The 542,676-nt window shown below is 39.5% G+C and overlaps 18 protein-coding genes, 2 long non-coding RNA genes and 1 other non-coding gene across 27 annotated transcripts; 9 read left to right on the forward strand and 12 right to left on the reverse strand.

Moving 5' to 3' along the window:
• Positions 1 to 45,819: 45,819 nt before the first annotated feature.
• On the reverse strand, positions 45,820 to 124,201 carry LOC101735355 (homeotic protein empty spiracles). Its single transcript, XM_004932961.5, has 3 exons — positions 123,415 to 124,201; positions 90,271 to 90,443; positions 45,820 to 57,865 (listed from the first exon to the last, which is right to left on the reverse strand). Exons 1-3 carry the CDS (start codon positions 123,863 to 123,865, stop codon positions 57,674 to 57,676), a joined length of 816 nt encoding a protein of 271 aa, XP_004933018.1. The 5' UTR covers positions 123,866 to 124,201; the 3' UTR covers positions 45,820 to 57,673.
• Positions 124,202 to 134,258: 10,057 nt separating this feature from the next.
• Positions 134,259 to 139,029, forward strand: LOC101735491 (beta-1,4-galactosyltransferase 7). Its single transcript, XM_004932962.5, has 3 exons — positions 134,259 to 134,536; positions 134,623 to 135,175; positions 137,605 to 139,029. Exons 1-3 carry the CDS (start codon positions 134,419 to 134,421, stop codon positions 137,843 to 137,845), a joined length of 912 nt encoding a protein of 303 aa, XP_004933019.1. The 5' UTR covers positions 134,259 to 134,418; the 3' UTR covers positions 137,846 to 139,029.
• A 1,343-nt stretch (positions 139,030 to 140,372) lies between these two features.
• LOC105842548 (uncharacterized) lies at positions 140,373 to 142,515 on the forward strand. The gene is made up of 2 exons (XR_001140145.4): positions 140,373 to 141,010; positions 141,214 to 142,515. It is a non-coding gene; the product is annotated as an uncharacterized LOC105842548 (long non-coding RNA).
• LOC119630629 (uncharacterized) lies at positions 142,499 to 143,860 on the reverse strand. The gene is made up of 3 exons (XR_009976794.1): positions 143,150 to 143,860; positions 142,932 to 143,066; positions 142,499 to 142,768 (listed from the first exon to the last, which is right to left on the reverse strand). It is a non-coding gene; the product is annotated as an uncharacterized LOC119630629 (long non-coding RNA).
• Positions 143,861 to 145,460: 1,600 nt separating this feature from the next.
• LOC101735627 (beta-1,4-galactosyltransferase 7) lies at positions 145,461 to 152,401 on the forward strand. Of its 2 annotated transcripts, none has more exons than XM_062676306.1 (3): positions 145,461 to 146,262; positions 149,836 to 150,361; positions 152,086 to 152,401. In XM_062676306.1, the coding sequence occupies exons 1-3, from the start codon at positions 146,211 to 146,213 to the stop codon at positions 152,384 to 152,386; spliced, it is 879 nt and encodes a 292-aa protein (XP_062532290.1). In that variant the 5' UTR covers positions 145,461 to 146,210; the 3' UTR covers positions 152,387 to 152,401. The 2 variants fall into 2 exon arrangements, with proteins under 2 accessions (XP_062532290.1, XP_004933020.1); XM_004932963.5 differs by lacking the exon at positions 145,461 to 146,262 and adding an exon at positions 148,024 to 148,588.
• Positions 152,402 to 153,124: 723 nt separating this feature from the next.
• LOC101746962 (nicotinamide/nicotinic acid mononucleotide adenylyltransferase 3) lies at positions 153,125 to 169,898 on the reverse strand. Its single transcript, XM_012696215.4, has 8 exons — positions 169,698 to 169,898; positions 169,397 to 169,508; positions 168,536 to 168,647; positions 166,728 to 166,937; positions 166,313 to 166,414; positions 165,480 to 165,631; positions 165,161 to 165,392; positions 153,125 to 158,534 (listed from the first exon to the last, which is right to left on the reverse strand). Exons 1-8 carry the CDS (start codon positions 169,771 to 169,773, stop codon positions 158,514 to 158,516), a joined length of 1,017 nt encoding a protein of 338 aa, XP_012551669.1. The 5' UTR covers positions 169,774 to 169,898; the 3' UTR covers positions 153,125 to 158,513.
• A 468-nt stretch (positions 169,899 to 170,366) lies between these two features.
• Positions 170,367 to 182,051, forward strand: LOC101735767 (methionine--tRNA ligase, mitochondrial). Its single transcript, XM_038020569.2, has 10 exons — positions 170,367 to 170,537; positions 171,892 to 171,990; positions 172,465 to 172,646; positions 173,125 to 173,244; positions 175,563 to 175,671; positions 176,232 to 176,350; positions 177,865 to 178,016; positions 178,735 to 178,940; positions 180,537 to 180,710; positions 181,185 to 182,051. The coding sequence occupies exons 1-10, from the start codon at positions 170,453 to 170,455 to the stop codon at positions 181,580 to 181,582; spliced, it is 1,644 nt and encodes a 547-aa protein (XP_037876497.1). The 5' UTR covers positions 170,367 to 170,452; the 3' UTR covers positions 181,583 to 182,051.
• Positions 182,052 to 184,133: 2,082 nt separating this feature from the next.
• Positions 184,134 to 298,056, reverse strand: LOC101747093 (G protein-coupled receptor kinase 2). Of its 4 annotated transcripts, none has more exons than XM_012696236.4 (13): positions 297,530 to 298,056; positions 277,780 to 277,875; positions 209,316 to 209,428; positions 201,943 to 202,090; positions 198,820 to 199,025; positions 197,592 to 197,781; positions 196,863 to 196,995; positions 196,209 to 196,344; positions 195,622 to 195,762; positions 194,672 to 194,875; positions 193,508 to 193,691; positions 192,629 to 192,726; positions 184,134 to 192,261 (listed from the first exon to the last, which is right to left on the reverse strand). In XM_012696236.4, the coding sequence occupies exons 1-13, from the start codon at positions 297,579 to 297,581 to the stop codon at positions 192,172 to 192,174; spliced, it is 1,791 nt and encodes a 596-aa protein (XP_012551690.1). In that variant the 5' UTR covers positions 297,582 to 298,056; the 3' UTR covers positions 184,134 to 192,171. The 4 variants fall into 4 exon arrangements, with proteins under 4 accessions (XP_012551690.1, XP_012551688.1, XP_062532272.1 ...); XM_012696234.4 differs by having other exon boundaries at positions 201,943 to 202,102; XM_062676288.1 differs by lacking the exons at positions 277,780 to 277,875; positions 297,530 to 298,056 and adding an exon at positions 241,988 to 242,225.
• LOC105842545 (putative nuclease HARBI1) lies at positions 285,773 to 288,032 on the forward strand. The gene is made up of 5 exons (XM_038020538.2): positions 285,773 to 286,696; positions 286,785 to 287,053; positions 287,133 to 287,288; positions 287,374 to 287,530; positions 287,687 to 288,032. The coding sequence occupies exons 1-5, from the start codon at positions 286,449 to 286,451 to the stop codon at positions 287,937 to 287,939; spliced, it is 1,083 nt and encodes a 360-aa protein (XP_037876466.1). The 5' UTR covers positions 285,773 to 286,448; the 3' UTR covers positions 287,940 to 288,032.
• Mir2826 (microRNA mir-2826) lies at positions 286,040 to 286,121 on the reverse strand. Its single transcript, NR_107420.1, has one exon. It is a non-coding gene; the product is annotated as a microRNA mir-2826 (primary transcript).
• LOC105841875 (uncharacterized) lies at positions 288,020 to 293,710 on the reverse strand. The gene is made up of 4 exons (XM_038020539.2): positions 289,817 to 293,710; positions 289,418 to 289,675; positions 288,718 to 289,036; positions 288,020 to 288,391 (listed from the first exon to the last, which is right to left on the reverse strand). Exons 1-4 carry the CDS (start codon positions 289,835 to 289,837, stop codon positions 288,225 to 288,227), a joined length of 765 nt encoding a protein of 254 aa, XP_037876467.1. The 5' UTR covers positions 289,838 to 293,710; the 3' UTR covers positions 288,020 to 288,224.
• A 1,274-nt stretch (positions 298,057 to 299,330) lies between the features above and the next one.
• LOC119628415 (uncharacterized) lies at positions 299,331 to 307,589 on the forward strand. Its single transcript, XM_062676273.1, has 4 exons — positions 299,331 to 299,660; positions 300,733 to 300,889; positions 301,408 to 306,467; positions 307,460 to 307,589. Exons 1-3 carry the CDS (start codon positions 299,462 to 299,464, stop codon positions 304,103 to 304,105), a joined length of 3,054 nt encoding a protein of 1,017 aa, XP_062532257.1. The 5' UTR covers positions 299,331 to 299,461; the 3' UTR covers positions 304,106 to 306,467; positions 307,460 to 307,589.
• Positions 307,590 to 308,120: 531 nt separating this feature from the next.
• Positions 308,121 to 313,145, forward strand: LOC101736070 (THO complex subunit 3). The gene is made up of 7 exons (XM_004932965.5): positions 308,121 to 308,435; positions 308,581 to 308,702; positions 309,058 to 309,193; positions 310,397 to 310,500; positions 311,290 to 311,451; positions 312,146 to 312,246; positions 312,946 to 313,145. The coding sequence occupies exons 1-7, from the start codon at positions 308,217 to 308,219 to the stop codon at positions 313,101 to 313,103; spliced, it is 1,002 nt and encodes a 333-aa protein (XP_004933022.1). The 5' UTR covers positions 308,121 to 308,216; the 3' UTR covers positions 313,104 to 313,145.
• A 1,112-nt stretch (positions 313,146 to 314,257) lies between these two features.
• LOC101736341 (NADPH-dependent diflavin oxidoreductase 1) lies at positions 314,258 to 326,610 on the reverse strand. The gene is made up of 7 exons (XM_021352481.3): positions 326,129 to 326,610; positions 325,193 to 325,473; positions 324,236 to 324,416; positions 320,530 to 320,750; positions 317,982 to 318,260; positions 316,981 to 317,207; positions 314,258 to 316,175 (listed from the first exon to the last, which is right to left on the reverse strand). Exons 1-7 carry the CDS (start codon positions 326,511 to 326,513, stop codon positions 315,953 to 315,955), a joined length of 1,797 nt encoding a protein of 598 aa, XP_021208156.1. The 5' UTR covers positions 326,514 to 326,610; the 3' UTR covers positions 314,258 to 315,952.
• LOC101736210 (U3 small nucleolar ribonucleoprotein protein IMP4) lies at positions 321,008 to 323,228 on the reverse strand. The gene is made up of 6 exons (XM_004932966.4): positions 322,758 to 323,228; positions 322,434 to 322,596; positions 322,193 to 322,325; positions 321,874 to 322,012; positions 321,513 to 321,634; positions 321,008 to 321,209 (listed from the first exon to the last, which is right to left on the reverse strand). The coding sequence occupies exons 1-6, from the start codon at positions 322,942 to 322,944 to the stop codon at positions 321,024 to 321,026; spliced, it is 930 nt and encodes a 309-aa protein (XP_004933023.1). The 5' UTR covers positions 322,945 to 323,228; the 3' UTR covers positions 321,008 to 321,023.
• A 1,420-nt stretch (positions 326,611 to 328,030) lies between the features above and the next one.
• On the forward strand, positions 328,031 to 377,232 carry LOC101736463 (large neutral amino acids transporter small subunit 1). Of its 2 annotated transcripts, none has more exons than XM_021352446.3 (13): positions 328,031 to 328,251; positions 344,803 to 345,049; positions 349,676 to 349,819; positions 357,603 to 357,705; positions 359,778 to 359,903; positions 363,338 to 363,431; positions 364,052 to 364,193; positions 365,389 to 365,519; positions 366,174 to 366,342; positions 367,272 to 367,365; positions 367,887 to 368,045; positions 368,586 to 368,641; positions 369,180 to 377,232. In XM_021352446.3, coding segments are annotated over exons 1-13 (1,470 nt in total). In that variant the 5' UTR covers positions 328,031 to 328,249; the 3' UTR covers positions 369,183 to 377,232. The 2 variants fall into 2 exon arrangements, with proteins under 2 accessions (XP_021208121.1, XP_021208120.1); XM_021352445.3 differs by lacking the exon at positions 328,031 to 328,251 and adding an exon at positions 342,983 to 343,095.
• A 1,642-nt stretch (positions 377,233 to 378,874) lies between these two features.
• On the reverse strand, positions 378,875 to 389,634 carry LOC101736594 (zinc finger protein on ecdysone puffs). 2 transcript variants are annotated; one of them, XM_004932969.5, is made up of 11 exons: positions 389,371 to 389,634; positions 388,921 to 389,223; positions 387,780 to 387,943; positions 386,941 to 387,202; positions 386,377 to 386,644; positions 386,078 to 386,199; positions 385,376 to 385,542; positions 384,805 to 384,976; positions 382,408 to 382,567; positions 381,996 to 382,115; positions 378,875 to 381,273 (listed from the first exon to the last, which is right to left on the reverse strand). In XM_004932969.5, exons 2-11 carry the CDS (start codon positions 389,215 to 389,217, stop codon positions 381,056 to 381,058), a joined length of 1,950 nt encoding a protein of 649 aa, XP_004933026.1. In that variant the 5' UTR covers positions 389,218 to 389,223; positions 389,371 to 389,634; the 3' UTR covers positions 378,875 to 381,055. The 2 variants fall into 2 exon arrangements, with proteins under 2 accessions (XP_004933026.1, XP_012551670.1); XM_012696216.4 differs by lacking the exon at positions 387,780 to 387,943 and having other exon boundaries at positions 389,371 to 389,623.
• Positions 389,635 to 399,742: 10,108 nt separating this feature from the next.
• LOC101735438 (erythroid differentiation-related factor 1) lies at positions 399,743 to 420,441 on the forward strand. The gene is made up of 15 exons (XM_012696229.4): positions 399,743 to 399,944; positions 402,033 to 402,217; positions 402,508 to 402,616; positions 402,823 to 402,960; positions 403,467 to 403,590; positions 404,659 to 405,199; positions 407,647 to 407,804; positions 409,103 to 409,335; positions 410,635 to 411,433; positions 412,773 to 412,931; positions 413,815 to 414,034; positions 414,601 to 414,781; positions 415,125 to 415,264; positions 416,318 to 416,475; positions 417,068 to 420,441. Exons 1-15 carry the CDS (start codon positions 399,903 to 399,905, stop codon positions 417,445 to 417,447), a joined length of 3,567 nt encoding a protein of 1,188 aa, XP_012551683.1. The 5' UTR covers positions 399,743 to 399,902; the 3' UTR covers positions 417,448 to 420,441.
• A 2,484-nt stretch (positions 420,442 to 422,925) lies between these two features.
• LOC101735713 (facilitated trehalose transporter Tret1-2 homolog) lies at positions 422,926 to 441,931 on the reverse strand. Its single transcript, XM_004933043.5, has 10 exons — positions 441,714 to 441,931; positions 437,208 to 437,363; positions 436,457 to 436,659; positions 435,530 to 435,716; positions 434,996 to 435,117; positions 432,133 to 432,309; positions 431,628 to 431,720; positions 429,275 to 429,501; positions 428,159 to 428,311; positions 422,926 to 423,845 (listed from the first exon to the last, which is right to left on the reverse strand). Exons 1-10 carry the CDS (start codon positions 441,757 to 441,759, stop codon positions 423,815 to 423,817), a joined length of 1,395 nt encoding a protein of 464 aa, XP_004933100.2. The 5' UTR covers positions 441,760 to 441,931; the 3' UTR covers positions 422,926 to 423,814.
• A 16,062-nt stretch (positions 441,932 to 457,993) lies between these two features.
• On the reverse strand, positions 457,994 to 479,428 carry LOC101735847 (facilitated trehalose transporter Tret1-like). The gene is made up of 11 exons (XM_062676300.1): positions 479,365 to 479,428; positions 478,491 to 478,667; positions 473,754 to 473,909; positions 470,221 to 470,423; positions 469,299 to 469,485; positions 468,081 to 468,202; positions 466,848 to 467,024; positions 466,146 to 466,238; positions 465,655 to 465,881; positions 463,232 to 463,384; positions 457,994 to 460,086 (listed from the first exon to the last, which is right to left on the reverse strand). Exons 2-11 carry the CDS (start codon positions 478,603 to 478,605, stop codon positions 460,056 to 460,058), a joined length of 1,464 nt encoding a protein of 487 aa, XP_062532284.1. The 5' UTR covers positions 478,606 to 478,667; positions 479,365 to 479,428; the 3' UTR covers positions 457,994 to 460,055.
• A 6,262-nt stretch (positions 479,429 to 485,690) lies between these two features.
• Positions 485,691 to 527,754, reverse strand: LOC101736735 (facilitated trehalose transporter Tret1-like). Its single transcript, XM_004932970.5, has 12 exons — positions 527,680 to 527,754; positions 518,049 to 518,262; positions 508,274 to 508,450; positions 496,416 to 496,571; positions 495,957 to 496,159; positions 495,126 to 495,312; positions 492,602 to 492,723; positions 491,735 to 491,911; positions 490,630 to 490,722; positions 490,189 to 490,415; positions 489,840 to 489,992; positions 485,691 to 488,105 (listed from the first exon to the last, which is right to left on the reverse strand). The coding sequence occupies exons 3-12, from the start codon at positions 508,386 to 508,388 to the stop codon at positions 488,075 to 488,077; spliced, it is 1,464 nt and encodes a 487-aa protein (XP_004933027.3). The 5' UTR covers positions 508,389 to 508,450; positions 518,049 to 518,262; positions 527,680 to 527,754; the 3' UTR covers positions 485,691 to 488,074.
• Between the last annotated feature and the right edge of the window lie 14,922 nt (positions 527,755 to 542,676).

The raw sequence follows: 542,676 nt of genomic DNA on the forward strand, positions 1-542,676 counted from the left end.
GCATTTAACAACAATTTGTTTTAGTGCATTTTTTTTTATTGCTTAGAGAGGTGGACGAGCTCACAGCCCACCTGGTGTTAAGTGGTTACTGGAGCCCATAGACATCCACAACGTAAATGCGCCACCCACCTTGAGATATAAGTTCTAAGGTCTCAAGTACAGTTACAATAGCTGCCCCACCCTTCAAACCGAAACGCATTACTGCTTCACGGTAGAAATAGGCAGGGTGGTAATACCCACCCGCGCGGACTCACTAGAGGTCCTACCACCAGTACATTCAATGACTAAGCCATCAGTTTCACCAATCACAATTATTTTACTGTCACATTTCGCTACTCGTAAAATCAACGTAACTGTCTACCCCTTAACAGGGACAACGTCGTGAGCTTATGACATACTTCGGCGGTCGAGAGTAATTTGATACTTTTAATGCGACTTTAAGCTGTTCCCAGCTTATTTATTATACGAAACTATCGTGTTTAAATATTTTTCTCTGTTGTTGCATTTTATTTTATTGCAAAATTTACGTTTTGCAACTGTGTATGTGTGTGTGTGTGTGTGTGTTTTTGTGTTTATGTTTGTGTGTTTGTGTGTGGGTGTGCGTTTGCGTGATTGTGTGCGTGTGTGTGTGTGTGTTAAAACTATGACGAAACAGAGGCTATTCTAAATATATTAAAGTAAAACACACAAATAAACGTGTACACAAACACACACACACACACACACACACACACACACACACTTTGGTTATATATAATTAATAATATTGTAGTATATAACCTGTAATATTGTAGTATATAAAGTATATAAGGTGCTTTTATGGAAGAGCAGAGTCTCCTAGTACAGGCTTGCACGTTTAAAAGGAGACTCCAATCATTGTATTCTTTTAAGTCGCTTTTGAAAATAAAGTATTTTGTATTTGTGTGTTGTTAATCACAATAATTCTTGAATGTACTCTTCTAGTCTAGTCAACAAGTTCAAAAACGTGTTAAATAGACATAAAGCTCCTAAAAATATGTACGATAGCTCATTGGATGCGGAATGATGTCTACAAAAATGTTTTTTAAGGGCTTATTAGCACATAAAAAATTGCGATTGTTATAAACAAAATAAGATTTAAAAAAAAAGGAATTTGGTTTTTCCTTAATAATTTCTAAAATAATGATATTTAAGGAATTTTGAAAAAAGATCCTGAAAGAGGAGGAAATTTCCAATAAAAAAGTCCCAACTCCCGGAATTCTATCTCTATTATTTATAAAAAAAAATTAACGCTGAAAATAGCGCTCCGCGAGGTCGCTACGGCATAGGCGCGCCGTCTAAAAAGCCGGTATATCACCTAAAATATATTTTTTATAGTATTAAATAACAATTTAAAAATTTGAATAAATTATGGTGTAATCTAAACACTTGAACGAAAAAAACCTCGGTGAAAAAAAAATTTTAAATCGATTTTTCAAAAATTTACGCCATTGTTAATTAACTAACTTTTTTCCAATCTCTGTTTTTATAAATTACGGTATAAAAGTGACAATAATTCATCTATAAATTTTTCCCTTCGTGTAGCTCTTATCATTTAAGTACTTAATAAAGATAAGCAAAAAAAATTTTTACGCTATTTGTTAAGAAATTGTTTATAAACAAATACACTATATTGGGACTTTTAAAAAAAAAAAATTTACCGTCTTATGGTATAGGTGAAATAAAGATTTAAAAAAAAATTTTTCTTAAATAAATGTTTTAATTGTTTCAAATCGTTTTTTTCATATTTCAATTGTTTAAGAAATTATTTTTTTCTTAAAAATCATCATTGACTATTTTCAGCGGATTAACAAAGAAATACATGTTTTTATAAATAATTTCATTGTTTATTAACTTAACAATTTGTTATAAAAAATTAATATTAGTCGTTATATTTTTTTTCGAAAACTACAAAAAATTACAAAAACAACCATACATAACAAAATATAGAAAAAAAAAATTTGTGTTTTTTACAGCATTTTTAGATATTATATGATAATGAAATTACAGCCGTTACATAATTTGTCAAGCTTGTTATAACTTTTAAACTATAAGAGATACGGTAAAGGACACTCAGGTCATTTTTATAAAGGATTTATTAATATTAATTTTTTATAACAAATTGTTAAGTTAATAAACAATGAAATTATTTATAAAAAAATGTATTTCTTTGTTAATCCGCTGAAAAGAGTCAATGATGATTTTTAAGAAAAAAATAATTTCTTAAACAATTGAAATATGAAAAAAACGATTTTAAACAATTAAAACATTTATTTAAGAATTTTTTTTTTTTAAATCTTTATTTCACCTATACAATAAGACGGTAAATTTTTTTTTTTAAAAAGTCCCAAAATAGTGTATTTGTTTATAAACAATTTCTTAACAAATAGAGTAAAAATTTTTTTTTAAATGTTAATTAATACCTATGGTAGATGCAAAAACAGCAATATACGGAAAAAAACTATTTTTCATAACATTTTTTAGAAATTTATTTTTTTGTTAATTAAAAAAAATTATAATTATCAAAATAATAAAGATTAAAAAATTTTTTTTGCTTATCTTTATTAAGTACTTAAATGATAAGAGCTCCACGAAGGGAAAAATTTATAGATGAATTATTGTAACATTTATACCGTAATTTATAAAAACAGAGATTGGAAAAAAGTTAGTTAATTAACAATGGCGTAAATTTTTGAAAAATCGATATAAAATTTTTTTTTCACCGATGTTTTTTTCGTTCAAGTGTTTAGATTACACCATAATTTATTCAAATTTTTAAATGGTTATTTAATACTATAAAAAATATATTTTAGGTGATATACCGGCTTTTTAGACGGCGCGCCTATGCCGTAGCGACCTCGCGGAGCGCTATTTTCAGCGTTAATTTTTTTTTATAAATAATAGAGATAGAATTCCGGGAGTTGGGACTTTTTTATTGGAAATTTCCTCCTCTTTCAGGATCTTTTTTCAAAATTCCTTAAATATAATTATTTTAGAAATTATTAAGGAAAAACCAAATTCCTTTTTTTTTAAATCTTATTTTGTTTATAACAATCGCAATTTTTTATGTGCTAATAAGCCCTTAAAAAACATTTTTGTAGACATCATTCCGCATCCAATGAGCTATCGTACATATTTTTAGGAGCTTTATGTCTATTTAACACGTTTTTGAACTTGTTGACTAGACTATTCGTCTCCTTATCCCACTTTATACAGGATCGGCCCAGCATGTTCTCTTATCATGCTGCATAGGGATTCGCCAAGAGTTTTACGACTGGCCTGACATCAAAGACATCAAATCTCCTTCGGCTATAGTTGTATATCAATTGCGTCGCGCCATGGAGAGAGACATTTTTGTTTCTTCATTTGATGTTACTTTCACTTAATCCGTTTTAAGAATTGCCACTTCGTCATCATAAACATTCACACTAAAATTTAGATTTCTAATTACTAAAACATTTATAGATGTCAACCAAACCCCGCCGCCGCCGCCCAAAAAATCAAACCGGCAAAATTATAATTTGCGTAATTACTGGTGGTAGGATCTCTTGTGAGTCCGCACGGGTAGGTACCATCGCCCTGCCTATTTCTGCAGTGAAGCAGTAATGCGTTTCGGTTTGAAGGGCGGGGCGGCCGTTGTAACTATACTGAGACCTTAGAACTTACATCTCAAGGTGGGTGGCGCATTTACGTTGTAGATGTCTATGGGCTCCAGTAACCACTTAACACTAGGTGGGCTGTGAGATCGTTCACCCATATAAGCAATAAAAAAAAAATGCACTAAAACAAATTGTTCTTAAATGCGCCCATATACATTGAAATACCAAAGGCTTTATGATAAAAGTGTTTCGACTATTCAAACCAGAACGCGTCATTTAAATCCGATATACATGCCTTTGACTAGCACAAGATTCAACTAGAAAGTATTATGATTCCTGGATCATCTGTATACACGCTCAAAAAAAGATGTTCCCCTATCATCGGGGTAACATATCGATGTGGTTTTTTTTTAGTAAAATGCCAAGCGGATATTTTCATAGAAACACGTCTATATTCCTTAGAACGCGCTACGTCTCTCTGGGACCATAACTCTCATCCAATTACATTGCAATACAAGCGCTGGTCACTCGCCCACATAAACAAAAGCTTGTTAGCTAAACATGGATCTGGATCAGAGGATAAGAAATATTCTCAGGAACATAACCCGTATTATACGTATCGATATTATTAGATGCTAGCCGTACTCGCTCGCTTCGCTGGGCATTTAAAATTAACATTATTCTTTATTGTCATAATTATAAGGGAGTCCAATACTTATATAAATATTAGCCTATCCATTAAGTACATGTGTTTTCTGTCTCAAGTCAATCGGATGCATGGTTCAGTAGTTATAACGGAACATCCGTAAAAACCACTGTAGATTTATATATTAGTATAGATATAACTCAGAAATGGTATACGCCTATCCTTTACTAATACAGTTTTAAAATTCGTGATAATAACTACACTTTGGCTATGATGAATGAGTTATGATAGTATATTTTTTTATTAAAAGCCAACATTCGTTTGAATACGTGGAGGAATTTTTAGGGGAGCGAAGACTATATAGATTAAAATCGGATTTTTTGTTTCATCGCGTAGAGACGGTCGAACTAGCTCACGGCTCAGCTGATATTAAGTGGTTTTCGGAGTCAATGGACATGGCAACGTGAATTCCGCCATGCACTTTGAGACATTAAGTCCAAATCAATTGTTCATCGATTAAGCTAAATCACACATTGTGTGGGTTTGATTTTTGTTGTCTATACTAATATTATAAAGAGGAAAGATTTGTTTGTTTGTTTGTATTGAATAGGCTCCGAAACTACTGAACTGATTTGAAAAATTCTTTCACTGTTTGGTAGCTACACTATTCCCGAGTGACATAGGCTATAATCTTATTTGAAAAAAATTAGGGATCCTTACTAAAACTCAAATAATGTAACTCAAGGTGTAAAAAAATTACCTAAAATATTCTTTACATCGCGTGCCCTACGAAAACCATTAATGATAGATTAAAATAATGTACTACGACTTTGTAGAACACGTCATTATTTACAAAAAGTGTCGCGACAGCATATTATGTCTAACTATTAAAGTTATGGCGCTATAAGTGTTCCTTTATTTAAAAAAATAAAACAACGTCAAATATCATTGAAATTTTTGTTGACCCGAGCGGAGCCGGAGCGGGCCGCTAGTACGATATAATTCCATCATCACGGAACTCATTCTTGGAGGCTTTTAAAGACGAAAAGGGTTGAGAATGGACCGGTGCGAGACCACGAACATAATTTACACCTAATTAACAATTAACCATTACGCTTCAGTGCCGTTTTTGTGTAAGGGAGCTAATCGCTTTACAGCTCAAAGCCCATTGTGGTTCTCGCCGGTTTTACTCAGTGGGTCGCGATTCCGATGCGGTATTACCAAAATGTCTTAGGTTGAGCTAAATGAATGCACCCACCAGTTCGGGCGTAGATGGAGTAGCCTACCTAATAAGCCTTTTTTTATTGCTTAGATGGATGGACGAGTTCACAGCCCACCTGATGTTAACTGGTTACTGGAGCCCATAGACATCTACAATGTAAATGCGCCACCCACCTTGAGATATAAGTTCTAAAGTCTCAGTATAGTTACAACGGCTGCCCTACCCTTCAAAGGCAGGGCGGTGGTACCTACCCGTGCGGACTCACAAGAGGTCCTACCACCAGAATATGAATGAGGAGGCTCTTCGGAAGGTCTTTGGAAATTTTTGAGGAAAAATAAAAGAGAATTATGAGCGTATGGTCTACTTGATGGTAAGTAACAGACAATAATAGACGCACAGCGCAACCGCTAACTACGTATCAAAAAAATAATCTGAAGTGCTTAATTAAAAGAATGCAATAAAATAAAAATATATTGGATAGTTTATAATATAATCCTTAATAAAAGTATCCTCCATTTTTGTCTCTCCCGATACGTCCGTCAGATGTTTATATTAAGCTTGAAATAAGTTATCTCGTTATCATAATCTAACAAAAGATCACAATAGACTGTTACAGCATCATCAATATATTACTTAGCTTATTACGACCGCTGCGTTTTGATACTTGACCTATGAATTTTATTTGAGGATAATATTTTTAAAGTAGTTTTAATTTTAGAGGTTGTTTGCTCTATTGCTTATTTGATTTTAATATTTGTTGCTTTTTTCTTTTGCATTGTATAAATGCAATTGCATTGTATAAAACTATAAAAAGTAAGTTTAGTAGAAGTAACTATACTTTGTAACTATACTTGAGACCTTCGAACTTATATCTCAAGGTGGTTGGCGCATTTACGTCATAGATGTCTATGGGCTCCAGTAATCACTTAACACCAGGTGGGCTGTGAGCTCGTCCACCCATCTAAGCAATAAAAAAAATGCATTATTTTACACATTACATTATTTACTCACATTACATCAAGTATCAAAATCGTTTATAGCGCAACGCGGGGTTGAGGTGTTAGCGTGAACGCGCATCGCAGCGGGTGACCCTTCCCCGAACCGACGCAACGGACAGACTCACGGTCGCTGAGCCTAATGTACCTCATTCTTTATAGCATTTGTTGTAACTCTCAAAAATATTTATTACGCCGTATATTAATCTATGGTGTTAAGGCGCGTGTGTTTGTGGGTACGGCTTAAGATGTTTCGAGACTAAGCAAGTCCTATCAGCGGGCAAACTAGCTCATAGAAGAAATGATGCTAAGCCATTGAAAGTGGAATCAACTGGAACAACTATTTAAATCAACCTGTATAACCATGTGTATATAACGCAATTAATTTTCAGTCTCTTCTTCCGCCCTTGTCCACTCAATGCTGTGTGTAGGTTTCTTAAAATGCACTCCATTCTTTGAAGCCATTGAAGGTGGAATCAACTGGAATAACTATTTAAATCAACCTGTATAACAGCGTGTGTATAAGGCAATTAATTTGCAGTCTCTTCTTCAACCTATATCCACTCAATGCTGTGTGTGGGTCTCTTCAAATGTTCTCCATTCTTTTCGGTCTCCTGCCTTTAGCATCCAGTTCCTACCAGCTATTTTGACCAGGTCGTCGCCTTCATTGATTGTCTGCTTACGTCACGACGAAGTCTCCACTCCAGTACTTTTGTGCCCCACCAATTGTCAATGGGACTGCATACGCGCCCGTACCACATCCACTTTCTCGGAGCAATCGCTTTGGCTATGTCAGTCAAATTTCAGTACCGTGGTATTAAATAAGATTGAAGATACGAAAATATGATAAGTGCGTGAATGTTGGTAATTAGGACGTACGTACACTGGAATATATTATTATGTACAGTACCTGACAATAATCATCGCAGATCGAACTATCAAAAACGACAATCGGCGAATTTCGCTCTAGTGCTTTTTTTTCCTGCCTATGCGATAGCCTTGAGAGGCTATATCAGCGTTACCTTAGTTTGTAGGTGAGCTCACGAGGCTCAAACCGGAGGTGTTGTTAACACTAGCCCTAGCAAGAGCAGTGTTTCACAGAATCTACCACCGGATCGGAAACGCGACCTACTTGAGAAGATTCGGCGAGAAACTCAGTGGACTGTGTCTGTGAATTTTCTCGCCGAGCCCTTCGTCGCAAGCGGTGGGTTCGGCGAGGACGCTGACCGGACTCTAGCCCTAGCTCTCTTGCACGAAACACTAATAGAGGTACCGATCTACCAAGCCAAAATTAGTAGGTTGAGTTTTTCCAAAGACCTATGCGTAATATTTATCGCTCGCTGGGTATTGTATTATTTGAATTCCGAATTTAGATTGACATGTCTAATACATACACATGATGTTCTACTTCAAGCGAATTTTGCAAAAGAGCTTAACATGATAGGGAACGGCTCAACCACGCCCCATTGCTGATGCTCATGAGCATCGGTAAGCGCTCACCATCAGGGCTGTACGTTCATAAAATATAAAGTAATAAAAATAAACAATTAAAATTAATCAAGTCTCAGAGATGAGAAATCGATTAAATATTTCACAGAATCCCACGGAAGGCGTGATATTGAGTTATCCTCTCGTTCTATAGTTTACTCATTAAATATGTATAGAGAAAGTGTTTGTACGTTGACATAAACAAAATTTTCTAAAGTCATATACGGATCTTCTCAGTGGGTCGCGTTTCCGATCCGGTGGTAGATTCTGCGAAGCACTGCTCTTGCTAGGGCTAGTGTTAGGAACACTCCGGTTTGAGCCCCGTGAGCTCATCTACACGTCAAGGCGAAGCTGAAATAGCCTCTCAAGGCTATCAGCACAGGTAAGAAAAAAAAGAGACCTTAGAACTCATATCTCAAGGTGGGTGGTCGCATTTACGTTGTATATTTTTATGGGCTCCGGTAACCACTTAACATCAGATGGGTTGTAAGCTCGTCCACCCATCTAAGCAATAAAAAAAAGCTGAAACTGATCTTGGTAATGACAGCCAAATTTAAAAAGAATAAGAGTCGAAGTCACACCAATAAAACTAGTATCGATGGAACCGATAGATTAAGCAAAACGTTGTATATCGTTATTTTTAAAGTTAACGACACTTTCGATTTATTATCGTAAACACATGCTAATCACACTACATATTATGTTTCCTTCGTGTTAATAATAATATGCTTATATTAAAACGTTATATTTTTCGTTTTTATTAGCATGATTTGTATGTTGTCTTAAATTTTTTTTCTTTAAAGGGCTTTTTTTTTGGTCAGGAGGAAATCGCCGGACTTCCGCCCTTTTATGGGAATACTGGGCGGGGTATGTCAGAGTCGAACTGACTAAAACCTCCTGTCGCTCAACAACCAACGTTCAAACCTCGCATGAGACAGAACTCATGACAAGGCAAAGGGGGGAAAGTGAAGCGTTCAGTGCGGAGCACATCTCTCCCATCACCCTCCCCCTCGGGACGCCGAACTGGCGGTCGTCGGCGCCACGACCACCAGCCCTCTCGGTCGGCAGACTATCCGAAGCCCGCCTAGATGGCGCCGGTTAGAGTGGGTTACCCTACGGAATACCCTGCTGGGCCAGAACCAGCGTGGGTCGAGGATAGCCGGCCTTCCATCACCCGGATGCTCTTGCGTAAAACGCGTGCAGAGCAGCTTGCACGTCGTCTTCTTAGGCCCCCTTCGCCAGTCCCCAGACTTAGAAGGCCAGGGCTTGGGCGAAATCCGACTCCCTGGCCCCCGCTCGACGGCGGCGGGATTACGCGTCTCTCACGCGCCCCGCCGCCTCCTTCTGCGAGATGGTGCACTCGCAGAAGTCGAGCATCGCCTTCCACGACTCGTCGTCGCCGAGCATCGATGCCACAACACTCGGCAACGACAAGTCGGTTTTCATTTTTGCGACGAGGACACGGCGCCACCCCTCCCATGCGGGGCAGGCGACGAGCGTATGCTCTGCCGTGTCCAAGTCGCAACCACAATGGTGGCACTCTGCCGTCGGCTCAGCTGTGATCCGGTGCAGTAACTCATCGAAACAACCATGCCCAGTGAGCACCTGCGTGAGCCGGAAAGTGAGGCGTCCTCTGTCACGATTCATCCAATCCACAAGGACCGGGCGAATCGCCTCGACGGTCCTACGACCAGCCGAAGGATCAGCCAGCCGTCTGGACCATGACTCCAGCACGGACCGCCGAGATTGGGCCCTCCGCGCTCTGACCACACTGTCTTTAAAGGGCTAGGTGGTAACCAAAGTCTTAATTAACGAGATCTTCCCACGATCCAAGCGCGTAGTGATACTTTGAACTTTTTTTTTATTGCTTAGATTGGTGGACGTGCTCACAGACCATCTGGTGTTGAGTGGTTACCGGAGCCCACAGACATCTACAGCGTAAATGCCGCCACTCACCTTGAGATATGAGTTTTAAGACCTTAATACAGTTACTGTACAGTATAGTTATTGCATTGAGATGTCCGACCCCACAGACACAGCCCACTGAGTTTCTCGCCGAATCTTCTCAGTGGGTCGCACTCCGGATCCGGTGGTAGATTCTGCGAAGCACTGCTCTTGCTAGGGCCAGTGTTAGCAACACTCCCGGCTTGAGTCCCGTGAGCTTACCTACTCGCCCGGTTACGCTGACATAGGCTCTCAAGGTTATCCGCTTAGGTGGGGAAAAAAAACGAACCTTGTGGCGCAGTGGTCTGTGTTACCAACAAATCAACCAACCAAACAATTAGAATGACCACTATGATATCGGACAACGGACGTTTATGTAAAACAATCCTAAAACCGCAATCAAACAACGACAACCCGTAAAAATATTTAACATTTTGATCACTTAAACGTTGGTCAAGTCGATTCGTTAAAATCACCTGCCCGGAAAAGGACGGTGTCATTCAGAAAGTAACAAATTTAATCTGTATTAAAATAAATAATACTTTAAAAAATCTAACAAAATACGCTTTTATACAAAATCCAACTAAAAAATATAGATGCTTTTCAGGATATTATCAAAATAGCCCTTCTACTCATATCGGTTCATAAAATATTTATAACTACTGATACCGTGCACCCTACGCTTTTTTTACAATAAAATCATTTTTATAACACTATTTTTCATTCAAATTTATTAAAATTAATTATTTTTTTGTTGGATTTTCTATAAAAGCGTATATTGTTAGTTTTTTTAAACTATTACATATTTAATTTTATAGTTGAATCTAAAATTTTTCAATTTTTTTTTGAATATTGAATTTTCATCGGTCCTTAATAAGTATACCAAATTTCGAGTTAATCCGACGTTTTGAAGGGGTTTAAAATAATGTTCAAAGATTCCGTTACATACTAACATACATACGTCTGAAGCTAATAAAACCATATTAAAAGTTGCGTTGTTTGGTCATGCGTTTGTATTTCCTTGGATTTCTGGATAAGCGGCTGTGGCAATCCAGCTGTGGTCTTCGTTAGTATGTGTGTGCGTAAAGTGAAACAGAACAGAACTGCGTATTTCTGTCGTAAAGCTGTCACGAGTTTAATTTGGAAATTTATCTTTTTAATTTTACTATGTATTTTTTTAAATAAAAATCGTAATTGCTATTGTGATAGGTAAACTGTTATATTAGGTGATGCCTGTAAAAATAGTTGCATGATTATAAATAATTAAATAAAAATATGACTGCAGTGGATGCTTACGTTCACAGAAGTCGCTTCTGATGCGGCGGAAGGGATCGTCTTACTGTGTGCGCATGCGCGTTTATACAGTATCCGGCAATCAATATATAACTATACATAATATATTAATAATAAATAACTCGGCTACTCGTGGTTATGGCTCCTAGCATGGCAAAATTGAGAACTCACTAAAATAAAAAATTGCAATTGTTTTAACACGTTAATAATTGTGTTTATGAAAATGATGTTTTCAGATTATTGGACCACCAAAGACTTAATAAAAATTGTTGAAACATTTTAGATTGTGAAGGTAATAGGTAAGTAAGTTTATGTACATTATCGAATATACAAAAATCAACTAAGACTCATAATCATCTTTGGTTAATTGGTAAGCATTAAGTCGTTTGTAACAAATACATGAAAGGTAATAAATAAGTTGGATATTATAAATCATGCTGTGTATTTTTATAAATATTATTCCTCGATATATATATCTAAATGAATAAAAGATTGAATTTTATAAATACCTAATAGTCGTGCTGTTTCATTCTGATATAACACCGTCCACGCGTCATTAACGTCTAGGCATTGAGTTACACGTTGATTACAACTTTATTGAGCGTCTGATTAAGATAGCCGTCCTTACTTAGCGTCGGTTTGTTTGTCTGTCTGTCACACGTGTGACCCATTTGACTGATCGTAAATAAACTTTGATGAGGTTGAGTTTCCGAGATTCGATAGATTGACGCTAAAATTTCTTACGTTATAACTGCTTTGCTGCTGCCTTATAGCTTGCTCGGTAGACCGCCGGTCCCAATGGTCCGAATGTTTACTGGTGGTAGGATGTCTGGTGAGTCCGCACGGGAAGGACCACCACTCTACCTATTTCTGCCGTGAAGCAGTAGTTATTTTCGGTTTGAATGGTGGGGTAGCTATTATACTGTAAAAACTGAGACCTTAAACTCATAGATTAATGTCTCAAATTAATCATCTTCATTTCATTTCATTTTATTTCATTTCACTCCATATTATCATTTTTCATAAAAATATGAATATAAATAAAAATAAGACATGACTTAAAGGTCTTAGTTACCAGGTCATAAAATCCCTTAAAAAAGAAATAGTGCAATAGTTGACAACATCTTGAAATTAATATTGAGAGGCACTCCATTGATGTTTTACTTATGTAGAAATGTTTTAACTATTTTAATTATACATTAAATCAATTAAAAAAATAATTAATTAAATACTTAATTAATAATATTAAAATAATATTAATATTAATAAATAATAAGAATAATAATTTAATAACTAAAATATATTATTAAAAGGAGTCCCTTTAGGCAAGGTTCCGAAGATACTGGCAGCGTTCCCCCTTTGAATAGCTAGACTCATTCTTTGTCCAAGATAGCTGCCAGCTCTTCGGTCTCCTGTGGTGTCGACTAACCTTTTTGCTATTTCCTTAAAAAGACTTATATTAATTAGAAAAGTAAAAACACAATGAGTAATTTCAAGAAATATGAAATACATACATACTTCTTCGTGCTACACTTATATACTTCTACTGCTTCGATAGGCAGCGGCTTGGCCCCTGGCATTGCTGAAGTCCATGGGCGACAGTAACCACTCACCATCAGGTGGGCCGTATGCTCGTCTGCCTACAAGGGCAATAAAAAAAATACTAGTATGGTACTTTGTCTGTAAGCAACACAACAAGATCTAAAACTTGATTAAATTTGTTTAATTTTGATTATATTTTTAATTGGGTAATGATCTGCACCAGATTTAATATAACGAGGCAACTGGTTTACTGGTGGTAGGACCTCTTGTGAGTGCGCACGAGTAGGTACCACCACCCTGCCTATTTCTGCCGTGAAGCAGTAATGCGTTTTGGTGTGAAGGGCAGGGAAGCCGTTGTAACTATACTGAGACCTTAGAGCTTATATCTCAAGGTGGGTGGCGCATTTACGTTGTAGATGGGCTCCAGTAACCACTTAACACCAGTTGAGCTGTGAGCTCGTCCACCCATCTAACCGATAACAACAACAAAAGCAATGACATAGTTCAATGACAAGTTCAAAGACTTCGAAGTAAATAAATAGAACTAATGTGGGCAGGTGCGAAATAACAGCGGCTGATGACGGAACGAGATGGAAGATTTACTATACAATACGCGAGAAAGAGAGAGAGACTTAAAATCAATACGAAATAAATATTCGTATTGACAGTGTTTGTTTTTATTTATAAGCTAGCTGACCCGGCAGACTTCGTAGTGCCCCCCCATCGATAAATAAAAGACTTAAACTTTTGTATAAAATAAACTTAAAACAAACAAAAGGAATCCATCCGACGGGAGACACATCGAAGGAAAAACAAAATTGTTATTTTTATTTAATTCCGCGCTTTTTTATATTTATCTACCTTTTAAACCTTTTCTGGACTTCCACAAACAATTCAAGACCAAAATTAGCCAAATCGGTCCAGCCGTTCTCGAGTTTAGCGAGACTAACGAACAGCAATTCATTTTTATATATATAGATGTGGGTCGCGTTTATTGATTAATGAAATAGATGAGGGATTCGGTGGCGCAGGTCGTGGATTCGATATCCACATCCAGCAAACGGTATTGTGACGGAAGGTTTGCTTACTGATTTGCCTGCGGGTTTGATATATATATTTCTATATATTTAACCATAAAAAATCAACTACCAAGTTGGAGACATACGATTTAACCCGTATTTTTTATTATAAATATATAAATTAGAGTTTGAGACAAAAATCCGTATATTGAAGATGTCTAATTTCAAAGATTTCAACATCTTGGCTCCAATGTATTTGTTTAAAACTTCTTTAAATAATCGTCCTATTTTCAAGAGGTCTATTTTTTTATTTATTGTCTAGGCGGGTGGACGGCCTCACAGCCCACCTGGTGTTAAGTGGTTACTGGAGCTGCATTACTGCTTCACGGCAGAAATAGGCGGGGTGGTGCTACCTACCCGTGCGGACTCACAAGAGGTGCTACCACCAGTAATTACGCAAATTATAATTTTGCGAGTTTGATTTTTATTACACGATGTTATTCCTTCACCGTAGAAGTCAATCATGAACATTTGTTAAGTACGTATTTCATTAGAAAAATTGGTACCCGCCTGCGGGATTCGAACACCGTTACATCGCTAGATACGAATGCACCGGACGTCTTATCCTTTAGGCCACGACGACTTGGCCTAAAGGATATCGTAGGTACCTTAGTATCGATCAAGCTTCCAACTAATTGGTATCCAGTAACCACTTAACGCCAAGTGGCCGTCAGCTCGTACGCCCATCGCGCAAGTTTTTTTTTTATTGCCCTTGTAGGCAGACGAGCATACGGCCCACCTGATGGTGAGTGGTTACCGTCGCCCATGGACTTCAGCAATGCCAGGGGCAGAGCCAAGCCGCTGCCTACCGAGAGCCAAGCCGCTTCGGTGTGGCTTACAGCATTGAAGCCAGTCCCCATAGCGATATTATCAAGTACACTTTACTTAATGAACTGAAGTAAAATAAAATGTTGCATTTTTAACATACAACATTATCACTCTGACCCGTTTATCGTTTAATTATGAAGCGAAATCACCACATTCAGTCGCCTTTACGAGGACACAGGATCGTAAAAGGCGACTTTGAGATGTTGTTAATTTTTTGTTTTTTGTATTTATCAAAACATTTATTTGTTGTTAAGGTCGGTGCATACGATAGCTGATGATATTGCGTTTTGGTTTTTTTTTACTGAAGTGAATAGACAGTTAATTTATGGTCCTTCATGAACACATACTTTTATTTTAGTTCCTGCCTATGCTGATAACCTTGAGAAGCTATAAGCCAGCTTCTCCTTGATGTGTAGGTGAGCTTACGGGGCTCAAACCGGGTGTGTTGCTAACACTGGGTCTAGCAAGAGCAGTACTTCGCAGAATCTACCACCGGATCGGAAACGCGACCCATTGAGAAGATCCGGCGAGAAACTCAGTGGGCTGTGTCTATGGGTTAGTTTACTCGTTGAGCCCTTCGTCGCAAGCGACGGGTTCGGCGAGAACGGTAACCGGTGCTTGTGGTACCTAAAAGCACCGTTAATGGATCGGGAGGATCCGTAATGACGTGTTTAGGGCGACGTCGACTGTTTACCATTCGATCTACAGGATCGGGTATGAACACATACTGACATGATCGAGGTATCAAACGCAAAGAAACTTGATTGCCTAATCTGTAGCTAAAGAAATCGGTAGAATTTTGCAAAAGCTTACTTTTATGACAATTTGCTAACAATTAACTGACGTTGTTCAATAGCAGCTATTGCCTTTTTAACGTCTGGAAAGCTATTCCCTCAGGTTGAGGTCCGTGAGGTCACCTACTCATCCGGGCGTAGCCCTTTAAGCTACCAGCTATATACTTGTGGCTATATACTAGTGATCTAGCTTTCTATATACTAGTGATCCCCCGATAGTCGAAATTCGACTATAATTAATTGAAATTATAAGTTTGTACACTACTATGATTCTATTGTCAAAAACTTATACTTCTATAATCACAGATTTCGTCAAGATTACATACCCGTTAGACAAATATTAATAAAGACAAACAATATTTAATCTATTCTCAATTTGACCACAGACTGGAAGCGATAAGAAAAGTTTGACAATAAACAAATAGTATGCATGCGTGTGTGTGTCAAATACATGGTAGTGTGTTTTATGCATAATTAAAAAATATATAAACATTCTGCACTCCTCTATATTCTCTATAAGTGTGGGAAATTTCAAACTCCTCCGTCAGCGCAATTTTCGTAAAAAGCAGTACAAAGTTTTTACATAGATTTTTTTGTGTATGATGCGTGATTGTAACACAGAAATACGAGAAACTTACTCTTGGCAAGGCTTAGTGCGATTCGGTACGGATATTCATAGCCGCCCCGTCTACTTCTGCCGCGAGGCTTGAACATTGAGGCAGCATTGTGATTAAGAGAATGAATTCGTTACTCAATCTGTAGTCGCTTTGTATCAGTATCTGCGAGTACTGGTACCAACTTTACGATGGCAAGCCTGTCTGCCAGATTACAGCAACAATATGTACGTAAAATCTCACCACCTGTTTGTTTATACGTCTGAATTTTCTATATGGAGTTTCGGAAACTTCACAACTGACCACGAAAAACTACTAGCAGCGACAGTTCATCATCATCATTTCAGCCTATCGCCGTCCACTGCTGAACATAGGCCTCTCCAATAGATTTCCAGTGCGACCGGTCCATTGCCACCTGCATCCAACGAGACCCAGCGCTTTTAACTAGGTCGTCGGTCCATCTAGTAGGTGGCCGTCCCACACTGCGCTTGCCAGTACGTGGTCGCCACTCCAGGATCTTTCTGCCCCATCGACCGTCCTCTCTTCGTGCTATGTGGCCGGCCCATTGCCACTTCAGTTCACTAATTCTAAATTTAAAATTCGACAGTTGAATTAAAAAAATATATCTATGCTTCTATACTAATATTATAAAGAGGAAAGATTTGTTTGTTTGTATTGAATAGGCTCCGAAACTACTAAACTGATTTGAAAAATTCTTTCACTGTTTGGTAGCTACACTATTCCCGAGTGACATAGGCTATAATCTTTATTGAAAAAATTAGGGATCCTTACTAAAACTCCAATAATGTAACCCAATGTGTAAAAAATTACCTAAAATATTTTTTACATCGCGTGCCCTGCGAAAACTATTGATCATAGAATAAAATAATGTACTACGACTTTGTAGAACACATTAAGAGTTATTTCATTTTTAAAAAAAAACAACGTCAAATATCATTGAAATTTTTGTTAAAGACACGAGCGGAGCCGGAGCGGGCCACTAGTAAAATATAAAATGCCTATTTTTCTAAAAAACCAATAGGCCGATAGTACATTATATAAATGACGTCAATTAATAACACCTTAGTCGTCCGTGACTCGGAAAATTGTAAAGAAATCGAAGCGCAAATAAATAAATAGATATTGTCAATAAAAAACTCAAAATTAAATTGTAAATGTAGTTTTAACAATTATAATTTGTTATCTCTACACGAGGAAAGACGGCGATAACCTGGAAAAACTTATGATCACAGGGAAAGATGAAGGCAACAGATCTAGAGGCCGCAATCCGACTCGTTGGTCCGATCAGATCCGCACCGCTTTGGGCAGTACAGTGTACAGCGCGCTGCATGACGCCGTGGACAGGGGAAAGTGGAAAAACATCTTAAGATTGAAGCTCATGGGTGATGGTGGTCACGACCCTCAGACATGAGGAACACGATTCGAGGAGGAAGATCTCTACTCAAAACCACTGAGCTATTTGTCTGTGTATCACAACATCTATTGTTCAATAATTGGAGTGTATTTTAGAATCATCATAAATTTCTTACCTAGTAAAAAAACTAAAGCGAATTATTTAAGAAGAACCCAACGTCTTGAATTGAAGCAATTAAAAGCACATTTTATTGAAAAAAAAATACGTAAATAAAATCCGAAACCAGTGTACAACAGTCCTCAAATTAAATTTTATTACAATATTTTAAAAGGCGACAACCAGATAGCTCGTCATACACGTAAGAGAGTTATAACAACGCAACAAATTTTACACAAATTTGTTCCTAACCTCAACGCTATAAGGCATGTAATCCCGAACCTAAATGTTGTAGTTACGTAGTTTCTCGTTGAGCTGTAACACGATCCGAATGTGTCGTGTGAGCATTCTGTAAAAAGAACTTAATTTGTATTCTTTATTTAATAACGTAAATGTGTCGTGGTTCCGTGGGAGTATCACCAAAACCATTTTATGACGTCGGTAGCTGATTTTGACTTTACTTCTGGTGGTTACTTCTTCTCTTTACTGGTGTTAGGATCTCTTGTGAGTCCGCACGGGATCGAGTCTGCCGTGAAGCAGTAATGCCTTTCGGATTGAAGGGCGGGGCAGCCGTTGTAACTGTACTGCGATTTTCCTACCTATGCTGATAGTCTTGAGATTTCAGCTTCTCCTTGACGTGTAGGTGAGCTATCGGGGCTCAAACCGGGAGTATTGCTAACACTGGCCCTGGCAAGAGCCGTGCTTCGCAGAATCTACCACCGGATTGGAATCGCGACCCACTGAGAAAATCCGGCGAGAAGCTCAGTGGGCTGTGTCTATGGGTTAATTCACTCGTCGAGCCCTTCGTCGCAAGCGTCGGGTTCGACGAGGACGGTGACCGGCTGTAAGTGTCAAATCTCGCCTAGCTACTTTTCTCTTAGATACTAATTAGATATTAGATAAAACGAAATTATACAGAACTGTTCATTAAAAAAGATCGATACTCGAATATTTTAATCGCGAATGATACGCATAAATCGATTTACGCCCACGATGACCGTTTCCGATCCTAAATCGACGCTTTATCGATTTTAATATGGACACTTACAATCGTTAGAACTGGAAAACAAGTATTTACAAGATTCTAGTTTTATTTTTATTTTTTATCAATTTACTTTTACATTCGAAGTTATTTCGTGGGTGTATTTTTTTTATTGAATTTTAAGGTTTGATGAAGCGAAAGAAATCTCATAATTTTAAATAGAGCTTCCTTTGTATTGGTGTTACTGAGCTAATGAGGTCATGTTTGATTTGATGTTAAGGCAGAGTCAAGTCGAGAAAAGAAACCAAAGTATTTTGAAATTGCAATTGTAAGCCGATACTAGTATACTGTCAGCATAGGCCGCGACCCTCAGCATGGAGGATTATCGATGCAAGGAGAAGTACTATCATATGACCTGATGATGAGTGGCTACCGTCATGGACTTCAGCTTTTTTTTTTATTGTCCTTATAGGCAGACAAGCATACGGCCCACCTGATGGTGAGTGGTTACCGTCGCCCATGGACTTCAGCAATGCCAGGGGCAGAGCAAAGCCGCTGCCTACCGCTTAATACTCTCCACAAGCCTCTTTTAAAGAAGGACATGTCATAGCGCTCGGGAAACACCGTGGAGGGGAGCTCATTCCATAGCCGGATGGTACGTGGCAAAAAAGACCTCTGGAAACGCACTGTCGATGACCGCAATGGCTTCAGGCAGTATGGATGAACTCTACTCCGGTGGCGGGCGGTGCGATGGTAAAAACGAGATGCCCATGCCGGTATCATCTCGAACAATTCCTCAGAGCACTCCCCATGGAGAGAGGCACAGGCAAGCCGATGCCTATGGTTGAGTACTCTCCGTAAGACTCGTCTGAAGATGGACCTATCATGTATGCAGAGTCATTCCAGAGTCGTATGGTAAATGGCAAAAAATATATCTCTGGATAAATCTCTGGTTAAACTCTGCTCTGACGACGGGCAGTGCGATGGTAAAAACGAAAAGACGGGAACATCCTGAAATGGCTGGTTGTACTAGGCCTTCAGGCATTTGCAGGTTACCGTTTTGTGTAGGTATAACTAGTGGTCCCCAAATAGTCGAAATTCAACTATAATTAATTGAAATTATTAATTTGAACATTATTATGGTTCTATTGTCAAAAACTATTTATTATACTTCTTTAATCACAGATTTCGCCAAGACTACACTATAGACATTCTCAATTTGACCACAGACTATAAGCAATAACAAAATTTTGACAATAAACCAAGTGTCTAAATACATATTGTGTTGTGTCAAATACATGGTAGTGTTTATAGCTTTTTTTTTTCTTGATTTAATGTATTTTTATGCTTACTAGAGGTCCCGCAGTAGTCGAAATTCGACTATAATTAATTGGAATTGTAAGTTTGTACACTGTTATGATTGTATTTTATACAGCTATAATCACACACAAATTTCGCCAAGACTGCACTAAAAAAAAATTAACCAAGTCAAACAATATTTAATCTATTCTCAATTTGACAACAGACGTCAAGAACAAAAGTTTGACAATAAATAGTATGCATGCGTGTGTGCGTCAAATACATGGTATGTAGTGTGTGTAATGTTTTCTTTATTGATTTAATGTATCTTTTATGCATTATTTTAAAAAAATATTAGCATTGTGCACTTCTTCTCTATATTCTCTATAAGTGTGGAAAATTTCGTACTCCTCCGTTGGCGCAATTTTCGTGAAAAGGGATACAAAGTTTTTGCTTCACATATTAATATGTTTTTATGCTCATTTAAAAAAAAGCTTAGCGTCCTGCACTCCTTCTCTATATTCTCTATAAGTTTGGGAAATTTCATACTCCTCCGTCCGCGCAATTTTCGTGAAAAGGGGTACAAAGTTTTTGCTTCACGTATTAATATATCTCAAGGTGGGTGGCGCATTTACGTTGTAGATGTCTATGGGCTCCAGTGACCACCACTAATAATATTATGAATAAAATTAATAAATGTCAAAGAGACTTAGAGCAAAACATGTTAAACAGACAAAGATAAAAGAGAAAGAGAAAAGAAAAAGACTTCGCTAAAGTTAAAAACGCTGTGACTTTTGCTCTAAATCTGAAATGGCCTTTTTTTTCCCACCTATGCTACTGAGACCTAAGGGACTTATATCTCAAGATGGGTGACGCATTTACGTTGTAGCTGCCTATGGGCTCCAGTAACCACTTAACATCAGGTGGGCTGTGATCTCGTCCACCCAACTAAGAAATAAAAAAGCTTAGATTATTAATATAGAGTGTGACACAGCTAATTAAGTAACAACTTCAGTGACTTCGTATAGTGAACTATTATAGAAATGCTCTCGACAGCGTGTTCGCTTCTCGCGAAATGCCTCCCGATTAAAATCGATCGCGAACATATTAAAATAAAATAATATCGAAATCATAACACTTTAGTTTCGTATCGATTCGGTAGTGAGGCTGCAGCTGCGCGTACGGTAGTGTTGTACTGTGAGTATATATATTTAAATAATTTTTTTTTCTCGAATTTAGAGAGAGAGATGGGGGAGAGAGAGAGAGATGGAGAGAGAAAGAGTATTCTTTATTGTACACCAAAGGAAAATAAACTGCGAAATATTAAATACAAAAAAAAAGTACAATGGCGGTCTTATCACTATGAGAGAGCTTTATCGCGGCAGTCCCCGAGTGCCATATGTATTTTATTTTATTAAATTAACAATCTTAAAACAATAGGCGATAATTGCTATATTTGTTAAAAGTCAACTAGTAATTACGTTGCTTTCGTTAGCACTGATCATAGCGCTTTTGTTCAATTAAGTCGAAGGTTCAAATTACATTTGAAACATAATTTCGGGTGTGACAAAAAAAAATATATTAGTAATAAATGTGTTTTTTTATTTTATCTTTACGTTCTAGAATAATATTGAAATCAATTGTGCAAAATGCTTGGCCAAGCGCTTGGCCCAACATTTCAGAGCGGGCGCGGTACAACACAGCCGAACACTAAAAAATCGATTTAAAAATAAATAATCGTTACACACCCGTTCGCGTATTTATTCGAGTTCTTCGTTTTCGTTTTTATTACATTCATAAATTGCGTACAATAATGTATCTCGTTACTTTTACACGTCGATATTTGATATAAACAAAAAAAAATCACGTTAATATTGTTGGTTTACTGTAAAGTCGGTTGACGGACGATAGTTTTACATGATAACGTCATGAAGAAACATTGATGGAAAAATTGAATAATTTTATGAATTGAATTAAATTATTATCACTGAATTCTCATTATTTTGTATAACACAAACGAATGAGTTAAAATTGAAAATTATTATTATTTCGATAAATTAACGCTTGGGTCGATCATACCGTTCTATCGCATGATTCGCGCTCCCGCTTGCACGTTCAGGCTCAGACGGAACGTGACACTATTTCGTACCTTCATCGATTTATAGAAATTTATTTTAACTAGAGGTCCCGCAGTAGTCAAAATTCGACTATAATTAATTGGAATTGTAAGTTTGTACGCTATTATGATTGTAATTTATACTTCTATAGTCACAAATTTCGCCAAGACTACACTATAAAAAAAGTTTAATAAAGACAAACAATATTTAATCTATTCTCAATTTGACCACAGACGTCAAGAACAAAAGTTTGACAATAAATAGTATGCATGCGTGTGTGCGTCAAATAAATGGTATATAGTGCGTGTAATGTTTTCTTTATTGATTTAATGCGTCTTATAAGCATTATTAAAAAAAAAAATAGCATCGTGCACTTCTTCTCTATATTCTCTATAAGTGTTGAAAATTTCATACTCCTCCGTCCGCGCAATTTTCGTAAAAAGGGATACAAAGTTTTTGCTTCGCGTATTAAAATATAGATTTATTTTAATAATATATTCACGAAAAATTAACCGCATAATGTTCAACCGACATTCGCAGCAGAAATAGGCAATGATCGACCTTGAGCTACGGCGATATGGCTTACTATAAAATAACTATAAAATAAGTAAGCGTTACTATATTTAGTTACGTTACTACACTTAGTTATATATAGTTACTATAAAGTAAGCGAAATTTAAATCTTGTTGGAATAATACAGCTCAGGGAACACCGATGATTGACGCGATATATATTTAAACGCACGGTACATAATAGTAAGGGTGGATTGCCCCGGTGGCGGATCGTGCCGGGATCGACGAATATACTGTCTCGCGCTGGGGTTCGGGATAAATAAAACTTCCACCGAAGTATAAATTAAGACACTTAAATCATTTAACGAGCACTTTAAGATTCGCAATTCACTTCATCCGCTTCGCTTCAGGTGAACTGTTCGCTGTTTCGCTTCGAAAAAACCGATCACTAACTGCCTTAGTAACATCTCTGCAACGCTTTTATAGTCGATACGACATCTCTACGATCATCGAGAACATTCTCGGCAAAACCAGTTTCTATATATGTTTCCAATATTTAAAAATAGATAGCACTACTCTACAAGCGTAACAAGACTCTTATTTTACATTACCAATTACTAAAACTGTGTTTCACAGTAAGTCGTGTATGCCTATCTGATACAAACTAGAATGATTAGTCGGAATCCCCGCGGTAGAAGTCACAGAATCAAAGACTTCCTGGACTTAGTTGCTCCAAACAGGGCCCTGAAACTGCGATACTTTAAGACAAATATTTTTTCTATGAAAACTAGCGACATCTTGTAGCGGATGCCCCTAAACTTATATTTTTTTAAAGTTAACGCATTTAATTACTGTACAACTAAACACAGAAAATAAAAAATCATACAAGTATTTATTTGTTATAGTCAAATTGATTAAATTTTATCAATTTGTGATTTCTGAAGATTTACGAAATCCTTCATTAAAAATAAAATATAGGATACGTAATATGTTACTGCCATCTACAGGAGCAATGTGAAACTAATCGAAGCGAAGCCATCTAGTGGCCGACGCCCGTAAACATTTCTGTTGAGAGTTTGAGTTGCTTATCTATAACTAATTTATGTGTATTATCTATGGCTCCAAAGTATCCCTCAGATTATCGACAATCCACATAGCCTTCTTCGGCACGGTATTTAGTATATAAAAATATGGCGTACATCGCCTTAATGATCGGTACTAATTAAGAAAGAACACAACAAGTATACCTACGAAAAATGAGATAACAAACTACCAAGGTTCGAATGAAAAAAAAAATATCGATCGAAAACGAGGATAATTATAAAAATTAACATTTTATTGGTCAATTATTTTAAATGATTTTAAACTGTCGACTAACGATCTGCTCTGAGGGAGTGTTATTAAATGCTTTTAACATTAAGTTCTTCCTCTCGAGCTTTACGAGCGACGAAATGTGTATCGATCGTGAAATCGATTTGTTTGTATCGATTTTATTGTATCGCGGCCTGATTAGTGTGTTTTTGATATTGTCATCTGCAATATATCTATAATATATTAATACGTGAAGCAAAAACTTTGTATCCCTTTTTACGAAAATTGCGCGGACGGAGGAGTATGAAATTTTCCACACTTATAGAGAATATAGAGAAGAAGTGCACAAAACTATTTTTTTTTAATTATGCATAAAATATACATTAAATCAATAAAGAAAACATTACACACACTACCATGTATTTGACACACACACACATATATATACTCTTTGTTTAATGCACTGAAGTATTGTCAAACTTTTGTTATTGCTTAAAGTCTGTAGTCAAATTGAGAAGAGGTTAGTATTGTTTATCTTTAATATTACGAGCATTTGTCTATAGTGTAGTCTTGGCGACATCTGTAACAATAGAACCATAATAATGTTGAAACTTATATTCCAATTAATTATAGTCGAATTTTGACTACTGCGGGACTACTAGTTTGTATAATTAGGGTTTGCCCAATACGATTTATGATATGAAATGAAACTAAATATTTAAACAAGTCTGTTCACAATTCTGTCTATTCATAAATTTTGAATAAAATAATCCGTTGTCAATCAAATTTTAAAATAAGCGCCTGTACGGGTAGGTCCCAAACCAAAACAGCTATACGGTTTTAAAATTAAGAGAGTCAAAGATAGTAAAAATGCCAACCTCACGTCTCAAGTGTGCTGCAGCCTTCAAGCTGTGCTATGTCTATGAGTTTCATTAACCATTTATCAACAGGTGGGCCGTAAGCTAGTTTACTCTTCGAGTGTAGTAATGCGACTAACGTTTGTAAATTAGTGGACTTTCTCAGTAAATGCCACACTTGCCATGTCATTAGCATTGATTTTTGCTAAAATATTATTTTTGTTTACTTATTTCAGCGTAACGAAAATAAACCAAAAATAAAAAAAAATCGGTTAATAATTAACTTCGTAATGACAACATACTTAACTTAAATCGATAATAATATGATCGAAATAATGAACTCAAATCGATATTCAATGTTAAAATCGATACAAACCCAGCACAGCTTAAATAAATATTTCGTTGTTTTTTTTTCCGTACTCGAAGTTCGCCACTGCGTCGTAACATCGCCATTATGTTGGCTGTCCCGTATCAAACGCAACACGAGAATCTTTTTATCTCTTTCCCTCTTGTGTGAGTACGTTCTTGCCATCTCTTTCTGTGGCGAGGCCAATTTGCAGGCATGTTGTTAAGTTGCAATCAATTGCCATGCGCAAACAGACCTATGATATATCCAATTAAGCTGAACTGAATAATAATGGGGCAAATGTATTATTTCGTTACTTAAGTAATATAGACCTGTTTTATTCTAAATCACTTTAAATTATGTATTTATTTAAGAACCGTAAATTATTAACATTAAAATAAACTTGTATAAATGAAGGAAATTCTATTACTCAGAGGTAAAATTGCATTAAGAATCGTCCGTAAAGTCGCTCCGAAAGCACGTCCGCTGAGCTTATTCCAAATATAAATAAATTGATCTTTTATCCAAAAAAATTATTTGTTTTACATCCGTCAAGATATCTTTCGCAGTATCAACAGATGATTATCAAATATTGAAGCTTCGAACTGAAAACTCTACAATATAATGAGTTTTCTTGAGCGTATAATTGATATCTCGCAGATGCTCAGACATCTTCTCAGCGGGTCGCAATTCCGATCCGATAGTAGATTCATTCGCGAAACAGCTACTCTTGAGTTGTTGGGTCTCCTTCGGAGGCGCTCGGTCAGCTGTTAGCAAATCCACCCATCCTGGCTGAGCCTTTGCTCGCCCACCTGCCCTGGTAAAACTGGAAAGGCCTCCGGGACACCAGTACATTTTCAAACATAAGAAATAAAACATTTAGCGCTACGCTTTTTGCTTAATCTTGTGGCTTTTGCCATTCTAGCTTCACCAGTTCAGTTTATCTAACAGCTCTCAGATAGCTCATCGACAGCATACATCTACCACCAGATCGGAATCGCGACCCGCTGAAAAGATTTGGCGAGAAACTCAGCGGGTTGGTGCTACAGGTTAGTCGTAATTCAGTGACGTTAGAACTAGCATCCAACAGCACGCCAATCATCTGCGAAACTCTTTAATAAATTACAATTGTAATAATCACTACATAGTATAAAACAAAGTCGCTTTCTCTGTCCCTATATCTGTCTGTCCATATGTATACTTAAATCTTTAAAACTACGCAACGGATTTTGATGCGGTTTCTTTTAATAGATAGAGTGATTAAAGAGGAAGGTTTATATGTATAATAACATCCATTAAATAGTGTAGAAATCAATAATAGATTACAGTTTCCGAAGCGAAGCGAGGGCGGGTCGCTAGTATAAACATATTTATGAAAGATCGGTCGGAAAAAAAATGTCAAAATTTTCCTCAACCGATTTTTTCACAACGCACCTCGGCCCAGGTAACGCGAAGAAACTCAACGTGTACTAAATCTCCGAACAAACACGCTGTTTGCGCAAACACGCTGTACACTCGCACACACAGACACTCGCACGCACACACAACGAGGTTACACAAAAAGTAAAATTTGTTTTTTTTTTCATGTTTATGTACGCAATTCGCATTTTGAAACCTAGAATCTTGGGCTAATTGAAACCTTTATTTTCTTTTATCATATTACTAGCTGACCCGGCAGACTTCGTAGTGCCTCAATCGATAAGTAAAAAACCTAAACTTCTTTATAAAAAAAACTTAAAACAAACAAAAGGAATCCGTCCGACGGGGGACACATCAAAGGGATAAAGAAAATTGTTCTTTTTATTTAATTCCGAGCATTTTCATATTTATCTACCTTTTAAACCTTCTCTGGACTTCTACAAATAATTCAAGACAAAAATTAGCCAAATCGGTCCAGCCGTTCTCGAGTTTTAGCGAGACTAACGAACAGCATTTCATTTTATATATATAGACATAAGTAGATACCGTAATTTGCTTATTGATATTTAATTTTAAAACTCAATGAAAACAAATAGAGGATTTGTTCTAAGGCTTGGCGGTAGGCAGCGGCTTGGCTCTGCCCCTGGCATTGCTGATGTCCATGAGCGACGGTAACCACTCACCATCAGGTGGGCCGTATGCTCGTCTGCCTACAAGGGCAATAAAAAAAGACTTTCGCGGTCACCTTATATGTCGTGAAAGTGTGTTGATATTGTCAAAAATGAAAAAAAAACAACAGCGGAAGGGGTGAGCTCATGGTTTCAATCTGAGAGAATTAGCTAACACTAACTCTAATAAGAGCAGTGCTTCGCTGAATCTACCAGAAGATTTGGCTAAAACACATTAAGCTGTGTCTATGGGTTAGTTGGCTCGTCAAACTCTTGGTCATAATTCAGGAGTTCCACAAGGACTGTGTCCGGTGCTTGAAGAGCCTAAAAGCACCTAACAGGGCTATGATTACAGACCCTTTTAAAATACCCGTGAAAAAAGTTATACTGAAAGATACAATTTTTTAGGTTTTTGCATCTTCTCGAAGAGTTCGACGTGCAACCTAATCCATAGACACAACCTAGCAATTTTTTTATGTTTGAGAGATTACTGGTGGCCCTCAGGCCTTTCTTGTTTTACCAGGGCAGGTGGGCGACCAAGGCTCATCCAGGAAGAGAGGGATTTGCTGAGAAGATCCAGCGAGAAACTCAGCGGGTCAACCTAACATCATGAGCCCGCTGGGTTATTTGCTGGATCTTCTCAGCGGGTCGCGGTTCCGATCCGGTAGATACATTTGGAGATCAGCTGCCCTTGAGCTTTTAGGTTTGCAATTCTCCCTCCCCTGACTTAGCCTTGGAGCTCGCCCTCCTCCCCTAGCGAAACCAGAAAGTGAAAGTCTTTCTGGACCATCAATTATCCTTCTATCCTCAGAAATTTAAATTTTTTTTATTGCTTAGATGGGTACGAGCTCACAGCCGACCCGGTGTTAACTGGTTACTGGAGCCCATAGACATCTACAGCTTAAATGCGCCACCCACCTTGCGAGATGAGTTCTAAAGTCTCAGTATAGTTACAACGGCTGCCGTACCCTTCAAACGGAAACGCATTACTGCTTCACGGCAGAAATAGGCGGGGTACCTACCCGTGCGGACTCACAAGAGGTCCTACCACGAGTAATTATAAATTTGCGGGCTTGATTTTTATTACACGATGTTATTCCTTCACCTTTATTTGTTCGTTTGGGCTTGGGATATTTACTATTCTATTCATTCTCCATCTTGCCTTTATATTAGAACAGTCGTTTTAAAAACCCAATTGCGACTTTAACCGCTCTTCCCATAAGTGGCGGTATTCATCTTGTCTACAGACTTCGGTCGCTTAAAACCAGGTGGGCTGTGAGCTCGGCCGCCGAATTACAGCAATAAATAAAAACAAAAACACCGCCCACAAAATTAACGTTACTTTAATATGAAATTTAATAATGGCTTTTTTCGAGCCTATTCCTAAACAGCGCGGCTGCGTCTAATAGCTCGGCATTTAGCTCGGAAACTCCGAGGGGCGTATTTAAGTAAATTACCCCCGAAACGGGGTTTTAAACACCCACTTATCCCATCAACGAGTGCTGCCCGCTAAATGGGATAAAACGATATTCGAATGTGTCCACGGTGCCACGACTATAAAAAAAAATCGTGCAATCTGTTCTGATCTCGTCAACGATGCTACTCGCATAGTCACACAGTATTTCCTGAAAAATATCTTTTTTGGCACATTATAATTTAAAAAAAACATTAAGCATCTTTTTTCTTCCGTAAATTTATAAATTTTTATAAACTGGATTTGGAGTCTCCATTTGAGCAAGAATTTGCTTGTGTGAGAGACAGAAAACAAATGTATACAACTTCAAAACCGAATATTCTCTCGCATGAGATACCACGCTATCACGAATATACGAGCTTATTCTAATCTATCTTCTATCTCTATACATAAAAATGAATAGCTGTTCGTTAGTCTCGCTAATACTCGAGAACGGATGGACCGATTTGGCTAATTTTGGTCTCGAATTATTTGTGGAAGTCCAGAGAAGGTTTAAAAGGTAGATAATTATGAAAATGCTCGGAATGAAATAAAAACAATAATTTTGTTTTTCCTTTGATGTGTCCCCCGTCGAACGGATTCCTTTTGTTTGTTTTAAGTTTATTTTATACAAAAGTTTAGGTCTTTTATTTATTGATTGAGGCACTACGAAGTCTGCCGGGTCAGCTAGTTATGTATAAAATTCAAAATTAAATACCGCTCAAATTAAAATCGGATCAGATGCCATAAAAAAGATTATTTTTTTTTACATTGGAAACACTCACCATATTCGTTTAAGCATTCTCTCAATTAACTATGAACATAATTTGGTTTATTCGTTTTTGTGGAATGATTTCGTGGTAATGGCGCCCATCGGATGCTAGTTAACAACGAAAACCGAAGCATCTTTGTTTTAATACGACAGATGTTCCTTTTCGGTTGGAACTGTTAACGTATTCATTCTGTATTAGAGGTCCCGCAGTAGTCGAAATTCGACTATAATTCATTGTAATTGTAAGTTTGTACACTGTTATGATTGTATTTTATACTTCTATAATCACAAATTTTGCCAAAAATACACTATAAAAAATATTAACAAAGACAAACAATATTTAATCTATTCTCAATTTGACAACAGACGTCAAGAACAAAAGTTTGACAATAAATAATATGCATGCGTGTGTGCATCAAATACCTACATGCTATGTAGTGTGTGTAATGTTTTCTTTATTGATTTAATGTATCTTTTATACATTATTTAAAAAATATATTAGCATTGTGTACTTCTTCTCTATATTCTCTATAAGTGTGGAAAATTTCATACTCCTCCGTCCGCGCAATTTTCGTAAAAAGGGATACAAAGTTTTTGCATCAAGTATTAATATATAGATTACCGAATATAGGTACAACGAAATTTATTAACATTTTGACGGACATAGATTTTTGTTAGCTATAGACCAGCGACTTTAAAATCATTTAAAACAATCTTGAATATTTCATCGGCATCACGTTAGGATTTTCTTTAGTGTAAACCTTTGCTGGAAACAGACAAAAAATAGCAGTAGAAACTTTTGGCGGGAACACGAGGCGCGAAATTGTGTGAATTGTTTTATTTTGTTGATCTAGTGCTTATTTAATTTTAATAAATAATGGTCGTTTATTAGCTTTTTGGCGTTTGTGTGAATGCATAAATGTGGGAAAGTTATATAAAGCCGATGGACGTTGCTTCTTAGGCTCTCTCAAAATGCCCGCTGAAGTTTAAATAAAATCCAATGTTTTATTAGGACGTAATCACAATATTATTATGATAGTTACGTTTGATAGTTTTCAGAGAGAGAGCATTCGTAAGACTTTCAATTCTGTATTAGATTCTCCTTATCAATATACAAGAGTTATATCCTCTACAAAACTAGGCTTGATATCTTCATAATATTCAGCGGCTTCTCTGAGGCACTGGATTCTCTTACCGTTACTCAGGTGAACACAAGATGGCGACCATTAAAATAATCCTGGCCATGTAACAGTAAACGATATCGATGAGAATCACTAAATGCTCTAATGAATGCGCTTTGATGGGCTGATGTTAGGCGACCGTAATTAATTCTAATGTTCTTTCACATGTTTGACATGTGTCAAAGTTGTCAACAAGCAGTCGACAAACTTTAATCTGCGGCCGTCAAATGCATCGTGCCGTTTGTAATATACTGTGTCTCTCCATTTTGGATTGTAAATATGTTATTTGTTTTTCTCTTTCTGTGATGTTGACCGCGACGTATAACTTAATATATTATGTTATTAATTATACGTCTTGTTGGCTATTTGAATCGTGTTCTTTGTTTAAGCGTAGCACTACTTAAAAAATATTTTTTTTTTGAATATTTTCTAGGTATACGATAAACCATATAGGAAGTTTGCTAACTAGAATATGTAGGCTTAATCTATATATTAATACGAGAAGAAAAAACTTTGTATCCCTTTTTACGAAAATTGCGTGGACGGAGGAGTATGAAATTTTCCACACTTATAGAGAATATAGAGGAGAAGTGCAAAATGCTAAATTTTTTTTTAAATAATGCATTAAAGATACATTAAATCAATAAAGAAAACATTACACACACTACATACCATGTATTTGACGCACACACACATGCATACTATTTATTGTCAAACTTTTGTTCTTGACGTCTGTGGTCAAATTGAGAATAGATTAAATATTGTTTGTCTTTTATTTTTAGCGAGCTTAACTCAATTGTTGAGTTAAGCTCGCCATTTTTTATACCTTATCACAATTACTGTATTATATTAAGTGTGTGTACAAATAAAGAATAAATATTTTTTTTATAGTGTAGCCTTGGCGAAATTTGTGATTATACAAGTATAAAATACAATCATAATAGTGTACAAACTAACAATTACAATTAATTATAGTCGAATTTCGACTACTGCGGGACCTCTAGTTATACCAAATAAGCTAATAGAAAATTTCGTTTGTGAAGTCCAAAGTTTTTCGTTCGCTCATATGAATTCTTATTAACTTCTAATCTTGAATCATAAAACCTACTGGGTAAGCTTCGTAACGAAAAAGTTACTTCTATACCAATACTGTTCAAAAAAAAAACTCTTTATCGATTAAAGAAAAATATAATCAGACTAATTTAATCTCTAAACCAATTTGAGCCCACAATTATTCTCCTTAACTGCCCACAATGTGAAATTGTCGGCACTTCATAGATTAAAGCGATAAACAGCCAACTTACAAAGAATAAAACAGCACAAATAGAATTTAAATTAACCCTTATGACGTTGCCATAGAGTTAATTTTAACTGTGAGATACGTAAGCCAATCATTGTGTTACGACAAAGGATTATTTAGTTATAATTCGATAATGTATTATCTGTACAGAACTGTCAATCGCCATTACAGAAATGTCAAGTTGACAGCCAGTCAACCAATCGGGGACGCGTTCGATATTTGAGTATTTTGTAACAATTTGGAACGCTAGAAAAACTACTATCTAAAAGAAAAGAATAGCTTCCATTTTTAATAAAAAATTTAAAAACGTTGAAACTAACTCACCAGTAGTAAGGTGTCTTGTGAGTCAGCATGAGTAGGTACCACCACCCTGCCTATTTCTGCCGTGAAGCAGTAATGCGTTCCGGATTGAAGGGCGGGGCAGCCGTTGTACTGTAAAACTGAGAACTTAGAATTAGAATTGCAGTAGCATTTACTTTGTTGATGTCCATGGGCTCCTGTAACCACTTAACACAAGCTGGGCCGTGAACTCGTTCACCCATCAAAGCAATAAAAAAATAACAGACATTTAAAGTGATTTTTTAATTTTTATTTATTCCGATTAATAAAAATTTCCACCCACAGTATCGACATGGTAATGAACCATTATTTAATGATTTATCTTCGAAATCCCTTAATGGCATATTTTTATCCACTAGACGATTGGACATTCCCTCGTTCCAGAAGTTCAGGAGTCATTGAAGCCGGATATCAGGTCGAAATCTCAATACTATTATGCGACAGCCGTCTCATGCTTCACACCAGAACGCATAGCTTCGCTGTTGATGGCGGTTTGTGGTATCTACCTTTGCGGATTCACAATATACCTTTTTTTTTTTTTATGATTGAAGGATTACTGGTGGCCCGGAGGCCTTTCCAGTTTCACCAGGACAGGTGGGCGAGCAAAGGCTCAGCCAGGAGGGGTGGGATTTGCTAACAGCTGCCCGAGCGCCTCCGAAGGAGACCTAACAACTCGAGAGTAGCTGCTTCGCGAATGAATCTACTACCGGATCGGAATCGCGACCCGCTGAGAAGATCCGGCGAGAAACTCAGCGAGCTGATTCATGGGTTAGGTTGCACGGCGAACTCTTTATCGAGTTCGACGAGTACGGTTACCGAGGTCCCTAAGCCTGCTCCTAGAGCTGAAGGCGTCTAGTGCAAAGGTTATTGGATCTGATGGATCCGTAAGGACGTGTCTAGGGCGTCGACGGTGACTGGCTCCTGCATGATCAGGATTCGGGGAGTAGTCAGCGGCGGCTACGATAAGGCGATTATCATGACGCATAGCCTTATCGAAGTACCGTTCCGACGCTCACTTCATGTATTTCTGTATAGATTCGAGGCCCAGGTCGTCGTGTAGGTCAACGTTCCTCACGAACCACGGAGCTCCGACGGCTAACCTGCAAAAGCGGGATTGTAGAGATTGAAGGGTGTCTATGTGTGTGCGGGCCGCGTGAGCGAACACCACACTCGCGTAAGTCATGACGGGCCTTATGCAAGTTTTGTAAAGTGTCACCTTGTTCCGAAGGGACATTTTACTCCGCTTACAGATCATGGGGTAGAGTCTACCGAGAATAAACGCGGCACGGTCACGGACTGATTTTATATGCGGGCGGAATGTCATCGATGCATCCAGGGTAACGCCCAGGTACTTGACCTTCCTGGCCCAGGGTATGGATTGACTAAAGAGAGTAATCGGGGGTGTGAGATTCCTCCTCCTAATCCGGGAGGAAATCCGTGTGGAGCTTCCCCTCTGAAATAGCACCGCAGTACTTTTCGCTGGGTTGATGGCTATGCGCCATTTTCGGAACCACTGTCCTTGGATGAGACGAAGTCTCTGAGGCGTTTGTAGAGCAGACGCTCATACAGTTTGCCTAGAGACATGAGGAGGCTAATCGGGCGGTAGCTCGTCGGATGATTTTTTGGTTTACCGGGTTTATGTATGCCGATAACGTCCGCTTCTTTCCACACCGCGGGAAAGATACAGTTCGCCATAGCGGCATTGAAAATAGATGCCAACATCACGATGAGTTGGACGGGTAGAAGTTTAATAACGCGGTTGGATATACCGTCGGAACCGGGAGCCTTGCGAGGACGTAGGTCTTTGATCAAGTATTTAACTTCCATCGGGGTGACGGGTGGTAACGCATCCGAGGGTGGCAAGGAGACTCTGCGTTCTACCTCACTGTCTACTAATTCTACATGAACAGGGTCCACGGATTGAGTGCTGGGCGTGCACTGGGTTTGCAATGTATCGGCCAGCAACTCTGCTTTTTCGTCATCATCAAACGCCGCGAGTCGGCCTGAGGGGCCTACGAGGGGGGGCATAGTTACTACCGCATCCGATTTGAGAGTACGAGCTAAGCGGTAGTAAGATCTTTGGGAGGGCGCGAGTCCTTCTAAGAAATCAGACCATCTGGCATCTCGGACTTCGGCGATGCGAGACTTTACGTCGCGTTGTAGGGCACGCATTCGAATACGATTTTCCGCGGTAGGATACCTGTCGTAGGCGCGTATCGAGGCGTTCTTAGCTCTAAGGAGTTCCCTAATATCATCGGACAATTTGAAGCGGTGAAGGAAGTCCTCCGCTACAACTTGTTTCGATGATCTATCTAATGTTGAGGTGATGTGTGACGTTAAGATGTCTATGGCTTCAGCGGTATCCTGAGGAGACGGGGTAGAGTCCGGGTTAAACGGGAGCGATGGTGGATCAGATTCAGCCAGGCTGATGCCCAACGTGTGCCAATCCACCACAGTCCTCGTGACGGGAACGGAGTCGGGAGCGCGACCGAGCTTCATAACGACGGGACGGTGGTCTGAATCTAACTCTGAAACTACTTCGATCGAGTGTAAGCTCAGAGTTACGTTTTTTAATAACGCTATGTCGAGTATATCCGGGCGATGCGCGATATTTAGCGGGTAGTGAGTCGGTGTTAGCGGAGCAACGATATCGAAGGCGAGATCATCGACTAACGCGTCAAGCCGCCTGCCATTCGGGGTTGTGGTGTGTGAGTTCCACCTGATGTGTTTACAATTTAGGTCGCCCGCCAGAATGACAGAGCTCCCCATGCCGAGCAGCGCCTCGATATCACTGCTTAGAACGATCTTATCCGGTGGAAGATAAACGGACGCGATAACGATCGGCGCGTGTCCCGTCAGTGAGATTCGGCACACTGATGCTTCGATATTAGCGAGCGCGGGAGGATCGAGCGGGACGCAATGCAGGGCTCTTCTATAGTAAATGACGGTACCACCACCACGAGCAGAGAGCCTGTCGTTCCTGACCATGTTATAGTTCGCGATTTTAGGGTCACGGCGCGCGGGCTTAAGTAGGGTCTCCTGCACTAAAAAGATATCAATTTGATGGTCACGCAAAAAGTCAGAAACCTGATCACGTTGATTTGCGAGACCGTAAGCGTTAAAAAATCCTATCGTTACGGATAGGGGCTTTATTCTACTTATATACGCCATTGATTACCGGCGGAGTGAGGGGAGGACGTACGTATTTAATGACGCGTATACGTCGGCGTATTCTTGCACAACGGCGATAAAGTGTTGTGCAGTGGAGGCAGCGCGAATGGCGTCGCCCAAAGCGTTAACGCGCTCAAAGTTGATCGACTGAAAGAAGTCGATCGCTAAAGCGAGATTGTCGGACGCGGTCGGAGGGCAAGTCGCGGGAGAGGGACGAGTTGCGGGGGCGGGACGAATCGCGGAGGAGGGAGTTGTAACCGTGTTCGTGTACGGCAGCGGTTTCGCCCAAGCCGAGACACTGGGCACCGGCGCCGGAACGAACGCTGGCTTAGCCTGCGACACAGAGGGTGCCGAGGCTTTGATGTCTGGGCCGGAAGCTCGGAGGCGGTTTTGGCGGGCGACGCGGCGATTTATTTTCGGGGCTCGGGGGCATCCGCGGTAATTTGCGGGGTGACCCTGTGTACGACACAGGACGCAGCTAGGCGGTTCCGTCGCGGTTTTTTGATCGCGAGTGCAGAGGGCCGTGGCGTGATCTCCTAAACACTTGACGCATCGGGGGCGCGCGTGACAGTTACGGGAAGAATGCCCGTATAATTGGCAGTTATGGCACTGGCTAGGTGTGCCTTTCTTGTGTGGGGTTTCGACGGCGATTCCGGAAAGGCTACAGACCGTTCGGATGTTGAATATTTGCTTACCCTCGGGGGTATGCTGGAGGGCGACGAGAACCATGTTATATGGCTCCCTTCCGCGACCTGTGTGCATGCGGTGTACGGAGTTAACCGGCAGGCCTTGTTCGAGAAGGTCGGCCTTGACTAGCTCGGCATCCAACTCTTTAGAGATGCCACGTATGACGGCACGGAGTTCGCGCTCCTCCTGGAGCGTATACGTGTGAAAACTTATACGCTCCTTACGGAGGTAAGAAGAGAGGGCCCTATGGTCGTCGGGTGTTCGAACCTTAATTTGAATGCCGTTCGCGAGGTTACGGGCATTCGTGAAGTTGATATTTTTGGCCTTAAGGGCCAGGGAAACTCGATCCCAAGCTGCCTTCTCTTGGAGGATTACCGGGGGAGGGGTCTGGGTTTTATTTTGTGCCACCGGACGCGGCGACGGAGTGGCACGGGCTGGAGGCGCAACGGGAGTCTGAGGGCGGGGGCGCGACGCGTTCGCGGCTTTGCTAATTTTAGCGGCCGCGGGAGCTCGAGACTCCGCGGCACGCTTCTTACCCTTTTATACCAGGGTGAATCCATCCGTCGATGAGGCGGGAGCGAGGTCGACCTCCATCTCCGAGTCAGAGTCGGAGGACGAGGAGGCGGGCGCAGGTGACCTACGAGCAGGTGTTTTGGAGGGCACGACGGAGGCTGCGGATGATCGCGCTGCTGGAACGGTGGCCACGGCGGACGACGCAGCAGTTTTACTCGCCAGTATAGGCGACGCGGGAACGGCAGGCACGACGGAGGCTGCGGTGCTCGATGCAGAAGCTTTGCACGCAGGTACAGGCGACGCAGGAGCAGCGAGCTCGGCGGAGTCCACGAGAGGGCTCGCGGTGTGATCGGCCTTGAAGGCCAGAAACTCTGAGGCGAGCTGTGGGTGGCGAAGTCGGAGGAATTCCGCGAATACAGCGTCCATGATCGCTGAGTGCCCAGGTGGGGCGGCCCCGGGTCTTGAAAACAAGTGGGGAGGCCCCAACTTCTCGGACCTGAGCGGTTCTATTGAACACAGGTGGCGATGCGGCACGATTACTACAAGACAAAGAAAAAACACAACAAAACGGAAATAACAAAAAGAAACAGAACAATTGTCGGCAGATGTACCACGAACACAGAAACAACAAAAGGAAACAAAACAAATAAAAACTTCCAGGAAGAGCACTTAGTCGGCAGATGTACCACGAACACAGGCCGCGCGAACAAAAGCCGGGCGAACAAAGACCGGGCGATCGAGTGGTCGATGAGCACGTCCGCACGTGACGGGTGCCTCTATCGGAATGACAATATACCTTGCCACCAGCGAAAACCATAAGAAAATTCTAATCACTACATAGTATAAGACAAAGTCGCTTTCTCTGTCCCCGTATCCCTATGTATGCTTAAATCTTTAAAACTACGCAACGGATTTTGATGCGGTTTCTTTTAATAGATAGAGTGATTGAAGAGGAAGGTTTATATGTATAATAATATCCATTAAATATTGGGGAAATCCATATATCTATAAAAATGAATTGCTGTTCGTTAGTCTCGCTTAAACTCGAGCACGGCTGAACCGATTTGGCTAATTTTGGTCTTGAATTATTTGCGGAAGTCCAGAGAAGGTTTAAAAGGTAAATAAATATGAAAATGCTCGGAATTAAATAAAAATAACAATTTTATTTTTCCTTTTGATGTCCCCCCCGTCGGATGGATTCCTTTTGTTTGTTTTAAGTTTATTTTATACAAAAGCTTAGGTCTTTTATTTATAGATGGAGGCATTCAGAAGTCTGCTGGGTCAGCTAGTCAATAATAAATTACAGTTTCCGAAGCGAAGCGAGGGCGGGTCGCTAATAGTTTATCAAAGAAAGCCAAGCTTGGCGCTACTTACAGAGCATGCTATCATTGCCATTCAATTATATATTCTAGCTACTGTCAATGGTGATTTGTTTAGACCACAAATGACGTCACGTTTAACGGAGCTGGCTTCAGACGAATCCTGAAAAGCTAAAGCGACAATTCTTCCAAAATACGAACCGCCCCATTCTGTATTAGATTAAAGTTTTAATCCCCGCAAAAAATGTCAAGAACTTTTGACTTTAACCGGGGGAAAAAAAAGGTATGAATAACACATTACGGAGTAAAGTGCCGCGCTATATCATGCGCGAAACGACAGGATTAGTGCGCAGGTAGCGGCTTCGATAGTCGGGCGGTTCACGGGAAGCGATGCGGGTGGTTTCTCTGTGATAGATTCACAAATAAGATAACAGGGTGAGTAATTGTTTTTTTTTAGGGTTCCAGCATAGACTTTTTTTCCTAGCTAAGCTGGGTTTTTTTTATTTTTATTTTTACTGCTTAGATGGGTGTACGAGCAAAGGGTGCCCCACCCTTCAACGCATTACTGCTTCACAGCAGAAATAAGCGGGGCGGTGGTACCTGCCCGTGCGGACTCACAAGAGGTCTTACCACCAGTCAAATAACTCCAAGGGGTTATACTAGATTCGCAAAACGAGTAGGTGAGCTCACGGGACTCTAACCTGACGACGTTGCTAACACTAGCCCTAGTAAGAGCAGTGCTTCGTAGAATCTACCACCGGATGGGAATCGCGACTCACTGAAAAGATAAGGGCAGAAACTCAGTAAGCCCAGCATAGGTCAAACTGCAATGTTATTCTATACACAAGCACTTTTTGGTGTCTACCGCCCAATACTTAATACCCTCAAGGAATTATTCTGGTTTCAGCTTGACTTGTGGAAGAGTTCACGGGGCTAGTCTGAGAGAATTTCCTAACACTAGCCCTAACAAGAGCAGTGCTTCACAGAATCTACCACCAGATCAGAATCGTGTCCCATTCAGAAGATACGCCGAGAAACTCCTTAGAGAGACCTTAATCTTTAATTTTTATACGGAACCTAATAGAATAAAACCGATTCAATTTTGCGAACGATTCAAACAAACAAAGTTTTAACGCATTTCGCACTTTCCCAAAGTACTCGGACAAGAAGAGATTAAAGTTAATTCTATTTAATTTATTAACGTTTCAATGGCTTTCGTTAATTTCCACCGCCCGGCTACAGAGAGCTGGTGTCTCTCAGTGACTGTGAAAAAGCATTTAATAAGTTTTGGCTCTACATAAAAAGGGTAAGGTTTTGTTGGGCTTCGCTAATAGGCTTACAGCTTTTGGGTTTAAATGGCTTTTTAATTTTAATAGCACTTATTCAAAGAAGCCTTTTTGTGTGGTGAATGCGTGTCTAAAAGCGCTTTTCATACACATTTTTCAAAAAGTTTCGCTCCACATAAATCGGTTTTACGATTATTCGTACGTGTTTTTTTTATTGCTTAAATGGGGTGACGAGCTCATAGCCCACCTGGTGTTAAGTGGTTACTGGAGCCCATAGACATTCACAACGTAAATGCGCCACCCACCTTGAGATATAAGTTCTAAGGTCTCAAGTATGGTTACAATGGCTGCCTCACCCTTCAAACCGAAACGCATTACTGCTTCACGGCAGAAATTGGCAGGGTGGTGGTACCCACCCGTTCGGACTCACAAGAGGTCCTACCACCAGTAACGTGACAATATTATTAATATATTAATAAATCGAATAATATATATTGATATCAATCAATTCATTTAAATCTTAAATTAATCTAACAGTTTTTGGTAGCGTTTTGCGGTAGTGGTTAGTGCCTTAGCAATGTTAAAATACAAATAAAGGGGACTGTATTTTTTGTAGTGTAACTAGCAGCCAGGTCGCGGCAAGAAAAGGCAAAGGAACCCGAGGGAAATAGGAACGCTTTGGACTCGTCCAAATAGCGACTGCTCTAGTACTACGGTACGACTTAAAGAGTGGTGGCCACTTTTTTATTTGCTACGGTAGATGGACGAGTTCGTGGCCCACCTGATGTGTTTAGTTTTTATTTATTTATTGGTTAGATGGGTGGACGAGCTCACGGCCCACCTGGTTAGTGGTTACTGGAGCCCATAGACATCTACAACGTAAATGCAAACCGAAACGCATTACTGCTTCACGGCAGAAATAGGCAGGGTGGTGGCACCTACCCGCGCGGACTCACAAGAGGTCCTACCTCCAGTAAAGTAGAAGTGGTCACCGGAGCCCAAAGTCATCAGCCTGACACCAGCCAGACAAGCATCAGTGGGCTGTGAGCTCGTCCAACCATCTAGGCAATAAAAAAAAAGTGACCCAGCCTCACTGGTTCTTAGAAACCACCGACAGAAAACCTATAAGATTTAACAAAAAAGAAGCCAATTGCGTTTATAGCAGAGATTCGACTTAAATGACTTATAGGTCTTTTTGAATCAGTTCGTTAACTTTGATGCTTAAGAAGTAACGTCAAGACAGGTCCTTACGGATCCATAAGATGCAATAACTCTTGCATTAGACGCCTTCAGCTCTAACACTGGGAGCAGGCTTAGGGACCCCGGTAACCGTACTCGTCGAACTCAGCAAAGAGTTCGACGTGCAACCTAACCCATGCATCAGCTCGTTGAATTTCTCTCCGGATCTTCTCAGCGGGTCGCGATTCCGATCCGGTAGTAGATTCGTTCACGAAGCAGCTACTCTTGAGTTGTTAGGTCTCCTTCGGAGGTGCTCGGGCAGCTGTAAGCAAATCCCACCCCTCCTGGCTAAGCCTTTGCTCGCCCACCGGTCCTGGTGAAACTGGAAAGGCCTCCGGGCCAACAGTAATCCTCCAATAATAAAAAGAAGTAACGTCATACGGACGTTCAACACAAAATAAATTGTTTTCCATTTGAATTTGAACAAGTCCATTTTATCCATTACAATCGGAGTTGAATACCGTCGTGTGCACACAAAAGATGTTTTATGACCAATAAAAGTGACGACGCATCGTGAATCACGGCCGGTAACCGTCGCGGCGTTGACACTGTCACTGTCAGTCGTTAACTCGAGACCGTCCTAAGATTATTCACCGATTTCTTAACAAGAATGTTTTGTTATTAGTCAATGAATGTTTTCTTGACGCGATCTAAGGTCCGTTTGCTGAAAGCGCTGCTGTCTGGACAGTGACTGTCCCTATCTCATAAGATACCCGATGTACGCATATAGAATGATAGAATACTTCTTTCTTAGAAATTACAACATGGGAAGGACCAGCGGGCAAAAGAAGAAGAGAACGACCAAAAAGCAGATGGATCGACGAAATAATAGCAGCAACTGGAAAAGAATGGAGAAACAAAGCCAAGGATAGGGAAGAGTGGAGCAAGCTGGAGGAGGCCTATACCCGAATGGGGTTCCAAGCACAAGTCTATATTTAATTTTGTAATTTTATTTGATAAGGTGTTTTTTATTTTTTTTATTTTTTTCTATTTGTGTTTGGAAATAAAATGGGCTTATTATTATTATTATACTTCTTTCTTTAATCCTCTAGTTAAAATAAGCACTTAACATATTCAGGAGTGATTTCTGCAATGAAGGAAATAGACATAGTCTAATACACATAAGCCCTTGCCGATATTGTTTATAGCATTTCCGAATCTCTTAGTATCTAAAGAGTATCTCTTAGTTTTGTAGCAAAGGGTATTCGACCAACAAGGCCTTAGAAAGGACGCTAGCGTCCACCTAGAGATATGAAGTCGAGATACCAGTTGAATTGTGGAACTGTTTCAATTGAGATTTAACTAGTCTCAGACCTCAACCCTTTAGACTTCAAATTATGGTCAGTTTTAGGCGACATGGCCTGCTCTAAGCGACACGGCGACATTGAGTCTCTTAAGAAATCTTTGGAGCAAGCAGTGGCGAAATTTCCCCTTGGAAAAAATGCGTAAGTACATAGATTCGTGGCCAAACAGATTAAAAGCCTGTATAAAAGCCAGAGGCGGCCATTTCGATTAGAATTTTTATATTTTTTATTTTTGCTAAAAATTTAATAAGTATGTAAGTATACATTTTAATAATATTACATTGCTTCATTTCTTTTAAAATATGTATTTTCATTTGTAGTTGTAACAGAACTTATGACTGGACTAGGTATATTTGATAATATTGTCCGCGCGGGTAGGTACCACCGCCCTGACTATATCTCCCGTGAAGCAGTAATGCGTTTCGGCTTGAAGGGTAGGGCAGCCGTTGTAACTATACTGAGATCCTAGAACTTATATCTCAAGGTGGGTGGCGCATTTACGTTGTAGATGTCTATGGGCTCCGGTAGCCATTTAACACCAGGTGGGCTGTGAGGTCGCCACCCATCTGATCAATAAATTAAAAAAATCCGTTGCAACGAGTCAAAGGCGCTCAAACTGTCCGCCATGCGACACATAGTCACAGGCGCAACAAAAAACTTGAGGTGTGAAGTGGAACTCTTTACTTTACAAACCATCGGCTGAGCCTCCAAAGCTAAACGGCTGGCTGCTTCGCGGTTTAAACAGGTGGCGTGCCCGTGCTGGACACTCCACGTCCGTCCACCAGCAAAGCACAGTAATTATCACAAGCCCGCATTGAATGACAGCGTTCATATAACAAAGTCGTAAAACTAAACGCAAACAAAACATGTTTAAACCTTTAAAAATAAACATTTTAGTGCGCATTATCGAGGTGTCGTTTACGGCAATAAAAACAAAAGCGTATATCATTTCTCAACAATGTCTTATTGTTGAATTGTAATGAGGTAAATAAAAATTTTAAACGTCAATAAACGGAAAACGTGGACTGTGGAAATGCGGAATTCTAAGTGTCTCTGGCCTTGTAGTCTGCAATGATGAGTACGGTGTGTTAAGCGCGAGTTTTTTAACGTTCTCGATAGCGTAAAAGTTAACTCAAATTTGTATGCAGTTGGAACAGCGCCCCTAGCGGCAAACGTAGGCAAAGTTTCCAACTCTATTCAAATCTGAGTTAGCTTTTACGCTATAGAAAACGTTAAAAAACTAAGCTTGTTCCTGTCACCAGCAAGGATTCTATTCTATTCTATCAGCCCACAGACGTCCACTGCTCGACATAGGCCTCCCACAAGCCTCACCACAATTATCCTGCGCTGCTTGCATCCAGCGGATCTCCGTGAACCTCAATAGGCCGTCGGTCCATCTTGTAAGAGGTTGCTAGGCAACAAATCGATCTCTTCTCGAGGCTACACCTAGCAGAGCACTCAATAGTGAACCAAAAAACCTTGGTATGATGGCGTTATCAGTGTAAATCGGAGGTTCCATGAGCTTAACTGTACCCCTGACATTGAGGTCATTCAGCGGTAACCACCAGACGGGCTGCAAGCTGTCTGTTTACGAAGATTATTAAAAAAACAGTCAATCAATGTGTTTATTTCACTGTAACGCCTTACAGAGTTCATATATTTTTATATGTAGTTTAACTGGCCAATTCGTAGTTTTTTTTTTTTTTTCAAATAAAAGTAATGCTGTTTGTCATTATTCAAAATTAAATAGACATTGCAGCTAGTAGCTGCTAACATAGAACAACTATTTGACAGATGTCTGATTCGCGTTTCATTCCACATAACACGACATTCACAAGATAAGTTTGCATATATGTAGTACGTACATAAACAAATTCCGAACAATAACATTGGGAGCGTTGGTCTACCGAGTAATACCACCCACCCGCTCTCCTATAGAAACAGCCCACAGAGTTTCTCCGGATCTTCTCAGTGGGTCGCGGCCCACCTGATGGTAAGTGGCTACCGTCGCCCATGGACTTCAGCAATGCCAGGAGCAGAGCCAAGCCGCTGCCTACCGCTAAGCTGTTAGCCTTGAGAAACTATTTCAGCTTCACCCTAACGTGTAGGTGAGTTTACGGGACTCAAACCGGAAGTGTTGTTTACACTGGCCCTAGCAAGAGCTACATTAGCTACATTAAGAATCGTAGCGAAACGTACCGCCTCCTCGTCTGAGGACAAACAAGATGAGGAAAAAAACACTTAAAAAATTCACCAAACTGCCGAGTTCGGGGTACCAAATAAAACATAATTTCCATAAACAATATCGAAGGATAATCGATTTATTAACGATTCTGCGCACGCGCCCACTCTGCATTCTCGTGTGTTGCCAGCATTGCATCGGTGACGTCACCAAACAGCTATTTGTGTGGTCCGATTTAAAAAAAAAAACATCATTTGCCCGTCCGTTTTGTATGAAATTTAAATTAATAATGCATTTCCTTTTGTTTTATTAATAGTTCTTAGAGACACAACACTATGTTTAGCGAGCTTATCGTAGATTTTTATTGTTTGTATTTAATTTAATAATAATGGTGTATTTAATAATGCTGCTATCTCAAGCACTGGAGGATATGGCGATGAGATCAGACGACGATGCGCTATTACCAGGTCAGCAGTGGAACGGCTGGGAAAGATTTGGAAGGATAGGAGGATTACCAAGAAGACTAAGGTCAGATTGATGAAATGAATCCACTATGGTCGAATGTACTCGAAGCGCTTCGAACCGCCAGACCTGGAAGCGCATTGCCTGGAGGGCGGTCGTCGGGAGCATGGGCGACCTAACAGGTCCTCCTTCATATACAGAATCAGCGCAACCACGACCGCTCTGACAAGAGTGTCCGACTGAGAAAAAGAAGATTTAATAATAATTGACGTGGGTTTTGAAGATCAGTCGAACAAAAACCGCGCACATGTTCTATGGTTTTGGTGGTTCTTCAGACTTCACCCCAATCGCCTTAGACGGTGTAGCCCTGTCAGTGTGCTCCGACTTCAAGTACCTCGGTTCTATACTGCAAAGCGGCGGCAACATAGACCGTGACATAACAAACCTAATAAAAGCTGGTTGGGTGAAATGGCGACAGATCTCTGCAACTAGCTATGACGAGCGCTATGACATGTCCTTCTTGGCTTGTGGCGAGAGTATTAAGTGGTAGGCAGCGGCTTGGCTCTGCCCCTGGCATTGCTGAAGTCCATGGGCGACAGTAACCACTCACCATCAGGTGGGCCGTATGCTCGTCTGCCAAGAAGGGCAATAAATAAATAAAAACAGCATGCGATCGTAAAATGCCCCTTCAACTCAAGGAGATAGTTTCAAGGAGATAGTTTACAAAACGGTTATTAGAACTGTCGTGCTATATGGATCCGAATATTGGGTGAGTGAACTAAAGCATGAAAGAGGAGTGCATGCGGCAGAGATGCGAATGTTTAGATGGATGTGTGGAGTGACAAGAATGGACAAGACTTATCTTGTCAAACTTACTTTAACTTACTCTTAAACAAAATTAAAGGAATACTAGCTGTACCCGTCCGCTTCGCTGCGCATTTAAAATTAACATTATCGTCTCTCACCCCCACAAACATTCTCATCATTAACGCCCCCGCAACTGGTGTAAGGAGTCCAACACTCATATAAATATTAGCCTATCCATTAAGTTCAGTAGTTATAACGGAACATCCGTAAAAACCACTGTAGATTTATATATTAGTATAGATTATATTCTTTGGACACATTACCAGAAAGAGAGGTAATAATTTAGAACGGCTTCTGGTAACAGGCCAGGTTTTTTTATTTTTTTTATTGCTTAGATGGGTGGACGAGCTCACAGCCCACCTGGTGTTAAGTGGTTACTGGAGCCCATAGACAACTACGACGTAAAGCGGTAAAGGTATGCGGAAGAAAGCCCAGAGACAGAATTCCAATGCGCAGGTGAGAGACAATATTAAAACCGATATATTGGAAGTCTGGCTTTCACAGGTAATATAATAGGTTCCTATAGAAAAAGGGAATCCGATATAATTGCGTCACTTGCAATTTTAATATTTACAATCTTTGTATTATCTTCAGATCATCAAAGACTCTTAAGGAAATTTGGTAAAAAAAAAATCATGTGTGTGTTTTTTTTTATATAATTTATTCAAAATTATATTATTTACCGTTTACATCTTGAAGGTTTCACATATAATACAGTTTCCGAGAGCTGAGGGAGAGTATGTAAAGAGACTATTTTCAAAACATAGTTGACAATAAGTTTCAAATACTATACTGAGTTCTTGCATCTTTTTATTTATTTACAGTTTGAAATGCTTCAGATAGTTTGCAGGCTTCTCTGTATACAATCAATAAATACGAGCTTGAACAGTGAAAGCTCTTTAATAATATCTCCTCCAGACTTCAGAAGTTACTATATTATATCGAGGGAGTGACAGAATATTTGGTTTAAGTGACATTTGACATAATACACAACATTAGTCTTTGTAATTAAAGGTGCTTTTTTATTAGGTATTATTAACAACAATTCGAGGTTTGTAATTGAAGTTCAATTAAGTTTTACGCCATTCAAATAAATAGCTGAAGAAGTTTTTATGTTATGTAATTTTTTCGCAAAATTAAATTAAATGTCTCTCATGTAAAGTTGCAAAAATTCCTTTTGCCCCTCAATATAATGAAGAATTTAACACGAAAACAAAATTTTCCGCTACACAAGTGTTTAAATCCTGCACAGTGTACAACAATGTCTGTTTTAGAATGCAGCTTGACAATGACATTGACGGTCGATACTTAGAATCCGTTTAGCAATAATTTATGTACTATTAACGCAGTGGGTAAGTCTAGGTATTTATCGTCAAATGCGTTTCAGATAGTGCTGGCGGCAATAGATCTCATAATCACTTTATATACTTAAGCATGGAGGATAGATAGTATATAGAACCGTCTCATATGGAAGACAAGTTGGAAAAGCTGTCCAATAACCCAACTAAACCACGCAGCGTAGTGAGTGCCGTGATAAAGTTGTGGCAGTTTTAATGGAGTGAACAATTTATTAACATAACTTTTGCCGCCATCTTTGAAATAGCACCACTAGCTACGGTGGCGCCGTCCTGTTTGCTTGCTTCTTAACGCACTTGATAATACAAAAAGAGTGTTTTCCAAACATCTACCCTCCGTACAGTCGATTTTTATCATTATTTATGTTAAAATTGTCAAATGGCTTTTGAAAATGTCGTATTTTGATGAGTTCGTTAGCAAATACCTCTCAAATATCGACGCTTGAAAGGCAAACGTGACTAAGCGACAATAACTGCTTTGTACATAAATGATAGGCAATAACCATATTCGATGCGCAAAAAAAATAATATATTTCTAGGTCTATTAAAATCATTTCAATCCTACAGCTAGATTCGTTAAAATAGATTCTTTTTTCAGGTATTTCAACTCTAAATTAGTCTACTGTAAAGTTCACGCATTGTCGCTTAGTCACGTTTGCCTTTCAAGCGTCGATATCCTCAGAGAGGCGTTTAATCTTTGCACGCAATGCCGTTGTGAATTCAATAAAAACTTCATAAATGACATTGACCGCTCATATTTTTCATCGACTTTGGTTTTGATTTCAGTTTTTTTTTTTTTCCAGAAATACGTTCAATATTAGCAATATTGTGTCTACAAATTAAAAAATATAATTATGACATTGTCAATAATATAAGATGCGGCTATCATGTGTTTAGTACATAAATATTGTAACAATAAAGTATATTATCTATTTATCTTCTATTACACAATACATTACCAAATCGAGTGACACACGACAACTTAAGTAACACGCAAATATTTACATTTAAAAAAAACGAAAAGTAAAAGCAATTTACATCAATGCTTAAAGTTCACATATAATATATTTACCATATATTTATTATAAACTTATATTTACATTCACCTATGGCATTCTACTCACGATACAAGGAACATTTTATATTATACATACTTTTGTCTAGAAATTTGATAAATCTGTAAGTTTAATTGATTATCTGTTTCTGACTGGCGTTCACAAATTCACTAAGTAGACTTAAACTTAGCATCAGACATGTCATTAACACGTGTAATATACAGAGTAAATTCACAATAATATTCGGTTCATCGACAAATATCAAAATTAATAGCCTTTTTTAATATCCAAGGACGAACCGTCTGAAGGTGGCCTAAAGGATAAGACGTCCGGTGCATTCGTATCTAGCGATGCGCCGGTTTTCGTATCCCGCAGGCGGGTACCAATTTTTCTAATGAAATACGTACTTAACAAATGTTTACGATTGACTTCCAAGGTGAAGGAATAACATCGTGTAATAAAAATCTAATCCGCAAAATTATAATTTGCATAATTACTGGTGGTAGGACCTCTTGTGAGTCCGTACGGGTAGGTACCACCACCCCACCTATTTCTGCCGTGAAGCAGTAATGTGTTTCGGTTTGAAGGGCGGGGCAGCCGTTGTAATTATACTGAGACCTTAGAACTCATATCTTAAGGTGGGTGGCGGCATTTACGTTGTAGATAGATGTCTATGGATTCCGGTAACCACTTAACACCAGGCGGGCTGTGAGCTCATCCACCCATCTAAGCAATAAAAAAAGAAAAAAACTAGCAAGTCTCTTTTATCCTTGATAGTAATAGCATTTAATTAGTTGAGTATAAAACGCAAGATTGAAGTCCTAGCCCAAATCAGATTACGCTCATACCCAGATTGGGCTAGATACCGTCATGTATGGGATAGAAATATGCACAGATTTTATATTAGATTCTGCATTTTGCTAGAAACCGGCCGTTCATCCTCTTTTAATGCTCGACTTAAAAAGCAACAGGGAAACTTGTCTGAACCGACGCGGATGTGATTGTAATAATATAATTAAAATAATATGGTTACCGTATGTTGCAGACGAAACTATGCGACTTGCTTCGCGTTATAAGTACAATAATTCCCCTTATAACACGGTATTCTTATAACGCATTTTCATATAACACGTCTCTACTATAACACGAGTATTCCCCCATATAACGCGAGAATTTCACACGTTATATTTCTGTGCTTTTGTGATGATATACACAATAATAATTATCTGTACAATTCATAATTAATTTCGCGTACCTTTTCACATTGTGTCAATTGTTTTGTTAAAAAATTGAATTAATTTAATTTATTAAATTTGTTTTTCTAGTTCTTTTAATTGTACAAACATTGGTTATCTTGTATTATATTTGTACGTTTTTTTTTATTCTTCATCTCACTCTCTACGCACCGTAGAGAGTGAGATGAGGACTGCCAACGTGACCTGGAGTGATGTCAAGGAGCAAGCGCAAGACAGGGTCAAGTGGAGGCAACTTGTGAGGGCCCTATGTACCAGCGGGGTACCCTAGGACTACAACAAAAAACAAATATTTGTATATAATGTAAATAAATAAATATATATTATATTTGTACGTAACGCGTTATGCGAGGTCATACAAGCGTGTTATGCGAGAGTACTCCTACAACGTCTTTCCTATAACGCGGAACTGATCTACCGTGTTATAGGGGGAATTACTGTTTCATAAGAATATTGTCCCATTAAACATAAAACCATTAATTACAACAATATAAATATAAAATACGCGACGCCACCACGTATCTTAATTAAATACGAATTATATAATAAATAAATATCATTTTCCGTAAAATATTTTCGATGCATATTATATCATAATTAAGTAGCTTACATTAATTTTTACAAACAAACAGGTTCCTCTTTTCAATATAAATTAAAGACTAAACTAAACGTATTAATATACACTCCTTACTTTTTATCATTCGAGATGGGCATTTTAATATTTAAATTATAATTTTTTATTATTATATTTATTCATAATTTTCGGTTGACTTGAAAATTACGTGTTTTTTTTTTGAAGAAATTTCGATTTTAACCTCTGACGTCACTTCAACAATATCTCAGAAATGACCCACGAAACACTAAACTTAAAATACACTTACTTTAAATTGAATAGTTTCGATTTTTAATTTACTCATTTTGAAATCTACGGGGCCTGGGATTTTTCTTTAAATAAGGTTTTTTTTCTTTTTTTTTTTATTGGTAAATTATACCCGAAATTATTATTGATCAGCCAAACTATTTAACCTTTTTAAATAATACTGAATGCTTAAGTTGAGTTATTAACATACTTTTCGTCATTACCAGTGAATATACAAATTGAAAATGATGAAAAACAGCATTTGTTAAATTTGCTGATGTTTAACTTACTATAATTTTGCGGTAAATGTTGTCAAATTCGATATATGAACTACAGCTGGACTTCTCTTATGAACCCGGTCATCGTTCAGTAAATTAACCCACAGACACAGCCCACTGAGTTTTTCGCCGGATCTTCTCAGTGGGTCGCGTCTCCGATCCGGTGGTAGATTCTGCGAAACACAGCTAGGGTTTGTGTTAGCAACGTCGTCAGGCATGAGCCCCCTACTAGTTAAGGTTACGCTGAAATAGCCTCTCAAGGCTATCAGCTTAGGTAGGAACAAAAAAAAAACCTTGTGAATTTGTTAACACGCCTCTTCAAGTCAGATGAGTTCACAAGTTATGGTAGGCAGCGGCTAGAGCCCCTGGCATTGCTGACGACCATGAGCAACGGTAACTACTCACCATCAAGTATAATAAGTTTACCTACTAAGGAAATAAAAAAATAATGAAAAAAAATTTTTTTTTTGTTTCTCCTCTATATTGCCCCCTCTCTAAATCTTATAGCCCAAAGAGTTTCTAAAACAATTTTTTTTTAATTTTTTTTTATTGCTTACCTGTGTGGACGAGCTCACAGCCCACCTGATGTTAAGTGGTTACTGGAGCCCATAGACATCTACAACGTAAATGCGCCACACACCTTGAGATATAGTTCTAAGGTCTCAGTATAGTCACAGCGGCTGCCCCACCCTTCAAACCGAAACTCATTACTGCTTCACGGCAGAAATAGGCAGGGCGGTGGTACCTACCCGTGCGGACTCACAAGAGGTCCTACCACCAGTAATTACGCAAATTATATGACTTGTCCTACATGCAAAGTCCGTCGCAGGGAAATTCTTTAGCTTTGTAACGTGGCTTGATGAGTTCGTTCCGGGACTGTGCCGTAATTCCAGTAGTGGTTTTACCTTAACGCTCTATTATAAGGGTAATTTGTAATTCGCGTTTCCTGCCTTTGTTTAAGCATGATTTACGAGCCCGAGTATCGATTTCATACGAATCGATTAAAATCATGTTTCGAACCGAATGACGTTGAAACGAGAAATTAATGTTCATATTATGAAAGCGTAAGTGAACTTTTTATTGCTGGTAACATTTTTTCGGTTTTCGTTTTTTTTTTTTTGTTTTTTTTTCCTGTTTCGCAAAGGAGTTCTGTTTCGTGGCATTGTATTCGATGTTTTAAGTATTTGAATGCGGATTAAAGTGAAGGACATAGTATTTATAAAATAAATTTGAAAGATATTACGTTGGAAGAGTCAAGCTTTATGATTTTATTGATTGTGTTATATTACAAAACTTGTGGAACTAGTGTTCGTATGAAAATGGCCTTAGATATTATAAACAAATTATTAAATTAAATTATGTAAAGCTCTCCCTCTTTAAGAACGGTTAGCTGGTAAATAACTCAATTGTTGAGTTAAACTCGCCATTTTATAAGTTTTCGCAATTCTTGTATTGTATTAACTGTGGGTACAATAAATAATAAACAGTGCGCTATTTATTATAATCCAACTAAATAATGGTTTGATAGGTCAGACAAATTGAAATTAGTAAAATATTAGTTGGAGAAAAGTAATGAATTATTTTAGGGACATAAAAAAAGTTGCATTTTTTTTTTATTGCTTACCTGGGTGGACGAGCTCACAGCCCACCTGGTGTTAAGTGGTTACTGGAGCCCATAGACATCCACAACGTAAATGCGCCACCTTGAGACAAGTTCTAAGGTCTCAAGTATAGTTACAATGGCTGCCCCACCCTTCAAACCGAAACGCATTACTGCTTCACGGCAGAAATAGGCAGGGTAGTGGTACCCGCGCGGACTCACAAGAGGTCCTACCACCAGTAGCATTTACTTTATTTTCATTATTTGACGACGACATTTATATAATGCGGTAACTGGCGTCTTTTTTAGTACAAAAATCATTTCTAACGTATTACGAGAGCTTGGTAATCTATATATATAAAAGAAAGTCGTGTTAGTTACACTGTTTATAACTCAGGAACGGCTGAACTGATTTGGCTGAAAATTGGTGAGGAGGTAGCTTAAAAACAGGAGAAGGATATATGATACTTTTTATAACGTTCCCGTGGGACGCGACATAAAACGTGGTATAACAAAACGCAACTGATATGGAATAACAAAACGCAACTGACAGCTAAACGTAATGTAGTCTATGGTTAATTATAGTAGAATTTTGAAGTTGACCGGTTGATGTGTTTGAGCGACAACTCTCAACCGAAACAAATTGGAAAAATAATATCTGAATAGACATTTACACGGATTTGAAAAATATTTATAAATGAAGAATACTAAAGAATTGGCTTTTTTGCCTTGAAACATAAAATTATATATGAAAATATTAAACTTAAGAATTGGCTGTATGGCTTAGTTCCATTGCCTTTCTTTTCGAGAAAAACCTTACTACTACTGATGTGTTTGAAACAAACCGTGTGGCGGAACAAAGTTCGCCGGGTTCACTAGTAAATAATAAAATAAATATAGGAGACGCGAAATTAAATAATTGTGTTTGACATTTACGTAAAACCGAATGAAATACTTTATTTATCGAACTTAAAATAATCATTTTGTCTGCACAAATCTAAACCGATGTTAGTGCAGAGAGTTACCAGACAACCAACCAAGAATTTTTGCGTCAAATAAAAAAAAAAATCAATAGAAAAATTAACGAAGAGCGAAATCGCGGCGTAAAAACCTAATTTCACAGCAGAAATAGGTAAAGCTATTTGAAAAAATATTTAATTGCCATTTTGGAATCGATTAATCGGGTAATCGTTAATAAATTATCGATTAGCCGTCCCGATTAGCGGCCTTGTACGGCAATTTACGATGCATTCTCTCGATACATTTTAATTAATCGCTCCGTGATTGATTTTTAAGTCTCCGATTATGCGACATTATTAATTTATTGAAGCAGGCCAGAGATAAGGCTCCGATAACTAAGTACTAGATGATGTACGAGCTTTGCTTGGTTTTTTTTTTTTTTTTAAATAACGCCATCTGTTGTGTCCTTAAAGTGGTTAGTTACCCTCAATTAAGAAAAATAGTATTATTATTCGCTAATAGATGTCGGGAAGAGTTGATTATTGATTATTGAAAACACGAATAGAACAACATTTTCTGAAAATAAATCGTAGCTAGGTCGATTTATCGCCCCCGAAATCCCCTGTATACTAAATGTTATGAAAATCGTTGGAGCCGTTTCCGAGATTCAGATTATATATATATATACAGTCAAACCTGGATAAGCGAGAGTTCAAGGGAGCACAATCTCATTCTCGCTTATAGAGGTTTCTCACTAACCCGAGTTTCTCGCTAATGCTCCCTCTGAATTTCGATTCGCGATTTTCCGCATTCAAATGCATTCACTATTTTAAGTTTATGACTTTAATGACAGTACTTTAATTTTCCGTTTTTACATGATGCAGAACAGAACTTTCCTTCGCAATTGATTAACGATAAACTGAGTAAGTCCGACAAACAGGACGATACACAGGCACACGTGTCCATTCGAAAATAATGCGATAAAAGAATACGATAAAATAACAACGTTATTTAGTTCCACGAAATAGAATAGGTTCAATATTCACGAGAAAACAATACAAAAACAATGATAGGAAGTTCCACGAAAGTTAAAAATGAGTCATAAAATAGCTGATGTTAAATTTGTAATTTGTTTTGTCATTTGTTCCTCTTAAATAATATAAATAAATAAATAAAGCTCGGCTGTCGCTTATAGAGATATAGATAGGTAGCAGTCTCACTTACGGAGGTCCATGAGGAAAAAACGACTCTCTCTTACAGAGGTTTCTGTTTCTCGCTAATAGAGGTTTTGGGAGCTTAAAATGACGGGTCCTTGCTATTACTCTCACTTATAAAGTTTTCTTACTTATCCAGTTCTCACTTACCCAGGTTTGACTGTATACAAGAATTGCTCGTTTAAAGGTATAAAATAAGATATTGATACTTTGAGTATATTGATATTGAGACCTTAGAGCTTATGTCTCAAGGTGGGTGGCGCATTTACGTTGTAGATGTCTATGGGCTCCAGTAACCACTTAATACCAGGTAACACCATCTAAGCAATAAAAAAAAAAATGAACTTTGAAAATCTAGCGCTAAAAATTCGTGCAGCTCACAACATAAGTCGCTGTGAATAAATTCTGTGTTACTGCTATCAAATGTCGTATTTAAGACTTTGTTAGTTAGTACTATAGAACTCTCCGTCCATGCCAAAAATTTTAATTGACGTCGATGAAAAGATATTATGACAGCGATATTCATTTTAAGATGGTAATTCTAAAGATTTTCTTGTAGCGTTATCATTATCACAATAGCCTTTATCACTGATCACTTTACAGAAAGCTAATCGAATAAAAGAATGATAAATTAATGAATATGCTGCCCCCAAAATCCCATAAAAAATCGGATTAAGCTTGCGCGTTTTTTTTTTAAGTTTTAAAATAAAACTTTACAATTTCACAGACGACCGAACGTGACTAGGAAAAATGTTAAGTATTCCAAACATGGGAAACAATATGACGACAGTAAAAAATCATTCATCATAATTATCCTGCCCTTCTCCCAGTCACCTGGGGTCGGCGAAACATGTTTTCTCCTTCCATACTCTTCTATCATATACCATTTCTTCCCTCACTCCCCTCTTACCCATATCGTCTTTCACACAATCCATACATTCCTTCTTAGGTCTACCTCTTCCTCTATATCCCTCAACATTCATAGTTAACATTCTTTTACCAACTTCATTGTCACTTCGTCTCATCGCATGTCCATACCATCCCAAACCCGCCCTTCTCAACTTCTCTGTCACAGGTGCCACTTTCAGACTTCCTCTTACATATTCATTCCGTTTTCTATCCATTCTCGTTACCCCACACATCCGTCGCAAGATTCGCATCTCTGCTGCATGTAATTGCCTTTCATCCGACAGTAAACGACTGTAAAAATACGATATTAAAACTGTAAAAGTGTTTTTAATCAGCTAACTTTAGTTCAAAATCAAAATTGACTCTATCCGTACACTCGATCAGAGTATTATAAAGATTACTAGTTACTAAATCTTTTCGAACTTATCGATTGCTTAATAAGAAATAGGTACTGCTCCAAAAACATCGACGGGCCAGCCCAACAGATCTCCTGAAACATTTTTTGTTTGCAAAATCTCAAAATTACGCTCAATCTGAACAACAAATACCTCTTCCACAGTTTAAAAATTTAAATAACCAATGACAACGGACCTTCAGCGCGAAATTGGGCCGAAAATGGGGGATGGATAATGGAGAGCATAGTAGAGATATGTTTATCTCCTATCCTTCTTTAGCGTAAATAAACCACGTTATTTGTTGTGAGCCGTCTTACAAAGATTTTTTTACTACCTATGCTGATAGACTTTTTTTATTTTATTTTATTGCTTAGATGGATGGACGAGCTCACAGCCCACCTGGTGTTAAGTGGTTACTGGAGCCCATAGACATCTACAACGTAAATGCGCCACCCACCTCGAAGAGCCTTGAGAGGCTATTTCAGCTTCACCCTAACGTGTGTAGGTGAGCTCATGGGGCTCAAACCGGAGTGATACTAACACTGACCCTAGCAGATCCGCAGAATCTACCACCGGATCGGAAACGCGACTCACTGAGAAGATCCGATGAGAAACTCAGTGGGCTGTATCTGTGCGTTAATGTTAGCAAGTCCTCAAGTTAGACCACTTGTCAGAGTAGCGAAGCAATCAATATCTTCATAGTTTATTCCTTGCCTGTACAAAATAACAATGTTATTGATGTATTCTGTACATTGCACTTTGGGTTCGCTATCGTCAGCCATAAAATATTAACAAAGCATTTCCTATTACACGATTCAACTTTTTAATTATATACGCCATTAATCATTTAATTTATGTTTGCGCTCAGCGTGTCATTCGGTTATGTTCTGTGTCCCATTATGAGGTAAACCATTGTTTGAGTCGTAAAAAAAAAAACATATAATTGACCTCATTACACGGGCGTTTTATGCCCTTAAGCTGCTCGGAGCTTTAAGCTTTGTTTTGTTTCCAGAGCTTTGTGTTTAATTGGCATGAATCAAAGGAGTCTGCTTTTAATGTGTTGTGGTCGGAATGCGTTGCTTTTTTTTTTTGTAATTCGACAACAGGTATCTAGCTGTTGTGCCTCGGAATATATCCACGAAAGCAAATATTTAGTCCATCGATAATTTATTGTCATTGTCAATGACTGGGGGAGTAACTCAACTAACCGAAATTTTAAAAATTAGATCGTTTTCTTATCTTAATTACATAATGTCGTTATTGATGCCTTTTAAAATTTATGTGACGCGTTTGACTTGTTCACAAATATCAACAAACGAATGTTGCCACAACGAAAAAGTCACGCATTACCAGTGTCAAAAAAAAAATAACAATGGTATCGAGCGCTTCAAAGAAAGCATTGAAATTCAAGATCCTTATCTAAAACACCACAAACCCGTAGACAAATAGTCTTAAAGAACAATCGTCCGTATTAAAACAATTTGGTTACGTCCACGGCAATTACCCGACGCGATTCTAACCGGAGATACCTTTTTGAATTCATCTCTTAATAACAGGCCTCCGACATACCTTTCTCGCTCTGACAACGCACCGCTGTATAGACGCGTTCCTTTCTATTTGACAGCCCGCTAGAAAACCTCGCTGCGTATCGGTATTTCAAATCTAAAATGTCTAATTATAGCTCCATCGCCCGAGGGGATGGTCGAAAAAGAATAATTTTTAATTAATTTAACCTCAAAACTATTATAATAAAGGCAATTTCGTTATCTAATAAACCGTGAAGCGCTAACGAGGAACCAGGCGCCATTTTGAATGCTGTTAATGTTTAGTCGTTTTTAAATTTAGATAAATTATCGACTCTTTTTTTTTAATTTTTATTTACTGCCCTGGATTTATTTGAGGTTGTAAAAGCGATTCCAATTAGTTTCTGGTGGTTTTTGGGGAGCTCGTTTTGAAATGAACTACAGTAAAATTTGAAGTATTTTTATTACCTTCACTTTGGAGTTTTGAGATTATTACATTTAATAAGTTAATTAGTGAATTACTGAAGTGATCCTGGGAGATCGACTAAAGGACTAAATATTTATATTAAGCGTGAGTAACGGTAGAAGCAAGCCATTCATAGGAAATACTTTCTTACTTAAAAGAACAATCATGTTTTGAAATCTCATTTAAGTCAAAATTTTCAATTTGTATTTTCACAGATAATATATTGTGATGTGATTTTTTTCTTAATTTCCTTTGTAAAAAGAGCATACGATCTACATGAATGGTCACCTTTAGCAATACCAGTGACACTGCCAAGCCGTTGCTTACAGTTTCTAAAGAAACAAATTATTGTGAAATTGAAAACACAATATCATGTTAACCTACTTCAGTTCAAAAATAGATGTAATTAATTATTATGAATGAAAAGGAACGTTCTAAAACTGTTAAAAACAAAGAAACGGAAGATATTAGAACTTACAATTGAATACCTACAAAAAAAAATTGACGTGTATTTTTTAACAGCTCACAATTTGAGCAAAGGGAACCTCTTAAACTATCCACCGACTGGATTTAAGACGCTAAAAATAAATACTAAATTCTAGTTCTATTTACAATATCACTGCACTCCTACGTCTCATTCTCACTCTCACTTAGTTCGTCCATGTCCATGTCGATGAGCTCCTCGTCTTCCTCGTAGGAGTTATTCAGTTGGCTTCCGTCTTCGGGTTTAGAGGAAGAACCGGACTTGCCACTCTTTGCTTCTTCCTCTTGCTGCATACGTTTGTGCTTCGTTCTTCTGTTTTGGAACCAGACTTTTACCTGCAAACAAGAGAGCAGTATGAAAGATTATCTTTGATAGAGATCAATAGAAAAAAAAGGAATTTAAATCTATCGATATTTCTTTGCCACATTTGTATTAAAAAAAAACAATGCCAGACGTGATAACAATAAACGAAATTTATCTACATCGTTTTATTTAAAACTAGCGACCCGCCCTCGCTTCGCTTCGGAAACATTAAAACACATATGCAACCAAAAAAAAAATTTAAAAAAATTAAAAAAAGTAGCCTATGTTCATCAGGGACAATGTCGGCTTCTAATGTAAAAAGAATTTTTCAAATCGGTCCAGTAGTTTCGGAGCCTATTCGAAACAAACAAACAAACAAACAAATCTTTCCTCTTTATAATATTAGTATAGAAGTATTTTAACCTCCAATAAAAAGTATACTTGGACTATATATAATCTGTGAACAAATTGCACAGATATTATTATTTCGACTTTTGTAAATCTAAATGACAATCGAAGAAGCGCATTATTGATACATAAACATACTTGCTAACATAAAAAAAAACAGTACTAAGTCATCTTTTATTGTTATTTCACGGAACATCAACGCACAATAAAGGGTTGAAGGAAGGAGCCAATAAAAACTATTCATAACTCCCCCCTCATCCATATTTCAGAGGAAATTCCTTTTGTGGAAACATTTTTGGAGCTGCGCACACAAAGCGCGTGTTTCCCGCCCGAAATCCGTCAGCCATTTTGTGAAACGATCCGTCAGCTGTGTAATGGCGCGAACGATGTATCGAATTTGTCGAAAAAAAATGTTTTTTTTTATTCATTCACTTTTATTAGTTTTACTTGTATTTAGCATTGCCAAAAAAACTACGACAATAGATTGTATTTACTTCAATTTTCACTAGTCGCAAACATAATTGTGGTTACTTTTCGGTTTATTCTTAAATATTTTACAGTTTTCGTGGTCACAGACAACTGACCGACACAAACCTCTAGATCAGTGTTTCCCAACCTTTTTTGTGCCATGCTTCACTGTAACATTTCTAAAATTTTTATGCCCCACATACTTAATTATTAACATAAAAAAAATTGATTTGTTCACTTAAGAAACACAAATGATATCTTTAGTAGTTAAATTTTAATACAGTTTTTCTGTATTAATTTAGTGCGTTTGCCCCTCTTAATTATCAAATTGCCCCCTTTGTGGGGCGTGGGCTCCTCTTTGGGAAGCACCGCTCTAGATTAAAATGTAAAAATAGTTTAATTGATTTTAGAGAGTACAGTTTTTCCACTCCAACACTACATGACGATTACAATGTATCAAGAGTGATTGAGAATAAGAAGTAATATCGTTCCTTTATTCTGTCGTATATCACATTCGTTTAACAACAAATCATTCGTATACATTGCAATTTCGCGCAACACTTAAGTAAGCGCAAGACGATTAAGTTTCATCATTAAAATGACAAAGCCGTTGTCATAGCAACAAAAACAACAGTCACGCACCTCGCTTTTGAACCAACAAAGAAACAAATCTTAACCAACTCGCAACATCCATTAACAACACACTTAAAATGACCACCACCTTTATTTTCTCGCACATAACCCTCGAACTTATATTTAAAGGTAATAAATATTTTAACGGACGTTTTTAAAATAAATCACGCCGTGTTTGCTTGAGCCCTGTCGAGAGCTTCACTTAGCGTATCGCTTCGTAATGACTGGTTTAGCTACTTAACGACACCAAGTGTATACAACTCGGCGGATGATAGGTACAAATACACGGTCGACTATATACCAAGAAACATTCATTTTCACAATGAAATATTAGTATCGTGTCGTAAAAAGCGAATAAAATAAAAAACGAACTGGTGGTAGGACCTCTTGTGAGTCCGCAAGGGTAGGTACCACCACCGTACCTATTTCTGCCGTGAAGCAATGCGTTTCGGTTTGAAGGGCGGGGCAGGCGTTGTAACTATACTGAGACCTTAGAACTAATAAGGTGGGTGGCGCATTTACGTTGTAGATGTCTATGGGCTCCGGTAACCACTTAACAGCAGGTGGGCTGTGAGCTCGTCTACCCATCTAAGCAATAAAAATAAATAAATAAAAAGTTGTTAATAAAGCCCATAGATATACCAAGGACGCTGATATCGCTACCCACGTTAAGACATGAGTTCTAAGTTTTGACAGCGGTCGCCCCAGCCTTCAAACTAGAACTCCCGGCTAATTTTTTTTTTTTTTTTTTTTTTTTATTGCCTTTGTAGGCAGACGGGCATACGGCCCACCTGATGGTGAGTGGTTACCGTCGCCCATGGACTTCAGCAATGCCAGGGGCAGAGCCAAGCCGCTGCCTACCGAAACTTAACTGCTAAAATACATAGGAGTTCGATGTGTGCCCTTAGTGGATAATACATAAAATAAAAACATAGAATTTTCTGGAAACTTCGTTCAAAAAACAAATAAATTTTCCCTGTTATCAAAAGCAAGCGATTTTCCCAATTCATATCGTGTAAATAAAATGTAAAAACGTTGTTGATACGTGAACACAATTTCACGGTAATACATCGGGATTTAATGTTATCCAATTTATATTGACTTTTTAATGGAAACATTAATGGAATTTTTGTATTGCACAAACGACTTTATGGTGTATAGGTATAGTAATGACTAGCTGAGTCCCGCGATGTTACCCGCGGTTATTGTCGTACAGCGGGTGACGCCGCGGGGTGAGCTAGTCAAAAAAAGTAGCCTAAGTTACTTCTTATATCAAAATCAGTCCAGCCGTTCCAGAGATTAGTCGGAACAAACAGACAGACAAAAATTATAAAAAATGTTATTTTGGTGTATGTACCGTATCTCTGTACAAATAAAATTGGAGTGTATGTTTGTAATATTAAAATAACCGCTTTTTACTACATGCATATGAATATACACATATACAGTACATACACCAAAATAACATTTTTTACAATTTTTGTCTGTCTGTCTATTTGTTCCGGATAATCTCTGGAACGGCTGGACAGAGGAGGACAGAGAGGCTGGAGATTTTGACGAGACTTTCACTGATAGGTAGCTGATGATATAAGGAGTAACTTAGGCTACTTTTTTTAGACTAGCTTCGCCCCGCGGCGTCCCGCGCGGTACGACAATAACTGCGGGTAGCATCGCGAGACTCAGCTATTAATAATGAAATTTAATGTTTCCGAAGTGAAGCAAGGGCGGGTCGCTAGTATAATAATATATTCATATGCATGTAGTAAAAAGCGGTTATTTCAATATTACAAACAGACACTTCACGATTGACTTCCACAGTAAAGGCATAACATCGTGTAATAAAAATCAAACCCGCAATGATTGTAATCTGCGTAATCACATACACCTAAGTATTGAGTCATAGGACTACAGCCTTAAAATGGGTGACGGAATTTAGGTTGTGTATCTGTAGGTTCCGGTAACCACTTAACACCAAAGGGACCGTGAGCTCGTTGGCCCGTCTAAGGTGTTTAATAAAAAAGTCACACATGAATAGGAAAGGGCTGATGATATTTTAAACCTAGAAGTTATTTTAACAAATTTTGCGATATTTAAGCTTTGAATACATAACAGTTTTCGTGGTCATAATATGGTAATAAACTTTAATTATTACTAGTGGTCGCCCAGTAATCGAAATTCGACTATAATTAGTAATTTAAATTATAATTTTGAACATTGTTATATTGTCAAAGAACATTACTTCTTTAATCACAGATTTCACCAAGGTCATACTATAAACAAATAATATGAAATTCAAACAATATTAGTTAATCTATTCTCAATTTGATCACAGATTTTATCAATAAACAAAAGAATATATCTGCGTGTGTGTGTTCTGCACTCCTTCTCTATACTCTTTAAAAGTGTAGGAAATCTCATAATCCTCCCTCCGCGCAATTTTCGTAAAAAGGGGTACATAGTTTTTGCTTCATATCTATAAATGATATCAAACTACAGATATAAACGCTAGTTTCATTGAGTTAATACTGTGTAATGATATTATCATAAAGATATTTTATTATTAGCGATTTTTTCAAAGATCAATTTTCTATTAGATTTGATTTAAACGGGCGTTCCCCCACAAATATTTTCAAAGTACATTAACAGTTCATATATTGACAACGAATATCAATTCGGAAGCACCCTACCCCTTGCGAGGGTAATGGAGCATGATAGAAAAGGACGCAAGATTATATTGATACGGGAAAGAACGAAAAGCAAAATATTCTTAGTTATTTTTTTTTATCAATGAGTTTCACTGATGGTACGGAGTCTTTTGAGTATTCATAGCACCTCCCCACCTATTTCGCCGTGAAGCAGTAATGCGTTTAAGTTTGAAGGGCAGGGCGGCCGTTGTACTGTTAAAACTGAGACCTAAGACCTCATGTCTCAAGGTGTCAGCGTTTACGTTGTTGATGTCCATGGGCGCCGGTAATCACTAAGCACCAGATGGGACGTGTTCGTCCACCAAGCGATGCAAAAAAAATAATTTCCAATTTTCTTTGTATTCGAACGAAATATCAATGTTGTAAAAATGTTATCGTTAACAAATATGTATGCTGAAGTACGTTGTTAAATTGAAACAGTTAAGGAATGTTAAGGATTGTATTTTCTGACTTGTTTTTTCGTTTATTTTAAATATTTATACTTATTTAAAAAAAAAAATTGAGAAAAAAACAAAAAAAAAACCGCTGAGTTTGTTTCCCCGGTTCTTCTCAGGACTGTGGCTCTGTTTAGAACCGGTGGTAGAGTTAACATTTTTATTTATATTTTGACATTCAACAAGTGTGTTTTGCTGACATGTAAGTTGAAATAAATGATTTTGAATTTGAAATTTGAATTTGACTCGGTTTGCGTTTCGTATCGGTTTAAGAGTTAAGTTCTACTCGATTTAAGCATTCGATTATCATCCACACAACCTTAAAACCATTGGATTAGCCCCTTAGGTTACCAACGATTAGGTAGGGAAAAAAGTAAATAAAGAAACAACTTCGCATGTCATCTCGGGTTCCTCTAAAGAAGTCTTATTTGTAAGAGCAGCCGTAGTTATACTGTTTCAACTAGCTAGAATATCTAGGCACTGACATGAAGGAGTGTGGGGCTTTAATGACGAAGCAATGATCTTCCTTCGTTTGATATTGCTCGGTTGACCGACGGTCCGAATGTTGTTGTTCGGAACTTGTATATATGCGAGCTTATATATATATATATATATATATATATATATATATATTTATATATTGAAAACGTAGTATCTACAGTCGGCATAATTGCGCCACTTTGAGAAGGCGGCACGACATGAGAACCCTCTTTACGTGGCCGCTGAGAATTACATACCCGATCCTGTGGACCGAATGGTAAACAGTCGACGTCATCCTAAACACGTCATTACGGATCCTCCCGGTCCATTAACGGTGCTCTTAGGTACCACAAGCACCGGTCACCGTCCTCGTCGAACCCGTCGCTTGCGATGAAGGGCTCGACGAGCGAATAAACCCAATTAAACCCATAGACACAGCCTACTGAGTTTCTCGCCGGATCTTCTCAGTGGGTCACGTTTCCGATCCGCTGGTAGATTCTGTGAAGCACGGCTCTTGCTAGGTCAGTGTTAGCAACACTCCGGTTTGAGCGCCGTGAGCTCACCTACATGTTAGAGCGAAGCTGAAATAGCCTCTCAAGGCTATCAGCACATAGACCTATATAGTAGGGACACGACATATTGTTCTATACGTACAATTGCTTATATAAATAGCACCCATTTTGAAGGCACATACATAAACATATATCTATCTCGTTCTTACTCAGCACTTTAACTCGCAGGAAAACAATATAACAGTATTTCAGTGCGTACATAAAATGAAACATGAATATACGTAAATATCTCCGTCTCCGTCTAATGAGGCCGAAAATCCGCCATGTTTAGCGCGCCAAATGTCATTGTCACGTCAGTTCGGCCGTCTGTTTTGGGTTGTACATTATTTATTGACTTTGATATCGATTTAATATGTTTGATTATATAAAATTTCATAATTTATCATGCTTAAAACATACAAAAATAATAATTAAAACGTATTTTATAGGATCTCAAGAAAGTCGATGCCCTAAAACTATTATCTATATGTATTTAAATTCATTATGGAGCCCTCATCCGAAAAATCCATTTTTCGGTCGGAATCTATTGATCATGACACTAATCATAAATACCACTTTAAAATATGTCATCAAAACATATTTAGACATTCTGTTTAGATATTTCGGGAAAAAAGGTACCGACAAAATCTCTTCGGAACTATTTAAATAAAATAGTTTTATTCCGCAGTGAGTAAAACACTATTGTAAATTTGTTAAATATTTAATAATTAAGTGATTTTAGAGAGGAAGTCACAAGGAATGACGTTTGTAATTAATGAATAAATGTTCTGTAGGTGTTTTTTTTTTCACGCGATCCCTTGATAAGTTTAAAATTTGAATCACTCTCAAGCGAAAGTGATTCAAATGATGCGGCGCACCTTCCTTGGGGTGCGCTGCGGTAGTATGTTACGGACTTTAGAGTCAGCAAAACAATTAAAATAGATTGTAATAGTCTAAGAAAAACACGTACTCAAAATACGATAACATTTAGCATGCTAGAAATGGGCTGATGGCTTTGAACTACGCCATATCTTTATGTTTTGCGACAAACGACAACTTTATAAAATCAGTGTAGCAACTTTTAAAAATCATCATATCGTTTACTTGGCAAATTCGAAGGACGAACTTGTCTTAGATTTCACCCATCTAAATCATATCATATTTGCACATAACAATATACCTACTTACTTCCCATTAAAGTATAAATTCTACAAATAAATAATACTCAACAATATTTAAAATAAAATGAGCCAAGAACGTTTATCGATAAAACCTGATAACATTGAAATCTTTTGTACAGCACTAAAGCCGCCATGTTTTGTGGCCAGATGACGTCACAGTGGCACGAAATTTTGGTTGACGTTTCATTTCCATAGGTTTCCTACTTCATTGTATCAGCATAGGTAGGGAAAATAATTCAAAACGTCATAAGCGAGATTCAAACATCTGTCAAATACCTTGTGTTGTATAATGGCTACCGGCCACACTGTAAATAATCGTCATTTCAATGAAACTTTACCTTATCGCAACTCGTCTCGTTTATTATAATTTCATCTCGAATGGTTATCTTTGCAAAGAAAATGACTACATCTCATACCGCTCGTAATTATTTTTTTTCGTTTAAGCTAACAATGGATTGTATAAACTCGAAACTAGCAACGATGGCACTGCAGGAAAACAATTGCCATACTAAAAAAAAAACAGAAACAAAATATGTTTACAGAAGGTTCGCTCGATACGGACTCTGATTCAAACTAATTTTGAACTTATATAAAATTAGCAATAAACAAATTATGCTTATGTCATCTAATGTGTATTACGTATAGGCATTACAACGGTTGTACAATCCAATATGATGAGACCTATTAAACGGCGTTTGGAAAGCTAATCCGTAGCTCGTCCCCGGGGCTCCCTGGTAACGGCTCAGACGCCATTCATCACCGGCCGTACAGCTCTCGAGGGAAATGAATGATATCCCGCCCTTTATATCATCCAAATGCGATAGGGTTTCATGACTCTGAATGAAATGTATCCCTTTGCAATCTTTATAAAGTTTCTATGTAAGTTCAATATATTTTTTATGATTGAGTCATTATTGGTGGCCTGGAGGCCTTTCTAGTTTCACCAGGACAGGTGGGCAAGCAAAGGCTCAGCCAGGAGGGGTGGGACTTGACAACAGCCGCCCGAGCGCCTCCAAAGGAGAGACTTAATAGTGGTAGGACCTCTTGTGAGTCCGCACGAGTAGGTACCACCGCCTTGCCTATTTCTGCCGCGAAGCAGTAACGCGTTTCGGTTTGAAGGGTGGGGCAGCCGTTGTAACTATACTGAGACCTTAGAACTTATATCTCAAGGTGGGTGGCGCCTTTACGTTGTGGATGTCTATGGGCTTCAGTAACCACTTAACACCAGGTAGGCTGTGAGATCGTCCACCCATCTAAGCAATAAAAAAAAATAAAAAAATATTACCGGCGCTGACTCTCAACCGAAGCCTACCACTTAAGAGGTTACGTCAATGGGTGACGTTTTTTTTTTATTGCTTAGATGGGTGGATGAGCCCACACAGCCCACCTGGTGTTGAGTGGTTACTGGAGCCCATAGACATCTACAACGTAAATGCGCCACCCACCTTGAGATATAAGTTCTAAGGTCTCAGTATACTTACAACGGCTACCCCACCCTTCAAATCGAAATACATTACTGCTTCACGGCAGAAATAGGCAGGGTGGCGGTACCCACCCGCGCGGACTCACAATAGGTCGTACCACCAGTAAAAACGTCCCAAGATCTCTTACCAATCCTGTTGGTAATCATATTTGCGATTCATTTTCCATATTAATCAAACAACCTATTACTCATACATTACGAAATAATAGGATACCTTATACTGCAATGTTCCTATATGAACTGTTAATTTTAATTAGGCACCCATCAGTCGTAACAACCAGAACGACGCATTAAGCAAACGATTTAACATTTATAACGTTTTGATGCAAATGTAATGTTCAAAAACTTTCGACCCCATAACACAACAATGACCTTTAATTGGTTTTATGCTCTACACAATGATGCATCTGCCGTTACGACACAGTACTAGCATAAAACGAGCTCCCGCTACCTCAACACAAAGGGACACGGCCGTATCAAGCTAAACTGGTAGCACAATAAAGTCATAAGTCTCTCCGCAAACAATCGTTTTAATACGAAAAGGGGGATGAATGCCCGTACTAAATAAATAGGGGTCCTATTCACGAGCCCCGAAATGCGATTAAGTACTTATGTACCCGATTATACTCCCCTACGGAGGGTGCGACGGGCTTATACGCAAAACAACGGGGCGAAGCGAGATAGAAAACAACGCAATTACGCCGAGCGTGAATTGGGCCAAAATTTAAGCGGAAAGCTATTTATCTGTATATTACTTTATTGTGGCATTCAGTGGGAAAGGGACGGGTATACGGGGACGGGGTACGATAAATTGGGGTAGTTAGATCGCGAATATTCTGCGGCTAAACACAGTTCCGGCCGAGCGAGATAAAAGATCGAATCTCGTACGCGCGCGAAAGATACAACACTATTTAAGTCGGTAGTCAAGAAAGATGTCCGCCTGTTAATGTTGGCCTTTGTTAACTGTAATTGGTTACGAGTTGAATTTATTAGTTTAAGTACGTTTTGATTAATGTTTGCTTTAGAAAATTATCGGGTAGAGCTGTTCGTGTTTAGAGAGTTCAGAGCGCGTGGGAGATATTTCGATGAAGTCTCCGTGATGAGAGCGGGGTATTTGTTTAATAGTTTTTACGTTTTTGGGTTAGTTAAAGCGCGATTAATGGCGGTTTGTGATGCAGCGGTCGGGGAACTTTTTTAATTATAACCCCAAAATATTTTTTTGTAAGTTAATATTATCCCATGGCGAAGAACAAAAAAAAACGAAATCGCTTCTTTTTAGCATCTTTCATATTAAAGACCCCATGATAATTTTGAAAAGAAAACAATAACAAAAAATTTAACGATTCTAAAGAAGTTTTACTTCAATATATATTTGTTACTCACAAAAGTTTAATTTTTACCCCCCAAAATTTCATTTTGCCCCATTTACCCCGGATCCCTGACCGCTGGCTTAGTGCGAGTTTTTTAACGTCTCCGATCGCGATAAAGTTAACTTAAATTTGTATGGATTTGGAACAGTTTCCCTTCGTTTGCCGCTAGGTGCGCTGTTCCAACTTCATACAAATTTGAGTTAACTTTTACGCGATCGAGAACGTTAAAAAACTCGCACTGAGCACGCTGAACTAAAAAAAGTCCGGTCAGTGTTGCTCCATTTTAATTATGACACATCTAATATTCAAGATAAAAAGCCACAAGGATTCTCTGTAAGAAATCGAAACGTTTTTTTAAATTCTGGGGACTAAAACGGATAAATCAACTTTGCGTTATGAATTTGACCAAAATTACAGTATTATATCTATTTAGCTACCGCGATCAAACACACAAATACAGTTTGAAGCCCGATTTAATGTAAAAAAAAATCTAATTTACTTTTCCGGAACTTTGTTACCGATGACATAATATTGTGTTAATCTGTATTTTATAGTTTTTCAATTATATATCCGTTGTTTTTTTTTTTTGTAATTTGATGCCTTTGACAACTAATAAGCAAAAGGAATACCACCCTTATTCGCGATCGCAAGGAGACGGGCCGGGAACTCGTCCGTGGAAACGAGTTAGTTCCCTGCAAGCAAACTGAATTCATTTCCGTAACTCGTTAAACTAATATCGGATTCTATTGTGGAGCGGCGCGGCCAATGAAATTAATTGTTCTGAACTACGGAACGGAATCGACGTGCTTCGGCTTAATGCGATTAAAATCTTCAGGATTTATGTTCGACTGAGTGTTATTTGTAGTCTTTTATTACGTGTATTCAAGTCCCACCCGGAATTAGGAAAACTCAAAGACGTCTTTATTTTACTTACCAAACTCTTTTTTTTTCGGGTAGGTGGCCGAGGAACAGACCCCGGGCCCAAGGATTTTAGGGCCCACCCACTAAACGACTCCCCTGCACTCTTACACCCGATCCCCTCCGAGGTCAGAACCCGGATAAGATAAGGGTTACCGCGGTCAACACTACAACCAGACGGCGCGGCTCACCCCAAGGACGCCCAGCCGACGGAGCCTTCGAGGCGAATCGAAGGCTCTGAAACGTCGGCTGTCTCGGTACGTCAGCCCGTCGGGCCGCCCAGACGGTGTCGCTCATGTCCCGGAATACCCCGCTGGACCAGAACCAACCTTCCGGGTCGAGACGCGATACACCGCCAACCGATCGCTCTATATACTCCTCGACAGCTTGTGATACCTACCTATTCTTTTTATTTTTATTTTTTTTATTGCTTAGATGGGTGGACGAGCTCACAGCCCACCTGGTGTTAAGTGGTTATTGGAGCCCATAGACATCCACATCGTAAATGCGCCACCCACCTTGAGATATAAGTTCTAAGGTCTCAAGTAAGTTACAACGGCTGCCCCACCCTTCGAACCGAAACGCATTATTGCTTCACGGCAGAAAATAGGCGGAGTGGTGGTACCCACCCGCGCGGACTCACAGGAGGTCCTACCACCAGTAATTACGCAAATTATAATTTTGCGGGTTTCTTTTTTATTACACGATGTTATTCCTTCACCGTGGAAATCAATCGTGAACATTTGTTAATCACGTAGGTATTTCATTACAAAAATTGGTACCCGCCTGAGATTCGAACACCGGTGCATCGCTCAACACGAATGCACCGGAAGTCTTATCTGTTAGGCCACGACGACTTCTTACCTAAATTGTCGCTCAGCGTGCTATAGAAAGGTGTATGCTCGGAGTTTCTTTGATGGATCGAGTCAGAAATGATGAAATTCGTCAAAGAACCAAAGTAACCGACATAGCCCTAAAGATTAGCAAGCTGAAGTGGCAATGGACCGGACACACGTGTCTCAGAACCGATGGCCGATGGAGCAGACGTGTTCTGGACTGGAGACCACGTACCGGTCGGCAACGTTGGGCGTCCCCCTGCCCGTTGGACCGATGACTTGCGGCGATATGCTGGGAGAAATTGGATGCGGAAGGCGAAGGATCGTTCATTGTGGCGGACCATGGGAGAGGCCTACATCCAGCAGTGGAGAGATACAGGCTGATGATGAACTTGTAATAGCATCAAGGGGCTATTCTGGCTTCGTCTTGACTAACGATCTACCCCAGCAAAGGTAAGGATTAGATATACTAATGGAAATTGAAAATTCATTATTCAAACGGTGGAAAATACGTTTTCCACAAAGGCAAATGAAAATTTCCCTAGTGTCGAAACAACGGTCGATGACCCGACAAACTAATTCTTATTTCGGAGACGGTTTTACGAAAGAAAAACCCGCTACAACTGTCAATACATGTACTGTATGTACATGAAGGATTATTATTATTATGATTATTATTATTATTATATTGTTATTATTACACTGTCGTCCGTATTCGGTAAACGATAAAACTCAGTTCGGAAACCGAATTGGTGATGCTAGTTTCAACGGGGACGTAATGAGGATGTTTTAAATTGACCTCACGCGGGTGGTAAAGCGCAGAATTCACTCTGCTTCTAACAATTTAAACTAAAGTGTATTGGACTTTTTGGACGAAGATTTGCGAATTGTTTATTTTGTTTGTTTTTTGTTTTATTTCTTCATATTGAATCGTGTAATAACTATTAACTGTATAAAATCTATGAAAGAGCACAAGTGTGAGCAAATGATTCAAAGTTGCTGAACATGGTTTCTCGGATTCTACCAAAATTTGCATTTTAAACAACCACCATTTAACTAAGACTTTATTTAATTCCGTCTTATCTCGTTTCTTTTAATTTTAACCCAATTTATTACGTTTTTTTTTTTGAGACTAATTCATATTAAATTCACTTCATCTCATTTCGCTACACATAATTTTCCATATAACAGAATATGTATGTATTTATTAGCTGAAGTTTTTGTTTTAAACTTGACACGGACTACAATGAAAAAGGCAAGAATCTAATTGCCGTGATTAAAAAAAAGAATACGTTTAATACGATAATACTATTCTTTTTTCTTCTTTTTTTTCTCCTACCTATGCTGATAGCCTTGAGAGGCTATTTCAGCTTCGCCTTGACGTGTAGGTGAGCTCACGGGGCTCAAACTGGATGCGTTGCTAACACTGGCCCTAGCAGTGCTTCGTAGAATCTACCCTCGGATCGGAAACGCGACCCACTGAGAAGAGCCGGCGAGAAACTCAGTGGGCTGTGTCTATGGGTTAATTTACTCGCCAAGCCCTTCTTCGCAAGCGACGGGTTCGACGAGGACGGTGACCGGTGCTTGAGGTACCTAAAAGCACCGTTAATGGATCGGGAAGATTCGAAATGTCGTGTTTAGGGCGCTTATACTCTCTGCCAAGAAGACTTAGAACTCATGCCTTAAAGTAGTTTACATTAGTCTACGGGCTCTAGAAAACACGTAACACCGGACGGGATGTGAGATCGCTAACCGGTCTGAGCTATAAAAGTTAACAATAGTGACAGTACAGCATTTATTCGTATGAAACTATAACCTGACGTGTCAAGTTCAACGTCTGGTCTCTACAGAGCTGCACCGTTTGGTATTTAATAAAATTGACGGTAGGCAACCGCTTGGCTGTGCCCCTGGCATTGCTGACGTCCATGGGTGACGGTAGCCACTCGCCATCAGGTGGTCATCGTCTGCCAACAAGGCTAATAAAAAAAATGACCCCCACCATCGCCCGAATGCGGCCCTGTGGAACGGAGCCGCCGAAACATCGAACGAGTGCATTTGGAAAAGCGGATACAAAGCCATTTCCTGTTTCTATTGTCGCATAATGTGCCTACTTCCTCCACGATCGTGTATTTAATAGCCACGATATTTCATAAGGCTATGATGATTTTGATTATCTATATATTAATACGTGAAGGAAAAACTTTGTATCCCTTTTTACGAAAATTGCGCGGACCGAGGAGTATGAAATTTCCCACACTTATAGAGAATATAGAGAAAGAGTGCAGATAATTAATATTTTTTTAAATTATGCATTAAAAATACATTAAATCAATAAAAAAACATTACACACACTATCATGTACCTATTTGACGCACACACGCATGCATACTATTTATTTATTGTCAAACTTTTGTTCTTGACGTCTGTTGTCAAATTGAGAATAGATTAAACATTGTTTGTCTTTATTAATATTTTTCTATAGTGTAGTCTTGGCGAAATTTGTGATTATAGAAGTATAATAGTCTTTGAAAATAGAATCATAATAGTGTACAAACTTACAATTTCAATTAATTATAGTCGAATTTCGACTACTGCGGGACCACTAGTGTATTAATATGTGAAGCAAAAACTTTGTATCCCTTTTTAGAAAATTGCGCGGACGGAGGATTATGATATTTCCCACACTTATGTAGAATATAGAGAAGGAGTGCAGAATGCTAATATTGTTTTGTAAATTATGCATTAAAATACATAAAATCTATATAAAAAGCATTACATACACTACCATGTATTTGACACACACACGCATATATAGATACTCCGTTTTTTATTGTTAAAATCTGTGGTCAAATTCAGAATAGATTAATATTATTTGTCTTTAATCTTATTTGTCTACAGTGTATCCTTGTCGAAATCTTTGATTATAGAACCATGAATATTATACGTAGAAATGTGACCATAAAACCATAATAATGTTCAAACTTATAACTTAAATTAATTATGATCGAATTTCGACTTCTGGGGTACCACTAGTAAATTTAAACTTATAAGTTTACGTTGCCCGTGTTAATCTAGTATCGAATTATGCAAGACACCCATAATGTCCTCCAGGATCGGTGGTCGCTCACCGTGAGGAGGGGCACACGGATCCTTTCATAGAGGAAGCTCGGGCTTAAGAATCTTCAATAGTGACTCTCTAACCTTCAACGCAATCACTACCGGTACCATAATTTCCATAGGCCTTAGCTTTAGGCACTGTTAATGTTCATGCTTGTCTGCCTTCGCAAAATATATTTTAGTCAACATTAAATAATAGTGTTTGGGAGCGAATAATTCGAGGGGGATGACAGCGGGGGGTTGTCTTCACATGCACCCCGCGGGGGGTGTCGATTCATCATACCAGGGTCAATGTGTGAACAAGACTAGTAGGTAGGGTTGTCGCAGCCAATCCTTTTGACAAACATCCACTAGTCACTATTTTATTAGCGTCAGTAGGTATTACAGTCGGTAGGTAGGTCATTAGGTAAAACATAATCTTTAAAGGATCCTCAAACTAATCACAATAGTACCTTAAATGGATTTTCGACTAAAACAAGCAACGTCTTTTTAAAACGAAATATTTAAATACTGATTGTAATGAAAGTTATCTGCCGTCATTGTTTTGTTTTTTCCTTCCTATGCTGATAGCCTTGAGAGGCTATTTCATATTCTCCTTAACGTGTAGGTGAGCTCACGGGGCTCTAACCGGAAGTGTTGCTAACTACCGTCATTGTGGCCCTAGCAACCGTCATTGTGGTACATCGAGTTAATATCGGATAGATTGTGTGGAAAATTATCGAGTGGAAAATTAATGCACTATTCTGATAAATCAGTACACGCGCGCGCAGTGATCTTTAACAGAAAATACATGTAACCTTTCTCTTGACACAGCACAATTTTCACGCTGTCACAACACGACTTCAGTGAGTAGGACTTTTGACCTCCTCCTCATCATCGTTCTCCTGTCCTTCTCCCAGTCACCTGGGGTCGGCGCAACATGTTTTCTCCTTCCATACTCTTCTATCATATACTATTTCTTCGCTCACTCCCCTCTTACACATATCTTCTTTCGCGCAATCCATCCATTTCTTCTTAGGTCTACCTCTTCCTCTAAAGCCTTCCGCATTCATAGTTAAAACTCTCTTAACAACCTCATTGTCATTTCGTCTCATCACATGTCCATACCATCCCAAACGTGCACTCCTCAGCTTCTCTGTCACAGGTGCCACTTTCAGACTTCCTCTAACATATTCATTTCTTATTCTATCCATTCTCATTACTCCACACATCCGTCGCAACATTCGCATCTCCGCTGCATGCCTTTCATCCACCACTTTAGTTGTCCAACAAGCTGACCCATACAAGACGGCAGGCCTTATCAAGGTCTAAGATATCTTCGCTTTTAGGGGAAGAGAAATGTATGAGTCACACGTGGTGCCCGTGACCTGCCGCCATTTCATCCATAGGACTTTAGACAGTTTATTAAAAAAAAAAAAAAAATGCTTCTTGATGGTTAACCTAGATTCTTAAAAGATTGAACAATCGATTGCGCTATTTTATGACTGCGGATAACACATTTCTTCAACCAAAACTCCGCAATGTAACATGCAAAACTATGCCTCAGCGCCCCTAGCGGCAAACATAGGCAAACGTTCCAACTCCACACAAATTTGAGTTAACTTTTACGCTATCGAGAACGTTAAAAACTCGCACTAAGTACACAGCTGTCGATATCGATTAAGTAAATAAACACATTTTTATATCACGAATACAAAAAATATTAACGGAGTGAAAACAAAAAGTCATCGATCGAGTCGTAATTATACAAAAAAAAAAATGATTCGACCGCTTCCCAATAATTTTGCTGAGAGCATAGGTCCAGCAGACATTAATATTCGCAACATGTGTGCGCTCACAAGACGTCACACGTGTGTAATTTGTGTAATAACGTTCAATTTGCATTATTTACCTCACAACAGCTTCGAGAGACTCGAATGAGCGGCCATCTTGTATACAAAAATGTTTTTTTTAACTCATTGTTTTTTTTATTGCCTAGATGGATGGACGAGCTCACAGGCTACCTGGTCTTAAGTGGTTACTGGAGCACATAGACATCTACAACGTAAATACGCCACCCACCTTGAGATATAAGTTCTAAAATTTTAATTGTACGCCCTGTCTATTAGGTATCCATCAAGATCTTTAAATTTTTAGGCTGAAAATTTGTATTTTGGAAACAGAGCACCTACCATTCGAAAACGAGAAACTATAGATATAATAGTGACATTTAACAATGTCATTTGATTAATAAAAGTACATATAGACCGTAATAAGTCTTAAAAAGGATAAAGGTTAGATTTTCTATCGGCTGTTGTAAATGCCAGAGCGACGCTCCAAATGTGCTCCAAAATTACTCGTATATTTTCTTATTGCCCTTGTAGACAAGCCCACCTTATGGTAAGGGGTTACCGTCGCCCATGGACTTCAGCAATTCCAGGAGCAGAGCCAAGTCTCTGCCTACCGTTAAGTACTCTCCACAAGCCTTGTTTGAAGAAGGACATGTCATAGCGCTCGGGGAAAACCGTGGAGGGGAGCTCATTCCAAAGCCGGATGGTACGTGGCAAAAAAGATATCTGGAAGCGCACTGTGGATGAACGCTACTCCGGGGGCGGGCGATGCGATGATAACAACTAGATGGTGGTATCATCTCAAGCAATTCCTCAGAGCAATCCCCATGGAACATACAAAATACAGAGGGAACCGAAGTCCCTCCGCAGACCCAGAGGTTCCAAACTTATCTTGTATATATGAAAACTTATATTGAGAATGTTTAGCACGATTCAGATATGTATCAAGTATCTTGTGTTTATATTAGCTACCAGCTACGCGCTAGTGTGACGGAAAGAAATGTCATTTGACCGTCACTTTTTGGCGGGAACGCGAGGAGTGAAGTTGTGTGATTTGTTTTATTTTGTCTAAGTATTTAGTGTTTCTTCAGGTTTAAATGTGTAATAACGGCGGTTTATTAACTGTTTAATATCTGTGAAAGTGCACAAATGTGGGAAAATGAAACAAAGCCGCTGGACGTAACTTCTCGGGAAATTCCACTGAAAAAATCTCAATAAATAACCATAATTTTACTGAGATTATATTTAATGCCAAATCATCTCATTTCATTTAATGCCATGCCAATTGATTAATGTTTCAAATTAACTTCATTTCATATCGTTCCTTAAAAGTTTCCATAAAAAAAATTTACAAAAGATTAGGCTGTATGGTATGATACCTTTGACTTTGCATTTTAAAAAATATATGTAACTACTATTGAAGAGAAGTTTGGCAATGTATGCTGTGAAGTCCGGACAAATCTCTATTTTTTAAGTAACAAAAGTCATTATAAGCACTATTAATTAACGGTAAATCAATTTGCAATAATACTAAATTATATTAGTACAAATTTATTTCATCATCTACATAAAGGTTGGTTTCTTCTCGCGCGCAAAATCGTGAAATCTAATCGTAAGCCGACGTAAGTAATATACTGTGCGATCTTCAAGGCTCATTACCCGGTAATTTTGTACGTTAATTATCTATAATTATGAACGTTGTTACCGGTTAATGATAGCAAAAAAAATATTATGTTTTATCGCACATTTTGCTATAAGGTCGGCGCACACCGGTTTATTGCGATTACCGGCGAGACGCTATGCAGATTCTTTCTTTTCACTCCTGGTAGAGCCCAAACCCGCCTACGTCTTGATAGAACTAGAAAGGCCTTCGGATCATCACTAATACCTTTTTTTTATTATTGCGAAGATGACTGGACGAGCTCTCACAGCCCACCTGGTGTTAAGTGGTTACCGGAGCCCATAGACATCTATAACGTAAATGCCGCCACCCATCTTGAGATATGAGTTCTAAGGTCTCAGTATATATTCGTTACAACGGCTGCCCCACTCTTCAAACCGGAACGCATTATTGTTTCACGGTAGAAATAGACAGGGTGGTGGTACCTACCCGTGCGGACTCACAAGAGGTCCTACCACCAGTAAGTTTTCTTTGATATATGGTATTAGTGGTAACCCGAAGGCCTTTCTAGTTCTACCAATACATGTAGGCGGACACGGGATCATCACGGAGTGGTGGGATTTGCTAACAGTCACCTTAAGGCCTTCAGAGGAGACCTAACAACTCAAGGGCACCTGGATCACGACTGAAACTACTACTAATCGCGACCCACTGAGAAGATCCGGCGATAAACTCAGCGGGCTGATGTATAGGTTAGGTTTAACCGTTACCAAAGACCTTATACCTAATCCCAATGCCAGCTAGAGCTGTAGGCGTCTAATAGCAATATTAGTGGGATGGATCCGTAACATAACAAGGACTTGTACAACGCTAGTCATGTTTGACATGATAGAGTGGTATTTCATTTTTATCAATTAAGAAAATCGCATTTCTGTCAGAATGCCAAGTTTTTTTTGTTTTTTTTTTTTTGTTTTAAAGATAATGAATAATGGCAAACGTAAGCACTAACGCACAAGCCTTAGTATTTTTTGTTTGTTTTAGCGGTTTAAGAACGGTATCATGGTCCGCATAATTGAAGTGGTTATTAACCTTGAGACCTGAGGTCTGAGCCTCAAATACATTGTATAACGGCAGTCGTGTCCTCCAATACGCAAGTTCAGAATACGCTTTATGCAATGTTGCTGTTGAGGATGTCGAGAACAGAGTAAGGTGTAGGACTAGAACAGGGAAAGCTGACCCTACCACCACGTGGATATATGGAAAGAGAGAGAGAGAGAGAGAGAGAATACGCTCTACATAAATGCATATGTGATTGAACCAATAAGAAAAGCCTTCTATCATATTTCTTTGAAACAGTCAAGTACCTTAAATAATATATCACTTCTCATTTCGTATCGGATCCTCCTGATCCACTATCGGTGCTTCTAGGTACCTCAAGCACCAATCACCGTCCTCGTCGAACCTTCTCACCGTGTCACGATTCGGATCCGGTGGTAGATTCTGCGAAGCACTACTCTTGCTAGGGCCAGTGTTAACAAATTCGCAGGTTAGAGTCCCGTGAGCTCACCTACTCGCTCGGTTGAGCTGTCTTAACCCCCTACGTTACCGGTATGGGTAGGAAGAAGGCAATAATGAACTGTGAACGCAATAGTTCGAATTTAATTATTAAATCTCCAATTGTCTGAAAGTGTATCGCGTACCTTAACTAAATAATAACCCAGCACTAACTTCCCACCGCGCCCGTAATAACTCGTAGCCGTACCGATTTTTTTTTTTTGCGAACAGTTTCACTAATAAAATTAATGAATTGTAATGATTTTCTAATGTTTTGTGTTCATTAACTGGGTGGGTGAGCTCACGCACTTGTTCGTTTCGTTACTGTAGCCCATAGACGTCTAAACTTGGATTTCGTCACCCATATTCTTCGTGTAAGCAGCGGTAGCGGCTTAGCTCTGCCCCTAAAATTGGTGCCGTCCATGGGCGACAGCAGCCACTCATCATTAGGCGGGCCGTATGATCGTCTGTCTACGAGGGCAATAAAAAAAAACATTGGGACTTAAGACTGAAGACTTTGTTGCATCGAATTAAAAAAAAATACCCGAGTTTTCGAATGAAAAATTAAAAAAGTAAAATAATTCTCGCGGCAAAAATGAGCAGGCTAGTGGGATATATCCGTACGCGTTTACAATTTACCATCGATAAAGTACTCTAACGTAATAATCCAAAGATGTATTTTACGTAAACATGATTCCGATAAGCCCATGACAGATTTGTCCATCTGACATTGACATTAATTAGCGTCACTTAAACGTCAAAATGACGTTTCAGTTGATAAACGGCCAGACGTAGGTACGTGCGTCCTGTGAAAATTAACGCTTCTTTTTAAATCAATTACTTGCACGCGAGTCGTAATTAATAATTATTGTTTGCTTGCAACGAGAATGACTTGGACATTATATTCGTGGGACAGCATTGAACTAATGAGAGGGATCTTATTAGTGATAGAACGTGGTGTGGCTCGGCAAAGGAAGATGAGCTGTATTTTTTATTCATTGAACTCATTAGACCGGTCCATCTTACGGATCCATCAGATCCAATAACTCTTGCATTAGACGCCTTCAACTCTAACACTAGGAGCAGGCTTAGGGACTCTGGTAACCGTGCTCGTCGAACTCGACAAAGAGGTCGACGTGCAACCTAACCCATGTATCAGCCCGCTGAGTTTCTCGCTGGATCTTCTCAGCGGGTCGCCATTCCGCTCTGTTAGTAGATGCATTCGCGAAGCAGCTACTCTTATGTCGTTAGCTCTCCTCCGGAGGTGCCTGAGCAGCTGTCAGCAAATCCCAACCCTCCTGGCTGAGCATCGCCCACCTGTCCTGGCGAAGCTGGAAAAGCCTTCGGACCACCAGCAATACTTCATTCCCGAAAAAAAGCAACCACCTTACAGCTTATAGAATAAATATAGTGCTTTCTCTTACAATAAAATTATTTTTTCTTACACTATTTGTAATTCAAATTTATTAAAACTTTTTAGTTGGATTTTCTATAAAAGCGTATTTTGTTTGTTTTTGAAGCTATTATTTATTATTAATTTTTAATTTCTTCATAAAAAAATTTAATATTGAATTGTCATTGGTCCTAAGTATACCAAATTTCGAGTTAATCCGACGTTTTGAAAGGGGTCAAAATCATGTTCAAAGATTCCGTTACATACTAACATACATACGTCTGAAGCTAGTAGTCAACGAACATTTCATTGTTGCTGACAATTTTTACCCAAAGCGTGTTCCGATTTGCAGAGAAGATCTGGAAAATATCATCACAAATAAAAAGCCTCTGTGATAGATATCCGTTTGCTTTTTTTTTTCGCGTTCCCGTTGCCTCTGTCGAATGTTGAGATTTCGCCGCTTCGTCATTATTCCTTCAGCTGGCGTATATGAATAATTAACAGTCGAAAGTAAGTGCGAGTCGACACGTTTTAATGCGACATCAATTAATTTAAATAAAAAAATAACGACACAATAAAAATGAAAAACACACAGGTGCAAAATAATCAATTTGATACCACGAACGAATTTACGTAAAATTCACTTGCACATAAATTAACACTGGTTGTTTAGTATCTGAGGTTCCGTAGTCATTAATTTATTGTATTCAATAACAATGTTATTGGACGGATTCGATTTTTATGTTTCCTTTACTTTTTTAATGTTCCCACATAATTAATTAATCACTACATAGTAATAAGTATAAAACAATGTCGCTTTCTCTGTCCCTATATCTGTCCCTATGTATGCTTAAATCTTTAAAACTACGCAACAGATTTTGATGCGGTTTTTTTAATAGATAGAGTGATTAAAGAGGAAGGTTTATATGTATATTAACATCCATTAAATAGTGGAGAAATCAATAATAAATTACAATTTTCGAAGCGAAGCGAGGGCTGGTCGCTAGAATTTAATATTAAGGGGTGAAAAGCTATTTGGTGAAGCGACATTTTGCTTGAAACGCGACATTTATCTATGTAATAAAAGGTCCGTTTTATCTATTATTAGTATCAACAGTTCGATGTTTTTAATTGAACTTCAATTAAATTCACCCATTCAAATAGCCGAAGATTTTTTTGTTATGATATTTTTTTCAAATTTTAAACTTTAAATGGCTCTCCTATAAAGTTGCAAAATGTCGCTTATACCAAATAATCCTTTATCCTTACATATGAAACTTACATTAAAAATACATACTATTTTTTTAATATTTATATTATTATGTAATGGATGCTGGAAAATGTTGCTGGAAAAGGATGCTGGAACGTTCAGAAATTGTTTTTGGTAAGGCGTTTGATAACTGTTTGTTTGTTTGTTAACATCAAGTTGACCGAGAACTGTTCTGCTCAACAAATGCACGCAAAAAAAAACAAAAAAAGGGATGAAAAATTCAGTCAAGCTAAATTACCATTACAGTTCATGACGTCATATGTGGCCAACTATTGCGTATTTAGTGTTTAATCTATGATCAGCTTATTGTTTATTTTTGATACGTCCAGCCAAAATTGTTTACGCGACAATTTCTAAAAACACAAACTGCCTCATGGCTCTATATGAAAAACAAATAAATCTAAAGGTTTCTACAAACCGTGCGCGGAACCCTAAATATCGTTGTGTTAATGCGTTATAGAAACTAGGCTAAGTACTACAAGCGGCCGCACCCTGCACTCGGACGTACCGACTGCAAAACAAATTATCATTCATTATTGTATACAGTGTATTAAACTTGTAATTTTAGATTATTAAGCTGATCGTTTGATGGATAATTTCGATCTGTTATTTTTAAAGAAATGTTTGTTTTGTTCGATTTTGTCTATTGTGTTTTTTTTGTACGCCACAGAAAATATTCTTTTTTTTTTTGCATAAATACTTTTAATGTTTAATAAGCATGGAAGAGTGAATGGGAATGTCTCGTTATCTCTCTCACACGTTTCTGTTTCTTAATAACCTTCATACCTACTCGTGCACGTCATTACGGATCCTCCCGATCCACTAACGGTGCTTTTAGGTACCCCAAGCACCGGTCACCGTTCGCGTCGAACCCGTCGCTTGCGACGAAGGGCTCGGCGAGTAAACTAACCCACAGACACAGCCCACTGAGTTTCTCGCCAGATCTGCTCAGTGAGTCGCGTTTCCGATCCGGTGGTAGATTCTGCGAAGCACTGCTCTTGTTAGGGTCAGTGTTAGCATCTTCGCCAAATTTGAGCCCCGTGAGCTCACCTACTTGTTCGGTAACGCTGATACAGCCTCTCAAGGATGCTCGGCCTCCTTGTGTCGATAATCCTCAATGCTCAGGGTCTAGCATGCCTTTACAATTTTTTTCCGAGGTTGTCCTGCGCCAGCCCTGCCTATCCTCAGCTGCGGGGATGGCATCATGGACTAAGATGTTGAGAGCACAGCGTATCCGGTCCGTACCAGTGCTGACTTTTAATACGGCCTACCACTAATTAAAGTGTTTTATCGCATATATTTTTATTGCTTAGATGGGTGGACGAGCTCACAGCCCACCTGGTGCTAAGTGGTTACTGGAGCCCATAGACATCCACAACGTAAATGTGCCACCCACCATCCCATCCCATCATGTGTTAAGGTTACCGGAGCCCATAGACATCTACAACGTAAACGCCGCCACTCACTTAGAGACATAAGCTCTCAGGTCTCACTTTTAACCTCTTGTGAGTCCGCACGGGTAGGCACCACCACCCTGTTTATTTCTGCCATAAAGCACTAATGCGTTTCGATTTGAAGTGTAGGGCAGCCGTTGTAACTATAACTGAGACTTTAGGACTTATATCTCAAGGTGGGTGGTGGCATTTACGCTGTAGATGTCTATGGGCTCCGGTAACCACTTAACACCAGGTGGGCCGTGAGCTCGTCTAGTCTGATACGCAAAAAAAATAAAAAAATATATATATTTCGTTCAAAACCAAATGCACGATGCTTCTACAACTTAGCTAAACCTAACCATTCAATCTCCCTGCACAGCCCACCGGTATTTGTTTTTCAGATGACGAAACACATAGACGTAGTCTTTTATGAGCGAGCAAGCACTAAGTTTTCAGTCTATTTCCGCCATTAAAACTGTTAATGTGACCGTTTTAGCGGTATGTTTACGAATTTATGTTTGGAACTCGTAAAATGGCGGCTTCGTTACACAAAATGGCGCTGTTTCGGGTTTAATAATCGAATATGGAGGCTAGAAGTAAGAGGTACCATCTTGTATAGGGAACAAGTTGAAAAAGTGTCTTTTTTTTTCCTTCCTATGCTGATAGCCTTGAGAGGCTATATCAGCTTACCCTAGCGTGTGCAGGTGAGCTCACAGGGCTCAAACCGGAGAGTTGCTAACACTGACCCTAGCAAGAGCAGTGCTTCGCAGAATCTACCACCGGATCGGAAACGCGACCCACTGAGAAGTTCCGGCGAGAAACTCAGTGTGTCTATGGGTTAATTCGCTCGTCGAGCCCTTCGTCGCAAGCGACGGGTTCGACGAGGACGGTGACCGGTGCTTGTAGTGCCTAAAAACACCGTTAATGGATCAGGAGGATCCGTAATGACGTGCTTTGGGCGACGTCGACGGTTTGCCATTCGGAAAAAGTGTCCACCTGTTAACAGCAACTTATTATTGGAAGACTAACCGAAGTAGCGCTAGTGTAGGAATTGGAAATGATATGAATATAGCAGTATTGAATAAAGAGAGTAAGGTGTGCTGGGTTGAAAAATTAAATATTTTTCGCGACCAGTTTAGTTAAAAACATGCAGTATTTAAAACTTCAACTCTTTAGTTTCATTAATATGTAATTGGAGCTCTCTTGGCCCTTCATTACATTTAAATTTCCCGCGCATTAGCTTCGACTATCATAATAGTATTATCTATGGTGGAAGCTATGTTCACTCTATAATTGAGATGGAATCAATTCTATGGAATTGCTATCTGGCTTGGAACATTCAAAAAGATAACGTGCTTCTTTAAAAAATTAAAAAACTTGCAGATTTAAAAAAAGGTTGAAGCAATAATTCTTCTTCTTCTTTTTCTCCACCTTATCCCACTAGGTGGGGTCGGCACAGCTAATTTTTCTCTTCCATTCTCTTCTATCAGCCGTCATCTCAACACTCACTCCTCTCTCTCTAATATCGTCATTCACACACTCCATCCATGTCTTCTTCGGTCGACCTGTTCCCCCTCTACCTTGCATTACCATTTCCATACATCTCCTAGTCACATGCATCTTCTCTCATCATCTCTTACTTGGTTTTTTGTTTCATTAACAACACATTACAACTATTTAGGTAGAAAGCGTTTCTTTTCTTCTTAATTTAGTGTCCTACTCTAATAATTTAATGGCGTCGTTTTTAAAATCTCTCCGTACCGCTAATATGGCGCCAACTTAACTGGCTTTCTTTCAGCTGACACTTTTAATACATTGAGGTGGTTCTCCTTACTTCCACCCTCCATATAATCCATTCGATTCTTTATTATCTATGATTCGAAAATAACATACAAATGCAAATATTCGATGAAGTTTTCGCGCGATTCCTACCGTATCCGTCAGAAGAGAAACCTATGAAACTTCAAAATAGATTTATACTACAATCTCAGACTAATGCTTAGACTATTTCATATTTTACACTCTGCGAATATGCTTTACACGACCAGAATAATGGTTTTTGATCGACTGCGTTTTTAGTTTTGGTCTGTGATGAAATTCGAGTCAAAGTTCCGTTATATTTTCTTAGAAGGTTTTTTGTTTGTTCGAAATAAGCAAATCTTTATATACTAGAGGTCCCGCAGTAGTCGAAATTCGACTATAATTGATTGGAATTGTAAGTTTGTACACTATTATGATTGTATTTTCAACGCCAAGACTACACTATAAAAAATATTAACAAAGACAAACAATATTTAATCTCAATTTGACAATAGACGTCAAGAACAAAAATTTGACAATAAATAGTATGCATGCGTGTGTGCGTCAAATACATGGTATGTAGTGTGTGTAATGTTTTCTTTATTGATTTAATGTATCTTTTATGCATTATTTAAACAAAATATTAGCATTGTGCACTTCTTCTCTATATTCTCTATAAGTGTGGAAAATTTCATACTCCTCCGTCTGCGCAATTTTCGTAAAAAGGGATACAAAGTTTTTGCTTCACGTATTAATATATAGATATATATTTCTTCTGTGCGTGTGTTTGTCACTGAATTCCTCCTAAACGGCTGGACCGATTTTAATTATTTTTTTTGTATGCGTTTGTGTGGCGCCCTGAATGGTTTAAATTCACAAATCAGCCCGGCAGATAGCGCTGCAGTCGGTATCTAGATTGTTTATCTTTCCTAGAAATAATTTATGTGGCAAAACAACGTTTGCCGGGCCAGCTAGTACTTAATAAAAATTAATATTACGTGAACATTTTAAGCACCATATGCCTGATTAAATATGTACAATACAAAAAAAACCTCCAAATTAAAACTGATAAATTTCAATGACACAAAGACATTGATAACGTTTTTAAAACAATATAATAATACTATTATTGATCTTTAAATTTGTTGTTTAAGCGGCTAATTTAATTATTCTTAATATTATCAGTTATTTTATCGTTATTTTTTTTGTAATTATAATTTAATTACTTCACGGAATATTTTTGGTTAATTATTTTATTATGAGCGAATATTAAAAATATTTTTCGATTGCGCAATATCATTTTGGTTCCGTAATAACGTTTTGTTTTGTTCATAGTTTCAATTGTCAAAGACGTATTTTTGAAGATTGGAAGCTCTCCAATCAAACCAAATCAAAAAAAAAATATTCCACATAAATGACAGTACATACTTGTTGAACGTCAAAAGAACTACCGCCAATTTAGAAAAACTACCTCCGTCCTGAGAAGAATTGGCAAGAAACTCAGCGGGCATGTCTTTTTTTATATTAGATAAAAAAATATATTAGATGTTTTTTTAAATATTCATTTTTATAATGAATATTATAACGTAACAATTATTACAATATTGAAATGCCCGGAGCGAGCAACTCATTCCCACTTTGTGCAATCTTCTAGATAATCATTGACTTTATAGTAAGCTTTATTGCACATTTATGTTCTTTAATAGTTTTCTTAAACCTATGTATATGTAGGATCTGAACACCTTGTGGGATTTTGTTGTACAGGCGCACAGACAAACACCCGAATGAATTTCTTATCTTATGTAACCTACTCATCGGCACAACAAGCTTGTGTTTGTTCCTAGTATTTCTATTATGTATGTCCGACTTTTTAGGAAACTCCTCAATATGTTTACGAACATACATCACATTTTCAATCGTAAATCAAATTTATCTACTACATATAAACATGATTAGAAATTTATTTTGTGGTTGTGTTTACCCGAAGCTTAAGATGCCCAAATCACGGGCCTTTTTTTATTTATTGCTTAGGTGGGTGGACGAGCTCACAGCCCACCTGATGTGAAGCGTTTACCAGAGTCCATAGACATCTACAAAGTAAATGCGCAACCCACCTTGAGATATAGTTAGTAGGTCTCAAGTATAGTTACAACGGCTGCCCCGCCCTTCAAACTGAAACGCATTACTGCTTCACGGCAGAAATAGTCAGGGTGGTGGTACCTACCCGTGCGGACTCACAAGAGGTCCTACCACCAGTAAAAGTGACGTGGAAGCGTATATAAATTACTTGAATAAGTCAGAAAGGACCTTGAGATACACCTGAATGGGTCAAATGAAAGAAAAGAGGCAATGAGGAGGCAGTATCCACAGTCCCAGGTGCTGATACGAAATACGCCGCTCGTAAATGCTTTGCTTTTATGATTGAAGGATTACTGGTGGTCCGGAGGCCTTTCCAGTTTCACCAGGACAGGTGGGCGAGCAAAGGCTCAGCCAGGAGGGGTGGGATTTGTTAACAGCTGCCCGAGCGCCTCCGAAGGAGACCTAACAACTCAAGAGCAGCTGCTTCGCGAATGAATACTACTGCTAGATCGGAAGCGCGACCCGCTGAGAAGATCGGGCGAGAAACTCAGCGGGCTGATGCATGGGTTAGGTTGCACGTCGAACTCTTTGTCGAGTTCGACGAGTACGGTTACCGGGGTCCCCAAGCCTGCTCTTAGTGTTAGAGCTGAAGGCATCTATTGGATCTGATGGATCCGTAAGGACGTGTCTAGGGCGACGACGGTGACTGGCTCCTGCGTGATCAGGATTCGGGGAGACATCGTAAATGCTACTCCAGAATATGGACCTGACGAAGTTATACGAAACCAAGACCCGAAGAAGATAACCAAGCCAACTTTGTATTCGTTTTGTTCAGTTTTACAATTTTTAGTGACTCGAAGCCTAAAAGTCTCTGTAACCACAACTTACTTAGACGATATGATTGTTTTTTTGTTCCAATAGAGAAACAGTTTATATATTATAGCGACCCGCCCTCGCTTCGCTTCGGAAACATTAAAACACACATGAAACCAAAAAATAATAATAATAAAAAAATTAAAAAAAGTAGCCTATGTTCATCAGGGACAATGTCGGCTTCTAATGGAAAAAGAATTTTTCAAATCGGTCCAGTAGTTTCGGAGCCTATTCGAAACAAACAAACAAACAAACAAATCTTTCCTCTTTATAATATTAGTATAGATTATGTACATTTTTTTTCTGATTCCCCGCTTTTCACACTCACAAAAAGATTTGGTTAAGCTAAAAAAACAAAAAGAAGCAACCCCAAAAGCAACTGGAAGCGTTGAGAAATCATATTACGATTGCCTCACACCGAACAAAGATAGGGGCTGCTAAAATAATGACGCGCTAACCTCTGATCTAAATAAATTAGCGTTTATCTTAACTTAATATCGTTATTACGGACGACATGTGCTTATTATTTCGTATACAGTCAGTGTTGCTAGATAAATGGTCACCTGGACGACCTTTTGTTACTTAGTCGCGCGCTCTGGGCGACGGACATACATAGAGATACAGGTTTTCAAAACGAAATACACTGGGAAATAGCTCAGGCACCGCTAACCATAATTTAATCCAATTAATTGTTTTTTTTTATTGTCTAGATGGGTGGACGTGCTCACAGCCAACCTGGTGTGAAGTGGTTACTGGAGCCCATAGACATCCACAACGTAAATGCGCCACCCACCTCGAGATATAAGTTCTAAGGTTTCAGTATGGTTACAACGGCTGCCCCACCCTTCAAACCGAAACGCATTACTGCTTCACGGCAGAAATAGGCAGGGTGGTGGTACCTACCCGCACGGATGCCCTACCACGCATAATAAAATTGCAATTGTAATTTAATTAAATTTGAAATTTAAAATAAATTTAATTTTAATAAATCAGCTGCGGGTATTGTGTGCGTTTTAGTTATTTATCTAATTTATTTAATTTTCAGTAAACACAATGTCTTTATACATCTAAAAGCTTAATTGATTTTAAGTGCTTATTTCGAAATTTATAATAGTTTTTATTAAATTTTATTCTATTTGTTAACTTTGAATTCGCGGTCCCACGGGTGGAGGGACGCGTCGATACCCAGCCCCCCAGCCTCGATATCTGCCCTGACAGTTTGCAGCTACGCCATAGACAATCAGACACTTGCGTAACGAAAGAATAACACCGTAATTAATTCGTGGAAGCATAAACAAAAATTTATATTAATTAATGCGCGTGACACAAACGTTACAACAATGTTAAAGGGCAAACTTTGATAAAAATTATAAGCGATAATAGAAGACACATTTTGATTCGATGTTTTCATTCGTTTTGCGTAATATCCGAATGTAGCTGATTGATTAGGCGGCCGTAATTAATTCATACGAAACAGACACATGTTTTTTTTTTTTTCATTGCCCTTGTAGGCATACGAGCATACCCACCTGATGGTGAGTGGTTACCGTCGCCCATGGACTTCAGCAATGCCAGGGGCAGAGCCAAGCCGCTGCCTACCGCTTAATACGGAGAGACAAGCCTCGTTTGAAGAAGGACATGTCATAACGCTCGGGACACACCGTGGAGGGGAGCTCATTCCTAGCCGGATGGTACGTGGCTAAAAAGACCTCTGGAAGCGCACTGTGGATGACCGCAGTGGCTCCAGGTAGTATGGATGAACTCTACTCCGGTGGCGGGCGGTGCGATGGTAAAAACGAGATGCCGGTATCATCTCGAACAATTCCTCAGACCACTCCCTGCATGTGTTTATGTGCTCTTTTTGTGTATATAATACTAGCGGACTCAACAGACATTGCCTAAAACACGACTTCATGGAAATGACTCCATAGAGTGCCTTGTCGTGTGGTTACTGGAGCCCACAGACATCTTCAACGTAAATGCGCCACCACCCTTGAGATATAAGTTCTAAGGTCTCAAGTATAGTTACAACGGCTGCTCCACCCTTCAAACCGAAACGCATTACTGCTTCACGGCAGAAATAGGCAGGGTGCCCGTGCGGACTCACAAGAACACACACAGAAAAAGATCATCAAATGCAGGAATATCGTTCGAATATTTTAAAAACACTCCCAAACTTCCTGTAGTGCTATGGTAATAAGATATATAACAAATCGACAACAATAAAACGGAGAAGCAAACAAATTCATAATTATGCATTTTTATTTAGAAGATTCTTGAGAAAATCAAAGCGTTGACGCTATTAGTAATGATTACATTAAAACCCTCGCTCATCTACCAGAATAGGCTAATAAACAAATTGACCAAGACAAGTATCGCCATTTTGAAAATCATAATTAAATTTGGCGCCGTTTTAATTTTGGGCAATACACCAAAACGGCTGCTTTTTTTCAGTATAGGTACATGTCATAATTAATTCTTTATCGGGTGTTTAATTTTCAAACATTAAGTTTTGAACGCGTACTCTTGACGGAACTAATTATATAATGAAAATATTAAAGAGGCTATCGCCTGTTATTAATGTACTTATCAATTTAAAAACAGTGAGTTATTAAATATTTATTAACCACTAATCATGGAAAAAAAATATCTCTACATATCTTGGACTTCGTAAATTATTTTTCATTTTAGTTCCGCCATTCCGTTTATTTGTGAAGCAAAGAAGTCGTCGGATGTAACGCCTAAACAAGAAATATGTACAAATTCGATCTTATTTTTTTAAGGTGCAGTATTATCTGTGCTGTTTCCATCTCATTTATCCTAGCGACTTTTTGGCGGGAACGCGAGGAGTGAAGTTGTGTGATTTGTTTTATATTGTTTATTTAGTGTTTCTTCATGTTTAAATGTGTAATAACGGTGGTTTATTAACTGTTTAATATCTGTACAAGTGCGTAAATGTGGGAAAACGAAACAAAGCCGCTGAACGTAGCTTCTCGGGATCATCCAAAAAGCCCTGTGAAAAAGTCTCAGTAAATAACCACCATTTTACTGAGATTATATTTCATACCATTTCATTTCATTTAATTTCATCCCAGTTGATTAATGTCTCAAATTAATCATCTTCATTTCATTTCACTCCTTAATATCATTTTTCATAAAAATATGAATATAAATTAAAATAAGACATGACTTAAAGATCTTAGTCACCAGGTCATAAAATCCCTTAAAAAAAATATTTATCCTAGCTCCGCCTTAAGAGAATGCTGTGACATATCTTGAGGCATGCTGCTGGTTTTTCTAATGAGACCGAGAATAGCACCACCCTATCTCTTCCCGTGGATGTCAATAAAGGCTATTCACTGGTGAATGAGCGGCAGCGTTCTCTGAGTATATATGCATAACAAAATATATAAATAACAGAATATATACGCATATAACATAAACTTGAGACTAGCAACAATGGCAATGCAAAATTATAATTGCCATACTTAAAAAAGAATTAAATGAAATTGACCAGGGCTTTCAATAGGTTAAAGATGGCGCTGACTACAGTGACGCTAAAAATGCTACTTTACCAAATAAAACAATTTCCATTCTCCGGAACTGTTATTAGTAATCTACACATATAAATAAAATTGGAGTGTTTGTTTGTAATAATAAAATAACCACCTTTTACTAAATGTGTAAGTATGTATACACAGTACATATTATACCAAAATAACATTTTTTACAATTTTTGTTTATTTTGTCTGTCTGTCTGTTTGTTCCGGTTAATATCTCAAACAGCTGGACCGACTTTGATGAGACTTTCACTAATAGGTATCTGATGATATGAGGAGTAATTTAGGCTACTTTTTTTAGACTAGCTTTGCCCCGCGGCGTCACCCTCGGTACGACAATAACCGCGGGTAGCATCGTGGGACTCAGCTAAATAATAATAAAATTTTATGATTCCGAAGCGAAGCGAGGGCGGGTCGCTAGTCACAAATAAGTCTTACCTGAGTTTCGGTTAAGCTCAACGCCTGCGCGAGCTGCTTCCTCTCGGCTCCGACCACGTAATGATTCTTCTCGAAGGCGTGCTCGAGCTTGAGGAGTTGAGACGGAGAGAACGCCGTCCGGATCCGCTTCGGTTTCCTGAACGGCTGCAGGAGGAACCCCGGGATGTCTGGACCTAGAATAACGATTTTCGTTAATAATTGTTATATAATTTATAGTTTCTTAGTTACATATTTTATTTTTGTTGTTAATGCACTGTCGATTGCACCTATAATTGAGGTGACATCTGCCATGAACTTTTGTCAATTGTTCAATGTTTTGTATTGATGATCACTTTGTTGGTGCAACTTAATAAATAAATAAATTGTCTTTTGGTATTTATTTATTTGGGAAATCAACAGTACAATATAAACAACAGTACAATATAATATTTAAAAAAATTTAGCTAAAACATTAACCAAACATGTTTCCACCATCAAAATCACATATAAGAAGAAAATGAACAGAGAAGAGAAATTTAGAAAAACAAAAGCAACACAATACGCACATAATATTAAGTTCATCAACTTATACTATAAAACTAAGTAATACTCATCGGACTAAATCACCTTACAAATATTCGAAAATAGCTTTTCTTTAAGCTACAAGTGACAAGCAAAAGGTATACGGCACTTGAAGACTTTTATTTGAAAATTGTGGTAAGAATCCGTTGAATTATAGCTTAACTTGATCCTGATTGGGCAGAAAACGTTGGGCCATAGAAAAGTGCCCAGAAAAAATGAGTGATAAAAAAACACGTGTGGCACTCGGGGACTGCCGCGGTAAAGCTATTGCATAGCATTTTCTTATTAACTTTTGCAATAAGACAATAATAATTTAATATTAAAACAATAATAAAATAAGATCACGCTACATTTATAAACAATAACAAAGGCAAAAAATTAACTGTCCCCTTCACACTCATAAGCTAGACCGCGCGAGAGAGAGATGGGCAGAATTTTCACGATGTGCATGCAGTGCGACGTCATGCCTCACGCTTATTTACAAACACAACACAAGCGCAACGTGTAAATGTGTTGAACGCGAGCTACATGGTAGGTGGAGTGGGGGTGTTAGGTTTTATTTTCGTTACGGAATTTCTTGATTCGGTCGTCGCGCTCAAAGCCCGCGATAAAAGCTATGCAATATCTTAATACCTTACACGTCTTTGTCTAACCTAGAAAAGTGAATGCAACTGTATTTACGACATATGGAATATCTTTATAACACATAGCACGTCATAATTCACTTATCATTAAACGCGCTTAAACGACCCGTTTTTTTTGCGTTCGCGTACTTACAAGATCCGTAATAAGTTATTGTCGATCACCGCATTCATTTGATTTATCACTAAACGCAGCGAAATCGGTTTTTGTTAAGTTTATCCGTAACAAGGTGTGCCTTCTAAGGGGTTTTACTAACGGCATTAAGTGACAACTCTATTTGGATCAAATGATTGGACAGCATACTTGTAAGATTAACCAGACGCACTGAATTAGGAGTATGTAGTTTTCTGGACTCGTCAATCTGCAACACGAGAGAGTTTCCCGGATGGAATCAATAGGCCGCATCGGGGAAGCTCAAATAGCTCACTTTACTGGTGGTAGAACCTCTTGTGAGTCCGCGCGGGTAGACACACCACCCTGCATATTTCTGCAGTGAAGCAGTAATGCGTTTCGGTTTGAAGAGTGAGGCAGCCGTTGTAACTATACTGAGACCTTAGAACTCATATCTCAAGGTGGGTGGCGGTATTTACGTTGTAAATGTCTATGGTGTCCGGCAAACATCAGGCGGGCTGTGAGCTCGTCCACCCAACAATGCAATTTTTTTTTTTAAAACATTATGATACTGATTTCGTATAAACTAGAGCCTACACTGGATACTTTATACTGTTACAGCGAAATTGTCATTTGTTTATTTTTTATTTATTTTTTAATGACTCAATTCGTTCGTATTTAATACGTCATAATGTAAATTTGACTTTAATTACAATTTCACTCAATCTTTGTTCTAATTTTATGTTTTATTATATTCTAAATAATTTTACTGTAATCCCTTCTAGTTGTTAAATATGTAAACCTGTATATAACGATGCTATATTTAAAAATACAATGGTAGCTTCCAAAACAAACAGTCGACTCCCAACGACAAAACATTATTAAGAATAAACGGAACTACATTTATTTACGAGTATAACATTATGTAGTTACAAACATTTTACGTAATGATGATGGACGATCCGCTTGATGCTAAACAATATTTAATTCAATTTTAATAGCCGACGTTTCAAGAATAAGTCGTGCTTCACGTTAAGACGTGGTCGCGAGATAAACGACTTTAGTTGGTTCTGATAGTGCTTATTTTTTAATGGTATTAGTTTGAAGATTTTCCTACTTTCATATTGGATAGAATAGAGCAGTGAAGTACGCCCTAAACACGTCATTACGGATCCTCCCGATCCATTGACGGTGCTTTTAGGTACCTCAAGCACCGGTCACCGTCCTCGCCGAACCCGTCACCTGCGACGTGTAAATTAACCCATAGACACAGCCCACTGAGTTCCTCGCCGGATCTTCTCAGTGGGTCGCGGTTCCGATGCAGTGATAGATTCTGCGAAGCACTGCTCTTGCTAGGGCCACTGTTAGCACCACTCCAGTTTGAGCCCCGTGAGCTCACCTACACGTCAGGGCTATTAGCATAGGTAGAAAAAAAAGTTGGTTCAGTGTTAGTCCGCGCGGGTAATTTCCATCATCTACCTTTTTTTTTGGGTGAAATGGCTTGTCGACTTGAAGGGTCACAAATCATATACAATATTATCTTCGAGATTCTAACCTCGTGTCTTATGGTGGGTTGCAGCACCCACATTGTGATATGACTCAAGTGACATAATATGAGATGGTACTGAAAAAAATGCAATTCCCTAAATTTAGATCTACTCATCTACACCCAAAGTTGCTCATACTTTTGATACGCTTTGTAGGAATGTAATTATCTTTTATGACGCTCTGTTAGTGAGATATAAAATTTTTAATGTCGGTAGCACGTGTTTACGTTCATATTATGATAGGTTTATTAATATTTTTTTATTTATTGCTTAAATGGTGAACGAGCTCACAGCCCACCTGGTGTTAAGTGGTTACTGGAGCCCATAGACATTCACAACGTAAATGCACCACCCACCTTGAGACATAAGTTCTAAGGTCTCAAGTATAGTTACAACGGCTGCCCCACCCTTCAAACCGAAACGCATTACTGCTTCACGGCAGAAATAGGCAGGGTGGTGGTACCTACCCGCGCGGACTCACAAGAGGTCCTACCACCAGTAAAAATTTTAATAAAAAATTTATATTAATAAAAGAGTAATAAGTTTTTTTAAATGGCCTTCGTAGGCATATAGAGCGTATGGCTTATATTCCTACTACATGAGTTAACGACCTGCTGTTAAGTGATCACAGGACTCGCTAATTTTGAAACAAAATGTCGAAGTCTCATTTGTATTCTGTTAATGAATAACAACGTATAGTTGTTAAATTGGTAATTTATTATTTTGTGTATTTATTTGTTTACTTGAGAAGTCGTCGTGGCCTAAAGGATAAGACGTCCGGTGCATTCCTATTGAGCGATGCACCGATGTTCGAATCCCAAGCGGGTACCAATTTTTCTAATGGAATACGTACTCAACAAATGTTCACGATTGGCTTCCACGGTGACCGGTGCTTGAGGTACCTAAAAGCACCATTATTGGATCGGGAGGATCCGTAATAACGTGTTTTGGGTGACGTCGACTGTTTACCATTCGGTCCACAGGATCGGGTATGTAATTTCCGGCGGCCACGACAAGAAGGTTTTCGTGTCGTGCCGCCTTCTCAAAGTGGCGCATATAACAGCAACAATAATTGCGTAAAAATAATCTTTAGCGATGAACAAAACTAAATATCAGATTTTTCAATTACACAATCTCTGTACCATGAGAGCGACCTCATAAAGGTGAACTCGAATTCGTAACTTCTTCATAGTAAGTGCATCCCACCATAAAACGGTAGGCAGCGCCTTAGCTCCGCCCCTAGCATTGTTGAAGTCTATGGGCGACGGTAATCACTCACTATCAGATAGGCCGTATGCTCATCTGTCTACAAGGGCAACAAATTAAAAATAAAGCCAATTCATGAAAGAGAATTTTTAATATGTACGCTCCATAGTGCATACAGCTATCGATGAACAAGCAATTATAACTAAACTATCACATTTTAATGAAACGGTTATTATAATAACGACTCCTTTGTCGCATTATCAATTGAAAAACCTTACCTATGAAGGTTTTACGAGCCATTTTGACGTGGGTGGCCAGTGTTGTAAATGTTAGAGATTTTACCATTTTAGGAGAAACTTCACCGATTGTGATGTTAATGAAATTTAAATGACATTGCAGAAGAAATTCGCTCTCGGGACGAGGGCAAAGTTTTTTCAAATAATTTTTAGATGCATCAGTAACATAGTGAAATATTTTGTTTATTATGGAACATTCTATACCAGACTTTGGTTATATGTTAATGTATCAATAACGATTATAATTTCCTGGTGGTAGAAAGTCTTGTGATGAAGAGGAAGACGAATTTCTTGTGGCAATATCATTAAAATTTTATTCACATAATAACAATCAGTGAATTATTATATTATAATATTTTATGGTAGTCCACCCCGCTTATTTCAGCCGTGAAGCAGTAAAGCGTTTCGGTTTGAAGGGCGGGGCAGCCGTTGTACTGTAAAACTGAGAACTTAGAATTAGAATTGCGTCATTTACGTTGTAGATGTCTATGTGCTCCGGTAACCACTTAACATTACGTCGGCCGAGAGCCCGTCCACCCATATAACCAATAAAAAAAAGTATAATTATATTGTAGTCCGCATTGTTAATGCATTTTCATAATTACTATGGTAGGAACAATCGAAATTGTCGTAAAAATGGCGCAAGTGACAAGAGCTATCTGCTCTCACCACCGAATCTAAATACATAAGAATCGTTCAGTTTCAGAGGATCTGATATGTTTTTTTGTATTTAAATGGCCTATTTATTGCTGGTATTAAGGAGTGTTTGAAACCCACAAGAAAAGATACAACCATACTATATGATTCTGCAATAATCAGTCATGAGCTTGGATTTAAATAAAATACAAAACGATTGAAACTTCAAAATAATTTAACATATTTTTTTTTTTTAAACATAAATAAAACTGAGTTAATTTGAACTTTATTTGCTTGCAACACCAGTCGAAACGTCACACACATTAACCGCACGCGGTGGCCTTGCAGCCTCGTCCTGTCAAAACTATAACTTAATCACGCGACCATTCTATCGGGAGCCCTCCGACTTCACACAAACAATTTATCGTTACACCCTTTACGAATGTCAAGTTTTAATGGCACTATGATAGCATAATAAATAGCCGACTTAATTTGATAGTGGCACAAGTCGAAATTAACCACGGGCGATTGTCGTTACATCGTTTGCTGTTATAAAAACGAGACAATATGATTTAGGACCGTTTGTTTCAGGAAATAAGGAGTAGTATACTTTAACATGCAGATACGAACACCGATTTTTTTTTCATTATTTTATATTTAAGAATATATTTCAGCGATCAATGACTAATTATTATATTATATTATAATAAGCTACATTTAGGAATTAAAATGGCATTTTTGGAACGAAGTTCCTTACGGCAGGCTTGGAGGAGATAGGGATTTTGCTGCGCGACCGAACTGAAAAAAATGTGATAGTAAAACCGTAAGAAAAAGTCCGTGGAATAAAACCGTTAAATGAGACGTGCGCAGGCGCGACAGTCGTATACACAAGCGAGTAGTGTATAATACCTTTCTCTTTCTCCTTCTTTCTTTTCGTTCTCTCATCCCTTCTCTCTCTCTATTTTGTAATTATTTCTATTTCTATGTAATTTTATGTTGTCAAACAAAAATAAAGAGACATATTTTTATTGTATTTATTTATTTATTTGCGTTTCAAATACTTTGCAGTTTTCGTATACGCGGACGACTAAGGTGTTATTTTATTCGACGACATTTGTATACTTTGGTAACAACCACAGTCTATATTTCTATAAGAATATTTCCTAGACCGAACTAATCTGAGATGCGCTAGTTTGTTTGTCATCTTTTTTTTTTCCTAGGTAAAAAATCAAGCAGGGTCATCGTTGATAAAGAAAGAAAGAAAGAAAGAAAGAAATCATTTATTCGCCAAGCATAGTCAAAATGAGTTATTACATAAGTTAAAAGCAGCATACACGCTTTGTCATTATTTGACATGCGAATTTTAGTGCAGTGCAAGATATTACAATATTATATAATTTACCATTCATTCATTCATAATTCAACCAATAATTAAAAATTCCATTTATTTTCAATATCGTCCCTAAGAAAAACATTTATGTGATAATAATTTCCACTAATAAGATTATCTTTTAGTTTTTTCTTAAAATGAAAATCGTCTAAGTCTCTTAATTTCTTTGGTAGTTTGTTAAATATCCTAACGCTCATACTATTAACAGCAATTACTGATACACGTTTAATACGAACTGTTTGCATAAAACGTTTTAAACGGACACTTGATGAGGATATAATTGTTATGTGTGCTATTGTAACGAGAATATCGCGTGCGGCGCTAGATGTTACGCGAATTTTAATATTCTCACTGGATACAATACTATAACTAGCCGTACTCGCCCGTTTCGCTTGGCATTTAAAATTAGCATTATTATTTATTGACATTATTATTAGGAAGTCCAACACTCATATAAATATTAGCCTATCCATTAAGTACATGTATTTTCTACATGGACACCAAGTTTCAAGTCAATCGGATGCACGGCTCAGTAGTTATAACGGAACATCCGAAAAAACCACTGTAGATTTATATATTAGTATAGATTATATAAGAATGGTAAGAACGCAACGTTAACATGAGACGATTGAATAAGCAAGGCGTAAAAAAGATGGCTATTCATTTTTTATTTTAATAACACAGAATATTTTGGAAGAGAACAATAAAAATTGAACAGTGGCATAGTTTTATTTTATTCGCCACGATCCTAATTCTACAGATATATGTACATATATGTATACAGAGTGTCTCAAAATTCAACGATAACCGGTGTATGGTCGGGTCAATAACTACCCATGGAAAAATATAATAAAAAAACCTGGATTTTTAGGGACACCCTGTATTAAGCAATGGAATCGTTTTCGAAACGCCCTCGATGGAGTTAATGATGCGCGAGCCATAGACAAGTGACATAACTTTAACAGCTCACTGAGTTTCTCGCCGGATCTTCTCAGTGGATTGCGATTCCGATCCAGTCGTAGATTCCGCGAAGCACTGCTCCTTCTAGGGCTGGTGTTAGCAAAACTTAAAGGCTGAGCTCCGTGAGCTCTTTTTTTCTTTTTTTTGCTTAGTTTGGTAGACGAGCTCACGGCCCCCCTGGTATTAAGCGGTTACCAGAGCCCATAGACATACATGTACATCGTAAATTCCGCCACCTACCTTGAGATATAAGTTCTAAGGTCTCAAGTATAGTTACAACGGCTGCCCCACCCTTCAAACTGAAACGCATTGACGCACTGACGATGTGGCGGGTAGCCATCATACGACGCAAGATAATTGATAGATGCCTGAATCTCGCTTACGACATTTTCAATATGAAGCGCATATATACAAGTTCCGAATAACAAGATTTGGACCGTCGGTCTACCGAGCAATATCACCCGCTCGGTGGAAGATCTTCCCTTTGTCGTTAAGCCTCTCAAAACGTTACGAAACCTTGTACAAACTAATATTTTTAAGGTATTAAAAAAAAAAGAATTAGAATACAAAAAGAACAAAAGAGATACGCCAATCAGATGTTTTTAAATGTTAGGCATAAATTTGTTTAAATTCGTGATCTGAGTACGAAGAAATCCTAAGGAACGGGCGTCAGAAAAACTATAAAAAAAAAACAATAAATTCATCAACACCAACTAATGACAGTGCCAAGGATAATTTAAAAAAAAAAAAACAACAACAACAACACCGAACCCAAAGCCTTTATCTTTGAGATAACCTCACAGAAGTGTCACGAAATACATTAAAAAATTTTTACGATCCCACAAATGGACTTTAGGTTCCACTGACGTAAACACCATTGAATATGACCATAATCGATATAATAATATCGATTATACGATTCTATGAAGAACAAACACGTGGAGTGAGACTTAATAAATATGTATATGGTTTTTGGACGTTTTTTTTTTAGAAAATCGTAACTACTTCCTCTATTTTATTAAAAAGCAAAGATTAAATGAAAAAAACAGAGGCTTATAGAAAATTTTCACAAATTATAGAGTTGTTTATGTATTTGTTACATATGCTAGAAATACCAAATATCACTACTATGTACTATAACATTAAAAAACGTATTTCAATGCTAACAAGTTTTTCTAAGCACCCTTTATACACTACAAAAAATGTCTGTAATATCCTTTGTTTTGTTACCCAAACTCCGTAAGATCCTAGATTACTATTAATTTTAAAAAAGCAAATAGCAAATACTCCGAATATTTCTTCGATTATCTATGATCGAATTCGTATTAAAATCCAAATCGATCCGCCATCTTTCACTAAATAATAATGTGATAAAAACAGCGTGTTTTTATTTGCTTATCGTATTTTACATAACTGATGCGAAGATTGATTTTAAGCAATACTAAATCGATCAGCGCACATCATGGCGGCCGCATTTGACATACGGATTAAATATGGCGGATCGGTGGCACAAGTAGCCTTGAAACACGGCCTATATCGTTAATATCAGTCTAATTCTTCCTAAGTAATAATAGCTATAAGCAAACACATAAAGTAATTACAAACGAATTAATTAATTATTAGCTACCTTGGGCAAAGAATTAGTCTAGCTATTCAAAGGGGGAACGCTGCCAGACTGCCAGTATCTTCGGAACTTTGCCTAAAGGGACTCCTTTTAATAATATAGCTTAGTTATTAAATTATTATTTATTTATATTTATTTCAAATCTTATTAATTACACAATATTTTTAAAAAAGATGTTATAAATACAATTTTTTAAAAATACTATATAAAAATAGATTGCCGCTGATGTCGGTGTCTACGACACAAGCCACCATTGGTTAGGACTCCAGAGTGAGAAACCTCCTCACAATGCGCGCAATATCGATATGCTTTCTGTATTAGGCCCCTAACAACAGTTTATTAAGATGTTGATCGATACTTTTTGCTATCAAACCGTTTACCGACACAGCTATTGGAACAATGATGGTTGAATAAACATGCCATCATAATTGTTATTTTTTTAGGTTTTTAGTTTTAGGTTAATTGTTAGAGTTAATTCTCTCATGTATAGTTATATGTTTAATAATAAAGATACAATTTTATATTATGTGATATTCAATTATAACATTAAAAAAAACCGTCATTGTATAATTGAATATCACAGTTCTAAAGTGTCTAAGGTTAAAGAGCTTATCTAAAAAACGAACGAAAATTGTGAATGAATGAATATTTATATTATTTTTTGACGTTTTCCCGCGGTTTCGATTGTTTTTTTTACTTAAAACTTAAATCGACGACAGAAATTAAATCATGTTTGTTTTTTTTTGCCGTGTTTTCTGTATTTAAATATAGAATGGATAGAATACGGAATGAATATGTTAGAGGAAGTCTGAAAGTGGCACCTGTGACTGAGAAGCTGAGGAGTGCACGTTTGGGATGGTATGGACATGTGATGAGACGGAATGAAAATGAGGTTGTTAAGAGAGTGTTAACTATGAATGTGGAAGGATTTAGAGGAAGAGGTAGACCTAAGAAGAAATGGATGGATTGTGTGAAAGACGATATGGGTAGGAGGGGAGTGAGCGAAGAAATGGTATATGATAGAAGAGTATGGAAGGAGAAAACATGTTGCGCCGACCCCAGGTGACTGGGAGAAGGGCAGGATAATGATGATGTTTTCTGTATTTAACACGAAATTTAAAGAAAAGTACCACAGCCCCATTGTTTCAAAAGATTTGAGTCTGTGTTGAAACTCCTCTATTATATATAACATGAACTACTAAATCTTACGCTTCATAAGGCTATAATTTTAAGCACACAAACATGATTAAAATATGACGTAACTATACTTGAGACCTTAGAACTTACATCTCAAGGTGGGTGGCGCATTTATGTTGTAGATGTCTATGGGCTGCAGTAACCACTTAACACCAGGTGGGCTGTGAGCTCGTCCACCCATCTAAGCAATAAAAAAAAACATTTTTTTTCATTCATTTTTAGATTGAAAACTATAAAAAGATAAAATGTATATGTACCTAGGAAATTAAAAAATACCCGATTTTTATTTCTCATAATAATGCCTAAGACTTGCTAACAGTTCCAAAAACGCTACCGACTTTTAAATAACAGCTATTATTAGGCAGCTACATAAGAAATCCTTGATTAACTATTAATTATAAAATGCAAGTCATACACAGTAACGTTAATTTGTGATTGACAACTGCGTGAAAACCAATTAAAACGTAATTTAATTAATTAAGTATTACCAATAATTAATTCAATTATTTGGTCATTCGATTAATTGAGAACCCATTCAGGCGAAGGTCTTTTGAACACTTGACATTAAAAAATGGATTTCTTTTTTCGTTTTTAAAGACCATTGATTGTCACTTGATTATCTGTGTAACGAGCCACAGATTATGTATTCGATTTCTTATGACGTTTTACGTAGGAAAACAGTTTAGGCTGTATAGTGTCCCTCTAGAATAGCGCCACTCCATCTATTCCCCTGGGTGTTGTAAAAATGGACTTATGAATTCATCAGAGAATAGGCAGTACCGTTCTCTCAGTATTGTACTAAGTTGTTGTGTCATTTGGTCGTGATGGGGCGTATTGTGAGTCAGCAAGGATATTTCTGCGGCCAAGCCGTCAGCCGTCCGAGTTTGAAGACTCAACGGTCAATAGTGATGTAAAACGATTGAGACAGAGACCTCATGTTCCACGGCAGTTGGCGGTGAACTCGCTTACTTACATACGCAATAAAAAATGTAATTAACGCCTATTTACAATTGACGTAATAAATGCAACTTCAAGTCGCGTCGAAGGCTTGGGTAGCTCATGGTCTAAATGAATATGTCAGACGGTAATCTGTTAATGTAAAAATAAAATAAAAAAATTGAAAAAAATTAAATACAAATGTCGTTGCCTCTAAAATTCGTAATTAATTCGTAATTAAAATTTTTATCTCATAAAATTAATTATAAATTGAAAGCTAAATATTTCCGACTGACTTCCTTCCGCCTTCGCTACAACACTGAGCACGAGCCGACGAATCTTTCGAAGAAAAGAAAAATATTAACTTATATTATATATCTAACATCAAGCACACTCGCGACTATGACGCCACTTTAATTAGCTTCCGCGGACACTTTTTAATACATTGAGATGATGCCCCTCACTTCTACCTTCCATGCGTAGAACACAAGATGGCCGTTTTCCAATTACAGCACAAGAGCGCATTATGCGGCATAATGCTCAACTAAGCTTCAGCATAATTCGGCATTGTGCGTCACTGAGTCGCATTATGCTCTGTAATTGGAAAACTACCATTAAGTAATGGTTTTACTGGTGGTAGGACCTCTTAGGAGTCCGCACGGGTAGGTACCACCACCCCGCCTATTTCCGCCGTGAAGCAGTAATGCGTTTCGGTTTGAAAGGTGGGGCAACCGTTGTAACTATACTGAGACCTTAGAACTTATATCTCAAGGTGGGTGGTGCATTTACGTTGTGGATGTCTATGGGCTCCAGTAACCACTTAACATCAGGTGGACTGTGAGCTCGTCCACCCATCTAAGCAGTAATTAAAAAGGCTATGGCGCCACCTAAGTTAATAATACGCCTAAGACACTTTTTAATACACTGTGATGATGCCCCTCACTTCTACCTTCCATGCGTAGAACACAAGATATTTTACAGATGGTTCAATCGCGCTAACGATATTCGGACCGTCGGTCTACCAAGCAACTTCACTCGCTCGGCTTAAGATCATTGAGACCCTTGGGGGCCAGCCCCAAAAAACGATTATTTTTCTCCCGACCACTTGTTAGATTATATATGTGCAGATGAGGCAAAGAAAAATAATTGTTAAATTTGTAGATTCACGCTTTTAGTTTTTTTTTTAGCAAAGGAATCCATGCACTTATTGCCAGATATTGATAATGTATTAATAATAATTATGCTTCAATTTCCAAATTTCATATTTTGGCGATATTTTAAAAATAAAACTCGTGAGTCTGACTAAAATCATATTTTCGTTCCAAAACAATGAAATTTTGCATGTAATTAATGTTCCTAAAATCCATTGCACACATTTAAATAATTACAAAAATTATTTGTTATATGTTAATTTTAATGTGTTTCCATCGTATATTTAAGATTAGATTATAGTGAAAATATTATTTAACCACATTAATATTAAAGGTTTTAGTTGAAAAGCCAATGTTAAGTTTTCGTTAATTTATTGTAATTATGCCGGTTATTATTATGAAAATTACGTTTAATTGTGTGTTAAAGATATGAGTTATAGCGCACGGCCTAGCAAACACAAGGCCGTGTCTTCTATTCTGGTTTTTGTTCTTCGTTTTGCCTATAAAAGCCCGAAATCCCGTTCTTTGAGTTATATTTTTACTGGTCGGTATGGAAACCTTCAATTCTTCCAAAGTAAAGCGCCATTAAGTACTCCGGTAACAGAGGTATGACTTGTCTGAAAGATAGAGATTTTTGTAGTCCGACTTTGGTATTTTTTCCCTTTTGCACAATTACATGCGGTAGTTTCGTAAAGGTACTGTTGGCAACACCGGTTTTTTTTTCACCTATGCTGATAGCCTTCAGAGACTATTTCAGCTTCTCCTTGAAGTGTAAGTGAGCTCACGGGGCTCAAGTCGGGTGTGTTGCTAGCACTGGTCCTAGCAAGAGCAATGCTTCGCAGAATCTACCAGCGGATCGGAAACGTGACCCACAGAGAAGATTCGGCGAGAAACTCAGTGGGCTGTGTCTATAGGTTAATTCACTCGTCGAGCCCTTCGTCGCAAGTGACAGGTTCGACGAGGACGGTGACCGGTGCTTGTGGTACCTAAAAGCACCGTTAATTGATCGAGAGGATCCGTAATGACACAACACCGGTAATGTCAAAGCGGTGACGCCACGCGCGGTGCGAGAATGGAAGTCTTGTTGTGTTTTACTTTACTGATCCGACCCAGACGACGGGGTGACCCAAAGACCCCGTCGACTGAAAAATGTCATGTCAATAAACCCATTGACATAGCCCACTGAGTTTCTCGCTGGATGGATCGCGATGGTAGATTCGGCGAAGCACTGCTCTTGCTAAGGCTAATGTTAGCAAATCCTCTGCGGTTGAGTCCGTGAACTCACTTACCCGTCCAGACGTAGAGTATATAGCCCATTAGACTACAAACGAATAAGTAGGGGGAAAAAAACTTTAAAAAACTAGTTTTTAAATTCAATTTATATTTGTAATGTTAATGTAGGTAGGCAGCAGCTTGGCTCTGCCCCTGGCATTGCTGACGTCCAAAAGTCCACTGAAAAAATCTCAATAAATGACCACCATTTTACTGAGATGATATTTCATCCCAAATCATCTCATTTCATTAAACTTCATCCCAGTTGATGAATTTCTCAAATTAATTATCTTCATTTCATTTCAGTCAATTTTTCATAAAAATATGAGTTAAAAATTTAAATAAGACTTGACCTAAAGGTCATAGTTACCTGGTCATAGAATCCCTTAAAAAATAACCACTCACCATCAGGTGGGCCGTACCTATGCTCGTCTGCCTAACCGGCAATAAAAAAAATCTAATTTTATTTTCACACAGCATAATTAATCTCTTCACCGTTACAAAAGAACACGCAATAATACACACACACATACTTAAGTTAGTACCGCTAAAATTTCAGCCCACTTTCGTTAGATAAACGGGGGGGCAAACAAACACATCATTTTTTCGGAGCCGCTTGAAATGACTAGAGAGACAGGTTCAAGTAGTCAGAAACGAACAATGGATGACCGAATTGTAAATAAACACGACAATTAATCATTAACAATAATGTTTTTCGAGCAGCCGCGGCTACGTTTGTTCAGTGCTCACGACAAAATGGCTGACAGGTTACGTTAGTAATGAAGTGAACAGTAACACGGGTCCGTTTGGACTATTTTATAGGGCTTATAATTAAGGAACATTTTTTTTATTTTTTTTATTGCTTAGATGGGTGGACGAGCTCACAGCCCACCTTGTGTTAATTGTTACTGAAGCCCATAGACATCTACAACGCCACCCACTTTGAGATATAAGTTCTAAGGTATAGTTATAGTTACAACGGCTGCACCATCCTTCAAGCCGAAACACATTGCTGCTTCACGGCAGAAATAGGCGGGGTGGCGTTACCTACCCGTCCGAACTCACTAGAGGTCCTACCACCAGTAATAATACAGAAGAAATCAAGAAAACTGTTTTAGTTTTGTAACTATTTTTATTGCATGAATGGGTGCACAAGCTACATATATACATCTAATTTTAATTGGTTACTGGAGTCCTTAGACATAGCAATGTGAACGACACCACCCAGTTTTACTTATGAGATTAAAGTCTCAATTATCTTATATAGCGGCTGTACCAGCCTTCAAAGCGGTGCTTGATAAATACTCCGCGGCAGAAGTAGCCAGGATGGTGATGTCCCCTCGTAGGGACTTAAATCACGCCCTACCACCATTATATGTCATGCAATGCAAAAAATTCCTATAACATTCAGAGATCGCTACTGTCCATTCTCCATTAAATCCCTTAGTTGACTTTTACGACACCAACAGGAAGCGATAGTATGATACTATTTTAGGCCATCACACACTCAATACTACGAAATAGGTATCTGAAAGTCTATCGTATATTTTTTTTAAATTTAAATCGCTTTTTTCAGTTTCATGCGTTATATTCATAAGTTATAAGTAATCTGTAGGCAGGAGATTGGTCATGGCATTGCTAACGACCATTTGCGACGGTAACCACTCATCATATCATCTCAAGTGGGCCGTATGCTCGTCTGCTTACAAGGACAAATAAAGTAAAAAAAAGTTAACTGTACTGTAAAACACCTTAACATTATGTTGAGGCCGCTTTATTTCGGCATTTTGTTTCCGAAATCGAAAATAAATTTATCGAAATCAGGAAACGGTCATTTATACTTTTAATTGAAGTTATACAAATAAATTTATAAGTACACAAAACCTCCATCAAAAACCGTTCACATACCCTTACAAGCGCTTTACAAACAGAAGTACAAACTATGAAAAAACAAACAAAATAAACTTTACAACCTACCATTATTGTTCTTTAATACATCAAGCAAAACTACCAACATGGCAACAATAATAAATCGTTGCCTTTAAAAGCCGTCAGTTAATCGTTCCACAACGCTCAACAACAAAGTATACTCAAATTACATCCAATTATAAGCCATTCAATCCTTTTAGTTAGGGAAATATAAAAAAAAAAGACCATCAAACAACAATCGCAGGTAATTAAGAAGAGAAAAAGCGCGCCCGCGTAAGATTTTGACGTGCAGTGCTACCAACCTTAAAATAATATGAGGTAAAGTGATGTGCAGCACCCGTCAAACTGTCGATTGTTGTTTTTTTTTTTAATTTAAGAAGACGAAGAATTAGATGAACAAGAATTAATTTCAATGCAATAATGGTTATCCATAGAAAAATTCAACGTTATTTTACGGCAGAAGTAGGCAGAATGGTGATTCGTACTAGAGCGAAGGATATTACATATATTTTATTTGGAAAAAATTGCAACAATTGATTCCTGCCTATTCTTACCACGTTGTATTCGAAGCGAAGATGCCTTGTTACCGACCTCAAAACCGCTGGGTGCTTTATCAAAATTACTACTATAATAGCAGTGACAGAGTGGCCATAGTTGGTCATACCCCATGAGTTTTAGCTCTAAATGATTTAGCTCCATGACGCGTAAGTGATGAATTAAGATGTTCCAAGAAATCAGAGATAAGCGACACTAACAACGACTCTACAAACAAACTACAGATCAGACTAAATCTGTTTTTAATTAAATAGAGCTTCATAAGTGCTTTTAAGTCTTCGTGACTTTACCACTGATTCGAATTAAAGTTTTAGCTCAGAAGGAAGGACGAGCTTTTCCTTTTCCAAACAATACTTACTTACTGGTGGTAGGACCTCTTGAGAGTCCGCGCGGGTAGGTACCACCACCCTGCCTATTTCTGCCGTGAAGCAGTAATGCGTTTCGGTTTGAAGGGTGGGGCAGCCGTTGTAACTATACCTTAGAACTTATGTCTCAAGGTGGGTGGCGCATTTACGTTTTAGATGTCTATGGGCTCCAGTAACCACTTAACACCAGGTCGGCTGTGAGCTCGTCCGCCCATATAAGCAATAAAAAAAAATGTAATTACAAAATATTATCAAATCAATAGATACATATACCAGGGATGTCTTCAACCATGGAACGAAAAAAGAATAATTAGAATTCTGCATTTATTAATCACTCCGCCAATCAATACAGGGATAGCATTTGTAAGGAACTATATAAGTACTTCAATTATGAGTGATCATTTGTGAACAACTACCGGTCGCGCCAGTAGCTAGTTCAGAACCAGAATTAATTAATCGATTCAAATTTAAACGATCTAGAGGATATATTTCTACGCAATTATCACTGCCTCATCAATTTCGATCGATTAGGACGTATGTAGAAATCGTAGGCAACCAATTTTATGGTATTAATATATATTAGACTGATTCTAATCGACACGCTTTGAAGGGTGGGGCAGCCGTTGTAACTATACTGAGACCTTAGAACTTGTATCTCAAGGTGGGTGGCGCATTTACGTTGTAGATGTCTATGGGCTCCAGTAACCACTTAACACCAGGTGGGCTGTGAGCTCGTCCACCCATCTATGCAATAAAAAAAAACCTTTTGAAACCCAGGCCAATGTTTGTTTTGATTTGATTCGATCACTACCTACCACACTCCGCTAGGGCGATCTGAAAATTTACAGTAATTTCACCGTAGGTGGTCCATCCATTTCAGAGTTTAGTTTACACACAAGACATATCGACTTTTACAAATATGGATTATAACCGACACGTTTGCGTTAGTCAAAATTCACACACCCATATAAAGACAGCGCTTACACACGTATGACGTAACATTCTACACCGTTTGACGTGTTTAGATAATGACGCATTCTTGAAAAGTGAAATTACAATTATACAATACAATTGATATTTCGACAAAGCCTCAAGATTTCAGTATTTGCGCTATGAAATGAACTCAGGAAAAGAGTCGATAACGAACCCAATACTCGTTTGCTCATCTAGACCAGTAACAACAGACTTAGGTCACATTATTGCCTATAAACTTTTTTTTTTTTATTACCTTTGTAGGCAGACGAGCATACGGCCCACCTGATGGTGAGCGGTTACCGTCGCCCATGGACTTCAGCAATGCCAAGGGCAGAGCCAAGCCGCTGCCTACCGCTAAAATCAATAAACTAATATCAAGAGTTCATCTACCATAGACAAAAAAATAAATTAAATAAGACGCAAACGTAACGACAGATAACAGCCAGTCGATATAACAACGTCAAGTTAAAACTCATATTACGCTCATGAATATTGTAATATAACGACAAACGTTTATTTACAGCTGCTATTAACTAATTTAATTAATTAATAAATAATATTCAGAACTGACATTATGGTGCTTGAGCAAGATGTGTTTGCTGCGAAACCGGATTTTTGAACGTATGTATTTAATTTAAAATTCACAATTAATATTTATATAACTGTTTGTTTGTCACAGGGGCGACCAGCTCTGGTTTCGCAGGGGTGCAATGCAGGGTTTTCGGCATTTATGTAATATAATATATACAGTCGTGGTCAACTAATTAGGGACAATCTCTAGTTAAGCCAAATTGTGAATTTTTTTTTTATTTTCCAACGAGTCTTAGCAATATTCCATATCTTTTACATGTAAGTGTAATTAGTCATTTATGTGCGCGATTATACAAACAATAACAATTTCTTAAACATTAAACCTCTTTACAGTATAGCTGATACAATATCATAGTGCTATTGGTTCAAAGAATGCTGGCTGGCCATTTAATTAGGGACACTGAGGTATTGCGTTCTAATTTCATAATTGGAATTTTAATACTTTTTTGTTTCTTTTCTTATTGTTTAGTGGTCGTTTTGGCGGCAATCCAGATTTTTTATTTTAAGTTTTGAGAATTATTTTGAAGAAAAATGGGCAAAAATAAAAGTTGCGATCCAACACTACGAAAAATTATCATGAAGTTTGTCGAGCGTGGTTGGTCATTCCGAAGGATAGCACAACATTTAAATTGTTCAAAAACTATGGTATGCAATGCAGTGCAACATTTCAAGCGCTATAACACCGCTTTAAATGTGTCCAGAACAAAAAGATCGAGAAAAACGACTCCGCAAGAAGATAGAATGATAACCAGGCTAGCTAAGAAAGATCCGTTTCTAGGCTCTATTTTAATTAAACACGAAGCGTTTGGGGCAAACGAAAGAGCCGGTGTATCTGCGAGGACCGTTTGACGACGTTTGGTAGAAGCAGGGTTGTTCGGAAGAGTGGCTTGCAAAGTACCGTTGTTGAAGAAAGAACATAGAAATGCTCGTTTGACATTGAACCTACGCCCAATGGCAAGATGTACTTTTCTCTGACGAGACCAAGGTTAATTTGATTTCTTCAGATGGAAAGCAATATGTACGGCGTCCTGTAAAAGCGGAAATGAATCCAAGATTCACAAAAAAACAGGTGAAACATGGCGGTGGAAACATTGAAAATATGGGGTTCATTTTCTGGAAGTGGAGTGGGACCTGTGAGGAAAGTTCAGGGTAACTTAGACCAACATCAATACAAGGCAATATTGGAAGAAACTATGCTTCCCTATGCTGAGGAGCATCTCCCTATTATATGGACGTTTCAGCAGGATAACGACCCGAAACATACCGCCCATTCAGTCAAGTCGTTTCTTACCAGTCAGTTTGTATCGGTGCTAGATTGGCCAGCAAATAGCCCGGACCTCAACCCAATTGAGCACCTTTGGCACGAAATCAAGAAAAAAGTTGCCACTTATCGTAATACAAATTTGGATGAGCTTCATGAAGCTTTTTGTGAGGCATGGGCAAACATTCCTGTCGAAACATGTCAGAAACTGATAATGTCTATGCCACATCTGTGTCAAGCGGTAATTACTAACAAAGGTTTTGCTACTGGGTACTGATTTTACACGTAATAAAATGGAGCTGTTAAAGATATTATAACACTGAAGATTATAAGTTTTGTGTAACTGTATTTTTCATTATACTTTACTGTCCTTAATTAAATGTCCACTACAGAATTGTACCTTAATATTTAATACATGTTTAATCTTTGATATTAAATACTTTTTCTATTTATTAAATCTTTTATTTACAGCCATTTATAAATGTGCAAATAATAGGTGCTGAGAAATCAATAGGGTTTTATATTTAAATGTACATAACCGGTTATAACCCTTCACTATCTTGAATGTCCCTAATTAGTTGACCACGACTGTATATGTATGATACACATAAACCTTTCTCTTCAATCACTCTATCTATTGCTGCTTAAAATCAGCAAAATCGAGTTCATTTTATTCTATGTAAAGTTTTCTAAGACTAAGTATTCCAATTTATCCATCGCGTTGCCAAATTTCACGATAGGAAGCGGAGTAGCATCCTATTAGAAGCGCACTAAAGCTCCGTGACATTCCATTTGTATATAACAATTAAATCTTGGCCCTCACATTCTTGTTAGCTACGATATCCGGGAAACTTAACAACCATGAGATGCGTATTCGACTAGATGAATAGATACAGCGATCGAGATGGTGTGTTGTATGTAGCAAAAACAAATTGTTAAGAAAAAGGGGCGTTGAAATGATTTCACGACATCCTTTTGTCATTTGTTATTTTAATCGTAAGTGAAAAATCTTAAAAAAAGGTAGCAATAATCGACAAGGTCTCTAAGCACATCACTAAAAAAATTAATCGAAACGATTTCGGCACAACAATGCCTTTTGATAATGGCGGGTTACGGACGAGATGATTAAACTTTTTTTTTTCTTTTCCCAAGTGTTAATCCATTTCTATTAAAACTGTTTGGAGTTCATAATAAAATGTAGTTCGAATAATCTATAATCCGTCTATAATAATAAACTGGTGATATTTTGGAAGCGATCTTTTTTAATCTATGCTAGGGTTACCATTGCCTTTAATAAAAAAAATTATTTCGATTGCCAATTAACCAAATTCTACTTATAGTCGTGTACCGCTTTTCATACTCAACTGTGTTCAATAAAACAAAATCTCTTTCGTATATACATACCATTTAAAAAATCTTACCTTTAATAAACAAGTCGAAATATTTTTTGTTGTTTTTACGCTGTTATTTAAGATACGTAAATTTTTCATATTATATTATTGTGGCATATTAAATTATTATGGCAACACTTTATCAAAATGTCCGCTTAAATCACAGCACAGAACTTCGAACTCTAATATACATAATATAAATCCAATAATTCTTTTTTATATAGGGGTTATAACGAAAAAGGGATATGAATCGTTTTTTTTTATTATTGTAAAAAGGCAAAGGGAACAAGGTGGTGCTGTAGGGCACATTGTTGACATAGATAATGGCGCGAAATTGATATCGTGCGGTGTCGCTCCCTCCAATTCGATTAAATATGTCGGACGGAATGTAAACAATTGCAATACATTAAATTTATTGATCGTGAAATGTTTTGAGTACGCGGTAGAAGTTATCATTTTTTGTCAGTATTTTACTATAACTGTTTTTGTTATACCTTTTATTGATTTTCTAGAGTAAAACATATATCATGAATTCTTTTGTTATACATCTTTATAACAAAAGAATTCATGAATTCTCTTGAATACAGTCTCAAACTAATGTTTGAGACGGTATTCCTAATGTTACACGGTTTCCTTAATGTTACATGCGTAACATTAAGGAAACAGTTAACTTTAACTAAATAGTAACTCTGCGTCGATATATAGGTAACTATGTAGAAAAAAACTTATAAACAGATTCACTGACCTGACATTCAAAAAAAAACAAGAAGTTCAGTTTTATATAATTCAATAATACCTTTTAAAAGAATAATTTAAAAAGGTGATTAAAGGCTTTAAATGTTGTTTTCTTATTCGTGTATTTTACAGGAAACCCAATGAAGTCTTTTATTATTGTTCAATAATTATAGAATATTTCATATCATAACACGAGGGCTGCACTAAAAGTATCGGGAATGGAATATTTCCACTGTTCCTGTCATATTAAAATCTTTTTAATTGAAAACTCCTTGGTTTTAAAAATCGAATACCATTTATTTATTTAAAAAAAGATTCTCGGTCTTGTCACGAGGTTTTGTCAAACTTGTTTAGTCGTTGAGAAAATGGAATTGACTCGAGAAAATTCAAGAGCGATGATTTATTATGACTTTCGAAGTGGTTTAACACAAAAACAGTGTGTTGTCCGGATGATTTCTGCATTTGGTGATGAAGCCCCATCCAAAACCACAATTTATCGCTGGTTTGCTGAGTTTCAACGTGGACGTGTCAAGCTCAGTGATGATCCCCGTCAAGGTCGTCCAAAAACTGCAGTCACCCAAGAAAACGTTGATGCTGTGCGTAAGCTGATTGAGGAAGATCGACATGTGACATACCGCGAAATTCAGGCAACTTTAGACATTGGCATGAGTCAAATACAAATAATCTTGCATGAACAATTAGGTGTAAAAAAGTTGTTTTCCCGATGGATACCGCATTCGCTCTGTGAAGAGCAAAAAGCGGCTCGCGTTACTTTGTGCGTCAGAACTCTCGAAAGATTCCACGCAGGATCCTCAAATGCTGTATACAACATTGTATCAGGTGACGAATCCTGGATATACGCGTACGAACCCGAAACAAAAAACCAGTCACGAGTTTGGGTGTTCGAAAATGAGTTAAAGCCAACAAAAATTGTTCGTTCACGGAGTGTTGCAAAAAAAATGGTGGCCACGTTTGTCTCCAAAACCGGCCATGTTACGACTATTCCTCTTGAGGGACAAAGAACGGTTAATTCAGAATGGTATGCTAGCATTTGTTTGCCACAGGTCGTTTCTGAACTCCGTAAAGAGAACTGCAACCGCCGCATCATCCTCCATCACGACAATGCGAGTTCTCACACCGCGCACAGAAAAAAAGAGTTTTTAGAGCAAGAAAATATAGAATTATTAGACCATCCGCCGTACAGCCCCGACATAAGCCCTAATGATTTCTATACTTTCCCTAAAATAAAGAATAAATTGCGTGGACATAGATTTTCATCACCTGAAGAAGCTGTGGACGCCTACAAAACGGCCATTTTGGAAACCCCAACTTCCGAATGGAATGGTTGCTTCAATGATTGGTTCCATCGTATGGAAAAATGTGTCAAATTTCGCGGAGAATAATTCGAAAAGCAATAAATACATTTTTAAATAGTAATGTTGTGTCACTTCGTTAATTCCCGAAATTTTCAGTGCCACCTAGGTATATATCCACATATGTATACAGCTTCAAAACGAGAATACTTACAAAACAAACAAACCCAGTTTGGTGACAAGACCCACGAACATTAAGTTCAGTGTGCTTAGTGCGAGTTTTTTAATACCTGGAACAGCTTCCCTCCGTTTGCCGCTAGGGGCGCTGTTCAAACTCCATACAAATTTGAGTTAACTTTTACGCGATCGAGAAGTTAAAAAACTCTCATTAAGCAGACAGCTGATATCTCGATTTATCGCAACGACACGTGACCCATTGAATCCAGTTCACGATATTTCGATCGACAATTTATTTACACTACAGTTCACTACACTATTTTAATTTTTGTCTGTTATATAGCGTAGACTAAGGCCGGATGCATATTGTACTGTGGTACCTGTTTGGATATGTTTTTTTTTTGATGACAAGTGTTTTTTTTTTCTTCCTTTTCGCTGGTAGACTAAGAGGTTATTCCAACTACGTCCGAACGGGATGTGAGCTAACAGAATCAACCTGAGAGAATTTGCGAACACCAACCCTAGCAAGAGCTATGCTGAATCTATCACCGGATCGCGACCCACTGAAAAGATCCGGCGAGAAGCTCAGTGGATTGTGTCCATGGGCTAGTTCATAGAACGGTGACCGGTGCTAGAAGAGCCCACGTGTAGATCGCTCATAATACATCTAAAGTGGTTTATGATGCTCATATCGCTGTACACTTTAAGACATGCGGCCTAACAGCATTTTTATACGACTATCCTACTCTTGATAATCGGACTTCGGAGCAAACTTTGTCGAGGCGGTGGGAACCACTAATTCTTTGCCACTACTAGACAAACATGAACGTTTTTTTTATTTATTGCTTAGCTAGGTGGACGAGCTCACGTCCCACCTGGTGCTAAGTAGTTACCGGAGCCCATAGACAACTACATCGTAAATGCCGGCACCCACATTGAGACATGAGTTGTAAGGTTTCAGCTTTAACAGTACAACGGATGCCTAACCCTTCAAAGCGAAACACATCACGGCAGAAATAAACCAATTAATATTTCCATTTAAAAACTCGACAATAAGCCGCAATGTATATTACAATTGCGTTTTCAGTGACAAATATAGGATCCGTCAAATGCAGGTTCGGGGATTTTTTTTATTGCTTAGATGGGTATACGAGCTCTCAGCCCACCTGGTGTTAAGTAGTTACCGGAGCCCACAGACATCTACAACGTAAATGCGCCACCCACCTTGTTAACAAGGTTCTAAGGTCTCAGTATAGTTACAACGGCTACCACGCCCTTCAAACCGAAACGCATTACTGCTTCACGACTGAAATAGGCAGGGTGGTGGTACCTACCCGCGCGGACTCACAAGAGGTCCTACCATCAATAACGACCTTCCTTCCACCGGACCGGCGACCGACCGGCGACCGGACAACGCGCGCCCGTCCATAAACAGCACACACAAAACACGAGTCAATGTAAACAAATCGATAAACAGTAGTGTATCGAGTCGCCGGTCGACCTATACGAACTCCGGGCGGCTTACATTGTAACTATCAGCACAATACTAATAATTACTGCACTGATAGTTTAATTACTCGTTATTAAGGGTTAGCAACTTGTTGTTCGGGATATGGTCAATGGTAAAAGATCTTGTGAATGAAACCTCATGCGCTAAACTGGTGAGAATCCTCACCAAAACCCAATTTAACGGGTGCGTGCGCCAACCTTTAATTCGCGAATTGTGGGGAACACCTATCAATGCTTTGATAAACAAGGATTTTACATGACCACGACTGCTCTGCCAAAAATAACCATCTATGACGATGATTAAGGGTCGTATCGACGCGTTTAAGATGTGATACTGGAGGAAAATGCTCAGAACTAATTGGACTGAACACAGAACTATCAAATCTACTCTTACCAAGTCCAAGATTCCGATGCGGCTCAACACTATATGCGCGCGGAGGAGTTTCAAGTTCTTTGGACACATTGCCAGAAAGAGAAGTGACAATTTAGAGAAGCTGCTGGTAAGAGCAAGGTATATGAAAGAAGGCCCAGAGGCATCAGTCCAATGCGCTGGTCGGACTGGACACGCTTTACTCTCTATACTTCAGTCCACGATGCCTTCCGAGGATAGGCTGGCGCAGGATAATCCAGGAGAAAGTTATTAAAAGAGGCCACGACCCTCAACAAGAATCGTCAATTTCGAATTTTTATTTAATTTTTTATTGCTTCGATGGGTGGACGAGTTCACAGCACACCTGGTGTTAAGTGTTTACCGAAGCCCATAGACATCTACAGCGTAAATGCGCCACCCACCTTGAGATATAAGTTCTAAGGCCTCAAGTATAGTTACAACGGCTGCCTAACCCTTCAAACCGAAACGCATTACTGCTTCACGGCAGAAATAGGCGGGGTGGTGGTACCTGCCCGTGCGGACTCATAAGATGTACTACGAAGGAGGGAAAATCGTTTTGACTAGTGATTGAGCTTTTATGACCGACGGTCCGAATGTTGTTTCTCGGAACTTGTGGATATGCAAACTTATCTTGAAGATGTCGTTAGCGCGATTCAGGCATCTGTCAAATATTTATTTATTTATTTATTATACTAGAAAGTATAAAGGCGGACTTAATGCCATAGGCATTCTCTAGTCTACCTTAGGGGAGTGCAGAGATGAACCTTGGTAGGTGTAGTGTGAAGGTGATATTACTTAGCATATGTGTATATATAACATACATAATATTTATAGATACAAACACTCGTACTTAAATAAATATATATACATTAATATATAGATATACATACATATATACGTATACATATCGTAAATATATACATATAAAAAAATATATAAACAAATATTATCAATTAGATGACTCTGCTAACTCTCTGCTAAATATATTTTGTTCTACAATGACTATTGCCACACTAAGTAGCTAAATTCAGTAGTGAGTAACTAGCGCAATTCTCCTCAATTTTTAATGCGTTTTTAAAGCCCAATTAACTCAATTATTGACGTAAATTCGATACATTTTATAACGGTTCATAGAGTGCCTTATCTTACTCTAGTGAATTAATTAGGTGGATGTCACACGTAACGAAGATAGCCATTAAATGTATCGTGGAAATTTTAAGGGATCGGTTTTTCGTCACGAAACCCGCGCAAATTAAATCATTTTAAATAAACAGGCAAAATAATAATGAAGTCCTTCATTAGTGATGTGTGTTATATTATCTATATAATGTATTATTTTATTTACATCAAAATACAGTTTATCTATATATTAATACGTGAAGCAAAAATTTTGTATCCCTTTTTACGAAAATTGCGCGGACGGAGGAGTATGAAATTTTCCACACTTATAGAGAATATCGAGAAGAAGTGCACAATGCTAATATTTTTCTAAAATAATGCCTTAAAAATACATTAAATCAATAAAGAAAACATTACACACACTACATACCATGTATTTGACGCACACACGCACGCATACTATTTATTGTCAAACTTTTGTTCTTGACTTCTGTTGTCAAATTGAGAATAGTTTAAATATTGTTTGTCTTTATTCATATTTTTTTATAGTGTAGCCTTAGCGAAATTTGTGATTATAGAAGTATAAAATACAATCATAATAGTGTACAAACTTACAATTCTAATTAATTATAGTCGAATTTCGACTACTGCGGGACCTCTAGTCTTAGTAAAACTATAGCACAAATTGAGTTGCTCTTATAAAGAGAAACAACATTTAAAGCTATTGCTTCACCTATCTTTTTATGTTTTTTATATTTTACAACTCAAAAAATGTTTTTATATTTCTTATGTTCTTTCTAATCTTTCAATATTCAAATTTTCATTTATTTCATCTTTATAACAAATTACCCTCTTTTAAGATAATTCGTATTGAGGTTACATCTACCTATAGTTTTTTTTTTACTAACCGACTTCCTAATGCCGACGGATTCGAAAAATATGTAAACTTCAATTATTTTTTTAAAGGTCTATCTGTTTTTTTTTTAATTATTTTAAACAACGTGTCAAATTTTAAATGCGATTTGAAGTTTCTTTTAGTTTAGTGATTTCTCGAAAACAACGTATTAAGGTATCGTCCTTTTTGTGAACTTTAAAAAAAGATGTACCGCTGGCTGGACAACACTAAGACTTCAAAGGAAAGGCAATTAACATTGAAACAGATAATCCCTTCAAAAGGCACTTTGTTACAAAAACCCGTGCCGAAAAAAAAATGAGGAGACGTTAATTTTATTTAAAAAAAAAAAGAAAACTTTCCACAGAGTAACAATAATCCTGTTTGTATTGTTTTTTCTAAGCATTTGACATTTACAAGTCGCGTTCCAGATAACTTGAAGTTTTATCATAATGACCGCTCTAAAGAGATAAGCTACCGCGTTTTTTGTGGCACGAATACTAAGTCTGTCATCGAGATTTAAGATGGCGTGCGCTACAAAAGTGATAAACGAAAACTATAATTACACAGCTTAAAAGTCCACGAATTAACACATGCTTTTTTTTTTGTTTTAATGACGCTATATTCACCAGTCCAATTATTGTATAGTCATTGGTCCTAGACATGCGTGCAAATTTTCAAGTTAATCGGATGTCTTGAAGTCGCCGAAAATGACGTACAAAGTTTTTATTTATTTTCATTGCATAGATGGGTGGACGAGCTCACGGCCCACCTGGTGTTCAATGGTTACCGAAACCATAGACATCTACAACGTAAATGCCGCCATCCACCTCGAGATATGAGTTCTAAGGTCTCAGTATAGTTACAACGGCTGCCCCACCCTTCAAACCAAGATGCATTACTGGTTCAAGGCAGAATTTTTTGACTTTGATAAAGAGTAAGTACACAAGTAAATATATGTAAAAAAAAAAAAAAAAAGTGTGCAATTCACACGTATTAGAAGTGAAAACTTCCAAAATTAAAATACAATTATCCTAAACGTCTTAAGTATATGTAAAATTTTGTCATTAGTAAATAATTGTAAGGTAGCGCCCTCTGTGAATTGATATTTTAATTTCACGTATAATCCTAAATAAAAATTCACTACAAGAGCTTTCATACGCACGTTAGTATTAAAAAATCTCACAGATGGCGCTGTATTAAATAGTATGTATATTTCTGTCTCATTCTTTGCTGGCTTCATCCTACACATTTTTGTATTTGTGTCTCTTACCTGTCGTTTTTTCCGTTGCATCCGGTTTGAAATCACAACGATTCTAAAGAAGTTTTCACTTCAAAAACGTTATATCTTTTATGCTGTCCCTACCACCGTCGCTAATGGCTAATAACCTCCATTAGTAAATAATATCAACTAATACAAGCTTCGTTTTAAATAATTCACATTAAACGCTACAATTAACTTTGTTGACTACGAATTAATCAAACGCAACTAACTTGCAGTAATAATTATTCATGTAGAATAATAATAAAGTGATTGATATACCCACGATCAACGTAATGTATAATTTATCTTGTAATATTTATGTTTCCGGAGACCTGATTTCTGTTTTCGTTTCGTATAAAATATTTTTATGCTAAGTTCACGAACTCGGCTTCGTGGCCGTGGACTAAACCACCTATACATCGCGCGGCTGGACAACCATGCCCAGCGGTGGGATGAAAGAGCAGCCCATATTTTTTTTTTTTTTTTATTGCCTTTGTAAGCAGAGGAGCATACGGCCCGCCTGATGGTAAGTAGTCACCGTCGGTCATGGACGTCAGCAATGCCAGGGGCAGAGCCAAGCCGCTGCCTACCATTAAGTACTCTCCGCAAACCTCGTTTGAAGAAGGACATGTCATAGCGCTCGGAAAACACCGTGGAGGGGAGTTCATTCCAAAGCCTATAATATGACTTAATATCTTTCCATGAGGAATTCCATCAAAATCCCTTGAGCAGTTTTAGCGTGACCACGTCCTAGACATTCACTTCCGTATTTACAATGTACAAAAATGTCGATATACGATAATTTTCGTGGTCACACGCAGCGATATGTCGCTTGCAATCTGAACTCTTAAGAGTCGGTCATCGTTCTCGTCGAACCCGTCGCTTGCGTCAAAGGGCTCGACGAGTAAACTAACCCACAGACACAGCCAACTAAGTTTCTCGCCGGATCGTCTCAGTGGGTCGCGTTTCCGATCCCGTGGTAGATTCTGCGATACACGGCTCTTGCTGGGGTTCGCCTTAGCAAAGTCGTCAGGATTGAGCCCCGTGATCTCACCTACTAGCTCGGCGTATCTAGAATAACCCCTCGAGGTTTCTAGAATACGTAAAAAAAAAAGAACTTTAACAATATGACGCAAAATAATAATTTAAACTGTTTTTTTTTAAGTTAGGATAATTATTTTCTAAAGCCCTTTCAAAGGCCGTGTCTCGAATCGGATCCCATCGCGGCGTCTTCACCCGAAGTCTTCATACAAAACCTCGGCTGTTCTTTACGCGAACAAAAAATAAAGACGAACGTGTTATCGATCGAGCTTAATAAAGTTTAATGGTAATTAAAAAGCTTTAAATAACGTTATAAGTTTGATGACCGTTACCCATTACAAGTTAATTAAAAAAAAAAAACAAAAAAAAAACACGTTTTTGCCGCTAATATAACAAGAAGCAATAATCATAATCGGCTGTTGGATTGTTTAAGTCCGTACCGTTTATAACTTAATTATTTTTTTAAATAGTATCAAATTCGTTTTCTAGATAATTTACACATGCTATAAAAGGCATAAGTTTATTAAGAAAAAAAAACAAAATAATAAACACGTTTTTGTCGCTAACATTACAAGAAGCAATAACCATAGTCGGCTGTTGGATTAAGTCCGTACTGTTTATAACTTAAGTTATTTTCTGAACTAGTATCAAATTCGTTTTCTAGATAATTTACACACGGTATAAAAGGCATAAGTTTATTAAAAAAAAACTAAGAAAAAACACGTTTTTGCCGCTAATATAACAAGAAGCAATAATCATAATCGGCTGTTGGATTGTTTAAGTCCGTACCGTTTTAAATTATTTTCTAAGCTAACTAGTATCAAATGCGTATTCTAGAGAATTTACACACAGTTTAAAAGGCATAAGTTTATTAAGAAAAAAAAAAAGAAAAAAATACACGTTTTTGTCGCTAACATAACAAAAAGCAATAATCATAGTCGGCTGTTGGATTGTTTAAGTCCGTACCGTTTATAAATTAAATTCATTTCTAATCTATCAAATTCATATCCTAGAGAATTTATACACGGTATAAAGAGCATTTATCCTCCAAAAAAAATTTCTACGAAAAGAGGAATTTCTACAAAATCTGTATTTGATAGGTTAAAAAAAATAACATTAAATCAACATAAAAGATTAAGCTAGCTACATTAATATAAACTATATCGTATAACATTAATATTTTTAAAGTTAGATGAGTATATCAAAAAGTGGGACATCTATCTCGCGTTTACCCTATTAACATTTTTCTCAATCTAACTTTGAAATTGGTCAGTGGATGAGTTAATTATTATAATATTTTTTTTTTATAACAATCACCCGTTACCTGATACAACGTTAACTGGTCCCGTGATAAGTTCGTAAAGAACTTGTGTTACAGGTACCAGATAACGGAAATAAATGTAAGATTTTTATTATACACGTACATAATATTTAATCATACAAATATCTTCCTTTGGCGGGATTCGAACCCGCGACCCCCTTGTGTAGTGACCATGTCACTTACCACTACACCAGACAACCGTTAATTATAAACAGTTCTAAATACGGTTGTACCAACAACATCGAGGACTCGCACATTTCAAGTACCTATATATTTTCATCATCATCATCATCATCATCATCATCATCATCATCATCAGTATATATTTCAATTGAAACAAAAAATCAAATAAAACGTATAAAAAATTATATCTATTTCTACCATAATTGTGGAAGCCACCTAAATCTATACAAATAAATAAAATTGGATTGTCTGTTTGTAAAAACAAAATAAACATTTTTTACTAAATGCGTAAGTATGTATACACAATAGATATACCAAAGTAACATTTTTGACGTGACTTTCACTGATAGATACCTGATGATATACGGAGTAACTTAGGCAATTTTTTTTAGACACAGGACTAGTTCTAAATAATATATCTCCGTATAAACCGATTTATATAATTTAATATCTTTAAATTCGTGTAAGCTAGATTAATAGAAACTTTTCTTTTTTTTGCACAGATAGGTGGAAGAGCACACAGTCCACCTGGTATTAAGTGGTTACCGGAGCCTGCGTTACCTGGTTAAATGCGCCACCCACCTTGAAATATAAGTTCTAAGGTCTCAGTATAGTTACAACGGCTGCCCCACCCTTCAAACCGAAATGCGTTACTGCTTCACAACGTTTTAAAAGTGCAACTACTATTTGTAAATTCTTTTATTCTATTCTATCAGTCCACAGACGTCCACTGCCGGACATAAGCCTCCCCCAAGCCTCGCCACAGAGATCAGTCCATCGCTGCTTGCATCCAGCGGATCCCCGCGAGCCTAAATAGTTCATCAGTCCTTCTTGTGGGAGGCCTACCCACGCTACGTCACTGCCTTAATGTGTAAACAGTAGTATTATTTTGTTTGGTTTCCACTTGAAGATGAAATCTATATATATATGTATATATATAAACGAATTGCTGTTCGTTAGTCTCGCTAAAACTCGAGAACGGCTGGACCGATTTGACTAATTTTGGTCTTTAATTATTTGTGGAAGTCCAGAGAAGGTTTAAAAGGTAGATATGAAATATGAAAATGCTCGGAATTAAATAAAAATAACAATTTTGTTTTTCCTTTGATGTGTCCTCCGTCGGACGGATACCTTTTGTTTGTTTTAAGTTAGGTCCTTTATTTATCGATTGAGGCACTACAAAGTCTGCCGGGTCAGCTAGTTCAAAAAAATTTTACGGTTTACTCCCGCGTGCCTTGTATTCATTATATCACTATACAAAACCGTAAAACATTCGAAAAGTCAGAAAATAATCAAACTTAATATAAACGAGAGGTAAAACTAATGATAATTAAGTCTAACTAGCTGACCCGGAAAACGTTGTTTTGCCATATATAAGAAAGATTTCTAGGAAATTTCTAGTGTACAAATAAAAAATATAACTTATTTTAAGTGTGTAAGGATGTGGTTAATGAGTGAAAGAGGCATGTAGCGCTGTGAACGATGAGGGAATATAAAAATAACAAAACCTCATTGAACCACATAATGCCTCAATAAAACAAAAAAAAAAATGTCCAAAAAATAAAAAATAAATGTTAGGCGTGGACAACCCCTTATCACTTAGGGGTATGAAAAATAGATAGTAGCCGATTCTCAGACCTACTGAACACGCATATAAAGTTTCATAAAAATCGGTCAAACCGTTTCAGAGGAGTATGGTAACTAACATTGCGACACGAGAATTTTATATAAAAGATTATATGTATTATGTGAGTCAATGTTACGCATCACCCTATCAAACTCTGTTCCCGATAACGGCTGTCCGTTGAAAATTATGCTTAAAATAATTAATACGAATAATCTTATCCGTTATCCACAAATTGAATGATTAAATACACAAAATTATTTAAGATGTTTGTATTATATTTTTTTTTGTTTAATTAAATTTCGTAAAAGATACCGCGAACATGCGCTTTGTACATGGATGATGTCATGATCTACGTAGCTATCTCGTCACGCGAATAGTGATAACATACATAATTATTTGTAACTAGCGGCCCGCTCCGGCTCCGCTCGGGTCTTTAACAAAAATTTCAACGATATTTGACGTTGTTTTATTTAAAAAAATAAAAGAACACTTATATACGCGGCATAACTATAATAGTTAGACATATACTGTCGCGACATTTTTTTGTAAATAATAATGTGTTCTACAAAGTCGTAGTACATTATTTTATTCTATCATCAATAGTTTTCGCAGGGCACGCGATGTAAAGAATATTTTAGGCAATTTTTTTACACCTTGAGTTACATTATTGGAGTTTTAGTAAGGATCCCAAATTTTTTTCAAGAAAGATTATAGCCTATGTCACTCGGGAATAGTGTAGTTTCCAAACAGTGAAAGAATTTTTCAAATCGGTTCAGTAGTTTCGGAGCCTATTCAATACAAACAAATCTTTCCTCTTTATAATATTAGTATAGAAGATAGTATAGATGGTCCGTACAAAAGATAATGCGTGTTTTGTTTCTTCTATAAAACAATCATCCCGGCTTTTATCGGAACGGCGAGCCTCGTTTACAATGCTATCTGTTTATTCATTAATTAGTGTTTGGAAACTGCTTACCTCCAGGAAACCTGTGCGGGAACAACCTTCCGTGCCTGTTGATCAGCCAGGGGTAGAGCTGGTAAGACTCTCTGGGTACCGGCCCGGCGGGGTGCGGCGGCGGGTGAGGCGGTAGGGGGGCACCGAAACCTTGCTGCTGATGGGCTAAAGCTGCCGCCAGCGCCGCTCCTTGGAAATGCGCCAAGAACTGATGGTGGTGACTCTGGGCGTCGAGGTACGGAAGCCTCTTCAGCTCCGGAGATGGGAACACGGCGGGCAAAGCGCTCGGCCGGAGCAGGGGACGCGGCGAGGGACTCCTCGGAGAGGCAACCGGCGACGGAGACCCGGGGCTCGCCAGCGGCGGCGACGCCTGCCGCGACCTATCAGAACCGCCAACGATACTGTCTATGCTGAATCCGATTTTCGGCTTCGATGGCACCGCCACCACAGGGGTCGGTGCGAGAGGCATCATGCTTTCACGCACAGCGGGAACGTCACAGAAATACAAATACACCAACTCAGATGCACATGTCACACAGCACAATCCATTGTGACGCGACGCGCGATACGAACGCCGGGGCGGCGCGCGGCCGAGTGAGCTCTCCACCACGAGCCGACGCCCGGACAACGGAAAAAAGAACACTAACGAACATGGACTCCCGCGATCCGATTGGTCCGCTCCCCCCGAGAGGCGGTCGGCAGTCACGAAGCTCCGTTCTTAATTTGAACTCGCGAATCGCTATTGGCGGACTACAGCTAAAAGGTGTTATTCGAATTTGGAACGCTTTCCCGGTGGGCGGTTTAAGTTAAGAGCTCGTGATTTAACCGGCCGTTTATCGTGTTACAACAGATTATTCGGACGCGCCGCGACAAATGGGGCATTTAAATTTTGTCGGTTATGATTCAATTAAGGTGTCGGATTGGGTGGGTTAGGACGCGCGGCTTATTCGATTTGGCGCGGCGGACTCCGGCGCGTTCCTACCGACGCCGTCTTAATACTTTTTAATTAGGTTCGATGCGTTATTAGCTTAGAATCGCCGGATAATGGTGGAGCCCTCGCTGGCCCCCGCCCCGGGCGTAATTGATTTACCGCGAGCCAACCTCTCCGATACGAGAACCGTGCGCAGATTTTAATCGCAACAATTTACAATATCAACGTCACGGATGCTGTTCTGTGCTGTACTATTCAAAATATAAATTAATTTATGAAATTGAAAAAAGGTTAAAACATAAGGTTAAGGTAGTTTTGACATTCATTTTTATTGCTATTTTTATTTTTATTTTATTCCGATAAATTTACTTATTGTTTTTATTTAATTTTGATATTCTACATGAAATGTTAATGAATGTAATATGAATGCAAAATTTAATAGTTTAATAAGTAGGTAAATGAAAAAAAAAAAAAAAAATAATATTTTTAGATGAACAAACAGTCTCTACAAACTGCATCACAAATAGGTACATGGGTACTTATTGAAAAAATAATAATTTCATGGATATTTTCCGCTTTCGTGAAAACAAAACAAATAACAATGTTTTGTAAATAGTTCTTGGCGTGTTCCATTGATTTTAATTAAAAAAGGGTTACGGACTTTTAATTTCGTTCCGGCGAACGATACCGTTTTTCTCATTTCGCTTTGTGACCGTATTACTTTGTGAGTAATTTTAGATTTTAAAATAATTATCGACTATGCACGTATCCTGACTTCTTTCCTTATTACACGCTTTATATTTTCACTTGTGAATCGCATGAGAGATGAGATGCTACGGAAGCTGTAACGGATATTATCAACGCCATATTCGTGAAAGAAAAACAGATAATTGTTGTTTTTTTTTTTGTTTTTTTGTCGGAGCTTTTGTTGAATCTAAATTATCCGGATGATAATAGTCTTGTTTAAAAAACCGAGTATTAGTTTATTTTTTATTGTCATCATCATTACCAGCCCACAGCTGTTCACTGCTGGGGATAAGCCTCTCCCAATCCACACCGTTGACCCTGGTCTCCGGCTCTCCTCATCCACTTCTTTCAGGCCAATAAACGATTTTAAGTCTTGTTTAAAAAACAGATTATTAGTTTGTTTATTTTTTTAAGTTTTTTTAGGCGGAGCTTTTGTTGAATCGAAATTATCCGGATGATAATAGTCTTAATTAATGCGCTTTTCGGCCATCTGTAAAGTTCTCAACATTAGCAGACGCTCAAAAGAATATATTAAGAAACTTAAAGCGATTTATTCATTCGCCAGAACTAAGCACACAGCTGAAGTTAAAAATATATATTTCTACCCATATTATCGCGATTGAAGCAATTGTTAACTATGCCTATAATACACAAAAATAAAATTATATTAGCATACATTAATATGTATACATACCTTCAGTTATATTGTGCTTAAGCCTACGTAAGCTTTTGCATTGAATTTAATTTATATCTCAGGGCTTAGATGCCGTTGTCTCGGTGGCGTTGGAAATATATCGCTATCAGAGTCTAAGGGTGCTTTTAGGTACCACAAGCAGCGGTCACCGTCCTCGTCGAACCCTTCGTTTGCGACGAAAGGCTTGACAAGCAAACTAAGCCACAGACACAGCCCACTGAATTTTTCGCCTGATCTTCTCAGTGGGACGCGTTTCCGATCCGATGGTAGATTCTGCGAAACACTGCTCTTGCTAGGGCCAGTGTTAGCAACACTCCGGTTTGAGCCCCGTGAGCTCACCTACATTTTAGAGCGAAGCTGAAATAGCCTCTCAAGGCTATCAGCATAGGTAGGAAAAAAAGTAAAAAAAAGAGAGTCCCAAAGTGGCGTGCACTAGCCGAGAACTGGAACGAACGAATTTCGCATCAGGACCTAGTTCCATTTCGGTCCTTTTCGGTCGCCCACTGGATCGCTTTAGCGAGCTAATTTAAAATTTAGGGTACTGGAACGAACCTTGCCCGAGCTAAAAATTATCTTGTTATTAGGTACGCCGGAATATCGTTCAAGAATTGCCAATAAACGATCGAAATTAAATATGTAGGAAGGCATCGATGTATTAAAGTGGAATACCAAGATTTTCTGGTAACCGTAAACACGAGAGCTTAAATTAAGAACACCTTATTTTATGAACAGAGAATAATATCACGCTCTGAAGATATGTAGTCGGAAAACAGATGACGTGCCAACTGTCAGTGGTTGCTTGAGGCCGTGGACATCAGAACGAGAACGTGGCCACGTTGAAACCTGAGAATCGTAATTGTCTATAACAGTTGTTCCTTACATCAACTAACCGTAACTATACTGAAACCTTAGAACTCATGTCTCAAGGTGGGTGGCGGCATTTACGTTATGGATGCCTGTGGGCTTCGGTAACCACTTAACACCAGGTGAGCTGTGAGCTCGTCCACCTAACTATGCAATAAAAAAATAAAATTAAAAAAACATCACAAAGTTTACAGGTAAAGCTTGAAATAGGAAACATTTTTTTTTTTTTTGGTCAGGAGGAAATCGCCGGACTTCCGCCCTCCCCTGGGGATGGAAGGCGGGGCATGTCGGAATCGAACTGACTAAAACCTCCTGTCGCTCAACAACCCGCGTCCGAACCTCGCATGAGACAGAACCCATGAAAAGGCAAAGGGGGGAAAGTGAAGCGTTTAGTGCGGAGCACATCTCTCCCATCACCCTCCCCCTCGGGACGCTGGACCAGTGGTCGTCGGCGCCACGACCACCAGCCCTCTCGGTCGGCAGGCTATCCGGAGCCCGCCTAGATGGCGCCGGTTAGAATGGTCCTAATGAGTAGGTGAGCTTATTTGGCTCAAACCGGAGTGTTGCTAACACTGGCCTTAGCAAGAACAGTGCTTCGCAGAATCTACCACCGGATCGGAATCGCGACCCACTGAGAAGATCCGGCCAAAAACTCAGTGGGCTGTGTCTATGGGTTAATTCTCTCAACGAGCCCTTCATCGCAAGCGACGGGTTCGACGAGGACGGTGACCGGTGCTTGTGGTACCTAAAAGCACCGTTAATGGATTGCGAAAATTTCCAACTGATTTCCTTTGTATATTCGGAGTCACCTGTGAGCTGCCCGAATAATGAACAATTTACATTGACCCATTGGTCACATTGACAGAGGTACCCGCTATATTTTACTCTTAGCTAATGTTGTAACCGCTTAAAACTAGACGGGCCGTAATAACGTCCACATTTCCTCCTCCTTGCGTCAACAATCCTCAACGCTGATTGTCGTGGTCTCCTACTAAGTTTCTCCTGGAGTATCTTTTTTTTTTATTGCTTAGATGGGTGGACGAGCTCACAGCCCACCTGGTGTTAAGTGGTTATTGGAGCCCATAGACATCTACAACGTAAATGCGCCACCCACTTTGAGATATAAGTTCTAAGGTCTCAAGTATAGTTACCATGGCTACCCCATCCTTCAAACCGAAACGCATTACTGCTTCACGGCAGAAACAGGCGGGGTAGTGGAACCTACGCGCGCGGACTCACAAGAGGTCCTATTATCACCAGTAATTACGCATATTAAAATTTGCAGGTTTGATTTTTATTACACCATGTTATTCCTTCACCGTGGAAGTCAACCGAGAACAGACTTCGCTTAGGCCACGACAACTTCAAGTAATGTGGCAAGTAATAGTTTTAATTCGCCTTAAAGTCATAATTTAATGTTTTATTTCTTTATTTCATAGACGACATTAGCGACATGTTGCGATGCATGATCTGCTTGTCAACTGGCATAGTCCGAAACGCCTTCCACAGGCGTTCGTTGGAAGCATTCTCAGGCTGCAGAATACCAAGTATTTACCAAAAGCTGTTAATAAACACCTGTGTGTGTGATCTTTTCGTGACCTTCCATGCTTCACACCCATACAGCAAGAGATTACTTTGATTGATGATCAACTCTGCGATTAGATAAAACGTAGCCAAAGTTTCATTTAATCGCAGAGATAACGCTAAATTTTAATATTAACTCCACTATCTTAATGCGAAAGTTCACAGGCATTAACCTTTTCGAACCTTAGTTCTAGACTTATCTATGACCGAACTAAGTGTACCCTAAAACTTCGCCTGTTTCGGACCAATTAAAACGTGTATAGTTTCGATAAAATCTGCCACAATAAACTTTGAAATGTATTACCACTGTTTTTCAGACTAATTTCTTGGGAATTTCTCGACGATTTTTTAAATTAATTTATGAGTAAGGTGTTCGAAAAAACATTTTAAGCTCACTACTTGACGTTTTGGATAGCATTTCGCGGTATATCTTCGTGAAACATTCAGTTTAAATTAATTAAAATATTAATTATTAAATTATGTTTTTGATGTTTGTTTGTTTATTTTTCGTGAAATTATTTTAAAGGGTCTTTTATTTATGTTGTAACGAATAGATTAGAAAGTTTTGACGTCAACAGCGTTACTTTATTTTATCACTTGGCAGATTGTAGCACGTTTTCACCTGCTACAGATTTTCTGTTTAAAAAAAAAAACGTATTTTTTATTACCTCGGGAACACGTGAGCATACAGCCACCTATTGTTCAGTTCTGCAGACGTTCGAAGCCGCTGCCTACCGCAGTTTTCCTCGATCCAGTAACACTCACTTACGAACCCGAAAATGTTATCTAAACTTGTCACATTTATTCTCATAACGACACTTAAGACTTTAACCGATATATTTCTATTATCAAACTCCCAATCGAATAACAGTAATAATAGTAGTACTTCACAAGTCAAAAAACAAAGTATAGGTACGGTACCTAATTAAGTTCCCTCCGAAAATTAGAGGGCACAGATAATAAAAAAAAACGCTTTGTGTTTGTCTATGCGTTTAATTACTCTGTGCTCGGAACCGTCCGTTAAAAATATGAGCTGAAGGAATTAAATATAACAATACGAAATAATAATTGTACTATTCAATCATAATTACTTGTGATTAAGACGTAACGATAGCCCCTCCGGGCTCATTGGTTATATACACGTCTCTAAAACATCTAGCCGATTGTTTGAGACTATTTGAATATGTATTTATATTTTGATATTTTCTAGCACTTTCTTTATTACAGCTGGCACCATATAGTTATTGCACTTTTCAGTCATTATTGTTCTTCTTTGTCGTTCTCATTAATGAGGTTCGTTATCAAATTCGATTTGTCTCTATTTCCTTTTGTCTCACGTCAATAAAGTAGAAGGTTGTAGAGTTTCTTTCTCATGTTGTTTCTTATTTTCTCTTAATTCTCTTACACCATCGAGTTGGAGTTCGACCTCTGAAGAGCTTTCTCTGCATTTATTCCACGATCAACTGCTTCAGCAACTAAGCTTAACTAAGTCATATCTATTTGATCGCATTATATCGCACCTTTAGGTCGCATTATTATGTGCCTTAATCCAAAACTATTGTCTGTTGGTAAACTCCAAAAATGTAATTGAAGAATTCTACTTTTTTAGTTTTTCGATTTAATACTTTTAGGTATGTACTTGATTTGAAAAAGATGGAAAGAATAGATGTCTCCTTTTCTGAGCTAAAAGAGACTGAAGAAGAGAGAGAAATTTTATAGACTGATAGAATACATGTTTATAATTCGTTCAAAGTCAGCTATTTATCCCACATGGTGGTGGGGTCCGTTTTCCTCTCTTTCTCCTCCACTTCACTCTGTCTTCGGCATCCTCGTCAGCAACATTACATTCTCTTTTGTCCCTCAGCACTACTATTCGTTCAAAGTATAAAACTCATTTTCTTAAGATTTTTAGTATAGCCACTTCAATACTATAGATGCGATATATCCAAAGAAGTTTAGTGAACGTTCTCGACGTCGACAAATAAGTCATTTTTACGTCATTTATGTAATCATTATCCATAACAATCGTTATTTCAATTTTCTTATTGCTCGTGTCTCGTTGGACATCAAGCCCGTTAATTACAAAAAAGACATGTCTAATACCAATGCCAGTTGCTTTTTAGTAAGCTTGTTCAGCGTAAACTAATAACAAACGTATTATTAGAATTATCGTCAGAAAGGAGACGTTGATGCATTGCTGCATGAAACGGAACGTATTTGTTAAATTTTTTTTAACGCCGCCAGCCCTGACCGCTCGCCCGTACAGCCGAACCATGTAATTAGGCGGTAATAAAAAGTTCAAGTAATTAATTGCGTTTGAAAATGTTTTTTCTTTGTTTGTTTTCATATTGTTATTTATTGTTGACATTTAAAAACTTCTAGAGCTCGTCGTGGTGATTGACGTATTTTTCATAATTGATAAGCAGTTTTTTTTTCCTACTTAGGCTGGTGGCCTTAGAGGGTTATGCCATCGTAAATAGCCAGTAATGCTGTAGTTTGCTGTATCAGTTAAAGTTTCTGAGCTTAGGAAGTTATAACTCATCTAGTCTACTAAGGTTGAAACGGAAAACGGAAAAGTTTTTTTTTTAATACCATTATAAGTTATTGTTAAAAGAACTTAAAGATTCACACTTTCGTTGCCAATTTATCTTCTGTCAATCTTCTGATATATTTTAAAAATTATTCCAAATTTAAGGCCCGCACCTGACATCGTAATTTAAGTAGCAATTCACTTATTTTTAAATTAGTGTCACAACTATAAACTCCCGTAATCACTTAGCTTCAGGTGGACTGTAAGCTCTAAGCTGTAAGCTCTTCTAGTGCAATAAATAAAGGTATAGACAAAAGCATAATATATTTGCTTTTTTTAGGAATACCACCACCCTGCCTATTTCTAGTAATGCGTTTCGGTTTGAAGGGTGAGGCAGTCGTTGTAACTATACTTGAGACCTTAGAACTTATATCTCAAGATGTGTGGCTCATTTACGTTGCAGATGTCTATGGGCTGCAGTAACCACTTAACACCAGGTCCACCCATCAAAGCAATAAAAAAAAGGAATACGGTTAAAACATTTGAAATTTTAAAAAAAAGTATAGGTGTATTGTATATACTTATAACTTAGTATCGACGTCCAATATGGATTATCAAATCTCATTTTTAATACAATACGAACTTAACTAATTGTTCTATTGATTTCGCTTAATGTATTAATAAACCAACGACAATAATAATAAAAGTCGCCATATTGTCTGTAATGTGATCGCCATTATAAAAAGGATTAATTATGAAATGACAACTGCCATTGCGATTTCATAGATGCAAACAATAACTTAAGAACGAAAAACGAATATTAATTATGACGCAGTATACCTCAAGTCTTCCCCTCCTGGCTGAGCCTTTGCTCGCCCACCTGTCCTGGTGAAATTGAAAGGGCTTCTAGGCCACTAGTAATTCCTTATTCATAAAAAAACACGTTTTTTTTAAGCAAGTCGTAAAGACGCAAACATATTTTGAATCCTTTTTTTCAAACTTTGTAGGCAACGGAATCTTGGACCCGCATCAAAAACTGATAAGGACATAATTTTGTAGCTACACCTAATATCTTGACCGGTATCAAAATCAGGGTAAAAAAAGAAACACGAAATTAATCTTTAGTTAAACTTCTTCTTCTTTTTTTTTTTTTTTTCTCCACCTTATCCCGCTAGTTGGGGTTGGCACAGCTAATTTTCCTCTTCCATTCTCTTCTATCAGCCGTGATCTCAACACTCACTCCTCTCTCTCTCTCATATCGTCATTCACACACTCCATCCATGTCTTCTTCGGTCGACCTCTTCCCCATCTACCTTGCACTACCATTTCCATATATCTCCTAGTCATATGCATCTTCTCTCTACGCATCACTTGTCCATACCACGCTAACCGTCCGCTCCTTAATTTGTTGCTTACCGGGGCCACTTTCACACTTCCTCTGATATACTCATTCTTTATCTTGTCCATTCTTGTCACTCCACACATCCATCTCAACATTCGCATCTCTGCCGCATGCACTCCTCTTTCATGCTTTACTTTCGTCGCCCAACAATATTTAGTTAAACTACATACTTTTATTTTACCGTCCACTAACTGCAATAGAACGGAGAAAAATCATTCCTTTTTCATGTTCAAATAAAGAAAATTTCATATTATAAGATGTCCACGTCTAAAACTTATTATACTTATAATCTCGACCCGAAGTTTATTCAACTTCATTGTTCGTATGAAGACGATAGCAAGTACCTACTGGAATGAATACAGTCGCTAACACAGAATCGCGTGCGTTCAAACCATTAATTAGCAATTCAAACAAATTTAGCTTAATGACTCCCTGTTTACTCGTGAACGAACTCATTCATTCATTATTAATTCTTTCCTGACTTCAAATTTAAGTGCCATTAGAAATTAGTCAGCGTTTTCGTATTTATTAATAGGAATTGGATTAGCGGAGGTCGCGTCCGCTAGTGACCAGTGTGCTTAGTGAGAGTTTTTTAACGTTCTCGATAGCGTAAAAGTTAACCCAATTTTGTATGCAGTTGGAACAGCGCCCCTAACGGCAAACGATCCCATTCCATACAAATATGAGCTAACTTTTACGCTATCGAGAACGTTAAAAAACTCGCACTAAGCACACTGGTCACAGTGCTCGGGTTCAGCTTCGGATCTGGCAATAGTCGCAAAACCTTAGACATAGAGTATTGCCGCGACCTCACCAAAAGCCTACTAGGATTCAAAATGGGAAATAGGAATAGACTTGCTCGTAAGTAATAAGAATTTGTAGCGTTTCAAATCGAACGGTTCCAAGTTAGGATTTTATGTCATTGGGTCAAGAACCTACCGACCGAAAATTAGGCTCCAAAATAGAATCTTACCTAATAGTAGCGTTGTAATAATTTTGGTGACTAACAAAAAAACAATGAGGCCATCAATATATTCGCATTTTAATAGCTAGCTGCGCGTTTTTACTGACTAAATTAAGTCAAAATGTTATTTATATATATATATATGAATTGAGTAAAAATAAATCTCACATGTTATAGTCAAGTAAAAAAAAATGGTTGCTTGAATCACATTTAAACATTTCATGTTGTATTTTCTTACTACTAGCGCCATCTATGAAAGTCTCCGAGAACAATAAATTTAAAACTTACGTTTGATGATGAGTATTATTAAGAAGGAATGAGAAATAGTGAAATATTTTAAATGCACTTTATTATGAATTATTTATTATAATATCACTACAAAATAATTGTTAATGGGTTTTATTTGTAGATTTATATTTTATTCATCCTATAATAAATTAAAAGATTGCCATTGCATACAAGTGAGGTACGACCGATATTTTTATAAGTGACAGAAATAAGGAATATCGACAGTGTATCAAAAAGTGTTGTATTTCTTTCTATGAAGCTATTGTTAGCAGCTGCAAATACATAAATGTTCACTTAATATTAAACATAATACGCACTTTGATGACAAATAACAGTATCAAAATTAAATTAATTTTATTCTGTTTCATTTAAAAAATGTGTGCGTGTACTAGTGTACACACGTAAGAAGTGAAACTTGTTTATGGCCTTATTTTTCGAAAAATGATCTACATGCAACTTTCTAGAAATTGGTTAAATAAAGTTAAATTAGATAAAGTTTAAACAAAAGGATTTTATTATCATAGACATGAATACAAAAAAGTTAAATTAGATAAAGTTTAAACAAAAGGATTTTATTATCATAGACATGAATACAAAACAGATGGCGCGTAACGGAAAAAAGTGACGCGTAACCGAAAAATGTGACGGTAAATTTTTTTCCAACGCCGATAAGGAAGTTTCACTTCAATAAGAATCAATAACCAAATTCCTTTTAAAATTTTCTCAGGTATATTTTTGTATAACTTATCTTAACGACAAAAAATTGTAAGATTGCCAAGTTTAGTGTTTAGGCTTTTTGTCTACTACTACTTACGTCAAATCAAATTTAAAAAAGTTTTTACCATGTTGACATTTGATCTTAAGCGTCATTGTCATTCTCCGTTCCTGTCATCATTACATGGCGATAGATAGATTTAATGTTAAACAATTCAATCGCTAATGTCGTCTATGAAACAACGAAATAAAATATTTAATTATGACTTTAAGGCGAATTAAAACTATTACTTGACACAAAATATTCATGTACATTAGTATTAGCTTGATGGGTTACAGGATAACCAACTCAAGATGTCTCGTTTTGTGCGTAATACTAACTTTTGTGATGGGCTGCTATTTAGCATCTTTGCCCATAGAAGAAGGTAAGATTAGGACTTACTTAGACTAAGTAATCTTCTGGCTATTTACCCAAGTCCATTAATCGTAACATGTAAAACTTTTTTCACAGAAAAACCAGCATTGCTTAAGCAATCAGTTGCCGAAATTCCTACCATTAATACAAACAAGAAGCGTCTAGCAATCATCGTTCCGTTCCGGGACCGCTTCGAGGAGCTCCTAGAGTTCGTTCCTCACATGACCGCCTTCCTGAAGAGACAAGAAATTCCATTCCACATCTTTGTGGTTCAACAGAAGGACAGCAACCGTTTCAACAGAGCTTCATTGATAAATGTTGGATTCCTGCAGACTCGTAACAATTTCGAATACATGGCGATGCACGACGTTGATCTTCTACCTTTGAACGACAACCTAAAGTATGAATATCCTGAAGCAGGACCATATCATATCTCTTCACCAGACACCCATCCAAGATATTACTACAAAACGTTCATTGGTGGCATACTGTTAATAAAGAGAGAGCATTATGAGCTGGTCAACGGAATGTCCAATAACTACTGGGGTTGGGGGCTGGAAGACGACGAGTTCTACGTGAGATTGAAGGATGCAGGCCTCACAGTTACGAGGCCAAGCAACATTACTACGGGACGAGAGAACACCTTTAGGTGAGGCGTCATGTTAACATTAAAAGTTGGTTAGATGAAGTAGATTTGATGATGTATGTGTGATAGATGAATGTGTATCAAATGTCTACTATTAGATTAAACATAGATACATTTTTAAAGCCACCAAATTATGCAGACCTTTTAAATATCATATCTGGGACATGCCAGAGTGCAATACATTGTATGGCTACTGCCTCGCCAGACACAGAATCAATCATATTAATTTTAAAGTAAATAACAAGTTTGAGCAGTATCTTAAACAAATAAATGAGTATGCAGTTAATCTGACTAAGTGGTCACTTGAGGCCATATACACTTCATATGCTACCCATATTCAGACACAAGGTTAAAGATTGATTACATTATTATTGTGGCTAAAACGTTAAATGTTCATAATTGAGCAGCCCCAAGCTGGGACTTTTGGTATACAATGTAGACAAGATAAAGACTTTCGTATAATGATAAAGCAATATAGTTGGCATATTGAATGGAGTCAGATACTGCCTTAAATGTTTCATTACAAAATATCTAATGGAGATACAATATCACCTACAAAATTGTAAAGGTAATAATGCACACAACAAATATTCAAATAAACTCAAGAGCTTAGACCTTTTTTTTATTTGTGCTCACTAGAAGCTCATTGTTATATGGGACAAATGCTTATTTGCCTAAAATAGCAAGAATATTTTGCCTAAAATAGCAAGAATAATTTGTTTTGATGTTGCATAAGAAAAAAAAATTATAAACACAGGAAAAGGTATTAAAGATATTAAAATTACTGGTGATAGGACCCCTTGTGAGTCCGCAAGAGTAGGTAACACCACCCTGCCTATTTCTGCCGTAAAGCAGTAATGCATTTCGGCTTGAAGGGTGGGCCAGCTGTTGTAACCATAACTGACACCTTGGAACTCATATCTTTAGGTGGGTGGCGGCATTTATGTTGTAGATGTCTATGGACTCCTATGCAATGAATAAATAAAAAAGTTGATGAACCATTTTTTTTTTTTCTTTGTTTAATTCGTATATTTAGGTTAATAAAATTTTCGTTTACTGCGATACAGTGATCCCAACTTTTTTATGGTTCACAAAAATCTATGATTAAGAATAGATAAATACAATTGAAGCAGATAATGGCTACTGATATATGATAAGATAGATATTACTAAGTACTAGAACTGATATGAATGTATTGTGACATGTGTTTTTGGACTACTATAGAAGCCAGCGTGTATTTATTTTTCAATTAATTTATACCTACACAGGCGCAATTGACTTGTGTGCAAAAATTAATATTACTCGACTAAAAAATGCATGCTAATCGATCGAAATACTGAATTAATGCTAATAGATAAGAAAATATATACTTATGTTTGTATTTAGATAGCACATGTGAATAATTTTTATTATTTTTTTATTGCCTAGATGGGTGATGAGCTCACAGCCCACCTGGTGTTAAGTGGTTACTGGAGCCCATAGACATCAACAACGTAAAAGCCGCCACTCACCTTGAGATATGAGCTCTAAAGTCTCAGTATACTGTTAGATACTATGTGGAATGTGGCCAAGATTATTTTCAGGACATAAAGATCAATCTTCTTACACAAGGTTGTAGTCAATAATTAAGTCAGAAATGCAGTAAGCTCACTGCTGTTGTAATAATCATCACACAGGCAGTTGATTGACTGACTAAGTGGTGTAAGTGTCTTTGACTGCTAGGTGCTTTGATACTAACATCCGGTAAACATTTATGTGATGAACAAATCTGTTTGCTCTTTGTCTTGGAGTTTAATATCTATATATTTAATCATATATAAGTATCTGGCTGGAGGAGGACTATACCCAAATAGGGGTTCCTGTCGAGGAAACGTGAACGGCAATGGAATTGGATCTGAATGTGGGAGTCATATATAATTGAGAATATTTACATGTAATATTTAGGTTTCTATATGGGAAATAAAAGTCTTATTATTATTATTATTATTATTATAAGTATCTATATGAGTCTCGGGTTTCCATAGTTTGGGGCCAAATGATGGTGTATAATTTTTATGATTTTTCCACAGTTATCATTAATATTATTCGTTTAACCCAGCCTTTCCCAAAGTGGACGATAACGCCCCCTTGTGAGCGCTGCAAGCTTAATGGGGGGTGGTAAGAGACCCAGAAAAAATGGGGACGTTGTGTAGAGGCTTGGGAGGCGATTTGTAATTTCATCTAGGAGGAGTCTTAGACACCGACTGAGCTCTCGCTATAGTGGTTTTTAAGTAGGTAGAAAAAATGGGGGCGCTAAAAAATAATTTATTCTCAAAATGGGCAGTAGACAAAATAAGTTTGGAACCATTAACCCAAACTGTTGCTCCTAAACAGCGTGTGGGAGTGGTATTTTATAGTATGGAATCTTATGTGATTTTAACAAATTGTTCTAGGCACATGCACGATAAGACTTATCGCAAACGCGACATGCGCAAGTGCTACAACCAGCGCGAGGTGACGCGGCGTCGTGACCGCCGCACCGGACTCCATGACGTGGCCCACCGCGTGCTGAGCCTCCACACCCTCACCATCGACGGGCTGCCGCTGACCGTCCTCAACGTGGAGCTCATCTGCGACCGGAACGCGACCCCGTGGTGTCAGTGCCCAGAACCACCTAAACCTAAAAAGACTTGATACAAACAAAAGTGTTTTTTTTAAGGGATTTTATGACCTGGTAACAAAGACCTTTAAGTCATGTCTTAGTCTAATTTATATTTGTAATTTTATGAAAACTGATGATATGGAGTGAAATGAAATGATGATGATTAATTTGAGACATTAATCAACTAGGATGAAATGAAATGAAATGAGATGAGATGAGATGAGATGATATGGGATGGGAGATTTTTTCAGTGGACTTTATGGAGGATCCCGAGAAGTTACGTCCGGCGGCTTTGTTGCACTTTCACAGATATTAAACAGTTAATAAACCACCGTTATTACACATTTAAACCTGAAGAAACACTAAATAGACAAAATAAAACAAATCGCACAACTTAACTCCTCGCGTTCCCGCCAAAAAGTTAAAACAAGAGTGCTAGTGACGTTCAGAAGTGGAAATGCTCAAGATAACTAACTGTTGTGACATTATCTATGTGACAAAAAAATGTATTGTAATTACTGAATTTGAACGAATAAATATCCTGGGATTATTTATTAATTAGTTTTAAGCCCTATGCTGCATGGCATAGCTGAATAAAATTAAATTAAATCATTCAAATTAGTTGAGTTGTTAATTACATTTTTTTTGGTTTTGTTATTCCTCGTAACTATTGTATCCTAGTCCTAATTCATAGATTTACTTGAGGCTTTTATAAATTTTTATTAAACTTTATCATAGTTAATCTGCTAATGTTTATGATATTACAATTAAAGTGTCAAACGGTGCTAATCAGTTATATTATACCTACTTACTGTTTTGAAACAATATCGTTTTAAATTTGTATTTTTTAGTTTATTTTATAAACTGACCTTCAAGTATCTGCTGAAGTACACCAATCTGTTGTAATATTGCGACGCTTCCTTCAGGTTTAATGGTATCAATAAAAAAATAGATTGAAGCAAAAAAAGAAAAGTGTGTATGGGCAGTGGAGATCCCACACTAGTTGATGGGAAGTTTTAATGGTAGCCCATGGACCACAGCGCTACCGCCCAACTTGAAAGACGAGGCCAAAGTGAATTAATTGCCATGATTGCTGTAGTTCGACCCGGGACCGAAAACAATTTTTCCAAAAAAATATATACTACTTTTGATATTAAGTGAATCCCAGTGTAGCTGTAGCAGTTGTTCGTAATTGTAAATAAATTAAGTAATTTAACTTTCAATGTTTCATTATGGGTTTTCCTCGTCTCCGACTTTATTTCAGGACTAGCGACCCGCCCTCGCTTCGCTTCGGAAACATTAAAACACATGAAACCAAAAAAAAAAAAAAAAAAAAAATTAAAAAAAAGTAGCCTATGTTCATCAGGGACAATGTCGGCTTCTAATGGAAAAAGATTTTTTCAAATCGGTCCAGTAGTTTTGGAGCCTATTCGAAACAAACAAACAAACAAATCTTTCCTCTTTATAATATTATATTTCAGGATCTAGAAAGTTCTTGGAGCCTTTCAGAGCCGAGAATAGAGATTTTCAAGAGATTATTTCTCGTATTACGTTCTTCCCTACCTAATCGTTGGTAGCCTAAGGTTGGTATTCCAACTTTGCGCGAACCGTTCATTGAGAGAATTGGTAACACTGACTAGCAAGAGCAGGGTGTTACGTCGTAACAAAATTCAAAAAAATTTAAAATTAATTCAAAAAATCATTACTGACAAACAAACAGAAAGAATTTGATTTCCAGTACCAACGAATCTATACTTCTATACTAATATATAAATCTACAGTGGTTTTTACGGATGTTCCGTTATAACTACTGAACCATGCATTCGATTGACTTGAAACTTGGTATCCATGTAGAAAATACATGTACTTAATGGATAGGCTAATATTTATATGAGTGTTGGCCTCCCTACACCAGTTGCGGGGGCGTTAATGATGAGAATCTTTGTGGAGGTGAGAAATAGTAATGTTTATTTTAAATGCCCAGCGAAGCGGACGGGTACAGCTAGTACCTTATATGGTCATTATGAAGCTATCACTAGTTAAAGCGCGCAGTTTTCATTCATTGTAACAACTAGTTATTTTGTTTGTAATTATTTTCAATATTAATTTTATATTTTTAGGAATTTTGTTACGACGTAACCAGTGTTTCGGTGAATCGACTACCGGAACGGAATTACGACCCACAGAAGATCCAACGAGAAACTCAGTGGGTTGTGTCTATGGGATAGTTCGCACATCAAACTCTTTGTCGTAGTCGCCTAGTTCGACGAGGACGGTGACTGGTACTTGAAAAGCATAAAAGCACCGAAAGTGGATTCGGCGGAACCGACAAGACATTTTGGGTGACGGCGGCTTTGCTCTGCCTTGTCGCCTGGGCCCGATATGTAGTTAGTGGTGGCCACGATTTCAAGGTTATCGTATCGCGCCGCTTTTTCAAAATAGCGTTCTGACACTTCTCTAAGATACTTACGTATCGGTTCTAGATTTAAGTCGTCGTTAAGATCTACATTCCTCATGTACCACGATGCTCCGACGGCTATCCTGCAAAAACGGGATTGAATGACCTGCCGTGCGATTCTGTAAGCGTTGTTTAACAAACTCGCACGTGAATTTGGTGTGAGTTTTCAAATTGGCATTCTGTAAATTTCATTGTAGTGCCGAATCTACACTAGCGCCCCTCGCGGGTGAATTGAACTAGCAAGCGTGAGTTTTTTTTACTAAAATGTATGAGTTGACGTTTGAAACGGCATTCTGTAGTGTAAATCACGTCGAATTTCGGCAAGAACTTCGCATCGCAAAATCATTTTATTTGTCAAATCAAAAGTTAGTGTTTTCAGTGTTTGTTGTGAGTGAGAATATACGAAAACGTTATAAACCGCTGTTAATTATTAAAAAAATACTATTAATTAACAAAATTGCACTTTAAAATAACTTTATTCTTCATCGATATTTTATGGAGCGTATGTTTTTATTGAAAACATTGTTGAAAAGGCTGACGCTACGGATCAGCGTGAAATGCGTCGACAAGCCTACGAAATTCACAATTTATCACTTTTAACTTGAGATGACGACTATGTAAAAGTATAAAGAAAGTGTATAGATTGTCGAAGGATCATATGAACCAGTTAGGGTGTGAATTACACCCTTTGACGAAGACCACTAAAAGCCATTGAAAAGGACTTTCAACTCTTCTAAAGGTAGGTATTCCATGTGGTAAGATTGTGTCTATGTACAAAATAGGTACTTTAAAACATATTATTAAAGTTTGCTCATTTGTTTATATCCAACTCTCCCATTATTGTAAAACAATACCACTAAACTAATCTACCAAAAATATCTTGAAAGAATACAAATTAGATTCTCTAATAACTATGTGTATTGTATAATGATTATTTCTTAGTTTCAGTTATTGTGCACCTTGTTTATTTGGGCAAATGAAGTTACCAAAAAAATCATAAAAGAAAATATAAGAACATATTTGTCCCAGATATCCCAGTGTATATCTGAGGTTGTGGAGGCTCTGAACAACCCAACTATATATAAATATTTAAGATTCTCGCAGAATGCTCAAGAATGGCAAAAGTTGAAGGAAAACTGAAGAAAAAAGAAGAAGGTGGTTTAAACTAAATAATTTTTTTTTTCTTCATAAAAAAGTACCAATATTAATCTAATGCTAAATATTGCAGTTTTTGTAAAAAAATTAAAATCACTTTGGTTCTTGGGTGTATTGATGGGACGTCGGTGGCCTTAAAAAGACCTGCTACCAATAAAAAATGGTTTTACTGTCACAAAGGCTATCATGCCAGAAAATGTACAATTTGTAAAGCCATTAATATTTTTCGAAATTCTGATGATATGTAATCCATAAACGAAATGTGTATTATGAACTATGTATTCAGATTGTATTCATTTCAGTTAAATTGAATTGTGTATATTGCTTTAAAGTTATTGTGAAATTTAGTATTAATATTAAATAAACTTTATTCAGTTATAAAAAAAGCAAAATAAAATCTACTAAAGATTAGTCAATGACAGCAAGTAATGACCATTATAATTATTTAACATCTTTTTGGTCTTTCTGTATATGCTCAACGTTCCAACCTTATGACCTTTTGCTATTTTTTTTTTTCATTTCACCATCTAAATGGTTAGATGAGCTCACAACCCACCTGGTGTTAAGTGGTTACTGGAGCCCATAGACATCTACAACGTAAATGCGCCACCAACCTTGAGATATAAATTCGAAGGTCTCAGTATAGTTACAACGGCTGCGCCACCCTTCAAACCGAAACGCATTACTGCTTCAGAAATAGGCGATAATGCTATGCTAGCTAATACCTGCTAATAATGGCTAGCTAATGCTAATACGGAGAGAGATACTCCTGAAGCTTTGTAGCACCACCTTTATTCCACTGCCCGTAACTCAGTGAAAAGAACAATAGTTCTGTTAAAGAGTAGATTCAGGTGTTTGCTGATCCATAGGGTGCCAATTTATCACCCTGATAAGGTAGCAAAAATAGCTGTCGCGTGTTGTGTTTTGCACAACATTTGCAATTGTGCAGAGCTGCCAGTTCCCATAATCTCAGATTATGAGATTACATTTACATTATGATGGTCATGTTGAATTACTTTGTTAAATTCTACTAATTAGCTTACTTATAGTGTGAAGTAACTTCAAATATAAATTAATGATTTATAAAAATAGTTTTATTCAATAGTTATATACAATAATTTTGAAATTTGTTTGCATCAGTAATATGTGGAAATACAGGTTTAAAATTCCTAGCTGCATATGCTAATTCCACCAACAGTTCATCCTTCTTGCAGACTGTCGACTATTTATTCCCCCATGGTTGTTTAAGTTATATATCCTGGTACTGTGTAATTTGTTGTAATTTGAGTACACTCTGCTTTTCATTGAAAAGTGGTGAAATAGCAGGTCAGGTGTTGAGGTGCTAAAAAAAATAAATTTATTTAAAAACAAGGTTAGTTAAAATACAATGTTTAGAATACATACAAGAAAAGGTTTTTATTAACAAGTAACAGCATTATGCACAAATCAATGTCCCTAATATGGTTGTTCAATGAATAGGTACTTTGACCTGAATAAACACTTACCTAACAACCCAATCTCTTGACTAACATGAGACCTACTGTGGCTGGAGCTACTAGTAGTAGCATCACAATAAGTAGAAGTCACTTGCATTTAGTTAGGGGAGGATGACTGCAAAATAGGAGATTCTTGATGCAATGCTAAAAAGCCAATAAATATTAATTTTTAAAATGCAAGTTTTGTTTAGGTATTTATTTAAGATAATTAGGTATAACATACATACCTGTATGTTTGGGATTGTTCCAATACTGATACATTTTCCGAGTTGGCAATAAATTCTCCTTACAATATTCTGATGATGTGGATTAGTATTTTCAATCTGTTGTAGTTCCTTAAATATAATAAAATAGGTTATGCCTAAATTTTGTTCATTTATTTTAAACGGAGTATGCAGCCTTTAGCCTACATAATGTCAGTTTAGTCAATACTCTGGAACTGCCTGCCACCCCTGTACCAATATGCACACCCTTTACCATAAATACAGTCACCTCTGCATCAATAAAAACATTCCAACAACATCAATCCAACTTGCAATACCTAAATTGTTAATGATTTGATTTATTTAATTCAATATAATTTTTTTGTTATTGGTGAATTTGAGATACAGATAAATTACCGATATTCCTTGTTAAAATAGAATATCAATAAAAACGTAGTAGATAGATTTATCATACATAAATAGATGTTAACATGTCCTAAATATCTCACCGGGAATGGATCATATCTGACACGAGAATTTAGTTCCTATATTTTCTTAATATCCTTGTTCTCTTATTGAACATGTTGAGATACGATTAAACCTTTTGTTTCGCTAGCTTTTAATCCAAAACGTCTATCAATGCCTCTATTTGCACCAATGTCGGATGAGAAGAACGCTCGTTAAATCTGTTGGTAATATATTGAAATTTTAGATTAAAAAACAAATGGATGAACCATTGATAGCCTGAAAACTAACTTTTACTTACCTCATAATTTTTATTTAACGTTAAATTCACTCACAAAGTAACAAAAAATCTAGAAAAAGTAAAATAAAAACTTCGGACCGCTCGAGATTGTTTTGAAAACAATTAAAATTTTGTTTTTTAATTCTGGTATTCGCTAGTGCACGCAAAGGAACTTAGCGTGCAGCCAGAAATTACAATTAATATCATAAATATATGACTTTTAATTTTCTTTTTAGTTAAATTAGATGTGGCTTTAACACCAAAGCTTAAATTCATAGTATTTTCTTACAGACTGCTTATAAATACAACGAAAAACTGAAACCGGTAAGCTTCGATTTACAATTGCGTGTTAACGGCTATCCCTAGTAGTAGTATAAACAAACTTCGTTGTCACTTCACTTCGCTCGAGGCAGGGTAATTAAGATTAGTGTTTACAGAATGCCAATTCAAGGTCATTCTATTGCGAATGCGAAGTGATGGAGAATTTCGTAGTGAGATGCGAGTTCTTGTTTGACTTTTAGAGAATCGCAAGGCTGGAGAGAATTAATGTGTGTACAGGCGGCGATCACTACACTTGCATAGGTCATGACAGAACGTATGCAAGTTTGTAAAGTGTCGAGTGTCGGATAGATTTGACCTCATATGAACGCACCACGGTCGCTTTCTGTCCTAATGTGGGGACCGTATGTCATTCCTCTGTCGAGGGTGACACCTAAGTAATTGACTTTCGAAGCCTACGGTATCGGCTGGCCAAAGATTTTATTAGATACCGCACCTAATTCGCTACGAGATATTAGCAGGGATGTCGGGAGGGCGACCCCCTTTTAAGAGCATGGCTGTGGTTTTCGTAGGGTTGATGTCGATGCGCCACTTCCGGCACCACAGTCCTAAATTGGTGTTTCCGATCTGGGATTTACTATGCATGAACGACATTTTGCTGCTCTTTTTTTTATTGCTTAGATGGATGGACGAGCTCACAGCTCACCTGGTGTTAAGTGGTTACTGGAGCCCATAGACATCTACGACGCAAATGCGTCACCCACCTTGAGATATCAGTTCTAAGGTCTCATTGTAGTTACAACGGCTGCCCCGCCCTTCAAACCGAAACGCATTACTGCTTGGTGGTACCTACCCGCGCAGACTCACAAGAGGTCCTACCATCAGTAAAAAACTACTCGAGTAGTAGATGGCCGTGTCATCCACGAAAAGTGCTAACTGGGTTGCCGGCGATCGGGGTATATCGTTGATATACAAACTAAATAATAAAGCGGAGATCGCGGAGCCTTACGGGACTCAGGCCGTCAGTTGACGGAGGCCAGAGCGAGTTCCATCTACTCGATACCGAAACGAATGGTTCGACAAGAAGTCTCGTATGATGAGCACGAGTCTATATGGAATCCATGTGTACGATTTGTAAATTAAACCGTTGTGCAAGACTTTGTCGAATCACTTCGCGATATCGAAGAAGAAGGCTCCCATAGGAGGATATAGGTCTATTTAGTCCTACTAAGATATGCTTCGTGAGGCGGTGCACTTTTTTTTATTGCCTTTGTAGGCAGATGAGCATACGGCCCACTTGATGGTGAGTGGTTACCGTCGCCAATGGACTTCAGCAATGCCAGGGGCAGAGCCAAACCGCTGCCTACTGCTAAGTTGCTGGGTGCATTAGTGCTTACGGCCTGGTACTTGCTAACTGGTCACTGGAGCCCATTGACATCAGCCACGTTAATGCCGCCGCCCATCTTGAGATATGAATTCTAACTCTCCGTTTTTACAGTAGGTACCTACATGATAACTTTTTAAAGGATAATACCTACTACAGTCAAACCTGGGTAAGTGAGAACTGGATAAGTAAGAAAACTCTATAAGTGAGAGTAATAGCAAGGACCCGTCATTTTAAGCTCCCAAAACCTCTATTAGCGAGAAACAGAAACCTCTGTAAGAGAGAGTCGTTTTTTCCTCATGGACCTCCGTAAGTGAGACTGCTACCTATCTATACCTCTATAAGCGACAGCCGAGCTTTATTTATTTATTTATATTATTTAGGAGGAACAAATGACAAAACAAATTACAAATTTAACATCTGCTATTTTATGACTCATTTTTAACTTTCGTGGAACTTCTTATCATTGTTTTTGTATTGTTTTCTCGTGAATATTGAACATATTCTATTTCGTGGAACTAAATAACGTTGTTATTTTATCGTATTCTTTTATCGCATTATTTTCAAATGGACACGTGTGCCTGTGTACCGTCCTGTTTCTGTTCTGCATCATGTAAAAACGGAAAATTAAAATACTGTCATTAAAGTCATAAACTTAAAATAGTGAATGCATTTGAATGCGGAAAATCGCGAATCGAAATTCAGAGGGAGCATTAGCGAGAAACTCGGGTTAGTGAGAAACCTCTATAAGCGAGAATGAGATTGTGCTCCCTTGAACTCTCACTTATCCAGGTTTGACTGTATATCCTATTGCCATCGGTATGGAAATGTAACATTATTTTTACAAATAGTTTTAATATTTGATAGTAATAAATATGTGCGCATAGATAGACAATATCATGAATATAAACTACGCAATTAAATGAATAACTAATTTTATCCATTGCAAAGTTTTACATGTCTCTTGTAGAGTTGAGATCGCTATAATCGAATTTCGACTTCTACAATTTTGACCGAAAGAAAAAAGTCCCGAATTTATATATTTTATTTTTTATTGCTTAGGTGGGTGGACTAGCTCACAGCCCACCTAATGTTAAGTGGGTACTGGAGCCCATAGACATCTACAACGTAAATGCGCCACCCAGGGCTCAGGATTAATGCGCCACCCCTAGGGCTCAGGATAAATAAAACAACATCGAAATACTATTTTTTTTTTATTGCTTAGGTGGATGGACGAGCTCACAGCCCACCTGATGTTAAGTGGTTACTGGAGCCCATAGACATCTACAACGTAAATGCGCCACCCACCTTGAGATATAAGTTCTGAGGTCTCAGTATAGTTACAACGGCTACCCCACCCTTCGAACCGAAACGTATTACTGCTTCACGGCGGAAATAGGCGGAGTGGTGGTACCTACCCGTGCGGACTCCCAAGAGGTCCTACCACCAGTGATTACGCAAATTATAATTTTACGGGTTTGATTTTTATTACACGATGTTATTCCTTCACCGTGGAAGTCAATCGTGAGCATTTGTTGAGTACGTATTTCATTAGAAAAATTGGTACCCGCCTGCGGGATTCGAACACCGGTGCATCGCTACATACGAATGCACTGGACGTTTTATCCTTTAGGCCACGACGACTGTATAATTGAAACATTCGCATAGAACTTCTTATACCTGAAGACTGATCATCAATTTACCAGTATTTTTTTTTACAAAAAAGAGGATTAGAATGGAAGAAAACGTGTAAAATATATCGTGGTTGTCAAAGTTGAAGTTGTCAAGTTGTGGCCTAAAAGATAAGACATCCATTGCATTCGTATGTAGCGATGCAACGGCGTTCGAATCCCGCATGCGAGTACCAATTTTTCTAATAAAATACGTACTTAACAAAGTTCACAATTGACTTCCACGGTGAAGGAATAACATCGTGTAATAAAAACCAAACCCGCAAAATTATAATTTGCATAATTACTGGTGGTAAGTGAGTGAGTCCGCACGGATAGGTACCACCATCCTGTCTAATTTTGCCGTGAAGCAGTAATGCGTTTCTGTTTGAAGGGTGGGGCAGCCGTTGTACTGTTAAAACTGAGACCTTACAACTCATGTCTCAAGTTGGGTAGCAGCATTTATGTTGTAGTTGTCTATGGGCTCCGGTTAGTACTTAACACCAGGTGGGCCGTGGGCTCGTCCACCTACCTCCACTTCGATAAAGCGGCACGACACGAGAACCCTCTCATCGTGGCCGCCGGTAACTACATTCCCGATCCTGCGGAAAGAATGGAAAGCAGTCGACGTCGCTCCGTCATTTCGGATCCTCCCGATCCACTAACGGTGCTTTTAGGTACCTCAAGCACCGATCATCGTTCTCGTCGAACCCGTCGCTTACGACGAAGGACTCGACGAGTAAGTTAACCCGCAGATACAGCCCACTGAGTTTCTCGCCGGATTTTCTCAATGGGTCGCGTTTCCGATCCGGTGGTAGATTCTGCGAAGCACGTCTCTTGCTAGGGTTCGTGTTAGCAACGTCATCAGGTTTGAGCCCCGTGAGCTCACCTACTAGTTAAGGTTCCGCTGATATAGCCTCTCAAGGCTATCAGATTAGGTAGAAAAAAAAATACCACTTACCTAAGCAATAAAAAAAAACGAAACGGAAAGGTAACAAATTTGGGTTTTAAGCGAAATCGAAAACTGTCTTCCCTCTCTAGTTCCAAGCTCTCTGAATATATTATCAAGCGCAAATACAGCAAATATCGAATGAACAGAAAATAATCGTCTTTTTCACTATCGTTTCGTAGGAACACCTCATCTAGTTTTTGAATTTTGCAAACTTTTACTAAGTACAATATTAATGACATATTTTTAAATCAACATTTCTTCTATCACTAAACGCTTTTCCCTTGACGTTCCGGTGGACTTGGTCACGGTACTACTAAGAACATTATCACCATGCCAAGGTTAAGGTGCCGCGTGGATTCCAGATGTCTTCAACTAATATTGTTACTTTTAGCATTTCTATTCAACTGGTGCTCGGTTTGTTCGTCCAAAGTAGGTGAGTGTTATACGTGTGGCCTCGCTAAGCTGATATTGAACTATTACCTTAGTTCATGGGCAAATACAACGCGAATACAGCTCTGTACCTTTAGACATAAGATTGAAGTTGTGTCTGTCAATTGTGTTGCAGATAGCAAATCATCATCACCATCATCATTATCCTGCCCTTCTCCCAGTCACCTGGGGTTAGCGCAACATGTTTTCTCCTTCCTTACTCTTCTATCATATACCATTTCCTCGCTCACTCCCCTCTTACCCATATCATCTTTCACGCAATCCATTCATTTCTTCTTAGGTCTACCTCTTCCTCTATATCCTTCCACATTCATAGTTAACATTCTCTTACCAACCTGATTTTCATTTCGTCTCATCACATGTCCATACCATCCCAAACGCGCACTTCTCAGCTTCTCTGTCAGAGATGCCACTTTCAGACTTCCTCTAACATATTCATTCCGTATTCTATCCATTCTCATTACTCCACACATTTATCGCAACGTTCGCATCTCTGCTGCATGCAATCGCCTTAGCAATTATGACTACGATATCCAGACCTTCGACAGTAAAATTTTGCTCTTACAATCAGTAATTCGCATATTTTAACTATAGACTTAAAATGACGAAATCTTCTGAAAACCCGTACACTCATTATAATCAGCCTTTTTAATACAATTACAAATTTATAACAAACTAGCTGTACCCGTCCGCTTCGTTGGGCATTTAAAATTAACATTATTATTTCTCACCCCCACAAATATTCTGATCATTAACGCCCCCGCAACTGGTGTAGGGAGTCCAACATTCATATAAATATTAGCCTATCCATTAAGTACATGTATTTTCTACATGGATATCAAGTTTCAAGTCAATCGGATGCACGGTTTAGTAGTTATAACGGAACATCAATGTAGCCGTCGTGGCCTAAAGGATAAGACGTCCGGTGCATTCGTATGAAGCGATGCACCGGTGTTCGAATCCCGCAGGCGGGTACCAATTTTTCTAATGAAATACGTACTCAACAAATGTTCACGATTGACTTCCACGGTCAAGGAATAACATCGTGTAATAAAAATCAAACCCGCAAAATTATAATTTGCGTAATCACTGGTGGTAGGACCTCTTGGGAGTCCGCACGGGTAGGTACCACCACCCCGCCTGTTACCACTGTAGATTTATATATTAGTATAGATGTAATTGCAATCAGGAAATATTCGCATTAATTTATGCAATAACATCATTTAACAGAATTCCAAATACCAACAATCGATACGGACAAAAAGCGTCTGGCAATCATCGTTCCGTTCCGAGACCGCTTCGAAGAGCTCCTAGAGTTCGTTCCTCACATGACCGCCTTCCTGAAGAGACAAGACATCCCGTTCCACATCTTTGTGGTTCAACAGAAGGATAAGAACCGTTTCAATAGGGCTTCACTGATAAACGTCGGATTCTTGAAGACTCGAAGCCATTACGAATACATAGCGATGCACGATGTCGACCTTCTGCCACTTAACGACAATCTGAAGTATGAATATCCAGAAAAGGGGCCATGTCACATTCCGTCACCAGAAACGCATCCGAAATACAGCTACAAGTACTACGCCGGCGGCATAGTGTTGGTAACTAGGGAACATTACGAGCTGGTGAACGGAATGTCCAATCAGTACTGGGGCTGGGGGATGGAGGACGACGAATTCTACGTGAGATTGAAGGATGCGGGTCTCACATTCAACAGACCCAGCAATATAACAACGGGACGAAAAAACACATTTAGGTGAGCAGATGCAACAGTCAATATAATTAAATGACGCCATAGACACGTCCGTATGGATCCATTAGATCAAATAACTCTTTTTTTTTATCCTACCTATGCTGATAGCCTTGAGAGATTATTTCACCTTTAGCCTAGCGTGTAGGTGAGCTCTCGGGGTTCAAACCGGAGGTGTTGCTAACACTGGCCCTAGCAAGAGCACTGCTTCGCAGAATCAGCTACCAGATCGGAATCGCGACCCACTGAGAAGATCCGGCGAGAAACTCCTGCATAGACGCCTTCAGCTCTAACACAAAGAGCAGGCTTAGGGACCCCGGTAACCGTACTCGTCGAACTAGACAAAGAGTTCGATGCGCAATGTAACCCATGCATCAGCTCGTTGAGTTTCTCGCCGGATCTTCTTCCAATCCGTCGCGATTCCAATCCGGTAGTAGATTCATTCACGATGCAGCTACTCTTGAGCTATTAGGTTAAAGCTGAAGGCATCTAATGCAAAGGTTATTGCATCTGATGGATCCGTAACGACGTGAAAGTCGTTATGAAGTTTCTTGAGACATGACGGATTTTACCAAGTGTTGTCTAGGGACTCCGGGAATCACTTAAAGCGAAGCGAAAAACAATAATACGTAGATATCTGAAGTAAGATTAGCATACTATTGAAATTAAAACCATTAGATGTCTGCTAATGAAATTTGCATTTGTCTTTTTGTTAAAATAAATACAAAACGGTTAATAGCAAATTCTATTAATACATTTAGCTAAATAATTTATGCAGTGGAACATTGAAAACGTCAGATCGATTCGGTACCTCGCTGTGATGACGCGATGTCTGTGTGCCGCAGTAAGAGGAGACGGGGTGCCGAGAGATTTGAACAATTAAAGAGCACGGTAGTGGTATACAGGAGGAAACGGGAATGCATCTGTATAGGACTAGATAGGTGAATGAACTCACGTTCAACCTGGTGGCGATAGGACACTGGAGGCCATTGACCTTGCATCGTCATATGACCCACTATGAGACATGAGCTCGAAGTCTCAATCGTCAAAATTCCATTTTCTACCTTCGTACTAGCAGCTTTTTTTACCTACCTATGCTGATAGGCTTGAGAGGCTATTGCAGCTTCGCCCTAACATGTAGGTAAGCTCACGGGGCTCAAACCTGACGACGTTGCTAACACGAACCCTAGCAAGAGCCGTGCTTCGCGGAATCTACTACCGGATCGGAAACGCGACCCACTGAGTAGATCCTGAGAGAAACTCAGTGGGCTGTGTATGTGGGTTAATTTACTCGTCGAGCCCTTCGTCGCAAGCGACGGGTTCGACGAGAACGATGACCGGTGCTTGAGGTACCTAAAAGCACCGTTAGTGGATCGGGAGGATCCGAAATGACGTGTTTTGGGAGACGTCGACTGCTTTCCATTCTGTCCGCAGGACCGGGAATGGATAATCTTAATACTTTAACCCCTATTATATCACTACATAGTATAAAACAAAGCCGCTTTCTCTGTCCCTATATCTGTCTGTCCCTGTGTATGCTTAAATCTTTAAAACTACGCAACGGATTTTGATGCGGTATTTTTAATAAATAGAGTAATTGAAGAGGAAGGTTTATATGTATAATACATCCATTAAATAGTGGAGAAATCGTTAATAAATTACAGTTTCCGAAGCGAAGCGAAGGCGGGTCGCTAGTAGATAATATATAGATTCGTAATGTTTTGTTAAAGGCATATCCACGACGACGCGTATCGTGTCCGGGACAAGCGGCGGTGTTACAACCAGCTCGAGATGACGCGGCGTCGTGACCGCCGCACCGGACTCCATGACGTGGCCCACCGCGTGCTGAGCCTCCACAGCCTCACCATCGACGGGCTGCCGCTGACCGTCCTCAACGTAGAGCTCATCTGCGACCGGAACGCGACCCCGTGGTGTCAGTGCCCGGAAACCCGAGAACCCGAAATGCCTTTTACATCGAACTACGAGAATCACGTGTTCCATGAATTCAATGTGTGTTATAAAAATAAATGAGTGATTTATGCCTTTTTTGGAATGTTTTTATTTATGTGGAAATAACGAACGGAAAGATCTTCCAGTGAGCGGGTTTTTCTTCCTACCTAAGCTGATGGCCTTCAGATGCCATTTCAGCGTTTTTTTTTATTGCTTAGATGGGTGGACGAACCCACAGCCCACCTGGTGTTAAGTGGTTACTGGAGCCCATAGACATCTAAGACGTAAATGCGCCACCCACCTTGAGATATAAGTTCTAAGCATCTAAGCAATAAAAAGAATAAAACAACCCTGTATATTAGCAACGGTGACAGATAAGGTTGAAGACAGAAACGATGTAGTTAAGTATTATTTAAAAAAAACTGTAATAAAGTATGTTTATCAGTGTCTGGTACCCATACTGGTTTTAGGCAGCGACTTGGCTCTGCCCCTGGCATTGCGTTACCGTCGTCCATGGGCGACGGTAACCACTCACCATCAGGTGGGCCGTATGCTCGTCTGCCTACAAGAACTCTAAATTAGAGCCGGATAACCGTGCGTAATTTGTTTCCAATTATATATCTATGTCCTGTATGTGGATTTGAACCTCGGCACATTCGCATCGCCCGATACACCTCTTATCCTTTAGACCGTGTCGACTTCAACATTTTGTATTCACTAGTACTACTTAGAGCACCGTGCGTACCAATCCAACATATTCACACAATCGATACAATCGCGCACAAAATAAAAATAGGGTTTTTAAATTAAATCAACGTAAACATAAAATTAAACATTTATTATAACAACCAAAGTTTCAAGTAAGTACATGGAATAGTTCAACGAATAATTCATATATACATTACAACCGATACAACTTGAACATAGCATAAATAACACGAAAGTATATAATTATATTTTTTAATCCAATATTAAGTTTAACATTACTAACATAAATACATTGAAAAACATGCACAAACAAAAAAAAAGTGATATTTCACTTGAAAAATCCTGAAAGACGCGAGATAATTATATATATATATATATACCGTGTATGTGTTTGTATATTGTATAATGTAGTTTGGTTCACATTAAGTTATGCACCTACCACAGGATTCTCTACACCACCCTTGGTTGACTAGTAGAGAATGCCTCGGGCATTAAGTCCGCCATTGTACTTATGTGCATTAAGTTGAATAAATAAATAAATAATTCGTTAAGAAAATAAATTACTGCTCTCGACAATAAACCCTGAAGGTTTCTTTTAGCTTTTATATAAGAATGTAATATTAATTAAACAAGCCATATACTCCATCGAGTTATCCGCCTACACTAATCTATTTCTGATAATGTAATAAGTATTAACAGTGTCTGAACGCAAATCTACGTAAATACAATTGAATAAAAAGAAATTAATTACTAATTTGATAATTGAAGAATTTATCAAACGACTATTAAAATTTCGTTTGTATGAAAAAAAACTTTAGCCGATATGGTGGCGCACTAAGTAACGCTCGCGATTGCTGAACCGTAGGTCGTAGGTTCGATTCCCACCGGGTAACTATACTCTAAGTCTGGCCGTTTAATATATACAGGGTGTCCCAGAAAGAATGAAGAAGAATTTAACACCAGGTGGGCTGTCCTAGTAAAAAATTAATAAAAAAAAAGCATGGATAATTCTGAAACACCTCATAGTAGAGCTATTGAGGACACAAAAAAAATAATCTCAGGTAGTACCCAAATTACGTATTTAAAAAAAAAACTGATATTTTCCACACCGCTGTGTATTTCTGGAATATACAACAGCTACAAATAAATGAAATCCATAGGCTTTTTGGTGTTATAATATTACTACGTGAACTTTAACTAAGGAATATGCAAGAAATCGTATGAGTAGCTAGTGTATTTTTTTATATAAAAGTTAATCTGAACTTAAATTTTAATCATGAAATTTTGTATTTTTTCTTTATTTTTAATTTGGATAGTACCTAAGAAAAATATTTTTTGATTATTTTTTTGAGTCCCCAATAGCTATACTATGAGGTGTTTCAGGATTATCCATTCGTTCTGGGATACCCTGTATATATATATATACATAGAAATTTGATTTGCATATAAGTACGTATATCAGTCTCTGATTCCCATAATACAGACAATCCAAAATTGAGGACAGGATTAATGGAAATTAAATTAAAAACGCAACTAGAAAACGGCTCTATCTTAACCTGTATACATACATACATACAGACAATACCTACATCACATTGGAGGATTATCGATCGAAAAATATATATAATTGTTTTCAACCTCTCTAATTACACAGTCTATCGTGATACGTGATAAAAATTTAGGGTTTTATTTAAACATAGCTTTCAAATGATAAGATCGTAATTAATTAACGATAAAAAACATATAAATAGCATTAGGTTGTATAGTTCTTAAATATCTCCCGCCCCCTGGCATAGTGTGAATTTCAAAGTATGTTTTCATTAGGTTTTTTTTTATTATTATTGTATTCCATCTTCGAGCCGATGAATTGCGAATGTTATGTACGCCATTATTGTCACATGCATCAGAACATAAATTAAATAGTTTAAGTTATTTTCAATGTAAAATGTTTGTGATGTGGCAGTACTTTTTTAAATAAATAAATAAAATAAATAAATAAGTGTGAGTGCGTTCCCGGTACAAAGGTCCTCTGTATGATACGCCTAGATTTTATGTAGTAGTATTATGGTCCTATTTTATTTACAGAGGAGTAACATAAAAAAAGGTAGGAGCAAACGGCATAGAGTGATCCGTAATAACCTTTTGTCGCGAGGAGGTGGTCGTGACTCTCAGCATTGAGGAAATCGAAGGAGGAACAGACCATGAATAAATCATGAATGTTATTGATTTCAATAGAAAAGCCCGTCATTAGGTGATCATCGAATTGTTTTATCAGAATTTATTAAGGATATCGTAACGCCCCTAGGGACGACAACTTTCCATCTTATGTGCCGTCTTCTCGTTCGCTTTCTAAGACATTTATATCGAAATCTGGAGTGCGAGAAAGAGACAAAAAAAACTTGTCACGATTTTATATGGCAACCATTTTTGTAGAATCACTACATAGTATAAAACAAAGTCGCTTTCTCTGTCAGTATGTACGCTTAAATCATTAAAACTACGCAACAGATTTTGATGCGGTATTTTTAATAGAGAGAGTGATTGAAGAGGAAGGTTTATATCTATATATATAAAAATGAGACCCGTTTTCCGTTGTCACGACATAACATGAAAACGGCTTGACCAATTTGGCTAATTTTGGTCTTGAATTATTTTTGGAAGTCCAGAGAAGGTTTAAAAGGTATAAAAATATGAAAATTCTCGGAATTAAATAAAAATAACAATTTTGTTTTCCCTTTGACGTGTCCCCCGTCGGACGGATTCCTTTTGTTTGTTTTAAGTTTATTCTATATAAAAGTTTAGGTCTTTTATTTATCGATTGTGGCACTACGAAGTCTGCCGGGTCAGCTAGTGTATAATAACATCCATTAAATAGTTGAGAAATTAATAATAAATTACAGTTTCCGAAGCGAAGCCAGGGCGGGTCGCTGGTGTATTTATATAAATCTATATTAGCTTATGATTCAATCGCCAAAATACATTTGATGATAGGGTGTTCTTAGTTCTTTATTTATTTTTAACTTTAATGTCAATTAAAGCTTCAACTTGTCATTTACGTTCAAATGAGCTGTGGTTGTTCACCAAAACGCTTACGGGTCCTCATTAGTCCGTTTTTAAGCAAAAAATTTAACAATAATTACAAACATTCACTCACATATTAATATTTAAACAATAATTTCAACTAATTGAATTATATTAAATTATCACAATATATATTTATTTATTTGTAACGTACATATGTATTAAAATATTAATAATTATTATAATTCTAAGTAAACCGATATAAAAGTTATGAGACATTTTTTTTTCATAAATAGCGTCATGAATAGTATTATATTTTTTCAATAGTATTTATCTTCATATTATATGTATGTATCACACTAAGCTTTGTTCATATATATATCACTAACCCCAAATAAATTATTATGTTAACAATAATAACAAAAACAACGAGCTGTAGTTTCCAACACAGCGTTATACATACAGGGCGTTTAAAAATGAATTCGTTAATTTCTATTTGCATTTAAATAAAAAATCGATAGCTTAGTTCTGTCGTAGATATAATAATTAAGCGAGTGATAGTTTCTTTGTTCACGAGTTAAAACTAAATGAGTCGAATAAAATGAGATGACTACAAATTTCTAAAAATTAAACATTAACACAGTATCAAATTTCTAAAAGCGAACAATCAAATAGGGTTGCCACGTTCTATCAACTTTTTGAACGATAACAACAAGAGAATAATCAAATCAAAAAAAAAAACCAATACGATTTTAAATCTACATTAAATTATTCATTGAGATGTCGTTTTCTCGAATTAGACATTTTAATGAATACAAACTTTATTTTTTAACGTGATAAAGTTTGTTTTTGCGTGTTCGAAAATGAGCCTTGCGATGTTTTTGAGAATCCGAACGCGCTTTACTATATAACATACTATAATAGTATAGCAGTGATGAGATATATCGGAATCTTAAAGGAATTTTCACAATTGAATACGGGCGAATCCTCGATGGTATCCAAAGCTATCATAGAAGCTTATATCTTTTAATCTAAGGACGTGCGTAATTAACTGCACCACGTGACAATAACGAAAAAGCTATTGTTTTGTATTATATAAAACTTGAAAGCTCACATTCGAATTTTTCGGCCTTAAATTTCCCTCAAATTCTTAATCGCGACATAGATACTTAAAAAGCACAATTTTACTAACGCTCAAAAAGCTAAAGAACGTAACGTATTTTTCTATATCGACATGCACGGATCGGGAAGCTTAATAGATAAAGAGTGGAAATCCTTTGGCGAATTTCGCGTCCTTTTTCAATTTACGAGTGAAAAACGAGAGAGACAATAACGCATTTATAATTCGCTACCACGTCTTATATTTTTTCTAAAGAAGCTAATCTATAATGTTTTTATGAAACAATATATTCGCGAAAGCGTCTAGGCTAAAGCATATCCACTGAGTTTCTCGCCGCATCTTCTCAGTGGGTCGCGATTCCGACCCGTGGTACATTCAGCGAAGCACTGCTCTTGCTAGGGCTAGTGTTAGCAATTCTCTCAAGTTGAGCCCGTGGTGAGCTCACCTAACGATCCGCGTGAAGTCGGAATAGTCCCTTAGGCTACCAACGACTAAGTAGCGCGAAAAACGCCAAAGCAATTCCACTGAACACATTGTACGCCGGTATGATTTGCTTGTTTACAATCAATGAGTACATAAAGAAAGCATTTAAAATTTGGTACATTTTCTTAAAAAATTAAAAAAAAAACAAGATCGGCGTAATCATGGCAACAGAAGGCGGATTACCAAGCAACAGGATCCCGCATTATCGCAGGGCCGGCGTTAAAGCGAGATTTCGAATCCCGCATTATCGCAGGGCCGGCGTTAAAGCGAGATTTCGAATCCCGCATTATCGCAGGGCCGGCGTTAAAGCGAGATTTCGAATCCCGCATTATCGCAGGGCCGGCGTTAAAGCGAGATTTCGAATCCCGCATTATCGCAGGGCCGGCGTTAAAGCGAGATTCCGAATCCCGCATTATCACAGGGCCGGCGTTAAAGCGAGATTTCGAATCCCGCATTATCGCAGGGCCGGCGTTAAAGCGAGATTCCGAATCCCGCATTATCGCAGGGCCGGCGTTAAAGCAAGATTTTAAATCCCGCATTATCCCACGGCCGGCGTTAAAGCGACAAACTTCGAATCCCGCATTATCGCAGGGCCAGCGTTAAAGCGACAAACTTCCAATCCCGCATTTTCGCAGGGCCGGCGTTAAAGCGACAAACTTCGAATCCCGCATTTTCGCAAGGCCGGCGTTAAAGCGAGATTCCGAATCCCGCACTATCGCAGGGACGCCGGCGTACAATGCGTCAGAACAAACATCGAATACGACACTGGCTACATACGACGTGGTCATGCACACAGGGCGGCTCGCGCCTCGGTCACGTCGCGGCGCCGGCGTGTCGCGCTCACGGGGCGGACCGCGTCGGCGCGCAACACGTCAGCTACAATGCGCAACCGCTTCCCTACCAACAACACAACACCAAAGTTAAAACCGAACGAAGGGGATGCGCGAACGGAAGAGGGATTAACAAAAAACAACAAAACAAAAACAGAGAACTAAAATGAGTATAATACAAACAAAAAAAAAGGTGTTTAATACGCTTTTATTAGCTTGTAGTATGTTAGTATGTAACGGAATCTTTGAACATGATTTTGACGACCTCCAAAACGTCGGATTAAATCGAAATTTGGTATAGGTACTTATTAAGAATCGATGACAATGAAAATAAAAAAAATTTAAAAAATTACAAATAAAGAATAGTTTAAAAAAACTAACAAAATACGCTTTTATAGAAAACCCAACTAAAACATAGAAAATAATCCTTAATAAATTTGAATTAAAAATAGTGTAAGAAAAAATGATTTTATTGTAAAAAAAAAAGCGTGTGGTGCATGGTATCAGTAGTTATAAATATTTTATGAACAGATATGAGTAGAAAGGGTTATTTTGATAATATCCTGAAAAGCACTCCACGTTTTTTTTTTTTTACAATAAAATCATTTTTTCTTACACTATTTTTAATTCAAATTTATTAAAATTTATTATGTGATAACGTCAGTAGCAAAATTATTCCAAGTGCTACGTTCTGACGTCGGTCGTGCCTCTCTATCCCTCGTTCCGCGCTCTCGCTTGCACGCTCAAGCTCAGGCGGAACGTGACACTTTTTCGTGCATGCAGTCGGTGTTCATTGATTTATAATATCGCCAAAAAAAAAAAACAAAATAATGTTAATGCTTTGAGCGTCTCGTGTGTGGCTGGAGGAGTTCTAATTGACAGGACCAATCGACGCGTCTTAAAAAAAACATATTTCGAATTTTCTATTTTCAGAACTTACGTGAGCGCATTTAATTGTTTAGCATCCATTGCTGGCTGATAACAAGGCGGTTGAACACCTTACAAACGCTGTCAACACGCTTTTTTTTTAAATATATATGTATTAAAGTAATGAGAAGCATGTATTATAAACGTGTATTTGATATTTTATAAATTCAATAAATATTTAGACCGTCATTATCAGTCATTGACAATTAAAGAACTTTAGCATAAATTAAAATAACATTAAAAATATTAAACATTGTTTTGCAATTTCAAACTGTCGTAATAATTACAATGGCTTTTTTATCACAAAATTAACACTCCTAAATATTATTTTGTTGAATTCTTAAACAAGGTTAAAGAAGATAAATAAAATTAAGGGATATTATAAAAAAGAAAACAATGAAAATGGTTGCCTTTAGCGAAATTTGGCCTAAGTTTGAAACTATAATTACGTTTTACTAGGATGTAATTGAAGAATGCAATGCAATGCTGCCTATAAGCACACTAAGCCGAAAAGACAAGAAAAAATATAGTATATTTAAAAAATAGCTGAATAAACTGCTTTAAAAATTTTGTTACTTTTGTGCTTGTACCGGGCTTAGCTTAGTAGTCTGTGTCGAGTAGTAAGTAAGACTGTACTAAGCTAAGCCCGCTACATCATTATTCATCATCATCATATTAAATTATTTATCAAGCCTTATCGTTGAATAAAAAAAAATGACACATGATAAATAAACAAAGAAATTACGCTACCAAGTCCAGTGTAAGGCAATTAATATACTTAGTCTGGCCATAAATACTGTTACAATTAAAAATAAACAAAATATTACATTTGAATTTGGAATCTGTCATTTTTATATGATTGCTCATTGAGTTTTCTCATTTTGGCGCCAATACATTGTATAATATTTTGCGATATTAAAATGTTGTGGGGTGATAAAGGGAACCGAATCGCTGTGATTGCATTACACAAAGTAGGTATGGAGCCAAATGCAATTTTAAAAACTCTCCATACGCTTGGTATTAGGAAAATGTTTGTGTACCGGGCTATTAATAGGTGCAATGAGACCTCCTCTGTTTGTGACAGAAAAAGATCTGGCCGTCCACGTAGTGTTCGTACGAAAAATGTGGTCAAAGCAGTAAGGGAAAGAATTCGAAGAAATCCTGTCCGAAAGCAAAAGATTTTATCTCGGGAGACGAAGATAGCACCTAGAACCAGGTCGCGTATTTTAAAAGATGACTTAGGACTTGCAGCCTATAAGAGACGTACTGGTCATTTTTTAACTGATAATTTAAAAGAGAATAGGGTGGTAAAATCGAAACAACTACTGAAGCGGTACGCAAAGGGAGGTCATAGAAAAATTTTGTTTACGGATGAGAAAATTTTTACAATTGCGCAACATTTTAACAAACAAAATGACCGTATTTATGCTCAAAACTCTAAGGAAGCTTCCCAATTAGTCGACAGAGTGCAACGTGGGCCCTGTCCGACTTCAGTGATGGTTTGGTGGGGCATTAGCTATGAAGGAGTGACTGGGCCATACTTTTGTGAAAAAGGTATGAAAACATCGGCACAAGTGTATCAAGATACCATTCTTGAGAAGGTAGTGAAGCCCCTTAACAACACCATGTTCAATAATTTCGGACTTCATCAGAGCTGAAGACTGGCCGTCGTCTAGTCCGGATCTTAATCCGCTGGATTATGATTTATGGTCAGTTTTAGAAAGTACGGCTTGCTCTAAACGCCATGATAATTTGGAGTCCCTAAAACAATCCGTACGATTGGCAGTGAAATTTTATCCCATGGAAAGAGTGCGTGCTTCTATTGATAACTGGGCTCTACGTTTAAGGACTGTATTGCAGCCAATGGAGACCACTTCGAAGAAGCTTTTTATACTTTAAATTGTTTTTTACACTGTAAAAACAGTTTGTACACTGTAAAAGTAATAAATGTTATTTGCCATAGATTTTTTTTTGTTTTTTATTTGTAACAGTATTTATGGCCAGACTAACACCCGTATCTTTAGTCGTTTACACGAGCTTAACTCGACTCGACTCAACCTCCAACGCGCGTTTTGGTATGATTAGTCGTAAAAATAAACTCCACTCAAACGTCCTTGGAAAATTTTCCTAACCGGAGTGAAGTAAGCGAACTGTCAAGTCAAGGTACGTCGCGTCGTACCTTGAACGTTCCTCAAGGCTGGTTTTCTATCAATGTCCAAATAGTATGTGGACCGCAAATGGAAATATATGATATTGTTGTGCAATGGCCTGGATCTGTGCATGATTCCCGCATATTTTGATAATTTAATTTTGATAATTTTTATTAATAAAGTAAATAGTTCGAGGTTAGACATTTGAAACTTTTTATTTTATTTACCTACCTATGAGACATATTTTGCTTACTACCTGATAAATAAAGTCAATGCGATTATAAGTTTTATTTATATAATAATAAACTGGTGGTTGTGGAAAAGCACTTCAACAACACGATGCAACCAAAATCACACAAAAGCGGCGAATAAAAATACAAAGCCGGATCCGAAATCTAAAATAATAATAGGTTAGAAAATAAATAATACACTTTCAGATTTACCGCACGCACACATATTTACGAATAACACAGCAACAAAAACATCAAACAAGTTCATCTAGTGTCAAACAGACAGCGGCAGCTTGACTTTGACATTAAACAATGACCATAGACTACAGAACTCTATGGGTTTGATGCTAGCTTGATCAAATTTTCATCATTATTACCTCACTCGAGGACAGTTGAGGAATATTGTAATGGTCGACTAAAAATACCAAACTCGAGTAAGTTTGGAGGGAATTCTCGAGCATCATCGGATGAGTTAAGAGTGGAGGACTATTTTACGAAACGTCTAAAGATACGGGCATTAGTGTATAATCAAGAAGCGTAAGTCCAATCAATGGAAAATGTTTCTAGTCTCCCATACGTTTTCTAAAATAATATTACAATTTCTGATATTTCGATTACTTCACAGTATTCATCGTCCCGAAATTTGGATGTCTTTTTTTTTAATGTTTAGATGGGTGGACGAGCTCACAGCCCACCTGGTGTTAAGTGGTTACTGGAGCCCATAGACATCTACAACGTAAATGCGCAACCCACCTGGAGATATAAGTTATCAGTATAGTTACATCGGCTGCCCCGCCCTTCAAACCGAAACGCATTACTACGTCACGACAGAAATAGGCAGGGTGGTGGTAACTACCCGTGCGGACTCACAAGAGGTCCTACCACCAGTAATTTCGCAAAATATAATTTTGCGGGTTTGATTTTTATTGCACGATGTTATTCCTTCACCGTAGAAGTCAATCATGAACATTTGTTAAGTACGTATTTCATTAGAAAAATTCGTACCCGCCTGCGGGATTCGAACACCGGTGCATCGCTACATAATATGAACGAACCAGGCGTATTATCCTTTAGGCCACGACGACTTCATAAATTTTAACTAAATATTATTAAAAATTGATATTAGTTTCTATTATTCTAGTTTACACGAATCAAAGAGATATTCAACTAGATAAATCTTTATAGGGAAATATATTATATACAATTTAGGTGGCATCTACAATAAGGGTAGAAAGAGACATATATTTTTTTTTAATTTTATATTATTTTTCGTTTAGATTAAGATATTTACTCGAAATATGTGAGTAGCTAGATGTTGTCTGCAAACTCTGCGTGTACTTGTGTTTAGAAGCAGTGAATACTTGTGCGAGGGAGAGCAGTGATGGATTTAGGCTTGATGCCGGCTTGGTCCTATTTATCGCACCGCCTTTAAGGTTAGAACAAATCCAATTAAATTTGATCCAATATTTTAGATTTAAAATGAGACCTTTTTTTTTTTTCTTCGAAAAACCAATTTGAACTCATTTTCAAAGGAGACTGTCTTTACATTTTCAAATCCTCCCCATTCAAGCCCCTCAAATCAAGCCGCCTGGGCCTGGTCTGGGCCTCACGGACCTAAGCGTAAATCCATCATTAGTGGGGGGGTGGTGAGTTTTTGGAAACCATGCTGACGGTGGAAGACGACAGACAAGTCCTACATTTTTTTTATTGCTTCGATGGATGAACGAGCTCACAGCCCACCTAGTTATCGTAAATGGTTATCGAAGCCCATGGACATCTACAACGAAATGCCACAACCCACCTTGAGACGTGAGTTGTAAAGTCTCAATTTTAACAGAACAACGGCTGCCCCGCCCCTCGAACCGAAGCGCATTATTTCTTTACGGCAGAAATAGGCAGGGTGGTGGTACCTACCCGTGCGACCTCTACCTACGATTTTCGCAGACTCTACGTCATTTATATCCGACAATACAGGACACACCGACCCTATATACTTCGTTCCTGTAATATTGTTTTGAATGCGTATTTGTGCTGCCTTTTGTTATATTGCGCGATATTGTGCATTAACTTCTCATCGGACCTTGAGACATGAGGTCGTATTCTCAAGTGTGCATTAACTTCTCATCGGACCTTGAGACATGAGGTCGTATTCTCAAGTGTGCATTAACTTCTCATCGGACCTTGAGACATGAGGTCGTATTCTCAAGTGTGCATTAACTTCTCATCGGGCCTTGAGACATTTGAGGTCGTATTTTCAATTCGGCCACCGTGTAAACTGAAATCCATTACCGTTATGCGGTAAGTAATCAAATCGATTTGGCACCAGAATACATTTATTAAGATTATTATTAAGATATTTATTAAGATTTTTTGTAATCACACGTTTCGAGTATTATTTTACTTTTTTCGTATTTTAGATTAAATATTTTTATTTTTAATAAATTCTACAATAATAAATAACATACAATAAAATGGAAGATTAAAAATTTTTTTTTTTCTAAATTCGAAATAGAATACATATATTATTATAATAGATATAAGTAGGAGTTTCATAATTGAATTGACATTATAATTTATTTATTTTTTTGTAAATTTGGCAATGTTTTTGGCTTTTAATACTTTTCAAATACAATTATGGAGGTTTCATTGAATAAATTTTAGAATATATATTAATCGACGCTGACGACACGCTAATCAAAGAATTTACATTATCTTTTTAATATTTCAACTTTACAAATAGACTACATGTCCGTAACTTTAAAAGTAAAAAGAGTTGAGTGTTGCTAGATTTTTAAATTCTCCTAGTGTTGCCATCTAGGGTTACCGTATCGAAACGTTGAGCAATAAACGTAATGTTTTTTATTTGTTCAAACCACAAAATTTACATACGAACACATCCCGAATGTTTTTTTTTTTTTTTGTAGAAAGAAATCATCGCTGCTCCAGATGAATTCAAGTACATTACCTATTTCTGATATTACACAAATATTGCCTGTATCTACATTAAATTATTGTAGAGAGGAAGAAAAAAAAACCCTCATAAAACGTAGTAAAATATTGTCAAGTGGAAGTGAAGGTTCTGGAACATTGTGCGGGGGCGGGCCGGCGGCCGCTCACACGACGGCCTCCGAGTCGCTCAGCACGTGGATGCCGTGCTTGGTCAGCAGCAGACGCACGATGTCCTCGCAGCTCCGCGACCCCCGCGCCCCAACCCCCGGCCCCCGCACCGCGCCCCCCAACCCCTGCCCCGCGCTCGCCTTGTCGCACAGCTTGCTTGCTTCCGATCGACTGGTTTTAACGTCGGTCGCGCACCGCCCCCTCGAGGAGCCGCGGGGGGGCGAGGGGGGCCGCGCGGGGGGGTCGCCGCCACACGGGTGCGGACTCACCTTGTCGCCGGCCGTGGCGTGCTGGGCGACGTCACTAACGATCTTGACCGCCTTCCCGGGCACGTAGCCGGGGGGCACCCTGTCCACGTACGCCAGCTTCGGTTTCACGCCGTCGACCGGACTGACCGAGTCGGTGCGGGAGCTCGATATAAGAAAGTTAGTTTTTTTGGCGCGCCTCCCAGGCGGCGGGCGCGCGGTTGATGACGTCACGTCGCGCAGACTCGCGTGCTCACTGTCCCGGGCGGCGTGCGAGAGAAGCGTCCGTTAGTACACGTGAGTATCGGGTTAGTGGTGTTGGTGGGGGAGGTGGTATACTCACGGCGCGGCGGCGTAGAGCGCGTGGCGGGCGGCGTAGGCGAGCACGGCGTCGTCGGTGAGGTAGCGCGCGCTCTCGCCTCGCCGCAGCAGCCGCCGCACCACGGTGGAGCTCACCTCGTTGACCACGTGGTTGGGCACCAGCAGGATGTTCCTCTACGTTACAACAAACAAACACACCCCTAATCATTCTATGCATTCATTTTTACAACGATAAACAAAAATGCAATTTGCACACGGCAACATTTTTTTTTTATGTTTGATAGATTACTGGTAGCCAGAAGGCCTTTCCAGTTTTACCAGGACAGGTGGGCGAGCAAAGGTTCAGCCAGGAAGGGACGGCACGGCAACATAGAAACCTTCAAAAATATTATTTCTCATTCTCTGGCAAACTCAATACCATGTTTATCTCTTTTTAGTTTCAGTTTCATAGAGTTTCAAATATAAAGTCGCTACAAGTTTTTTTTTAATTTATTGCCTAGATAGGTGGACGAGCTCACAGCCTGCCTGGTGTTAAATGGTTACTGGAGCCCATAGACATCTACAAAGTTAATTGCGCCACCCACCTTGAGACAAATTCTAAAGTCTCAAATATAGCTACAACGGCCGCCCCACCCCTCAAGCCGAAACGCATCACTGCTTCACGGCAGGATGGTGGCACCCACCCGTGCGGACTCACAAGAGGTCCTACCATCGGTAAAGATGTGAAAGATGATTTTATGTACTCATTTTTATAACAAGTTTTATTGACCGCTTCGACGAGGTTTCCATGGGACAATACACGCCACCGTAAATAACCTCACATTACCTTCCCTAAGTGTACAGTTCACGGCTTACCCTGTGCTTATAAAGTATGTCAGATTCGTGAATAAACTTGGAGGGGTTACTGCCTGCCCTGGTGACCACCACTAAGCCATGCGTACCGACTATTGCTTCGATCTGAAAATTAATTTAACTATTAAATACTGACTCACTGAACTGTTATTGCCACTGATTAACTGACAATGGTAGGCCAACATTAGTGTTGCCAGAGAAAAACACTTAATCCCATACCCAGCTTGGAGCATGAGATCGGCGTCTCAATGGTATTGTACAATGGCTCTTAAAGCCTTCAGAATGTATGAAAGATGAGATCCGTGACATACAAATTTGAGTTAACTTTTACGCTATCGAGAACGTTAAAAAACTCGCACTAAGCACAGAGTTCGAGAAGGCGAATCATAGTCTGCCTATTCACAATCTCTCTACTCACATCTTCATCAGACCAAAGTCCCGGGGTGGCGAAGGACTCCAGAAGATCAGCACCGCAGAGCAGCTTTACTGTCACCCGTTCTTGATAGTTACCATTCGTCATTAGAGGAAAGTTGTCAGTCTCATCATAGCTGTTCACATTGAGAACGTCATCTGGCAACCACTCCGCTGAATCTGGATCTAAATTTGATTTGTATCCATTTATTATATCCTGAAATTTATAAATTGTTTAGCATAGCGATTTAGAAATAGGCAGAATAGCTAAACCTACCTCACAACAGCTTATAGTACATCTTGATTATACAATGTGATTGTACAATGATGATGAACTTTCCAGATTCATTTTCTGTTGTTTTTTTTGCAATTCTTCACAGTATGGATCAACTCTGCTCCAGTGCGATGATCAAAACAACATGACAAGACTATTTGCAAAAATTCCTCAAACACACCAAACACAAACTATCTCCATCGACCAAGGTATAGAGTAGATACTCCGTATCTCTACAGAGAGTATCTGGGGAGATCATTTCGAGCAGAGGCTCCAATTCATGAGAACAGGATTATCGACAATCTTATCATACAAACAATCCTATATAGTCAAACGGAAATGAGTTGAGTAGTCATGGCCTAAAGTATAAGACGTCCGGTGCATTCGTATCTAGCGATGCACCGGTGTTCGAATCCCGCAGTTACCATTTTTTTCTAATGAAAATTATTACGTATTTCATTAGAAAATTGGAAGTCAACTTCCACGGTGAAGGAATAACATCGTTATAATAAAAATCAAACCTGCAAAATTATAAATTGCGTAATTACTGGTGGTAGGACATCTTGTAAGTCCGCACGGGTAGGTATCACCACCCGGCCTATTTCTGACGTGAAGCAGTATTGTGTTTCGGTTTGAAGAGTAGGGCAGCCTTTGTAACTATACTGAGGCCTTAAACTCATATCAAGGAGGGTTGCGCATTTACATAAAGCTTCATTTGAAGCCGAATCTGTGTATGCTGCTAGGCGTATGAGACTGTTTTGCTTTGTTAAATTCTCCCAATATTTTATATGCCAACTTAGCTTTACCGTCTAAATGACTTCAATAGTGTACCACAATGGGTTGAAGTTAAGAAAATCCAGCTGCCCCTTTCGGAGACTTGCTCCAGAGAACAATTCAATTTGTTATATTTGAAGTACCTGTCCTTCACCACATTCCGAAATAAATACTGATAGAGGAAAGATCACATATACCAGTAATGCATGTCATCAATGAATAGCATGACGAAATTGTTGATATCAATGTAGAGAGCACAGTTAATGATCATGATCAGAGCAGCAGCTCTCAATCTTGGTTGTGATATTCAAATTGAAAATCCACAAGTAGATACCAACGAATATACACTTAACACATGCTCATGAAATTTGACAACGCTTTTGACAATTATAGAAAACCAGAATGTAATAAAAATCTGCTTAACAATTTTCCAGCTATATTTGTTATCAAAATTACTGAATGTTACTGCGTATTGTGGACCAGCAGAGATGGGTACCTGGGCCATTCTGCCTATACCTGCTATCATGCAAGATTTCAAACATATGGTTCAAGGGTATGGCCATGATGCATTTATGTTGTGATGCCTGTGTGCTCCAGTAACCACTTACCAACAATTATATCATGCGACGGTTCACTTAATATTGCAATAAAACATAAAAATAATTATTTATTAATATCAATTCAGTAAGTAAACTTTTTTACTTTACGTTATATTACTTTTGGCTATGCAAATTATTAAGTACCTCACAGCCAATTTCAAAACTTACTTGATGGTATTTTAAGGACAGTCTGGTTCTTGTCCAGCCAGCCTGACGAGATTCCCATTCCGATACTTTGATCCAGTTTGAGGAACGCAAGGCTAATTTCAACATGCTAATTCTGAAAATTTTGTAAATTAAATTAATATTTATGTATGCTTTTTTGCCAGCTTACAAACTGTTGGCCCATTTCGTCTTCTGCCACTGTCTTGGACACTAGCAAATAGTGATTCATTTCAAAACTGGTATGAAAAATTAAGTGTAAATACTTTTTTTTATTGCCTAGATATGTGGACGCGCTCACAGCCCACCTGGTGTTAAGTGGTAACTGGAACCCATAGACATCTACAACGTAAATGCGCCACACACCTTGAGATATAAGTTCTAAGGTCTCAGTATAGTTACAACGGCTGCCCCACCTTTCAAACTGAAACGCATTACTGCTTCACGGCAGACATAGGTGGGGCGGTGGTACCTACCCGTGCGGACTCACAATAGGTCCTACCACCAGTAATCAAGCATAATCAAGCATAGTCTAATCAAGCATAGCAAGACACAGATCTAGAAGCATAGCTTTAAAGTATCCACTGCCACTTGTAATCAACCTGGGATGAAGGTTGGCAAAATAGAAAAACCAATCTCCCATGGGTAAACCACAGAAAACAGATTCTCCTCATTTTGTACTTTCGTTTTATAGATTTGGAAACAATTGAATAAAACAATTGAAATCATTGTCATTTTTAACTATGTAAGTAAAACAAGGCGCAATCACAAGTGTCCGAGAAATACTTAGGCTTATTATCTCGAGGATCGCGATGCAAAACATTCAGTGGTATGTCTTTTGGGACGAGGTGTGATATTTTTATTTACCTGTGATGCGAAGCAACTAAATCCTTTTTGCCGTAAGCGTCGTGGACAGGAGAAACGATTCCGCCGACTACTGAACCAATACCAAACGAATGTATGTAATCACGGGCAATTTCTGAAGAAAAAATAAAATAAATTAACATAAATATATATTGTTTGACGATTATCGTTAGAAAATGAGCTTTTATAGTTTTCTTTAATTTTTTATATTTTTTATTGTTGCTTCTTTAAAATTTTGAGGTCAATTAAATATTTAAATAAAATTTAACTTTTCCTTGACCTTTTCGCGTTTATGATAACTTACCGAACATTCGCAGATGCATATACGTAGGAGGGCTGAAACTCCCACAGGCTATCAAAACTATCGACCCTTTAGACATTTTGTTAATTTCCTTTGATTCTTATCATGTAAACAGGCGATTTTCCTTTTTTTTATTTAAAAACAAATATTTAAAACGTCATGGAAGTGCCTTTCACAGATCAGGCAAAACCACGACCACGTAGTAATCTGTATTTTTTTTTTATTTTATGACCTGGTGACAGAGGGCTTAGTGAATTTAGCCTCCCTTTTTTGATTTTCGGATTTTTTTTATTTTAATTATTTGTTCGTCGTTTGTTCGTTAATGTTCAAATGTAAAAATTGTTTTTTCGCCTTTTATTTATTTATATTTAATTAAACAAATGATCACCGTTAAGTTGGCTCCCTTTACTAGATATCTTTATTTTTATCGCTCAGATTAATTAATTTTGATCGATTATCGTTTGTTCGACGACTATTGCTGATTTTAAGATTATAAAAACAATTATTCCCAATTATTAGTTATTTTATGTCTAATAAGCAAACCATCGCCTCACGCCGCGCCATTTTTTTTGATTTTCGGATAATAAATTAAAATAAGACATGCCCTAAAGGTCTTAGTTACCAGGTCATAAAATCCCTTAAAAAAACATAGTAAGTAATAATAACCATAGATTAAACACTTAATATAAATAATAACCCTTCAAAGAACAGCTGTAATTTTTTTCATATTTTATAGGTTTTTCTATTACTCTACAAATATGCGGTTGACTTTGCGCTTACTATCCTCGGCGATCGCAAAAAGACCATTCTATGTCACGACTCCGATATTTTACGTTAACGCTCGTAAGTAAACATTGGATTAAATAGAATTAAAAAACACTTATGATCCTGTATACAAAATTTGTTAAATTAAATTTCGGTAGTGGTGTTAAGTAATATAGGTTCGTAGGCTGATCGGCATAATTTTCTGTATAGTTATTCGGTCATCATAGGTATTCATTAATGTGAACACTTATTATGATAAAAATGAAGAAAAGAAATATGCATGAACAATTCCTTCCAGCGCATTTTAACATTATAGCGATATAAATTTAACTTTTAACACTAAAAATTACGTAATGTTAAAGAAAAATTGAATCCTATATTTTTTGTTTATTTCTCTGCTTAACTAGATAAAACACACATGATAACTGTGAGACAAAAATAAACAGTACAACCTAATAATTTACCAGATAATAAGTAAGCTGAATACAGAGAAGACAGAAGTCAACTGTATCAATATCATTGTACTGATCTACTCTGATTCAATGATTGATTTTAGAGCACTGATTTGATGTTGCTACTTGAGAACAAGTTATTCTATCTATAACAACATTTAACCCATCATAAACAGGAAACATTTTAAAGTAAAATTAATATATTTATGCGGAGTTTGATGTGGAAGATCACAGATTTAAAAAGTATTAGTTTGATTTAATGAATTCATGTTTCCTGAGACCATAATCGAATATGGAAGCTGTTGGATACCTCCTACACTCATGTAGCTTTTTGATTTTGTATGTCAACTGATTAAAGTATGTTTCAACATCTATAAAATTATTTCATAGTTCGTGCAATACTAAGTCATTAAACAATAATTATGATTGCTTTTTTGTTTCTCCTTAATTACCGCTGTATATTACTAATGGGACCTTGTAGACATCGACAATAGCACAGCCAAACCACCTTTTCTTAAATGATGGGAAGTAAACAAAGGTTTATATATATATAATGATATGGAATACTTCAGAATGAATAAACAATAAAATACTGAATTGTGTTTTCTTTAATATAATAAGAAAATATTTAAACCCCTTAATCTCTTTTAAAATTATTATTTTAAACAGTATTATTATATGAACTATACAAAACTGAACTCTGTTTTCACTCAATGACAGACAAGTGAGTGATTACATATAAGAAAAATATATTTTTTAAAGTAAAAAGTTTTAAAGGTTTTTTTTTATTGCCCTTGTAGGCAGACGATCATACGGCCCACCTGATGGTGAGTGGTTACCGTCGCCCATGGTAATTACCTCTTTTAAAGAAGGACATGTCATAGCGCTCAGGAAACACCGTGGAGGGGAGCTCATTCCATAAACGATAAAGATTTTCTTTAGATATTTATTTAACTGATATATTTATTCAACTGTTTCAGCACCACACATCGGTCACTTGTACTCAGCAGTAGTAGCAGATGCCATACAGAGGTTTGAAAAGCTCATCAGTCCTGACTGTAATGTCATATTCAGTACGGGTAAGGTACCAGCATTGAGCAACCCACATGTATTACTCAACTTGGTATTAATTTAAGTCTTAATTAAGGCGTAAGTGCTCAAAGCTTAAATAAATTCACAGTATATTTCGATCAAGTGATGTTAGTACAACTAGGTTCAAAACTTAAAGCAGATACAATTTTTTGTAAATATAATAAATATAATATAATTAATAAATCATCACAAATAACTTCCATGGGGAAGAAATGACATTGTGTAGTGGAAATATGATTTGCTCAGTTACTATTATTACAGCGCTTCGTGAGTGCACAGAAATAACTACCACCATTCCCTCTATTTCTGTCATGAAACAGTAATGATTCTGGTTTCATCTGAGACTTGAAAGAAGCTAAATTATCTAGGCAAATATCAAAATAGAATTATAATATTTTTAAAAGAGCATAGAAAATAATTATGCACTAATCAACAAATCACTAATCAATAATACAATGCAGGTACAGACGAACACGGTACAAAGATCCAGCAAGCAGCATTAAAAGCTAACCTCTCCTTACCGCACTACTGTGACACCGTGAGCAATGAGTACAGGCAATTATTCAAGGATTTTGATGTCGAATACACGGATTTTATACGTACAACTGAGGAAAGACATACTAAAGCAGTTACACATTTCTGGGTAAGATGTTTAAAGTAAAAATCTGGTTAAAGGTAATTGAGCCATACAGATTTGATTGAGGAATACAGACTTTCTCGGTTCCTCTCATGAAAACAAACTGAACTAAATGTGCTAAAGCCACAATTTTACCATACCCCTGTGAAAATGGTGTCAAAATAAGACATGGCTTCAACAGTGGCCCAAATTAAAATGTGATATATACATATTTTTATTTCACTAGCTGAAAATGCATTATGTTTTCAAATATTTAAAGAACATTTATAATTAATCAACAATAACATCTAAAAATTAAAATTAATATTGTGTTGGTAATATCACAAAATGTATCTATCATGTTGATTGTATTATTTTAGTAGTTTCATAACAAATTCAATATGCGTAACAATACTGCCCAATGGCAACCTTCCAAACTCAAATCGATTGAAAAGAAAATGCACCGATAGGACAGTTACAATATTGATGGTGATTTTTTACACAGAACGAGCTGCTCAAAAATGATTACATTTACAAAGCAAAATATTCAGGATGGTACAGCGTTAACGATGAGGCTTTTGTACCCGAGACACACATTAAAGAAGAGATCAGAGACGGTGAGAAGGTGAGTGTACTAAATAGAACTTGTTAAGGAATTAATGCCTTGAAACGTTGTATACCTAAGCATAATTATTTGTTTCATTAAGTTCATATTTCGTAATCGAAAGCGAAGACACGCCGTAGGATCATTAACCCCGCGCGTCAGATTATTTTTAGTGGTTTTACATTGCGCGTTCAAACACCAGTGTGCTTAGTGCGAGTTTTTTAATGTTTTCGATAGCGTAAAAGTTAACTCAACTCTGTATGCAGTCGGAACAGCGCCCCTAGCGGCAAACGTAGGCAAACTTTCCAACTCCATACAAAATTGGCTTAACTTTTACACTATCGACAACGTTAATGTGGGTGACTCACATGTATTTATTTATTTTATAATATTTTATTATAATTACACTACACAACAACACATACATACTTTATTTTATATCAACACATTCATTTATCACACAATCATACAAAACATTATTTACACTAAACAAAATAAAATTCACAAGCAAAGTCAGGCATGACCTACCTTCAGCACGATTCAAACATGTCCACCTAGACTTGATCGGACCCCTACCGCCAGCAGGTGATTATCGGTGCTGCCTTACAGCCGTCGATCGCTTTACGCGATGGGCAGAAGCTATACCTCTGACCGATATCACCGCTAAAACAGTGGCCAAAGCATTCATTTCTTGTTGGGTGTCCCGATACGGTTGTCCTGTCGAGGTTGTCACCGACCGCGGCAGACAATTCGAGTCGGATTTATTTCTACGGTTGTCCAAGTCCATCGGCTTTGATCACCGTAGAACAACAGCATATCATCCACAGTGCAACGGTTTGGTTGAACGTTTTCACCGGCAGCTAAAAGCTGCCATAACATGCCACGCAGACGCAAACTGGACTGAGACCTTGCCACTCGTCCTTCTCGGTATAAGGACTGCTTTCAAGGAAGACCTCCAAACGTCATCGGCAGAGCTGGTGTATGGCGAGCCTCTTCGCCTACCCGGCGAATTCTTCGGCCATAGTATCACTCACCACACTACCGACGTTACCGACTTCTTGGCTCATATGAGGTCCTTTGCAGAGAAGATACGCCCAGTCCCTCCTCAACACCATTCGACACAAAAAACATTCGTTTTTAAAGACCTCGCCACTTGTAGTCAAGTATTCCTCCGAATGGACTTGTTACGTGGCTCACTTCAACCTACCTATACAGGACCACACGAAGTGCTTAAAAGAGGCGATAAATATTTTTCTATTCTTGTCAAAAACAAAGCTGTGACGGTAAGTATAGATCGCCTTAAGCCGGCATATATACTGTGCAATGACACCGGCACGACCTTAAACCACACATCTCCACCAGATACACCACCCATTCCATCACACCAACACGTCCCAGTAAAAACAACACGATCAGGCAGGAGAGTACACTTTCCTGATTATTATCGCCCGTAGGCACGGTCTTCGGAGGGGAGTGATGTGGGTGACTCACATGTATTTATTTATTTTATAATATTTTATTATAATTACACTACACAACAACACATACATACTTTATTTTATATCAACACATTCATTTATCACACAATCATACAAAACATTATTTACACTAAACAAAATAAAATTCACAAGCAAAGTCAGGCGATAACTGCAGTATAGCGGCGGCGATAATATTTCGCTAGTACATCGGGGCATAGACGAACCGGTCGTCGCATTTTTACCGATCCACCGTCACCAGTCGAAATCTGCCTTGCGAGCGCGCATCCCGTATTATCTTTTCTGTTCTACGCCTTTTATAATTTTTGCTTTTTGTTTCGTGTACCGCTTGTGTTGCTTGGACTATCTATTTCTTGTTACTTTCTCCTTCTTTGTATATTTTGTGTTCGTCTTAAATAAAAACTTTCTTTGTCTCCATTTGTGTTTGGAAAGACATTATATTACAATCTCCGACGACTAAAGTTAAAAAACTCGCATTAAGCACACAGATAAAAAAAAAACATAGAATTTATTTTCCCACCATATATTTTAGTATATATTTTTGCTTTGATGGGTGGACGAGCTCACAGCTCACTTGGTGGTTAAGTGGTTACTGGAGCCCATAGATATCTACAACGTAAATGCGACACCCACCTTGAGATATCTTGAGATATCTCGTAGGGCACCGGTGACCTACGCGGCAGTCAACACGTTAATGTCAATTGAGAACAATGAAGACGTAGCTTCGGCCTTTAAAACTACCAAAATTCTCCAATTATTACCAAGAACAAGACCTGGCTGTATGAACTAAAGCCTTTCCCATTAGGGATAAATTAATATCATCATCATAATGTCAATTGACAGATAAAAGTGGCAACGGACTCGGGGCATCCCGTCGAGTGGACTGAAGAGTCCAACTATATGTTCAGGATGAGCGCCTTCAGAACTCACCTTCAGGAGTGGCTCAGGACTGGTACTTAAAGTTTTTTACCTGACATCTGTATATACAAAAAAAGAATTTATAGAATAAGAATTAATTAAAACAAAATGTTTTCGGGAGGTTGAGATGATATCTGTCTCTACTGGAGCCCATAGACATCTACAACGAAAACGCTACCCACATTGAGATGTGAGTTCTAAGGTCTCACTATAGTTACAACGGCTGCCCCACCCTTCAAACCGAAACGCATTACTGCTTCACGGCAGAAATAGGCAGGGTGGTGGTACCTACCCGTGCGGACTCACAAGAGGTCCTACCGCCAGTAATTACGCAAATTATAATTTTGCGCGTTTGATTTTTATTACACGATGTTATTCCTTCATCGTGGAAGTCAATCGTGAACATTTGTTAAGTACGTATTTCATTAGAAAAATCGCTAGGTACGTATGCACCGGACGTCTTATCCTTTAGGCCACGACGACTTCAAAGGTCTCCACTACTAATTCTTAAGTCCAGTATGTGTAGAGGGGTAATTCTCTCCCATATTTCTCCCCCGTATCCAGGTAAGTGAAAACCATTCCTCCATCCGACAGATGGTGTTGTGACACCGGCCAAATACCAAAAGCAGCTTCTGGACATGCTGAGAAACGACACTTATTTCCCGGACATATCCGTCAGCAGACCTTCGTCCAGAGTGCACTGGGCCATTAGGGTGAGCACAATGAATGCGGCTTAATGAAGACATGAGTGGATGAAGGGGATATGATACGCATAAAAAACGTTATAGTGAGCCAACCTTTCAATATAGACATATGCTGTCGCGGACTTTTTTAAGATCTCTTAAAGGGGAACAATTCTGTCATACATTATTTTAGCGAAACTTTAACCGTTTCCGCAGCACACGCAGCGGAAGCTCTCAAAAGAGAAAAAAACCCGATTTTAAATGTTCTTTATTGGTGCTTTTATCTTAGCGTGATTTTATTTAAGTCTTCCTCCATATATGGGTTATCTAACACTGAAATAATTTTTCAAATCAGGCCAGTAGTTCCTAAGATTAGCGCGTTCATACAAACAAACTCTTCAGCTTTATAATATTAGTATAGACACGCACATAACATCTTCATTCAATGTAAAAACTCAAAAATCTTAAAAACGGTACGTAACCCCTTCATCCACTCATGTCTTCAATTGGATTTTTATAATCATGCTTTTTCTTATAACTTTTTGTGACACATCTAATGGACATCATGAAGCTCAGTACCATTGCCAAGATGTTCCCGCAGATTGAAGATTTTAAGATAGGTAGAGCTTGAACTCACTTTAGAATAGCCTTTCCCAAAGTGGGCGATAACGCCCCCTTGTGGGCGCGGCAGACCTAAAGAGGGGCGGTAACAGACCCAGAAAAAAAGAGCCGACTGAGCTCTTGCTATAGTGGTTTTTAAGGATGTGAAAAAATTGGGGCGCTAAAAAATAATTTATTCTCAAAGTGGGCAGTAGACAAAATAAGTTTGGGGACCTCTGCTTTAGAAGGTTCCGTCATCCAGCTTATTTTTGCTGCGTAGCAGTAATGCTTTCCGCTTGGAAGACAGCACAGTTTTAATTCAATACGAATGGAACCTTGTGTCTTAAAGAAAATATATCTATGTAATCTAGTACCAGTCGCTCAGGATACCCTCGACGCTGTTTCAGTCTTCGCGCGCAATATATCGTGCTGTACTTTTTTTTCATTGCTTAGATGGGTGGAAGAGCTCACAGCCCACATGGTGTTAAGTGGTTACTGGAGCCCATAGACATTTACAACGTAAATGCGCCACCCACCTTGAGATATAAGTTCTAAGGTCTCAAGTATAGTTACAACGGCTGCCCTACCCTTCAAACCGAAACGCATTACTGCTTCACGGCAGAAACAGGCAGGGTGGTGGTACCGTGCGGACTCACAAGAGGTCCTACCACCAGTAAATAAGTTAATAAGATAAGTTGATTAAGTAGGTCTTCTTTCAGATGAGAGTGAAACAGAATAGAATATAAATGCTATTAGCAAAAGTAAAGGTGAAAGCGTTTATTAATGAACTGGAGTTACAATGGGCGATCTTATAGCTCAAAGCGATCTCTTCCAACCTATCCTCCTCTACGTACAACTATTTATTAGGGTCTCAGAGCTAAAAGGCAAATATAAAACAATTGAGGAACACTCACACCAGCAAACCACATTCCTTCCACCTCCAGGTCCCGAACGATGAGGAGCAAAGCATATACGTGTGGCTGGACGCTCTGATCAACTATCTGACCGTGATCGGCTACCCTGACGACGACGCGATGAAGCTCCGCGGCCGACCCTGGCCGGCCGACGTCCACGTCATCGGGAAGGACATCCTCAAGTGAGCGCAAATGTTCACGATTGACTTCCACGGTGAAGGAATAACATCGTGTAATAAAAATCAAACCCGCAAAATTATAATTTGCGTAATTACTGGTGGTAGGACCTCTTGTGAGTCCGCACGGGTAGGTACCACCGCCTTACATATTTCTGCTGTAAAGCAGTAATGCGTTTCGGTCAGAAGGGTGGGAAGCCGTTGTAACTATACTGAGATCTTAGAACTTATATCTCAAGGTGGGTGGCGCATTTACGTTGTATATGTCTATGGGCTCCAGTTAACAATCAGGTGGGCTGTGAGCTAGTCCACCCATCTAACAAAAAAATTAAATAACAAAAAAAAAGGATTGTGTGGTTTTATGAAACCACGGTAAAAGTGAAACTTTTTTTCACATTATAGAGATTTAACTCTGAAAAACAACATTTACATTAAACAGTGACAAAAACAAAATAGCGTGGAGCACTGGCACAAATGAGTAATAGTCTATACACTACACGGTCAGCTGCTGCGAACTATAGGCGCCGCCATATTGGCCTTGGCTGCTCTGACGAGCGCCTTTCACTTTATCCCTACTCCGCGGCCGACCGTCACGCGACATGCAACACACAGGCGAAAAAGTTTGTTATAAAAGTTTCAAAGTCATCCAGGTTGAGTGGTCGCCTCCATTGCCGCGGATTGTCCGATGGTTACATCGTGGATGACAGCTGGGTGATCGCGACAGGTTCCACGGGCTGTACTGGCCCGCGTTCCTGATGGCGGCGCGCCGGCCCCCGCCGCGGCGGCTGCTGTGCCACGCGCACTGGACCGTGGACGGCAGCAAGATGTCAAAGTCGCGCCGCAACGCCGTGCCCCCCCGCCGCGTGCCCGCGCCCCCCGCCGCGCTGCGCTACCTGCTGCTGCGGGGGAGCACCCTGCCGCACGACGCCAGTCAGTACCGCGCCACCACCTCGCCGATATCACCACTTTAAGTAGGGGAAAGTTTTGGCTCTGCTCCTGGCATTGCTGAAGTCCATGGGCGACGGTAACCAATCACCCTCAGCTGGGACGTATGCTCATCTGCCTACACGAGCAATAAAAAAAAGATAAAAACATCAATGTGCTTAGTGTGAGTTTTTTTAATGGTCTTTGATAGCATAAAAGTTCGCTCATATTCGTATGCAGTTGGAACAGCGCCCCTGGAGGCAAACGTTGACAAAAATTCCAATTCCATACAAATTTAAGTTAACTTTTACTCTATCGAAAACATTAAAAATCTCGCACTAAACACACTGTTTGGTCGGACCGTTAAATTAAAAGCTATGACTAAACTCGTCTGGTTTGTCCTCATAGAGTTGGTCTCGATGGGTATTTTTCACAAAACGTGTCCTTTTTGTTGAATTTAGTAATGTTTGTTTATATATGTGTTGCATATTTGGGGCACCCACAAGTTGAAATATGGCTATAGTATCAACAATGCAAATCACGTAGTTTCATACAAAATTAACATAATATTTCAAATCTTCGATGAAGATCACGGGTAGGTACCACCACCCTATTTCTGCCGTGAAGCAGTAATGCGTTTCGGTTTGAAGGGCGGGGCAGCCGTTACACTGTAAAATCTCATGTCTCAAGGTGGGTAGCAGTATCTTCGTTGTTGATGACTATCGGCTCCGGTAACTACACTGGGTGGGTCATGAGCTCGTCCACCCAACTAAGCAAATACATAAGATTCATTCGATATGTGTTTAGTCAAATTTTTTTACTACGAACATTACGGTATGTAGAACATAATTCAAGAGTTGATTGTCATAGTGGTAGTCAAGAAGGGCGCCCTATAGACACAGCCCACTGAGTATCTCGCCGGATCTTCTCAGTGGGTCGCGTTTCCGATCCGGTGGTAGATTATGCGAAGCACTGCTCTTGTTAGGGTTAGTGTTAGCATATTCCCTCAAGTTGAGCCCGTGAGCTCACCTACCTGTTTCCGAGAAGCTGAAATAGTCTTTTAGGCTACCAGCGAATAGTTAGGGACAAAAAAGATGGGGGATTGCCTCAAGAGCTCAGGCGCTGTGACCCAGCTTCTAGAATCATCGATGTCATCCGTTGTCGGTCAGCAGTGTCTTGTTATTTTTTTCCTACCTAAGCTGATAGCCTTGAGTCTTGAGGGGCTATTTCAGCGTGACCTTAGCTAGTAGGTGAGTTCACGGGGCTCAAACCGGAGTGATGCTAACACTGACCCTAGCAAGAGCCGTGCTTCGCGGAATCTACCATCGGATCGGAAACGCGACCCACTGAGAAGATCCGGTGAGAAACTCAGTGGGCTGTATCTGTGGGTTAGTTTACTCACCGAGCCTTTCGTCGCAAGCGACGGGTTTAACGAGGATGGTGACCAGTGCTTGTGGTATCTAAAAGCACTGATCATGGATCGTGAGGATCTGTAATGACGTGTTTAGCGCGACGTCGACTGTTTACCATTCGGTCTACAGGATCAGGTATGATTGTTATGATTGTTAGCTCTCGTACAGCATAGTGTATTGCGGTCCACAGACTACAGCGAGACGAAGCTGATCAACATCGCGAACTCCGAGCTGGCGGACACGCTCGGCAACCTCGCCTCGCGCTGCTGCGGCGCCGCGCTCAACCCGCGACAAGAGTTCCCCGCGCTGCGCCGCCCGCACCCCCGCGCGCGCCCGCTGCGACACGCGCTCGACCGCCTGCCCGGTAACCACCCGCGCTAGCTTGGAGTCGTCGTGGCCTAAAGGATAAGACGTCCAGTGCATTCGTGTTGAGCGATGCACCGGTGTTCGAATCCCGCAGTCGGGTACCAATTTTTCTAATGAAATACGTACTCAACAAATGCTCACGATTGACTTCCACGGTGAAGGAATAACATCGTGTAATACAGATCAAACCCGAAAAATTATAATTTGCGTAATTACTGGTGGTAGGACCTCTTATGAGTCCGCACATGTAGGTCCATCTCCCTGCCTATTTCTGCCGTGAAACAGTAATGCGTTTCAGTTTGAAGGGTGGGGTAGCCGTTGTAACTATACTGAGACCTTGGAACTTTTAAGTCAAGGTGGGTGGCACGTTGTAGATGTCTATGAGCTCCGGTAACCACTTAACACCAGGTGGGCTGAAAATTAAAGGGGGGGGGGGGCTGACGATACACTTATTGGTCCGTTTCGTTCGCAGACGCATGCTACGAACACTACTCGAACTATGAGTTCTACAAGGTGGCAGATGCGGTGATGCACTGCCTCCACCAAGCGAACCTGTTCTTCGAGACTGAGAGGCCCTGGGAGTTGAAGAACAAGGCCGAGTGTCAGTCGGAGCTGGACGCGGTGCTGCACATCACGATGGAGACGCTGCGGCTGTGCGGCATCGTGCTGCAGCCGCTGGTGCCGGGGCTGGCGGGGCGGCTGCTGGACCGGCTGGCGGTGGCCGAGCGGGGCTGGCGGGACCTGCGCCCCTCGTGGCAAGCCGCCGACGCCATACACGAGACCAGACGCATCCAGGGCGGGAAGTTCGTACTGTTTCCCAGGATTAGTAAAGACAAGGACAATTTGCACAAGAAGCAGGCGAGTGCGTGACCGCCGGAGATGCCGCCACGCGATGTCAAACAAATAGTCTCAGCATCAGTGTGCTTAGTGCGAGTTTCTTAACGTTCTCGATAGCGTAAAAGTTAAATCAATTTTGTATGCAGTCGGAACAGCGCCCCTAGCGGCGAACGTACGTAAACGAGCCCATTCCATACAAATATGAGCTAACTTTTACGCTATCGAGAGCGTTAAGAAACTCGCACTAAGCACACAGAGTATCTTTACAACTCTGCTTAAATATATCATGAGGGTACTTCCATCTAAACTCAAAGGGGCGATAATATCGAGCCCCGTCGTGTCGAATTGACGAGAACTGTATATATACTATTAGTAAGTTGCGGCTTTCAATCAGCCCTACCACAGTTGATGTCCATGGGCGACGATGATAACGTGTAACATATTATTCTGATCTTAGTGAACGTTCTTTGTGATGGATCGTATGATTAAAATTTTAAAATAATATTTTTTGTTTTATTGAGGCTTTCGTCTTTGTTGCCGTTGTCATTGTATGAAGTATACAGTCCACTTGATGTTAAAAAAGGGAGCCCTCCCTGTAACGAGCCTCAAAAGGGGAGGTCCAAGTTTCAAGTGCAACTTATGTGTAAATACAACTTGAACGAATCACTATTAGAGCGTAGAATGGTGGGTTAAGATTCCCCAAAACCCCCTCGAAGGGTCTACTGGAAACTCACCCACTGCGTCCAGCTGTGTGACCCGCATGACGCTCAGTACATACTCTGCAGGTTGTTACCTATATATTAATAAGTAAAGCAAAAACTTTGTATCCCTTTTTACGAAAATTGCGCGGACGGAGGACTATGAAATTTCCCACACTTATAGAGAATATAGAGATGAAGTGCAGAATGCTAATATTTTTTTTAAATAATGCATAAAAGATACATTAAATCAATAAAGAAAACATTACACACTCTACATACCATGTACTTGACGCACACACGTATGTATACTATTTATTGTCAAACTTTTGTTCTTGACGTCTGTTGTCAAATTGAGAATAGATTAAATATTGTTTGTTTTTATTAATATCTTTATAGTGTATCTTTCGCGAAATTTGTGATTGTAGTGTGTGTACAAACTTACAATTCCAATGAATTATAGTCAAATTTCGACTACTGCGGGACTTCTAGTTTTTATAAACGTGTCAAGTGGACACAGACATCAATCACAACCTCGAAACGTCAGATTAGAGTCAACTGTATACAACACTAGCTGTACCCGTCCGCTTCGCTGAGCATTTAAAATTAACATTATTATTTCTCACCCCCACAAAGATTCTCATGATTAACGCCCCCGCAACTGGTGTAGGGAATCCAACACTCATATAAATATTAGCCTATCCATTAAGTACATCGACGCTTGAAAGGCAAACGTGACTAAGCGACAATAATTGCTTTGTACATAAATGATAGGCAATAACCATATTCGATGCGCAAAAAATATATATTTCTAGGTCTATTAAAATCATTTCAATCCTACAGCTTTACTATAGTCGGATTTTTAATTAGACGAAGCCAGCTGACAGTAGCTAATGTCAGTTTGTGAAATAATGTTGCTATATTTAAAGTAATAGTGATGCGTTCAGTTCTCGTTCAATCACATGAATGAACAATGAGTGTGAAGAGTTAATCATTAATTTCAAACTATAAAAGAATATTATTTATATTTTACAATAAAATTGTATTAAAGTGCTCCAATATATGTTACTAGTAGTATTAACTACAATCAGTTTTTTTTATTTTCATTACTTACCCATAATTGTTATATTTTATACGTCTATAATCTATAATTTCAACTATTGTGTTATTTTTGTATAATTTAAACTGTATTGCAAATAGGACAGTCTTACAAGCTTCCTCGCAATGTTTTTCTTAATGTTTAAAACACTCGGTATTCAGTACAGGTAGATACTATAGGAACATAATATTTCGTCGAAAACTCGTTGGTATGTACAAAGCACGCCTAAAATTCGAACCCCGTACCCGATATCGGCAATTCGGCACACCAACTATTCACTAGACAATCGAGGCAATTTCATTAATTCAGGAGTTTTTTCAATCTTTCACTTTGTCACAACACTATTTTTATTTCATCAAAAACTGACAACACAGTAAACGTCAGTTAACTTCGTCTAATAAAAAATCCGACTATAGCTAGATTCTACTACAGCCAGATTCGTTAAAATAAATTTTGTTTTCAGGTATTTCAACTTTAAATTAGTCTACTGTAAAATTCACACATTGTCGCTTAGTCACGTTTGCCTTTCAAGCGTCGATATGTATTTTCTACACGGATACCAAGTTTCAAGTCAATCGGATGCACAGCTCAGTAATTATAACGGAACATCTGTAAAACTCACTGTAGATTTTTATATTAGTATAGATGACGGCTGTCCTATCATTAAAACTGGAACGCACGAGTGCATCGCGGCAGATATAGGCGGGGTTGTGGCACCTACCGTGCAGGCACAGGGCTCCCATCGCCTGACACACAGCACCAAAGGACCAGAAATAAAACGACAATATTCTATAGGGTCATTTATTTACGAATAAGTTTTTAAATAATATTTGCATCGAAATACTGCAATAACGACTAACTGTAAGTTAAGAAGCTACACTAACAAGCTAGAGTACAGCGCGCTGTGTCCAAGGACAGCATACAAATATCATCTCGAAAACAACTCGATCGGACGCGTCGCGGTTCCACGACTACCCACGTCGAGCCACGAATACCCACAACTTTATTAAATACCAATAAACTGTGGGTAGTTTGATTTTCTCGTACAATAACGAGGAAATCGATCGTGCGTGAAGAGTCTCGTTGCTATTACGCAATTTTACGTCTTACGGAACTTCTGCTAACTCACCCACGACAATTCATCATCAACTACCCGTATTTTTTATCGTAAAACGAATGTCTTTAATTTCAAAATATCGAATCATCTCATTAATACCATTAATGTTCCGCATTATCTTTTTGATAACGTTTAAAAAAAACCAAGACTCGTGACACGTCCAAAACGAGTACAAAATGCATTAAAATGAGTATAATACAGGTATGGACTTAATCGATCAATAATAATAATAATAATAGTATATATAATAATAATATTTATAAATTCTTACAAAAATTCGGCCACACGTACATCGTAATATTAAATGCCTTAAAAACACATCGGACGACAACATATATATGCACACCGCCAGCGTCATAAACCATGCTCATAAATGAATATTACCGTCGACAATACAATAAAAAAGAACGCCCTATAATAACGCCTTAATAAATCCACATACGAAATTGAGCTCCGGAAAGCGTTTGAGCTTTGATTAAAGTAAAAACGAACAACAACAACAACAAAATAAAGTAAATACGCTCAAAGTATATTGAACCATATCGCCATACAAATTGAATGTACAATCGCATTCACACGACACATACGACATATGCTTTTACGTATTTACGAGCGACGATGCGATGATCTGTCATTAGAGTCGACTAGTATCAAAGCCGGCAATCTGACTTTTGGACAATGATTGGTAAATCAGAAAAACGAATTATTGACTTTGTATTCCATTGGCAGTCACAAAACTCTTCGGAACGACATCTTAGATAAATAACAGGTTAACTATTAACCTTTATTTAATGCAGGTTTTGAACCGTATTCTTTGAAGGAGACGATTATATTCAAATCAATCTGTATTGACATATCAATAAAAATTTTTTGTCCAAATGCACAGATTGCCACCTTTGATAATAGACGACTCATTATTACTTTTTTTAATTCGCTCACACTTGCATTGTACTTGCGTACGTGACAAGTTAAACTAAATTTAAAATGTTTTCAATAAACTAGAGATTTTAAAAATGATTAAAATAAAATTTTAAACTACGCTCGATGAGATGAGAACGCTTAGTATTCGGAACAAATATTTTGTTAAATTTATATTTATTAGAGTCTTAAACGTGTAACGTCGGAATAATGATTAATTCGTATTTAAGAAAACGACCAATAAAATGCAACTTTTCTCTCTTTGTCTGTTTCTTCAGAAAAAAAACTGTCAAACTCCATTACTGCCTCGGTAAATATCAACCGTTGTACCAAAATATCATATGATTACTAGAAGAACCAAGATAGGCTAAAAGGTCGGGTGACCATTAACGTAATAACCACAAACGAATTAATATCTGTGAGGTTATCTGTGAGGAGGACGCATTCTACAGCGCAGTGGAATCAACGCGGCATTAATCGCGTTAGTCTTTAACATTCACTCGGGTTCACTGATTTAAAAACAATGTTATTCATTTCCGACATTGAATTTCGGACCTTGTGCATCTAGCGTTAGAAGTAAATTCGTTTGCAATGTGATGATAAGTCGATAGAATGATTATTAATTAAGTTCCTCTTATGCTTTATTTCACTTGAACGTCGCCAAATACACGAAGAAAACTTACCGAGGACTTTAGAATAACAAGAAACCGCTATTTTCATGGTTGAAAATGTTGAGTTACCGAAACTAAAACATATCGGGAATCATAACGTCGAAAGTGTCATTTTCACACAAACTATATAAAGACGTATCATAATTAATTGAGATTGATTTCGTCTTGAACCCCAAACAGAATTCGTTATTACTTTGATTGCGGAATACAAAAAAACAATTACAAAAATGAAAGATTTCATTACACGTTAAGACCAAGCTTTCTCTCGACAAATTTTTCAAAATCGATTGCCAAATCGATAACCGATCACTTAAAATCGATTATAATCTTAAAGAAACGCACACTTAAATCCACTACAAAAATCAGATAATGCGTTTTGTAGTGTAGCTATGACGTTACTGAATTTGAATACAGTTTTTTTTAAAGGACAAAGGTCCTTCAATTTTATAAACGTTCAAATCAGTTTGAGTAATGTTTATCGATTTAACACAAACAATTAAAAAAATCGTATCACAATGGAACTGTCGGTGACTTCATGATAAAAAATAAAAATAAAAAAACTAAATTCGGAAAACACATTACCCCATTCATTCACTCGTTCATCAAATGTATATACAATCATTCAATCAGTGCAGGTCGACTGTCAACAATCTTTACCCCTTTATTTTTAATTTAATTAATATAATAAATTGCGTGATGCTATGAGAAAACATATTTTGTATCTATCTAGCTTAACATCCTATAAAAACACTTTCAATCGAAATGTTTATTTTTGATTCTCCTAAAGATTGTCAATCATTTCGACACTGCTTTAACAAAATGTTTATACGTTACAAATTATTCAACAATACACCTTATTGCTAGAGTAATAAGAATTAGGAATGAACGAGCCACCGCAAATGACCGAATGGTGAACGAACGGAATGCCCGCGTTCGGTCGAACGAAGCGACATTTTCTTTGAAACGCGATCTCTATCGACCTCATTCAAATAAACTTAATACACTTGTCATGGCTTGACACGATCAACGTTTTTGATAATCAATCATTATGGCAAAAGAATTAAATTGCTAACGATCCTGGAGGCAGAAATACGGATTGTAGAGTACACACAAGATATTATTAATTGAAGACGTGAATGGATGAAGGGGGTATGATACGATTTGTTAATTTTGAGAAAATGGGCGACAAACTTTTGTCACTTCTACTTTTTCTTCGAACATAACTCTTTCATCACATGCAATTTCAAAAAATAGCCTTTAAACCCAAAGTGTTAAGGTCTAATATGGTTTACAGGCGCATAACACTTTCATTCAATGTAAATCATCAAAATAAAGTATTTTATGTTTGGATCTATATAGATAATTAGGAATATGTATATGATTTTTAAAAAACATAATAGACATTCCATATTTTACACGTGTCGGATATGCCGGGAATAAGTAAGAGACAATAGCATACACATGACACTCGAATATTATGTATATTATATTATAATTCATATTATGAATGTGTATCGCTCAGATACTGATTCCGTTACGGGAATCGAACCCGGATACCGTGGCATAGCACCCATCCAACGACTCAATCATCTGGCGATTGACTCCAAAAAATCAAATAAAAAAACAACTTTAATTACAAACATAAATATATCGCGTATTAAGTGAAAATAATATAATCGTATAAATCACTTTTTATGTCGCGAATAGCATAAATCTAATTCTATTTGCCATAAAGATAAAATCGTGTTTAAATAGATTAAAATTCGCCGCGTTTAATACACGAACACGCCACCAGAGTCCCGACACAGAGCATTAAGACGGATTCGTCTGTAACATTCTTTCTGAAGACTGTATTTTTAAAACAATTCGCTTATTCTTAAAATTATCGCGCAAATATCTGTAATACATCAAGTCGCGTCACTGATGCACCAATATTATAAAGGGCAGAAGTAAGAAGAACAATCTCAGTACTAAAAAACTTTGAAATGGAGCTAATTAAAGTCGTAGCAAGTGGAAAGAATTTAAAAACAGCCCCAATAAGCTATTAGAGTAGGTTATTAAAAAAGGAAACATTTCTTACATAAATAGTAATAACAAAAATAAATGGTTGAGATTTTAAATAATGCATATTTTTTAACTACCAAAGTTTTGCTTAGATGGATGGACGAGCTCACAGCCCACCTCGTGTTAAGTGGTTACTGGAGCCCATAGACATCTACGACGTAAATGCGCCACCCACCTTGAGATATAAGTTCTAAGGTCACAAGCATAATCAGTTAAAAAAAAAAGTAAATATTTGAGAAAAAACAAAAAAAAAGCCCGCTGAGTTTGTTTCGCCGGTTCTTCTCAGGACTGTGGCTTTTTTGGAACCGGTGGTAGAGTTAGCGTTGTTATTTATATTTTGACATTTAACAAGTATGTCATACTGACATCTAAGTTGAAATAAATGATTTTGAATTTGAGTTTGAATTGAATTTGAGTCAGTTACAACGGCTGCCCCGCCCTTCAAGCCGAAACGCATTACTGCTTCACGGCAGAAATAAGCAGGGCGGTGGTACCTACCCGTGCGGAATCACAAGAGGTCCTACCACCAGAAAGTCATGAAAATTATTTTTTTTTTTCAATTCAACACTCTTCGCTCTGTTTAAAACTGGTTTAATCATATAATTTCCATTTCCTACACTAGCGCTACTTCGATGAGTGTTCCAACAATAACTCGCTGTTAACAGGTGGACACTATCAACTTGTCCCCTATACAAGATAGTAGTCTTTACCTCTACCCTCCATAATCAATATTATATCGATATGTCAGAACCACAGAGCAACAAGTCTAGAAGTGTTATGGAGTTATTAATCAAAAATCCCAAAAAAATTACACTTCTATTTTTTTCGAACCCCGCCCTTACACATTCATTACTGTTTCCAAAACTGATTAATTTTTTTGACTTATGACCATTTGGTTCTGACGTAACGCTATATCGTTTGTAAATAAAATGTAAATTTAAAAAAAACGGAAAATTACAAGACACCATTTTGTATATCATCAGATTGCCCGTTGCTATCAAAGAAATCGCATAATGTCTCCAAAACGGAAACACTACGGTCTGCGAGCACATCGCTTGCCAAATAAGTTCTAGATTATTCCGTACGATAAAGGTTAGTTTACACGGATGAACGATTTATAAGACCGTTGTTGTTATGACCGGACTGTTGACCAATAAATAATGTAAATAAAAAAAACAATTGTAATTAATTATTAGGAAAGTCTCAAGAAGCCAACTCTAAATATATTAGTTTCTCGTTTGATGACGTCATTCTTGACGTTTTCAAATTTAAGATGGCCGCTTCATTGATTAGTCGCGTGACGAGCTTAGCGTCAAGTTATTTCACGCCGACTTTTAATATTATAAATAGGAAAGAAACTGTCTGTCTATTGCGTTTTCACGCCCAGTGCACTGAACACATTTTAAACGAAATTCGTTATGGAAATAGTAGCTCGCGACAACAATAATAATTGTCGCATATCGTGCACTAAACATACTGAACTAATGTCGGCTTTGTTGTAAAACATCGTTTGCCTACAACGACTATAAAAAAAAAAACTATCGTTTGACAGTTGCGTCGTTGACCTGTCCGTAGCGCGACGCAGGCAAACGGTATAAAGCCAAAGGTACCTGATTACAGTCAACAATCCCTATATTCGTAGATACAGACTTCTTTCTGTAAAAATTATATCGAGAATTAATGGTATAAAAAAATATTTTATAACTTTTCGTCTGAATTATCTTCAGATGTAAGTCGTCACGTGGGACATGTTCAGTTGTACCCAGACCAAATAGAGACGACATAGTGACTGCCATTCATTGGATAGGTGAGGCGGAACACTAAATATATTCTGTTTAATCGCTCAGAAACATTTGCAACTGGAAATCGACGAAAAGAAAGAACAACGCCCAAACATTATACAAATTTAAATAAAAAAAATAATGTTTATGGTGTGAACGGAATAATTGATTGATTTATTGATATCAAATCGATATTATATCGATTTTTGGAGTTTACTCCTTTAGAATCGATTTACATATATAGGCCCGGGGTATGAAAATTATGGGGACCAAAATCGTACTAGCATGTCACACGAAATGCGTTATGCGCCTGATTGCGCATGTCACACGAAATGCGTTATCGCAGGTGACGCCGGGCTGCTGCGCCGGCAGTCCGCCACAAAGCCTCGTACTGATCGCGCGTTTCTCTCATTATTGTATTTTCATATATTTGTTAGTCGTTTGTTTTGTGTCTCGTTAATTTGTTAATAATCTGTAGTGTATCGTGTTGTCGTAATATAGAACTATTTCTCGTATTGTTTCGTTTAATTTTTTATATCCAGTAAACTCCAGTCGTGCGTCGGAGCGGACACACACACTTTTTTTATTTTATCGATACGCTTGTGAAGTTAGCGTCTTTCTCAGTTTTCTTCTCATTATGTTTTAAATCGATTAATATATACGTTGAAAGTTTAATTATGTGCGTGACCAAAAAACACGAAAAATGAGTACATAATTTTCTCCACAGTCACTAGTGTTGCCGTATTATTTATTAACATAATCGTAATGCTGGTATTGTTACATTCATGACTATTCTGTAAATGTGAAAAATATAGTGTTTTTTTTAATTTATTTCTGTTTAAGGTTGCCCTATAGGGTTGGTAAAATTCTTACATAGTTTTCCTTAAAATCCATTTTCTATATAAAAAAAATGTATACAAAATCTTTGTGCGTTGAATGGTTTTTCTATTATGTCTGTACTCTGTTCTTAGCTCGACACGACTAATGTTTATAACTTCAATGACAGCTTCATTACTGCAAATTACAAAAATAACGTATAGAAAATATCATCTTGATTTATTGTTGTGCATCAAAAATACTCAATTTATTGTCGTGAAAACATTTCAATATCGTTCCTTTAAGCAAAGCATTATTTAAATACCATTATCTATCGAGCGTGCTTTTGACAGCTGTCACACGTAATGAAACGTCAAAAAATGTGATGTCAGATGTTGATGGTACGGTATTTAGGTAAGTAATTCAACAGTTGATTACTTTGTAAAATAATAATAATTATAATTGATGTGACCTTGTGCAATCACGAAGCCCACCCAACAAACCAGAATCCAAACCACACCAAAAGACATCTGAGCATAACCAAAACCACAGACTCTATAAAACTTGACTTTGGCGAAATCAAAAAGGACCGCCATTACAAAAGAAAATGAAATGATGGTACGGTACGGTACGGTACTATGTTTGCGATCAGGGAACGCACCACTGTGTCACCATAGACCATAAACTTGTGCACAGAGACGAATGAAATCTACATAAGTCGAAAACTTGTATTCTTGACGATGAGTATCAAAATGCAAACTGAGTAAATGAAAAAAATAAGATAATTTGTCTGACAATAAACAATAACAATAAACGTATGACCATGTTTTTTTTACTTAATTTTAAAATATTAACATTAATACAGGAGTATCTTTTTCCAATACAGTAGTAGTATGAAGGTTCTGTTTTCCTTTTTCTGAATATTTTAATGAATTCATATGTTACTGCAAAACGAGTCTTATTGCATGTACAAAGAGTCCGTTTTTAATTTTCTATTTTTTGTTACATCTCCAAATTAAAATCGTAAAAAAAATCACGGGTTTTTTTAAATATATTTTCAACTTTACACTTTACTTACACAATATGTAAATAATAGGATGTATTATTTACGAAAACAATAATCGATAAAATTTCATAGAACCATAAATACGTATTACTTGTCTGTGGCGTATCGATAAAAAAAAAAAACTTATTGTGTTACGCAGTTACACCTCTCTCGAATCTTAATATCTTAGTTTCGCAATAATAATATTTTACACCCGGTATCCAAACAGCGGGAGGATTTTACGTTCGCGATATCGATACGACTAATCGATTCGACGATCGATTACATTCCCTTTGCTATTTAGGGTTGTGCACGTTGTTATCGTTAGTGTATAGTCTGTGCTCGTACGTCGGGGTTGGGTATGGTCTGTGCTCGTAGGTCGGGGTTGTGTGTGATGGGGCGGCGCGCGCCGGTCAGCTAGAGGCAGCGGGCGGCGGCAGGAGGTGCTCCGGGACCGACACGGGACGGAGGCGCGCCGGGACTTTCTTTTGAGGACACAATACCTGCGTACAAACATATATTGTGCATTAAGACGAACTGTTAGATGGTGTTAGGCGGCGGCTGACGTCAGTCTTTTAAAAAAAGAACACAAGTGCTTTTCTAAAATGCTGTTTTATTTGAAAAACGTTCACAATAAGTGGGGACTTTTTGGCGGGAACGCGAGGAGTGTAATTGTGTGATTTGTTTTATTTTGTCTATTTAGTGTTTCTTCAGGTTTTTAAATGTGTAATAACGGTGGTTTATTAACTGTTTAATATCTGTGAAAGTGCACAAATGTGGGAAAATGAAACAAAGTCATGAAAATGAAATAAAAATGAAAAATAATTTTCATAAGTAAGTTGTGAAAGTTGGTTAACATAGAGTACCCACTCGTCTTGCGAAAACGAAGCATCCCTTCTCTTCCTCGGCGGCGGCGGTGGAAGGCACCAGCTGCAGATCCACCGTCGGAGCCTCCCGACCCTCCTCCGCTGAGAACGAACACAGGTTAATAAACTTTAGTTCTACTACGAAACTCAAGTTGATCTCTGAAGGCAGGCAGCGGCTTGGCTCTGCCCCTGGCATTGCTGAAGTCCATGGGCGACGGTAACCACTCACCATCAGGTGGGCCGTATGGCCGTCTGTCTAAAAGGGCAATAAAAAAAAAATAAAAAAAAATGTACAATACCATATGGTATCTGATGATGAGAGGTCACCGACCTCGGTGAACATTAGCAATGCGAACTGCGTATTGCTTAGTTTTTATTGTCTTTTAAAGAGACATCGACCGCAGAAAACTCCGTGGAGTTTATTCGAGGTGAAGAGGTCACCTTGAACACACTATAAGTAAGTATTATAAGTTTTTACCGGTGGTAGGACCTCTTGTGAGTCCGCGCGGATAGGTACCACCACCTTACCTATTTCTGCCGTGAAGCAGTAATGCGTTCCGGTTTGAAGGGCGGGGCAGCCGTTGTAACTATATTGAGATCTCGGACCACATTTTTTTTATTGCCCTTGTAGGCAGACGAGCACACGGACCACCTGATGGTGAATGGTTACCGTCGCCCATGGACTTCAGCAATGCCAGGGGCAGAACCGAGCTGCTGCCTATCTCAAGGTGGGTGGCGGCATTTACGTTGAGGATGTCTATGGGCTCCGATAACCACTTTAACATCAGGTGGGCTATGAGCCCTATGCTATATATATATATAGAGACGTCAGTACCGCGCGTCTACTTGGGCCATAGACAACCTACAGCAGTACAGCACTCACTCGACGCGAAAACGTTTAGCTCCTTGAAGCAGCCGGTCTCGATCATCTCGGCCTGCCAGGGTATGGACACGCTGCCCGTGTTGAACTTGCCGTAGAACGTGTCGTCGGCCGCGTCCAGGTTGACGCCCTTCACGGTGCTGAACTGCTCGATGTCGAGGACGTCCTTGGCGTAGACGGCGTGCGGCTGCGGAGAGACATTAGCGTTACGTCACGCGAGGGGCGGCGCGGGGGGTTGGGGGGTTGGACGCTGCATGTAGTCTAATTACATAGTTACATAGGCAACCCAAATTACCCACCGTAATTACATTGTAATGTAAAATAAACTACCTAATATCACTGTATAAAATTTTACACCCATATTGGAAATTGTATTGTTTTTGTGACAAACATTTTTCGTTTTATATAGTTAGCAATGACGCACCGTACGCAGGCGCTATACTTTTTCAATCAGTAAGTATCTGCAGTCGGCATCATTACCCCAAATTGGTATGTCTATACTAATACTAATAATATTATAAAGAGGAAAGATTTGTTTGCTTGTATTGAATAGGCTCCGAAACTACTGAACCGATTTGAAAAATTCTTTCACTGTTTGGAAGCTACACTATTCCCGAGTGACATAGACTATAATCTTTTTTGAAAAAAATTAGGGATCCTTACTAAAACTTCAATAATGTAACTCAAGGTGTAAAAAAATTACATAAAATATTTTTTACATCGCGTGCCCTGCGAAAACTATTGATGATAGAATAAAATAATGTACTACAACTTTGTAGAACACATTATTATTTACAAAAAACGTCGCAATAGTAGATGTCCAACTATTATAGTTATGCCGCAATAAGTGTTCTGTTATTTAAAAAAATAAAACAACGTCAAATATCGTTGAAATTTTTATTAAAGAGCGGAGCGGGAGCGGGCCGCTTTACTAGTTTTAAATTAGTGTTTTGAGTTTTTCGAAGGGCGCTCGAAGGCGGCACGACATAAAAACATTAAAAACCCTCTTGTAGTGGCCGCCGTCGTCCCTAGAGTTATCGAAAATATTCCACACAAATCGAGTATTGTGTTTCCGTTATCTGACAATAGATGGCGTTCTAGATGTTACTAGATCCTTCGGCGACAGATGGCGTTACAACATTCTACTAGTAAGCAATGGATACTAACGTCTGGCACGAAGGGCGCAGGCACCATGCCGGCCTCGAGGCGCGCCCAGTTGAGGTGCGCGAAGAACCGGTGCGCCTTGACGAGCGCCGCCCCCCGCCGCCCCGCGCCGCAGCCCAGCCGCGCGCCCGCCGCCTTGCTCAGCAGCGACGAGCACAGCGCGCGGCTGCACTCGCTGAACTTGCTCGAGTACTTCTCCGGCTCGTGCTGCGCGGTAGAGGCCAGGCCACATTAGTGGACAACCCCAGCCCGATCACAACATCGATGCGTCTTTATTGCTTAGATGGGTGGACGAGCTCACAGCCCACCTGCTGTTAAGTGGTTACTGGGACCCATAGACACCTACGACATTAATACGTCACCCACCTTGAGATATAAGTTCTAAGGCATCAGTATGGTTACATGCCCTACCCTTCAAACCGAAATGCATTACAAGAGGTCCTATGACCAGTAATATATAAACGTATCATGTACGTGTACTGTAAAAACGGAGATCTTAGAACTCGAATCTCAAGGCAGCATTTACGTTGTAGATGTCTATGGGCGCCGGTAACCATTCAACACCAGATAGGTCTCGTTTACGCACCTAAGCTTAACTGTAACTGTAGGCAGCGGCTTGGTTGTGCCCCCGGCATTGCTGAAGTCCATTGGCGATGGTAACCACCCACCATCAGGTGGGCCGTATGCTCGTCTGCCTACAAGGGCAATAAAAAAACCTAAGAAATAAATAAATAAAAGTTTATAAAAGTACAATAACATATATTTAACAACGTGTTTACATACTACCATAACCGAAATGCTGAATTCATTAATCTATACACTTTAGTTTTTATTAGTATCACCATTCAACATATTAGTATATGATATGATATTTAGATAACTCAGTACCTATTTATGACAATCATTAGCCTAAAAATCCACAGTACTGAAATTACAACAAAAGTACTTCTCACCTTTACCCTCCTGTCGACATCTTCCCTTTTGACCTTTTCTTTTCTGGCCCGAAACGGCGCTCTACCCTCGATCATCTCATACACCAGGCAACCGAACGAGAACCAGTCCGGACTGAACGTGTACCGCTCGTTGTCGATCACCTGCAACAGAGCGCAAGGCCATTAGGACAGGACCTGACGCGATATTAGACATTGTATTTATTTGTCAAAGGTACAACACTAACAACCAACGGTCCCCACCTGTCCCCGCACAGAGCCCCCCCTCCGGCTCCTCCAATGCCACCCAGAGTCAGAGATATACACATAACCCGCATCGACTAACGTTTAAATACGTGCTTCGGACGCCATGTACACGACGGTCCCCACCCGCCCCCGCACAAAGCCGCCCTCCGGCACCTCCAATGCCAACTGGGGTTAGAGACATACACATAACCCGTATCACCAAAGAGTGAAGTACGTACCTCGGGCGCCATATACCCTACGGTCCCCACACGTCCTCGCACAGATCCCCCCCTCCGGGACGTCCAATACCACCCAGAGTCAGAGATGCACACCTAACCCGTATCACCTAACAGTGAAATACGTACTTCGGGCGCCATGTACCCGACGGTCCCCACCCTCCCCCGCACAGAGCCCCCCTCCGGCACGTCCACCGCCAGCCCGAGGTCAGAGATGCGCACGTGACCCGCGTCGTCCAATAATATATTCTCCGGCTTGCAGTCTCTAGAAACACGATACATACATTATCACACTACGGTTTTTTATTTTTTATTGTTTAGATGGGTGGACGAGCTCAGAGCCCACCTGGAGTTAAATGGTTACTGGAGCCCACAGACATATACAACGTAAATGTGCCACCCACCTTGAGATATAAGTTCTAAGATCTCAAGTATAGTTACGACGGCTGCCCCGCCCTTCAAACCGAAATGCATTACTGATTTACGGCAGAAATAGGCGGGGTGGTGGTACCTACCCGTGCGGACTCACAAGAAGTTCTACCACCAGTGTCTGTGGGTTAAGTTGTACGTCCAACCCTTCCACGGGTTCGACGAGAACGGTAACCCGTGCTTGAATTGCCGAAGTATCGAGTATCGCGAAATTACGTGCTGTTGTTATATTTTCTGAAAAAAATCTTACCAAAACAATAAAGAAAATTAAATCTTAAGGCATCAGCGATTAAGGTCTAATTCCTGCGAGTGGACGAGCACTAAGCGGTGTCATCAACACAGCACAAAGGCTACCTGTAAACTATGCCCATCTTGTGTAGATGCTCGAGGCCACACGCCACCTGCGCCGCGTAGAACCTCGCGCGCTCCAGTCCCAGGCCCGTCTCCGCGCCGCACATGTTGTAAATGTGAAACTTTAGATCGCCACCTGAAAAATTCGTTACTTGTACCAGACTCCGTAGTTACCGAGACAAAGACACGAAACCGCGACCCGTAAGATGTACGTCTTTTTTTGTTCCTACCTATGCTGATAGCCTTGAGAAGCTATATCAGCGTTACGCTAGCATGTAGATGAGCTCACGGGGCTCAAACCGGAGGTGTTGCTAACACTGGCCCTAGCAAGAATCGCAGAATTCGCAGAATCTACCACCGGATCGGAATCGCGATCCACTGAGAAGATCGGGCGAGAAACTCAGTGATTTGTATTTGTATAATATTATTATTATTATTACATAGATTGGTGGATGATCTCATAGCCCACCTGGTGTTAAGGGGTTACCGGAGCCCATAGACATCTACAACCTTGAGATATGATTTCTAAGGTCTCAATATAGTCGGCTGCCCCACCCTTCAAACCGAAACGCATTACTGCTTCACGGCAAAAATAGGCAGGGTTGTGGCACCTACCCGTGCGGACTCACAAGGGGTCCTACCGCCAGTAATTTGTAAATGTTAGTACCTGTGAGAGTTTCTAATTTCAATCCAAGTTTAATGGGAGTAACATGAGAGCATTGACCGACTTACCGTTCATGATAGTGAGGACTAGACACAGTGCGTCTTTCGTTTCGTACGCGTAGGCCAAGTTGACGACGAAGCGAGAATTGATCCTCTGCAGGATCTGCTTCTCGATCAGCACCATCGCTTCACCTTTGCGCTTCTTGATCCTTTTCTTTTCTAATTTCTTACAAGCGTACATTTTGCCGGTCGCCCGAACCTACAAAAAGACAACGTACATATTATTATGCATGTATGTTCAAACATATGGAATTACTGTCGACCCGTACCGGATTGGCGCGTTTTTTTTTTATTGTCCTTATAGGCAGACGAGCATACGGCCCACCTGATGGTGAGTGGGTACCGTCGCCCATGGACTTCAGCAATGCCAGGGGCAGAGTCAAGCCGCTGCCTACCGCTTAATACTCTCCACAAGCCTCGTTTGAAGAAGGACATGTCGTAGCGCTCGGGAAACACCGTGGAGGGGAGCTCATTCCATAGCCGGATGGTACGTGGTAAAAAAGATCACTGGAAACGCACTGTGGATGACCGCAGTGGCTCCAGGTGTAAGTGCTATAAGTGCATTACAGTCATTACATACAATAAAAGTATTATGCATTATCTTATGAGCTTTACAAGAGATATTTCAAGATGGAATTTAATGTGAGAAACCTACAAAAGTGAAAAACCTACCTTTAGATCACTAATACCGCCCTTAAGAGTAATTTTGAAAATCGCCTACACACTTGTATCTTTATTGTCTCAAGAATCCATATATCACTATATCTTCGCTTAATATAAATTTCTTAAGGTCAATATATCCACGCGTTTAAAGTTATCGATGGATGACCTTAATATTTTCTTGAATATATTAAATGGTTTAATATAAAAATACATTTCCAAACGACCACCATAGTATACGAGAAGAAATTCGCGGGTAGGTACAACTAATCTATGCTGTTCTTTAGTCTCGCTAAAACTCGAGAACGGCTGGACCGATTTGGCTAATTTTGGTCTCGAATTATTTGTGGAGGTCCAGAGAAGGTTTAAAAGGTTAGATAAACATGAAAATGTGCGGCATTAAATAAAAATAACAATTTTGCTTTTCCTTTGATGTGTCCCCCCCCCGTCGGACGGATTCCTTTTGTTTGTTTTAAGTTTATTTTATACATTATCGATTGAGGCACTACGAAGTCTGCCGGGTCAGCTAGTTCAGAAATAAAATGAAATGCGATTAAATGTTTGCGAGGCGACTGACCTGACAAGCGCAAACCTCGCCGAAGCCGCCCTTCCCGAGGACTCGGTACATCCTGAAGGTGTTCTGCGTGACCGGCTGAGCCTCCAGCCACTTCCACTGGAGGTACCGGTGGAAGTACATCGAGCGTTCGAACTCTCCGAACGGAGTGCCCGCCAGGAAACACTTGACGTATTTGATGCATTCCGAGAATATGTCCTTGGAACCGCCTGTGCACAAACAGCATGATTTATATCCTCAGACAAGCCAACTGTAGACGAAATATTGCCAAATGGAGATCGCAGTTTTTTTATATTTTTATTGCTTAGTTGGGTGGACGAGCTCACAACCCATCTGGTGTTAAGTGGATACTGGAGCCCATAGACATCTACAACATAAATGCGCCACCCACCTTGAGATATCAGTTCTAAAGTCTCATGTATAGTTAGTAGTATAGTATAGTTACAACGGCTGCCCCACCCTTCAAACCGAAACGCATTACTGCTTCACGGTAGAAATAGGCAGGGCGGTGGTACCTACCCGCGCGGACTCACAAGAGGTCCTACCCCCAGTTAAAAAATCGAGTTACTATGGGACACTAAAAATTGGTAGTTCTGCCGACAAACAGCATTACTTTCAAAAGTCAACGAACGACAGTAATCACTCACGATTCAAGCTGAGCTCTGCCGGTATGTGACAATCGGCTAACAAAATAAGCACTCAAAAAAACTTCTTATTTGACCCGTCTACTGATGCAAGTAATTAGCAATAATTATTATTTATAAACAAAACAAAAAAAAAACACAAAACCGAGCGATAACACAACCTCGTCCCACTTCAATATAAAGTTAATTAAAGCCCTGAACTGAAAATTACGTTAGCACTGAACATGTACAGTATAATTAGAGTGGAACAACTTAATTAATTATTATAATACATGTTGGGCACATGTCGAGTCGTGGAGTTAGAGTTTGAGCGACCGCGGTACTGAATGGCGAACATTACACCTTTTTCACGTCATTACGGATCCTCCCGATCTATTAACGGTGCTTTTAGGTACCACAAGCACCGGTCACCGTCCTCGTCGAACCCGTCACTTGCGACGAAGGGCTCGACGAGCGATATAACCCATAGACACAGCCCACTGAGTTTCTCGCCGGATCTTCTCAGTGGGTCGCGTTTCCGATCCGGTGGTAGATTCTGGGAAGCACTGCTCTTGCTAGTCAGTGTTAGCATCACTCCGGTTTGAGCCCCGTGAGCTCACCTACTAGTAAAAGTTACGCTGAAATAGCCTCTCAAGGCTATCAGCTTAGGTAGGAAGCTCCTCTACCTACTCGATGGTAGCCTAAGGAGCTAGTTTTTGGTAGGTGAGCTCACGGGCTCAACAAGGGAGTCGACACTTCACGAACTGGTTACAAAAACCGAGTCTCCGTGTTGAAATTGGATGACGAAGTAATTTCCAATATTCGCCTTTGGGAAGAAGGAGATAATAGATGAGTAGATAATGGATGAGTTAGGGGAATAATGTAGACGGAACTAAACATCCAGAAAAGGCTCTCTGCCATCTGCCGGGAACATGTTATGAGCTTCTTCGGACACATCATGCGGTCTCCCAGACATCAATTAGCAAAGCTCATGCGAACCACGGCTCTTGCTTGCAAGGGTTCGTGTTAGCAAGGTCGTCAGGTTTGAGTCCCGCGACCTCACCTACTAGCCCGGCGACACTGACATGTTCTCTCTAGACCAGCCATTCCCAAAGTGGGTGATAACGCCCCCTTGTGGGCGCTGTAGGCCTAAGTGGGGGCGGTAACAGGCACAGAAAAAAAGGGGGCGTTGTGTAGAGGGCTTGGGAGGCGATTTGTAATTTCATCTAGGAGGCCTCTTAGACACTGACTGAGCTCTCGCTAGAGTAGTTTTGAGTAAGTGAAAAAATGGGGGCGCTACAAAATAAGTTTGGGTGGTTTAGTTATAATAACGAGAGAATATTATATATGTTACCTTTTTAGTATATAATAATTCATAGTGAACTATATTAATTAGATTATTGATAAACAGTCAAGAAAGAGCTTCCCTTATTACTTAGGGCAGATTGACTGGCGCACATTGAATTAATGAAATAACTCAACTGCAATTTATAGGTTTACATGTCGCTAATTAATGTAACATGTGTAATATTGTGTTTGTGTGTGCATTTAGTGTAAGATTAATGTATTTGCTCCTCGTAACGTATTGTGATGATTTATAACATGTTCGTACCCAATAAATAAAATGAAAATAATCCAGTATTTATTACAATTAAGTACATAGGTTTTTTTTTATTTATTGCTTAGATGGGTGGACGAGCTCACAGCCCACCTGGTGTTAAGTGGTTACTGGAGTCCATAGATATCCGCAACGTAAATGCGCCACCCACCTTGAGATAATTTCTAAGGTCTCAAGTAAGTTACAACGGCTGTCCCACCCTTCAAACCGAAGTAGCAGAAAGAGAAAAATTTACTAATACTATACTTGAGTTGTAACTATACTTGAGACCTTAGAACTTATATATCAAGGTGGGTGGCGCATTTACGTTGTAGATGTCTATGAGCTCCAGTAACCACTTAACACCAGGTGGGCTGTGAGCTGGTCCACCCATCTAAGCAATAAATAAAAAAAAAGTTTAATTTGATTTTATATAAATATACCGTAAAATCGAATTAAGAACTACACGTTAGCTATGTACTGTTTTACTATCACTTACATATTAATATTGTGAGCGAACAATATTTATGGTGAATCGTGATTTAGTAAAACTTTAAAGGTAGACTATAAATTATATATTTTAGTAAGGAACTCTGGTAAGAGTAAAAATAAATCAATCAGCTAGCCATTCAGCGTCACCCCAATAGAGCGGACATCAGCTAGCCATTCAGCGTCACCCCAATAGAGCGGACACAAGAAAAATAAATATATAAAGATCTTGTGCTTAGTGCGAGTTTTTTAACGTTCTCGGTAGCGTAAAAGTTAACTCAAATTTGTAAGAGCGCATGATCGCCGCCGCCATTTTAGATTCGTTTCTTTACTGGCGCGGCTTATACCAAGGATTAGGCTGTATGTTATGATCATACCTTTGCCTTTCCAGTTGGAAAAATAGAACTACTACTGTACCTTCGAGCAGCGCGCTGGCATCGTCAATCGTCTGCCTGCCGACTACATCCGTTACGGCGTCGCAGTCTTCAGTCTTCAGATATTTTCCGAATATGTCGACCGCCAGTGCCAACCTCGTCTCGTCCACTTCCACTTCGTATCTTTCGACCTGAGCATAAAACTTTATGTATCATCAGCCTCATTCTTTCAACGACCCGACAGACAGAAAACTAATCTATAATAATATATAAAAATCTAATAATAATATATAAATCTACAGTGGATTTTACGGATGTTCCGTTATAACTACTGAACCGTGCATCTGATAACTTGAAACTTGGTATCCATGTAGAAAATACATGTACTTAATGGATTAATTTTTTTTTGGTCAGGAGGAAATCGCCGGACTTCCGCCCTCCACTGGGGATGGAGGGCGGGGCATGTCAGAGTCGAACTGACTAAAACCTCCTGTCGCTCAACAAACCGCGTCCGAACCTCGCATGAGACAGAACCCATTTCAAGGCAAAGGGGGGAAAATGAAGCGTTTAGTGCGGAGCACATCTCTTCCATCACCCTCCCCCTCGGGACGCCAGACCAGCGGTCATCGGCGCCACGACCACCAGCCCTCTCGGTCGGCAGGCTATCCGGAGCCCGCCTAGATGGCGCCGGTTAGAATGGGTTATTCTACGGAATACCCCGCTGGGTCAGAACCAGCGTGGGTCGAGGATAGCCGGCCTTCCATCACCCGGATGCTCTTGCGTAAAACGCGTGCAGAGCAGCTTGCACGTCGTCTTCTTAGGCCATCTTCGCCGGTCCCCAGACCGACATATGAAGGGGACCCGAAACACTTAGAGGGCCAGGGCTTGGGCGACATCCGCCTCCCTGGCCCCCGCTCGACGGCGACGGACTTGCGCGTCTCTCACGCGCCCCGCTGCGGCGCCGCCTTCTTCTGCGAGATGGTGCACTCGCAGAAGTCAAGCATCGCCTTACACGACTCGTCGTCGCCGAGCATCGATGCCACTTAATGGATAGCCTAATATTTATATCAGTGTTAGACTCCCTAATAATAATGTCAATAAATAATAATGTTAATTTTAAATGTCCAGCAATAATGTTAATTCATTTTTATTACACGATGTTATTCTTTAACGTGGAAGTCAGTTAAGTACGCATTACATTAAAGAAATTAGTAGCTGCCTGCCGGATTCGAACACCGGCACATTCGTATCGCTGGATACGTATTCAGCGGTCGTCTTATCCTTTAGACCAGCCTTTCTCAAAGTGGGCGATAATGCCCCCTCGTAGGCACTGCAGGCCTAAAGGGGGCGGTAAGAGACCCAGGAAAAAAATGAGAGTTATGTAGAGGCTTGGCAGGCGATTTCTAATTTCATCTAGAAGGAATCTTCGACACCGCCATAGCTCTTGCTATAGTGGTTTCCAGTAGATAAAAAAATGGGGACGCTAAAAAATAATTTATTCTCAAAGTTGCAGTAGGCAGCGGCTTGGCTCTGCTCCTGACATTGCTGAAGTCTATAGGCGACGGTAACCACTGTTACCTCTGTCTGCCAACAAGGGAAATAAAAAAAAAGTGGGCAGTAGACAAAATAAGTTTGGGAGCCCCTGCTTCAGGCCATGAGGACTTGTGTTTATTATACTTTTATAGATAGTCTGGCGCTTAAGCTGTCCCGAATTCGACAAATATCACAGCTCCAATACCATAATCCTCCGTGAGACATCAGCTCATAGAATCAATGATATACCGGCTATCCGCCCCGCCCATCAAACAGGAACGCGTGCCAATTCCACATCAGATATAGATTGATACCCGTAAGCGGGCTCACGCTGTCAGAGCGACACATATCTTTATCCGGCACCTAACCCGGCTGAGTGCATGATCAAAACGGAAAATCGCACTTTCTAATGCACGTTTGCACTGCACGCAATTTATGTAGCGCAATTAAAAATCAACTGACGTGCGGGGTCAACAAAATATTTAATAACTTTCTAAAATTATAATATCGTTACTCGTGTTGAATCTCTATATCGGGCAAGGATTAATAATACACGTGTTCAGTTAAGTGACTAATGTATATTGATTGGGATTACAACCTAACGTGCTATCGACAGCCTGACTATCCCGAGACAGACGTAGCGTCATTGCAATATAATTACCGCTAACACATACATATAATTGTTAGATGCTATGGGGACATTTGTGGTCCCTACACTCGTTTATATTTTTTTTATTGGCTTAGTTGGATCGCGGCCCAACATGTGTTGAACGAAAACCTTTTTGTGGTAGATTCTGCGAAGCACTGCTCTTGCTAGGCTTAGTGTTAGCAATGTCGTCAGGTTTGAGCCCCGTGAGCTCACCTACTAATTCGGTGAATCTAGTATAACCCCTCGAGATTACTAAAATAGGTAGAAAAAAAACAGAAAACCGTTATTCATATACTTCACAACGTGGATGTCCCCCAAAAACAAAGACAGGAGACTTCAAATCGGAACATAAGTAATCGAAGGAAGCCGCCTGGAAGTGATTTTTCGTGGCGCTATATTATAAACAAAAGTTGTAGGCAGCGGCTTGGCTCTGCCCCTGGCATTGCCTAAGTCCACGGGCGACGGTAACCACTCACCATTAGGTGGGCCGTATGCTCGTCTGACTACAAGGACAATAAAAAAAAAAGTTGGCATTTACTGGTCGTTTCAATTTCGTAACTAGATACCGCCTCAAGGCTTACTAATGGTTTCTGGAGTTTAGCAAATGGACATCACCCTGTATTCCGAACCGCCACTCGACAGTAGTCTGCGCTCACGAGACGAAGTCTTAAGTGCAGTATAACTTAATTCAAAACTTGATTCCCTTCGAACCATCTAAAATTCAGGCACTCGAGTTGTTGATAAGCAACCAAAGTTAGGCCTTTAATTTAACTTGTGTGTATACAGGGTGGTTTTTTTACATATTAATAGTTTAGTAGGGTTTTGTTTTGAATGATCATAGATACGCCTTTAAAGAAAAAAGTACCTAATAAATAACGCAATAGTCATCAAATTTAATTGGACGAATTTTAATGTCAGGACTGACAAGCTTGCTACTCGAACCTCGCTCGTAACATATAGCTCATAGTGTCATCAATTAAGTTAACAAACAGTTCAATGAACGTCTCAAATACAACGGCCCTGAGCTAGCCTTTTCTCCTGTGTTATGTACGCTATAAGCATCCGAGACAAGAAAATGTAGTTTCTGATTAACGAATTTAATGCGAGCGACTCCCGCGGGTCGCGTCTAGTGACTAACTAAAATAATGCAATTACAAAGTAACTTGACCTACATAATGCGTTTGTGTATTAATTAAGTTACCGAAATCTTCCAATTAGGAACGAAACGGCCGGAATCATTTAGAGGCGGCTCGGATAAAGGTCAGCCGGTTCGGTGAGATGACGCCCCAGGCCCCCCCCCCACCGGGCGCGTCCGATATTGGAATAGAGGACCTCGCGTTTCAAGTGCGAAACGTAACGAAATTGCAAAATTCAATTCGGCAATTTAATCTTTATATTTCGGAAGATCAAACCAAATCAAATCAAAATTTTTTTTATTCAACATAAATGAAAGTACATACTTGTTGAACGTCAAAAAAACCTATGCTGATAGCCTTGAGAGGCTATGTCAGCTTACCCTAGCGTGTGTAGGTGAGCTCACGGGGCTCTAACCGGAGGGTTGCTAACACTGACCCTAGCAAGAGCAGTGCTTCGCAGAATCTACCACCGGATCGGAAACGCGACCCACTGAGAAGATCCGGCGAGAAACTCAGTGGGCTGTGTCTGTGGGTTATTTCGCTCGTCGAGCCCTTCGTCGCAAGCGACGGGTTCGACGAGGACGGTGACCGGTGCTTGTAGTGCCTAAAAGCACCGTTAATAGGTCAGCAGGATCCGTGATGACGTGCATCACCGCATTGGTGAACTCCCGCGCGGTCTTGTACCGTCAACCCTTCCCTGTACAACGAGGCGTTCTATGGACCGGCCATCTCGTCGCGAAACGTGTCCGAAGAAATTGTATTATTATTAAAGGTTTTAGTCTATCGTGCCAGAAATCACACAGAATCACAATTCGTCTTCGTTATCGAGAGCCGTCGGGAGTATGTGTCATGATATGTGATGTGTTTGATGTGTGTGGATTCTTTAGTTTTTTTTTAACAATTTATTTTGATGAATACGATAAATACCAATCGTATCAGATTCCTAGATAACAAATGCACAGCTAAAGTAGCGGTTCCGCGATTACCCGGACCACAATAAAATTTGTGTCTTAATAAGATGGATCGCGAGGTCATTGTATATCGGTTGCTTTTTGCTTGCAAATTTTTTTTTTTGTAAGTATTTATTGCTGATACTAATCTACGATATTTACACATAGTAGCAAATGCTTTAACTTAAATCTAATCTAATACATCGGGTTTCCCGGTTCAGTGATTAGCGTGTCCTGTGACACATAGGCCTCTTCCAGTTGCTTCCATTCTTCTCTATTGCTAGCTTTTCTGGACCAAATTGTCCCTCCAATCATCTTTATATCATCTGTCCATCTTCTAGCTTGCCTACCTCTTTTTCTTTTGCCATCACGTGGCTGCCATTCTGTTATAATTTTAGTCCATTTCATTCTGCTTTCCCTTGTCATATGTCCTGTCCATCGCCATTTTAACTGTCTTATCTTCTTTAGTACATCTTGCGTTCTTTAGTACATCTTGCGTACACGTTTGCTTGCTAATTGGTTGTAAGCAAAAAAAAAAGTGCTTGTAAAAGACTATCATACCGAGATAAGGTATACTACTTTTGTTTTTTTTTGTTATTGCTTTGATGGGTGTACAAGCTCACGACGACCCACCTGGTATTAAGTGGTTACCGGAACCCGTAGACATCTACAACGTTAATACCACCACCTCGAGATATGAGTTCTAAGGTCTTAATGTACAGTACAACGGTTGCCCCACCCTTCAAACTGACACGAATTACTGCTTCGTGGCATAAATAGGCATGGCGGTGGTGTCAATCCGTCATAATTTCTACGGGTTTGATTTTTATTATAATTAGTAGCTGACCCGGCAGACTTCGTAGTGCCTCAATCGATAAATAAAAGACCTACATTTTTGTATAAAATAAACTTAAAACAAACAAAAGGAATCCGTCCGACGGGGGACACGTCAAAGGAAAAACAAATTTGTTATTTTTATTTCATTCCGAGCAATTTCATATTTATCTACCTTTTAAACCTTCTCTGGACTTCCACAAATAATTCAAGAACAAAAATAGCCAAATCGGTCCAGCCGTTCTCGAGGTTTAGCGAGACTAACGAACAGCAATTCATTTTTATATTTAAATATTATTTATTAATTATTTATTACAATTAAATATTCCTTCATAATGGAAGTAATCCGTGAACACGAATCAAGTACCTACGCATTTCGATAAAATATATTTAATGTCAAAAAAATAATACATGCAAAATTTCAGTACAAGGACACAAGATGCTAGATAAGAGAACGCGTGTTTTCAATGAAGAACTAGACATGTTTTCCTTGTCGGGCCGTGCTGTGTCAATTGATGACAGAAAAATGTAGGTTGGTAAATTGATAACGCAAGGTACACGCGTCTCGTGAGGTATTATTATGTTCAAAACAATCATTTTATTACGCGGCTGAATAAATAAATAAATAAAATGGTGCGTTTGCAACTTCGTGCACGTGAAAGAAGTGCAACTTCTTTTGCGGTTTGAAGTATTGTGGTTTTCTTCGATTTGCATTCTTAAATCAAATTTCTCCTGTAATAGGGAATTATAATAATATGTATAAGAGAAACAACCTAGCTCACTTCATCCTTTCCTTATTTCCACGGTCGAGTGGTTCGCGAGACGCACTGTCTGTTTTCTCACTCTCGCTCTTCTTAAATTGTATTTTTTCTCTCTAGCCGTAACGAATCTGTCGCGAAATAAATTTTACCCTCAACGCGCCTAAAGAAGTTTCACTTCAAAAGCATATTATTCCTTGGCGGTCAGAGAATTCTACGACCGACCCTATATTTAGAATGATTTACATCGGGTCTTCAGTGAGACGAGGCGCACAATCAAATAGCAATTTAAATCATTATTTTTTATTTTTGTTTTTATTATAAATCAAATGCTTATCAAACGCGTTGCATTGCCCATGTCTACGTCGCCAGTGTAGACAATAATCGAGCAGCGTTTTCTGCGGACCACGCACTTAAGGCGAATCTCTAATCATTTTAAACAACATATTCGGTTTCTCGCCGGATCTTCTCAGTGGGTCGCGTTTCCGATCCGGTGGTAGATTCTGCGAAGCACTCCTCGTGCTAGGGCCAGTGTTAGCACCACTCCGGTTTGAGCCCCGTGAGCTCACCTATACGCTAGGGTGAAGCTGAAATAGCCTCTCAAGGCTATCAGCATAGGTAGGAAAAAAAAACCACATTTGATTACTGTAGGATCTCCATGTTCAACGAATGTGGTATCACTAACGTGACCTTTTTTCATCGTGTCAAAGCGGGATGCCTACAGTATTTCATATATAAATAGATGTAATATTTAAGTACAAAATAAAAAATATGGTTTAAATAATGACTTGAAATAATTTATTATGGTATCTTACCCTCACTGACATCTTAATTCTTACACCAACTTGCCTTTAAAATAATATTTATGTGTCGGGGCGGGGCGCCAGGGATGGCTAAGCGGTAGTTTCTGTCATCTTTCGTATTTGGTTGAACTCAGTTTATAAAAAGTCAATAAAACTTTTGAATAATAATTATTGAAACTCAACACACACAGCTTTCACAATGACAGGGTAAGCCGACAGTTTCGTTCCACATACAGACAGACCGACTGACTGACTGACTGACTGCCAGAGACTCACTGACTGAGACGGATGGGCCGTCCGATACGGACTTAAATGACTGTCTGACACGGAATGCCACGACTCTGTCCACGTACCGCCATTTTATACTATGGCGTTACGGAGTCTACCCTACATTTTGTGATATTTATCAAAACAACATTTCATCATTTAAAATAATAGTCAAAACAACGTCTTAATATTAGTAAAAGTCGTTAACCACGACATAATATATAATTTCGCAACAAAAAACTACTTTTCTACAGCAAAATTACAGTTACTTTAGTATGTATTTTGTAATACAATAAGGATTTGGGACATGGACAACAGATAAATGAAAGCGGGACATTTTTGTTCTCGTTGGGGACAGCGGGACTGACAGCTCGAAAGCGGGACGTATAGTCAGTCACATTAGGTATCACCCCCTTTCGGTACGTTACGAAGCATTTAGCGGGTAGGAGCTTTTGTGACTTCAATTCCGTGGTAATTAATACTTACAGCATCAAGAAAGCTGTTGTACTTGTGATAATCGGGCCTGTTCCTCTCGCAGAACTGCCTGAAGAGTAGCTTCCCGATCGGCTGCTGATCTACCACGTAATCGTAACCTACATCTGAAACAAGAAAATAACTCTTATCAATAACGATGCACCGCATAACATATACAAGTATTTTTCGAACCAAGGTCAGGGGTATTCCTTAACGGTACAACAGCACAGCTGTGCCTTGGTGAAGTCGTCGTGGCCTAAAGGATAAGACTTCCGGTGCATACGTGTTGAGCGATGCACCGGTGTTCGAATCCCGCAGGCGGGTACCAATTTTTCTATTGAAATACGTACTCAACAAATGTTTACGATTGACTTCCACGGTGAAGGAATAACATCGTGTAATAGAAATCAAACCCGCAAAATTATAATGCCATCAGATGAACTATATATTACTATATATACATTTGTCAAACGAATCACTGCCTTTTACCATTGTCCAAAAATTGTTTTACACGCACATGTACCGTCGTTACATTAGAAATAACAAAAGTTTTATAAACCACTCTTAGATCTTTTGCTGGAATAATTTAAAAGATTCCATTTTGTGGATTTAATGACCTTTGGTGTACAGACAATCCAGACTTCACTGCTTACCGGCTCCTGTAACCAAGTCACAGCCACGTCCCATCTACACCAATAACAAAGAAAAATAAAAAAAAATCCATAAAATAAATATTTTTCTCTCTTCAAATAACATACATACAATACACCACACCGATCATAGATCAAGAGATACAAAACCACTATACAAACTTCAAAGTCAAACAAAACAAACGTTATTTATCGGTTTCGATGCGACATTTCGCAAAATTCATAAGTCTAGAGGTCCCACAGTAGTCGAAATTCGACTATAATTAATTGGAATTGTAAGTTTGTACACTATTATGATTGTATTTTATACTTCTATAATTACAAATTTCGCCAAGACTACACTATAAAAAATATTAACAAACAATATTTAATCTATTCTCAATTTGACAACAGACGTCAAGAACAAAAGTTTGACAATAAATAGTATGCATGCGTGTGTGCGTCAAATACAGGGTATGTAGTGTGTGTAATGTTTTCTTTATCGCTTTAATGTATCTTTTATGCATTATTTAAAAAAAATATTAGCATTGTGCACTTCTTCTCTATATTCTCTATAAGTGTGGAAAATTTCATACTCTTCCGTCCGCGCAATTTTCGTAAAAAGGGATACAAAGTTTTTGCTTCACGTATTAATATATAGATTGTACGTATTGCCATAGCGACTCGCTTCTTATCGCGTATTTATAGCATTAGAGTATAATGCACTTTAATACGACCAAAACATTCGGGAGGGCGCGCGATTAAAGAATGACGTGGACGTTATCAAATAGTAACTACGGTTACGTCTTTATGTACTTATATATTACGAACTTTACTCCGGTGGCGGTGCGATGGTAAAAGCGTGATGATGGTATTATCTCAAACAATTCCTCAGAGCACTCCCCGTGGAACATACAAAAAGGAACTTTTATTCAAAAATCCTTTAGCAATTTCTACAAAATCTGCGAAAATAAACTTTTTTTTTTATTGCTTAGATGTGTGGACGAGCTCACAGCCCACCTGGTGTTAAGTGGTTACTGGAGCCCATAGACATCTACAACGTAAATGCGCCACACACCTTGAGATATAGTTCTAAGGTCTGAGTATAGTCACAACGGCTGCCCCACCCTTCAAACCGAAACGCATTACTGCTTCACGGCAGAAATAGGCGGGGTGGTGGTACCTACCCGTGCGGACTCACAAGAGGTCCTACCACCAGTAATTACGCAAATTATAATTTTGCGGGTTTGATTTTTATTGCACGATGTTATTCCTTCACCGTGGAAGTCAATCGTGAAAACTCAACACTACTCTCGACTACAACGCAGATCTTCGACAAGAAGCCGTGAACTACGTTCGGGATTTTCCTAACATTGTCCGAAGTTATCTAATCTCATATCTCAAAGCCCGCTATCATACCTATATTAAAACGAAACTATTTCGGGAATCCTTTCGCTGGTCCGAAGGTCGAATCCTTCGATTCGGGATCCGAGTCGTCATGGGAACATGTTTATAACCCGAATGGATAATGAGGACCTATATAGTTGGGGTGTGACGGGGTGTGGGGCATTGGATTTCCCGACGATTTTACCGATTTAGCACACATTTCGGACGTGTTCGGTGGACACATCATCATAACATGTAAATTATTCAAAACGACCTGATAGTATAAATATTTCAACTTTTTCTTTTCTTTTATGGCGAAGTCTAACAAGAAACTACTGAGAAAAATATTTTGAAATGAATGTATGTTTATTTTAAATCTCTGTGGTCATATTACAATTAATCATTTACTTATAACGTGATACGTTAATTAAGGAAAATTTCCTGTCATTGTAATTAATGACGTTATCGTTTTTTATATTAGAGACAGAGCGTGAGAGACAGAGAGAGGGAGAAAGACAGAAAGAGAGAGAGAGAGAGAGTATGCTTTATTGTACATCAAAATAAATAAAAACGCAAAACATTAGATGCAAAAAAGTACATTGGGAGGCTTTATCGCTAAGAACGATCTCTTTCAATCAACTATCAGGTGGACAAGAATCACTTCATGAAATAAAAAAACCGCGATACACCTAGAGATAGAAAAAAATATACATTTATAAATACATTAATTAATACGAACGATTTAATAATAATTTTGCTATTTTTATTAGTATTTTTTTTAAATGTATTAAATTAGTTTTATACGTTCTTTCGACACATGGCATTTAGCAGACAAAGAGATTTCAGGGTGATATGTTAAGCTACTAATGCTTTAATAATACAAATAATTTTGGTAATCAGTGGTACAAATCGAAGTGGCGTTCGTATAACTAATCTCAATTTCTAAATCCAAACAAGTTCAAATAAAAGTAAAAAAAAAAAAACATTAAACCATAACTATTACCATAACCATAACTATTATAATAATATATTATATTACCGCCAAGGATATCGTAACATTGCGAGATACGAAAATACAAAAACGTAACACATTAAGCGGATTCTTACATTTATCAAACAATTTAGGTGAATTAGGGTTGAGTCTTCGTGGGAATAGTTCGGTGCAGATACGACCAATAACCGAAAATGTATCTCCAAACAAGAAGACATCTTTGCAATTGGCCACTACACTGATATCGTATTTTTTATAACAAATAAATGTGTATTAGATAAATGACGAAAATCTGATAAACTTCTCAGATATAAGAATTTTAAATCTTCGATCGAGTTCTAGTACAAAGCTAATAATTTTGACATCCATTTTGTAAAACGTTTGTGAATAGTGACGTCATTATTCAATATAATTTTGCACTGTATCTCGCATTGAATCGAAACACTATACCTAGCTTCCTTATTGAGGAAGTTTCTTTACGTCACTTGGTTAGATATTAAGATAGGTAAGCGCTCAAGCGAATTGATTTCAAGACAACATCAATAATTGGGTTTCAACAAAACATTCCTAATGCAAAAAAACCGACAAAATTTATTTGTATTTACTAATTTTTTCTCTCTCTAAGCACCTGTCATTTTTTTACATACTTTGACATTGGCAAAATCCAAAGGCGTTGGAGCCAAATTCTTATTTGAAAAAAAAAACATTCCCATCCAATCTATCGCTTTAGGACGAAACTATCGTCACCGCCTTACAACGGTCATCCCTAGACGTTTTAACTTATATTCTTTCTTATTTCGTGCGCAACGCGATCCTCCCCAAACGAAACAACAGAAAGGAGCAAACAGGAAAACGATATAGTATTTATAGTTAACTACAAGAAAAATAATCAAGTTTACGTCTTAGTTGGCAACGTTGACGGATCGCTGTGGTAGGTTCTTGCTTGCTCTGTTTCAGCGGTGGCGTAATGAAAATTCGCGGTTTTGTAATTAATCCTTGGGGCCGGAATTATAAAACTTTGTAAGTGAAACGCTATTGAGAAACATGCTCTTGGCTTAGAGGTATCGCGGGCAGAGTGCTCTGAGGAAATGTTTAAGTTTTTTATTTATTGCTAGATGGGTGGACGAGCTCACAGCCCACCTGTGGTTACTGGAGCCCATAGACATCTGCAACGTAAATGCGCCACCCACCTTGAGATATAAGTTCTAAGGTCTCAGTATAGTTACAACGGCTGCCCCACCCTTCAAACCGAAACGCATTACTACTTCACGGCAGAAATAGGCGGGGTGGTGGTATCTACCCGTGCGGACTCACAAGAGGTCCTACCACCAGTAAGCCTACTTATGAGCCGGTCCGTACGGGTTCCAATTACTGCCGTGAACCGGTAATGTGTTTCGGTTTGAAAGGCGGGACAGCCGTTGTATAATATGGTAGGCAGCGACCTGGCTCTGCCCTGGTATTGCTGTAGTCCATGCGCGACGGTAACCACTCACCATCAGATGGGCTGTATGCTGGTCTGCCTACAAGGGTAACAAAAAAAAACTGTACAATTATAACTTAGACCTAATGTCTTAAGATATGCTTCAACTCCAGACGTTTCTTTCGAGGACCATGACTCAAACATAAACTCTCGACCCTTCACTTACAATCAATTAAACAATTCGTGCTACACAAAAATGGAGCACTCCGTGTGTCAATAACCGACAGACAAACTGTGGTCTGATAACGAAGACGCCTAATGACTCAATAATGTTCGTGTTAATGTTATATTTATTACGTTTTACATTGGATCAACCTAAGAGATTAATGACTTCGTGTGCAGTTTTTAAGGAAACTCCATAGGGATTGAAACATCGTCCTATTCTCTCAGAACAGTTTTTTTATCGGTGTAATCCCTACGCGGAAGAGAACACAAAAGAGGTAAGAGTAATGCCGTCAGTTTTTTTTTTTATTGCTTAGATTAGTGGACGAGCTCACAGCCCACCTGGTGTTAAGTGAGTAATGGAGCCCATAGACATCTACAACGTAAATGCGCCATCCACCTTGAGATATAAGTTCTAAAGTCTAAGTATAGTTACAACGGTTGCCCCACCCTTCAAACCGCATTACTGCTTCACGGCTGAAATAGGCAGGGAGGTGGTATCTACCCGTGCGGAGTCACAAGAGGTCCTACCATCAGTATGGTCCTACCACCAGTATAGTGTTCAGGGATATCCGGCTGCATTAGAAACCGCAAGCCGGGTCTAAGAGGATACATCGCAAACCGGTCGCTCTTTGGTGCTTGGACCTGTGACGTCAATTACGCTAACTATTGTTCATCGCCTTCTCCGCCCCCATCCGGATTAACGAGAGAAGCCACCTCCTACACGTGTTGGATCTGAGTGTAAGCCTATCCTCGCTCAAGCAGGGCTGGAACGATATGATAAGGAATGAACTCTTACTCTCTCTCTCTTTCTATCGCGATCCACCGCTAATTTCTGACGGTGAACTCACAGAAGTCAAGCATTGTCTTCCTTTTTTTTCCTACCTAGCTGAGAGCCTTGAGAGGCTATTTCAGCGTAACCTTAACTAGTAGGTGAGCTCACGGGGCTCAAACGTGACGACGTTGCTAACACGAACCCTAGCAAGAGCCGTGCTTCGCAGAATCTACCACCGGATCGGGAACGCGACCCACTGAGAAGATCTGGCGAGAAACTCAGTAGGCTGTCTCTGAGGGTTAATTTACTCGTCGAGCCCTTCGTCTCAAGCGACGGGTTATTGTCTTCCAATCCAATCTGTGCGACAAGGGCACCACGCTCCCAGACGGAGCAACTTTTGAACGTGTATACATTGTCATCTTCATTGCAACTACAATAGTGACAATCCGTCATCTCCCTTCCGCTGACGTAGTATAGGTAACGCGTAAAGCAGCCTTGACGTGTACCTGCTTCAGCCTAAGCCCTCTAGGAGCTTTCAAAGTATCTTAACACCCATAGATTACAATAAAAAAGAGCTATCGGATATTGAAATAGGCATTGGTACATTTTAACCCGATAATAATTTACAAGGTGTACCGCATGCTCATCTACTCATCGACATATGTAATTTAAGAAAATATGGTTGCAGGGGAGTGCTCAAACCAGTTTACTTTCACTGGTGGTACGACATCTTATGAGTCCGCACGGGTAGGTACCACCACCCTGCCTATTTCTATCGTGAAGCAGCAATGCGTTTCGTTTTGAAGGCAGTGATGGGCGTAACTAGTTACTTTTGTAATCTAATTAGTAATTACTAATTAGATTTTTATTATTATATAGTTTAATTAAACTACATAATAATTTAATTACAATGTATCTGATTATGTAGAAATCAATTACATTGTAATTAGAATTACTTTGGATGTGAAAGTAATTGAATACAATGTATTTAATTGCAATATAACTAAATTACAATTTAACCTAATTACATAGTAGTCAAATACATCGTAAATCGTAATTACTTTGAATATAACACTCATATTTATATATACTAGAGGTCCCGCAGTAGTCGAAATTCGACTATAATAATTAATTGGAATTGTAAGTTTGTACACTATTATGATTGTATTTTATACTTCTATAATCACAAATTTCGCCAAGACTACACTATAAAAAATATTAACAAAGACAAACAATATTTAATCTATTCTCAATTTGACAATAGACGTCAAGAACAAAAGTTTGACAATAAATAGTATGCATGCGTGTGTGCGTCAAATACATGGTATGTAGTGTGTGTAATGTTTTCTTTATTGATTTAATATATCTTTTATGCATTATTTAAAAAAATATTAGCATTGTGCACTTCTTCTCTATATTCTCTATAAGTGTGGAAAATTTCATACTCCTCCGTCCGCACAATTTTCGTAAAAAGGGATACAAAGTTTTTGCTTCACGTATTAATATATAGATCATACATCGATTTTTTAGATAAGTAGATTTTATGTACTTCAATAAAAATAAATAGGTAAGGCTCACTTCATCATGAACTAGAAAGGAAGGTGTGCGGGGTGGGGGACGACCTTGCTTTTTCTTTTCGACTTTTTTTTTGTTTTCGTACTCTATGATTAATTGCCCGAAAGCCAACCAACCGCCTGTCAGACGAAATGTTTGAAAAAAGAGTCATATTAAAAGTAATTTAAAGTATAAATCAGCAAAATACTTAATGTTTGTTTAATTTAATCTGCCAATGATTAATTTTTAAAAAATTACGTAAAATAATAAAGGATTTAAAAAAAAAAGTATATAACATGTGTTTCATTTTTGTGTTTGTCAAAAAGGCTGGACATTTTTTGTAAGGTTACCTAACTTATCATAACAGAATAGTTATGTGATCAATTATCAGTAATTACAAGTAATTTGTTTCAAATACATAAGTAATCTGTTACAGTTAATGTAATTAGATTAATTTATAATCGAATTAATTTATAACTGATTACAATAAGTACTCGCTGTAATCAGTTACTTAAGTAACCTGTTACAAAGTATCTCAATTACCAATTACAATGTAACTAATTTGTAATTATTAATCTGATTACTTTTTGCCCATCACTGCTTGAAGGGTGGGGTAGCCGTTGTACTGAGACCTTAGAACTTATATCTCAAGGTGGGTAGCGCATTTACGTTGTCGATGTCTTTGGGCTCCAGTAACCACTTAATACCAGGTGGGCTGTGGGCTCGTCAACCCATCTAAGCAATAAATAATAATAAAACACTATGTTATGCATTGGGAAAAAAATATTACGAGCAAAGTTTGTGCTTGTAAATTGATGTAATGATGATAACTGGGAACTATCCCTTTAACGTTATCCTATCCTAACGTTATAGTATATCCTTAAAGTAGCAAGGCGAAATATGTTAATAGTTTTTTTTATTTATAAGCCACATTATTACCGTCGAAGACTTCCAAGCTTTCGGCCCACTTTATGATAACTGGTTACAGCCGCCAATAGATCCCGACAATGCTTTTGTTTTTTTTTTTCGGGCCGAGGGCCGAACCTCCTACGAGGTCCCCGCGCCTAGGGGGCACGCGGGGTATGTGAGACTTAACGATCTGCAGGTGTTGAGAGCAGATCGCGGGCCCAAGGATTTTAGGGCCCACCCACTAAACGACTCCCCTGCACTCTTACACCCGACGTCCGATCTTCGTCCGGGCTCAGAACCTGGACAGAGTAGGGGGGTTCCCGCGGTCAACACTACAACCAGACACGCGGCGCCACCCCGAGGACGCCCGACCGACGGGTCGTCGAGGCGATAGTCGACGACCAACGACGTCGGTCTCCGCGGTACGGCGGCCCTACCAGGCCGCCCGGGCGGTGCCGCTGGTGTTCCGGGATACCCCGCTGGGCCAGAACCAGCCTGCCGGGTCGGAACGCGATACACCGCCGACCGGGTTGCTCTTCAACAGTATGTTCGGCGACGACAGCGACGACGAAAATGCGGACCGCATCGCAGTCCGCAGCCGCCGACGCGCCGTCCCGTCCTCCTGGTGCCAGCGCGCTAGAGTGACGGTAGCGTGCGGCGCAGCCTCAACCCCCTTAGGTCGCCCCGTGACCATCACCGGGAGGAGACTGCCTCCTCATAGGGGCTGGAGCTGGACAAACGCCCTCCTCCGACCCCCGGCCCGACGGCGGCGGCACGGCGCCGAGAGGGAAGAAGAGCTCTCCCTCTCCCGTTCCGCCGCCTCCTTCTGCGAGATGGTGGACTCGCAGAAGTCGAGCATCACCTGCCAGGACTCGTCGCTGCCGAGCATCGTAGCCACGACGGTCGGAAGCGACAAGTCCGGTCCTATTTTTGCAACGAGGACGCGGCGCTGCTCCGCGAAAGCGGGGCAGTACGCGAGCGTGTGCTCCGCCGTGTCCTCGTTGCAGCCACTGCAGTGGTGGCACTTCGGAGTCGGCTCCCTCCGGGCGACGAGGTGCAGGTAGCGACCGAAACAGCCGTGTCCCGTGAGCACCTGCGTCGCTCGGAAGGCGAGACGTCCTCGGTCGCGATTTACCCAGTCCGAGAGGACCAGATCCCGACAATGCTAGGTCAACTAAAATCGGATCAGTCGTATTTCAGAAGATGCGTACACAGCCTCTTACATCTAAAGCTATTTTTAGTCCGCCTTACTTAATACCTTTTTTTTTTCAATTCAAGGCCTAACATTTGCATACAGTGATGACGTCACATCTGCGTCTTAAAACTGTAGGAGAGACTTAACAAACAATTGGCTCAAGTGTCCTAATATATCTATATATATTAATACGTGAAGCAAAAACTTTGTACCCCTTTTTACGAAAATTGCGCAGACGGAGGAGTATGAAATTTCCCATACTTATAGAGAATATAGAGAAGGAGTGTAGGATGTTAGTATTTTTTTTTAATTATGCATAAAATACATTACATTAATAAAAAAAAGATTACACACACTACCATCTATTTGACACACTCACGCATGCATACTATTTGTTTATTGTCAAACTTTTCTTATTGTTTAAAGTCTGTAGTCAAATTGAGAATAGATTAAATATTGTTTGTCTTTATTAATCATAGACCTATATAGTATACTTCAGTGTTATTAATATTATTATTTTTCTAAAGTTTAGTCTTGGCGAAGCCTGTGTTTAGAAGTATTTTATGTGATTATGGTCTTTGACAATACAATCATAAAAAATTTCAAACTTATAATTTCAATTAATTATAGTCGAATTTCGACTACCGGGGCACCACTAGTATAATTTAATTATACTAAAATATATAATCAGCTAAAACAAAAACAAAAAAAAAAAACAACATTGCATTTATCCGTTCTCAAATCTCATTCTACGATACTCTTCAAACGTTAACGAAACGTGAAAGTGAAATTAAATCCAATTCCAACAACAGACGAGAGAGAGAGAGAGAGAGAGAGAGAGATAAGCTCGCGATTCACACAACGGAGAAATGTTGTAATTGAACTTTGCAGTATAATAAGCACGTGCCACTAAAATCCCGGCCAGAGTAATCTATATATTAATACGTGAAGGAAAAACTTTGTATTCCTTTTTACGAAAATTGCGCGGACGGAAGAGTATGAAATTTCCCACATTTATAGAGAAATATAGAGGAGTGCCGAATGTTATTTTTTTTTAAGATAATGCATAAAAGATACATTAAATCAATAAAGAAAACATTACACACACTACCATGTATTTGACGCACACACGGATGCATACTATTTATTTATTGTCAAACTTTTGTTCTTGACGTCGGTTGTCAAATTGAGAATAGATTAAATACGAGGGCTGCACTAAAAGTATCGGGAATGGAATATTTCCAGTGTTCCTGTCATATTAAAACCTTTTTAATTGAAAACTCCTTGGTTTTAAAAATCGAATACCATTTATTTATTTAAAAAAATATTCTCGGTCTTGTCACGAGGTTTTGTCAAACTTGTTTAGTCGTTGAGAAAATGGAATTGACTCGAGAAAATTCAAGAGCGATGATTTATTATGACTTTCGAAGTGGTTTAACACAAAAACAGTGTGTTGACCGGATGATTTCTGCATTTGGTGATGAAGCCCCATCCAAAACCACAATTTATCGCTGGTTTGCTGAGTTTCAACGTGGACGTGTCAAGCTCAGTGATGATCCCCGTCAAGGTCGTCCAAAAACTGCAGTCACCCAAGAAAACGTTGATGCTGTGCGTAAGCTGATTGAGGAAGATCGACATGTGACATACCGCGAAATTCAGGCAACTTTAGACATTGGCATGAGTCAAATACAAATAATCTTGCATGAACAATTAGGTGTAAAAAAGTTGTTTTCCCGATGGATACCGCATTCGCTCTGTGAAGAGCAAAAAGCGGCTCGCGTTACTTGGTGCGTCAGAACTCTCGAAAGATTCCACGCAGGATCCTCAAATGCTGTATACAACATTGTATCAGGTGACGAATCCTGGATATACACGTACGAACCCGAAACAAAAAACCAGTCACGAGTTTGGGTGTTCGAAAATGAGTTAAAGCCAACAAAAATTGTTCGTTCACGGAGTGTTGCAAAAAAATGGTGGCCACGTTTGTCTCCAAAACCGGCCATGTTACGACTATTCCTCTTGAGGGACAAAGAACGGTTAATGCAGAATGGTATGCTAGCATTTGTTTGCCACAGGTCGTTTCTGAACTCCGTAAAGAGAACTGCAACCGCCGCATCATCCTCCATCACGACAATGCGAGTTCTCACACCGCGCACAGAACAAAATAGTTTTTAGAGCAAGAAAACATAGAATTATTAGACCATACGGCGTACATACCCGACCTAATCCCTAATGATTTCTATACTTTCCCTAAAATAAAGAATAAATTGCGTGGACAGAGATTTTCATCACCTGAAGAAGCTGTGGACGCCTACAAAACGGCCATTTTGGAGACCCCAACTTCCGAATGGAATGGTTGCTTCAATGATTGGTTCCATCGTATGGAAAAATGTGTCAAATTTCGCGGAGAATACTTCGAAAAGCAATAAATACATTTTTAAATAGTAATCTTGTGTCTTGGTATTGTTTGTCTTTATTAACATTTTTCTACAGTGTTAGTCTTGGCGAAATTTGTGATTATAGAAGTGTGTCTTTGAAAATAGAATCTTAATAGTGTACAAACTTATAATTTCAATTAATTATAGTCGAATTTCGACTACCGGGTGACCACTAGTTTATATTATTAAACAAGATACATTGTTTGCGCTATCTGCAATGGATACATCGCATTAATATTTTTGAACGTAATTGCGAGCGCATCGATATAGTCCCGCCTCTCCCCTCTTATATCAATGTCATTATAAAGTCGAGTTTGAATCGTGCGCAGGAAAATTGTGCGATCGCGAAAAATAGTAGTGAATATTGAGTGCAGCTAATTAATTACTGAAAAAACTGAAAGTGTTCATCGAGATAAAAAGAAGGAAGACAGGAGTGGCCACTCTAGGAAGATAGTGCTACAAAATATTATTATAAGTACAAAGATACAGACCTTCGGTGAGTTCCTAACAATCTACCAAGTATCTTATCGATTGCGCTCTAAATCTAAAAACTGAAGAACCAAGCCCAACCATACATATATATGTAGTGGTTAACGACTTTTAATAATATTAAGACGTTGTTTTGACTATTATTTTAAATGATGAAATGTTGTTTTTATAAATATCACAAAATGAAGGGTAGACTCCGTAACGCCACAGTATAAAATGGCGGTACGTGGACAGAGTCGTGGCATTCCGTGTCAGACAGTCATTCCGTCCATCTCAGTCAGTGAGTCTCTGACAGTCAGTCAGTCAGTCAGTCAGTCGGTCTGTCGGTATGTGCAACGAAACTGTCGGTTTATCCTGTCATTGTGAAAGTTGTGTGTGTTGAGTTTCAATAATTATTATTGAAAAGTTTTATTGACTAAACTGAGTTCAATCGAATACGAGTGATAACGGAAACTACCGCTCAGCCATCCCTGACGTTAGCCAACATATAAGATAATATATATGCAAGAAAACTAACTATTTTAACACTATCGATTAGAACCTGGCGCAGTCCAGTCGACATCAGTAAATACTTAATTATATTGTTTTCTTCCATCAGCCATTCTTCATGTAGCCAGTTCAATTGACCTATATAAATACTACCAGATTTCAAAGATCTTAAAACTAAGTACTAAAACGTAAACAAATCCTTTAAAAAATATCGTCATTCGCCATTGCCGAAATTAATTTATCTCAAATTCAAATTCAAAATCATTTATTTCAACTTAGATGTCAGTATGACACACTTGTTGAATGTCAAAATATAAATAACAATGTTAACTCTACCACCGGTTCCAAAAAAAGCCACAGTCCGGAGATGAACCGACGAAACAAACTCAGCGGGCTTTTTTTTTTTCAAATATTTTTTTTTTTAAATAAATAAAAATATTTACAATAAAGGAAAAAAAAAGTCAAAAAATACAAATTTCTTCATCTTGCATCCTCTCATTTAAACTTCACACTGTCGTTGATAGCTTGAAAGCGATAATCGTAACGTAAGTACAAAATATAAATATAAATAACAATCCGTAGTTTAACAACCCTAGACCGTAGTAAAGCTCCAATTTAATCTGTCGAATAACAATTTTATGTTGGTTTTATGTCACGAATTTGTCTCATTCTAGAAACTTCAGCCAACGGTAGTGATGTGACATAATCGGGGTTATTCAAAAATACGACAACTACTATTCGAAAAATTCGTATTTTTTTTTTATGGCTTAGATGGGTGGACGAACTCACAGCCCGCCTGGCGTTAAGTGGTTACTGGAGCCCATGGACATCTACAACGTAAATGCGCCACCCACCTTGAGATATAAGTTCTAAGATCTCAATATAGTTACAACGGCTGCTCCACCCTTCAAACCGAAACGCATTACTGCTTCACGGCAGAAATAGGCAGGGTGGTGGTACCTACCCGCGCGGACTCACAAGAGGTCCTACCACCAGTATTGAAAGTATAGATTTCAAGGTGAATCGAGGCAAGCCGTGATGATCCAATAGTGCATTTGTCTTCTTTTTCTCTCTCTTACCAGCGCCGTGGACGACTTTTATCAATATTTCATCAAGAAGTTGCGATATTTATGACTTGGCAGTTACAACTTTTTTTTTATTGCCCTTGTATGCAGACGAGCGTACGGCCCACCTGATGGTGAGTGGTTACCGTCGCTCCTGGACTTCAGAAATGCCAGGAGCAGAGTCAAGCCGCTGCCTACCGCTTAATACTCTCCACAAGCCTCGTTTGAAGAAGGACATGTTATAGTGCTCGGAAAACACCGAGGTGGGGAGCTCATTCCATAGCCGGATGGTACGTGGCAAGAAACTGCACCTTAGTTACCTGACCGCAAGTGCGTGTGTCATAACGATAACTGAGCAATGTTTCCATTGTTCACATCATCTACGACAGCATTTAAGATAACTTGTAAAGACAAGATTCTAAGCAATAGTTTCTGAACTAGATTTGTGCTCACACAGCATTTGTAGACTTGGCAACAATCCCAAATCCTCGCGTAATTAAATTAGTCGCTAAAAAGTTTTTCACTTCCGGGCCAAGAAACTTTCGGCGTGAAAGGGCCTGAAAGGGGGGTTGGGGGGGGGCCACAATGGCAGCCCCTCCGATATCCGCTTACTACATACAGCATTGATGTAATCGCACAGCTATAAAACAGTCGAGAGTAAAAGAAATAGTTTACGCAGAGCCTTTTGTACTGAATCGATTTTATCGTCACATGAAGAGGGTCTGTGGAAGAGGCACGCAAACCGGAGACCGACGTCGGGTCGTACCGTACCTGCATAAAGGTCGTGAGCTTAAAGAATTAGAAATAGCTAGTCAATAAAAAACTCAGCATTATTCGAACTTTTTTTTTATCGCTTAGCTCACAGCCCACCTGTAAGTGTTTACTAGAGCCCATAGACATGCAAATGCGCCACCCACCCTGAGATATGAGTTCTAAGGTCTCAGTATAGTTACAACGGCTACCCCACCCTTCGAACCGAAACGCATTACTGCTTCACGGCGGAAATAGGCGGGGTGGTGGTACCTACCCGTGCGGAGTCACAAAAGGTCCTTACCACCACTGATTACGCAAATTATAATTTTTCGGGTTTGGTTTTTATTACACGATGTTATTCCTTCACCGTGGAAGTCAATCGTGAACATTTATTGAGTACGTATTTCATTAGAAAAATTGGTACCCGCCTGCGGGATTCGAACACCGGTGCATCGCTACATACGAATGCACCGGACGTCTTATCCTTTAGGCCACGAAGACTTCCATTCCAAAATATGTAGAAGTAAATGTTTTGTGGTGATTAGCAAACCTGTTTTGAAATCTCCTTAAAAAAAAGGCGGTTATCAATTCGAAAAAAAAAACCCGATTTTGAAACATTCTTTATTGATGCTCCGCTTGTATTGGTCTTAGCGTGATGTTATATAGCCTATAGCCTTCCTCAATAAATGGGCTATCTAACACTGAAAGAATTTTTCAAATCGGATCAGTAGTTCCTGAGATTAGCTCGTTCAAACAAACAAACTCTTCAGCTTTATAATATAATATTAGTATAGATTGAAGAAGAAGAAGAAAAGAAGAAAATTTCTTCTTCTTCTTCTTTCTAGTATAGATTAAACAAGTTTTTCGAATGTCTATCGATAAAAATATGTAGAAGTAAATGATTTGTGGTGATTAGCAAACCAGTTTTGAAATCTTCTTGTTTATATTAGATTTCTCAAAATTTTAATGTGCTTTGCGATATTTTTATGACGGGTTTGAGCCCCGTGAGCTCACCTACTAGTTAAGGTTCCGCTGGAATAGCCTCTCAAGGCCATCAGCTTAGGTAGGAAAAAAAATATGGAATAAACGAAATGAACAACAATCTAAGAAACGAAACGATTTAAAGATAATGGAAGAGACATTCCGAGTAATTGAAAACGTTAGCGAAACGGATTCCTGAGCCGAACAAATAAATAACTAAACCATCCCGGTATACAGTACAAGATACTATTTCAGTGCCTCTGATGGAAAAAGTGTCCGGGTATAAAGCTATCTACATTTTTTCCGGATAACTTAACGAAAACTAAAACTTTTTACTCCTAAATGAATTATTCCATTATTTATTTATTTATTTACTAGCGACCCGCCCTCGCTTCGCTTCGGAAACTGTAATTTATTATTGATTTCTCCACTATTTAATGGATGTTATTATACATATAAAACTTCCTCTTCAATCACTCTATCTATTAAAAAAACCGCATCAAAATCCGTTGCGTAGTTTTAAAGATTGAAGCATACATATGGACAGAGAAAGCGAATTTGTTTTATACTATATAGTGATTTTTATAACTTCATATACTAGAAAGTATAAAGGCGGACTTAATGCCATAGGCATTCTCTAACAGTCTACCTTATATATTTCAACTATAAATTTCGTTCTCAAAAATTAAAATACATTACTGTAAAATCGATCACAATTACTTGAACATCTCGTCTCAAGACTTCATTACGTATAGCTCTGTTGATAACCTTTTATTTATTTAATTATTGCTTAGGTAAGTGGACGAGCTCACGGTCCACCTGGTACTAAGTGATTACCGGAGCCCATAGACTTCTACAACGGAAATGGCGCCACCCATTTTTAGACATGAGTCCTAAGATCTCAAGTTCAGTACAACGGCTGCCCCAGCCTTCAAATCGAAACGCATTACCGCTTCACGGGAGAAATAGGTGGTGGTACCTACCCGTGTGGACTCACACGACGTTAAAACCTTTAAAACCAGGTCGAAGCTCCTTGGCAAAACCTATCGGGAAAGGCTAAGAGAAACTGAATGATTTCAACTTCAAGATCAAGCATTTGTCTGTAAAAAATCAATGGAATTAAGGCTATTTTCACTATTATCATCTTATCTTATTTTATTATTATTTATTTATATTTATTTAAAATCTTATTAATTACATAATATTTTTTAAAAAAAATATATTAAAAATACAATTTTTTAAAAACACTATATAAAAATAGATTGCCGCTGATGGCGGTGTCTACGACACAAGCCACCAGTGGTTAGGACTCCAGAGTGAGAAACCTCCTTATATTATTATTATTATTATCTTATGTGAAGGGTAGGCAACGCACTGGCGTAAACGCTGGTGACCGTGGGCGGCGGTGAATCACTTACCATCAGGTCTTGCTCGTTTGCCTCTTAGTTGTTATAAAAAAAAAAAAAAAAATTTTAGGATCGAAACGCATTGATTTGCACGTTAGGTATAGGTGCATCACTACATAGTATAAAACAAAGTCGCTTTCTCTGTCCCTATGTATGCTTAAATCTTTAAAACTACGCAACGGATTTTGATGCGGTTTTTTTAAATAGAGAGAGTGATTGAAGAGGAAGGTTTATATATATAATAACATCCATTAAATGCGAGGGCGGGTCGCTAGTTTACGATAAAACTTAATTAAAAAATGTGCGTACCGAAAAATACCCTATTCCAGACATTTATATATTAAGATGACAAAGATGCGTTTATAATGTATTCTTTTCACAACTACCTACCTACATATAGATGTATAAACCGTACATATCAATTAGATATTAATCAACAATTAATTGTTTGTGAACTAATATATAATTCGTATTCAGGCCACGTTCTTGCTATAAATTCAAAATAGATCGCGCTCGTATATCAGCAAACGACAGCAATCATGCATTTAACACTGTACTAAAATGACTAGAATTGAGGGTTGATAGATAAAATCAGCTTTACCTTGGGTGCAAGCTAACCTTTTTTATTTATTGCTTAGATGGGCGGACGAGCCCACAGCCCACCTGGTGTTAATGGGTTACTGGAGCCCATAGTCATCTACAATGTAAATGCCCCACCCACCTTGAGATATAAGTTCTAAGGTCTCAGTATAGTTACAACGGCTGCCCCACCCTTCAAACTAAAACGCATTACTGCTTCACAACAGAAATAGACGGGGTGGTGGTACCTACCCGTGCGGACTCACAAGAGGTCCTACCGCCAATTTTTGCGGGTTTGATTTTTGCAAACCCGAAATACCGTCCTGTCTATTTCTACCGCTAAACCATCACGTGCTATGGTTCAAATAGCAAGGGATATACCTATGGCTTTATTTAACGTTAAACGAAAATCAATCGGATCTTAAAATATATAAAAAAATTTTTAAATTATGATAAAGCTAACAAACGTTGCACCTTTTTTAATACTCAAACTTCTCAGGCAAAATTCTTATATTGCTTTGCTTTTCATTGATGAATCACGCACTGTTAACGGAATGCCCCCCCTCCCCCCCAAGCTTTCTCGAGTTTACGGCCGAACTTTTCGTTCGGTTCGAGATAAAGTTTTGATGAGCGCACTTACGAACGTGGACGTTACGAAAGCTTCACTGGAAAGTCTTTGAGCTTATACAACTAATCGTGTTTGTATATCGTTGATTGAATTAAGTTCGTTGACTGATTAAATTAAACTCTGTGACATGGTATCTTGTAATACTGCTTACCTAAAACTGAGAGACTTGTAACAGTATTAAAATTTAATGAAATTTCGCATTCGCATTTGCCGCAGACCGAAAAATGTTGTTCGGATATTCGGAATCGCCGAGCACTTGACATACGTAACGCTTGTTATGTTAATCATAACGCTTCTGTATTATCATCATCATCATCATCATCAACAGCCCACAGTCGTCCACTGCTGGACATAGGCCTCTCCCAATCCACACCACTGAGCCCGGTCTGCGGCTCTCCTCATCCACTTCTTGTGGCACCACCTAGCCACCTGTATTATATATAGTTTATATACATTTGTCGAAGTTGGATTTACATTTATGGAGAATCGACAAATCGATATGGGTTGGAATTACGTTGTTCATTTACATTATGTAAACCGTGTGTTATTGTATTCAGTAAGACCTTATAGAATTTTTTTAAGTTTCGTTCCATTTTAATACGCTTTTATTATTGTATTTGTATGTAACGGAATCTTTGAACATGATTTTGACCCCCTTCAAGACGTCGGATTAACTCGAAATTTAGTATACTTATTAAGGACCGATGAGAATTCAATATTAAAAAAAATTGAAATTCAACTAAAACATTAAAAATAAAAAATAGTTTAAAAAAACTAACAAAATAAGCTTTTATAAAAAAAACAACTAAAATATAGAAAATAAATTTTAATAAATTTGGGACGCTTTTCAGGTTATTATCGAAATAACCCTTCTACTCATATCTGTTCATAAAATATTTATAACTACTGATACCATGCACCCCACGCTTTTTTTTTTACAGTAAAATCAATTTTTCTACCTATTTTTAATTCAAATTTATTAAAATTTATTTTCTATTTTTTAGTTGGATTTTCTATAAAAGCGTATTTCGTTAGTTTTTTTAAACTATTATTTATTTATCTCACGATCTGCATGCGAAGTAAATTGTCTCTTTGCAATAAGATGACGCCAAGATAGACAACATCCACTCTCGGTGATTTTAGGCCAAAGCACCGGTCACCGTTCTCATCGAACTCGCCTACCTTCTAGAAACATTTCTAGAAGAAACTATCTGCATATCAATTTTTTTTTATAAAACACGCTTTTCTTGGAAATATCTAGAACTTTTTTGCTGTCGATTATCATCGGCTATGCGTTGAATTCTGTCGCAATGCTATAATGAAATTCAACTTAAGGGCATCTGGAATTATTCCTCAAGATGCTATGCTATGCTTTTTCAACAGTATCAATAGCCGCAGTGGAGCCGCACCCACCGAGCGTGTTTACTCATCTATGCCAATTAATAATAACAAACCTCATTGAACTCCTATTCAAATCTGAATTACCTTTTATTATTTTTATCATAGCATTGCGTGAGAACTCGCAAATAAAACGTTTATCGGCTAAAGAAAACACCATCGAAATATTATAGGCCAATAAAGCTTGAAGGAAACATGAAATATAACTTTTTATTGGTTGCCAATGCGTATAATAAGATTTATAGAGCCTCGTCTCTTTCCTCAATTCTTTTATCGGACTAAAGACGAATCACGTAATTATGTTATTCCAAAGATCAAGTTAACGGCTGTCTGGTGTAATGGTAAGTGACATGGTCACTACACAAGGGGGTCGCGGGTTCGAATCGGAAGATATTTGTATGATAAATATAAATGTCTTTTCCAGGGTTATGGATGTCTATTAAATATATGTATGTGTATAATAAAAATCTTACATTTATATCCGTTATCTGGTACCTGTAACACAGGTTCTTTACGAACTTATCACGGGACCAGTTAACGTGGCGTGATTGTTAGTAAATATTTATTTATTTATTATTGCTCTAGATGCGTGGACAGCTGTAATTGTGTTAGGTGCTAGCCGTAGTGTATAGGTTTACGACGAAAGGAAGATCTTCCGCCGAGCGAGCGATATTGCTGGAAGATCTTCCATCGAGCGGGTGATATTGTTCGGTAGATCGACGGTCCGAATATTGTTGTTCGGAACTGGTATATGTGCAAGCTTTTATCTTGAAAATGTCGTAAGCGAGATTCAGGCATCTATCAAATGTCAGGCGTTGTATGATGACTACCGCCACAGTAGTATAGACCAACTTTGAAATTGGAACGTACTAATGCTCCACCTCTGATATAGATAGGATCGTAGTAAGCACTAACAACACATGTCATTAGACAAATACACATCTTTTAATATTAGAGTAGTCCCGCAGTAGTCGAAATTCGACTATAATTAATTGGAATTGTAAGTTTGTACACTATTATGATTGTATTTTATACTTCTATAATCACAAATTTCGCCAAGACTACACTATAAAAAATATTAACAAAGACAAACAATATTTAATCTATTCTCAATTTGACCACAGACGTCAAGAACAAAAGTTTGACAATAAATAGTATGCATGCGTGTGTGCGTCAAATACATGGTATGTAGTGTGTGTAATGTTTTCTTTATTGATTTAATGTATCTTTTATGAATTATTTAAAAAAAATATTAGCATTGTGCACTTCTTCTCTATATTCTCTATAAGTGTGGAAAATTTCATACTCCTCCGTCCGCGCAATTTTCGTAAAAAAGGATACAAAGTTTTTGCTTCACGTATTAATATATAGATGGGCTATCCTTCTATGTCAGTCTATGTCAGTTAAAGTCAGCTGCCTACGACATTGACGTACGTAATACATACAATTAATTCTAAACCAATTTAATAATATCCAATATTCATAAATCGTAGCGACTTAGCAAATTTTTTTTTTGGTCAGGAGGAAATCGCCGGACTTCCGCCCTCCACTGAGGATAGAGGGCGGAGCATGTCAGAGTCGAACTGACTAAAACCTCCTGTCGCTCATCTCTCCCATCACCCTCCCCCTCGGGACGCCGGACCGGCGGTCGTCGGCGCCACGACCACCGACTTAGCAAATGTGGCATTTTTGTTGTCTTTGTTTTTTTTTGTGATTCATTATTGGAATAAATTTTTATTCACATTTGTAGGCTCACATGCACATGCTCCTGTCTACAAGAGCCGGATCGATTTCGGTTCGGTGAGGTCTTACTTGGGTGTGCTTGGGCGAATATTCAATGCTTATTTCATTGAAATCTATAATGGAATCATGAAATTTATGAAATCGAACAATATTATCGATAATTTTTTTTATAACTGAAGGATTATTGATGGCCCTGTTTCGCCAGGACAAATGGGCAAAGCACCAATCAATGTTATTACTGTGGCGCTTCATCGTTTTGGCAACGGACCCGCGGAAGTTGCTAGGATCCATTAACACGCGGCTATTTGGATACGTTCCGATTCGCGATTAGATCGATAGAATTAGATCGCTTAGTAAAATTGAACGTTAGGTAATCGTAAACACGTAATTTCAATGGTCTTTAGAGCTATATACTGTGCGGCCACTTTATTTCATAGAAATTTTGTAGTAAAAACTTCACGACTGCGCGATTTGAAAGTCGTTGAAACGGAAACGATACTCGATAAGTTAAAACTAGCCGAGAGAAACATTTATAGCTATAGGATTTAGTCTGTGAGAGAATCAGATACATTTCAGATTACTCTGAAGGTTTCACTCGGTCGTGTGTAACCTTACACTTTTTTTTTGTTATATTAATATCAAGGGAACCCTCTCCTCAAGGCAGTGCTCTGAGGAATTGTCCGAGATGATACCGTCATCTCGTTTTTACCCCCACACAACGTGGTCTCGCCTTGTCGCGGCGGTGGGGCTTAAGTGTGCACCCCGATACCGTGGAGCAGCGTTGTCTGCACAGGGGTGCCGCGAACTAAGAAGACTGCACACGGTGTTCCCTTTTCCCACCTTTGCTGGACAAAGGGTGCGTGAAGCGGGAGAGGGCTCCCTTCTGGAGACCTCTTGGACGCTAGGCCATGTCCCCGGCAGCTCTTTGGCTGCTAAAGGGGAAGGCCCTCCAGAGGAGGGTACCGGTACGCCGGCGTGGCCACGTCGTGGTCAGACGTGTGGCTCTGTCAGTAATGGTAGACCCCACGTGGATGAGAAGTGAACCGGAGGGCACTCCCTTCCGGTCGCTGGTTGCCATGTCCCCGGCTGCCTCTTGGCGGCTACAGGGGAAGGCCCTCCAGAGGGGGGTACCGGATTACCGGCGTGGCTTCGTAGAAGCATACCGTAATCCCTACCGAGTAGGGGACGGGGGCCGCTGCCTAGCAGGGGCCGCGAGGATGTGTACCTCTATAAAAAATGCCCTAATCTTAAGCCTGTGACGTGCCCGGTGATGAGATGAGTGGCTGGAGGGAGTCCAGTCGTAAGGGCCGTCCCAGGGGACCGACCCCTGGTTAAATAACAAAGGACCAAAAAAAATGATGGCACACTTTAAAACAAAATTACCCCAGGAGGGTACCACCCTAGGTGGAGAATCCCTCCGTGCTTCCACCTCGGTGGAAGCATGCTGCCCCGCGTATTCTGGGGGGGGCAAAGCATGCCACGGTGAAGGGGGCTGTGCGACGGGCAGCGGAAAACCCGTCGAACCGAGGTGTGACAGCGCTGGCTCGACGCGCTCTGCGCTCGTCAGCGAAGGCGAGGCGGCTGGTCCGAAAGGGACAACCGCCAAGAAGGTGAGGCGGAAGAGGAAGTCTTGGCGAGCTTCCTCTCGCGAGGGGGTAGGGGAGCCAGCGTCATCCTCTGGCGCAGATGCCCCGCCGGAAAAGGTGTTGGTAATCTCCGATGCAGCCTCTGCTGCGGAGGAGATGCCGCCCCCTAGAGGGCGACCCGCCCGGAAAAGGGGCGCGCCGTCACCGGCGCCATCATCAGTCTCAATGTCTGTCGCCTCGTTGGATGGGCAGACGACAGAGGAGGAAGAGAGCGGCCTTCAGGATCCTGCCATGGTCATAGACAGGGCCATGAAGACCGTGAAATCATACGCGGCCAATGGCACCAAGACCAAAGTCGCTGGCCGTAAACTGCGAGAAGTGGTCTCGCAGGTCTCGAAAGTTCTGCCATCAGTTGCTTCTGCCAATGACCGGGTGGTACAGCTGATGGCGGAGAATTCGAGACTTCGAGCACAGCTCCAAGCTCGGCAACGGCCCGATGATGGAGCAGCGACGTCCTGGGTCGCTGGAGCCCCTCGGAGCTCCCGTCTCCCGGCGCTGACTGGTGATCAGTGGCCTGTGCTGCCACCACCGCGTGCGGCACAGGAGCGTCCGCGTCTCCCGTCGCCGCGCTCTAGAGAGACGACCGCCGCCGAGCGGCAGCAAGCACTCGCGGGGCCACGGATGCTGGCTCCGCCAGAACCGAAGGCCTTCAGCCTGGACGAGGTCATCAACCGCACCGTCCAGGCTGTAGTAGAAAAGCTGGGCGGCAGGCTAGCGGCTCTCGAGGCGAGAGTGACTGCTTCGGCCGACGTTAGACAACCGGCGGTGTCGGGTGCTTTGGCCACCCGTTCCGCTCCCGTACGGGCTCCGGCCACCAGGTCGGGCCCGGGACGAGATCGAACCAAACAAGGGGGTGGCGCTAACGCGAAGCCTCCATCACAAGCACCCCAGTCCCGTCCGCTGCCTCCGCCCCCGTCAAACATGGACGAGGGGTGGAACGTGGTGGCCCGGCGGGGTGCCAAAAAGGCTTCACTGGGAGCTCCCCAAATGGGTAGAGCGTTAGTGGCCATGGCGGCTCAGGCTGCACCCCAACAGGGTCGAGCACCTGTAGCCGTCAATAAAAAGAAAAAAACTAAAAAAGGGAAGAAGTCGCCGCGGGCGCCGCGATCAGCGGCAGTGGTTATAACTTTACTGCCTGCCGCTGAGGCCAAGGGCATGACATATAATAATGTGATGGCCCGGGCGCGTGAAGCAATCAACCTGGACGAGATTGGGGCGGAGGAAGGCCTCCGCAGCAGGCAGACGGCCAATGGGGCCAAGCTGTTAGAATGTCCCGGTGCCGATAGTCCCGGCATCGCGGAGCGTCTGGCGGCGAAGCTCCGTATGGTCTTGCCTGAGGAGGAGGTGCGGGTGCACAGGCCGGTAAAAATGGCGGAATTAAGAGTGACCGGCCTGGACGACTGCACCACCAGGGATGAGGTGAGAGCAGCCGTCGCTACCCAGGGCAACTGTGCACCGGAGAATGTGACCGTGGGTGAGCTGCGCCGTGGTTATACCGGGGCCAGCTCAGTGTGGGTGCGTTGCCCGTTGGAGACGGCTGCCTCCCTGGCTGCTCCTCCGCCCGGGGGACCGTCGGGGAATCCAGGCAGGCTGCGCGTGGGCTGGATGGCGGCCCATGTGCGCCTGCTTGAACCACGCGCCTGGCGATGCCTCCGGTGCTTTAGCACCGGACACGGTCTCGCCAGGTGCACTAGCTCGGTTGACCGCAGCGGTCTGTGTTTCCGCTGCGGCCAGCCGGGCCATAAAGCGGCGTCCTGCGCGGCCGCCCCGCACTGCGCTTGGTGCGCTGCGGCCGGGCGCGGGGCTAACCACCGAGCGGGAGGAAAGGCGTGCCTCCCGTCCGGTGATAACACCGAACGCAACCGGCACCGGAAGTCAAAGCGCCGGCAGAAGAGAAAGTTGGCCAGAGGAGCACTGGCCAACGCTGTAATCCCCGCTGCGGCGCCGGTGCCGGAGGGTGGGGGCAGCGGTGAAGGGGAGGGAGCGATGGATGTGGTCCAACAGTAATGGACCGCACCTATCGCTTCCTCCAAGGAAACCTGAACCACTCCGCCAGAGCTCAGGACATGCTGTCTCAGAGTATGGCGGAGTGGTCTATAGATGTGGCTGTGGTCGCCGAGCCATATTTCGTTCCCCCGGCAAATGATTGCTGGTTCGGGGACGATGGCGGCCTGGCGGCCATAGCCATAAGAAGAGACGCGGCGATCCCCCCCCTGGCGATGGTGACCAGGGGCCAAGGGTTCGTCGCGGTGCAGTTGGAAGGGACCGTCGTGATCGGGGCGTACTTCTCTCCGAACAGGCCTACTGTCGAGTTCGGGCATTTCCTGGGCGGGATCGGGGCGATTGCTCGCCGCCTCGCTCCCCGTCCAGTGATTCTCGCGGGGGATCTCAACGCGAAGTCTGTCGCATGGGGCTCCCCCCGCTCGGACGCTCGTGGTAGGCTACTGGAGAGGTGGGCGAACGCGGCCGGCCTCTGTTTGTTGAATAGAGGTTCGGTTGCGACGTGCGTGCGGTGGCAGGGCGAGTCTATTGTGGACGTTACGTTCGCGAGCCCAGCCATCGCGCGCCGTATCTGCGACTGGAAGGTTTTGGAGGGGGCGGAGACGCTGTCAGATCACCGATATATTCGGTTTGATCTCTCCGCCCGCTCCACAGTCGCAGACGTCCACGGGGACCACCCCCGTAGTGCGTCTCGGTCATTCCCCAAGTGGGCACTGAAGCGCCTGAATAAGGAGCTCCTGATGGAAGCCTCTATAGTGGCGGCGTGGGCGCCCATGCGTCCACACCCGGTCGAGGTCGAGGGCGAGGCGGGGTGGTTCCGGGACACGATGCGTCGCATTTGTGATGCGTCGATGCCCCGGATCGGCCCTCGACTTCCTAATCGCCAGGCGTACTGGTGGTCGCCCGAAATTGCGCAACTCCGCGTGGAGTGCGTTCGGGCGAGGCGCGAGTGCGCCAGACAGCGCCGCCGCCGCCTGCCGCGGCGCAACGATCCGGTTGCGTTCGCGGCAGCAGAGGCCCGGCTGCACGGCGCATTTCGCGTCGCGCAGAGGGCATTGCAGCTGGCCATCAGAAGAGCCAAGAACCAACACATGGAGGGTCTCTTGGAGACGCTGGATGAGGATCCATGGGGGCGGCCCTATCATATGGTGCGCAATAAAATGCGCCCATGGGCCCCCCCGATCACGGAGCGTCTCCAGCCTCAGCAGCTGCGGGACATCGTCTCGGCGCTGTTCCCGCAGGAGCGGGAGGGATTTGTCGCTCCCGCTATGGACGCGCCGCCGGACTACGACGGCGAAGCCCCTGCTGAGGTGCCCCATATAACGGGGGCGGAGCTCCGTGTGGCCGTTCGCAAAATGTGCGCGAAGGACACTGCACCCGGCCCGGATGGTGTCCATGGCCGGGTTTGGGCCTTGGCTCTTGGTGCCCTAGGGGACCGACTCTTGAGACTTTACAACTCCTGCCTCGAGTCGGGACGGTTTCCTTCATCGTGGAGGACGGGCAGACTCGTGCTGTTGAGAAAGGAGGGGCGCCCGGCGGATACTGCCGCCGGGTACCGTCCCATCGTGTTGCTGGATGAGGTGGGCAAGCTGCTGGAACGCATTCTGGCAGCCCGCATCATCCAGCATCTAGTCGGGGTGGGACCCGATCTGTCGGCGGAGCAGTATGGCTTCCGAGAGGGCCGCTCAACGGTAGACGCGATCCTTCGCGTGCGGGCCCTCTCGGAGGAGGCCGTCTCCAGGGGTGGGGTGGCTTTGGCGGTGTCGCTCGATATCGCCAATGCGTTTAACACCCTGCCCTGGTCCGTGATAGGGGGGGCGCTGGAACGACATAGAGTGCCCCCCTACCTTCGCCGGCTGGTGGGTTCCTACTTAGAGGACAGATCGGTCACGTGTACCGGACACGGTGGGATCCTGCACCGGTTCCCGGTCGTGCGCGGTGTTCCACAGGGGTCGGTGCTCGGCCCCCTTTTGTGGAATATCGGGTATGACTGGGTGCTGAGAGGTGCCCTCCTCCCGGGCCTGAGCGTTATCTGTTACGCAGACGACACGTTGGTCGTGGCCCGGGGGGGGAGTTTTGCTGAGTCTGCCCGTCTTGCTACGGCTGGGGTGGCGCATGTCGTCGGCAAAATTAGGAGATTGGGCCTCGACGTGGCGCTCAGTAAATCCGAGGCCATGTGGTTCCACAGGCCCCGGAGAGTGCCACCTGTCGATGCCCATATCGTGGTTGGAGGCGTCCGTATCGGGGTCGGGGTGCAGTTGAAGTACCTCGGCCTCATTCTGGACAGTCGTTGGACCTTCCGTGCTCACTTTCAGAACCTGGTCCCTCGTTTGTTGGGGGTGGCCGGCGCGTTAAGCCGGCTTCTGCCCAACGTCGGGGGGCCTGACCAGGTGACGCGCCGTCTCTATACGGGGGTGGTGCGATCAATGGCCCTATACGGGGCGCCCGTGTGGGGCCAGTCCCTGGCCGTGGGGGTGGCGAAGCTGCTGCAACGGCCGCAACGCACCATCGCGGTCAGGGTCATCCGTGGTTATCGCACCATCTCCTTTGAGGCGGCGTGTGTACTGGCTGGGACGCCGCCTTGGGTTCTGGAAGCGGAGGCGCTCGCCGCTGACTATAAGTGGCGGGCTGACCTTCGTGCCCGGGGCGTGGCGCGTCCCAGCCCCAGTGTGGTCAGAGCGCGGAGGGGCCAATCTCGGCGGTCCGTGCTGGAGTCATGGTCCAGACGGCTGGCCGATCCTTCGGCTGGTCGTACGACCGTCGAGGCGATTCGCCCGGTCCTTGTGGATTGGGTGAATCGTGACAGAGGACGCCTCACTTTCCGGCTCACGCAGGTGCTCACTGGGCATGGTTGTTTCGGTGAGTTCCTGCACCGGATCGGAGCCGAGCCGACGGCAGAGTGCCACCATTGTGGTTGCGACTTGGACACGGCAGAGCATACGCTCGTCGCCTGCCCCGCATGGGAGGGGTGGCGCCGTGTCCTCGTCGCAAAAATAGGAACCGACTTGTCGTTGCCGAGTGTTGTGGCATCGATGCTCGGCGACGACGAGTCGTGGAAGACGATGCTCGACTTCTGCGAGTGCACCATCTCGCAGAAGGAGGCGGCGGGGCGCGTGAGAGACGCACAATCCCGCCGCCGTCGAGCGGGGGCCAGGGAGGCGGATCTCGCCCAAGCCCTGGCCCTCTAAGTGTTTCGGGTCCCCCTCACATGTCGGTCTGGGGACCGGCGAGGGGGGCCTAAGAAGACGACGTGCAAGCTGCTCTGCACGCGTTTTACGCAAGAGCATCCGGGTGATGGAAGGCCGGCTATCCTCGACCCATGCTGGTTCTGGCCCAGCGGGGTATTCCGTAGGGTAACCCACTCTAACCGGCGCCATCTAGGCGGGCTTCGGACAGTCTGCCGACCGAGAGGGCTGGTGGTCGTGGCGCCGACGACCGCCAGTCCGGCGTCCCGAGGGGGAGGGTGATGGGAGAGATGTGCTCCGCACTAAACACTTCACTTTCCCCCCTTTGCCTTTTCATGAGTTCTGTCTCATGCGAGGTTTGGACGTTGGTTGTTGAGCGACAGGAGGTTTTAGTCAGTTCGACTCTGACATACCCCGCCCAGTATCCCCAGAAAAGGGCGGAAGTCTGGCGATTTCCTCCTGACCAAAAAAAAAAAAAAAAAAAAAAAAAAAAAAAAAATCTCGTTTTTACCATCGCACCGCCCGCCACCGAAGTAAAGTTCGTCCATTCCACCTGAAGCCATTGCGGTCATCCACAGTGCGTTTCCAGGGGTATTTTTTGCCACGTACCATCCGGCTATGGAATGAGCTCCCCTCCAGGTTGTTTCCCGAGCGCTATGACATGTCCTTCTTCAAACGAGGCTTGTGGAGAGTATTAAGAGGTAGGCAGCTGCTCGGTTCTCCCCCTGGCATTGCTGAAGTCCATGGGCGACGGTAACCACTCACCATCAGGGGCCGTGTGCTCGTCTGCCTCCAAGGGCAATAAAAAAAAACCTACAGAAATAGTATAATATTGGGCAATCAAGGAATCTTAAAAACAACAGTCTGTTGTTAATCAAAAGATGAGGAGATCCAGATTTTTTTCTTCCTATCTAATCGTTGGTAGACTAAAGGGCTATTCCAACTACATGCGGATTAGTAGGTGACTTCACGGGGTTCAACGTCGGAGGACTTTCTAACGCAAGCGCATCTTTCTAGCAAGAGCAGTACTTCGCTGTATCTGTCACCGGATCGCAATCGAGATCCACTGAGAAGATTTGGCGAGAAGCCAAGTGGGTTGTATCTATGGGCTTAGTTGCACTTCGAACTCTTATTCGTATTCAACGGTGACCGGAACTTGGAGTGCCTAAAAGTACCGATATCTTGTCGCACCGCTTTACGAGGAAGTACCAGACCTTGACCTTCCGAGCTACGGCTCTTCATAAATATCATGGGAAACGACCCCCTTAAAGTTTACCTTTAACCCAAAAAGTCTGTTGTGAAACCCAATTTTTATAACATTTAAAAGTAAAAGGTTTGAGAAATGAAAAAGTTAAATGAATATAGTTCTAAGATGTCCATGACCGATGGATAATCAAACTCCGGTTATTTAACTATCTCTTAATCAATATATTACAATCACATTAAAGATCGAATTCGAAATACACACGGGTGTACACATTGGACAGACGATAATGATCTCGCCTGTACCCGGATTGTACATTTATCATAGTTAAAAGATATTATCTGGCCAGAGTTGTGGCCCGTTGCGGAGACAATGCGGCTCATGCAAACTAGCTACGATTAAACCTAATCCTTGGGGTCAGAAGATTTTATCATCTGAGTACGTTATGCTAAATCTGACCTCGTTGCGCGCTCTTTGTAATATAATTCGGTTAGTAAATTGATGGCGCTAGATGGATGATTAATTATAAAGATAATTGTATTTTCGATTTAGTAACATTATATTTTTTCAATGATGCATGTGACTAGGAGATGTATGGAAATTGTAGTGCAAGGTAGAGGGGGAAGAGGTTGACCGAAGAAGACATGGATAGTGTGTGAATGTCGATATGAGAGAGAGAGAAGAATGAGTATTGAGATGACGGCTGATAAAAGAAGATGGAATAGACAAATTAGCTGTGCCGACCCCATCTAGTGGGATAAGGTGAATTAAAAGAAGAAGAAGATATTGGGAGAAGAAGAAGAGATGGATGACAGAATGCGACTGACCGCCTCTCGGTCGGTAACTATTACCAAGAGATTTCTTATTGCGCTTACTCGGCATCAGTGGTGATAAAAAAGGATGCAACATAACTTTAACTGACATGAGGAGTCTGAACAGCTCGTTAACGAAAAAACTTTATTTAAAAACATCACACCCATATGAAAGTAAATGGTAAATATTCCTTCTTTGGACTTTTTATTCAGACGAACCTAAAATATTTTTTCAACTTCTATCATAATATTTGATAGGGCTAATGTAAGATCTTTATTAAGCCAAAGTATAGCGACGACTGATATAATAAATATAATCATAACACTTAGTCAGGAAACGTCTTGTTGGTATACAACTGCGTTGGACGAGAGAAACTGAGCTCTGGAAAATACCTTACCATTAAGTATATATTTCAATTTACGACAAATCACAACAATCGTCCAAGTGCCAATAAGGAAGATATAAATAAATATTATTTAAAGCACCTTAAGATTCGTTTATATAATTGAACGCGTATTATTAACAAATATTTGTCGGGTTTCGAGATTAAAGTGAATTATTTTAAAGCTATGACGTCATACAACCGTCATTATAAACTTACCGTCTAAACGTTTGGACAATTAACTAAGAACACGACTAATGTCATTCGGACGCCGTGACGTCATCACGACAATGCATATCTGTAATATTATATTAAATTTTAATATGTACTTACTTTATTTTTTAATAGAGGTAATGAGTAACATAAAATCACCGAAATTGGTTCACCTAGAAAAAAAATTTCTTAGGTAACATACACATAGCAAAAAAACAATGGAACTGAGAGCTTCTTCATTTTTTAATCCAGCTATAAAAATAAGTTTCTTTTGTTGTTTTTTTTATTGCCCTTGTATGCAGACGAGCATACGGCCCACCTGATGGTGAGTGGTTACCGTCGCCCATGGACTTCAGCAATTTCAGGGGCAGAGCCAAGCCACTGCCTACGGTGCTTGATGATGCGCAGTGAAATCAAAGATAACGAAGATCAACCTCAAATAGGACATGATCTGAAGCCTAGACAGTTGAAAAAGAAAATGCCACGAGTGGAACTTAACATACATTTGGTATTAAGCATTAGCCGTAGCTTGTCCATTATCGTATTATAAAGTAATATATTGTTACGCCTGTAAGAGTAACGCCATCTATCGTCGAATAGTCGAACGAATATCGAAGGATCTAGTAGCAGCATCTAGAACGCTCGAGAAGTATAACTCAACTATTGTCACATAGCGGAAACACACAATACTCGACTTGTGTGGAATATTCTCGATAATTCTAGGAATGTCACGCAGTTACAGAGATGGCACGCAGTTAGTAATCGGAAGTACTCGAAGCGAAACCGCGAACGGATCACCTGATCGGAAGAAGCGGATTGAGAATTTTAAAGTGTTTTAAGTGTTCTAACTACAAATACAATGCTAATTTGTACTTTGGTGAAACTTTTTATTTATCCCGAACCCCCAGCGCGTAACAATATAATAATAACATCACAACCCTGTTTGCAAGCTCATAAATATGTCACAGTTAATTCAAATTTCCAATTCCTCCAATGGCGAGCTCATGACTGTGTTGTTCCTCACAAGAAGCTCTTTTCACTGATCGCGACTTTTGGTACAAAACTATTTAAAACATTTGAAGAGAAAGATAAAGATCGCAGATATCCTCCATTACTCTATATTAGAATACTAGCGACCCGCTCTCGCTTCGCTTCGGAAACATTAAAACACACATGAAACAAAAAAAAAAAATTAGTAGCCTATGTTCATCAGGGACAATATCGGCTTCTAATGGAATAAGAATTTTTCAAATCGGTCCAGTAGTTTCGGAGCCTATTCGAAACAAACAAACAAACAAATCTTTCCTCTTTATAATATTTGTATAGAAGAACTGTTCGTACACTAAGCTTGATATAGGAACGCGCGTCACGTTGCTTTAGTCTTTCAATTCGTGCGAACCCTCCGATAACCATAACAGTAGAAAGATAAAAACACAATTCATTCCGCGCAAACAAATATTACAAATTGTGCTCTCACAAATATTTGTAAAATATAATAGTGGTAATAATGATAAAATTACAAAAACATTAACAATTAACGCAACAAAAAAAAAAAAAGCCTAAAGAACGTGATTTGGTAATATTTTTTTTGTTATTTGTTATCTCGAAAGTGTTCTAACCAGTTTGGTCTGTTAGATACGCTAGTGGAAAGTGCTTAACGGTAAGCACCGGTCTGGCTCTGCCCCTGACATTGCTGATGTCCATGAGCGACAATAACCACTTTCCATCAGGTGAGCCGTATACTCGTCTGCTTACAAAGGCAATCTATCTATCTATATATGTATATATAAAAATGAATTGCTGTTCGTTAGTCTCGCTGAAACTGGAGAACGGCTGGACCGATTTGGCTAATTTTGGTTTTGAATTATTTGTGGAAATCCAGAGAAGGTTTAAAAGGTAGAAAAATATGAAAATGCTCGGAATTAAACAAAAATAACAATTTTGTTTTTCCTTTTTTGTGTCCCCCGTCGCGTCGGACGGATTCCTTTTGTTTGTTTTCAGTTTATTTAATACAAAAGTTTAGGTCTTTTATTTATCGATTGAGGTACTACAAAGTCTACCGGGTCAGCTAGTAAATAAATAAAATAACATACAAATATAGATTTAAATGACAAATCATCGAAGTAACATCAGAAAAAGCACGGATATAAATTAATGTAAATTAAATCGTAAAGTACTTTTAATTACGTACCTAACTCCTGTAGCATTTAATTTCTATTCGAGAACAAACTTTGTAGACTGCTTATCACTCTGCATTAATGACATTCCACGCGCAGCGAAGTGGATGAGTCATTTTATATCCGAGCTTCCTTATTCCCGTCAATTAATCAAACGGTCAATAATATAACATATATTTACTTAGCCAGAGTAATAATACATGAAGGAAAAACTTTGTATCCCTTTTTACGAAAATTGCGCGGACGGAGGAGTATGAATTTTCCCACACTTATAAAGAATATAGAGAAGGAGTGCAGTGTTAATATTTTTTTAAATTATGTATTAAATCAATAAAAAAACATTACACACACTACCATGTATTTGACGCACACACGCATGCATACATTTTTGGGGGTTGATTGCTTCCCGCTTCCGTAGGTTTAACCCGCGATTCCCTACAAGTGACCCCTGGGTGGTGCAAAACGGGAGCCGAATACATAATCGGTGGTAGGACTTGTCCGACTGGCTGGCGACCACCCTCCAACTAGAGTCCGCCGCCAAATAGCCTAGCTGTGTTCCGGCGTGTGGGTTGGAGAGCCAGTGTTATTCCTTCCCTTTCCTCTTCCTTGTTGGGGGTGAATCTTGGCGATACCTGGAATATGCGGAGCAGACGTGCGTGTGAGCTCGCGGGACGTGATTGTTTGACGGGGGTATAGGGAGACCCAGTGAAACGGTGTTCGCCGCCGCCCGCCGGTCAGTTGGGGACCTGAACCCGGGTGTCACTACTAAACTCCGCCCCGGGAAGCTGTCCCGCCAACCGGTGTAAAATCCTGTCGTGCGGTCGTCGTGCCGGAGTCGGAGACCGGAGTGGATCCCGGCGATCGCACGCAGGGTGGACTGGGGGCCCTTCCATGCCCTGCGTCGGTCGCTCACGCAACCCGTGGTCGAGCACGTACTGTGCTCCGCGCTTTATTCAGGTATTGTCACGATTTCGCCTCGAACATCCTACCCCGCCCAATCCCACTCTCCAAATAAAAAAAAAATGAAAGTTCGAAAAAGGAAAAGGGTTTTGTCGGCGACTCCCCATTCCACATTTAATGTGGATTTCAGCAATGTAAGGGGTCTACATAGTAACCTCGACGCCGTACACCACCATCTTGAGACGGCGCAGCCTGCCCTTCTTTTTCTGACGGAGACGCAGATATCTGCTCCGGATGATACTTCGTACCTTGAATACCCCGGCTACGTATTGGAGCACAACTTCCTGCGTAAAGCCGGGGTGTGTGTATTCGTCCGGGCTGATGTCTGTTGTCGCCGTCTACGAAGCCTCGAACAACGGGACCTGTCCCTCTTGTGGCTGCGCGTAGATCACGGGGGCTGTACCCGAGTCTACGCGTGCCTGTACAGGTCCCACAGCAGTGATGCAGGTTCAGCTCTGATAGAGCATGTGCAAGAGGGGACTAACCGCGTGCTTGAGCAGTACCCATCTGCGGAGGTGGTGGTTCTTGGAGACTTTAACGCTCATCACCAAGAGTGGTTGGGGTCCAGAACCACTGACCTCCCGGGTCGGGCTGCCTACGATTTCGCCTTGGCCTACGGCCTCTCCCAGCTGGTGACACAGCCCACCCGTGTCCCAGATATTGAGGGGCACGAGCCTTCTCTGTTGGACCTTCTGCTGACCACCGATCCAGCCGGATACAGTGTGGTGGTCGACGCTCCACTTGGATAGTCTGATCACTGCCTTATCCGTGCTGCCACACCACTCTCTCGTCCTAGTCGTCGAACGACGACCAGGTATCGAAGAGTTTGGCAGTATTTGTCAGCAGATTGGGACGGATTGCGTGAGTTTTACGCATCCTACCCATGGGGGCGGTTCTGCTTTTCCTCTGCTGATCCTGACGTCTGTGCGGACCGTCTTAAAGACGTGGTGCTCCAGGGGATGGAATTGTTTATTCCCTCCTCTGAAGTGCCCGTTGGGGGTCGCAGCAGACCCTGGTATAACAATGCCAGCAGGGATGCTGCACACCTCAAGCGGTCCGCATACGTGGCATGGGATGATGCTAGGAGACGTCGGGATCCTAACATATCAGAGGAAAGGCGGAAATATAACGCCGCTTCCAGGTCCTACAAGAAGGTTATTGCCAGGGCGAAATCGGAGCACGTTGCTAGAATTGGCGAGCGACTGAAGAGCTATCCCTCTGGGAGCCGTGCTTTTTGGTCGCTCGCCAAAGCTGCAGAAGGTAACTTTTGCAGGTCTAGTCTCCCACCACTACGCAAGTCCGATGACAGTCTGGCCCATAGTGCGAAAGAGAAGGCTGACCTTCTGGTCAAACTCTTCGCCTCGAACTCGACTGTGGACGACGGGGGTGCCACACCACCGAACATCCTCCGGTGTGATAGTTCCCTGCCGGAGATCTGCTTTACACAGTGTGCAGTCAGGCGGGAACTCCGACTCCTGGACGTCCATAAGTCGAGCGGGCCAGACGGCATCCCTGCAGTGGTTCTGAAAACGTGCGCCCCTGAGCTGACGCCTGCGCTAACGCGTTTGTATCGCATCTCTTATTGCGCTAACAGGGTTCCGTCTTCATGGAAGACTGCCCACGTCCACCCTATCCCCAAGAAGGGTGACCGGTCGGACCCATCGAGCTATAGGCCTATCGCGATAACTTCCTTGCTTTCCAAGGTGATGGAGCGAATAATTAATATACAACTCCTGAAGTATCTGGAGGATCGCCAGCTGATCAGTGACCGACAGTACGGTTTCCGTCACGGTCGCTCAGCTGGCGATCTTCTTGTATACCTTACTCACAGGTGGGCTGAAGCCTTGGAGAGCAAGGGCGAGGCTCTTGCTGTGAGCCTTGATATCGCGAAGGCCTTCGACAGGGTCTGGCATAGGGCACTTCTGTCGAAGCTACCATCTTACGGAATCCCCGAGGGTCTCTGCAAGTGGATCGCTAGCTTTTTGGATGGGCGGAGCATCACGGTCGTTGTAGACGGTGACTGTTCTGATACCATGACCATTAACGCTGGCGTTCCACAAGGTTCGGTGCTCTCCCCCACGCTTTTCATCCTGTATATCAATGACATGCTGTCTATTGATGGCATGCATTGCTATGCGGATGACAGCACGGGGGATGCGCGATATATCGGCCATCAGAGTCTCTCTCGGAGCGTGGTGCAAGAGAGACGATCAAAACTTGTGTCTGAAGTGGAGAACTCTCTGGGGCGAGTCTCCGAATGGGGTGAATTGAACTTGGTTCAATTCAACCCGATAAAGACACAAGTTTGCGCGTTCACTGCGAAGAAGGACCCCTTTGTCATGGCGCCGCAATTCCAAGGAGTATCCCTGCAACCTTCCGAGAGTATCGGGATACTTGGGGTCGACATTTCGAGCGATGTCCAGTTTCGGAGTCATTTGGAAGGCAAAGCCAAGTTGGCGTCCAAAATGCTGGGAGTCCTCAACAGAGCGAAGCGGTACTTCACGCCTGGACAAAGACTTTTGCTTTATAAAGCACAAGTCCGGCCTCGCATGGAGTACTGCTCCCATCTCTGGGCTGGGGCTCCCAAATACCAGCTTCTTCCATTTGACTCCATACAGAGGAGGGCCGTTCGGATTGTCGATAATCCCATTCTCTCGGATCGTTTGGAGCCTCTGGGTCTGCGGAGGGACTTCGGTTCCCTCTGTATTTTGTACCGTATGTTCCATGGGGAGTGCTCTGAGGAATTGTTCGAGATGATACCAGCATCTCGTTTTTACCATCGCACCGCCCGCCACCGGAGTAGAGTTCATCCATACTACCTGGAGCCACTGCGATCATCCACAGTGCGTTTCCAGAGGTCTTTTTTGCCACGTACCATCCGGCTATGGAATGAGCTCCCCTCCACGGTGTTTCCCGAGCGCTATGACATGTCCTTCTTCAAACGAGGCTTGTGGAGAGTATTAAGCGGTAGGCAGCGGCTTGGCTCTGCCCCTGGCATTGCTGAAGTCCATGGGCGACGGTAACCACTCACCATCAGGTGGGCCGTATGCCCGTCTGCCTACAAAGGCAATAAAAAAAAAAAAAAAAAAAAATATTTATTTATTGTCAAACTTTTGTTCTTGACGTCTGTGGTCAAAATAAGAATAGATTAAAAATATTGTTAAAACAATGTAATGTATAAAACGATATTTACAAATCTCGCAAAAACTAGCAAAAATCTCGCGAGATTTGTGATTATAGAAGTATAATATAGTCTTTGAAAATAGAATCATAATAGTGTACAAACTTAAAATTTCAATTAATTATAGTCGAATTTCGACTACCGGGCGACCACTAGTCCAGAGTAATATGGTCTATTAATTTCCATGTTCTGTGTGGACGTGACGCGGCAGAAAATATACGAAACCGGGTCAGCGTGTGAGGTCTCATTTCAAACAAGACCTTGATCAGAATTTATGTATTTATTATGAATGGTTAGAAATTTCTTGCTCAAAGTACCTAATTTTCTACAGTTGGTAGGCATTGACGTATTAAAAAACCCTGTTGTTTTTATATATCAATGGTGGTAGAACGTCTTGTGAATCCGCACGTGTATGTACCACCACTCTGCCTATTTCGGCCGTGAACCAATTGTGGAGTTGGCGATCGTAGAACAAAATATATATTTTTTTAAGTCGTCATGGCCTAAAGGATAAGACGTCCGGTGCACTCGTGTTGAGCGATGCACCGGTATTCGAATCCCACGCTGGTGCTAATTTTTCAAATGAAATACGTACTTAACAAATGTTCACGATTGACTTACACGGTGAAGAAATAACATCGTGTAATGCGTAGTAATGCGTTTCGATTTGAAGGATGGGCTGCCGTTATAAATATACTGAGACCTTAGAACTCATATCTCAAAGGAAATGGCTTCATTTACGTTGTAGATGTCTATGGGCTCCAGTAACCACTTAAGGTGGGCTGTGAGCTCGTCCACCCATCTAAGCAATAAAAAAAAAATTACAAGTTCTAAAAAACAACGGTGCGTGGCAGAAATATAATCTGGAAACGCACTGTGAATGAACGCAGTGGTTCTAAGTAGTATGAATGAACTCTACTCCGGTGGCGGGCGGTGCAGTGGTAAAAACGAGACCATGGGATTATCACAGTACCACAGAGTACTCCCCATGGACCATACGTTACAAAATACAGAGAGAACCAAAGTCCCTCAACAGACCCAGAGGTTCCAAACGATTCGTGTGAATGGGATTATCGACAATCGAAATAGCCCTCTTCTGCATGAAGTCATATGGAACTAGCTGATATTGGTCGTCGTGGCCTAAAGGATAAGACGTCCGGTGCACTCGTGTTGAGCGATGCACCGCAGGCGGGTACCAATTTTTCTAATGAAATACGTACACAACATATTTTTTTTTATTGCTTAGATGGGTGGACGAGCTCACAGCCCACCTGGTGTTAAATGATTACTGGAGCCCATAGACATCCACAACGTAAATGCGCCACCCACCTTTATAGATATAAGTTCTAAGGTCTCAAGTATAGTTACAACGGCTGCCCCACCCTTCAAACCGAAACGCATTACTGCTTCACGGCAGAAATAGGCAGGGTGGTGGTACCCACCCGCGCGGACTCACAAGAGGTCCTACCACCAGTGATCACAAGAGGTTGAAGATCACAAAAGATCACAAATGTTCACGATTGACTTCCACGGTGAAGGAATGACAACTTCATCTACATTTCTACGCTAATCAAACAAAACGTGCATAAATCTTGCTGCACGAACAGAAACATGAAATAATCATATTATACATATACATTTAAACAAAACAAACATACGTAACGAATCGATTTATCTATATTGGATGGTTGTTATTCAGAGAGCGTCTCCGAGAGTTAGCGGCGCAAGTGTACAGTTGTAGCGTGATCTTGGCCGAAAAATTGAAGCAGAGATTAGTTACCTTATTGACACGAGACTCTTTTTTCTCCCTACTTTCTTACTTGTGGTAAGATCTCTAGTGAGTCCGCGCGGGTAGGTCCCACCGCCCTGCCTATTTCTGCCGTGAAGCAGTAATGCGTTTCGGTTCGAAGGGTGGGGCAGCCGCTGTAACTATACTTGAGACCTTAGAGCTTATATCTCAAGGTGGGTGGCGCATTTACGTTGTAGATGTCTATGGGCTCCAGTAACCACTTAACACCAGGTGGTCTGTGAGCTCGTCCACCAATCTCAAGCGGACTCACAAGAGGGGAAAGGGAAAGTAAAGATGAATTAACTTCTCAACGTCACCTTACAGGCGCTTTTTTGTATCAACCATTTTTTTTCCCTACCTATGCTGATAGCCTTGAGAGGCTATTTCAGCTTACTCTAGCGTGTGTAGGTGAGCTCACGAGGCTCAAACCGGAGAGTTGCTAACATCGACCCTAGCAAGAGCAGTGCTTCGCAGAATCTACCACCGGATCGGAAACGCGACCCACTGAGAAGATCCGGCGAGAAACTCAGTGGGCTTTGTCTGTGGGTTAAAATGTATCAACCATAGTATTCTCAACTATATATTCAAAATCATTATATTACCCGATGTTTTTCGTTCGTCATGTGAAACTTCGACGCGAACGTAAACACGGTTCACAAACATCAGAGATGACAAATGGAACCGTGCGATGCGACGCGGTCGGAAATTGGCTCAAAAGTTCGCGAAGATATCTTAAGTTGGGATGGTATTTTTCATATTTACGAGTTTTGGCAAGTGTACCCATAACGAAGATGTATTGGATGAAATTTTCGACGGTAAGCCAAATTGCGGGATTAAAATAAAATCTTGGTGGGTATGAGGAATTCTTATTGGAACATGTAAAGCGAAAATGCTTCATCGTTTTATTTACAAATTTTGTTTTTATATTTTCCTACACAATTAGATTTGAAATCGTCGTGGCCTAAACGATAAGACGTCCGGTGCATTCGTATGTAGTGATGCACCGGTGTTCGAATTCCGCCGGCGGCAGGTACTAATTTTTTCAATGAAATACGTACTTAACAAATCTTCACGATTGACTTCCACGGTGAAGGAATAATATCGTGTAATAAAAATGAAACCCGCAAAATTATAATTTGCGTAATTACTGGTGGTAGGACCTCTTGTGAGTCCGCACGGTTAGGTATCACCAACCAGCCTATTTCTGCCGTGGAACAATGAGTTTCGGTTTGAAGGGCGGGGCAGCCGTTGTAACTACATATACTGAGGAATATTCTAAAAAAGATTGAACAATAATAAAATACTTATTGCGTTTTCTGTACAATATTAAGAAAACAACATTTAAAGCCTTTATTTTCGTTTTGTTATTTGAATTAGGTAAAACTGAACTTCTCTTTTTTCTCAATGACAGAGAGCTCAGTCAATCTAATTAAGTAAAAAAAATGTTTTTAAACTAAATATGTAGTTTGAATGATCCAGAACAGACTCTTGTTTCGAGGAGGTGGTCACGACCCTCAGTATTGAGGAAACCGAAGCGAGAAGAAAGTTTCTAAGGCTTTACACAAAAATTACATATAAAAAGATTTTTCTTTACATACTTTTGCACCGATATCAAAATCTTTACTTAATATTATAAAGCTGAAGAGTTTGTTTGTTTGAACGCGCTAATCTCTGGAACTACTGGTCCGATTTGAAAAATTCTTTCAGTGTTAGATAGCCCGTTTATTGAGGAAGGCTATAGGCTCACGGTAAGACCAATACAAGTGGAGCACCAATAAATAATGTTTCATAATAAGGGTTTAAATAGCTCCTTCACATACTATAATTCAAAAATATTTTCATTTTCTACGTAAATGAAGTGGTAGGTAAAATTTTCCGTTATGCCAAAGTAACTATTCGACGCGGACGGAGTCGCGCGCAAAAGCTAGTTAACTAAAAAATCGCCAATCGGTCATCACTTAAAGCCGACTACATAAAAGACATCAAGTAACTCAATTTTACTGTACTAACTTATGTATCGGGCACACGACTGTCCTGTAAATTTTATCGTCGCTCGCCGTATACATTTTATATTATATTAGCTTTTTAAATTACTCGGATCCTTGGTTGCAGTGGAAATGTACTCTAAGAATTTTCCATTGAATTCTAAAATTGAAAAGTGTGTACTTGGTGACTTAATACATACTAGAGGTCCCGCAGTAGTCGAAATTCGACTATAATTAATTGGAATTGTAAGTTTGTACACTATTATGATTGTATTTTATACTTCTATAATCACAAATTTCGCCAAGACTACACTATAAAAATATTAACAAAGACAAACAAAATTTAATCTGAATTTGACAACAGCCGTCAAGAACAAAAGTTTGACAATAAATAGTATGCATGCGTGTGTGCGTCAAATACATGGTAGGTAGTGTGTGTAATTTTTTCTTTATTGATTTAATGTATCTTTTATGCATTATTTTAAAAAAATATTAGCATTGTGCACTTCTTCTCTATATTCTCTATAAGTGTGGAAAATTTCATACTCCTCCGTCCGCGCAATTTTCGTAAAAAGGGATACAAAGTTTTTGCTTCACGTATTAATATAATACATATAAATTGAGGTCCGTGTTTAAAAAAAATATATCAGTACACAAATTGATTATTATTTATGCAAAATTTTTTTGGTTTATTGATAATTACCCGACTTCCGTCGTGGTAGTGATAGAGTACATACCTACTATATTTATTAACAGTAATTACTATATTGTTTATGTGACGCTCAAACAAAATACAGTCTACAAATAAACTACCTCATAATTTTTTTATCAACCAAAAAATAAAAAAACCTATTTATAAATAAAAAAAACATTGGGTTCAGATATTCTTTAATGCTATAGCATATATTTATACGCACACACACTTCTATTTATTTCATGGTCTATATTACCCTCTACTTTAAGATTATTGATGAAACGTATTTCTAGCTTAGGTAAAGTAAATGAACAATGTTTTGTATTCACAGAGGAACAGTAGTTTATTGTCGTCTCCACTTTGGGGACATTCCCCTTACTTCCCATAAATTCATCTATAAAATAAATAAGCATGATCGCGTCTCCCCGATTACTGCTCAAATAATATTTCCTTTTTAATACCCACGAGTCTGCCTAAATTCCATTCTTAATGCCATTTGTCTATACTCTATACTAATATTATAAAGAGGAAAGATTTGTTTGTTTGTTTGTTTCGAATAGGCTCCGAAACTACTGGACCGATTTGAAAATTTTTTTTTTCCTTTAGAAGCCGACATTGTCCCTGATGAACATAGGCTACTTTTTTTAAAAAAAAAATTATTTTATTTTTTGGTTTCATGTGTGTTTTAATGTTTCCGAAGCGAAGCGAGGGCGGGTCGCTAGTATATAATATATCTCTCATCTAACAATTAATCTATACTAATATATAAATCTACAGTGGTTTTTACGGATGTTCTGTTATAACTACTGAACCATGCATCCGATTGACTTGAAACTTGGTATCCATGTAGAAAATACATGTACTTAATGGATAGGCTAATATTTATATGAGTGTTGGATTCCCTACACCAGTTGCGGGGGCGTTAATGATGAGAATCTTTGTGGGGGTGAGAAATAATAATGTTAATTTTAAATGCCCAGCGAAGCGGACGGGTACAGCTATTTCTTATAAATTTCTTGTTTCTTATAAGTTTTAAATGAAATTTCTTGTTTAGTTTTAAACAATTTTCGTGATAGTTGTATCGTTTCCCAAACAGAAAGTCCAGATCAATTTAAATACGGCTACCAAATCAAAAATGTGTCAATCTTAAAGCGCTCCGAGAACATCGCATACACATACGCGCGTAAACACATTTATTCCAGACATTTAACAATAGCGCGTCAGAATAAACTTACGGAAAGTTCATTGACCTATCACGAAAAAAAAAAAAAACTTAAAACGATTTCAATTAATTCGAACATGATCGAAAGATTAATGGCATAAAATATATATAGGAAACGTTCACTGAAATAGATAAGATATTGTAAACAAAGAGGATGTTTGTTCGAATCCCCTGTAATGGCGCGGGTTTTTAATGGCTATAACATCGCTCTTTATGGGATAAGCAGAGACCGTTGTTCGTTTCGAACCGAATTCCGGGCCGCCCTTGATGTTTTCAGATATCTTACGGTTTATCGCCTTTTAATGTCAACATTTTAGTGTCTATTAATGTACCGCTTCATGGACTGTGACAACTCGGTTGATTTATCAAGACTTTCAGTTGTCGTCGAAGATTTGTTTTTTCTCCTTCCCGCTCTAGATAATCCTAAATTGAAATAGCCACCATAGTATACACCATCGTAAAATATACGCAGTCCAAACAGGGTTAAGTTATCGTCAGAGATTTTATTTTTCCTCTTTCCCGCTGTAGCTAGCTAATCGTAACTTGAAAACGCTAAAATTCTTTTTTTGTTTTATGATTGAAAGATTACTGGTGACCCGGAGGCCTTCCTGTTTCACCAGGACAGGTGGGCGAGCAAAGGCTCAGCCATTGTATACACTACGGGCATTATAACAAAATGTACGCAATCCAAGCATGGTTAAGTTGTACTCGAAGATAATTTTTTCTCTATCCCGCTCTAGCTAATCCTAACTTGAAATCGCTACCATTGTATACACTACGGGCATTATCACAAAATGTACGCAATCCAAGCATGGTTAAGTTGTCCTCGAAGATAATTTTTTCTCTATCCCGCTCTAGCTAATCCTAACTTGAAATCGCTACCATTGTATACACTACGGGCATTATCACAAAATGTACGCAATCCAAGCATGGTTAAGTTGTCCTCGAAGATAATTTTTTCTCTATCCCGCTCTAGCTAATCCTAACTTGAAATAGCTACCATTGTATACACTACGGGCATTATAACAAAATGTACGCAATCCAAGCATGGTTAAGTTGTCCTCGAAGATAATTTTTTCGCTATCCCGCTCTAGCTAATCCTAACTTGAAATCGCTACCATTGTATACACTACGGGCATTATCACAAAATGTACGCAATCCAAGCATGGTTAAGTTGTCCTCGAAGATAATTTTTTCTCTATCCCGCTCTAGCTAATCCTAACTTGAAATCGCTACCATTGTATACACTACGGGCATTATCACAAAATGTACGCAATCCAAGCATGGTTAAGTTGTCCTCGAAGATAATTTTTTCTCTATCCCGCTCTAGCTAATCCTAACTTGAAATCGCTACCATTGTATACACTACGGGCATTATCACAAAATGTACGCAATCCAAGCATGGTTAAGTTGTCCTCGAAGATTATTTTTTCTCTATCCCGCTCTAGCTAATCCTAACTTGAAATCGCTACCATTGTAAACACTACGGGCATTATCACAAAATGTACGCAATCCAAGCATGGTTAAGTTGTCCTCGAAGATAATTTTTTTCGCTATCCCGCTCTAGCTAATCCTAACTTGAAATAGCTACCATTGTATACACTACGGGCATTATAACAAAATGTACGCAATCCAAGCATGGTTAAGTTGTCCTCGAAGATAATTTTTTCTCTACCCCGCTCTAGCTAATCCTAACTTGAAATCGCTACCATTGTATACACTACGGGCATTATCACAAAATGTACGCAATCCAAGCATGGTTAAGTTCTCGTCGAAGATTATATTTTCTCCTTCCCGTTCTAGCTAATCCTAACTTGAAATATTCACCATTGTATACATTACGAGCATTATAACAAAATGTACGCAATCCAAACATGGGTAAATCGTCGTCTAAGATCGTTGTTTCTCTATCCCGCTCTAGCTAATCTTAACTTAAAATCGCCACCATTGCACACACTATCGATTTTACCAAAAAATGTACGCAATCCAAGCTTGGTTAAGTTGTCCTCGAAGATCTTTTTTTCTCCTTCCTGTTCTAGCTAAACCTAACTTAAAATCGCTACCATTGTATACACTACGGGCATTATCACCAAATGTACGCAATCCAAACATGGTTAAATCGTCGTCGAAGATCGCTGTTTCTCTATCCCGCTCTAGCTAATCCTAACTTGAAATCACTACCATTGCACACACTACGGGCATTATAACAAAATGTACGCAATCCAAACATGTTTAAGTTATCGTAGAAGACTATTTTTTCTCCAGCCTGTTTTAGTTAACCGTAACTTTCAAACGCCACCATAGTTATACACCATCGGCATTATCACAAAATGTACACAATCCAAACATAGTAAACCTATGTATGTGTTCAGTTTAAAAGCCCTTTTTATCATCAGTGCTCAACGTGGAGGTTCTAATTTAAGTTTTATTTAAACCAATCCACGCAATATACCTCTTCATGCAAGCCAATCTAAATAATTTTCAAATTTTCTCAAGAGTGCTTGGGTGGCTGAAGAAATTCAACGCCTCTGAATCTCCTCTTCACTTGAAGTACAAGCATCCGATCCGACTACCGAGACTCCGGGGAATTCATTCTCGTCCCTCCTCATTACATGCCCGAAGCTTGGATTATCTACATTACAATTTATCAGCTTAGTCATTAGGATGTTCTTTTTACTCCCTTTTAACAGGAACTTACCTCGGAGACATAATTAGGTGGTAGTGCTCATTACTGGTGCCAGAATATCAATATGAAAATCGCTACTCAGCGAATCAGTAATTATAATCCCATTTTTTGTACGATTCTCAATGTAAATACAGTTATAAATCAAATAGCCTGCGAGGTCAATGTCCGCAGGCATCGTTACATCACTGCCTAGTGCCTACCCTCTGCTTAGCATATCCAATCTACTTACTCGCACCCATCATAAAATTCAGATCTCAACTGAGTGGGGGGGCGTTTTGTACTTTTATGGCCTAGCAGCACTCAGACTTTTATCACACGACCGCTTACTACTATGAACGATGGATCCTTAGTTTTAATGGGTTAACCGGTCGAAAGGTATCTCTAAATATTTAATGATAATGCAATCGGTACTTCGAGTTCATGTACAACCACATTACGTAGATCGATATGGGTATGTTGGGTGAGGTCTTCGATGGATTTTCAGTGGGTCACGTTTCCGATCCAGAGACGATTTTATTTTATTTTATTGGCCTTGTAGGCATACGAGCATACGGCCCACCGGATGGTGAGTGGTTACCGTCGCCCATGGACTTCAGCAATGCCAGGGGCAGAGCCAAACAGCTGCCTACCGTTTCTGCGAAGCACTGTTCTTGCTGGGGCTAGTGTTAGCAACGTCGTCAGGTTTGAGCCCCGTGAGCTGACCTACTTGTTAAGTTACGCTGACAAAGCCCCTCAACTCAAGGCTATCAGCTTAGGTATGAAAAAAAAAGATGGATTATTATTATGGAGTATTATATCCAAAACTACACGATCAGCTGAATAATTTTGCTCTAAATGGAAAAACAGTTCGGAGCCCGATTGCTTGAGTTTCTTAGATGTTTCGCTAAGAAATCATTAAATTATCAAAGTAACTAGGACATCCCGGGACGAGAACATCTACCGTTACGTTTTTTCTGGAGTTTTTTTTTTCGTACCTACTGAAGAGTTAGTACTCGTGTTTTTCCATCGTATAACAATATCTCGGTACGTCTGGTACATCCGTACGTAAACGTACCTACCACCTTAGGACGTACGACCTCTTGTGAGTCCGCACGGGTAGGTACCACCACTCCGCCTATTTCTGCCGTGAAGCAGTAATGCGTTTCGGTTTGAAGGTTGAGGCAGCCGTTGTAACTATACTGAGACCTTAGAACTTATACCTCAAGGTGGGTAGAGCATTTACGTTTTAGATATCTTTGGGCTCCAGTAACCACTTAACATCAGGTGGGCTGTGAGCTCGTCCACACATCTAAGCAATAAAAAAAAAACTTAACCAGTTGTGAGCTCCTCCACAAAACTAAAAAAAAAGAAGAAAAGAAAAAAATCGTCTTAAACGGAATAAGGTCACCTCTTCTCGGTTCGCTTAAAACGTTTTTATTGTCATGAGACACCCGGGAATCCGGAACCGTGTGACTCACGGCCATAAGTCACACTTACCGTTTTATGTGATTACTACAATTGATCTCGAGGACCTCTCGTTTGTACGGGCGTGTTTTATTGATCGTAAACTTCTGTTTTATAATAATAATTTATTATGTTCGTTCAGTTTACGTTATTTTCCTTATGAATTCTTGTGTTAAGATTTTTTCTTTCACATTTTATTTTGGTACTGATTTCGATACTTTTTTTTTTCCTACCTAAGCTGATGCCTTGAGAGGCTATTTCAGCGTAACCGTGGCTAGTAGGTGAGCTCACGGGGCTCAAACCTGACGACGTTGCTAACACGAACCCTAGCAAGAGCCGTGCTTCGCAGAATCTACCACCGGATCGGAAACGCGACCCACTGAGAAGATCCGGCGAGAAACTCAGTGGGCTGTGTCTGAGAGTTAATTTACTCGTCGAGCCTTTCGTCGCAAGCGACGGGTTCGACGAGAACGGTGACCGGTGCTTGAAGTACCTAGAAGCACCGTTAGTGGATCGGGAGGAGGATCCGAGATGACGTGTTTTCGATACTAGATAATGCTTTAAAATGTAATATTCGGTAGCAAGAGTAGAAATCCTAGTACATAATCCAATTTAATTCTCCTTTTTTGTTATCTATGAAAAAACCCAACACAAATACCGTCAGCAAAGCGCAATCGGTTCAAACATAAACAAATTAGAAATAGTGCACTATTTTGTACAATATAGCCAACGCTCGAAGGATCATCATTTCGTTCGATCAATTCACGTTGCGGGAACGAGACAGAAGACCCCTGTCAATTCCCACCAAAAAAATTATAAGGCAGAAATAGGCATAGGTAATAAAGCCATTCCTTCATCGTCGATGTTATAATCAAAACGAAATGATTGCTAATTTACAAACGACTGATCAGTGACGAAGGGGCTCGACGATTCGTGATGCCAGTGCACGCAGGGCTGTCAGTCAATCTCTGAACACATATTCAATAATTTTAGCAGTAGGCAGCGGCTTGGCTCTGCTCCTGGCATTGCTGAAGTCCATGAGCGACGGTAACCACTTACCATCAGGTGGGCCGTACGCTCGTCTGCCTACAAAGGCAATAAAAAAAAAAACTCTGTATTGTTTGACGAAACAGAATGTACTGGGTGATACGTCTTTTTTTTTTAAAACGTTTTTAGGGATCTTTACGAATTACAGACGTGATTCGAAATGAGGCGGTTAAAGAAATATATTATTGGATGCTTGAACGGGCTTTACCGGTGTTAAGTCTTTAACGGACCTTATAAACAAAATAGTTAAAAATCATCCTGTGATTGCTCCGCGGCAGAAATGGACAAGGTTGTGGTATCTACTCGTGCAAGCATACAATACGCCTTACCACTAGTAATTACACAAATTAATGTCTTTTACAGGTTTCTATTACACGATGTTATTCCTTCATGGTTATATCGTTCGTTAAGTACATGTTACATTAGATAAATTGGTTGGTATTTGCATGGCTTTCAGGATTTGATGATTGGCACAGTTAGACAAGAAATTTCAGTGCCAAGGGTTTTACAAAATTATAGTATGTCCGCCAGTTCATCACAGGATACCGACATGCGATCCACTACCCCTAATTACCCATAATTAGGCTGCAATAGCAGTAACACTTATCAGGTCCGGGGGTGGTTTGATAAGTAAGTCCTTTGCTTCGTCGTTCGTGTCGAATACCGAACTCTTAAAGTGTGCTGTGTATCTAAGACAATTTCACAGATTACTTCCATTGGTGAAGGAAAATAAATATAGAAACTGCAAAATTGATAAGTTTGCTTAGCCTACTAATTATAATCGATTACTAATCTATACATATAAATAAAATTGGAGTGTCTGTTTGTAATATTCAAATAACCGCTTTTTACTACATGCATATGACTATATATACGGTACATACACCAAAATAACATTTTTTACAATTTTTATCTGTCTGTCTGTCTATTTGTTCCGGCTAATCTCTGAAACGGCTGGACCGATTTTGACGAGACTTTCACTGATAGGTAGCTGATGATATAAGGAGTAACTTAGGCTACTTTTTTTAAGACTAACTTCGCCCCGCGGCGTCACCCGCGGTACGACAATAACCGACGACAGTAAGATCGCGGGACTCATTTATCAATAATAAAATTTAATGTTTCCGAAGCGAAGCGAGGGCGGGTCGCTAGTTACTACTAATTATAATCTACTATATATCTAATTACAATCTAATTGTCGGATTACTTCTAATTAATACTACTAATTATAATCGATTGCCTTCTTTCAGTGTATTCTGTCCATCTTCGAATACTGAGTTGCTCGGTCCGGGCATTTCAATATTGTAGTAATTGTTACGTTATAATAATTATTGTAAAAATTCATATTTAAAAAATAATCTAATATTAAAAAATAAATAAATAATAATTTCCTATTTAAAAAAAAAGGCATGCCCGCTGAGTTTCTTGCCAATTCTTCTCAGGACGGAGGCTAATTCTTGTGAATTGGCGGTAGTTCTTTTGACGTTCAACAAGTATATACTTTCATTTATGTTGAATTTTTTTTTTTTGATTTGATTTGATTTTGTTTGAATTGATTTGAGAACATTAGCTAGTGTCTAGTTGCCTCGCGTCCCAAGGAATAAAATACAAAACTTGTACTATTAATCGGGACATACAGAAAGGATACGTTTGAATCTAGGTACTTCCTTTTTAATACGCTTTTATTAACTTCAGACGTATGTATGTAACGGAATCTTTGAACATGATTTTGACCCCCTTCAAAACATCGGATTAACTTGACATTTGGTATACTTATTAAGGACCGATACAATTCAATATCACTACATAGTATAAAACAAAGTCGCTTTCTCTGTCCCTATATCTGTCTGTCCATATGTATGCTTAAATCTTTAAAACTACGCAACGGATTTTGATGCGTTTTTTTTTAATAGATAGAGTGATTGAAGAGGAAAGTTTATATGTATAATAACATCCATTAAATATTGGAGAAATCAATAATAAATTACAGTTTCCGAAGCGAAGCGAGGGAGGGTCGCTAGTTAAAAAAAAATTGAAAAAAAAAATGTAAATAAAAAATCATTTTTTCTTACACTATTTTTATTATTAAAACTTATTTTTTTATTTCTTAGTTGGATTTTCTATAAAAGCGTATCTTGTTAGTTTTTTTAAACCATTATATTTATTTTTTCGATCTAGGACCTAACTTGCAGTTCGTCCTTCATTTGTACCGCTTGTCGAGTGTTGTAGAATTAGAACGGGTTTCCTACAGATCTTATCTAACAAGCGTCCGTTGGCCACGGCTATTATGATCGTAAAATCTTTTTTCTTTGCCTATTGGCTGAACGATGTCACAGCTCGTCTGGTGTTAAATAGTTACCAGAGCCCGTAGTTACCACAAAGTACATACCAAAACCCCAACGAAATAGTTATTATGAGTAACTGTATGACAATCATTTTTTTTATTTAATACTAGCTGACCCGGCAGACTTCATTGTGCCTCAATCGATAGATAAAAGACCTAAGATTTTGTATAAAATAAACTTAAAACAAAAAGGATTCCGTCCGACGGAGGACACATCAAAGGGAAAAAAAAAATTTGTTATTTTATTTAATTCCGAGCATATTCATATTTATCTACCTTTTAAACCTTCTCTGGACTTCCACAAATAAGTTAAGACCAAAATTAGTCGAATCGGTCCAGCCGTTCTCGAGTTTTAGCGAGACTAACGAACAGCAATTCCTTTTTATATATATAGAATATTTTCGTTTTATTATTATCGGGTAGATGACGTGACCACAAAAGCTCTAGATTTTATTTACTATTCTGTGACGTCACAAGGTAATAAACAAATTGCGTCGTTCGCATTAAACTGATTATTATAATATACACATGTCACATTATTCAAAGTTTCAGGGTTTATTAAATTTATTAACACAAGTTTCACGAGATTCTATGAATATTAGGGGCTTTACAGTTCCGTAGGCAGTAAAATAGACACTACCGGGAATTCAGTGCCAATATATTATAATGTATTATTATTGGAGAAGAAATAAGAAATATTGTGGGCAACTACGGAAAAATATCCTTTAAGGCAAAAAAAAAAAAAAAAAAAAACTCCTCTATCATAATTACGTACAAAACATTTTAGCTTCCATTCACAATATATACGGCCGTTTCGATATTCAATTTTGATACGTAAACATGTAATAATTCTCTGTTTACGACCTAAGGTTGACACTGAGCGAATGTCTGCCTGCCGTCTAAAGACTTGTGCCGCCTCTCGCATACGGACCGTAAGATTAACTTATCTAGATCGATCCGAAAGGATTTAACGAGTAATTTCGTGCTGAGTTTCGAGATTTATCGCGCGCTGTAAATGTGTTTGTGCTGACACGATACGATGATTAGAGTGGCGTGTGGTATATTTTATAATCTAGATCAGGGATCGTCGATTAGTTACGTTCGGGGTCCGTTTTATGGGAATAAAACGACCATTGCGGTTCGCACAACATTTTATAAAAAATATATTTAAAAAAATGTAATTACGGACATTAGGTTTTTGTTGCAGACTATCTGTCTGAAGTTTGGAGTAAAATTGGTTCAAGCCCGGTCATCGTTCTCGTCGAACCCGTCGCTTGCGACGAAGGGCTCGGCGAGTAAATTAACCCAAAGACACAGCCCACTGAGTTTCTCGCCGGATCTTCTCAGTGGGTCGCGTTTCCGATCCGGTGGTAGATTCTGCGAAACACGGCTCTTGCTAGGTTTCGTGTTAGCAACGTCGTCAGGTTTGAGCCCCGTAAGCTCACCTACTAGTTCGGCAAATCTAGAATAACCCCTAAAATCTAGACTAACATTATTTTTCTCTATTTTATTGCGCTCAAGGCTCATGTGATGTTAGTTGTTTGTCGGGACCTAAGAACACCGCGATATCGGTGAGACTGTCCACCCGCAGACAAAGTTTTGTGACTAAAATCTCAATTGAATTAAAACATTGCAACCCTACGGAACTAATCAACGTTCTAGAAATAAGTAGATCAGTCGTGCTAGCTCTTACTACGTCCCGTACGACTGCGTCCGTGTCCGATGGTGAATACCCACAGATAAAGCCCACTGAGTTTCCCGCCGGATTTTCTCAGTGGGTCGCGTTTCCGATCCGCCGGTAGATTCTGCGAAGCACTGCTCTTGCTAGGGCTAGTGATAGCAATGTCACCAGGTTAGAGCCCCGTGAGCTCACCTACTCGTTCGATGAATCTAGTGTAACCCCTCGAGGTCAATAGAAATTGGTAGTAAAAAAAAGGTGAATTCTAAACCCGTGCGTGTTCACAGAGAAAACGAGTCTAACAGTCTGTTTTAAACCAATTCAAAGACGCGATATTGTAAGATGGCGTGCCCTTACTTTGTATACTCTTTAAGAAAACATACATTAAACATAAATATTTATTCGGAATTCCGATAAATAAACCTCAATTTCCTCCGACCGACATCTCCATTATCGTTTACATTTTCCGCGTACATTTTCCAGCAGAATAACATTCGGCGATCGATTCCGGACAGCCCTACGAGTGCTCAGACCTCTCGCCCGTCACTCGATAACAAGGAGGGGGACATCCTTCCATCCCGTCGAGTTATTATTGCTGGTCGAATTAAATTTAAAATCATCTCAATCATTTCTAATTGACATTAGACTAATATAGATTCTCTTATAATAAATATCATAGATATATTAAAGAAGTCGTAACTACCTACCAAAGCATAGATATCAAAATTTATATTTGAAGTCGTCGTGGCCTAAAGGATAAGACGTCCGGTAAATTCGTATGTAGCGATGCACCGGTGTTCGAATCCCGCAGGCGGGTAGGTACCAATTTTTCTAATGAAATACGTACTTGACAAATGTTCACAATTGACTTCCACGAGGAAGAAATAACATCGTGTAATAAAATCAAACCCGCAAAATTATAATTTGCGTAATTACCCCGCCTATTTCAACCGTGAAGCAGTAATGCGTTTCAGTTTGGAGGGCGGGGCAGCCGTTGTAACTATACTGCGACCTTAGAACTCAAATCTCAAGGTGGGTGGCGGCATTTACTTTGTAGCTGACTATGGACTCCAGTAACCACTGAACACCAGGTGGGGTGTGAGCTCGTCCACCCATCTAAGCAATGAAGAAAAATAATTGCACAGTGTAGACGAAATCGCATAAAACCCAAAATTGAGCAAACGACAATTTTAAGATAAGCTTTCGCATACTCTAGTTCCGAACAACAACAACAACAAAAAGCTTGGGCAATCGTGTTGCTGTGAATTTTTTTTAATTAAAAAAAGCTAATATTATTTTCTACAATTTTCGATTGTCATTATATTATTTCTGACGTTTTGAATACTTTCCAGTTTTCACGGTCGCGGAGCATGAAAGCGCGTGATACAAGAGATATTAAACCGTAAAATTCTTATAATCGTATGATAATAATATTAACAAACCACCTCTAACTAAATACCAAGGTAAGCTGTGGGAAACTCGATTATATTAAATTCAAACTGTATTAAAAATCACCTACTTAGTAATTTGAACGTTATTAAAAAACCACTGCGTTCATCCACAGTGCGTTTCCAGAGATCTTTTTTGCCACGTACCATCCGGCTTTGGAATAAGCTCCCCTTCTACGGTGTATCCCGAGCGCTATGACGTGTCCTTCTTCAAACGAGACTTGTGAGACTACCTAACGCTAGGCAACAGCTTAGCTCTGCCCCTTGCATTTCTTTTCACTTTCACCCCCGATTACTCTTTTTAGACAACCCATACCCTGGGCCAGGAAGGTCAAGTACCTGGGCGTTACCCTGGATGCATCGATGACATTCCGCCCGCATATAAAATCAGTCCGTGACCGTGCCGCGTTTATTCTCGGTACTCTACCCCATGATCTGTAAGCGGAGTAAAATGTCCCTTCGGAACAAGGTGACACTTTACAAAATTTGCATAAGGCCCGTCATGACTTACGCGAGTGTGGTGTTCGCTCACGCGGCCCGCACACACATAGACACCCTCCAATCCCTACAATCCCGCTTTTGCAGGTTAGCTGTCGGGGCTCCGTGGTTCGTGAGGAACGTTGACCTACACGACGACCTGGGCCTCGAATCAATTCGAAATACATGAAGTCAGCGTCGGAACGGTACTTCGATAAGGCTATGCGTCATGATAATCGCCTTATCGTTGCCGCCGCTGACTACTCCCCGAATCCTGATCATGCAGGAGCCAGTCACCGTCGACGCCCTAGACACGTCCTTACGGACCCAACAGATCCAATAACCTTTGCATTAGACGCCTTCAGCTCTAATACTAGGAGCAGGCTTAGAGACCCCGGTAACCGTACTCGTCGAACTCGACAAAGAGGTCGACGTGCAACCTAACCCATGCATCAGCCCGCTGAGTTTCTCGCCGGATCTTCTCAGCGGGTCGCGATTCCGATTCGGTAGTAAATTCATTCGCGAAGTAATCGCTCTTGAGTTGTTAGGTCTCCTTCGGAGGCGCTCGGGCAGTTGTTAGCAAATCCCACCCCTTCTGGCTGAGTCTTTGCTCGCCCACCTGTCCTGGTGAAACTGGAAAGGCCTTCGGGCCACCAGTAATTTTTCAAACATAAAAAAAAAGTCCATGCACGACGGTAACCAATCACCATCAGCTGGGCCGTATGCTCGTCTGCTTACAAGGGCAATGCAAAACAAAGAACCGTTGTCACGCAGAAAAGTTTGGATAAAAAATCGCACGACACAAGAGCACGAATGTACTACATGTAAGGAATCCGTAAAACCTCGTATGGACGACGTGAACAGGCCACTATCTCACTTACCTAACGTTATGTTCGAAGCAATGAAAACCAAATTAAATTCCTCTGGGACGTGTTCGACTTGATCCCGAACGTTAAGGTGGGGAGAGGTGAGGCGCTCGGCATGCCTGCTATGCGGTTATAGCCGGATAAAGCGAGCAGACTAATCGTGTTTTTAAACGCAGCTGTTCGAAATATCTCCCCTCATTTTGGACCATTTCGTTGTTAGCAAAAGTGATTTTTTACAATCACGAATCTTTTTATTTTTTATTGCTTAGATGAGTGGACGAACTCACAGCCAACCTGGTGTTAAGTGCTTACCGGACCTCATAAACATTTACAACGTAAATGCGCCACCTACCTTGAGATGTAAGTTCTAAAGTCTCAAGTATAGTTACAACGACAGCGTCCCACCCTTCAAATCGAAACGCATTACTGCTTCACGGCAGAAATAGGCGGGGTGGTGGTACCTACCCGTGCGGACTCACAAGAGGTCCTACCACCAGTAAGCTATAGCGTTAATCGTTGCGATATAGCGTTAGACAATTACCAGATCCTACTGAGGTCGTGATGAACGTGTCGGCGTTAAGCCAGGGTTTACACACATAAGTTCTTTTACAATGAAAATACAATACAATTCTATAAAACTTTAACATTACTTGTTTACAACAAAAAGCCACGCCTTATTTATTCAGTGGTTCTTACACAATTAGCCATTTTTGTGTTGGTTATAGCAACTACAACTTCTTTTTTATACAAACAAATGTAATTACTGCGAAACAATTCACAAAATATAGCTTAATATTCACAATACATATTTTAGTGATTTTTACATGACTGACATTTAATTTATTTTACATTAATTACTTTTAAGTAATGTTAAGTAACATTGTTATTATCCAGCCTAATCATAGATGGCGCCAACATCATTGCATAACAATTACAATACTTAATTAAATTATTAGTACTGTTAATTATAATATAAATTATTATTAATATTTATGCTTTATTCATATTTAATCATTTATACAGTCATTTGTGCTTTTAAACAATAATATAAACATTAAACATATTCTGAACATTTTCACATCAAAACAGTGTCTGCTGATTATTAAATATGGTAGAATAACAATTTCGTTACTAATAATAAATAAATATTAACATAGAATAAACTAAACTATATATTGTTATGTTAATTATTGCCAATGGTAGCGTTTGCGCCCATAAACGCGACCCAATGGTACGTCACGTGTCGTGTTGTAATGTTTTTATATTCTTACTAGCTGACCCGGCAAACATTGTTTTGCCATATATAAGATTTCTAGGGAATTTCTAGTGTAGAAAAAAAAACTAATTGTAAGTGTGTAAGGATGTGATAAATGAGTGAAAGAGGTATGTAGTGCTGTGAACGATGAGGGAATATATAATAAAAATAACAAAACCTCATTCAACCACATAATACCTCATTATAACAAAAAAAAATGTCCAAATAAAAAAAAAACATGTTAGGGGTGGACAACCTTAATCACTTAGGGGTATGAAAAATAGATAGTAGCCGATTCTCAGGCTTACTGAATATGCATAAAAAATTTCATGAGAATCGGTCAAGCGGTTTCGGAGGAGTATGGGAACGAACATTGTGACACGAGAATTTTATATATTAGATACACATGCAGTATGTTCTGTTTTTTTCCTATCTATTCGCTAGTAAACTTTTTTTTCCACGTTGGGGAGTCCATTTACGGATACCCGGTCGAGGGGGTTAACAGACCGGGTTATGTTGGACTCTAGCGCCTCCAGAAAAGAAGAGGGAGAAGAGGAAGACCGGGGTCCTCCTCTTCTTCCAATTCCTGCCGGGAGACTACGCCTTGAGAAAGGCGCGCAAGACGCTGCACGGCATCAGCCACGCAAGAGCTACCCCGCAAAACCGACTACAGACTAAACCCCATCGAGCTCCACCACTCCAACTCCACGAAACCCACGGTACCGCACAGTGCGCGCCGAAGGTTCGCCGTCGCCGGTACCCGTCCTGACAGTAGGATGGGATTCCATCCCCGGGAAGATCCCGTAGGACGTCGTCTCGGGAGATACACCGTGAGCGGTGCACAGATTCGCTAGGGGCCATTCTATCAGGCCGGTAGATGAGCTCACTGGGTTCAACTGTTCAACTTGAGAGAGTTTGCTAACACTGGCCCTAAGCAGTGCTTCGCAGAATCTACCACCGGATCGGAATCGCAAAACCCCGAAAAGATCCAGCGAGAAACTCAGTGGGCTGTGTCTATGGGCAAGTCACATCACACTAGTGCACATCAAACTATCTGATCCTGATCGACGAATTCGACAAGAACGATCAAACCCAAATGACCATTTAAAGGCGACAGTGACGGCCTAATTGAATTAAAAAAAAACAATGATTTTAATTCCTCAATTGTACTCGATTTTTTTTTTTTTTTATTGCTTAGATGATGGGTGGACGAGCTCACAGCCCACCTGGTGTTAAGTGGTTACTGGAGCCCATAGACATCTACAGCGTAAATGCACCACACACCTTGAGAAATAAATTCTAAGGTCTCAGTATAGTTACAACGGCTGCCCCACCCTTCAAACCGAAACGCATTACTGCTTCACGGCAGAAATAGGCGGGGCGGTGGTACCTACCCGTGCGGACTCACAAGAGGTCCTACCACCACCTATTGTTTAAATCAAACGTGTGTACGGCTTATCCAACTCTCCGTATATGTAACAACGTTTTCATACGTTTAATGAATTTAATCACATGCCGTTTGCTCCTCGTGACGACGTGTGAGCACGTGTCCCTTATATAATTACTTACGAAAACCGTGCACCTGTTTCAGGATCGATACGACATATTTATGTAACCAAAAACAGGCTTAACGCCCGCCGTGTGCCTTTCGTCTTTGATGTTTTGAATTTGTTTTGATGTTAAAATGGTGTTGAATAAAGCCTACTCTACTTAAACCATGCATCCCCATGATAATCTGTCGACAACACACGAGCATCATTAGTACAGACTATATTCGCTTTCAACACATACCGGCCGTCGAACGCATAGAATTAACCACAAAAAAAAATTATTGAAATTCCAAAGAATTTTGTAAGCATAAAAAAATATACGAAACCTTAAAAATATGAACCATTTGGACTCAATCTAGGGCGGAGACTGCGAAAAAAAACATGGAAATAATAATAAAAGTTTATCATTGAATATAAATGTTACGTTTAGTACAAAACGAGACGCGCGTTCTATTACGACACGGAATATTATTAAAGAATTATTTCGCCTGAGGGTGAATAATTTCATCAGGACCATATAAGGTAAATTGGTTTCGCAAAACCCTAAAATAACACTATGAGATCAAGTTTGAAATTTATTTGAAAGCTATAAAATCACAAGGGGTATTCACAGAGGCGTATATTGTTTAGTATCAAAATTCCCTAGCTGTGGCATGTCACATTGGATATACTACTGGAGATATATACCGAAGGATGGTTGTCGTCAGGCAAATGAAACTCATGACAAGTCAATACGCAGCATGATAAGATTACATGCTGTACTAGCATAGAGCAGATATACTAACTAACGCAATACATGACGACTGAAAATCCAGAAGATACTGACGTATATTCTGAACAACTCTTATTACTCACCACAGGATTCGGTTTCCAAAATCTTTTTGTATTTGAGATTTGTCGTGCTATCATGGAAAAATCTGGAATATGATTGCAACTAAACGTAGACCAGTTGTAATTGCAAGCTGTCCAATTATATTCTATTATATATACTATTTACTATATTATAATGAAGACAATCAAACATTTACATTCACACGAAAAATCGGTAGAGCAGAATCCGAAATACGCTCCTATCTCATAGTACAATAAAAACAAGATAGAACCCGATCGTTACGCCCCATCCACTTTTTCTTATATTTAGGTTAGGAAATAAGGTTATTTGATCTATTACAAACTTTTTAAGAACAAAAATACGCAAAACCGGTCGAGTCTTTCTCAAGCGATGCCATTATTTTTATTTTTATTGCTTAGATGGGTGGACGAGCTCACAGCCCACCTGATATTAAGTGGTTACTGGAGCCCATAGACATCTACAACGTAAATGCGCCACCCACCTTGAGATATAAGTTCTAAGGTCTCAGTATAGTTACATTACCATTGTGGAGTATTTCTTTTTTAACGTGATCGAGTAAGACCCCCGGATATTGCTGATGTCCATGGACGGTACCGGCATCTCCCCATCAGTACGTCAGTATTTAGCCTTTGATCGGATCAACTTCTATATAGTAAACACGTTACACTCGACAGTTAGATGAATTAAATTTGTGTATTTATCATCGATCGTTGATAGGTGGGCAAAATTCCAAGCTAAATGCACGTCTTCAAGTTTGACAAAATCACGTCAAAACATTCCATTGCCCAGACAAATAGATCAATACAATTCAAGCCAATACAACATGTTATAATTTCCATTTCAAATTGACTATATTTATATTTAATTAATCCAAGTCCAAATTGTATAGGAAACTGGTTGTTAACGTTTCTAACTACAAAGAGACCGTCGCTTTCTGAACAGCTGTGTGCTTAGTGCGAGTTTTCTAACGTTTTCGATAGCGTAAAAGTTAACTCAAATTTGTATGGACTTGGAATGTTTGCCTACGTTTGCCGCTAGGGTCGCTGTCCCAACTACATACTAATCTGAGTTAACTTTTACGCTATCGAGAGCGTTAAAAACTCGGACAAAGCACGGGGGTACTTATGCTTTAGAAGCATCTGTCGTATTTTCTTCAGAATCAATAAAATCAACGGTTTCTTGAAATTCTTGTTGCGATTCACTCTTGTGATGGATACATATGGCTTTTATTTTTCATTAGATCGATGAGTAACCGGCCCACAGCCGTTACCGTGGCCAGTAAGTATTACATCATGGATGCCACGGCCCATCTTAAGACTTGGGGTCGCAGTCTATTGTATTTATTGTATAACGGCTGTCCCGAGATTTAAATCTGAACACATGACAGCCTCGCGGCAGTGATGGTCAGGACGGCGGTACCTACCCGTGTACGCTTACAATACTCCCCACCACCATTAATACTACAATTATTTAAAAAAAAACTATTCCTCAAAATAACATTCAGTAACGTTGGATCTCATTATCTTACAATTCCAATTATTTGAAATTCAATTAGATCGCAAAACCGAAATTTCTCAGTTCTGACTTAATTGCTTTAAAGTCCTTTCCCTCGAATTAATACTTCGTCAACTTTCCGAGCTGCGCATCTCGAATACCAGCTGGGTACGGGCCACGTACTTGAATATAGCCGTATATTATACAAAGTTATTCCATGTACATCGTTTTCATTTATTACTTAGACCGGTCTTTCCCAAAGTGGGCGATAACGCTCCCTAGTGGGTGCTGCAGGACTAAAGCGGGGCGATAAGAGATCTAGAAAAAAAATGGGTGCGTTGTGTAGAGGCTTGGGAGACGATTTGTAATTTCATCTAGGAGGACTCTTGGACACCGACTGAGCTCTCGCTATAGTGGATTTAAGTAGGTGAAAAAATGAGGGCGCTAAAAAATAATTTATTCTCAAAGTGGGCAGTAGGAAAAATATGTTTGGGAGCCTCTGGCTTAGACGGATTCAGAACAAGCTGCGATAACCAAGACGAAACTATGCAAGACATCTACGTATTAGCCAATCCTACAAATCTATCTAAAACATCCGCATGCAGCCAGCCGCCCACCTTCAAATATAGGGTCCAACTCTCCATTCTGGATCTGTCCACAGATAACAGCTTCAGGACAGAAACAGGCAAGGCGGTGGTACCTAACCGTGCGGGCTCACGTGACTTCTTACCACGAGTAGAGACGAAGTGTCCGTATCCAATATGGCAATTCGTGAAATGCATGTGAGATGGGTGCAAAAATGGGTGCGAAAATTTTTTAATCCACTCGCTGCGAACTTAATTGCAAGATTCCGATACCAGATACGCCACTCAATTTACATACAAAGTATATTCTAGTGATTATTTCTGCCACAGAATTTCGAATGCGTTACAGACGGAAAGGCTAATTAATTGCTTGATATAACAATGCTTACTTTTGGCGGCATCTTTCACATTATTGTGTCTGTGGACTTCGGTAAGCGAAACAAAGCCTCTACCTAACAAATCCAATAATTTTTACTTTAAATTTCTTCAAACAAGCAAAGCAAAACACATTTATAAAACAAAATCCTTGTAGAGCTCTTTTTAATTTAATAAAAGAGAATCCAGAAATACTGAACGTATAATATAATCCTCAGGAAACTCCGGGCTTAAGTATCGACAAAAAAATATATTCATGACTTAATTTAATTCATCTTTGTAACGGTTTTAATAACGGAAGCAGAAACTGCTTAAAATTTCGCTACAGTACCTATTCGTATATTACAAACATTATTTTGTCAGTATATACGAATAGTATATTGATGGGGTAGAGATCCCAAATGATGGTCGGACCAAATAGCGGAGGAACTAAAAATACCTGTCAGCTCAAAATACCTGGACTCCACCAAGCTACAGAACGGGATCGATGGAGACAGCTAATTGACGGAATATCGGACGGAGTCACGATCCTCATCAATGAGGGACCGATTGAACAGAGATATTGATGAGACGATTAATGTCAGTTAGAGCTTCTCGCCTATTAATATCTAACTAGATGATGACCGGTTTTTTTTTGATAAGGCCATCTTGGTTAGTTGCCCTCAATTAAGAAAAATAGTATTATTATTCGTCAACAGATGTCGGGAAGAGTTGATTATTGAAAACACGAATAAAACAACATTTTCTGAAAATAAATCGTAGCTAGATCGATTTATCGCCCCCCAAATCCCCTGTATACTAAATTTTATGAAAATCGTTGGAGCCCTTTCCGAGATTCAGATTATATTATACATACAAGAATTGCTCGTTTAAAAGTATAGATTTGTTGACTGTCGTTTTCGAACGCCGATACAGAAAAAGGTTCCTTACCTTCCATAATGCAATAATAAATGATAATAATAATAACCGAAGTCACATGCGACCATCTGGCCACAAACTACGTTTCCTCTGTACTATGGGGACCAGAAACCAATATACATCTTTATATATATCTCTTAGAAGTCCGCACGGGTAGGTACCACCACCCCGCCTATTTCTGCAGTGAAGCAGTAATGCGTTTCGGTTCGAAGGATGGGGCAGCTGTTGTAACTATACTGAGATCTTAGAACTCATATCTCAAGATGGGTGGCGGCATTTACGTTGTAGATGTTTATGGCCTCTAGTAACCACTTAACAGCAGGTGGGCTGTGAGCTCGTCCAACCACCTAAGCAATAAAAGAAAACGTGTGTATGTCACTGAACTCCTAAACAGTTGGACCGATTTGAATGATTTTTTTTGTATGCGTTTTGGTGACATGGTTGGTTTAGATTCACAAATCAGCCCGGCAGATGGCGCTGCAGTCGGTATCTAGGTTATTTATCTATACTGCAACTAAACGGCTGAATCGACTTGAATGAATTTTTGTGTCGTCGGGTCGAAGTCAAAACTGTATTGCAACAGCGGGTACCAATTTATTTCGTATATCTTTTGAACTAGACCACCACATGATTGCCTTGAAACATGAAGGTTATAAAATTTAAGTAGCAAAACTGTAACTTCTTGGGACTACTAAATTTCCCTATTTGGCATAAAAATCAAAAATCCCCAGAGGTGGTGAGGCGAAACACGCGAAAAAATAAAGCCAGCTCTGTAGTTGGTACGGGTCTTGATCCTGATCAACTGCTGTGAGTTTTAATGATGAATCGTGAGCACGAGAATTTGTTTGCAACCACTCCTAACATCTCACGTAACACACAACTAAGTATAGAAAAGCATTAAGATAACATTGTCGTCATCGAAGATTCGTTGAGTTTTTGAGGACTTAACTGCTTAAGAACGATCGATACGCGATCGAGACTTGTTAAGGCGAAGATACTACGAATTTGTGTTAGACTTGTTAAGGAGAAGATACTACGAATTTTCGTTTCCACAAAACCGCTAAGTTTAATTAAAATTTTCACCCTCAGGCCCTTGCGATTTGAACACTGGATAAGAACATGTAACATATTTTATGTTGTGTAACTTTTTCTTTATTATTAATCTTTTTTCACTGTCCTTGTAGCCGGACGATCATACGGCACATCTGATGGTGAGTGGTTACCGTCGCCCATGGACTTCAGCAAAGCCAGCGACAGAGCCAAGCCGCTGCCTACCGTTAAGTACTCACCACAAGCCTCGTTTGAACAAGACGCCTCTTTTTTACTTTTTATAAAAGGGTTTATCGGTACTTATAGTGATCATCATACTGGCTGTGTGGTGATGGTCTAGAATGGCACCAAATATTCTCTCCCACCCTTTACGAATTAGGAAACCAAAGCTCCATTTCAACTTTCACGCTCCGGTCTACAAGTGTACGATGATCTTAAAGTTTTCAATCGGTTTTTATTGCTGCAGATTGTAAGACGTGCTCACAAACAACCTGGTATCAATGTTTCTGGAGTCTATAGACATCACAACGTGAGTGGGCCACCCACCTTGAAACATGGGGTCATAGTGTTTGTTGTTTTGTATAATGACTAATCCACCATTCAAACTGAATCTTGATATCTTTGAACCTATATAGACTCAGGGGATTTGTCAGATGTGTGAAGGATATCCTATTTAACAATGGCTAGTTATCAATATTAGTAAATTTCAATTGTTTTCAATAGCCAAAGCTATGTACATTCAAATGGATTTGCTGGTGCACATACTATTTAGATTGCAATCCAGATTAGATCTAGGTACTACTTGTACGATTTAGTTAGTATGTACTGTAATGATTGTAATTTGTTTTGCGCATCAATAAACTAAAAAAAAAACCGCATGAGTGCAGAAAAAGACAGCCAATAAGTCTATTTATGCCATAAGCACAGGCCTTTACACAAAAATGTTATCCACTTTTCCATAAGAATAAATAAAAATCCTTACCACGTACTCAATTACGCACGAATGACGTCAACGGTAAGGTAACAATAACATTCATTTAACTTGCAAGTTGCATTACTTTTCGAAAAGCATATTGTCATATTACTTTCGAAATACAAATGGTTTCTTCCGAGCAAAAGCGTCAGTACCTCGCTATCCATCTAATCGGTAGACTCTCAAAATCTCCTTGAAAGATCGTTCGAGTAGACGGTTCTAGAAACAAACCCGTTCCAAAAGTTTCCCGGGCGTGTTTGCTTAGGCAAATCTCTTGATTTCGCTCGATAATTAATTTACGAACGACTTACTTTATTAGATCGAATAAAACTGAAGCCCGTTATATATTTCGGTAAACAAGACCCCTCCTTATTTATCGGTAAATAATTTTCGAAGCTATACGATATCGAGTCAGTGACATTCAACCCTTTGTATTATTGTGAAGCTCGACATTAAACAGTAATATGTGTATTTAGTAAATGGTTATTGATAAAGTCGTTTTCGCTAAGCGGCCGGACCGATTACTTATGGGCTCAGTGATTCTTTTACTTTCTTTTTTACTGGTGGTAGGACCTCTTGTGAGTCCGCACGGGTAGGTACCACCACCCTGCCTATTTCTGCCGTGAAGCAGTAATGAGTTTCGGTTTGAAGGGTGGGGCAGCCGTTGTAACTATACTGAGACCTTAGAACTCATATCTCAAGGTGGGTGGCGGCATTTACGTTGTAGATGACTATGGGCTCCGGTAACCATTGAACACCAGGTGGGCCGTGGGCTCGTCCACCTATCTATGCAATACAAAAAAATATATGATGAATACAAAACTATAGATACACACGCATTTGTATTAAACACAACTAGTGTTTGCCAAACGACCCAAATTCGTTCATTCAACATTTAGATTGTATGCATTACGTTCTCTCTTTTTTATTTTGTCATTTTGAAGACAAAAAAAACTTGATTATTTACATATATATATTTTTGAAACACAAGGTTTCGTCTGTGGCTACAAAGGAAAATCATATCATAAAATATTACCATGTTTTCTGTGCAAAGAAAAACTTTTCACTCTGGTATTTATATTTCAATTTTTTTTTAATTGGTAACACAGAAAACACGTCAGTAACCGCTAAATAAAAACAAGGAAAACTATTTTTACGGTTTAATATGCATAATGAGTATTCGAAACATCGGATATAATAACATGTATAATGACAATGATAAACGCGAGTTTAACAACCCACTGAGTTTCACGCCGGATCTTCTCAGTAGGTTGCGATACCAATCCGGTAGTGGATTCAGCAAAGCACTGCTCTTGCTAGGGCTAGTTAACAATTCTCTCAGGCGGAGCCCGTGAGCTCACCTACCAACCATAAGGTAAGGGGAAAAAAGAGTTCAAGCCGTTAAGGTACTTTGAATTATGTCTACAGCTCCTGATAAGCGAAGAAAGTTCTAAATGAAAAACGATTAATAAACAGGAGAGGAAACTTGGATTAAAGGAGAGAGGAAATTGCAATCAATAATTACTGTGATGCTTATGTTGTGACCTTTGCACCGTTTTCAAATCGCTTCTAATATCTAATATATAAAATTCTCGTGTCACAATTTTCGTTCCCATACTCCTCCGAAACCGCTTGACCGATTCTTATGAAATTTTTTATGCATATTCAGTAAGCCTGAGAATCGGCTACTATCTATTTTTCATACCCCGAAGTGATTAGGGTTGTCCACCCCTAACATATTTTTTTTTATTTGGACATTTTTTTTTTGTTATAATGAGGTATTATGTGGTTGAATGAGGTTTTGTTATTTTTATTATATATTCCCTCATCGTTCACAGCACTACATACCTCTTTCACTCATTTACCACATCCTTACACACTTACAATAAGTTAGTTTTTTTTTTCTACACTAGAAATTCCCTAGAAATCTTATATATGGCAAAACAATGTTTGCCGGGTCAGCTAGTGTATTATATATTTCGATTAGTATCCTTTTTTTTATTGCTTAGATGGGTGGACGCGCTATAGGCCACCCGGTGTTAAGTGGTTACTGGAGCCCATAGACATTTACAACGTAAATGCGCCAGCCACCTTGAGATATAAGCTCTAAGGTCTCAAGTATAGTTACAGCGGCGGCCCCACCCTTCAAACCGAAACGCATTACCGCTTCACGGCAGAAATAGGCAGGACGGTGGTACCTAGCCGCGCGGACTCACAAGAGGTCCTACCACTAGTAAATCTATTTATTTAGCGGGATGTTTGAACATAAATTTCAAACCTTCCGATTAACTCGAAAAACTGAACACTTATCAAGGCCGAATAACGATACATTTATTACACTGGCGTGATGTTCAGGTGCCTAGAGATAAAATAAATCCAAATTTTGAGTTTTTTTTTTCTTTCGTTTTTTTTTTTTACAATATGCGTCATTACATCGACTTAACACACTCTGATTAGCTACTGATCGTTTGCAGTATTATTCCATATGTCAGAAGCCACGTACCTAATCACTTCGCCGCAGCTACTAATTGGAAAGAGCGGGACAGAGAATCGCGAACGTCAAAACACAAACTATCGATCGAGCCATTACGAGAGAGAGAGTCTTTTTCGAAAACATTTTTTTTCCTGGATAATAAAAATACACAATACGATGTTTCATGTTTTCTTTTTTTTTTTTTCATAATACGCCGACGGCCATGGGATATTTTTTTCCTTATTCATTTCCGCCTGAATTATATCTTGGCTGACGATGAAGTAAGCCTTGTGTATGTATAGCTTGATTCGTAATTTATTTGTAACGTCGTGATGCCGTATGAAAAACAAAAGGAATTCATTAAATAAGCGAAGCGGTAATTTATAGCTTTCGTTGTCAGATAAGCCTATGGCCCGGATGATCTTAAATGATCACGGTCGCTCACGTAAGTCTGCTAGAAGTACAGTCAAGCCACTGTCTAACGAACGCAAAGAACGCGGCGTAACTTTATCTTATACGAAGTGAATATTTAGCGATTCTATTATTTTTTCAAATACAGTATACTATTTTCTATAATAGATCATAATAATTATTAAGATAATAATTAAATTGAATATTGTTTGGGAAGGGACCTTGTTTATGAAAATTAAGGTTATTTAAGAAAAATAAACATTCCTAGCTTTTTAAGTCATATATTATATACTCGATAGATAATGATAATAATTCAATTGCTGCTTTGAATCTTAAAAATTAGTCTGTTTATTGAAGCATAGGCCCTAAACATGTCATTACGGATCCTCGCAATCCATTAACGGTGCTTTTAGGTATCACACGCAACAGTCACCGTCCTCACCGAACCCGTCGTTTGCGACGAAGGGCTCGACGAGTAAATTAACCCATAGACACAGCCCACTGAGTTTCTCGCCGGATTTTCTCAGTGGGTCGCGTTTCCGATCCGGTGGTAGATTCTGCGAAGCACGGCTCTTGCTAGGGCCAGTGTTAACAACACTTACGCTTTGACCCCAAGAACTACCTACACGCTAGGATGAAGCTGAAATGGCCTCTAAAATGTATCAGCGAAGGTAGGAAAAAAAGGTGCATAAGATTAATTTCACTGTAAAAAAATTTTTCAACTCATTTTTTTTTAAATAATATACTGTCCTCCGTTTCTATGGTCGAAATTCTATTCGGTTTAGTTTGTTATTGATTTCCTTCTCAGATTCTATGTAGTTATGTAATTTGATTTCGTTAGATATGGATAAACTAAGTCAATAAATCTTACATAATTGTTTTTCGTGTTCAACAATCTATATATGTAAGTTTGTTTGTAACGCTTTCACGCGAAAACTACTCAACCGATCATCATGAAACTTTGTACACATATTCTTGGAGGTATTAGAAGTAACATAGGATACTTTTTATAAGGAAAAAAAAATATATTTTTTTACGAAAAATTTAAAAATTGTCAAAAAATCTCAAAATCTAACTTCTTCAACGCCATCTACCGGTTCAGTAATGAAGTTCCAATCCTGAGTGCTGTAAATGAAGTCGCGGGTAAAATTTAGCGTTATGCCAAAGTAACTATTCCACGCGGACGAAGTCGCGGGCAAAAGCTAGTATTATATATAACAAAGAATGTATGTGCGTATGTAAGTTCACATAACAATTATTTTACGTACTTATGACTTTTATGTTTTGATGTAAAATTGCATTTATGGCTTTTATATTTTGATGTAAAATTGCATTTTCTTGCGGGCGACGCTATCGGGCGCATGAAATATAGAAATATTTCTTTATATACACAAATTGGGATAATTTGAAGAAACCAAAACAAAGCAGGTATCAATTAAGCTAACAGACGTCTCTTTCAGCAACCGGTGATAATAAATATAATGACGGATAACGCAATGATTTGCAATTGTCTTAACTAGTGTTTCACCATGCGACGGAAATTGGGTCACAACCACTGAAACCTCAAGAATTAGATTCAATATATGTCTTACGCTTTACTCTTATTTAATTATCAACCTTTTGATTAAAAAAAGGCAATTTCCAAATAATATATTGGTAGCACTGAAGCTCGCCAATAATTACTTTAAAAAAACTGGTAAGTAGAGGAGAAAATGGTAATAAACTCTCGTCTTTTTTTATTTTATTGCTTAGATGGGTGGACAAGCTCACAGCCCACCTGGTGTTAAGTGGTTACTGGAACCCATAGACATCTATGACGTAAAGTTCTAGGGTTTCAGTATAGTTACAACGGCTGCCCCACCCTTCAAACCGAAACCCCATTACTGTTTCACGGCAGAAATAGGCAAGGTGGTTGATACCTACCCGTGCGGACTCACAAGAGTCTTTGTCTACTATAACTGCCTTTGTCTATTTGAAAAAAATAAGGATGGGAAAGCGGTAAAAAAAAATTTACGTCAAGTCAATACGAAATCTAAGAACGAGCACTCACCTATTTTTGTTTTTATATCTATACATTGTGATATGTGAGGAAATTGCAGGATCTTGCGCCACTTTTTACTCTTCCCCTTATTGCTATCGGAACCGCCTGAAAAAAAAGAGAAAATACAGTTATTATATGTGTCGGAGAAGCCACAGCAATTATTAACACCATCATCAGACGTCGTAGGGGCGAATAGGGTGTTTGAGCTAAGAGAAACATTGAGTACACCAATCACGTTTGTTTTCCTAGAACAATCTAGAAATTTTCTCGTGACGTTAGCAAACGAAAACGAATGACAGTTCTTAGGACGGAGGCACCGCTCTTCAAGAAGGCTGGTCGGTAAGTGTGATGGCGTCTACGCGTCTCCATCGGCTAGGCTCTGCTGTAACATAAAGTTAGCAGAGCTCCAACGATACCGCAATCGTGCTGCCATCTCTCGGGAATCGTGTTGCGTTTCGTTTAGCTACTAAACTAATGACCGTCTCCGACATAATATGTATATGACCGAATTAAAAAAAAAAAAAAACACTTGTGGCACTCGGGGACTGCCGCGGTAAAGCTATTGCATAGCATTTTTTATCAACTTATGCAATTATAATTAGACAATAATAATTTAATATTAAAACTATAATAAAATAAGACCGCGCTATATTTATAAACATTAACAAAAGCAAAACATTAACTGTCCCCTTCACACTCATAAGCTAGACCGCGCGAGAGAGATGGGCAGACTTTTCACGATGCGCATGCAGTGCGACGTCACGCCGCGCGTTTATTCACAAGCACTACACAAGCGCAACGTGTGAATGTGTTGAACGCGAGCTACATGGAAGGCGGAGTGGGGGGTGTTAGGTATTATTTTCGTTACGGAATTTCTTGATTCGGTCGCCGCGCTCAAAGGCCACGATAAAAGCTATACAATAGCTTAAAAAACCATTTAATCATGAAACACATCAATCATGAAAACACCGTTTTTATGCAAGCAGCTAGATGAGCATATTGTACATCTAATGCTGAGTGAGTACCATCGCTCATGAGCGTCAGCAATGCAGCTCCAAACAGGGTCTGCGGTGCGTGCTCAGCGGTAGGCAGCGACTTGGCTGTGTTCCTGGCATTCCTCAAGTCCACGAGTGACAATGACCACACATCACTCGAACTAGAAGACACATGAAGTATTAGTTAATATTACGGCTGGTGTTCCCTAAGAAAATCACAGTTTAAATTAATAACAAACAGCACCAAACAATTAATGCTTAATTAATAGCCTTTTTCTTATTTTATTTTATAGCTTATTTTCGAATAATTCTTAAAATACTTAATAATCACGAAATAGGTTTTTATTGAGTTCGTTACATTGTTTTTTTTTTTTTTAATTGTACTAGCGTGGGTCGTGTTTTTTCTTTCAATGACGTTTGAATCTGTCGAACGATGTAGAGGACGCGACAAGGTTTGAATACTAGGCTGTAAGAGCGTTTTTATTATGTATTTTTAATACGCTTTTTTTAGCTTCAGACGTATGTATGTAACGGAATCTTTGAACATGAGTTTGACCCCCTTCAAAACGTCGGATTAACTCGAAATTTGGTATACTTATTAAGGACCGATGAAAACTAAATATTAAAAAAAAAATTGAAAATAATATTGAAAAAATAATAATTCAACTAAAAAATTAAAAATAAACAATAGTTTAAAAAAAACTAACAAATTACGCTTTTATAGAAAATCCAAGTAAAAAATAGAAAATAAATTTTAATAAATTTGAATTAAATATAGAGTAAGAAAAAATGATTTTATGCGTGGTGCATGGTATCAGTAATTACAAATATTTTATGAACAGATAAGAGTAGAAGGGTTATTTTGATAATATTCTGAAAAGCACCCTACGCTTTTTTAGAATAAAATCATTTTTTCAATTTAATTCAAATTTATTATATTTTATTTATTAATTATCATATTTTATTATTTTCTGTGCTAGGTGGCCGTTTATTATTAGTAGTATATAGTATAGTTATTATTAGTAGTTATTATTCGTCGTTTATTATTAGTATATTTTATCATTCAATCATCATTGACTAACGCCAGAGAATATTTCATGTATTTTGATTGCCTGCCGTAAATTACCATGACAATTCAATTATGACAGCAGACGTGTGAGTGTCATTACTGGACTGTTTTAAATTTAAACGCATGAGCAACACGCGGCCCGCCAAGCATTTCTAAAATTGAATTTATTTTATCGACTTTCTCCCATTAATTGGTTTTTCTATTCTTTTTTTGTTTGTTTTAATAAAGAAATAAAGTTTCGTAAATTATTAATCAGAGAATATAAAATATATGTGCGGCCGGCCAAAAAATCAAAATTTTAATTGGCCCATTAATTAAAAAGGTTGCTCACCCCTGGACTTTAAATAATAACTATTAAATACAAGACACGACGAATTTTATGGTTTTTCGATTATTATTTGGACATGCCTTTCCGATTACCTACCTGCTTACTATTACGATATAGCATCGATCAAAACTCGGTATGATTGTGGTATTCGTTTTCGGCATCAGGATTCAGATTTTGTGTTGCAGGCGTAACACAGGTGAAAACCTTGGGGCTATACATATCCGATCCATTAACGGTGCCTTTAGCTACCACAAGCACCGGTCACCGTCCTCGTTGAACCCGTCGCTTGCGACGAAGGGCTCGACGAGCGAATTAACCCATAGACACAGCCCACTGAGTTTCTCGCCGGATCTTCTCAGTGGGGCGCGATTTCGATCCGGTGATTCTGCGAGGCACTGCTCTTGCTAGGGTCAGTGTTAGGAACATTCCAGTTTGAGCCCCGTGAGCTCACCTGCACGTTAGGGCGAGGCTGAAATAGCCTCTCAAGGCTATCAGTATAGGTGAAAAAAAGGGACTATCTATACTAATATATAAATCTACAGTGGTTTTTACGGATGTTCCGTCATAACTACTGAACCATGCATGCGATTGACTTGAAACATTGTATCCATGTATAAAATACGTGTACTTAATGGATAGGCTAATATTTATATGAGTGTTGGACTCCCTACACCAGTTGTGGGGCGTTAATGATGAGAATCTTTGTGGCGGGTAGCCATCATGCAACACAAGATATTTGACAGATGCCTGAATCTCGCTTACGACATTTTCAAGATAAGCTTGCATATATACAAGTTCCGAACAACAACATTCGGACCGTCGGTCTACCGTCGGTCACACTAGTGACCTACGACGGAACAATTGGTGTAGCGGTAGCCATCACAGAACACAAGTTATTTGACGCAATATCACGCGCTCGGTAGAAGATCTTTCCTTTCGTCGTAATCCTACAATCTTTGTGGGGGTGAGAAATAATAATGTAAATTTTAAATGCCCGGCGAAGCGGAGGGGTACAGCTAGTACTATATATACTTGGAGCTGTACTTGCAAAAATTCCGACGACTAGGGACGGCCTGGCACCGCCCCGAACCTCTCTACCGATAAGCTGTATTTTTATAACGAAATACGAAGGTTAACTCCGAATCACGAACGACTTCCACGAGAAAGGTATTGCCCAAGCAAAATTTGATCTTTTTCTTCAACTAAAATATAGATGGATAAGCTTTCAACATATTTGCTAAAGCTTTACCGTCACGCCGTCTCCAGCTTTGGATTCTTTGAGAGCGTCGCTTCATACCAGAGCACTTTGATTAACTATAGCCAATAGTAAGATCAGATGGGTAATTTTATTCTTTTTTTATGGCTTAGATGGGTTGAAATCCACAACGTAGATACCGCCACCCACTTAAGATATGAGTTCTAAGGTCTCAGTATAGTTACAACGGCTGCCACGCCCTTCAAAACGAAACGCATTACTGTTTCAGGGCAGAAATAGGCGGGGTGGTGGTACCTAGCCGTGCGAACTCACAAGACGTCCTACCATCAGTAATTACGCAAATTATAATTTTGCGGGTTTATTTTTTATTACACGATGTTATTCCTTCACCGTGGAAGTCAATCGTTAACATTTATTAAGTACGTATTTCATCACAAAAATTGGTACCCGCCTGCGGGATTCGAACAACGGTGCATCGCTAGATATCAAGGCACCGGACGTCTTATCCTTTAGGCCACGACGACTTCAGTTTTAAGTTAATAAGATTTCAAGTAATAATACAAAAACAACCACGAAACACATCAATCAACCGAAGCAATTCATTAGATAATAAAGAATTTTGACGTACCAATCCGTTCGAGGTTCGTATTAAATGCGACAAGACACATAATTATTATGGTATTAACATAATTACAGATTAAAATGTATGTATCAGTGTCGCATCGGTCACGACAAGCGCTCGATGTGTGCGTGATTTATTACATTAATGCACATTTAAAATTGACCGATTGGGGTATGCCCTTACTGGATCGAGCTAAAGCCTTCGTCAAACAGAACGCGTAATTAGCGCGCGTCAGAGCGCTACACTGACGCCGCGCTGTGACGCCGAGATGTGTTGTACTACTATGGTAACATACCGTCAAACAGAGCCCCAGCGCTATAAGTACGCAGCGCTCCGTCGCGGCGTTAGGACGCTTTGACGTCAGGCGTTATAATTTTCTACAAATTTTATTTTAGCGTCCGAGTGAATCTGTATTAAAATACTAGATAATGCCCGAAAAAATTATATAAATAGTTAGAAAATACCCACGCTTATACAATGCCACATCTGAATCACTCGATTTCTTAATACTTTTAAATTTTCGCACTGCTATCGAAAGGCACTATGATTTGGCGAATGCGTTGCGTCAAGGAGCGTTAGACTCATCTAGTCAATTGATGTGACACGAAAAGAGTGCGACGTTAAGTACGCGGCGCTAAGTACGCGTTCTGTTTGACGAAGGCTTAAAGCTGATTAGATGCGAATCAAACGATATATCCGTTGTATATTCACGTTTAAAGGCATGTGAACTAGCCGTTTGATTTATAATTTTACATTACCAATACGTGGTTAACATTGATTGATGGTCTGCCTTTCGAGTATCTCTAGATGTGTCAAAATGAATTGTGGTGATTAGACACACGGGAGAGCTAAATCGCGGTGTTCTTTTTTTAATTGTCGGTTACCTAAAGGAGCTACAGGCCTACCTGCCTGGTGTTGAGTGATTATCAGAGCCAATAGACATCGACAGCGTAAATACCGCTACTCACATTGAAACCCGTCCCGACGTAGCGGGAATAGCCGCTTAGGCTATCAGCAAATAGGTAGGGGGGACAAAACGGCAGCATTAGGTAATCTTTGGTGTACTAGCTACTAATGACTACTACTGACTAATATCGGTGAATAATTTTCTTTCCCTACCTATGCTAATAGCCTAGAGAGGCTATTTCAGCTTCTCCTTGATTTGTAGGTGAGCTGACGGGGCTCAAACCGGAGTGTTGCTAACACTGGCCCTAGCAAGAGCAGTGCTTCGCAGAATCTACGTTACGAAAAATCTCGCATCGTCGAAGTCCGAGATGCCAGATGGTCTGATTTCTTAGAAGGACTGACCCCCTCCCAACGGTCTTACTACCGCCCAGCTCGTAATCTCAAATCGGATACGGTAGTAACCATGCCCCCCCCTCGTAGGCCCCTCAGGCCAACTCGCGGCGTTCGATGATGACGAAAAAGCAGAGCTGCTGGCCGATACACTGCAAACCCAATGCACGCCCAGCACTCAATCCGCGACCCTGTTCATCCAGTAGAAAGTGAGGTCGCCTTCCTAAATGTAAGGCATCAACATAAATTTGTGAGCAGCTCTTGTTAATCAACGACTAAACCATTCAGAATAGAAACAAGGAAATATAGTAATATATACCCATCTCTTTATTATGTACAAGTATATTACTATACCTCTCTCAGCTTATAGGGGTATACTGCTGAACATAGGACCCTCAGAACATAGGCCGCACTAGAGATCGATTATCTCCAGTGCGGCCGGTTCGTTGCCAACCGCATCCAACGTGACCCAGTGTCTATGCGCACACATTACCAATATTAGTACTATGACTAGACTTAGTTAAGTCTGCGACTGGCGAAAATCCAAAGATACAGTGTCCTATACGTACATCAAGTTAGGAACCTTTTTAATTCAGTAGTGAGGGTTATCGTTAGATAATAGACAAAGAGATGCATGTTTTTTTTTTGAATTGAAGGATCACTGTTGGCCCGGAGGCTTTTTCATTTTCACCAGGACAGGTTGTCTATCAAAGGCTCAGCCAGGAGGTGTGGGATTTACTAACAGCTGCCCGAGCGCCTCCGAAGACCGGCCTCCGAGATCTAACAACTCAAGAGCAGCTGCTTCGCGAATGAATCTTATACAGGATCGGAATCGCGACCTGCGAAAAGATCCGACGAGAAACTCAGCCAGCCGATGCATGCGTTAGGTTGCACGGTTACCGAGTACGGTTACCGGGGTCCCTAAGCCTGCTTCTAGTTTTAGAGTTGAAGGCGTCCGTTAGAGGCGAAGAGGTGCATGTAATTAATGCATCACATCGAAGAGACAGATGATTTTCTCATTGCGCAACTACACTTGGCTAGATCTAGAATAGCGCCCCTCAATTTTTCCTCTTAGGTCTCATAAGAGACTACTAAGCGCCTCCGTACAATATATAACTTTCGGTTTAAAATTTATACGATATATTATTTTAAAGCACGTGTATCTACCATCCCATTTATTTTCGCTGCAATGCAGTAATGCTTTCAAATATTGAGAAAGGGACAGCCGCTGTGCAACACTACCACCATCAACTCCGGTGACTATTAAATACCAAACAAGTCATGGGCTACACCAAAATAAATACTTTTCCCAAAAATCGAATATCCGACTCGTTTGACAACCAATTTTTGTAACAAGCGGTTTGTAGTAAGTTTCAAGCGGTAGGCAGCGGCTGGGCTCTGTCTCTGACATTGCTGACGTCCATGAACAACGGCAACCAATTACCATGAGGTGGGCCGTAAGCTCATCTGCTTGCTTGACCAATTTTTGTAACAAACTGTTTGTGGCAAGTTTCAAGCGGTGGGCAGTGGCTTGGCTCCGTCCCTGGCATTGCTGACGTCCATGAGCGACGGCAACCACTTACCATCAGATGGACCGTAGCTCGTCTGCCTGCTCGAACAATAAAAAAAAATACTGCCTACTCTCTGGGAACGACACTTAACAAAGAAAAATTAAAAATATGCACACGTACTTAGGCACGTGTGCATTTATGGCCTTGCTGTATTCAAATCGGTCACTTCTACGACAACCGGCCGCCTGTACTGTGGGACCATCTCGAAATTTATTTGAAGAATGACGTATGCAGACCGTAATAGATCAAAGTTTAAATGTAAAACATTCGTCCTCAATCTTAAAACGCTTACCAACTAATCATACCAACACTTACTGGTACCTATTTCTACCACAGCGAATAGAAAATGGTATACGACTCTAAATTAACAAAACAAAACAAAAAAAAAGTATAATAACTGTAGATTAATTGGTAAGAATTTTTTTATTGCTTAGATGGGTGGACGAGCTCACAGCCCACCTGGTGTTAAGTGGTTACTGGAGCCCATAGACATCTACAACGTAAATGCGCCAACCACCTTGAGATATAAGTTATAAGGTCTCAGTATAGTTACAGCTCATTTGTAAATGTTAAATAATAAATAATACTAGAGGTCCCGCAGCAGTCGAAATTCGACTATAATTAATTGGAATTGTAGGTTTGTACACCATTATGATTGTACATATTTTATACTTCTATAATCACAAATTTCGCCAAGACTACACTATAAAAAATATTAACAAAAGCAAACAATATTTAATCTATTCTCAATTTGACAACAGACGCCAAAAACAAAAGTTTGACAATAAATAGTATGCATGCGTGTGTGCGTCAAATACATGGTATGTAGTATGCGTAATGTTTTCTTTATTGATTTAATGTATCTTTTATGCATTATTTTAAAAAAATATTAGCATTGTGCACTTCTTCTCTATATTCTCTATAAGTGCGGAAAATTTGATACTCCTCCGTCCGCGCAATTTTCGTAAAAAGGGATACAAAGTTTTTGCTTCACGTATTAATATATAGATTTTGAGGGTATAATAATAAGAAAAAGCGATGAAGTCAAACGTGCAAAAGCAATAAGATGATACGTGCATTTTCAAGGTTAAAGTTCATAATGGGTCATTTGACCCGTTATGGTATGTTTAGTTTTAAACTACATCCCACGCAAGGGTGACAAACAAAACGCTCGACCCCCAATCGGGCGAGCAGACGAGAGATCCCACTAACGGCCGGTCCCAATATCGGATCCTCGATCTTTTTTCAGCGATCTCGGATCGAAATTTCAATCCAAAAATTACAAAACTGTTTCAATAACCAAACCACAGATTGCTTTGGCAATCCGAAAATGCAATCAATCTGCTAGAGGGCGTCAATCCATTTCTGCCACTTTTTGGATCGCCCTCTGTTGGAAAAAGTCTGTAGTTGGGTTTCAATATTCGATCTTTCGTTTTTGACAAATCTATTTACGGCTATCTGCAATCTATTTTTACGATCCTAAAATTTTGGTCGATTGCAAGCAATCTTTCGGATTATTTACTGTTTACAAAATATTTATTTAGCTTATCAATTACTGATAGAATTAAAATAAAGAACATAATGGCCGGAACTTTAATGTCTAGTGATAGTGACAGTGATCTTGAAGTGCTGGAGCAGCTTTCAGATTGGGATAATGAGGATACTGATGGAGACGAAGGTCCATCAGGATCACGAAGAAGCTATTGCCGTATTGATTATACTCAGTGCCTAACTGATGCTGAATTTACATTTAGATTTCGTCTTAACAAAGCTGCGGTACAGTTACTTTTATCGGAAATAATGCCACATGTAAAAGTAACCTGCAATCGGTATGTACCTCTATCACAATAAAAAACAATATGTTTACCTACTTAATTATAGGATCACTTATTATTAACACGCCCTAATTATTTACAGAAATCATGGAGTTGCACCACTTCACCAGCTACTCCTAACCCTCCGATTTTATGCATTGGGTACAATGCTAATTTCTGTAGCGGATTTCGTGGGCGTGTCAAAATCGACCGCCAGCAGAATAGTTCACGATATATCTGGAGCTATAGCCATACTGTACAATAAATACATTGTAATGCACCCTAATCACGTGGACAAGTTTTTTCAATATGGTCAGTTCCCACGTGTCCTGGGTGCAATTGACTGCACTCACATACGGATACAATCTCCAAGTAAGTAAAAGCTTAATAATGTAGTCATTAATAATTATGTAAAAGATAAACTTGTCTACATTAAACCATATTGTTCCAGATCACACAATAGGCGAAGAGTTCAGAAACCGAAAAGGCTACTTTTCATTAAATGTTCAAGCAGTTTGTGATGCTGATTTGAAGTTTATGAATGTTGTAGCCCGGTGGCCTGGTTCTGCACATGATGCTACTATATTTAATAATTCTGTTTTAAGAGGTATTATATACATTAAATTGTGTAATTACTTTGTGATTATGTATGGATATAGTAAGTGCAGTTAAATAAACTAATCTATTTACAGCTCAGTGTGAAGCTGGGACTTTTGGGAATCGCTGGTTGCTGGCTGACAGTGCCTATCCAAACAGATGCTATATGTTGACACCAATTTTAAATCCTAGTGCTAGAAATGAACAAAAATATAATGATGCACATATTGCAACAAGAAACCTTATTGAAAGGTAAGTGTTACATAACCAGAAGAATTGAAAATCTACAGTATGATAATATTCAATATGGATGTACCTATCACAGTAGACATTATGGGTATAGCTAGTGATTTTTACTTGTATGAGTATTATACAAGTAATACACTAAACAATAATTATCTTTTACAGAACCTTCGGTGTATGGAAGCGACGTTTTCCAGTGATCTCATTATCTATGCGCTTATCACTAGAAAACATTCAGAAAGTTATAATAGCTACAGCAGTTCTACACAACATCTGTAGAATTCATAATTTGCAAGAAACCCCAGCAGAGGTACAAATACCATTCCAAGCAATGGATGATGATGATCTTCAAACTGTGGGAGTACAAGATAGCAGGGATAGAACAGAATTAATAGAAGCCTACTTCTCAACTATGTAGAGTGCAAAAGTAACTTATATAGTTGAGAATTAGCTCCTTCCGGTCTTAACTTGGAAGTATTAAGATAGTAAAATAAAACCTTTTTGTATGTAACTGTTATTTTGTTTTATTATAAATGAAAATACTTATCTATTATTTATACTTAGCACAAACACTGGAACAAACTTATCATCACTTTAACTGCTAACTTAATTAGGTATTTACTTATAACACAAAAAAAAATAAAAAATATAAGACCTGCATAAAAATACAAACAAAAATATCAACTTATAAAATAAAATAAGGTTAATTTACATTCTTAAGTTTATCAATTTCTAATTTTAATTTTTTATTTTCTAACACAATATTTTCAAATTTTACTTCTAAAAGTTTTGTTTTTGCATTATAGTAATTTGCTATTGCCTGGTTTCTGGATGCCCGGTGCTCATCAAATTTTGATTTTCTTTTGAAACCTGTAAGAATTAAAGTAAATAAAATTAGTAATTATTGCTGAGACTTAACCTTCAGAATAAACTCTCCGCATGCATTTTCTGTCTATCAGTCCACAATAAACTCTAAAATCTTTCTTCTACCTATAATTGCTAGCAAATAAACTAGGCCACCAGCTTCTGGAAATTTATTCAATTTTATGAAAAGTAGAAAATTTACAACTTGTAATTGTAAAGAAAGAGAAATTCTTATTTTAAGTAATAACTTTTGTACTTAATAAACTACCCCACTTTGGCAACAATAATATTATGCAAAGTGAAAATATAAATAACTTAACAAAATAATTTACCGCTGGCTTTGGGAGTGTGTAAAAATTTGGGGTTAGGTGGTGTGACTGAACAAGGCCCTGTGTCTTCGACCACACACTCTTTCAACACCTCAACACCACTGTTACACTCCAACACCTCAGCACCATTATCAATTACATTATCTATAACACCCTCCAAACCATGTTCATCACCACCACCATTACTACTGCCGGCACATGGTATTAGTTCAGCATCACCACCATATGCTACTGTGAACCCATCTACAGTACTTCCTAATAATGCAGCCACCCTGTCCAACACATCATCAGGGGGGATGTAGGAAGGACCACCACCACCAGTCTAAAAAAGAGAAAGATAAAATTTTAATTACAGGATTGGATATTAATTAAATATGTTCTACAGAGAACATATTTAATATGCCATAAAGAGTTATCCTATTCTATTCTATTATATTGTACTGCAATGATATATATTATGTAGTTAATCACACATATTGATTAGTATGGTAAATAGTTGTGTATAGTGTACAATAACTGTGTTTGTTTATGAACCAATTATATTATGATGATTCTTTTTTTATTGGAAAGAAGATATGTCAAAGGCGGTCCTGTGAAAAGGAAATAAGGGTTTGATGATGGCAAACCAGAGAATCATGTTAAGCTTGTCAAATGTTAAGTTCACTGTGTATCCCTTGTAGTTAAAATAAATAAATATACTAACCTTTATGTTATTCATACGTATTTGTGTATTGCGTTTACGGGAATTCTTTTTAAGATTTTCCCATTTTAAACGCAACTGCTGTGGTGTCCGGTAGGATGTGGTCACCACAGCATTGAAATGGTCGCTTATGCGTTTCCACTCCTCATTTTTTAGTTTGTTATTAGTCGCATTTGTTCTTTTATTATAAATAATTTTACTACTTTCAATAAACGAAAGCAGTATTTTTGACTCGTCCTTTGTGAGAGGCTTGCTTGATGCCTGGAAATAATAAGAAATTACTACCTATGTAAAGTGTTTACACAAATTAGGCGCGAAACGAAGCGTCTTCACAGCGGGGGTTTGTTGAATAAAAATATAGAAAGTAAGAACACGCTAAATACTTAATAATAGTATACATACCATTGCACTTACACTTTCCATGGTATTTCACTTCACTTCACTAACTTAATAATTCAATATTTTGATAATTATTTACTTGTAGCAACAAACCACGAACAAAAGCTTCAATTTTAAACTGACTGAATCTGATGTCAAATGACACTGAGAGACGATTCGTTTCTCAGATTATTATTACGCTCCGCTACCAAAACTTGAGTAGGTTTATGACAATTTGCTTGGAAAATGTTGAAACACGTGTTTTATTCATATAATACGTAACAAATAAATAATTCATTAGTACGTCAAAACCCAAAAGTATGCATATTTTCTTAAATCCATTAATAGGTTTACAACATAGTCATAATTATATCTGCTTGAAATGGAACGCACGGGAGGGAACTTCACAAAATAGATCGATCGGCGATCCATTTTGAAAATCGATCGATTGTTGCTATCCGTTGTTATTGGGACGCAGATTGGAGATCGATCGGGAAATCGTTTTCGATCTCCGATTGAACCGATCTCCCGATCGAGGATCCGATATTGGGACCGGCCGTAACTCAACAATAAATCAGCGGGCGTTCTAACGATCCGAGCTCCCGGGCATCAATCTATCCCGTCCAAATTGAAGATTGACATTCGTATCCGTCGATTGCGCGTTTGTATCCTCATTCCGTTCGCTTAGATTGATGACGTACGATGAACCTTCCGTGCGGGCTTAACGGTGCTTAGTGCCAAATGTTAAGACGCGCTCTTTTTATTTTTTATTTATTTTTTTGAGGTTCGTCGTGAGGTTTGGTTTCTGAGATTCGATAGATTAAAGCGCTTTATTCACGATCTATCACGGCTGTACGTCAGCTCAAGGCCGCGGTGCTGGATGCAGCATACAGACTATCGTGCGCGCATCAAGCGTGGAGAGAATAAGTGGAACTTATATCATTCAATAAATCTTGAAAGTGTTAAATCTGCTGTACAGCAAGTCTATACACGATCAAGCACGTACCACGCAGGACCGCTTTGAAGTACGTCCGCGTTATTCACTATCTGCACGACGTTCGCGGTGGTGGGGGCACTCGCTGGATGCAAAATTGGTCGTGCAAATCCAGCAAACAATAATAATTATCGACGTACGTCAAGCCTATTCATGGTACTTTCGCATCGTGCACCGTGCATGGCCTTGGCGGGACGTACAGCAAGATCGAACGTGAATAAAGCGCTTAACGCTAAAATTTCTTACGTTATGGTCCGAATGTTTACTGGTGGTAGGACCTTTTGTGAGTCCGCACGGGTAGGTACCATCACCCCACCTATATTTTTTTTATTGCTTAGATCGGTGGACGAGCTCACAGCCCACCTGGTGTTAAGTGGTTACCAGAGCCCATAGACATCTACAACGTAAATGCGTCAACCACCTTGAGATATAACTTCTAAGGTCTCAGTATAGTTACAGCTCATTTGTAAATGTTAAATAAAATTTTGAGGGTATTTCGCAGTTGTTGTATAGTGGATGACCAATATCAATACACACGAAACAGGGAGCGCTTTCTGGTAGGTTAAGCGATGGATCGTGGATATATTAAAGTAAGGCGCGGTCGTGTTAATATTTTCTTTTTGACATTTAATTTTATTAGACAGATGTAGAAGCCTGCCAATGAAAACTGATTTCCGTAACTCTTTTCAGAGTTTTTTCGGGATTTTCGAAATCATACCTTATTCCTGCATAGACAAACTATATCATTGGTTATTAAAGGTTTCTAAGTAGGTATACTTGTCGGGTGCAAGGGAATCGTTCTTAATAATTCTAGACATAGTAGTTCAATAGTTTTATTCTCCTATTAGACAACTGATCTGCGGCGGTCTGCTTTTGCTAGGGCTAGTGTTAGCAAATTCTCTCAAGCTGAGCCCGTGAAATCAGCTTCCCGCCTGGAATAGCCCCCATGTTACCAAAAAATTGGTAGCGAAAAAAGAGTGAACTGATTTTATTTAATATGTCACTACGAGCTGGCATTAGTACTATTAACAAATAAATATTGAAAAACAATAGGTTTTTGCACCACTTGGCAAAAAAAATTGTAATTAAAATATAATACATTACATCAATATAAATCTTGATGTGTTACAGATTAATGTTGCAGATCGAGCCCTGTGAAAACTAGTATTTTTTTTTAAATCGCAAATGTGAAATTACTTTTTTTAACGTTTTCTGTACTGCCCTTACTTAATGTAATAGTATTTTTTACCAGCCGACGATCTGCAATCACATGCATTAGATGGTGACGGTGCATCTGGAAGCTTCTTTTGCTTTAGATTCCTGGTTTATATTGAGTGTGTCAAACTAAAATTAATTACTAAGTTAAGTAAACTATTACTAGTAAATTCGTATACATTTTCTTAAGAAGTCTTATGAAGTTATATAGTAATCTTATATTATGTGAAATGCTAAGTTTAGTATTTTTTTTTATGTATTGATATTATTGACAATAACAATTCAATATCCTACACTTTTGAGCCGCCTGTGGAAAAAGTTTGCTCACCCCTGATCCATATAGTCCTAGCACAATATTGTCAACTGACATACAAGAGCCTTATTTGATAATGTAAATGATGAATAATTCTAATTGCATACTCATTTTCATTTTAATTGCAAATCAGTGGTATGCTCAAAGTACAATGTTACAGAGTTATTTGTGTTCAAGTTTATGAATATAATTTTAAGTAAGAACATATATTATTGAAGATGCAAGGGAGACAAAAGTAAATCAATCGAAAAACCATGCTACTTCCAGGAGGTTAACATTGAAACATTCATGACCATGTATCATATTATTATCATCATCATCATGAGCCCACAGACATACACTGATAGACAGCACATAAGCATGTAAGTGATATAAGTCAGATAGTGACCCTAGATATTTTTACAGATACAGATACAGTATCTGCAGAAGCTTCAATGCTATGAGTGAGAGAGGAGAGGAGGGAACAGTAACAGTAGCTGACCAATGGTTAATCTGTTTCCTCACACATATGACAACCAGTGCGTAGCAGGTGTTCTGTCCATTTTATGTTAAAAACATATATATGTCGGCGGCAGCGCGCCAGGGATGGCTGAGCGGTAGTTTCGTCATCACTCGTATTCGATTGAACTCAGTTTAGTAAATAAAGCTTTTTAATAATAATTAGTGAAACTCAACACACACAACTTTCACAATGACAGGATAAACCGACAGTTTCGTTGCACATACCGACAGACCGACTGACTGACTGCCAGAGACTCACTGACTGAGACGGACCGACCGTCCGATACGGACTGAATGACTGTCTGACACGGAATGCCACGACTCTGTCCACGTACCGCCATTTTATACTGTGGCGCCACGTAGTGTACCCTACATTTTGTGACATTTATCAACACAACATTTCATCATTTAAAATAATAGTCAAAACAACTTCTTAATATTACTAAAAGTCGTTATCCACGACACGGCCATTCTGACACGTCACACGTCCTCGTGTGATTGTTAACCTACAATCAAAAACATCCACGGAAACACTTATTCCGCTCGATCACTCCTGACTACACTTTACGACTTATCGGAAAATTTAAAAGTCATCAAATAATTTTTATTCTAAACACAAATTCTATAACGACATTGAAAGATTACACAAACGAAAATAAGTGATTTACTACTGCTGCAAGTTCTCCCCGTACAATTCATGTACACAGTAACTAAGTCATTCCTGTGACTACAAGTGTTCAATGATAGTCATCCCTGTGACTACAAGTGTTCAATGATAGTCATTCCTGTGATTACAAGTGTTCAATGATAGTCATCCCTGTGACTACAAGTGTTCAATGATAGTCATCCCTGTGACTACAAGTGTTCAATGATAGTCATCCCTGTGACTACAAGTGTTCAATGATAGTCATCCCTGTGACTACAAGTGTTCAATGATAGTCATCCCTGTGACTACAAGTGTTCAATGATAGTCATCCCTGTGACTCTAATCGACAGTCATCCCTGTGACTCTAATCGACAGTCATCCCTGTGACTCTAATCGACAGTCATCCCTGTGACTCTAATCGACAGTCATCCCTGTGACTCTAATCGACAGTCATCCCTGTGACTCTAATCGACAGTCATCCCTGTGACTCTAATCGACAGTCATCCCTGTGACTCTAATCGACAGTCATCCCTGTGACTCTAATCGACAGTCATCCCTGTGACTCTAATCGACAGTCATCCCTGTGACTCTAATCGACAGTCATCCCTGTGACTCTAATCGACAGTCATCCCTGTGACTCTAATCGACAGTCATCCCTGTGACTCTAATCGACAGTCATCCCTGTGACTCTAATCGACAGTCATCCCTGTGACTCTAATCGACAGTCATCCCTGTGACTCTAATCGACAGTCATCCCTGTGACCCTATTCGACAGTCATCCCTGTGACCCTAATCGACAGTCATCCCTGTGACCCTAATCGACAGTCATCCCTGTGACTCTAATCGACAGTCTCTTTATGAGAACCATCGCATATAGATTTCTCGACAAGAGAACATTCGGCACCAGATTCCAAATAAAAATAAAAACGACTCACCAGATTTTTCTCATTTACCAAAATACCCGATGTTACGCAGCTACTGGCACGTCACAGCGTCGCTCTGCTGCTGCGTTGCTCGCGGCCGTAGATGACATCGCGCCATCAATTTGCCTCGGCGGCAACTCGTAGCAATGTTTTTGCTTAGATGGGTGGACTATGCACGAGCTCACAACCCACCCGGTGCCATGTAGTTATTGGACCCCACAGACATCCACAACGCAAACGCGGCATCCATCCCGAGATACAAGTTCCAAGGTCTTAGCATAGCTACAACCGCTGCCCCACCATTCAAACCGAAATACACACTGCTTCACGGCAGAAATAGGCAGGGTGATGGTACTCGTGCGGTCGATGGCACTATACGGAGCACCCGTCTGGTGCCACGTCCTTACCCACGAGAAAGTCGCCGCGCTGCGACGCCGGCAGCGCGCGATCGCGGTCAGAGTCATTCAAGGATACCTCACAGTCTCCTACGAGGTGGCGCGCCCTAGCGCAAGTGTAGCCGGAGCGCGGGGGCTCCAATCTCGGCAGTCCGTGCTGGAGGCGTGGTCTCGTCGTTTGGCGGACCCGTCGGCCGGCCTCCGTACCGTCGAGGCGATCTGCCCGGTTCTCGCGGACTGGTTAGGCCGCGACCGCGGAAGACTCACCTCCGGCTACCTGTGCAGACTCACAAGACATTTTACCACCACGCAAACTTTTTACCACAGCGAATCTTACCAGCCACCACGCAAACTACAATTTTGCGGGTTCCACCTCTCCTACACGATGTTACTCCCACACTGCGGAAGCCAACCGCAAACACTTGTCAAGCACGCACAAGCACGCACTTCACCAGAAAAACTTGCATCCACCAGCGGGACCCGAACACCGCCGCATCGCCAGACACGAACGCACCGAACGTCTTATCTTACAGGTCACGACGACTTCAGATGTGTCAATTTTTCTTCCCCACGGAAACTTGCTTGCTTTCTTGTTTGCTTGCTTGCTGGAGCCCGAAGTCATCGAACGTGTAGTGTTATTGGTATTGAATCTAGTAGATTCTAAAGTTTCAGCGACAATTCACAGTCTCATGTCCTGGCTTACTGCACTAGTGCCATGTAACTCTAGCAGTAGTCATTGGCTTAAAAACGATTCGTGTCGGAACTACTCACTCGTCATGACAGATCCATTATTGCGATCGAAGTTTCACTTGAGACTTGCACTTGCCTTAATTTCTTGCAATAGCTTGTTACGTGTCGTATTTCCGCTAGTAAATGCCATGTGATAAGGCGAGAGTCAACTGGGCAACATGAGTCAGAACGTAAGATGTGACGATTTCTTCGTGGCTCAGATCTTCCATCGAGGTAGCAGACGTTATTACACAACTTGCGTATGCTGCATTCACGCTTTTGTGGCTTACCATTGCTTAAATTGATAAGCGTCGCAGCAAGAATTTTGCATAACGAGCGAGAAATAAGTCGCAAATGCCTCCATGTGACACTTACTTGTGAAATCCGCGACAACATGATAAGGCACCGCCTTACAGGGCCCCACTGAAGACTACAATGAGCTATGCACCATCCAGTAGACGTTCATCGAGGTACATATCAACCGTAGCGCACCAAGCACATGGATCGGCATCTGTCTGTTCCCGATGAATTTTCGACCCGTGATCTCAGATACCGTTACTGGTATTCTGATTTCTGATCTGCATCATGTTTTTTTCGCTGTACTTTGAACATGTTCAAACACGTCACGCCAGTGAGAGTAGAGTCCTGATCCCACTTCTGATGTCGGCGGCAGCGCGCCAGGGATGGCTGAGCGGTAGTTTCGTCATCACTCGTATTCGATTGAACTCAGTTTAGTAAATAAAGCTTTTTAATAATAATTAGTGAAACTCAACACACACAACTTTCACAATGACAGGATAAACCGACAGTTTCGTTGCACATACCGACAGACCGACTGACTGACTGCCAGAGACTCACTGACTGAGACGGACCGACCGTCCGATACGGACTGAATGACTGTCTGACACGGAATGCCACGACTCTGTCCACGTACCGCCATTTTATACTGTGGCGCCACGTAGTGTACCCTACATTTTGTGACATTTATCAACACAACATTTCATCATTTAAAATAATAGTCAAAACAACTTCTTAATATTACTAAAAGTCGTTATCCACGACATATACATATTATATTCTTTATATAGATGACATGTTTTTCTCAAAACTAAAGTTGAATTTCTAGACAGGTTACTGTTTTAAAAATACAAGAAATTAGCTGACACAGCTTGTTTTTTTTTATTGTTCTTGCTGACGTATGAGTATATGGGCCACCTTATGGTGAGTGGTTACCGTCGCCTGTGGACTTCAGCAATGTCAGGGGCAGAGCTAAGCCATCACTTACTGACAATCGTCATACAATTGTCTCATTATTAGACATTACATTTTATGTTTGTATGTAATATACGACATTATATCGAGTTACAGTACCATGTTGCAATTATGTTTAATATCTTATTATAATATCTTACTAAGCTGATCCCTAGAGACAATTAAGTTATGTGCAATATTTAAGTTTTAAAACTATTAATGATATATTTGGAACATGTGATAGCAAAATTTATCATTCGAGGGTTATCTGCATTTTTTTTTTAAAGTTTTAATTTGTTTTTGCTTATTTAAAAATTTACATACAAACAATACTTTTTGACATTTACCTTAAAGTTAATTATATATTTCACTTAGTTATTTCATATTATTTTCCTTTAATATGTTAATTAAATGTAATTCAATAATACCTATTGTTACACATATCCAATTAAAATGCAAATATTTTGTATTAATGAGTTTAATACACATGTGTCCAACCTGTTAGCATGTTATCTAACTCCTGTAATCGCCAATTAACAACACATGTATGAATAACATTGCAATAACAATTAATTGTAATAACTTTTTTAATCATATATTTCATGAATATGAAATGGAATATGGCTATCAAGCACAGTTGTTTCGTTTTGGTCTAGTCATCGTTTTATTATTCTGTTTTGTAATCGCCGCAGGGTCAACGACACGTTAAGTTAAGCGACCGTACGATATTAAGCCGGTTGCATTTCTTCAATTAAAAAAAACAAACTCACCCTCTCTGGCTTTCAAGTAAACAGTGTTCGCGACGATATTCTCTAATTCCATCAGTTCCAGTGTGACTGATTTTATAGAAGACCCTCCGCGAAGCAAAAACCCGCCGATGCGGCCTCTCTGCCGCCCGCCAGCCCTGCGCGACTCTGCCCATCAATGTACACACCAGGATCGCACAGCACGACTAACCCACAAGTCAAACTTTACACAAACACTACTAAGCACACAGGATAACGTCTGGGTGATCGAAAACACGGCCGCGGGCGATAAACACGCAACGTTGACGACGATCAAGGGTGTGGTGGAACCCTAGTTACCATGTCAGTCTAGACGCGGAATATGTAGTCACGATCGTAAACTTGCAACCGCAGTTAACTTAGATAGCTAGTTTCTTTCAGCAAGTAGTTGAATTACATATGGGCTCAAATTACGCGAATTACGAACGGCATGAGCATACACGCTACAACACAAAAACAGCACTTCACTTCTTACTTCACGCAACTTCATAGAGGAGTTGACAAGAGTTTGTATCAGTGTTGCCGGTAGCAAAAGTAAAGCTCTACGTTTTGAAAATATGTGATGAAAACGTAGAATAAAAAATTTGATTTTTTTAAATTTGATTTGCCAACTATATTCACAACTATTTAGTACGGGAAATAAAGCAAGTTAAAAACTATCCAAACACTTCAGTTGTAAATCTCAAAAAGTTGAGATATCTAAAGCTATGGTAATCCTTGAACAACAGACAGGCTAGGCGAGCTCATCTGTGTCAATAGTAAAATGAAATAAGAAAGAGATTACTCTTAATTTTCTTGTTTTCACTGATTTCTTTTAATGGTATGATAATATAAATTCAATTATTCGCTCTAATAGTCTAAGAGCCTACATTGCCAAGGATACCTTTGCCTACCCAAATAAATAAATAGTGACAACATTTAAACATGAACTTTAAAGTTCAAACTACGGCATACATTGCATTTATATAAAATGTAGGTACCGAAGAAATGTAATGTAAAATGTATGTACTGTTTTAATGTGTTTATGTATGTATGTAAAGACCAAGACGAGTCACGACGACCAACACGCGGGCGTAAAAATATTGGCACTGGGCGTTATTATTTGTGTCTGTTGGAGTTTTACAGAATACCAGGCCATAAGCTCCAAAAAAAAAAAAGATTACCGATTTCGAATATTGGAATTAATTTAAATGTTTAAAACAAATAATTGTCTTCTCGTCAGTGAAGACAATTACTTCTCATCTAGACACGCTCAGAGCAACATCTAAGAGTTTTATAAAAATAAAATACTATAATGGTGTAATAGTGTACAAAGTATTTGCAATATAATTATATTAATCATGAAGCAGAGTGTTTTTTAAATAACCCCTCATCACCTACAGAACCCAGTCCCCTCAAATTTAACCGTCCAAGAGTGTCACTAGAGCATAGCATTGCTGATTGCTATATTTATATATACATATAAACTCCACGTTAGCTTTAATGGCATTGTTAAAAGTCGATAGCCATACTTGTGTATTATCTATACGCAAATTATCCAAAGCTAGCTGGTGAATGCTCGTGAAGAAATTTATTTGAGATAAACATTATTTTATTTTACTTAATTTCTTCCAATTTCATCTTATTTCTATTTATTCCATCCCAATTGAGTACAGTCTCAAATAATCCACTTGACTTTATTTCCTTCCATATCTTTTTTCATAGAATACATTTTTTAAATAAAAAAGGTTTGGCTGTATGGTACGATGCTTCCGCCTTTCAAGTTGAAAAATATAACTACATAGATTATACGCGTAATTACATTTCGTGAGAAAAATAAGAGACATCATAACTATGTGAAATTTAAATTTATTTTATTGCTGAAGAACGTACAGTTATAATATAATTCTCAGCAGGAGCAGAGTAATAAATACAAAAATGAATTCACATAATTCGTGTGAAGTGTGTGGAAATAAAGACATGGCCTTAATCGATGGTTTTTATTACTGTGTGGAATGTGGTACACAGGACACGAATGTACGAGAAACAGTCGTTGAAAAAAGCATATTCGCTGATGGAACGACTGCGTATAGCACACGAAAAAAAATCTTAAAAATTAGTGAAGATAAAGTTGAAAGTATGTAGAATCGAAAATTAATCTAGTAACTAGAATTTGGGTTGGGTCTATCATTGTGTGATATATCTTGACTGTCAAAATGTTTAAAATTCTGTAGAGGTTTCATCTTTTAAACAACCATCTTCAAAACACCTTATGAAGAGAAAATAGCCCTAATCATAAGACAACAATCAACTATTATGACACAGGATAGGTTACACTACTACTAGCTCAAACTTTTAAATCACTGGTAAATCATTTAGTGCAGTGATGTATGTATTCAGACCTTTAAATCATTCAGTGCAGTGCTGTATGTATACCAACTTTTCTGCTATTTTCGAGCTATAGCTACAATATGATGGAAATGGACTAGATTAATCTTGACTGGAGCTAAGAAGTTGCTTGTAAAATTCTTGCTATTGATCATTCATCATTACAGAACAAATAATTTCTGAGAACAGTATTATTATCAGTACAAAGCACTTACTTAGTGGAAAAGTCTCACAAAAATGCACATATAAAAGTTGCCTTTACCATTTTAGCATATATCGATAAGTCAAGTCATTTTGTTATTCTCAAACTCTAATTAATTGACTCTAATTCAACATAAATATTGACATAAATCACCAAACAACCAGAATACAGAGTAAACACTTTGGTATTACCTTGACTTTAAGCACACATTTACAGACATAAAATAATGACTCACGCAAACCATGTCCACGACTACCTTCTCTGACGAATGCCGCCGAATGAATGAATGTTTGGTTTTTTTTTTCCTACGTAAGCCTTGAGAGGCTATTCCAGCGTAACTCTAACTAGTAGGTGAGCTCACGGGGCTCAAACCTGATGACGTTGCTAACACGAACCCTAGCAAGAGTCGTGATTCGCAGAATCTACCACGGGATCGGAAACGAGACCCACTGAGAAGATCCGGCGAGAAACTCAGTGGGCTGTGTCTGAGAGTTAATTGACCGGTGCAACGGTGACCGGGTGCAAAAATGTTTGGAGCAAAGGCGTTGCTATTTATAGGCACTGTACCCTCTACATTATTTTAAATTCGTGTTTCCTAAATATTTTTTTTTTTTTCAAGTGACTGGAGAATGGTACAAGTGGCATATATATAACTTTATCCTGTGTGGCTTAGCTGATGAACTTATAGAGCTCGGAGCGAAACCAAGCTTCAAAATGAAACTACTATGGGTATGGTCGAACTACATCAGGAAATATCAAATAAAGGATGACCTCGGGTAAATATTGTACCTTTGTTATACTGTTTTTCTTACGGGCATCTTAAGCCCATAAGCCGTTTCAGTTTCAAGCATCAGACATTATAAACTATAGCTTAGACTTTGCAACAGAGTGGGAACATGAGTTTCCATAACAATTTAAAAAAACTAGTCTTATTGCATTGCACATGAAAGATTTAGACTTGCTTGATTAACATAATGATTTACCAGGAAATTAGATAGAATGACTAATTATTATAATGACATTTCTTCTAAACTGTCTGCTATATGTAAATTTTGATTAATACGACTTTGACGTAAAGCAATGAATTAAAAAACAAATGTCTTCAGAACTACCTACAGCATTGACAGCAGCAGCTGTACCTTAAAGATCAAAATTGCACTTTTTTATTATTTACTCTGTTGAATGAGAACGAGAACTCACAGCCCACCTAATATTTAGTGCCCATAGATAACCTTCAAACTACAACATATTACCACTTCTCGAGTATTCTCTTATAAATATATTGTGTTTTCAGATTAACATGTAATATAAATGAAGAGATGCAATCAAAGTTACCAGGAAAAAGCAAAAGCGTTGAAAAAATTCCTTCTGAAAACGATGCAGAGGATAGATCCAATGGAAATAGCGGCTTAGCCACAAAGTACGTATCGCGCCAACGAGACATTCGGGCCATAACTTGTGGCTTACTTGTATCTATGCTGTATACAGCACTAAACCTAGACAAGAGTGAATTACAGACGTCACATTTATTTCGCTATATCAAGGAGGGCAGACTTGATATAACTGATTTCAGTAGGCACATCCCTGACGACATCAATACCAAATTAATACCTGACTGGCCATACTTTGTCAGGAGTTGCAGCCCAAGGAGACTGTTAAGCTCAATCAAATGTAGGTGGATGACTATGGCCTTATTAAATCAATTAGAGATAGGTCCACCGGTCTTGCCAGATATGAGGAACATTGTGAATAATTTTATAACCGAACTCTGTTTACCCAATGAATTTAAAAACTTAGTTCTCTCATTAATGTACAGTTTTCACAGTATCAAATTGCAAATAAGTAATGATGATTTGAACAATTGTTATAAAATGCCTGATTATGAATCTATTGTTATGGCATATATTATTGTAGCATTAAAAATATGTTTCGGTTTAGATGATGATTATGAATATAGATTGTCCAAAGCGGTTGATAAGATAAATGAAAATGAAAAATATTGCAAGTCCTACAAGTTAGGTTTTGCATCTAATAAGACTGATAGATTATTTTCCTTTGAAGATTGGATCAAATATTTGCAGTTTCGAAGAAAAATACTGTCAGTTCATTGCATGTTGGACACAGGAGATGAACATTATCTGGATATGGATGATTACATCTATCTAGAGTATTTACCAGATAAACAAAACAACAAAATAGATTTAATCGACGAGCTATCTATGAATATATTAGATAAAATACCGCAAAACAATGACATCAGCATTATCCCTAAAGTGGATTTTGGATACAGTTTAACTCCCTTATCTGCCTACACAGAAGTAATAGCAAATCACAGCACTGATAGTAACCACATTATGTTACTCAGTGAAGAGTTTTCTAAATACTCATTAAAATATACATGTGAGAATCTACAATTGATAGATTTTGATACATCTTCAAATTTAATTAAAGGTGTTGATGTAACCAATAAAGTGATCAGTAACTGTGAGCTTATGGCTTACGATAAAAAACTAAAATACAGTAAAGATATAGAAATGGTAATAGTCAGGAATTGTGACAACAAAAATTGGATTAAAACGAACAAGCCTACTTTAGAACATATTGTTGACGAGAAGAATGAAATTCATGACGAGAAAGCAAGCGATCAGGGATATGACTCGAATGAGAACAGTAGTGACAAAGATGTTCCTACAGAGAGTGTTAGTGTGGTCGAAACTGATAAGTTTGAAACTATTGAGGAAGAAGATGAAGATAAGAATATCTTTGATGATGATTTTTTGGTATACGAAATAAAAACAGAACCCGAGGACTCCGATCATGAGAACATGGATCCACAACGTGACGAGAATGATATTTTTAATGACGATTTCGATGATCGTAACCCAGACATGGATGATAGCAAAAGTGTTCACAGCTACGACTCGTTCGAATTTAATCCAGAAACGTTCAACAGAGAACGGGCCATCAAAGAATTAATCCTCAAAGCGTGCAAAACATATAAAATACCAATACCAAAAGAGTACAGAACCACTGAACCAAGAAAGCGAAAATCAGAGTTCTCCAACAACGAAGCCGGCGTGTCTAAAAGGCGTCGAACAGAAAAACGCGGGGAAGCTAAAATACAAATAAACAAATTATTAGAAGCGTATTATAGTCAAATGGAGAGAGACGTCGTGACTCAAGTCGCGCATGAATTGAAAAATGTCATTTGGAATTTAGAAAATGCTAAAAACGTAACGCAAAATCTCGATGACAAGAGTCACGTGTCCCTTTCAACAGAAACACCAGCAGCCAGTTTCGTCGGCGCCGATGAAGGGGCTCCAAACGATACGAAAAATGAACAGGAAATTGATTCACAAAATACGAGTGCCACAGATTTAAGAACAGGCGAAAACACAACATTACAAGAAACTAAATTGGAAATTGTTGAAGAGAATGAACCAAAATTATTTGATGACGACAGCGATGTTGACGTTGATGAATTAATACCTAAAACGAATCCAAAGTTTGACGAAAACGAATATGATATCAGCCAGTTGTACATGAAGATTGGTAAAATCGAAACCGAGGATATTTGTGACTCGATAAAGGATGCACAATTAACAAAAATCATCGATAAAAATATTGAAGATTATAAAGCAGGAAAAATAATCAAACAATCCAAAGGAGTAGACGAGAGATCTAATGATTCTACCGATTCCGAAGATGAAGTTCCTCTTATTGTATTCAAGGAAGCCAATCTAAAAGAGCCATTGATAAAATTAGAAAGAATACAAGACTTCAAATATTGGTTCAGACATTACAAATATAATTTTATGGTTAAAGCCGATAACAGAAAAGAGAAATTCGAATTTGATTTGATAAAGAACACACCGAAAACGTTTTATTTTTTATTGAAAGAGTGCGCATTAATATCCGACAGTACACCATTTCGTATCTATAAATGTTTGTCGAGAATAGAGCAGAGTATTCTAAGACTAACCAAAACTTAATTATTCACCAATTTGTCGTGTGTCACCAATTTCTTTGATAACCAAAATGCTTGAACCTTATTGTGAAAGTGCTATATTGGAACGAAGTTCCTTATCGCGCGTTGTGAAAGGGGGCTAGACGGAAAAAAATTCTTACGAAAAGTTGTCACGACACTTTTTAGATCCGTCATTCTGACCAATCAACGTGTAGGCGCTTATCGCGTGACATTGCTCGTATCCGACTGGTCCGCGTAATGAGTACAGTTTCTCGAGATAGCGTTTCAACAATAGTAATTTAGTTCATAGTATTGTTTTTTTCTTCTTCATAATGCCGTAATTTATTATTATAACTTAAAAAAAAAATTACAATTCCTTCACTAATTAATCGAAAGGAACTTCGTTCCATCCGGGTGTCCCTTGACACCTCTGAAGTTTTTTTATTAGGTATTTGAGAATTGTCATTGTTATTATTACATGCTCTTACCAAATGACATTAACCTGTTGTTACCTTTGAATCTGTGATATTAGCTGTAATTTTATAATAAATTCTTATATTGGAGATCATCAAATGATTTTTATCTTAACGTTTTCATTATTTTAATCTCCATCATTCAATCTCTCGCTATGTCAAAAGTTAGGTCATACGTTTTGCGTCCCAAGATATTACCGCATGAAATCCGGTTTTTACTAAAAAAAGAGGTAGTTCTCCGTTCTACTGTTTTTTTTACTTATGTCGTGCTTCAAAACTTTTGAATAAAAATCTGATGATAATTTATCAATTTCCATCAAGATTTGACCAGTCGTTATAATTATGCATGTTTTATTGATTTTGAGTACATTGAATATACCTTCATTTTGTTTGGTTGTTGTATTTAAATTTATTTTATTTTTTTATAACATTTTTTTTTATAGCCTATTGAGTCTTGCTGGTCTGCAATTCCCATGGAAACGAACTTTCTGGTTTTTTTTTTGTAAGACAGGATAACTTGACTCACGTGTTTGTTTTGATTTTTTAATAGTTTTAAATTGAATGGAAATTTAAATTCTAAATTTCGCTAATTATATTCGCCAGCTCTTTAATTGAATTGAATATAATGAGTAGATTAACTCGGTGGTGTAGTTAGCGCCTCTGACTGTTGGGCCGAGTGTCGTGAGTTCGATTCCTACATCGGGCAAAAATTAGTGTGATGAACAGGTTTGTTTGCTCTTTGGGTGTTTATTATATGTTTAAAAATATGTATAACACAGGGAATCTTAAAGCTGCCTGTCCACCGGCGCAGATCGAGGCAGTGGAGCGGAGAAACGGAGAAATATTAACCAATAAGATTGCACAAAGTTTCCGCTCCTCTTTAGTGTACAGGGAGTTTAGAACTAAATAGTTTAAAAATTCATACAAAACCGGTAAGCGGAACGGGATAGCGGAGTGAGGCAGCGGAGAGGAAAAGCGACTGCGGGCGCAGTTTTTTTTTATTTTCTTTTTCGTACCTCAGCTGATAGGTAGTCTTGAGAGGCTATTTCAGCGTAACCTTAACTAGTAAATGAGCTCACAAAGCTGACGACGTTGCTAACACGAACCCTAGCAAGAGCCGTGCTTCGCAGAATCTACCACCGGATCGGAAACGCGACTCACTGAGAAGATCCGGCGAGAAACTCAGTGGGCTGTGTCTGAGGGTTAATTTACTCGGCGAGCCCTTGGTCACAAGCGACGGGTTCGACGAGAACGATGACCGGTGCTTGAGGTACCTAAAAGCACCTTTAGTGGATCGGGAGGTTCCGAAATGACGTGTTTTGGGCGACGTCGACTGCTTTCCATTCTGTCCGCAGGATCGGGAATGGGGGCGCGAGGGCAAGGTGCGCCCGTAGTGTGAACAGACTCGTCGCGTAGGTACTAAACTCCGCTCAGCATTACTTTCTCACTCCGCTCCGATGGACAGACACAGTACGCAACGTTCTGTTTGAAGGATGGGCTTTAACATTCACTTTGTGATGTCTATGGACTCTGGTATCTACTTTACACCAGGTGGCTGCTAACTCGTTCGCCCATCTACGAAATAAATGAAAAGAGTTTAACAATCAACTACATGGAACATGGCATCAAATAAAAAAATTAAATTCCATAATTGAAATTGACAATTGCCTTAACATAGATAATACACTTAATCTGACACTGATGTAATCAAACTGAAGTGTGAAGTCGATAATCTCCCTGTACCTATTTAAACTGGTTTAACGGTTTCATATTAGGAGACTCGTTTCAAATATGTTACGGAATCTCACAAAATTACTACGAAGACCGCTACCACAACAAACAATGCTTAAACGCAATTGGACACAAACAGGAATGATAATTGTCATTCCGCCGAGGAATAAATGCCATCTTGGCGTAAGTTTCTTATAACATCATGTTTTGTATTTCCAACACTTTTTTCTATGTGAACAATGCAGTTTAAGGCCGTTGGAATTTGAAAACTACCAATAAGTAATGGTTAATTACAGAGCATAATGCAACTCAGTGACGCACAATGCCGAATTATGCTGAAGCTTAGTTGAGCATTATGACGCATAATGCGTTCTTGTGCTGTAATTGGAAAACGGCCTAAGAATGATCTTTATCCACTATTGGGAAAGAGATTGAGTTTGACATTTCAAAGGGCTGTCAACAATAAGAATTTAACCCACAGACACATCCCACTGAGTTTCTCGCCGGATCTTCGCAGTGGGTCGCGTTTCCGATTCGCTGATAGATTCTACGAAGCACTGCTCTTGCTAGGGCTAGTGTTAGCAACGTCACTAGATTAGAAATCTCGTGAGCTCAGTTAGTCGTTCGGCAAATCTAATATAACCCCTTGAGGTTACTAGAATAGGTAAGAAAAAAAAAAAGAATTGCAGTGAAGCTTGTTCAAGTAACGATGATTGAGGTAAGCTAACATCCACTAACACGGCAGACGCATTAAAAGATATAAATTGTGATTGATGAGGTCCCAGACCATTTAAAGAGCGTATAAAGGATCTCTACCGAACGAACTTCCATTTTGACAAGCGGCTTAACACAGAAAGTAACGCTTGATACTAAAAATATATGAGTAAACTTAAAAAATAATATGTCGGATGGTTATCAGTTTACTAATTCAGAAAAATTACTCTCTGCGCACTTATGTGCAGATATTTGTGTTTATTTATTGCCTTTCTAAGTGGATGTGCATACGGCCCACTTGATGGTAAGTAGTTACCGTCGCTCATAGTCTATGAGTTATAGACATCAGGAATGCCAGGGGCAGAGCCAAGCCACGGCTTACCAAGTGCTGCTTGCTGTGTGATGTGATACATTATTTATTGTTAATGCTATTTTCGTTGTGCTTTTCCCTTTTTTTTCAGGAGGCTTTGTTGCACTGCGCGTTTATGCTCACAGTTTGGTTGACTCCAATGGCTTACTTCATGAGCCAAATAAAGGTGTGGCGACGAGAATACATGGGCAAGTGAATGACGAATAAATAATTGATTTCTTCTACTGTCTTTATTTTTAAATCTCAGAACGTATTCAGCTTCACCTCTACGCCTTAATCCATTCAACCTGGTAACAACCCGTTAATTAAATAAATGTCGAACACTAAGGTACAGTACAAGATTATAAGGTAAAAGTTCGGCATACAAATTATTTTTTAAGGTTTTCTGTAACTTTTTGTAATGTTCACCTTAAAACTTATGGAAATGAACTTTACAAAGATATTTTTAGAAAGCATTCTAAACTTTTTGCGAGAACGAGAGGTCTACTCTCAGCTTCCAAAGCAAACCCAGATCCGCATTAATACGACCCTAAAAGGTTAAAATTAAGGATAACAAAATCGCTGGACGTAGCTTCGGTTATCCCGGAAATCTCAGTAAATTCTCATCATTTCTATGAGCGCTGTTTCATCTTACTTCTATAAAATAATGAAATCATTCCTACAACTTTGCTTCTCGTGCTGCTGCCAAATAGTCTTAATTTCATACAACTTAGAGGTTTTGGCATTTATTACAAAAGACTTGCCTGTATGAGTTAGATTTCCTTTGCTTGTCCGATGAAAGGAACAGTCGTCAAATAAACAAAAAACACTAACAGGAAAACAACTAAAATTTTAATGTTAAATTTTACATGATAACCAAAGCTATGAAGGATTCAAAGCATTCGCAAGCTCCTATAGAAGATTTAAGTGAATTACGTAGTTATTTTGCGTCACACAATACTACACGCGAGTACATTGCACATTCATCCAAAGTACATTCCGTGGGCTGGTCCTGTGATGGTAGAAAGCTGGCTTCTGGGTCATTCGATAAAAGCGTTGCAATATTTAATTTAGAGAGGAGTAGATTGGTGAGTTATTGTTTATTTCAAAATATTTAAAATCCCTACTAAATTTGAGAGGTTATAATAAATTTTTTTTTGTTTTTAAGCAATAACTTAAAAATTGTGCAGCCTAGAAATAAAAATAAGTAGACACAAATTTTGTAAATTTCAGAGTCAAGATTTTATTTTCAAAGGCCACACAGGCTCTGTAGATCAACTCTGCTGGCATGCGTCACATCCTGATCTCCTGAGTACAGCGAGCGGAGACAAATCTGTTAGGATATGGGATACACGGTAATACTGGGATGTTAATTATTAGCCCTTTATAAATAAATATTAATATGAGATATCCAAAAAAAATTATAAACATCTAGAAATTTTTATATCAACACACATGAATACAATAGTTGAGATTCCATCGTATTCATAAAAGACAAGTGTTAGTTCCAAATGAACATTAATACTATTTTGCGGTAGAGAGTGTGGCATACCTTTATTGTAAATTTTCATAATATATCTTCCTGAACAAGATTGATACCATTGAGTTCAGTTGGCTTTTTCATGGTGACTTAATTTAAACTATTAATTTTAAATTTTTCTTATAATATAGAAAATCTAAGGGTGTTCTACAGGATAATAAAATTTATAGATCACACAAATGCGCGGCGACAATCCCAACCAAAGGTGAAAACATAAATATAGCATGGTCTCCTAATGGCAACACCATTGCGGTAGGGAACAAGGAAGATTTAGTTTCATTTATCGATACAAAAACTTATAAAGTGGTGAGTAATGAATTTTTACTTATATACAGTCAAAACCGTTTACTGCGACATCGTTTAGAACAACATACCGGTTATAATAACCTAGAACAAAGGTCCCGGCTGAATGCCATATGACCGCCTTATTAAAAACATTGCTTTATACGACATTGCTAATAACGACATACCTCATATAACGACCACATTTAACTAATATTTCGGAGAATTAGATCTGTTAGAACGACCAGCTAAGCTGTATTGTAAACAATTTGAATAGGTATCCACATTTGTCTTCAATGGATATTAAAATCAGGAAAGAAAACAATAGGATTTAGTTTAGTGTAGGGTCTTTTCTAATTCTTAGAAACAAAACACGTGCATGCAGTAGAGTCAAAGCCCGCTTCTTCATATCTCTTCAGTTAGTTTGTTACTTATCTATACACAAGACGCATCAAAACTTTATGGAGTTATTCGTGAAACTTTAAAAATGTCGCAATGAAAAAGAAAACAAATTAATATTGAAGAAAAATCGCGGATTATATCCAAGCTAGAGAGCGGAATTTCAAACAAAGACTTAGCAAAGGAATATGGTTATCACACTCGACAATTTCAACCATTTGGAAAGAGCGATGACGATACGTTAATTAAAATCCAACGTGAATTACAAAATATCTACGCACAGCAGAAGTGTTCCAAACAGACCAAAATTACAGATTTTATGCTCACAGAAAACTAATATGCATTGTACTTATGTGTAATAAACAAAATGTACGTTGTTGTATAAATATATTTTTCCAATAATTCCCTATCGATTTGTTTGTACTTGCACGATACACATTAAACATCACCGGTTGTTACGACTATCGGTTTTTACGACTGAATTTGAGCAGTCCCTTCGATGTCGTTATAACAGATTTTGACTGTACATACATATCTATCATCTCTCACAGCATTGATAAAAATTCAACTACATATATAAAATGTATGAAAATCATTAAAATCCACTGTCTAACTTGGTCATATTTCTTGTATCATCCAGATAAAATAGTATTATTAAGCCAATTGTAATTTTTTTATTGACACTCTTTTAAAGATTGACCAATTAATACCAAAAAATACCACTCAAAGAGGATACATACCAGAGATTCTGTCTTTTCAAATACATGAATATAGGGTGATTTGTATCGATTTAGTTACTGCATACATTAAGACATTTATTTATTGCAGGTAACAGAAGAACAGTTTAACTTTGAAGTGAACGAGATATCATGGAATAATACATCGGACTTGTTCTTCCTCACCAACGGACTGGGATGCGTACATATTATGACGTTAGTATTTTATAACATTTAATTCATCAATTCACTGCTAGAAGGAAATAGTTTCAACATTACTATAAAAATAGTTTTGTATTTGTTAGTTGTAAGTGCTGCTACTAAAGTTTGTATGTATTCTGAAGTTTACTTCATTCTTGCCATGGAGGATAGAACTAAGGAGTATTCCATCTTGTGTAGGGGACAAGTTGAAAAATGTCTACCTGTAAACAGCAAGTTACAGTTCGAAGAATCAACAAAATAACGCTAGTGTAGAAAGTGGAAATGGTATGATCCGTAAAGAAGAAATACGACAAATTATATAGCTGTGGTTTGAATTTCCCATTTTGTGGTATCATAGGAGCAGTAGTATTTAAGCTGCTTCAACTAACTAGATTGTCTAGGCACTGACACAAAGGATAGGTAACACAGAGAGAATTAATATTGTTATGTCATTCACTTAATGTATATTGTATATAACATAGGATTTCGATACAATATAGGTAGATTAGCACTTAATTAACTCAATATAAGTATGTAAGTGTACAATAGGACACAGCACAGCAGACGTATCGAATGTGTACTGCCCGCAGTTTCCAAAATTGCCGATGTGCTGAAGTATCTCCGAACATGTTTTAACAACAATAGCGGATGTGGCCTAAAATCACAAGTGACAGCAATTTGGTCGAAATTATAAGGCGGTTGCCCAAGTAGTGGTATGTGTCAATGTAGTGGCGGATAAGTGAGTCGCCAAAGTATGTATGGTGAGAGTTTAGTAAAATAACGAAAATTAATATTTCTCTCCAGTTATCCATCTCTAGAATTGCAGACAGTACTGAAGGCGCATCCTGGTACGTGTATCTGCATCGAGCACGACCCAACCGGTAGATACTTTGCTACTGGGTCAGCCGATGCTCTGGTCTCACTATGGGATGTCAATGAACTGGCCTGCTTAAGAGTTTTCTCCAGGTATTTTTTTTTGTTCTAGTTCATTGAATGTGCTGTAAAAGATATCAAATATACACAATATTATGCCAAAATGTAAACTAATTTCACTAGTGCGGGCTATTGACCAAGCTCCAACAGTCTGCGAAATGCAAACAAACAGACAAACTTGTATTTTTAATATTACGTGAAGATGAAGAGTAAAATACTGAGACCTCTGATACTAATAAATAGACTTGGAAATGGACTTGGAAGTTGGAAATTTGCGATGAAGGATGAACGGTGGATATTACCTAAATGGTACCCAGAATACATTATTCATTTAACATGGAAACATAGCAACCGTTGCTGTGCAATTATACTGTATTCACAAGAGAGTGTTAAAAGTAATTATCCTGGGAAAAGGCAGTGTTTCATTCTTTCTCAATTACAAATACCAGCCACACAGGGAAATTTAATATTGTTGCAATTAAATGGGTGGACGAGCTGACGGCCCACCTGGTGTTGAGTGTTTACCGGACCTCTTAGACATCTACAATGTAAACGTCGCTACCCACTTCGAGACATGAGTTCTAAGACCTGTCTTTACAGTACATCAGCTGCCCCATCCTTCAAACCGAAACGCATTACTGCTTCACGGCAGAAATAGGCAGGGTGGTGGTACCTACCCGTGCGGACCTACCCGTGCAATTAGAACATCTGGTGTGCAATGTTGCAGGTTGGAGTGGCCGGTCCGGACGCTGTCGTTTAGCTTCGACGGCAGGCTGCTGGCGTCCGCGAGCGAGGACCACATCATCGACATCGGAGACACGGAGACAGGTTCGTCTATTTTATATTCATTTACGGTCAGCGGTAACGATCCACAGTTACTAACTTGACTTCACAATTTTGTTTGTGACTGTACGGGACTCCAGTACCGAAAATTAGAGGGAAAATTAGACTAGGGATAGAATAGAAACAAATTTGGGTTGTCAAAATGCTGAGATTTAAATTTGTTGAATTGAAAAGGACTTTTATTTTATATTAAATTAGTCATCAGAGTTTCGTATTAAAGATATTAAAAAGTTAATTACCTTTAGGTAAGTGCCTACTTAACAGCTAAACAGTGCCAGCCCTATCGAGCCCCCCCCCCCCCAATCTACTTTGTCCAGGCAGCGCGCCGAAGTACAGCTATAAAGAAAAGTGCATAATAATTGGCAAGGTTAGCCAGACTAAGTGACTGAAGGACTCAAAATGCCAACGCCCCAGTCAGATCTAAGATCGTATCAAGAGGACTTTGCAGCAGCGTTGCCTTCGAAGCCGCAATCCTTATCAGGGTGGGAACAATTTGAGGAGGTGAATGCGGAGCTTCGATTGCCTAAAGAGTCTTCACACGAACAGCTCCCAGAGTGAAGCAGTAAGCCTTATGATTGAGGTTAAGAGCCTCGATGAAGGATCAGGACTTTTTTGTAGTGGTACCTAACCGCGTGGACTCACAAGAGGTCCTACCACCAGTAACCCCCTGTTAACCTGTTTCAGGGGAGAAAGTAGCAGAGATCCCGGTGTCCGCGTCCACGTTCACGGTGTCGTGGCATCCCGCGCGCTACCTGCTGGCCTTCGCCTGCGAGGACAAGGAGCCGCCCGAGAGGAAACGGGATTTGGGGAATCTCAAACTGTGGGGACTCTCTAGTTCTTAGTGTTGGAAATGTAATATACAAAATAAACTAAAATACTAAAAAGGATTGTGTGGTTTTATGAAACCACGGTAAAAGTGAAACATTTACATTAGACAGTGACAAAAACAAAAACAAAATAGCGTGGAGCACTGGCACAAATGAGTAACAGTCTATACACTACACGGTCAGCTGCTGCGAACTATAGGCGCCGCCATATTGGCCTTGGCTGCTCTGACGAGCGCCTTTCACTTTATCCCTACTCCGCGGCCGACCGTCACGCGACATGCAACACACAGACGAAAAAGTTTGAGACGATGTAATAAAAGATTAAACTAAAAATTTTTTTAAACTAATGGTCCCCCGGTAGTCGAAATTTGACTATAATTAAGTCAAATTATAAGTTTGTACACTACTATGGTTCTATATCGAGTTTAATGAGGGACGGTTTTATTCTGAAATGAGCTCAAATGGTTTTTTAAGCAAACTATAGTAGAATTATTTTGTCCGTGCAGTTTGGGTAATAAAAAATCGGAGCGGTGAAGCGAGTATTTCGCTCTCTCTTCCATTCAAGAGCCTTATGGACGGGCATCGTGATGCACATTATTGTTGTCGATAACCGTTATCGATAGTGTATTTAGTTTTTGTGGGTTAGAGATAAAAATGAAAGAAAAAATCACTAATCGAACACTTACACCACATATCCCCGCAGCAAATTAACGAGAACGGCAGAAATTAACACATTGTAACTTTTCGGGATCTATTCTCATTTCCGTGAAAATTTATACACATTGTTGATAACAACGCGTGCAAATATTATTTTGAATAAATTCTGCCGTTTTGATACAAAACAAAGGAGTAGCCATTGTGTCCCTAAAGAAATTCAGAGAACGAATGCATAAAAGCACATTTCTCTTCGACATATGTACTATAATTTGCAGGTAGGTACAACAAATGACTCATAACATAACAATGTCTCACCACCCTTCGTATACCACCCCGCCGCCGTGTACCTGCCTTCGCTGACTCATTTGTTTTTATCGATAATGGCGTTGCGGCCGCGCAACATGCTCACCGCCCTAGCCGGGCTATGTTTTATGACCCAAACTGCACGGACAAAATAATTCTACTATAATTTCAAGTAGGTACTTACTAGTTTTTTTAAGTAAAATAAAAACTTTTATACGTAAATTATAGTTTTATTTATATAATTTTATTGATGCATTTTTGTTGAATTTTCGAACTTTTTTCCTAAAAATATGTAATCAGTCTGTTTTTAAAACGCACATTTAATTCGCCATTAATGGTGAGGTAGGTTTGCGCGTTGACCTGTTGCCCTCGGTCAGCAAACGGGCGAACTCGACTGTCCGAGGTCATTAAGAAGTCAAATAGTTTAAAAACACGAAAAAATAGTTCAAGTACCATTTTTTCCACTGTCAACATTTTGTTTTTTATTTTTGTTTAGTTAGTGGCTAATGAAGATCTTTAGTATAAATAACGAACTATATCGAACCAAAGTGATTGTCGAACTTTAATTAATACGAGTACATATTAAGTCTTTCCCTATGAAGTTGTCATTTGATATAGTGTGCTTAGTGCGAGTTTTTTAACGTTCTGGATAGCGTAAAAGTTTAATGTTTGCCTACGTTTGCCGCTAGGGGCGCTGTTCCAACTACATACAAATTTGAGTTAACTTTTACGCTATCGAGAACGTTAAAAAACTCGCACTAAGCACACGGATAGTTTCAGTGTACTTCTTGAAGAAATGAGGCGTACGGGACTCAACAAATTTCAAAGGCAATTTGTACTATCTTTCGGGTTTTGAGTTTTTACTCAGCTGAGAAGCTCAAACTGGAAAAAGTGGAGGTCTGTCGGCGTAAGTCTGGTCTGGTCTGATTTTGTAGCTTAGAGGCCGCTGTTGGGCCGGAGGAGGTCGGGCGCCGGAGATTAGAGAGCTTCTTATCTCATACATAACCCAACTCATACATGTGAATAGGAGATGTATGGAAATGGTAGTGCAAGGTAGAGGGGGAAGAGGTCGAATGAAGAAGACATGGATGGAGTGTGTGAATGATGATATGAGAGAGAGAGAGTGAGTGTTGAAATGACTACTGATAGAAGAGAATGGAAGAGAAAAATTCGTTCGAAAATTGGCAATATTTTGAAATGACAACTTCATAGGTAAGCACAGGTATTTTATAGGAAATATTAATATTAAAAGAACAACAACAAAACAACAGAAAACGTCATATATATATAGGTCGAAATTGGATCATTAAGCTAACACTTATTACTAAAGTAATATCTCTAAGAAATAAAATTATCGTAACTCGATATTTGTGACGCAATTGACTATCTAAATCTAATTCGCAAAATATACAAACATTTATACAACTAAAGAGGTGTTTTAAAGTATTTTGGTTTCAAATATAATATTATTGTCAAAATACATTAATATTTAATATTCGATGACTCCGGCGCCACTAGCACCAGCTACGCTACAAGAATAGTTACATCTAAACAAATTTACATCTACAACAACAAAAAAATTTACAGTCCCACCGTGAATCGAACCCGGACCCCCAGCGGCTCCAACGATCAGAATAGTCGCGACTCGCGAAGACTCGCGTCGGTCGGACGAGAGTACTGCCAGCCTGACCGTGAACGATCGCCGTGGTTTATGGATTCACACTGCGTTCTCGACAAATGAAAATGTTCACCATCGAATTTTTTTATAACGCCATCTGTCGCTCGATATGCGGACCACGGGCTCCCTCTACCTCAACACATAGAATCCAGTGAATTGTTCAGTTTTGATCCGTCGTTGGTAACCTTGTGAAGTCCGCGATGCTACCCATCTGGAGTGCCAGGCATCACCAGGTCTCGACCTGGAGTCGACCTTGCTCCTGCAGGCTGCGCACGGCGTCGCTGCTGGCGGCCGCGCTGGTCCCGGAGCACACCCGGATGACGTCAGCGAGCGCCTCCCGCACGTTGTCCGGCATGCTCTTGGCGTTGCCGGATATGAACACGTGGGCGTTGTTGTTCAGCAGTCGCCAGATCGTCTCGCGGTTCTCGAATATCTTGTGCTGGACGTAGCTGTGGAAACGAGACCTCTTACTGGTGGTGACTTTTTGGCGGAAACGCGAGGAGTTTTTACTGGTGGTAGGACCTCTTATGAGTTCGCACGGGTAGGTACCACCACCCTGCCTATTTCTGCCGTGAAGCAGTAATGCGTTTCGGTTTAAAGGGTGGGGCAGCCGTTGTAACTATACTGAGACCTTAGAACTGATATCTCAAGGTGGGTGGCGCATTTACGTTGTAGATGTCTATGAGCTCCAGTAACCACTTAACACCAGGTGGGCTGTGAGCTCGTCCATCCATCTAAAAAATAAAAAAAAGAGACAGAGTGTTGGTACAAAGCGTGCACAGCGACGCGGTGCCGCCCCCAAGCCGAGAGGGACACCTGTATCTGGCCAGAGGTCGCACGTAGCATTGTCCCTCCATTGACTTCCCTACTCCTCAGTAAAGAGGTCGATAACTAATAAGATATTATATTCTCCTACCACCCGATCCCCCATCTGTACTGTGGCTAAGACACATTACGAGCCCACACGGCCGATGCCAGTATCTGAGTAGTTATTTCTGCTTCGACAGTACTTATTCGTCTTGATTATAGGGGCGGTACAGTCGCCATCAAAAATCTTATTACATTATTAATAAAAAGTGCTCCAGTAATTGCTCCATTTATTTGTAATAACATTGCGTACAGGGAGACGCGTTCGTCAAACACAATTTTAGGCTCCGGTGTGTTGAGAGTTGTCACACCGACGACCCTCAGTACTACGATCACTCCCAACAATACTACCGAAGTGGTGAACAAATATAATTATCTCCAACTCACATCTTATCTTCCTGGTCTCTAGAAAAAGCGCAGTACAAACTCAAGTTCCCATCTCCCACCATCCCCTCCAACTCTTCCCTGCAGTGGTAGTCCTTCTCTTTGTACCGACACCCGAAGAACAGATGCATGATGTCCTTGGACGCTGTGCCGTAGTGAACCCTTTCTTGGAGCAAACTCCTGAAGGGAGCGAGCCCCGTGCCTGGCCCCACCATTATGTGAGGCACGCTCTGAAAGCCACAAACAGTTATTGTAGTGCTGAATTTTCAAATATTTAAAATATATTAAATAAGTTATTCGTAATATAAATTAAAATGTAATTTATTTATTTATAGAAGTCGTTTTTAATTTATTGTATAGTTTAGCTTATTTATTTTAAAAAAAAAATCTTTTGATTGAGGACAGCTGTTTACAATACAATCTTGATACTTTAATGGGTGGCCTATGGGCTCAGGTGACTTCTTTACATCAAATAGGCCTTGAACTCTTTAACCTGAGCAAGAATGAAACCTACAATAATATGAGCATTCACCTTTTTTTCCCTACCTATTCTAGTAACTTTGAGGGGTTATTCTAGATTCACCGAACTAGTAGGTGAGCTCAAGGGGCTCAAACCTGATGTTGTTGCTAACACGAACCCTAGCAATAGCAGTGCTCCGCAGAAACTACCACCGGGTTGGAAACGCAACCCACTGAGAAGATGAACTGGTGAGAAACTCAGTGGATTGTGTCTATGGGTTCATTTACTCGCCGAGCCCTTCGTCGCAAGCGACGGGTTCGATGAGAACGACGACTGGGGTAGCCTAAGGCGTTGGCATTTTGAGCCCTTCAGTTACTATGCCATTTATTATGGCACTTTTCTTTTTAACTGTACTTTGGCGCGCTGTCTGGACAAAGTACAGTAGATTGGGGGAAATCAGGACGCTTTCCAATTCCAATACAAATTTTTTGGGCGACCTCGACTGTTTACCATTCGGTCCGCAGGATCGGGAATGAGCACTCACCGCATCATCAGGAAAAACAAAGGTCCCCTTTTTGATCCACCCGTAGACCTTGTGACCGGGGGGCAGCGCCGCGAGCCAGTTGGAGGCGAGGCCGAGGCGCGGGCGGCGCAGCGCCGTGCGGTACCGGACCGCCGCCACCAGCAGCTGCAGGCCGCGCCCCGCCGCCGCCGCGCCGCACGCGCTCGCTATCGAGAACGAGCGCGGCTTTATAATCGAGAACAACTCGAACAGCGTCTGTATGGTGAGCCGCGCGGCCGAGCGGTGGAAGTCCTGCAGCACCTGCGAGCACAAGACACTTACTGGTGGTAGGGTAGGTACCACCCCCCGGTGAAGGTCAAGGGGTGATCTGAGGGGGTAGAGGCCGCGCGACGCGCTACCTGCACTTTAGCAGCTGCCAAAGAGTATCTATAATAGAGCAACCGATTGGCGATGTATCGCGTCCCGACTCGGCAGGCTGGTTTTGGTCCAGCGGGGTATTCCGGGACACCAGCGGCACCGTCTGGGCGGCCTGACGGGCTGCTGTACCGAGACGGCCGACGTTTCTGAGCAGCCTCGAAGGCTCCGTCGGCCGGGCGTCCTTGGGGTGAGCTGCGCTGTCTGGTTGTAGTGTTGACCGCGGTAACCCCCCTACCTCATGCGCGTTCTAACCTCGGAGAGGATCGGACGCTTGGGCGAAGAGTGCAGGGAGTCGTTTAGTGAGTGGGCCCTAAATTGCCTTGGGTCCGCGCGCTCCCTAGGCGCGGGGACTTCGCCCTCGCCTCGACCTCGTAGGTGGTTCGGCCCCGGCCCGAACAAAAAAAAAGGGTAGGTACCACCATCCCAACTATTTGTGCCGTGAAGCAATAATGTGTTTGAGTTTGGTTTGTTTTGAAGGGTGGGGCAGCCGTTGTAACTATACTGAGAACTTAGAACCTATATCTTAAGGTGGGTGGCGCATTTACATTGTAGATGGTCTCGTCGTGGTCGTGGTAGATGACTATGGGCTCTAAAAATCACTTAACACTAGGTGGGCTGTGAGCTCGTCGACCCATCTAAACAATAAAAAAAACCTATACGCACACACGGTTAGAGTGAGCTCAGAAATGTCCTAACGTTGGCAAAACACCCTGTATATACCAAGGCAAACATTCATGCGCTTAAGAGCACCGGTGGCTCATCATACGAGACTTCTTGTCGAACCGTTCGTTTCGATATCGAGTAGAGGGAACTCGTTCTCGTCCCCGTCATCTGACTGCCGGAGTCCCGCAAGGCTCCGCACTCTCCCCGTTACTATTTAGTTTGTATATCAACGATATACCCCGGTCTCCGGAGACCCATCTAGCGCTCTTCGCCGATGACACGGCTATCTACTACTCGTGTAGGAAGATGTCGTTGCTTCATCGGCGACTCCAGACCGCAGTAACCACCATGGGACAGTGGTTCCGGAAGTGGCGAATAGACATTAACCCCACGAAAAGCACAGCGGTGCTATTCAAAAGGGGTCGCCCTCCGAATACCACTTCGAGCACCCCACTCCCCAGTAGGCGCGTAAACACCTCCGCCGTTAGCCCCATCACTCTCTTTGACCAGCCCATACCGTGGGCCCCGAAGGTCAAATACCTAGGCGTCACCCTCGACAGAGGGATGACATTCCGTCCCCACGTAAAAGTCGACTCTACCCAATGCTTTGTAGACGAAGCAAACTGTCCCTCCGTAACAAGGTAACCCTCTACAAAACTTGCATACGCCCCGTCATGACGTATGCAAGCGTAGTTCGCTCACGCGGCCCGCACCAACTTGAAACCCCTTCAGGTTATACAATCCCGATTCTGCAGGATAGCCGTCGGAGCACCATGGTTCCAGAGGAACGTGGACCTCCACGATGACCTGGAGCTCGACCCCGTCAGTAAGTATCTACAGTCGGCATCGCTGCGCCACTTTGAGAAGGCGGCACGACATGAGAACCCTCTTGTCGTGGCCGCCGGAAACTACATACCCGATCCTGTAGACCGTTTGGTAAACCGTCGACGTCGCCCAAAGCACGTCATCACGGATCCTCCTGATCCATTAACGGTGCTTTTAGGCAATACAAGCACCGGTCACCGTCCTCGCCGAACCCGTCGCTTGCGACGAAGGGCTCGACGAGCGAATTAACCCACAGACACAGCCCACTGAGTTTCTCGCCGGATCTTCTCAGTGGGTCGCGTTTCCGATCCGGTGGTAGATTCTGCGAAGCACTGCTCTTGCTAGGGCGGTGTTAGCAATTCTCCGGTTTGAGCCCCGCGAGCTCACCTACACAAGCTAGGGTACGCTGAAATAGCCTCTCAAGGCTATCAGCATAGGTAGGAAAAAAAAAAAAAAAAAAAAGCACCGGTGACCACTGTATATCAGCTAGACTCACATCTCTGGCTGGGTGGATGTATTTTCGTTATTATAAGGGTTCAAATAATCTTTTAAAATCAGATGAACCCTCTCGTCACTCGTCTAGACAATTAAAAAACCTGAACACTTCACGTGGGACACGTCCCATTGCGTGCGAATATTTAAAATATATCATTTAAATTCTCACTTCTATAACGGTTCTCTTCGTTCTCCTACAATAATTCAGCCAGTCCTCCTGACCCTCTGGGGAACTGAGCTCTATACATTTGTCCCTCTCTAACTTGTCCTGGGACACAAGTGCCAGAATGGAGAAAACATACTGAGTGGCGTAGCATCGCAGGTCCCAATACTGTTCGGCCACTTCGTATAAAGTCAAGGGGTGACATAGGAACTCAGGCACAGGCATATCTGGAAGGATATTAGTAAGACTGATAATTCAACAAGCTCATCTCTCATCAGATTTTAAGCGATCACCTTTGTGGGTTTATAAGTAAAGACTTCAAAATTAACTCTGATTGTGAATGCCCAATACTGATAGGACCATGTAAATTTCAAGATGATACAAAGTGATATTAAAATAGAGCCGATTAATGTTTCCTTCAAAATTAGTGTCATTCTTGTCTTATAAAAATACAGGACATGTTTTTTAAAGTAAAAAAACTTCATTATATATCAAAATATTTATTCATCTTGTTGCCATCCATCATCATCACTGAGGAAGCGTCTCTTGGCAGCCGTATTCATGTAGGGGCGGAGCGCCCACTCGGTGTCGGCGGCCGTCAGGGATTCCAGGGTGCCGAGCTTGATCTCATATAACCTCATTTGGAAACGTGGACCCACTTCTGTTAATTCAATATCCTTGCCTGCCTGGAAATCATGATATACATATATGTATTGTTATTTTTTTATATTACAAGTTGTTATAAAATAAGCATGCTCTAATACCTAATGTAACCGCATGTCACTAATACCTATGTAATATATATATAAAGTCAAAACAGTCAAAGCCAAAACTATTTTCTGTAAATCAACTGTTTTTCATAAAAAACATTTGAAAATAGACTTTTTTCAATCCAAAAATAAATAACAAAGAAAAAGAGAAAATGTGATTTAAGACAAGTCTTGAGATCAACATGTCAAAAAATTATAATTATAACTAATGCTGAATACCTTTTTATATGTATGTTGCCTGAAGCATATGTAATCATCATGGTTCGCAAATGATATAACTCTCTTTGAATCGGGTTTTGGTACAGGAAACAGGTACTTTAATATACTCATTGTACGTAAACCTGGAATAAGTATTAAAAATAGATTTATTCAAGCTGATAGGAGAATAAAGAAATAATAATTTAATGTTTCTAATGGGTAAGTTTAAATTATTGCATGGAGTTTTAAATTAATATTTTTTGTTAATTATATTTCAGACAAAACAAGATTCTAGACTTCAAGATTGAAATAAACAGTGGTATGAAACTTTGTGGGTTTACAACATACCTAAAAAAAATTAATATAGATGTTTCTAACTCACCAAGATTACTCTTAAAGTTATGGAATATGAGATGTGGATACTGTTCACTCATTGGTCCTATATCAGGTATATCATGTCTCATCACAACACCCGATAATGTGAAGGATGCTGTTGGACCATATGGGAGGTGGCATATTACCTTAAAACAAAGAAAAAAGTAACGATCTGTCAAATTATGCTATTAAATTAATTTGCATAATTTATTTAAAAAAATTACATTGTTTGTGCTAAATGTTGTGTTATTATTATTACAATATATATTTTTTTAATTTTTACTGTTTTCCAAATTCATTCCACCTAAAACATAATCTAAGCTCACCAAACTGTCTGGAACTCCTCGATGCTCGTGTACAACTATGAAATCTGTTACATCATTGGCTCGACAGGCATGAATCAATTGTGACATCTCATAACCACCTCTGTTCATACGCTGACTGTTCGGAAATATTAACCTAAAACATTGTATTTAAGCTATAAATTTAATCAATAGGCACAAACCAAAAATAATTGGCTGAAAAACAGTTGTTCCATGCTTTTCAATAATTCTGTAAAAATCTCACCTCAGTTCTTTTACAAACATCTTGAGCCTAGCACTAGGCTCTCTTGATGTGGTAATCATGATCTTCGGATCCTCGACACCTGCATATCTGTATTCATCATCCTGTGAATTGAGTGTGTTTGCCCCACCACTGAATCCTCCGATTACCGCCACTCTTTCCGGTCCTAAAGATTGAAATACATGCTAAATTTATTCAGTATTGCCGATTCTATTCTCCAAATTTGGAGATTTTACCACAAACTTAATTAAGGAAATTCGCCTTTTATTTGCAATTTGAGGTTAGGACACACAAGTTTTGATGTGAAATTTTCAATACTTTACTTACCTTTATCTTCATATTCAATTCTCTTCTGTAAGGCGATGGCATCCTTCCGTAAATCACCATGTATAGGTATATTCTCTTCAAGACTACGTTTGATCTGATCTTTTTTAGCTTGTATACTTTTTTGTTTTTCTTCAGCCGATTTCCGGTATAAATACTCGCGGCGTAATCGCGCCTGTCGTCGCAGCATTTTTGGTTTGTCGTTACTATAGTTGAATTCGATAACTAATTTTACTTTTGTATAAATTTAATGTTTCAAATGTTTGTTTGTAAAAAGCTACAAAAAACGCGGGTGACAATTGACAACTGACGTTTACGCACGTGTTGTTTTTTGTGATTGACATTTGGCGTTTCGTTTTTGCTATGTAATAGAATTTTATTACAAGTTAAAATAACTTGCAACACAAATGAATAGACCTTAAGATGTTTTGTTTGGAACAAACCGGCCACGAATTAATTGTCTGCAGTTTTTTTTTATCTATAATTTATTTTATATTTATTTTATTTTTATGTTAAAGGTACCAGGACATAAAATCCCAAAAAAAAAAACATTTGAATGTACATTGAGGATTAGTTTTCCTTTAAAAATTTTGTCCGGGGAAACCACAGTGGTGTCATGAGCATATCTCCGAAATTTCAAGAAAGTAAGGGAATAGGGTTGAGAACGTATAAGAACTAATGAACTGATGAGATTAGTAACACTAACAAATTATAATTTCTCGATATGCGAAGAACGGCCGGCGACTACCCAAGTAATCCGAATTAGCGCGCCGCCGCAAAGTGGATGCATTTTTATGAGACGTGCGGACGGCACTTTTAAGTTCAAAACAATTTATTTGACTCTCTTTTTTAATTGCTGGCTGTTTATTTATTGATACTCATCTCAAATTTGCTTTCATGCATCAATAATCTCGATAATTTTCTCTCATAATGTCGTAAGATATAGAATAAGCTACCAGAATGAAATATTGTGATACATATTATTGACATTTAAAAACATACTATCCAGCCACAACTATTCTATAGGAAAAGCATCTTGTAAGGGGACAAGTTGAAAAAGTGTCCACCTGTATACAACAAGTTATTGTTGGAAGACTCACCAAAATAGTGCTAGTGTAGGAAATGGAAGAGATATGAATATAGCAGACTTAAAACAGAGTGAAGTGTGCTGGATTAAAGTGAAGTGGGGTAGTATAGAGTGCTCTTTCTAAAATCCTTCCACTTGCCACTATGGTGCCACCTTAATTAACTCTCTTTCAGTGGACACTTTTTCATACACTGAGATGGTGCTCCTTATTTCTACTCCCTTCTATAGAAGTATTTATACATAAAGATCAATTAATGGTGGACAATTAAATATAAGCAATTATTAAATGTTCTGACTGCCAGAGCACAACACATAATAAGATTATTTTACTCAATTTAAATCAATGTTTTAACATGTTTAATTGTAATCTTTTATTTCAGATAAAAATGCTTACCATCATGATATTCTTCAACTAGTAATCTATAATGGGGCTTAATATCAATATTGTTACTTTCAAGTATGTTAAATAGGTCATCAATGTCCTCCTTTGAGTTCCGAGGTCTTATATTGAAAACATCACCAGGTTTGTAGGTTAAGCATTTACTAACAGATTTGAATGATATTAGTCTTACATCCTAAAAAAATAGATCTATATTATTTATATGTAATCACAATTTTACTTTTTTTTTTGTTTCTTAGATGGGTTAACGAGTAACAATGCTTATTATTTAATATGAGTAACAAAAACACTTAGTTACTGATAAATTGGTCTAATTATTTATTAGGTCCAAGCCCACACAAGTGGATGCTGCCATTAGGCTCATGTCTTTCATGGAACCACCCATTCCAGTTTCAACGGTTATGCTATAAGAACGAAATTGAAGCAAATCCTTTCTTCACCTTGTAGGGCAATAGCATTCACTTATCCTGTCTATGGATTCTAATAACCACCTAATATTAGGGTACAAGCACTATCTTGAGACCAGTCTTGTCGAAAAAAAGGCAAATAATAACAATCATGTCAAAACAAACTAAATGACTAAAATAATCATAAATAAAAATTTACAACATTTTATAACCTTGTTAAGAGTAGTGTAAAACTTATCAATTTGGCACACAAAATTTTGAGTCATTGATAAGAAGATCAAATATCACTTTGTAAAGATTCAGTCATGATTACATTATATATGATACTTTAATTCTATTGGTTTCTATTTCTAAGTAACTTAAATTGTCATAGATAAGGATTTTATTGAAAGAGTTTATAGCTCTTCTAAGGATCACAGAATCACATTAGCTAGTCAATATGTTTCACCCTTTAAATAAGTATCTCTCCCTCCATTGAAGTTTTTAAAAACACTTATAGGTCTACAAGAAAAGGCACTTTTCATAACATTGAATAATGAAGTACCTGAAAATGAGATTCATCCGTAGTTCTAACATTACTATCCACCTCCAACAACAAAGCTTCTTGGTTATTGCTGTTTTCGTGACCAAAATATATATCTTCACAAAATCCACTTTTAACATCAGCTTTGTCCTTCAACATAGAGACCTTCCAACGAGGAATGAATTCTGATTTTACATCTGTCTGTATACTCGGAAAATATTCTTTGAGTCGTACAAAGTATTCTTTGATCCATGGGGAAACTACACCATCGTGGCCCAGGTCATGTTGGTAGTCACATAAACCTACAAATGTTGTAAATACTTTATTATTATGTTCAAGGGGTTCTACGTAATCATCTGGTCAGTATCAATAACTTTGCTAAGAATATTTGCTATTCGAAGTCTAGGGATATTTTCCCTTGTCTTATGTGTTTGCAGTACCAAAGAACATATTTGCTTAAGTTTTTTTTTTTTTTTTTTATATTGCTTAGATGATTGGACGAGCTCACAGCCCACCTGGTGTTAAATGGTTACTGGAGCCCATAGACATCTACAACGTAAATGCGCCACCCACCTTGAGATATAAGTTGTAAGGTCTCAGTATAGTTACAACGGCTGCCCCACCCTTCAAACCGAAACGCATTACTGCTTCACAGCAGAAATAGGCAGGGTGGTGGTACCTACCCGCGCGGACTCACAACAGGTCCTACCACCAGTAAAGTAGTTGAGTAAGGATATTTTTTGTTACAATGTTCATGCAGTTACAGATTAGAGTTTAATAATATGCCATCACAATGTTTAATTTTGTTTTTTTCGTTCAGTTCATTGTTTTTATGTGTAAAATTATTTTATCTTTTTTATTTTAAAAAAAAAAACGCAAATGAATAATATTCATCTTACTTAATAAAAAATAAAGTTTGATTCAGAAGTTAAAACGGCTTATATTTTAAGTACTTACCAACATCTATTAATGGTCTGGCTCCTAATTGAATGAGGCGCTTGTGAAGCTTCTTAGCGACAAAATTGAACTCTGAATATGAAGAATCTCCTAAGCCCAACACTCCAAATTTCAATTTAATTAACGAATTCGCCGGTAGATTTTTCCTCAACAGAAACTTCCAGAATTTCTTCATATTATCCGGTTCATCGCCTTGACCCGTCGTAGCGCACACAAATATCGCAAATTCTTCATGAATCAGCATAGAAATGGGATACTCGTTCATCGCTTGAACGGGCCCGCGAAAACCCAAAGCTTTTGTCGTACGCCATATTCTTTCGGCTATTTCTTGAGCCGTGAATGTTTGACTACCGTACAGCACCGTCAGTCTGCCTATTTGACACATAATTTATTAATGAAATTGAAATTAATGAGAAAACTTTAAAGAACTTTATGGAAACGATAGTTCTGAGCGGTTTACTCCATTGTCAAAATAGTAAAAATGTCAAATTCTTATTCGTTTGGCAGATTTTATTTTGGCGTTTAGTTGTCAAACGTTTTGTTATCATTCTGGCAAAAACCCTAATCGGGGTGAATACCACAAAATCCAATTTGCGCATGCATTTAGTATTATAGTGCTCTCTACATCTACATTAAACGGAAATAATACAAACACTTTCCGAAAATTCTTAATGTATTGGCAGTAGTCTTTATTTAAACGCTTTATAAGACCTTTTGGTGCGGCATTGTTGGTGCGGCCTTTTGGTGAGGCATTGACGAGAGTTCGTGAATATAAATTTGTGTTGATAGGCTAAGTCAAAGAATTTCCCCTAAAAGGCAAGATATATAAGACCTTAATAAGACCTGCCGTCTTGTATAGATCAGCTTGTTGGACCACTAAAATGGCGGATGAAAGGCAATTGCATGCAGCAGAGTACAGCTGAGAAGTGCGCGTTTGGAATGGTATGGACATGTGATGAGACAAAATGAAAATGAGGTTGGTAAGAGAATGTTAACTATGAATGTGGAAGGATATAGAGGAAGAGGTAGACCTAAGAAGAAATGGATGGATTGCGTGAAAGACGATAGAGGAGTATGGAAGGAGAAAAAATGTTGCGCCGACCCTAGGTGACTGGGAGAAGGGCAGGAGAATGATGATGATGATGATGAGGCTAAGTCAAAAAATTAAGGAATATAGAGTGGAGTGGGTCTTTAATGTTTTGTAGGTCGATATTCCTATCATTTAACAGGACGAATACAGGTGAAGGCGAACTATTGGCGCGCACTACCTATGTAGTTTTAGGACTATTAGGTTTCGTCGAACTGGAGTAATAGAGCTTGATTGTTACCCCACTCTACCAGATACCCAACCTTAAACGAACTCCCCGGCGTTAAAAAAAAGGTCGATATTCTTGTCGATTGTTATTAAATCAAAGCCTTGAATAAATTGCCTGATTTTTTTTATTTCAGAAAACAAATTTTATTTATTATGGATGGCGTTGATGTTACACTACATCTATCATTGAAAATATTGAAAATTGTAGCTGTTAAACTAAGCCCCAAATGGCTCTTGAATTTTGTAAAGTTTCTTTAGAGTGAAATGCTTATAATGACTGTCTTGACTTGGCTTATTACTGGTTTTCGGTATGGCCTTCACTTTAGGCGCATCCTGGATACGAAACAAATAAATTTTCTAAATGAATAAAGAACAACAGCAACATTTAGTTGAACAAAAGTAAAGGACTTTTCTCTTCCGATTCTTCTAAAACACCAAGGAAGCTTCAAAAAACTTGCACGATTTTATTAAAAGCACATAAAATAATAAAGATATCCTAAAAAGTCGAGTAATTAATAGCCGCAAACAAATTGATAAAAAAATTGCTTTTAGATAGTCCAGTTTACGTCTTGTATTACATAGGTCTCGAATTTTGATCGTGCAGTAGACAACCCTAGTTCCACCCCGTTCAATACGGCAATCTTCTTTGTCATTCCTATTACCGATGTGATTTCCCATCTTGCTCACATCCGGCGCGCGGCAGTCTCGCGGCCTGTGTTTCAGTGCACACTCGCTCCTCAAGAAAAGAGCGGGAAAATATTTATATAAAATTAAATAGGCAGTGTAGTGTTTTTCGACTCTACGAAATGTGAGTATTTTATCCTTTTAATTTGGATTTACAATTTTAAATTGCACATTTATTAAATAAAACATTATAGATAATTAAAAGTAATGTCATTTAATGAAAATTGGTAGACGCTTTGTTATATTATGTTATATTGTTATATTAATCAATATAATTTTCTAAAGAATAAACGTGGATTATCAATAAAACGCTGTCAGTAGACCGGGCGGTGTACACACGTAATTCCTAATAATTATTTCGTAAATTCATGGAACATACATATTGAAAGCTGTTGGGACAAAAATGTATTTAATAATTTTAATATTCAGTTTAAAACGTTTAAGCTACTGATTGTTAAATTTGAATTATAAAATGATCCGAATGTGTCAATTTATGCAAGGAAAGAGTTTATTTAGTTGAAAAATAATATGAGTACCATTAAGGAAATTTAAACACATGGAATGATATTTATTAGCGAGTTTATTAATATCTTCAGTACGTTTAGAATCGAGCTTATCGTAATTCGTATGATGATTATTATTTGAAAAATTCGGACAATAACATATATCATATTTCTATTGGTAATAACATATTTCTATTTATCATACGAAAGAATATTATGTTTTCATTACAATCATCCTATAGGATTAGCAGAATATCGAGAGTTGAAATTTTTAAAAATTGGATTTAGATTAAGGAAAAATGTAGATGAGTACCGTCCTATTCAGATCCTTTTTTAACTTCATAGATAAATTAGCCTATTGTCCACTTAAATGCAAATAGTTAACGTTATTCATGGACATCACTAAAAGCATGTCAAAAGCGCTGCATAATTTTACGGACTCCGCCAAAAACTTACCTGATTTCTTTGATTGAATTTATAGAAATGCCTTGAAATTCTGAGGGATCTAAATACAAATTTTGGTTTTCTAATATTATCTAAAGTATTTTCCCGCCAAATTTGGCCGTTAAACGCAATATATCTAGAGATGTTACGTCAGCAGAGCACGTGGCTTCATCGATTTACCCCCACTCCACACGACCCTTGCGTCTGAAATGTCTTTTACCTTTGACCTCAGTTTTCAAATGATTATATTTTTGGTGTAATAATAATTATTTTAAGTATCGAACTTTATAAAATTACATATTGAATTTAATTTGAAAATAAATAATCAACGATTTAGAGTAGAATGAGTAACTACTTAATCTACCATAATCTTGATACTTCTGAGGGTTTCCCGGGTCACAGAAACACTGCTATGGCTTAATCTTGCGTATCAGTGCTTTTAATTAAGTATTCTGTTCTTCATCGGTTATAAATAAAAATCTGTGAAGACGCTTAGTTAAAATTAAAGATTGTGAAGAAAGACTTTTTCTTTTTTTATTTTAATTTTCAATTTTGCCGTACATAATGGCTTTGAAGGTACAGAAAAATGAAAAGTTCAACAAAAGCTAGCCAAAAGTTGCTGGCTGGCTAGATTTTGGAAGCTCTGGGTCTGCGGAGGGACTTCGGTTCCCTTTGTATTTTGTACCGTATGTCCCATGGGGAGTGCTCGTTTTTACCATCGCACCGCCCGCCACCGGAGTAGAGTTCATCCATATTACCTAGAGCCACTGCGGTCATCCTCAGTGCGTTTCCAGAGGACTTTTTTGCCACATACCACCCGGCTATGGAATGAACTCCCCTCCACGGTGTTTCCCGAGCGCTATGATATGTCCTTCTTCAAACGAGGCTTGTGGAGAGTATTAAGTGGTAGGCAGCGGCTTGGCTCTGCCCCTGGCATTGCTGAAGTCCATGGGCGACGGTAACCACTCAGCATCAGGTGGGCCGCATGCTCGTCTGCCTACAGGGGCAATAAAAAAAAAACCAATTGATATTTGAAGCTGATAAATCGCAAAATTTAGGCAATTTCCACTTTAATATCGTAATAACTCACGGAACAGTGTCCATTGGAACAAACCTATTAGGCTTACAACAATTACGGTCTAGAAAACAAGCGACCTTGATATAAAGATATATCTAAATTACATTCGCGTTGACTTTCTAAAACAATCAATTGTTGCGATTCAATTTGTTGTGTGCAAAGTACCTACTTCGTTACTGTTTTAGATTTGCATCGTAGTATTTCGTCTACAATATTGAAGTAAGTATACTCAATAATCAATACATGTCCGAATATATTTTTTATTGAAATAATTAATTTATTTTTAATTTAAGTCAAACTCTATAAACTATATTCAAAAGTTATAGGAAAAAAAAAGAAAAAGGTAACAGGAAAAAAGTATCGGTTATCTGAAATGCATTAATTATAAAAAAAAAACTAAACATATTACGCGCCTTTTTTTGAAAAAAGAAAAAAAAACCAAACATATATTGCGTTTATTGTATACGATCAAATTTATTATCACAGAATCAATTTACCTACATAGAATTCTTTAAATTTTTTTTAGTGTCACAATTTTCCCGTTTATTATTTTATTTATTTATTTATTTATTTATTTTTTATTTAATACATTTTGTACACACAGCTGTTAGAAAAAAAATACACGCCAATAAGGATACAGAGTACAAAGGCACTACTTATTTCATGTTGAAATCTCTTCCAGTAGGCCCGCAAAAGGAAAGATGAATTAGGGACACAAACCTAGTGCATACAGTAATAATAATAATATATACATATTACAAGATACAAAACAATATATATATATATATATATATATATAATATATACATACAAAAATGTTTTTTTATTTAACGTTAACATTAACAGTACCTAAGTTCAAACATATTAAATACCATCTCATTACAAAAGATTAAATGCTAACGGGTCATTTGTATATAAATGTATTAAGAAATGTGACCTTGGATATCTAAAAAACTAGAATGTCTAAGACGCTCCGAACACAGAACGAAAATTATCTGATCTACCCGGTTGTTACGTAATGAATTAGTGAAAGTTATATTTAGGTATTTAGTTCAAGTTTGAAAGGTGTCTTACATTTAGAATAGGTAGTTGAAAATATGTAACAACATTGAATATGAATGAAAATTAATTTGTAGGTCAAAATTTTTTTAATTGCCGTATAGGCAGATAAACTTACGGCCCACCTGATGGTGAGTGGTTACTGTCATGGACGTCAGCAATGCCAGGGGCAGAGCCAAGTCGCTGCCTACTCTTTAATACTCTCCACAAGCCCCGCTTGAAGAAGGACATGTCATAGCGCTCGGGAAACACCGTGGAGGGGAGCTCATTCCAAAGCCGGATGGTACGCGGCAAAAAGATCTTACAATGTTACGTGGTAGTACGTGGCAAAAAAGATCTTAAAATATTAACGGCCGTCTGGTGTAGTGGTAAGTGACATGGTCACTACACAAGGGGGTTGCGGTTTCGAATCCCGCCAAGGGAAGATATTTGTATGATAAATATAAATGTATTTTCCAGGGTTATGAATGTATATTAAATATATGTATGTGTATAATAAAAATCTTACATTTATTTCCGTTATCTGGTACCTGTAACACAAGTTCTTTACGAACTTATCACGGGACCAGTTAACGTGGCGTGAAAGCTTAAAAAAAAAAGCGTGAATGAAAACGAACGCGTAAAAAATACGCAGAAGATTAATGTGAATGAAATTTAATTGCAGCTACAAATACGTCAAACATAAATCGGAAGGGGGGGGGGAGTTGCTACTGTTATATAATGCAATTGATACTTGCGATTTCATGTCTCATTTTGGATGCCGCATTCACGATCAGCTCTTGCACTAGACGCCTTCAGCTTAACAATCAGAGATTCCGGTAATCGTACCTACTCGTCGAACTCGGAAAAGAGTTCGACGTGCAACCAAACTATTGGATCAGCCCGCTGAGTTTCTCATTAGAATCGAATCGAAGAATAGAATAGTAGAAGAGAATAATAGTAGTAGATTCATTCGCGAAGTAGTGGCTCTTGAGTTATTAGGTCTCCTTTGAGGGCGCTCGGGCAGCTGTTAGCAAATCCCACCCCTCCTGAGCCATTGCTCGCCCACCTATCCTGGTGAAACTGTAAAGGTCTCTGGGTCACCAGTAATCCGTCTTTCATAAAAAAAAGGTATTCACGTTGCGATATCATGGCCTCCTATACCTATCAGATCCAATAACAGCAGAAGAGCAGTAAGCTAATTCACTAATATACGCAATAAACACAAAAGTCACTTCACGAATACTCAATTTATCTCCGTATTACATAACGATATTTTGTAACAAACAATATTTGTTTTTGACTCGAAACTTGCAGCTGATTCAATTTTCTAGGCCATCTGACCTTTAACATTAACGAGATAGCTTATTCGACAAATACATGGCTTAATAGAATGCAGATAAGTTGAATAATGTTTATTTTACTAGTGCATTGTATTGCTAAGTAGAATATAGACGTGCGTGTTTTTTTTGCCCGGAATGTTTGCGCACAGGGATTTTTAAATGGTTTTATTCATTTTTATCAAGGATCGTTCCGATGTTCATCTTCTCTTTTGTCCTATGTTCTAAATGTTATCACCCACCTTGAGATCTGAGATCTTAGCCTCAGTCGTATAGTCAAACGGCTTCGCGACAGATAGGTATAGGCAGGGTGATGTTACCGGTGTGGGCTCACAAGAAGCTCTACCGCCGGTAATGTGTGATTTCTCCAAGTTGCAATTTGAGTTCCACTCACAACACATCCGATCTTGTCACACTCTGGGCGTATCGTTAGAAAAGGACGAAGAGTACCTACACAATCATTTATTTTAGTACACAATCATTACCGAGATAAATGAATAGCCAAAATTATAAATCACTAGCTGACCCGGCAGACTTCGTAGTGCCTCAATCGATAAATAAAAGACCTAAACTTTTATAATAATATAGAATAAAGTTAAAACAAACAAAAGGAATCCGTCCGACGGGGGACACGTCAAAGGGAAAACAAAATTGTTATTTTTATTTAATTCCGAGAATTTTCATATTTTTATACCTTTTAAACCTTCTCTGGACTTCCACAAATAATTCAAGACCAAAATTAGCCAAATCGGTCAAGCCGTTTTCATGTTATGTCGTGACAACGGAAAACGGGTTTCATTTTTATATATATAGATAGATTAAGTAAAAATAAGCAACCGGACGTCAGTAGTGACAGCTTTTTTTTGTTTTGTAATTAATTAAACAAAAACGAAACAAAAGTAGTAGACGGCTATAGGGTTTCCTTCTATTTATCAAAGATGCCAGATTGAAAGACTTATGTTCAATTTGTCTTATTTAATGGTCCTGACTTGTCTAATCCTATTCCGAATTGCTTTAGGAGTGTGAATTTCTATTCGGATATTTCGGCGGATGATGTCATGAAAGTTTCGTCAGACAGCGCTTCCTCACGTACAATGGGTATTCCGGGTTCTGGATAACCATCCAACCGAGAGGAACGACAGTCGCCGCATGGAGTGACGTTATTGGGTATGGATTAGCGCGAAAAAGACCTATTAAGGTACCCGAATAATATTACATGGTGAAACTTTGCGGTGATCAACCGTTGAAAAAACCCCCCAAACAACAAGGCCTTAGCGAAAATATAGCGATTTATCTTAAGAGATCATCGCCGTCATTGCAATAACTACCCTATCGTCTGAACTCTTAAGTGCAAACTAGCGCCAGATTACGGAATCCACATCTCAGCTGGAACATTAGTTAATCAGCTCAATTCGGCTGTAGTAACATGGATGAAATGTCAATGTCCAAATTACAGTGCCCTATTTCGCCAAAATGTGTTTGCGCGACAAATTGACCTTGGATAATCTTCCCTAATTGCAAGGAACGTTTTGTTTGTCATTGGCGTCTATTATTAACTTCTAGTCAAGAAATAATATCTGTTACCCATTTTATTTTTAATATAACGTTAACAGAGGAATTTGTCCAGAATAAAACCAAAAGAATCTTGGTTGTGATATTACGTGGGGACGTGAACCAACACGAGTGGTCAAAAGTAATACTGATGAGGCTTGGACGTCAAGACTTAAGTTGAGTAGCGCAATTATCGTTACTAGAGGTCCCGCAGTAGTCGAAATTCGACTATAATTAATTGGAATTGTAAGCTTGTACACAATTATGATTGTATTTTATACTTCTATAATCACAAATTTCGCCAAGACTACACTATAAAAAATATTAACAAAGACACAAAATATTCAATCTCAATTTGACAACAGACGTCAAGAACAAAAGTTTGACAATAAATAGTATGCATGCGTGTGTGCGTCAAATACATGGTACGTAGTGTGTGTAATGTTTTCTTTATTGATTTAATGTATCTTTTATGCATTGTTTTAAAAAAACATTAGCATTGTGCACTTCTCTATATTCTCTATAAGTGTGGAAAATTTCATACTCCTCCGACCGCGCAATTTTCGTGAAAAGGGATACAAAGTTTTTGCTTCACGTATTAATATATAGAGATAATACCTGGCAAGCGTTCGCAAAAGGGATAAAAGACGACAAGTTCATAATAAAATTTAGCTTTAAAACGCAGCTTGCAAAAGTTTGACGTCTAAGCTAGGGGATCTAGACAGACAGAGGGTCGGACCCTTATGTATGTCAAGGCTATATACGAAAAGAGAATGTGGAATATATTGATTGGAATATTTTGATGGGGATGTGTATGTGGAAACAGAACTATGTACTGAAGTGAATGTGTTGTGTGTGTGATATAGTATTAATAGGAATTGAAAGACCTGGTATTGAGTGACATTAAATTGTTTATTAAGTTTCTAGATTACTATTTCGATTAATACTCGGTATGTGTGTCAAATAAAAATCTTATTTTTAGCTTTGGTGCCAGACAGAGAGCACAATATATTAGATAATTAAGACCATTGTTACATCTGCCATATACGATTATCAAATTTTTGTGTGACATCTGCCATATGATTACCAAATTTAATTTTTGAGTGATAATTGTGCAATTATCACACAAAAATCAACCCTATGTCTTGGTACTTTATTGCTAAACTTGAAATTTTTCTCAATATTTATTTTTAAATTTTTGATACAGACCAACTTAATAGTGCCACTGGTTTTAATCAAGATAAGGTGTCTAAGGTTCATCACAAGCGATTTCATGACATAACGCCAGAGCGGCTCTCAAGCAAATTCATTGTTAAAATCTGAGTAATAAAAACGGTTTTATTATTAACTATTATCAAGCAGCAGGTCACTGGGTCACGGAACATTCAAATTGTGATCTCGACGAAATCCGACCTTTGTGTTGTGACCAAAAGTTCCTGATTGATTCGGCTCGATCTCGTTAAGGTCAATAGCATTTATTTTTTAAAATTATAACAGTATCTCGGTTTTATATGATAATTGTGTTTGGAAACTTAGTAATAAGCTTAGTAATATTACTGTTGCTAGGACGTCTTGTAAGTTCGCGCGGGTAGGTACCACCACCTTGCCTATTTCTGCCGTGAGGCAGTAATGTGTTTCGGTTTGAAGGGCGGGGCAGCCGTTGTAACTATACTGAGACCTTAGAACTTATGTCTCAAGGTGGGTGGCGCATTTACGTTGTAGATGTCTATGGGCTCCAGTAACCACTTAACACCAGGTGGGCTGTGAGCTCCTCCACCCATGTAAGCAATAAAATATAAAGGCTAGATCCAGACGGACGCCTTTCTGTCTTCATCAGGTCGGGTGAGCGAACTCGATGATTAAAAGAGGGGAGATTAGGCAGCAAGTGCCCTAGCGCTTCCGTACAGCTTTAACGGTTAAAGAATCGGAATCGCGACCCTCTGAGAAGATCCGACAAGACACTCAGTTGTCTATGCCTTTGACACAGGAACAATCAGGAGCAAGAATTTATTAGGTACAGCCATCAGTGTGTTTAGTGCGAGTTTTTTAACATTCTCGATAGCGTAAAAGTTAGCTCATATTTGTATAGAATGGGATCGTTTGCGTACGTTTGCCGCTAGGGGCGCTATTCCAACTGCATACAAAATTGAGTTAACTTTTACGCCATCGAGAACGTTAAGAAACTCGCACTAAGCACACAGGACTCGAATTTATCTATACGCGACGACACGTAATACGTACCAATTGGCCGAAAAATACTCAATCTACCTTATTATATTTCTTTTGAAGTGAAAACTTCTTTAGAATCGTTGTGATTTCAAACCGGATGCAACGGAAAAAACGACAGGTAAGAGACACAAATACAAAAATGTGTAGGATGAAGCCAGCAAAGAATGAGACAGAAATATACATACTATTTAATACAGCGCCATCTGTGAGTTTTTTTAATACTAACGTGTGTATGAAAACTCTTGTAGTGAATTTTAATTTAGGATTATACGTGAAATTAAAATATCAATTCACAGAGGGCGCTACCTTACAATTATTTACTAATGACAAAATTTTACATATACTTAAGACGTTTAGGATAATTGTATTTTAATTTTGGAAGGTTTCACTTCTACCACGTGTGAATTGCACACATTTTGTTTTTTTTAAAAAAGACAGTTGAAATGAATGTTCGGCCTTGGACAACCCTATTCCAGTCCAACGAGACTCGAATCGTTCTTTGTGCCGAATATAAAAAGACCTATGTGAATTAATTTCGTTTTATTTTCTCGTGTAGCTCGCGGACCTTACAATACTGACGTAAGAGCAATAATAATCCACCGTCTGGTTTTGCATGCGTCTCATTGTGGACAATTTGAAATTTACTAGATTGTTCTATGATTTTTTAAATAATCTAAGTACTAATTACCATATGAGAGAAAAGTAAATAATTGCTTGACTAAAATTAAACCAGTTAGTGTGGTTTATTGTCAACTCGATAAAGATACAAATATAGGCAAAGGGTCAGATTTACTTTATTCGGAGAATTAAAAAAAAAACAAAAAAAAGGACTAACAAAGTAAAACATTATATTTGTTTAGAAATTATCGTTTTTATTCTTCAAAGTAGTCGCCTTCTATAGCGATAATAACTGACTACGACTACGTTTGTCTTCAATATAGGCTTACTTCATTATCGGAGCAAATATCTTTTTCTGGAGCATATTTTTTAAGTTTGAACAGTATTTTTTTCAAATACGACATTCTGAATCGTTGAATTCTTGGCTGAATAGTACTGGTGGTAAGAACTCTTTAAGGGTACGGGTAATTACCACCACACTGCCTATTTCTGCCATGAAGCAGTAGTAGTCCGTTTCGGTTTGAAGGGTGGAGCAGCCGTTGTAACTATACTGAGACCTTAGAACTTATATCTTAAGGTGGGTGGTGGCATTAACGTTGTAGATGTCTATGGGCTCCGGTAACCACTTAACACTAGGTGGGCAGTGAGCGGCGTGTGTACTGGCTGGGACGCCGCCTTGGGTCCTGGAGGCGGAGGCGCTCGCCGCTGACTATCAGTGGCGGGCTGACCTTCGTGCCCGGGGCGTGGCACGTCTCAGCCCCAGTGTGGTCAGAGCGCGGAGGGCCCAATCTCGGCGGTCCGTGCTGGAGTCATGGTCCAGACGGCTGGCCGATCCTTCGGCTGGTCGTAGGACCGTCGAGGCGATTCGCCCGGTTCTTGTGAACTGGGTGAATCGTGACAGAGGACGCCTCACTTTCCGGCTCACGCAGGTGCTCACTGGGCATGGTTGCTTCGGTGAGTTCCTGCACCGGATCGGAGCCGAGCCGACGGCAGAGTGCCACCATTGTGGTTGCGACTTGGACACGGCGGAGCACACGCTCGTTGCCTGCCCCGCATGGGAGGGGTGGCGCCGTGTCCTCGTCGCAAAAATAGGAAACGACTTGTCGTTGCCGAGTGTTGTGGCATCGATGCTCGGTGACGACGAGTCGTGGAAGGCGATGCTCGACTTCTGCGAGTGCACCATCTCGCAGAAAGAGGCGGCGGGGCGCGTGAGAGACGCACAGGCCCGCCGCCGTCGAGCGGGGGCCAGGGAGGCGGATCTCGCCCAAGCCCTGGCCCTCTAAGTGTTTCAGGTCTCCCTCACATGTCGGCCTGGGGACCGACGAAGGGGGCCTAAGAAGACGACGTGCAAGCTGCTCTGCACGCGTTTTATGCATGAGCATCCGGGTGATGGAAGGCCGGCTATCCTCAACCCACGCTGGTTCTGACCCAGCGGGGTATTCCGTAGGATAGACCATTCTAACCGGCGCCATCTAGGCGGGCTTCGGATAGCCTGCCGACCGAGAGGGCTGGTGGTCGTGGCGCCGACGACCGCCAGTCCGGCGTCCCGAGGGGGAGGGTGATGGGAGAGATGTGCTCCGCACTAAACGCTTCACTTTCCCCCCTTGCCTTTTCATGAGTTTTGTCTCATGCGAGGTTTGGACGTTGGTTGTTGAGAGACAGGAGGTTTTAGTCGGTTCGACTCCGACATGCCCCGCCCTCCATCCCCAGTGAAGGGCGGAAGTCCGGCGATTTCCTCCTGACAAAAAAAAAAAAAAAAAAAAAAAAAAGGTGGGCAGTGAGCTCGTCTATCTATCTAAATAATAGAAAAAGCGAAATAAATAATATTCAGCAGATAATGGTATATTACATTTTTTTTATTGCCCTTGTAGGCAGACGAGCACACGGCCCACCTGATGGTGAGTGGTTACCGTCGCCCATGGACTTTAGCAATGCCAGGGGCAGGGCCAAGCCGCTGCCTACCGTTGAGTACTGTCCACAAGCCTCGTTTGAAGAAGGACAACTCATAGCGCTCGGGAAACACCGTGGAGGGAAGCTCATGCCATAGTCGGATGGTACGTGGCAAAAAAGATCTCTGGAAACGCACTGTGGATGAACGCAGTGACTCCAGGTAGTATGGATGAACTCTACTTCGGTGGCGGGCGATGCGATAGTAAAAACGAGATGATGGAATCATCTCAAATAATTCCTCAGAGCACTCCCCATGGAACATGCGGTACAAAATCCAGAGAGAAGCGAAGTCCCTCCGCAGACCTACGGGTTCCAAACGATCCGTTCCGAACGATAATTACACTATAAACAAGTTGGACCTTGATCATATTAAGATAAAGGTTAACAAAATTTAATGATTATTCACTAACAAAATCACCAAGATAAGGGCGGTAATGATTTTTTACTACATAGAAAAAATCAGGAATCGTGTATCGATAGAAAGTATCGGATGTGATCACGACCGTTGCTATGAATGTTTTTTTTTTACCTTACTTTAGGGAAGCGGTCGTTTTTTGTTTATATTTGTACAATCACTAATAACTGAAAAGTACTATTATAGAAACTCAAATTACTAATCGACGTTCGAAAAATAAATCGATTACCGAAAAAATCGATTTATTTATTTATTACATAGCTCCAATTCTTTATTGAATCATACTATGATTAAAGAGAGGACATAATACGCAGTGTTGGGCACGAGTAAACTGCGGGCCCTTGTTGTATGTGTGTAACCTGGCTACGTGTGCCCTTTTTTTCGTAGCATCTCGTAGTAATGCGCTACGGGCGAAAGCTGTCGTAGTCAAGTTAATGCTATTTGACTTTGTGATGGCTTCGGGAGTTTTCTTCTTCTGACATCGCCATTCGAGTCCAGAAATATTACTTTCTAGTTTATTAATTACATCTTAAAATATACAGAAAAATATATATACTAGAAAAATGAACCTAAAACTAAAAACCTTAGATTTTTTTTATATTAACTATTATAAAATATATTATTAAAATGAGTCCCTTTAGGAAAGATTCCGAAGATCCTGGCGGCTTTTCCCCTTTGAATAGCTAAATTTTATTAATTATATATCACTATTTACAACGGTCGAGACGGCTTCGATTTAAAAAAATAATATTTTTATTGCTTAGGTTTTGGACGAGCTCACGGCCCACCTCATGTTAAATAGTTAGAGCCCATAGACATCTACAACGTAAATGCCACACCCACCGTGAGACCTGAGTTCTAAAGTCTCAATTTTTTACAGTACAATACAACGGTTGCCCCACCCTTCAACCCGAAATGCTGTGCTGCTTCACGGCAGAAATAAGTAGGGTGGTGGTAGGTACCAGGTCCGCACGAGTACCTACTCGTGCGGACTTACAAGACGTCCTACCACCAGTAAAATTTGGAAGTTTTAGATAGATTACGACTTTTATAGAACTTTGCCGTTTGTATTTGTAAGATATTAGTCATGTTTTTTTAATAATAGTATGTATAAAAAAATATTCTGCCTACATTCGCATGGTCACGGACGGATGGGCGAGTCAGTCATCCGTGACCACAATTTTGATTAGCTGTAAACTATTCGAGACAGACGAAAGAAAAGATTTGTAGGCAGCGGCTTGGCTCTGCGCCTGGCATTGCTGAAGTCCATGGGCGACGGTAACCACTCACCATCAGGTGGGCCGTATGCTCGTCTGCCTACAAGGGCAATAAAAATAAATAAATAAAAAGAGCCTTAGCCTCTTAAGCACTTATAAAAAATGATTGAAACTAAGCTCTTATTTGTTCTGATATCATTGTCTAAAACAGGAAAACATTAGGGATACTTGGAATAATAAATTCGAAACGACTTTAACAGTTTTTTTTATTTATTTTACGAATCGACTAAATGGATTAGAGTATGACACTAGCAACTATTTATCCCGAATATAACGGATAACCTCGATTAACTACATATATTAAGAACCATCGAAAACATTATCTTAATTGAACGTAATCGAACGAATAAATTTAAAAGATATAAATTTATTATAAGTAATATTGAATGGAACAAAAAACTGCAAATATTGTGTTTAAATTATTAATAATAACAATTTGTTTGGTAGCAAAGCTTAAATATCTACTAAAATCTTTCAGTATATTTTTTTGTAGTAACGGTTCTATAAAATGTGATTTCTTTCCTGTTCAGATTGGTCGTGACTCATTTTATTGTGTAGATAACTGTACAGTTTTTGCGGTTCGGTTTTCATTCGGAAACATTCTAGGAAATTGTAACAATAACACTTTTGCTTTTTATTTAAGTCACTGAGAAAAAAATCTGATGACATTAAAACCTGTTTTGAGACGGAAAAATTTCATTATTTTTCAAAATTCCCGCGCAAACTGCTAAACCGTTGCGCTTCGTCACGTGTGACATCTTTTTTTTAAGGGATTTTATGACCTGGTCACTAAGACCTTTAGGTCATGTCTTATTTTTGTAAAAATTCAAACGACTAATAAGCCACGGATTATAATAATATTATAGATTGAAAAAAAAAACAGCTATTACCCACATGTGACATCATGAGTTATGATTGGAGAGCTTATTGAAAAGAAAGAACAGAATTAATAAATTTTGTTTTTATTATAGTACAGTAATGATGATTAAGTTCATTATTTTTCTATGGGTACTTTTTGTTATGTTTTTTGTTAGTAGTAATTTAGTGGCAGAGTAATGGTACCACCGAGTCGGTTGAACGATGCGTCTAGAAAGTGCGCTACTTGTGGCTTTCTTGAGTTGCTTCTTAGAGTTGGATTGACGACCGAGACTAAAAAAGTTTTTCATAATTTGAATACTTATTATTAATTTACAATTTAGTCTACAAAGGCAAAACGTCATAAAAGAAAAATTAAAACAATATGGTCTGTGTTTTTAAAAGTAACTGTAAATAGTAGTTTCTTTGTAATGTTTGCAGCGCGTCGCAATCGTTATATTTTGTTTTGTAATAGACGTTTAATGAATAATAAGTAATAATAATAATAATTGGGAACAAATCAGGCACGGTCGTCCGGCCCAGTTTAGAATTCCCTGCAGTAAGGGTACCACAGACTCAGAAACATGCTTACATGTTTAAATATGTACATATGTAGATAATAACCACCCAGAGAAAGAGCAAACAAACCTCCTGTTCATCACACAATGTTTGCCCGAGTGGGAATCGAACCCACGACCCACGGCGCAATAGTGAGGGCCGCTAACCACTGCACCGCTGGGTCAGTCATATTGTCAATATTACTAATCAAAATACTCTCATAGCACTTCTGGTGTCGAATACGTCTTATAATCAGCAACAACATTTCATTAGCTTATACAGGTTACTTGTGTTTTGGAAATTGATTTATTAGACGGAAAAGATCATTTCAATCTAATCAGTCGTTTCTGTGATTTTACTGGAAGACTAGCCGTACTCGCCCGCTTTGCTGGGAATTTAAAATTAACATTATTATTAATTGTCATTATTATTAGGGAGTCCAACACTCATATAAATATTAGCCTATTATTAGTACTTAAGTACATGTATTTTCTACATGGATACCAAGTTTCAAGTCAATCGAATGCATTGTTCAGTATTTGTAACGGAACATGCGTAAAAACCACTGTAGATTTATATATTAGTATGGATTGAACATACTTCACACTAGTATAGAGTATTATCGACTCTTGATAAAGACTCCGCAAAGATCACGACTCTCAGCTCTATGCAATGAGCGAAGGGAGAGTGAGAATGCTTGTGGATGGGAAACCGGCTAAACATAAAACTCCCTGCTTTCCCTGCAATAAACAGCACTGAACCTACAAGATTTATGATGATATTCACCAAAATAAGTAGATGCTGCTGTTTAAATTCGTTTTTAATGTTATTAGGCCAATACTATAGTCTAGTTCGTCTAGTTAGGTCTGATTCGTGCGCACAAGTGTTAGATAATAAAAAATGATCAAAACATTCAATGAAATCAATCAGTTCAATAACCTTGCAACATTCATATACACAAGACGAACTATTCAATCGTTTGTAATTCGGCTCGTATCGTATGCCCAAAGCGGATCTTTTCAATTTATTTCTATTCTTGGGTCGCATTACTCGTGTGACATGGTCGGGAAGATTGGTAGTGCGGCTCTAACACAGCGTCTTCACCATAAAAGGTAAATCAGAATATATATTTTATGAAACGAAGAGGGTAGATTGTGTGACCGCCGTTTTTTCAAAATCTTATACCTATAAACGAGCAATTCATGTATATTAATATATATGTATATAATCTGAATCTCGGAAACGGCTCCAATGATTTTTATAAAATTTAGTAAACAGGGGATTTCGGGGGCGACAAATCGATCTAGCTACGATTTATTTTCAGAAAATGTTGTTTTATTCTAGTTTTCAATAATCAACCCTTCCCGACATCTATTGGCGAATAATAATACTATTTTTCTTAATTGAGGGCAACTAACCACTTTAAAGACACAACAAGATGGCGTTATCAAAAAAAAAATCCTAGCAAAGCTCGGTCATCATCTAGTTAATATTAATTCAAATCAAACTATGCCTTTTTATACAAAACGAAATCACAATAAATAAACGTGATGCGTTGATGTTTCATAACATGCTAGCACCAAGCAATCGTTCATAGAAATTAGAACTAAAATAATGTATTTTTAATTGCATGCAATGTATTGCAATTAAGGATCAGCTGGAGCGTGGAATACGCGTTATCAAGAGACCGCGGACAACGGTCTCCTGCTACGTTTGGCATTACATTGAACGCAAACACTGCGAATTTTATCTTACAGTAAATCTCATTTCCATGGATACAAAAATAATATCGTAATTGGTGCTTTCCAGGATATTATCAAAATATATATAACTATTGATACCATGCATCCTACGCTTTTTTACAGTAAAATATTTTTTTCTTACACTATTTTTAATTTAAATTTATTTTCTATTTTTTAATTGGATTTTCTATAAAAGCGTATGTTTTAAGTTTTTTTTAAACTATTATTTATTTTTCATTTTTTAGTTGAATTTCATTTTTATCAAATTCAAAAATCTAATTTGAATCAATCAGTCGGTAACTTATCCGAGAAATAAGTGGTCGGCGCGCCTGGTAGTTTCCCTTCTTGGTCTTGACGTAGACACTTCGAATCTCAGGAAAACAAAAATCGCTAATCCTGATTATCCTAGTAAGGATAACGGATCAAACTGCTTAAAATATTGAATCGTCATCGGTCCTTAACAAGTATGCCAATTTTCAAGTTAATCCGACGTTTTGAAGGGGGTCAAAATCATGTTCAAAGATTCCGTTACATACGTATGAAGCTAATATAAGCGTATTAATCTATACTTTACTTATTTATACTAATATTATAAAGAGGAAAGCTTTGTTTGTTTGTTTGTATTGAATAGGCTCCGAAACTACTGAACCTATTTGAAAAAATCTTTCACTGTTTGAAAGATACTTTATTCCCGAGGGACATAGACATAGACATAATCTTTTTTGAAAAAAAAGAGGGATCCTTACTAAAACTCTAATAATGTAACCCAAGGTATAAAAAAATTACTTAAAATATTCTTTACATCGCGTGCCCTGCGAAAACTATTGATAATGGATTAAAATAATGTACTAAGACTTTGTAGAACACATTATTATTCACAAAAAGTGTCGCAACAGCATATGTCTAACTATTATAGTTATGCCGCAATAAGTGTTCCTTTATTTAAAAAATAAAACAACGTCAAATATCGTTGAAATTTTTGTTAAAGACCCGAGCGGAGCCGGAGCGGGCCGCTAGTAAATAAATAAACACGCACTTTAAGCAATTCAATTATTCATTGTACTGTATTGCCCAAAGGTCGCGAAAAAAGAAACAAGAAGACAAATATGACAGCGAAGCCTTAAACTCGGAAATGGAGGGCGACAACGTCAGCAAAGACGGGGGGGCTCTGGAAGCCAAGATGTCCTTGCTGAACGGGTGCACGGTTATCGTCGGCTCCATCATCGGAAGTGGAATCTTCGTATCGCCAACTGGAGTCCTCAAGTATACAGGTTCCGTGAACGCTAGTCTTCTTGTTTGGATTGCCTCAGGAGTTTTTAGTATGGTGAGTTCTGTAGATTGAGTTTTTAATTTTTCTTGTTTAGTTATTATTTTTATTGTTTAGATGTATGGAATATAAGAAGGCCGAATGCAGGCAACATTGGAGGAAGCTTATGCAAAAACTAGACCAAGGTGGTCACGACCCTCAGTAATGAGGAAGCGACGAAGAGAGAGATAGAGAGAGATGTATGGACGAGCTCCTGTCATCTAAGTGGTCAGTCAGCTCATAGATATCAATAACGTAAATGCTGCCACTCACTTTGAGACATGAGTTCTTAATTAGTTTTTTTTAGTATGACGGCTATCCCACCCTTCAAACCGAAGCGCATTATTGTTGTACGGCAGAAATGGGCACGGTGGTCGTATCTACCAGTGTGTGCTCACAAGATGCCCTAGAAGCAGTATTAGTTTGATTCTTGAGAAATTTCCTTTACGCAATCGACATGATTTGTGCCCAGCTTTTCAAACTAATACCCAAATAACAAGATATCTCGGGAATTCATTATTTCTTTCTGTTCTTCAACGTCTGGGGAAATCAAATTGAGTGTACAGGCTTCTTTATCGGCTAAAATTAATTTGATTAAATATCTCTCGACGTAATGAAATTAGTGAATTATTAATAAAAAAATATTAGGTACAAAAGGATTCTATTTAAAATTGATATTTATATGTTTCATATTTTTAGATTAGGTTATAGTTTAGGTTATTGTCTAGTAAGGTTTGTTTTTTATGCTGAATATGAGCATCGAACTTCGGGACGAGCTGGTGTTGAGTGGTTACCGGAGCTCTTAGACAGATACTGGTGGTAGGACCTTGTGAGTCCGCGCGGGTAGGTACCACCACCCTGCCTATTTCTGCCGTGAAGCAGTAATGCGTTTCGGTTTGAAGGGTGGGGCAGCCGTTGTAATTATACTTGAGACCTTAGAGCTTATATCTCAAGGTGGGTGGCGCATTTACGTTGTAGATGTCTATGGGCTCCAGTAACCCCTTAAATCCAGGTGGGCTGTGAGCTCGTCCATGCATCTAAGCAAAAAAAATAAAAAACTGTGATTATTCACCATGAAACCCGGAGTCGAAGTCTCGATCTGAAATAGCATATATACTGGAACGCGTAGCTGCTTCTCGGCAGAAGTAGGCAAGGTGGCCGTAACCTAACTTGTTCTTAAATAATACCAAATAAAAAAAAATTTTAATCGGGCCCGATTAAAAATCGGGTAGAATGACATCAGCCCATACCCGGTCCAATGGTACCGGTACAATGTCACATAACTTACTCATAAATAATAACAAATAAAAAATATAAAAACGATCCCCGCAATTAGAAATCGAGTATTTGTATCTATACAATATAATATATATAATATATACAATATAATATATATTGTATCGCGTCGGCCAGCAGAGTCTATCGAGAAACTTGTTGTTCAGGGTAGGGTCAATGGTAAGAGATCTCGTGGACGAATCCCCATGCGTTGGACTGATTAGGTGAAAGACCTTACTGAAACCTCACTTAACGAGAGTGCGCCAGACTGCGCCGGGCCTCGGTTCGCAAACTCTGGAAGACATATCTGTCAAGGCTTTAATGAGCAAGAATTCCACATGACCACGACTGTTCTGCCAAGAGCAACCGATTATGATGATGAGTTGTATCTATAAATATTATGTATGTTATATAATAATATACACATATGTTTAAGTAATATCACTATCACACTACACCTAACAAGGTTCATCTCTGCATCCCCCTAAGGTAGACTGTCTGAGAATGTCTATGGCATTAAGTCCGCCTTTACTGTCTATTATATAAAGCATAAAAAAATAATCGGGCAGAGTGACATCAGCCCATACCCGGTCCACCAGGCCTCTTTCGCGACCGGATAAGAGGCCACAGAGAGAGGTTCTGGTACAGTGTATTCAGAGAATCCAGATTGTCTAATTCCGCAGCCGGTCGTGCCTCGTAAATGTTTATATTGCTGTCATGTGATTCTTATCGCACGGTGACAGGTTCATTGGGAAGGTTAGCTTCATAGTACGTTTACATCTTATCATATTTAAAAATGTATTATTTGATCGCTCGACTTCCGCCCGTATACTTATACATTGTTGGTCTGTTGGTCTATCTATAGTGCAGTATATTTATAGTACTAATTGAATTAAAGCAATCACGTAAATTAAAGTAAAAACAGAGGTACACATTACATTCGAACTTACCTACATGTTTGACGATTCTTTAAAAAACGTTAAAACTATAAATCGCACATGTTCATTTGGCCCCGAATTATGACTATCTATACCAGCTTTTCCCAAAGTAGTCAATAAAGCCCCCTCATGGGCACTGCAGGCCTAAAAGGGGGGCGATAAGAGACTCAGAAAAAAATATGGGGCGTTGGATAGGCTTGGGAGGCGATTTGTAATTTCATCTAGGAGGACTCTGGACACCGACTGAGCTCTCGACTCCCGACTGCAACTTTTGAACAGCATTTAATATTAATTAAGATATTACTCAATACAGTTCTAAATCTGTCCTGTTTTATTGAATAAATAAAATAAAAATCATGTCAATCGGTCGCTCCGTTTCAAAATGAGAGTAGACTCAAACAAACAAATAAAAATGCAACAGCCACACTTTGGCATTTTGATAGTTATTAGTATTCCTAGATAGGTCATTTTCGTAGATAATAGACCGCGGGCAATTATGTTTTAACAAGTTTTTGTTAACTTATTAATAGAATACCTTCATAGAATACTTGTTCCTACTTGTTGAGTACGATTAAGCTTCGAATGAAATAAACGTGTTTATGCAACTTTGTATTATTCCTGTTGGTGCGTGCTGCTTATGCAATCCTATATTAACTATGTAATATTTGAGTCGTCTATTATCAAAGGTGGCAATCTGTGCATTTGGACAAAAAAATGTTATTGATATGTCAATACAGATTGATTAGAATATAATCGTCTCCTTCAAAGAATACGGTTCAAACCTGCATTAAATAAAGGTTAATACTTAACCTGTTATTTATCTAAGATGTCGTTCAGAAGAGTTTTGGGACTGCCAATGGAATACAAAGTCAATAATTCGTTTTTCTGATTTACCAATAATTGTCCAAAAGTCACATTGCCGGCTTTGATAATAGTCGACTCATTTATTTTATTTTCATTTGAGGTTTTGGCGCGTAATAGATAAGCAGTACTTAAGTTCAACACTTACTTATGTATTTCTCAAAACAAAACAATGTCGAAAGTAAAAAAGAAGACACGGCAATACTGTGCGGAATATATTAAATTCGGATTCATTAGAAATCCCAAAAACCCCCAAAAACATTTTCTAATGAAGCAATGAAGCCTTCAAGACTGCAAAATCATTTGAATAAAATAAATCCAGATAAGAAAGACAAGAATGTAGCATATTTTAAAGACCTAGAGAAGAAGTATAATACTCAGCCTAGTGTAGCAAAACTCTCTTCGGCGGCTGCTAACCAAGATGACGACGGACTTCGTGCTTCGTATAATATCTCCTTGTTAATTGCTCAAAAAGACAAACCACTTTGCTTCATAAACTGGCCGCAGATAATATCCGAAAAAAACCTTTATTAGAATCGATTGTTTGTTTTATTATAAATAAAAGATACTCTATCTATTCAGATAGAAGAACTATAAAGTTGCGTTTCAATAATAATTTTCATTGACATATGTAGCCCGTAAGAGTTAACTTGGGACCTAAGCGCCGTTGTGTACTACCTACTGTGCTCAGGTATCAAGTTAACTCTTGCGGCTTATACTAAAAGTCTCGTAGTACTAAAGAGCACTAGACAAAATAAGTTTCGGAACCCCTGTTCTATATTATGGCAACTAGAGACACAGATACTCATATACACTAGAGATGAGTCGAATTTATTAGAACAGACTCGAGTATTAGGTATTTTACGAGATTTGGCTGCACATAATTCCATTTTGTCCTTAAAACATAAAATCGAATGTTCAGCATACGCTCCCACCTGTTCCTGCGTTATCTCACTCACGTTACAACATACCGTCACATTACGTTGCATCGTATCTCACAATCCCTAAATGCCTAATCTTAATCATTCAAATAATGATCCAACGATTACATTAATCAAATCCTAATAACGAACTCAGAACTTGAGATTAGGAATAGGCAGATTGAGATTGCTTGCTAAGTTAAGTATTGGTTGTGAATGAGATTAGGAAGATTATGTGGATTAGGTATTTGGGTTAGATATTTCTTATGATTAAGAACAGGTGGACCTAGTATCGGATTTACCTAGTACGACCCTATCTCTAATATACACCTAGCCAGATTAAGGCAAAGAAATCTGTTCTTCGCTCCAATGTTTGCTCGAAATGGGGTTATTTTTAATGAGCTTACCAAATAATGATCACCAAATAATGTTATCTTTTTTGGGTATAAGAAATAATTGGCGAAATGATTACCCTCCTGCTAGATCGAGCGACGACCTGCGCAAGGCAGCTGGCAGTAACTGGATGCGTAGAACCGAAGATCGGGTTCAGTGGCGAGCTTTGTGGGAGGCCTATGTCCAGCAGTGGACTGCCGCAGGCTGATGATGATGAAATGATTGGCGTAATTTATATAATTATTGTCACTCTACAGATCGGCGCCTACTGCTATGCTGAACTTGGGACGATGATCAGGCTAAGCGGCGCGGACTACGCTTACATCATGGAGACTTTTGGACCGTTCGCTGCTTTCGTGAGGCTCTGGATCGAGTGCATGATTGTACGGCCTTGTTCGCAGGTACGTTAATGTCCGCCATTTACAGGTTAAATGACCGTGTTGTGTATAGAACAGCGATGTCTCCAATGCTGAGGGTGTCGTGACTGCTTCTCTTTCTCCTTTTTTTTATGGCCTAGATGGGTGGACGAACTCACAGCCCACCTAGTGTTAAGTGGTTACTGGAGCCCTTAAATCTACAACGTAAATACGCCACCCACCTTGAGATATAAGTTCTAAGATCTCAGTAGGTATAGTTACAACGACTGCCCCACCCTTCAAACCGAAACGTATTACTGCTTCACGGCAGAAACAGGCAGGGTGGTGGTACCTACCCGCGCGGACTCCCAAGAGATCCTACCACCAGTTATTAGTAAACCTCCTTGCGTCGATAATCCTGAATGCGTCATGGCCTCCTTTAATAACTTTTTCCTGGATTATCCTGCGCCATCCCTGCCTATCCTCGGCTTCTAGAGAATAACTAATGTTCTTTCAGTACTGTACTGCGATTGATATCCGGCATCTACTAGTCGTGAGGAATATTTTAAGCTCGCCATGATGGCACGTGTCTTCCAGTTGGATTTGATGGCGTAGATAGAGACGGAAAGATAATTGACTAAGTCAAAGAAAGAGATAGAGTATTTTCGATTCGACCAACCTAAAGTCATTAGGGGGCTCTAGTGATAATGACCGTTCGCTTAATGATTCTTTTGGTGCTGCTATAACTAAACAGTAACAGAAGCGTGACCGTATCTTGCAGATCTTGAAATAAGGATAATTCACATTCGAAATTGGACTTTATCGCTTCAGGTGTGAATGCAATTTCATATTTAATATAATATATTTGAATTTTTTCTTGTGACGTCACTAACGTAGCGTTTCAATGCGACAACAAGAGCCCAGAGATAATAAAACCACATTTTCCACAACCAAGGGCATCCAATTGAATGTGAGCTCTCATTTAAATTTCGCGCTGTCTCTTTCAAAAGTAAATAAACATGTATCTTCTTATAAAATACGTCAATCTTCAAGCTGTTAGTGGTGAAATCTTGAAAAAAAAAAACTAGAAATATCTGGATTTATTCTAACTAGAAACAAGTACAGGGTACATAGATAAATGAAATTTCATGTGCTTCTCACTTTGAGAATGTCCGACTTCTGTATAACCTCTTAGCTATAGAACCCCTTTAAGGGCGAAATTTCCAATAAATCTTTTGTGGATGCTTTCTCAAACTGTCAATTTGCCTCAGCTGCTTAGAGTATGCGTTGATTAGTCAATCCGTCATACAGAACAAATAATTTTATAAATATATTAATGTTGATAAAATACTATTAGAAATAAATATTTACGAAAAATAATACAAAACGATGCATGTAATTCAATGATTCTCCAAACGATTTACGTCTATCCCTACAGAAGGGATGGCCAAAGGGGTCGATATCTATTTGATACTTCGCAAACGAGGTCTGAGGACTGAGCCAGGCACTTCACTGTGCCACTGTCCGACATAAGTGTCTACAAATTACGAAAAAAAAAACAGGCCACAGGCGGGCGCCTCACGAAGCTCAGCAATGAGCGATCGACTAAAGGAGAAGGAAACAAGGTCTAAAAACCGACTCGAAAAATGGCAAAAATGACTTGGCAAATCGGATAGGATTTTTAAAGTTTTTTCTAATTTATTTTTATTGCATAGATGGGTGGACGAGCTCACAGCCCAGTTGGTGTCAAGTGGTTACCGGAGCCCATAGACGTCTACAACGTAAATGCCGCCACCCACCTTGAGATATGAGTTGAGACCTTAGAACTCCGAATATCCGAATAAATTTTTCGGTCTTCGGCGAATGCGAATATATGTATTTTCGTTCCATCACTGTCCCATATTTTTTTCCAGATTGTCATTTCACTTTCCGATAATATAATGTGTCTTAAGGTATCTCTTCTCAGTCGGACATTCTTGTCAGAGTGGTCGTGGTTGCGCTGACGTTGTATGTGCAGAAGCACCCGTTAGGTCGCCCATGCTCCCGAGGACCGCCCTTTTTTTATTCCTTTGATGGGTGGACAAGCTCACAGCCCACTTGGTATCAAGTGGTTACAGGAGCCCATAGACATATATAACGTAAGTACCGCTACCCACCTTGAGATATGAGTTCTAAGGTCTCAGTATAGTTACAACGGCTGCTCTACCTTTCAAATCGAAACGCATTACTGCTTCACGGCAGAAATAGGCAGGTTGGTGGTACCTATCCGCGCGGACTCACAAGAGGTCCTACCACCAGCAAATATGCTGATTATGACGGTCTGAGGTTTTGAAAAGGGGCCTCTTGCCCTAAATACTTTGGGAATCGCTGTTCTACATATATCTTCTTCTTCGTTCCACTTCTAGCAGAGTGGTCGTGGATGCTATCAGCAACTCGCTTTTCATAAATCAGACCAATTTATCTGTAATAATTTGCCGTAAAGACTTTAATACTGATTTTTAATAACCGAGATAAGGTGACGTAACTGGTAAGCGGAACAAGCCTTGAATCTGCAAAACACAAAGAATTATCAGAATTACGGCATCAAACAGTACGAATAATAGCGGATAAAATTACTTACTTCTTAAAATGCATTGTAAAAGCGAATTTGACACCGACATGTGTGATAAAAATATACGTATTTCAAATTTAAATTAAACAATAGCATTTTTTTGGGTGGACGAGCTCACAGCCCACCTGTTGTTAAGTGGCTACTGGAGCCCATGGACATCTACAACGTAAATGCGCCACCCACTTTGAGATAAGTTCTAAGGTCTCAGTATAGTTACAACGGCTGCTCCACCCTTCAAACCGAAACGCATTACTTCTTCACGGCAGAAATAGGCAGAGCGGTGGTACCTACCCGCGCGGACTCACAAGAGGTTCTACCACCAGTGCAAGAGTACTGCTAATAAGTAGTTCCGCTGAGTACTTAGCGAGCGAGTTCACATTTTACCTAACTGTCAGTAATAGCTATGTTTGGCGTTGCTGATGTCCGTGAGCATCAGTGATCACTCACCATCTCGTGGGCACTTGCGCCTTTACGGCCTATTGAGGAAAAAAAGACTTAATTACTCACATTTTCGGCGATTGAAAACAATGAATTTATAATTATTTTTGACTTTGTTTTCGAGACATTATAGTTAATGCTTCATCAAATATTTCAGTCGTACAACTAAGACCGTGCAAATACAATTCATCACAGTTTTTTGGTAACAACGTCTTATTTCAAGGTCGAGTATCATGAAGATCTCAAACGCGCTCGCGACATTAGTTTCACCTGTCCAAATAAAATAACGTATTCACGTTTACAGAAATGTTACCAGTCATGGTACGTGACCGTTACGTAATAAAATTATTACATACTTTCATTTCATCATAATTGAAGTACATCCACTGCTGGTATATATGCAATACCGTCTTTACCATAAGGGCACACGGGGCCCGTGCCCAGGGCCCCCATTCTCAGGGGCCCCCGAAAGACCGACAACTTCTCTCACACGTTTATTCTCAAAACATTTTTGTCGGGCACATTACGCTTTTTTCACAAATCAGTAATCAGAAGGTTTTTACAAGGCATATACTATGCCTATAATAGAAGATTTTGCTCAACAGAAATCCCGACAGAAACCTTATCGAAATCGTAACCAAAAAACCAGCAGCATTCTAATATCATACATATTATATCATACTGTATTTGATTACCTATAATAAACGGTCATACTCAGTAAAAAAATGTTATTATAATTCGCTTTTTTTACTTTCCAAAAGGGCCTCAAATTCTGGTGTGCCCAAGGGCCCCATCCTAGTTTAAGACGTCCCTGTATATATGTAGGTCTTTTGAAGTCGTCGTGGCCTAGAGGATAAGACGTCCGGTGCATTCGTATCGAGCGATGCACCGGTGTTCGAATCCCCGGCAGGTACCAAGTTTTCTAATAAAATACGTACTCAACAAATGTTCACGATTGACTTCCACGGTGAAGGAATAACGTCGTGTAATAAAAATCAAACCCGCAAAATTATCATTTGCGTAATTATTGGTGGTAGGACCTTTTGTAAGTCCGCGCGGGTAGGTACCACCACCCTGCCTATTTCTGCCGTGAAGCACTAATGTGTTTCGTTTTGAAGCGTGGGGCAGTCGTTGTACTGTCAAAACTGACACCTTCGAACTTAAATCTCAAGGTGGGTGGCGGCATTTACGTTGCAGATGTCTATGGGCCTCGGTAACCACTTAACACCAGATGGGCCCTGACCTCGACCACCCATCTAAGCAACAAATAAAAAAAGACAACCATTTATTGCTTCGTTCCAAAACATTTCGTGTTTAACCGTGTCAGTAACAAAACGGGCTATATTTCAAAGGCAGACAAAAACGTTGTATAACCTACAACATTCTATTGCCGTGTTATATAGCGTTTCACAATAAGCGGATTACTTTTAAATCCTATTGTGCTCATTGAGTTGCGACTTACTAGTGACATTATTGCTGGCTCCAGATAGGCTCCAGGAGACGAGATGATCACGGTCGATCCGGTGATACAAAAGTTAGCGGTTTGCGAAACCAGACCTCTTGAATGAACGCTTTGATTAACTTCCTCGTCATCAGCCGGTAGAAATAGTGGAAGCAAAGTGTACCGTGATTGTTGGCCCGCCCAAGTTGGTACCACCGATTAGTTTATCAATAACCCAATTAAGATTCAGACCTTATGTGGCGGTAGCCATCATACAAACGCAAGATATTTGACAGATGCCTGAATCTCGCTTACGACATTTTCAAGATAAGCTTGCATATATATAAGTTCCGAACAACAACATTTGGACCGTCGGTCTACAGAGCAATATCGCCCGTTCGGTGGAAGATCTTCCCTTAGCATCCCCAAACCTTATATTTTTTGATTGCCTCTAATGGGCAGACAAGCTTACGATTGTAATTAAGGTCTCACTGAAGGTCAAAAGCAACTGGAGCTCAAGTCAGCTCAACCGCAACATGACACAGTAGGTATAGCCAGGATATAGGTTAACTTACCAGTAAATGCCGGTTGATGTTCACAGTATAATTGTAGGAAAATGCCACTCTCCGATCTCTAGTGATGCCCTTCTGAGCAATGAAGTTATTCTAAGGGTCCCAATAAACGTTCTGTCAGCTCGTGCAATACGGTGATATTTTTGAAGAAATGGCTCCAATCAACATCCTCTATATATATATATATATTCCGGACTTGATGGAAATGAGTATTCACGAAGGAAATTGGTCTTCGTTTTTATTAGGAATCGCCCACGCTTTGTTCCTTTTGTGAAGGGCGCGTGGGCGGTTAATAATGTACTGCTTAGTTGCTAGACGAACGAAATGTACGTATTGTATAAACATAATATAAAGATCTTGGTGAAATTACTAGTTTCACGCCAGCCCTATTTTGCTGCCACGTGCTTATGAATATAACCGCTGCCTTTGGCATAAGCAATATCGATAAATTGTTAACGTCACCAATACCAGAGTCTGGGAAATCTCGCTTTTATTTATTGCTTAGATGGATGGACGAGCTCACAGCCCACCTGGTGTTAAGTGGTTACTAGAGCCCATAGACATCTACAACGTAAATGCGCCACCCACCTTGAGATATAAGTTCTAAGGTCATAGTATGGTTACAATATAGCTACATTCCCGAGACCCAGGCAGCGGCTTGACTCTGGCCCTAGCATTGCTGATGTCCTTAGACGATGGTAACCACTCACCATCAGGTGGGCCATATGGTCTTCTGCCTAGAAGGGCAATAAAATACCCTATAAATCTGAAACGGAAAAGTCTCTACTACAATTTACGAGACTCTAGGATAACAATAAAAGCTTTCGTATTGAAACAATATAGCTCTATTTGTTTCTACCATCGGATTTTATTGGATGCAAATGCTGGGATTCAATAAAATTGTCTCATCTTAAATTTAATGTTGTTTCTGTCTGTTAATATATATCTTTTTCTTCGGCATCTCCGATATCTTATCGGAATATTGTTTCTGGCAGTATCTCTATCAAACCCCACTATAATGCCTACGACGTTTGTATAATAGCTGACCTATCTCAGACGGAGCTTAATCAGGAGAAGACCAAATTTGGCAATATCTTGCAACTGACATGGAATTTTAATTGTGGAAACTTAACATTTTTATCACTTTTTTATTGGGTGAATGACATTTGAAACAAAACATTTTTTTGGTAAACAGCAGCCTGCTTATGCCCTTGACATTGCCAGCGGCTATGGCCGGCTGTAACCGCCTACGAGAGGATGGCCTTATGATTGTTAGCCATTTATGGCTATTATAACTATTATAACCAGTATATTTATACTGGTATTTCTCTTTGTAAATTATAAACACCGTCAAAAACACCCACACCTAATATTGATTTTATACCGAAGCCTAGTCTTAAGATATGACGTCAAAATTTAATGGCCATGTTGATCATTGAAACCGGAACACAGTTTAAATAGGCCTGACTTTGTACCATAAATATCAATATTATCTCAATTGGTACTATGAAACCTTGTAATGCGAAAATACTGGGCTTACAGCGCGTCTGTGAGCTGGAACGTGTTGGTACCGGCATCTTGCATATTTCTACTGCAAATTATTATATGTGGCAGAATGGGCCGATGGGCCGATATCTTAAGTTTTTTTTATTGCCCTTGTAGGCAGACGAGCGCACGGCCCACCCGATGGTGAGAGGTTACCGTCGCCCATGGACCCATGGACTTCAGCAATGCCAGGGGCAGACCCAAGCTGCTGCCAACCGCTTAATACTCTCCACAAGCCTCCACAACCCTTATTTATTCAAATAGTCGTCGTACGAAGGGTAATCGTGCAAAGAGATTGCGTAGTACGAAACGATGACAGTTCCGAGACATCTTCACTCAAGTTCACTCTTCCAAAGTCAGGCAACGAATGTGCCTTCAATCCGTTCGATGACACCTCGACTCTGCCGAAGCACACCACCCGAAGTGAGCCGATGTTTCACGAGTAGTTGCGGCTCGCGACAACTAGGTAGCGCGTTTTCGCTTCGTTTGTCCTGTCTGGATGTGCGACATATACATATCGAGGGGTGAAAGACTATCAAAAAGGGCATCATTCTCCTGCCCTTCTCCCAGACACTTGGGGTCGGCGCAACATGATTTATCCTTCCATACTCCTTTATCATATACCATTTCTTCGCTCACTCCCCTCTTACACATATCGTCTTTCACGCAATCCATCCATTTCTTCTTAGGTCTACTTCTTCCTCTATATCCTTCCACATTCATAGTTAAGACTCTCTTACCAACGTCATTTTTATTTCGTCTCATCACATGTCCATCCCAAACGCGCCCTTCTCAACTTCTCTGTCACAGGTGCCACTGTAAGACTTCCTCTAACATATTCATTCCGCATTCTATCCATTTTCGTTACTCCGCACATCTATCGCAACATTCGCATCTCTGCTGCATGCAATCGCAAAATTTCGAAAAAATATCATAACCAAAAGAATCTTTAGTTATGTTTTTTTTTTATTGCTTAGATGGGTGGACGAGCTCACAGCCCACCTGGTGCCATAGACATCTACAACGTAAATGCGCCACCCACCTTGAGATATCAGTTCTAAGGTCTCAGTGTAGTTACAACGGCTGCCCCGCCCTTCAAACCGAAACGCATTACTGCTTCACGGCAGAAATAGGCACAGTGGTGGTACCTATCCGCGTGGACTCACAAGAAGTTCTACCACCAATATGGTCTTCTTATATCGTTTTGTTTATTTTACCCAGGCCATAGTTGCGTTAACATTCAGCGTGTACGTGTTGAAGCCTCTGTTTCCGGAGTGCGACCCTCCCGAAGACGCGACCAGATTACTCGCGGCTTGCTGCATATGTAAGTTAAACAGCTTATGTACTTACTTCATCTATATTGATACTGTGTTAAATGTTTAAGGATGACATTTGCATGATTCTATGACAGATAACGTTAATGCTATTATAAAATTATTTAAGTATTTTTAAGACACAAAGTACATAAATTTACTCGATAGCTTTATGACATTTTGAAAAAAAAAAAAAACGACAGACACTGAACACTGATGACTTTCGTTAATAGATACTGCACAAAAAAAGGACCAAAAAATCGTTTGAAATACTATTTTGAATACCATTTTCTCATCTGTATGGTCTTTGACAGTTAAAATATAAATTAGAGATCGCTGTCCAATTGTAAATAATAAGAGTAAGCTATTTATATATCTAAAAGTAAAAAATTTAATTGGACAGGTACATACAATTATTAACAAAATAAAAAACATTCAAGACTGTGAATTGTTAGAGATGATACCATCATCTCTACCATCCATCGCACCTCCTGCCACTGGAGTAGAGTTCATCCATACTACCTGGAGTCACTGCGGTCATCCATAGTGCGTTTCCAAAGGTCTTTTTTGTCACGTACCATCCGGCTTTAGGATGAGCTCCCCTCCATGGTGTTTCCCGAACGCTATGACATGTCCTTCTTCAAACAAGGCTTGTGGAGAGTATTTAGCGGTAGGCAGCGGCTTGGCTCTGCCCCTGGCAGTGCTGATGTCCATGGCTGACGGTAACCACTTACCATCAGGTGGGCCGTATGCCGTCTGCTTACATGGGCAATAAAAAGAAACTTCAGTGCAAGATCCCGAACTACCTTCAAAAATGTAATCAGCGTATCTATTATTTTTTATATTTTTGATATTGCGATTTAACACAGTCATTTGACACGAAGGTCACTGCCCCAGGGAATAGAGTGACGCGCGTCGGCTATCTTCGCTTTAGATTTTGGGGGTCAAAAAAAACTTACGCGACATTTATTCATTGAACATTATAAATCTATTTATAGCGGATTTATAAATATCGAGGGGGTGAAAGGTTTAAGTGACATTTCTTTTAATACGCGACTTTTATCTATGTAATTAAAGGTCCGTCTTATTTAGCATTAATATCAACGATTCAATTCAACTTCAATTAAGTTTACCCCATTCAAATAGCTGAAGAAGTTTTTCATTTAGATATTTATTCCAAATTTTAAACTTTAAATGGCTCTCCTATAATGTTGCAAAATAGTCGATATATGCCATACCTGCTGTCCTAGTTACGAAGCAATCAGAGAATATACCAATAATAAAACACCCAGTGCTAAAATCATATGCATAGTCTGACTTCGCCTAAAAATATAAATAAATTCTATGTACCCGTCAAACAGTTAAAATCAATTGGTATCTCTGAAAGTACAGATTACAGTGCAGGAATATCCTAAGATATTTTCCGGGAGGTTTCTGACTATTTCAAGAACGTTAAGATTGCCTCGAACATTCTAGTTAGTTAACTAGAGATTAGTGACTAGAGACTAGAGACTAGAGACTAGAGACTAGTGACTAGAGACGAGTGACTAGAGACTTTTATGAACATTATTTGTTCTTGAAAAATGTGCTCTCTTCGACCCTTTCGTATCTTTGACGTTTTTAGTAATAATTATTTAATGGCCTGGACTGTAGTCCTTTAGCCAAACCTTAATTTTTTACAATAATAATTACATTATTTGCTCTATTAGTAAAAATTTATTATGGGAGAAAATTGTATGAAATAAAAGAGAATGGAATGAGATGAGATGGGATAATGATCTAGTACAATGGTGGCAATTTACTGGGACTGCGTATCTGGAATAGCCACTTAGGCCACGAGCGAATAGGTGGGGAAAATAAACTGGGACTGCCATAAATGATTTGGCCTGACAAGAGCCAGGAAAACGAAATCCACATTGTTTCATTTTCTTACACTTCTGCACTTTCATAGGTGCTAAACATTTTATAAACCACCATTATTACACATTAATACCTAAAGAAACGCTAAATTAACGTCTTAACAGTCCACATAACTCATTTACTCTTTTCCCGCGAGATAGTCATCCTTCGAATATGTCCACAGTGTTGCTGACCTTCGTGAATTGCTGGTCGGTACGCGCAGCTACTTTGGTACAGGACTGGTTCACGTACGCCAAGCTCCTGGCACTTTTCATCATCATCGCAGCCGGGATCTATCAACTGTGCAGAGGTGAGTAGATGCGGTACCTACTTTTACCGACCCCCAGCCAATTATATTAGAGAATTGACGACTTACACGAGTTAGCCGTGAAGCAGTAATGCGTTTCGGTTTGAAGGGTGGGGCAGCCATTGTAACTATACTGAGACCTTAGAACTCATATCTCAAGGGGGTTGGTGGCCTTTTTAGTTGTAGACGTCTATGGGTTCCGGTAACCACTTAACACCGGGTGGGCTGTGAGATCGTTCACCCACCAAAGCATTAAAAAAAGTTTGAAAATTTCTTACCCTAATAAATGGTATCAAAATAGCAGTGAATTGCACTTTATTATTTAATGATTTCAATCAATACGTATTGATCATGGTTGGTAAGGCTCCTTTTACCCTCTGGTTCTTTTATTAGCATATTCATCACACAAGGTAACTGGAGCTTGATAGACTTTTGGTTGACTTTTGCCTATGTGATTCAGTAGACTTTTCCTACTGCACAGACAGATGGACGAAATCACGGGCCCACCAGCTAAGGAGTTACGGGAGTCCATATATGTCGTAAAATGACCCAACCTCGAGACAATAAGATCTATATTTCAATCATATCTTATAACAGTTTCCTTATAGACTCCATATTAGCATGGAGGCGGTTCTCTTATATTTTGAATCACTGGTTATCACTAGCATGTGTATGAACAGATGAGGTGCTTATTGCTTACCGAAGAATTGACATCATCAATTGTTTGACACGTGTCAATGCTGCCACCAACCTTAAGGCATTTCAATTGCACTGTATAGCGGCTGCATTGCCTTGCGAAGCGATACGCAATAAAAGTCCGCTTTGGGGCTGACATACACAAAATTCAAAATTCATATTCATTCACCAACCGAAGTGATGACCACGACCACTCTGCCAAGAGTGCATACGACTGAGAAGAAAAATACACAAAATTCGAACTCAAAATATTCCCCAGAACCAATACAATCTGGGGATCGGCAGTGATTGAGGTTACAATGCAAACCAGTCTTGCTGTTAGACTTACTCAAAGTTTAAATTACATTGGCATAACCAAATTCCCCCCGAAAACAACGATTGCTTTACAGTTACTAGCTTGAGGGCATTGATATCGACCCGGGCGGTTTCAATGTCAAGAGACCGTATCCTGCTATTACGTAAAGAAAATTATATTGATTAATCCCATTCCCATCTTTGAGATGTTTCCCATTCAGAAGTTTTCGTAGCTTGATGATGACATGCGTAGGTTGGAATATCGTTTTTTTTTTTAAATGAGGGCCAATAGCGTATCTGAAGTGATATACCTCATTAACTAGCTGTCAACGCCAGGAATTTCCGTGAATAACAGCCGATCCGCGTTAACAAGTGGATCATAACTATGAGATTGAATTCGAATTCTGTTGGCATATGATTGGAATTGGACTCGGACGTCTAATAAAGTATTAGTAATAACATTTCTAAAAAAAAAAATTAAGATTCAGATCTCAAGTTGCGTGACGGCATTTTCAAAGTCCTAGGTTTCAATGTAACCAAGTTCTACGGTAATTAATAGTAGGTAAAGAAAAGCTACACATCTGTAGGTATCTTTTGATAAATAGCCAAATTGGAGAAACCAGAGAATTTTAAACCTAATTCTTCTCTGCGAGCTTGAAAGAGCTACTTTAACCATTTTGCCAATTTCGTGCCAATTCGTGTCAGAAAAGAAGCAAATATGCATTGAATAGCATGAATAAGATTGTCGTTTTGACTTCCTGTCACTAATCAGATTCGTTCGCTTAAATCAAGGGAGCCTCTGGGTCTGCGGAGGGACTTCGGTTCCCTCTGTATTTTGTACCGTATGTTCCATGGGGAGTGCTCTGAGGAATTGTTCGAGATGATACCAGCATCTCGTTTTTACCATCGCACCGCCCGCCACCGGAGTAGAGTTCATCCATACTACCTGGAGCCACTGCGGTCATCCACAGTGCGTTTCCAGAGATCTTTTTTGCCACGTACCATCCGGCTATGGAATGAGCTTCCCTCCACGGTGTTTCCCGAGCGCTATGACATGTCCTTCTTCAAACGAGGCTTATGGAGAGTATTAAGCGGTAGGCAGCGGCTTGGCTCTGCCCCTGGCATTGCTGAAGTCCATGGGCGACGGTAACCACTCACCATCAGGTGGGCCGTATGCCCGTCTGCCTACAAAGGCAATAAAAAAAAAAAAAAAAAAAAAAAAAGAATGAAGCTTTTTACAAGATATAACAGTTTCTGCTGCTGCATGTTGAAAAGCTCGAATCCAAATTTGATAAATTAATTAATCAATTAACAATTGATTCCCTTCCAATATTCAGGAACAAAATTATTAAAAGCTGTTGTTGAACCTCAGCCTTAGCCTTGGTCTGAGTACTCAGGCATTACTTTTCTTGTTGTCTTTCTTTCGTTTTTTTTATTATTATTGTTAAATCTCTGTTGATATATTAATGTAATGCATGCTGTAATTGCCTATAATTAGAGTTGCAGTTATCAATTGCTATATACATGTCAATATTATTTTATGTCTTACTGTAAACCCTGTTGGTAATGCTTAAATAAATAAATAAATAAATAATGTCTACGCAGAATTTAAATGCTGTTGTGCAGTGAGTGCATTATTAAATGATTGTATTACGACTAAAATCAAGACAAAGTGCACATCCTTTTTGCGCTGTCGGCGTCCGAAAACCGGAAAATGTCTCATTATACAATTGAATACTTCTCGTGTTCTGTTACGATCCTTACAAAACGTTATAGTGCATTGGCCAGAGGTCAATTTTATTTCATTCCTTCTCACGGCCCGGTGCCGGTAGCGATCAGAATCCAAAGGCACCTCCGTTGTATTGTGTAGCGGCTGTCACCCGGATGGATGAATTAGGATGGTGCCAGCTGACAATACGCTATACCTCCAATTTTATTTATCTTCAATTACTTAAAATGACTCCAGCGGTTCTCAAGTGAATTTCTTTTCAACGTATTAAATTCGCCTTTTAAGCTTTTATTGCGGGCCTTGAGCGCGGCGACCGAATCATAAAATTCCGTTACGAAAAAAACCTAACACCCCTCACTCCGCCTACCATGTAGCTCACGTTCAACACATTCACACGTTGCGCTTGTGTAGTGTTTGTGAATAAGCGCGTGGCGTGACGTCACACTGCATGCGTATCATGAAAAGTCTGCCCATCTCTCTCTCGCGCGGTCTAGCTTATGAGTGCGAAGGGGACAGTTAATGTTTTGCTTTTATTATTGTTTAATATAGCGTGGTCTTGTTTTATTATTGTTTTAATATTAAATTATCATTGTCTAATTATAATTGCATAAGTTGATAAAAAATGCAATAGCTTTACCGCGGCAGTTCCCGAGTACCACACGTTTTTTTTATAGAGATTTATTAAGATTTTGTAGACTATACGTATGGTTTGTTTCAGGACAAGTGGAACACTTCACGTTTGAGGGCACAACGTCGGATGTCACTTCCATAGCTCTATCGTTTTATTCTGGATTATTTGCCTATAATGGATGGTTTGTACTTCTATTTTTTTGTATTGCAATAGACTGGTCAACCAACTCATGGTCCACCCGGTTAAGCAATTACCGGAGCCATAGACATAGACATTCTACATGTTGCCGTCCACCTTCGGACATGACTGCTTCGCGGTTGTTACAAGCATCCGGTTGCAATTCCACCAGAGACGTCGTCGTGGCCTAAAGGATAAAGACGTCCAGTACATTCGTATTGAGCGATGCACCGGTGTTCGAATCTCAGGCGGGTACCGATTTTTCTAATGAAATACGTGCCTAGCAAATGTTCACGATTGACTTCTACGGTGAAGGAATAAAAATTAAACCCGCAAAATTATAATTTGCGTAATTACTGGTGGTACTTATTGGTGGGTAGGTACCACCACCCTACCTATTTCTGCCGTGAAGCAGTAATGCGTTTCGGTTTGAAGGGATTGAAGGCACCCGTTGTAACTATATTGAGACCTTAGAACTTACATCTCAAGGTGGTTGGCGCATTTACGTTGTAGATGTCTATGGGCTCCAGTAACCAATTAATACCAGGTGGGCTGTGAGCTCGTCCACCCATCTAAGCAATAAAAAGAAAAAAAAAGAGAAACATTGAAATTCATAATTTTCAGGAACTACTTGAACTTTATAATAGAGGAGTTGAAGGATCCCGTCCGCAACCTGCCCCGCGCCATCGCCATCTCGTGCGCGCTGGTCACCATCGTCTACACGCTCACCAACGTCGCCTTCTACACCACGCTCTCGCCCACCGAGGTACGTGGTGTACTTGTGACGGTCAGATATACCGCAGCATCAACACAATAGATCTAATAAGATGAAATCAATTTTTCAAAGATCAAAATTTTAATATATACGGAATTATCTTGTGGATTTAGATCATTGATTAATTATTTACATTAAATTCCGCTTAAGATGATCACATAGATTTCCGATCATATGGATCGAATCGAATCTTTCATTTATTCATATTTAGTGAATACGCAATGTAGTCTTATATATTTTGAATATGATAATATCATTAATGATGGTGCCGTTGTTCTATACATATTGGACCCTCGATTTGATCTGTTGTACGTGGAAGGTCTGTAAGGGCACTATCGAATAACAATCATGTCATCTAGGTTGACTTTATCGCGTACCATACTTAACGAGCCTTCTTATCACTTATTTGATGAGTATTGACCATTTTTTTTAACTAATCTAACCCAGTCACGCGCTGGTGTAACTATAGGTAACAGCCACTTGTTGAAACTACTACCGCACCGCCTGTCGTACATTTGTGGTAATATGCTTGTAACCTTCGCTTAAGTTCAAGTAATAAATTTAGTCGCGATTTGGTCGAAAGCATTGCAGTGCATTAAATATATTCGAACAAGCAATTATTATTAATTTAAGGAATAAGTATATCAGAGGAAGTGTGAAAGTAGCCCCGGTCATTAACAAATTAAACAGCAGACGGTTAGCTTGGTATAAAACATGTAACGCGTAGAGAGAAGATGTATGTGACTAGGTGATGTATGGATGTAATGGATGGACCGAAGAAGACATGGATGGACTGTGTGAATGACGATATGAGAGAGAGGAGTGAGTGTTGAGATGACGGCTGATAGAAGAGAATGGAAGAGAAAATTTCGCTGTGCCGACCACACCTAGTGGGATAACGTGGAGAAAAAGAAGAAGCAATTATTATTTTACTAAAACGACGTAGTTGAAAGAAGTGGCCCTAGTAAAATAAGATATTGACAATAAACACTATTGTTTATAGTACTGTTCTACACTGTGTTTCCTAGCAATAAGAGATATTCTTCTTGAGGCGAGTTTTGAAGCAATTAAAAATATAATAAAGTTTGTTTTGATGATTCACGAGACGATTCATGATTGATTTAAGAATACTTTGCTTTACTTCTACAATATGTCAGTAATGTATACTGGGTGATGTTTTCTCCAGGTGCTGGGCTCAGCAGCGGTAGCAGTAACGTTTGCCGAGCGCTTGTTCGGTTGGTTCGCCCTGTCCATTCCGTTGTTCGTAGCCGCCTCCACTTTCGGAGCTGTTAATGGTGTTCTGCTGACTTCTTCTAGGTGAGCCACTGGTCTGATTCGAAGTAATGCAGAATTATTTTCTACGTCTGAAAACCTAAGAAACTACAAACTTGATTGCTACAAACTTTACGAAATTCCTTTGCTTTTGACGTCATTAAGAGTCAAAATAATTAGACACCAAAGACATCACGGGCATTTGTTAAAAATAGCCTATATTCATTAAATTTAGTTTAAAGTTTAAATCATTAAGATTACAAAAATAGTGATTGAATGTTCGTTTGACTTTAACTAATATCTCTTATGACTACTTTTCCAATATTACCTATTGCAAGATCTTTGACTGATACGAATTCTCCCAAGCTTTCGTGGAATTCTTTGCTTAAGTATCAAGAAAACTCACATTAACCTGCTATTGTCTACTAGCTATAGTTGGCGAGGTCACAGTCCACATAGCATGCAGTGGTTACCGAAGTTCGTAAAAATTCTAACCTTGGGACTACGTTAAGAGTTACGCTAGGATATTTCTGCCGTGAAGCAGTAATGCGTTTCGGTTTGAAGGGTGGGGCAGCCGTTGTAACTATACTGAGACCTTGGAACTTATATCTCAAGGTGGGTGGCGCATTTACGTTGAAGATTTCTATGGGCTCCAGTAACCACTTAATACCAGGTCTTGTGCCCCCGTGTGGCCGGCAGGTTGTTCTACGCGGGCGCCGCGCAGGGCCAGATGCCGGCCATGTTGACGATGGTGACGTCACGCGCCACGCCCGCGCCCGCCGTGCTGGCCGTGGCGCTGCTGTCGCTGCTCTACCTCACCGTCTCCGACATATACGCGCTCATCAACTACGTCGGATTCGCTACCTGGGTGAGCCTCTATTCCCACCTGTCGCCTGTGCTCAGTATAATCATCCTCTAATATAGATGTTTAAGCGATTAAAATCACTTACTGGTGGTAGGACCTCATGTGAGTCCGCACGGGTAGGTACCACCAACCCGCCTATTTCTGCTGTGAAGTAGTAATGTGTTTCGGTTTGACGGGTGGCGCAGCCGTTGTAACGTGCATTTACCTTGTAGATGTCTATGGGCTCCAGTAACCACTTAACACCAGGTGCTAGAGGCTGTGAGCTCGTCCACCCATCTAAGCAATAAAAAAAAAACGATATATAATTACAATCGTACCGATTACCGACTCGTTCATCGTGATTAGTTTTGAGTGTCGAAAGAATCATCACCGGGCCTCGAAAATCTAGGCTGAAAACAGCTCACGACATTAATATACACATACATACAATAAAAATACAAATTGGATATTATCACCCAAAGCTATTCCCTCACTTTGAAGTTATTCGTCAATTAATAGCGTTTATCATGAAATCAAATATCTCAGAGCTGAAATATAATAAGCTCAAATATCTCTTGGGCTGATACCACTCATCTCTGCAGCTGACCAATTTCTTCCACGATGAAGAAATAACGTCATGTTCACAGTCCACGATTTTTTACGTGATAACGTCTTATAAATCGATGAATACCGGCTGTACGCATGAAAAATTGTCACGTTCCGCCTGAGCCTGAGCGCGCAAGCGAGGACGCGAAACGAGCGATAGAGAAGCACGATCGGCCCAAGCGTTGGCTTGTGACACGTTTATCACTCTTCTCGCGTTATCTCAGAGCTAGTATTTCGAATAGTTCTGCTACTGACGATATCATGTAAAACTATGGTCTGGAAACCCACTTTACAGACAACCAATTATTATTATTTATATATAAAAAAATCACGTATTTTATTCACAGTTAAGTATTGGAGCCGCGGTACTCTGTCTGCCTGTGCTGAGATACACGAAGCCAGATCTCGATCGACCCATTAAAGTTAATCTGTTCTTCCCGGGTGAGCTTATACAGTTGCTTTAATCGTTTCTGAGAGAACACCCTCCTGATGGCCCACAAACACATTTAACTTCAGACAAGGCTTGGGTTGGATGTAGAGGGCAGCACTAAGTACTCCAGTGGCGACGCTCTATGAGAAAATAAGGAACTTTTGGACATCAGTACAACTATAGTACATTTATGAATGTATTTTAAACCAACAATACTAGTGCTAAAGCGTCTTGTGAGGTCACTTGGATATGGACCACCGCCCAGCTCATTTTGGCTGCGATGGAGTAATGCGTTTAAGGGTTTGAAAGGTGGCACAGTCGACAATGGGCTATGGTAACTACTTAACACAAGGCGGAGCGTGAATACGTGAACCGATTTCAGTAATAAGAAATTAAAATAAATAGATAAAATCGTAACTTTGATCGGGAAGTTTCAATGGGAGTCTCCAAAGTCAAAAATATCACCATACAAAATGCCCAAATATGATTTAAAAAAAACAACTATTATGTTTATATTGTGATCATGTTCCAGTGATCTACATCATCTGCACGATCCTGGTGGTGGCTGTACCGGCGGTGGCGTCACCGGCCGAGACCGGCATCGGCTGCCTCATGATATTCACCGCTGCGCCGGTCTACCTGCTACTCTTGCACCCCAGGACTAGAATTAACTTCCTCGCTAATATTATGCGTGAGTATTGTAATCATTATGATGATTTTTTTACCCAATCGCTGGTAGATCATAGGACTATGACAGCTACACGCAGTTTTGTGGGTGAGCTCACGGGGCTCAACCTGGGAGGACTTGCCAACACTAGCCGTAGCAAGAGTAGGGCTTTGCAGAATCTACAACCGGATTGGATTCGCGACCCACTGAGAAGATCTAGCGACATATGCAGTACCAGACATTTCGAGGGTGGAGCTTAGTTAAGTTGCATAAGCAACTATTTCGCAAATCAACCGAGAGAGTTGGTTAGCGCAGTTTCAACTTTTTGACTTTTTAATTTTGTAATATCCAAAATGTAGTATGTGACCCAAAACCGATTCATGAAATGAAAATAGGATCTGAATGTATCAATAAAGATGCTGCTGTACGAAGATTTGGATCCATGAACGGTTAAAACATAGACGAAAACAACTGCGATAACTTGCCCTGAACTACTAATGAGAACACGAAAATTCAAAACGATCGATTTGACAATAGATACTTCAAAACAATGTTTCGTTACAGACGGCGCAACCTACTTGGTACAAAAGCTAACGCTCTCCGTTAGACCGAAAACGAAGGTAAGCCGTGGTGCTGATCCAACAAAAACCTCACTATCATATAATACAGCTGACCCGATAGAATCAGACAAGTGTTTTAAAGACGCAATTTCGGACAATTGATCTCTTTAAATCTGTAATTCTTAGAAGACCAACTATAGATATTAGTTTTCCACGGTCCAAATGATTTAAAGACTTGATTCCTTACTTTTCTTCTTCTTTGCCGTTCCCTCATTACTGAGGATCGCCATCACACGTATGCAAGTACTTTCATGATTATCGGTCCGCTGCGAGGTGGTCCGCCTATGGATGTTGCCTCTAACTGCCCTCCTTATAATGTTACAGTGCAAATTTCAAGTGAATTAAGCCAGTTTCCAGTCTTAACTTAATTTGAGTGACAACCTTGAGTTTCCCTCTTACTGAAAATGAATGAATAAAAAAATATTATTAAAATTTTTCTATTCTGAAAATACTTAAGATTCAATCAATATATATCGAATTTGTTCTAGGAGCGAAGTTGTGAGTTTGTTCATAAATGAATTCAATGTTTTTTTTTCAGTGAACAAAATCGCCTTGGGAAAGAACATATCCTAACAAAGTGCAAGGTTAGCTCATTACACGCGTATCAACAAGTTTGACTGTCTTTAACAACAACTATAGTTCTTGCCAAACATCTCTTTTATATCAAAAGTCATTCCTCAGCTTGTTTTTTAAGCTTGAACTTATTTATTTACACGTTTTTATATTGTTTATTTAAGTTTTATAAATATTTTAATTGTGATGTATATTTGGATGACATCATGCTGCTAGCACTGACTTTGTAGAACATTTGTAAGTGCGCGTCTTATATTATTTAGAAAAAAATATATATATGTTTTTTTCTTATCCAACATTTAATAGCACATCGTCCATGAATAAATTAATGGTCGTTTTTTTAAAGTATTTTTGTATTTTTAAAAGTTTGGATTAAGATTTATAATTTTAAACCCTTAAATCTACTACTACGCGTCTGTTACTACGTAATAATGTATTAAAAGGGAACTAAAATAAAAGACACGCTTGAAATATTAATTTTACACAAACGAATATAAAAATTTAAATGTATTCCAATACATTTAAGAGTTAAGATCAGATATAGTTTTTTGCGTGGATATGATCAACCATTAATATTATCCACACAAATAAGTTAGCAGGTGCGTGTGAAATGAACTAATCGATGACTTTAGTACGAAAACGACTTAGAACAAAGATTAGAAGTGGGAAATTATTGGAAAAGAAAAAGGCAGTGAATCATGCGCCTTAAATCTTAATATAGAGATTTATGCAACCTTGTCGCGCTCTTACCATGAAATATTCTATACAAAAATGCGATATATAATAAATAAAAACTTCAGAGGTGTCAAGGGACACCCGGATGGAACGAAGTTCCTTTCGATTAATTAGTGAAGGAATTGTAATTTTTTTTTTAAGTTATAATAATAAATTACGGCATTATGAAGAAGAAAAAAACAATGCTATGAACTAAATTACTATTGTTGAAACGCTATCTCGAGAAACTGTACTCATTACGCGGACCAATCGGATACGAGCAATGTCACGCGATAAGCGCCTACACGTTGATTGGTCAGAATGACGGATCTAAAAAGTGTCGTGACAACTTTTCGTAAGAATTTTTTCCATCTAGCTCCCTTTCACAACGCGCGATAAGGAACTTCGTTCCAATAAATAACTAGATTATGACTGAGCTTTTTTGGGTTTTTTTTTTTGATAACTCCATCTTGTTGTGTCTTTAAAGCAGTTAGTTGCTCTCAATTAAGAATAATATTATTATTCGCCAATAGATGTCTGGAAGAGTCATAAAGTTGATTATCGATAAAGTTGATTATTGAAAACACGAATAAAACAACATTTTCTGAAAATAAATCGTAGCTAGATCGATTTATCGCCCCCGAAATCCCCTGTATACTAAATTTTATGAAAATCGTTGGAGCCGTTTCCGAGATTCAGATTATATATATACAAGAATAGCTCGTTTAAAGGTATAAGATAAGTCTTTCAATAAATAATATTGTTTGTTCACATAAGTCGTTCTCGTTCTAAAGTCACGATTGAACTAAATGCGACAAGCAAGTATCTATAAATTTATAATGAAGTTGATGTATATTTAATCGATGTTGGATTCCATGTTAGCATGTGTAAACGCATTATTAATTTCATTCAATTTACGAACACCGTTTACCTTGGCCATCGTTGCTCGTGGCAATAACTATGTCAATATTAAAAGATCATGAATATACGTCAATTTAGTGTTGCTTGCGTTATGAAATCTTACACACGCTCTTGTAGCAGTAGCTTTGGTAGAGTGAAAGTTTTGAGGACTTTATGTGATAGTCTGACAAATGCTAATTTAATATATTCAGTATCGTTGTATTTTAAGTTTAATCTGCTTTAGTTTTTTTTTCAATGGTTCTCTTTGAATTGACATTGACCGTATGTTAAATTTGCATTAAAATTGTTTTAAACTATATTGAGGGTAGGTATAGATAAGGAGTACCAATAGGGGACAAGTTAAAAAAGTGTCAACATGTAAACAGCAAGCTATAGTTGGAAGAATCACCGAAATAGCGCTAGTGTGGAAAGTGGAAATGATAATATGAATATAGCAGTTTTAAACAGAGTCAAGTTTGCTGCGTTGAAGTGTGGTAGTTTAAGGCGCTTTTAAAATCTTTCCATTTGCTACAGTGGCGCCATCTTAATTGGCTCTTTGTCAGCGGACACTTTGTAATTTACAAAATTGTCCTCCTTAATTCTATCCTCCAAAGTATTACAAAGCTTCAATTTAAAAAGATTTTAGTACTACATTTTTATGGTAGAGTTCATCTCGATCGAGATTAACTAAGACTCTAAAAAAATCTTTTAATACAGAACCTTATTTACGTTAGAGATAAATTGAATGAAATTAATACTGAATCTTTAACGGTTCGTGCTTTAAGTGTATTGAGTATTCGTAATTGTTTTTCGCTATAGTAGAGATTGTACACGAACATACTGCCATTTGAGAGATTAAATCGTGGGGTGAAGGGGTGTTTGGCTTAAACAATATTTTCGAAACTTGACAGTAGAGCCATTTAAAGTTTAAAATTTGAAGAAAAATATCATGAGAAAAAAACTTCTTCAGCTATTTGAATGGTGTAAACTTAATTGAAGTTCAATTAAAAACATTGCATTGGTCATGTTAATACTAAATAAAACGGACCCTTACTTACAAAGATAAATGTCGCGTACTAAACGAAATGTCGCTAAATAAATAACCTTTCACCCCTCGAAATATTCTGCTAATGCTAATTTGGTTTGCTGTTTGTCTGTACAGAGACAGCGAAAATAGCACGGAGGATTATTCCGTATGCGGGTTTGTAGAGATAAAAAAAATGTAAAAAAAAAGACCAATGAAACTAAACTGATAATTTAACTACTAAAATGACCGTAACTAACTTAGTTCATAATGAAATAGGTTTATCTTGATTTTGACGGGTATACAATCTAATCTGTATTTTCGATGCTTAGATCTAGAATTTCACGCAAGTATCCACAGTTTGAAAGAAGCCAGCTAAGACTTTATCATCCCGGACTTTATCATCTAAATAGATTGCGCTTTGGCCATAATACTGCACCGTCGCACCTTGCTAGTTTTGGCAATTTATGTACACACTATGGATCCAAAGATATCACCATGGAGCATCTTATTTTTGACTGTCAAAACTTCTTGCTTGACAGAGATTACTATTGGCTAGTGAACTCAGTGATGTGAAAATTAAGTCCGATTCTTCATCCCGCCCGCCACTACTTGCTGAGTTATTAAAATACAAAAACACTGACAAACCGATATATAAATATATTAAAAACAGTATTAAAACTATTTAACATTAAAATGAAGAGGTGGTGCAGTTTTCATTAAAATTAAAACAAGACTTGACCTAAAGGTCCTAGTTACCAGGTCATAAAACCCCTTAAAAAAAGTATCAACAGCAGTAGGGGCGAATCGTGATTGGGATTCGCTTGGGTCCAATAAGACGCCAACATTTTTAACTCTTCTGTAAAAAAAACTCACTCAAAATAAAATAAAAACGATCTGGAAAGGAAACTTGGGTGAAAATAGTAGATGAATTAGTTTTCGACTCAAATAGACAATGTTATTGCTAAGTCAGTCGTTTGTCGAGTAGCTTTTGTAAGCCGTCACTACGAAACGATATTAGGGATGTCACAGAAAAGTAATAAAGAATTAAAATACTACGAGTCGTTTTAAGCTTTCGCGGCTATCTACATTACACATACTATTATTATTAGGAATATTGTGTTCTTTTTTTTTATAATAAATAAATTTAATTCTATTATTAAAAAAATTATATAACCTGTATAATATATAACTTCTTTGACGGAATTTATACTTTTGTTTGAAGCAGTTAAGATTAATATCTGTAACATCCCTGATATCATTAGGCTAAGTACTTTTCTACGGTACAGATTTATATATTTCTAATTATTAGATTTTTATCTTGTGTACCAACATAAAATATAGAAATACGAAATACTGATTACCCAATACGAAAACGTATGTTCGAAAATAATAATATTGCGCTCAGTGTGCTTAGTGCGAGTTTTTTAACGTTCTCGATAACGTAAAAGTTAACGCAAAGTATGGAGTTGGAATGTTTGCGTACGTTTGCCGCTAGGGGAGCTGGTTAAACCAGCGTTAAAAAACTCGCACTAAGCACACAGAACAATAATTTTGAAAATTTATAAGATATTAAAAATCTGACTTTGAAACAAAATGAGACTTCGTATTTATTGACAATATGAAATATTTCACTTTTCAAAATATATTTTTTTTTACTTAAAATACACACAATACTTGCGCAATACATTCCTAAACAAACCTATTCGTTATATATAATTATATAACATAACTACATAATGAACTATGTATATTAAACATTATATTTATTTTGTTTTATGTATCTACCAATAGAAGTCAGTGTCTAATAGAAAAAAATGCATTTCAATTTTCATTTAGTTGCCTACACTAAAATAAATGAGTGTGCTCATTATCAATTGTGCGATGTAGTCGAGACATTGAATGACAAGTTCAGTCTTTATTTGTACCCAGCTTAGAATTTATGAGCAATTTTAAAGAAATATTGCTAATGCTAAAAATAATTGCGTATCTACCGTATGTACTTCCATTACATTTAAATAGTAATAGGCTCGGGAAAAAGCGTCTCATGAGAATTCTGATATTTGGATTGGCTGACATTCGCTTTCACAACACTTCAAAGAGGTGTATACAAAGTTTTTTTTTTCGTTTTGCGACGTTAGATGTAAGAAGAACGGTCTTATATGAGGCTCCCCCCTCTTAAAACGCAGTTCTTCTGTCCAAAAAATGTCCAGGTGCGAACAGAAAATTGCAACTTTAAAATCCATAAAAAAGCGCTAGTGAAAGCGTTGTGTTAAAAACGTGGGGCAGTTGTATAGGAAGAGTTGTGCAGAGTTAAAAAATATATTTGGCGCTAACTTTGTTAAGTTAAAACACTCGCCACATTTGCACCAACCTAAATTACTAATTAGTCGCTTTTTCGGAGATGATCTCCAAAATTGTACTCTTCATAATTTAATAAGGGTTTTCTTTCTCAAACTAATTTAAATAAAAAATAACCTTAATTTTTTATAATAAGCACATTGCTGTGATTGATGTGATATCAACGATTTATGATTTTGTTGTTGTTGTAAATATTGCAAACAGAATAGCGTACTGACATTCCGTTTTGTAGAAACACAGATGAGGTCAGCCAGTAAATTGCTAAATTCAAATGGAAATACAAACAGATTTTTTGCGTAACTTTTACTTTGTTTTGATCCGCAAAACTCGAAAGTGTTGAAATCATTTTAAAATTATGTTAATTAGTCTTACAACACTGAACGTGTTTACTTAAATCCTGGTTGAATATATTAAGTAAATGAACATTGATCCCGTACATATATACTTTTCTAACACGAGACTTAGGTAATGTACGATCCGTCAAGCTTCTGACATGTTTGCGGGTCTTAAAATAAACTGTTCAAACGCGGACTGCGTTCGAGTATTGTCAGACCGGGTACCGCTAATGCAAATGTAGATGATGATCGAATAGGGGATATTTAATAATACACTGTACCCCAATGTACTAGAGATGTTCTTAAAAAATCTTCTGATTACCATTTCTCGTTCGTGAGCCTAAAATCCATTTTTAATTCACTCATCCACTTAAGATCAACTCTTCGGAAATAATTTCGCAATGACCCGAAAAAGGCTTGTTCGAAGCTTTGATATTCGAAATAGCGCTGGCATAAGCTGTTTCTTATCCTAGTAGACGTGTTTTAGTTCCTGGGTATCAATAGAGGATCGACAATAGAGTCAGACGTGTTAGTTGTCTCAACCGCCACGCTTGGGGTTGACGATGACAGTATGCTGTAATACTACTCGGAGAACGTTGTGGGTAGGCCTCCCACGTGATGAACGACATGGTAAAGGACGCCAGAATCTGCTGGATGCGTAGGTTCGAAGGTTTTGTGGGACGTCAATGTCCAGCATTGGACGTCTGTGGGCTGACGATGATGAATAGTATAGATGTTTTGTAACATTTAAATCTATAATAAAAACGTATTAAATTGCTTATCTTGTAAGACATCTTGAAGAACGCAGTACATTATTTAAAATTAACGCTTCGACGTAATCTTTTAGCCAAATAAATTTTAATGTGAATGTTGCCTGCGTATTATTTCACATTTTAATTTAAGCAAGTCAGATATTTTGCTTGTATTCGCGTTCTCTTTGTGTGATCGGTATTTAATTCATGTTATTGAATTGTGTCAGTGTTTCTATTAAGCGTTCTACAATGACTTAAGGAGACTATGTGACAATAAATAAATTATTGATGGAATAAAGTAAATGTTTTATTTTCTGCTATTTTGTGGTCCACAGACAACCACATTTGTGAACGACAAAAACGTACCAGTAACAAATACCATCACTTTGCCTATTTCTGTCGTGAAGCCGTAATGTAGCGTTTAGATTTGAATCTATGCGATGATTTGCAAGCGAAGTAAACTGTCCCTTAGAAATAAGGTGACACTCTACAAAACTTGCATACGCCCTGTCATGATTTATGCAAGTGTAGTGTTCGCTCACGCGGCCCGCACTAACTTAAAACCCTTTCAAATTATTCAATACCGTCTTTGCAGGATAGCCGTCGGAGCCCCGTGGTTCGTCAGGAACATCGACCTGGACCTAGAGTCCATCAGTAAGTATCTACAGTCGGCATCAATGCACCGAAAAAGCGGCACGATACGAGAATCCTCTCATCGTGGTCGCCGGGAACTACATAGCCGATCCTGCGGGCCAAATGTTACACAGTCGACGTCACCCAAAACACGTATTTTGGATCCTTCCGGTCCACTAACGGTGATTTTAGGTACCTCAAGCACCGGTATCGTTCTGGTCGAACCTGTCGCTTGCGACGAAAGGCTCGGCGAGTAAATTAACCCACAGACACAGTTCTTTGAGTTTCTCGCCGGATCTTCTCAGTGGGTCGCGTTTCCGATCCGGTGGTAGATTATGCGAAGCACGGCTCTTGCTAGGGTTCGTGTTAGCAACGTCGTTAGGTTTGAGCCCCGTAAGCTCATCTACTAGATCGGCGAATCTAGAATAACCCCTCGAGGTTACTAGAACAGGTAGGAAAAAAAATTGATTTGAAGGGATTGTGGTTGGACTGTAAAAACTGAAACCTTAAAACTCTTAGTAACCACTTAGCACCAGGTGAGCCGTGAGTTTGTCCACCCACCTTATTATTTATTATTATTGACACTCCACAATCCCATATTAATAAATATTATTATTTTATAACAGAATATAAGGTCTTGGTTTAAAGGTCCCGTTACCAGGTCATAAAATAAAAATGACATTGACAGATCGATATCATTGACGTATTGTGCGTACCAATTGAAATATGCGGTGTTGGTTTTGGAATTTGGATTTTAAATAGTTTAGGCACGTAGTTTATGTAGTATTTGTTTTGTTTTGAGCATTTTACATCGTTAATACCACACGTAATTTTATGGTACAAAATGGTAAAATTCGGTAAAAACAAATTCAAAGTTCTCAACAAGCTAACCAAGAGACAGAGCGAGTCTGTTGCGCTTAACAACAAAATATTGAAAAAGAAAATCAACGCTGAAAAAAAGGTTTCGTTTCAAAAGGAAGTTTTACTTAAAGAAGCCGCTTCCGAAAACAACAGTTTAGTTAAAAAGTTAAGTTTTAAAGATTTGTTAACGAATGAACTGAGTAAGACAGATAAAAATAAAAAACCTAAGGAAGAAAACGTGACGAAGAAAAAATTAAAACCTGTTGAAAAACAGAAAAAGCGCCAAAAAACACAAATCAATGATACAAAATTATTGCTAAGTCTAATGAAAAAGAAATAGGTTCAGTTACCTATAAGCAATAATTTAACTGTATGTAAAATATAAAATAAAAATGTTATTGTATTAAGGAATTCATAATAAACATATTGTCTAGATAATGTCGTTCATTATTCAACACTTCCTATTTATAGTTTTTTAAATAAAGCTTTGATTCAGATAATTCTTTAACAAGTACGGAAGCTTCTCAACCTATTTTTAACCAATTTTATAATAAGTTATAATTTCTCCAGTTGTCATTTTGCATATTGACCACAAACTGTAATTCCTATTAAAAAATAATTATAACTTTGCATTCTATGATGAGTTTGTCCATGAGACGGCTGACCAGGTATATATAATAATATAAAAATCTTATTTCAATTGTATATCAGCTTGCAGACAAGACCAGAATAAACTGTAAACCCTGTGGATGGAACTACAGACATATTAAATGGTTTTGACAATAACTCAAAGCATGGGTGGTTAGTTATAATATCAATACTGCAAATTTATTTCTCTTTTAATTTGAACAGCCTACAGACAGATACCCCTAAGTAGATCTTTGTCCCTCTACTGCTGAAGGATAGGGGACACTTAAGAAAAACCGCAAGATCAATTTAATTTATTTATTAAATAAACTTAAACATACTATGTAGCATTATTTATAATTGTAACTTACTTGAGACCTTAGAACTTATATCTCAAGGTGGGTGGCGCATTTACGTTGTGGACGTCTATGGGCTCCAGTAACCACTTAACACCAGGTGGGCTGTGAGCTTCTCCACCCATATAAGCAATAAAAAAAAAGTTGATATTAGGAATCATGTTATAACCATATTATAAAAATTAAGTGTCAACTTTATATATTACATAATATTAGTAATTTGTTTTGCTTATGCATTTAAAAAAGTAGGTTAAACAATTATTGCTTGTGCAGCCAACTTAAGAAAATGGTTAAATTTAATCATGTTATTTATCCCTAGCGTTAAACTTGAGAGACTAAAAGTCTAGATTAAGGTTGTGCAGTTTTAAACGTTTTAGATGTACACTGTACGTTTTTGGGATGACTAAAACTAGTGGTTTTAGAATAATTTAACCTATGATTACGAATATACACTGCCAAAGACATGACTATTATGAATATAAACAGACAATAATATCTATACTAATATTTATAAAGAGGAAAGATTTGTTTGTTTGTTTGTATTGAATAGGCTCCGAAACTACTGGACCGATTTGAAAAATTCTTTTTCCATTAGAAGCCGACATTGTCCCTGATGAACATAGGCTACTTTTTTTTTTTTTTTTGTTTCATGTGTGTTTTAATGTTTCCGAAGCGAAGCGAGGGCGGGTCGCTAGTCAAAATATACATTGTTCACTTTAATTAGTAATTCCCAGTGGTCATAGTGTAAAAATGTGTTCACATTGTAATATCATGAGCTTATTGAATTACAGTGGCACATGTAATAATTGACTGTTGGTTTCAAAATTAATTATATTTGTAGCAAAAGGTCTGTAGTGTAAATGTTCTAGTTTTTTTTCAGATTTAGTATCTGAATAGGACCCTCATACTGGCTAATTGCTTAAAAATAATACAAACTACACGCAAATCCCAGAATGCTCTTTTTACTAGAAGTAAATCAGACATGTTTCATTTGAGATTTGTGTTTAGCTTAGCAAATTAATATTATTTTCTGTTGTGTTGCAAGTGCAACAATACTTCAACTGTAGAGATATTATTTTAAGAATAAAAAATAATGATTTGTACCACTGCTTTATTTAAGTTATAAGTAAGAATATAAGGGATTCATTACAAATAATCTCAAAATACAAAAGCACAACAATTAAGGTTTAATGAATATGCAATAGAGAAAAAAATAAAATTTATCTACAGCTAAGGCAAATTATTCTGCCATAAGGATCTACGAACTAACATATAAAATAGAACGGCCCTACCTGTGAATACAGTTACGCAACTAACTACCTTATTTGGCCAACTGTACTTGTATTATCAAGCTATATACTAATTTACCAATATAATGTCAGAATACAAAGGTTATAGTCCTAATACCAGGGCTTTCGAAACAGTTTAAACTGTTTAATAGATATGCTAAAAGCTAACCTAGAAATAGTTTGTTTATGAAGTAACATCTTTAAGTTCTCTGAAGAACTTCCAATTATTGTGCAACAAAAGTATGGTATTAAGGTTGATGCTTCTAAATTTTTTTTATTATGGAGTTTATACACAAATTATCCCAAAGGCACTATTGATAAAAAATGGTTGTTTAGAAACAGATACGGTACTATTCATAATTCAATATTTATGGTAATTTCGTTTACTTCATTATCAACCTTTTAAGCACAATAATAAAAATCACTACATAACTAGACTATATTTAATACATCGCGCTTTAAGTGGTAGTGAGCCATATGAAAAAGGTTTACATTTTAATTTTAGCAGAACTATTCTTCTCATATTTCTTATAAAACTATTACACAAGACTGTTACTTATATTTTAGTACCATAGATTGGGACACTTTCCATTTCCAAAACAAATTTTCAGCAGTTTTTCTTAGGGTAATACCAATAAAATTGAGATTAAAATGGTTCCGGAAGTTTAAATTTTCATATACAATGCATTATTATATATAGTTCATTGCAAAATATACACAAAAATAAAATAAAACTATTGGGCCAGATATGGAGACAATAGTTTTTCGATAGGGCTGGTGAGTATTGGCACTATTTAGTTGTTTAGGTAGGTACCTACGTACCTATTTATCTGAATAGATCCAAACTTTGCTTGACACAAATTTCAAATAGTCAAGATAATTAAATCGTTTTGAAGACGATATTATAGAGCTTTCCGATCCTATTGACAAATTATCGTTTCTTCTTAAATTGACAGTGACAAGACGTCTGAGTTTTGCTAGATTATAGAAAAAATATTGCAAACTTCAATTTAAAATTGGACCATTCAGTTCAACACAAAATTAATGCCCACTATGCCTGTAAAGAAAATCTCAGATTTGTCCTTATTCCCTCCAATCTATGGTACTCTTACTTGCAATTAAATTAATGTTTTCAAAGCTGTTTTAGATGGTTCACTATCATTTTAGTTGGTGTAATATGCTTAAACAACTTCTAATATAATTTTATGTTATAAATATCAATTGACTGAGATCTAACATTCTCAATTCAATCAAGTAATAAAACGCTAAAAATAAGTAAGTAAAAAAATGATTTTATCTAATTACTAATGGAGTAACTTGGATTAATATTATGTAACATAATAAAGGCGATAAAATTGATTTAATTTTACTTGACAGTGGCTGTTTCTTTGTTGGTCGAATTTTAAAGTAAGTAACTTAAAACAGAGTAAAAGTAAAAATCAATTTGATTTCCATTATTACATGCAAAGATACTGAAATTATAATTATTTAAATATTGAGAATTTTCATACTTAAATAACACATGCAAGGAATACATTATGTCCTGTAACTTACAGCTGTCTTTTTAAGTTAAATCTTTTGAAACTCTCATTCCATTTAGTTTAGTACTCTTAAATCTTTTAGGAGACAAACAGAAACCTTCACATCACAATATAAATATTTTGTGTATGTTATTAGACATTAGATTAGGTAGTCGGTGAACTTGCATGAGCGAAAATTTTACCACAATACAGTAATGTAAATAAAATGTAATCAAAATAAGAATAGGATTTGCCGTTGGAACACAACTTCAAAGAGATTTTTTGTGGATTTCCATAATTCATCAACATAGGATTTCATTTATAGATTATTTACAGATATTATTTTAGATAATTAATTTGGTAGAAAGTCAATCCTGTCCTTATTTCGCTTGCATAGTAAATATTTTTATCCAAAGCAGTAATTTTAGTTGCCTGTAACTAGCAAGTTTTGGGACAACATACACTTGTTCTAATATCTGCCACGGCCCCTGCCTCTACCGCGTGCTCTAGCTCTCGGTGAGGGTTTCGGTTTCACATCTGGCACGGGTAGAGCTAATTGAGGACTTTTTTCTTTTTCTGGGGGCTGTTCAATTACTTCCGCTACTTCAGGCTTCTCTTCTACTGGATCCTCGATTTCGGCTGTCGCTTCAGGTTCTATTTTAGGTTTTATATCTGGTTCACCAAGTTCTATAAAATAAAAATTTCATATATATTTTTTTGTTGCTTAGATGGGTGGACGAGCTCACAGCCCACCTGATGTTAAGTGGTTACTGGAGCCCATGGACATCTACAACGTAAATGCGCCACCCACCTTGAGATATAAGTTCTAAGATCTGTGTAGTTACAACGGCTGCCCCGCCCTTCAAACCGAAACGCATTATTGCTTCACGGCAGTAATAGGCAGGGCGGTGGTACCTACCCGCGCGGACTTACAAGAGGTCCTACCACCAGTAACTAGATTCGTTCTATGGCTCGCTCTGTATTCAATTTGGATTAAATAAAGTAGATGTACTTAAAATGGGAGCTCACCTTACAAAGGTAGATCTTTTGATGTGATAATGTAATTTCATTCTTACATCGCTGTATAGTCCGATCATTGTAGCAAGATAAAGTATATACAAGTTTTAAGTCTAATTATAAACTAATATGAAGTATATATTAGAATATAGAGAATAGCATATAGAATAAACATCTAATTAAAGCATCATCCTGATTACGCTACAGAAATGAAGCCAAAGCATTTTAGACATTAATTTTCCACATGTTCCAGTTTAGGAGATAGGCACAGTCAGTTATTGCTTAAATACAAGAAAGGTTTCAAGCATCAATAACAATTATCCATGAACAGATTCATAATACATTCAAGTCATACCACAATACTACTTTAGAAAATTTAAAAAAGCTTTTACCTTCTTGGGCTTTCTTCTCATCTTCCAGTATTTCATCAACCGACTGCTCCCAATCTTCAAGATCATCGTTATTTGGAATACCGTCATCAAATTGTTCATCACGGTTTGTGTCTGTATATTCTGTGAAATAAATACATAATTTACTTTTATCTTCAGTAAACAAAAATCACTTTGTCGAAACAGATATCTCATATGCTTCAAACTCACACAATGCAACATGAATCTGCAGAACTCATATCATAAATCAGTTCAGAGGCATAAGTGCCATAATATTATACTATACTTTGATCTCATTTCATGGTATGGATGAAGATGGATGGCATAGTTTCACACTCATTGTTCATCTGATCTTCTTTAGTGGTATACAATTATTTTCAAATGTGCTATTAAGTTCCAGTTATTTGATACATACCATTAGCATGTTCATTGTCATTGTCATTGTCGTTGTCATTATCATTTTCATAATCTTGTCCTTCATGATCGGAAGATGTCTTGCGTCTCTTCCAGTTACCAGATTGATCGTTGCGTTCAGAAGGACGTTTCCCATTTGAATTCTCAGTGGATTGAGTTCCCTAAAAGAAACAGAAATTAAATTTTTACAATTGTTTGGTTGTTATAACATAATGATCTTTGTTGCATATACAAGACTTCTATAATAATAAAAGGTACATATTTTCTCTTATAATAAGTTTTGTCACTTAGTACAGATCATTAAGAATAAAGTTTTGAACGATATTGAAAATTATAAGGTCACTATAGTTCGTTCGTGTTAAGAACGCAGTGAGTGATCAGAGCAAATGCAGGGTAAATGTGTATTCACAGTGGTGTTAAAATTCCAAGTATATTATTAAAGATAAAGTTTTATGAATTTAAAAAATACACTTAAAACTTAAAAATCAAAATTGAGTCATTAGTATTTTAATCACTATCACACTAGGTAGTATCCTCGTTAGTATTTATAATAAAAGAATTTTCTGCAGCGTCATCTAAATACTACATGGTATTTTCTTCTTGTAAGACGTTGTCTCAGCATTTCTTTCATCAATCATCCTCTACTAACCATATTGCGTCATAAATTTTTTTTTCACCACAGTCATCTTAAAAGTTGAATTGTTGGCAGCAATATAATTTTTTATTAGAGCCCACACCAACTCAATGGGGTTCAGTTTGCAGTGGTAAGGAGGTAAATGGAGAATTTAAATGCCATTACTCTTAGCCATTTCATCGATTAAATATTTATCATATTGTGGGGCTACTTCGGCAGCTTTCTTTAACAATTCATTTCTTAAATAACTCATGTCCATGAATGTCCCTTTGCTTTTTAGCCAGTCTATTATTTGGTGTTTTTTCCAAGGGGACGTTGGTATTTTCTAGAGTTTGACAGAATGTTGTCCGTGACAACAACGCAGGGAGCGGTTTTAACTTATACATTATGTTTTTGAACCACTCAAGGAACCTGTCACCAACCATCTCTTCATAATTATCTTTGGTTTTGACTCAAAAACTAATAGACCGCCTTCCACAAATCCTTTGTCACTACCAATGTGTAAAACAATTAACCTTTTTCCCTTTCCAGTAGAACTCCATAAGCTGTCTTGATAAGCATGTCTCTTGTTTTTTATAATTGTATCCAACCACCCTTATGATTTAACATGTCCTGCATTTACTCACGTTTCATTAAGAAAGTATATGGTTTCGTTTGCTTTTCTGTGTTGTTTTATTTGCCTGAGACATTTACGCCGCCACAAAACAATGTTCTATTGTCCTGTTTATTAAAGTTAAATCCCAGCTCATAGCTCATGCATTATTTTGTGAAGTGTGGTGCATACGTTTAAACGTTGGAATATCTTCATCAGATTCACAAATTGTCATAAATTTATGGGTAGTCATTATTGAAATATATTGAGTGTACTTTTTTCCTTATAGCACATTAGTCTAATTCATCGAATTTATCAATCATAGACTTCCTTGCCTTTTTTTTTCATTGACAATTTCAATGTATTCCATTTATTCTTCTTTTTCACTAAGAATACTGTTCTCTCGGACACACTGCATGCATTTGCTGTTTTTTGTACTATGTTGTCCAGTCACATTTAAATCATCATCATCAGCCTGTATCTCTCCACTGCTGGGTGTAGGCCTCTCCCATAGTCCGCCACAATGAACGATCCTCCGCCCTCCGCATCCAATCTCACCCAGCATATCGCCGCAAGTCATTGGTCCAACGGGCAAGGGAACGCCCAACGCTGGCTTACCGGTACGTGGTCTCCGGTCCAGAACACGTCTGCTCAATCGGCCATCAGTTCTGCGACACGTATGTCCAGCCCATTGCTATTTCAGCTTGCTAATCCTTAGGGCTATGTCGGTTACTTTGGTTCTTTGACAGATTTCCGATTCATGAAAGAAACTCCGAAACTACACCTTTTCATGGCACGCTGAGCGACTGAATTTACGGACCAGACTACAGTCAACGTCCACGTTTCAGTGCCATATGTCATTTAAATTAAGACTTTGTTAAGAATTACTTTTCTCTCTACTATGAATTACCGAACCACTTTTTACGAATTGGTGAGGTATTAATTTCTTTTAAATATAAATTAGTCAATTACAGGACACAACGCATTCGAAGCTATGCCTTCAACTGGTCACTGTGAACTTAACCTTGTAATTTGAAAAAAGTTGATTGCTTCAGGGCGGGGCTAGACCGGCGAAAAATGATGACTCACTGCATTCTTAACGCAAAAAACCATCATTTAATTATACATTTTAAACCATTTATGATATACTTTAGATAAGAGTAATAACATACCGCTGGTTTGTGTCCAGTCTTCTCAGAAAGCATCTTCAAGAAGAAAACGTGATGTCTCCAGGTTCTCAAGTGCACATCAGCAGTTTCCTGCGAGTCAAGGAGCTTCTTGCACAGCTTGCATTGTATGCAGCGGAACTCAGTCAGGAACGATTGACCAACACCACGTTCCGTACTGGAAGTGATAAAAATAGTTTAAAGCTTTGCAATTCATATTTTACACCTAGTGTCCTAGAATCATATCTGTACGTACAGAAAAACATTTTAAAAATGTATTTGTCTTTATATTTCATTTGCTAATAAATACTCTTATCATATATTTGTTGTTTGTGAGTTAATTTATTCACTGAAACCCTTTGTCACATTTTAGAAGTTCGACAAAGACAGTGATTGGTATTAGTATTGAAAGACAGGAAATGCCAAGAGAAGTACCGATGGTGAATCTATGTGACATGTATTTGTATTTAGAGACAGTCTATGTTGTTAAGATATACACCATAATATTTTAAATTTTCTGAGATAATTTACGACACATGTACAAAAATGAAAATATAAAATTTCTTATGAATTTTACCTGTAACTTGGGAACATATCCTGAGTAACATAGCTGAGATCATCATCTTCTTTGAAGTCCAGGATGACCTTTTCATCATCAACAGGTTTACTGTCAGCCTTCTCACTCACATCTTTCATCTCTTGATCTTCATTTTCAATCTTTTCTTTGTTTTCAGTGTCAGTTTGCTATAAAACACAATATCTTTAGTCTGGATGTCACTTTGATTAGAATTAGAACCTTTGGATTTTTTTTTATTGCTCAGATAGGTGGACGAGCTCACAGCCCACCTGGTATTAAGTGGTTACTGGAGCCCATAGACATCTACGACGTAAATGCGCGACCTACCTTGAGATATCAGTTCTAAGGTCTCAGTATAGTTACAACGGCTACTCCACCTTTCAAACCGAAACTCATTACAGCTTCACGGCAGAAATAGGTGGAGTGGTGGTACCTACCCGCGCGGACTCACAAGAGGTCCTACCACCAGTAATTGCGCAAATTATAATTTTGCGGGTTTGATTTTTATTACACGATATTATTCCTTCACTGTGGAAGTCAATCGTGAACATTTGTTGAGTATGTATTTCATTAGAAAAATTGGTACCCGCCTGCGGGATTCGAACACTGGTGCATCGCTCAACACGAATGCGCCGGACGTCTTATCCTTTAGGCCACGACGATTTCACAATACTACCAATACACAAATATATTTTTAACTACCTGTTCATCAGTTTTATCATTATCATCATGCTTCTCTTCTTGAACATCATCCCTGCGTGGTCTACGCTGACGACGCTCACACAGGTATGACTGCTCCATGCCCAAAGTTGAAATCATCAACACTAACAAATGAAATTTAGGATTAGTTCTAGCCCTATTGCAGAAAAAAAATCTAATTGTTTTTGATTTGGAATACTATCTGCTGCACAAAATGAAATTTAGGATTACTTAGTGGTATAAATACTGTATAACTCTATAAATCAAAGAAGTCAAAAATATTGATATGGTATAGTACTTACTTTCAGGCTTGGGCTTTGAAAGTACATCTTGTTTATCTTGAATTGCACGCAAATGTTCAGCAGTGAGACGGTGTTCATCTAACTCAATTCTAGTTGGCAACTCCTTGTGACAAGTATTACAGAAGGGATGTAGGTATTTCTTAAGCTTCCGGTGTCCAACGGTAGTCCGGTGAGCTGCTCCATTGGCTGCATACATATCACACATAGCACAGTAGAAGTCTCTAGCTGGTTGCTGACCAGATTTGCGGGTGCGTTTCATCTCACGAATCTATTAAAATATATAATAAATTTAATTAATTATAACTATTATTCACACTAAAAAGTTCTTGATAAGAATGTTATTCTCTATGTACTTCTGAGGTACATACAACTCTTTGCACTGTGCAAATTTATTTCTATACAGGATAGGCGTTTCGACTAGATGAGAATAAAAAGTTTATAGACACAAAAACTTATGTCTAACTAAAATGCAGTATTTACATCAGAATGTTGCACCTGTACCTACTTCAGATTGTGTTAAATGAGATCATTTTAGCTAATCTATAAATAAATATACATTCTAACCTTATATTCTTGTCTCATTGTATCAGCAGTAAGAGCATAGCTCTCAACAGTCTTCTGCATCATAATGGCATGAGCTCTTCCACTGAGATGATTCTCAAATGAACGTCCATCCCACATGCTCTTGTGGCAGATGTGACATTTCAGCAGCTTTGAGTTGATGTCATCATAGCGCGTTTTAGGAACATCTTGCTTTTCATCCTCTTCCGGCGCTTTTCTCTCATTTTCAGGTTTGTCAGTCTCAGTAGTCTTCTCTTCTTGTTCACTGTGAATAACTAAGTTTGTGAATGCATGAAAACATTCACTATATAATTTTATGTTGTCACTTCTGCACTTATCACACCACAATTTGATTCAGTGAGTATGATTAGGAGTTAAGCTTTTAATACATTTTTAATGGGAAGATTTATGACTCAAATATAATTCAGAAATTGCTGATGATTGAAAAGATCTCTATTTTAGATGTTTCTAAGCATTGCAACTGTATAAAATCAATATTAAACACAATTTAAGTGCACATTTTTATACCAAAAGGCACAAAAATGCTCGAAGACTCCAATCATGTTTAAATTATTTATTTAGTCAGGAACAATTTTTCGCAAACATACAAATGGCCCAATTACTGGACAATACAGACAGACAACCTGTCAACAAAGACGACGGTCTTTTGAAATATAATTGAAAGTTTCAATATTGAGAAACAATGAAATGCCAAGAAAACTATCCCAAAGACAGTCACCAATTGGCTAAATAAAAATTAATCAGCTGGTGAACGGAACTATGTGAAGTGTAGCCCAAAGAGGCTCAGAAGATAGGTGTGACCACCAGGAGGAAATCCTTACCTCTCCTTAACAGGCTTAGCTTTAGAATCGGTTTCCTTTTTCGGGGAGTTCTTGTTATGCTGCCGTTGCCCTTCATTGGGCCTGAACGGTTTACGATTCATGTTGATACGCTCACCAGCGCGATTGTAATTTCCCGTACGCCGGAAATTACCATGATTGCCCATCTAAAGGGAATTCATTAGAATATTGTTAGTTCGAAAAATTTTGGACTAGCATGTCCGGAGGAGGAACTGCAATTTTCCAAAAAGGTACTTGACACAAAATTTCACAGGGTCTATATTGGCAACTGAATTTGAATTTTGGGAATTTTATTAATTGCATTAAAAATGGTGTTTGACAACAACTAGAAAAATTCACAGATTAACATTGAATGAATCATTTTCAGCATTTTAAAAGAAGATTAATGTTGATATCAACTTTCGAGAAGTACAGCTTTTTTTGTCAAGACTTGTTGGTCCCACCGTTCCACTCAGTTCTGCTGTAACCATGAAAACCAGTTAACTCAGTAAAATAATAATTAATTAGATACAACTTCTAGTTTTTACAGGATTAAGTTACTACTTAATTTCAAGTCTCAAAAATTGCAATTGTTCTGAGACAAAATAACAAAGGTTCGATTCCAATATATTTTTCAAATGTAGTAAGAAGGCAAAGTATATAGGATACTTAAATTTTTTAAATATAAATCTCATAATTCATGTTAATTTTTTTAAATGAGGATAACAATTTTGACTATGTTGTAAAAAGCCTTACAGTACAAAATAGATTAATAATAGTCTATTATGTTAAAACAGTTTCAATACCTACATTTATAATTTATATATAAACACAACTTGTTTTAATCACACACATGCATTCATCAAATACGATTTCTATTGTTAAATTTAGGCAGACTAAATTTTAATGTTTATTTATTGAATTGCCTGAAGTGAAATAATGTGTTTATTATACTTTGGTCTAATCATAATTCACCATATTTTGATTGCACAGATCACCAGATTTAATTAAAAGAAGCAATTTGATGTGCTTATTTTAATTTAAGCCTGGTCTTTATTTAATGAGAATATAGCACTGATTACCGTCTATCAGACTCTTTGAAAGAGAAAAGCTAAGCACATTTCCTATACTAAATCACACTCACCCTATTAGGCTCATACCCACGGTCAAACCGACCCATATTAGGCCCAAAGTCCCTTCTAATGGGCATGTCTAGGAGCGATGGGACCGGGTTCTGCTTCGGTTGGAACAAATTAAGGAGGTTACTGGCAAGAGCCAGCGTGGCCTCGGCGGAGCCTCCAGCCAGAGGGAAAAGGTTGGGTAACCGCTCCCCCGGGCCTCCGGACTGCCACGGGGACACATTGTTACGTGGAAAGTTTTTCCCACGGTCGTTTCTACCGAAGTCCGTACGGCGTCCCGGTTGTGGTCTGCGGTTCGCCATCTTTGTCTAAGAGAAGAAACGGTATTTTGTTAAAGCTTTTTCCTAAAAAATACTACATTCAAACTATGACTATTCAGCGCTTGGCCTGATAGATGTGATAAAATATTAGTTAATCATGTAGCATTTAGTGTTAAATCGAAAGTCGTAACTTACAATTTTACTGGAATCCGTTCGGGTTTTGATTGAAAATGACGCAAACAAGAATTTATATGAAATGAAATCACTGATCAGAGTTATTGACTAGATTAAATAGCAATTAAACACGAAATATTTCGAACAGTACCACGACGAAAGTAGGAATTACAAAAGCAAAGTCAGCTAATGAATGTTGGTACAAATCTCTACGCAATATGGCGAATGGCTGCCGGTCGCGTCGGGCAGCAGTGCTGCCAACAAGCCAACAATACCACATAAATCATAGATAAAATATGTAATACACTAGTTTTGCCCACAACTTCGTTCGCGTGGAATAGTTACTTTGGCATAACGCTAAATTTTACTCGTCTCTTCATTTACGTGGTAAGTGAAAATATTTTTGAATTATAGAATGTTAAGGAGCTATTTAAGGTACCAAAATCACGCTTTTTTTTTTAACCGACTTTAGATGAGGAAGTTTTCAATTCGACCATAATTTTTTATATATGTATGTTCACCGATTTCTCGAGAATGCTTGAACCTGATAATTCTTTTTTCTTTTTTTTTTTCGAAATGGTAGACTTCCCGAATGGTCCTGTAATCATCAAGATCTGATGATGGGATCCTGGAGAAATCCAGAAAAATCTATAATTGTCAAAGCCTATCTTGAAGTGATTGGGTGTTTCAATGTTGTAATGAATAACATCTTAATAAAAACACCTTCACAAATAATGGTTTTTAGAACAAATTTGGTTAGCATAAAAAACGTTATAGTGAACCAACCTTTAAATATAGACATACTAACTGACCCGGCAAACGTTGTGTTGCCTTATATAAGATTCTTAGAGAAATTCTAGTGTAGAAAAAAAACCTCATTCAACCATATAATACCTCATTATAACAAAAAAAAAAAATCCAACAAATAAAAGTTTTTTTTTTTTATTGCTTAGATTGGTGGACGAGCTCACTGCCCACCTGGTGTTAAGTGGTTAGAGGAGCCCATAGACATCTACAACGTAAATGCGCCATCCACCTTGAGATATAAGTTCTAAGGTCTCAGTATAGTTACAACGGCTACCCCACCCTTCAAACCGAAACGCATTACTGCTTCACGGTAGAAATAGGCAGGGCGGTGGTACCTACCCGTGCGGACTCACAAGAGGTCCTACCACCAGTGAAATGTTTGGGGTGGACAACCCTTATCACTTAGGGGTATGAAAAATAGATAGTCGACCGGCGAGGGCGAGAGATCAAATTGAATTTAAAAAAAAAACATAAATATAGGAACTTGAAATTACCCGAGGGACCTGGGCGGGCCCCCCGGCGCGCACTCTGCGTGGCCGGGGGCTCCGTCTGTGGGGGAGTTTTGCTGGACTTCCACCGGGCGCGTCCGTAGGTGGCGGATAACGGGATCCTCTGGGAACAGTCCCACTCCCAGGGGTATCGTCCGGTCTTTTTCGTTGCAAGGATTTCTAGGTGTTAGGTAGGTAGGCTAGGTGTAGGAGTAGGGTAGCCTAGTTAGGCTTTGCAACGAAAGAGATCGGATGACGCGGACCAAAACCAGCAGGGGGAGTTGCGGGCTCTCCACGCCCTTCACTCGCTGAAGGGTGTTCCTCCTGGAGACGCTCGGGCTCCCTCTCTTGTCCCCTTTTCCCCCCTTTTTTGTTTTTCTTCGGGTCACGTCCGACCTGTTTCGGACGTAACCCATGGGTGGTGGTGGGCCACTTTTGGCCTGCCCTTCGATGGAGAAGTGAGCCGGCGTTGCTTACGCATCTTCCGGCCGCTGGTCGCCATGTCCCCGGCTTCGGCTACAGGGGCACGCCCTCCAGAGGGGGGTACCGGTATACCGGCGTGGCTTCGTCGTTGCTGCTCTTTTGAGCGTCGGGCGGTGGTCTGCCGTGTTGCTCGTTGCACTCGGCGGGCCGCCGGCCAACCCGTAATCCTCACCGCGTGGGGGACGGGGGCCGCTGCCGCGAGGCACGGGGCCGCGAGGACGTAAACCTCTTTAAAAAATGCCCCAATCCTAAGCTCTGGTGCCCGGCGATGGGATGAATGGCTGGAGGGAGTCCAGTCCCAAGGGTACCAACCAGACCCCAGGGGACCGACCCCTGGTTAATCAAAAAGGAAAAATGAAAAATGGCACCTGTGAAGAACTTATTACCCCAGGAGGGTACCTCCCGCTCCGCGGGGGGAGAATCCCTCCGTGCGGTCGAGCGATCGGCCGCACGCTGCCCCACCGTTTCTGGGGGGGGCACACACTGCCACGAGGAAGGGGGCGACAGCACGGGTCGCGTAAGGGACAGAGTCCCAACCGTGCTACTCGAGCGCTGCGAGAGTTTGATCTCGTTGCACTCGGCGCGGAGCTCCGCGAGGGGCGATGCGTCTAGTGGGCGGGAGACGCCAGCGCTGTTAGTGGACAGCACCCGACAGCGGACACGACGGAAGCGGAAGTCGGCTCGACAGCCGGCATCCTCCGCTCAGTCCGACTCGTCGGAAGGAGAGCCTTCCAGCGCCAAGTACATGGCGTTGGCAGAAGGACCGGCGGCTGCTTCGGCGCCGCCCGCCACTGACTTTGACAAGCCGTCGTCTTGCGGACTGGACGCTGCCTCTTCGGCGCAGTCCAGGGCCGCCTGCCGTGAGGCGAAAAATAAAAAGGAAAGGAAGCTAGAAGAGATTGAGCGCCTACAGAGAGCCCTGACGTTGGTGGGTCCCTCTGACCCCCTCCGATCTTGTCAGATAGTTGGCAAAATAGTTGCGACTATTGCAGCCAAATCGACTGGAGGCCTCAAGGGCACCGAAGTGTCGGCCATGAAATCGGCGGCCGCCACACTGGAGGAGAGGCTGCAGGACGTTGTGGACCGCACCACAACCGTGGAGACGGCGGGCTTGCGGCAGGAAGTGGCCCTGCTGCACACCCGCCTCGAGCAAGTATCGGCCGAGAATGGCCAACTTCAGGCGGCGAATGGGCAACTTAGAGTGGACATGGCCGAGTTGCGAACGATGGTTGCCGACCTCATTGAGCGGCAACGCAGCTCGGCCCCTGTCCTTCCTCCGCCCGAAGTAGAAGGCCTCACTGAGGTCGAGGAGCTGAGGCGGCAGCTCCTCATACAGGAAGCACGCAGCTCCAGGGTGGAGCGTGCGAGGCCGCCCCTCGCCCATGAGGCGAAAGGCAGTGCGCCCGTGCCAGCACCCCGGAAAACAGTGGCCGTCAGAACGTATGGCGGCCCTACAAAGGGCGCGACACCTGCGGCACGCCCGGTCGCCTCGGCTACTGTTCCGGCCAAGCCTGGACCATCGCGGAACCAACAAAATACGGGGGCACCAAAACCCGCCCCCTCAGGAGCACCAGTCACCGGCCAGCGGAAGACTAAGACGACTGCTCCTGCCCCGTCCCAGCCTGCGAAGGCGGGGCCCGGCAGGAGCCGAAATAAGAAGAAGGGGGGCGTCAACGCCGCCAAACCGGCCCCGACCCCCCTGCCCCGCCCACTGCCCCCTGCCCCGGCCAATATGGAAGAGGCCTGGACGACGGTAGTGCGGCGCGGGCCCAAAAAGGTGGCGGCGCCTCCTGCGCCGCGCCCCAAGCCCGCCCCTGCGGCCGCCGCTCCCCGCCAAGAGGGTCGAGCGGAGCCGAGGGGCCGAACTGGAAGAAGGAGGCCGCGCGCCCCGCGGTCGGCTGCAGTGGTAGTGGAGCTGCTGCCCGCCGGCAAAGAAAAGGGCATCACCTACCACGAGGTGATGACCCAGGCGCGCGGCGGCGTGAATGTGGACGCCCTCGGCGTGGAGGGGGGCATCAAGGTCCGGCAGACGGCCAACGGGGCTCGTCTTATAGAGTGCCCCGGCCCCAACACAAACGCCGCGGCCGAAAAATTGGCGGCCCGGCTGAGGGAGATCCTGCCGGACCCCGAGGTGGTGCGCATCGCGCGGCCCGTGAAGATGGGAGAAGTAAAAATCACGGGCCTCGACGAGTGCGCCACGAAAGAGGAGGTCGCCGCGGCCATCGCGTCGCAGGGCAACTGCGCCCTCGCCGACGTCAAAGTCGGAGAGCTCCGGGTGACATATTCCGGAACCCGGACGGCGTGGGCGCGTTGCCCGATTGCAACGGCGACCCTCCTCGCCACCCCTCCACAGGGGCGGCCTTCCGACAGCCCAGGAAGGCTGCGCGTGGGCTGGGTAGTGGCCCACGTGCAGCTGCAGGATGCCAGGCCGTGGCGCTGTCTTCGGTGCTTCGGCACCGGCCACGGCCTCGCCAAGTGCCCGTCGACCGTGGACCGCAGCGGCTTGTGTTTCCGCTGCGGCCAACCGGGGCACAAGGCAGCCTCCTGCACCACAGCCGCGCCGCACTGCGTCTTGTGCGACGCGGCCAAAAGGAAGGCCGACCACCGGGCCGGGGGCCCGGCGTGTAAATCCGCCCCCTCCTCTACAAAAACGAGGAGGGGCGGAAAGAAAAAGAAGCCGGCTGCAAAAAGGGCAGCCGGTGAGTCAGCTCCCGCCGCGGCACCAGAGCAGCCGCAAGGCGGGACAGACGAGGGAGTGATGGACGTAGCCCCGTAATGGGTTGCGTCCATCGCTTCCTCCAAAGTAATTTGAACCACTCCGCCAGGGCACAGGATCTCCTCGTCCACACCATGGCGGAGTGGTCAATCGACGTCGCTGTCGCCGCGGAGCCGTACTTCGTCCCCACCGACCAGGACTGCTGGATCGGGGACGTCGACGGCTCCGTGGCCATTGTGTTGAGACAGTCCGCGGCGTTACCCCCCTTGGATATGGTGGCCAGGGGACCCGGGTACGTCGCGGCTAGGATCGACGGGACCGTCGTGATCGGGGCGTACTTTTCTCCGAACAGGAGCCTCGCCGAGTTCGAGCGGTTTCTGGGCGGGCTCGAGGCGCTTTTACACCGCCTCGGGTCCCGCCCTGTCATCGTAGCGGGGGACTTCAATGCCAAGTGCACGGCTTGGGGTTCCCCCCGCACGGATGCGCGAGGCGAGGCCCTTTCGGAGTGGGCGATCGCGACCAGCCTCTGTCTCCTAAACAGAGGCACGGTCGCGACTTGCGTGCGGTGGAACGGGGAATCCCACGTGGACGTGACGTTCGCGTCCCCGTCCGCCGTGCGCCGCACCCGCGGCTGGCGCGTACTCGAGGGGGCGGAGACGCTCTCGGACCACAGATACGTCCGATTTGAGCTCTCCGCCTCCTCCTTGTCTTCGTCGTCAGCCGCGGGCGCCCGCGGTGAGGAGGAGCTCCCGCAAGGTGCGCCCCGTTCGTTCCCCAGGTGGGCCTTGAAAAGGATGAACAAGGAGTTGCTGATGGAGGCGGCCGCTGTTGCTGCGTGGGCGCCAAAACCCGCGCGGCTCGCGGACGTGGATGCGGAGGTCGACTGGTTCCGGGGCACCATGGCAAACATTTGCGATGCCGCCATGCCCCGGGTCGGCCCCCGAGCACCACGTGGGGGTGCGTTCTGGTGGTCGCCCGAGATCGCAAGACTCCGCGAGGAGTGCGTGAGGGCGCGCCGCCGGAGCGCACGCCACCGCCGCCGCCGTCGTCGCGACGCTGCGTTCGCGGAGACGGCGGCCCAGCTGCACGCTGACTGTCGTCAAAAGCAGACGGCGCTGCAGCTGGCCATCGGCGAGGCCAAGAAGCAGAGCATGAAGACTCTCCTGGAGTCGCTCGACGAAGATCCCTGGGGGCGCCCATACAAGATGGTTCGCAGGAAACTGCAGCCGTGGGCGCTCCCCGTGACCGAGCGGCTCCAGCCTCGGCAGCTGCGGGAAATTGTTGCGGCACTCTTCCCGCCGGCAGCAGGGGGGGACTTTGAGCCCCCCCAGATGGACGCCACGTGGGGCACGCCACCGCGTCGCCCCAGCGTTCCCGCTGCCGAGGAGCCCCCTCCCCCTATCACGGGGGCGGAGATCCATGCGGCCGTGTCCAGAATGAGAGCGAAGGACGCGGCCCCCGGCCCTGACGGCGTTCACGGCCGGGTCTGGAGCTTGGCCTTCGAGGCCCTAGGGGACCGGCTCGGGGGGCTTTTCGAAGCGTGCCTCGAGTCGGGACGGTTCCCGTCGAAATGGAAGACGGGCAGACTGGTCCTTCTGCGGAAGGACGGGCGCCCCGCGGACTCACCCGGGGGCTATCGCCCCATCGTGTTGCTGGACGAAGCGGGCAAGATGCTCGAGAGGATCGTCGCGGCCCGCATCGTCCGGCACCTGACCGAGACGGGTCCCGATCTTTCGGCGGAGCAGTACGGCTTCAGAGAGGGCCGCTCGACTATCGACGCGATTCTGCGCGTGAGGGCCCTCTCCGACGAAGCCGTATCCCGGGGCGGGGTGGCGATGGCGTTATCCTTAGATGTAAGGAACGCCTTCAACACCCTGCCCTGGTCGGTGATCGCGGGGGCGCTGGAGTATCACGGCGTCCCCGCATACCTCCGCCGACTGATCGGCTCCTACCTCGAGGGCAGGTCGATCCAGTGCATCGGACACGGTGGGGCGATGTACCGCTTCCCCGTCGAGCGCGGTGTTCCGCAGGGGTCCGTCCTGGGCCCCCTGCTGTGGAACATCGGCTACGACTGGGTCCTGCGGGGCGTCATTCGGGGACCCCTCCCCGGGCTCAGCGTAATTTGTTACGCTGACGACACGTTGGTCGTGGCTCCGGGGAGGGACTACCGGGAGTCTGCCCGTCTGGCGTGCGCAGGCGTGGCACACGTCGTCACTAGGATCCGACGGTTGGGGCTCGAGGTGGCGCTCGACAAAACCCAGGCCCTGCTCTTTCACGGGCCGGGACGAGCGCCGCCTGTGGGTGCCCACCTCGTGATCGGAGGCGTCTGCGTCGGGGTCGGGGTGACCGGTCTTCGGTACCTCGGCCTCGAACTGGACGGTCGGTGGAACTTCCGCGCTCACTTTGAGAAGTTGGGCCCTCGGCTGATGGCAACGGCCGGCTCTTTGAGCCGGCTCCTTCCAAACGTCGGGGGTCCCGATCAGGTGGCGCGCCGCCTCTACATGGGGGTGGTGCGGTCGATGGCACTATACGGCGCTCCCGTATGGTGCCACGCCCTGACCCGCGAGAACGTCGCCGCGCTGCGACGTCCACAGCGCGCGATCGCGGTCAGGGCGATCCGAGGATACCGCACCGTCTCCTTCGAGGCGGCGTGCTTGCTCGCCGGGGCGCCACCCTGGGACCTGGAGGCGGAGGCGCTCGCTGCCGATTACCGGTGGCGTAGCGACCTCCGCTCTAGGGGGGAAGGGCGCCCCGGCGAAGCAGTAGTTCGAGCGCGGAGGCTCCAATCTCGGCGGTCCGTGCTGGAGGCGTGGTCTCGCCGCTTGGCGGACCCGTCGGCCGGCCTCCGTACCGTCGAGGCGGTCCGTCCGGTCCTCGCGGACTGGGTGGGCCGCGACCGCGGATGCCTCACCTTCCGGCTGACGCAAATGTTGACCGGCCATGGTTGTTTTGGCCGGTACTTGCACAAGATAGCCGGAAGGGAACCGACGGCGCAGTGCCATCACTGCGCGGACCGCGACGAGGATGACACAGCGGAACACACGCTGGCGCGTTGCTCTGGATTCGACGAGCAACGCGCCGCCCTCGTCGCGGTCATAGGTGAGGACCTCTCGCTGCCGCGCGTCGTGGCTACGATGCTCGGCAGCGACGCGTCCTGGAAGGCGATGCTCGACTTCTGCGAGTCCACCATCTCGCAGAAGGAGGCGGCGGAGCGAGAGAGGGAGAGCTCTTCCCTTTCCGCACCGATCCGTCGCCGTCGAGCCGGGGGCCGGAGGCGGGAATACGCCCGCACGTCCCGGCCCCTGTAGGTGGCGGCCTCCCCCCGGTGAAGGTCAAGGGGCGACCTGAGGGGGTGAGGCCGCGCGGCGCGCTACCAGCACTCTAGCGCGCTGCCGTGGAGTGAATAGAGCGACCGGTCGACGGTGTATCGCGTCCCGACCCGGCAGGCTGGTTCTGGTCCAGCGGGGTATTCCGGGACACCAGCGGCACCGTCTGGGCGGCCCGACGGGCTGCCGTACCGAGACGGCCGACGTTTCAGAGCCTTCGATTCGCCTCGAAGGCTCCGTCGGCTGGGCGTCCTTGGGGTGAGCCGCGCCGTCTGGTTGTAGTGTTGACCGCGGTAGCCCCCCTACCTCATCCGAGTTCTGACCTCGGAGGGGATCGGGCGTCGGGTGTAAGAGTGCAGGGGAGTCGTTTAGTGGGTGGGTCCTAAAATCCTTGGGCCCGCGGTCTGCTCACAACACCATGCAGATCGTTGAGTCTCACATACCCCGCGCGCCCCTTTTGCGCGGGGACCTCGTAGGAGGTTCGGCCCTCTACCCGAAAAAAAAAAAAAAAAAAAAAAGGAACTTGAAATTATAAACTCTGAATAAGAATTTATCGTAATACAATTATAATATTTGATTGCCATCTTGCAACCTGTGCATAGAATAAAATAAATAAAAATCGGCATGGAAAAATAAGGGTTGATCGTATTAGAGTGAAAATTGAGAGTAATATGAATTTTTTTATTTTGTCATGACAAGATAAAAAAATATTGCCAAAAAAATTTAAGTTTATAATTAACAAATAAAAAATAGGGCTCGATCATAGAGGGATGAAAAATTTAGATTAACATCAGATTTTTTATTTAAATTCATGACAAAATAAAAATAAAAATCATGCCAAAAAATTAGTTTATAATTAACAAATACAAAATAGGAGTTGATTGTAGAGGGGTGAAAATTTAGGGTTGTATGTATTTTTATATGCTAAAAAAAAAAATTGTCTAAAAAAAATTTTGCGGTGGACCACCCTTAACATTTAGGGGGATGAAAAATAGATGTTGTCCGATTCTCCACCCTGGCCGATATGCACGCTAAGATTCACGAAAATCGGTTGAGCCGTTTCGGAGGGGTTCAATCACGCACACCGTGACACGAGAATTTTATATATTAGATAGATGCTGTCGCGGAATTTTTTAAAGAGGAATAATTCTGATGTTATATAGCTTGTAGCCTTCTTCAATAAATGAGTTAGACATCAGTCTATCTGACATTGACAGAATTTTTCAAATCGGGCCAGTAGTTCCTGAGATTAGTGCGTTCAAACAAACAAACAAACGTTTGAGCTTTGTAATATTAGTATAGATTTAATAAAAACATAAATACCTATTTGTAAAACCATTTCTTGGAAATGTTTATATATCACTGAATTTTTGTGAATTACTTATTTACAATAATATGTTAATTACGATGTATTTGAATGGCTGGGAACAATTGTGACTCTTTATTTATGTTTTAAGGTGTACAAATTAGTATATAGTAACAAAACAATTAACCGATTCAGTAGAGTCTTAGGTTTTTCATAATTCGTAAGTCCATTAAGTTCTCAGTAAAATAAAAAAGTTCCTTTTTTTTTTCTACCTAAGCTGATAGCCTTGAGAGGCTATATCAGTGGAACCTTAACTAGTAGGTGAGCTCACGGGGCTCAAACCTGACGAAGTTGTTAGCACGAACCCTAGCAAGAGCCGTGCTTCGCAGAATCTACCACCGGATCGGAAACGCGACCCACTGAGAAGATCCGGCGAGAAACTCAGTCGGCTGTGTCTGAGGGTTAATTTACTCGTCGAGTCCTTCGTCGCAAGCGACGGGTTCGACGAGAGCGGTGACCGGTGCTTGAAGTACAAAGCACTGTTAGTGGATCGGGAGGATCCGAGATGACGTGTTTGGGGCGACGTCGACCATTTTCCATTCTTTCCGCAGGATCGGGAATGTAGTTACCGGTGGCCACGATGAGAGGGTTCTCGTGTCGTGCCGCTTTATCGAAGTGAAAACAGTTCCACCTCGATAAAACGATGCTATGGTGCTTTTTTATATCTTATCATTTCTTTCAATTTCAACTTAACTAAATAATTTCATTCAGTAAATTTACTTTTCATCCAACAGATGTGGCTTCTGCCTTTTTCATCAGAAGGTTGAAGGTTGAAGATAGTCTATGTATTTTTTTTTGCCCGTTCAATGGATGTGACTTTTTAGCGGGAACGCGAGGAGTGAAGTGTGATTTGTTTTAATTTGTCTATTTAGTGCGTTCTATTTAGTGTGTAGTTCAGGCTTAAATGCATAATAACGATGGCATATTGACTGTTTAGTATCTGTGAAAGTGCACAAATGTGGGAAAATGAAACAAAGCTGCTGAAAGTAACTTCTCGGGATCCTCCAAAAAGTCCACTGCAAAAGTCTCAATAAATGACCACCATTTTACTGAAATTTTATTTCGTTTCGTTTCGTTTCATATAAAAAAGTTTACATTAAAATTAAAATAAGATTTGACCTAAAAGTTTTAGTTACCAGGTCATAAAATCCCTAAAAAAGTCAATGGACGTAAGAAACAATAAAAAAATAAAAAACACCATGTTGACACTTGCGTGCGGCTGTTTGTTTGACACTTTTGACAAAGTGTAAATTTTGGGTTGTGTTTGTGTTATTTCCTTTAAAAAAAATTCAGTAGGTTCATACACTACCTAAATAAATTATTACGAAGAAAATTTTTAAAGTAAAGCAATTAAGAAAATCATTGAAATGGAAGAAGCAGACAACAATAATGAAGAGAAGAGAACTAAGGTTAATTGCATGAAATTACTATTTTTAAACTTTAAAATAATGTATTTTTGTTATAAATTTTTACAGTGCCTATTATTTCCAAACACTGAAATATTTTTCATAAAAATCCGTTTTTGATCGTAACGAATCTTTAAACAGAGAGACTGCTTATTAATTAAGAACTACAGAATGGTGATAGTTCATTTTTGTGTCTTATGCCTCCTTGTCCTCCAGTCCTTGATCAATATAATAGTAATTTTTGACCGTGTTATCATGGTTAAATTCAATAGCGTCATTAATCGTAATGTATATTGTATAAATAAAATAAAATGCGATTTTAATTTTCGAACATATCCTGAACTATAAAAATTACAATGTGGTGGTCGCTTAGACTCTGTATTGAAGTAGGCCCCCATCTAGACCAGCCTGAACTATTTCTGGCTAATAAACCAGGGTTCACCAGGAAACTTGATAAAACAAATATAGAAAATATAATTATTCTTTTTCCACTTATAGTGCACAAAGATGCACATTGACAAATTTACTTGAACTCTATTCAATAGTGTGGGGAAAATTTTGGTCATTGCTGAAAATTTTAAACAGTAAGGCAAAAGTGTCAATTGTACAAGTAAGCTTTAAGAGCCAAATTCAAAAGCACAAAGAAAAGAATGGTAAAAAAAATCAGCAAGGAGTTTACATATTGATTTTGTAAATATTCTTATATGTTTAAATTGATGATACAGGGTCTTATGTGTTGAAACTTTAATTGAGCATTCACAGCTTTGTAAATAAAAATATATGTATTGTCACAAATACTTTTATTAATTGTAATAAAAATCAAACCCGCAAAATTATAATTTGCGTAATCACTGGTGGTAGGACCTCTTGGGAGTCCGCACGGGTAGGTACCACCACCCCGCCTATTTCCGCCGTGAAGCAGTAATGCGTTTCGGTTCGAAGGGTGGGGTAGCCGTTGTCACTATACTGAGACCTTAGAACTTATATCTCAAGGTGGGTGGCGCATTTACGTTGTAGATGTCTATGGGCTCCAGTAACCACTTAACACCAGGTGGGCTGTGAGCTCGTCCACCCATCTAAGCAATAAAAAAAAAAAAAAAAAAAAAAAAATTATATTATATTATAAATTTTTATTATTATTAATTTTATTTGTCTTCCTGTTTAAGATAAAATATAAATTATAGGTCATATTAATAAATTTCATAAATCTTACCACAATTTTCACATGTAATGAATACATAATATTTTGGAGCTGTTTTGAGTACAATTATATGGGTATAAAGGTAAATGGGTAGATGAAGATTGCATCATGCAGTCATGCACATGATTCACTTTTTATTTTGTTGTGACTACACCTGGGTTCTAATTGAATATGCAATTTCGTAAAGGGCACATCTCTGAAAATGTAAAATGTTCAGGAAATGAAAAAAAAATGATTATTTTCTAAAGCAGTGTAAAATTTAAAATATTAACTTTTGAGATATATTTTAGTGTTAATTAGCAATTGAAAATTACTGGAATTATTATAAAATGGGTGTAGGTAAGCCTCAAAATTACATGTATATGAAAAAACGTATTTGACAAAATATGCGACATGTGCCCTTTTCGAAATTGCATATTCGATTATGCAGGCTTCTAGTAGTTGTTGATAAGCCTTTGTTATGCTATGTGATATAAATAAAATTTCGTTCATTATAAGTGTAATTACTGGTGGTATTTTCAGTCTTAGTCTGGCAGACTCTTCATTTCATGCTTTTCTTTGAGATTGTTTTTTTGTAGTTTTTTATTTATTTATAACACTTCATTTCCTTTGGCTGATTTAATGCCAAAGGCATTCTCTATCAGTCAAATAAAGGTGCTGAAGACAAAAAAATGGTAGGTGCATTGAGGCATAAATTAAACAAACTCATCATATACACAAAAATATATTATTATACATATTATACATTAATGTAAAAATGTGAAGTTTATACAATATTTCAAGGAATATAATCAATATAAACTTAAAAAATTCAAAATGGTTGATTGTGTGATTTGCAGAAACCTTACAAAGTACAAAATGCAATAAAAAACTGATAAATACTATTCCAGTCTCGCAGTCCCTCGCCAGAGATCAAATCAACAGCAGTGGTGAAGTACACTGCATTCCAGAGTCCAGTGGGGTATGCTCGTCTACAGTGTAACACCGATCTCAACATGCCACCGTCTAACTGGGGAGCAGCCATCGACTCCTACGGACTTAAGCAGATCTTGACTAGAGGCACAGGGCTGTCCAGGTACTAATAATTTGAAAAGGTTTTACATATTATGAGTTTGGTGCTTGGAACCCTGGGTATATTAATTTAAGAGATCACTTCGCTACATTAATCTACTGAAACCATCATAATATATTCCTATGTGAAAAGCAGGGTGTGTATTTCAATGAATCTGCTATCTGGTACCTCAAAAATAATATTGAAAAGATGAACTTGCAAAAACAATTTTGAGAAAAATATCTCATCTAGCAAAAGTTCAATAAATTTTATGTAGAAATTTTGTTAGATAAATTTATTCTACCTTTTTTCAGTTTTCGAATGGCTCACATGTTCCCGGACTGTGTGGGTGAGGTCGATGTCATATCTGGTGCTGAATGTATCAAGAAATTGCTCAAGTTACCTTATCAGCCCAATGGCACTGTAAGTCTGCACTTAATCTTGTTTCAATGCACCGTAATGATATTCACCAACCACTTTGTACAATTTATTTACTTCTTTAAATTATCGCCTATTATACAAATGTAACATTTCAAAAATAAGTTTGCAAGTTAAGTAAGGATATGAACCTCACCTCATCTCAGTCTTATTTATATATTATTATTGATTTCCCCTCATTTTGTCGGCAGGTTAGTATGATGGTGCACCGGGTCGAGAATACCCTGCTACTGGACGATTTCGACGTTTACGACTACCTGATGAAGTCTGAGTGGTCTTGGCTGAAGGACTTCTTTTACGAGAACATATTAAAGACTATGTCTGAACAGGTACGGCTTTGTTATCTGGTTCGTTCACAGTCACAGGGACGTTCCTGGCCGCACACCAATCGATTTCGATTCTTATGTACTTTTTAATATCTTATACCTTTCAAACCAGAAGTTCTTGTATATATATAATCTGAATCTCGGAAACAACTCCAACAATTTTCATAAAATTTAATATACAGGGGATTTAGGGGGCGACAAATCGATCTAGCTACGATTTATTTTCAGAAAATGTTGTTTTATTCGTGTTTTCAATAATCAACTCTTCCCGACATCTATTGGCGAATAATAATACTATTTTTCTTAATTGAGGGCAACTAACTGCTTTAAAGATACAACAAGATGGCGTTATCAAAAAAAAAATCATCAAAAAGGTCATCATCTATGTACTTTTTAAACCTAATTAACTTAGTAGATATCCTCGTCAGACCTAGCTACACTAGAAGGTTATTTCTCGATAATTGTTATGTTGCGTTGTTGCTCTAATTCTGGTGATGTGCGTCGTTCAGGAGCGCACGTTGCTCCGCCTGGGCCCGGCGAGCAGCGCGCTGACCCACAAGTTCCTGTCGCACAGCGTGGCCGAGCCCCCCGCCGCGCCGCCCCCGCTGCCCCCCGCGCCCGCCTGCATCACCGGTACGTGTCCCCCGCAGAACACACATACAAGCCGCGCCAATAAACAGACGAATCGAAAATGGCGTCTATGTACATGCACTGACTGACAGATGGTAGGGTCAACAAATAAAAATAAAAAGTTGTTATTGTGAAAAAAAAAGAAAAATACATGTGTGCAATTCACACGTGGTAGAAGTGAAACCTTCCAAAATTAAAATACAATTATCCTAAACGTCTTAAGTATATGTAAAATTTTGTCATTAGTAAATAATTGTAAGGTAGCGCCCTCTGTGAATTGATATTTTAATTTCACGTATAATCCTAAATTTAAATTCACTACAAGAGCTTTCATACACACGTTAGTATTAAAAAATCTCACAGATGGCGCTGTATTAAATAGTATGTATATTTCTGTCTCATTCTTTGCTGGCTGCATCCTACACATTTTTGTATTTGTGTCTCTTACCTGTCGTTTTTTCCGTCGCATCCGGTTTGAAATCACAACGATTCTAAAGAAGTTTTCACTTCAAAAACAAATGATAATGTTCACGATTGACTTCCACGGTGAAGGTAGGTGGTAGGACCTCTTGTGAGTCCGCGCGGGTAGGCTGCATGACTAGCAGCAAAAGTATCTACGCAAGTTGCGTCCCAGATGAGACACCTCCTCCTCTGCCAGGGCACCAAAGTAAAGTAATTTTTTTATTTTATTGCTTAGATGGGTGGACGAGCTCGCAACACACCTGGTATTAAGTGGTTACCGGAGTCCGTAGACGTCTACAACGTAAATGCCACCACCCACCTTGAGATATGCGTTCTAAGTTCTTAGTATAGTTACAACGGCTGCCCCGCCCTTCAAACCGAAAGGCATTACTGCTTCACGACAGAAATTGGCAGGTGGTGATACATACTTATCTTCCACCGAGCGCGTAATATTGCTCAGCAAACCGACGGTTCGAATGTTGTTGTTCGGAACTTGTATATATTATGGAAGCTTATGTTGAAAATGTCGTCAGCGAGATTCAGGTATTTGTCAAATATCTTGTGTTGAAAATGAACATACAAATTTAAGGCGAGGTGTTCATCCTTCAGGTCCGTTTCTCCCGGAGCCGGAGACCAGGCAAGAAGAGCCCCCTAATGTCCACCTGTACAACAGAAACGTTCTATGGACTTTCGAGGACATTCACATGCTGATCGGCAGCGACCTCCCGATCTTCGGCGACAAGGACCGGCCCTGCGTCAGTCTCCGGCTGCGCGACGCCCGGGAACCCATCAACGTGCTAACCGGGATCGACTACTGGCTGGACAACCTGATGTGCAACGTGCCTGAGGTGCTGATGTGCTACCACTTAGATGGTATAGTCCAGAAATACGAGCCGATGAAGACCGAGGACCTGCCCAACATGGAGGATTCAAGGTTTTCGCCGAAAGTCATAAGGAACGTTGCCCAGAACATACTTTCGTTTTTGAAGTCGAACGCTACGAAAGCGGGTCACACGTACTGGCTCTTCAAAGGGCCTCACGACGACGTGGTCAAGCTGTACGACCTCACGTCGCTGTGCCCCGACACGCTGGACAACCCCTTCACGACGCCCGTGGCCATGCTGCTGTACCGGGTCGCCAGGAATATGAGGTGAGTTTTTTTTAAGCGATTTTATGACCTGGTAACTAAGACCTTTAAGTCATGTCTTATTTTAATTTATATTCATATTTTTATGAAAAATGATTTATGGAGTGAAATGCCATGGAATGAAGATGATTAATTTGAGACATTCATTAGCTGCGATCAAATTAAATGAGATGATATGGAATGACAAATATAGTCTCAGTAAAATGGTGGTTATTTACTGAGATTTTTTCAGTGGACTTTTTGGAGGATTCCGAGAAGTTACGTCCAGCGGCTTTTTTTCATTCTACCACAATAGTGTACTTTCACAGATATTAAACAGTTAATAAACCACCGTTATTACACATTTAAACCTGAAGAAACACTAAATAGACAAAATAAAACAAATGACATAACTTCACTACTCGCGTTCCCGCCAAAGAGTCCAATGAGGTGAGTTATTACCATACTACAAATAAGCGTGAAAATATATTCTATCTATAGAACGCGAGAATATATTTTCACATGAGACATGACATTAGAAGTCTTACTGGAGTCCATGGACACTACAGTTCTTTTCGAATGGAACTCTTCAGTCTTTAGTACATTTATCGTTATCTACATTTGGCGTTGCAAACAGCTATTACACGCCATGTATTCTAACCCTCTACATTATACCTTCTTATACTTAAAAATCCCATAGACACAGCCCACTGAATTTTTCGCCGGATCTTCTCAGTGGGTCGCGTTTCCGATCCGGTGGTAGATTCTGCGAAGCACGGCTCTTACTAAGGTTCGTGTTAGCAACGTCGTCAGGTTTAAGCCCCGTGAGCTCACCTACTAGTTCGATGAATCTAGAATAACCCCTCGAGGTTACTGGAATAGGTAGGAAAAAAAAAGTTGTAAGTCCATAGACCTATATAGTAGGGACACGACATATTGTTCTATACGTACAATTGCTTATATAAATAGCACCCATTTTGAAGGCACATATATAAACATATATCTATCTCATTCTTACTCAGCACTTTAACTCGCAGGAAAACAATATAACAGTATTTCAGTGCGTACATAAAATGAAACATGAATATACGTAAATATCTCCATCTCCGTCTAATGAGGCCGAAAATCCGCCATGTTTAGCGCGCCAAATGTCATTGTCACGTCAGTTCGGCCGTCTGTTTTGGGTTGTACATTATTTATTGACTTTGATATCTATTTAATATGATTGATTATATAAAATTTCATAATTTATCATGCTTAAAACATACAAAAATAATAATTAAAACGTATTTTATAGGATCTCAAGAAAGTCGATGTCCTAAAACTATTATCTATATGTATTAAAATTCATTATGGAGCCCTCATCCGAAAAATCCATTTTTCGGTCGGAATCTATTGATCATGACACTAATCATAAATACCACTTTAAAATATGTCATCAAAACATATTTAGACATTCTGTTTAGATATTTCGGGAAAAAGGCTACCGACAAAATCTCTTCGGAACTATTTAAATAAAATAGTTTTATTCCGCAGTGAGTAAAACACTAATGTAAATTTGTTAAATATTTAATAATTAAGTGATTTTAGAGAGGAAGTCACAAGGAATGACGTTTGTAATTAATGAATAAATGTTCTGTAGGTGTTTTTTTTTTCACGCGGTCCCTTGATAAGTTTAAAATTTGAATCACTCTCAAGCGAAAGTGATTCAAATGGTGCGGCGCTCCTTCCTTGGGGTGCGCTGTGGTAGTATGTTACGGACTTTAGAGTCAGCAAAACAATTAAAATAGATTGTAATAGTCTAAGAAAAACACGTACTCAAAATACGATAACATTTAGCATGCTAGAAATGGGCTGATGGCTTTGAACTACGCCATATCTTTATATTTTGCGACAAACGACAACTTTATAAAATCAGTGTAGCAACTTTTAAAAATCATCATATCGTTTACTTGGCAAATTCGAAGGACGAACTTGTCTTAGATTTCACCCATCTAAATCATATCATATTTGCACATAACAATATACCTACTTACTTCCCATTAAAGTATAAATTCTACAAATAAATAATACTCAACAATATTTAAAATAAAATGAGCCAAGAACGTTTATCGATAAAACCTGATAACATTGAAATCTTTTGTACAGCACTAAAGCCGCCATGTTTTGTGGCCAGATGACGTCACAGTGGCACGAAATTTTGGTTGACGTTTCATTTCCATAGGTTTCCTACTTCATTGTGTAAGTCGCATTAGAAGTTCCACCAAAAAAAAAATTACATACATAATTGCATACATTTGGCATTACAAGCAGTTACTAACCGCCATGCATTCTACAAGTTATAAGCGTTTTCGTTTACGGTTCGACGGAGAGGGTTCGGCTTGCGGGAAAGGGACGGAGCACATCTGGTCAGTGGGCTCATTATAGTTATGTAAGTAGCCGAGTCAAGTGAATGACTGGATCGTCCGCAGGCTGACGAACCGCACGAAGCACGTGCGCCAGCTGCTGGAGCACGTGGTGGAGCTGCTGAAGGTGGAGAGGTACCCGCAGATAGTGGCCTCCTCGCACTACATGCTGTCCGACCTGTACGTGCCCGCCACCACTAACCCGGCCTGCCCAGACTTCAAAGGTAACTCTTGCGTTTTGTTGGCTCTCAACTGGTCAGGTAGGGTCGCCACGACAGGATACATGGTTGTTAGGTAGAGTCGGCACGATAGGTTAATAGTTGTTAGGTAGGGTCGACACGATAGGGTTCATAGTTGTTAGGTAGAGTCGGCACGATAGGTTCATAGTTGTTAGGTAGGGTCGGCACGATAGGTTAATAGTTGTTAGGTAGGGTCGACACGATAGGGTTCATAGTTGTTAGGTAGAGTCGGCACGATAGGTTCATAGTTGTTAGGTAGGGTCGGCACGATAGGTTAATAGTTGTTAGGTAGGGTCGGCACGATAGGGTTCATAGTTGTTAGGTAGAGTCGGCACGATAGGTTCATAGTTGTTAGGTAGGGTCGGCACGATAAGGTTCATAGTTGTTAGGTAGAGTCGGCACGATAGGTTAATAGTTGTTAGGTAGGGTCGGCACGATAGGTTAATAGTTGTTAGGTAGGGTCGACACGATAGGGTTCATAGTTGTTAGGTAGAGTCGGCACGATAGGTTCATAGTTGTTAGGTAGAGTCGGCACGATAGGTTCATAGTTGTTAGGTAGAGTCGGCACGATAGGTTCATAGTTGTTAGGTAGGGTCGGCACGATAGGGTTCATAGTTGTTAGGTAGAGTCGGCACGATAGGTTCATAGTTGTTAGGTAGGGTCGGCACGATAGGGTTCATAGTTGTTAGGTAGGGTTGGCACGACAGGGTTCACAGTTGTAAGGTAGGGTCATCACGACAGGAATCATAGTTGGCTTGGTACAATATGTATTGTTGAGTTATTGCAGACGAGATGTCCGCCGCGGTGTATTTGCAACTTTGAAATAATTATAATTCATCGAACGATTTCGGAATTCTGAAAAGGATAGGACCTAATAGGATTCTCGAATCTCGCAGGCGGCGACCACTGTATCTAACAAATACGTACTTAACAAATGTTCACGATTGACTTCCGCGGTGAAGCAAAATTATAATATGCGTAATTACTAATGGTAGCAATCACCTCTTGTGAGTTCGCACAGGTAGGTACCACCACCCTGCCTATTTCTGCCGTGAAGTAGTAATACGATTAGGTTTGAAGGGCGGGGCAGGCGGCGTTCCCGTTGTTAAAATACTTTGTCAGATTAAGTTAAGTTAGTGTTTCTCATCAATGGTCGCATCGCCTATACCGTCACACCTCCAATACATTGGAGTCAATTGTATATTCGATCTCTGCTAGGTAAATCCAAATGGACTGTCTACAAGTGACCACTAATGAATATTGTAAAAATTATTATATTTCAGATGAAAACTCCGACTCCGACAACGAAGATGCCGATTTCATGAGCCCGGAGTATTCCGATAGGGGACAGATGTACGAAAACTTATCCACTGATAAACCTGCCGAGGAGAAAGAGACACAAGATAAGAACGACAATGAGTGCGAGAAAGAAGAAGCGATAGAGAAGGCTCTCGCCGTGCAGATCAGGGGACTGGAGCTTAGAGATATCGGGGATCGCGTGAGGAACAGCATCGGGGTGAGTTCTTTATTATGCTTCATCAGATGTTAATTAAATGTATGTAAAGGAAAACCACCCTGAACAATAAGTAGTTTTCCTTAAAATTTGAATTTACCGCATTATCACTTTACTCTATATATCTATCTATCTCTTAGGTTTATGGCGTTTCCTTTTAGATTTCGCCAATGTCAAGTGTATTTAATACTCTGCTTTCTATAGCGGGCTTCGTGAACGAGCAAGGTCACAGATATTCACTAAGAATTAAGTGAGTAGCTAAGAATGTTTGATGACAGGATCTTTGTTGATTTACCTAAAACTAATAAGACGCACACAATATATATATACAGGGGTTAGTTCGATAACAGACAGACAAACTACAGCTTAATATTATTATGGTTAATTAATGAACTAAGAATATAAACGAAAGGGGAGTTGACAAGGGAAAATCACTTTACTCACTGAATGATTGAACGTTAATTATTAGATGTCACTGTCATCTGTCATATGACAACTGACAGTTGTTAAAAAAAATATTTTTTTCGGTTAAATAAACGTTGTGAAAGAAAGTTTTGTGTATGATAAAGAATTATTGTAATAATAATTAAACCTGAAGAAAAGGCATTTCATGTTGTTTCTTGTTGTTTTTTTTATAGGTGAGTATTGTTAGCTATAAACGTTTTTGTACAAGATACAGTGAAAATTTGTAAATAAAAATCTTGTTGTTTTTTTTAGGAGAAACGCCATTTCGTCTTTACTTTATTGAACACCATAAATACTATTGTATTATGTAAATTAAAAAATTAAAGTACTATAAGGATGGCACTCCGTGAGATACGTATGAAAGTTTTAGAGTGACAACCCTTAACTGAAGTCGTTGTAATCGATAAGACGTCCGGTGCATTCGTATGTAGCGATGCAACGGTGTTCGAATCCCGCAGGCGGGTACCAATTTTTCTAATGAAATACGTACTCAATAAATGTTCACGATTGACTTCCACGGTGAAGGCATAACATCGTGTAATAAAAACCAAACCCGCTAAATTATAATTTGCGTAATTACTGGTGGTAGGAACTCTTGTGAGTCTGCGCGGGTAGGTGCCACCGCCCTGCCTATTTCTGCCGTGAAGCAGTAATGCGTTTCGGTTTGAAAGTTGGGGCAGCCGCTGTAACTATACTTGAGACCTTAGAACTTACATCTCAAGCTGGGTGGCGCATTTACGTCGTAGATGTCTATGGGCTCGAGTAACCACTTAACACCAGGCTGTGAGCTCGTCCACCCATCTAAGCAATAAAAATAAAAAATATGACCACCACCAGGAGGAGAAAGGGAAGGCGTCGGGCTCCAGCGGGCTGGGAGTGGCCGTGCCCGCGCGCTGCGGCCGGGCGCTCCTGCACGCGCTGCGGGGGCTTCTAGCTCTGCACAACGTCACCATCGACAAGTGCAAGCAGGAGGAGAGGGAGCGACTCAAGCAGCAGATCATCGTCGAAGAACAACACCCCAAAATGGCGAACCCATACGAACCGATCAAAATGAACTACGAGCCAATCAATAAAGAGCTCAAAGAACGCTCCCGGGGCCGGAGACGTAAACGAGACCGAAAGAACAGCGAGAAGACCAATAAGTTGAGCGAAAAGCCGCCCGATACGAGTGGCTCGTTAGTGGAAACGAAACCCATAGACAAGAACGCCATTTTGATTCGGAAGGAGAAGAAAGTGTTTCCGTCGTGGCACGAACCGAACAGGGACGACAACTTTGCTTGGAAGCTACATCTGAAAACGTTGCTGTATGAGAAGATATGCTTAGCGTGCGCCACCCTCGCTGAGTACAGCTACGTCAACGAGCAGTACGGCTTCTCCTTAAAGTACATCGATATAGCATCCAAGTGCCAGAAGCTGCTGAGCAACATGATCATCAAGAGTAAAGTGGTGGACGCCAGCTGCCTCCTGGGCAGGGTGGGCGATAATTATTTTCAGCTGAGCAAGCACTGGGGGAGTCTAGACACGTACAGGAAGCAATTCGAGACGGACCACGACACGGACAGCGGGCTGAAGGCGGAGATCGAGAGCGACATGACCGAGGAGGTTGAAGGTGTCGCTTCGGATGACTTTGACCTAGGTGAGACCCTTTGCCTTTCTTGGACCTAGGTGAGACCCTTTGCCTTTCTTTAACCTAGGTGAGTCCCTTTGCCTTTCTTTGACCTAGGTGAGACTCTTTGCCTTTCTTTGACCTAGGTGAGACCCTTTGCCTTTGCCTTTCTTTAACCTAGGTGAGTCCCTTTGCCTTTCTTTGACCTAGGTGAGACTCTTTGCCTTTCTTTGACCTAGGTGAGACCCTTTGCCTTTCTTTAACCTAGGTGAGACTCTTTGCCTTTCTTGGACCTAGGTGAGACCCTTTGCCTTTCTTTAACCTAGGTGAGTCCCTTTGCCTTTCTTTGACCTAGGTGAGACTCTTTGCCTTTCTTTGACCTAGGTGAGACCCTTTGCCTTTCTACAGATAACTAATGGCCTCCCGGTAGTCAAAATTCGACTATAATTAGTTGAAATTATAAGTTTGTACACTATTATAATTATCAAAGACTACTTCTATGATCACAGATTTTGCCAATTTAGGCGATATTAATAAAGATCAATAATATTTAATCTATTCCCAACTTGACCACAGACTAAGAGCAATAAGAAAAGTTTGACAATAAACAAATAGTATGCATTCGTGTGTGTGTCAAATACATGGTAGTGTTTGTAATGGGTTTTTTTAATGTGATTGTTATGCATTGGTTTAGGTTTGAAGGGTACCCCACCCTTCAAAGCCGTTGTAACTATACTGAGACCTTAGAACTTATATCTCAAAGTGGGTGGCGGCATTTACATTGTAGATGTCTATGGGCTCCGATAACCATTTAACACCGGGCGAGCTCGTCCAGTCATTTATGCAATAAATAATTTAAAAAAAAAACATGTCATAAGGCTTCGACGACCAATGGGTTCGACCTCGGGGAAGTACAACAGATGGCCCTTAGATTCCCCGCCACTAGCGCCCTCTGCTCCTGATTTATCTATACTAATATATAAATCTACAGTGGTTTTTACGGATGTTCCGTTATAACTACTGAACCGTGCATCCGATTGACTTGAAACTTGGTATCCATGTAGAAAATACATGCACTTAATGGATAGGCTAATATTTATATGAGTGTTGGACTCTCTACACCAGTTGCGGGGGCGTTAATGATGAGTGTCTTTGTGGGGGTGAGGGAAATAATTATGTTAATTTTAGATGCCCAGCGAAGCGGATCGGTACAGCTAGTTTTTATTTATTTATTTTTTATTACCTAGATGGGTGGACGAGCTCACAGCACACCTGGTGTTAAGTGGTTACTGGAGCCCATAGACATCCACGACGCAAATGCGCCACTTCGACTTGCACGACTTCAAAGTCATTAATAAAACTTTCGCAGATATAAGCTTACCGACGAGCGAGACCTCAGCGATGATTATGTCGTGTGACTACTACAGGCGCGCCGTGAGGGTCACTCACGACAAGAGGGATGAGCTGCTGAGGAGACTGGCCTCGGTCCTTAACGAGCTCGCCGTCAGATACATGAACGACGCCCAGCGTGAGTACACTTAGCCTATTCCGGGAACTTTTATCGTCACTCGAAGTTGAAGCACGGTAAAGTTTACAATTTTTATTAGGTACTAGCTGACCCGGCAGACTTCGTAGTACCTCAATCGATAAATAAAAGACCTAAGCTTTTGTATAAAATAAACTTAAAACAAACAAAAGGAAAAACAAAATTGTTTGTTTTTATATATATTTATTATATATTTTAAACCTTCTCTGGACTTCCACAAATAATTCAAGACCAAAATTAGCCAAATCGGTCCAGCCGTTCTCGAGTTTCAGCGAGACTAACGAACAGCAATTCATTTTTTTATATATATATAGATTATAGGCCTGGCTCAAATCGAGTTTGATATTCCAATCTGTTTGTAAAACTTAGGAACTCGTTGATGGTGGAAAAGATGAAAATGAGTGTTTTATGTACTTGTTCAATGCCTTAAGGTTGATAATTTGAAATTGGTCTTGGAAAGTATAAAAAGAGGAAGTCGGGGGTGTGGGTTCTAAAACTCTCTATTGAATTAAATTTTGAATTTTGATTGCCATTAACGATGATGTTGGAGTTTGATAGTTTGCTAAAACATCCAAGGTTGGAATGGCAAGGCAAGTTGTCAAATCAAAAAAACCCTAAAGCTGAGAAAAAAATATCATGCACAGTTTATAATTTTAGTTACATATTTACAATTTAATTTAATTTGAAAATCTGTTTAATATCAATTTTAACGGCAATCACAATGAATGATGTCATGCGTGGCTCATTAATTAGCAATTACTTAGGGCCATACGCTCGATCCTTGCAAAAGTTTGCAAAGAACTTTCGAATACTACTTAATTGGCTATCCGATTTTCTATTAGAAACAATTAATTTATTGTTTCAGAAATTTACATGAAATATGCCGAGGAAACGGACCAAAAAGCGCCCAAAGCTAAGCTACTGTACAAGCAGTTCCAGACCATGTCCAAGAAATCATTGGAGTGCCTGAACGAAGCCACCGAGACGTTCCGAATGGTCAATGACATCCCGAACCTGGCGCTGCTGTACTGCAACAAGGGGAGATACCTCAGGTTCAAGGCGCATTGCGACCAAGGGGGCTTCAAGTAAGTATAAACCCCAAGTGAGTATGACCCCCAAGTGAGTATGACCCCCAAGTATGTATGACCCCTAAGAGTGTATGAACCCCAAGTGAGTATGAACCCCAAGTAAGTATGAACCCCTAGTGAGTATGAACCCCAAGTGAGTATGACCCCCAAGTGAGTATGACCCCCAAGTGAGTATGACCCCCAAGTAAGTATGAACCCCTAGTGAGTATGAACCCCAAGTGAGTATGAACCCCAAGTGAGTATGAACCCCAAGTGAGTATGGACCCCAAGTGAGTATGAACAATGTAAATTAAACGGTGATAATATATAGCATAATTATTGGGGCCGTGTTCCCGATCCTGTGGACCGAAGTCGACGTCGTCCTAAACACGTCCTTACGGATCCTCCCGATCCATTAACGGTGCTTTTAGGTATCACAAGCACCGCTCACAGTCCTCGTCGAACCCATCGTTTGCGACGAAGGGCTCTGCTTCATGGCTGAAATAGGCGGGGTGGTGGTACCTACCCGTGCGGCCACCAGTAAACCCGGACTGCTTGGCGATCGTTGTAATATTTGTCAACAGCGCAGAGAAGCGCAGCCTGTACAGCCAGGCCGAGGAGTTGTACCAGGCGGCGCTGCGGCTGCTGGGTCCGCGCGAGGCGTGCGCGTGGGGCAGCGTGTGGGAGCTGGTGTGCTGGGAGCTGTCCTGCCACCTGTACACGCGCGCCGTGCTCATGCAGGACCAGCCCGGCCTGTACGCGCTGGTGAGTGTCGCCGATACCGCGCTCTGGACTTACTCCGCTAACTTTAGAACTAAGGTCACTGGTGGTAGAACTAGGTAGTCTAAATCTGTTACATTTCTCATTGTACATTTGACATAACTATTTTTATTTTTAATTATGGTTTGTCGTTATTAATATTTATCTAAATTGTAGTCTTGGTGAAATTTTACAGAAGTATAATAGTCTTTGACGATAGAATCATAACAGTCTACAAACTTATAATTTCAGTTAATTATAGTCGAATTTCGACTACCGCGGGACCACTAGTATAGATAAATAAATAACACAGCCAACTGATCTATCGTGACGTATTGATTCAAACCAGGAAGTTCCCGAGGTGTCGGAGGCGTTCAAGCACGCGCTGAAGTACTGCCCCACGAGCCCCGGGCCGCGCCAGTACCTGTACCAGTTCCGCGCCGCCATGATCTACCACAAGCTGGGCTCCCTCTACCACGCGCAGTACAGGTGGGCTGAGCCCTAAACTTATATAAGCTTTAATGCTGAACTTCACGCTACTCAAATCTGTATGGAGTTGGAACGTTTGCCGCTGGGAGCGCTGTTCCAACTCCGTACAAAGGACAATGCCCAAAAGTGGGCCAACATTGTGTCAAAACTATTTGTACTTGAGAAACTATGCCTTATTTTTTCACGTTGTTTAGTTTATGTATCAACATTTCTTTTACCCTAGGATTGTTTTACAAAAAAATAAATTACTTATTTGATTACATCCGAAAACTGAGTATTTCCATTGTTCATAGTTTTTAAATTCGCCAATAGGCAGCAAAGGGCTTAGCCCATACAGCCTTATAGTAAACCTAAACGCTGCCAAACAAGATAAAAGGTCTGCGTAAACTCACGCTCACTCAATGTGCTATTCATCGAGTTGACGTCGAACCTCCCAAAAAGCAATAAAAAGAGATACACCGGCTTTTTATTGACATAAAAATAATATAACTACGACAGACTAGGCTGTATAGGCTACGCTCTATGTCTGCTTATTGGCGAATTTAAAAACAGCAACAACAACATCGTTGCCGGCTTCCGGATTTTCATTTCATTTTATTATTATTATGAGGATATAATAATAATAAAATGTACATAAGGGCTTATTTCTGGCAACATTAACCACAATTAACTTATTTAATACTGTAACTAATTATGAGAGCGATTATTGATTTCGAAGAAAACAATTAACAACTTAATTTTAGCTGCAGAAAAACAGATTTCTCCTAAACCTGGGTGAGAATATAAAAATCGTTTTCTGAACATGAAACGATATTTCTTTGTCTATCAAATTAAGTTAAGACCATCATGACACGACAACTTTTTCTAGGGGCCCAAACGCCCAAAGAAAATGGGCATTGTCGTTTGAGTTAACTTTTACGCTATCGAGAACGTTAAAAACCTCGCACTGAGCACACTGATATGTGTACAGTTGATACTTCGATGCCGCGCCTCGCTCGGTGATGTCCGTGGTCTCCATTAAACTAGTACAAGTGTGTGTGTGTGTGTGTACAGACTGACGTCAGAGGACGGTCCCCGGCGGCGCACCCTCGTGAGCAGCACGAGCTCGTACTACGCGCAGGCCGCCAACATGTTCGCCGCGCTTGAGGACGCCGCCATGTTCCTCACCGTGCAGTGTGAGCACGTCGCGCTCATGGAGACTCAAGCCGCAGGTATGTAGCACGGACGGCTCCCTCCCCCCCAGTACAATAGTGAAGTCGTCGTGGCCTAAAGGATAAGATGTCCGGTGCATTCGTATCGAGCGATGCACCGGTGTTCGAATCGCAGACGGGACGATTGACTTCCACGGTTAAGGAATAACATCGTGTAATAAAAATCAAACCCGCATAATTTGCGTAATTACTGGTGGTAGGTGAGTGAGTCCGCGCGGGTAGGTACCACCGCCCCGCCTATTTCTGCCGTGAAGCAGTAATGTGTTTCGGTTTGAAGGGCGGGGCAGCTGTTGTAACTATACTGAGACCTTAGAACTTATAACTTTTTTTTATTGCCCTTCTAGGCAGACGAGCATACGGCCCACCTGATGGTAAGTGGTTACCGTCGCCCATGGTCTTCAACAATGCCAGGAGTTGAGCCAAGCTGCTGTCTACCGTTATTCTCAATTCTATATCTCAAGGTGGGTGGCGCATTTACGTTGTAGATGTCTATGGGCTCCGGTACCCACTTAACACCAAGTTGGCTGTGAGCTCATCCACCCATCTAAGCAATAAAAAAAATTAAAAAAGCTTGCATGTCTGTCCGCCGCAGTGTCGCCGAACTTGAAGCTGAAATCTCTCCAGACGGCCATACAGCTGCTGCGGCAGTGCCAGTCCGTGATGCGGCTGCTGAGGGACCGCGCCCCGGAGGAGCAGCCTCCTCAGCGACCCGAGGAGGGCGAGGAGCGCGCCACCAGCTCCGAGCGGAGTCTCCTGGCGCTGTACGAGAGCCGCCTGCACCACGCGCTGCGGAGCGCCATCCAGTACTGCCGCGCCAAGGCCAACAGGGACTACGAGAGGCTCGCCCACATGTACAAGAGCCTCTACAGCGCCAGTCTCAAGATACAGAAGAGCGACGACGTCAAAGCCTTCGCGGCCAGCATATGCGACGTCTTGATGTCCATGGACAGCATATGTAAAGAATACGAATAACGTAATGTCTGACAATTGCCCGTGGTACAGAGAGGCGACGACGTTAAGGCCTTCACCGCCAGTACATGCGATGTCTTGATGTCCATGGACAGCATATGTAAAGAATACGAATAACGTAATGTGTGATAATTGCTCATGGAGGGCACAATGCCCACATGCCTCAAAGTGTCTCAAGACAAAATCGTTTTATGTTGCTTAGTAGATTACGTCCCGGAAGAAACAGAGTATGCTCTATGACCCGTGTTGGCTGGCGACATAGCCTATCATCAGTAAACCGCGTTTTAAGTTACATATATTTACTAAAAAAAAATCGAGTCGATTCAACAACACGAGAGCTTTAACAACGGAGAATGGTCTATAATAACGACGGATGGAATCGGAAATGTCGTAACTTACATTTTGGGTTTAACGACTTTTTACCTTATTATATTATATTTAAGGTTCTAGTGTCAAGTTGAGTTTTTTAAGTTACGACAATTGCGCTTTCTTCCTTCAATATATAAATATGTACTTACATATGAAAACACAAAGACCCATTTACCGGTATGTTTGTTGGCGCTTTTCCTCATTTTCTTCGCATTCTTCATTCCTATCGCTGAGTCTGTGTGAGCTATTGGAAAGTCCGTTTTTATATTTTCAAATAATTTAATAGCAAAACAAAAGAGAAAATGGAATACATAAAATGAATTCAAGGTTTGAGGTGTCAGCGATTGCGAATCAATATTGGTTAGCGGACGGACGTTAGTTTAATTAACTATTGATTAAACTTTTAATAAGAACCAAAGCCCGCAATCGAAATCGAATTGACTCGCCGGGGCGTTGACCTCGCGCGTCAGCTGAACTGCGTTAAATGATTATGAAAAATCGTATTGTGTATGTCTCGTTTTTGTCGATGTTCCAAACAATAATTAATTAATCGAATGGATATGTGTGAGTGGAGAAATCTGCTCTTAAATTTCGGAATAGGTCCACAGAGGCAGCGTAATTACTAATATTACTATATCCATTTATGTTTTAATTACATCTTAGAAACTTTATTCTCTTCGATGGATATATCGATAATATCGTATCAGTTCTCGGAAATACTATCTATTCTAGTATCCGTGAACGAATCTAATACTTGCTCTAAACAGTAGCTATTCCCCTTTGGAACTCATCTCAGAAACTTTACGGATTTATCCGATAATATCGTATCAGTTCTCGGAAATACTATCTATTCTAGTATCCGTGAACGAATCTAATACTTGCTCTAAACAGTAGCTATTCCCCTTTGGAACTCATCTCAGAAACTTTACGGATTTATCCGATAATATCGTATCAGTTCTCGGAAATACTATCTATTCTAGTATCCGTGAACGAATCTAATACTTGCTCTAAACAGTAGCTATTCTCAAAATTTTCGAATCGATTTTCAGTTTATTTACTGGTGATGGGGTATTCTTCCCTCGTACCGTCAAGTCGGTTAGGAGGTTGAGGGTATGGTCGCTGTGTTATTGAGACTTGGATAGCAAGGAAACTAATATTTTAAAAATAATCGTATAGCAAATTACTATAATAGCCGGCAAACTTCTTGAGCATTTGTTGACGTAGTGGGGGTAAGTTTGCGCATGGTACACTCACGTGCAAAAACATTATTTACTCTGCGTCATAATGCAATTAAATTATTAAAATCAACATATGTATTTTTTTATATATTTATTAGAACATCAACAAAAAATGTAGGTTAATAGTTGTAATAATTTAATCTTGGGGTAAAATACATAGATATTCCTTCTATTAAGTCAAAACTAGAGCCAGGTCTTGGTTCAGTTGAAGCGAAGCTGGTATTTGTATATTTTTTTTTCGTTATCATGATTTTGACCATCATCATCATCACTGTTTTCATCACCCGAGTCGCTATCATCGTGATTAGTCAACATAGGGCTCATCGGTGTAGTTTACAACTCGGTCGATTCGATCTTCTTTTTTGTCTATAATTAATTATTTTTTGAAGATATTCGATTCGTAGTAATCGAATGTTACTTTTTTCAATTACCAGCTTCCGATTATTTTCTGTTCTTTTTTTCCATCTAAAGCCTAGCTCTTTCATAATACGTCGTAAGCTTCATTCCGAGCCATTAAAATTTATATCTTCTTTAAAATTTTCGAAGTCTTTCTACGGTACGGAGTTTCGATGCTTGTTATGTAGTTATTATGATTACATCTTTTTATTACAGATTGAACGAAACTATCCATTCCGGTAACTTTCTTCTTCCCTGATCTTTTCTTACCCGGAGTCCGCAACACGGCGAGCAAGCCAGAGCCTTTAGCTTCCTTAATAATGCACCTAACAGTCCTCACTGATGGTTTTGTTACTTCTGAAGTCTGTTTTAATTTTTCCATATCATTCTTCCCCTGTTTTATAATGAAGCAATATACGTCGTACACAATTTTTCTACCCTTTCTTTTGAATACTACACCGGTTTGTCGCGGTATAGTGTATGTTTTATAAAAAATCAACAAACACTCCACAAATAGCAATGGCAACAAAGTCCACAAGTAATTATAACAAATAACTTAACGATTAATAACGATAGACTTTAATAATATAATAACTTTCCACTGTACGCAAGCGTACTTTTGGGAGCAAGCGGAATGAGGGCGCGGTGCGGGGCGCAAGGTTCGACTGATCTACCAATAACGCGCTCGAGACGATTTCCCCTGCCGTCGCGCCTCACCCTCACCACCAAAGTGATCTAAAATTCGGTTCTGCGCAGTCAAGGTCATTTGCTCAAGATGTTTGCCGGTTACTATAACAGGTATTTGCTTGTTACTTGCGAGAAGCCGAACGTGACAAGGTCGTCAAAAACATTGTTATTGACATGATTAATGTGCAGTAAATTAATCAAATAGACTAGTTTTATGATCTGTGTGTCCGAAGACTGTTAATGTAGTTAATGTGTTAATATAGTTGTAAGTTTTGTAGTTATGTGATAAAATATATTTTTGAATATTTCATGACTTTTATTTGGTAATACTATTTTCATTTTTATTGTTGTCTGCGGGTATTCGAGTAATTTTTTGGAAGTTCATTATCGAGACTTTTCGGCGGGAACGCGAGGAGTGATGTTGTGTGATTTGTTTTATTTTGTCTATTTAGTGTTTCTTCAGGTTAAAATGTGTAACAACGGTGGTTTACTAACTGTTTAATATCTGTGAAAGTGCAAAAATGAAACAAAGCCGCTGGACGTAAATTCTCGGGATCCTCCAAAAAGTCCACTGTAAAAATCTTAGTAAATGACCACCGTTTTACTAAGATTATATTTCATCCCATATCGTCTCATTTCATTTAATCTCATCCCAGTTGATTAATGTCTCAAATTAATCATTTTCTTTTCATTTCACTCCGTATCATCATTTTTGATAAATATAAGAATATAAATTAAAATAAGACATGACTTAAAGGTCTTAGCTACCAGGTCATAAAATCCCTTAAAAAAGTTCATTATCGAAAATATCGTTGGAAGCTTATTTGCCGTGTACGTATATAAACATACGGTCCATCTAACGGTTTATTGTCACCGTCGCTCATGGTCATCGGCAATGCCAGAAGCATGGCCAAGTCGCTGCCTATCGTCAATACTTGTTTGAAGGTAATATCAGTGTTCGAGCAAAGTTCTAGCCTTTGGGCAATACACGTAATGTTGCAGCAGTATTTCACTTTCAAATAAAAATATATTTAACATTTTCTTTGTTTAAAGTTTTTTTTATCATTTCAGTGTGATCCAAAATAATTATGTCCTTGTGTATGTTGCGGGAGCCGAAAACATAGTCAGTGGTAGGACCCCGGTCATCGTTCTCGTCGAACTCGTCGATTGCGACGAAAGGCTCGACGACTAAATTAACCCTCAGACACAGCCCACTGAGTTTCTCGTCGGATCTTCTCAGTGAGGCGCGTTTCCGATCCGGTGGTAGATTCTGCGAAGCACGGCTCTTGCTAGGGTTTGTGTTAGCAACGTCGTCAGGTTTGAGGCCCGTGAGCTCACCTACTAGTTAAGTTAAGGTTACGCTGAAATAGCCTCTCAAGGCTATCAGCTTAGGCAGGGGAAAAAAGGTAGGACCTTGTGTGCTCCCGATTCCGTAACTGTCACGAGAACTGTGGTGGATTGGCACACGCTGGGCACCAGCCTGGCTGATTCTGATCTACCATCTAATTTCTTATAAAAACTATTTCAATTTGGTCAACCATGCTTAGGAATGTAACAAAAGCGCGGGAACACCGTCTCTCAATGAAAAGACGCGCGGGAAATAAAAACATGGAATGTCAAATATTCGTTATTGTTATGTGTTGTGTTATGTTCCTTGTGTTATGTGCGAGTAGAATTATAAAACTATAGATATTATAATTTACTGCAATTTAGAGGACGGCCTCAAAATATCAACTTTCACCAGCGCGCGACCTCGTCGATTGGTTTTAAGTCGACAGTCGACCGTATTCAGTGTTTATATGTACATAAGGTAAATTCTTCTATACTTATTTTTTGGCGGTTACTTTTTTTTAGGGTGTTTATGACCTGGTAACTAAGCCCTTTAGGTCAAGTCTTATTTTAATTTTTAATAAATATGTTTAACCTTTATAGTGCTCTTTTTGGCGGTAATTTCAAAATTCTCACAGATTATATAAATAACGGTCTCAAAAAGAATTTATAGGTATGTAGCCTTTTTGCAGGATTTGTAACTATATGGCGTAATCAACTAGTGGTCTTTTTGAAAATTAGTTTTTACGTCATTGTATGTTAAAATTGTTGGTTAATTATTATAAGTCCGACGCATGTAAACAATTGCTTAAGACGGTATTCAAGAGAATTCATCAAATCAAATCAAATAAAAAAATTTTTTTTCAACATAAATGAAAGTACATACTTGAACGTCAAAAGAACTACCACCAATTCACAAGAACTAGCCTCCGTCCTGAGAAGAATTGAAGCTCAAGAAACTCAGCGGGCATGTCTTTTTTTTTTTTTTAAATATGAAATTATTATTTTTTAATTTTTTAATATTAGATTTTTTTTTAAATATGAATTTTTTACAATGAGTATTATAACGTAACAATTACTACAATATTGAAATGCCCGGAGCGAGCAACTCATTCCCACTTTGTGCAATCTTCTATGACTAAGCTACCCGTAATTTTCTACTCTAAATATGAATGACTATTGTCGCACAATACGTTCCGGCTCGAGTAGCCGAACGGGGTGGAGCTTTTTGTTGTTATTGTTGTACACTTGAAATTCAATAAATGGAATTCATTAGAAAACGAGTCTCATTTACTGTAACTATATGTATGACAATAAATGAAAATAAGCGTCTCTGATGTCATTATTTGTAAAAACAACGTGGCGACAGTCGCTGACGTCACCAGTCACTCCATCATTTATATTAATCAAAACTTAACAGCTCAGATAATTTCTGTCTTTAAAAAAAATGAAAATACCAAAGGACGTTACACAACTTACATTTTATGTACAAAATTTTAAAATATACCTAAATAAAATTAGTATAAATTTTACAAGTAATTAATACATTTCACTTATAATCCTAGCTTGGGAATATTGAATATCCTTTGCCTATAGCCTTTGTTTGTTTATAAAGCTCTTTCTGCCTTACATTTACTACACTGTTTAATAGAGAATTTAGAGATGATTTAAATGTCTGCACCTCTGGCGTAGTCCGTATTAAGTTTCAGAAAGTTAATATCAACATTATGAATCTTATTGTATAGTCTATAAAGAGCATAATATTCATTGATACAGGAGCAACTTCATATAGTCCAATTACGTCATTTATGTACCTATTGTTCCTCTTACGCAGATATTAAATAAAGTAAGCCATTTCTGAATATCGCTGAATGATATTTTTTAAAGCTAACAAATTTAATTAAACTAGTTTTAATTCGTTTACAATTCGTTTCACAAGCTACCAACCCTAAAGCTTTTATTCACGCTTTTCCCATTAATATATTATTATCACATGTAACTATTATTTTAAATCTATTTTTCTTAAAATCTTTCACGTTTATCAAAATTTTAAGTTTTAAACACTATTATTATTAAGATATAACGGGAACGGCTTTAACTTAAAATTCATTGCAAGAACCCTTTAAATAATAATAGTATTATATTTACAACTATATTTTTCTCTATTAAATATCATAATCAATAAATTCGATAGCTTAGTGCGAATAAAACTGGAAGACATATTTTAAATTACAACTAAATATCAATGAAGTACAATATAAAAATTAGCCTTTCACTAAATATTTCATTCGAAGTAAAATAACATAATGCTCGCGTATTTTATCGTAAGTTTTAAAAAACATTATTTGGTTTTAAATTGTCTCGGTTTTCGATGGCGACACCCTGCGAACAAAAGTTTTTTTTTTTTTTTTTTTTTTATGATTGAAGGATTACTGGTGGCCCGGAGGCCTTTCCAGCTTCACCAGGACAGGTGGGCGAGCAAATGCTCAGCCAGGAGGGGTGGGATTTGCTAACAACTGCCCGAGCGCCTCCGAAGGAGACCTAACAACTCAAGAGCAGTTGCTTCGCGAATGAATCTACTACCGGATCGGAATCGCGACCCACTGAGAAGATCCGGCGAGAAACTCAGCGGGCTGATGCATGGGTTAGGCTGCACGTCGACCTCTTTGTCGAGTTCGACGCGTACGGTTACCGGGGTTCCTCAGCCTGCTCCTAGTGTTAGAGCTGAAGGTATCTAATGCAAGAGTTATTGGATCTGATGGATCCGTAAGGACGTGTCTAGGGCGACGACGGTGACTTGCTCCTGCGTGATCAGGATTCGGGGAGTAGTCAGCGGCAGCAACGATAAGGCGATTATCATGACGCATAGCCTTATCGAAGTAACGTTCCGACACTGACTTCATGTGTTTGCGGATCGATTCGAGGCCCAGGTCGTCGTGTAGGTCGACGTTCCTCACGAACCACGGAGCCCCGACGGCTAACCTGCAAAAGCGGGATTGTAGGGATTGGAGGGTGTCTATGTGTGTGCGGGCCGCGTGAGCGAACACCACACTCGCGTAAGTCATGACGGGCCTTATGCAAGTTTTGTAAAGTGTCACCTTGTTCCGAAGGGACATTTTAAGAACAAAAGTATGGTTTAAATGAATTGTTACCGTTACAAGCATTTCTTATCTCTATATTTAAAAATGAATTGCTGTTCGTTAGTCTCTCTAAAACTCGAGAACGGCTGGACCGATTTGGCTAATTTTGGTCTTAAACTATTTGTGGAAGTCCAGAGAAGGTTTAATAGGTAGATAAATATGAAAAAGCTCGAAATTAAATAAAAATAACAATTTTGTTTTTCCTTTGATGTGTCCCCCGTCGGACCGATTCCTTTTGTTTGTTTTAAGTTTATTTTACGAGGGCGGCACTGAACATTTCGGGAATTAACGAAGTGACACAACATTACTATTTAAAAATGTATTTATTGCTTTTCGAAGTATTCTCCGCGAAATTTGACACATTTTTCCATACGATGGAACCAATAATTGAAGCAACCATTCCATTCGGAAGTTGGGGTCTCCAAAATGGCCGTTTTGTAGGCGTCCACAGCTTCTTCAGGTGATGAAAATCTCTGTCCACGCAATTTATTCTTTATTTTAGGGAAAGTATAGAAATCATTAGGGCTTAGGTCGGGGCTGTACGGCGGATGGTCTAATAATTCTATGTTTTCTTGCTCTAAAAACTCTTTTGTTCTGTGCGCGGTGTGAGAACTCGCATTGTCGTGATGGAGGATGATGCGGCGGTTGCAGTTCTCTTTACGGAGTTCAGAAACGACCTGTGGCAAACAAATGCTAGCATACCATTCTGCATTAACCGTTCTTTGTCCCTTAAGAGGAACAGTCGTAACATGGCCGGTTTTGGAGACAAATGTGGCCCCCATTTTTTTTGCAACACTCCGTGAACGAACAATTTTTGTTGGCTTTAACTCATTTTCGAACACCCAAACTCGTGACTGGTTTTTTGTTTCGGGTTCGTACGCGTATATCCAGGATTCGTCACCTGATACAATGTTGTATACAGCATTTGAGGATCCTGCGTGGAATCTTTCGAGAGTTCTGACGCACCAAGTAACGCGAGCCGCTTATTGCTCTTCACAGAGCGAATGCGGTATCCATCGGGAAAACAACTTTTTTACAGCTAATTGTTCATGCAAGATTATTTGTATTTGACTCATGCCAATGTCTAAAGTTGCCTGAATTTCGCGGTATGTCACATGTCGATCTTCCTCAATCAGCTTACGCACAGCATCAACGTTTTCTTGGGTGACTGCAGTTTTTGGACGACCTTGACGGGATCATCACTGAGCTTGACACGTCCACGTTGAAACTCAGCAAACCAGCGATAAATTGTGGTTTTGGATGGGGCTTCATCACCAAATGCAGAAATCATCCGGTCAACACACTGTTTTTGTGTTAAACCACTTCGAAAGTCATAATAAATCATCGCTCTTGAATTTTCTCGAGTCAATTCCATTTTCTCAACGACTAAACAAGTTTGACAAAACCTCGTGACAAGACCGAGAATCTTTTTTTAAATAAATAAATGGTATTCGATTTTTAAAACCAAGGAGTTTTCAATTAAAAATATTTTAATATGACAGGAACAGTGGAAATATTCCATTCCCGATACTTTTAGTGCAGCCTTGTATACAAAAGTTTAGGTCTTTTATTTATCGATTGAGGCGCTATGAAGTCTGCCGGGTCAGCTAGTTCTCTAAATAAATTAACATACAGTCCACCTGATAGAATGTAACACAGCGGCCAATAGACACTGTCAATACCAAAGACACAGTCACACTTTGAAGAAAGACATGTCGTGATCTATTCAGAGTTTCAAAGTCCGTGGAAGGAGACATCGCTGAAAACGCATTGTATCAGGCGACGTAATCCTTATTCTAAGTATTTAGAAGTGCCTTACGACAAATTCCTCGTTCGTGTCGAGCTGCTGTGTCTCATTTTGACTCATACGACAGGTGACGACTTCTTTGTGAATACGACGAACACCTTTTTAGAACGAAGTTCGTTTTTGTTTTCTTACCCATTTGCTGGTAGCCTAAGGGGCTATTCCAGCTTTGCGTGGACGGGTAGATGAGCTAAGGGCTCAACCTGAGAGAAGTTGCTAACACTGGCCCTACAAAAGAGCAGTGCTTCGCTGAATCTACCACCGGATCGGAATCGCGACCCGCTGAGAAGATCCGGCGAGAAACTCAGTGGGTCGGGGGAGCTTTTAGTTAGTTCGCTCGTCGAGCTCTTCGTCGTCATCGACTAGTTCGACGAGGATGGTGACTGGTGCTTGAAAGAGCCTAAAAGCATCGTCCTGGGATCCGACCAAAGATGTCTTATGCAACGGCTGCTTAGCTTTGTCCCGTCAGCTCGGTCGAATATATTTTGATATTAAGTAACTTCGTTAGTAAAAGGACTTCGAGGACGACACTGACGCTTTTTTTGTTAGCATCAACCAGAAAGTAGTATACTGATGATAACCATACGCCCAGCATATTAGATAAGATTAAATTATTATCCATCTTAAAACATATTTAGTTAATGTATGAAAATATAATATCATCAGTTATCTCAGTTTTGAAGAGAATCGCTTTTAATAATGATGCAATATCTCTGTGGTAATGAAAATTCGAGGCTTGATGCTTCCCTTCCCGCTTCCGTATGCTTGATTCGCGATATCCTGCAAGTGACCCCTGGGGGTGCAAGACGGGAACCAAAAACAATGAGTGAAGAGATGCGCGTTTGACGCCCGCTCTAACGCGTTTGTACCGCCTCTCTTGTAGCATCAACAAGGTTTTGTTTTAGTGGAAGACCGCTCAGATCCACCGTATTCATATGAAGGGCAATCGTTTGGACTCTTCAAGTTACGGCCCTATCGCGTTAATTTCTTTACTTTTCAAGGTGCTGGAGGGAATGATAAATACACAACTCCTTAAGTATCTTGGAGATCGCCAGCTGGTCAGTGACCGACCGGTTAGGACAGTACAGACCCAAATACCAGCGACATCCATTAGACTTCAAACAAAAGGGCTATTTGGATTGTCGCAATTAGAGGAATTTCGGTCCTCATAGGTCTCCATAAGGTTTATTTTCATAGGAAGTGCTCTTAGGTATTGTTTGAGTCGATCCCATCATCACGTTTTTATTATCTCACCTGCCGCCACTGCGACTGTATTCATCCATCATAGAACCATCTAGAACGAATGAATTCATCCACAGAGTGCTTCCAGAAATCTTTTTTGCTACGTAATATGTTTATTTTTTTAAATTAACTCCTCTCCGTGGTCTTTCCTGAGTGCTATGACATGTTTCTCTGCAAACGAGGTTTGGGGAGAGTACTAAGCCGTTGACTGTGAGACCTATCTCCTATTACTTTGTATGTGACTGCAGGTTTTCATTGAGGAATTTGGCCAATTTAGGACGATACTTATAGCCTAAGTTATTTTTCAGTTTTGCATTTGAAATAAGACATTATTATTTTCAACAAGATACCGGAACTATTATACACATAAAAAGTTTGTAAATTTATACTTTTGTTTAATGGTAGTCCTGTATGACTGCTACGCGGCAAGAATAGACAGAGACCAGCCGCTGGGGCTTGCAAAACTCCTAGAAGATAATACATTAATCTTGTAATTATAGTCTACTCACTTCCCAGCCAGCATATCCTGGATCTCTTGGAAGCTCTTGCCCTTCGTCTCCGGCACCACGAAGAATGTGAAGAAGAACGCTACTATACAGCAAACTCCGAAGATGAGAAAGACCACACCCATTCCAACTATATCGGCTACTAGGTAGAAATATCTGCACAAAAATCACATTAGTCAGAAATATATATATCCAATACAGCTCTTTTTCTACTAAACGAGTCTTTTAGTGCGTGGTTTTTGCTTATGGATTTCGCCAATGTCAAGGGCACAAATATGTTGTTGTCTTAATTGACTGGTGCTTACCGTGATTTATACATGTAATGAGTTTTTATTATTATGGCGCTGTCAAAATCCAACATTTATGGAGCGTTCTGCGTTAGAATACATTCAAGTTAACCAAGACCTGCTATTGTTAGAGGCAGACAAAAGGAACGTGACTGTATTAATGGATGTTCGTGAATACGATTGTAAGACGCATCTCGCTAATGTAAGCATGTATACGAAGACAGAGTACGTAATTTTTTTTTTTTCCTTCCTGTTCTGATAGCCTTGATAGGCTATTTCAGCTTCATCCTAACGTTTGTAGGTGAGCTCAAGGGGCTCGAACCGGAGAGTTGCTAACACTGACCCTAGCAAGAGCAGTGCTTCGCAGAATCTACCACCGGATCGGAAACGCGACCCACTGAGAAGATCCGGCGAGAAACTCAGTGGGCTGTGTCTGAGGGTTAATTCGCTCGTCGAGCCCTTCGTCGCAAGCGACGGGTTCGACGAGGACGGTGACCGGTGCTTGTGGTGCCTAAAAGCACCGTTAATAGAGAGTACGTACTAAAGTCACGTGTGGCCCAACGAACAAGCCCGTTGATCAAGGAAGGCCAAATTGGATACAAGAAGATACGTACACCGGCTTAATAACACCTAAGATGTCTGAAACACCTTAGCTATGTGGACTGCCCAAGGTTCATAGTAGCAAACAAGTAGCAAGAAAGCAAGTAGCAAGTCCCATTTAGGTCAATAGTCAGATCGATTAAATCGCTTAGCAAAAACATTACCGTAATAATCTTTAACGCATCACTTTGACTTACGCTATATTATACAATTTACTAACATTGAAACTCACCTAGTCACCAAGAAGGACAGCAGCCAGCAGAAGGCCGTGGCTATTGGAGAAGCCAACGCCTTCACGTCAATCGGGAAGAGTTCTCCAATTACAACCCATGGCAGAGGACCCAGGCCCAAGCAGTATGAGATGATGAACAGCGTCAGCGCCAGAATGGGTAGGAACCTCATGCTGTCGACTATTGGACTGCCGTTGGTGTCCAATATGAAGTACATGCCAAGGAGGCCCTGAGGGCAAATAAATCGACGTCACTAACTCACAGCGTATAAGTTTCGCTAATTAAGTGAGGCCATGTCTTTCGCGAGTGACCTACTTAATTAGCAAAGCTCATAGCTATCACTAATATCGCCACCGGCGTCGTCGGTCGTCATCTACACATCGTAATGACCTCGTTCAAGAAATTGTGTAATATTATTAAATAACGTTAAGGCTAAGCGATTTAAACTAACATAGTGGTCGAGAAACATATTTCTGTCAAAACCGAAAATGAACGAATAATTTATAAGGCTTACACTGATGAAAAAGCCAAACGAGAAAATTATGAGAGCCTAGCACATCAATTGTTATCTGAACCAAAGTTGTAATAACGATTCGACAATATTAAAGCTGCTACTACAGAAGTTACTCAATCAAAACCCAGTGTAAGTAACCCCAATATAAACGTGGTTAATAATACGAATTTAAACACAAAGAAGGTATAAATAAATCCACTTCCTATCCTAAGATAATAACTAATAAACAGAATAATTAGAAGTAAAGAGTTAGGCAAAATGATGCCTATTCAGAGCTAAAAGAAATAAAAGCTGGAGTACCAAAAGGAAGTGTGTTAGGGCCACTCCTGCACCTACTATACACTTGCGATATTCCACACATAGATAATAGTATTATTGCGGCTTTTGCTAATGATACAGCCATAATGGCGACAGGTAATAGTGACGAAGAAGCAGCAGCAAAAGAACAAATAGCTAACGATCGATTTCACCAGTGAACTAGAACATGGAGGATCGAACTTTACGAATCCAAACCGGTATACATTTTTACACCATCCGATATATACAAACAAGCAACCAATACCGTATGCAAATACGGCCAAATATCTTGGTATGGACTATTGACGTGAAGCTGCGGTGGAAAACTCACGTCAAGAAAAAAATAAAAGAACTAGGAATAAGATACAAAAAGTTGTACTGGTTACTTTGAAGACGCTCGTTGTACAAACAAGTCTTAATGCCAGTCTGGACTTATGGTGTACTGCTCTGGGGTTGTGCCAAAGAAACTAACATCAGAATAATACAGGGCTTCCAAAATAAAGTTCTCAGGGATATTGTCAATCTAATCTGGTACATAAGAAATAACGATCTTCACCGGGACCTTAATGTTGAGGCTGTCCGTGAAATAATTGCAAAATATGCCAAAGCTCATGAACACAGGCATCACCATCCTGTGAATGTGGAGGGTATCCAACTCCTCGACAACACAGACGTAATGAGAAGACTCAAAAGGACTAAGCCTTAGTTTGGTTAGTAGTAAGAGTTAGTGTAGTGTTAATTCGAAATAGTGTTACAGTCATAGTGATGTAATTAAATAACACATGAACAAATTGTTTAGCCTTCATAAATACTAAGTAAGGTCAGTGGACTTTATTCTTAGAGGCATTAGTTAAAATAGTAGTTAACGTTAAATTAAAATAACTTATTAGCCTTATTGAGCTAGATTGTAATCTTAGTATTTTGCCGCACTAAGATTTTGGTAAATTACATAAATAAATAAATAAATAAAATAACTCACAGGAATCGCGTTCCACCCCGCGGGACGGTATGGCGCATAGTGAACTCCTGATGTGCACGTAGAAGGAGCACATCTATTCTTTGTTGATATATCTAAATATATGAAATAAGAGATTGGCAGCAGAGACGGAGCACCTTCCTTTGCAGCAATGAGCCTTTTCTTTCCCTCTCACTCTATCTTTCTTCCTAGCTATCCCACATTGATGGAGGGGCAGCTTTCTTTATTTTTCTATTCTACTTCGGCCTGTCTTCGACATCCTTGTCAGTAACATTGCGCTCCCTCTTTTTCTTCAGCACTCCATCTTTCCACCTTGTCTTGGGTCTTTCTCTAGGACTCCAACCGGACTGGTCGAGCTGAAAATTCCTACGTAGTCTGGTGGCCTTCTTTTTACGTGAACATAAAATCTCATTCTACTCTCCAGCATCTTGTCAGCGATGATCTGCAGCAATGAGCCCTATCACCCGTTATATATTCAGATATCATAATGCCGTTCCGAGAGGTCTTCTCCTTTAGTAGAGAACTCCTATGACGCGTTTGACACGGAATACAGACGTCCGATACTTACGAGTCCAATAGTTGTTCCGGTGCAGGAGATGAGGAGCAGCATCCTGCGGCCGAGTCGGTCCACCACCAGGGGCGTGACTGCTGAGGCACCGACCTGTGACATTTCTCGATAAAATATATTCACACAACAAGAGAACGAAAATGGAAATTAAATTTTTTATTAGATAAAAACGTGCGAGGTTCTTCAGACGTTGACATAATAATATTTTTGACTCTACAGAATATAGAAAGGCAGTTTTGAAATGTTTATAAGATGATTTAGCTTTAATGGTTTTTTAAACGACTTCAAAAAAGACGAGGTTCTCAATTCGATCAAATTTTTAAAGTGCTACCTCAGAACTTCTTCCCAGGTGACCCGATTTTGATTGTTCTTTCGATTGATTGAGGCGATTGCCAACATCCACTTCGAGACATGAAATTGAAATTTTAATGCCTATCAAAACGGGCTAGTGCCATTCGATTAGATTACATCGTAATAGTATGATGTGATCGGCGATCTTACAGACCTGCATGGCGCCGATGATGATTGTCGCGATGGCGGAGTCCAGAATGGCCCCGGCCGTTTCGAAGATGGTCGCCATGTAGAACAGCACTGCGTTGATGCCGGATAACTGCTGGGCGGCCACGAGGGCGCACGAGATGTAGAACGCCTTGAAGTTGGCGCCGCGGAACACGTCCGATAACTGGACAATTGTAATCACAGTGTCATGTTGCTGTACATGGACAGACAAACCACAACATATTCGCTCTGATATATGATATTATAGTCTATTTGAAAATTAAGTGCGATGATAATTAAAACTAAACTCAGCTTTTACGTTTCGTGTATCGAATCGAGTGTTGGTACAAAAAGTCTGCGCATAAATTATGACGTCATAGTACAAAATAGTGCACTCTGTTTAACGTGATATTAAAATGCCTTTAACTTATCTGTTACAAATTTATTTTCTTCTCAATCGTGTCACTCTTGGCTGAGTGGTCGAGATCGTCGTGTTGTGGTGGAGGGGGCAGACTTGACGCGTCTTACGATGCTGCATCTCTCCTTACTCGAGGCCATTCTATTGCACTCATTTAGGGGATCTCCCGCTGTAGTTTTAATTTGGTTGGTCCGCCGCATTGGAGACCTCCCGCGTGGTATCTACCATCAACCCTTCCCTGTACTATAAGGCGTTCTATAGACCGACCATCTCGTCGCGAAGCGTGTCCGAAGAAATCCACCATTCGAGACTCTACTATAGCAAAAAGACGCTGCTTTTTGCCGAGCATTCTGCAAGTAACTGCAGAAGCAAAGCAACGCAACTGCAAGCATTCTTCTCCAGCACCACATATACGGAGCGTCTAGTTTCTTCCTTTCCACATCTCACACAGTCCAGTTTTTTATTTTCCCATACTTTCCTCAACGGTCGTCCATCGCTTACCTCGTGACGTTACAAGATACAAGTTACCTAATACAAAACAGTAATCAACGTAAGATATCACAATCAACACACATACCTACAAGTTACATAATCTATGAAATGCGCTCCTTCTCGAGGTCAGTGTGCTTAGTGCGAGGTTGTTAACGTGCTCGATCGCGTAAAGTGATCCCAAATTAGTATGCAGTTGGAACAGCGCCCCTAGCGGCAAACGTAGGTAAACGTTTCAACTCTTACGCTAACGAGAACGTTCAAAAACTCGCACTAAGCAAACAGGACTATTACTGACCGTTGCGTGTTCGAGTTAAGGGTTCGGCGAATGCTGTTTGAAAAGGGTCATTACCGATCCTGTGGACCGAATGGTAAACAATCGACATCGCCCAAAACACGTCATTTCGGATCCTCCCGATCCACTATATGTGTTTTTAGGTCCCCCGAGCTCCGGTCATCGTTCTCATCGAACCCGTTGCTTGCGACGAAGGGATCGGCGAGTAAATTAACCCACAGACAGCCCGCTGAGTTTCTCGCTGGATCTTCTCAGTGGGTCGCATTTCAGATCTGGTGGTAGATTCTGCGAAGCACTGCTCTTGCTGGGGTCAGTGTTAGTAACATCGTCAGGTTTGAGCCCCGTGAGATCACCTACTCGTCTAGTAACGCTGATATAGCCTATCAAAGCTATCAGCATAGGTAGGAACAAAAATCATTTGAACACTATTATTATAGGTGGTAAGGTGGCGGATGAAACACGATTGCATGCAGCAAAGATGCGAATGTTGCAATGGATGTGTGGAGTAATGAGAATGGATAGAAGACGGAATGAATATGTTTAGAGGAAGTCTGAAAGCGGCACCTGTGACAGAGAAGCTGAGAAGTGCGCGTATGGGATGGTATGGACATGTGATGAGACGAAATGAAAATGAGGTTGGTAAGAGAGTGTTAACTATGAATGTGGAAGGATATAGAGGAAGAGGTAGACCTAAGAAGAAATGGATGGATTGCGTGAAAGACGATATGGGTAAGAGGGGAGTGAGCGAAGAAATGGTATATGATAGAAGAGTATGGAAGGAGAAAACACGTTGCGCCGACCCCAGGTGACTGGGAGAAGGGCAGGATAATGATAAACTATTATTATATATGTATGTTTATGTGTATGTTATGTATTTGTAATTTAATATACACCAATATATACTTTACTCTCCACCATAATTTATTCTGCACTACTTTGAGTGACTGCTAGAGAATGCCATAGGCATTAAGTCCGCCAATGTAAATTTTACATGAAGTGTAATAAATAAATAAATAATCATCGTGCAGATCATGTGCTGATAATAGCTATGCTACGCTTTAAGAAGACTTGGTATTGCCACATGAATTTGCAGAACTAAGCAGAGCAATGGTGCCTACCTGTATGGCCTCCCAAAGTAGCTCACGTCAGTGAGCACTGTTGAGTTTTTTTTTTACGCCGGCAACCGAACCTATAGAATTTGGTCAAATGGTAGGTACCACCCACTAAACGATTCCCCTTGGCCGAACGTCCAGTCCCGGCTCGAAACAGAAAACCGGGAGAGAAGAGAAGGATTACCGCGGTCAATGTCAGAACGAAATGCGCGACTCGTCCCACGGACGCCCGGCCGGGGGAGAGAATTCTCCGGTCGCTGCATGACTTACACAGGGGGAGCTGTGTTGAGCACATCACTACATAGTATAAAACAAAGTCGCTTTCTCTGTCCCTATATCTGTCTGTCCCTATGTATGCTTAAATCTTTAAAACTACGCAACGGATTTTGATGAGTTTTTTTTTAATAGATAGAGTGATTGAAGAGGAAGGTTTATATGTATAATAACATCCATCAAATAGTGGAGAAATCAATAATAAATTACAGTGTCCGAAGCGAAGCGAGGGCGGGTCGCCAGTAATCATATAAAACTTAGTATACTTAATTGACAATCATACGTAAGCAGTTTTCTGGCTTGCGCCCCTGACTTCAGCGGCCATCTTGTCTAGTTCAGCTTCCACTCCGGCGCGAGATTTTCCCCTGATGAATTGCAGGGATTTGGCCGCAGAGTCTACGTCATCTGCGCGAATACAATAAGACGTGACATTTCAATCAAGACAATTTCAATAGAAGCCGCAACTCATCTTATCTGGTCATTTGGTTGCCAATGATGCACATAATGAAATAGAGGAGTCAATAATGGGCAAACATTGACTAAAATGAAGAAGAATATGCTTGAACAGAATTACGATATCTGAGACTAAATATCTAGCTATGTAAGCTAAATATATTATATTATTGTGATATTGATACATAAGTCTCGCAATGAGCTTACGAATGCTCAAAATCTAAGTCTGCTCCAAATTAGAGATTCTCCAGCGCGAGCAGTTTAACGCGAATGTTAAAACAATTTAAATTAGGATCAAATTAAGCTGAGCCCATATACGTCTGTCGAAATGATTAGTGTTTGTTGAGTAGTTTAATTAACTTACCTTTGTTCAAATAATACATCGGGGTTTCAGGCATGAAGAAGAATAGCACGCAGAAGATAGCGACTATAGCTACTCCGACATACTGCAGCGCGAAATAGGAGATGAACGGTCCTACTGCGTATACCAGCAGGAAGCCAGATACTACAAATAGCAGGAGGAATGATCCCAAGGCACCGCGCGTGTCATCCTAAAAATGAGATTGGTCTTCGCGATATGCGAAGACATTGGTTTTTTATTTACTAGATAAGCGAACGAGCTCATGGACATCACAGCGTAAGTCAGACATGAGGTCGAAATCTTAATTGCATAGTATAACAGCTATCATACCCTTGAAATCGCATGACATGTTCGCGGCAAAAATAGGATGGTAGTCCCCGTCTGGGCGTAGCTGAAATAGCCCCCTAGACTACCTACGAATAGGTAGTATAAATATATGGTAATGTCCCAGGTGGGAATTGTGGTAGTCTAAGTTCTTGATGCGCTGATGATGAAGTGTGAAGGCTGCAATTGATCCGCCGGGGTCACCGGTGTGGGAGTACGTATACGATAAAGGCAAGATCTTCCACCGTGCGGGTATCATTGCTCGGTAGACCGATAGTCCGAATGTTGTTGTTCGGAACTTGTATATATGCAAGCTTATCTTGAAAATGTCGCTATCGAGATTCAGGCATCTATCAAATATGTTGTGTTCTATGATGGCTACCCGCCACAATTTCCTTTGTGAACTTTAATGATATCCACAGGGAGACATGAGGTGGTGTATATGCCGACACAACACGCCCAAATTTTTCTAGCTGCATCCTCCATAGAAACATCCACGTCCGTGACGTATGATTCAGATGCCATGCCCCAATTTTAGTGAAGTCGACATACAGTAAAAAATGGAAGTGATCTTTATTTAAGCAGTTGCTGATGACCTGCACGTACCGTTGCGATCTCAGCGCAATACATCGGTGTGACCGTAAACAGCATCCCGACTGCCAGGCCCCAAACGAATCTGCCAGCGTAAATCATTTCAACATTTTGAACGGCTATCATCAAGATAAAGCCGACGATGAGTGGTACAGATGACAGAAGAATGCCCCATCGACGACCCATTGTTGACGCTAGGAAACCTCCAATGAACGGACCTGAAACATGGTTATTTTTGTTAGTTTTGTGGAACCTGTACCCAACTTTTTTATTTTTATTGCTTAGATGGGCGAACGAGCTCACAGCCGACCTGGTGTTAAGTGGTTACTGGAGCCCATAGACGTCTACAACGTAAATGCGTCACCCACCTTGAGATATAAGTTCTAAGGTCTCAGTATAGTTACAACGGCTGCCCTACTTATCAGACCGAAACGCATTACTGCTTCACGGCAGAAATAGGCGGGGCGGTGGTACCTACCCGCGCGGACTCACAAGAGGTCCTACCACCAGTAATATGCCATCAACAGCGGATCCGGGGGGGGTCATGGGGTCATGAACCCCCCCCCCCCCCCCCATTAGCTGGTTCCAGGACTTAGGTAGACCGCTAATTGAACATAATGATTTTATTTATAACTAGGTATGTATATATTTTAACGTAAATATGTATGTATGTCAGTCTCTGGTACCCATAACACAAGGAATTCTAATTTTGGGTCGGATGACCGTGCCTAATTTGTTCCCAGTTTATTATTATTAAGACTCTCACCGAACATAGCTCCGGCAGATATAAGGGATCCGATCCATGATATTTCGTCGTTGGTGACGGGTCGCGGCAAGGGTGTGTCGTCAGGATCCAAGAGCTTCAAGTTCACCGGCGAAGTCCACCCCAAAGCAAAACCAGTAGCCGTAATGGCGATGTTCGCTGTAAAGTTACTCTCAATTACAATTCCATGGAAATAGAAAAAAACGCACCAAAACTATAATAGAGAAATCGACAGCTGTTATTAATAAAAATGACTACGCACAAATTACAAAATTCGGTTCAACGTGATTTCATTATGTGTGACGTCATTTGTGGCTAACATAAGAACGATACATACTAGCATAGCCATAATACACATTAGCTTGAAAATTTTAAAGTTATCAAATTTTAATTAGTTATTAAAATATGAATTCACAATTACGGGCTCGACGAGAACGGTGACCGGTGCTTGTGGTACCTATTACCTAAAACCATCGATAGTGGATCGGTTTTTGATTTGACATTCACCAATTTCATTGCCTGTGAAGGCAGATTCTGTTATTCATTTGTAGAATATTTTTTTATATTTATCAATATAGTTAGAGAAGGCAACGAGAAAGCCAAAGAGAGACCAACCGGTATTAAATGGTAACCGGCGCCAATTGATATATTTAGATGTATGCCCCCAAGCATATTGAGACATCGATTATCGAATAGATCGATTATCGATCGATTGAAGTACCGGTTGCATTCTTTAACGATTGTCTCAACCTTCGAACTGACACATGATTGCCACACGGTCGAAATAGGCAAAATGGTGCGAGTTACACATCCTATTACCAATATCACAATTATCAGCGTTAACGTGACTTACAGACAGAAATTATAATCAGAATTTTAAGCCTTTTCGACATTTTTGCTAACATTAAATACGCGTTTTCGCAGTGATTCTCGTTTAATTGAAATAAAAAAATCTGTGTGACCACTTTTATGTTTCGATATATATAACTAGCTTTTGCCCGCGACTTCGTGCGCGTGGAATAGTTACATTGGCAAAAACGCTAATTTTTACCCGCGACTTCATTTACGTAGCGTACACGTTTTTTACGCGCGTTCGTTTTTTGAATGCCGTAAATTATTTTCATCTTTTTAGTTCAACTAGCTACAAAGCTGTTTTTTGTTTTGTTTTCTATACTATTGTTAATTTTATTTTTTAATGCCACTCACTGCCAGGTTAGTGGACGAGTCTGCGGGACTCAGCATGAGAGCTTCGCTGAATTTACCACCGGATCAGAATCGGAGCACGATGAGAAGATGCGGCGAGAAACTCACTTGGGCTGTTTCTATGAGTTAGGTGGCACATCGAAATCTTCATCGAGTGGCATTCGACGAGTTTGACGAGAACGGTGACCGGTGCTTGGACTACCAAGAAGCACCGAGATTAAATCGCAATGGCATGTCCAGGGCGACGGTGGTTGTTCGCTGCCTCGTCGTCTGGATCGATGATGTAACTTGAGGCGACCACGGGGTTGTCGTGTCGCACCGCTTCCTCGAAAAGGTGACCGTTTAATAAGCTTATGCTATTAAGGCACTTTTAGTTGTTAATTTAAAAACTGTTAATACCGGAAAATGTGTTAAAATCGAGGGAAAAAGGCCTAGGGGTAGAGGTCCCAAACGATGATCGGACCAGATATCGGAGGAACTGAAAATACCTGTCAGCGACGCACTCCACCAAGCTACAGAAAGGGATCGATGGAGACAGCTGGTTGACGGAATTGGACGGAGTCACGATCCCCATCAATGAGGGACTGATTGAAGAGAGAGAGAGAAATACCGGAATTCCACACAGCCGGGAGATTCTGTTATATAATTACGCTCCAGTCAAGGAAAGAGCTATTGATTTTTTATATGCAATTCCTTGCAAGCCTGGTAAGCTTTTTACGGCAGCGAACACGAGTACTACAATCGTCTTTGTTTATCCGGTACATCTCGCACTCGGTAAAGATCTTTAAGCTTTAACTATGAAAACTTTTATTAAGCTTAAAGTCTCAGAGGTGTTCATATATGTCTTTAGATTATAAACGATACAGAGCGAATAAGTCCGTGGCTCTGTCGGAGCAGATTATTAAATGATTTGTAACTGTATTCGCCTTCGCCGCAATACTCATGTCCTTTCATTACTATACTGTTCTCTCTTTAACCTCCATACCCCCACATATCTCAAAGAACGTTTCGAGTTCCTAGGTGATACGCATAATTTTTCCCTTAGATCATCGGATAGCCTGAGACTGAAAATGCCGGCACATTCGTCGTCATTATTTGATAATTCATTCACCGTCCAGGCGGTTCGATTGTGGAATGCTCTGCCGGATGCAGTGAGAAGTGCTCCAACTTTAAACTGTTTTATAAGAATGGTGAAGGAACACTACTTATCTGCTTAGTGCTGTTTGTTTGCATCATTATCATTTAAAATTTCCATACTGTTGATTTATTATGTATGTATGTATGTATTGTATGTAAGTATGTATATTGGTATATAAATCAGTTATCTATATGTTTCATATTATGTGTAAACGGTATATATCTGTTTATTGCATGTATATATTTTCTATTATAATGTATTGTCTTTAGTACACCGCAACATACCTGCTATATTTTTATATTTTCCAGAATTTATTTAAATTAAACGGTTGTCTGGAAGAGATCGCTTTTAGCGATAAGACCGCTTATTGTACAAATGTATCTGCTATTTGACTGTTTTTTGAATGTAAATTGTGTTTTGGTGTGCAATAAAGTGTATTATTCATTCTCTCTATATTCACGAATAGATACAAATAATAAAAACGTTGCATAGTAATTTATTTTAATATGTAATTCAATTAAATGTCAATGAATTATTAATCAATGGCCTTAATAAGAATACGTAGTCTATTTCATGATCATGGTCATATTTACTTTAAATTAAATTTTCAATAAGACTATTATTTGATTACGCCATCTAGTTACAAATCCTGCAAAAAGTCTATATACCTATAAATTATTTTTGAGACCGTTATTTATATAATCTGTGAGAATTTAGAAATTACCGCCAAAAGAGAACTATAGAAGAATCTATGTACATAATGTATAAACCCTGAATACGGTCGACTTCAATCCAATCGACGAGGTCGTGCGCTGGTGAAAGTTGATATTTTGAGGCCGTCCTCTAAATCGCAGTAAATTATAATATCTATAGTTTTATAATTCTACTCGCACATAACACAAGGAACATAACACAACAAACATATCAATAACGAATATTTGACATTCCATGTTTTTATTTCCCGCGCGTCTTTTCATTGAGAGACGGCGTTCCCGCGCTTTTGTTGCATTCCGAAATATCGTTGACCAAATTAAAATAGTTTTTCTAGGGAATTGTCAAATTAAATAGCTTCGTTTAATTAAAAGATTGAAATAAACTTTTTGGAACAGTAAAAACCTAATGATCGTTGTAATTCGTATGATTTGAATTATAATCGTAATATTAATTTTTTGTGTGTGAATAATACATGTTAATGTTATATTATATTCAGACTGTTATTATTTAAATTCGTTTTTAATAATTTTTTTGGAAATATTCGTTTACAACATGATGTATATTGTATGTTAATAGATTAAAATTGGGACATATAGACACATTTTTTAAAATAATTTTATGTATATTAATAACAGAACTTATAAGTCATCTAGTTGTGGAACTCTTCCATTTCATAATAATAATGACGGCTTAATTACACAGTTTGTTTTAAAATAGTCGTTAAATAGATATAATCATTGAATTCGCTCATTCCTAACATTAATGTATCTATTTTATTTAAATTTAGATTTTAAATTTTTAGTAAATTTGTATTAGTCTCTGGTCATACTATTTATACTAATCTTATACTAATATACTTATATACTAATAAGGCTTTTTTCAAATTCATGCATGAGTAAGTATGGAAAAATATTATGTTTCTGTATTTAGCCGAATTCAAAAAAGGAGGAAGGAGGTTCTCAATTCCAATGTATTTTCTTTTTATGTGCTCCACCTCAACTTTTTTTTCGTTGAGCCGAATTTGATAATTATTTGTGGTTTTCGAGTTTTACATAACAATATTATTAATTGAGTTAACTGCTCATACTTTCATTATATTATATTGATTGATTATTGGTATTATTTATATACACAGCAGACAGATAGGTATTTAATATATTCGTTACGTCGGGGCCAACACAATTTTAATATTATTAATAGCATAGCATTAGGTTACTTGATTGTATTTTATTTAATCTTTAAGCATTTTATTTATTTATTTGTTTCATTTACTTTAGATTTTGCATCCATTTTACGTTCATTAATATTTCATATAGTATACCAGAATTATTATAAATAAAAATAATAAACACAATCTCGGAATAAAACAAAAGCCATAATAATAATAAAAAAACAAGAACTCAAAATTAACATCAAAACCACCTTAATCTTAATTTATCTCGCATTTAACTCACCCACGCCGGCTATGATGTACTGTCTCCACAATTGGCCCTGCTCCATGTTGTGCGCTTGCGTCTTGACTGGCGCTTCGGTGGAGACCACTTCGTATACGAACCATCGGTCCGTTCGTCAATGCGATTTGCTCATTGACAACCGCAGAAAAACGACTCGCCGCCGCGTTCGAGCATACGGACGTATACGAGTCCGTATCTCGCACTCTCTCGCGTTAAACAAATATTTCTCAATAGCGTACATACAGCGCACGTTTTAAACCCTATTCTTTTAAATTAGCATTCTTCAACGCTAACGGCCTCGTGCGACAACGCAACCAAATTCTTGAATTCCTCCGCGTAAATCAGATTGGCCTCTTCTTGGTGTAGGAAACTCTCCTTAAGCCCTCGCGTCGCGATTCTAAAATCACGAATTACGTCCTAATCAGAAATGACAGAATTCAATTCCGTTTCTGTAGGGTAGCCGTCGCAACACCGTGGTATGTGAGGAATGTAGATCTTCACGATCTTGTACTGATACGTAAATAACTTAGAGAAGCGTCAGAACGCTACTTCGACACAGCGGCGCGACATGAAAACTCATCGTGGTCGCCGCTAATTCCTGATCCGACCGCAGCGGGGCAACGCAAAGCCACCGTCGTCCGAAACATGTCTTGTCGGATCCCTCGGATTAACTCTCGCTGCTTTTAGGACCCTCAAGCACCGGTCACCGTCCTCAACCGAACCCAATGTTAGCAACTCTCCGGTTTGAGCCCCGTGAGCTCACCTACAAACGTTAGGGTGAAGCTGAAATAGCCTCTCAAGGCTATCAGCATAGGTAGGAAAAAAAAAGCGCTTGGTCATTCGCGTCCGAGCCCTAACACAGTACGGGTCTCTCTGGAACGTTGTTACGCTTCTCGTGAAGTATACGCAGTTCTCGTGAACTTTTGTTTCGGAAGCCCGAACATGAATCATGGTCAAGAAATCAATAACTTTTTAAAAAACATTCCGTCAGCGTTCCTCCTCCGTCATATATAATAACTAGCGACCCGCCCTCGCTTCGCTTCGGAAACATTAAATTTTATTATTGATAACTGAGTCCTGCGATGCTTCCCGCGGTTATTATCGTAACGCGGGTGACGCCGCGGGGTGAAGCTAGTCTAAAAAAAGTAGCCTAAGTTACTCCTTATATCATCAGCTACCTATCGGTGAAAGTCCCGTCAAAATCGGTCCAGCGGTTCCAGAGATTAACAGGAACAAACAGACAGACAGACAAAAATTGTAAAAAATGTTATTTTGGTGTCTGTACCGTATATATATTCATATGCATGTAGTAAAACAGTACAAATGTAGTACAACAGTTATTTCAATATTACAAACAGACACTCCAATTTTATTTATATGTATAGACAAGTGCAGGGTTCATTCAGGCGGGCTAACGTGTTACCTTCATGTTAATTGGCTTTTTTTTTTATTGCTTGGATGGGTGGACGAGCTCACAGCTCACCTGGTGTTAATTGGTACTGGAGCCCATAGACATCTACAACGTAAATGCGCCACCCACCTTGAGATATAAGTTCTAAGATCTCAGTATAGTTACAACGGCTGCCCCACCCTTCAAACCGAAACGCATTACTGCTTCACGGCAGAAATAGCGGGGCGGCTACCTGGGCAGACTCACAAGACGTCCTACCACCGGACACCACACAGATAGATGTATGTACGCATCATTATTTACTATTACTACGTATCAAATGAGTGGACTATACCCGTGCTCTAAATCCGCAGGCTCCTGACACTTGTTCACTAGCATTCTCCACGTCGTGTGATATAAATCAAGTCCACACAACTTTAAGGCGTATTCACCGGTGGTAGAGTGTATTTTCAGTATGTTCCAACGTCTTTTTAATTTTCTGACGCTGGTGGATCTCTCTTTTATTACATTCGAGTTCTGATTTTATTTTTACACTTTTACGAAATTTGTTGAAAATTTTCCTACCTTCCAGTTAGTACGTTAGTTATTCGTTCCTGCTTAAAGCCCACGACAGTTTCTGACCGGGCAAGATCTTAAGGAAGCTGTTTAAAGATTTTGCTATTAACCTTTTGCTCCTACTTCTACTGCTTAAGAAGTAAATAATAGGTTATGCAAATGGTTTATTTTGACATGTGTAGATATCTGTCTCGTAATTCTTCTGGTGGTAAGTCACCAGCCCGCGTGTGTAGGACAGTTCTTCCTCTGCCCATTACTACCACAAAGGTATGTGTTCAGTGTGCTTAGTGCGAGTTTTCTTAACATTCTTGGTAGCGTAAAGTTAACTCAAATTTGTATGAAGTTGGAAAGTTTGCCTACATTTGCCGCTAGGGGCGCTGTTCCAAATGCTTAATGCACTGTCGAGTCTGTCGACTCCAATGCACTGTCGATTGCACCATATTTGAAGTGACATCTGTCATGTACTGTCGACGTCGCCCTAAACACGTCATTACGGATCAATCCTCGTCACGTCGTACGTCAATCCTTCCGATCTATTAACGGTGTTTTTAGGTACCACAAGCACCGTCGCCGTCCTCGTCGAACCCGTCGCTTGCGACGAAGGGCTCGACGAGCGAATTAACTCATAGACACAGCCCACTGAGTTTCTCGCTGGATCTTCTCAGTGGGTCGCGTTTCCGACTCGGTGGTAGATTCTGCATAGCACTGCTCTTGCTAGGGCCAGTGTTAGCAACACTCCCGGTTAGAGCCCCGTGAGCTCACCTACACACGTTAGGGTGAAGCTGAAATAGCCTATCAAGGCTATTATCATTTATCATAGGTAGGAAAACAAAATGAAGTCATGTATTTAATGTCAATTTTGTCAATGTTTTTTATTGGTGATCACTTTGTTGGTTCAACTAAATAAATAAATAAATCACGGACGATTAGGTACAGTTTCATTACGTGTCTGCCTGTAGCCTCGAGGGGATTTTCTGGCTTCACCCTGACTCGTGGGCGAGTTCACGAGGCTCAGCCTGAAAGAGTTTGCTAGCGTTTGTTCTGCAAAAGCAAAAGCTTGTTCTAGCAAAAGCAGTGATTCAATAAATCTTTCCCCGGATCAGAATTACGAGCCACGCAGAAGATCCGGTGAGAGACTCAACGGGTTTGAATATTGTGCTAAATACCGTAGAATATTTTTATAATTTTTTTTTTTACTTTAATGCTTCTTCTCACACAGAAATAACTATTAGTATCTTGAGATCTAGCTGTTTCTTTAACTTATATATAATTAAATTATTATTAATTAGAAAGATATAACTAATTAATAATAAACAAGGGACCGTTACTGTAGTCACTGTTGAGGAAATTACACCATTATGGTATTAGGGGCGTTTCATTAGAGCTTATTAAATCTTATTTATCCGGAAGAATCCAAAAGGTAGACGTTAAAGGAAAGAGATCTTCCGGTGTCTTACTTAATATGGGTGTTCCTCAGGGTTCCATATTGGGTCCCTTCTTATTTCTTGTGTATATCAATGATTTACCAAAGTTTATTGAAACCCGTCACGAGGTCGTATTATTCGCTGATGATACATCCTTATTGTTTAAAATTAAACGACAATTGGAAGATTATGACGATGTGAATGATGCTATCTCGCGCGTGGTACATTGGTTTAGTGTTAATAATCTGTTATTAAATAACAAAAAAACAAAATGTATAAAATTTACCACACCTAATGTTAGACAAGTAGACACTAATATCATTGTAAGTGGAGAGACACTGGAGCTTGTTGATTCGACAGTTTTTCTTGGTATAACAGTTGATTCCAGGCTGCAGTGGGGTCCTCACATATGCAAGTTAGCGAATAGACTTAGTTCTGCAGCGTTTGCGGTAAAAAAAATACGAACGTATACTGATGAAGATACGGCACGTCTAGTTTATTTCAGTTATTTTCATAGTGTTATGTCCTATGGCATTTTGCTATGGGGCAATGCTGCCGATGTCGAAACGATTTTCATCCTGCAGAAGAGGGCTATTCGTGCTATTTATAATATGCACCCGAGGGAATCCTTGAGGGACAAGTTTAAGGAAATCAAAATTCTAACTTTAGCGTCCCAATACATTTTTGAAAATTTATTGTACGTGCGTAAAAACATTGTAGAATTCCCCAGAGTCTGCGATTTGCATAATGTGAACACTAGGAACAAACATAGGCTTGCGTTGCCGGCGGCTCGAATTAAGAAAATAAGCAACTCTTTCAGGGGGCTGGGTGTACAACTTTTCAACAAGATCCCACAAAACGTTCAACTACTACCTGTTCATAGAATTAAGAAAACTGTCAAGGAACGTTTGTGCAACAAGGCATATTATAAAGTTAAGGATTTTTTACTAGATGGCACTACGTGGGAATGAGGCGTTCGCTCCTGGCCTTTTAATTTTTCATTATTATTATTATTTATTTGAATTGTATTTTTTTGACTTGTTTTTTTTGTATACTGTAAATATGTTTTCTTGTTTAAAAAAAAAAAAAAGAAGAAAATAGTTGAGAAAATACAAAAAAAAAAAGCCCGCTGAGTTTGTTTCGCCGGTTCTTCTCAGGACTGTGGCTTTTTTGGAACCGGTGGTAGAGTTAACATTTTCTTTTACATTTTGACATTCAACAAGTGTGTTTTTGATGACATCCAAGTTGAAATAAATGATTTTGAATTTGAATTTGAATTCAATCAATTTGCTACAATAGAATACAAAATCTTTTATTAAACTAATTGAATGATAAATTCGGAAGGTGATGGTGTAGTCATGGGATCACTTGTAGTAGTTGACAATTTCATGGAATAATTTGAACGTAAGGTATTAAAATCTCCCCCCTTCTTCAACCACGGATATACAAATTATAAAAATATGCAAAAGAAACTTTTACATTATTACATAAAGACAAAGTTAATATCTTTTTAAAGCATTTGAATTCTGTTCATAATTAAATCTACATCATGGAATTCCTAATGATCAATTAATTACCTTTTTAGGTACATTAAGGAATTCTAATAACATCATTAGTCATACTTTTTATAGGAAATCAACACATACTAATAAATATTGAATTGGTGAATCCTATCAATAAACGTTTAGAGAGCTAAACTTTCTTTGAGCTAAAGAGAGCTCAATGAAAGTAACACTCAACGTCTGAGGAGAGAATTTCAGCATATGAACCATTTGTTAAGCAAAAACAACCAGACAATCCCTGTTGTTGTTACCTCAAAGTACCTTCAAGCCCATCATTGGAAAATTTCTGCCATATAATTTTACCACAGGTGATGGTTACGGCTTTTCTAACCCTAGGGTAAACGGAGTCACCAAATTACCAGACCTTCAGAGGTTTTAGTGTGTGAAAAGAAACATGAAGTATTTTTAGTAAGAATAGGTGGTAGTGGAATATTCAAATATTAATGAATAGGTATAGATATCTTTCACAGTACACTAGTGTACAGTAGGTACCTGTCAAATATCTATATTTTAAAGATGTTTGAATCCCGGCAATGACATTTTTAAGAGATTATACTGGTGGTATGGCATATTTTGACAATTCACGGGTAGGTACCCTGCCTATTTCTGCCATGAACGATTTCTATGGCCTCCAGTGAATACCTAACACAAGGTGGGCTGTTAGCTCGTCTACACCTATCTTAGTTATACATTATTTCTGAACTAGCGGCCCGCTCCGGCTCCGCTCGGGTCTTTAACAAAAAATTCAACGATACTTGACGTAGTTTTATTTTTTTAAATAAAAGAACACTTTTTGCGGCATAACTGTAATAGTTAGAGATATGCTGTCGCGACACTTTTTGTAAATAATAATGTGTCCAACAAAGTCGTAGTACATTATTTTATTCTATCATCAATAGTTTTGCAGGGCACGCGATGTAAAGAATATTTTAGAGAATTTTTTTACACCTTGCGTTACATTATTGGAGTTTTAGTAAGGATCCCTAATTTTTTTCAAAAAATATTATAGCCTATGTCGCTCGGGAATAGTGTAGCTTCCAAACAGTGAAAGAATTTTCAAATCGATTCAGTAGTTTCGGAGCCTGTTCAATACAAACAAACAAACAAATCTTTCCTCTTTATAATACCTAGTCAGGTCATAAATTCTGTCACATGTTTAATGTAAAATAATTGAAACAAGTTTATTCATTATGTAACCATTCATATACCAAAATGAACTTAACAAAACATAGATTCTTATGACTCTAAAGTTTATTCAAAATGACCTCCGTGATTTTGAATACAGGCCTTCAATCTGCGCGGTCAGTCGTCTATCGCAGCACGAACGAGGTCCATGTCAATATCGGCGGCTGCCTTAATCAAGGATGTCTTGAGTGACTCCAAATTGGGATGAGGCTTTGAGTACGCCTTTTCCTCCAAGTGTTGCCATATCTTGTAATCTAACGGATTCAAATCTGGACTGGAGGAGGGCCAGTCTTCGTGCCGGATGAAGTCGATTTCACGCGCCGCCAGCCAGTCTTGTATGCTCTTCGCTCTATGAGCTGGCACCGAATCTTGTTGGAATACCCAGTGCCCGTTATTGAAAATGGTATGAGAAACAGGTTCCACAAGGTTCGTCAGAACTGTATTTTGATACACAACTGCATTCGTTTTTACACCTTTCTCACAAAAATGTACCTCTGTTAAGCCCCAATAAGAAACTCCCAACCATACCATGAGCGAGGATGGAAAATGACCTCGTTGGACACGCGGAATACGGTTGCTCGCTTCTTCACTACTGTGTGCGTACACCTTATCATTTTGTTTGTTGTAGCTCTCTTCTATGGTAAAAATTTTTTCATCCGAAAAAGAATTTACCGATATTTTTTTCCCGCGTACCGCTTCAACAAAGCGCGGCATCTCTTCAGTCTCAGGTCCATTAGACGAGCATTCAAACGATGTCCTGTTTTTCTTCGATATGCCCGAAGCCCTAAGTCTTCATTTAACACCCTTTTCACCGTGGTTCTGCTTAACCCCATCTGAAGGGCCAACAGTTTCTGCTTACGTTTGGGATTTCTTTGTATTCGCGCCTTCACAGCTTTTATCACTGCTGGAGTCCTAACAGACCGAGGGCGACCACTTCTTGACCTGTCATCTACACTAGAGTCTTCATTGTATCGTTTGATGGTACGATAAACGAATCTTTTGGTTATATTCAAATTTTTTAGTATGTTAAAAATTTTAATTGGCGCGTAACCGCAACGATGCAACGGAATAACTGCAACATGGTCTTCTTTAAGCGTCCACTCCATATTTAAAAATGAGTAAAATTCTAAAAGTAATTCATTTTTATTTTCATGAACAATTCGAAATTCGAATTCAATAAACTTTTTTGTGACCAGCATTCTAAAAGAAAAGTTTTTACTGTGTGACAATACTTATGACCTGACTAGTTATTTACTAGAGGCCCGCTCCGGCTACGCTCGAGTCTTTAGCAAAAATTTGAACGATATTTGACGTTGTTTTATTTTTTTAAATAAAGTAACACTTATTGCGGCATAACTATAATAGTTAGACATATGCTGTCGCGACCCTTTTTGTAAATAATAATGTGTTCTACAAAGTCGTAGTACATTATTTCATTCTATCATCAATAGTTTTCGCAGGGCACGCGATGTAAATAATATGTTAGGTAGTTTTTTTACACCTTGGGTTACATTATTGGAGTTTTAGTAAGGATCCCTAATTTTATTCAAAAAAGGTTATAGCCTATATCACTCGAGAATAGCGTAGCTTCCAAACGGTGAAAGAATTTTTCAAATCGGTTCAGTAGTTTCGGAGCCTATTCTTTTTTTTTTTTTTTTTTTTTTTTTTTTTTTTTTTTTTTTTTTTTTTTTTTTTATTGCCTTTGTAGGCAGACGGGCATACGGCCCACCTGATGGTGAGTGGTTACCGTCGCCCATGGACTTCAGCAATGCCAAAAACAAACAAACAAACAAATCTTTCCTCTTTATAATATTAGTATATATTATATTTCTGAACAACAACATTTGGATTGTCGGTCTATCGAGCATTTTCTCCAGTTCAGTGGATGATCTTCCTGTTGTTTTTACTCCCGAACTGGTGACCTCAACGTAATCTGAACATACAACAGTGTTAGTTGCTCATGACTATGAAAACTCTAAGGTATTCAAAACTTCAGAAATAATAAAATGAGAATAATAAACATGAGATTAAATTGAAAACGTTGTTTTAATGATAAATGTTTGTGTACTCTGTTTGTAAAAAAATCATCCAAGTGTGATGAAACTTGGTACAGCTATTGTTGTCATTCTAGGGAATATCTGTGTTGTAGTACAATCAGTGTATGACGGGAAGCACACTGTTGCTCTCAAAAAACCAATGTCACTATACAATTGGTGATTGTTACTGCAGCAGAGCAACACTGTATGTCAAAGGGAGTGATTTAAAAAAAATGGTTTTTTTTTGCCCTGTAAGCAGACGAGCATACGGCCCACCTGATGGTGAGCGGTTACCGTCGCCCATGGACGTCAGCAAGGCCAGGGGCGGAGCCAAGCCGCTGTCTACCGTTTAATTCACTGAATGTCACATATAGACAACATGCAGTCGTCGTGGCCTAAACGATAAGATGTCCGGTGTGCATTCATATGTAGCGATGCAACGGTGTTCGAATCCCGCCGGCGCGGCGGCGGGTACCAATTTTTGAAATACGTATTTAACAAATGTTCACCATTGACTTCCACGGTGAAGGAATAACATCGTGTTATAAAAATCAAGCCCGAAAAATTATAATTTGCGTAATTACTGGTGTTAGGACCTCTTGTGAGTCCGCATACGTAGGTACCACCACCCTGCCTATTTCGCCGTGAAGCAGTAATGCGTTTCGGTTTGAAGGGTCGGGCAGCTGTTGTAACTAACTATACTGAGACCTTAGAACTTATATCTCAAGGTGGGTGGCGCATTTACGTTGTAGATGTCTAGGGGCTCCAGTAACCACTTAACACCAGGTGGGCTGTGAGCTCGTCCACCCACATAAGCAATAAAAAAAATGCATGAATAAAACTATAAAAGTAGCTTTAAGGTATCATAATTAGGCATACATTAGACATTAGATAGACATTTATTTACATATTTATTTTATTTCAGTCTTCTTACAAATTAACGGTATAACTAATGTGACCATACGTCCTGATTTGTGCGGGACAGCCCGCTTTTGGGCATTCTGTCCCGCTGTCCCCAGTGAGGCCGACATAGTTTCGCTTTTGCTATCAATAAATTTATTTTTCAATTCAACATAGAGCTAAAAGTGTTCAAATGGGCTAATTTAACAAAAGAGGTATAGACTATTACAGAGTACTAACTATTTTGTATTTAGTGCTTTGATTGTTTTGTGTTATTCTATCTTCTATAAAAAATACGTGTAAAGCACTAAATACTTTTTTATTATATAATTCCGCAGATGTCCCGCTTTGACAAAAAAAAATAATGGTCACGTTAGGTATAACCAAAACATTTTTAAGGTTTTAATAACCATATATGACTTCTAACATTCATTCAGTTAATATTCCAATAATTTAGTGGAAACTCATTAACAGAGAAGATTATGATATAAAATCCGCTTAACAACATCTAGTGTTTATAATTCGTATTTTAGACTAGTAGGTAGAATCTCGAGAATATTATGTTTGAATTGTTATTTTCTTCAATGGGGGGGATTGATAATATCTTATCAGGTCTCGGCAACTACCTATACTAATGCATAATATAATTATCCCAATATAAATTTCTTGGCAATGAAAAGAACAAAGCAAACTTAATAGACCTTCGCATAACTGCCCTATCAGAGCTGGATTTTTGATTTTAGTGTCGACTAAGCTGAATCAGATGCAGATACAGTTCACGTCCTTACCATAGATTATACACTTAAGTCCTTATTGCGCTCGCTACATCCCTATCCTATTATTCTGTGACTATCCTAGCAGAGGACATTGACATTCTTGTCACTTGACTATTTGCTCCCCTTTTTCCAAGACGGCGGCCGGGGGACAAGGGTGACGACCCCCCAAACTTGAACTTAAGCTTATACTAACACTCGGCACATCAAAAAATATAATTACATCCTCTGAAAAACGCACGCTAAGGCCTAAAAAATGTAACATTTCAACGGACTAAACAAAAATGTTACTACTGGCAGTCAGAAGTCATTTTGTGCTTCTCACCGCCAATTGCGATTGACGAAATTCATGTAGTTAGTTTCTAAATTAAGTATTTTAACTAAAAAAAACATACTGTACATAAAGTCTATAAATAAAGTCTGTTAGAAATCACGAATTACTAATCTTAAATGAGCATTCAAAACAGACTGCCTCTTTGTTCAAATATTTGTAATGATGAAACATTAACAGCATCATGTTTATTACATCCTTAAAAATAATCCGCTTAGCTCAATAAAAATAGTAGGTACATACCTACTTAGTTGTCAAATGCATTCCGTGTTTAGTTTTCTACGTAATATGTTTAGTTTAGTTTTAAAGTTTAGCGACAATATTAATTAAACAATTATTGCCTCTTAATTTTAACACTTAACTTACTTATATACAGGCCACGGAATCTTCTATTCTGCATAGTTGAACCAAGTTTGACACGTACCTTGCCGGTTTTATATATAGCGTAGGGGTTCACAAGTCCACCCGGAACCCGCGGAGATTCACGTCGGATCTTGTCAGTGGGTCGCGTTTTCGATTCAGTGGTAGATTCAACGAAGCACTGCTCTTGTTAGGGCTAGTGTTAGCAACAACGTCAGGTTTGGGTCCCGTGAGCGTACCTACTAGCCTGGTGACGTTGATATGGCCTCTCTAGACCATCAGCTTAGATAGGAAAAAGAAATGACTTATACGAAATTCAGGCATCTGTCAAATTTCTTGTGTTTTGTTTTGGCTTGAGAGCTGTGAGCTTGAGCTACCAAATCTTACGTAGCTGGAATGGCAATTTGAGGCTACCAGCGCTTAGTTAGGAAAAAAATTAACCCAGTTTTCAACAGCGACCACAGATCACAACGTACCTAGGTAAAGCTGCTGCATTTGGGAAATTAGCTTGAAATATCTTTATCGGGCTGGATGGTGTGAATCCATGTGAGCATGTGAGCAAGCTGAACATAGTTACCAATTTTTCTAATTGATTTCTTTTTTCTTTTCTAATTGAATTCTATTGAAACCAAATTTTCTACTCAATATATGAATGTTCATGAATGGCTTACACGATGAAGGAATGAATCTATACTAATATATAAATCTACAGTGGTTTTTTCGGATGTTCCGTTATAACTACTGAACCATGCATCCGATTGACTTGAAGCTTGATATCCGTGTAGAAATACATGTACTTAATGGATAGCCTAATATTTATATGAGTGTTGGACGCCCTAATAATAATTACAATTAATAATAACGTTAATTTTAAATGCCCAGCGAAGCGGGCCAGTACGGTTAGTCTTTTAATAAAAATCAAACCCGCTAAAATAGTAACTTCCGTAATTGCTGATGCTAGAGCATCTTATGAGGTAACACCAGCCTTCCTATTTCTGCTGTAGTAATGTATTTCGGTTCATAGCGATTGTATTGTGAAAAAAATGCGATTTAGATCTTATGTTAGGATGGGTGTGGGTGGTGTGGGAGCTTCCACGGTTAAGGAATGACATGGTATAGTAAAAATCAAACCCGCAAAATTGCAAATTAAAATTATAAATTAATTACTGGTGGTAGGACATCTTGTGAGTCCGCACGGGTAGGTAACACCACCCTGCCTATTTCTGCCGTGAAACAGTAATGCGTTTCGGTTAGAAGGGCGGGGCAGCGGTTGTACTGTTAAAACTGAGATCTTACAACTCAAGGTGGTAAATGTCTCAAGGTGGGTGGCAGCATTTACATTCCTGATGTGTATGGCCACCGGTAACCATTTAAAACCAGGTGGGTCGTGAGTTCGTCCATCTATTTTAACAACAAAAAAAGTTGGGTATTTGCAATGTAACTCGAAGACCAGGTGAGGTTTGGGCTTGTCTACGTTTTTTTTTTTTTATATTGCCCTTGTAGGCAGACGAGCACACGGCGCACCTGATGGTGAGTGGTTACCGTCGCCCATGGACTTCAGCAATGCCAGGGGCAGAGCCAAGCCGCTGCCTACCGCTTAATACTCTCCACAAGCCTCGTTTGAAGAAGGACATGTCATAGCGCTCGGGAAACCCCGTATTTAGTTTAATAAAATAATCCACGATATATTTAAAGGCGCACGAATGAAATACTAGCTCATTAATCATTAAGGAAGTGTGAGTGAGCCTTAATAAACAACTGTAAAATATTCCATTACGCGGTATCTATTTGTTTCGTTTTTGGAGGTTAATTATTACATTTACTGTGATTAATATCTTTGATAGTTTCACTGATTTACGTTATCTCTTATCGCATTGTAAAACTATGGTATCTAACAATTGAATAGCCTGCTTAGCTTCAATGTCACATATACATTACAATTAATACACCAAATGATAGTAGGTATCAAACAGATTGTATTGTACTTTTTGCCCTTTGCCCCTAGTATTTGTAAATATACAATTTTAGTAAAATAAAAACAAGTGTGCTGTAGACTACACGACTGAAGTAAAACTTCTTTAGATCCATCTATGTGTATATATTTTTATACTAGCGACCCGTCCTCGCTTCGCTTCGGAAGCACTAAATTTTATTATTGATAGCTGAGTCCCGCAATGTTACCAGCGGTTATTGTCGTACTGCGGGAGACGCCGCGGGGCGAAGCTTGTCTAAAAAAAAAAGTAGCCTAAGTTACTCCTTATATCATCAGCTATCAGTGAAAGTCTCGTCATAATCGGTCGAGCCGTTCCAGAGATTAGCCGAAACAAACAGACAGACAAAAATTGTAAAAATGTTTATTTTGGTGTATATACCGTATATATGTTACGGTAAATGTAGACTCTTGGGAAATGTACATTTCCCGGCAAATGTGTACTCCTGCCTTCACGTTTTGGTAAATGTATACTCTTACCTTAATGTTTTAAGAAAAGTTACAGTTAATGTTGTTGCAGTAAAAAATTTTTTATTTAAATAAACATAATACAAAAGACATTAAACGAAATTTTTTTTAATTAAAAATATAAATGAATAACAGAACATACTTTTCTTTGCATATTATATAATATGTCGTAGGTTAGGTTAGGCCGCGTATCTGGTTGTAGTGTTGACCGCGGGAACCCCTCTACTCTGACCGGGTTTTGACCCCGGACGGAGATCGGACGTCGGGTGTAAGAGTGCAGGGGAGTCGTTTAGTGGGTGGGCCCTAAAATTCCTTGGGCCCGCGGTCTGCTCCCAACACCTTGCAGATCGTCAAGACCCACAGACCCCGCGCGCCCGGCCTGAAAAAAAAGGTTAGGTTATGCGCATGCGCACCACATTACTAGCATTTGCGATTTTGTATTTTTGTATACCATGCTCACATTTACCAAAACGACATGGTCATTGTGAATTCAACGTACAATTCTCTTCTTTGAAATTGTAAATGTTAGTTGAATGCACATTACCCAAACGAGGAGGCAAATGTGCACATTTACCGGAAAATGTGTACATTTGTCGCAATATCTACTCTTCATCATCATCATCATCATCATCATCATCATCATCATCATCATCATCAACAGCCCACAGTCGTCCACTGCTGGACATAGGCCTCTCCCAATCTACACCACTGAGCCCGGTCTGCGGCTCTCCTCATCCACTTCTTGCCGGCTACTATCTACTCTTACTGTGTATATATTCATATGCATGTAGTAAAAAGCGGCTATTTCAATATTATAAACAGACACTCCAATTTTATTTATATGTATAGATCTATAATATATACATGTATATATAGGTACATGTTATTATTATACGGATTATGTATTATAAATATTTAAATTTATTATGCGTTTTCATTGATAAATGAATATTTTTAATCAAAAATGAATTTTAATAAATTTGAGAGGAAGAAAGAAAGAAAATTTGCGCGTGCACTGCTCTCCCTTGCCCCTACAGTAATATGCGAAACTTAACTTTCTCTTTTTTATTTTCACTAACTTATATCGCCTTCTCAACTTCCGTTCGCCTCGCCCGATCACACTTTTCGTAACGATCTCGTTATGTTTTCACTAGCTCACTCCCTAAGACAAGCGTGCGTAACGAAATTTTACTTCAAAAATATAGGTATTGTCTTGTAAGTACTAGATGAGAATTTTTTTATTATTGGAACGAAGTTCCTTATGAGACGATGCGGAGGGGTACCCTAACCGTAAAGAACGTCCGTAACGTAAGATTTTTATTAGTAATGCACACAGTGTACGACTTAACTTTGTAATAACGTACAAATTGGTAAATGCACACAGTGAACGACTTAGCTTTGTAATAACGTACAAAAAATAACATATTTTTTTATCATTCATTGACCACGTATTAACTGTGTGTACAATAAAGAATAAAGAAGAAGAAAATTGTGATGATACAGTTACAGTGTGTGAGTCATGCTTAGAGAATGGGTCTCATCATCATCATCAGCCCATAGTTGTCCATTACGGACATAGGCCTCTCTCTTCATCGATTTATTTCGTGTCGAAAGTAAATCAAGTTCTATTTTTAATGACGAAGATTCTTACCAACAATTTACTTGGTTCTAGAAATGGGAGCTTCTATACTTAACGTAATTCAACGTTTTATATTAAGCAGTGAGATTTTTTGATTAATGTCTCATTTTATGGGAAGCGTCGAAGCGGTTATGGTATTTTTCGATATCGTATGGCGATGATACAAATATAAGAATGCTTGTTTTCTTTATCTTATCGGCTAGTAACCGAGCTAATGAGGCTCAGAAAAATTTGGTGGCATCCAACAAGACTAATGCTTCCTTGAATCTATGAGCGGATCGGAATCGCGACCCACTTAGAAGATCCGGTGAAAAACTCAGCGGGTTAAGTTGCAGTCGACGAGTTCGTCGTAAACGCGACCGGTGCTTAAGATGCCTCGAGAATAGCCCGGGATGGACCGAAATAAAGTACTTAGGGCGATACCGGTTGTGCGTTGCCCCGTCACGCCGCTTGGGTAGTTAGAGGCGGTAAAAAGGCTAGGTTACCTGTTCCAAAATACAGTGAATACTTCGAACTCGTGTTCCGGTGTGATAAAAATAGGAAAGTTCTTGTTAATGTTTCCTTCTCTGAGAGATGTTCTAATGACCTATACACGTTTAGAACCAGATTAATTTGAACGATGTACCTTTCATTGGAATTTTACGTTTTTAGTACCACACAGTTTTAGCGTTAGTCAGCCTTCTACAGACTTCTTTGTTTCCATCTTATTCCAATAAGTAGGGTCGGCACACCGAAGTTTTCTCTTCCATTCTCTTCTATCAGCCGTCAGCTCAACACTCACTCCTCTCTCTCTCATATCGCCATTCACATACTCCATCCATGTCTTCTTCGGACGACCTCTTCCCCCTCTACCTTGCACTACCATTTCCATACATCTCCTAGTCACATGCATCTCCTCTCTACGCATTACATGTCAATATCACGCTAACCGTCCGCTTTTTAATCAGCCTCCCACAGTATCATAAATATTTCGTGAACTATGCCCCAATAAGTTTCCACCCTGAAATCAGTGCAGCAATAACGTCATAACTTCCACGTTGTCAGAACATTATAATTAAAAGGGATTAGTGTATGTGCAATTAATTAGATTGTATTCTTTATGATAACTGCTAATCCCCCGCAAACAATTAAATGTGTTTATTGAAATTGAACAGGTGGACTGACGACTTAGTGCGCACGGCGGGAAGTCGTTGGATGCGGAAGGCGGAGGACCGCATTATGTGGAAGGCATTGGGGAAGGCCTATGTCCAGCAGTGGGCAGATAAAGGCTGATGATGATGATGATGATGATTGAAATTGGGCTCGAAATATTTTCTGATGGTCAGCTGTTAAGTGTAGTTACATCTCAATTAAATATGTGCGAGGTTTTAAACGTTCTCGATAGTGTAAAAGTTAACTCAAATTTGTATGCAGTCGGAACAGCGCCCCTAGTGGCAAACGTACGCAAACGTTCCAACTCCATACAAATTTGAGTTAACTTTTACGCTATCGAGAACGTTAAAAAACTCGCATAGAGCACACGGAATGTAGTTTGGGGCGGCCACTATACGAGAGTTCTAATGTTGCGCCGCTTTTTCGAAGAAGAATTTCAATCTTTGGGCGAGCACTAGTATTCAAAAGGTGATAATGTCGAATAAAACATTGTATTTGTAAAACAACATTTATTTGCAAAAATATATACTTAATATAGACAATTAAACATTCAAAAATACTTATAGTTACAATTAGCCTCAACAACAATACCAATCACTTAATTTCATTTGTAAATTGCACTCTTCTCTGTTCTTATAACTTTGAGCTCAGAGCTAAGGGAATGTACTGCCTTAGAGCTAATGTGTATTCAATTCTCTTTGGTCATTTATATCTACAAATCAAACTAAAACACAACCTATTTAAATCTACTAGAGGTCCCGCAGTAGTCGAAATTCGACTATAATTAATTGGAATTGTAAGTTTGTACACTATTATGATTGTGTTTTATACTTTTATAATCACAAATTTCGCCAAGACTACACTATAAAAAAATATTAATAAAGATAAACAATATTTAATCTATTCTCAATTTGACCACAGACGTCAAGAACAAAAGTTTGACAATAAATAGTATGTATGCGTGTGTGCGTCAAGTACATGGTATGTAGTGTGTGTAATGTTTTCTTTATTGATTTAATGTATCTTTTATGCATTATTTAAAAAAAAAAGTAGCATTGTGCACTTCTTCTCTATATTCTCTAAAAGTGTGGAAAATTTCATACTCCTCCGTCCGCGCAATTTTCGTAAAAAGGGATACAAAGTTTTTGCTTCACGTATTAATATATAGATAACTCAAATAAATAATTCAAAACAGTTTAAAAATAAGTTTTATCTATGTAACCTCTTTGAGCTCCCGCTTTTCTTAAATTGTCTTTTTTTTTTAAACAATGGAATGTTTCGACAGTTTTTTTGTTGTTTATAAAATTTTAAAACACATAACTAACATTAGTGTAAATCCTATTAAAAAATTACATCTCACTTATAACTATGGCTTGAGAATAAATAATGGGCACTTTTATAATGCTCTGGCTGCCATTATGTACTACAACCATTTTTTTAACCGTCAGCCTCTCTGGCAGTCTGTATTATGTATTAATGAAGAAATGTCATGAATTATTACTACTCGTAATTGCGCAGTCAAGAGGAACGAATTGAAATCGTGATTTTTCAACTTAAAATTCCAAAAAAAATAGCACATATATAGAATTATTATGTATTAAACACTGCCACGCCTGGGAAGACGGCAGGACACACTCCGGCGAGGTGGGCAACAATCGGCCGGAGCGTTAGGGACTATTGGGAGAGAAACCGGCGAACTATACGGGCATTGTCGAGCAAGACTGCTTTTTGTATTTGGGCCACCACCGACTTTTTGTTGAGACGAATTATTATTATTATTATTTTGTTGCGTAGATGGGTGTACGAGCTCACAGCCAACCTGGTGTTAAGTGGTTACCGGAACCCATAGACATCTACAACGTAAATGCCGCCATCCACCTTGAGATATAAGTTCTAAGGTCTCAGTATAGTTACAACGCCTGCCCCGCCCTTCAAACCGAAACGCATTACTGCTTCACGACAGAAATAGGCAGAATGGTGGTACCTACCCGTGCGGACTCATAAGAGGTCCTTCCACCAGTAAAGTTATAAAGTGATTTACGATTAATGTTTAATGATACATTCCAATGATAACTTATAATTAAACTAAATTACATATAACTTACTTATAATTACTAAAATTAATTAAATATTTCGCGTTGGTTTTAGGTGCTGGCAGCCCCACGTTTTTTTGTCGTGGGTTTTTTCGTTATGATATTTTTCAAGCTAAAGCATCAGTTTTTTTTTTAAAAGGATTTTTAGTTTCTTTATAATCAGCGTTATAAATACTATCTTCATTAAGTATTAAAGAGAACTAATCAAAACTAAAAATCTTTGTCAGAACCCGTCAAATAATAGTTTTTATAAGGTTTTCTTCATGAAAGTTTTTAACAAATAAATTCTGGAAGACATTTTTTAATTGCAACTAGATATCAATAAAATTAGAGTGTAATGATAAGTATTACACTATATCTGAGTTTTGATTACAAATATTTACTAAATTTTTGATCGAAACTTGGATAGATAGCATTGTCCCTGTGGAGTTTGAGGTAGATTTTAAAATACATATATTTCCGTTTATACTTTTTCCGATTTCGACGGCGGGGTTCTGTGAAAAGAAATATTTTTTTTAAATTCTGTAAGCGACGCAACTTACAGTAATTAGTTCTAGTCGGCCATGGCCAAAGGCAAAACTAGTTAGGTCGATAGTACCTTGGGCCTTCCGGTCTACCGGGCCACCGGTGGGCCAAGCCAGAATCAGGCAATCAGTAATTTTTCTTAACTTGAAATTTTCGTTCGAAAATTTATAAAATTCGATAATTTGCAACTTTTACCGTCTAGCTTAAAAACTAACTATATTTTATCAAGATTATAGCTTTTTAAAATATCTTTTAAGATATAAAAACTACAACTTTCTATTGGATTTGAGAAACCAAGGCGTTCGGTTCGACTAAAGGGCCACTCTTGAGATATGGAGTTTATAGTACTACGGCTTACCTAACAACCCTTCAAACCGAAACGTATAACTGCTTCACGGCAGAAACAAGCATAGTGACAGTACCTACCCGTGCGGACTCACGATAAGTCAATTCCACCAGTAAAGCCTATGTTACCGACGAGGTATTTGAGCACAATATAATTTGTCCGCACTGGTAGGTACCACCACCCTTCTCGTTTCTGCCGTGAAGCAGTAAAGCGTTTCGGTTTGAAGGGTGGGGCAGCCGTAGTTAAAAGTCAGACCTTAGAACTCATGTCCCAAGGTGGGGAACGGTATTTACGTTGTAGATGTTTTTTATTTTTTTTTATTGCTTAGATGGGTGGACGAGCTCACAGCCCACCTGGTGTTAAGTGGTTACTGGAACCCATAGACATCTACAACGTAAATGCGCCTCCCACCTTGAGATATAAGTTCTAAGGTCTCAAGTATAGTTACAACGGCTGCCCCGCCCTTCAAACCGAAACGCATTACTGCTTCACGGCAGAAATAGGCGGGGTGGTGGTACCTACCCGCGCGGACTCACAAGAGGTCCTACCACCAGTAAACTACCACCTAAAAACTTACCACCAGTGTCTATGGGCTTCGGTAACGACTTAACATCAGGTGGGCTGTGAGCTCGTCCACCAGTCCAGTAATAAAAAAAGAACTCGCTCGCTATTTTTTAATTTACTTTCACCAGATCGTCTTTGATTTGTGACACAAAATATTACGTAACGTCAAATTATTATCTACAACAAAAACATATGTAAGTACATATTTAGATATGTTTGTGAGATGATAATGTTATCAGTTACAAGTAAATGTTTATCGGTAGTTTTGATCCGTATCGCTCACAATGACAATGTTAAATTCATATTACTTAATGTATTGTTATTATCTTTGACAATGATAATATCGTTTGATAGATGTTTCCTACTGTTTTTGTAGTAGGCACGTACCATCCGGCTATGGGCCACGTACCATCCGGCTATGGGCCACGTACCATCCGGCTATGGGCCACGTACCATCCGGCTATTGCCACGTACCATCCGGCTATGGAATGAGCTCCCCTCCACGGTGTTTCCCGAGCGCTATGACACGTCCTTCTTCAAACGAGGCTTGTGGAGAGTATTAAGCGGTAGGCAGCGGCTTGGCTCTGCCCCTGTCATTGCTGAAGTCCATGGGCGACGGTAACCACTCACCATCAGGTGGGCCGTATGCACGTCTGCCTACAAAGGCAATGAATAAAAAAAATAAAAATAAAAAAAGGCACTGTAGGTCGTTATTGGGAGTTAATTTTCATAGTTTAGAAAGATTTTTCTCAATTTGTTTGTTCGTTTTTGATTTGAAATAAGAAATTGTTATTTTGAATGCGTCATCAGCCAGTCAGTACGTCAGGTGGGTAGACGAAATTGTAACAGTCGGCTAGTGCTAGCAATTCTTCTCAGGTTGAGCCCGTGAGCTCACTTACCAGTCCGGGCGTAGCTTGAATAGCTCTTAGGTTACCAGCGAATGGGTATGAAAAAAAAGGAACAGTCGCTGGTAAAGACTGGCAGAACATCGTCAAAGATAGCTCCTGGAAGATAGACCGCTCCTGACCTTTTCATTTTTCATTATTATTATTTTTTAATTGTATTTTTTGACTTGTTTTTTCGTTTATTGTAAATGTTTTTATTTATTAAAAAAAAAAAATTGAGAAAAAACAAAAAAAATAATCCCGCTGAGTTTGTTTCGGCGGTTCTTCTCAGGACTGTGACTTTTTTTGGAACCGGTGGTAGAGTTAACATTGTCTATATCTATACTAATATTATAAAGAGGAAAGATTTGTTTGTTTGTTTCGAATAGGCTCCGAAACTACTGGACCGATTTGAAAAATTATTTTTCCATTAGAAGCCGACATTGTCCCTGATGAACATAGGCTACTTTTTTTTATATTCTTTATTTTATTTTTTTTGGTTTCATGTGTGTTTTAATGTTTCCGAAGCGAAGCGGGGGCGGGTCGTTATTTATATTTTGACATTCAACAAGTGTGTTATACTCACATCTAAGTTGAAATAAATGATTTTGAATTTGAATTTGAATAGAAAGAAGTGGTGTACCTCAGAGGAGGCTTTACCCGAAGGTGTTTCATACAGAAATAATGTTAATAATAATCAATAATAAATTAATATAAGAAATTAATTTTTAATCAATTAATGTATGTTCAAATTATGTTTATTGCATGTTAAATTCTAATTAAGTTGTCAATTAAGCTATATCTCTATTTATTTGTATAAGAAGATATTGTAATTAATTGTTAATTATTTTTGTATGGAATAAAGAGAGCTTTATTATTATTATTATTATCAGCCTTTAATGAGATATGGATGCAATATTTATTTTATACTAGCTGACCCGGCAGACTTCGTAGTGCCTCAATCGATTAGTAAAAGACCTAAACTTTTGTAGAAAATAAACTTAAAACAAAAAAAAGACGGGGGACACATCAAAGGAAAAACAAAATTGGTCTTTTTATTTAATTCTGAGCATTTTCATATTCATCTACCTTTTAAACCTTCTCTGGACTTCCACAAATAATTCAAGACCAAAATTAGCCAAATCGGTCCAGCCGTTCTCGAGTTTTAGCGAGACTAACAAACAGCAATTCATTTTTATATATATAGATTGTCTTACGGTTGTCCTACATCACTGCTTCGTGGCAGTAGTAGAGATAGCATCGGTTCCCAGCGAGGTAAACTGACAGGCCTCCTAGTGATTAGGTTAACGATCTACTCACTTTCCCGCCAGCATTTCCTGGATCTCCTGGAAGCTCTTGCCCTTCGTCTCCGGAACCACGAAGAATGTGAAGAAGAACGCTATTATACAGCAAACTCCGAAGATGAGGAACGCCACGCCCATACCGACTGCATCAGCTATCGGGTTGAAATATCTGCGCATAGAAACCATATCACACTGACAATGACACTGAGAATACCAAATGTAGGTAGGAAGGACATGTCGAAACCTCCACTCCCTGCCTATTTCTGCCGTGAAGCAGTAATGCGTTTCGGTTTCAAGGGTAGGGCAGCCGTTGTAACTATACTGATATCTTAGAACTTATATCTCAAGGTGGGTGGCGCATTTACGTTGTAGATGTCTATGGGCTCCAGTAACCACTTAACACCAGGTGGTCTGTGCGCTCGTCCACCTATCTAAGCAATAAAAAAAATAAAAAAAAACAAGAAACAACGTGGAATCGAGCTTCTAACAGAGCGGGAGAAATAATGTCTGATAACGCACTGCGATGTCTGATCACGGGCGAGGTGAGGTTGACTCTTTGTATGGGGCAGCGGCGGTCCTACCCTCCCGGCTCGAAACATGAATGCTTCGGAGCAGGAGTAGGCAGGTAGTGGGACTCACAAATAACCCCTGCCATGCGACTGATATTCTTACTCTAGTGTTTCGACACGCACCTCCCTAACTTAATATAACGATATCAAATCAAATCAAATCAAAAAATTTTTATTCAACATAAATGAAAGTACATACTTGTTGAACGTCAAAAGAACTACCGCCAATTCACAAGAACTAGCCTCCGTCCTGAGAAGAATTGGCAAGAAACTCAGCGGGCATGTTTTTTTTTTTTTTTTTTTTAATAAGCAATTATTATTTATTTATTTTTTAATATTACATTTTTTTTTTAAATATGAGTTTTTTACAATGAGTATTATAACGTAACAATTACTACAATATTGAAATGCCCGGAGCGAGCAACTCATTCCCACTTTGTGCAATCTTCTAGATAATCATTGACTTTATAGTAAGCTTTATTGCACAGATGTTCTTTAACAGTTTTCTTAAACCTATGTATATGTAGGTTCTGAACATCTTGTGGGATTTTGTTGTACAGGCGCACAGACAAACACCCGAATGAATTTCTTATCTTATGTAACCTACTCATCGGCACAACAAGTTTGTGTTTGTTCCTAGTATTTCTATTATGTATGTCCGACTTTTTAGGAAACTCCTCAATATGTTTACGAACATACAACAAATTTTCAAAAATGTACTGGGATGGCATAGTGAGAACTTTAATTTCTTTAAATTTCTCCCTCAGGGATTCCCTTGAGTGCATGTTATAAATAGCGCGTATAGCTCTTTTCTGCAGAATAAATATCGTTTCTACATCGGCCGCATTGCCCCATAGCAAAATGCCATAGGACATGACACTGTGGAAGTAACTAAAGTAAACTAAACGAGCCGTGTCCGCGTTTGTTAACATTCTAATTTTTTTTACTGCGTATGCTGCAGAGCTGAGCTTACTCGCCAATTTATGAATATGAGGTCCCCATTGCAGTTTGGAGTCCACTGTTATACCAAGAAATACGGTTGACTCAACAAGCTCCAATGATTCCTCAGAAACAATTACATCACTATCCACTTGTCTCACATTTAAAGATGGTTTAATACATTTTAAAGTAAATTTAATACATTTAGTTTTCTTACTATTCAATAATAGGTTATTGATACGGAACCAATGAACCACACACGAAATCGCATCATTCACTTCGTCATAGACTTGTAATTGTCGTTTAATTTTAAATAATAAAGATGTATCATCTGCGAATAATACGACCTCGTGTCGGGACTCAATAAAACTAGGTAAATCGTTTATATATATTAGAAATAAAAAAGGACCCAAAATGGAACCCTGAGGTACACCCATTTTCAACAAGGTACCTGAAGATCTATTACCTTTCACATCTACTGTTTGTATCCGTCCTGATAAATAGGAAGTAATAAGTTCCGCATAGGTACTTATATAGGTACTTATATATCCGATAGGTATTTATGATTAGGTATTAATTGACTATTATTTTCCGTCGCCCATAGGGCGTTGATCCCATATGTCAGCTGATCCATAATTGTAGTACGTATAATGCGTACATTGCCAAAACATTTGTGTAATAATGTTTTTTGGCATCGAGAATTACCATTTATGACTTCGTTCTCGAGAACGATTCAAATACAACGCTTAGGAATATCTGAATCTAATATTATGTATAGTTAGTAACTATACTTGAGACCTTAGAACTTATTTCTCAAGGTGCATTTACGTTGTGGATGTCTATGGGCTCCGGTAACCACTTAGCACTAGGTGGGCTGTGAGCTCGTCCACCCACCTAAGCAATAAAAAATAAAAAAAAGTTTGAAGCTCACCTAGTGACCAAGAAAGACACCATCCAGCAGAAGGCAGTAGCTATCGGAGAAGCCAACGCCTTCACCTCAATCGGCAAGAGTTCTCCCATGATAGCCCACGGCAGAGGACCTAGACCCACGCAGTACGTCACGATGAACAGCACTAGGGCTAGGATAGGCAAGAACCTCATGTTGTCGACTACTGGGCTGCCATTAGTGTCCAATATGAAGTAGACGCCAAGCAGTCCCTGAGAACAAAAATACCCATGCCAGACTAAGGGACCGTGCTGCGGACCTCGGGCCGCACTGTGTCATCAACCACCCGACCAATCGTTCTTAAAACATATACGATTAATTACTGAAATTTAAGAGGAACTATCCCTCTGTTGAAGATCCAAATGATGGTAAATCTAAAATGAAGCATTCGCAGCGGATGAGGTTAACGGCTTCCCCTGCAGCAACGAGCCTCATCACCTCATCACTAGTACAATTAGTCGAGAGCCGATACTTACGAGTCCAACAGTTGTTCCGGTGCAGGAGATGAGGAGCAGCATCCTGCGTCCGAGTCTGTCCACCACCAGGGGCGTGATGGCTGAAGCACCGACCTGTGACATTTCTCGATTGAATCCACTTTAATCCAATTGAATCCACATCACAGATGGATCATCATACAAAAGACTTCCTAGCCAGGTACACTGAAATCGCCACCGAAAATTATACCGCCAAATGCAAATTTGTATTGGTATCTGCTCATGTGTTTTGCTAATGGTGGAAATATAACAGATTTTTCTTGAATCTATTTTTCCCCCTACCTAAACGCTGATAGCATCGAGAAGATATTCCAGCTTCAGCGCACTGGTGCTACCAAACTGCTAACATCTGCCTTATGAAGGTCAGGGGCTTTACTAAGTTTACTACCTTATCGGAATCGCGACCCATTGAAGACAACCAGCGAGAAACTCAGTAGGTTGTGGGCTTTTACCTATGTTTAAAATATGGATTCGATGATTGTTTGTTTTCCAAATAAATTAATAAATACACTTGACCACTGATGCGGAATGTAATTTCGCGCACGAAAAGTAACGACATTTTTTTTTTTTTTGTCTCAGATTGTTGGTCGCGCTCAGCCCACCTTGTCTTAAGTATATAGTACAGTATCGTATTCGTATCGTAGCTTAATAAAATAAAATCTAATATCGTAATAGTTTACAGACCTGCACTGCGCCGATAATGATTGTCGCGATGGCGGAGTCCAGACTGGCCCCGGCTGCTTCAAAAATGGTCGCCATGTAGAACAGCACGACGTTGATGCCGGAGAACTGCTGCACGGCCACGAGGATGCACACGATGTAGAAGGCTTTGAAGTTGGCGCCGCGGAACACGTCCGATAACTGGACAATTGTAATCACACTATACTGGTGTCCCGAAGGACTTTCCAGTTTCACCAGGACAGGTGGGCGAGCAAAGGCTCAGCCAGGAGGGGTGGGATTTGCTAACAATTGCCCGAGCGCCTCCGAAGGAGACCTAACAACTCAAGAGCAATTGCTTCGCGAATGAATCTACTACCGGATCGGAATCGCGACCCGCTGAGAAGATCCGGCGAGAAACTCAGCGAGCTGATTCATGGGTTAGGTTGCACGGCGAACTCTTTGTCGAGTTCGACGAGTACGGTTACCGGGGTCCCTAAGCCTGCTCCTAGTGTGTTGTAGGTAAACAGGTATGTGTTGTTTTAAGATCTGAAATTGATGTTTCGATTGGAAAATGAGCTTGTGAGACACAAAAAAGAAACTCAACATATACATTTAATTTTAATCGATCGACTTGTAGCTTCAGTATTGGCTTAATTTTCTTTATAGCACTCCTAAACTATTACGTCACTATACCAAATAGTGCCCTTTATCTAACATGGGATTTGAATGACTACCTTTCTGGTAAGATAAGTAATTTTCATTCGGTTTTCGGTTGACCGAATTTGCTACGCTTTAATTATGTTTATGTATTATCGCATAGCTTTTCATCAGAAATAAGCAGGTATAAATAAGTGCCTAGCCGGGGGGTCTACCAGAGTGTCATAAGATGCGCGAGCTTTAATGTGTACCCCATGAACTTTATCTATCTATCTTCTATATATATAAAAATGATTTGCGCTTCGCTAGTCTCGCTAAAACTCGAGAATGGCTGGACCGATTTGGCTAATTTTGGTCTCGAATTATTCGTGGAAGTCCAGGGAAGGTTTAAAAGGTAGGTAGATAAATATGAAAATGCTCAGAATTGAATAAAAATAGCAATTTTGTTTTTGCTTTGATGTGTCTCCCGTCGGACGGATTCCTTTTGTTTGTTTTAAGTTTATTTTATACAAAAGTTTAGGTCTTTTCTTTATCGATTGAGGCACTACGAAGTCTGCCGGGTCAGCTAGTAATTATATAGAAAATTGTACAGAATCTTACGTTAGCGGTTTTCTCGTTCGCAGTAGTTACTTCGGCGGCCATCTTGTCTAGCTCAGCCTGCACTCCGGCTCGGGATTTTCCTCTGATGAACTGCAGACTTTTAGCAGCAGAGTCTATGTCATCTGAACACAAAAAGTGTGCGACCTTTCCTTTATTGCTCGCGCCGAAAAGAAGTATGAATGCGGCCTATCTCAGAAAATGGAGTCATGCACACGCTGCATATCGTAGAATTCCATACTGGGATCCATTATCCATATCTATGGATATTTAGAAGATTTTATAAATATTTTATGAAGACAAATGGGCTTGCGTTCCAGAAGTACGTACGACGTGGTCTTTTTTGTTTTGGCTGCTTATGCTGGTAACCTCGAAACCATTATGTCAGCTTAACCGGGCGATTAGGTAGCTCGCGGGGCTCTAACCTGACGATGTTGCTAACACTAGGTCTAGCAAGGGCAGTGTTTCGCAGAAACCACCACCGGATCGGAAACGCGATCCACTGAGATGATCCGGCGAAAAACTCAGTGGACTGTGTCTGAGGGTTAGTTTGCTTGCCGAACCTTTCGTTGCAAGCGACGAGAACGGTGACCGGTTGAGTATAGTGGCCGATATTGATTACCGGTATTGAGTTGACCTTATATCCTGCTATATATTCCGTTGGCGAGGGTACAATAACCTTCAAACAGACGTTCAAATTTAATATTGCTATATTATCAAACAGCCTCCTTTGCCGCGATGTTAATAATGAGATGCGGTTTTGCGATATGCGGACTGTGGAATGTTTTCATGATCGTATAGGATTCCCTAGTACATTTAGAGACAAAAAGCCTGTAACACTTTCGTGTAATGGTTTGTTGGATGAGAGATAAGTGGTTACCAGGTACCGTAGACATCTCAACGTGAATGCACCTTGAGATATAAGTTCTAAGGTCTCAAGTATAGTTACAACGGCTGCCCCACCCTTCAAACCGAAACGGATCACTGCTTCACGGCAGAAATAGGCGGGGTGGTGGTACCTACCCGTGCGGACTCACAAGAGGTCCTACCACCAGCAAAGTACCTACTTTGAGTCACGAGGTGTGGATCTTAGTTGTAAGGTACAACCGCTGTCCTTCGGCTTACAAGACGCCCTTCCAAGAGTAAACAAGATTTCGTGTGATCTCGAATCAATCATATTTTGTTTCGTTTTCGATTGGCGTTTTGAGGGGTTGAACTTACCTTTGTTCAAATAATACATCGGGGTTTCGGGCATGAAGAAGAACAGCACGCAGAAGACAGCGACTACAGCTATCCCGACATACTGCAGCGCGAAATAGGAGACGAATGGTCCCACTCCGTACACCAGCAGTAAGCCAAAAACCACGAACAGCTGAAGGAATGACCCCAGGGCGCCCCGCTTATCGTCCTATAAACATCATCATCAGTCTTTACGAGTTTCGAAGACATTGATTTTTAATACGCTTTTCTTTATTCTTTATTGTACAGACAGTTAATAAAATACAATAATTGCGAAAAGTTATAAAATGGCGAGCTTAACTCAACAACTGAGCTATCTACCAGCTAACCCTTTTTTAAAGAGGGAGAGCTTTACGTAAGTGGGTAGAAGAGTACAATCAGTGGGTAGAAGAGTACAATTATTAGTTTCAGATGTATGTATGTTTGTAACGGAATCTTTGAACATGATTTTGATCCCCTTCAAAACGTCAGATTAACTCGAAATTTGGTATACTTATTAAGGACCGATGACAATTAAAAAAAAATATTGAAAAAATTGTAATTCAACTAGAAAATGAAAAATAAATAATAGTTTAAAAAAACTAACAAAATAAGCTTTTATAGAATATCCAACTAAAAAATAGAAAATAAATTTTAATAGATTTGAATCAAAAATAGTGTAAGAAAAAATGATTTTATTGTAAAAAAAAAGCGTGGGGTGCATGATATCAGTAGTTATAAATATTTTATGAACAGATTTATTTTGATAATATCCTGAAAAGCACCCCACGCTTTTTTACAATAAAATAATTTTTTCTTACAATATTTTTAATTCAAATTTATTAAAATAAAAATATTGCTAAGATGGGTCAATCCTTCTTGGTGTATATTTTTTACGTATTTTTATTGCTTAGATTGAACATACCGTGGCGATCTCAGCGCAATACATCGGCGAGACTGTGTAAAGTATCCCGACTGCTAGACCCCAGAAAACTCTGCCAGCGTAAATCATTCCAACATTTTGAACGGCTATCATCAAAATAAAACCGACTATGAGTGGAACCGATGACAGAAGAATACCCCATCGACGACCGACTTTTGATGCCAGGAAACCTCCGATGAACGGACCTGAAAAAGGGAGCTATGTTATCTGGTACGTATAGATTCAAAGGACACTGTACCAGGGTCTTTCAGAAGGGAGCTTTTGTTTCTAACGCTATGATAAAGATAGTTTTTTTTATTATTTTTTTATTGCTTAGATGGTTGGACGAGCTCACAGCCCACCTGGTGTTAAGTGGTTACTGGAGCCCATAGACATCCACAACGTAAATGCGCTACCCACATTGAGATATAAGTTCTAAGTTCTCAGTATAGTTACAACGGCTACCCCACCCTTCAAACCGAAACGCATTACTGCTTTACGGAAGAAATAGGCAGGGTGGTGGTACCTCGGGGGCCAGGGAGGCGGATATCGCCCAAGCCCTGGCCCTCTAAGTGTTTCGGGTCCCCTCACATGTCGGCCTGGGGACCGGCGAAGGGGGCCTAAGAAGACGACGTGCAAGCTGCTCTGCACGCGTTTTATGCATGAGCATCCGGGTGATGGAAGGCCGGCTATCCTCAACCCACGCTGGTTCTGACCCAGCGGGGTATTCCGTAGGATAGACCATTCTAACCGGCGCCATCTAGGCGGGCTTCGGATAGCCTGCCGACCGAGAGGGCTGGTGGTCGTGGCGCCGACGACCGCCAGTCTGGCGTCCCGAGGGGGAGGGTGATGGGAGAGATGTGCTCCGCACTAAACGCTTCACTTTCCCCCCTTTGCCTTTTCATGAGTTTTGTCTCATGCGAGGTTTGGACGTTGGTTGTTGAGAGACAGGAGGTTTTAGTCGGTTCGACTCCGACATGCCCCGCCCTTCATCCCCAGTGAAGGGCGGAAGTCCGGCGATTTCCTCCTGACAAAAAAAAAAAAAAAAGGGTGGTGGTACCTACCCGTGCGGACTCACAAGAGGTCCTACCACCAGTAATTACGCAAATTATAATTTTGCGGGTTTAACTTTTATTACACAATGTTATTCCTTCACCGTGGAAGTCAATCGTGAACATTTGTTAAGTACGTATTTCATTAGAAAAATTAGTAGTAGTTAATGAGTTGGGAAATCCAAGTTTTAACGCTAGGAAACCTTCGATGCACCTGACGTTAAAAAGGAATTTCTGCGAGTTGTCTAGATGCTGCTACAAGCATGCCATCACGGCTTTTCAATGGCTTCAAAACCAGGAGCTCTCAAAAAGGAGCGTCTGTTTTTGCCACTTTAATGTAGCTGGTATTTGAAGACTCAGCAGTTTATAACTTTTTTTTATTGCCCTTGTAAACAGAGGACCACACGTGATGGTGAGTGGTTACCATCGCTCATGGACTTCAACAATGCCAGGGGCAGACCCAAGCCGCTGCCTATCGTTTAATACTCCACCCACAAGCCTCGTTTAAAGAAAGGCATGTCATAGCGCGATATATAACATGGCCTATATATTGCGCATCCCCCGTGCTGTAGTCTGTATAGCAATATACGCCATTGTCGCGGTAGCTACAACACAAATTATTTGACAGATGCATGAATCTCGCTTACGCCATTTTCCATGCCATGCTTGTAGACAAGTTCCGAATAATATTTGGACCGTCGGTCTACCAAACAATATCACTCGCTCGTGATATTACAGAGCACCACACTGCACCACTTGCAGAGTCCTTCGGGGTGGTAACTTCGACAGAAGTGCCCTATGCCAGACCCTATCGAAGGCCTTCTCGATATCCAGGCTTACAGCGAGAGGCTCGCCCTTGCTCTCCAAGACTTCAGCCCACCTGTGAGTATGGTATCCAAGAAGATCGCAAGCTGAGTGACCAGTATACAAAAAGATCGCCACCTGAGAAACTGTACTATCGGTCACTGATCAGCTGGCGATCCTCAAAATACTTCAGGAGTTCCGTATTTATTATTCGCTCCATTACGCAAAGCAGGGAATTTATCACGACAGGCCTATAGCTCGATGGGTTTGACCGGTCACCCTTCTTGGGGATAGCGTGGACAGTCTTCCATGAAGATGGAATCCTGTAGATACTTTATGAAAGGCGATAAAAACGCATTAGCGCAGTTGTCAACTCAGGGTATGTTGTCAAAACCACTGTAGGGATGCATTCTGGCCCATTTGACCTATGGACGTCCAGGATCTGGAGATCTCGCCTGACTGCACACTGTGTGAAGCAGATCTCCGGCAAAGAGCTATCACACCGGGGGATGTTCGGTGGTGTGGAACCCCCGTCGTCCATAGTCGAGTTCGAGGCGAAGAGTTTGACCAGAAGGTCACCCTTCTTTTTCGCACTATGGGCCAGACTGTCTTACATAGAGGTGGGAGACTAGACCGGGAAAAGTTTCCTTCTACAGTTTTGGCGAGCGACCAAGTAGCACGGCTCCCGGAGGGATAGCTCTTTAGTTGCTCGCCAAATCTGGAAACACGCTCCGACTTCGCTTTGGCAATGGCCTTCTAGTAGGACCTGGAAGCGGCGTTATATATAAGGTATGAAGCAGTCAGCGCAAAAGTGTCCTAAGCTTATCATAGTTAGTATGGTGATAATAAGGCTGGAATTTACTTTTACACTACTTCGTAGGCAAAAACAACACGCGCAAAAATAATCTTTACAAAGCCATCTGTTTCTCTATGGGTAAGACTAGGGATAGGCCGGTTTTGCATCAAAATTTATTATGTTTTAAATAAATTGCAGTATATAAGCGCGAATGTGAAAATTTGTGGGTTAGGCCACTTTTGCACTGACGGTCTCATCTATATATATAAAAATGAATTGCTGTTCGTTAGTCTCGCTAAAACTTGAGAACGGCTGGACCGATTTGGCTAATTTTGGTCTTGAATTATTTGTGGAAGTTCAGAGAAGGTTAACAAGGTAGATAAATATGAAAATGCTCGGAATTAAATAAAAATAACAATTTTGTTTTCCCTTTGATGCATCCGACGGATTTCTTTTGTTTCTTTTAAGTTTATTTTATACAAAAGCTTAGGTCTTTTATTTATCGATTGAAGCACTACGAAGTAGTACGAAGTCTGCCGGGTCAACTAGTATCTAAATAAATATTATCTATATTATCTCTCAGGCTTCTTCAAACGAGGCTTGCGGAGAGTATTTAGTGGTAGGCAGCGGCTTGGCTCCGCCCTTGGCATTGCTGATGTCCATGAGCCACGGTGACCACTCACCATCAGGTGGGACGCATGTTCGTCTTCCCAAAAAGGCAATTAAAAAAAAAGTCTTAATCCTGATGTATATGAAGATATGTATTTTTCTGTCGTTAATGGCTTAAGCTTCCATCGAGCGGAATCACCAGCTCATTGCGAGACCTATAAATGTCGTTTTCTATATCTACTCTCTGTTTCTAATATCCTTAAATGTATCCTCACCGAACATAGCTCCGATGGATATAAGGGATCCGATCCATGATATTTCGTCGTTGGTGACGGGTCGCGACAAGGGCGTGTCGTCAGGATGCAAGAGCTTCAAGTTCACCGGCGAAGTCCACCCCAAAGCGAAACCAGTAGCCATAATACCGATGTTTGCTGTGAAATTTATTTCTGAATTAGTTCTCTCTGTGGAAGTACTGACAATAATAAGGGAAACGAAAGCCCTGTATTATAAATTAACTGCGCAAAGTCTGAAAGTCGTCGTGGCCTAAAGGATAAGACGTTGAGTCCTGCATGAGTTCCACGGTGAAGGGATAACATCGTGCAATAAAAATCAAACCCGTAAAATTATAATTTGCGTAATTAAGTACTGGTGGTAAGACTGGTGGTGTGAGTCTGCACGGGTAGGTACCACCGCCCTGCCTGTTCATGCCGTGATGCAGCAATGCGTTTCGGTTTGAAGGGTGGGGCAGCCGTTGTACTATACTGAGACCTTAGAACTCATACCTTAAGGTGGGAGGTCGCATTTACGTTGTAGATGGGCTCCGCTAACCACTTAACACCAGGTGGGACATGCTTTAACAAAAACCGACTTCAAATAGAAAAAAAAAATCCAAAAAAAATTAATATACACTAAAAACAATAATCATCGAAATCGGTTGGCGTAATATTGAGTTATTGAGTTAATCATCTATTTGTCGCGCACGTACTTAATGCAAATTCAAGACTTATATGATTTTCTCATGGATACCATTATCAGAGCTGGACTAAATTGAAATGGGAATACACGGGAAGCGTCAGCTGTCTAATAAAAAAATGTCTAATAATCATCAAAATCGATTCACCCAGTCAAAAGTTATGAGGTAACAAACATAAAAAAAAAACATACAGTCGAATTGAGAACCTACTCCTTTTTTGAAGTCGGTTAAAATATTTTTATTAAAAGAAAATTTTGACAAGCAAGAACTAAAAATTATAATCGTATAATTTATATAGGTATATATAAAAATGAATTGCTGTTCGTTAGTCTCGCTAAAACTCGAGAACGGCTGGACCGTTTTGGCTAATTTTGGTCTTGAACTGTTTGTGGTAGTCCAGAGAAGGTTTAAAAGGTAAATAAATATGAAGATGCTCGGAATTGTTGTTTGTTTTAAGTTTAGTTTAGTATACAAAAGCTTAGGTCTTTTATTTATCGATTGAGGCACTACGAAGTCTGCCAGGGTCAGCTAGTAAAAAATAAATAAAAAACAAAATGTGTGCAATTCACACGTGGTAGAAGTGAAACCTTCCAAAATTAAAATACAATTATCCTAAACGTCTTAAGTATATGTAAAATTTTGTCATTAGTAAATAATTGTAAGGTAGCGCCCTCTGTGAATTGATATTTTAATTTCACGTATAATCCTAAATTAAAATTCACTACAAGAGCTTTCATACACACGTTAGTATTAAAAAATCTCACAGATGGCGCTGTATTAAATAGTATGTATATTTCTGTCTCATTCTTTGCTGGCTTCATCCTACACATTTTTGTATTTGTGTCTCTTACCTGTCGTTTTTTCCGTTGCATCCGGTTTGAAATCACAACGATTCTAAAGAAGTTTTCACTTCAATAATAAAAATAATCGTATAATAATAGAAATCCAAACGTACAAATAAAAAAACTCCACGTTTTACTTGAACGAGCTAATATTTAATCGGCGCGAATCCTCATATTTATATTTCTCTGATAAAAAATGATCTTACGGAAACAAAATTTCTTAGATTTATATTGTCATGTAAATATAGTTTAAGGTATTAGCGTATCTTGTTTGTTTAAGGTCTTACGCTGAAGATGGATTAAACGGGGTTCGTATACGTGTATTTGACAGTTCTTTCATGCCGTAATGGGTGATGGCATTTATATTTTTATACGTATGGATTCCGGATACCACTTAACAGCACACGTCCTTACGCAGGGCCGGATTTGTACTTAAAGCCGCTCCTGGGCACCGGAAAAAAATCCGCTCCAATACTGGAACTTCACTTAAACTTACAGTTTATATATTTTCTTCTTCAACTTTACTAGAAACTTTATATATTCCAAATACATAAATAAATATATGTGTTTTTTTTAACAATTATATTGGCACTAAGGCTGATTCATAATTATGCATGAAAAAAATTAAATTCCTTTAATTCCTAATAATAAAAAAATCGATTATTATTTTAAATCTCCAAATAATTAAATTAATTTAATCTTTTTTTTACTATAAATTTCACCGCGTTCAGTGCGAAAATTATAATTCACAAATAATAGATGAATTGACTTTCTTGAATTATCAATTTTGTATAAATTCACCACTGTCCTTACGGATCTATAAGATCCAATATCCCTTGCATTAGACGCCTTCCGCTGTAACATTAGGAGTAGGGACCCCGGTAACGGTACTCTTCGAACTCGGCAGAGTGCGACGTGCAACCTAACCTAAACATCAGCCCGTTGAGTTTCTCGCCGGATCTTCTCAGCGGGTCGCAATTCCGATCCTTTAGTAGATTCTTTCGCGAAGTAGCTACTCTATTTTTTTTTTATTGCTTAGATGGATGGACGAGCTCACAGCCCACCTGGTGTTAAGTGGTTACTGGAGCCCATAGAGATCTATAACGTAAATGCGCCACACATCTTGACATATAAGTTCTAAGGTCTCAGTATAGTCACAACGGCTGCCCCACCCTTCAAACCGAAACGCATTACTGCTTCACGGCAGAAATAAGCGGGCCGGTGGTACCTACCCGTGCGGACTCACAAGAGGTCCTACCACCAGTAATTACGCAAATTATAAATTTGCGGGTGTAATTTTTATTACACGATGTTATTCCTTCACCGTTGAAGTCAATCGTGAACATTTGTTGAGTACGTATTTCATTAGAAAAATTGGTACCCGCCTGCGGGATTCGAACACCGGTGCATCGCTAGATACGAATGCACCTCACGTTTTATCCTTTAGGCCACGACGACTTATACGAGATCGATGACCGGTGCTTGGGGTACCTAAAAGCCCCGCTAGTGGATCGGGAGAATCCGAAATGACGTGTAATTCAATTTATCATCAATATTCCACAGCGTAACATCCATCCGTCGCGAGCAATAAAAAAATCGTTTACGAAATATAGCGGACATTTCTATACACACACATAGCACATCCTTTAATACTCTTAATGAAGTAATTGTGATGAATCTCTTCCCGAGACTGACCTTACTCGTTCAAAGTTCGTAAACCTGTGCTGAGAGCCAAATAGTTATTTTCTGTATGCATGATGACTTGACTCGACTCTCATTTACGATTCATTAAAATGAGGATTTACGGACCAATCTATTATTACATATTATAACACGCTTCTATTGGCTTCACTTGCATCTATCTATGTATGTAACGGAATCATTCGATATAATTACCACCATTTTTTTCCTTTTTTTTTTTTTTCGGGCCTGTGCCGGACCTCCTACGAGGTCCCCGCGCCTAGGGGGCGCGCGGGGTATGTGAGACTCAACGATCTGCAGGTGTTGAGAGCAGACCGCGGGCCCAAGGAATTTTAGGGCCCACCCACTAAACGACTCCCCTGCACTCTTACACCCGACGTCCGATCTCCGTCCGGGGTCAAACCCGGTCAGAGTAGGGGGGTTCCCGCGGTCAACACTACAATCAGACACGCGGCGCCACCCCGAGGACGCCCGACCGACGGGTCGTCGAGGCTATAGTCGACGACCAACGACGTCGGTCTCCGCGGTACGGCGGCCCTACCAGGCCGCCTGGGCGATACCGCTGGTGAACTGACCTAACCTAACTTAACCTACTGAGAAGATCCGGCGAGAAACTCAGTGGTTTGTCTCAATGAGGATCTATTCCAATTTATATATTCACTGTTTGGGGAGATATACGACAAAGGAGAGATCTTCCACCGAGCGGGTGATATTGCTCGGTAGACCGACGGTCCGAACGTTGTTGTTCGGAACTTGTATATGTGCGAGCTTATCTTGAAAATGTCGTAAGAGAGATTCAGGCATCTGTCAAATATCTTGTGTTCTGTGATGGCTACCGCCACAGTGTGTGATATTATTTTTCGGTTTTCACGAATCTTAGCTTAAGTAATACTATTCGAGACATCGAAAATAATGTAATGCTAGCAAGAAAACACGAGATTAAATCGTAAAGGTTGAGACAATTAGGACTCACTACGTTATTGGAAAACGTGAATTGCTTGTATTTGAGTAATAAGATGTTTAATTTACTTTGTTTTATTGTTTAAAAAAGCGACTGTGAACAAAAAGTAATGCATTACTGCTTCAAGGCAGAAATGGGTAGGGTGATATCTACACGAGCGGACTCATAAGACGCCCTACCACCAATAAGTTAAATTTTATAATATAAATTAGAGTTAATGACTTACTTAGTTAAATGTTTATCTTGGTAAGATATTGTCTAGGTATATCAAATAATAATATGAAGATATAATAATAATCGAATCACCGCATCCTAAGACTCTGCCCCCCGCGAACCACAGATAATGTTACATTTTACTTTTTTTCCCTGCCTATGCTGATAGCCTTTAGAGGCTATTTCAGCTTCACCTTGACGTGTAGGTGAGCTTACGGGGCTCAAACCGGGAGTGTTGCTAACACTGGTTCTAGCAAGAGCAGTGCTTCGCAGAATCTACCACCGGGTCGAAAACGCGACCCACTGAGAATATTTTACTCACCCACGCCGGCTATGATGTACTGTCTCCACAATTGGCCCTGCTCCATGCTGTGCGCTTGCGTCTTGACTGGCGCTTCGATGGAGACCGGCTCGTACACGTAGCTTCTGTCAGCCATACGTCAGGCTACGTCACTGGTCGAGCGTAGCAACTACGCGAGATTGTAGCGGAAGCGTAGATCTGTGGACGGAATTAACTTTTGTTGTGCTGATTAAGGAAAAGGGTTAAGGTCGCTAGTGCCAGGTGCTTTTAATAGAAGATTGCGCATATGAATGCTTATGAAATACATATTATTATTTAGTGTCAATTCAGAGGTTGCGATTTGTTATTGATTATTTACGCTTCATTTCTCGGCTATTTTGTTTCTTTAACAGAATATTGTTCCGTCGTTTGCTTTTAGCGGCTTTTAGGCACAGGCGGTAGGCTTCGTATACATTAGCTGATGTATGTACGCATAATTATTTATTATTCCGTATCAAGCTAGGCGACTATACCGGTGTTCTAATTCCGCAAGTTCTTTACGCTTGTTCATTAGCATTTCTACATCGTGTGATATAAATCAACTCCACATAAATGTAAGGTGTAAATTGCGCTGATAAAGTGTATTTTCAGTTTGCGAATACGTTCGAATCGTCTTTTTCATTTTGTAACAATGGTGGATCTCTCAATGCGCCACCCACCTTGAGATATAAGTTCTAAGATCTCAGTATAGTTACAACGGCAGCCCCGCCCTTCAAACCGAAATGCATTACTGCTTCACGGCAGAAATAGGCGGGGTGGTGGTACCTACCCGTGCGGACTCACAAGAGGTCCTACCACCAGTAAAAAGTGTATGTAGTTTTGTCTTTAGTATTATATTTTAAATGGGTTTTATTACCTTGATATGTTCCACGGAATATATCAACGTTATTTCCACTAGCTTCCAGACGTCAGATTAACTTGAAAAGTTGCACAATACATTGATTTTATATATTTCTCATACATTCCTGACCGATATCACCAGATTACGAAAATGATTATATGTTTTTTTTTAATCGTGTTTTCTTTTATCAAGATCAAGGCTGTTCCTTATGTTAATTACTATTTAAATTAAATCAATATGTTGAATATAGAATTGTTAATGTCGAGAGCATAAATGTCTGGTTCTTATGTTTTTTATATGAAACTGTGCGTTATTCAACGGACTACTTTGTCAGGCGACGAAGGGCTCGACGAAATTAACCCATAGACACAGCCCACTGAGTTTCTCGCCGGATCTTCTCAGTGGGTCGCGTTTCCGATCCGGTGGTAGATTCTGCGAAGCACTGCTCTTGCTAGGGTCAGTGTTAGCATCACTCCGCTTTGAGCCTCGTGAGCTCACCTAGTAGTTAAGGTTACGCTGAAATAGCCTCTCACGGCTATCAGCTTAGGTAGGCTAAAAAAAAAAACTTTGTCATGGTTAGCTAAAGTTTCAGCTGGGCCTTTGTTAATATTAATGTCCATGAGAGGCGACGACCAATTGCAATCATATAGGTTGTACCCCCGAAGGCAGTACTAATTAGCATTGGTCTTTTGTTAAATACTGTATACTGTGACACCGGACGTCCTATCAAATAGCCATTGATTGATTAGACGGAGTTCTGTGTATTGTTATTTTATTGCCTTCAAAGGACGACAATTATTTGATTTGAAATTGATCAATCAAGATTTAGTTTAATGGCCGATATTTTGGTATAAATTCATTCCCCATCCTGCGGACATAATGGAAAGCAGTCGACGTCGCCCCAAACACGTCATTTCGTATTCTCCCGATCCACTAATGATGCTTTTAGGTACCTCAAGCACCAGTCATCGTCCTTGTCGAACCCGTCGCTTGCGACGAAGGGCCCAGCGAGTAAATTAACCCTCAGACACAGCCCACTGAGTTTCTCGTCGGATCTTCTTAACGGGTCGCGTTTTCGATCCGGTTGTAGATTCTGCGAAGCACGGCTCTTGCTAGGGTTCGTGTTAGCAACGTCGTCAGGTTTGAGCCCCGTGAGCTCACCTACTAGTTAAGGTTATGTTGAAATAGCCTCTCAAGGCTATCAGCTAGGTAGGAAAAAAAAAGGTATAAATTCTAGAAGCCCTTCAATAATTTCACCGTTATCACATACATACATATCTAATATGTAATTATACTAAGCTGATCGATATATGCAATATCAGGCGTAGAATCTACAATTATAACAAAATATTTAGCAGATTACACCTCACAAGAAATTTGTTGTAATACTTATTTTATTCTGCTTCAATAATATGATTTCCTAATTGATTTGTATTTATAACGGACGAAAGGAGGATCTTCCAATGAGCGGGTGAGATTGCTCAGTAGACCGACGGTCCGAATGTTGTTGTTCGGAACTTGTATTTTTTATTTATTTTATTTTTTTATTGCTTAGATGAGTGGACGAGCTCACAGCCCACCTGGTGTTAAGTGGTTACTGGAGCCCATAGACATCTACAACGTAAATACACAAGACGTCCAAACACCAGACAGATGTATGTACTGTTATATATATATATAACAGTATATATATATATATATATATATATATATATATATTTTTTTTTTTTTTTTCGGGGGGAAATCCTCATGGACTACCTCCGCCTGGGGAAAAGCGAAGGGGCGTGCCGGACTCCTACCGGCTAAAACCACCCCGGTGTCCACCCACACGTGCGCGCAGGGCCGCGGGAATCCACATTCTTCCGCAGACCCCGGTGACACTTGCCCCAATTAATTTCAATTGTTAATTTCAAATGTCAAATATTGTGTACCTGGTATTAAGTGGTTACTGGAGCCCATAGACATCTACAATGTAAATGCGCCACCCACCTTGAGATACAAGTTCTAAAGTCTCAGTATAGTTACAACGGCTGCCCCACCCTTCAAACCGAAACGCATTACTGCTTCACGGCAAAAATAGGCAGGGCGGTGGTACCTATCCGCGCGGACGCGTGGTCCTACCACCAGTAATTACGCAAATTATAATTTTGCGGGTTTAATTTTTATTACACGATGTTATTCCTTCACCGTGGAAGTCAATCGTGTACATTGAGTACGGTTGAGTACGTATTTCATTAGAAAAATTGGTACCCGCCTGCGGGATTCGAACAGCGGTGCATCGCTTCAACACGAATGCACCGGACGTCTTATCCTTTAGGCCACGACGACTTCATGCTTCAACCTGCTTCAAACATAAAATAAGTGCAGCGTCAACGCAAAATCTTCCACGTTGTCACAACAATATAATTAAAAGGGATTATGTATTTAGTGTATGCGCAATTAATTAGATTGTATTCCTTGTGATAACTAATAATACCCCGGAAACGTTTATGTGTTTATTGTAATTTAGCTCGAAATATCTTCTGACGGTCAGATGTTATGTATTGTTACATCTTAATTTAAGATAGGATTTTTTTGGCGTGATAACGTCTTATAAATCGATGAAGACCGGCTGCACGCACGAAAAAGTGTCACGTTCCGCTTGAGCTTGAGCGTGCGAGTGAGAGCGCAGAGCGAGCGACAGAGAGGCACGATCGGCCCAAAAAAATTTATCGAAAAAATTTTAATTTTCAATTTACTCTTTATATGTATTACTAGACGATGACCGGTATTTTTTTTTATAAATTGTGTTTTTTAGGAATTATATATATATATATATATAATTTTTTTTTTTTATTTTTTTATTGCCTAGATGTGTGGACCAGCTCGCAGCCCACCTGGTGTTAAGTGGTTACTGGAACCCATAGACATCTACAACGTAAATGCGCCACACACCTTGAGATATAAGTTCTAAGGTCTCAGTGTAGTTACAACGGCTGCCTCACCCTTCAAACCGAAACGCATTACTGCTTCACGGCAGAAATAGGCGGGGCGGTGGTACCCACCCGTGCGGACTCACAAGAGGTCCTACCACCAGTAATTACGCAAATTATAATTTTGCGGGTTTGATTTTAATTACACGATGTTATTCCTTCACCGTGGAAGTCAATCGTGAACATTTGTTGAGTACACGAATTACATATTGATAAAATGATGAAATATTCCAAGATCGTTTAGGCATTTTTAAGTGAACACGTGAGTTAAAAAGACACAAATAATATAAATAAACAATTCATTTTCTTGGTCTAACCTTAAACCAAACACTCATTGGCTTCGGGTGGCTTAACAACGCTATCTGCTGAAATAGCTTTAGTGTAATTGTGTCTTTAAAACAGTTAGTTGCTCTTAATTATGAAAAATAGTATTATTATTCGCCAATAGATGTCGGGAAGAGTCATAAAGTTGATTATCGATAAAGTTGATTATTGAAAACACGAATGAAACAACATTTTCTGAAAATAAATCGTAGCTAGATCGATTTATCGCCCCTGAAATCCTCTGTTTTTATAAAAATCGTTGGAGGCGTTTCCGAGATTCAGATTATATATAGGTATATACAAGAATTGCTCGTTTAAAGGTATAAGATACAAAATAATGAAATTCAGTCATAACCATTCAATTCAATACATAAACGTATGCATTTTTCCAACAATGCTTCTTTATGACATTATCACGTAAAACTATAGTCCGTAAACAGAGTTTACTGACAGCCATAGTTTCACGTTTCGGACCCGTGGATTGGCCTCAAAGATAATGCGATTTCACGTCGCTAGACTTTGTTCTGTGTGGGATATAGCTAGACTATGTTCTTTGTGGGATATGTTAAGTCTCTAGTCTACGCCGATAAGCCCGAAACGATTGACCACTTGGAGGACAACATTCGCCGCGCTATTGCCGACAGGGCTCTGAAACTGCAATCCTTTTTACTGGTGGTAGGACCTCTTGTGAGTCCGCACGGGTAGGTACCACCACCCCGCCTATTTCTACCGTGAAGCAGTAATGCGTTTCGGTTTGAAGGGTGGGGCAGCCGTTGTAACTATACTGAGACTTGAGAACTTATATCTCAAGGTGGTTAGCGCATTTACGTTGTAGATGTCTATGGGCTCCAGTAACCACTTAACACCAGGCGTGCAGCAGATGCCTCTAAACATATATGTTGTTAAAGTTAAGGCATTTAATTATTGTATAACTAAAAACAGAAAATAATTTTTTTTAATAAATCAGACAAGTCTTTATTTGTTCTAGAAAATTTACAAAATCCGTTATTAAAAATAAAACATAGGATAGGTAATATGTTACTGGCCCACGCCCTGACCCGCGACAACGTCGCGGCGTTGCGACGCCCACAGCGGGCGATTTAGGTCAGGGCGGTTCGCGGGTACCGCACCGTCTCGTTCGAGGCGGCGAGCGTACTCGCCGGGACGCCTCCCTGGGACTTGGAGGCGGAGGCGCTCGCTGCGGATTACGCGTGGCGATGCGATCTCCGCTCCAGGGGGGAGCCGCGTCCCGGCGCGGCGGAAGTTCGAGCGCGGAAGCTTCAATCTCGGCGTGTCGTACTCGAGGCGTGGTCTCGCCGCCTGGCGGACCCCGCCTACGGGCGGCGGACCGTCGAGGCGATCCGCCCGGTCCTCTCGGGCTGGGTGAATCGCGACCGAGAACGTCTCACCTTCCGAGCGACGCAGGTGCTAACGGGACACGGCTGTTTCGGTCGCTACCTGCACCTCATCGCCCGGAGGGAGCCGACGCCGAAGTGCCACCACTGCAGTGGTTGCAACGAGGACACAGCGGAGCACACGCTTGCGTACTGCCCCGCTTTCGCGGAGCAGCGCCGCGTCCTCGTTGCAAAAATAGGACCGGACTTGTCGTTTCCGACCGTCGTGGCTACGATGCTCGGCAGCGTCGAGTCCTGGCAGGCGATGCTCGACTTCTCCGAGTCCACCATCTCGCAGAAGGAGGCGGCGGAACGGGAGAGGGAGAGCTCTTCTCCCCTCTCGTCGCCGTGCCGCCGTCGCTGATCCGGGGGCCGGAGGAGGGCGTTTGTCCAGCTCCGGTCCCTATGATGAAGCAGTCTCGGTGATGGTCAAGGGGCGACCTAAGGGGGTTGAGGCTGCGCCGCACGCTACCGTTACTCTAGCGCGCTGGCACCAGGAGGACGGGACGTCGGCGGCTGCGGACTGCGATGTGGTCCGCGTTTTCGTCGTCGCTGTCGTCGCCGAACATACTGTGGAAGAGCAACCCGGTTGGCGGTGTATCGCGTTCCGACCCGGCAGGCTGGTTCTGGCCCAGTGGGGTATCCCGGAACACCAGCGGCATTGCCCGGGCGGCCTGGTAGGGCCGTCGTACCGCGGAGACCGACGTCGTTGGTCGTCGACTTTAGTAGTACTTTATATATTACTACTACAGTAGAACTTTATATATATCTCCATAAAAAACACCCTCTATTATCATATTACTTTCAGATATCGGTTTTTATATTATGATTTTGGGACATGAGTTCGAAGTCTCAATTGTATTGTGTAACGAATGTCCTAAATATATCTTATTGCCTTCGTAAGCTGACGGCCTACCTGATGCTGATTATTGTCGTTCATGGACGTCAGCATCGTCAGAGGTAAAACTAAAGTTATTAGCTGAAGAATCTCCTGCTTGCTTAAAGAAGAACACGTCTTCTTCAGACATCATCGTCACATCATCATTCTCCTGCCCCGCTCCCAGTCACCTAGGGTCGGCGCAACATGTTTTCTCCTTCCATACTCCTCTATCATACACCATCTCTCCGTTCACTACCCTCTTACACATATCGTCTTTCACGCAAACCATCTATCTTATCTCAGGTCTACCTCTTCCTCTATCAGACATCAGATTTCTTTTTGTTATGTATCTATTAACTTTATTGTATTAGTTACTGTTTAGTTTAGTTATCAATAAAACAGTTTTGGAGATAGACTGTCTTCTTTCACTTTTACAAATAAAAACAAATAAATTTCAAAAAAAACGGTGGTTTTTTTATTGCATAGATGAGTGGAAGCTCACAGCCTATCTGTTGTTAAGTGGTTACCGGAGCCCATAGACAACTACAACGTAAATGCCGCCACCCACCTTGAGATATGAGTTGTAAGGTCTCAGTATAGTTACAACGGCTGCCCCACCCTTCAAACCGAAACGCATTACTGTATCACGGCAGAAATAGGCAGGGTGGTGGTATCCACCCCTGCGGACTCACAAGAGGTCCTACCATCAGTAAAATTTAAGATTTGGGTGCAGAGTATTCTATTTAAAAGGTAAGACATATAAACGCGATGTAATTGAAAAATAATGTTTATTTCAACAAAATATATTACAAAATAAATAACATTCAAACACACTTATATTTATTACTAGCCTTACAGTTGTTAGGAATTATTTATTATATTAAATAAAAATCACATAATTTCATTCGTAAAATGTACACTTCTATGTTATTATAAAGTTGAGCTCACAACTATAAGGAAGTATGCTGTAAGGATGTATGCGGCCCGATGCTCTCTGTAGCTAAAAGCTACAAAGTGTAACGCATACTAATGAAAAACCTCACGCATTTGAGGTTTGAAGTACTCTTGATTTAATACTAAGTCCGAGCGAGCTATACCGCCAGATAGTAGGTCCTTTTTTTTACTGCTTAGATGGGTGGCCGAGATCGCAGCCCACCTGGTGTTAGTGGTTATCGGAGCCCATAGATATCTACAACGTAAATGCCGCCACCCACCTTGGGATATGAGTTATAATATTTCAGTATAGTTACAACGGCTGCCCCGCCATTCAAACCGAAACCGGCAGAAATAGGCAGTGTGGTGGTTGGTACCTACCCGTGCGGACTCACAAGAGGTCCTACTACCAGTAAAGAAAAGTCCCTAAAGACGCAAAGCCGACGCTACCCGCTACTAAATTCTCTTTGGTCGTGAATACTTCACCCTCAAACTAGAACACATAACTGGTCTATATTTAAATTTATAACTAAAAAAAAATAATTCAAAAATCTAATATTCTAGATAAAAACTATCAAAAAGCACCTCTTTGTGTGATTCTTGCTTTTTTAAGTGTCTTTTTTTTTTAAATAAATATACGAAGGAATGTTATACAACTTATTTGTAAAAAATCGAAAATGTTAAATATTATTATAAATCTAAATAATTTCCGAAAATTAAAATGATATTGCACTTGTAATCCTACCTTGGGAAATAAAATTTCATTTTAAAATGTCCTTTCGCCTTACGTTATGTAAAATAATGTTTGAAAAATATATTTTAAAACGCCAGCTTCACTGGTGGCCCTTATTAAATTTTATAATATAAATATCGACATTATTGACTATATTGTGCAGACAATAAATATGTATTAACTCATTTATACAAGGATTTATTCAAGATCTACACAGCGTGAAACGATAGGCATATGCTCATTTTTTATATCATCTGTGCATTTTTCAGTCAGTCACGATTTTGGCGCCTTTATTATAATTTTCAAATATTTATCAAATTAGGTATTATTGTCGGACTAAAAATAAAACATAAGCTTCAGTTCCACGAGCCGACTTATTATTTGTTCCGAGCGTGGAAAAAGGAGGACTAGATATCATCGTGTTTTATAAAAATTATCAATTTATCTAGCCGGTATCAAATAAGTCAGCCAATTACGAAAACCGATTAATACGATTTTCTAAACAATCAAAAACATTAATTAATGTTATTTTTGATTGTTTACAATGAATTTTATGAGCTGGGAATGCCACGGTTTTTTCGCGGGCTATTTCTTATGACATTTTGTTTTTTGACAGACTGAAATGTATGTATAGAATGTAATTCTTTTATTTTTGTATTTGTTTTTTAAAATTTTCAAAGTCCTAAAAATTTTTGTCACTAAGAAATAACGGCAACCGTTTAAAACGAAAAGTCGCTGCATGAAGCCCTTAAATATTATAATATATAATATTATTTATTATTTTTCTCTAAATTAAAGTCTTCAATAAACAAACTCGATAATTAAATACGACTAAAACTGAAAGACATTTTTTTAAATTACAACTACATTTCAATAAAGTACAATATAAATAAAAATTGGTTTGGGTGCAACTTGGTGCACGTGAAAGAAGTGAAACTTCTTTTGCGGTGTGTAGTATTGTGGTTTTCTTTATTTTACATCCTTAAATCAAATTTCTCTTATAATATGGAATGCTGTGTATAAGAGAAACGATTCTCATCTCTCTTCATCATTTATATATATTTTAATTTATATTTTTTGTAATACTTCTTTAAAAATAAAATATAAGATAGTTAGTTGCCATCTACAGGAACAATGAAAAGTTAACAACAAGCCATCTAGTGGCCGTCGCCCGCGAACAGAATTTGTATAAAAGAAAGACCTAGCTTGCTTTCTCCCTCTCTCTAAGGTCGAATGGTTCGCGAGACGCTTTGTATATTTTCTCACTCTCGCTCTTCTTAAATTGTATCTTTTCTCTCTAGCCGTAACGAATCTGTCGCGAGGTAAAGTTTACCCTCAACGCGCCTAAAGAAGTTTCACTACAAAAAATTAGTATTTCTCTAAATCAGAGTATCATTTAAAATACTAACTTAATTATTGATTAAGACACATTGAGCTAAGAAAGTTGCGCTTCCAAAATTATAAGTAAGTTTCAGAAACTTCATCTGGTTTACATCTTCTCGGATTTCGATGGCGAAGTTCTGGGAACAAAAAAAAACGTGGTTTAAAGGAATTTTCTTATTGTATTTTATTTATTATTATCTCGATTTGAAAGAGGTCATAGTCATATAAGTGTCACGCTGCTACTTGACATTATTAAGTCTAGTTTGAAGAGGGACATGTCGTGGCTCTCTGGGAATACCCCAAAGGGAGCTTATTCTTGGGTTTCAACGTACGTCGAAGGACAAATCGCTCAAGACGCATTGTATCAACGCCATGACATGTCCTGCTTCAAAAGAGGTTTGCGGAGAATATTCAGCGGTAGGCAACGGCAGGCAGCGACGGTAACCACTCATCACCAGGTCTCCTTATCCTAAGAATTCAGAAGTGGCAAAGACCTCGCTACTATGTCACACTTCGAATCATACGACAGGCGCCGATTTTTTAGAACGAAGTCCCTTAATGCCGCTTGTGGTAGAAATCGTCACGTAACCAAATTAAAAACGTTACGCAAAATATGACTTTGTCTGTCTCTTTCGTGTTTATATGTCGTGCGTTTCCGTTCCGAGATTCCAGCGGGCATGTATGTATAATGGCTGCCGGCTGTATATCCCAAATATTTTATTTGGCAGTGCTTGATTTAATTAAACTGCATTATCATTAAGTATGAAGTTTTTGGAAAAGAAAACGAAGAATTTTCCGGAAATATTAATCACACGTTCTTTTGTTTTTTTTTGGAACGAAGTTCCTTATCGCGCGTTGTGAAAGGGGGCTAGACGGAAAAAATTCTTACGAAAAGTTGTCACGACACTTTTTAGATCCGTCATTCTGACCAATCAACGTGTAGGCGCTTATCGCGTGACATTGCTCGTATCCGATTGGTCCGCGTAATGAGTACAGTTTCTCGAGATAGCGTTTCAACAATAGTAATTTAGTTCATAGTATTGTTTTTTTTCTTCATAATGCCGTAATTTATTATTATAGCTTAAAAAATAAATTACAATTCCTTCACTAATTAATCGAAAGGAACTTCGTTCCATCCGGGTGTCCCTTGACACCTCTGAAGTTTTTTTCTATTTGCATCGCGCAGAAACTAGTTGGAATTATGATAAAAATACTCCCGAAATATTTCCACAAGATTAAATTGTTATCAAATCGTAAAGTACATATATTTAGATAGTGTTAGCGATACTGGAGTATAATTTTATCAGCTATCTCAAGTATTAACTTGAGATCAAAACTACCGATAAAAAATTGTACGTTTATCGGTAGTTTTGATGTGTATCGTTTCCAATCATGATGTTACATCTCTGTTACCAAATTTAATACATATCGACGATTGAAAGGCAAACGTGACTAAGCGACAATAACTGCTTTGTACATAAATGATAGGCAATAACCATATTCGATGCGCAGAAAATGTCGCTTAGTCACATTTGCCTTTCAAGCGTCGATATGTTGTACATTAACAATGACAATTCGATATCGTATCGATTTGAGTTGTTATCTCCCAATGTTTTTTTACTTATTGTTGTTATGATTGATTTGATTTTGATAAGTTTAACAAGATATTCGTGGCTTTGTGTATTTGTTAAATTTCATGTTTCAATTAAGAAATTGTTTTTTTTTTATTGACCGCAGTTCCGGAGCTTTTAAGCTCATACGAATATAAATATAGATTAATGTAGATTGATCTATTGGCTGTTCTGCATGACTGCTTGGGGGTTATGACCCTTTGAGCAGTCGCATTAAGGTTGTATTTACGATCTACTCACTTCCCAGCCAGCATTTCCTGGATCTCCTGGAAGCTCTTGCCCTTCGTCTCCGGCACCATGAAGAATGTGAAGAAGAACGCTATTATACAGCAAACTCCGAAGATGAGGAACGCCACGCCCATACCGACTGCATCAGCTATCGGGTTGAAATATCTGCGCAAAGAAAGCATATCACACTGACAATGACACTGAGAATACCAAGGGTTAGGTAGGAAAGACATGTCGTAACCTCCAAGAAGCAACGTGGAAGCGAGCTCCTAACAGAGCCGGAGAAATCATCTCTGATAACGCACTTTTTCTTCTTTACTCTTTATACTTTATATATTCTTTATTTATTTTTGAAGCTCACCTAGTGACCAAGAAGGACAGCATCCAACAGAAGGCAGTGGCTATCGGAGAAGCCAACGCCTTCACCTCAATCGGGAAGAGTTCTCCCATGATAGCCCACGGCAGAGGACCCAGACCCACGCAGTACGTCACGATGAACAGCACTAGGGCTAGGATAGGCAAGAACCTCATGCTGTCGACTACTGCGTTGCCATTGGTGTCCAATATAAAGTACATGCCAAGGAGTCCCTGAGGATAAATATACACAGGTTTATAGCATTGGGCTACGCCAATATATCGTGCTAAGTCTTCGGGGGCAAGTGGTGGAGAGCTTTTCTTTCAATTGAGTTCTCTTAGGATATATGTCACTAGTATATATATTCAGATTACATAATGGCGGATCTCCTTTAGTAGAGAACTATCATGACATGTTTCACACAGAATACAGGCGTCCGATACTTACTAGTCCAATAGTTGTTCCGGTGCAGGAGATGAGGAGCAGCATCCTGCGGCCGAGTCGGTCCACCACCAGGGGCGTGACTGCTGAAGCACCGACCTGTGACATTTCTCGATAGAATGTATTTAAATGACCAGAGAGCTAAGACGGCCATAAAAAGATCACTGGAAGCGCACTGCCGATAAACGCGGCGGCTTTAGATAGTACAGACGAAGACTACCCCGGTGGCGCGAGGTGTGGTGGTAAATAGGAAATTTGAGTCCGCGCGGGTAGGTACCACCACCCCGTCTATTTCTGCCGTGAAGCAGTAATGCGTTTTGGTTTGAAGGGTGGGGCAACCGTTGTAACTATACTGAGACCTTAGAATATATTATATCTCAAGGTGGGTGGCGCATTTACGTTGCAGATGTCTATGGGGTCCAGTAACCACTTAACACCAGCTGTTGAGCTCGTCAAAGTCCCTCCGTAGACCCAGAGGTACCAAACGTTTTGTGAGAACGGGATTATCGACAATCCGAACCGCCCTCTTCTGATGAGGTCAAATGGAAGTAGCTGGTACTTGGGCCAATAAATGGGAGCATTGGATGGGACCTGTGCTTTGTAAAGCAGATGTTTTTGTTCAGGCGTGAAGGCTGTTGAGGTCTACCAACATTTTAAAGGTCAATTTGGCTTTACCTTCCAATCGACTCCGATCCTGAACATCTAATTTTTTAATAACGGTTCATTATCAATCTGTTTTGTTAACGTAGAAACTGGTTTGATTTTTCTTATACCTACCTATGTCTAACATTTGGTTATATGGTACAATTTGTTTTCGAAATAAGTAAATAAAATTATGACTTTAGCATAGTTTCGGTTTCACCACTGAGCGAAATCAGCAAGGAACCCAATTTACTCTTTTACAAAATAGCGGTACATCACTAGGTATACCTTAAGGCCATTATTGAAGGTTTACAGGAGTCCATAGATCCCACAACTTGAATGCCATTACATGTGGTCGGAGTCTCGGAGACACGATTGTGGTACTTATGTATTGACGAAAGCATCGTATATTGCCTACTATTAAAAAGAGAACATATTAGATGAAATTGTGATCAACGATCTTACAGACCTGCACGGCACCGATAATGATTGTCGCGATGGCGGAGTCCAGACTGGCCCCAGCCGTTTCGAAGATGGTCGCCATGTAGAACAGCACTGCGTTGATGCCGCAGAGCTGCTGGGCGGCCACAAGGGCGCACGAGATGTAGAACGCCTTGAAGTTGGCGCCACGGAACACGTCCGATAACTGGACAATTGTAATCACAGTGTCATGTTGCTGTACATGGATAGACAAACCACAATAGGTATATCCGCTGTGATAGGTTACCGGTCCCAGAGAACATAAGCACCGTCATCCATTATGAGATATGAAATCGAAGTTTTGAAGTTTTAACTGGTTTTAATTACACAAAATTCAAAGTATTCTGTATCCATTTTGATGTATTTGATGCAATAGCTTGCAATATAAGTGTTGGCAAAAAATCTGGTATATGCTCCTAAGTAGTGGTGTCATTTTACAAAACGGTGGACTCTCTTTAAAACTACTCTAACTTTTTCAAAGACCAGAGACTTGCATCAGAAACAAGCAGAGCAGTGGCACCCATTCACGGGGTCTACCAGAATGTCATCAGATGCGTAAGCTTTGTTATATATCCTGTCAACTTTATAAGTATACTAGCTGTACCCGTCCGCTTCTCTGGGCATTTAAAATTAACATTATTATTGCTCACTCCCACAAAGATTCTCATCATTAACGGCCCCGCAACTGGTGTAGGTAGGACACTCATATAAATATCCGTTAAGTACATGTATTTTCTACATGGATACCAAGTTTCAAGTCAATCGGATGCATGGTTCAGTAGTTATAACGGAACATCCGTAAAAGCCACTGTAGATTTATATATTATTATAGATAGCTTAGAGTACATAATCTTACGTTAGCAGTTTTCTCGTTTGCAGCTTTGACTTCAGCGGCCATCTTGTCTAGCTCAGCTTGCACACCAGCGCGAGATTTTCCTCTGATGATCTGCAGACATTTAGCAGCCGAGTCTACGTCGTCTGCACGAACAAAACAAATCTATTGGTGACTTTTTGCTGTATTGCTCAATTTAAAAAGAAACTTACGACCTATCTGATAAAATGTGGTAATTTAGTTACCGATTATTCGCATCGGAAAATAGGCACAGTTATATTTTAATTCCTATCTTAAATTTACATTCCCAGGATTCTGTGGAAATGGCCACTTTAGATGTTTCCGAAGATTTTTTAATTCATCGTGCGATATCATCGTAGTGAAATTTGGGCTGAGACTAGGATCCTAAGTTCTGAAGACCGCAAGCGAGTTCATGCCTTCGAGACATCGTGCTGAAGGAAGATGCGGCGTATCCCAAAGACTGTGTTACGGAACAATGCACCAATCCTCGCATAGTTCCAAACCAAAACGAGGATTTCTAGCATCTTTTTTTTCCCTACCTATGCTGATAGCTTTGAGAGGCTATATTAGCTTCGCCCTAACGTGTAGGTGAGCTCACGGGGCTCAAACCGGAGTGGTGCTAGCATTGGCTCTAGCAAGAGCAGTGCTTCGCAGAATCTACCACCGAATCGGAAACGCGACCCACTGAGAAGATCGGGCGAGAACCTCAGTGGGCTGTGTCTGTGGGTTAATTCGCTTGTCGAGCCTCGGTTCGACCAGGATGGTGACCGGTGCTTGTGGTCTAGAATCTGTCCTAAGCGTATGTTAGAGGAATTCGGACATATTGCCAGGAAAAACTGAGACAATCTTCACGGTGGATAATGCCAAATTGGAAAGAAAAAGATCCGTCGACTTTTGAATCTACCGTCTATGGTGCTCTCCGAGCAGTCTCCGAGCAAAGCATATCATGAGAATGAAAGTCCTGGGTGGAGATAGTCACTCTTAGAGGAGCACGACTGTATAAGGATCATCATATAATGAAGAATAGTGTCCTTTTTGTTCCAAAATAATCCCATGTTTGAAGTTAACCACCGTTATGTGTTAATATTTCCCTGTTACATTGATTCAAATGCACCTTATGGCGCCAAGTCCGCTAAGATGATATCTCATTAGCGGTAACTTGAATAGATAGGTTGCATTTCAATCGTTTGCCTATGACCCTATTGCTTATGTCATAATATTGGCAACAAGCCAATGGAATACATTCAACAAATGATACAAAATTGAACGATGAATACAAATTATGACTTCTAATTACTTAGCCCATACATAAAGAGCGCAAACGACTTTCCCGTGGCGTTTAAATCATTCCAACAATGGTTGCAATACGGAAACAATGAGGTAACATGTTTGTTGTTCAGAGCGATAGTTAAATTAAATTGGCTTTAAATTAAACTGAGAGTAGTTTATACATCTCTCCAGGAACCCGTAGCTTGCGACGAAGGGCTCGACAAGCGAATTGACCTTCAGACACAGCCCACTGAGTTTCTCGCCGGATCTTCTGTCGCGTCGCGTTTCCGATTCGGTGGTAGATTCTGCGAAGCACTGCTCTAGCTAGGGCCAGTGCTAGCACCACTCCGGTTTGAGCCCCGTGAGCTCACCTACACGTTAGGGTGAAACTGAAATAGCCTCTCAAGGCTAGCAGCATAGATAGGAAAAAAAAATCTCCAGGATTTTATTTCTAGTTTTGTCCGATGTGGATGTTCGTGGAGGATGAACGATCCATATTTAACCCATTAAGTTTCCCGCCGAATCTTCTCTAGCAGTCTGAAGTCTCCTGCGCGAGTCGTGCAGTCTATGGCGAGCCTTAAAGTTTGTTGAAGTAGAAATGATTACGGATATGATTATTGTATTAAGTCTATATGTGTGTGTATCACTGAATTTTGAAACTTAAAGAAAATAGGACTTATAAATAGAAAATAGGAAAAAAACCCATTAAAAAGCATGCATACGATTGCAAATGTAATATACATTTGCGATCGTATGGACTTTTTATTATTATTTATAAGTAACCACGCGTTTAATATTGTCATTACATTGTAATTTTTGTGTGTGGCCATGTGAGATCCGCAAGGGAGACTTTACTTAACAATCGTGCATGTCCACCAGAATGTATTTAGTTTTATTTATATTCATATATAGCTCTCAAAAACTGAAGTTTATTTTTTATTTTTTATTGCTTAGATGGATAGACGAGCTCACAGCCCACCTAGTGTTAAGTGGTCACTGGAGCCCATAGACATCTACAACGTAAATGCGCCACCCACCTTGAGATATAAGTTCTAAGGTCTCAGTATTGTTACAACGGCTACCCCACCCTTCAAACCGAAAAGCATTACTGCTTCACGGCAGAAATAGGCGGGGTTGTGGTACCTACCCGTGCGGACTCACAAGAGGTCCTACCACCAGTTATATTTATGTTTTTCGTTCGTCACAATTCTACGAATTGGCTGATATGATTTATGTCTTTTGAGCGGTTGAAACTTACCTTGGTTCAAATAATACATCGGGGTTTCAGGCATGAAGAAGAACAGCACGCAGAAGACCGCGACTACAGCTATCCCGACATACTGCAGCGTGAAATAGGGGACGAACGGTCCCACTCCGTACACCAGCAGGAAGCCAAGCACTACGAACAGCTGAAGGAACGATCCCAGGGCACCGCGCGTGTCGTCCTAAAAACATCATCATCGGTTTTTGCGTGTTGCGAAAGCATTGATTTTATTTGACATAAGGTCGAATTTGCAATTATATATATCCAAAAATATCCTGCCCTTCAAACCAGATTGCAGGGCTGCCTCGCAGTCAAAATAGGCAGGATAGTGGGTACCCGCGCGGGCTACGATCAGTGAATGTCAATTGACGATCGCAGTACTGGTATAATGCTCAGAGAACGCTGCTGCCCAATCTTTGGTGACTCCATTAAGCCTTTCGTTACACCTTTTATTATCTCCATGGGATGTGGTGTTATTCTAGGTTACCCAGTCAAATTGTCTTAAAAACATCCTCAAAAGACGCATCCATGCCTGTGACCTAATGGGTAAAATGTCCGATGTAGGCATACCTAGTATTGCGATTATTCCGATGCTCAAATCCTGCGAACTGGGTGTTAGCTTTTTGTAAACAAATAATTAAACCGGCGAGTGGAAACCGGCCAGATATTGTGTACAGTGTGTGCTACTAACACAGGGTGTGCTGCTCGTACGAAGCAATCGAGTGTGTGGAGAAATGAATTCATTGCTATTATATTTTTGGTGGAAGTGACATACATAATAATATGTCAACTTTATTTGATAAGCTGCTGGTAACTGGTACATACCGTGGCGATCTCGGCGCAGTACATCGGCAAAACCGTATACAGCATACCGACTGCCAGACCCCAGAACACTCTGCCGGCGTAAATCATTGCAACATTTTGAACGGCCACCACCAAAACAAAACCGACTATGAGTGGAACAGATGACAGAAGAATACTCCATCGACGACCGATTTTTGAAGCCAGGAAACCTCCGATGAATGGTCCTGAAAAAGGGATCTATGTTATCTGGTACATAATATGGATTCGCAAGACACTTGTACTAGAGTCTTTCAGAAGGGAGCTTTTGTTTCTACCGCTGTAATGGAGGTAGTAATTGATGAGATAGGAAATCGGTTTGAAATTTGAAATTAGATATGCTACAACTTCTCCAAAATCTGCGGTAGTCCTTTCTCTTGCAGATTTCATAGCATAGCATAGTAAATTATCGGCGGTTTCTAATGTCCATAAATGCACCCTCACCGAACATAGCTCCGACGGAGAGAAGGGATCCGATCCATGATATTTCGTCGTTGGTGACGGGTCGCGACAAGGGTGTGTCGTTAGGATCTAAGAGCTTCAAGTTCACCGGCGAAGTCCATCCCAAAGCAAAACCCAGAGCAATGGTGGCGATGTTCGCTGTAAAAACACTTCTCAATTAACAATCTAAGGCAATAAGGCAATAGAAAATACCGACAAAATAAAAGCCATTGAAAATTATCATGCACATACAAAACCGTGACATGTGATGTCATATACTGTGACTGGGCTTGACGTGAAACAATATAAAAAAATCTTTTGAATATACTTAAGAGGCATTAAAGTCATATTTTGATTGGTTCATGTTTGATTTGAAATAAAAAAAAATTGCTTCTTTCACAATCATGTTAAAACAAACACATAATAAATACGCGGAGCTAATTTATTTGAACGAATTAATATTTAAAACCGGCACGAATCTTCATATTTCTTTTTCACTGATAAAATAATCTCACGGAAACAAAGTTATTCAAATAAATAATAATAATAATAAATAAATAAATATTTACTAACAATCACGCCACGTTAACTGGTCCCGTGCTAAGTTCGTAAAGAACTTGTGTTACAGGTACCAGATAACGGATATAAATGTAAGATTTTTATTATACACATACATATATTTAATATACATCCATAACCCTGGAAAAGACATTTATATTTATCATACAAATATCTTCCCTTGGCGGGATTCGAACCCGCGACCCCCTTGTGTAGTGACCATGTCACTTACCACTACACCAGACGGCCGTTATGTGTAAATGTATATCGTTATGTAAATAATATTAGATTTTCGGGTATTAACATGTGATTTATTGTATTTAAAAGTTTATGGCTGCCCCATTTTTCGTGAGAAAGAGGTGGGACGTCTGAATACTCTATACTACTAATAGACCATCACTAGTGCTTGCGTTACTTACAGACATGAACTAGGGGCACAGTTAACATATTAAGGTCTTTTTTAAACTTCATTTGGTACCACAAGTCGTAAAACCATAGCGGTTTATAATCAAAGCAACGTCAAAGTGTTGATTCGACGATGCTCCATAGACATTAGACCATGCATTTGTTGGGTGAAAATTATGAGATGTTGGGAGTGTTTTCTTTGGGTCAGAATATCGCCGGACTTTGGCTTAAGAGTTCAAAGCGGTAGACGGCGCGGGTCGTACAGAGTTACTCAAAGCACTCAGACGAATCAGGAATCTTCTGAGCTGGCCCGAGGGCAAGGTGACGGGTTTCACGCGAAATAAATTAGATAATAGGAATAAATTAGACCCCAAAAAACAAATTGGAATTACACAAGAGAGCGCTTATAAAAGTTATTTTTGGATATTTTTTTATCTAGCTATGCTTCTGTCAAGAAGAAATATTTATAAGTACATATTTTACGTTTACATTTATCATAATATTGTTTCATCATAAAGTTACTTTATCTTGTTCGGCGGATTTAAAGCAAGGACACAGGTGAAATTGCGTGGTACAAGAACTGTGTGGATTCTAAAAATCCGTTACTTTTTTTAAAGCTGTCGATATTTCTTATGCAACATATTTTTAGGTACACCAAAGCTGCGTGCTAAATAGATTTTTTAACCCTTTGACTGTCGTGTAGGTCACCGGTGACCTACGCGGCGCACTGAAGTAATTATGTCGATTTCTATTACTAAGGCGCCTGGATTGCCTAACTCTTTGCTTTCTTTTGGAACGAAGTTCCTTATGGGACGATGCGGAGGGGTACCCTAACCGGGAAAAAACGTCCGTAACGTAAGATTTTTATTATTTATGTATAGTCTTAGTATGATGGCTATACAGTGTCTAATCGTATAGTCTACGTGATGACGGTTATTATTATTTTAATAATTATAATACAAAATTTAGAAATAAATATATTATTATTATTATTTATTTATTTTTTGTTTTTTCTATTTATGAGATTATTGAGTATAATTACATTTGTTTCAAATAATTATTTAATTAAATCAAATTATTTAATTTCTCTGACATCAATTTAAATTTTTTTATCAATAAAAAATCATAATAAAAAATGTATACCCGAATAATTATTTTCTTTATACCTCGAATAGAACTTAAAATTAATATTTTTATAATATGGCACTTCGTTCCTATCCGGTGTCCCACGACACCACACATCTTTTTTTTTAATGTATGCTGTAGTCTTTTAGGTCTCTTAGAAATAGATTCATTCTCGGTATCTTCGGATTGGTCTTTCCCATAGTCGAAATCGACATAATTATTTCACTGCGCCATGTAGGGCACAGGTGACCTACAGGGCAGTCAAAGGGCTAAAGAAAACGGTAATTACTAACAATTTTAGTATTTTCACGATTCGTAGATACGATTTAAGCTGATTATACGGCTTAATCATCCATTTTCTTTTATTGTCATAATAATTATTGTTTAAGTCGTCCGTGACCACGAAAACTCTAAAGTATTTGAAACTTCCAAACTAATATGACTATAATAACGTTATGCCATAAATAAATAGTAAAAAAAAAGCCTTGTATTTTTTTAATTCGACCTGGAAACATTTGCAATTATTTGTATAATCTATGACCGGAGATTTTACGGCGCAATGTCGCATGCCCGCGCCATTACGATTCACACAACAATATGGCAGCATTGTGTGGGCCGATGTCAAAGAAATTACTTCATCTCCGCTAACAACACAAGTGATGAAATCGTAAGTACCAAGTTTCATTCACGGGAGCGCGTTATTATTGTCGAAAATTCACGTATGTCAATTCAATGTCAAACGCACTGGCGACCGGAAATTACGTGATTATATGTATGTATGTAAAAAAGTTAATTTGATAGTGATTTAAATTTCTTTGTGTATCATTCCGAGCGAAGCTTGCTATTGTAGATAGGCAAGAGTTTTAATACAACATATTTTGGTGTTATTGCTTAGATCGGTGTACCAGCTCACGGCCCACCTGGTGTTGAGTGGTTACCGGAGCCCATTGACATCTACAACGTAATACCGCCACCCACCTTGAGACATGAGTTCTAAAGCCTCACTTGTAACAGTACAACGACTGCCCCGCCCTTCAAACCGAAACGCATTACTGCTTCACGGCAGAAATGGGCAGGGTTGTGGTACCTACCCGTACGGACTCACTATACGTCCTAGCATCAGTAATTACGCAAATTATAATTTTGCGGTTTTTATTTTTATTATACGATGTTATTCCTTCACCGTGGAAGTCAATCGCGAACATTTGCTAAGTACGTATTTCATTAGAAAAATTGGTACCCGCCTGAGATTCGAACACTTGTGCATCGCTAGATACGAATTGGAATAGCTGGGAAGTAGATTTTGAAAATAACAGACACTTTACAAATGATAAAAAAAAATGTGAAGAAATTTATGAAAAAACAATTAATAAACATGAATTTTGTAACACATTATATAAGACATTATATGCTGATATTTTTTATCGATATTTTATTACCACACAACGCGTCTAAGATAGCAAGATTATAGCACGATTACCTATGACAGTTTTATCAGATTAATTTATATGAATTCCACAATTCAATACCTATATAGTTAATGCTATTGTTTTGACGATTTGATATGAAATTTTAATTGTTGAAGTGTTTGAAGGTAGTAGAAGACCATCTATTTGTATTTCTATATGCATTTGTGTCATCGAATGAAAAGATATTTTGGGACGTAACAAAACATGGCGGATTTCGTTAAAACCCAATCCGCCATGTTGGAATTATGCTGAATTCGAATTTGGCATCGTAATCTTCTGCGTCATTAATAGTACATTGTGCACCACGTGTTTGCCGCGCGTGTCGTGGCGGGAATGCGAGGAGTGAGGTTGTGTGATTTGTTTTATTTTGTCTATTTAGTGTTTCTTCAGGTTTAAATGTGTAATAGCGGTGGTTTTTTAACTTTTTAATATCTGTGATGGTTCACAAATGTGGGAAAATGAAACAAAGCCGCTGGACGTAACTTCTCGGGATCCTCCAAAAAGTCCATTGAAAAAATCTCAGTAAATTACCACTATTTTACTGAGATTATATTTCATCCCATATCATCTCATCTCACTATATTTAATTTCATCCTAGTTGATTATTGTCTCAAATTAATCATCTTCATTTCACGACTATGTAAAGATGTTACTGACGTTTTTCTTTGCGCATGAATGGGTAATCGATTTGCCTCGCGTTTATTCTCAGAAAACAATACTAAATTGAATAAAGACAACGTCACATAACATGAAAATGTTATCAGAAATTACATAAAACTTTTATTGACGACCTCGTAAAAGGTAATATAATTTTTATCACAGACTAACTGAAGTTTCAACTGTTTTTAAATGTGACAATTTCTTTGGACAACTATGTACGATTTCAGGCTTATAAAATAGATAAGCGGTAGCTGTCGCAGAGCAGAAAACATTTCACTGATACCTGAATTTCGCTAAAGATATTTTCTGATAAAATTTGCATTTTTTTTTATTGCTTAGATGGATGGACGAGCTCACAGCCCACCTGATGTTAAGTAGTTACTGGAGCCCATAGACATCTACAACGTAAATGCGCCACCCACCTCGAGATATAAGTTCTAAGGTCTCAGTATAGCTACAACGGCTACCCCACCCTTCGAACCGAAACGCATTACTGCTTCACGGCGGAAATAGGCGGGGTGGTGGTACCTACCCGTGCGGACTCCCAAGAGGTCCTACCACCAGTGATTACGCAAATTATAATTTTGCGGGTTTGATTTTTATTACACAATGTTATTCCTTCACCGTGGAAGTCAATCGTGAACATTTGTTGAGTACGTATTTCATTAGAAAAATTGGTACCCGCCTGCGGGATTCGAACACCGGTACATCGCTTCATACGAATGCACCGAACGTCTTATCCTTTAGGCCACGACGACTTCTAATATACAAGTTACGACCATATCTCGACCGTCAGTTTACAGAGAAATTTCACCAGCTCGATGAAACATCTTTACTTTGTCGTTTCTTTAGAGGCAGCAATAACGTGCTTGCAACGTAAACTTTATTAAATTTGCAAGCTTTCGAGTGGGCGGTAGAGTTGTGGGGATTTAAAAGTGCCTGTGATACCATATATGAGTCGACTATTATCAAAGCCGGCAATCTGACTTTTGGACAATGATTGGTAAATCAGAAAAACGAATTATTGACTTTGTATTCCATTGGCAGTCACAAAACTCTTCGGAACGACATCTTAGATAAATAACAGGTTAACTATTAACCTTTATTTAATGCAGGTTTTGAACCGTATTCTTTGAAGGAGACGATTATATTCAAATCAATCTGTATTGTCATATCAATAAATTTTTTTTGTCCAAATGCACATATTGCCACCTTTGATAATAGACGACTCATATATGCACAGCATATGTTTCTGGTTCCGTCTCGGGCGGGAGTTGGACGTTCGAGCGATAGTTCAGAGGAGTCATTTGCTGGATTGTCTCGACTATCTCTTAGATAAAGAGCGCGCCCTCTCGACGCGGCCCTTACGGGACATCTATCCGGCTCACCTGACGCCTTGCCACCAATAGCAATCAATTTACCATTAATTGGCAATAAGCACACTGAGCACATCCATCTGTCGCGAGCAATAAAAAATTCCTTTACCAAGTATAGCGGACATTTTTATACACACACATAGCACATCCTTTAATACTCTTAATGAAGTAATTGTGATGAATCTCTTCCCGAGACTGACCTTACTCGTTCAAAGTTCGTCATCTGTGCTGAGAGCCAAATAGACATTTTCTGTATTATAACATGACTTGAGGCATTCTTGACTCTTTCGATTCGAACACAGGTGCATCTTATAAGTTGCTTACAGAAAAAGTATGGCCAGTTTATAACTTCTGACTATTACGTTTAACCAAAAATTAGACAGCACACTATTTGATATTTCATCTCATTATTACCTTAATAATCGCTTGGAAATTAAGACGGAGAATTGAAACTTCAAGATTCCGAACGCTACTTAGAAAACCTTTCTAATTATAATGTTTTTTTTTATTTTTTTATTGCCTAGATGTGTGGACTAGCTCGTAGCTCACCTGGTGTTAAGTGATTACTGGAACCCATAGACATCTACAACGTAAATGTGCCACACACCTTGAGATATAAGTTCTAAGGTCTCAGTGTAGTTACAACGGCTACCCCACCCTTCAAACCGAAACGCATTACTGCATCACAGAAATAGGCGGGGCGGTGGTACCCACCCGTGCGGACTCACAAGAGGTCCTACCACCAGTAATATACAAGAGGTCCTACCACCAGTAATGGAATGTTCACAGAAATCAAAATACTAGAGCGTCCAAAGTCCGTAGCTACAACGATAGCAATAGTTATCGCGGCCATAAAATGTTTATACGGGTTTTATTGATTACGAATTTATGAGTCTTCTTTTAAATTCTACATAACTTACATTGCACAGCTTGAAGATTCAATCAATTCACTTTTTTAATACGCTTTTATTAGCTTCAGACGTATGTATGTTAGTATGTAACGGAATCTTTGAACATGATTTTGACCCCCTTCAAAACGTCGGATTAATTCGAAGTTTGGCATACTTATTAAGGACCGATGACAATTCAATATTTTAAACAGTTTGATACGTTATCCTTACTGGGATAATAAGGTGCGCGATTTTTTGTTTTCCTAAGACCCGGAGTGTCGGCGTCAAGACTAAGAAGGAAAACTACCAGGCGCGCCGATCACCTATTTCTCGGATAAGTTACCGACTGGTTCAGAGGGAAATTTTGAAAAATAAAAAAAAAACTGAAAAAATTGTAATTCAACTAAAAAATGAAAAATAAATAATATTTTATTTATTTATTTTATCACGATACAACATTTTTACGTATGTACATACACTAATATTATGTAATCTGAAATTCTATGATTTACTGTAATGTTTATGAGCGAAAAAATATTAATTTGCTAAATTAAGTATAATTGATACTTTTCGATTCATATTTGGTGAGCCCGATGTAAGCAAAGACAGCTGGCGAACACTACGCTGCCTTGCACGAAGCAATGGACATCGCGCTATACATTACTCTTTTTATTGTAAATTACGTGCAGAGCAAAAATGGTACTGAGTATAATTTTTCAATCGTGTTTGATGTGTGTATCGTATGAGAACACGAATACTACAAACGGATTAATTATCCAGTGTATTGGATCTAGAAGATTTTCTCTTTAGCTACGAATGTTGTTTGATACTTACAAACTAGAAAATTTGGTTATGCTAGGAAAGGTAGAAGGGAAAAGACCATAACGCCGGTCATCAAACCGTTGGTTAGTACAGATAACCGCGACTCTTTGTTAAAACCGCCCTGAGGGAAACAGAAAACCGAAAGAAATGGAAGATGATTATATCAAGAGCCACGAAGGCTTATCAAGGACACGTAGTACGAAGTGTGCGATTAAGAAGAAATTACAGAGGTGTTTATATATCTACCGGTGGTAGGACCTCTTGTGAGTCCGCGCGGGTAGGTACACCACCCTGCCCATTTCAGCCGTGAAGCAGTAATGCGTTTCAGTTTGAAGGGTGGGGCAGCCGTTGTACTTGAGACCTTACAACTGATGTCTCAAGGCGGATGGCGCATTTACGCCGTAGATGGCTATGGGCTCCAGTAACCACTTAAGACCAGGTGGGCTGTGAGCTCGTCCACCCATCTAAGCAATAAAAAAATTATGGTAAATGATTTTTATGGTTTTATATGTTTAGCTATCGACAACAAACAGTCCCGTGGCTCTGTTTGAATAAACAGTCTCTCGCACAAGGCAGCTTAAAAATTACGAATTTCTCAGTATCTCTAAATTATTTGTGACCGTATTCACACTGCAACTGATAAAGTAAAAACATGTACAATTAAGCAGTTTATTTTATTTATAATTAAAATATAAAACGTACAATTTACATACGTGTTGTTTATTCAGGTGCTTTAGACGAATCCAGCAGATATGTTTCTTTTAAATAAATTCAACTATCGGTTAATACTCATGTTACATATTTTTGCTACATTTTATAAAGTTGTATTTGTAACTAACTATCGTAAATACGTAATAACAGAATTAATACTTTTTAGTTAGTTTCCGAAATGAGTATTTAGTAGGACCCGTGTATTCCTACCATGCTTGCCTGAGAAATAGTAAGTTTTTATGTCAAAAATGTTTTTTATATTTTTTTTATTGCTTAGATGGATGGACGAGCTCACAGCCCACCTGATGTTAAGTGGTTACTGGAGGCCATGGACATCTACGACGTAAATGCGCCACCCACCTTGAGATATAAGTTCTAAGGTCTCAGTATAGTAACAACGGCTACCCCACCCTTCGAACCGAAACGCATTACTGCTTCACGGCGGAAATAGGCGGGGTGGTGGTACCTACCCGTGCGGACTCCCAAGAGGTCCTACCACCAGTGATTTATACTTTTACTTATACTTTTAAGGAGGGACGTCTGATCACTTTGAATTGAATTTAAAAAAAAAAACCCGGATGTGTATGATTCAAGGCCGCTAATGTAGTAAATAGTAGATCAGACAAAAGTTCATTATTTCGAAGATTTAAGAAGACTGCAAAAAAACATTATTCATATAGTCAGCTATAAGTCTGGTTAGGTATTGTATAGCTCTGTAACCGAAGATTGGCGAATAAAATTGATAAGATTGCGTTGAAATTTATCTTACAATGGACTTATAAAATTTTGTCAACCCGATATAAATAAGACCGTTAGTTTTTATTTAAAGCCATACTTCCGTTAAAATTAACAAGAATGCAATTAAGTACTTGTATGTAAGCCAGCTACATGCATGAACAAACACACCATGGTAGTTTTCCAATTACAGAGCATAATGCGACTCAGTGACGCACAATGCCGAATTATGCTGAAGCTTAATTGGAACGTGAATTAGTTTTCAAATGCATCAGCAGAGTGCGCTAAGTTAGCACAGTTTTGATTAACATTGATTATTTCTAAGAAACTACGACGAAACGAAAGCCTTACAATTTTTTTTTAACATTAAATAATATTACTAACGATAATATAAACAAAATTTCGATCAATGACAACTTAAAGAAAAAACACTTGTCAATTTTCTGTCACTGAGTCGGTGTCGATTGCGAGTATCACGCGAGGGCAGTACTTCTGAGAGTGCTCGATTGTGCGAAGCGTTGCTGTAGTTGGAACATTCAACGTTGAGCATTATGCCGCATATAATGCGCTTTTGTGCTGTAATTGGAAAACTACCTATGACATGTTACAGCAATTCTACAAACAACGGAAATATAAGTTAAATTGAAATGTTAAAAGTATGACAAAAAATTTTTTTGAAAAGAACATGAAAACAAGAGTTAGCTACTTAACGTTCTCTCATCAATTATAAACAAAGGAACTTGGATACTATTTTGTTTTTGAGACCAGGACACGTGTCGTTAATAATGTCGATGCCGTCAGTTAATGCACATATTTGGTTATATTTACTACAAATCTTTGATAAAGGGGAATATTTAAGGAGGTTTGTTCTACTTGCGGGAATATGGAAAATTTATTATTATTATTAACTAAATATTGATATGTGAAGCTGAAACTTTGTACCCCTTTTTACGAAAATTGCGCAGACGTAGTAGTATGAAATTTCTCACTCTTATAGAGAATATAGAGAAGGAGTGCAGAATGTTATTTTTTTTTTCAATAATGATATAACATTTATTAAATCAATAAAGAAAGTACACACTACCATGTATTTGACACAACACATATACACACATATAATCTGTGTTTATTGTCAGACTTTTGTTATTGTTGAAAGAGATCAAATTGAGAATAGATTAATATTGTTTCTCTATAATATTATTTGTTTATGGTGTAGTCTTGGCGAAATCTGTGAATATAGAAGTTTCTGTGAATATAGAAGTTTAATAAGTCTTTGACAATATAACCTACTGTTTCACTAGCCGATGCCTACGCGCGCATTGCTGTTAGCGTGGACCTATATGGTACGACGACGCTTGTAGCTGTAAGAAAGTATTGTACTTTTTGACGAAGCATGTTGCTGATAACTCTATTTCTGTAATCTGACGAAGCGTGTTGCGGATAATAACATGTACTTTTAGGTTAGGAATCTCTATATATAAAAATGAATTACTGTTCGTTAGTCTCGCTAAAACTCGAGAACCGCTGGACCGATTTGGCTAATTTTGATCTTGAATTATTCGTGGAAGTCCAGGGAAGGCTTAAAAGAAAATATAAAAAAGCTCGGAATTATATAAAAACAAACAATTTTTTTTTGTTAAGTTTTTCCTTTGATGTGGCCCCTTGATGTGTCTTTTATTTATCGATTGAGGCACTACGAAGTCTGCCGGGTCAGCTACTATTAAATAAAATTAGAGCGTCTGTTTGTAATATTGAATATAGCCTATTAATGTCCAAACTTATAATTTTAATTAATTATAGTCGAATTTCGACTACAGAGGGACCACTAGTTATTATTATTATTATATCTATCTATACTTGTATATTCCGTATCACACGTTGGAATCGCTTCACGAATATTAAGCATCATATTATTTTAACATTCGTTGTTTTCATTTCCCGCGCAACATTTCCCCGTTCCGCTTAGTCACGGCATTCCCGCGTATTTTCCGCGTCTCGTTCCCGCCACTACAACTAATACTATCGTCGCTTTGTTTTCATTCAGTCAGTAGTATCAAAAACGAAAATACATTTCGTTGCCAAAACATTCGGATAACTAGGTTGTTGACGAAATTCATGTAATTCGTCCGCGAAATTCGCAAATTAAAGAGTTTCGTACTAAAGTCGATATCACAAAATAGATTGAAATAAACATTTTGACGCCATCAAAACACACGTGCGTTGTTTTCAATTCGCTTCAGACATACTTTGTTATTGTAGCGTGTTGTTTTGCGAATTGCGTTTCAATAAAATATTATCATGTTGGTATTATTTTATATTAATTTTATTTATGACATTATAAATTAAGCATTTACAAATCGATGTACATTTACGATAAGTAAATATAGTGATATATTTGACCAATACTGATTATCAGGTTATATCAACCTATGTCATCTAAATTTGTAATTCTTCTACCAATCAATGATAAATCGATTAACATAATTTGTTTTTCGAAACATCGCCAAATGGTTTGATAAAAATCGCGTACCTACCTACATATTTGATTTTTTTTAATGACTTTTTTTTCTTTGGACATTTTATCAAAGAAGGTTCCTTTAAGTCTTCATATGTAATTATTGAAAGTTGTTATCTGTGCCTTTTTTAATGGCTCTACAGTAAATGCATAGATAATAAATTCAGTTAATTGGATACTAACTACACAATATTTATGCAGCACTAGACTTCATTTAAAAAAGAACATTTATCGATTTTTATATTTCTAATGCACGTATGTTCAAGTATTGTGTTTTTTTTTTCATAAATAAATAATTATTGATACACTCACTTCACATATTATTTTATTGGAACATAGCAGCTGTGTGTAATTGAATAATAAAATATTTAAATTTATTTCTTTTATTATTTTCAAAATTATTATTTACAAGGCAGTGCAATGAAATTCCTCGGTATTACTTTTTTTTTTAATTAATAGTCACATTGTAATTAATTTCAGTTTACATTTATCATATTTAAAAAAAAAAAAACATAGCACAAGGATATAAAAAACAATCACTGCATCCTAAGTCTCTGCCCTCCGCGAACCACAGATAATATTACGTTTTACTCACCCACGCCGGCTATGATGTACTGTCTCCACAATTGGCCCTGCTCCATGTTGTGCGCTTGCGTCTTGACTGGCGCTTCGGTGGAGACCGGCTCGTACACGTAGCTTCTGTCAGCCATACGTCAGGCTACGTCACCAGTCGATCGTAGCAACTACGCGAGATTGTAGCGGAAGCGTAGATCTGTGGACGAAATTAACTTTTGTTGTGCTGATTAAGGAAAAGGGTTAAGGTCGCTAGTGCCAGGTGCTTTTAATAGAAAATTCCGCATATGAATGCTTATGAAATACATATTTAGTGTCAATTCAGAAGTTGCGTCTTCGGTTGGGTCAACGGAAATCGGCATGATTACTTCAGGGCGCCGCGTAGGCCACCGGTGACCTACGCGGCAGTCAAAGGGTTAAAGTCATTGGCGTGTCTATTTCTGTTATAAGTTTTGAAGGGCGGGACTGCCGTTATATGGTACAATTGAGATTTAGACCTCATTATCTGAAGATGAGTGGCGGCTTTCTTTAAAGTTACTAGCTACTACCCATGTACTTCAGCAATGTCAGCAGCAGAGCCAAGCCGCTGCTTACCCTTAAGTACTCTCCACAAGCTTCTTATTATGAGTATTTTTTTAGATTTTCTTGAGGCGTAGACATTTTTTATTTTTTTATTACCCTTGTATGCAGACGAGCACACGGCCCGCCTGATAGTAAATGGTTACCGTCGCCCATGAACGTCAGCAATGCCAGGGGCAGAGTCAAGCCGCTGCCTACCGCTTAATACTCTCCACAAGTCTCGTTTGAAGAAGGACATGTCATAGCGCTCGGGAAACACTGTGGAGGGGAGCTCATTCCATAGCCGGATGGTGCGTGGCAATTAAAACATTCATGAGCAACGGTAATCATTCGCCATCAGGCGGATCGTATGGCTGTCTCCCTACAAGGGCAATAAAGAAAAACAACAGTTTTTTTGGTTCATTGAGACGGAATACACTAGTTCGTTTAAAAAATCTCATTTACCTTGTTTTTTTTTCAACCTATGCCTCTAGAGGCTATTTCAGCTTTACCCTAGCGTGTCAGCTCACGGGGCTCTAACCTGACGACGTTGCTAACACTGGCCCTAGTAAGAGCCGTGTTTCGCAGAATCTACCACCGGATCGGAAACGCGTCCCACTGAGAAGATCCGGCGAGAAACTCACTGGGCTGTGTCTATGAGTTAATTCACTCACCGAGCCCTTCGTCACAAGCGACGGGTTCGGCGAGGACGGTGACCGGAGATCGTATTTACCTTACGTCTCTTGTGTGATACTTAATGAAATGTAAATTCGAATTGACTTATGTGTGTGTGTTGTTGTCATATGAATTTTCCTTTTAACTAAAAACAAGACGTCCTTATTATGTGTTTGCAGGACGATTTATAAAATTAAACGGATTACGAATAATAATGTGGATAATTCAAAGTATTTATAGAGAAGATTTTTTTGTTTATTGTTTTATTACATTTTAATAAATAAAACAATCTTCTATAAATACCTAACCTAGAAGACCTAGGGGCTCTAAGAAAAAAATGGATGGATTGCGTGAAAGACGATGTGGTGGTAGAATACTGGTGGTAGGACCTCTTGAGTCCGCACGAGTAGGTACCACCGCCCTGCCTATTTCTGCCGTGAAGCAGTAATGCGTTTCGGTTTGAAGGGCGGGGCAGCCGTTGTAACTATATCACTATATAACTTATATATCAAGGTGGGTGGCGCATTTACGTTGTAAATTTCTATGGGCTCCAGTTAACACCATGAGCTCGTTCAGCCATCTAAGCAATAAAAAAATAAAATAAATGTGTAAGAGGGAAATGAACGGATAGATGGTATTTGAGGAGTATGGAAGGAGAAAACATGTTGCGCCGACCCCAGGTGACTGGGAGAAGAGCAGGAGAATGAAACTGATGATATTTTTGTTAAGTATTCAGTTTTCGTCTAGAATAACGCCACAGCATTTTTTCACGTTCGTGTTTCAAAATAATGGAGAATGTGCGATCCTCCATATTTATTGGTGTTAGTATGTATTGGAAGTTAAGGGTAGGTATCACCGTACTGCCCATGATGCCGCTTTCCTATTTCCGGAGGATATCCTTAGACACAACGTCGACCTTAAAGTGGGTAACAGGCTGATTACCAAGGACTCCGGTGATAAGTTTAAATAAATTGGTACTGTCAGGATATCGTACGATTCGAGTACATATGACGACTTATCCTTTAAGCCACGAGGACTATTCAGTGTTATCTCGCTAATAGTGGACAGTAGCCCATACTGGTATCTATACTAATATTATAAAGCTGAATAGTTTGTTTGTTTGAACGCGCTAATCTCAGGAAGTACTGGTCCGATTTGAAAAATTATTTTAATTTTAGATAGGCCATTTATCGAGGAAGGCTATAGGCTATATAACATCACGCTAAGACTAATGCAGGTGGAGCACCAATAAAGAATGCTTCAAAGTCGGAGCTTTTCCCTTTTGAGAGCATCCACTGCGTGCGCTGCAGAGACAGTTAAAGTTTCGCTAAATTAATGTAGGAGAGAATTATTCCCCTTTAAAAGATCTAAAACAAAAAATCCGCGACAGCATTTGGTAAATATTAAGGTTGGCTCACTATAACGTTTTTTATGTTAAACAAATTTGTTCTAAAATAAAGCATTATTTGTGAACTATTCCACGCGCACGAAGTCGCGGGAAAAAGCTAGTTATATAATAAATAAAACAGCAATCAATCTAAGCCAAAGATAATTATCAATTTATTATTCCAATCATGTATGTTTCGAGTTAATTTAATACCAGTTCATCCTGTTTCCCGAGTCCTTAAGCTAATGTTGCGTCTGCTATTAATTTCAATACAACCTTGCATCTGAATTGTGTTATGAAGAATTCCTACACTATCATTACCAGTGATGGATTTAGACTTGATGCCACCCTAAGCCCTATTTATCGCGCAGCCATTAGGTAACGTTAGAATAAATTTTATTAAAATAATTTTGATCCAAGTTTTTTTTTTAATTCAAAATTACTTTATATAACTTTTTTATAAACATTCATCTGAACTCATTTTCAAAAGAGAACTCTAAGGGGTCTTTAATCTATTTCGTGTCGGAAATTTTTCGTCTTTTGTAATTAAAAAATTTCAACTTTTGATTATATAGTCTATGTTTCTTAAAATAACAAAAAATAAAACTCTTTATTCGTTTTCCCGCTGTAACTTGAAGACATTATGTTTTTTCTTTTTTAATTATTTTCTCAATAAACATTTATTTTTGGCATTTTAATGTATCTTTCTGGTTCATTAAGAGTTACCGTGCAATTTATTTTAGTTTCATGCGGTAACGTGGCGGCGAAATCGAAAAATTTGCTACATTTCTTTCCAAAGGTGTTCCGTGAGTTTTCGCGCGTTAATCTATGTACACATAAAAGCCTTTTAATGATACTAGTAAAAGTACCAAAAACGTTTAGTCTAAATAAATTTATTTTAACTATGCCAATTTTAATCTTGTTAACGCTACCTAAGTAAAACGTTTTTAAATTAAATAACTATTCCGTTACTTTATCAACGTCAATAAATAACAACCTAGTCTTATATTGTCAACAATAGATGGCAGCACTTGGACTATTAATATATTTAAACTTAAATTTGTTTGTAATAAATTGAATAGATATAAATAAACATGCTTTCAGTATTATGTACAAGAACCCTTTATATATTTAGCCCTTTAAACTGTTATATATCCAACGACAATCGAAATTGTAGAGTAAGCTCCAGTTGGTAGTCGGAACTGATACATACTTTTTCTAAGCTGTTTGTTGGGGAGTCGCTTGATAATCTCGTTATTACACTAAAGTCTGTTGGGGGTAGTCGCTTGATAATCTCGTTATTACATTAAAGTTAACTAAAGTTAATACGAGTCGTTTATAGAATAGGCTGAACGTGTTCTGGCGGTAGCCAAAACAAAACACAAAATATTTGACAGATGCCTGAATTTCGCATAAGACTTTTTTTTTTGGTACCTAAGTGGTGGTAGGACCTCTTTTGAGTCCGCACGGGTAGGTACCACCACCCTGCCTATTTCATCAGGTGGGCTTTGAGCCCCGTGAGCTCACCTACTAGTTAAGCTTAAGCTGAAATAGTCTCTCAAGGCTATTAGCTTAGGTAGGAAAAAAAAACCATCCTCATTGTATTATTATTGTTTGAGTATCAACATTACTAATAACAAATGAACAATATTACCTTTAACGTGTGCAAGAAATGGAAACCGCGAATCTAAATTACAATTGTTTTTGTCAGGAACGTTTTATACTGACATAATGGATAGTTTAAATGTAAATTTTGCATGTTTGAATGTTTGTTACATAATCACGCAAAAATAGGCTGAACGTATTTCAATAAAGTTTCCGATATAGTTTATAATCTATATATTAATACGTGAAGCAAAAACTTTGTATCCCTTCTTACGAAAATTGCGCGGACGGAGGAGTATGAAATTTTCCACACTTATAGAGAATATAGAGAAGAAGTGCACAATGCTAATATTTTTTTTAAATAATGCATCTAAGATACATTAAATCAATAAAGAAAACATTACACACACTACATACCATGTATTTGACGCACACACGCATGCATACTATTTATTGTCAAACTTTTGTTCTTGACGTCTGTGGTCAAATTGAGAATAGATTAAATATTGTTTGTCTTTGTTAATTTTTTTTATAGTGTAGTCTTGGCGAAATTTGTGATTATAGAAGTATAAAATACAATCATAATAGTGTACAAACTTACGATTCCAATTAATTATAGTTGAATTTCGACTACTGCGGGACCTCCAGTATATAATAATATGACACTTTAATGAACGTTATGACACTACTAGGGCATGTTATATTTGCTGTAATAATAAAAATATTTGTTTTTTATTTTTTTTATTGCTTATATGGGTGGACGAGCTCACAGCCCACTTGGTGCGAAGTGGTTACTGGAGCCCATAGACATCTGCAACGTAAATGCGCCACCCACCTTGAGATATCAGTTCTAAGTTCTCAGTATAGTTACAACGGCTGCCCCACCCTTCAAACCGAAACGCATTACTGCTTCACGGCAGAAATAGGCAGGGCGGTGGTACCTACCCGTGTGAACTCACAAGAGGTCCTACCACCAGTAAGGATTTGAGAATCGAACCCACGACCCTCGGCGCAGCAGTCAGGAGTGCTAATTACTGCACCACCCAATCAATATATGCGCTGCTCCGTGGTTTTACGTACGGACCGACCCACAAATCGTTTGGATTAGTTAATAAACGAAAGAATGTCACAATGACTCTTCTTGCTGACCAAAAGACATCATATTTGTTTCTTTCAGTGTGCTTAGTGCGAGTTTTTTAACGTTCTCGATGAAGTAAAAGTTAACTCAAATTTGTACTGTGCTCATAGCGGCAAACGTAGCCAACCGTTCTAACTCCATACAAATTTGAGTTAACTTTTACGCTATCGAGAACGTTAAAAATCTAACTTTTTTTTTTTTCCTACCTGAGCTGAGAGCCTTGAGAGGCTATTTCAGCGTAACCCTAACGTTTGTAGGTGAGCTCACGGGGCTCAAACCTGATGACGTTGCTAACACGAACCCTAGCAAGAGTCGTGCTTCGCAGAATCTACCACCGGATCGGAAACGCGACCCACTGAGAAGATCCGGCGAGAAGCTCAGTGGGCTGTGTCTGAGAGTTAATTTACTCGTCGAGCCCTTCGTCGCAAGCGACGGGTTCGACGAGAACGGTGACCGGTGCTTGAAGTACCTAGAAGCACCGTTACTGGATCGGGAGGATCCGAGATGACGTGAAATCTCACACTAAGCACACTGAACTAAAACTATGCGGCCGCACGGGTAAAGCAGCGTGGCACGTCTAGCCAAAGTTTTCCAAAAATAACATCTCACAAACATTCCAAAAAAACTTACACCACAAACATGTTTTTAATTATGTTAATCAAAAAATAAAAATGTGTGCGTGTACTAGTGTACACACGTAAGAAGTGAAACTTGTTTATGGCCTTATTTTTCGAAAAATGATCTACATGCAACTTTCTAGAAATTGGTTAAATAAAGTTAAATTAGATAAAGTTTAAACAAAAGGATTTTATTATCATAGACATGAATACAAAAAAGTTAAATTAGATAAAGTTTAAACAAAAGGATTTTATTATCATAGACATGAATACAAAACAGATGGCGCGTAACGGAAAAAAGTGACGCGTAACCGAAAAATGTGACGGTAAATTTTTTTCCAACGCCGATAAGGAAGTTTCACTTCAAAAAGAAACAAATAATTGATAGATAACAAACGAGTTATCAACGAGGATTCCAGTGGCAGAACATAATCATTACACAAATCCTACTGTTCAATTAATGTAATGATTAAAAGATATGTAGGAACACGTTCGAATACCTATCGGCAGTATTATCATTGTAATCATTAAATCTAAACATGAATAATATAATCTAAACATAATCTTAATTATGTTATGAGCGTAATTTACGTGTCTATAATCAACTACCCCTGAAGGAGTGATTAGATGAATCGCGAGTAACATTAGATTAGATTAGGTATTTGTCTTATCTGTAGTGATATCGTTGGATATTTTCGAGTTTTTTGGCGGAAATGTCAATGTTTCAATTGTTTTATTTGCCGATCCGATATTAATTGTTCAGATGCCAATTTAGGTATACTAGAGGTCCCGCGGTAGTCGAAATTCGACTATAATTAATTGGAACTGTAAGTTTGTACACTATTATGATTGTATTTTCAACGCCAAGACTACGACACTATAGAAAAATATTAATAAAGACAAACAATGTTTAATCTATACTCAATTTGACCACAGACGTCAAGAACAAAAGTTTGACAATAAATAAATAGTATGCATGTGTGTGTGTGTCAAATACATGGTAGTGTGTGTAATGTTTTCTTTATTGATTTAATGTATATTTTATGCATTATTTAAAAAAAATATTAGCTTTGTGCACTTCTTCTCTATGTTGTCTATAAGTGTGGAAAAGGAGAAACCCCATTTTGGGCCTAAGCGTTACACGAATGGGATATGTACCAAAAAATTCGTCTATTTTGCTTGATTAACCTATTGAAATCTTAGCTTCATTGACAATGGCCAAGTGTAGAAAATAAGTTGAATTCAATTTTTTGTTTTAAACAATCTTTGTAAACATCTGCAATACTTATTTCAATATACATACGTAGCTAGCTCCACAAACGTGCGGATTAGAATTAAAGCATCTATAAAATAGGATCGATTAAGTGGAAATCGAGTGTAAAAAATAATTAATACTCTTTTGCTTTAGGATAAATGACTGTTTTTATAGGTATTTTAATCAATGTAAATAGAGTATGGCCATCGAATCGTGACACAACTACTTCCAATGGCGGCAATTCAAAATATCTACAACTGACAACATTAAATATAGCATGAAAGGATAGTTTTGCATTTTTATATTAATGTGACTATGCCCTAGAAAAATACAAATGTATCAAATCGTGTTATGTTATCTTTAATGTTGCCAACTGAAGATATTCTGGATTGCCGCTATTTAGTTGTGCCATGTTTGGCCGGCCAGACTATAAACTTAATCTCATTGAATAACGTAACGTAAAGCACCAAAATCTACTAACAAAAATCATTAAAAGAAATAAATAACTGTGCCATTTAGTTATGACACGAAATCATGTCGGCAACTGCAGCAATACAAAATATTTTCAACTGGCAATCTTAAATATAACATGAAAAAGTTGATTTGGTACTTTGAGTTTTTCTATGGTGTAGTTACATTAATAATTTTACTGGTGGTAGGATCTCTTGTGAGTCCGCGCCTCCCGCCCGCCTATTTTTGCCGTAAAGCAGTAATGCGTTTCGGTTTGAAGGGCGGGGCAGCCGTTGTAACTATACTGAGACCTTAGAACTTATATCTCAAGGTGGGTGGCGCATTTACGTCGTAGATGACTATGGGCTCCAGTAACCACTTAACATCAGGTGGGCTGTGAGCTCGTCGATGGGTATCTAAGCAATAAAAAATAAAAATAAAAAAGGCATGAAATAAAATGAAATGAAATGTGATGAGATATTAAGGGAGCACGTAATGATTTTTAGTTTATATAAAAAAATTATCATATAAAATATATAGTTTTTCATATAAAAAAGTTTTCATTAAAATTAAAATAAGACTGACCTAAAGGTCTTAGTTACCAGGTCATAAAATCCCTTAAAAAATCATTTCGTGCGCAGCGCGCTTCGCATTACTTTGTTTTTAATTTTTGGCTTTCGTTCGTTTTCGTAAACAACCTAACACGCGATTTTTCGTAACAGGATCCATTTTTATTTTAAAGCAACCTGTTGCTGCAACAGGTTTCGTAAAAAATTACTCATCTTTAGTAGGAAACAGCCTCAAAAATATCGTTTTTATTAAAATATCTCGAACAATAAACATAACCTCAAAATGTAAACATTGTCTGATTTTACCAATTTGGCCATTGCTGGGAGACCTGAAAATTGGGCTCAAGAAACCTTCTTAGGTATTGTAACTTATGCCCAAATTCTAGCACTGTAACGCCAGGCCCAAGTTTGTATGGATTTCGGGTTTGTCCTTTCATACTCCTCCGTCCGCGCAATTTTCGTAAAAAGGGATACAAAGTTTTTGCTTCACGTATTAATATATAGATATGGGCGCAAGCCGTTTTTATAGTTTTGTTTATTCAATGTTATTATTTACTTGTTATTAGCAACATGATCATCTACCATATTTAAAATTTAATAGACAATGTTTTGATATGAAAATTTTCAGATGCTTACTGTCTAATTTACTGTTTAAAAACACAAAGGACTGTTAAAATACTCAAATATTAATAGGCTAAAAATAATAAAAATAAATTCTGTTACAATTAATATAAATACTTTAAATAAATATTGTAGGTAGTTCTTTAGGCAGATCATGTTGTTGGCGCCATCTATTATCAGATTGGATAATGATAATGTTTGTATAGATTAAATAAATTACTTGGGATTCATGTAAATTTCACGAAAATATTTATTCTGAATATTAAGCTACATTTCATGAATTGTTCCGTAGTAATTCCATTTGTTTGTATAAAAGAAGTCGTAGTTGCTATAACCATCACAAAAACTAAAATGGCTAGCTGTTTAAAAATCAAGAGCGTGCCTTTTTGTAATATTCACGAAGTATTCATGTTTCATAGAATTGTCTTGTATTTTCGTTGCAATGAATCTTACGTGTTAGCAATACATTGAAGTCGTCGTGGCCTAAAGGATAAGACGTCCGGTGCATTCGTATGTAGCGATGCACCGGTGTTCGAATCCCGCAGGCGGGTACCAATTTTTCTAATGAAATACGTACGTACCTACTTAACAAATGTTCACGATTGACTTCCACGCTGAAGGAATATCATCGTGTAATAAAAATCAAACCCGCAAAATTATAATTTACGTAATTACTGGTGGCAGGATCTCTTGTGAGTCCGCGCGGGTAGTTACCACCACCCTGCCTATTTCTGCCGTGAAGCAGTAATGCGTTTCGGTTTGAAGGATGAGGCAGCCGTTGTAACTATACTGAGAACTTATATCTCAAAGTGGGTGGCGAATTTACGTTGTAGATGTATATAAGCTCCAGTAACCACTTAACACCAGGTGGGTTATGAGCTCGTCCACGCAACGAAGCAAAAAAAAAAAGAAAACCACTTACCCCAGTACAATTGAAATTAGATTCTTTTCGGCGAAGTTATCTCAAAAGCCTTCAGCTACCGTGCTGGATTCTCGTCGTCTCGCTGTTGCCGGGAGCTGCCAAGCGATGTGTGCTCCGTAGTCGCCGCTGCTGCTATTGCTTGGCGATGTGAGTTCCGTCGCGATGCGGTGATTCACGTTAAAACTTCGTCTTGGCGTTATTTCTATGCGGAACCCTACCGAATTCACCAAATTTGTTAAGCTTGGAGCAGCTTTGTAGTTAAAAAAAAAACTTTAATACACACTGAATTTATTTTATTTTAAAGAAATCTGATGTTATACGAACAGAGTTTGGATGGTATGAGCTTGAAGATTGATATCGAACTTGTGAGTTTTAAGGAAAAAGCCAACGTATACACGAATAGTATTTACTAAACAATTAGTAAATGAATCATTCAGACTATGAACCTTATTGGTAAACATATTTAAGATCTCAAAACAACACAATTAGTAAATTATGTAGTAAACAGGACATCAGCATACATAAGCCGGATAAAACTCAAAACGAACCCCATCAGTCTTCTCCAGCGATAGGCAAAGATTCGTGTTAGCAACGTCGTCAGGTTTGAGCCCCGTGAGCTCACCTACTAGTTAAGGTTACGCTGAAATAGCCTCTCAAGGCTATCAGCTTAGGTAGGAAAAAAAAAGATAGGCCAACTATACGAACGACCCCTTCGTAAACGCCTCTGGGACTATGTCACCGCAAATATTATACTAGTCGACGAGCTGTTTGGATTCCGCGCCAAACAACTTCGCTACATGGAAACTTCCGTACTCTGTAGTGCAAGTTGCTGTGTTCTCGCGGTCCGCCTAAAATGGGAACCCATGAGTTTCAACTTGACTCAGCTTGACTCAGTCAGTAAGTATTTACAGTCGGCATCATTGTGCCACTTTGAGAAAACGGCACGACACGAAAACCCACTTGTCGTGGCCACTGGACATACCCGATCCTGTGGACCGAATGGTAAAGAGTCGACGTCGCCCTAAGCGCGTCATTACGGATCCTCCCGATCCATTAACGGTGCTTTTAGGTACCACAAGCACCGGTCAACGTCCTCGTCGAAGCCGTCGCTTGCGACGAAGGGCTCGACGAGTAGATTAACCCATAGACAAAGCCCAATGAGTTTCTCGCCGGATCTTCTCAGTGGGTCGCGTTTCCGATTAGGTGGTAGATTCTGCGAAGAACTGCTCTTGCTAGCAACACTCCGGTTTGAGCCCCGTGAGCTCACCTACACGCTAGGGTAAAGCTGAAATAGCCTTTCAAGGCTAACAGCACAGGCGGGAAAAGAAAAAAAAAGAAAAATGGGTCTACCGGATATAATATTAGTATAGATAAGTGTGGGAAATTTCAGACTCCTCCGTCCGCGCAATTTACATACGTAAAAAGGGGTACAAAGGGTTTGCTTCACGTATTAATATATAGATTGATGTATGACTTAGCCTAGTCACTAAGTCACTTAGGTATTAGACATTAGTGTGAGGGGCATAACATAACAATTAGTCGTTAAGGTTGTTATTGATAATTCTATTGTATATTTTTATTTCAAACTTTATTGAGTCAAGTGGTTGTCGCCTTGATCTAAGAGTCGAGGGCGGTAAGAGGGGCATGGGGAAGCTGAGTCCCGCGTATCTCGCGAGTTCACTAGGCGTGGAAACCTCAGATAAGGTTCGGCTCTGACCCGAAAAGAGGGGCGTTGAACTTAAATGTAGGGAATATATTAACTATCTGACTTTGACCGGGACTGGAATCCCTTCTTTATCCTCTTTAGGTATTCCTCTTGTACGTATTTATCTAGAAACCTTGACTTTTCTTTACTATTCGGCCATGAATACTCCACAAATTCTACTTGATAATGTTTTGCTTTTAAACCAATATTATCACACTCAAATTTGTATAGTTTTCGATGAATCTATCATTCATTATACGATAGTTTTATCAACATAAATCATATTAATCACTTTAAATCGATTAGGTAATTTTCGACATTAGATTTTAATGATAGGCCACTACTTTTGGGTATTAAGTATTTGTTAATCAAATTTCTGTGAATGTTCGGAAGATTATACAAAAAAAAATTAAATAAGACAGATGTGAAACTTTTCCGAATTTTTTTTTTATTGCTTTGATTGGGAGCTCATAGCCCACCTGGTGTTAAGTGGTTACTGGAGCCCATAGACATCTACGACGTACCGCCATCCACCTTGAGATATAAGTTTTAAGGTCTCAAGTATAGTTACAACGGCTGCCCTATCCTTCAAACCGAAACGCATTACTGCTTCACGGCAGATATAGGCAGGGTGGTGGTACCTACCCGCGCGGACTCACAAGAGATCCTACCACCAGTAATTACGTAAATTATAATTTTGCGGGTTTGATTTTTATAACACGATGTTATTCCTTCACCGTGGAAGTCGATCGTGAACACTTGTCGAATACGTATTCCATTAGAAAAATTGGTACTCGCCTCGGATTCGAACACCGGTGCACCGCTCAACACGAAAGCACCGGACGTTTTATCCTTTAGGCCACGACAATTTCTAAATACATAATGAATCTAAAAATCGTAATTTTTTTTGTCTACCTGCCATCGAGCGTGGTTCAAGCCTGACGAATTGATTAACACTAGCCCTATCAGAAGCAGAGCTTCGCAGAATCTACCACCGGATCGGAAACGCGACCCACTGAGAAGATCCGGCGAGAAACTCAGTGGGCTGTGTCTGAGGGTTGTCTTAGAAATACGATTTACTCTCAATTTATCTCCGGATTCGTCTTTCCCATAGTCTACTAGATATTCTGGCGCCTTTACTAACAGAAATCGACATCATTACTTCTTGAACGATGTACGGTTATGAACTTTGGATTCAATGGCTGAACCCTTCTTCGCATTCAACGGTTTCGACGAGAACGGTGACCGGTGCTTTGCATGCTTAAAGCACCGATAGTGGATCGGGAGGATCCGAAGGTTTTTTTTTATTGCTTAGATGGGAGGACGAGCCCACCTGGTGTTAAGTGGTTACTGGAGCCCATAGACATCTACGACGTAAATGCTCCACCCACCTTGAGACATGGTGAGTGGTTACCGTCGCCCATGGACTTCAGCAATGCCAGGGGCAGAGCCAAGCCGCTGCCTACCGCTTAATACTCTCCACAAGCCTCGTTTGAAGAAGGACATGACATAGCGCTCGGGAAACACCGTGAAGGGGAGCTCATTCCATAGCCGGATGGTACGTGGCAAAAAATACCTCTGGAAACGCACTGTGGATGACCGCAGTGGCTCCAGGTAGTATGGATGAACTCTACTCCGGTGGCGGGCGGTGCGATGGTAAAAACGAGATGACGGTATCATCTCGAACAATTCCACAGAGCACTCCCCATGGAACATACGGTATAAAATACAGAGGGAACCGAAGTCCCTCTGTATCTCCGAACGGCCCTCTTCTGTATGGAGTCAAATGGAAGAAGCTGGTGTTTGGGAGCCCCGGCCCAGAGATGGGAGCAGTACTCCACGCGAGGCCGGACTTGTTCTTTATAAAGCAAAAGTCTTATTCGTAAAGTATATAGTATGTGACGTGTTTTGGGCGACGGCGGCTGCTTGCCGTTTGTTCAGCAGGATTGAGAATAAATCGAACGCTGAGGTATACTTTTTAAGTATTCGTCTGAACAAGACGACTATCATTATATATAAAAACTAGCTGACCCGGCAAACATTGTTTTGCCATATATAAGATTTCTAGGGAATTACTAGTGTAGAAAAAAAAACTAACTTATTGTAAGTGTGTAAGGATGTGGTAAATGAGTGAAAGAGGTATGCAGTGCTGTGAACGATGAGGGAATAAATAATAAAAATAACAAAACCTCATTCAACCACATAATACCTCACTATAACAAAAAAAATGTCCAAATAAAAAAGATATGTTAGGGGTGGACAACCCTAATCACTTAGGGGGATAAAAAATAGATAGTAGCCGATTCTCAGGCTTACTGAATATGCACAAAAATTTTCATGAGAATCGGTCAAGCGGTTTCGGAGGAGTATGGGAACGAACATTGTGACACGAGAATTTTATATATTAGATGAATTGCTGTTCGTTAGCCTCGCTAAAACTCGAGAACGGCTGGACCGATTTACTAATTTTGGTCTTGAATTATTTGTGGAAGTCCAAAGAAGGTTTAAAAGGTAGATAAATATGAGAATGCTCAAAATTAAATAAAAATAACAATTTTGTTTTCCCTTTGATGTGTCCCCCGTCGGACGGATTCCTTTTGTTTGTTTTAAGTTTATTTTATACAAAAGTTTAGGTCTTTTATTTATCGATTGAGGCATTATGAAGTCTGCCGGGTCAGCTAGTTTATACATAATAATCGCATCTAAAAAGAAAGGTACTCCTCATCCAATACGTCACTTCCGTTATTCGTTGTGATTCATTTAAAAAAAAATTCGAGTAAAGATGTTTTAATCGGTTTTTGTTAATACCGAATCAGTGCTAGAAGAAACTAATAAAAACATTGAAAAATAAATCACGTAATCAAGCAACCTTTGTGTAAATAAGATTAGTAAATTTCGAGGCCGATTATTTTTTCATTACCATTTTTTATCCTTTCATTAATTATCCTTTCAGAATAAAATCGTAATATGAAGTGATTTATCAAAAATATCAACCCTTGATTAAATTTTAAAGATCCGGCTGCGTCGGATGATGTAAAGTTTTACGTAATCTCCTGTAGAAATTTCTTTGACGTCACTCAAGAACTTTCCAGTCCCAACGGCCATCCGTTCTACGATCAATGCGTCCTGCCCACTGCCACTTCAACCTCGCAATCCTTTGGGCTATGTCGGCTACCATGGTTTTCCTGCGAATCTCCTCATTTCAGATTTGATCTTGCAGGGAAACTCCGTGCATAACCATTGCTCTTTGGGTGACCTTGAGCCTTCTCATAAGGCCCATTGTGAGCGACCATGTCTCAGTCCCATCCAGTACAATAAACAAATAATGTTAATTGATATACCTACTACTATTATATAATTAATCATGGATATCCGACTTTCTATCTACAATACTTAGTCTGGCCATAAATACTGTTACAATTAAAAATAAACAAAATATTACATTTGAATTTGGAATCTGTCATTTTTATATGATTGCTCATTGAGTTTTCTCATTTTGGCGCCAATACATTGTACAATATTTTGCGATATTAAAATGGAGTGGGGTGATAAAGAGAACCGAATCGCTGTGATTGCATTATACAAAGTAGGTATGGAGCCAAATGCAATTTTTAAAACTCTCCATACGCTTGGTATTAGTAAAATGTTTGTGTACCGGGCTATTAATAGGTGCAATGAGACCTCCTCTGTTTGTGACAGAAAAATATCTGGCCGTCCACGTAGTGTTCGTACGAAAAAGGTGGTCAAAGCAGCAAGGAAAAGAATTCGAAGAAACCCTGTCCGAAAGCAAAAGATTTTATCTCGGGAGATGAAGATAGCACCTAGAACCATGTCGCGTATTTTAAAAGATGACTTAGGACTTGCAGCCTATAAGAGACGTACTGGTTATTTCTTGACTGATAATTTAAAAGAGAATAGGGTGGTAAAATCGAAACAACTACTGAAGCGGTACGCAAAGGGAGGTCATAGAAAAATTATGTTTACGGATGAGAATTTTTTTACAATTGAGCAACATTTTAACAAACAAAATGACCGTATTTATGCTCAAAGCTCTAAGGAAGCTTCCCAATTAGTCGACAGAATGCAACGTGGGCAATATCCGACTTCAGTGATGGTTTGGTGGGGTATTAGCTATGATGGAGTGACTGAGCCATACTTTTGTGAAAAAGGTATCAAAACATCGGCACAAGTGTATCAAGATACCATTCTTGAGAAGGTAGTGAAGCCCCTTAATAACACCATGTTCAATAATCAAGAATGGTCCTTCCAGCAAGACTTGGCGCCAGGTTATAAAGCTCGGTCTACGCAGTCTTGGTTGGAAACGAACGTTTCGGACTTCATCAGAGCTGAAGACTGGCCGTCGTCTAGCCCCGATCTTAATCCGCTGGATTATGATTTATGGTTAGTTTTAGAGAGTACGACTTGCTCTAAACGCCATGATAATTTGGAGTCCCTAAAACAATCCGTACGATTGGCAGTGAAAAATTTTCCCATGGAAAGAGAGCGTGCTTCTATTGATAACTGGCCTTAACGTTTAAAGGACTGTATTGCAGCCAATGGAGACCACTTCGAATAAGCTTTTTATACTTTAAATTGTTTTATATTTATGTATTAAGCTAACACACTGTAAAAGTAATAAATGTTATTTGCAATAGAATTGTTTTTATTTTTAATTGTAACAGTATTTATGGCCAGACTAAGTATATGTACCTAGAACTTCTTCTTCTTTTGCTCCACTTTATCCCACTAGGTGGGGTCGGCACAGCTAATTTTTCACTCCCATTCTCTTCTATCAGTCGTCATCTCAAGATTCACTCCTCTCTCTCTCATATTCGTCACTCACACACGCCATCCATGTCTGCTTTGGTCGACCTCTTCCCCATCTACCTTGCACTACCATTTCCAGTCACAGAACGTCTCAATATGAATCGTTGCAATTTCTTCGAATGTGTTTCTAAAAATCACTCCGCCCACACATGCCAATGACCCCGTTGTTATAAATATCTTGAAATTTGGATGCAGTCTGAAGCGCGGAAAACAAACGATGGTCGATTAATTTTCGAATTTAAAACTAAATCATTTTATTGTTAACTAAATAGTCTAGATTTTTTTTAAATTAGTTATTATAATTGTAGGAAGTCATTAATTATTTCGGACAACACGCGCTACTTATGATAGGTAAATAAACTGTCCATGATACAAACAATATTTAAAATATTCTCTTTGTATGCTGTGCCAGTTGTTCCACGATGAGTACCCTGAGGAATTGTTTGAGTTGGTTCCCCCTGCGTTCATCCACAGTGCGTTTCCAGGGACTTTTTTGCGACACACCGTACTTACGGCTCCAAAATGAATTTCCCTACACAGTGTTCCCTGAGCGCTGATACATACGTCTTTATTCAAACGAAGTTTGCAAATTCTGGAGTTGGCTGACGCTTGACTACGATCCTGGCATTATTAGCGTTCATACCTTCAGACGGGCAGATGTCTATAATGGAAAAAACAAAATTTCACGACCACAGGAATAATGAAGGTTAAACTTACAAAGAAACTTCAGTTTTATTTCTGAAGATATGCAATCACAGCGCTTTAAGATATACGGGTAATCGTTTCGATAAATTTTAATCCGTTTTTAAGTATATTGTGTTACATAGGACGCTTAATTACGTATATCACGATAGTATAGTATGTAACGGATTATTACTATAAGGTACTTAAGATATGACACTCCAATATTAGCTTAATTTCTTAGAAGGATTTATCAGCTTAAAGCCCACCTAGCATTAGAGGTTTGCGGGAGTCCATAGGCATCTACGACGTAAATGCCGCCACCACCTTAAGACGTGAGTTCTGTACAACCCTACAAATCGAAACTCATTACTGGTTCACGATTGAAATTGGCATGGTGGTAGTATCTACCCTTACGGACTCAGAATACGCCCTACCACGAGTAAACTGATTTATTTACATAGTTTAAAATAGTTTAAATGTTTAGAAAGCCAACAGCGCAAATATAAATAAAGTTAACAAACAACATATTTGTTTCTTTGTTAAGGATATTTTGCGTTTGGGTGCAACGACCAACCTTATGATTTAGCCCACAGACACAGCCCACTGTGTTTCTCACCTAACTCTCACTCTCACTCTATCACCGGATCTTCTCAGTGGGTCGCGTTTCCGATCCGGTGGTAGATTCTGCGAAGCACTGCTCTTGCTAGGGCTAGTGTTAGCAACGTCGTCAGGCTAGAGCCCTGTAAGCTCACCTATTCGCTCGGTTACGCTGCCATAGTCCTCGAAGGCTACCAGCATAAGTAGAAAAAAAACGTTCCAAGGACACCGCTAATGCTAGAGCGCAGCCGAGCCACTGCTTAACGCTTCGAACTTTTTCTACTAAAAACTTTCTTTGAGCTTTTTTTTTGGGATAGACGGATTGCTGGTGGCGCAGAGACCTTTCAATCTTCATCAAGATCGGTGTGCTAGAGGCACGGGCTAAGCCAGTAACAGTTTGCTATAGTGGATAACCCTCGCTGAGTTTTGTTTAAAGGAAGATTTTAGCGCTTCGGATGTATCATCAGGAGCTGTCCTCCGCTTACAGCGTGTTCCAAATACGTTCATGTTTTCAGCTCTAACGCTAAAAGCAGGCTTACAGACCCCGGCAGCCCTACCCGTCGAACTCGGCAAAGATTTCGACGTGCAACCTAACCTATGCATCAGCCCGCTGAGTTTCTCGCCGGATCTTCTCAGCGGGTCGCTATTCCGGTCCGGTAGTGAATTCATTCGCGAAGCAGTTGCTCTTGAGTTGTTAGGTCTCCTTTGGAGGCGCTCGGGCGGCTGTAAGCAAATCCCACCCCTCCTGGCTAAGCGCATGCTCGCCCACTTGCCCTGGTGAAACTGGAAAGGCCTATGAGCCACCAGTAATCCATCATTCATAAAAAAAAAACATATTTTTTTAAAACTCTTTTCGAGCTCCCATACATTGTATTGCAAAAACTTTTTGTTGATCGGGGGGCAATGACAACGTTAAGAAGTAATTCAAGACTGGCTTCCTACTACAACACATACGGGACTAGCTTATATGTATAATATGATAAATAAATATAGTATTAGAGGATCGTGGCCCATAAAATAAAATAATTCCACTGTTGCACTTTTACTTTTCCAAAATATTCTGTATTATAATAATTAAAAATTAATTGACACCTTTTTTACGCCTTGCTCATTCGCCATCTTTCTTTTCTCTGTCGTTCTGTCATTCTCTTTTCCCTTTCTTACCGTTTTCTCTCACTCACATCTTAACGCTCCGTTCCACACTGTTTTCATACGTTCCGTTCTTACCGAACCTACACTAATATAGATAATGATAAAACTATTCGTCTAGATTGTAGCATTTGTCATGCGAGTGGTCGCAGGTTTGGGGTAGGACGAATTTTGTTTTGTGAACGTGTGGGTAATACTGAAGGTAAGTTAGTAGCGTAATTTTACTTGAGAAGAGCCCGCGGCTGGCAAAAGATTGTGTTTAAAAACATTACAGTATTGTTATAAAGACAGCCTTGCTTAAGCTGTTTAACTGGCGGTCAGTGCTAGTGGGATATTAGTATATAATCTATGATGCAATTAATCAATTAACAAAATCAAATGAAAATTAGCCTCAGTCGATCGACGTGGTGGTCTTTATCTGTCATAACCACAATGAAGGCTGAATTCCGCGTTTATTATTAAAAACAAAAACAACATCAAAAAAATATAAATTAAGGCATTTATGAACAATTGTCCATAAAAAGGGTATATTTTATATGTGTGTTTTCAAGTTAATAATTTTACGTGAACAGTAAGTTATTCGAAACATAGGAGATTTGTAAAATGTCATTTAAAAATAAACTTTCATTACAAGAGAACAAGAAGAAATTATATAAGAAAACAACTTACCCAATAGTTTCGCCAGAAACACGCGCTAATTTAGGATTGCACTAAATAAACTGTACGTATCGACTATTTATAGAATCTACAGAATACAATTATTACTCGGAACGATAAAATTGACAACGTCGCTTCTATAATTAAGGAAGCGTTTTGTTTGATGCGTTATTCGGGCGAGCAAGCACTGCGGTATGTTCGCGCTCGGAGTAACGTTCTTTGTGTGGCTTTGGCAAGTTAATTTTTTTATTTTATTTTACTGCCCTTGTAGGCAGACGAGCATACGGCTCACCTGATGGTGAGTGGTTACCGTCGCCCATGGACTTCAGCAATGCCAGGGGCAGAGCCAAGCCACTGCCTACCGCTTAATACTCTCCACAAGCCTCGTTTGAAGAAGGACATGTCATAGCGCTCGGGAAACACCGTGGAGGGGAGCTCATTCCATAGCCGGATGGTACGAGGCAAAAAAGATCTCTGGAAACGCACTGTGGATGACCGCAGCGGCTCCAGGTAGTATGGATGAACTCTACTCCGGTGGCGGGCGGTGCGATGGTAAAAACGAGATGCCGGTATCATCTCGAACAATTTCTCAGAGCACTCCCCATGGAACATACGGTATAAAATACAGAGGGAACCGAAGTCCCTCCGCAGACCCAGAGGTTCCAAACGATCCGTGAGAATGGGATGGGGCAAGTTGACTGATGATAGCGAAGCTTGCTTTACTTAGACGATACGTGGCATCAATTAAAAGTATGCATAAGTAGGGAAAATTACGAGAGAAAGTTTGCAACAAGTTAATTCGAATACAACAACCCTTAACACTGAATAAAGTGGTGGATGGAAATAACTTATGTTTGACTTCGGTGATTTAACAAAAATGCTGATTACATCCAAAATCGACAGTGAAATGGTTTTATACTTAGTTTAGATCTGCGATTTGTAGTCTACAGTTAAACTCTTAATATTGAAGTTAAGAAAACAATCATAGTACGAGATAAAATAATTTTTTTGAAATTTTAACCAGTGTGAAGTGTAATAAAATGGAAAATTTATAAATACATTATAGTTTATCGAGTACGTGTCGGTTTAGCAGTACCGAATATTGTTTTTTTTTTTTTTTCCTACCTAAGCTGAGAGCCTTGAGAGGCTATTTCAGCATAACCCTAACGTTTGTAGGTGAGCTCACGGGGCTCAAACCTGATGACGTTGCTAACACGAACCCTAGCAAGAGCCGTGCTTCGCAGAATCTACCACCGGATCGGAAACGCGACCCACTGAGAAGATCCGGCGAGAAACTCAGTGGGCTATGTCTGAGAGTTAATTTACGTTGAGTTTATCGGCCGTCGTCCGTTTTGTTTATACGGTAACACCTAACTAAACTTACCGATCAACCAAGCCACAACCATCGTGTAAGCCACAACCCGCTGTCAACGTTACGAATTGAACTAAGATTGGAAATCAACGTTATTTAAGGGATTTCGATCTGTCTTAAATTAAAACAAAGCTACATCGTGATTTCTTAGCTTTCAAAAACATCTTTGTTCCGAATGTTACAAGTAACTATAAGTAAATAAGAGGTTGACGCTCAGCCCACTGAGTTTCTCGCCGAATCTTCTCATTGGGTCGCGATTCCGATCCGGTAGTAGACTCTGCGAAGTGCTGCTCTTGCTAGGGCTAGTGTTAGTAAATTCTCTCAGGTTGAGTCCGTGAGCTCACCTACCCATCCAGGCGTAGCTGGAATAGCCACTTAGGCTACCAGCAAATAAGTAGGGAAAAAAAAAGTTGACACTTGAGACGACAGTCTCTTGTCTGCCCTTTGTTTTAAATTTTGTTTGTTCTTAGTCAGAAGACATTAATGTCAATTGCGGATATTTTCTTGTATTATGATGATCCCTTTTTTTCAACTAAATACCTTTGAATCATAACACCCAAAACTGATCTTCGATCTGATTGAAATTAGAAGAGCATGCTTTATTGTGAACCAATATAAAACGCGAACGATCATATACATAAAATACATTATGCGGTTTTATCGCTAAAAGCAATTTGTTTGAGACAACCAAAGGAAAAGGCGGACAAGGATCGTGTAAGGAAAGAAATTAAGCACGTTGTACTTACCGATGGAAAAATTAAATAAACATAAAATATCAATGTATATTCTGATTTAAAATGAATTGATTATATAGGTCCAAATCTATCTTGGTACAAAAAACATTTGAATTTATTGCATTATTTATTTTAAATCATTTTTGGTTCGTGGTTCGTGGTGGTTCGTGAGGAAAATCGACCTTCACGACGATATGAGGCGTCGAATTCATCAGAAAACATCTGAAGTCAGCGTCGGAACGATACTTCGATAAGGTGATGCGTTAAAATTCCCTCAAAAAAGACGCCTGCAGCTCTGGCACTAGGGGCAGGCTTAAGGTCTCGAACTCGTCAAAGAGTTCGACGTGAATCCTAACCCATACCAGCTCGCTGAGTTCCTCGCTGGATCTTCTCAGCGGGCCGCGACTCCGATCCGATAGTAGATGCATTCGCGAAGTAGCTTCCCTTGGTCTATTACGTCTCTGTCAGGAGCACACGGGCAGCTGTTAGCTAATCCCACCCCTCCTGGCTGAGCCCGTGCTCGCGGACTCATCCTTGTGAAACTGGAAACTCCTAAAAAAATAAGACTGGTTGGAGATGAATCCAAAAAAAAATCATCGACGGAATAATTTAAATTATAATGACGAAAAGCAAACAAACACCTTATCACTTAAGGATGTGTAAAATCGATTGACTGTTTAGATTATGTATGTGTTATTGTTTAATTAATTCTTTCATTTAAGAAGATATCGCAAATTGAGTCTAGAATTTTATCTTGGGATTTGAGGGTAGTGTTTTAGGAAGGATTTAACGTTATCGTGGGTCGCAATCGTTAATTAGTAAGCAAGTACGTATTTTAAGAACCGTTGCTACTCTTCCGGTTTGACCCTCGTGAGCTCACCTACACGTTAGAATGAAGCTGAAATAGCCTCTCAAGGCTATCAGCATAGATAGAGAGAAAAAAAGTTGCTACTCTTCTTTGACGTAAATCATTATCCATTTCCTGATTAAGACAATACTTTTGGTTTTTTTTTTTGTTTTTGTTTTTATTTACACACTGGTTAATGAGTTCACAGCTCATCACCAGCTATAAGTGGTTACGGGAGCCCATAGCTATCACAATGTGAATAACGTCGCCGACTTTTAGACATTAGGTTTGATGCTAAATTGTATAGTATAATTAGGGTTGCCACCCGTACTTTATAATAAAGTATTGTACGTTATTTGAGTCGACTATTATCAAAGCCGGCAATGTGACTTTTGGACAATTATTGGTAAATCAGAAAAACGAATTATTGACTTTGTATTCCATTGGCAGTCACAGAACTCTTCTGAACGACATCTTAGATAAATAACAGGTTAACTATTAACCTTTATTTAATGCAGGTTTTGAACCGTATTCTTTGAAGGAGACGATTATATTCAAATCAATCTGTATTGACATATCAATAATTTTTTTTTGTCCAAATGCACAGATTGCCACCTTTGATAATAGACGACTCATTTAAGGTAATTGTACTCTATACTTTATGTGAACAATAAAGTACGTTTGCCTGCGTTTGCCGCTAGGGGCGCTGTTCCAACTCCATACTTTGAAATAACTTTTACGTTATCGGGAACGCTAAAAAACTCACAATAAGCACACTGACAATTTTCTTCGCTTTTTCCGAGTCGAGTAGCTATAAATAAAATTACTTTTACTTAGGGTCGATTCACTTTTATTCTTAACATTGGTTAATAGCGGGTAGGTGTCGATCAGCCTGTGAAAGCTGCGTAACCATTTTATTTTTTAATAAAATTGGTGTACGTGAGCGCCATTGAGTCTGGCCGCCCGTGTCTGTTCCCAGTCCTCCCCTACCCCTCGGGGTTAGGAGGGGCTGTTACCAACACCCGAAGGCCAATCTTATTCACAGGGCTGCGGCGTAGGCGCCCTTACAGGTAGGTTTAGTTCTAGTTCTAGTTTTCATTGTTTAATTCGTTATTAGTAAATTTAATTTCATTCTTAATAAATAGTTGTATATTGGTCGTTTAATTTAGTTTTAGCTTCATCTATACGTAGTTAATTACATAATAGATTAGTTTGCTTTTTACATAATAGATAAAATTTCAATTAGCTTTTTAACTTTTTTTCATTCTACCCACATTTGTTGTTATATTTTTTGTGATTATCATAGTTGTAATTTGACCACAAATTCAGTACATTTTGGTAGACTGACCATCTATCATAAGTGGTCCCTGTTGTCTTCCCCCGTTTACAGTAGCACTGGCGTTTGCATACTGCGGGTTCCAGTCCAGTTGTTCGGTAAGTAGTTGTTGTATAGTTGATTAATATTACCTCAATAGTTTTACATAGTTATTTAGAAGTTTAGATTTAATTAACAGTTGGTGGAGTTCAGTGCCGGTTGGGGAGACTTGAGTGGTGTGATCCCGAAGTCTGTGGACCCCTGGGCGGTGGACCTCTCGGCTTATTGATCTCAAAATTATTTTGACATCTTTGAATCGGGGGCCCCCTGCCTGGAGGACCATCGGGCTGAGGTATCGGACCCCGGGTCCCCTTCAGTGTTTCTGTCCGTACTGCGCTGTTAATATTCATAATTTATTTGTTTCATTGACATATTCAAATTAATTTTTAATTTAATATTCTTATTCTCCTTCCTTTTAAATTTATAATTTTGAAATTACTACATTAATTATTCTAGTGTTCATAGGTTATAGTTACTCCTTATAGTTAGTTACTTATTATTACAGATTAGATAGTTACATACATAGTTATCAGTTATCAGTGTACACCGCGGGTGGGGAGCCTGCAGCGGCAGACGTTATTGTGTAGTAGTATTGTAGTAGCATTTTAGCATTCTTTTTTCATTTTCACCTTTTATATTATTTTTATTTTTATTTACCTTCATTCGTAATTATTGTTGACTTTAATTAATTTTAAATGTTTAATTCGAGATTGAGTTAGAATAGTTGCTTTGTTTATTTGTTATCAGAAATTGATTATTAGTAGATTAATAAATTAAAATTCGTAGTTATTAGCAGTTGGTGTATTCACCACTGAATAATGATAGTAGTTAATTAAATCAGTTATAGTTACTTTTATAAATTAGTTGTCCTGTTTATTTTATTTTATTTTATTTTATTTTATTTTACTACATCGGGTGGGAGGCGATAGGGCCTCTGACATTTGACATAGGTCATTATAAATTAGAGTCTCTGACCTCTCAGTGAGGGTACTAATGTCCGCATACTGACTAAGATAGCCAAATCATGTCTGGTGGGGCTTCTCCCCCCATCATCAGCACACCCGGCCCGTCCCGACAGGGACGTCGGGCAATGGACGAATTATTCGCCCGTCGCCCCATTCCACAAACTCGACCGGTCCCGATGGACCCCGGTAAGGACAATTCGGCCAGGCCTCCGGTCTCGGCCCGGGTGTCCCCGGGGATCGGTCCGGGGGAAGGTTTCGTTCCCCTGTCGACCGATTGCCCTGGGCCACCCCGGCCGAGGAAGAAGGCCAGGTCCGAGTCTGACCGTGGTTCATCTGAGGACCATGATAAGCGACCCAGATTAGGACCTTCCTCTAAGTCAGAGGGAGAGGATAGCGAGGCCACGTCCTCCCCCCCCACCTCCTCCAACACTACTACTCCATCCTCATCCAGATCCTCATCCCCTACTGGGAGTCCCATCCCATTAGCCAAACCCGTTCCCAAGCCGAGGGCCCCCGCCAGGACAGGGGTAGCCCCACGCCCACTCAGATCCCCCCCTCGATCCCCTTCCCCTACCATATCCCCTATCCCGGTGGATCCATCTCGTGGTGCCCCCGCCCTAAGCGGCACGGCGGGTAACCTGGATTCCACCAGGTATATGGACCTCGAGTCCACCAAAGCCCAACAGTTTCCCAACCTTCCTCAACCCATTCCCTCAACGTCCTACGCGACCGTTGCCGCATCCCAACCCCCAGTAGGTACACGCCCCAGACCTGCCCAATCACAAGTTCCTCCACCCCCGAGGCCGAGGGGTCGGGCTCAGGAGGAGCTCCGCCGTCATCCACCTATCATGGTGGAGGCTCTCCCGAACTGGTCTCGCCACATGGCGGCCATTAGGGAGCGCCTCGGTAGGGCTCCTTCTGCCAGACCCCACGGCACCGGTTTCCGCTTCCTGCCGTCATCGGCGGAGGAGTACAGGGTGATCCAGGATTATCTCTCGAGGGCCTCCGCTGCAGACAAAACCATTAAATGGTATTGTTTTGCGTTGGCGGAGGAGATACCCTCGAAGGTAGCCGTCCGGGGTCTCCCTGCCGACACCGATGCGGCAGAGGTAACAAACGCCCTCAAGGAGCTGGGCTTTCCTGCCCGTTATGCCCGGTGCATCCAGGCCAAGAGGGGGAGACAGGGCTGCGTATTTTTCGTGGCTCTGGACCACCTGTCCAAGGGTGACCTCGCCCGGCTGTATTCAGTTAACGAACTGTTATACTTGCCGGGGGTGACGGTCGAGGGATGGCGTCCAACCCGGGGACCTGCGCAGTGTCACCGCTGCCAGGCCTTCGGGCACGCGTCCACGAACTGTCACCGTGCGGTCCGCTGCGTTCGATGTGCCGGCGAGCACATTGTGGCGGACTGCCCGAGGCCAAGGGATGGCCCATTATCCTGCGCTAATTGCGGGAAGGACCACGCCGCCACCGATCGGCGGTGTGTGGTCTACCGCAAGAGGGCCAGGATGATGGGAGTAACCATCCCCCCTCCTGTTCCACCGGTGCCACGGCCCAGGAATGTCCCAGCTCCAGCTACTGCTCCTGTCGTGTCTGCACCCATCCCCAAGGGGAAGGGGAAGGGGAAAGGGAAATCCTCCCAAACCCCAGCCCCTCCCCCTCCTAGTACCTATCCGTCTGTCTCGGTGGTGGAGGCTGGGCCGTCAGCGACTACGTTGATGGCACAGGCCAACCCACCGAGGCAACCAAACAAGCCTATTCCTACTCCTCGTGGTCGAGCATCCACCAACACCAAAACAACCGTGACCAAACCTCTGCCTCATATATTGAACATCGAGAGCATCGCCACAACGAATAATAAAAAGAAGGAGAAAAACAGGAAAAAGAATATTAAAAAGAAATTAAAAAAAAAAAAGAGAAGAGAAGAGGCGAATAGGGATACGACCGAGCCCGTTGTGCCGGATCCCCCACCAACCCCTGTGGAGGCAATGTCAGCTGACGAAGCCTCCTACAACGACCAACCCCCGACTAGTGACGGCCCGGTACTACCAGAGGCCCCATCGACCGAAACGAATTACCTCCGACAGCCCCCTCTTCCCCCCCGCCCACAGCGCGAGCGGCGCAGTGACCGACAGGCTCAACAGCCTGCCGGGTTCGCTGCATGGCTCCTCGTAATGTGGGAAAAATTGTCCGAGGTGGTCTCCGGAGTGATCCGCGAGATCGCCTCGGGAGCCAGCCCTTTCGGGGCTCTCTTGTCGGGGTTCTACCGAATGATTGCGCAGTTCAATGGCTAGCCAGGAACTGCGCATCATTTATTGGAACCCCGGCGGGGTAAAACCCCGCAAGAACGAGCTCTTGGTTCTCGCCCGGGAGTACAACCCTGAGGTTGAGCTCCTGGGCGAGACCAAGCTACGTCCTCGGGATGTGTTCAGGATTCCAAACTACTTCATGTACCGACGTGACGAGGTGAGTCCTGCCGGGACGCCGTTCAGGGGCACTGCGGCGCTCGTCAGGCGAGACGTGGTGCATGATCAGTTGGATTTGCTGGCCTTCACATCGACAAGGTCGATCGGTGTGAGGATCCACACCTCGGGGGGAGATATGCGGGTTTATGCCGCGTATAGACCCCCGGGGCCTGATTTTCACCCCGGGGACATAAGACGGGTCCTGAATTGCGACAGCCGCCCAGCTCTGCTGGTCGGGGACCTCAACGCGAAGCACGTCGCGTGGGGCTCCCGACTGAACTCAGCAGTGGGCAGGCGGCTGTTAGAAGATGCCGATAGGGGCGACTACTCTGTGGTCGGCCCCGACGAACCCACGCACATTCCGACCGCCGCGCAACTCCAGCCCGACGTGTTGGATGTGTGCGTTCATAAGGGGCTACGGTGCCCCTTAACTATCGAGGCACTGTACGACCTGGGTACCCCCCATCTCCCTATCCTGGTCACACTGGGAATGGGGCTTACCCGGGTTGCGACCTCGCCCCTACGACCGAAGGTCGACTGGGAGCTCTTTAGGAGACTCCTAGTCGACCTTCCCGTAATTCAGGACCCCAACACCCCTGAGGGGGTCGACGACGCGGCAGCCCGCCTTGTCGACTCCATCAGGGGAGCGATCGACCAGGCGACGACTCTTGTGCCCAGCGGCGGGCCCAGAGGTATACTCCCGGCCCATCTGAAAGCGATTATTCGCCGGAAGAGGGGCCTGAGGAGGCTCTGGGCGACAACTCGTTGTCCCAGGATCAAGCGCGAGCTTAATGAACTGGAAGCGGAGTTGGCGGCGAAGATTAGCACCTATCGGGGCTATGCGTGGGAGGAACGGATCGAGGAGGCCCGTGAGGACCCCTCGTCCGTGTCCCTCCACCGACTTTGCCGCCAGCTCTCAAATCGGCCTGCCCCGACTTGTCCACTCGTGGACGAGAGGGGCAACCGATGCTTCTCGGCTCAGGCCCGCGCCGATGTCCTGGCCGTAATGCTGGAGCGGCAGTTCGCTCCAAATAACTCTGCACCCTCAGAGGCCGCATTCCACCAATCGGTGGAAGAGAGCGTAGCAAACCTACTCTCCTCCCCGGTGCCACCGTTGGGAGATGGTGATTTCATCACTCCCAGTGAATTGCGCCTCTCCATCAAGCGGATGAAGAGGCGCAAGGCGCCGGGCGAGGACGGTATTCCCTCCCTGTTATTCCCTCGACTGTTCAATTCCATTCTGTCCACAGGACACTTCCCGGGAACTTGGAAATTGGGCAAGGTTATTGCCCTGCCCAAACCCGGCAAGGATAGGAGAAATCCCTCCAGTTATCGTCCGATCACTCTGCTGTCGCATATGGGCAAGTTGTTCGAGCGGCTGCTGCTGAGAAGGGTGTCGCCGCACATCCTTCTCAGACCCGAGCAATTCGGGTTTCGCAGCGGTCACTCGACAACGCTGCAATTGGTCCGCGTTATGCACCACTTGGCGGATCGGTCCAACGCGCGCCAGTACACGGCCGCAGTCTTTCTCGATATCGAGAAGGCCTTCGACCGTGTCTGGCATGCGGGACTGATCTACAAGCTGTTGCAGAACACGGACCTCCAGCACGCCTATGTGCGACTGCTGGGGTCGTACCTGGAGGGAAGATCCTTCCTTGTCGCGGTCGAGGGCGCAAAGTCGTCGGTGCGCCCAGTCACGGCCGGAGTTCCCCAGGGAAGCGTCCTGGCACCAGTCCTCTACGCTCTCTACACCAACGATATTCCCACGCTTGAGGGCAACCTCCAAGCGTGGGAAGCCGACGTGAAGTTGGCGCTGTTTGCCGACGACAGCGCCTACTTCTCGTCCTCTAATTTCCCCTCTGCGGCCATTTCGAGGATGCAGAGGCTGTTGGACCTACTGCCCCAGTGGCTGGACCGATGGAGGGTCGCGGTCAACGTGGGGAAGACCGCGGCTATCCTCTTCGGTCCGGTCCGCACAAGAGCCGTCCCAGGACAGCTCAGTCTCCGTGGAGTCAATGTCGAGTTTAGGCCCAGTGTCCGATACCTGGGAGTCAATATCGACCGGAGTTTGAGGATGACCGCCCACGCCAAGTCGGCGTTGGCGGCCGCCCGCTATGCGAGGTTTCTCCTCCGGCCGGTGTTGGCCTCCAGGTTGCCGACCAGGACTAGACTCGGCATTTACAAGACGTATGTCCGTTCCCGTATCACGTACGCAGCTGCGGCCTGGTATCACCTCATCCCGCAGATCATGCGGGTGAAGTTACAGGCCCAGCAGAATCTGGCTCTTCGCACGATAGTCGGAGCAGGGCGTTACGTCAGAAATGACGTAATCGCCCGGGATCTAGATGTGGAGTCGCTCGAGGAGTTCATTCGGAGGCTAGCTCGTAATATGTACGAGCGGGCTGACGGTGGACCCCACGAGCATCTCCACAATATAGCTCCCTTGCACGCCAGACCACCTGATGGTCAGGCGCTACCAAGGGAGCTACTGGAACCCCCGGCTATGGTAAGATAGTCGGCTTAACCGGAGTGATATGGGAGTGCTCATAATGAGTGCCCCCATGGGACTGAGCTGTCCACACTCTTCATCTCCCCCCACACTGTTGGGGTGCCCCCCTATGGGGACCCATTTCTACCACCCACTTGGGTGAACCACTCCCCCTTAAGGGGAGTGATTTACGTCGGTCCCTCCCCGCGACGGTCTTCCCCTTCTGGGGAGCCCCTAGCGGGTGAGCGCCAAACCAGTGCCGCGGCTCCCCCTCTGACTTGTAGAGGTGGGGCCGCGGCATGGGGCCGGTGGCGGGCCCCACGGTGCTGACTGTTGCTTTTTGTAGTTGTAAATAGTTAGTATAGTTAGTTAGATTAGTTTTAGTTAGTTTATAGTTTAGTAGTTAGGGAAAAAAAAAAAAAAAAAAAAAAAAAAAAAAAAAAAAAAAAAAAAAAAAAAAAAAAAAAAAAAAAAAAAAACCCGTAGGAAGCAGAAGACAGCAGCCGGCGCCGGGGAGACTCCTCCGCGGGCATCACTCCGTCCAAGAGAACCAAGCCCATCGTATTATGTATATGTATATATGTTTTGTCGATGTAGTGCAGCCGTGCACGCTGCGAACAGCGTACCTTCCCCTAGTCCTCCCCGCATCTACTTCACCCCTGCCCTATGTGGCAGGGAGCTTCGTCCCGGGCAGTGGGGATTGCCCCGAGGCCCGTTCCGTGCCCCCGAAAGGGGGTACGACGACCCTTCTTCTTAGGGTCGATTCTACCAAACAAGAGTAAATCTTATTCTTAGAATAACTCGTCAGTTAATCGAGAGTAAATCAATTTTACGTTTTACCAACTACAATTCTAAGAATAGTGGGCCTATTCGGGAATTGTTACTATACCGCCGTTTCGCACGGAATAACGGAGCTATTCCTAGAATAAAGTAATGGCGTCTGTCAGTCCAACATCTGATTTCTGTCATTTCATAAATATTTATTCTGTTTTAATTTCAAGTCAACGCAATGCACTAAGGGTGGATTCGACCAAACTTCAATTTATACTCGAGTAACTATACGAGGAATAACCTATTCCATGATTTTAATCTCGAGTAAATCCATAGTCGTTTTTCCACGTATACTTGCGCTAGGAATAACAATACGCGAATAGCAGAGTGAATGGTGAACAAAAATAAAATCCGGCAAATAAATGTTGTTTTTCAACGGCATAGTGTAAGAGCATACAAATCGTCAACTCGATTTTGCCGTATTTTAGTGTGAAAAAGTAGCTGTTGTGAAAGATATCCAGCTGTCAAACGTATTATTTTTATTTGTTGTTTGTTTGAGGGAATTGTCAAGTTTTGTCGTGTGGTTTTATCTTTTTTCGTTTAAACGTTGCATTCAGACTATTAATAATCATTTAGTGCATTGCGTTGACTTGAAATTAAAACAGAATAAATATTTATGAAATGACAGAAATCAGATGTTGGACTGACAGACGCCATTACTTTATTCTAGGAATAGCTCCGTTATTCCGTGCGAAACGGCGGTATAGTAACAATTCCCGAATAGGCCCACTATTCTTAGAATTGTAGTTGGTAAAACGTAAAATTGATTTACTCTCGATTAACTGACGAGTTATTCTAAGAATAAGATTTACTCTTGTTTGGTAGAATCGACCCTAAATGATTATTAATAGTCTGAATGCAACGTTTAAACGAAAAAAGATAAAACCACACGACAAAACTTGACAATTCCCTCAAACAAACAAGAAATAAAAATAATACGTTTGACAGCTGGATATCTTACACAACAGCTACTTTTTCACACTAAAATACGGCAAAATCGAGTTGACGATGTGTATGCTCTTACACTATGCCGTTGAACAACAACATTTATTTGCCGGATTTTATTTTTGTTCACCATTCACTCTGCTATTCGCGTATTGTTATTCCTAGCGCAAGTATACGTGGAAAAACGACTATGAATTTACTCGAGATTAAAATCATGGAATAGGTTATTCCTCGTATAGTTACTCGAGTTTAAATTTAAGTTTGGTCGAATCCACCCTTAGTAGTTCTTTATATTATTTCCGACTCTTCGAATACTCGGAGGACAGTCGACAGACAACAAGACTAAACCGTAAATATAGTTTTAATTAGTATGATATTGTTTTTTTTTATTTTTTTTATTGCTTAGATGGTTGGACGAGCTCACAGCCCACCTGGTGTTAAGTGGTTACTGGAGCCCATAGACATCTACAACGTAAATGCGCCGTCCACCTTGAGATATAAGTTCTAAGGTCTCAGTATAGTTACAACGGCTACCCCACCCTTCAAACCGAAACGCATTACTGCTTCACGGCAGAAATAGGCAGGGCGGTGGTACCTACCCGTGCGGACTCACAATAGGTCCTACCACCAGTGGTTACGCAAATTATAATTTTGCGGGTTTGATTTTTATTACACGATGTTATTCCTTCACCGTGGAAGTCAATCGTGAACATTTGTTAAGTACGTATTTCATTCGAAAAATTGGTACCCGCCCGCGGGATTCGAACACCGGTGCATCGCAACAACGAATGCACCAGACGTATTATCCTTAAGGCCACGACGACTTCATTCGATATTGAACTAGTTCAGTAAGCAATTGCAATACTTTACACAATTCACTGGTGGTAGGTCCCTCTTGGGAATTCGCACGGCTAGGTACCACCGCCCCGCCTATTTCCGCCGTGAAGCAGTAATGCATTTCGGTTTGAAGGGTGGGGTAGCCGTTGTAACTATACTGAGACCTTAGAAATTATATCTCAAGGTGGGTGGCGCATTTACGTTGTAGATGTCTATGGGCTCCAGTTACCACTTAACACCAGGTGGGCTGTGAGCTCGTCCATCCATCTAAGCAATAAAAAAAATAGAAAAAAACAAATACATAACATTAAGTACATTAATTACATACAATACAGCTGTTAGTACAGATGTCTCGCGTGTTCCGGTCACCTGAATCACGCTTAAAAACAAAGAATTAACATAGTTTATTCACATTACGATAAATTTTCAAAATTATGCCAAGATGTTTTCTAGAATTTATTTATGTGAAAAAAGGTTGTATGAGTTGTACATGTTATATTCGTTATCTAACGAAGTAATCCATATGTTACTTTTTTAAGCGACTTCAAAAAGGACGTTTTCAATTTGATTTTATTTTTGAAGTGAAACTTCTTTAGGCGCGTTGAGAGTAAAATTTAACTCGCGACAGATTCGTTACGGCTAGAGAGAAAATATACAATTTAGGATGAGCTAGAGTGAGAAAATAGACACAGCGTCTCGCAAACCACTCGACCATGGAGAGAGACCATTTTATTTACGGGCGTCGGGCACTAGATGGTTTGTTATTAGTTTCTCATTGCTCCTGTAGATGGCAGCAACATATTTAACTATATTATATTTTATTTTTAATATGGAATTTAAAAAAATATATTTAATTTTCTATAAATAATCTATATACATAGTCAGGTCATAAATTCTGTCACATGTTTAATGTAAAATAATTGAAACAAGTTTATTCATTATGTAACCATTCATATACCAAAATGAACTTAACAAAACATAGATTCTTATGACACTAAAGTTTATTCAAAATGACCTCCGTGATTTTGAATACAGCCTTCAATCTGCGCGGCCAGTCGTCTATCGCAGCACGAACGAGGTCCATGTCAATATCGGCGGCTGCCTTAATCAAGGATGTCTTGAGTGACTCCAAATTGGGATGAAGCTTTGAGCACGCCTTTTCCTCCAAGTGTTGCCATATCTTGTAATCTAACGGATTCAAATCTGGACTGAAGGGCGTTGTACTGTAAATGTGAGACTCAGAACTCGTATCTCGAGTTGGGTGGCGGCGTTTACGTCATTGATGTCCATGGGCTCCAGTAATTAATTAATACCAAGTGGGCCGTGAGCTCGTCCAACTAAGCAACAGCGAAAATATTAAAAACACTCACCAATAACTATTATATGTATGTATGTGTGTGTGTATGTATTTATGTATGTTTGGATGTATGTATGTATGTATGTATGTATATACTTTTTGTAACTTAATATATATTTCATTGCACCTACCACTATCCACTCTGCACTACCTTTGGTTGACTGGTAGAGAATGCCTTAGGCATTAAGTCCGCCAATGTAAATTTTACATGAAGTGAAATAAATAAATAAATAAATAAATAGTGAGTCGAACTGGAAATTAAAACAATAATTTTTATTCTGAAGTCGGGATATTAATTTATCAAACGAAGTAATACAATTGTTCTTTCATAGGTTCTTGAAACCAATTTCAAGCCAATCTACAAAGCCGTATTGAAGGTGGAGAAAATTATGTTGAAAGTTAAATAAAGCTAATTAAAAGCGTGTAAATACGTTTTATATAATAATGAAATTGACTTTGAATCTAAACGCAACAAAACCTTCTTAGATAACATTATTGAAATAGATATTGGTACAATGTCAAACGTGTGTCAAACGGACATTTCATTGTTTTTTGTCATTTAATTCAAAATCGCTGCGTAGAAAATGCAACAAAAATTCGAAAATCTAAAATTGTTTCGTTACAATACAACAAAACATTAAAATGTCGATAACAAACAAAGTAGCAGACAAGGAAATGTTAAAGGTTAATAATAATACGAGTAACCTCTCAAACACGACTATTGAATCGAAATTCGACGAGATAAAAATCGGAATCGTTAATAAAATCGATAAAGAACTAATCGATTCTCAAA

Source organism: Bombyx mori, chromosome 26 (assembly GCF_030269925.1).
Source record: "Bombyx mori chromosome 26, ASM3026992v2".
Classification (NCBI taxonomy): domain Eukaryota; kingdom Metazoa; phylum Arthropoda; class Insecta; order Lepidoptera; family Bombycidae; genus Bombyx; species Bombyx mori.

What these genes read in the sequence shown, in the direction of transcription:
- LOC101736070 (XM_004932965.5), top strand. Translation starts at nt 308,217, where the DNA reads ATGATAACCAAAGCTATGAAGGATTCAAAGCATTCGCAAGCTCCTATA. An exon ending in ATTTAGAGAGGAGTAGATTG is followed by an intron (nt 308,436 to 308,580) that starts GTGAGTTATTGT and finishes TGTAAATTTCAG; the next exon opens with AGTCAAGATTTTATTTTCAA. An exon ending in ATACAAAAACTTATAAAGTG is followed by an intron (nt 309,194 to 310,396) that starts GTGAGTAATGAA and finishes TATTTATTGCAG; the next exon opens with GTAACAGAAGAACAGTTTAA.
- LOC105841875 (XM_038020539.2), bottom strand. Translation starts at nt 289,837, where the DNA reads ATGGAAAGTGTAAGTGCAATG. An exon ending in TGGAAAGTGTAAGTGCAATG is followed by an intron (nt 289,676 to 289,816) that starts GTATGTATACTA and finishes TATTATTTCCAG; the next exon opens with GCATCAAGCAAGCCTCTCAC. An exon ending in ACACACTCCCAAAGCCAGCG is followed by an intron (nt 288,392 to 288,717) that starts GTAAATTATTTT and finishes TAATTCTTACAG; the next exon opens with GTTTCAAAAGAAAATCAAAA.
- LOC101736735 (XM_004932970.5), bottom strand. Translation starts at nt 508,388, where the DNA reads ATGGCTGACAGAAGCTACGTGTACGAGCCGGTCTCCACCGAAGCGCCA. An exon ending in GTACATCATAGCCGGCGTGG is followed by an intron (nt 496,572 to 508,273) that starts GTGAGTAAAACG and finishes GTGTTTTTACAG; the next exon opens with CGAACATCGCCACCATTGCT. An exon ending in GATGTATTATTTGAACCAAG is followed by an intron (nt 492,724 to 495,125) that starts GTAAGTTTCAAC and finishes TTGTTCGTGCAG; the next exon opens with ACGACGTAGACTCGGCTGCT.
- LOC101735847 (XM_062676300.1), bottom strand. Translation starts at nt 478,605, where the DNA reads ATGGCTGACAGAAGCTACGTGTACGAGCCGGTCTCCATCGAAGCGCCA. An exon ending in GTACATCATAGCCGGCGTGG is followed by an intron (nt 473,910 to 478,490) that starts GTGAGTAAAATA and finishes TAAATTTCACAG; the next exon opens with CAAACATCGGTATTATGGCT. An exon ending in ATTGCGCTGAGATCGCCACG is followed by an intron (nt 469,486 to 470,220) that starts GTATGTTCAATC and finishes TGATGTTTATAG; the next exon opens with GACGATAAGCGGGGCGCCCT.
- LOC101736594 (XM_004932969.5), bottom strand. Translation starts at nt 389,217, where the DNA reads ATGGCGAACCGCAGACCACAACCGGGACGCCGTACGGACTTCGGTAGA. An exon ending in GCTAAGCCTGTTAAGGAGAG is followed by an intron (nt 387,203 to 387,779) that starts GTAAGGATTTCC and finishes AGTTATTCACAG; the next exon opens with TGAACAAGAAGAGAAGACTA. An exon ending in AGACTGGACACAAACCAGCG is followed by an intron (nt 382,568 to 384,804) that starts GTATGTTATTAC and finishes TGTTTCTTTTAG; the next exon opens with GGAACTCAATCCACTGAGAA.
- LOC101747093 (XM_012696234.4), bottom strand. Translation starts at nt 297,581, where the DNA reads ATGGAATTAGAGAATATCGTCGCGAACACTGTTTACTTGAAAGCCAGA. An exon ending in GCGAGGTTTGCGCTTGTCAG is followed by an intron (nt 197,782 to 198,819) that starts GTCAGTCGCCTC and finishes GTCTTTTTGTAG; the next exon opens with GTTCGGGCGACCGGCAAAAT. An exon ending in ATGTCGACAGGAGGGTAAAG is followed by an intron (nt 194,876 to 195,621) that starts GTGAGAAGTACT and finishes TCTACCGCGCAG; the next exon opens with CACGAGCCGGAGAAGTACTC.
- LOC101736341 (XM_021352481.3), bottom strand. Translation starts at nt 326,513, where the DNA reads ATGTGTCAAATAGGCAGACTGACGGTGCTGTACGGTAGTCAAACATTC. An exon ending in CGAAGAGAACCGTTATAGAA is followed by an intron (nt 318,261 to 320,529) that starts GTGAGAATTTAA and finishes TTGTGCTCGCAG; the next exon opens with GTGCTGCAGGACTTCCACCG. An exon ending in TTGTTTTTCCTGATGATGCG is followed by an intron (nt 317,208 to 317,981) that starts GTGAGTGCTCAT and finishes TGTGGCTTTCAG; the next exon opens with AGCGTGCCTCACATAATGGT.
- LOC101736463 (XM_021352445.3), top strand. Translation starts at nt 343,043, where the DNA reads ATGGTCGGGAAGATTGGTAGTGCGGCTCTAACACAGCGTCTTCACCAT. An exon ending in CCTCAGGAGTTTTTAGTATG is followed by an intron (nt 345,050 to 349,675) that starts GTGAGTTCTGTA and finishes GTCACTCTACAG; the next exon opens with ATCGGCGCCTACTGCTATGC. An exon ending in GTTCTGCTGACTTCTTCTAG is followed by an intron (nt 365,520 to 366,173) that starts GTGAGCCACTGG and finishes TGTGGCCGGCAG; the next exon opens with GTTGTTCTACGCGGGCGCCG.
- LOC101736210 (XM_004932966.4), bottom strand. Translation starts at nt 322,944, where the DNA reads ATGCTGCGACGACAGGCGCGATTACGCCGCGAGTATTTATACCGGAAA. An exon ending in GAGGAGTTCCAGACAGTTTG is followed by an intron (nt 322,013 to 322,192) that starts GTGAGCTTAGAT and finishes CTTTGTTTTAAG; the next exon opens with GTAATATGCCACCTCCCATA. An exon ending in TAACTTTAAGAGTAATCTTG is followed by an intron (nt 321,635 to 321,873) that starts GTGAGTTAGAAA and finishes TACTTATTCCAG; the next exon opens with GTTTACGTACAATGAGTATA.
- LOC105842545 (XM_038020538.2), top strand. Translation starts at nt 286,449, where the DNA reads ATGGCCGGAACTTTAATGTCTAGTGATAGTGACAGTGATCTTGAAGTG. An exon ending in GTAAAAGTAACCTGCAATCG is followed by an intron (nt 286,697 to 286,784) that starts GTATGTACCTCT and finishes AATTATTTACAG; the next exon opens with AAATCATGGAGTTGCACCAC. An exon ending in CATACGGATACAATCTCCAA is followed by an intron (nt 287,054 to 287,132) that starts GTAAGTAAAAGC and finishes ATATTGTTCCAG; the next exon opens with ATCACACAATAGGCGAAGAG.
- LOC101735767 (XM_038020569.2), top strand. Translation starts at nt 170,453, where the DNA reads ATGCGGTTGACTTTGCGCTTACTATCCTCGGCGATCGCAAAAAGACCA. An exon ending in TAATGTCATATTCAGTACGG is followed by an intron (nt 171,991 to 172,464) that starts GTAAGGTACCAG and finishes AATACAATGCAG; the next exon opens with GTACAGACGAACACGGTACA. An exon ending in CGCGCTCGACCGCCTGCCCG is followed by an intron (nt 180,711 to 181,184) that starts GTAACCACCCGC and finishes TTTCGTTCGCAG; the next exon opens with ACGCATGCTACGAACACTAC.
- LOC101746962 (XM_012696215.4), bottom strand. Translation starts at nt 169,773, where the DNA reads ATGTCTAAAGGGTCGATAGTTTTGATAGCCTGTGGGAGTTTCAGCCCT. An exon ending in TATGCATCTGCGAATGTTCG is followed by an intron (nt 169,509 to 169,697) that starts GTAAGTTATCAT and finishes TTTTTTCTTCAG; the next exon opens with AAATTGCCCGTGATTACATA. An exon ending in GACTTTGGTCTGATGAAGAT is followed by an intron (nt 166,415 to 166,727) that starts GTGAGTAGAGAG and finishes ATTAATTTTCAG; the next exon opens with ATCGAAGCAATAGTCGGTAC.
- LOC101735438 (XM_012696229.4), top strand. Translation starts at nt 399,903, where the DNA reads ATGGAAGAAGCAGACAACAATAATGAAGAGAAGAGAACTAAG. An exon ending in AGCCCGGCCTGTACGCGCTG is followed by an intron (nt 414,782 to 415,124) that starts GTGAGTGTCGCC and finishes GATTCAAACCAG; the next exon opens with GAAGTTCCCGAGGTGTCGGA. An exon ending in CTCTACCACGCGCAGTACAG is followed by an intron (nt 415,265 to 416,317) that starts GTGGGCTGAGCC and finishes GTGTGTGTACAG; the next exon opens with ACTGACGTCAGAGGACGGTC.
- LOC101735355 (XM_004932961.5), bottom strand. Translation starts at nt 123,865, where the DNA reads ATGATGCCTCTCGCACCGACCCCTGTGGTGGCGGTGCCATCGAAGCCG. An exon ending in CCCGCACAGGTTTCCTGGAG is followed by an intron (nt 90,444 to 123,414) that starts GTAAGCAGTTTC and finishes TCGTTATTCTAG; the next exon opens with GTCCAGACATCCCGGGGTTC. An exon ending in TGAGCTTAACCGAAACTCAG is followed by an intron (nt 57,866 to 90,270) that starts GTAAGACTTATT and finishes TCTTGTTTGCAG; the next exon opens with GTAAAAGTCTGGTTCCAAAA.
- LOC101735627 (XM_004932963.5), top strand. Translation starts at nt 148,486, where the DNA reads ATGCCAAGGTTAAGGTGCCGCGTGGATTCCAGATGTCTTCAACTAATA. An exon ending in GGTTTGTTCGTCCAAAGTAG is followed by an intron (nt 148,589 to 149,835) that starts GTGAGTGTTATA and finishes ATCATTTAACAG; the next exon opens with AATTCCAAATACCAACAATC. An exon ending in GGACGAAAAAACACATTTAG is followed by an intron (nt 150,362 to 152,085) that starts GTGAGCAGATGC and finishes GTTTTGTTAAAG; the next exon opens with GCATATCCACGACGACGCGT.
- LOC119628415 (XM_062676273.1), top strand. Translation starts at nt 299,462, where the DNA reads ATGAATTCACATAATTCGTGTGAAGTGTGTGGAAATAAAGACATGGCC. An exon ending in TAGTGAAGATAAAGTTGAAA is followed by an intron (nt 299,661 to 300,732) that starts GTATGTAGAATC and finishes TTTTTTTTCAAG; the next exon opens with TGACTGGAGAATGGTACAAG. An exon ending in CAAATAAAGGATGACCTCGG is followed by an intron (nt 300,890 to 301,407) that starts GTAAATATTGTA and finishes TTGTGTTTTCAG; the next exon opens with ATTAACATGTAATATAAATG.
- LOC101735713 (XM_004933043.5), bottom strand. Translation starts at nt 441,759, where the DNA reads ATGGAGCAGGGCCAATTGTGGAGACAGTACATCATAGCCGGCGTGG. An exon ending in ATCTGCCGGAGCTATGTTCG is followed by an intron (nt 436,660 to 437,207) that starts GTGAGAGTCTTA and finishes ACCATGTTTCAG; the next exon opens with GTCCGTTCATTGGAGGTTTC. An exon ending in CAAGCCAGAAAACTGCTTAC is followed by an intron (nt 432,310 to 434,995) that starts GTATGATTGTCA and finishes ACAATTGTCCAG; the next exon opens with TTATCGGACGTGTTCCGCGG.
- LOC101735491 (XM_004932962.5), top strand. Translation starts at nt 134,419, where the DNA reads ATGTACATTAGTATTAGCTTGATGGGTTACAGGATAACCAACTCAAGA. An exon ending in ATCTTTGCCCATAGAAGAAG is followed by an intron (nt 134,537 to 134,622) that starts GTAAGATTAGGA and finishes CTTTTTTCACAG; the next exon opens with AAAAACCAGCATTGCTTAAG. An exon ending in GGACGAGAGAACACCTTTAG is followed by an intron (nt 135,176 to 137,604) that starts GTGAGGCGTCAT and finishes AAATTGTTCTAG; the next exon opens with GCACATGCACGATAAGACTT.